General features: G+C 42.9%; 13 protein-coding genes and 1 long non-coding RNA gene across 25 annotated transcripts; 9 read left to right on the top strand and 5 right to left on the bottom strand.

Annotated features, from left to right (window-relative positions):
• Nucleotides 1-8,473: 8,473 nt before the first annotated feature.
• On the bottom strand, nucleotides 8,474-35,781 carry tbkbp1 (TBK1 binding protein 1). The gene is made up of 9 exons (XM_040135651.1): nucleotides 35,539-35,781; nucleotides 31,078-31,203; nucleotides 28,061-28,165; nucleotides 25,601-25,748; nucleotides 23,269-23,471; nucleotides 21,130-21,191; nucleotides 15,983-16,098; nucleotides 12,740-13,527; nucleotides 8,474-10,013 (listed from the first exon to the last, which is right to left on the bottom strand). Exons 1-9 carry the CDS (start codon nucleotides 35,779-35,781, stop codon nucleotides 9,885-9,887), a joined length of 1,920 nt encoding a protein of 639 aa, XP_039991585.1. The 3' UTR covers nucleotides 8,474-9,884.
• Nucleotides 35,782-70,029: 34,248 nt separating this feature from the next.
• On the top strand, nucleotides 70,030-77,723 carry pdk2a (pyruvate dehydrogenase kinase 2a). The gene is made up of 11 exons (XM_040135306.1): nucleotides 70,030-70,232; nucleotides 71,198-71,339; nucleotides 71,763-71,834; nucleotides 72,115-72,299; nucleotides 73,145-73,234; nucleotides 73,501-73,578; nucleotides 73,959-74,035; nucleotides 74,128-74,226; nucleotides 75,559-75,669; nucleotides 76,011-76,124; nucleotides 76,321-77,723. The coding sequence occupies exons 1-11, from the start codon at nucleotides 70,115-70,117 to the stop codon at nucleotides 76,462-76,464; spliced, it is 1,230 nt and encodes a 409-aa protein (XP_039991240.1). The 5' UTR covers nucleotides 70,030-70,114; the 3' UTR covers nucleotides 76,465-77,723.
• A 6,329-nt stretch (nucleotides 77,724-84,052) lies between these two features.
• Nucleotides 84,053-188,959, top strand: myo1d (myosin 1D). The gene is made up of 22 exons (XM_040134850.1): nucleotides 84,053-84,613; nucleotides 106,453-106,661; nucleotides 107,470-107,563; nucleotides 109,353-109,518; nucleotides 110,162-110,215; nucleotides 110,688-110,783; nucleotides 111,467-111,583; nucleotides 113,290-113,493; nucleotides 113,909-114,054; nucleotides 114,274-114,388; nucleotides 114,655-114,825; nucleotides 127,323-127,393; nucleotides 129,741-129,815; nucleotides 130,591-130,723; nucleotides 131,862-132,028; nucleotides 135,848-136,055; nucleotides 146,902-147,125; nucleotides 147,866-148,004; nucleotides 149,252-149,356; nucleotides 149,550-149,663; nucleotides 159,516-159,670; nucleotides 184,028-188,959. Exons 1-22 carry the CDS (start codon nucleotides 84,519-84,521, stop codon nucleotides 184,182-184,184), a joined length of 3,015 nt encoding a protein of 1,004 aa, XP_039990784.1. The 5' UTR covers nucleotides 84,053-84,518; the 3' UTR covers nucleotides 184,185-188,959.
• A 5,083-nt stretch (nucleotides 188,960-194,042) lies between these two features.
• cdk5r1b (cyclin-dependent kinase 5, regulatory subunit 1b (p35)) lies at nucleotides 194,043-194,951 on the bottom strand. The gene has a single exon (XM_040134852.1). It carries the CDS (start codon nucleotides 194,949-194,951, stop codon nucleotides 194,043-194,045), a length of 909 nt encoding a protein of 302 aa, XP_039990786.1.
• Nucleotides 194,952-198,161: 3,210 nt separating this feature from the next.
• psmd11b (proteasome 26S subunit, non-ATPase 11b) lies at nucleotides 198,162-208,624 on the top strand. 2 transcript variants are annotated; one of them, XM_040135802.1, is made up of 13 exons: nucleotides 198,162-198,295; nucleotides 199,511-199,612; nucleotides 199,832-200,028; nucleotides 203,122-203,179; nucleotides 203,675-203,869; nucleotides 205,231-205,375; nucleotides 205,513-205,573; nucleotides 206,072-206,134; nucleotides 206,434-206,559; nucleotides 207,022-207,057; nucleotides 207,173-207,224; nucleotides 207,327-207,469; nucleotides 207,566-208,624. In XM_040135802.1, the coding sequence occupies exons 1-12, from the start codon at nucleotides 198,205-198,207 to the stop codon at nucleotides 207,467-207,469; spliced, it is 1,269 nt and encodes a 422-aa protein (XP_039991736.1). In that variant the 5' UTR covers nucleotides 198,162-198,204; the 3' UTR covers nucleotides 207,566-208,624. The 2 variants fall into 2 exon arrangements, with proteins under 2 accessions (XP_039991736.1, XP_039991735.1); XM_040135801.1 differs by having other exon boundaries at nucleotides 198,163-198,295; nucleotides 207,561-208,624.
• Nucleotides 208,625-210,473: 1,849 nt separating this feature from the next.
• On the top strand, nucleotides 210,474-238,479 carry LOC120794586 (vesicle-fusing ATPase-like). The gene is made up of 22 exons (XM_040135779.1): nucleotides 210,474-210,523; nucleotides 214,018-214,103; nucleotides 215,541-215,637; nucleotides 217,114-217,153; nucleotides 219,192-219,358; nucleotides 219,659-219,766; nucleotides 220,034-220,109; nucleotides 220,924-221,079; nucleotides 223,761-223,960; nucleotides 225,726-225,891; nucleotides 226,074-226,148; nucleotides 226,789-226,976; nucleotides 228,067-228,162; nucleotides 228,620-228,776; nucleotides 228,985-229,118; nucleotides 229,585-229,651; nucleotides 229,828-229,907; nucleotides 231,649-231,783; nucleotides 232,228-232,341; nucleotides 236,404-236,459; nucleotides 236,696-236,766; nucleotides 237,962-238,479. Exons 1-21 carry the CDS (start codon nucleotides 210,512-210,514, stop codon nucleotides 236,724-236,726), a joined length of 2,241 nt encoding a protein of 746 aa, XP_039991713.1. The 5' UTR covers nucleotides 210,474-210,511; the 3' UTR covers nucleotides 236,727-236,766; nucleotides 237,962-238,479.
• Nucleotides 238,480-242,425: 3,946 nt separating this feature from the next.
• Nucleotides 242,426-261,544, bottom strand: wnt3 (wingless-type MMTV integration site family, member 3). 2 transcript variants are annotated; one of them, XM_040135227.1, is made up of 4 exons: nucleotides 261,465-261,544; nucleotides 248,641-248,882; nucleotides 245,454-245,719; nucleotides 242,426-242,950 (listed from the first exon to the last, which is right to left on the bottom strand). In XM_040135227.1, the coding sequence occupies exons 1-4, from the start codon at nucleotides 261,542-261,544 to the stop codon at nucleotides 242,471-242,473; spliced, it is 1,068 nt and encodes a 355-aa protein (XP_039991161.1). In that variant the 3' UTR covers nucleotides 242,426-242,470. The 2 variants fall into 2 exon arrangements, with proteins under 2 accessions (XP_039991161.1, XP_039991163.1); XM_040135229.1 differs by lacking the exon at nucleotides 261,465-261,544 and adding an exon at nucleotides 247,661-247,699 and having other exon boundaries at nucleotides 248,641-248,782.
• ormdl3 (ORMDL sphingolipid biosynthesis regulator 3) lies at nucleotides 261,462-275,356 on the top strand. Of its 4 annotated transcripts, none has more exons than XM_040135233.1 (4): nucleotides 261,462-261,547; nucleotides 272,327-272,592; nucleotides 273,206-273,357; nucleotides 274,769-275,356. In XM_040135233.1, exons 2-4 carry the CDS (start codon nucleotides 272,419-272,421, stop codon nucleotides 274,902-274,904), a joined length of 462 nt encoding a protein of 153 aa, XP_039991167.1. In that variant the 5' UTR covers nucleotides 261,462-261,547; nucleotides 272,327-272,418; the 3' UTR covers nucleotides 274,905-275,356. The 4 variants fall into 4 exon arrangements, with proteins under 4 accessions (XP_039991167.1, XP_039991164.1, XP_039991166.1 ...); XM_040135230.1 differs by lacking the exon at nucleotides 261,462-261,547 and adding an exon at nucleotides 270,735-271,083; XM_040135232.1 differs by lacking the exon at nucleotides 261,462-261,547 and adding an exon at nucleotides 270,735-270,948.
• A 12,534-nt stretch (nucleotides 275,357-287,890) lies between these two features.
• On the top strand, nucleotides 287,891-452,295 carry LOC120794580. Of its 2 annotated transcripts, XR_005708137.1 has the most exons (5): nucleotides 287,891-288,088; nucleotides 290,213-290,285; nucleotides 370,971-371,055; nucleotides 406,866-406,944; nucleotides 452,245-452,295. It is a non-coding gene; the product is annotated as an uncharacterized LOC120794580 (long non-coding RNA). The 2 variants fall into 2 exon arrangements; XR_005708138.1 differs by lacking the exons at nucleotides 287,891-288,088; nucleotides 290,213-290,285 and adding an exon at nucleotides 349,190-349,320.
• A 63-nt stretch (nucleotides 452,296-452,358) lies between these two features.
• On the top strand, nucleotides 452,359-486,151 carry thrab (thyroid hormone receptor alpha b). 3 transcript variants are annotated; one of them, XM_040135849.1, is made up of 8 exons: nucleotides 452,359-452,637; nucleotides 463,439-463,500; nucleotides 468,348-468,448; nucleotides 469,505-469,652; nucleotides 470,114-470,319; nucleotides 478,684-478,830; nucleotides 480,894-481,152; nucleotides 481,860-486,151. In XM_040135849.1, exons 1-8 carry the CDS (start codon nucleotides 452,582-452,584, stop codon nucleotides 482,108-482,110), a joined length of 1,230 nt encoding a protein of 409 aa, XP_039991783.1. In that variant the 5' UTR covers nucleotides 452,359-452,581; the 3' UTR covers nucleotides 482,111-486,151. The 3 variants fall into 3 exon arrangements, with proteins under 3 accessions (XP_039991783.1, XP_039991785.1, XP_039991784.1); XM_040135851.1 differs by lacking the exon at nucleotides 452,359-452,637 and adding an exon at nucleotides 459,547-459,731; XM_040135850.1 differs by lacking the exon at nucleotides 452,359-452,637 and adding an exon at nucleotides 460,006-460,077.
• Nucleotides 486,152-502,878: 16,727 nt separating this feature from the next.
• On the top strand, nucleotides 502,879-514,705 carry LOC120794622 (ATP-dependent RNA helicase DHX8). The gene is made up of 23 exons (XM_040135843.1): nucleotides 502,879-503,212; nucleotides 503,530-503,615; nucleotides 503,738-503,810; nucleotides 504,233-504,324; nucleotides 505,267-505,373; nucleotides 505,592-505,978; nucleotides 506,258-506,402; nucleotides 506,519-506,725; nucleotides 506,860-506,947; nucleotides 507,186-507,283; nucleotides 507,562-507,709; nucleotides 508,283-508,464; nucleotides 508,926-509,120; nucleotides 509,303-509,488; nucleotides 509,591-509,801; nucleotides 509,901-510,082; nucleotides 510,609-510,749; nucleotides 510,873-511,028; nucleotides 511,407-511,544; nucleotides 511,771-511,899; nucleotides 512,754-512,950; nucleotides 513,044-513,223; nucleotides 513,349-514,705. The coding sequence occupies exons 1-23, from the start codon at nucleotides 503,104-503,106 to the stop codon at nucleotides 513,566-513,568; spliced, it is 3,657 nt and encodes a 1,218-aa protein (XP_039991777.1). The 5' UTR covers nucleotides 502,879-503,103; the 3' UTR covers nucleotides 513,569-514,705.
• Nucleotides 514,706-515,180: 475 nt separating this feature from the next.
• On the top strand, nucleotides 515,181-526,252 carry LOC120794623 (ATP-dependent RNA helicase DHX8-like). Of its 4 annotated transcripts, none has more exons than XM_040135845.1 (23): nucleotides 515,181-515,294; nucleotides 515,444-515,529; nucleotides 515,634-515,700; nucleotides 515,797-515,888; nucleotides 516,046-516,152; nucleotides 517,467-517,778; nucleotides 518,142-518,286; nucleotides 518,795-518,986; nucleotides 519,087-519,174; nucleotides 519,265-519,362; nucleotides 520,339-520,486; nucleotides 521,030-521,211; nucleotides 521,464-521,658; nucleotides 521,758-521,943; nucleotides 522,052-522,262; nucleotides 522,479-522,660; nucleotides 522,945-523,085; nucleotides 523,241-523,396; nucleotides 523,563-523,700; nucleotides 523,979-524,107; nucleotides 524,348-524,544; nucleotides 524,908-525,087; nucleotides 525,522-526,252. In XM_040135845.1, exons 1-23 carry the CDS (start codon nucleotides 515,192-515,194, stop codon nucleotides 525,739-525,741), a joined length of 3,555 nt encoding a protein of 1,184 aa, XP_039991779.1. In that variant the 5' UTR covers nucleotides 515,181-515,191; the 3' UTR covers nucleotides 525,742-526,252. The 4 variants fall into 4 exon arrangements, with proteins under 4 accessions (XP_039991779.1, XP_039991781.1, XP_039991780.1 ...); XM_040135847.1 differs by lacking the exons at nucleotides 515,181-515,294; nucleotides 515,444-515,529; nucleotides 515,634-515,700; nucleotides 515,797-515,888; nucleotides 516,046-516,152 and adding exons at nucleotides 516,255-516,361; nucleotides 516,511-516,596; nucleotides 516,699-516,711; nucleotides 516,816-516,953; nucleotides 517,111-517,217; XM_040135846.1 differs by lacking the exons at nucleotides 515,181-515,294; nucleotides 515,444-515,529; nucleotides 515,634-515,700; nucleotides 515,797-515,888; nucleotides 516,046-516,152 and adding exons at nucleotides 516,261-516,361; nucleotides 516,511-516,596; nucleotides 516,699-516,765; nucleotides 516,862-516,953; nucleotides 517,111-517,217.
• Nucleotides 526,253-526,671: 419 nt separating this feature from the next.
• On the bottom strand, nucleotides 526,672-536,533 carry etv4 (ETS variant transcription factor 4). Its single transcript, XM_040135855.1, has 6 exons — nucleotides 536,309-536,533; nucleotides 532,791-532,859; nucleotides 531,994-532,041; nucleotides 530,626-530,798; nucleotides 528,496-528,597; nucleotides 526,672-527,174 (listed from the first exon to the last, which is right to left on the bottom strand). The coding sequence occupies exons 1-6, from the start codon at nucleotides 536,514-536,516 to the stop codon at nucleotides 526,947-526,949; spliced, it is 828 nt and encodes a 275-aa protein (XP_039991789.1). The 5' UTR covers nucleotides 536,517-536,533; the 3' UTR covers nucleotides 526,672-526,946.
• A 19-nt stretch (nucleotides 536,534-536,552) lies between these two features.
• On the bottom strand, nucleotides 536,553-541,387 carry LOC120794659 (ETS translocation variant 4-like; the record flags this gene model as incomplete). Its single annotated transcript, XM_040135902.1, has 4 exons — nucleotides 536,553-536,715; nucleotides 538,363-538,545; nucleotides 539,393-539,522; nucleotides 541,342-541,387. Coding segments are annotated over 4 exons (522 nt in total), but the record flags the coding sequence as incomplete, so codon positions are not given.
• Between the last annotated feature and the right edge of the window lie 13,206 nt (nucleotides 541,388-554,593).

A 554,593-nucleotide genomic window follows, 5' to 3' on the forward strand; every position in this document is an offset into this window, starting at 1 on the left:
TCATGTTTAAAAACCTGTGTCCACTCTGGAAGTTTTAGTACATTTTCATGAAGATCTCCAGAAACACAGGAACACCCAATCAGTAGGAAAATAAATGAAGCTCCTCTTCCTCATTCTATATCAGCCAACACACAACAACAAAACCGTGCATCACAGTCAACATCTGTTCAGCAGTAGGACTGACAGGCCGGTTACTCTGCTGGGTCTCAGCTGGCTAAACCTTTGTTCCGTTCCCTACTGGTCACTGTTGTCATCTAAACGAATTGATTAGTAAAAACAGCCGGACTCGCAGTTTAGTTGTTCTTATTCCCATATTTTCTCGTTTCTGTTTTCACACAAGTGAACGGCTATAAAGTGATTTTTGACTGTTCACCGGGCAGGCAGTAACTGCTGCGCTGCCGCACTGAGACACCAGTCAAATCACTGTGTTATGATCACAATAGCAAAATAAAGGGTTAATGACAGGAACTGTGGTTGGGATAAGTGAGACCAGCATTTTCAGGTTTATCTGCTCTGGAGACTGTTGTTCAAAAAAAGCCGGCTTCATGTGAACAGAGAGACCAAAAAAAGATTTTTAGGACAGTGAGAGCTTTATTTCTTTTCACGGTTATTTTTGGAAAGTGATGACATCTTTTTGGACCGTGAGGACATTATTGCTTATTCAGGTCATGTGTGGACAGTGAGGACATTTTTGGGAGTGTGGGCACTTTTGGACACAGGTTATTTTTGAATAGTGAGAACATTGTTGGAATTTAAGTACATTAATTTTAAGTAAGGTCAGTTTTGTTTTTGGCACATGTTCATAACATTATGAAATTATCACTGATTAAGGGCGTTCTTGTAAGTCAGTACAATTTGGAAAGTGAGTATATCTTTTCCATGGTAAGGACAGTTTTTCAAAATGAGAACATCTTGTGGAAAGTGAGGACTTTTTTTTTTTTTGATGAATAACAAATATATCAAACTGACTTCACAATTAAAATACCTAAAATTCAAGGATAGGATGAATATCAAATGAACTATAAATAAGTAGGGCCACAACTCACACATTCTCTTCTTGCATTTTTCTTTTTATTAAATCTTTAGCAACAGCCTGCTTCCACTTTGCCTCTCCCGTCTTTCACTTACGTGTGAATTCAGTGCACCTCTGCTGCTCTCATCGAGTTCCCTAAAGGACTTCAAGAGATTCAAACCAGAGGTAATGAGTAGAGCTTGTTCCTTCTTTTGTTATACAATCAATGTCAAGACAAGCAACATGTAAATATGACTTGACCAGAGTCTGGTCTGATGTGAAGTAGGGCAAAGTTCTGTGGTTTATGTGGTTTATGTGGCCATCTAGTGGGCTGGTGAAACACTTCTCAGATGGAAACTGAAAAAGGGATGGGAATTGTTTTTTTTTAATATCCTGCAAATGGGGAAGTGATTTATTTATTTATTTACACCAGGTTGCTGTGCTAATGATGCACTGTTGCTTCGTGTCCAAGAGGGAAAAAAAAAAATTCTGCAGAGCCCAAAGAAGACCAGTATGTATACCCTATATACAGTAATTTACCATACGTCAAAAAAATAAATGTAGACACTTATAGTTAGACTCACTGTGTACATACTTAAGACTATAGTGTTATGAAGAAACTTTATCAGTCAACGTAATACTCTGACTTCTTCAATGGCTGTGAGCGTATTAACTTCTACGTGACTCAAGTTTTGGTCCACCCCCCTAAATTAATACGGTTACAGGTACTTCAAGTATTTAAATTATTTTTGATCTCGGCCCCCTTTTGTGACGAAGTGAAACTTTCTACTTTCTGTTAGATTTACGTAAGTGAGAAATTTGTAGTGTTGCACAGGTTTTTCTCAGTGTTCTACCATAAGTGTGTGTGCTAGTGTCGAAATATGTAAGAGCCTTCTCTGAAACCACAATGTTTCATTCCTCAATGCTGAACAGGTCCCCTCTGTTCAGAGTATTCAAAGAAACTTAATTGTCACCATCACTTGTTGAGGGGAGAACAAACCCCTCATATCCACTTTGGTTCAAAATCCAACTCAATCCCATCATAACCACTTTTATCCCGCAATCTTTGTGTTCCAATCAGGAAAAGAGTCGCCACTTTGAGACCAAAAATAGTTGACGAAGCAGCTGTATTCAAGTTTATACATCAGTTTGAAAAGGGAATTAACGAAGTAAAACAAAATGTGCCAAAGGTCCTGTAGTGGCTTATTTACGAGTGACGAGTGTCAAAATTGTGTAAATGTTGATGGACCACAACAAAGAAAGAAAATTAACCAATGTTTACGTTATGTACTGTGTGTTTTTGTACCGCATGCTAAAAAGAGAAAGGGAAGGGGGACCACAGCGGTACATTTTTGTCTCAGTATGAGCCTCATCTGCTGAGTTCTTACTGTAAATGAAAGAAAAAAACAAATTTAAGTATTTTTGAGAAGTGTGATGTCAACAACCCATAAAATGAAAATAAATCAGACATTGCATGTGATGTGAAAAACGTTTAACATTTATCATTCTTCCATATGTGCGGAAATTACATTGATAGCATACAGTAATCTACGCTGAATCTTTAATATGTACATTTTCTAAAACTTTAAAACCAAAAAGATCTTTGAGGTGAATCAAAGTTTATCAAATGGTAACTCTTTTGCCAAAACAACAGGCAAGAAATTCAGTGGTGAGGATTAGTGGAAATAAAGAAACGACAAAAAAACCCATTGTTTTCTAAGAAATGTTTGTGTATTTGTGTGTTTGCATTTAAGCTAGAGTGTTGCATGCATGCTGGTGTGTTTTACAGTACCTGAGCTCTGTGTGTGTGTGTGTGTGTGTGTGTGTGTGTGTGTGTGTGTGTGTGTGTGTGTGTGTGTGTGTGTGCTTGAGAGTTTGCGTACATACAGAGGAGTTGTTGTTTTTGATCAGGAAGCAGAAAGTGCTGCTTTTCATCACTGACTGAGTTCGTGTGGTTTTTCTGTTAGTTCTCCCTGCAGGCTTCATGCTGCCTGTAGCTTCTTCTATAAGTCTACCAGGGTTTGTGGCTTTGTGGCCCGGATGGGTGGGTGCATTTTTCTTTTTCCTGAGGTAGGCTACATATTGAGGTTAGCTGCACAAAGCTAAAGATGTAGGAAACAAACTTGTAAGAAGCTTGGCGGCTGAAGAAGGGAGGCCATGCTTTGAGGTAAACAAAATGGCCTTCACTTCATAGAAAATGGGTTAGGGGATTTTTTTTTCCTTTTTTTTTTTTTCAGTCTGCTCTTTGATAACTTTGTATGTGCACCAAAGCTTAATATCTTTTAAAAATACAGAAATTTTCAGTAATTGATTTTCATTTTGAAATAATGACCTATATACAATAATCTTTTATATGGGAATGCACACCACCACTGACAGCAACATGAAACAACTAAATGAAGGAGACGCTATATAATCGTCATCTTAGCTGTATTTTGAACATCTGGGAAGGTCCCGATTTGAATTAATGAATTGTCTTAAGTTGACAAACCGAATTTTATACATCAACCACCTCAATTAACTTTAATATGAACTCACAATCTAAAACAACACAACAAGCACAAACTAAAAACTGTTTTGTTGATGCAATAACTCATTTTTGATCTATGAAACATTAATCTTAGCTGGTAAATGTATTAGTCCAGATGCTGAGGTCTCTTCAAGCCATTTTTTTTGCAGTGGACCATTGACTGGATAATTCTTATATTTAGTCTGATTATTATTATTAGTAGTAGTAGTATTATTATTAGTAGTAGTATTATTATTAGTAGTAGTATTATTATTAGTAGTAGTATTATTATTTTGGTGTTTATTATATTTTTATTTGTTTATTTTTATTATTAGTCTTATGATTATTACGCATCTTTATGTGGAACCTGCATTGCGCTATGCTATCTCTCTCTCCCTCTCTCTCTCCCTCTCCCTCACTCACTCACCATTGATTAATTGCAGTGTCTCGCAATGACAAAAGGTTACGAGCATGTTTTCACAGCCAGCTCGTCTCTATCAGTTGCTGCCGCCTCTGGCCTGACTGACACAAACAACATGATTACGGCTCCCCAGGACTCTGCTTGTTCTTGCAGCCGCAACAAACAAACACACAGACACATCCATCACAGCCTCTGTGTGTGTGTGTGTGTGTGTGTGTGTGTGTGTGTGTGTGTGTGTGTGTGTGTGTGTGTGAGGGGGTATGTCCGCATCTTTACTGTGTGAGAAGAGCATTGTGCACGTTGAATCTTGTTGTCAAACCCAATTAAATGTCCACAAAAATGGTGTTATTGCTGTAACACCTGTTAAGTAATGAATGATGTTTGTGAAAAACATGGTATCTACATATCATTCTAAACCTGAAATGTATAAATAAAAGGCTTGAATTGTACTGCAGGTGGTTACACTTGGAAAGTAAAAGCTATAATTTCTGGTAGTTTATTGCAAGAATTTACAGCTCTTAATACGAATTTAAAAATAGCTGTCTATTGCGACACAAGTCTTAAAACCGTGTAAATTTGCAATATGTAAGTGAAATTTTTAGGATGCAGCATATAAACTGAACGTGTTGCCTTTTTTTTAAAATCACAACAACACAAAAAGCAATTACTCGTTGTAGTTGTATTTAAGCTCACTTAAAACGACAGACAACAATTTTCAAGTATCATGTGCGTCACAAGCTCTAAAATTGATATCAGCAAAGAGTGTGTGCAAATTCAGCCGAGAGCAAATGACATCATTTGTGCATGAAGAAGCCAGTTCAAGACGTATTTCAGTGCAAGTTCCGGTTTATTTTTTAGAATATTTACAGACAGAGAAAGAGAGAAAGTAAAAGCGACTCTTTATATATCTCTGTTCTTCTTTTTTTTTTTTTTTTTTTTTTTTAATCACACATATAAAGTAGTTGAATGCCAGCAGTGTTGTTCCACCACACACATGCTGTAGAGTAGACATTACTTTTCATTAGTGTTGTGGAGATTTCATTAATGCCGACGTCTCCGTGTACACGTAATGTTACCCAGGAGAAAAACCTCACGCACGTTACTTATAGGGGAGAGTGGCGCTATACAAGAATGAGAGAGAATGAGTTGTGTTTAGCTGTAACTCTTTGTTGGACCTAGCTGTTTGTCTCCTGAGTAAATCTGAGGGACATTTTTGAGTGAAATCTCATGATAGAGAAATACATCATTTCAATCTAATGCTGAGAGAGCTGATCTTGTCACTGCTGGGTTTGTCTGTGTGTTAATCTCCTGAGTAAACCGAGGACTCAGTTTGCTGTCATAGGACAAAAAAAGAAGAGAAACAGACGAGATGATTTCAGATTTTGACTTTCCATATCTTGACAGCAGGTGGACGAAAACATTTTAAAAAAAAAAAGAAAATCCTGAACCTGAAAGAGCGATTTTTACAAACTTCATGCGATGGACCTCAGCAAAGTCTGTGAATGCGCAGGTATGTTGCAGTGTAAACATCTGTGTGTGTCACATTGTGAGCTCAAAGGGGTCGTGATCGCGCTGTGTTGCTGCTGCTGCTGCTGCTGCTGCTGGCCAACAGCTGTGGTTGTAAACATCCCAGCACCTTTTAACCACAATGCATTTTTCCACACAAACTGTCATGAACAAGAAACCCACTAACCACGTCTTCTGTTTTCAAAATACAGGAAATAATTTGTTGTCTATGGCTGTGAGAAAATATAGGTCTTCTGATTTTGGGGGGGGGGGGTAGATGGTTTGTGAAATCTTCAACCGCTGCTCATTTCCTCCTATGAAAAAGAAAAGTAACTCAGTTGCTGCTGGACTCCAAGTTCAAATAAATGACCTAGCTCCAACTTAAAGCCTCCAAATGCAGTTTAACTTAAACTTTCTGATGCTGACCGATTATTGTTCCTCTGTAGTGACTGAAACCTGCAAACATTCATTTGCCTTTTTTCTTTTTAAACCCGGTCTACTTGCGGTCGTATCGTCAGTCCTGATGTTGACAAAGCCTAGAGAGTGCCCACTGTCACACATCCCACGGCTTAAAACTGACTGCAGTCGGAAATTAGCTGACTGAAGGATGTAGCACTACATAGTGAGTCAGAGAGGAAAGGCGGAAGGTAGTACTTGTATATGACTTGTGTATAGTTCATATTTAGTGTGGTGATGGCTAGGATTATATATATATATACTGATTTACAGACACTCCAATTTGAAGTTGATGAATAAAAGAGGAAATGTTGCATTAGTCTCACACACTTGCAAAATATCTGTCTGTACACAGCTTTTAAATATTTTTACACAGCGTGATATAGGAACATACATACAGAATAGAATAATTGGGAGTCATCAAGCCCTCTTCAATTTAATGGTCAAGTATCCCTGTACTGCCTTGAGGTTTTTATCGTACACCTCAGTATGTAGTTCTTTAAAGGATAATTCCGGTTTATTTCAATTTGGTTTTATCAGTTACGATAACATTTATAATCACCGAGTTAAGCACTTAAATATCTGATCGTTGGGACATCTCTAAAAGCAAGTCTGATGGGGAAAGAGAGCCAACCAGTCAGACGATCGGACAGATTTAAAACGAGCCGATAGCTCAAATCAAAAACCCCAATAGGAAGTCATGGAGATGATTAATGGGGTTGGAAATTAAAAAAAAATCTACTACATATAGTTGGTTCTTTTTGAGACTTCCTTGAACCTCACCACCTTTCTTGTGAAATTCTGTGTAGGTTTTAGGGTTTCCCCCAGGAAACTGGTTAGCGGAGGTGGTAAGCGCTGCCTGAATTCGTCCTACTCGGTCATTGATGCAAACAACAAAACAACATGGAGGTAGTGGTAATGGTCCGGCGCTACAGCATCTAACCTTGACTGAACTTGATGTGGAGCCTGTTGGGTAAAATGTGTGTTCAGCTGGTGACTAATAAACTAACTTCAGCCTGGTGCCTGGCCGCCAGTGCAGGTCAGGTTTTGATCTCAAATCCCCACCTGGCTTTGACTGATGGAGCCTTTTGCTTTAACTTTTTTTTTTTTTTTTTTTTACATTGTACTTTTACATTGCAGAATGCAAAAACAGCTTAATATATTTTATAATAGTGCAGTAATTTCACTGATGTTGTTCAAAGTGCTTTTTATTTCAGGCCTGGTAGGGCCCCTCTACTGTAATACACTGCGGGAAACCCAGGTTTCACTTTTTATTTATTTTTTAATAGGCCTCTAAAATGACTGAAAAGAAATTTTTCAATTCATTCCAATGGAACTGTGATTGGCAGATTCCCTCACAGGGTCAAGGTAAATCCACGCTAATTTAACCCACAGAGTTGGAGAGCAAAAGAAATCAAAATGGAGGAAGATGAGTTGTTAGTTGTGTTGCGCCTCTCACGTTTATTTAACCTCCTCTGTAAAAACTGCTCCACAAAAGAGCAATGGTTTGCAGAGAGTTAAGATACAGGAGTCGACGGTACAAATACATCTTTTAAATGAACTGTGTGAACTTATTGTCCCATATATTGTCTCTAGGCTAATGAGCGAAGGAGCTTGATAACGGATTAGAGGGATGTATTTTTTTCCTCTTTGATAAACAAATTTTTTTTTTTAAAGTTATCTTTTTTTATTGAACGAACGAAATGCTGGGAACGACTAAATAGAACAGCATTGAGAAAACGGAGAGAAGCTGTTGCGACTGACTAGCACTAGCCCAGCTAACTAGACAAGCGCAATGTTATCATGACTGAACCACTGTCCAAGTGGTAATAAACCAGAATCATCTTTTGATCTGAGATTCACTTTTTCTTTTTTTTAAACGTTCATCGGAAAGTTTATAGCCTGAAGCAAAGCCTCCAGAGCTTGTAGGAATTCAGTTTTTTTTTTTTTTTTTAAGAGTACTTCAGCGGTCACAAAGTTAAGTTTTAAGTCTTTGCGTAAGCTACGTCCTGCATCGTCCTGCTGCCACAGTCACTTGACCACGTGCACTAATCTACTGCATTTCATCTCTTCAGTATCAAACCAGTTTAAATGCATGGGTAGGTGTTCAGGGACATCCCCTACATTAGAAACTGTAGAAACTACACGAATTGAAAGCCTCAGATTAGCTGACATCAGTGTAACTTTGTTTTTTTTGTTTTTTTTTTTGTGTTTTTTTTGTGTTTTTTTTGTTTTGTTTGTTTTTTGTTTTTTTTCTCCTTTTTTCCTTTTTTCAAAAAAGAATTTCAAGTTCCACAATCTCTCGAGACAAGATTCCACTTTTGACTAAAAATAAACCCAGGTATCAAAAGAAGAGTATCGTTTTTGCTTAAACCCTGCAGAGATAACGTTGCTGATTTGGAGAAGATGTTTTCTGGTATCAGATCTCCGGGACAGAAATACAGTGCACTAAAAAGCCTGTCCCTTTTCCCCTCGCCGCAGGTCAGACATCTCGATCTCATGCAGCCAGCTGTGTTTGTTCTTTTAAAGTTGTTGTTTTTTGTTTTTTTTGTTGGGTGGTCTGGGCGGTCGTGACATCAGAACTGTTTACGAAAGGTCAGATCTTTAGTAAGACCGAGGAGAAACCCCAGTTGATAATTTAAAGTCTCTATGGAGAAAAATACCCAATGCGGTGGGATTTCGACCTTCGAATCCTCTGTATGCAGTAGTGTGCAAGCACATGGGAGAAACATGTCACCAACACGAGACGTGTGGTGCATCAACATTTGCAAAAATATATCTTCATATCTTTTTTTGCGTTTGCAGACGGACAGTATAAATAGTAAATTATACATGGAAAATATATATGGGGACTGAACTAGGTACATTGTACACTGGCTATGCTAACTTAAAGTGCTAAGATACTTAGATTTTTGAACAGGCTGCAAGCATAAAGTTATATTCTGACTAAAATTTCCCTCCACTCACTCCACTAGAGAGGACGCATCAAGATCAGGGCCCCGCCCTGCAGGGCACCATCAAGACTCAGTTAGGGTAAAACCGCCTTCGGGCTGATCGAAGCGTACTTTCACATTTGTATTCTCTAGCTTCTCAGTTGATTTGTCAGCTGATGACGCGTGAGACTGGAATGTTTTATGCTTTAACTGCCATGGAAATCATACATCTTTGTTTTTAGAAAAGTGAAAGTGAACTGGCGTCAAACCCCGGTCGACAGTCAGTCATAATACCTTCACAGTGTCATTCCCTCACCACTTCAAAACTTAAAATCTTCACTCACGTGACGTGTCACCGTCCAATATGTATGTCTGTCAGATCATTTCAATACGCCGGCTTCTACCAGATCACTCTCCTTGGCACTTACTGCACAGAATCCTCTGCAACATGTACTGCAGTTGTGTTTGAGATAGAAAAATTTCCAAGCAGGTGTACGGGATTTAAAGCTAAGTGGTAAGAATAGTCTCTCGCGAACGACGCCTCAGATCTCCCTGATCATTTACTCTTGAAACACTGAAACTAATGTTTTGACGTGCGGAGCTCCTGAATTGGCCAGCCCTCCTCTCATACCTCATCGGTTTGCTTTTCTAAAGTGTACTAAGTCTGTTCAAAGTGTACTACACCGTGAAACTAAAAACAACACGATACCTGAAACTGTCTGAAACCACACAACAAGACTCATAACAAAACAGCAGCAACCAGAGCCAGTGATTATACAGGCAGAGCTGTCCTAAGGGCAATTGGTAAAGGACTCTGCATGTAGATTCACAAATCCAAGACGGACCCGTGTTTAAGTACTTCCCAAACAAAACAGGCCCCTGTGCCATTTTGCATCCCTGCCTATAGCTTTACGACGTAGCTAACTGGTTCTAAATCGATCGCCTGTTGATTCTGCGTTGACTTTCCATTTGTCCAGGTCTGCCAATCTCTTACATAATCTATAAGAGGAGAGAGCAGATGTGTGCGCGGGCTGGTTGCCATGGCAATCAGATCTTGCTGTTCTCCAGGTGGGAGTCGATGTGCTTGATGAGGGCGTCGTCGGGGTAACCGACGGGGAATATCAGCTGGCAGAGAGGGCAGCTCCTCATGTCGCTCTCCTCGGTCTCCATCCAGAGCTGCAGAGCGACACATGCACACACACACACACACACACACACACACACACACACACACACACACACACACACACACACACGTAATTAGACTCAATTTACTCACTTCACTGGATTGTAATAGTCACTCTTGGAGGCAACAAAATTACATCACTACTTCTTGAGTTGTCACTTCAGACTTAAAAAACAGGGACCACTTGGTCTTAACATGAAATAGACCGACTAGTAGTAAATCCAGGTGGAACCTCTCGTCCAAGTCCCGATTCAATGCTTAGTCCAGTTCCGTTTTAGAGACAAGAAGACTAATTGGAGAAATGGTTCAAACAGAAATTATTTTGGGCATTGTGCCCACTTTCTTTGTGGGTGAGATGAGAGGACTGATATCAGTTTCATGTTTGTGCACTGAGCACAGAGCCAGTGGCAGGCCTGCTTGGCCTAGCTTGGCTCAACACCAGCAAAGTGTGTCATTGGCAGTTGGTCTCCAGAATGACACGTAAAGGTGTTTTCGTTTCGTTTTGGTTTTTTTTTGTTTTTTTTGCTGACTATTTTCTTCCCCACTTTTCCTTTCATTTCTAATTTTTGTAAGAAAATGAACTCAACACTGCTACTTATAACACTCATATCTTAATCCTAGTGGTGTAGGAAATACAAAAAACATCAAAACCAAAAAAATTGACTAAATAAAATAAAAGGAACAAATAATAGTAGTATCACAATGAAACAGAGATGTCCTGGTAACAAAGAGGCAGGCAGTTTCTTAATGAATGAAAAACTTATAAAACAAAAATTAAATTAGTAATCACAAAAGTACTATTAATAGCAAGGGAGGTACTGTAGTCTTGGCCTTGTTTCAAGCCCAACACCAACATAACTATTTTCCACCCAATATCCATCACCCTTTAGTGGCATAGTCTAAGGATACATCTATATTGACATATTATTTTTGTAATAGTGGCTGCAACAACTTTGATGATGATGATAATGATGATGATGATAATAATAATTATTGTTGTTGTTATTGTTATTATGATAAGATAAGATATACTCTTCTATTGCACCCGTTTCATTCTTGTAATCTATCTTTTCGCGGTAAAATGCATGATTTCCAAATGACTGTAATGATGCCTTCATTGATCCGGTCTTTGCAGGGTTTGTATAACCGAGCCAGCCCAAGTTGTTCAAGATAATCTTTTCTGTTACCGTGCAAATTGACAGAAAAATGTTTTTCATTTAGTTGGTACAAGAGGACAGCTGTGCCAGTCTCCCAGGCGGGTTCGGTATATGTCTACACTCCAAGCCACAGATATATTGGTGTTTTGAAAACTGCGACAAATCATTGTTACAAAATTAAAGGCGTTTATTTATCTGACAGAGCTTGAAGTTTGTCTGAAATTAATCTGCTGTGTATTTGGCTTATACAACTTTTTTCACATACACAGTAAACACCACCACCTGTACACAGGCTTTGACGTGTAAGATTGGTGGAGTTCCCCTTAAAGGCTAGGGGACCTCAATCATGATGATGAAAATAAACCAGCGTAGTCAATTTCATACCTGAAGGGAACAGTGGTCTCTCGTGTCAAAACCATGACATTGCGTTGACCCATCCCACCTCCGCGACCACCTACGTCGGTGGACTTGGCGCGTCTATAATGGCTTCACACTACTTTTTCCTTTGCTAGCAATGGACAACAGCGATTATTACTACGGCTGCTAGGGGCCTTTGTCAAATGAACCTAAACATATGCTATTATGCATTTGCTGAAACAATTCATGCAGTCATTTTTCTAGTGAGGATAGTTTTGCTTAGCTTTTGAGACTGGAAGCAGGGGGAAACCGCTAGCCTGGCTCTGTCAAAAGTCCGAAATTACACCTACCAAATCCTCGAAAGCTATTTTTTTTTATTGGACACGAAGTATCTGGCTTGTTTCATCAGTAGATGAACAGAAATTAAAAAAATCTAAATTTGTGGTTTGAGGAGGAGTTACACGTTGGAGTAATTTTTTGGACAAACAACATTTTATCCAAACACCCTGTACTTCTGTGCCGTGTCTCCGGCTGTGGCACAGGTTGCCGGACGCAGGTTGTGAGCACAGGTTTTGTTTTGGAGTCTCTACAGACACAGTAGTACCAAACTGGGCAACCTCGGTGCGAGACGTTGTCGTGAAATAGTTCCACAAGATGAACAAAGATGATGAACAATGAACATTTTTATATTTCTGCTCATGCACAGATAAAACAAATGAGATACAGAATGTTATTTAGCTTTAGAGTTGTTGTAAAGAATATGTTTAAAGCTCGGAACGGAGCCAGAATAGCCGTTTCCCTTTAATGCTAAGCTAGTCTAAACACATCTTGACTTCAGCCCTGGAATTAATGCACAGTCATAAGACTGATATCACACTTCTCATCTCACTCTCATAAAGTGAGCGAATAAGTGTATTTCTCAAAAGGTTGAACTATTCTTTTGACAGAACATGGAACGAGGAAGAGATGCGGTGAAGACAGATGTCTTGAGATGATTGTGATTTGCAGTCTGAAAAATCTACACTGAGTGGAAAGTCTTGGGGTTAAACAAGTTCTTTTCTGTGAACCAGCTCAGCATTGCTGCATTAGCTGCAGTGTGTAAAATGTTTCACTCTTACAACTTCATGGTATCAAATTCGCTAAATTTGTAGCTGCACTAACTCTTTAACAATGTTTTGATTAACCTTTATACTTTTACTCACATTGATTGAAGGCCAGGACTGAGCATGCTCTGCTGACATGTACCCGGGCTGTGGGTGGCAGCTGAGGGTGTTAGGCCTTTGAGGGATGGGGAAGGCTGAGCAGGACGCTGGGCCTCTCATGACACCGCTGGGCACTGCAGCAGAAAGCACTCCCAGCGTCCGCGGTGGGCTGATGGGATGTGGGCAGGTCCACTCCTCCTCATCTTCAGAGGACTGTGGGGGCTGGGGGGCCGGTGTGGAAGGAGGAGGGGGCTCAAAATGAAGGTGGGCAACCTCAGATAGTGGGAATGGCATCTCCCTGGAGTGGCGCATGGAGCCCTCCCCGAGGCCTCCATCTCCTCCTGCACCACCTTGATGGGGAGATGGGGAACCCCTGTGCTGCAGTCCACCGTGAGGAGAGCCCACATGTTGGGGCTGTTGTTTTGGGTAGCCCTCAACGTACGGCCGTGGCTTAGGCAGGGTGGAGACAGGGTCCAGAGAGAAGCGGGGTGGGCACTGGTAAGCCGAGGGGTCGGCAACCTCGGAGTAACTTCGACGGCCCTGGAAGCTGGCCCTCAGGTGCTGGCTGGGCGGCCGGCAGGAGTAAGAGGCCGGCCCATTGTTGACGTCCAGCAGGGGCGAGCGGCGGTGCATGTCTGGTGAGAGGCGCTGCAGTACTGGGGAACGTCTCTGTTGGATTGGGGAGTGGTGTGGAGGAGGCGGGACCGGAGAATGGCGCTGTGAGATGGGCGAGTGACGCTGAGATACTGGAGAGTGGAGCTGGTGGTGGATGGGAGAGTGGCGCTGAACTGAGAGGACACACAAAGACACGAAAAATTGTTTGACAACCTGTTACAACACTATATGGTCTTCTGTGTACTTTTGGTCTGGGGCTGCTCTCCATGGTTCAGGCTAGTCCCTTTGGTTCCGGTTAAGAGAATTCTTAATGCCACATACATCGATTATTTTAGACAATAGTGCGCGTCAAACTTTGTGGCAGCAGTTCGGGGAAAGCCCTGTCCTGTTTCACCATCGCCCCCATGCACAAATTCAGGTTAGTGAAGAAATAATTTGCACATGTAGTACAACAGAAGGGGGAGACACCAGTCAGTTAGTTACAGTGGGGGAAATAAGTATTCAACATTCTTACCACATTCAACACTGACAATGCAGCAATTCACAGGAAATTTAGTGAAAATAAAGTTCTGTGTGAATTTCTGGATTTAATACCAATGTCTGGTCAAAATTTCATGTAAATTGCTGCATTGGAACTGTTTTTAATAAATAAAAATAAAAAAATAAAAAAAATTGTTGACATGTTGAACACTTGCAGTATTTCACGCATTGAAAATCTGGCTCTCGACATTTCCAGTACAAGCAGAAGAAAATGTCACCGGTTCACCACATTTATCGTGCTCAGCTCAAATATCAGATTCTCATAACCCGTCACTGCTGCTCCCTCTGGTATACAAATTGTTCTCTTGTTGTTCGGCACCGAAAACGCTCATCAGAGGACATCTGCGGCAGTGTTTTACAGATATACCTCTCTACAGATATTCAGCGAATAGAAATGCACATTTTGTTCCTCTTTGTATTCATAAAAAGGTTTAGATCTGCACAAGAACAAATGTAGTGTTTCCTGTAATTACAAGATATGGTGATGAGTCAGTCACCCCTGTAGTCACCACTTCGGCTCCACTTCCCATATCAAAGAGGAAACATCATTTATGGCCGGTTTGTTGAGGTGTTAAAAAGGAGGGGGTGTTTGTGCTCTACGGTGCTCTCTGAGCCTCCAAATGAGGCGGGAAAAACTCAAATGGGAAGATTCAGTTCACACGTAGTCTTACAGCACAATACCCCGGAGAACTGTTACGGCACAAGGCAAATCCCCACTTCCCTGGTTATTTCAGCCATTCACGAAAAGTATTTGTTTTGTTGTTAAAGATAGCCAAGAGGCAATCATATCACTTTTACGATCCTGTAACTAATTAAGCAGAAGTGCCGTTCAAGTCACATTTTCCAGATTAATGCACGACCTTCAGGGAAAAGTCGAGCAGAGGTTGGGGTTTTCTGTGTTTTTCCCACTGTTAGCTCCGTAGAAATACGCAGTTATTCACTGATTCACTGAAAACAGTTTTCCAGTTTGTAAAGGTCCTGCCAGTGGTTCCTTTTTGGTTGGTGGTAACTAATAGATGCACAGTTGTGAGACATTAGGTGTGTGTGTGTGTGTGTGTGTGTGTGTGTGTGTGTGTGTGTGTGTGTGTGTGTGTGTGTGTGTGTGTGTGTGTGTGTGTGTGTGTGTGTGTGTGTGTGTGTGTGTGTGTGTGTGTGTGAGACTACGTGTGCAGGAAGAGAAAGGTGTTGCTGCTGTTTAGCACTTCTAAGTTGTCCTCTGCAACATGTCTCAGCCTTTAGTGAGAAAACTGTAGCAACAAATCATCATCAATCAGTCATTAGAATTGCAGAGGCAAACATGTAGGGACCTTCAGTGGTGTATTAATAGTGTCTGATTTTAAATGGCGTTTCATTTTACAAAGTATCAGCATCTTAAATTTAAAAAAAGAAAAAAAAAAATCAGATTCTTTTTGTTAAATTTACAAAGTGTTAAACATTTGGTTGCAAACTGAAGTTATACCAACAAGAATTTCAGTGGTAGAATGTAACTGAGGGCAGTTACTCAAATACAGTATGTAAGTTCAAATTTGAGGTACTTTTACTTTACTTGCGTATTTCAGTTTCATGCTACATTTATAGTACTTTAACTCCAATACATTTCACTGGCAAGAATTGTACTTTGTCTCCAGTCTTTTTATTCGACAGCTTTAGTTACTTTACACGTTAACGAATCTTGATTTGAAAAGTTACTATAACTACTTAATTAGTAAAGTAAGCGTATATGTTGTCAGTGACTGTATATAAGTAATATCTTGCAATGATGACAGTATACAAAGTGGATAAAATTTGCTCTCCACCAACAGTGAAACTGTACTTCGACATTGTCGGTAATAATATTTCAAGGAGCCTTTTTTTCCTGCATTTTTTTTTTTTTTTTACATGTGATACTATAAGCACATTTGACTACTTTAATATTACTTGCACACTTTAATGTAAGTAGCATTAGGAATGCGGCATGCTCTGCTACTTTTACTCAATACTAACTAACGTAAACACTTCCTCCACCACTGAGGGACCGAGAGGATACTGAGCCAGTTTTTCCACATTAGTGCCACACAGTATTTTTACATGGGTACTGTCGATGCTAACCTGGACTAGCCTGCTCCTGTGAGGCTTTCCTCAGGATCTCCGTCTGCTTGGAGCTCAGTGCTTGGAGGCGCCCCAGCTCCTCTGTTAACTCTGTGTAGGCCAGAGCCAAATTCACCCTGTGGGAGGAGGGAGGGAGGAAGGGAGGCAATTATGTAATTATCATAATCATTGCTGTTACAGAATATTACAGTGTTTTTCGAGTGTTAATGTATTACAACTGATTATACAAACCCCTAATCTCTGTCATTACAGTGTATGCCACTGTTTAAAGTTAATAAATGGCTTTTTAATAGTGTAATATGTGAAACCACAGTCAACTGCATCACAAATCCACACTGATCTTCATCTCCTCTTTGAAGAGAGCGAGCTCTGCAGCACAGCCTCACAAACCGGGCTGGCTAACCGAGGGGCTCGTAGGCTTATGTTAGTAGAGTCACAAGTCACGGCACATAACCGAAGTGCATAAAATCTCACCATTTCATGGAAGATGTATCGTGAAACTCTCAGGGGCCGTGACAGAGTTACTCTGTTTCAAGAACCATAAACAAGGACGGTTCCGCTTACAGGCTTCTGTGTCTTTTAACCATGGCAACGCCTACTTTAGTCTCGACTCTTCAGCTTGAAACTGATCCGAATCCCACAGTATAAATGAATGTGAGCCAAGCACTATGGAAGAAGATGCGAGGAATAATCTCTCAGCAGACTGTGCATCTCTAAGCATCTATTTGACATCTGAGATGGGATAAAGAGAATTGTTCAGTGTGTGGGGGTAAACGCAGAGACGTGTAGATGGCGTAGGCTGCTACTAATTAGTCACTGCTTTTGCTCGCTGCCCTCAAATCTGATAATGGACAGTTTATTGCAAATCTCTAACCAATTTTTCTAAACTCGGAAATTGATTCATACCAGCACTGACAGTGGTAGTATAGAATGTAACTTACAAGATGAGAGATGTGAAACCATGAAATCTAACTTGAAATCTGTTAAGATAATCAGCTTATGCTGCCAGTTTGAGTAATTTCTTGTATCAAGGCCAGCGTTTCAAAAAACCGAAAGTTTTGATAAATTTCGTAAATGCAATAACAAATGTGCAACTTAAAAAACAAACAAACAAAACCAGAAGTCCACGATCGCACATCTACCCCACAGACGAAAAGGTGACGGTGTTGTACACAGTGTGTACCAGAAATTTTTGCCAGACTGATCTGATACAGCACCTCCCGATAACCAATTTAGCCTCTGCTGACTAGAATTTCACTTGGTTCATTCCTCCGTAGAGATGGTGGCGGATAAAAAAATAACAAGCGACACTCATGCATATTCTGGGGTTTTCTACTTTTATAAGGAGGAATAGATATGAACCTTGACTGCAACGCTGACACCCAAAAAAAAAAAAAAAAAATCAAAAACAGAAATACTTCTGTATCCTGCCTACACAGCAAATAAAATGGTGTCAAATTAAAAATATGTTGCTCGGCACGCCCGCGCACTAAGTTAATTGAGTCTTCCCACACGTGTGTGTGTGTGTGTGTGTGTGTGTGTGTGTGTGTGTGAGTGACAGAGAGAGAGAGAGAGAGAGAGAGAGCGAGAGAGAGAGCGAGAGAGAGAGCGAGAGAGAGAGCGAGAGCGAGAGAGCCTGCTGCTTGGGTACATATCATAGGAACACTGCACATTTTTTGTACTAATAACAGCAGATTTTTTTTTCCACTTCTCAACATACAATCTCATTCTATCCTTTGCTACATTTTACAGATATCTGCAAAGATGTGCACTGGAAAAACAAGCTCGGCATTTTTGCATTACATTTTTAAAACCAGCATACACTGCTACAAGTTTGACACCCCCCCCAAAATATTTTTCAAATAATGTCAGGGACCCCATTTCAAGGAAGCTCCCAATTTCATGAAAAACAAGTCATAACTTCCACTGGTTAGTTGTCTTTTGTCACTGGCCCACCTGGCTTTCCACCATCCTGTTATGACTCAGATAGAGTGGGGTATCAAACTCCCTTCATCCCCCCACCTCAGAACATGCAACATCCTTCTTTGTGGTGCGAGTCGGTGGAACCTGGTGCGAAAACACTGAAACGATTCTGTTCCAAAAAATGCACACACTCCTGCCATGTGGCTTTGGATAACTGGCCTCTCGAAAGCATCCAGAAATATTTTGTGCATCAGTAGGAAAATAATAATCATTGAACGTACTTACTGGCATGGTGGGTGGAACGCTGAGTATTAGAATTTTTAATGCAAAAGCACCCATAAGTTAGAAGTAATTTCTTCCTTCCCTGACTGCTTTCAGACGACTCGCAGCTATGGCTCTACACTGTCCCCTCTCTTTTTTTTATATGCAGGTAGATACTGAATTCCTTCACAGTTACGATTCACGCAGCTCTTCCTTTTCACACTTTTACTGTCTCGCTTTTCAATTTTGCTAATGTGTTTTGACAGTCCTGTGTCAGGGAGATGGGTTTGACTGCAACACCCCTCAATGCATGGTCTTGTAGTAAGACTGATTTGTGAACACCTGCACGGGTTGGGGCAAACCCAAAGAGGGTGTCTCCGCCATTGGCTGTTTCAGAAAATCTACGAAATCGGGTCCCTCGTTTGCTTTTGTCTCTGCATGTCTAAAAATACTTTGCACATTTGCAAGCATGGGTTTGTTCTTTTGCATTTTTTTTTTTTTCATTTGTTTCATTTTTCATCGTGCTTATGTTTAACTGCACAACGTACGTACTGTACAGTGTACATTAGTGTGTAGGAGGGGTGTGATAATGTCAATGCAGCAATGATGAAAGGCGTGTGAACTGTTTGGGTACAAGAAAATATGTGTGTGTGTGTGTGTGTGTGTGTGTGTGTGTGTGTGTGTGAGGGTGTGGGAGATGAAGTGTAACCTGAAATCTGACCTCTGATCTGATCAGATGTTTCCAATAAAGAGCTGTCACTGCAGCTGCCTGTGAGACCTGAGCTCCTCTCTATTGGAAAGCAACACTCACGGGCACGTGAAGGGCAGGGCCTCCAGGGAACACCACCACTTAAAAACACGGTGGTGAGCAAGATGTGGCGTTGGTGAATATTCTTCTAAACACGTCTCTGCGTGGTTGTGTTTTCTGGAAAAAGGAAGATATTCATGGTACCGACAAGAAGAAAGTGAATGTGGGTCTTCACTGCTTGCCTTTGGGCTCGTGGAGGACATGTGTTAAACGTCCATCGGACCGCTGTGGGGGCTTTTCACACCCTGCAGTACACACTCTGTCATACCTCACTTCTGCTATGCGCATGAAGCCCTTTCAGCTGAACACAGTGGTGTCAAACAGTCCACACACCAAGCCAACAGTAAAAGTGCAATAAAGATTCAGTGATGCGTTTTTTGCTACCCGGTAACGTCTTGTAATGTTTTTAGAGCTAATTATCAATTCAAAAGGAAAAATGGATTTTCTAAAAGCTGCGCTCCGCCGTTCAGAAGTCAGGGTTGATTCTAGGTAGAATTTTAATTTTCAAAACAAGGTTATTTAAAAAAAAAAAAAAAAAAAATTTCCAACAAGAAATGGGAATTCCACTTGAACTTAAAATCATCATGTTGTGATTTATTGGAAACAGCTCTCACTTTCTGAAAGGTGAAGAGGAATTAGTCAGTTGCTCTCAACGCTGAAGTTAATGTGGGTGGGTGGGTGGGTGGGTGGGTATGGGTAGTGCCTGGTGGCTGCCATTGTCTACAAAAGTGTGGCTTGTGGTTGGTAAGAAGAGCTTGTTTAGGGTAGTACTAGTGCTGAGGGAGGCAGATGAAAATCCACGAATGAAGTCATGAAAGGTGTGACTGGTAGCAGAATTTATAGTAAAAATAAGTTTCCCTAACACAACCTATGGAAAGAGCAGAGAGGAGAGAGAGGGGGTAAAGAAGCAAGCATGTTTCATTGATTAAATTTGTTATGCTGTTAGATGAAAATGTGAAACATCCGCTTTTTTTGGATTTACAGGTGCTCGTTACAAAAATTTCAACACAACAGAGAAGTTGTGAAATCATCAAAGACAAAACTGAGGCTTAAATTGAAAAAAAACCCTCAATTTTAAATAACACCAATTTCCCCCAGCAGGCTCCCCTCCCGATTAAAAGGTGCTGGTGGATAATTAGGGCACAGTCGGTGTGTTAATATGCTCTAAAACACACACAAACACACACACACACACACAATCTTCCATATCAATCTGTGCAGTTTACACTAAATGAACCCAATTACAAGAATAAGTATAGGCATTGTCGGTTTTCAGTGGGAGTAAGTGATATAGTTGAGTAAACCCAAAAGGTGACCAAGGTCTGGAAAAAGCAGTAGGTTTCCACCACACACTCACTGAAAAACTTGCTGTGGTTTTTACTTTCTTTTTTTTCTTTTTTTTTTTTTTCTTAGCCTGTGACATCTTGAAAGCAAACAGCCATGCATGGCCTGGGGCAAATAAGCGACTTTCTTTCCTCTCAGAGTAAGTCAAACACCGTTCCCTCGTCGGCTGAAAGTGACAGAGAAACGGGTGGAAGCGCGGCAGCTTGAATACCCACTGCCGCCCTCGTTTTGCCGGTTTCTGGATGAAAAGAGAGGATGCTTAGATAGATGAGCTGGGACTTCATGCCTCATAGAGGTGTCCAACAAACACACGCAACATGAGGAAATGGACAGGAAGGCATCCTACTCTGTGCTTACACTGCCCCCTGCTGCGCAGACTAATCTCTTGCCAAACCACCTCGAGCAAATGTTTAGTGCAGAAACACCGGTGTTAAAGTTGAATGCACATAAATTGTAGAAGAATGTACAGTAAATGCAGCATTTGTGCACAAACAATAATACTCCCTGTATTAAGGCTGTGAGAGCTTGACTGCTTTCTAGTGAGGCACCCGGAGGTCAGCCTCAGCACATCACAGCAGGAGAGTAAATATACAGATGAGCAGCGGCTTCTGGTGAAACTTTTCCCCCTTTGCCCTCATCCTCTTGTTCTTTCTTTTCTCCGTCGTTGCCGTAGATGATGCTCCCTAACCAGCATCTCTCCTTCCTTTACTCCTGACCCCCCCACACAAACACACACACACATACACACACACACACACACACACACACACACTTTTCTCCCACCGCCCAGAGATCGGCTGCGGTCACTTACTGCTCATCTCCCACCTTCTTTATCCACTCCACATCACACTGCTTGCACGGGGAAGTCATTTCCTGCCGAGGTAGAGCGTGAAATTAGATCAGCATGCAGGTGATGGCAGAATATTGGACAAAATCCGACAGCAAGAGCCTGTCGGAACAACATTTTAAAGGTATCACTGTCAGAAAACCGAGTGTGAGATGGTGCGTCTTTGGAATGATAATTATCATTTGAGCACTGTATGTGTGTGTTTTTATTTGTGTATACCCGTGGCAATATGTATTATTATTTTTTTTGTTTGTTTTTGTTTTGTTTTTTGGCTTTATGTATGTAAAGTAATGCCATTAAAGAAGCCACTGTTTTTTGCAGTAACGCTCCAACAAACGGAGTTTGAATTTGGAAAGTTGAGATTTCGTTCTCTCGTCAGCTGAAGAATAATATCAGGGTCTTTTCCCGACCGGTGTTTTATTTGCCTATTGCCACATTCATATCCTACTGGAATTATCCTATTTTAATTACCAGTTTCTGGATTTGTTCATGGTGGTGACTTGGAAACTTGGATTTTCCCGAAAGCTCAGATACATTGAACGTGGCCTCATGTGGCAGGGTTGATGCTGTTTAATGTTAAAGTTAGGGGGGGCTTCCAGTTACCTCAGCAAATTGTTCTGTGACTATGCTGCGAGTTATTCGTTGTAGAGTAACTTATCGAGCACACCACAATGTCAGTGATATGGCGCGCCTGATTGTAGCCTCATATCTAAATCCCAGCGGTGTAAGTCGCTAAACAGCAGCTTCTTTTCTTTGTTTTAGTATTCTCTGGAGCTTATTAACACAAGGTTGGCTGTGGGAGAGATAAAATCATTCTGTTGTTACCAGAATAAACAGTTGGTCGGAGCCAAAATGTGCCCGTTCCGGCCAAATTCATTTAAGGTAATTCAACCCAAATTTAATGTATATAGCTATATATTGTCAATGCACGGTAACCACCTGAATGATGTGGAAGCTCGAAAAATAGACGTAGATTTGGGGAATCTTCTCTAGCTCTAACATTCATCCCATTGGAGACTTATTAACTTATTAATCACTGTCTAAAGTATTACACCATCATATTTAGTTTTCTATATGTTTGGAGGTATTACCAAATTCTGAGTGTCTAGCCATAGATATAGATAGATAGATATATATAAAAAAATAAGGACACACACTCTGTACAGCTTCTCTAATGTTATACTATATGATGGTACATGTGTATGTTCACCTCTCGGGCAATGCTTTGGCTGCCTAGCAAATAGAATAAGCTGAAATCAGAAAGGAGGCCTCTTGTGTCCTGGACAGAGGTGGTCACCCACACGCGTGGCATCACCATAAACCTACGAGAACTTTTTGGCCAAATAATTTGGGCCACTTAGGTGCAGCAGAGACACGTTGTGGACACAACGTTGAAATATCATCACCTTTTAAGTTGCCACAGTGAACTTATTGTCAACCTGGCAAATTTAAGTCCAATACTATCTCTCTTTTTTAGCTCATTTTTTGGTCTCTACCAACTACTGAGGGGAAATATCTGGCTCTTTCGCTGCTAAATGCTCTACGTTCACCAACTAGTCTCTGACTGTGTCAGTCTGTTCTTTGGTGACGAGCAGGTAGATCACAGTGGGTTTTTAAAGCTTTTTCTCTGAAAACGACGCTATGAGAGCAGTGAAAATGAACCAAAACGGTAAAGTCATGGTCCAGACTGCTAAACAATGAGTCGAAGCTCCGTAAACCCAAGAAGCGCTGCAGATTCATATGATAACCCCCCCCCCGTAACCTAATCGATGTTCAGTTGTCAAATGAGGATATTGTAGAGATAAATGATTCAGTAAACATTGGCACTGAAAGTCCAAAAACATTGGCTTTGAATGTAATGTGGCGTTTTGCAAAATCATCCACTGTCAATTCTGTCTGGAGATAAATTTGACATTTAAATTTCTCTTAATGCTTCTCACAAATCAAATTTAGGATAATTCAGGGAATGCGTCACAAGAAAGCATTAGGGTTGGTTGCTCTTAGTTGCTCTTGCTTAGTCCTTTTACATCACCGAAATTGTCCTGACGCCGTAAACTCCACCCATGTGGCACCCCAAGCAGACAAAAACAAACCAAGACTGACCCTCTCCCTCTGGCTGTTCTGCAGCTGTCTCATCTCCTCCTTCAGTCTCTCACACTCCGCCTTCAGCTCCTCTTCCCGCTGACACGCCCCCTGGGCCTCGTGCCGTGCCCCCTCTAGCTCGGCCTCCAGCCGCTGCAGCTTCAGGTCGGACAGGGCGTCCAGGCTGCGGGAGCTCTGAAGGGTCAGGGCCGGACAGTCCAGCACTGGGCGGGGGAGAGAGAGAAGGGTCAGGGGATGGAGAGAGGGGGAAAAAAAATGTAGACATGAAATACAAAAGACGCCGCCACATTTTCATCGCTTTTCCCCTGACTAATGCAGCGTTCTACCATCCACAGTTGTTGTACAGTAGATGAGTGCGAAAGAGGAGGAAAGAGCTGACGTCTTCCAAGGGCAGCATCTTTCAGTTTGTACCTGGGTGATGTGATCTGCGTGGGCATGTTAGTGATTCAGCTCCGCTCACACAGAGTCAGTCCTTGAGCCAGAAGACAATGTAACAGCGCAGCAGTATCCTCTTTTATATCCCGGCTCCTCCTGCCTCCTCACCACCGCAGTCATGCGTGCAGTCACAGGTACACACATTCTGTACGCAGTCTGCACTACAAGATATACTCTCACATCCACCCTCTTTCATCCACACCCACGGTCATTAATTATTACTGTGCATTACTACCTCGCGGACTGCGACAGCACACACATTTACAAACAAAAAAGCTTATACGCTCCTTTTTTTTTTCGAGTAAATGCAAGAGTTGAAGCCTATGCAAAATGTTCCCTTCTCTTCATCAAGGGTATACCGTCAGTTCAGGCGTCTGCCGAGGTGGCCGCCACACATTTCTTCAACGTTTCCATCGGCCACCCACATCGTCGCAGGCAGCAAAGTTTAGCCTCTACTGACTCTGGAACAGCTAGAGTCTAACAGAGTCCCCTCTACATCAGTAGTAGACTGCGTCTTTTATCTTGAATTCAGTGCTTCGGCCTGAAAATGATGGAATCTGCTGAGTTGGTGGGACTGTTTGGCTTCGTGATCCAAACTCCTCAGTGACTTACAGTGAATCCAGCGGAGCGACCTGCTTTGTTCAAAGCAACTTTGAAGCTCCATACATTTCTGATGCAGGAGATGATTCGCATTGTAATAAGTCAAGGTTTTTCTGGCAGGCGGTAATACAAACTAGTCACAGCAGAGGTAACTCGGCAGTCCAGATGGAAGCAACAGGCTGAATAATGCAGAGAAATCCTCAAATTTACACTGACAGTCACTCCACTCAAAATGTTTTTGAAGCCCGAATGATTGAATTTCAATCACTTGCACTCGTATAGTCAAAGGTCTCTTTTGCCGCGGCTGCAATTCGGGGAGGGGTCGGAACAAAATGTCCAAGCTGGTTTTCTCCGCGCATTCCGGCCAGATCGTTGGATTTGATTAAAGATTTGAGTGATAGACAAGATATGAACAGTGATAAACAGTGATAACTGGTGTCTGGCCTTTTTCTCTTTTTTTAAACAAGCTTGTAGTTGATATATAAATGTCTTATCTTGCTCTACTTATCTTACTTTGTAGGAGTTATCAACATGAAACAACTGACGTACTGCATTATGGATGAGTATCATAGTGAAGTATTACATAAACCAAAATACTGACCCAAACAACTCTCTGAAAAGCTGTGTGTTACATTTGCATTATATATGTATAAAAATACAGGCAAGGCTATGTTTTGTAAAGCACCTCTCAACAACGAGGCAATTCAAAGTGCTTTACACGAGGCATGAAAAGGTATAAGACAAAATATAAAAGTAGCAGACAGAGGCAGGATTTAAAAGAGTGAAATGAAATAGAAGATCAAAACTGCTAAAATAGAATAAGACAGATTAAAGATTAAACAGTGCCTTTATTGAGCAGTGCAAGATATGAATAAATAGTCTGAAATTTAATTTAATAATTGATTTAAATATTGACTTAAAAGAACTTACAGCTGGAGCAGACCTCTAGTTTTCTAGGAGTTTGTCCAGACATGTGGTGCAAACTGCTCATAATGTAGCAGCAGATGCGTAATGTATTTTTGGCCCCAAACCACTTAGTGCTTTATAAACCAACAGTAAAATTCTGAAAAAAATTCTTCGACACACAGAATCCTTCCTTGGCTGGAAAAACGGTTATTTCAGTTTCACCGTTGCTTAACTGGAGACATGTCTGTACCTCCAGTCATTGATTTATCCGAAGCACCAGTGCTCGTATGGGACCATAGGCACTCGGTGACACTGTAATATAAATCTGTGTGTCGTCTCCGTGATTAGATAAACAGAAATACATCCTGAGAGAGAGGTGACAGTCACTCACTGTGTGTGTCTGGGCCGGCGTGCAGCTGGAGGTACTGCATGTCTTTGCTGTGCAGCTGCATGTTGAGTTTCTGCAGGGAGTTGTCTCTCTGCCTCAGAGCTGACTCCAGGTTCAGGATACGCTCGACATGCTTCTCCACCAGGCTGGTCTGTAATCACACACATCCTTTTCAGTACCTAATTTGAAACAGCCAGTTACACTTCAAGTACACAGCATTCAATTATTGACAGAGGTTGTGTCTATTCTTTGGCATTTATGGCCTGCACCAAACAGCCGAGATGGAACGAAAGTTTCCCTCTTCGTAACCTGCTAAAATCCAGTTTGGGAACATGTCCAAGGCTGCTAAATACCAGTGTCACTAATCTACATTCATGTCCTAGCACTGATATTTTAGTTCTGATATTTGCAAGCAGGGGACTGGTGTTTTATTTCATTTGTTTATGAAAAAACCTTTTGATTTAATCATTTAAGTAAAAAAACGGCGAAAAAATGTGGCCCATCTTGGTCTCGATCTACAATAAAAAAAAAAAACAGGAGGAGTGTTAGAGATTTTACGGAACACATTAGGAGTTTAAACCATCCGGGCATCACATGGGAACATTTGCATAAATACATCTCTCGGTAACACAAGAGAACGCAGGGTTGACCTACAGTATGTCAGTGTTCATGTATGTTTCTGTGTTACCCAGCAGGTTGACAGGAAGTGCAGTGGGGTAGGGTGGAGAAAAATTTTCTTTGTTTTATATTTATTTACTTATTTTAGTCTTTCCTTTTTAAGAATACAAAAATGCATGGGGGGGGAAATCAGTGAGGCCCAGTAGGTAGACGGAGCCGTATTAACGATCGCAGCCACAGCTTTCGGTGACACTGACACTGAGGTGACACACACAGTCCTTGGCAGGCGGCAGTTCCAACTTCGTTGGCGCACCTCATCCCTTAATCGCTCTGACCACGCAAAACTGCTGAGGCCGCTCGGCGCGAGCTGCTCAGCGGACTTCACTCTCATGTGAGATGGTTTATTATCACAGAGGGGATCTGGGGAGGCCCAGCCAGCCAATCTGTTCAGTTGGAAGCCTCTACCTGGTCCGGATCGACTTTGATTTGTGACCAGTTACAGTGATGCGTTCGAAAAATAAGATTCTCACAGTTCTGAAATCTACCGACGAAAGTTACATACAAAATAAAGCTAAAGGCTTTGTTGGCAAGATTTAGAGTGTCTACCGTCACAGGTTTAAAAAAACAAAAACAAAAAACTCAATCAACTGTGTTGTCTAAGACACGAAATTTCACTGAATGACTCTAAAACGACTCTTCTCTCTGGGGGACTGTTCACTCAGAGTAAGACGAGAAGGAAGTTACTTTGATTGTGCACCTTTTTTAGACTACACTGCTCATTTCAAAGTGAAAAACTTGAAAAGTCAGTTTTCCTTGCCTGTTCTGTCAGGTTGGAAAAAATCTGAAAAATGTGAGGAGAGACAAAGAAATGCAAATATAGTTTAAAAACCCATTAGCCTTCATGCAGCTGGCTATTCCTCTTATTTACCATTTATAGTACGTAGTGTAGTTATAATTCTAACCAGCGAGAGTGTGAGTCATTGTACAGTATTGCACGGACTGAATATATACAGTAAACTGTCCTGAGAAGTTGTGGTTAGGAAGAGCGTCCTTTCATGTTGTACCGAATGGCCGAGATATCCTGACTTCTAGTAAACAGTATGGGTGAAGCCCTCAAAAACACCGAACCCTACAGTTTCTGCAGTGCAACTTGGATGCATCTTTCCTTAGACAATCCTTGCCGAGTAATCACCCCACATTTTACAAACCCCAGGTCTCCAGCTTGTAACGCAGGTGTCTGTTATACATTCGCAATTTCAGGGTTATTTTCTCTGACTCGACTAAGCTCCCTGCAGAAGCCACAGAGGAACGTTATACAACTGTTTTCATAGGCGGAGTAGTAATCCTCACAACGAGTAAACTGAGCTTTTTGTGTGAAATTTGTGCACTGCCCCTTTTTTAAAGGGTAAGCATGTGCTCAAGTCCTCTTTATTTTTGTCCCGAATCCCCACCAGCTTCAGGACCTTTGACCAACCTGTGAAGGGGAGGCTCACAAGTAGAGTTATTCCTTCAGAGGCCAAATACAATGTCAGAAAAACAGGCAGAGATGCAATTAGCATTCTTTGCCGCGTCGCCATAGCAAGGGCATAAGACCGAGCCGCAAAAACACCTCCAGACCAAACGTTCATAAACATATAGTTTTTGCCATATAGTGTATTTGGTGAGTTAACTATAAACATCTAATATGTTTATTTTCTATTCATGATTTTAAGCCACGCTGAGTTTTACATTTTATATTCGTCCCCCGTCATCAGAGTGTGAAATGAATTAATGAGCCATATGGCTCCTGCGTAAAGTGGCTGTAAAACAACGAATGCATGGCGCAACGGACTGAATGTCTCTGACCATCTTGTCCAGGTCCCTCTGGAGGTTGCTCTTCTCCATGTGAATCTTCTCATAGGCCTGGATCACGTCTTCCAGCTGCTCCTCTCTCTCCTTTCTCTTCTGGAGCTGAAGCCGAGGCAGAGAGAAAGAGACGCTGAGACTGAATAAAAAGCTTGACATATATTCCCCCCACCACCACCACCACCACCGTCTTTGTCAGTTTTCTAACTTCCTCACAAAGATGAAGAGAGGAGGAAAAAAAAAACAACCCAAACTTCCATTGTGAGAGTCATCAAATGTGTCTCTTAAGAAAACTGTTGTGTAACCAAGCAAATTTAGGACACTGAAATCCTGACACCTCGGCATGTACAGCAACGCCTCCCCCATCTCAACAAATAGATAAATCATGATTTTAACCAAAAACAAGGGGGGTAAAAAAAACAACAAAACAAAACACTTTCTTGATGTCCTGCTGATCTGTTCTCCTCACGCTGTTGCATAATAAGAGGGTGAATTTCACTGGATGCCATCATCACATGCCGTTTGACGCATCTGAGGGCAGATTGAGTGAAATGAGGAGATTTTCCAAGCAGATGGGGATACAGGGGTGAGGGCGTCGCCCCCGAGGAGAGCAGGATTACTCCGGACACGCGCACAGAGGCAAGACTTCAAAAAGAAATCCCTAAGTTCTACAGATGTTCTTAAATTTTTCTCTTTAGTCTGGATGCTGTATGTGTCATTGGTTTGTTGGGTGAAATGGCTCTCAGGTTCAGAGCTGTCTCTTTTTTGTTCCAGGTTTTAGAGAGTCTTTTTAGTTTTAAATGGTCTTTTACAAACAGCGGCATGAAACACTAGATGTCATTGCAGTGTGGCACACGGCTTTTCCCAAATTTTAGCCACATTTTCCAGAAACTCTGCAGAAGAAAATGCGAATGGATGCATGATTCCATCCATGAACTTCTATATGAATATTAGGAGTCGGCCCGTCGAGATAAACCAGATAAACCCATCGAGATAAAGAGAAGAAGAGGGTGAAACGAGACTACGTTATTAAAAGAGCGCCAGTCAAACCTCCAGTGATGGAAAACATGATGGAAATAAGATATAATCCCTTTATTTAGAAATAAAACTGAAGTTTAACAAAGATTTTAGATACTTACAAAAGTTTAAATCATTCAAATTAAATAATTTACTTTTCACTTATGTTGTCTCTTCCAAATAAGTCTAACCATGGGGTTTGTTTAAAAGAGAAATTATTTTGAGAGGAAATAACTTTTCCAAGAAATGACCCGTCTAAGGAAAAGTTGAATTCCCATGGATCAGTTTTGGATCAAAACACCTCGAGTTCACGTGGCCTCAAGATCAAGTAGTAAAGCAGGACCTATTTTAAGGCCCTTCTGTGCAGGGGCCCCTTATTAACCCTGCATTTCTTGTTCTTTCTGCACGATTACTGCTGTTTTGCCACTGGCATCATACTTGGTTTACTGCCAGATTTGCGTTTTTGTACTTTTGTATTTGATTAAACACATGAATTTAGGACTGTGCAAAATATAAGCACAAAGGTCTTAAAGCAAGATTTGACTCGGCGACACTCCTCGAGACGTGGCCTCAAGATCAAGCAGTAAAGCAGGACCTATTTTAAGGCCTCTCTGTCAGTTGATATTGTGCGTCAGTGGTGTAAACTTTATGTCCAAGCGTTGCACAAAGGGCGGCTGCTGAAACATCCATGTAATGCACGAATAAATAATTTAAGTGAAGTGCTTTCCCCCTCCTGATTGTTGCTCTTGAGGATTCAGCACTCTATTGAATCACTATCTAATACATATTACCGAGCTAAATTTACACACAGCATGCTGGGTTGGTCGCTTTTGGTGGTTGCATGAGTCAGACAGGATGTGAGGAGCAGCTGCACATGTGCAGTTTTATCTGCATTTTACACGAAAAACATTGACAGGATTTTTTTTTTTTTTTTTCACCTTCACCTACTGCTTCCTAATAACTGCGAGTCACCACTTCACCGATAGGAAGAGGGTGCGTGCGTGCGTGGGATGGGGGCGTGGGGGGGGGTGGGTGTCCTGTCCCAGTAGTGCATGCTCAGTGAGCCGTGGCCATTTCATCTCTCTGGGTGCCCGGTGTCAGAGCCGTGCGACCTTGTGAGTCCCACGCTAATTGTTTCTGCTGCTCCCGTAGACCATTTCCTTCCTCTTTCTCGCTCTCGAGATCTCTTCACCTACCTCACTACCAGTTTTACCGCTGCCTTCCTGAGTCAGTTGTTTCTCATTTCTATTTCCCCGCACTCTTGTTCACACGGTCACGAAAATAGTGGCGTTAGTAGTGAAGGAAATGAGTGGTCCAAACACATTATGGGTGCTGCCATTCTCCTCGCTCACTCTTTTTTCACTCTCATTTTTGGATGGGAGTAACGCTCAAGCATAGAGTAGAAAAGTAGTACTACTTTTTTTTTTTTTTTTTTAGTCCTTCCTCTGAAATACTGCCTGTATGTTACATTCACACATGTTCTTTTTAGATTTTAAATCTCGCTGTATGTGAGTTTAAATAATACCAATTAATTTCAAAACGTGTGATCTCAACATACACAGCAAAATCTTGGCCAGGTTTAGTCCGAATTATACCGCGCCTCAAAAACACAACACCAGCGTGAAAAGCCCGCGTCACAGCGCTCCTTGGACGGTTTCTTAAAAACACCAAATCTCAGTAATTTCGCTTGGACAGCAGCTTCTATTGCTTAATTAGTTCTAGACGTCTTTCAGCATATGTCCACCCAGGGTCGGCCTCAATTCAGTTTTAATTCAATTAATTCGCATGCAGGCAGGGAGAATTCCGCAGAATTCGAGCCCTGAGAAAAACCACTTGGTGTGGTAAGGTTTTCTTTTCTCCAGTACAAAAAAATGAAAACAAATGTATAATAAAGAGGCTTTTTCTCCTGTTTCTTACATCTGCCATTGTGCCTCATATATCTCCTTTCTCCCTCTCTCCTCTCTTCTGCCTCTGCCTGTTGTCCTCATCTCTCCTCTTACCTCGTGGGTCAGGACGTTGACTCTCTGCTGCAGGTTGCCATTTTCGGAGTGCAGCAGCGCCGTCTCCTTGCTCTCAAAAGAGCAGTAGGAGTTGGCGTCCTCCCCGAACTCGCTGATCATAGGGAACTGCGAAAACAACAAGAGATAGACATTAAACAAACATGAAATTGGAGTCTTAATAATGAGGACGTGGTTAAGACTGAGTGTAGAGTACATAATCTAGTAAAATGATAGTGAGTGAGTGAACGCTGTTGCTTATTTATATTTTTTGTTTTGCTTATACTCCTTTTTTTTTTTTTTTTTGCCCGCTGCATTCCTCATTTTCCGATGATTTCACGCTGGGATCATTAAAGATTCATTGTGCATCAACTGCAACTTCTCTTTGGCCCAGATATCACTCAGAGAATCGGGGTGTTTTTTACTAATGTCATGTTTTTCTCTTGAACTAGACCCGATTTTTTTTTTTTCAGTTCTCCTAAACGAATCACAGAATTAACATAGCAAGTTCTTGCAATCATACGCTTTAATTTCATCCCACACAATGAAATCTGGAGAGGGACTGTGACTCAGCTGTTCGTCAATCTGTCCATGGTTATTGATGAAACTCGACGAATGACTAAACGAATGAGGAATACTTTTTTCAAAGTTACACTGTCTGGCCCCTGGGTGGGTGCTAAGATATTCATTTGAATGTTTTTATGCCAATCACTTTATCTCAGACACTGCTCATCAGATTTGAACAGTCTTTGTTCAAGTGATGCCATTCAATCTGTAAATCTGTCTCGTAATGTTTTCTTACGTCTCTGTGGCTCTCAGCTCCAAGCCCACCAGTTTTTTATACTGAAGATGTAAATCTTCAGAAACATCTCTCATATCTAGTTTCATGTCTATAACAGGTTCAGTAATTTTGTCAAGCAGCTGGGCTCTGCTGTTTTTTAGCAAATGTTATTCAAACGGGAGTAAACAGTATATTTATTGGGACTATTTTGAGCTGTGGATGAATACACGTTTGGTGCTCTAGTGAGTGCTGTATATCCAGCAGCAGATCAGTGTGTGTGAGACTGAGTCAAAAATAAACTACTCTGTGTGTGTGTCTGTCTGTGTCTCTGTGTGTGTGTCTGTGTGTCTGTCTTCATGGTAAGGAAGGAACCTGTCACCCACAGTGTGGCTCACTGATGTGTTTTTAATAGTTGTTGGACAAGGATGGAGCTCTGTGGCACGGAGGGAAAGAGATAAGTCAGGTTACTTGTGCTTGTTGAATTCATGGCTGGTTTTTGTCTCTTAATGGGATGCGTTGACAGGAATATAAAAATCTAGAATATCCCCACCCTTATTCTTTTAAGATCACAGAGGGAACATATTTCCGTCCTACTGCATCACCACAAGTCGTCATTCATTGGGGAGAACATATTTACTGTTGCATAATACAGAGAAACAGAGGTGATACCGGGATGTAGCAGCATTGCATGAAAACCTTTTAAGATATGATGAAATAATTGCATCATGTGCAGCTGCGATTATGCCGATTACGATTATGTAATCCTAATTTTGTAGAATGTGCTTTGATGGGTTGTACCACATTCACTGGTGTTTACTTATGAGGTAAGCAATTTGTCTAGTTACAGCGCTAAACTGTTGTTTGTTAGCATAAGCCTGTGTTAGAAACACACACAACCAGTTATATAACTGCATGCAGCTCAACCTAAATTAACACGTTTGCATCGAGACTACCTACCATAAGCACGGAAAGCTTTTCTGTGTGAAGTCATTGCTGCCGATGCAGTGTCTATTTGAGGAGCAAACAGCCCTTTTCCATTTAGCAGAACACCTCTCTGCGCTCAGTTTAACAGTAAATGTTTGCAACATGGGCAAAAAAAAAACAAACCCCAGGGGGCCCAAGGATTCTCACGCTGCTGAGCATCGGGAACTCTAGACCGGAGAACAACCTCACTTCAACCCATGTTCGAAGCAGCAGGAAGCGCGCCATCTGCATCATTACAGCAGCGGTACTCAGGCCTCTTGTACTTAGAGAGAACGCCTGCAGAAACACCTACCACTCCGCAAAAAAGGGCTTGAAAGCAGTTGAATATTGCCGATGCACACATGGCGATTTGGACATTTCAGGTCTGTCTCGATGGATTTATCCCAATCTAAAAACGGCCACATTCTGTGTATTTACAAAAGCACACGTGTGACAACTCCTACTCCAAACAGCTAACATCTGCACCTGATCTCCCAAGATCAAAACACCTGACTCTCTGGGAATGGGGCCCTGAACAAAACTACCACTTTGCGAGTCAGTCAACAGCGCCGCGCCGGCCCGCAGCATTCAGTAACAGCTGCTCACCAAGGGGATGCAGGGTTTCTGCGCCGGCACATACGTACGACAGGAGAGGAGAGACCAGAGTCGAACTGTTGAAGCTTTCATCTCGTTCGTTCTTTACTGGAAAAATCGATCCGACAAAATCTCTAAATCCAAAAAATGTATATCAGAAACATCCGCACGTGTCGTCCGATTTTTTTTTTTTTTCTTTGTCAAAGCTCTCTGGAGCTATAGTTGCACAGGCATTCGACACGAACATCGCAGAAGATTCAGAGTTTCCCTACCAACATCGTCCCTTTCAGACCATAATGCGGCAACAGCTTGCCTCTTACAGCGGCCTCTTTAATAACATTTTTTTTTTTTCGTCTTTTGAAGCATTTGGTTTCTTCTACTCTCAAAAAGACAAGTCCTAAGCTATGGATACTGCTCTGTCCAGCAGAGTAAACACTACGGCTTGTTCGGTGTCCTCGTGTATCTCCAGTAAAAGTGGGCGACACATGCCGAGGGGAAAGTGGGTACATTGCAGCCGCATCGCCATATAATTCCTAGAATAAGTAGAGCACCGCAGAGTAATGATAATAAGAAGAATATCCAGTGGATTTTTTTTCTTTAATCCTACTTTGTTCTTAATTTCAGCAATTTCTCTTCCTTGCTCTTTACATCATTATCTGCTTTTACTCCCTCATTTCTCTTCCTTTTTCTGTGTCTTACTCTGCACCCTTCCGCCCATTTAAATCCCTCTTTGCACTTATTTTCCCACTTTTCCTCACTTTCTGTCCTCCCACGCTGTTCCATTACGCTCCTCCGCTCTTCCTCCCTCCCTGTACATCTGTCTGCCGGTCCAGCTACTGGTAGGAGGTGGATTTCTGCTTCACCTGCTCCCTCAACCAAGTGGAAACTAATCCGATGTCTCCGACAAGTCCTCCAACCAGCATAACTCAAGACGTGCAGTAAAAATGAACTAAATAAGCAATGCTGTCTGCCCTTTCCCAATACCTGAACACTCATGACCCTCATTTGTCTGCGGGCCTTCGACATGAACCTTCTTTGTATACAATAGCAATTTTCGTGCTGACTCGTCAATTTCACCATTAATCTTAATCAAGATTAGTAGGTTTAAACCCAGGAGTAAATCCATGATGATGTAACAAATCTGTATTTTGAAGTATATTTACAAAATGTGCCATCCATAGCCCATGATCAGCCATACATTGGTTGGGACTTTTTATTTTGATAACAGACGATGATCATTTTAATCATCTTTCTAGCAAAAATGCCAGAAATCGCCAGGTTCCAACTTTATCACATGTAAGGATTTACTGAATTAGTAGTTGGTCAAATAATAACAAGCTGTTTAAATAAATCACCTCGGGCTGTGGGAAGACGTATCGGGCATTTTTCACTATTTTCCGACATTTTATAGATAAAATAATCTGTAGATTAATCAATTAATTCTTTTATTGGTTAATCGGTAATGAAAATGATACTGACCCCTTACTTAATGCTGTCTCAGACAAGCCAAAAAAAAGAAAAAAAAAGAATCAAGATAACGGGAACTCTTACAGATACCAACGTAAAAGCCTGTGACCTCTCCTCATTGTTCAGACACGGCATCCATATACAGATCACATGTTAATACCAGGTGCCAAAAGGCTCCATTGTTATTTGTTAGAGGACTTTCTCTACTCAACTACATAAGCTCCTCTGAGCCGTTAATTCACTTTAAACAGTTCCCAGGCCTCCTTTCGCTTATTACAAATGGGAGTCAGTGTTTTATTTATTTATTTAAGCATGAATTAAAACTTCAGTAGGCGTCTGCCCTCTATATATAGAAAAATGATTCCTTCCTTTTGGAGTCAAGTTTATTCCCCCGCTGCTCCGGGATCAAAGCCCACCAAAGCTTTTTCCTCTTTTTATCTTTGTGTACAATTGCTCTGCCTCAATAAAAATGGAAAATACTTAAGGGTGAGCGGACGGCTCCCTCCCCCCTTTTTGAAAGACTTCCAATAAATTCTGGCCTTATCGTTGCCAGTACCGGAGACCCGTCTGATACCAACAAGGACAACTGTGATGATTAGGTTTCCAAAATGCTGTAATACTTGACTTTGTGATGCGGCTTTGAGGCGAAAACCCTTCACCTTGATCTCGTAGATCTTGAGCTTCCTCTTGATACTGGTGTTCTCTCTCTCCAGGCAGGCCAGCCTCGTCTTGATGTCCTGATAGGCTGTGATAAGGGCAAAGTGTGAGGCTGAGTAGACATCGTCGGAGGGCAGGGGCGAGGAGTGCCACGCCACGCTGCCGCAGCCATCCTCCTTCAGGCCCCCTGCGTCGCCGCCTCCTCCCAGCAGCCCCAGCTCCCCTCCGCCAAACAGAGACTGCATCACTCAGAGCCTCAACCTGAGGACAAACGCAGACAGAAATTTGCTTATTTATTATTAAATCCACCAGATTCTTTCCATTCAATTAAATGTACCTATCAAAAATAACACCATTTCGTACCGTTTCTCACTGCAGTAATCCTAAAAACATCAAGCAGGCAGCTACTCACGACAAACAAAAAAGAACAAAGCAGTTTTGAAGTGAAAGCAGTCGGATTGCTGGCGCACACAATGTAAAATATTCAAAAGCAAAGTGGAAGCAGTGAGACAGAGGAGGACCACTGAGGGACACTGTTATTCTATGTGAAATTTCACGATGACCCAGCACCTTGCTCTGTCTTATCACTTCAGATTTCAGATACAATTACCCAGTTACTCACACTGTCACAGAGAGCATGTTTATGTACACACTAGCATCCTGGATTTGATCATGTTTGTTGATTTGAAAATGTCGTATCTCAATGAGAATTTTTTTGTTTTTTTTTTCTTCATCATCATCAAGTCGGTGCAAAGGTTCCAATGCCGTGGACGAACAGAGTAGATGCAAAATTCAGCCTGGCTGGCACAAAGTGAGGTGAAGACACGATGCGGAAAATGCGTGTCCGCTCGAGCAAAGGGTTCACCCTTAACCTGAGTCTTTGCACGTGCACGTCGTCGTGTTCTTTGTTTTACCGACTTCGTAACTCCAGCTGAAGAGGCGTCTCGCACACAAGGCAGTTGGTGACCGGAAATCTGGATAGGATTTCTACACGCCTCTCCTCAAAACTGGGACAAGGACCAGGATAAAAGATAACCAGGGTAGTCCCAAACCCTGAACATAACCAGGGGTACTGGTAGGCGTGTAGACATGAATTTTCTCTAGCAGATACAAACCTTAGCCGAGGTTCAAAGCCATTATACTCCTTTTGCGTCTGTCTTTTGCATTGACTCGGGGGGATTTGTTGATAGTTCCCCTTCGGTTGCATGAGTAACCAGTGCATGCACTGTAGCTGACATGTTAATCAGACCCTGATTTACATACGAGCCTGCTCTTGTTCCATTTCACAGTATTTAAAACGAACAAAAAAAAAAAAACATGCGCTTTGACAGCCCGCACTCCTTGAGTGGCATGATGAATGAGCTCGGGTGGTTGGCTGACCATGCTGCATAACAGCGGCCACCGGCCATGGCCTCCCTCCCCCTGCCCCGAGGACTCTAGGCAGTGCTGTCAAAAGTGATAAATGGCTCCTGTGATGTCACCGCCCTCTTTCTGTGCAGCCACCGAGAGGACACGTGCACAGAAGTCACACTGGACGCAGCTAGGTACGCCAAGAACGCTCTGATTTACGGGCACTGAGAGAGTGTTACACAACAGCTAGTGGATTTGATGCACACAGGAATGGATGCCTCCCTGACTCCCAGCATCGCCTTGTGAGTCAGCGATTGCCTACTGAGCTATTTTCATCTGCTCCCTTCCTCCACGGTGCTATTTTCCTTGTGTTTCAAGGGAGAGGGGGAATGGAGCCTCAGCCAATCTACGGCCCTTTTCCTCGCTGGTCTAACGGGACCATCCAAAAGCACTCCCACGTGCACAGGCGCGCACACGAACGCGCGTCTGCGCGCGTGCAGCCGAAAACACCACAGAGGGAACGTTCGCGCAAGAGAGAGGGAAAAATACACGTGTTGGTTTGATCTGTTTGATCAAGCAGAGGATACGTAATCAGACAGACTGTGCCAGTCACCTGCCAGGTGCCTGAAGACGGGCGTCTACACTGGGAAGATATCAAGGTCCTGTCATGTGTACTGTACTGACCTCACGCTGTCACTCTAATATCATGTCTGTACTAACAGTGTGTCATACACTGTATGAGCAAAAAAGATTTAAAACTAAAATTTAAGAAGAGTAGAAAGAGATGCCATTTATGGATTTTAAATACCTCCCGTTGGTGTTTATATAGGGAGAGATCAAAGTGTGGGAAGTAATGAAAAAGTGAATCTGACGGAATCTGTCTCTCCTTCCTAAGCATGTGACTTTGGCCGCGTTGTTTCCCTTACCTTGTCAAATGATTACCAGCAATGTAACGGGATTCGCCCGGAGAATTAACTCCCCAACTCCCCGCACCGCAGCGGGCAGGCCATTTTCAACCGAAAAAGCTCCGTCCAAACCAACTGCACACTACCTCGCCCGGCGCCACACAGCGGGCGGATAGACGAGCTAGCGACTAGCTCGTGACGTGTTCAGCAACCGGAGGGCCAGGTGTTGTTCGCAGGAGCTGATGGTCTCACGTTCATCGGATGGACACACATACGACTGACGGTGAATGCTAACGTTGCTCCTTAACTGCTGAGTGTTTGAGTAGGAAACGCGTTCATAATGTGTCATCGCTGTTGTGTGTTTACAGCTTGTGCCACTGCCCCAAGACGCCAAACAGACAGAAGAACAGAAAATCTGTTGATGCCGCTCTAACGATGGCCGCGATGTTCCGGTTATATGGGTCGCTGACGAACGACCGTTTTTCTTATTTGTGTAGTAGGCCTTGTGAGATCAGGTAAAAAGCGCCCAGGTGGGATGTTGGCTTAAAAAGCCAACACCGAGTTAAAGCTTGCGTGCGTGCGTTGTGGCAACTGAAGGCTTCAGCAAAGCGTTTCGGTTACTTATGCTTCCTTTTCGCATTTGGTCCTTCAAGTGACCTCCATACATGGAGTATGTACTGACCTCATTTACATAAAAGTCCCATGGAAACAGCATACACCGTCCGCCCACATTCAGCCTTGAGGACATAATTATCCATAGACTAAAAAACTGCTAAAAGCACGGGGAGAGAAAATACCTACATCTCTACTATCGACAAGCTCACATGCTCCAGTAAAGACGGTTCAGTGGTTCACGGTTAGATGTGGCTCAGACGGGATAAAATTAAAGATAGGGACACAAGAACATCCATTTTGTCTGTGCTCCTCTCATTGGCAGCACAGGAATGAGGCATTTATCACACACGCTCTCAAGCAGCTCCTGCTAAGCTTTCCCTCTCCTATCCCTTCCTCTTTGCTCTCTGATCCTCTACCGAAAATATCCCTCACCCAGCCTCATCGCCGCCCCCCACCCCCACCACCACCACCACCACCTCTTCCCAGTCACACACGATCCACTCTATCTCCTGGACCTCAGGGCTCATTTGCTGCGGCTCTCTGGGCCCTGCTGGAACCAGCTCCCCGCTTCATTATACTGATTACCACAAGAAGTCATACATTACCTGGGCCCGCATGGCAAACGCTGTTCCACTGAGACTACCTCCCCCATTCTCCTCCTCTGTCTCTTCTCCCTTGTTCCCCTTTTCTCCTTCTTTCTCTCCAGAGATCAAAGCACCACTCCCCTCCCTCCGTGTCCCCGTATACCGCACCGAAAGGGCCGAGCACTGCCGCCGTCACCAGCAGACCTGGAAAATCTGGAGCCATGAACTCAGCGGGTGACTTCGAAAAAAAGCGACTGCGTTCATTACCTGTACGTGCGGTGGCAGCTTTTACATGTAGGTCCCACGTTTGAATAAGCTCCCCGAGTCTTTTTTTGTAAAGGTCACAGCCACAATCTGACAAGGTCGGACCTGCTGACATTTTCTCACAGATAGTCTGAATCAAATGCTGTCACATTAACATACAGTCTACGGCGGCATAATGTTGAATGAAGCCAGAAAGATATTACCGTGCCTCCTCTCTGCCTTCTTAAGAGCATTTGATTGTGATTTCGTATACAAAGAAAAATAAATTCAGTTTAACAAAACCACAAAATTGTGCGACTGTGGCAACTTCACGTTGTTAAGGAGCTTCTTCTCGTGTCAGATCGGTCCACAGGTTTTCCACTGAGAAACTTATCAGCAGAGAACTAAGCCTCCCAAGCTCTGCCGTATCTCGTCTCGTGATCAGTTTAGCAGACGGCAGCCTTAACAGTAATCCTACTAATGATATATGTGGCACTTGATACGAGAAATAGCACCTCTGCTCTTTTCCCCTGAAGTTTAATTTCGTATTTAAGACAGTGTAGGGGGAGGACCCTGGTCTATTTAAAAATGTGTTTTCATTTATTTTTCCCCAAAATGGGGAAAATCTATCAGAAAATTCCAGTAATTCTGGGGCCATCAGCCGCTGAATGTATACAGGGTATAATGTAGTATATATAAATGGTTTAGATTCAGCATGTGAGGAAACGGGAATTAGATCTGAGCCGCACCGCAACGTCGGGCCTTTATTTATTTAATTTTTTTGTTTTTTTAAAGCCATGTTTGCGGCAAAGCACCATGGATAGCAAAGTCAGTCCGTTGGTCGGCCGGTGGATTGGTCCACCACTTTGGTCCAGACTGACATACCTCAGCAACTATTATATGGATCGACGTGAAATGTATACGTTCATCGTGCCCACGGGGTGAATCCCAATGACTCTGGTGATTTTTACGCACTCGTGTCCCTCTCAGTACGAATCGCAGTCGCTCATGATCCCTTAACTTCACGTATGGTGACATCATCCGGTCAGCATTTCAATTGGTCCAGTGCTCTGGTTTGTGGCCAAATATCGGTCTATATATCGTGCAGGCATTGGCGTTTAGCTCGAGTGCAGCCTCACGGAGCTCGAGCACTGTTGGCAATAGGCAGCAGATTTCCGTATTCTATCTGAAAGCTGATGACATTAATGAGAGAATTTATGGGGAGATTTGTTAGACTGGTAGGAAGCAGGGACGATTGTCCCTCATGCTGACCGTGGTCATAAATTAAGCCATGTAGCTAACCATTCAACTGCAAAACAAGTTTCTAAAATCCATCACTGATGCAGCTTATGAGAGGACTTCTTTTCGTTCATATCGTTATTTTCCGACCGTGCCAGGGCGCCCACCGTGCGAGCTCTGCGGCTCCATCTGTAACGGTTCTGCCATGTTTAGATGGAGCCATTATAAAACATTTTAAGAAAAGCAGGCCTGTGTTGGGATGCCAAAAAGCCATTACTGTGAAAGACAGGTGAAGCCAGCAACGTCACAAATGTCCCAAATGAAAAGGGCTGCAATAGTTGAGTACGCCAGGATTTGAGTCATTGCTGTGGTTCCTTGAATTTTATCTATTCATCTGCATCTCTTGTGTTTTCTTTTGTCTCCCTTTTATAATAGAAAATAAAGTTATTGTCAGACAAAGGCACAGTGTCGGTGTCCCCTATTTCCTGAAAATACCCACTCAAGCATTAGAGACCAAGCAAACAGTTTACGTGTGGTTCGGTAAAACCCAGAGTCCATGTCCTTCGTTTCAACTGTCCAAAAATTCTAAATGAACAAACCTTCTTAGCATTATGGTAGAACTGTGAGGTTGTACAATATTATTGTATATAGTGACTCCAAAAGGGAAATTGTAACATTGCAAACACTTGCTGTATCCTTGATTTAACATGACTTACAACAGCTGGAGTGTTCCCAAGGCTCAGCTGGGTATCCCACGATGTGTTAAAAAAGAACAAGCCTCATCCATTTACAAGCATTCATAGCCCAATCAAATCCCAGAGCTGCGGCTTTCTGTAAATACTGCTAATCATATTCTTGGGATCCTTGGAGGACTGAGACAACAGAGGATTGTTCCCTCAACCGGAGATCTGTGTGCGTCTGCCAGTTAGCTAATTGTGGATTCCGGTCGACTATAATGGGGCAAATGTCTTGTTACAAATGTCAACTCTGATAAATGCCGTTCTGGTTGTTGTTTTGTGGCTTGACTAACAAGAAAATGAACCTCCAGTATTCAAACATAAGCTATTATTTTCCTTTCCGTAAAGCTTGTGCGTGCATTTCCGTGCTTCTGTTGTATCTCAGGGCATAAACACGTGGGAGCAGTCGAAATCATGCCGGCTGGGTCAAGGCTTGGTTTTCCGGTGATGAAAGGACCAGGATCAAAGGGGAAATGGGGGGGATTGAATCCCCGCAGAGTGGGATTTTAATGTTGGATCTTGTAGGGGGATGCAACCACTCTCCTCTCTATCCCCTCCTCTTCCTTGCCCACGGCCGGATATATGTTTCACTGTTTATTTCTCGGCTTCACCCACCCTCTCTGTACCTCAGTCATACCTTCCTACTCCTCACAGCCCATTCTTTCTCTTTCCCCTCGCGCCTCTTTATTTCCTCCCCTCCTGTCTGTCTGTCTGGCATTTAACAGTCCAGCTCTACTCGGTGCCGCCCCGTGATCACCACAGGCTGGACGTTTGGCACCTCTGACTCAGACAGTATGCCTATGAATGAGGGGGCCACGGCAGAGAGGTGGAGTGCCTTCTCTGTCCCGCGCTTCCCTGCCAAATGCTCCCATAATGCACCTGTTTCCCCTGCTAAAGTCTCCTTTCACAGCGAACAAGGACGGTAAAACACACACTGAGAACCTATTAACATGCCGGCAGGTAGGGTTCGATTGTGCGTCTTTTGTACGTGAGTGTGTGTGCTTGCGTGTGTGCGCATCCATGCGGACAAGTGAACACATGCGCATCCATGTGGCTGAGTGTGGAAATGAGTCAGGGAAAAGATAGTGTGCGTTTTTATTTGTGTATGTGTGTCAGTACCAGGACAGAGCAGCAGCCACACGAGCAGGAAAACGTGTGTGTGTGTGTGTGTGTGTGTGTGAGAGAGACAGGTAGTAGGTATTTATGCACTAATCCAGTGTATTAGATCCATGTTAATGCTGTGCTCCGACATCACTGAATAGATCAACCAGACGTGTTTGATCCATATCAAATATTGTTTCTTTGTCACAGAGGTTATGAAACAAACAGCTAATGACAAAGTGTTATAAACCTCTGGACGAGCATAATTAAAATTTGCACAAGCCCAAAGAGAACATTTGTGCATGAACGTCTCCACTTATATAATTAAGAAGTGAGGTCTGGTACCAGCCTCGTATTCCCTTACAGGAGAATCATCCACAGCAGTTCTACGCAGCGAGGAAGAGTATAAAGATTTTGAACTGACGGAGGGAACGGAGCACTGCTATCTGACTGGTACAAAAAGGTGTGTGTGGTCATAGCGTAAGTAAAAGTAGGTTAGTGGCGCCGTGCAAATTGAGAAACACATTCACTAAATTGACCCACGACATAACAAAATGTGCTGCTAATACAAAGAAATGCAAATAGAGAAGCACAAAAAAAAAACCACAGCTGGGCTGCATTTTCATGTATCTCGTACGTTGTGTTAACTCACACTCTGTGTTTTCATCGGTCTTTCTGTGCGGCCAGAAAAGGCTCGTAAGGCTTTTGCTAGCGCGGTGAAGATCATTTGATCGGCCAAAACACAGAGCTCGTTTAGCTGGCGCTAAATGTAAACACGGAACCCCCACCCCTAAATTGCGTCTGGGCAAAGCGTCTTCATTTAACACCGATGCCTGGAGCAGTTTGATGCATCGGGTCAGGTAGGTGAGGTATTGTACTGGCTCTGATATCGATACCCATCCTTCGTGTTTTGGCGGCCTAAAAGCGGCCCAATCTAAGTGTGGTAAAGTAACAACATACTGGAATCAGCCCGTGAACGTCCCACCAGGTTTTTAATTGAGGACTGTAAACTCCCCGTTCTTTGCTGTAACCAACAGACTCCCAGCTAAAAACACGGAGGACATGAGGACACGTGTGTCTTCGGTGGTAGCTACGAGCCTGGTTTGTACCCTCAGATTAATCTTTCTTGCACATGATTTGTGCTGGTTTAAAGTACTGGAACCTTTTTTTTTTGTTTTTTTTTTCATGGCACCAGTAGCAGCCGAAATGTAAATTGGGGCCCAAGTATAATAAACGAAACTAAATTAAAATAAATTGAATCACGATCATATTCAGATCACACGAAATTACACCTTAATTTTTAATTGCGGAATAATGTAACAAGCTAATAAAAGACCTCTCATAAATAGACCACGGTGCTCATTTGTTTTTCAAATCTGTAACCCAAAGCACGTGACGGCTTTATTACCAACATGCTGACTAGCAGCTGTGTGTGTGTGTGTGTGTGTGTGTGTGTGCGTGTGCGTGTTCTGCTCTGTGTTAATAAAGATCGTGTTGCTGTGTGGCGTTCAGACTCGGTTAGCTCAAAGACACACGGCTTCAGAGCTCTATGTACTTTTAAAACACATGCATACTGTACACACACACACACACACACACACAGAGACACACACACACACACAGCGGCACCGGGCCCACACCACCTGCCACTACTGTCCATGTCAACAATAAACACACCCACGCAGGCACGCACGCGGTCATACATACACACACGCGCGCTCGCACGCTCACACAATACGAAGCCCTTACACAGCCTGTCAGCACAGGAGAAAAACACCACCTCTAACAAATGCCGTGCTGTGCCGCGCCATACCGCGCCGTGATTCATCACCCGGGGAATCGGCCGTGTAGGAAGGCGTGTGTGTGTGTGTGTGTGTGTGTGCACGTGTGTGTGAGTGAGTGAGTGAGTAAGGCAGCTGCCATTCGGGAGATTGATGGCAGGGGCAGGATGGAGACAATGAGCTGTGTTGCTGTATTTTTTTTTTCCCCCTCAGTTTTCTGTTTTCCATCTACTCCATTTCTCTTCTCATCTCCACAGCGCCCCTCATCTTTCTTTCCACCGCAGCTGAAGCCAACCACTGATTCCCCCCCTCCTCCTTTTTTTTTTTTTCCCAACCGCCCCCTCTCCCCTTCCCCTCTTGCTCTTTCTCTCACTCTATCATTCATCCATCTCTGTATTCAGCAGCAAAATTGATCACAGCCCCCCTGAGTGCAGGGGGGGGGGGTCTGTTTTGACTTTGAATGAGAACTTTCCCCACAAAAGACATTAATCTCCTCATTATTACTAGAAACCAATCCAATACTCGGATTCCCTCGCTCTGAGTCAAAGTCAGGCTAAGCTGCAGCCCAAAAGCAAAGAACATAGAGAAAAAGATGGAGAGGGTGAGATAAGAATGACGACTTCTTTTTTTCTTTAGTCCTCTGGTTGCTATTAAAGCCCACCCTCCCTTTACCAATTATCCACGGCCACACACAGTCGCTAACAGGCAATACACACGCACACGCACACGCACAATGCTGACACGGTGAGTGAGTTGGGTGACTCATGAGCACTAGTGTTTTTCCCAGTGAAATAAAGCTTTTAATTTGGTCTCAGCTGTTACAAAACGCATTAAGAAAGAGAGAGTGATGCCTCCTCTCGATGCACAATTGGCACGCCAGCGAAACATGGCTGCTCAGGAAAGATGAGAGTCACACACACACACACACACACACACACACACACACACAATGTGGTGAAACGAGAGTGCGAGTGGGGCAGCGATTGCAGTTAGCCTCACAGCTGATATTAAAAACTGCACTAATCAATATTTTTGTAATAAGCGTGCGTGAAATGGGAAAGGTGTCGCTCATGATGACAAACCCGCAGGGAATGACCACCCAACTCTGCCAGCAGTTACTCTGCTGACCCCAAACCCGCAGAAACCAATTCACGCAACGTTAAATTTTCAACACAGAATAGAAATAGTTATCATTTCACCCCGCAAAAAGATTTTTATGTATTTATTTCCTCAAACCTAAACCATTATTAATTGATTGTGCAATGCAGGAGTTTTGGGTAACCATTGCTGAGCATCAGCCACTGTGGCCACAATTAGCAGAAATGAACACATTACAGGATAATGATAAATAGTAAGACAAGCTTGTAAAACTGTCTATAGTGGAGATGAGTCGTTAAGTTAGTGATAAGACTGTGTGCGTGTGTGCGTGTGTGTGTGTGTGTGTGTGTGTGTGTGTGTGTGTGTGTCAGGAATATTAGACAAAATTATAGTAGCTTATGGTGGCTAATGTTAGCCACCATAAGCTACTGGTCACGCTGACGCTGCAGCAGCACAGCTCTTAGTGAACTGAACAGAGCAATGGTGGATTTTTTTTTTTTTTTTTGCTTATGAATTTAGTTTTTTATTTGTAAGAGAGAGAGAATGTGCCTAAAGTGTCATCTTTAAAAAGTTACATAATCTCATTTGAAATCATTTCAACAAGGAAATATACCAAACACTCAGCTTCTCAAGTAAGAGTTGGCTTCCTTCGCTTTTACGTTCTATGTCATGGTAAAGTGAACAACTTTTGGTTTTGCATTGCCCCAATAAAAACAAGCCTCTGACAATGTCTCCTTGGGCTCTGAGAGCTTGAGATAATCATTTATTTATTTTTATTTTTATTTTTTTACAGTTCATTGATTACATAATTACTTGACTAGTCTGAAACATAATCAATATGTCTCTAATGAAAATATCTCAGCCCTAATTTCGTGCTGAAGCGCTCTGATATCATATGAAGCCTTCAAGTGCAGTGGGCTTCACCGGAGTGAACAAAGCGATGGTCCCGTCCTCTGAGGTGATTATGGTTCATTTATTGATGGTTTGGGATTATTACACACAGCACGGTGGGGTTCTAGTTTTGTGGTTTTCGTTCACGCTGCAGTCGACAACTGTGTTTTCACGGCCTGCTGCAAGGGAGGATCAGGTGGCGAGGAAGACGTTGTAGCGCTGAACGGTACAGCAAGCTACGACTTCACAGCTTTGAAGTGGAAAGCATTATCAGTCAGATCCCATGACACACACACACACACACACACACCTCTGTGAGCTTCCGCCTCACGGTAAATTCATACATTTATGTCAGCCAGAGACCTTGACAGCTGGAACAGCTCAAATCATTCCAGTGCCAGTGGCCCTGACTCGTACTTGGCTCTCACTTTTGTCTTGTTCCCCTGGCATCTAAAGGCTTGTGTGCTTCACAGAACATCACATCCTCCTACAATGTGTCTGTTCTGCTGTCATGCACTGACTAAAAGACAGACTGATAGTCAGACACACGGGGTTTGACACACACACACACACACAAATAATCTAAAAATGACTAAAATGAAAAATTATGTTGTACCAAAGATGCATGCAATTAAAAATTTTTTCAAACAGAGCATCTAGAAACAACTTGTGTAGTTATTTATTTTTAGATTTCCATTACAGCCCCATTCAAGTCAAATTAACTGCTCTTGCACGGATCGACTGAGCTGCGTCAGATGCAGAGACAGCAAATGCGTGGAAAACGCACAAAACAAAAGCTCACGTAACAGACATACCCAGATGGATGCATCATGAAATGCAGGGTTTGACGCAGAAAGAGGCTTATTCGAGGAGACCTGGGCTCAATCGTTATATTAAAGAAAAAATCTTTACTCCAAATGTAAATGATATAACTAATTCAAATCCGATCCTGTCTGATAGAAACTACCCAAGCGATTGCAAACTGTGGACGGGTCTGCAAAAAAAAAAAAAGAGCTTGATTCCAACTGGCCTCCATTATTTCAACAAACGAAGATCAATGACAACCTGCTGAAGACGGAAAATATAACCAAGTGTTTAATTGGCTCCCAGTTCTGATACGACAATCTGTGGCTGCTGATTAATTAATGCTGCGTCCTGCTGCTGCCGCTTGTCGGATCAGTCCGGAGACAAGATGATGTGTGAGGGGAGAGGGGATCACTGGCTTGGTTCTGACAGAATATACGATAAAAACGGGAGCAGTGCATTGTGGGAGCAGAGCACCCGCGATGCGTGTGCTTGTGCGACATCGTCTGCACACAACGGACACACCTCTGCTCATCCAGGTGTCATATAAAAAAAAAAAACAATACAGGGCACAGGTGCACGTGTGTGTGTGTGTGTGTGTGTGTGTGTGCGTGCGTGCGTGCGTGCGTGCCTGCTCCAGTTCCATGTGTGCCTCTTTGTCAAGGCGTTTCTTTAATGAAAGTCACTGTCACACACACACACACACACAAACACACTAAACCGTCTAGCCCTCCGCCCTCTGCTGCCCTTAGATGCTCAACTTCTCACAGAGACGGCATTGTTAAGGGATGAAGGGAAGAGCACTGGTGTGTGTGTGTGTGAGTGCGCGTGCGCGTGCTGGGGCAATCAAGACGGTGAGGGGTGGGGTGGGTGGAGGAAGGAGCAAGGGGCATAGGAAATGTGCTCGAGCGACACTACTGAAGTGTGAGGGGAGGAGGGGAGGCGTCCGATCCAGGGAGGGACGCTGGATTAAATCTGAATGTCACATTGGCACAGTGGTGAGTCTGAGGGCTGGTTAGACACACACAGAATAGCTGAGCGATCAGTGTGCCAGAAAAACTGCCTCAGCACAGACACATTAGGACACATGTAGACACATTCACATGCACACACACACACGCTGATGATGGCCTAGTGCTGGGAACTGCTTACAGTTTTTCAGAACTAGTGTCGATATGATACATGAGTTTCAGTATCAGTGCCAACATTTTAACACCAATAACTCATTGATTCACTTGGACCTAAGCCTCGAAATGACTTGGTATCCTTCCCAGGCTCAAGGATTAAAAATAATCTTATAAAAGACAGTGTGCAAGAAGTCCTAATTTCCCTGGCAACTGCAGCAGCCGTTTTACAAACTGTATGAGCCTGAGTTAAACTTAAGCTGTGGCCCGGCAGACTGGTAGCAGGTGACTACAGGGAAAACCATTAAAATTCATACTATAAACGTAATAAAAAAAAAATCCCCACAGGAGATAACACCCAAAACATTCGGCTCCACAACTACAGTTGATTGTAATTGTGTCACAGGAATAACGTGCCTGTGGGCACAACCGATCATATTGGCTTTTAAATGGAATGAGGCTTGTTTGAAAGTAATGAGCGCAAACGCAGGCGAGGGTCCCGCGCTGCTTGTTGGTTTGCACAGTATTATCTGGTGGCACTGTGCTAAAAGAGGCCGACTTAGCTACAATGCTTCACTGCTTAAATTCATATTATTTTTTTCGTCCATCTTTCAGCTCTAGCGGTGGTCAACAGCGAGTGGCTGTACCCACAAAGGTCAGCGCAGTTTGGCACAAACTTCAACAAACTTTTTCCACTCAGTGCACAGCAACGTCGGCACAGAGCTCGTTTTTCCGTGATAAAGTAGTTATGCCTCCCACTTTTGCATTTTACTGTTGCGCTGTTTGAAAATGTCCCTAAATTTGTTTTGAGGAGCAAATATTGACTTGAACTTGAAAACAAAAAGTCTGGGACCTGTTCTTGACTTGGGATGTTATAGGTAAGACTTGTGACTTAGTTGAGAACAAAGACAAACCCCCCCGTGAGCAAAACATCTCAAAATATTTTTAGAGTATTATAAAGGCAGGTTCGTAGGCATGTGTCTATATCATCACTATGTACATGCCTGATGGATTAAATGCTCTAAAATCGTAAATGGAGCATCTCTTTCTCTGTCACTCTCTCACTCTCTCACTCACTTACACACACACACACACACACACACACACACACACACACACACACACACACACACACACACACACACACACACACACACACACACACACACACACACATTCACACAGTGGTTAATGAGCAGGGTACGTGTGCACCGGCAGTCAGCACACACCGTCTGTTTGCTAAGAACGGGCATATGTAGCCAGCGGACTGACAGAAAGGCAGAGGATTGGAGCAATTTAAAAAAAAAAAAACTGGCAGGAGAATGACAGAAGAGAGAAAATGTACTGTAACCATGTGACCTGGGGGAGTTGGGGACATGCAACACTTGTGGAGGATAAAGCAAACAACTAGAGTAGATTACAGCACAGCTGACAGGAGCAACAGAGAGAGAAGAGGGAGAGAAGGGAAGAGCGGGGGAATGAAAGGGAAAGAGAGGTGAATGGAGGCAGGCGGGCCGGAGAGCTGCGCTTTGCGTTTGGAGGAACAGGTGCAACGGCCGCGTTCGACCGCCAATTATTACACGCAGACACGGGCTCAACAGCACGCTCGTTAGGGCACCGAGCCCCTGTGTTCCGGTTCACGTGTGTCTGTACACGTCACACACACAGCACAGATCATTAGGTGAAGAGACCCGGTTCAACTGCACACTCCTGCCCATTTCCAGCTTCCTCTCTGTCAGTATAAAGTAAGCTTCTGCACACATGTAACACCTCTCGATCTCTTTAACGTCTGGCTCGAAATAAAAGACGAGGTGTTGAGAAAAGGCCTGTGACTGCAACATCAACCTCACAGTAAAAGACTGAGAGCAGGAAGATTGTTGGTAACATGAATTATGGCGTGTGTGTGTGTGTGTGTGTGTGTGTTTGCAGTCCTCTGTGTTCAGCTCTCCGGATGTGGGATCCGGGAAAAACATGGTGAGAAAACATTGTTTTATTGGGGAGTGTTACGTAAGACATCTTGTCCCAGCGTGGGAAAATAATGAGGAGAGTATGAAGATAGATGGACCCTGAACTATCGATATGATCCCATTGATTTGCGCTGGGAACCGTGAGTTAATTGTCTCTGTCCTTTTTGTGTACAGCTCCTCCGGATGTTGGCTCTCCGCACCATGGACAGCAGCCCACACGAGCAACAACGCTAGCGAGGCTTTCCGCAGGAAACGCAGTGTGCCTGTACACGCGCTCGTGCCCTGAATAGATGCGATACTGTTTTCAGTGAGACGGAAACGTCTGTTAGTCTGGACTCGACGACTGAACTGTTCTGAGTTTTTCACACCTAATTTTCCTTCACTATTTGGATGATTTAAAGGACATTTTCATGACATTGTCGCGGATTCCGTTCGGTCAGCCTTTAATGTGTCTACCTGGCCCGGTCTGCCGGTGTTTTAAGAAGCATCGGTTTTTCGAATGCACCCAGTTACAGCTGAGGAATTGCAATTGATTCCTTATTTATTTATTTATTTTAAAGGGCCAATGGAAATTGATAACCATCGCTGTAAACGCGCCAGGGTTAGCTAACAATTTTCCCAGATTTTAAATTAACGTAACGATAAAGAGGACAACACGTAAAAATTGCCAGCTGCAATTCCCACAATACCCAGCATTTATTTCCAGTGCTGTTATTACCCCAAAGCCGGGACAACACCAGCCTCATCCATTAATATGTTAGCATCTCTAGGTTTGTGAGGGAGCACTTAGCTTGAAAAATAAACACCCTTTTAGTGTAATACGACTGCCTATTTAGAAATTTAGAAAGCAGACTGGCTGCCAGTGTCTCACCATTTAATTTGTATTTGCTGATTTTGTTCCGTTATTCTCAACTGTTAGTACTGAAATATATATTTTTTTCTCCAGTATTTCCAATCGAACGAGCGGTGTTCTGACCTGGGGCACAGGAAAAGCTAAAATGATGGGGACAATGACATGAAAAGCCATTTCCACACTGTAAACAACTTTCTGCACATTTCATGTACATTAAATTATGTTATACAGGGACGTCTCCTCGAGTGTTATTAACCAAGGAAAATAAGCCAAATCCATGCTTGACAAACGTGAGTCCCTATAGTTCCTTAAGACTATGAATCATTTTCCACCACGGAAGTAATTCGATTCATTTAAGCCTAACGTTGACACACACTCCTCTCTTGAGCATCCAGCAGCGATTGTAGCCCGAATAGCGATATTCTATGTAACTGGAGACAAAAAAAAAAATTTTGCACTCCTCCTGGGTCATAAATCCTTGAGTAATAAAAAGGGCTAATTGAAATCGGTTATAGGGCTTTTATTTTTTTTTTTTCCCAGAAAAACCGCAGCTCCCACTTGTACTTGTTTACAGGCCGGTCTGGGCTGGTCAAATACGGCGGCGACGTCGGCCCTATCTCCTTTGCAGCTGGTCTGTTTCTTTTTTCCACTTTTACTGGGCAGTAAACCTGTCAAAGGTCCATGTGCGCGCGCACACGCACGTGAGTATTTCTGCCGCGCAGCTTGCCAAGTCGAGCTTGCAGGCCTGTGTCTACGTGCAGACTCGTAAAACTCCGTTTTACAGATGCACCAGTGCTGCAATGCACAAGTTTACAAAACTCCAGTTACAGATACGAAACCCTGTTTTCAAGGACACCTTTCTGAATGAGATATTAATCCATAGATAACGAGATACAAGCTTAACATGGGGCCCGCTCCTCAGTGCCTTGCTCCATAGCACCACCGGTGGTCAAACATTCCGCAGGGCGGCTTTAAACAGCGCTGTGATTAAAAGATAAACGTGACGTTCAAACCCTCCTGACCCGTGACCCGTTTCCGAGCCGCATGTCTGCTAGCGACAAGCAACTTTTTGCATGTCCTTCGTGGTTGTGCCACAAAAACAGACCAATCAAAGACTAAGAGGTTTTAAATACAAAGCAGCTGGGTCCCGCTCTTACAAAGTCTCCGAAGCGTAGACCCAAATAAAATCCAACTCCAATCTTCTCTGCAAAAGAAAACGAAGCAGCAGATGGAACACAAACATAGCCGAGTGCCGCCTCTCAGTCTCGCTCAGAAGCCTGCTCAGCAGCCTCTCTAATGCTCACTGTGCTCTGTGCGCTGCGCCTGGGCCCCGCCGCAAACACAAAGGTGATCTCACAGATGAAATTATTCTCTGTATGCCTGGAGTCAATCCGACGGCAGTTAGCTAGTTACGTCGGACTCCAGACAGAAGCAGCCTTATTTGTTCTGAGAGATGTGATAGTGTCAATACGCCTGACTCCCCTCCCCTTGTTATGAGCACGTACGTGGTGTAATGCAAGCAGAGGGATAGTGTCGCCGCAGCAGCAGAGTTAAAGTGGCAAACATCCCCCGAGGTGTCAACAACAAGACATTTTCTTACAAAACACTGGTGGGGCATTCTCAGAGAGTGTTTATTTTTAGGTGCACCAGAGGGAGTTCAGGTAGTCCAGCGATGAGTGGCAAGCAAGTGGGTAACCTGGTTTCTCTGAGACACAAAAAGAATCGTACAAATCCCCCGTGAGCACGAAGACTCCAGGCCCAAAGCAGACGTTCTACCTCTTTCTTGAACCACAAGAATCCTTTCTAGTGTTTTTACTATAACTCCCTGTTGTTACTTTAGAGCCCCTCTGTCACACAGATGCTTTTAGCTGCTCTGGTCTCACACACACACACAGACGCACTGTGCGTATTACGCTACGTTGTGCCCCGACGCTCGGCACGGTGCCTTGACTGGGCAGAGAGAGTGCGTGCTCACATTACACCACAGTTGCATCACATTCCTTCAGTCTCCTAAGCGACCAGGTGTCCTCTGACAACAAAAGCAACGCAGCTGCAATCCGGCTATTCCACCCTCCAGTTGTCGCTCCGCGTTCAAGGTTCCGTATCAAACGGAAACCACATTTCCACGTCGTACTGCTGCGCAAAGACACAGTGGCGTTTGGTGCAGTCGGTGGGGTTGCTCTTGAACAATGAAAACAGGGTGGTGGGAGGTGGGAACTTTTTGAGAGCAGGAAAGCAGAGTTCGGAGAGAGGTGAGGCTTTCTTCCCTGAAAGAATATGGTGAAGTGACTCATCCGAAGCCAAAACTCTGATAGAGAGGAGAGCATCGGTGCAGGTGGGCCGCCCGTGGCTTTTTCAGAAGCAGCAGAAAAGAGAGAATCGGCGGTCACTGCCTTGGCCCACAGATATTACACCATGGTTATATAAAAAATAAAAATAAAAAAAAGAGAGAAAAAGGTTGAAAAACTGCCCAAAGGTTTTTAAAAAACAAACAAAAATAATCTGCCTCCCAGCAGCTCTAAAGCTCACTAATTGACTCATTATATCTGGTTTGTTTAATCCATACACTTCGCTAAGAAAGCAAATAAGCATGTTTCCCAACACGTCGAACTATTCCAGGTCTTCAAAGCTTTGGTTGTGGATTCATCGTTCATCATTTCTGTCTGTTACGTTAGCACTGTATGCACTGACGACAGTTTAGCCAGATAATCGAAACCCTCTTTTCACAGGCTTTTGTTTTCTCTTCCCAATAAGTTAACATGGCTAACGTGGAGCTTTGTTTAAGACCTGTTTGATCATCACACTGCACGTGTTTCTTGTCTCATTGACCTCCCTTTGACTTTTGCCTTTTTCACAAAAAGAAAATAACAACAGAGTAGAAGACGTAGTGAAAGCAAAAAATCGAGGGAAAGCAAGAAGAGGATGTGGCATATGAGGAGTGTGTTTGTGTACGTGTGCGGGCTCCTGCCTCCAGGGTTTTCAACCTCGTTACCTCCTGAAGGTAATGGAGGAAGCTCCCTCAGAGGCTTTGTCTCCTGAACTTATCAAAGCTTTGATTTGGCACAGAGTCGTCCTCCAGGTGTAACCGACCGCGCAGCATGTTGCAACTGTGCCATGAGCCTGATTGGTGAAATCTGGCTCTTGCTGGCTGGACGTCACCTCCAGGCTCAGGGGAGCTGCCCGTCTGTCACAGGTTGGACGTTGGCTGTGATTTGCTCTTTTTTGGATTAAAAAAACAAACAAAAAGAGGAGATTGACACTCTGGGTTCTCTGACGAGCCTCTCATCTCTGTTTTTATGATGGCGAGCCTGAGGGCATATCATGGTTAATTGGATTTCGGTACTTGCTGTAGTGAAAATGATTAACACCAGCCACCAGTCTTAGTCATCAGTAGCAACTGCTTAGCATCTTTTGGAAATGTCCACTATCTCCTGTTTTCACCCAGAATGACGATTTGCTGCAAAAATACTGATTTCGCAAATCTGCCACACAGAGACCTACTGCGTGGACTTATGAAACAAACCACCTGACGCAGTCTAACGCTGCAATCGTTTGACTCGTTTCAGAGCCAGGCCTAAGTGGAAAAATCTGCCTTACAGTACATTTGAAGGAGGGGAGCATAGCAGTTCATCATTCCCTCTTTTTTTTTTTCTCTCTCTGCCCCCCCCCCTTCCTTCACCCCTCGTGACCCTTAAAAGCTGTCTATGAATATTCCATCAGCCGGCAGGGCTTCAGCTCTCCCTCTTCATTTAGTGATTCAGTCTGTAAGTAGCTTACGTAAACGACCGTATTCATGTATGTGAACATAATCACAGCATAAGTGTGTGGATTCGGGGGGAGAGAGAGAGAGAGGGAGAGAGAGAGAGAGAGAGAGCGAGAGGGAGAGAGAGTATGAAAAAGACATCGGATGAAAGTGGAATAAGTTTTGCATAAATTAGCTATATGTGAATGATGTCAGTGCTGGTTCTAGGCAGGACACTTCCTCTGTGTGTGTGTGTGTGTGTGTGTGTGTGTGTGTGTGTGTGTGCGTGTTAGTCATATGTGCTGCCCGCCGGTGATGATACTGCAGAGTGAGATAAATGACCTCATATTCTCATGTCTGAGCCAGGCACTCAGGTGCTCAGTGGAAACTACAGCATCATCAGGCTGCAGAGCGAACGGGGCAGGTTATTAACGCAACTTCGGGTTGCACCCTTCACTGTGAAATTGACTGTAAATGGCATTACCCCTGCGATGCTACAGCGGGAGTGAATTTATATTCCCGTGTAAATAAAAAGACTTTAACCACAGAACCAGCGTAACAGCGGCCTGCCGTTGGGTCCGCGAGTACAAACTCGTGACACTGTTCAAACACGCGCGGCTTTGTTTGAAAGTCTAGTGGAGATAGCGGATGCTAATTGGGCCAGGCTAAACCTTGGGGCCATGTGGAGACAAGACTAAGAGGCGACGACGTAATGACAATGCTAACATGCTAATGTTCCATAGATGTAATTTACCGTGTTCACCGTCTTGTTTTAGCATCTTAGCCTGCATTAGCAAACGGCACTACACACAAAGTACAGTTGAGGTGAATGTTATTATTATTAAGATTCATAATAATCATATTAATTAATTAATAAATACATGCGCATCTGGACAAAATAAAAATTGTGACTTGATGATGGAGTTAGTAGATCACCAAAGTTAGTACAATCTATCCTGATGAGGAACATGAATGTCTGAACCAGATTTCACGGCAACTCAACCCATAGTTGTTCGCTCCAAAACCACCAGCGTCGACCTCACGGTGGCACTACAGAGCGGGTCAGGTGATCGCCAAGGTCGCTAGACTTCGCTGAGGCGTCTAAGCCCGTCTCCTTGTGACACAGGTGAGAAAAATCACGAACGCCATCAGTGCCAGTGCATCCGATCCAGACTGCGTCGAGGAAACATTCGAGCTCTGACCGCTTGTGCCGTCCTGATGCAGCCGACGTACAGTAAACTCTCGGCTGAGAGAGGCAGTAAAGCACACGGTGCCGTATCTGCAGTGTTTCAAATCCACTCCAGCCAGTCTGGAAAAACACAACCCTTAAACAGGAGCAGCTCCTCACTCCTAGAGCTGAAAAGCCAACGCCATGGTTTCAAAGCAACACTCCTGCATGTTTGCCTTGGCAGCATCCTTCTCACCTCAGACGGGTATTATGTTCTATCTTTTTTTTTTGTCGTTGTTGTTGACTGACCCTCTTTTTGCCAAAGAAGTTGAAGACAATTATATTTTGTATGAGGAGAACAGTCTGTTCTGTTCAGTGCCGATACATGTCGTCACTCTTGGCATCGTGCCTCCGGAGATTTAGCTGGGAATGTGTTTTGACAGATGAAAAAAAAACATCTATAATCATAACGAAGCGTCAAATGATTTAATGCCCCACCACCAAACGTGTTTTGGGAACAGCTATTAACGTCAGACGTGATTTTTGTCATGTAGGCCTAGATGACATGAGTTAAAGGATATAGGATACTTGGGGAGTTGGTAAAACAATTTGGAGAAAAGCGAGATGGTCAAAACAGATGATATGTTCCCCTAAACGAACTGAAGCCCTTGTTTATTTGTACAACCCATCCACCGTCATCAGGCTGCTGGTTTACTCTCTTTGTACAACACAAAATGCCAAACATTACAGCAGGCTAATAAAAAATGTAACAACGGAATAAATAAGGTGAAGTAGCTGTTAAACACTGGTGCCTCAGGTTTGAGAATCCGCAGCCTCCCTGCAGATGTCCATTTCGTCATAACGTTACTATTAAAAAATAAAGTTTCAAATGAAATGCAATGTTTGCAGTAGTGATACAACAGCAGAACAGCAGGCACCACCCACAGAAAAACAATGGCTGACCTCGGCCCCGGATGGTCTGGACTTAGCCCCGGACCTCGTCAACTGCTGGAACACGGCTCTGATTCTCAGATTTTCAGTCTATGGCGACAGTCGGGTTCAGGGAAGGAAACAACGTGGAGTGCACGTCCAGGCCATAGAGAACGTTCAATTTGTCTCACCCAATTGTCCTCACGACAGAAATGACGGCATTAGTTGTTCGTCAAAATGCCCAGAACAACATATAACTGCATTTAATGACAAGGCCCGTCTTGCGTGAAGTGCTACTCTTGTCTGTCAGGTGCGAAGGCCCAGCGACAAGCAACGCTGGTTTATTTTAACCACTTCTACGGTATTTCCACAACTTTAAAGGGACACTCCGCCAATTCGGGTCTTGGGGAATCCTGCAGTACTCTTTTTTTTTTTTTTTTAAACCATGTAAAAAAAAAAAGGGCTATATGAATAATCTCTAATGGTTTTGGAAGGCAGTGACCCACAGCGTATAATTTTTTTTCCCTTAGTGTGGAGGACATCTTGGAGTCTCACAGGCTGTCGTCTGCCCGGAGAGGTGACAGGTTGGACCTGTGACGCGTGGCCTTGAAGGCTGCCCCCCCTGCAGGTACATTTACATAATGTAGAACTTATAGAAAAAAGCTAGTGTCTGAAAAGTCCAATGAATATCTGTCTTCATTCATTCTATGTATTCATGAGAGGGCGATAAGGAAAATAACAAAAAACTGATCTCTGCGTCGTATGTGAACTTAATTCATGTCATCATCAACATGTTTGAGAGAAGATTACTGATGATGATTAACTGAAAGACTGATTAAACTAACATGCTTGTCGGAATATAACGTGTAATTTGCAGAGACTATTTCAGGGGTCGACGGAAAACGTAGGAATTTGCTGCTTTCCTTGACTCTGCATTACTGACGTAGCAATCTGCAAATTCTATGAGAGCTCTAAAGTTCTTCTTAGACTTTTTTGAGTTGGATGATAGGATAATATAATGTAACGTATGACTTTGAGCGTCTACGGTGCAGTTTTGTTCTTTAAAAGGGACGTGGTGTGTTTGTGGTTTCCCAGGTTGATCAGCGTTGTCCAGAGCATTGAGAAGGTCACGCTAACAGCAGCTGCTTCGGCTGTAATTCCCGCCAGATCCATTCCATTCGTTCAGTCAAAAGGGCCAATGTTTTGAGCCTGATTGCATCAGCCCCCCCCCCCCTCACCAACCACCTCCCTAACAAACACACCCTCTTCCAACACATTGCAGGAGTCACTCAGGAGCAACCCTCCTCAAGGTCAGCTGGCAAAATGCAGCCTGGAAAAAAACACTCCAGTTATCTACAAAAATGAAACAAACACTTGTCGGAGAGGGCGTGTCTCCGATTGTGAGTCATTCGCGATGACGGAGCTAAACCCAGCCCGCCCGGAGCGGCGATACATCCTCCTGTAAAGTGTTTCCATGTCATCCAACGAAATAAACAAAATGAATAATGTCGTGTTTTGGATTTGGACGGTGTCCTTGGTGGAAATTTCATCATTTTGAAAAACAAAATCAGACCATGAGGCCGTTTCCTGGCATACGCCAACCTCACTTCACAGCGCATCATGTTTCAGAAACACAGCATCAACAGCACTCATCGGCGCATAAAGTACATTATACAACAGCTTCAGGCATGGAGGAGTTAGCTGTAATCCTATTTATAAGTGTTGGTGGCAAAAACAAAACAAAAAAAAACATTATTAACGAGGTCAGACGAACGGCCCATGAGAGACCGTGCAGCAGCACAGTGGCTGTGCGGACGGTGATTAGCAGGTAGGCTAAAGGCATGATTCACTTCCTTAAATTAGCTCCGTGAGAGAGGACCTACTGGGAGCAGACAAGAAGGGTGGGCTGAAGACTTTACACAGAGTGCTGGTGATCAGCTGAAGTCTGCAGACCAGTAAGATCAGCCTCTGCCAATGGACGGGGAAGCGAAAAATAAGGAGTTCTTAATGTTAACCTACTGACCCCTCGTAGAGGCCGCTGCAGAGACACTGACAGTGACTGACAGACTTTGGCACGGAGCTAATAATCAGGCCAGGGTGAATGTGTGAAATGACGACTCGGATCAGAGCGCTGAATACCAACAGCATGAGTAAGTAATCAGTTTTTTTTTTTTTTTTTCTGCAATTGCGTAGGCACTCCCCTTTCGTGGTTACAAGTTATCATTCCTCCACATTTGCCTCTGTCCCTGTGGGACCGGTGAGGATAAACCCGGCTGCGTTTCAGCACGGCGCCGCCGTCCACTCCTAATCCGGTCCAGGCTTCCTTCGAGGACAACAACAGGCCCCCCCCCGGCGATGTGTGTTCATCATCAAGGTTAGGACTAGAGACTCGCCACCGCAGTGTAACCTGAAACACGTGGCGCTGCATCCACATGCGAGTTTTTTTCAAAGGCGAGCAGCGCGTTCCATGCCCCGCGCTTGGATTTCTCTCTATGTACAGTGTTTGTATTTACGGGCCAGATCGCGTTTTTGGCCGAGCTAGCGCGGCGCGGTTCCAAGAGGAGGCAATTGCCCACGCTGAAATGACCTGACAGATATGGGGTGGATGGCCATGAAATGGTCCACATATTCACAGTCCCCAGAGGATGAATCCTGATGACTTTACGGTCCCCTGACCTGCTCTGGCGCCACCGGCAGGTCAAAGTTTTCAAGCTAACACGTAAAGCATCTCCACAGCCATGGATGACGGATGGGCGGAAACATTCGTCCGGGTGTTCATGGTTCCCAGGCGATGCATCCTAAAGATTCTGGTGATTCCCTGACTTTTCTTCGAGCGCTACCAGCAGGTTGACATGTTTTTTTTTGTTGCTTCGGAGATTCAACAACTACTGCATGGGTTGCCGTTAATTCTGTTACAGACTAACGAGGTGGACGTGCTGAACATTATCCCGGGTTAACATCACCATCTTTATACCATGCTGACATGACCTCAGAGCGATGTACAGACTCTCAAAATGACTTTTTTTTTTTTTTTTCGGATCAGACACTATTTTTTCGCATTACTGTCACAGTCAAATTATTTTCAGGGGGGAGCTCAGCTGTGAGTCTGACTGTTCCTCTGTGACTTCTACCATTTTAGTCTGAAACATCGAACCAGCTGTGCATGTTTTTCTAATACAAAAGAAAAGGGAAAGCAGTGTCTTCCATTTTTTTTTTTTTTTTTACTCCGCTTGTATTTATCCACACTGAGCCTGATGCACACTGTTGGTATTTCCAAGCCAGAAATACTCCTCAGAATTGTCCAAGAGCCCATGAGCCTACGTTTCCCTCAACTTAGTGTTATTTTTACACAGAAACCCAGCTTTAGTTTTTTTTTTTTTTTTTATGTTTTGCATGAAAAAATGACTCATTTTCAAATTTAAAAAAAACAAAAATTCATAAATGTTCTTACAGGATGTTAAGTTTTTGCTGTACAGAAAAGAGTGCGGTTTTTTGTTGTTGTTTTATTTATATTTACCACTACAGTGTTGGTATCATTCTAACCTGACATTCGGCTGCTAGTCCGAGGAAAGAACATACAGTGCAAGTTCAGCTGTGGTGCTGAGATTTTTCCCTATTATTATGATTATTGTCTTATTGTGACTAAACATGCAGCGGTAACAGCAGGGCCGTGGAGCAACTACCCGACAGAGGTAGGCTACTCCCGCTGCCCGCCTTCCGTCCGCGCAGAGCCCAAGTTGGGGGCTGCCTGCGGCCAGGGCTTCGCTCCGCGCGGTGCTGATGTTGCCAGAGCGCCGAGCACACGCGTCTCCTTTAAGGAGATGTACGCATCCGCTTCGGTCGCTGCAAACAAATTGCGCGTACAATAAATGAGCACAACAGATGACGATTTTCGTGTCTTTCTCTTTTTCTTTTTCTTTCTTTCTTTCTTTAAAGAAAAAAAAATCTTACATCCCCGTGTTTGGCCCATTTCAAAACGAGGTTGTGCTCCGCCGGTGCGATGATTAAAAACATGGCTGTGATGCGCTACGCTGTCAGACATCCAGTTTGCCCCTGCGTCTTCAGCACACACTGCATCCGTCACATGAAAGACACACGGCACGGATCGGTTAAGGAAAGATAACTCACGCGCTCCCGCTGATCGATCCACAGATGCCATCGCACGGGAGGAGGTCGGGAGGCGGGGGCAGGGCACCCCCAGAAAGGCGCTCTCTCTCACGGCGTGTCCGCTGCTCCGGCCCCGTCTCCCCGTGCTCCTGTGCCAGGGACGAGCGCGCCTCCCGTAGCTGCTACTGTGCAGGACTGAGCATCACATCGCACGCCGTGGAGCTCCGCTCCTAGTGTGGGATGATGATGTCGCGGGAATAGGAGCGTCAGTCTCTCCTTTTGACGAGAACATCTATGTCTCCTGCCTGAGTCACCCTGCGTTTCAGAGGGAGAGCCGAGGCAACAGACCCCCTCGGCAGCTTCAGGGAAAGATTCGCGTATCTGAGGTTCTTATTGAGATACTTGGCCCTGAGGACTTCAAATTAAAGCCCACCCCAGACACGGTGTGTCTTTTACAGTTTTTAAAGAGGGGTGGGAATAAGATGAAAGCAGAAGTAACCACACTGAGGTGTATTTATAGCTCAAGCATGCAGACACTACAACAGCTTACATACCGGTGGCTATAGACGTGAAAGCTCTTCACATGTTGTTGTTTTTGTTGTTGTTGTTGTTGTTGTTTGTTTTTCGGGTCGTGAGGACAGATTTCCGTGTGTGGCCGGAACAGGCGAAGGTCTCCAAAGTCCATAAAGGAGAGAGCGTCGGGGCCTGGACGCGCAAGGTTAAATCCGGGTCAGTATCTGACTCCTCGGCGCCCCACTCGTGTCGTGCACAGGTCCAAGAGTGAGAAGTTCTTGTTTCATCGACAGAACCTCGTAGTGACTGTCATTATTAAATATTCCATAAGTAGATTCTGCTTTGGCACAGTTGTCCTTGATGTGCACAAATTATAGTTTTGTTTTTTCTTCACTTTCACATCGATGCTGTTGGAATAACAAAATGTGTAAACTGCATTGCTGCCTTAAGTTTCTATACTTTGACGTTGTGCGACCAAGGCCTGCAGATGCTCCCCTATCTTTTAAATCAGTGCATTGCATCAGACTTAAATTAGACTTCAATATTTTGTATTACTCTTCCAGATAACCTGAACATTCAGCAGAGAATCTGTTACCGTTCTGGCTTCATCGCTTCATTCTTTACATACAACCTTTTAATGTTTGAATGAATCATTCCTCAGCAAATTCCAGTGGAACCTATATTTTGCTTTTTCGCAGAGAGGTTTAGAAATATCTTTGAAACTGAGAGGTCCTGTTGCGCATTGCACATTCCTTATGTCTATGACTTTAACACACGGAAGCACCTTTTCCTACGAGACAAAATTACATGTGGGCACACAGGGTTTTTGCACATTTCACGTGTGATAAGTATATACAATGTCAGCACATGTGAATGTCAGATACTTCACGTGTAAAGTGTAAGACGTCACATGGGAAAATGACATTTTCACATCTAGTGTCACATGCGATGAATTCACAGGTAGGTACTTCGTAACGGGTTTGGGACATTTGACGAACAAAACGTACGTCACAAATATTCCGCACGTGCCGTTTTGAGATAGGATCCCAGCTTCATCCCACTAAAGTCATGAAAGTCAATAAATACATACAGAAAACAAGCACACGTAAACATTACATTAGGTCCAGTGCAGCTGGGACACATATGTACAGTGTGGACGACGCCTTCTGTTTCACATACTGCGACATCCTGTAGGACATTTCCCTGCTTACAAAGCTGGATTGATGGAGAATTACCATCTTGACCAACATAGACTATATTGGAGCCTGATGGACGGAGGTGATATTCTAAGTGCAGACTATGAGCTCGGGCATAGACAAGCTTGGGCTCTATCCGCATGTCATAAAGCAGCCTACTCTTGCAAGATGTCACCAAACTCCTATAATCTTCCAGACTGTCTGCGTGAAGGCATTAAGCTGCGCGGGAGAGCCACCGACCCCGTCTGAACCACGGGATCTATACGATACACCTCGGGTCCGTGCTGCTCCATTAACCCCGCCTGTGTTAGAAATGCAGTCTTTACTGAAATCGGGAGCAAAATCTCCAGTCAATGTTAAGTTTCCTGTGGGAAAAGACGTGAGCGATGGATCCCTGATGGATAAACACAGGCTTGTGCCTCTGGGATCCAAACCTGTCTCCTGCTTCTTTTTTTTTTTTCTTTTTCTTTTACGTTCGGTGTGAGATGGTTCTTGTCACACCGTTTCGCAACTCTCCCCATATACTAATGGGGTGCTATTCTTGTGCAGTAAGCCCAAGACAGCTGCGTCATCTGAGGATTTGATGACACAGTTAACGGGGATCATGCTTCTGCAGTCGTGTGCGTAGCTCGAGCCTGACAGGAGAGCAAACAATGACAACAGGCTGTGGGATGGGAGGAGGGGGGAGGAGAGTTGTGGCGGAGGGGGAGGACAGGGGAGGAGGAGGAGGAGGAGGAGGAGGAGGAGGAGGAGGGAGGAGAAGGGAGGAGAGGAGGGGAGAGGAGGGGAGGAGAGGAGGAGGAGGGAGAGGAGGAGGTAGAAGAGGAGGAGGAGGAGGAGGAGGTAGGAGAAGGGAGGAGAGGAGGGGAGAGGGGAGAGGAGGGGAGAGGAGGGGAGAGGAGGGGAGGGGAGGAGAGGAGGAGGAGGAGGAGGTGGAGGAGGAGGTAGAAGAGGAGGGGAGGGGAGGGAGAGGAGGGGGAGGAGGAGAGGAGGGGAGGGGGAGGGGAGAGGAGGGGAGAGGAGGGGAGGAGGAGAGGGGGGGGTTGGAGGAGGGGTGGAGAGGCGGAGAGGAGATGGGATGAGGGGACGGGGGAGGAGGAGGAGGAGGAGGAGGAGGAGGAGGAGGGGAGAGGAGGGGAGGAGAGAGGAGGAGGAGGAGGCGGAGAGGAGGAGGGAGGAGGGGAGGAGAGGAGGGGAGGAGAGGGGGAGGAGGGGGGGTGGGAGGAGAAGGGAGGAGGTAGCTGTTTACATGCCCAACCATGAAGCTCAGTTATAAATATATCCATTAGTAGTATAAGAAGTAGTAACATATCTGTAACACAGTTTTTATTTTTACATTGCATTATATGACTATACTACTGTTTTGTTCAGTATATATTGTCTGTAGCTTTTTAATGACATCTGTCTAATTTCTTTAGTCTCTGATTTTATCCTTTTACTTATTTCATTCAAAGAGTGATTTATCTGTTTTCTTACATCTCAGCCTTTCTCTGTGCTGCTGTAACATGTCGACTTCCCCTCGGGGATCAATAAAGTCTTACATTATAAAGGATACTGACAAATACAACCGACTGATGTGGATGAAAATCACCCGGGCACGATGCATTTTCATAGGTTTTATGTATGTATGCTTCACGTTCGCTGTGGCATAGGTTATGTATGGGTGCACACACCATGTCTAATAATCAGTATGATGAATGTTTAAAATGTCTCTTTATTTTCAGCCGCCTCGTGCCGTTCTACGGGGACAAGCAGTTGTCCCAAAAGCAGTTGTGGACTCCATCTTGCGTCTGTAATGCTTTCAAATTTACTGAAATGGTATCAAAAGTATATAAAGCCAGTTATCATGTACTCTCAGTTCAAAGAGTGAGCTCTATGCTGCTGTTCAAAACTCCAAAAACCAAATTTTAAACATAGACTTTCAGGAAATACATCCTGGCGGAGCATCAAGCCCTGGCTATGCAAGTGGCCTTTTGAAAATACGTTTGTGTGGCTTTTGTTTCTTCTTAGACATCGGACAGTCTGAGACGGGTAAGACGAAACTCAAGAAACGCATTTTTACAGGGTGATTTTGAATCAAAGACGCTGCCGCTACCTGGTCGAATCCGAACAGTCCAGCGATCACTGGTATGCTGCTGATTACGGGGGTATTATAGTGATTTTTCCTTCAGGGGCAGAGCATATAACCATCATCTTCTCCCTTGGTGCACACTTCATCAAATACATAACATACTTGTGGGAGTTTTTTTTACATAACATACCCTACATATAAACATTTTTTAATTTATTTTCTCTTGAATTGAATTCACTGATTCGTTCATTTTTCTTCTTCTCACAGGGGACTGACACCTATCCAACAAGCAGTGGGCAGAGGAAAAAGGAAACGGCTTTTTTTGAAACGCTGTCATTGAGCCTTTAGGCAGCAAATGATGTGTACTGTAAAAGAAATGCCGCGAAGACCCGGTCGATCGGTAAAGGATGAATGAATATTCAACAAGTGAAAGTAACCGGCATAGCTTCAAGTCAATGAAAAGTGACTTTGAAAATGAAGAAAATCGCATACAGTTTGACAGTTTACCGCTGCAGCTTTCTGAAACCTGAAAGATAATTGTGTGGTCAGAGTTGATACAAAACTGCACTGCACACGCCATGAACGCACACCCTCTCTAAAGTGTCCTGTAGCTTAAAGGCCGACTACAACACCTCTGGCAATCGCTGAAGAAACGTATTTGCTCCTCAGGGGTCAGGAACAGAGAGGCAGTCTGAAACATCGCCACCCTCGGGTTACAAGCACTTGCAGTTCATCAAGAAATACTCCAAAAAAAAGCCTGCAACTGACACGAGTACAACTGTGCACGGCTTTGCATAGTTTTGTCTCCTAATAGTTGACATATTCTTTCCAACTATTCTTCACGTTTGGTTAATTATTTACCCTGATGTCAGATACCCGAAATCACCTCGATGATCTCCAGTGTATATTCATGGTGTGAACGGCGACAGACTAAGAGTACATTCCAGTGAGTCAGCATTTTCTCACTAAAAAACATTTTTCCAAAATGTTCTTCACAGTGGATAAAGCTGAGAACACCAGCTTTGTGTTTTAGCGCGGACGTGGAAACAGCTTTTGGAAATCAATGACGTAAGCCAGCTAAGTCCCCGGCGCGCGTTAGGAAGACAACCTTCCTTGTTGCCTCGGACCCTCTCCGTGCATCCGTGTCCCCTGAGAATCATACCTGCGGAGACCTGGATTACAGCGGTGATTTCAAAGTAAAGCTAACTTCACGAACGAGTTTACAAAAGTACCCGTGAACACCGCAGCTTTCGTGCGTTTTGGCCCGGGTTGTGTCCAATGCAACGTGGCAACAAGTAAGAGAGGAGATGGTGAGACTTCATAAAGACGGGAGGAAGGGTACAAGGGCATCAGGAGGCTACTGAACATTAGGCCTGACACAGCTGCAGCAGTGGTTGGGGGGTGTAGGAAGAGCCACGCTCCCAATAATAGAAGGCGCAGTGGACATAACGGCAGACATGCAAAATATTCGAAAGTAAAAGAATTGAATCTCACTAATGAAGGGTGAACTGTGTGGGGTGAGAATGTCACAAACTCTAATGTGGACGGACGACTTTATGGCTTACAGAAAGCTCCTGAGGCTCTGCCATCTGACTCGAAGAGTTGGCCTGTGGATTCAGTTGAACCATAGTTTTTGCCAACATAACCTTTGCAAGGTTGTCCGCTCCAGGCCTATGCTTAAGTTTCCTCTCTTTAATTATTCTTCCTCTTGTACTTTTTTTCATTGTTCGCTGTCAGCAGTTCCTTCCAAAATGATTATAATGACCGTGCAGAAGCTCTATTCATATGCTTGATTGGTGGAACATCTCCTCTAATCTGTATTCACGTTGCACTGTCATCATCCGCCGTTTCATGAATAGGACCTTCAGACGCTGCGAACGACGTCGTGATTACATTGGTCAAATTCTTTAAAAAGCCATGGTCATGGTTAATTATTAAATGTTTTTGGTCTTTTGAAAACAGACGGAGAGCAGGCATATGAAATAAGGAATGGAGTTCAGTAAGAAGTGGATTTGATTTGGACATTAATCAGGGGTAAGCTTTTGTTATATTGCACCCTGTGAAGTGACTCACTGGCATTTAAATGCAGTTTCTAACTGAGCTGACCCCGGCCCTGCGTAACGGCCCATCGACAGCTCCCCCCCGGCCTGGAGCGAGAGGAAATTTCCACTGCCGCTTGTTGTTCTCCATCGGCTCCACTCTTGAACCGATATGGCCCTGAACGAGCGCCCAAACATTTATGCCTGTTATGCCCTGCTGTTGACAGTGGGGAACAGGAGCTGACCACTGGCAGGAATGTAGGTCGACGGGGAGCGGAAATGTACTGGGGGTAGCCAACAACCCACCCCCACCCCAGCCCTGACCAGTCAAGCTCTCCCCCCCTAAATGTTGTCTCCTGGGCCAGTTTATACTAAACGACAGCCTGAAGTTGTAATCTGTCATGGCCTCATAAATAATGTAGCCTCTGTGTGGCCACTCTTCACTGGCAACTGATAAACCACCATTAAATCCACAATTACAAGGAAAAATCCATCCTGGGTTTTTCAATAAAATGTACTGTATCAAAAGTAAAAGTACTGATCCTGGGTATTGATCAGATTCCAGTGCCCCCCCCCAAAAAAAACAACACACACACACACACACACACATTTAAACTCACTGGGATCATCTTTCTGTGAAGTAAAATGAGGCCAGGGGTCGCTGTGGTGCAGAAAACTAAGAAAATAAAGCCATGAAAGTGTATTTCAAAACTGTATTTAGTGTGGATCCGTTACCTCCGGTTGCTTAATAAAACTAGTAACCACAGCCGCCAAATATTTTCCTCTGAATCGTAGCGGAGTGGCAGTGCCAAGTAGAATATAATGGACGTGTTAGCCTCTCAAGTGCCTCAAAAATTGTACTTTGGTACAATTTGAGTAACACTTGGAACGACTGGCTTCGAAATGACGGTCTGAACAGACGAGAAAAAAAAAACTGCATCACAGTTTCTGCCCAGACTGTGTGTGATTCCCACAAGACCTGTCGGAGTTGCAGTGCACGCAAAACGCCAGCGCACGCACCCAAGGAATTTCACAGGTTACTGCTTTAAAGCCTATACGTGTCCTTTCAAATAAAATAAAATGGAGCGTGACAAGATGCAGGCACAGGAATCAAATCAAGCCTCCATCTGGTTTTACAAGGGTACCTTGGAGAAATAGCAGCCCTCGTGCTGGAGGTCGCGACGCTTTCGGATAAGGGTGTTTGACATCACCGGTGGACATGTAGCCATTATAAAATCCTACTTTTCATACTAGTGTTGAGTAAACTGCAGAGAGAAAGAGGGTCCTCTGGCATCTGTACGTTTAAAAAATGCAGAAGAGCCATGTTTTGTTTTGTTTTGGTTTTTTTTCTTTACTGCCCTCAGTTTCCTGTGGTCAAACGCCAATAAATCTCCACGGGTAATAAATCTAGTGCTGACCAAAGCCTTTTGTTTCCTTCTTTCCTAGCAGGAGATCCTTCAGTTGACTTATACATTTTATTTTTTTTTTGGCATCCACTACTCTCTTCCAAAGGACACGTCTGCCTTGAAGGACAGCGTATTTCGCCGTGACTGGCAGATTTGAACGAGTCGCATGACGAGTGACGAGTTCTCTTGTGGACTTTAGACCCGGACCACACTGCAGGCAAAACTCGGAAAGAAAACCTGGTTTGCGTATAAGAGGCGCTGGCGTTTTTGGGTGTGTCAAGTGGACGGCTCATCGGAAAAACGATCTGTTAAATTAAGCTTCAAGTACCTTTCTAGATGAGACGAGATCAAATCCTGTTAAAGCATGGACGTAGCTGATGTAGTAAAACAAACACCAAACAACCGAGCAACTGTCATTTTGAAAACAATATGACTTTTACTTGTTTCGATATTGCCCAGCAGGGATCGGATAACTATCTGCTGTGAGCTGGCGGAGCTGAAATGAGCCCTGACATTTTCAGGAGCAGATTTCTGTCCTTACTCTCAGGTTTCTTCCTTCTTCCCACGTGCAACGACAAAAAAAAAATGCGTAAACTAATGTTTCGAAGGGTGAGGCAGGGCAGGCCGGCTCGATAACGACTATCCCAACTGTACTGACACGGCCGCCGCTTATGTAATGGGAGATTTTGACCAGGACACTGTGTTCCCTGACAAAGGGATTTCTATTCAAAACCGTCGGTGGCAAGCTTCCGCAGAATCATTCACAGAGGGTGAACCTCTGTCCATCGGGAGGGGGGGAAATAAACAAGGAGCAGACGGTGTCCGGCTGCGTTATCATCCAGATGAGGATGGAGGTGGATGGAAAATCCCCCCGAGTTTACGAGCGGCTCCGCGCGCTTTCAGAAGTTAATGATCTAATAATCGAGCTGACTGCGAGGAGACGCTCGTGCTCACCGTAACCTCCAAATCAAACAGCGTCAGGCTATTCTCACACTAAGTTTGGAAATGGCTATATACTATGCCATATCAAAATGCCTAGAAGCTGAATTTCTTCCTCAAAGGCGAAACTTGCGCATCGCAGCCAGCGCGGGGCTACGTCCGGTGACAATGCAGAGTCCCCGCGGGTTAAACCCTCGGTTTCGGTCCCCCCTTGTGCTCGCCGTGATCAGCTCAGCGCATGATCTAGAAGGAAACAGATGACGCTCGCTGACCCATCCGCACCTGCATGTGCAAACACCAGCTTCCCCCAGGCCGGTGCCTCGGGACGACCCGGTTCAGACGCAGGTTTGAGCTCAAAACTGCGCGTGACAAAGGGGGCGCCGTCAGACGCTGCCGGTGGGAACGTCGCCGATCGGCCAATGGGTGAAACATTTGTGGGGAAAGTGAATCACTGTTGTGCCCCCCCCCCCAAAAAAAGGCATGAACTCACATTTTTCTGTTCTATATTTCAAATTGCTAACCTTTCTCCCAAAGCCGTCATAAATAATATCCATCTAATTTTTTTTTTTTTTTTTTTTTACTCTGCCACAATTTATTTACGTGTATTTGGTTTTCCCCTCACAAAATCACGATATTTTTCTGAATACGTCTTCACCCCAAAAAATGCGTCGTCAGTGAGAGGTGTCCGGTGCACACGTGGCCGCGGACATCGGTAATCTGCACGGGGTCATTCGGGGTTGGGGGGGCTCTAATGATCACGTCCGGTCACTTACACGGTTCTTCGCTCGTCAAGCGATCACTGAATCGCTTTTTACACAACCGGAGACAACCGCGTCCCGAGGGGAGATTCCGGGGCCGCGAGCACCCAAACCAAAATAAACCCGCCCCCCCCCCCGGCGATTTCTATTGGCCCGCCGCGAACGCGAGTGGAAGAGAATCCCCCGCTCTCTATTGGCTGGAGCTCGCTGTCTTTCAGCGGTCGCCTGCCCTGTTTTCGTCCGACGGCGTGACAAACAGGTCCGGTAGAGTCGACCGCAGGCTAGCGTCGGACGCCGTGGACCCGGAGAAGGAGCCGGAGCAGCAGCCGGAGCAGCAGTCGGAGCGCGCCCCCCCCACCCACCCACCCGACACAGACACAGACACACACACACACACACACACACCTCACTGCAACGATGAAGTTCGTTCGGTTCATAATGAAAAACGCCGCCTTGGCCAGTGTGCCCAAGCATATCGAGCATTTCTCGAAATTCTCTCCCTCGCCGCTCTCCATGAAGCAGTTTCTCGATTTCGGTGAGTATCGATCCTCGCCCAGGTGGGTGGTTCTTGATGTAACGGGGGAGCCGCGTTGACCCGGGGCCGATTAGCTTGAGCCGAAATGCGACTCGTTTTCGTAAAATTGTTTTTTTTTAAAAATAAATAAATAACCGAATGAAAACAAAACCCAAACAGCCGGACCAGGCAGGTCTGAGCGTCGGCCCCGTGGAGGCTGCGCCGGAGCGTTCGTCTGAAGTAGCGTAGTGATTACACGGCAGAGAGTTGCGTCAGACCGGGCTCGGGCTCGGGCCTGGACCCGGGCCTGGACCCGACGAGCCACACGCTGAAATGCGTCGGTCTCTAACCACAGTCTTCCTGCGGCCCGTAAATCAGCTGCCGTACACCTTGTGCGGAGGAATCCGTTGTAGGTAAACGTTCACTAACACAAATTCTTGCTTGCAATAAAATAGTAATACTATTTCCTAAGAATAATATCGTACATATCCATTTTAAAACTGTTATTATTACTACTGGGGCTGGAGCCAGTAGTTATTATCTGTTGATCTGGTTTTGTTGTTGTTGTTGTGGTAATTCGATTACAGTGTTTGGTCAGTGTCCCAGAGCCCCAGCTGCCATCTTTTCGCTTGTTTTGTTCAGCCACCAGTAGGAGAACTCAAGAATCCAGTTACAGTGGAATCTGTATTATGGTGCTGCAGCTGATGATCAATGCCATGATTGATTAGATTGTGAAAAATGCCCTGCATAGTTTCAAAGAACTCCGCAAGTGCTGGTTTTTGTTCAGCCAGAGCCCAAAATGCATCCGGTTTACTGCCGTATAAGACACAGAAAACCTGCACATTCGAGAAGCAGCGAGTAGCGATTCTCCGGCTCTCTTTCTCCAAAAATGACTCGTTACGATTAATCGGTTCATTTTCTGCCTGTGGCCTTATCAATAAATGTCTTCAGCTCTAATCAGTATTTCCCCCCCCGTGCTGATTCAGGGTCCATCAACGCCTGTGAGAAGACGTCCTTTGTCTTTCTGAGACAGGAGCTCCCCGTGAGGCTTTCAAACATCATGAAGGAAATCAACCTCTTGCCTGACAAACTGCTCACAACCCCGTCTGTGCAAACGGTGCAGAGCTGGTAAGTCGGACCAGGCAGCTGGATTTGAGCATTGTTATGATCCACGTTATCCAGCGCCTCTGGTGTTGGTGCTCAAAACAGAAAAGGGCCACAGCTGCTGACTTGTTTACGGCGCGCTCGGGGTGACGGGAGCAGCCTTTGACCAAGTTGCACTCCTTCCAACCAACTCTGGGTGGCTGGGCGCTCTCGGCTGTGAACTTTACCCTAGTTCCTCGTCACGTGTCACGTGAGCTTGTTTTCAGCGTGGGCTGCTTTTCCTTTCCTTCTGTGAGGAATGCCTCCCGACAAAAATACCCTCGCGAGGTCCAAAAGGCAGCCGTTTTGAAACCTAATCAAATTCCCGCGGGTTGTGTTTTGCCTGGCGTTTTGCAGAATATGCTTGTGTGTGTGTGTGATCATGTGTTTGTTTGTGATTTTTGTCAGGTACATACAGAGTTTAATGGAGATCCTTGAATTCCTGGACAAGAATCCGGATGACTACAAAGTGCTGGGAGAGTAAGTTTCTGACATTTGTCATCCGAAACCCATGTTTTAAACTCACCGGCCCCCACTTTTGCATTTAAATGAAGGCTCAGTTGTTTTAGGCTGTGAGCTCATATCGGATCTTTTGAAAGGGAAGGTTTAACTGAGGATGTTTCAGCTTTGACAGGGGGCCTAGACATGGAATTATCTCGGTCCTCTGGATCCTGGAGCCTTTCCCAGCCACCCTATCCCTTTGACTGTGAGATAACAGAACTCCTGACAGCTTGGATGCCTCTGTGTCCGTCCTCCCCAGGTTTGTTGACGCCCTAGTCACCATCAGAAACAGGCACAACGATGTAGTGCCGACCATGGCCCAGGGCATCTTAGAATACAAAGAGGCCTTCCCCTGGGACCCGGTGACCAACCAGAACATCCAGTACTTCCTGGACCGCTTCTACATGAGCCGCATTTCTATCCGCATGCTCATCAACCAGCACAGTGAGTGTTTCGATTTCAAGTAGAACTTTATCATTTATTGCGTCTGTCTCTACCTGGTGTTTTATCACTGGCCGTGTAGATAATCTAGTCCGTTAAAATTAGAATTCGTGATTTGCTGCAGTTTATGTTGCAGGGCCTGAAAAACAGATGTTTTTTGCCAAAGCTAAAGTAAACATTATTTGAGTTTTGTAGTTGTACTTGCATTGTTTCTGAAGTGAACATTGTCGTACCAGGCCACGTCCCGTCATCGTACTCGTTCTGCTCCCCGTCCGGTGCTTGACACCCACGGGGGGAACGTAAATCTGTACCCAGAAGTAGTCCTTAAAAACACGGCGCCTCGCAAACCTTATCATCACGTCCAATCACGTGGGGTTGATCTCTGCTGGCCCCGGGAGCAGTCGGCGTCAGGCTGGGCTTCGTATTATAGAATTTATATTTCGAAATAAAGTCAGCGAGGAAATGGCAGCAAATGACTTATATCTGTAGAAGTTTCACTACAAAACAATTAGTTGGTGTAAACAGATGTAGACAGAAGCAAATGGGATATAAACTACTGGATTCTTGTCTTTCGCCTCCTCGCTTTTGTCAGCACTACTTCACGTCAAGATGTCACATTTGGTCGTAGTTTATCTGGTGGGAATAGTTTAGATGGGAGAGCGGATTGACTCAGCTGTCGTAGGGTCGGCGGTCCAGTCCTCCTGTCCCTGAGCAAGACACTAAAATCAATACTGATTCTATTGGATGTGTATCGGAAAATGTGCGTGGCTTTGGATAAAGCATCTGGCAAATATACACAATGTAAAGTTTTTAAGATGGCATGTTTTTTTTGTTTTTTTTCTCTGCAGCTCTTATTTTTGATGGCACTACCAACCCTGTCCACCCCAACACCATCGGCAGCATTGACCCTCACTGTCAAGTTGGAGATGTAGTCCAGGGTAAATACGGATTATGTTTGGAGTTGAAATTTTTACTCCTAATGGGTCAAAGAACCCAAGTTTTGATGCGTTAAAATGATTCGTCTTTTCCCATCTTTTAGGTTCTGGAGCAATTTTCCTGCCCCCTTTTGTATTGTAACGATTGCTACTTTGATACTAACATTAGACAGGTTTCGGCCCACTCATGGTAACCATCAATACTTCTGCTCTTTTTGTATTGTAATCGTAATTTCTGACTTTATTATCCCACCCTGCTTTTTCGTCAGATGCCTTCCACAGTGCCAAGATGCTGTGCGACCAGTACTATCTCCGCTCCCCTGACCTGATACTACAGGAGATGAACAGTAAGCTTCCGTCCATCTCACCTGGCAGGTTGCACGCAAACCCGGTTTTCACTCTTAATGCCAACGTCCCGACGGGGGACAGCGGTCCTCGTAGTCTTGTCGAAGAGATTTAAGTAATGAACAGATCTAGCCAGGCCCTGTGTGTACACATACAGTGCGAGTGATCGAAGTAATGGCTTAGCGGGCCCGGCTGACTGCATCGGACAATATTGACACACAGGTCCCCTCCTCCCCGTCCTCACACATCCGTAAAGCCTGAGCAGAGCAGAGCGGAATAATTGCCGCTGATGGGAAAACGTCCACGAGTGGTGAGGGCTAATGAATTTTAAATGAAGTGGATGAAATGAAGAAACGCTATTTGTTTTTTTCCCCCTGTGCAGACAAGAAGAAGAAGCATTCAATAAGCATCGTATACGTGCCCTCTCACCTTTATCACATGCTGTTTGAGCTCTTTAAGGTACAATCTTTACTCAAATGCATTAGAAATAATATTAAAACCAACTTTAACTTGAGTTTTATGACATTATATTTCCCTTTTTTTTTTTGTAGAATGCTATGAGGGCGACCATTGAGACCCATGAGAGCAGCAACAACCTCCCACCCATTCAAGTCATGGTGTCTCTGGGAGGTGAGGATATGTCAATCAAGGTGGGTTCCAAAATACAGCTCAGCTGCTTAAGATTGTTGAACAATGTTGTGGTTATTTTGGTACATAAGGATATCGCAGCCCAAAATCACAAATATGCCTCAAAGGACTTAACAGATCTGTACAGCGTTCGACATCTTCTGTCCTCAGACCCGCGGTTTAACGGGGGAAAACAACGGAGCATCAAATTGCGGGTTCCTTGTTTGGCACCTTCCTTCGGCTCTCGTGCCACGGACTCTGTCTTTGCATGTTCCGTCTTTGTCCTGCGCAGGTTGCCTCCAGGAGTTTCCTCACATAATGTTTACATACTGAACCGCAGGTGGATTAAAGCTTTAAAACTGACAGTAGGAGTTAGCGGGAATATGGGTGTGTCTCCTTGTAATTCTAAGCTCTGTGTGAACCAACGAGTTTAACGAAGCCTGCGAAGACAAAACGCTTTCACAACGAGTTCATCTTTTACAATGATGGTATTGCACAAGTTCAGATCGGTTTAGTATTAAGTAAACTGTGTGGTATGACTTGGCCTTTAAAGCTAAACGTACCGGCCGTTTTTTTCGTCATCGCCACCCAAATCTTTCTCTAAACCTGTTAGGTAGCGGCTTCACACTCCATTAAGCATGTTGGCTACCGGCAAGCAAAGCTACTAAGCTCTCATAAGAAGAGCTACATGGGCCGTGTGCCTTCATATTCATAGAGCCTTTCAACCTTGTCTTGTTGCCCATGTGTTACCAGGACGTCTTGTTGTCACTCGTAGATCTGGCAACAAGTGACGTAACAGACAATAAACAAAAAAATGTGTCGCTTGCTGTGAGGAATCCAGAGATAAATATTACCAGGCTCTGCGGTTCCCTTTTAGTTAAGCCCGTTTTAATGTCTTTCAGCTCATTGTTTTGGTTTTACTGCCCTCAAAATGTCTTGGCTCAGTCTCAACCTCATTCCAGCAGCAGCAGGGAGCTGTTTTTAGTTTTTCTAAAAAAAAAGTGGTCTTTTCTTTTTTTTACATATCTGTGGTCTTTCTTTTAAGATCTTTTATAATTGCACTTGTTAATCTGGTACTATATCTATCTGTTTTCTCTGACGTACCTGCTCTACCAGCAGCAGCATTTGACAAACGCAGCTTCCCGTCATCCTGCACTTTCGCCGTGACAATATGAGGCGTAAACAAAGAGGAAGCCACTTAGCTTCCACCCTTTAAGTTTGAGGCCAAGTGTTCACGACAGGCTGGGAGCTTGTCCGCGCGCGTCACCTCCACCTCTTCGTGCTCGGCTCTGCTCGGGGTCCTCACATCATTCTCTGTCTCCGCCCTACCCCTCCCCCTCTGTCCCTGCCTGTAGGTGAGTGACAAGGGCGGCGGCGTCCCGTTTCGGAGGATCGAGAACCTTTTCAGCTACATGTACTCCACTGCTCCTGCTCCACAGATAGGAGAGCACACGCGGCCACCGCTGGTAAGTAGAGATGCAAGCGGTGGGGTGCCGGGATGTCATTCAAAACAAATATAGGTCGTCTTAGCAGGTGTAGATAGACTGTTATGTGCACTATTTGCCATTTGGTTAAACTTCTTTACAGCCTGCGAAAAAGGCTCATTCAGCCCTTTATTTAGACTCTTTGCTATTTAAAGATTAAAATCCTGGCATCAGTTTTTTGGGGTTTTTTTTCAAAAAATTATTGATCCACGATGCACAAAACAAACTTGACCAAAGGCCTGTTCCATGGAGCAGCGCTGCGGCTTGCAGTGTGACAGAGAACAAAGCCGTCTTAAACCCTTGATCTTCTCCTCGTTGTGCAGGCTGGCTTCGGCTACGGTCTGCCCATCTCTCGTCTCTACGCCAAGTACTTCCAGGGGGACCTGCAGCTCTACTCCATGGAGGGCCACGGCACAGACGCTGTCATCTACTTGAAGGTGAGCCAGACATGCTGATCATGCGTGGAACGGTGACAAGATGCCCAGAGTTTGAACGTCTGCGGCACATAGCAGAGAGAGAAAATTGGCTTGTGACATGGCTTTGTCAAACGCAGTCCAAACTCTGCGGACCTGTGGAGGCAGATCAGGTAAGACAGGCCATTTCTAATTACGTCTTGTCGTCTTGTCCCTCCAGGCGCTGTCCACGGACTCCATCGAGAGGCTGCCGGTGTACAACAAAACTGCTCTGAAGAACTACAAAGTGAGCCAAGAGGCCGACGACTGGTGCATACCCAGTAAGGAGCCCCTAGATCTGAGCAACTATAAGGTGGCCAAGTGAAAATGTCCTCCGGGTCTGGTGCTTCACTACATACCATGAAGCCTCCAGAACACCTGCGTTCATATTCCCATGTCATCATCTGCCACGGCAGATGGGTACAGTCTGGTTTTAGCAGTAGCATGTTCATCTTGTTTTCAGTCCCCGTTGTCCTTCTGGGTTTTTTCATGAGAAAATAGACCATTAGAAAACAGCTACTAACAGAGAATACTTTTCACCATCACCTCTGAGACTTTGGAGAGGGAGCTCCAATGCTGCTAAAATACACTTAGCATCGGCAGGGGGTGTGTGTGGACACGGAGCCGAGAGTCACGTGCAGGTAGCGGGGAGGGAGAGATTCGGCAATGAGTGGGCCGATGAAGACCTACAGAGGAGGGTTTTCCAGCTTAAGGCGTTAACGCATGTCATAAATTTTTGCAGCCGTTGTTTATATAGGGGACAAATAGAGGAATTCACCTAAACAGGGGGAACCTGTTGTTGAACAGTTGGAAGAGAAAACAGATTCCTGTCTTCTGTAGAAAAATTTCACCCAAGCCTTACAGTAGCAACTTCACCCACATGCTCATTTCATTGAAATTACTTGAACTATTTAAACTAATACGCTTGTTGCACGTCGTTGAATTTTAAGTACTGTAACGCTGTCGAGTCTGTCGATTTGAACAAATGTATGACTTTGAAGTTAAGTGCTTTTGTGCTTTCTGCATGGATATTTGTTTGGGCTTTTGATATTTCAATCTTTAAAAATTTAATCAGAGTATTCACACTGACTGATAAGATACTGTGTTATCTTAGCATCCTTTTTTTTTTTTTTGATCCGGTTGAATGTAATCCACTCTACCGTGCATTAGTTCGCATTAATTACGGAGATAAAGAGTATTATATGATCGAAACTACAGCACCATAGGGCCCAATTTCTGTCTAATGTAAAGCGTTTTACAGCCGGTGGGTCTGGAGTTTCAAGGCTTTTAGCAGATTTCAATGGAGGCAAGTGTTATTAAACCCCAGAGGGCGATTCAAGTCAGGTTTGAGTTCTGTACCAGTCTGTGATCCAATAAGGCAAGGCCAGTCCTGGATCGTTTATTACACAGTGCCATATGAGGACAAAAGGCTTTGGGTCCATATGTTCCGAAGATGAAAAGTTTTCTTTTGTATTATATTTATCTTAATCATACAGCATGTGAAAGGTTATTTTTATAGCTACACTTTTTGTGACCGATGATTGTAAATACTGTAAATACAATCCAAATAATTAAAAAGAACAACTTCAGTACAAAATGTTGCTCTCGTGTCGTTTGATTTTGTCTTTGTGGGACTAGACTAAAGTTGATACGGGGATACGGAGAGTTTTTTTATCTCAGTGTTATATCTCAGTGTCAAGGTGGGGACGAGATCAAGCTCAGCAAGTCTGCCCTGCAGCCGTTCCAGCACCAGACCCTCAGGCACAAAAAAAATCATGGACACACACAGATTTATGTCCGCAGTGGTTTCCCGTCCGCTGGTCTTCCTCTGCCTGTGGGCACGAGGAGCTACGCCACTATTTTTTTTCACCAGATGACAAGGTGGATCACACTGTCGTCCAAAACCTGCCTTTCTTGGCCCCGAGCCCAATGAGACAGAGGTCATCACGGGGAAACATGTGAGTCAGGGTCTTGTGGTTGTTTGGGACCAGGGGCATGTGAGATTCACGCTGCTAGAGGCTAAGAAATTACAGGGAGCTCTAATAATAGGTGGCTTCTTTTAGCTTGTGTGTCATCTATGAAAAGAGAGAGGCAGCATACATTTTACATCATAGGAATGGCAGTGGTGAAAAGTATCTCAGCACATTTACTTGTGCTTTGCTTAATTTTCAGCTTTTGGTGCTAAACTTCCTACAATACATATATTTGACAGCTATAGTTACGTCTAGTCTAAAGTTTTACACATAGGATCCATGTGATGAGCTTATAGAAGAAGATTGTTCTACACTAAACTAACGATAACCAGCTGATTCAGGGGAGCTGTCGAAGGCACTCCTGTCACACTGGGTCTGTCCCACATTGGCCAGGTTCTGCTGAGAAAACTGAGGTGTTGCCAGAAAAAAAAAATAAGGGCACGTTTCTGCTACAAAAATCTGACCGTACTCGAACAAAGCAGCGACACCTTAACTGGAATTTTTCATTACGGTTTTGCTTTTTTTTTTTCTTTCTAACTTTCACTTAAGTAAAGTTTCTGAGTACTTCTTCCACCACATCATGTGCACTGTGAGCTTATATGCTTAAAGTGAATAATATCAAAGATATCAAAAAGATCAACACAACACTGTAATTGGCTTGAACTTAACTAATGTGTGAAGACCCTTTTATCTCTTAAGCCCCTTCCCCCTTCTTTTAATGTGAAACTTGTATCATTTATATATTATTTGCCGTATTGCCTGAGCGTGCAGGTACATACATGCTGTGTTTTCCTGTTTGACCCTCTGTTTTTTGTTGATGAATGAAATATCCCGCAGGGTGGCAGATGTCAAGTGACATCACGTCAGTCCCGTGTTTATGCGGGCCAACCCCCGCCGGCAGCAGCCAGTCCAAATACGGCCGTTGAGCTGGAGCATTTACCCCCCGCCGCAGCTACATCGGGGAGTGGAAAGAATCCGGCAGTGCCCTTCTCCTTATCTCACACAAACAAAAGGCTGATAAACTTTCCACTGCGACAGGAAAGGCTACAGCGCTGTGACACAAACACCAAGTCCAACCTGTGCATAGCGTGTACCGTAAACTCGCACAAACATCCCACCTTATGCACAATCTCTTTTTGCTCATAAGGTGTGCAATGTCGATAAATAAAAATGGAACACATGCAGGAAAGGTTGAGTCAAATCATTCAAATATATGTAACGTGAAACACTGATTCCCAACCTTGGGTACCTGTACCCCCCCCCCCAAGGACACTTACATCCATTATGTAAATGTCCACATACATTTGGCAGGGGGTAGGCCTGCATGGAAAGATTATGAGCAGCTCAACTGAGGGGAAAACAGATATTGTTTGAATAAGGATTAGGTGCATTAAAACTACTCAGCAAGTTAGTATAGAAGAAAAAGAAAAAACAGCAAGCTAAAACCAAGAGACAAATGGTTGGAATAGTGAAATGGTTAAAAGACATGGCTGAAGGAGCTGTAATGGATAAAAAACGTAGCTCAAAGAAGGATAACATGGTCCAAAAGCCGAAGACAACACAGAAAACATGTAGGCTGCTGTATGAGGACAAATAACCTGGCACAGCTCAGTCAATCCCCTCAGTGACCTATGGCCTGATGCCCTTGCTACAGATTCCGAACTCCACAACATCTCAACTGCCAACATGTCAGCCTGCGTGTGTGTGTTTGTGTGTGTGTGTGTGTGTGCGTGTGAAAGTGGCCTGTCAACACAGTAGCTGCCAACAGCGGCCGCGTTGACAGGCCAAGTATTTTCATGAAGAGCTGGTTCTTTGATTTGAGCCAAATTACGGAGTGCTCCGGTTGCTCTGTCGTGTGAATATATTTCAAGGATGTCTTCATGTGCTGCAAGAGACTGAATTCAAGTGTGTGTTGCGCTGTTGCAGTTTTCCTCTGCTCCAGTCTGGGTCAGTATTCCTGTCATTAAGACGACACTGAAGCACTTGAGAGGTTATCCTGTTTTTCCTCTTCAAATAAAGATACCTACTGGACCACCGCCGTGCCGGGGGAATACTGCTTCGGTTGGATGCCGTCGTTACCCTCTAGTGGTCTGTCTGATTCAAACATCCACTGCACATATCCACGTCGGACGTGTACGCGGTTATCATTTAAACCGCCAATCACGTGTGCGGAGAAAAATAGCAGTTTCAATTCGAGACAGACTCCTCGCTCGCGTCCCTGCCGTCCACTCTGATCCCAGAGCCCGCAGAGAAACTCACTACAGGAAAATAGAGTCTAGTCTCTTCTGTAAAATCACATTTTTGCAGTCATGGAAAAGTCTTATCTGAATGAGAATGAAATCTCAGTGATGGCTTCACTGCTTCCCTCCTGGGGAATTTACAGTAACCACTCCACCTTTCATCCGTCTTTAAGGTCAATGCTGTCAGCAGGTTTGCGGTATGCACCACATGGCCAAAGCAGAGTCTACTTTCACGTAAATGGATCTGATTTACTCTGCACTTCTTCACTGACTATATGAGTGTAATTTTGAAAGTAATGATTAATAATAAATTCTGTTTTTCCGGAGCTGCACACCTCGAACGAATGCTGGTTTTTCACACTTCATCCATCTGTGGACAGCGTGGAGTAAAGCTGCACTTTTGCAGCTTTACCGCTCTCTGCTGACCATCCAGACCCAAAAACTGCCAACGGCTCAATTATTTCGTGTCTACGTTTGCCAGTAGTCTGTGAAAAGTGACACTTTGACTTTGTCCCCGCATTACTGTGTCACCTGCTGATGAGTATATGAGGTCAAGTGCGGACAATGGTTGAGTTTCTTATCATGCTGGCACGAGGCGGTGAGAGTGACTCTGAGATTGTTAGTTAGATATTTTTACATTGACAGCTCATTTGAAGAACGTAGGTGCCTTTTAATGGTTTGTTCAGTTCTTTCGGTGCAGTCATGGCCTTCCTCTGAAGAACTTCTTGGCACTCACCCCGGTCAAACCGACAAGCTGCTGATTGCATAGATATCAAGGTCTTACTAATATGATACTGTCTTAATATCCCAGCTATTACCATTATTGTCTAATTCCAATAATGGAAAACTTATCTTAAAATTTAGCTTGTTTTTCCAATATAAAACTCATCTAGTGTTGTTGTGCGTAAACTGATTCAAGGGCCTGGGACTGAATCAAACCATTGAAAATGCATCTTACCTTCCAAAAAAATGTGCACATTATCCAATATATTTTTAAAAAATAATGTTATTTAAATACAAAACCAAGCTCTCAAATCACAGCAACATAAAACTGCACCTACATAAAGTTAGATCAATAAAACCAGTGATACAAACGCACACACCCTATTGTTGAGAATTAAGCAATAATATTTCTTTTTGTTGTTCCCTGGAAATAAAATTCTACCTTATTTTTACACATGGATATGTTTTTGTACTCAATTCATTAACCCTCACTAGAATTCATTCGTCCACAGCTGCTATGTTATACATTCACTCCGAAGACCAAACATAACTGCGTTGACTGCACAGATGAGTTAAAACAAATTGGTTCCCTTCATATGAGACATAAACGTGTTCCATATTCCTTCGTAGTCTCATTTTCCTTGCTCCTTTTTAGTAACGTAATCTCATAAGATGTTATTCTAATGAATAAATATAACCAGTATTTAAATATTTGCTTTGTCATACCAGTAAAAAACTAATTGTATTTGATAAAACAATGAAAACATCTTAAGGTATCTGTACGCAAATTCTTGTGTTTCTCAAAAGATTTACCAGCCAGAAGATTTACATAAACATATTGGAGATGCAGATGGAACACTCATTTACATTCTAATGCTGATCTAATCTTAAAGGAAAGGGTTGAACATTTTAAGAAATGCATGATTTTTTCGAGTTAGATGAGAGGACTGATATCATTTTCCTTTTCTACAGCCAGGAAACAGAAGCCATCGTTTCTGCAGGCTGGCTACGTCTTCCTCCAGTCTTTATGCTAAGCTAAGCTACCCATGTCCTGTGTGTAGCTTCCTGACTGATCTGCTCTCAGCATGAAAGCGAAAAAGCCTATTTCCCAAAAATTTCAAACTAATCCTTTTAGTTTGTTTTGGTTCAATCTGACTCTGTTTGCTTTTCAGTAAATGTTTGCGGTGGGCGTCTCAAACAAGTGCAAACGCGAGGCGAAATGACTGCCGCAACCCTCTCCTTCCTTCAGTGTCTTCCAGGAACATCCCCTTCTTCGCCTCTCACCCTGGCCAACTCACGGGCAAAGTGAACAGAACCAAGTACGGCAAGGTGCTGGCGAACATGGGCCGGGCCTTCGACAGGAGAACCGGGCTGTTCGGGGTCCACCAGTTCTTCCTCTCCACTCAAACAGCCGGTGCCGGCCTTAAGGCTGATCTGTGGCTGGCGGTCAACGGCTACTGGGTCGCTGCCTTCTCCCACACACATCCCCCGTCCCTCCACTGTTGGCAGCTTGTCTCCATACATGACCTTCCTCCGCAGACGGGCTGTAGCGTGTGTCACCCACAACTGCGGTAGGTCCTGGGCCAACGCCGCCTCCGTGACCGTTACATTCGGGGGCTCACTGCTTGTGCAGACGAAACAATGTATGTATAAATATTTTGACAGTGTTTTAAATTGTGTGGATTTCTAATGCATCCTTGAGTATGAATATAAATCGGATTTGCTTTTCAATAAACACGTGGAGAGTGTATCATGACCAAGTTTACACGCTCTCTTTGCCATCAATTCAAGTTGTTTGACATAGTTTTTTTTTTTTTAAATATATAATTTTAGTGCTATCTGAGCCTAAATGCTAACTTAGCCATTGTCACTGCAGGAATCTCTGGATGAGTGTCAGCTTAATGCCTGAAGTCGTACCTAAATGTCTAATGCTTAACTGTGAAAATTAAAATAAAAAATAAAAAGGTGTCGTTGGTTTCTAGTTTCATTATGACTGCAATAATATTAGGACATGTGCATTAGCAAAATAGAATAGAATATTGGACGTCTGGATCTGGACATAAACTGCATGTTCCTCCAGAAAATACAGATCTATCTGTCTGTCTATCTATTATCTATCTGTCTATCATCTATCTGTCTATCTGTCTATCATCTATCTATCATCTGTCTATCATCTATTTGTCTGTCTGTCTATCATCTATCTGTCTATCTGTCCATCTATTATCTATCTGTCTGTCTATCTATCATCTGTCTGTCTATCTGTCTATCTGTCTGTCTGTCTATCATCTATCTGTCTGTCTGTCTATCTATCATCTATCTGTCTGTCTATCATCTATCTGTCTATCATCTATCTATCATCTATCTGTCTGTCTGTCTATCATCTATCTGTCTGTCTGTCTATCATCTATCTATCATCTGTCTACCATCTATCTGTCTGTCTATCATCTGTCTGTCTGTCTATCTATCATCTATCTGTCTGTCTATCATCTATCTGTCTATCATCTATCTATCATCTATCTGTCTACCATCTATCTGTCTGTCTGTCTGTCTATCATCTGTCTTTCTGTCTACCATCTATCTGTCTGTCTATCATCTATCTGTCTATCATCTATATGTCTATCATCTATTCATCTATCTATCATCTGTCTGTCTGTCTATCATCTATTCATCTGTCTGTCTGTCTATCATCTTTCTGTCTATCTGTCTACCATCTATCTGTCTGTCTGTCTATCATCTGTCCGTCTGTGTGTGGAGGTGGACGAGGCATTGGCCTCTGTTTTACAGTAGGTGGCACACTAACATCAACTGTTCTTGGCCGAGCGCCTCGGGCGGGAGCCTTCGAGACAGGAGGCCCCGCGGAGACAGGTGGGGTTGGAGGAGGAGGAGGAGGAGGAGGAGGAGGATGATGATGAGGAGGATGAGGGGGCGGGGATTGGAGGAGGGGGGGGGGTTCTCATTGGCCGACGGACGGGCTGGGAGCACGGGAGAGAAACTCCAGGAAAACGGACGGAGCTGGCGCACGATGCAACAGGACGACGTTACGTTCTGGCTTGAAGGGGAAACTTTGTATGGACATGAGGATATTTTGGGTTAATTAGCTTTTCCTGACAGAAAAGCCGGACTCCTAAGAGACCAAGAGGCGTTTGCGGTCAATTGCTTCCCCGTTTATAGCCACGGGGCTTTATTTTCGTTTGTTTTTGCTTTTCATAACCGTTTTCCACCTTAATTAAACATGACTGAACTTCCAATTTGACTCTTGCCGCACCTTTTGAAAAATGCGCATCGACCACTGAGGAGAGGAGGGGCTCGGCGAAGCCCGCCAATGTTCACCTTTTGTCGGCACCTCAGAGCGAGCTGTTAAAAGTATTTTCTTTTTTCCTTTTCTTGTCATTTTTCATTTTTTTCTGAACCACGAGCTCCGGTGGGAAAATAAAGCAAGAAACATGGCAGAGCACGAGAGCCTGGAGTTTGGAAAAGCGGATTTCGTGCTGCTGGACAACGTGTCCATGGAGGAGTTCATGGCTAACCTGAAACTCAGGTAAGCCAGCCCCCCGCCGCGGTCATTCACCTCGGTGAAGTCCCGCCGGCGCACGGGACGAGCACCCGTGCTCAGGGGAATGGATGTTGGGGAGAGAGGGTGTGTGTGTGTGTGTGTGTGTGTCTCGTCAGGTCCGAGGACACATTTAGCGTCTTTTGTAGCTTCATTTTAGCCGGAAAAGGCGGCGTGGTTGTCATTCAACAGGTGCTACGAGCTCGTTCAGAGTGCACCTCCCTCTTCCGACCCGCCGGCACCGGCTCCCACTTAAAACGCACCACGGTGATCGGAGCTTGTCAAGCCGCCCGGCATGGCGTGGATGCAGACGTTGTCACTCCACCTGTGTTTGTGAATTTTTAACCCCCCCCAAGTGTGAAACTTCTAGTGTTTGGAGCGGCTCTGGGACGCACCGGAAGCAACAGCGGGGACAATAACGAGCCACTCGTCGGTAGTGAGCCGCGCTGCGCCTGGTTGCGCGCGCTCCTCCCGGTGCCTTCCCTTCGACCGAACCGGTTGTGAGACAGACCCCACCCGAGCTGCGCGCCACGGACAGACCGGTTTCTGTCAGCTGTGTTGTCGGTGGCTCGCTGTCAAGCATGATGTCAAGCGTGCTTCGTGAATGAAGAGAGGAGCGTGGGGGTGGCGTTACGTTCTCGGATGGGGCTGGGGCTTGGAATCGGTTTCCCCCGTCTCCTGCCCTGGCCTCTGCCACCTGCGATGAAAGTGCAAACCGATCCCCGGTGGCGGTTTTAGAGAGCTTTTACTCAGCGGGACCTGTCGGCCATGAGTCCAAAGGAGCTTTCCGGCAGCAGAAAACGCCAAATAACTGACCTGTATTTCTTTCTTTCTCTCCTTTTTCTCCTCAGTGGTATGTGTTGACTTAATGAAGAAAGATCTTGACAAAACCCTGAAATATTCTGGTCTTTAGAGGATCACAAATTGGAAAAGTTTTTTTTATTTTGATACATTTAGGTTAAAGAGCTTTGTCTTAAAAAGCTTGGAAAAGAAGGGTTAGGGTTAGTTTGACTTTTTTTTTTTTCCTAGGTTGCAATTATCAGTAATTGTTAAGACTTTATTGATCTCCAGAGAGATGTCACAGCAGTAAAAGAAACAGTCTGAAGAGGTAGGAAACCCATAAAGAGCTATTTAAAATAACAACAAAGTGAGAGAAGTAAGTCATTCACACTTACTGTGATTATTCAAGTGACGTGAGTTGGTGTTTTTTTTATTTTGGAATTCTTTTTATTGTTTTGAACTGGATCTGGTTTACACGAATTCGTGGGCATACCCGTTGTTGTATGCATGACTCGATTTCAATAAAAAAAACTTCATCATCATCAGCATCATCATCATCCTCATCATCTCGCTTTGCTGTAACTTCTCTGTCCCGCCTGCGGTAGTGGCCGACGCATTGTCGAGCCAGCCCCGGCACAGCATTCCCCGCACGCCGCCGGTAATGAGCTGCAGAATGAATATTGCGGGGGCTTTTCAGGGACGCAGGTCGGGAGGTTTTTCCTCCTGCCGGCGAGCAGGCTGCACGGTTTTGCCTTCTATGGCCAAGCGGAGCGAGCCACGGAGCTTGCTGAGAGTTCTTACAAGGAGTGCCCTCAACACCGAAATGTTTGCGATGCTTTTTTTTGTTTGTTTCTGTTCTCAGGGTGATAAATGAAGCCGATGTGTATTTATGCCCCCCTGCTATAAGCAAGTGTAATGGCGAATTCAAGAGCACACTTTGTTTTGAAGCAGATGCCTTCAAGTCTGATTATATGTTTTTCCGTCTGCGTCTTGATAGCCTCAGCGGTGCCTCATGCATAAACTTCTAATACTTTACTCAGCCTTCTGAACAGTTTCTCGTATCCATGTGGATATGACCTGATCGGGAAGGTAGATCGGGATCGAGGGTCGTCGACCGGAGGCTCCAGAGCAGCCAGTAAATGGAGCTCACGGTGACGCCGTTTCGTCAGCTACTGTTTCCAAAGTCAAGAAAGAGCAGTCTCAATGTATCTTAACTGTTCTTTGCTCAGCTGAAAGCTGAGTGAGTTTACATTTTTCCTCTTTCTTACGGATGAGTTGCACTTCAGCAAAGCGATGAGCAGTGGATAAATCCACAGTTGAGAATTTTTTCTGAGCCCTTTTCTGTTTTGTTTAGTGAAACAAGCCAAACCTCTCTAACACATCATTGCTTGATGTTGTTCTGGCAAAAGTAGCCATACGAGAACTTTGCCAAAATCGGGAAATATCAGATCGAAGAACATGTAAACACGACCTGATAGAGATTACTTGACAGTTTTTGATACTTGATGCCATGGAGACATTTCGGTAGGTGGGTTCTGCCCGGGTTCTGCACTGCACTGGGCAAAACAAGACATTTGAATGTATCTCACCCGGTGCGCTAGGAAATGGCGATGGCCTTTTTTTCCACTGCTTTCTGATGTTTCATGGACCAAACAATTCAACGATTTTATTGAGAAAATAATCGGCGGATAAATTGATACTAAAAAATAATCACTTGCAGCCCTGAACTTGGATCTGGTCATCCGTGGAACTGTATAAATGTGAAGCTGAAATGTCTAATAGGACAGTGTGCCAGGTGTACAAGTATACAGGTTTCATAGGGAACGAGGCAGGTCTGGTTAACAGTGCTTTTATAGCCATGCCTTTTCAATTAGATAAGCTATGGTGTGAACAGTAGCTTTGGCAAGTGAGGCAAGAGGTTCTGAGAGCAACCAGACAGCACCAGGCCTCGTTTTCCCAACTCTTCCCCCATTTTCTGTCTGTTTGTTTTCCCTCCAGCCAGACATCTCAGTCTGGAGATGGCGTGTGCAGATTGTTATTTGTAAAGGGTGTGACCGGCTAGCAGTGCTTCCTCTTTGCTCCCTTTCCCGTGGTCTGAGGGTGCATGCATGCATGCATGTGTGAGTCTGTTTGCCTGAGTAGGAGCGAACCACTTGACAAAGGGATGCGGAGGGTACGAGGCATCCGTCTGTCCCGGCGCAGTTATCCAAAAAACGAGCGGCGCTGGAGCACATCTGCACATCTGTCCTGGGTGTATTTTCACGCTACCTGCGGGACCTGAGCCTCACAGTTAAATGTCTGGCATAATGGAAAAAGGCCTGCTGCACACCGAGGCTCGGCTCTAGACCCGCTGAACAAAATCAATTTATTTGAAACTTTACAATCGCAGAAGAGCAAACGGGGCATTTTGCGTGCTTTTCATCAGGCTCGCTCTCCGAGAAGCAGACATTGTTCGCTCTTCTAGAACATGTGAAAACCCCCGAAATATTTTCATTTGTAGTGGGTCAAAAGCCGAGCTTTGATGTGGGGCAAACCTTCATTTAGTGACTCCCCCAATGCCTGAGTTTGGCTAGCAAACGACTGAATTACGCTGCTGCGCCGGGGATTTCTACTTGTGTCATTAAATGCCTGCTATGTTAAGTAGGTAATCGAGTCACCCAGTGGCTGCATGTGAGGCGTGATTTGGAAAAGATTGCTCGTTTTCCCTCAGTGTGGTTAGACATGGTTGTTCGAGTTGACATTTACTTTGTTTGACTTGAGGTTGAACTGTGGGTCCTGTTCCAGAGAGCCTCCCAGTCTCTAAATAGAGCCCAGCAGATGCCCAGTCTTTCTGCAGAGAGATGTCTGGCTGGATAAAAGCTCAAGCCAAATTCCTGTATGGTCTTGGGAATTTTGCCCGAATTGACCAATCGGCAGATAAGACTTCATGGACCAAAACTGTGCGGCACAGCCCGCTGGACCAACGTGTGTTTATGTAGGAGAATCATCTGACATGTGACTAAAAATGACTGAAGACAGGAATATACAGTGGATTACAGATGGGAAGGGAATTATAGTATCAAAATACACTTTTTTTTTTCTTTTTTCTTGTTTTTAAAACTGTGATCGCGCTCCCTTTCTGTAAATTGATATTTAAACGATGCCCACAGCGAAGCCACGAGTCACACATACTGTACAGAGGAGTTCCCCTACTAAATAACAGGAGTTCAGTGTCTTCAGAAGGATGGGAGCCATAACGGCCACACCGTAGATTCGCTGCTACTGTCTAAATAAAGACAAAGCGTTGATCACGGGAAGCTATTGAAAACTAGCAGCACCGAGTAAAGGTTCTCTGCACACTGTGGGTTTAAGTGTCCTGTAAGCTTAAGGCCACAGTTTTACCGCTGCTAAATGTCTTTATAAGGCAGCATTGTTTTGTCTGTCCCCTACTAATCCAGGAAATAAAAAACATTCCTGCAAAAGTGCTGTGTTACTCAAATAATTGTGGAAGGACTTTTAAGATTCTTCTTCCAAACGGGTCTCTGATATTCCAGATCACAGAACTGAGAAGCACTACACCGTGGAAACCGACTTTTTGTCATCAATCTTTGTGCAGATGAATGAAAAATAGGTCAAGAGCAACACGACAGGGTAAGAGCTTCACAGGATTTGTTGTTTTAATCTCACTGGTGTACATAACGGGCAGGGGTCATGTCCCATGGCAAAACACGATCAGTTCCCAAATATGCGCACTATTTCAAAGCCAGCTTAGTACATAACAACAGTCTGAAATGCCCAGATGTGGCACACAACACTATTTGGTACAAATATGTTGGAGAGGGTAAAAATTCTTAGCTCAGGACTCTACCTTCCCTGTGTTTTTCCATTTGGCTAGAGGTAATAATTTTCAGGATTTATGTCTATAGACTGTCATGTCTACGTAAGTGAAAATATTGTGCTGACGTTCTGAAAGCTCCTGTTTGTTTGTTTGACTGTATGGCCTGCTCCAAGTGATTTGACCCTTGAACCCACCAGTGGGGAGTTAAAAAGGACTTTGAGCAGGAAGTCTCCAATAATACGAGGCTAGGCCAACGAGCAGGAAAGCTGGCATTTCCCCTGCCTTTGCTGCTCACATTTCATTGTTTCCTGGAGCTCCTCTCCCCAACCTAGCTTGGGAATCTTATGTGCAGACGGGACATACGTCTGTATGTCATGCCAGATTCAAAACTGTGGGGGATTTATCCTTAGGTAGCATGGACACATGCTCTTACTCACAGTTATAGCCCGCAGAGTTACCTTTGTCACTCTATCTCTGGTGTATCCTGACATTACTTGGCAAATTATTCGCATGTGCTAAGGAAGGAACAAAGGCTCCCCTGTTGCAAGTGCTCCAACTGCAGGTTGACGAGAAGAGGTGTGTTGCTTTTTCTGTTTCTCCTGCAGAACAAACACGGGGATCAGAGCACCCATGGGGCTCGGGTAGAGTAGAGTCTGCCAGGGACAGACACCCAAGGTCAAGGTTCACATTTTGGTCTTTCTTTTCGGTGAAAGCCCAGGTGATACTGAAAGCATTTTTATGCCTCAACGTGCGTCTTTATGTCAATGACTCCTTTTAAAGTAAAAGGTACTGGCGTCAGACATGGAAAGGTTTTTAGACCCAGGGTCATTTCCTTAGCCAGATCCGTCTTATTTGCTTTTTTCATGCCTTTTGTTCATTCCTCAGCAATAAAAACCAAAGTCCATGTGCAGAACACACAGTCCTAGCCGACATGTCCGTACCTTGCAGCGAAGATAGAAACGGGTGATAATGTGCAGCAGATGCCTCTAAGAATATTTAATCCCAACCTGCTTATTAAAGTTTTTTTCCCCTTAGCGGTGGTCAGTGACTGGAGGAGAAATATTTATAGATGAATGCTAAGATAGACAGTGTCCTCCTGTTAGCTTCCTGCTCATTTGTCCAGTGGCTCTTGCCCTTGCCAAGACCGGCAGCGACGGAGAGCGATGCCACTTACGATCATAGGCTTAAAGGTGCAGGAGCTGAGGCAGCGGATAGGCCGGTTGTGCCAGGACAATATGCTTCTTTTATTAGTCAAAACATCATGAAAACTCATTACACAAGTGCTGCTTCGGTGTCTCAGACTGACATTCTCCGGAGATTTCTGGCTGAATCTCCCATGAAGTGCCAGATTCATGGAAGGCTCTCAGAGAAATGCCTCGTAGGCCCGCTCCCCTGCAATCCAACAGCTAAAAGTCCAGTCTCGCCACAAGAATTTCCATACAACCGTCTGTAATCTGAAACACATTACCATCCTTACATAAACAGGGGCTGTGCTTGTGTAGCCTTATTCCCCTCTAAAATAAGTTCACCAGCTCTCGGAGACGTCTCATTTGTGGACTGCCTGAGTTGGCAGGCGGGGTCGGGAGCAGGCCGTTTAAGCACAAGCTTTCCTGTTTTTTGTTTGTTTTTGTTTTTCTCTGTGCCTTTTTGTCATAGTTTCTTGCCATTTCAAGGGCTGAGCATCAAACCTAAATAGTTCGTGAGAACCAGCCATACACTGTATATATGGTACCAACCCAATGGTGTCTGTGGTATACAATGGAATATCCTGGATCCTTCTCGTCCACCAGGGCGGAGGTGTCGTCGTCTCACCAAAACAAAACATGGAGATTTATCAAACAAAATTCTTGCAGAGCAAAGGATAGCAACGCGGTCAGCACTAACAAACACAGAGACAAAGTAATGTTACACATGATAAACACTCAATGTGTGTGGCATCTCTGCAGAGTGTACCGGTAGCTGGTATTAAGTATTGAAAACAGTCGAGTGCCTTAAATTGGCAATGAATGCCAGGTCAGATTGTTGTTTACTTATTCTTTGACAACATACTTGCAGATCTAAAATGTAACTTTCAAGGTCCATTTAGTGGCTGCTGTGGGGCTTTTGACCATATCACATGATCTTAGTCACTAAGTAGAGTTGTCATTGATTTTGTAAATGTCCCTTTTTTTTTCTTCTTTTTTTTCGGACCACCTTACAGACCCGCCCTAGGGTTTACCAGTGTGGAGGACCGAGGCCGGATCCGGTCTCGATGGCCCTGTTCATCAGTGAGGAAATTTAGAGTTTCACACTCAAGTCCTGGTTGTCTTGTAAAATTTTTTAATATCCAGGGATTTAAAATCATCAGCTTGAAAGAAGAACTTTCGCTCCTGTCAATGGTACAGTCTCACTGGAGGATTCGACGTCGGTAGGCGTCACATTAAACCTGTCTGGCTCGTGATTTAAAAAGCTACCGCTTCCTTTTGTCTGCAACATTAGCCCCAGACACAACTTCCCAGAAGCCTTGTCCTCCGACACGCACACACACACACACGGGACATGAAGCATTCATGTGGCACTCATATCTCCCATGTGAACCTGAGGTAAAGAGTGTTAAGTTTGTCAGGAATCAGCTTGCATGGCATTGTGTTTGGGAATCCCTAATGATGCATGTGACTCAGATGGCTGGAGTTGCATGTGTGTGTGTGTGTGTGTGTGTGTGTGTGTGTGGGTGGTTGTGACCATGCAGGTGTGTTTTTTTTTTTTTTTCTCTTTCTTCTTTGTGCTTTGTGCTTCCTAGGAAGCTGTGATCTCATCCTCTGCTTCCCCCAGTGCTGTATTGCTCTCTTGTCCACCTGTTGGAGCTGTGCCCTGGGCCACAATAGGGGTGGAACAGCTGACTCACTTTCACAGCCAGCGCCACAGAGTCACACAGTGACACACACACACACGGGGCTGGATTATTTACTGCCACTAGGCAGTGCACAGTTTTTCTCTCAACGGTCTTTAAACTGGTGGAAAGTCGCTAAGTACATTTACTTATTTTCTGTACCTAGGTACAGTTTTGAGGTACTTGTACTTGAGTATTTCCATTTAATGCTGCTTTATACTTCTGCCCTACTACATGTCAGAGGAAACATTGTACTTTTCACTGGTCTGTATTTATCTGACGGATGCAGTCACTTGTTACTTTTCAAATCAAGATTCGACATTAAAACATATGATAAACTCATGAAATACAATACAAAAAAAGAAGTGTCCAGTTGGGGCCCATTAGCAAATCTTTCGTCTGTGAGTTGTTACCAGTTTCCCCAAATGTCATTCCAACCATATCCATTTAAAAATAGACAAATGGCAGAATGAGATGTGGTTCCTCACAGAACCAAAACATAAAACATTCAACCTATGTAACGTTTCCATTAATCTTCTCACAATGCTCCTCATTTATCTTGTGGCCCATTTATGGCAGGCTCGACGCCCAACTTGAGAATCGCCAGACCAACTCGAGCAGCTACGATTCAGTAATGAAATATGCGATCATTTCACATATGACATCTTTTACTTGTAACTGAGTATTGTTATATCATCGTAGTGGTGCTTAAGTAAAGGTTTTGAGTACTTCTTCTACCAGTGTCTAGAGAGGAACAAGTTTCTGATTCCCATTTTTTTTATATCATTTTTTTCCTCCTCATGTCTGCTCATGCTGGAGTTCTTTGTCCATCCGTCTGTTTATGTGCTCTTCCCTGCCCTCCTTTTAGCTCCAATAGAAATCATAGTGCTTTCCTGAAATAGCGTGTTGAGTAATGTCTGGTCCTTTTTAGATTGGTTCCTTTCTCTTTTTCTCATTCTCTTTTTCTCCAGTCATCCCTTTTCGTTGCTGAGTTCACTGCAATTTTTATATCAGCCGCTGCTGGCCAGCGTGTGAAAGCGTAAACAGGTTCTGCATCAGGCTCGCAGCCAGCTCCAAAAAAAACCCCACCATCACCCCTCCCTTCATTTTTCCTGCTTTCACCAGATGGAGCTTTTTATTGAATTTTGGAAATTTAATCAGAGCGAAATCCTCCTCTTCTTACTCTGGAAATACATTTTATAGTAACGGCTCAGTGGCGGTATATAAGTGTGTGTGTGTGTGTGTGTGTGTGTGTGTGTGTGTGTGTGTGTGGTGGATGGCTGCAGTCCGAGTCAGCAAAACAAGGAGGGCCAGCCACCTGATCTGCAGCCTGGCTGTTTACACATGGCTCCCATTTCCCCTAAGTATCCAGACCTGCAGGCCTCATGCGAACATCCTGTAGTGTGAATGGGAGGAACACATGCTAACGCCGAGCACTGTTTGAGCGTGGCCTTATGGCTTTGTCTGCGAGTGTGCTTGTTGAACTCTTGGTACCACTTGAAGAGGATTGTTTTTTAAGTCCTCCAGAGTACATGCAGGACAGATGTAACTTCAGTTAAATAATTTCCTGTGGCTGTGAAAAGTCTAAATCCACTTAAACCAAACTTGGCTGAACGCACGAAGGTCTATCTGTTAGTGGGTCCAGAGATGAAAATTTATTCAACTATCTCCACATCACAGAGCGTTCAGATGCTTTTATTGTGGAATCTGAACTGGGACTGACTCCTGTGTAAAGATGCCAGGCAGTTAAAGAAGGTGGGGGGGGCTTTTTTTATAAAGTAAGGCTGGTGAAATAGATGTGGCAATGCTGCGAAACCACGGTAACCATCTTGTCACCCTGATCATCTCGTCACCCGTCTGTAAGGTGCACTTATATACTTGGATTACCAGCATCAAAGTGTCTGTCTCGAAAGATGTTTGGCAAAGTGGATTACCCAGAAGCCTCTTGAATCCAGGGCTGGGTGATGTGGTTGAGATGAATATCACAATATAATTATCAGTTATATGGCTCTGGGAAATTGTGATGGGCATTTTGCAATATTTCCTGATGATTTTTTTATACACCAAACAAGCATCACTTAATCGAGAAAATAATGAGCAGATTAACCGATTGCTTAAGAAAAACAACAGCAACTTTAGTTTCAGGCCTAATCACAGTATATCTCATGAAAAAAAAACGCATATAAAATCTTCATATTTATACAATGAAGTGTGTTGTTGCATGTATTACATCTGACAAAAGTCTTCATCTGTGTAAAACAAAAACTGATTTTATTAGTTTTCAATCATAGTTTGAAATCTTTCATTTGGACATAAGGCATTTGCTTTGAGAATTTTAACATCACCGTATGATCCCACTAGAAGTGGATGAATGATGATATTTAATTATCGTGCAACCCTGCTTTTATCTACTTTGGTGCTGTTTTAACATAATTTTACAGTATCTTCCACAAGGTAAAGAGAGTCTGTTTTTGCATGAAATACAGTCGTATCAGTATCACAATATTATTATCAGTTTTAGGGCTCTCGGAAATTGATGTTTTGTTTGTTGCCACCTCACAGCGGAAAAGACGGTATATTTATTCCTATTCGGTAAGTCAAGAATGCAAATGTGTGTGGAAGTTGATCATGATCGGGTCCTTTGTTGCTCTCTTGTAACTTATGTAAGTCAGTCTGCTTCAGGAGAAAGATGGCTAAAGAGTGCAGCAAAATATTTGCAGCGTCGTCCATGTCTGAGCGTGTTTGCCTCATCCTGCACATCGTCATGCTTTGCCTGGTTTGTTGTGCTGACAGATAGGAGCCCCCCCCCACCCCTCGTGTCTTTCTAATTTGATAACACATCATTCACTTTCAGACAGACATTGCGTCATTAGAGGGCAAAAGGTGGGACACAGTTTTCTCCATGTGTTCAGAACAGAGCCATTATGTATGAGATAATAGAAGATTTAGTCAAGCCTGTGTCATCGGGACTCCCAAAGATGATGTAACCGTCATATCAACCAGTTTTATCTTTGTCATGTCATTATTATTATTATTTTAGAATGGGTAAAATCTTTGTGCTGAAACTCTTGAAACGCACAATTGAGGAATTTTTTTTTTTTGATCTTGAGTGTGAAGATGCATGTATGAAGACTGTATGAAAGCCTTACGTAATAAGTCTCCCTGCTCCGGCCCTGTTGCACGCAAGCTGTGCTGAAATCGGGGAAACTACCTCTCCTGATTTTGGGAGAAGATTAATGTGGGCCTGAGGGAGGGTGGATATGTTGTGATGAGCTGCGTCTCCCACAGACAGTCTGGTAGCTGCTGTTTAGCACTAAGCAGGCTTTACAAAACAGCGGAAAATCCCTTGATGCAGAGCCCAGATGTCTGAAGGCTGTGGACTGTGAAGGAGGGCCTCTGTCACACTGTACATAAACCAGTGTAGTGGAGGAGTGAAAGGTGGAAGACTTTTCCAACTCATTTCTGGTGGGTCCCCAAAAATCAAAACTTATGGTGATATGTTTGAGGAGAAAAGAAGAGCATTGTCACCTCAATCAGGTCCTGTTTGACAAGAACAGCCAACCTTGTCCTACAGTGGAGTAGATCTTTATTAGCCACTGGGTAGCACTAGTTCTCATAGAGTTGATAAATGGACAGCTTCACATTAATCACAATGACATGCCTAGTTTACCCATTCACCAACAGGACCAACATTTCATCTACCCCTTTTAACCCAGCCCCTCCAAATTTATTTCTCTTCCAATATACTGTATGCCCCCTCGAATGCCTGGGTTGACGCAAACAGGAAGTTTAATGTTGCCATGGATTTGGTGAGTCTTTTTGTCGGCTAAAGCTTGAGCCCAGTGGACCCATGGATGTACAGAAACCTAAAAAAAGAAAAAACCCTAAAAACAGGATGATTCTCGGGCAACTTCTGGGGCTATAAGAAGTGCCTTTTTTGTTGTTGTTGTTTATGAACTCCAAGTGGATTTATGGACATTTATTCATGATGGACATCGGAGATAATGATATCGTTGGAAAGTGTAGGTTACGCTTGTCTAAAAATAGGTGGATTATGTCTTTGTGTTCAGATTCGACTGAGTTATGACTCAGAGACGAAGAGGCTTAACATAACAGCTGAGGCAGCTGTTATGTGTCACAGCTGCTATTGTCGGCCATCTTGGTAAACAGGACAAATCAGTGGGCCAAACCACAATATCTAGCTTCCTGTTTTTGGAACCCTGGCATTTACCTGTCCCTTTCAACTCGTATAGTACGTGTGCTTCACGTCTCCCCCTCTGCGCGGCATCATAGTTTTAGATGTTGTCATTAACTGTTCACACGTCATGTAAAAATGCAGTGCGTAGTGATGGGCGGCAGCTAGAAGGCATTGCTTCGTCTTCAGGGGTCTTAAAGCAAAAAGGTGGGGAACCTCTGTTTTCAGCGATGGTGTGCTTCCAACTTTGTAACACCAGTTTGTGTTTGGCCCTTTTCCTGTTTCGACATGACTAAGCCGGCTCCAAAAGGAAATGGTTTTCCCATCCAGCACCTTTGGGATGATCTAGAACGCCGACGGAGAGCCAAACCTTATCGCGCAACATCAGTGTTGGACCTGACTAATGCTCTTTGTTGAGAAAATCCCTGCAGCCAGGTTCCAAAATCCGGCGGCTAGTTTTCTCGGAAAACTGCAGGCTGTTTAAAGCAGAACATTAATGCTCATGGTTTTATGAGGAGATGTTCAACAATCTCAAATGGGTGGAATATTCAGGTGTCCGCATACTTTTGACCACTTTGTTTGCATACAAGGGAAAACTTCGCTGCAAAGATCAGTAGTGATTAGTAATCAGTATGTGATATTAATCGTAGCAGTCTCAGTACCGAATCAGATCACGATTGTTAACCTGTAGACAGGTGGTTGGCAGTTACGTTCTGTTGGGTTCGGCACTGTTTTATGCAATCCTCTGACTTTGGTCTGACGTATTTAATAAGCCCCACGGAGAGAGAGCATTGGATCAGTTTTGCCTTTCAGGCCTCAGTCAATGACATGATTGTTGAGAACCCATGTTAGATTTCTGTTGTTGTTTTCCTCTCATCCATTTGGAGCTATCATCACTTGTAATTGCATCCATCTGCCAAACTGCCTAATCCAGTAGCTTCAGGACACTACTTTGCTCTCTTATCCTCAGTTTTTTTTTTTTTCTTTCCCTGGCTATGACGATTAACTCCTGACCCCTTTTTAAAGCAGAGGGCGGAGAATAACTCACTTACACCAAAAAGAATAGCCAAACAAAGACATTACCGGGAAATAATTTTGGCGGAAGCCGTGTTTGAATCAAGTCTTTATTTGTATTTGCAAGGACGATTTTTCACTAAACGTATCTGCTGAATGTGTCATCAGCTTTATATTACAACATTACAGAAATAAAAGAATGGACTCCAACCATACAATAGCACCAAGTCCCTGCTGTTCTATAGGAATTAGAGCTGCAAGCAATGATTATTTCCATTATCCTGCTGGTTATTTTCTGCAAATTTATTTAAAAAAAAAAAAAAAAAAGTCAAAAAATAGAGAACAAATTCACATTGACTTCCCAAAGTTACTTCTTCATATGACTTATTTTTGGACCAACAGTCCAAAACCAAAATATATTCAGTTTACTGTCATTTATGACAAAGAAAAGCATCAAATCCTCAATTTGATTGAGAAGCTGGAACCAGTAAAAGTTTGGAACTTTGCTTGAAAATGGACTTAAAATCAGTGATTCAATAATCAAATTGGTGCCAGATTACTTTTTTTTGTCAATCACTTAATCAGTTCACCTCTAACATTTATGTGCTAAATCTGTCATCAGCTTTGCGTTGCAACATTTAAAAAAAAAAAAAAGTCGTGCAGATGAGATGAACAAAAGCACAAGTGCCTGCTGCCCTATTAAAAAAAAACAAAAAAAAACAGTTTTTGAAAGACAAGATGTCCCTTACCCAGCAGCCCTAAAGAGTACTGCTATTACTCTAAACAAGAGCAGTGATGGTAATGAACTCAGAGATTTAAAGTGGAACAGCCACGGATTATCTCCCTACCCTTCATAATTCCTTTGAATGACCCTGAAGTTCAAACACATAATGATGTGACAACACGTGCTGGCACAGCTCATCTCAATATGGGCCACAGATTGCACCGTACACTACTTATATAGGACACCGTGCACACACACACACACACACACACTTCTTATTATTGACATAAAACACACAAAAATGGCATTTAATCCCAAATAAACTTAAAACGTTTTAGGATAAAACTGCACCTGCTTGAACTGAACTGAACTTGCGGCAGGTAACAGGCTGATAAACTTTTTATGATACATCACAACATGCAGTACGTTTCATTTTGGAATTGCATCAGCAATGTGCGTGTCTTTTATAACTCATACTGGATCTTCCTGTCTTGCTGTTTGCTACAGAGACAGACATGTAAAATGTCATAATTACACCAGTGTGTCCAGCCCCCGGGGTAGAGATGTTGAGTGTAGCATTGTTTGAGTAATGGTTACCTCTTAATTCTTTTTTTTTTTTTTGTTTTTTTTTCCGGGCGCTGAGAGGGGAGGGATTGTTGGTGAGAGAATGTCATAAATCGCTCACACTCCTCCCTAAGTTAACCATAAAAAGGTCCCACCCAAACAAAGATTGGAGACAGTGGTTGTGCTTGGCTTGGCTCTGTAATTCACATCTAAAGGGAGTGTGTCATGGGTGTGAGTATGCGTGTATAAATGCAGTAGGTTTGTGCATCTGTGTGTGTGTGTGTGTTTGAGTGGCATTAGGGTTCCTGTTGTATTTTTAGGTAATTGTCCCTCTTTAAAGTCACTTTTTAACATCAGGGAACAGCTGCCGTTGGGTGTGAATGAGATGAGGTGGAAGGTGGAGGGAGCAGAGACGTGCCTGCACCAATTTTACTAAAAATGCCGCAGCGAAACATTGCGCTGGTAACAATGCTGCCAAATCTTTCTATTACCGCCATCACCGTGATTATCGTTTTCAGAGGGCGCCGTGAGCACAGCGCAGCCCCAGTTTTTATTAGCAGTTTTGTTTCGATTTAGCTGCGAAAGGAGCGACTTTTTTTTTTTTTTTTAACCATGAAACAGAGAGACAGCAGGACCAGAGAACCAGGCGCCCGTGACGTGCTATGCTAACAGCAGCTTCCGGAGCTGCGGGGGTAGTTTATGCGGAGGTGTAACGTTTCGTGAGAGAGAGCGTGCGTGCGTGCGTGCCACGCGACTGACGAGGAAGAAACTCCTTGCGTCAAGATCGCACACGTTACATTCTTCCACACCCGTCGGCTCCGGCCATGGCGCTTGTTAGCCGTGGCGCGGAGATGGTGTGCGCACGGGCTTGTGAGAGCGCCATGCAATCGTGTCGGCCCCACGTGTTCGCTACTCTGTTCTCACGTTCTGCTTTTTGACTATGAACACCAAGCGGGTGACATTTAGTACCAGGTTCTTCCACTTCAGGATGTCTTATTGATTGGTGGGTCGGGTCGTTAACTTTGTGTCTGTGAAAGGACCAAAAAAAAAAAAAAGGTGTGAGGACTGAAGAAAGTGAGTCGTAAATGAAACGAGTGCAGGTGATCGACATTGTGCGGGATTTTTTGTTCTTCCACAACTATTAACAGCCCGAAGAAATCAAAAACCAGTGAACGGGGGCATAGAAGAGACAAAGACGATGCTTTGAACGTAGTTTCCAGTCAGCGGTTTTAAACTTTGAACAACCAACCCGCTTTTGTTTACGGTGTATTTCCAGATTCCACCAAAGCTTCAGTACACAGTTCACTGTTCAGTTTGTTAGGGTTGTTTTAAATTGCAGACACTAATCGTGTGACGTAATTTTACTATATTTTAACAGTAATAGGTGCATTTGGGGAAAGTTTGATGATTAAGACGATAAAAACTTTTACTGTGATGTTTTTGGCGACAACAATCATAGCCTGAAAATGTGATACCGACCCATCCCTAGATGGGAGTCGGACTGTGTGTCTGATCGTTCTTCCTCCCTCTGTTGCTTCATCCCAGCTCCACCTCCTCTTTCTGTCTCTGTCTCTATCTGTCTGTCTCTCCGTCGTTTCCTGGCAGCTCTTGGGAGTGGTCCTTTTGGGAAGAGATCACAAGGCTGTAGGTCAGACCAGTTTAGACACACTTCCCTTCACAGCTGGACAGACAGAGAGATGAGAAGGGGTGGAATAGACGATGTTGTAGAGGGAGTTGCAGTTACACCTGTGGATTTATCTGCTATTGCTCCAGCATTCCAGTTTTACGTACTGTCAAACTATAACTCGCTTTAAACTCAACTTCATCCAGTCTGTGGTCTCACGTGGTTCACTGCCCAATTCAGTCTGAAAATTAAAAAAGCAAACAGACAGATGACCACGTTACCAAATTTAAATCTGATTCAGTTTCCATGCTCCTATAAATAGCACTTCTGTGAGACTATTATGACCCATAGGGTTCTTTAATCTCTGTCCCGTGTGTCATTTAAATCCCCCTAAATGAGAGTGGAACAGATGGATCAGCCAACGCTGTATCTCAGTTGAACCGCTCCAACCGATCTCTTCTCTTCTCTTCTCTTCTCTTCTCTTCTCTCTCCCAGTTCCCTGTGGATGGATGATAGCATCTATGAATCATGTTTGTGACTATTTGTTAACTTACAGGTTGGAAAACAGCACCAGGCCCAAACTGATCTCAACTCTGCCTCTTATCAGTCTTAACTGTGCAGCTTCACAAAGAATTGTGGTGATACTGGGTGGTTTGATTGCAGTTTGCTTGTAATGTTTTGCTATTGGGTGTCTTGCAGGTGGGTGGGTCAGTTTTGGATTAGCTTGAGAGAACCAGATGGACACGCCCAGCCTGGGGTTGTTCTCCAACCTAATAATACTCAGACATCCCCTTGATGTACGATACAATAAGTGATTGTAAGCGATTGAAAGTGTTGATTTTTTCCTAAACCCCCACGTCAGTTTTTGAAACAATCTTACACTAAGTGATGGCCGTGTAACGGTTATTGGGGAAACCTCAAACTCATCCCTACGGTAGAAAGAAGTCTCCACCTGTCACTTTGTTGAAGAGTGTGTTTCGAATTAGCCGGAGTGTTAGACAGCGCGGGGCAGGTGGGCTCGACTCGGCTGTGTTTATTGCTCCCGTGTGACTCCACAATTGGTAACACGTGTGTCAAGTATAGATAGAGGTGGAAACAAAAAGACGATTCAGTCTAAATTACTAGGCTGGTATGTTTTATCATATTGGTGGCAAAGTATTGTCTCACATCACCATAAATCACTGTGGCTCAGCGAGTTACAGCCCTGCCCACAGCGGTGAGATACATGCAGAAAGTCCAAAGTGATAGCTGCCTCGGCATTAAGGGCATAGCAACGTTTTATGTCTCCTCATATCACTCAGCGTGAGTGGAATATTGTAATATATTAGATTTGAACAGTATTACCAAGCAAGTTTTGTTCTAGTTGGTGCACATGTTAGTTCCCTATAACGTTCTCCTGGGAACCAGCTCAGTGTCCAATATGTAAAGTACCTGTAGATCAGGTCATTGTGGGTAGCAGACAGCGTCACCTTCCTTGTGTGCGTACCCACTTGGGATCTCAGATGCCACCCCTCCCACCACGTGAACCATTGTTGACGATTCCCCCAGAAGCCATCGGTCATGTGGGTGCAGTGGGCAGCTCGCTGTGTCGGCCCACGCGGTGGGGGGTGGGGGGGGCGGAGAGCCTGTCTCCGACAAAGACCTCCGATTGACGTCTGAACAATGGAGCGGGCACGCAGCAGCCTCCTTCTTGAGGGGACGGAGGGGGCACAATGAGTCTTATTCTGCAGCACCAAGGGAGGAACGGCCAACGTGTTAGTGTAGCTGCCTGCGCTGTACAAATCCCAGTGAACCTGCTCAGTGTTTGCAGCTCGCGTTAGCATGTCGAGCATGTACAGTGTGACTCTGACAGATGGTCGTTTTTAAGTTTCTTGCTGGATCACTTTATCTTAGAGTTGCTTTTATACATGTAACCTAATTTAAAATGTAATTGATTAACTTCAGGGGCCATGCCGGTGTGTTTGCAAGTTTTAGCGTTAATTATATGAAATGTATCCTATATTTTTGCTTTGACCATTTTTGAATACATTCTACAGTGGTTGAATCTTTGAATATATTTTTCTTACGTTATGTGCAGCAGTTGGTTTCCATCCGGGCTGCAACTAACAAAATTTTTTATTATTGATTAATCTGCAGATTGTTTCCTTAATTAATGGATCAATTGTTTGGTCTATAAATGTAAAAAAAAAAAAAAAAAGGCCAATTGCTACACTATGGTCCGGAACCCAAATTCAGATTACTATCACATAACACAAACAAAAAAGGCAAATCCGCGCCATTAGGAAGCCTGAACGAGGGAATGTTTGGCATTTTTGCCTGAAAACGTACTTTAATTATTAATCAGTTATCAAAATAGTCAATAGTTAGTAATCAATCAACTAATTGAGTCAGCTGTAGTTTCCATGCATTTCTGCAACTTGCAGAAATGATCAAAAATCACGTGCCATCCTTTTTTTTTTTTTTTGTCTGCTTTACATTATCATTGCGTGGTGATGCAGTCAAAGTGGAGACTGGTTTGAAAAGTCTTCACTTGAGTCTTTTTTTTTTTTTTGGTCCCAGGAGTACTGCTACTTGATTTTCATACTATACAGAGGTAAATTTCTCAGCTGCGTTGTAAAGTTTACACAATTTATGGTAAACGAGACGTATTCTGCAAAATCCTCCATCATCTCGATCCTTGGGTGGAGATGAGCGTCACTTAAAAAAAAACGAAACTTGCTAAGCCTCGGCCCTGTTCCACCACGCTCCGGTCGTCCCACCCTGTCCGGGACACACGAGCGCGCTGCGTCGCTGTGTCACCATGTTGTGCCTGTTTGTGAATGGCCTGGCGTGTGGTGTGAATACTCGCATGCAAATCTGAACACACAAGGGTGAGCTGGTCTTAGTACGCGCTGTTACAGTCTCACAATCTGTCCTTGTGTGTTGTTCTGTTTTTTAGCTCTTTTTTTGTTTTTTTTCATGTTGGTGTGTTGAGAAATGACCATATATCAGTGTCCATGGAACTTTGCAAGTGACCTTTTGTTCCTGGAAGACAGATCTAATCTAATGGAAACTTTTTTTTTTTCTTTTTTTTCTTTTTTAATAGTGCCTTCTATTCAGCTTTTTGTATATTTTACAGTTTCAAGTATATTTCTGTCTGTACTGGAAAAATTTTATTCTTATCAGCAATATGTACACAAACGCATTACTAAGACCTTTTCAAAGTTTAGAGAAGATAATTCGGATTAAAAGGAAAAAAAAAAGTCTTTTAAAAAGTCAAGGTTTAGAATACACTGATAAATGAGAATTGTGTCATGGGCACCTGTCAGCAGCTTCACCATTAATGGGTTGGTTGATGCTCAAGGCTCTTTATGCTAAAAAAAACAAACTGTGCTCGTTACAACAACGAAGCTTCGAGGATTAGCAGCTTTCTTTAGTCCTCGGTTTGAACTTTAATGAAAGTATTTTACTCTCAAAAATGATATCTCCAGATCTGGCAAGTCTTCAAAGAAAGATTGGTGCTTAATTGTGATTGTGGGTTTGAAGCAATTGCCAGAAAAACTCAAATACTTTTTCATAGACCCATTAGAAACGTTTTGGGATAATATGCTTTCGGTCTCGTTTGCAAGGCAGCGGCGGAGGCTTGGCAGCTGCGAAGAAAGAGATCATTCTTCTGCGGAGAGAAACTGGGATCCTAGTCGTCTTTTGGAGAGGAAGGAAGTCAGGCAGGCGGCCTCAGGCAGAGAGACGGAGAGAGACAGAAAAGTTGTGTGAGTGAGAGAGAGTGAAAGGGAGAGTTAGACAAAGTTTGAGGGGGGGGAAGTCTCCAAAAGTATGTGGCCACCTGAACATTACACCCATATGTGATAGTTGAACATCTTGGGCAAACTATGGGCGTTAATCTCCTGCTATAACAGCCTCCACTCTTCTGGGTTCAGGCTTTCCAACAGATCTTGGAACCTGGCCGCAGGGATTTGTTCCCATTCAGCCACAAGAGCTTTAGTCATGTCCAACACTGGAGTTGGGTGATACAGGTCTGGTTCAGTCCGCGTTCCAGTTCATCCCAAAGTCACCAGTCAAGGTATTTTTATTCTATTTTACGTTCTTGACTCAGGACCCGTGGGTACATGGTATGGTGTACAAACAAAACCTACAGCACAATCATAACAGAGCAATGGCACCCAGCAGGGGTAAAATACAATAAAGAGTGAATTACTTAGAGGTGGAGCATTCTTCAGAAAGCCACCTGACCTACCTAACTTTTGACCCCTCCGACTGAAATGGCAAAATGAATATAAACAGAGAAGGGTGATTGTAAAGCTTCAATATAGAGGTTCTGGAAATCAAGCAAACCGCTCCGCTGCTCCCACCCGTCCCTCTCCCTGCTCTGCTATTCTCCGGCCAGCCCCTCACCTAACCCCTCGTCCCGTTCGCCGTCTCAGCTAATGCAGGGACCCGGGAGCTCACCGGCCTGCGAGTCGGCCGCGGCGACGTCTTCCGGCAGCTAATTCTGGCCCGAAGCCTCGGTGCGAGGGGAGCAGTAGACCAGAAGTGCGTTCGCGTACCCGATTTTGACCCCTGACCTCGGCATTCTGTGATTTTTAAAAACGGGGCGAGGCTCACTCAGAAACTTGAGGAGGGAATATCCCTGCACTGCTCCTAGGCCGCTCAGTCAATCTGGGCCACAGAAGCCCTTGACAGCACCTCTCCAAATTGGGATATGTTTTGGAGCAATTTTCAATTAAAAAATATTAGAAAAAACTTTAAACAGGACTTTGCCAAGTACTTTTCTCTGTAATTCATTGTGCTTACATTCTTGCATTCAAACAAAATATGATACTCATCTCCGAGGAGTCTGTCATCACAGAGGTTGCAGACCCTCTGCTTTCTATCCAGCCCTTTATATCTTCCAATAACCTTTTGGACTCTGGTGTCATTCGGCCTGAAGTTACAAATAGACTGCATGTACCTTTTGGCTTTCATACAGTAGGCACTTTCCAGCTTAAGTTTAATATCTCGATATTGATATCCACGGTGACACACATACACCAGAGCTGTACAAATTAAGCAAGCAGTTGTGCATTACCCTGCTGGGTTTAGTTGCTTAACCTCCTGGGAGCCTCCCCCAGAAGCCCATAATTCTCTCTTCTAGCCGCAACACCACGTGGGCGTCCTCCCGCCTTCACGCGGACCATACAAAGCCAGACACAGGGTGTCATTTCGTGTAGCCGTGTCTTCCACACCGGACTGTGAAAACCATTTTTCCATGGAACTGACGTTGTGCCCCGGAGACATTGTTATGTTTAAACAGGAAAGGGCTTTCCCCAAACTTGTAAGCACACTATTGTCCAAAATATCTTTTTTTTTTTATGGTGCAGCATAAGCAGAAAAACATGTCGACAGAGGGGTCCGCAAGCTTAGAGCGTAGATGCGCACAGCGCGTCTGACCGATGCCGGGGGAAGCAGAGAAGCGAAGCGGGATTTAACCCTGGGCACATGACTGGTTTTTAGCGGCAACCTGCTCCTTTTTCCACACAAGAAGTGTGGAAAAAGCTCGCCCACCTTCGGTGAGATTGTAACCTGCGAAACTGTGAAAATTTGGACGGATGGGGAAACACGGAGTCAGTATCATAAACATTATAGCCTGTTTACATTTCAGCATTGTCAGTATCATATTCATTTCTTCATACTGGGCAATGTTTAGCTTCTTGTAAAGTACAGTCAGGTGTTGTAATCAAAACTGTGAAATCCCTTTGTTATTGAAACACATTTTGAGAGTACACACTGAAATGGTCTCCTTCTTGAATATCCTCCACGATGTCCCCGAATGACCCCGAGAGTAGGCCTGCACTCGACTACACTCGCATCCAATTTCATTTTAATTTACAGGTTTCATTACCATTTTTTAGTGATTGATGAAAAATGACTGAATGATGATTTGAAGGCAATGTTGATTGCTTTTGTAGTTTGTTCGGAATTGAATCGTCACGGGCTTCCCAGTACGATGTGATATATATTTTTTTTTTTGTAAGGGGCTTTTTGGTGATTCTGTGACGTCCTGTTTTTCAGTTATTTCTGGTTACATGTTTAAAACTAAACTGCACAGAACTCTAGACTGATACCTAAGATGCTGAAAGGAATGGATCGGCATTTTGGAGTCATAACGGCGATTGTAGAAATCGTAGAGAGGCCCGGTGCCGCTTTCCTTCCATATTTAATATCAGATCATCTTCCCGAATGCCCATTTCTTTGCCTCCTCAGGTTTGAGAAGGGCAGGATCTACACCTACATCGGAGAGGTGGTCGTGTCTGTCAATCCTTACCGCGCAATGAACATCTACGGCCGCGACGTCATAGAGCAGTACAAGGGCCGTGAGCTGTACGAGAGGCCGCCCCACCTCTTTGCCATCGCCGACGCCGCCTACAAAGCCATGAAGAGGAGGAACAAAGACACTTGTATTGTCATCTCAGGTAACATGGGAAGCCCCCCCCGTGTGAGCCAGACAAAAAGCACAGAGATGTTTAACTTTGTTGAGCTTTGTCGACAGAAAGACCGAGAGTGTTTTACTTTGTTGTACCATTTCCATGTTTGGGATCCTAGTGTATTTTGGAGCATTTTTTGTACTGTTTATCTTTATGAAAAGACCTTCTGTAATATTCAATTGTCCTCTTATACGCAGATGTTTTTTGTTTTGTTTGTTTTCTCTCCTGAGGGAAGTTCTGAAAGAGAACAATATTGGTTAAACCTCTGTTCACTTGGAAATAATAAAAACAATACATCTTCCCTTTTTCTAAAGGGAATAGTTCATGTGGTCAAAAGCTGTGTGGCAGCATGGAGAAACCTCGCAGAGGATGAAGCACCACTCAGTGGTCAGAGGGGGAACTGAGCCCCTCTAAACCCCGATGCCACGGCTTGAGTCCACACCAAGGCAGAAACACAGTTTGGTCTAACAGTGTCACTAAAAGTCAGAAAATGTGACGTTAAACTGAAGTATTTTGTTCTGTACACTATAGATTTCAAAATAAAAATGAACATGACACAGAGAAAAAAGCTAATCGGGCTTTGGTTATGGGTCTCAGCCAACAACATCCCATCTTTTAAATGAATAATGAAAGAATAAAAAAATTTATTTTTAAAAAGTTCTGTTAGTTAAACCACTTGAGGTCGGTCGGTTTAATTTGCAAGGCAAGTTATAGACACCAGGAATATACCTTGTTATTTTTAATGTCTCTGTGCACTCTGTTTTTTTTTTTTTTTGTTTGTTTTTTTTTCTTGCAGGGGAAAGTGGAGCAGGAAAGACAGAGGCCAGCAAGTATATAATGCAATACATTGCTGCTATCACCAATCCCAATCAGAGGGCTGAAGTTGAAAGGTGAGCTGCTCCTGCTGACACCGTTAACACACCTAAACACACCCTAGAATCTGTGCACAGGTTTGGTGATTAAAACAGCAAATATTTCCAGGTATGGATATATCATTTATACCTTTTTGTCTAGAGATGGGTTTTGCAAATCCAAGGGAGATACCAGGTATGCGGAGCAGCGTGTCTACCCACAAGAAAAATGTCCTGAATGCATTTAAGTGACTTACACACCTTCAGTGTCAATAGCGCACTCTTGGGTGTTAGATTTTCTATCAGACAGCGCAGCGACTTGTATCACAGTCACTTTTGTCGTCTTATCACAGCTATTGTAGTTAAAAGTGGCTCACCGTCACATTCCAAGAATGAACACTGCCAGTGTTCAAAGGCTCTTAGATCATACTGAGATAGGAGCTAGACTTTAGTCAGTGTCGCTGAAAGCAGAGGTGGTGTGAGCTGTTCCTGTTTATAGAGGAGAAAATTGCACCATATTACTGAATGGAAGATATTTACATCCGAATACTTCACATTTCACTGGGTGCAGGCGCCGATGGCAGCCCAACGCTACTTTACAATGCACTGCCCCTTATCTGGAAATATACTAAAACCTAAACAAACATAAAACCACAGCAGAGGACGTGACTCTATGTGATGCGATGGGTAATTGCTAACACATAGGTCACCGTGAACCTATTTGAGTCACAGGCCAATTTTTAATTCAGTGTCTGTGTGACAGGAACAAGTGTGGCCTTTGTTTTAACTCTTGTATATTAAAACATTTTATATTTTCACATGCCTGCCACTGCATGGTCAGATTTCACTATCTTTCACTATTCTCTTTGGGAATGATTGAAATTCACATCTCTGTCTCCTGCTCGCTGACTTTTAGCTCCATAATTTATAACTTGACACTTGGCTTTGTTGCTTTAGTCCGAAATGCTGTAAATCTAGAGATTTTTTTTCAAATTAGATAACATTTTATGGAAGGTATCATTAGCCTTCATTGTCATAAAAGGTATTCTATAAAGGGCCTTGCCAGTTTCAAATATAACTGTGTGTCAGTTATGTTTTTTCTGATGGTGTTCTAGGAAGAGGATTAAAAAAATAAGACAGAAAAGGAGACAGTGTCTTTTAATAAAATACATATTGTGCAAAAAAAAAAGTGTTAACTGATGAACTACCACTGCAGAGAGCAGTCACTGGGCGAGAACTTTGCGTACAGTGAGACGGACCAGAGTCGGTCTTTTCAACTCCCAGCATATTATTGTCTGTTATCTGTGTAGGTCAGGTATCTGCTATCATTTGCCCTCTTCCTGTCCTTTTATTGTTGGGTGACAGGGGAAACCATTTTACCTCTTGTTGATGGAACCATTTTGCAAAAAACGCCAGCCGTGCCTGGTCAAACCCTGAACACACAGGCCAGTCTGGGCAAAAATCACTGACAAGACAAGCCTCTTTTTTGGTCAGGATTTGTATATGTGACTCTTATTTCTTTCTTTCTTTCTTTCTTTCTTTCACATTTTGTACACCGTACTGATGACTGCCACGGGAAAGTAATATCTCAAGAGTAGAGCTCAAAATCAAGCAGGTTATTGCTTTCTTGTCATTTTCTTTTCCAATTTGGAGACTGAGACGCAAAGAAATGCTGAAAGAAAAAAAATACCAAACCCAGGAGATGGACAGTTTTATCCTGCGATTGTGGCACATCCGAGTCAGTAGATGGGGTCCGCACTTCTCGGTGCGTGTCAGTCTTTTCTGGTGGACCAGTTTACCTTTTTAATATCGTCCCGCCTTCCCACAGGGTGAAAAACATGCTGCTTAAATCCAACTGCGTCCTGGAGGCCTTCGGGAACGCCAAGACCAACCGCAACGACAACTCCAGCCGCTTTGGCAAGTACATGGACATCAACTTTGACTTCAAGGGAGATCCCATCGGAGGCCACATCAACAACTACCTGCTGGAAAAGGTAAAAGCCGCACCAACTGGCCTCAGAGATGAAATCAGGGACAGTCATACCTATGACCTGCTGATAGTGCAGGCAGTGCATTTGATCTTTCCTTTTTTTTATGTTAATGGAGGAAGAAGGTTTAACATGTTGTGTTTTACAGCATGTGTGCTCAGCCAAGCATCTGCTCAAAATGTGTTCCGACTGTGCTAATAATTCCCGTACAGTACTGTTAGCAGTATGGCACCTATCTTCCTCTTTGTCCCTGCACTGCATGCTGGTGCGGGATGATAAGCAGCTGGGGAAATAGGAAAAACATTTCCTGGTAGACAGATTAAGTTTAATAGTTTATTTTTTCTGACTTTTCCGTGAACATTTCATTTTTTTCTTGTAAAAAAATATTCAAATGGAAGAAAAACTGAGAATGACTCATCACCCCCTGGTTGAATTGCTCATATAGACATATGCAATCTGTGACAATCTGTGGGGCGTGGACATAGTTTTGCTAAAGGGTCACATGCAAAAAAAGCTTGGGAACTGCTGGCCTTGGATTGTAATACAACTTTTGCTGCACTGACAAACTTCTCTTTTGTTGCTCAGAGGCTTGAAGACAGCTCTTATATGACTCTATCTTGTTTACTGTGTTGCCCCCCCCCCCCAATAGTCCAGGGTGATTTTCCAACAAGGAGGAGAGAGAAGCTTCCATTCATTCTACCAGGTAAGTGTGTTTTTGTGTGTGTGTACCTGTGTGTTTGCTTGTGAGGAGGGCATGTATACGTTATATGTGTGCGTGCTTTGTTTGCTTAAGCATATGAAAGACCGAGCTTCCCAGCAGGGATAGGAATCAGTGAATGCAGCATTTGAACGAGTCTTCAACAGACCTTTTGTTCCAGCATGTAGGAGCATAGCGAGTTGAAAATGAGGCCGCAGTTGCATCGGATGTTTCGCTGCGGAGAGACCTGACTCAGGCTGCATTATTCACGCTATATATGAGTAAATGTGCCAGGAATTACACCCGGCGCCATGTTAAGTACCCTGTGCTGCGCGATAGCCTGTCCGATGAGGCTAAAGGACAACAGAAGTACTGCATGAAGTGCTGTAGGTAAAGTGTGTGTGTGTGTGTGTGTGTGTGTGTGTGTGTGTGTGTGTGTGTGTGTGTGTGTGTGTGTGTGTTTTTGGTCCTCCACCAGCTGCTGAGAGGAGCTCCCGATTCCTTGTTACGCTCTATTCACATCCAGAAGGACCCGACGGCCTACAACTACATCAAAGTTGGAGGCCAGATTAAGGTACCGTTCACAGTTCAGCGCACACATGCAAGCGTTCGCGAGTATGTTTGTGTGAAAACTCCAAAAAACAAAGTTTGAAAGAGAGTCAGTGTGACATTGGGTTTGTTTGCACAGGGATAAATACAACCAAGAAGACGACCACAGTTTGCAAGTTGTTGAAAAAAAAAAAAACCACACATATATTTGTCTAAATCTACATATGCACTGTACTGTACACAAAGGTGCCTTAACTTAGAGCCCCGCTGTGCACCGCCATCTTTGCGTGAGCTTAATGAGTAGGAACAAAACCACTCGACAGCAACAAACAACAGCCTGACGTCATGGAACACGATACGTCCAAACAGCTGAGGTGGCGGTTTTGTACAAGCCGTGCCCCAGCGGGCCCAATTTTTTTTTTATAGATAGATGTCAGGGATCCGCACTAGTTTGTAATTTAATTAACTGTCAGAATTTGATATCCTTTCGAGATCATTTGGAAGAGAGAGGAAAGGGCTGTGACTCTGAGTCACAACACACAAAAAAGGTAGTAGGAGGACATTGAATCTTGCCTTGAAAGCTGGCTAAACATTCCAGTGATTGATCCTGTGACCTTAACCAATGTTTCCTTTCAGTAATTTGTTGTTGCCATCCTCCTCCAACATTTCTCCCTCTCTGTCTCTCTGTCTCTGTCTGTCTCTATCCAGTCTTGCATCAACGATGGGGCTGATTTCAAAGCTGTAAGCGATGCTATGAAGGTGATCGGTTTCACAGGGGACGAGGTTCAGACTGTTTACAAGATCCTGGCCACCATCCTACATCTGGTAATAACCGATAACACCGAAGCCCTGCTCCCTTTCTTACGCCGGCTGTAAATGGACTGCACCTCTTTCTAGTCTTATCAACCACTCAGACAGCTTTACACCACTGCCTCAAACACACAGTCATACAGCGCTCTTTCCTATATATACCTTTCTATACAAACACGCACGCGCGCACCTCAGGGGCAATCTGGGGTTCAGTATCTTGCCCAGAGACACTACGACCGGAGGCGCCGAGGGTTCGAACCACGGACCTTCGGGGTAGTGGACGGACCCGCTCTACCTCCTGAGCCACAGACGCCAGACTTTAGACAAGTGTGTGAGACAGTGGCAGAGTGAACCAACATCCTTGGCAAGGATTTCAAAACGTATCTGTATGTTTGTTAATTGATTTATTTTGTTTGTCTCATCACTGTATAGTGTCTACAATGCAAAAGCAGCTCACAATTAATCTTATTTTACGGGTCCCTAGTGTCCTAATAACTTCCTGGGAAGTTTCCTGTAAAGAATTATGGAATCTGGTACTAATTATAGGGGGAAATGGAGACTGTTGTAACACGCTTACTTGAGTTTAGTTAGTACTGTCAAGTTTATAAGTAGGTGTTTATTTCCAGAGGAATTTCCTTGAAAGAAACTCCTCCATTTAAACCCAAGTAAACATTAATTCATTATTCATTTGCTATTGTAGACTTTATTTTTCATTAATGTCGAATATTATATTTGCCTGCAGACAAATTTCACATTTTTACAGCTGAACTGCTGTGCACTGGATCAAATACTCCCCACGTTATGTCAGCAATAATTAGTCTGTCCCTGGCAACATTTTCAAATTTTACTAATTAACATCTTATATCTTGTTTCTTTAATCGCTGCACAAACAGAAAAGTAAAAATGTACAAGTTGTGGTTTTATAGGGAGATATGTGCTGGAACTAGCCAGAGCCAGGTGTTTTCCCCCGCATCCAGTCTCTATGCTAAGCTAAGCTAATTGCCAGCTGGCTCTAGCCTCATATGTAATGCACAGTCTTCTCCTCTAAGTCTATTCAAACTGGTCTAGTCAAACTATTCCTAACCAAACCATTAACCAAACTGGGCCAAAACCAAATGCGCTAAGGAAGCCTCTCTCTCTGTCTCTCTCTCTGTGGTCTCTCTCTCTCTCTCTCTCTGTGGTCTCTCTCTCTCTCTGTGGTCTCTCTCTCTCTCTCTCTCTGTGGTCTCTCTCTCTCTCTCTCTCTGTGTTCTCTCTCTCTCTCTCTCTCTGTGGTCTCTCTCTCTCTCTGTGGTCTCTCTCTCTCTCTCTGTGGTCTCTCTCTCTCTGGTCTGTCTCTCTGTGGTCTCTCTGGTCTGTCTCTCTCTCTCTCTGTCTCTCTCTCTCTCTGTGGTCTCTCTCTCTGTGGTCTCTCTGTGGTCTCTCTCTCTGTGGTCTCTCTGTGGTCTCTCTCTCTGTGGTCTCTCTCTCTCTCGTCTCTCTCTCGTCTCTCTCTCTCTCTGTGGTCTCTCTCTCTCTGTGGTCTTTCTCTCTCTGTGGTATGTCTCTCTCTGTGGTCTTTCTCTCTCTCTGGTCTCTCTCTCTCTCTCTCTCTCTCTCTGTGGTCTCTCTCACTGTGGTCTCTCTCTCTCTCTCTCTCTCTCTCTCTCTGTGGTCTCTCTCTCTCTCTCTCTGTGGTCTCTCTCTCTCTCTCTCTCTCTGTGGTCTCTCTCTCTCTCTAGGGGAACCTGACGTTCGGGGTGGACGGTGACGTGACCTTGATAGAGAACACCAAGCTGGTGTCGGTGATCAGGGAGCTGCTGTCCACCAAGGAGGAGAATGTGGAGAAGGCCCTGCTCTACCGCACTGTGGCCACGGGTCGCGATGTCATCGAGAAGCAGCACACGGCGCAAGAAGCCAGCTACGGACGAGACGCCCTGGCCAAGGTTATTGCTGTAATGACAGAAAAATTACATGTTGTTTGTCGTCTGTGGGCTGCGCACAAAAAAAAAAGAATAAACAACACTGGCCCGCTGACGCCAGGAGGGTTGTGACATTTCGCTTAGCGCTTGGCGATGTTTTTACAGCGATTCACACTGATTCACACAAAGCGTGATTCACAAAGCTATGACTCCAGACAGAGGCCGGAGACTGTGGAGGAAGCGGCCTAAAGACCGGCACTGTGGGCTGTGGACCAAAGTCTGACTCACTGATATTTTCGACATTTAACTCCCAGCTATTCACCTGTTGCTGTGTGGTAGGCCACTCTGTGCCCTTGAGCCAAGGCTCTTGCTCACCAGCTAGCAGCCCGTTGTCGGTCCACCACACACGCCTTACATGAATTGTTTTTGTCATCCTCAGGCCATGTATGAGCGTCTGTTCTGCTGGATTGTGGGACGAATCAACGGCATAATCGAGGTGAAAAACTACGATGCCAGAGTCCACGGGAAGAACACGGTCATCGGGGTGCTGGACATCTACGGCTTCGAGATTTTCCAGAACAACAGGTTTGGATGAGACAGGATATTCCACCAATATAACAAAAGCATCCACAAATCTGTATCTGCATAGAAAAACATTTCACTTCAGTGGACATATTTTCCATTTTAACATTTGATTTTGTTGGATGACGCGAGGACTACAGCCGCCATTGGTCAGTGTAGTTAGTGCGTGTGTATGTAATGCATTAACATTACATTCAGTCTCCTCTGTTTCTTGTGCCGTAGCTTTGAACAGTTCTGCATCAACTACTGTAACGAAAAGCTGCAGCAGCTGTTCATCCAGCTTGTGCTAAAGCAGGAACAGGAGGAGTATCAGAGGGAAGGAATCCCGTGGAAGCATGTATGGAGGCATTTTTTTGGTCTTAATGTATTTGTTTTATGAGTGGGCATATCGGTTTTCATTTTGATTTCTATTGCTATCCTTGGGGCTTATTATTTTATTTTTCACATGTGACGTAGCAGGACTTTTTAAAGTTTTATCAGGTAGTAAAACTCAAAATATCTTCATTTGCTTTGCCCTTTTATTTTCTGTATAACTGTTTTGTGTAACTGTTGTATATTTTTGTCATCCTGACCTGGCTTCCTCTGCGCTGTGTCCTTCATCAGATTGATTACTTCAATAACCAGATCATCGTGGACTTGGTGGAGCAGCAGCACAAGGGCATCTTCTCGGTTCTGGATGAGGCCTGCATGAACGTGGGCAAAGTCACAGATGAGGTTTTCCTCCAAGGACTCAACGGCAAGCTGGCCAAACACGCCCACTACACCAGCCGCAAGGTAGACGCCAACGAATATACATCTGACTTAGAGCTGCAAGAACTGGTCGCATTACCAGGTGGTCGATCAGCAGAAAATGAATCGACTATTTGGATGATTGAATGATCACTTAAGTCGTCTTTTTAGGCAAAAACTCTGAACCCTCTGTGGTTGCAGCCTCTTCAATGGCAGAGCTTTTCTCTGTTTAATTAAACGATAATGTCAGTAGTCATTAGTTGCCGCTCTGATCTGACTTTGAATCATTGTTTTGACATGAACTAATTTAGAGCACATGACTTTAGCTGAGTCAAAAATCAGAATGCTGCCTTGCCGCCTTGCCATGTTTAATGGGTTTGAGTCTGCCATCTGTACCACACATCGTACCCGTCATCGTGTGTCCTTTCACTTTTACTGAGTACCACTAGTTTTAGCTATTTAAAATTTACAATAATAATTGTTAAGATACTAAAAATAGACAAATTTATACCGTCAGTGCCTCGATGTAAAACAAGGTATTGTCTGTTTTCAAGTGCGTGAACGTGGACTTTCATCATAGATCCCTGCCATGATTTGAAAATGAAATTAAACAAGCTAGAAGAATAAACTAATCAACAAACCTCAGGGTAAAAGTCAAGCAATATATGAGATTGTGATGATTCGGAATGTGACTGGTGGAAACTGGAGAGAACCAGAGGGCAGATTACACCGTGCATTAGGTAGCCATTAGTGCCAGAGGAAGAGACTGAACATGATCCTGTTTAATAATCAGGAAGGTTTACAGTCTAATTCACTCTAATGGTCTGCGAGGCCAGACAAAACATAATCCAATTTAATTTAACATCCACCTTTTGTGTTTTGGATCACGTGGCCTTGGACGGGGATGGAAGTCTGTCACGGTCGCTGATCTGGGGTCGGCGTGTTTCAGCTCCTCTGCCGATGTTTAACATGTAGACGGGTGTCCAGGGCGGCTGGCGAGCGGACCTCAACCCCGCAGCAGTGTTAGTTCTTATTTAGATCGCTGCAGTTTTCCCTGGGAACACAAGGGGGCATCAGCTGTCAGAGAAAGAGCCAGTGGGAGGCTTTGCACAGGTGATGTCACTGCCAGCCAATGGGAGTGTACGGAGCTGGTGCTTTGCTTTGCTGTGCTGTGCTGTTAGGATGGCTGGTGGAGGAAGGTGGAAGGGGGTGTAATAAGAAATTTATGAGGAGAACCAAGCAGAGAAACAGACGGGGGGGACAGGGAGCGAGATGGTGATGCAGTGAAAATGAATAATGACAAGTGGCACGTAAACACCTGTATACGTTTCTGGCCAGCGTAGATAATAAAAAAAAAAAAAAAAACACAGGCTGGAAAGTAAGGCACTGTGTCAGAAAGCCTATTCAAAGGCTCCCTGGCAAACACACGATCCCATGCGATGCAAAGAGAGAATTCTGAGCCAACCCAAAGGGCGCTGAACCCTCCAGACGCTGCTTCGCCGTGAATAAAGTGCACAGTGACAAGGAAACCGAATAAAACGAGGTTGAATCGAGATGAGATACAGATTGCACTGCGCTGCGGGGCGTATCGATCGGCGAAGCTTCCCTTCCTCCTGTCATCTTGGAGTCGATATGCCCCCTGCTGTCGCCCTTGTGCCGCTCTCTGACCTGCTCCCGTGGCAGCAGACTTTAAAAGACGTGAAATGAAGGGTTCCAGTGTACAGTGATCCAGCTGTTACTTCTTGGAACCTGTATTGGCATGAATCAATATTAGCCAGAGATTTTTTTTTTTTCCCCCCCTGTATTCTCTGGACTGCTGTTGCCAGGCAACATTAGCATACTGGGCTTTTTGTCAGGAAGTACTGTGAATTGTTTGGGGCCTTAGTAGATTTCCAGGGCATTTTTCTGGGAGGGGTAGAAAGTGTGTATTACCATTTATATTAACATTCTTGAAAACTAATTTGGCAGGAGTGTATTAGAGATGAGCCTTGCACTATAATGTGGCCGTGAGGGGCTGAATGAAAACCCTGGACATGAGGCCCCTCTTGGCAGCGTATTTCATTTTGTTCCCCATAGACTGCACGTCGGAATTACGTTTCTGTACACTGACTGATATTGAGGTTGATCAATTGTCTTATTACGTCCCGCGTGCACATCGGTAGAGATGCAGGACTGTGGTTTCTAATGAGACATTTTGTTCTCAGCACCACTAACTGGTCCGAGTGACAGTTACGGCCTTTTTCACCCATTAACCCGGGACATTCTTACAGCGGAGATCGCCTGTACCTGTCATTGACGGAGGTGGGTTGGATGTTCAGTCAGAACTATTTATCGTGAAGCAAACCTGATGAAGCTTGAGCCAAAATGTGTTGCTTTGCACTCGCACGACATGAACACGAGTAGTATTAATGCGAGTCTCGGCGTGCCGTCATTTAATTCTTAGTTGTATTAATATACCATTTAGTTCCATCTTGCTCTTGTCAGGTGTCGACTTTGTATTTCAGATATAACGGCCTTAATCTGTAATCTTTATTCCTATTACTTTCCAATGGATTTTGATTTGAGTTACTTTCAGCCAAAGAAAAAAGAGGAAGAAATACTCTCCCTGTATATTAGTGAGACCAAAAATAGACATCCTAACCCACACTCGTGATGCAAATGAGTCCTTAGGAAAGTTCTGAACATTTCAAGTCTTTAAAGGGTACGAAGTGCACACGAGCTCTGCAGACTTTAAAAAGACCCACCGTGGGTCTCTAGCATCGTAGCTCACATCTCCTCAAGTCTGTCTGCCAGCACAAAAGTGCGAAGCGTGAAAAAAGACGAAGTGCTGGAGCGAGAGAGCAGAGGAAGAGAAGTGTGCAGCGAGAGACTGGGAATTAAATGTGAGAGGAAGGGAGATATGCACATCAAGGAGAGAAATGGTTGAGCCCAGTAGAAAGAGGGTGTGAAAACAGGGACTAGAAATACAGCACATAATGTCGGCTTATTTTTCAGATTAACAGTGGATTAATTGGCTACGTGCAATGTGAAGGGGACTGCTTGTGGTGACGAACCTGCAGACAATTATTACCTGACTCTGCAGCTCCCCTAGTTCCCTTGTTTAACCTAACTAGTAGCCTGATTTTTGGCGGCAGCGGGCGGCTGTTTTCGCGAATAAAGCTCCGCTTTTTAAAAACCCATCGTTCCCAGCACCGAACGGCAGACAGACAAAGTCAGCGACTGGCCGGTGAACATAGCTGAGAGCAACCTAAGGGCTACAAAGCAAGATGCTTTTCTCAGGAGTTGGTGGAGACCAGAACAGTTGGCTCACATTCACCAGGTAGCCAGAAACACGCCTCCACATAAAGCCCGATCTTTCTCTATGTCTGCTGTGTGTGTGTGTGTGTGTGTGTGTGTGTAAGATGGCAACTGTTTTGGCATATCAAGTTTCCATGGTAATAATTTGTCAGATTCTGTGTTCACAGCTTGTTCCATGGCCCCCGAGTGGCCTGAAAAGTCAAATAAAGCGCGATTTGATAAACAGCCTCTCTTCTTAACACTGCATTTTTACGCTTTTTAAAATTTCCTTAGCTCCAAAGCCACGAGGACCGACTTGATACGATATGTGACGGAAGATGGGAAAGAAAGCTTTTAGCACAAGCTTTAATGCAACTGGTGTTACTTTGTAAAGCACAATACTGTTGCTTCAAACAAAAAGTGTCAACACAGGGTCCAACTCAGTTGTCAGACAACTGGCAAGCTGCTGTTTACCGAGGTAAAGAACGAGTTCTGAGTCCTGCCAACACGTGTCTCTCACTGCCACACAAAACACACGGCATGTGTATAGATTGAATGTCATGAGTTTCTGCTTCAGTGTTCAGCCCTTTAATGAGAGCTTACTGCCGAGAAGTGAGGAGACAGAGGAGAAAGATGCAGAGGAAGAGACTGAGTCAGAGATCTATTCTCGGAGATGTTCTGTAACACGATCTGGGCTGTGTGTCTGCAGTTGCGTTCTCACCCTCCTTCCAGTGCTGAACGATGCTAGACTCCATCCTCCCGCTGTTGCCTACCTGTCTACGGCACGCGCATAGATCCGACCCACAGATGAGCACGCCCTGTCCACGCTGTGCACCCAGTTCACTCGTTCAGCGGGTACCGCGTGTGCACGGTAAATTTACGTTACACGCCCGCATGCACTGACGCCCGGCTGTCACGGTGTGCAGAGCCCCCCCCCCCAAACGTGTACGCGCATGGAGGCACGTGTGGCCAGTCCTGAAAAGACCTGATGCCAGATCAAAAGAGCAGGAGAGGAACGGAAGTGAAGGGGGACGGAGTTTATGAGTAACAGATGCAGTGTGTTGTGGCCTCTAAACTTCGCTTTCACATCTCAGTATGTCGTGTCGCATTTGCAGTCTGCTGATGAGAAGCCTTGTTATGAATTAATCAGGGGCTTTTGATGCACGGGAGCCACAGGCTTGTTTAGAGATGTCTCACCTACAGGGAAACGCTTGAATGTTATGCGCTGAGAACGGTGCTTCAGCCTGCTTGTGCCTGGATGCGGTAAAATCCCACTGTCTGTGATTGTTTTCCATCAGGTTGTGTTTGCCAAACTCTGCATCACCCTTTCATCACCCTGATTTTAAACTAGTTTCATAAGTGTTTCACTCTTGTTGACCTACTACCAGGGAAAACTGCGTGCTTGTTCACTTGAGTCATTCGGCTTTTTAATCTATTTTTAGGTCACTGCACCACAACCAACCAAAAACTGGCTGGCAGATTCCTACGTGCCATGGAGCTCCGTCGCTTGCGCAGCAGACCAAACACACAAAGCTGAAGACCGCAGATGGCCTTTGACTTTTTACTGGAAGTTGTTACGAAACTCTGAAAACAGTGGGGGATAAAACACACAGTGAATTCAATGATGTTGATAACAAATCAGACAAAGACGAGATACCAAACAGTCGTAGAACAGTAACGGGGGAACTGGATTCGCGAAAGCGCGCTCACAGAGCACTTTACTAGGAACACCACGCTAATACTGGGTAGTTCCTCCCTTTTGCTCTCCAAACAGCCTCAGTTCTTCGTGGCCTGGATTCCTCTAGAATCTGGTCCATGTTGACGCGACCGCATCGCATCATTTCCGCAGAACTGTCAGCAGCACGTCTGTGCTGCCAGTCTCCTGTTCTACAGAATCCCAGTGGAAGTAACCATTACAAGATGGTGAATTGGGGCCATAAAGGGAGGCACATGGTCGGCAACAATGCTCAGACAGGCTGTAGCATTCAAACCATTATTGATTGGTATTAAGGGGCCCAAAGTGTGCCAAAAAAACAGTCCCCACACCACCACACCCCCGCCACCACCAGCCTGGACTGTTGACACAAGGCAGGTTGGGTCCGTGGATTCATGCTGTTGGTGCCAAATTCAGCCCCTACCATCTGCTGCCTCAGTAGAAATCCAGATTCATCAGACCGGGCTCAGTTTTTCCTCAGTCTTCATCTGTCCAGTTTTGATGAGCCTGTGCCCGCTGTCGTCCATCCACCTCAAGGTTGGACGTGTTGTGCATCCTGAGCTTGATTCTCTGCTCTCCACAGTGGTAAAGAGTGGTTATCCGAGTTACCGTAGCCTCTCTGTCAGCTCCAACCCGTCTGACCATTCCCCTCTGACCTCACATTTTTATTATATATAGATTAGTGTCAACCTTTATCAATGAATCAAAACTTAGCTGACGCACCAAAAGATTTCATTTCTGTTCCAAGCTACTGGTGGATGGTTACACTCCTCCGTTTGGTCGCGTTTTTTAGTCTCTGCTTTCGTTAGAGGGTACTTGCCTCCTTCCCTCTGTCTTCCTCCTCGTTCTCTGCTATTTCTCCTCTCACTGTGTCACTTTGATCTCGCCAGATGTGTTTAATCAATTGCCGACACTTTTTTTTTTTTTTTTTTTTTTCACAATCCCTCCCTCAGTACCTCTTTTGTCTTCATTTCCTCTGTCACTTTTATTTTTCATCTTCCTCCACTCTTTTTTTTTTTTTAAGATTTCTTTTCACAAGCGCCTCAGCACATGGCATGTACAGGTGCAGCATTACAAATAGGATGTGATGTATGTGGGTGCATGTGTGTCCTCCACCTACTGTGGACATAAACGGTATGAATGCATGTTGGGGTGGGGCTATGCTAGGTGGTAAGGCTTTCATGGGCCATGTGCTGGTGATGCTAATCACTGAGACACTCTGGTCATTAGCTCCAGGGAGGCACATGGTCAGCAGCAGCAAAAACACATCCAGGAGTCCAATTGAGGTTTTTTTTGAGAGCATTAAGCAGTGGATATAGTAGCCAGCAGTTCAGTATCAGGACAGTTTGATGGGTTTTACGGGAGATGTACTCATATATTTGTCTGTCTAGAGTGAGGATGTAGCTCGATTCTCAATGTGTTAATACCCCGACAGCTGCCACTCAGTGCATTGGGCGTGAAACGCGAAATCCATCTCCTCATCTGCCGCCGGGATCCGCTCCCGTGGTACCCACTGTGAGCTGTTGACAGGTTCGGAGACAGTCGGGACGCTGCTCGTCGGGAGGTCTGGCTCGTGCCCCTGTGGGATGGCTGTTTAGTCCAGATTATGGAGAGCAGGAAAGGCACAGGTGGCAAACAGGACTGCTGGAAGAGTGATTGCAGAAGGTGCCGGAGGGAGAGAAGTGGGGGCGGGGGGTCAGATGGATGCGGGAGCTCTCTTTAACCGCGACTGTCAAATTAATATATGTCTGCGGAAGACCAAAAAAAAAAAAGTTGAGACCAATTTGGTCTACCTGACAAAAGTCCAAATAAAATCACCTCCTTTTGCTTCGTCTGTACAGAAAGATGGCTGAAGTGTCAGAAAATGTTCAGGGTGTGTTGTAAGGCAATCAACACATTTGTGAGATTACAAATGAACAGTTCGGCATTACAGGTCTGCCAAGCCCAGATCAGGGACTAATGGTAGAAACTTGTGCTGGTAGTTAAGGGGCTGGTTTACCGCCATTACAAAAGTCTGATTTTCTCACTGGTACCTGGTAGTAAGTATTCTTGCCGTAAGGAACAGGCAACGGCGAGAGAACTCTAGTGCGCTGGTCTTGTCTGCTAGACTGCCAAATGACGTGTGTGTGACTCTGAGGCCTGACATACAGTACGGCTTTCACGTGGTGTCTCTGCCCCTGCCCCAGTGCCGCTGTAAAACGTCAGGGGCCACATAAGGGCCTGAATACGCTGCAAAAGACCAAATACGAGGCATGGGGAAAAAAGGAGTCTAACCCGTGCCTCAGTTTCCGTGGTTCAAGTGTGCAGCGGTGGCTGTACCCTGTGTCCTGTCTCGGCAAACGAAATCCTGAGTCCCGCGACACTCATCACAGTAGTAAGAGCTACAGGTGAAAAATGTCGCGTGGAAGCATCTCATCACCGCCTCCTGCCACGTCAACACCGGGTGCTGCTTAATCCTGTCAGGACTTTGTGCTTTCCCCTTTTCGTAAGTGGAATGTCTTTGGGTTTCGGACTGTTGGGTCGGACCAAACAGGCATCTTGATGACCACGATCACCTTGGGCTTTAGGAGATGGTGAACTACGTCACCACGTCATTTTTCACTCTGGCCTGACATTTTATAGACCAAGCGACTGATTGAAAAGATAATGGCCAGATTAGTTTCAACCCTAGTGCTTTAAGTAACACGTGCTACTGGTATTTTATTCAGCAGCCTTTGTTGTTCCTGGGAAAGCTTGCTGACTTCACTCTTTTTCAACACTATTCCTGCTTTACATTCATGGGGGGATGCGCCCGAAGCTGCTCAGCATAATCATTCTGTTTTATTGCTCTACACTCAGTTGTAAAGGGAAAGCAATTGGCATTTTTGTCTCCGTGCACTGATTTTAGTTGCTGGTTCTGGGCCCGTTTTGACTGGCCACCGTTAAGTTATTTTCTGTAAATTATGAAATTTGCCTATTTTTACCTTTTTATGTGTTGTTCTTTTTATAATTTCTTTTCCTCAGAAACCTTTTGCTTGAGTAAAAGTTACTTAAACACTAACATTTATAATTATCACTTGTACAAATAAGTGTGTTGGCAAAGTTAATGGCACAGGCATTTTTCGGATCAGTCTGTTCTTTGTACAATCTGTCTGTAAAATGCCCAGTGAAAAGTGAAGAATGCCCCTCACGGTTTGGTGGAGACTAAAATAATGAATTTACAATGATCAAAAACAGAGAAAAGCCAAAAAAAAAACAAAAACCCTCAAATCTGAGAAGCTGTAACCACTGAAGTTTTGTCATTTTTTTTACTGATAAATGACTTTGACATTTTTGTCACTTAAATTTCTGAGATTAGTAGAGTATTTGTTTTAGCACCAAAACGGCATCTGCCAGTGTGTCCTGGTACAACTGTGTCCGTGCTGTAGGTTATAATATTTCTAAGGAATTAATGCCAAATAGGTCTGAGAAATATTCATACACAATCTTTTCCTGTAGTAGATTATCTCCCCTGAATTGAAGCCTTAATGTCAGCGTCTCGCTCGTCTGTGGGTTCACGCTCAACTCCTCTCTGCACTTCCTCTTCTCGTTATTCTGACCTTGTTTGTTTTCTATTAGTTTGCCCTCCCTGTCCCCACACACAACACAGACACACACACACACACACCCCGCCACCACCCCCGTCACGTCACACCCTTGGTCTTAACATTAGGCTGAATCCCAAACACAGAGGAGGTGCTAATAATAAAGCTGCCAAGATGTGTGTGTGTGTGTGTGTGTGTGTGTGTGTGTGTGTGTGTGTGTGTGTGTGTGTGTGTGTGTGTGTGTGAGAGATATAGTGTGACTGATTGTGATGGATGAGAGGCAGCGTGGCTTCCAGCAGATGCAGGCTGTCTGTCTGATAGTGCATCTGTTTGTCTGTCTGTCTCCTGTGTGTGTGTGTGTGTGTGTGTGTGTTAGTGTGTGTGTGTTAGTGTGTGTGCATGCGTGTATGTGCGACCTGCAAGCGTTAGTAGCATTTACCCCCCTGAGAAGAGTGTGTGTTTTTGAACTTCCAAATGCACGACGTGCTAGACTTTAGGCAGCAGGAAGAAATTTGGCTTTGTCCAGACAGGCTTAAATTAAACATCTTCAGCATTAAGAGCTTATTGAAATGGCATTGGAGCCACTAATTATGCAGTGTGGTATTTTCAGAAAGTGTTGCTAACTTTATGCATTAAATAATCTTTCTTAATAACATTTTCTCCCCTTTGTTTGCCGAGCGCTTTTCTGTTGGCAAAGAGAACTTCAGAGAATATTATGTGAGTCATTTCAGTGCTTCAGTAAATTTTCTGAAGTGCCAGGGAGGTAAATAGTTTTATGGTTTCACTGAGGAATTTCACTTGGATCCGTCAGAGATTTACTGTGGGGCCCTTTGTTGGACCTGAATCAAGGTGGACTGATTCATTCGGCTCCCTGACGGAAATCTCTTTGGATCTGAGGGAGGACTCTTCCTTCTTGCGTTGTCTTTTTGATTGCCTGAGAGTTTGTGTGTGTGTGTGTGTGTGTGTGTGTGTGTGTGTGTGTGTGTGTGTGTGTGTGTGTGTGTGTGTGTGTGTGTGTGTGTGTGTGTGTGTGTGTGTGTGTGTGTGTGTGTGTGTGTGTGTGTGTGTGTGTGTGTGTGTGTGTGTGTCTGAACACCTCCGTGAGTCATTCAACATTTTCACAAACAGCCAAAGTAATAGAGCATGCAGGTTCGGCTTGGCTGACAGAAATAGCATCTGGGTAGAATGTGGCCGTGCGGCTATAAAAGTTTAATTTGTTAGCTTTGTCTTTCCTTCTTGCTTTCTGTCCTTCTGTTACTCCACACAACTGCCCGTTTTTTTCTTTTTTTCTTTTTTTTTCTTTCTTTTTTTGTCAACACAACAAAATGCACAGATATCAGGACAAAGCAGACACAGTGATGCAAAACAAAGTTACTAAATTAGTGCAGATGTGGAGTTACGTGGGAGAAAATACTTGTCATTGGAATGGGAATGCGCGCATGCACTAAGGAGAAACTCGGTGACTTGGGAAATATGTTTCACTTCGTTTCTGTGAGTGAAATCTGAAGATCGATACAGTTTACGGTCTCGTGTAGGGCTGCAGATATGAACACAGGAACCAAAACCTGCGCTCCTCTCTGCTCAGAAGAACTGGATAAACTGCCGTTCCTCAGAAATAGTTCCGGCATGTAACCCCCCCCGAAAAAAAATCAGAAGTTGATGGAGCTTGGAACTAAGTTAATATACCGTACATAAAATGTAGATTTAAATATGTGGTCAGGGGTGTCTACACCTTTTCTGTCTATACTTGTCTCCTGTATCTGTGTTACTTCCTGGACATCTGTCCCATGGGGCTTACGGAGTTTTTTTTTTTTCCCTTCCTCTCCTCCTCGTTACCCGTAGCTTTAACCTCTCTGCTTCCTGTGCCCTCGGCCTTCTCTTCTTCTGTTCCTCTTGGGATTGTGATGAGAGCGCAGGATGCCTCTCTTCACTTCTGTCTCCCTCCATTCTCTGACGTCGTTGTAATTTAAAAAAAAAAAAATTCACACACTCACACAACTGTACTCTACCCTACATCACAAACAACTGCTTTGCAGTTGTGTTTCAAGCGGGAAGCCTGAATACCGTCGTCAGAAGCTTAAGCAAGGCTGCGTCAGACCTCTCTGCTCTCCTGCTACTGGCCTACACGCAGGCCCCAGAATCGCACGTGCACTTTTTTCGCATTCTTTTTCCGCTTTGCGCTGTCTCTTCCCATCGCATCGTCTTCATTTCTCTTCCTCTTCTTCCTCAGTCCTTCTCTGTGTTTCTCTTGCCCCCATTCTTGGATTTTATTCCTCGCAGATGAAGCTTTTTTTTTTTCCGTCTCACTCTCTCTTGCTCTTCTTCCGCCCCTCCCTCTTTCTCTGTGAGACTATATCCACCCTGACAGTGTTAATGTTTTCCGCACCACTGCATCTGCTGTTGCAGTAGTTTTAACAATTCTGCAAATCATCCTCAGCATTTGGTTTAACCTGCATGGTTTGATACGTTTACAGTTATAACAAAGGGCTACTTAAGAGTCTGGACAATTTGAAGTTCAATATAGCAAACATTTCCAAAGGAAAGACAATTTACCTAAGATTTCTGGGTATGGAAAAGCCACACATCTGGAATTTCAGGGAAGTTAAAACTGCCAGATGTGGAGAGGCAAAAGCGGGATAAGTAACAATACAGTCCTCCTCCTCTGCTCCCAAGTACCTGTCTTATTTGTCACATTAGATCAGAACCTGCCACCTACTGTTTATTTGACCATGTCCTCTAAAAAAATTTTTTTTGAGACAGACTTAAGTCCCAAAAATTAGAACTTGTTAAATCCATCCTACGAACCTCCGCGAGCTTAAGAGGTGTTTCCCAGAAGCATCGCAGCACTTTCGGAAATGACTGTAGATTGAGCGCCTGCAGCCCAGAAGCTGTGGAACCTGCAGGAGGAACCAAAACGTAGATGTTTCATTTAAGTTTATTATTATTTATCATTAATACTGATGCTCCCTGCAAGTGATGGACGATGCAGTGTGTTTGATGATGTTTAAATCAGAAAAAAGAAAAAGCAAACGAAGAAAACAAAAAACACACACACTTTCCTGATGTCATGTTTTCAGCTTCTCATCCTCACTTTTCTTTCTCTTCATGGTGTGTTGTTGTTGTTTGCCGCACACTTCTATACGCCCGGTCCGATACAAACAAATGATGACAGAATAACGTTTGATGATGTGCATATTGGTGAAACTCACGGGAACCTCTAGACAGCGTGCCCGCGCAGTCACATTTAGGTGCCGCCTGGGGAAGCTGTTGTAAATAGTTAAGAGCAATTTCATTTCTGAGGTCGCTCGTTAATTAGACACAAGGACCCGGTCGACTATGTAAACGACACCATCAACACTACTTTGAAAGAAAAATGTTCATATGCAGCGTGGTTTTAATGGTCAACGTTCAGAGAGCGGTCGGTGATTATTCGCACAGTTTATCACACAATGAAGAGTGTATATCACAGGTCTAACAACAACAACAAGACTGTTTTCTCTTCGCTGGAAGAGCACTCGTGTGGTTTCTCGAAAAAAATTTGTGGTTGGCTGTTATTTATTCAGAACAAAGGGCAGCCAGAAATCATGAGGGAGAAGTTGTTGAAATTTGGTCTGACGTGGCAGAAAAAGTGAAGAAGGGAAAAAAAAAAAAAAGTTCTGTTTTGTTTGTTGAGTTAGTTTGTTACATAATGAATTAAACACAGAGAGAGAGCGAGAGAGACCGGAGGAGTTTGGAGTTGACTTTCAATTTGCTCATTAGGACTTGAGGCTTGAGGACTTACATAAAGAAACTCTGATAATAGGTTTTTGAATTTGAATAATATTTACTGTATTAGCAAAGTAAACATCGAGGTAATACTAACGCTGTCAATCCTTTTTCCAGGTAACCGGTGAAAGTCTTTTCCTTTGACGAAAGGCTTTGCTCTTCAAATACAGTGTTCTGAGATAACCTGCCCCATTGCTCACTCACTGCTCTCTGTCTCTCTGCAGCTCTGTCCAACCGATAAGAGTTTGGAGTTTGACAGAGACTTTCGCATCAGGCACTATGCTGGAGATGTGGTGTAAGTATCTTAAAGTTTTATTTATTCAGGAAAGGCTTTTACTGGTGATTCATCCTCTTTTCCGCATTTGCACATTTTTTTTTTTTTTTAATTCACCCTACTGAAACCACAGCCATGTACTTTTGACTGCACTTCAGGGGCAAATGGAGGTTTCGGGTGCATCAAATGAAACTTGATGCTTGCCTGGGGGACACGGGAGCACCACTCATTCACGCTTTCTGACCAGATTTTAAGATTTCAAATACTCTTTTCATGACCCAGGTTTTCTTTGTCTTTTCAGTCCTCTGTATTTGAACCTTTGCCACCACCCTGTTACTTTCTGAGTAGGAATGAATAATTTGCCCTGATCCCTTATTTTATGTATTGCCTTTGACCAATTAATGTAAAATATTGTTATGAAGAAATAACAATAATTATAATTTATAAATAAATTATAATGATCAATTTATTGGTAAATATTTGAGGAATTTCCATTTTAGTGCACAAGTAAGACTATATTTTTGCAGACTCACCTGGAATACTGTTTGTTTAGCGTATATCGGTGTGAAATGTCGACAAAAAGGCAGGATGATCAACTTCGAGAATTTAATGTCTCTTCTTTTTGACTTTTTGAAAACACATTTGCTTGAGGGTTTGACTCAAAATGTGTTTTATAATTGCCTGTGTGTAGTAAAAAGTATATATATCTGTGTGAACGTAATGATACATGGACGACAATTTATCAGAGAAACAAAACTTCACTGTAACTTGTGACATGCAACGTGCATAAAATACCGATTTTTGAGGTCACATTCTGAACTTAATGACATTTTAACATCATTCTTCAGTCAGACAGTCAGTTAGAAAGTGTGCTGCCTTCACACTGTGTCCGCTTTTTAAAATTTCGCCAACCGAGGGGAAAATGACATGGCCCACAGCAACTGAATAGAAGTAGTCTCCTGGCCCTAAATGGCTCCATCTGGTAATTTCAGCTGGAATTAAATTCATTCCGTTTTCTGCAAAATGGTGGCAAAACGTCACATTACCCAAAACGACAAATGCGGGTTAATCGCGATCAGTGTGAATAAGGAATAATTTGTCAAAGATTATTTCATGTCTTTCTGACCAGTTCATGACAAAAGGACATTACGAACGTCCACATCGAAGTCTGCAATAACATAAAATTTAATGACATCAAAAGTCACCCTCTTTGTGGTGTATAATGTAGAACAGTGAACAGTTTTCCCATACTTTGCATTCGAAGCTTAAACACACACACACGCTTAAAGCGGCTATCAATGGCCATAATCATTTTTTTGACAAAATTCACAGCGTGAAAGGGCTCGCCGGTGGTGATGGACCCGTAGAGAATTATCACCAGAAACCGCCGCTCCCCTCGGCTTTACAGAGCTTTGTAGTGAGTTCTGGCTCATTGTTTGTCTGTCCAGCCCGCAACTTTTACTGTTTTTTGGTTCACCCTCAGTAATCTTAAGGAGGCGATCCGCACAGCAGCAGGCGGCTTTTTTTCAAAGATAAAGCTCTAAAACACACTGTCCACTACCTGCTCGGCACCCAACGGCAGACGGACACAGCCAGAGACCAGCTGGTGAACACGGTGGAGCATTTGGCAGCTAAAGAGTCAGATATTTCCCTCAGGAGTTGGTGGAGACCAAAAACAGAGCTAATGATGTGTCAGTGTTTTGTTCACAACATGCTTCCGCCGCCTTCAAGTGGCCAGAAGAATCAGTTATTGTAGGTTTAAGGACTCAAACCAATATAACAAACCTAGTCTAGTATAATATATACATCCACAACCACCTTGAACATTAATTGACATCTTCATCGCATGATGTCCCCCTAAAAAATTACAGCGCCGCACCCCAGTCCCTAAAGTACTTGGACACCGTTCAAATGAATAAATCACACAATGCTAAGCCCCCGAAAAAGTGCTCTCAGGGAAACGCGTTGAGCCCACTTGTGGGGGGCTAAGTGTCTGCCACCCAGGGGACGACTCGGGCAGAGGAGCGAGGCCCCGACAGCCAGGCTTGATTGATCCCTGAGCCACTTAGACGAGGCGGGAGGCAGAGTGCACCTCGCATCTCCCGGCGTGGAGTATAACACCTCCGTTATTTATAGCACGTTCATCACTAACGGCACACGATAACTCAGTGTAGAGTTTATTGACTGGGGGCTGCAAGAGTACCGGCGCAATGCGGCTCTGCGGCTAGTAAAGGGAATCATATGTAATCATCTAGTTCTACATTTATACTGGTTAAGGGCGCTAAGAAGGACAATATGTACAAACATAACAAAAGTGTGTGTAGGTGTGTGTATGCAGATGCATTTACTTGCCTCCCTCTTTTCACAGGTACTCAGTGACGGGTTTTATTGATAAGAACAAAGACACTCTATTCCAGGATTTCAAGAGACTGCTCTACAACAGGTGACACACACACACACACACACACACGCACACACACTCAGAGTACTACACACCGCTTCAATAACCTCCACACACACTTCACTGTATTCTTTACAGCCCTTTTGCATGACATCCCTCTAGATAGAACAGCACAGGACTAGTACAACGAATCTCCTCTCAGTTTGCTCTTATCCTCCTCCTCCTGCAATCGAACGCTCCGGTGTTTTTCCCTCTGCTCAAAATAAATGTGAGGTTTAGTAATTCCTGACCCGTCTAATGTCCATTTTATGACACTTTTTACAAATTTTGGGATAGCAGCCAAAAACGTTTTAACGATAGGCGGCAATAATCTAATAGAAACCCCTTTTCTTTGTGTTGGTGTTTTGGCTGGAGTCTACTGCAAGGCAGGAGTCATTCAGATATAAATAACAAAACTGACTGACTGAGCTTATGCAGGTTGAAATGTTTGGACTGGAAATTTTTTTTTTTATAGTTTTTAAAAAAAAAAAAAAGAAAAAAGTTGTCTCAACCTGAAGATGCAATATATTTCTGCTTCATTTGATCAAAGTTTAGTTTCTATCCTGGATTTAAAGGTAGTCATGAATGGTGCAAGTCTTTTATCATCTGGGGGACAGTCAGATTTATTTTGACCCTAAACCTCTACAAACGGTTGTTACAACCACTACATTGAACTGTGATTTAGTTATTCAGTTATTTAATTTCTCAGTAGTCATGTGAGTATTTGAACCTCCACTAATACAGATCCACTTTTCATGTCTTCGTGGTGTCTGTCCAGTTCTAACCCGGTTCTGAAGGGGATGTGGCCCGAGGGCAAACTGAGCATCACGGAGGTCACCAAACGGCCGCTGACGGCTGCGACTCTCTTCAAAAACTCCATGATCTCGCTGGTGGAGAACCTGGCCTGCAAGGTGAGGAGCCGGGGGGGCTGGTAAACTGTTTGACGAGCATCGCATCCGTTATCCCTACTGAGCCTGAGGATTTAAACCCCGCAGCGATTAAATTCAGTCACTACACGCGTTCCGGGAAAGGAATTGTGAAACCGAAAATTTGTCCAAAAATGTTGTTGAATGACATGAAATCCAAGGTTGCACAGGTAGTGTGCATTTTAATAATACAAAGCCTTTATTAGAGAACTCTGATGAAGGCAGATTGCTGATATACTGTATGTGTGTAGGTGCCATTTTTACAGCCTAAGCCTTTGTAGACTTGATACTCGAAACCACATAATGGACATGGTTATACTTAAAACCACTATGAAAGGAAGATAAAACGTTCCTTGGGCACGCTTGGGCAGAGCAAGGAGAGAAGTTACACGAAAAGCCTGAATTTAGTCTGGCATATTGGTTAAAATGCCAACCAGCTTCGCCCTCGAAGGCTCTTTATCAGCGTCGAAATAGTAAAAAACAGGTTGTTCACGTCTGGTACGTTAAATAGACCATACACCGGAAATAAAGAATGAAGCATCACATCATAAACCCTCACAGTTTTCAAGCTGGAACCGGCACGTTTTGCAGTGGCTAAAGAATAAGCACAAGGGTTAATTGGTTATCAAAACAGTTGCTGGTAATCTTTCTGACGTTTGACTAAACAGTCAATTGCCTGATCGTTTCAGCTGTCGTATATTCAACAGTTTAAGCAAGTTTGCTTCACTTTTCAGTGACACAAACGTACTCTTGGTTTGACCTCCGTACAATGAGAGGCTGAAGGTTAGCGGCGTTGTTTGCGCTCTCTCGTAGGTTGCACGCTGGATTATCCGGTGAAAAGGCAGAAAAAATGTTTTGGAGTTAAATAAATAACTTTTCTCCCACGTGAAGTAAACCATCATGGAAGTGTCCTGATCAGCAGAGTTTGCGTTTGACAGTATATGATTGTGTCCAGAGCAGCTCCAGGTTGCGAATGCAATGCTTTTCCTACCCATGCATGTCTCCCCCCAGGTGTTGCTGTGAATGAGAACATATTATTGGTCAGTCTCACTGGTTGAATGTAGATTGACTGCATGTTCGGTAGTAGTTAACTCCCTCAACCCCCCAATGTTGCCCTCTTTAGGAGCCCTACTATGTCCGCTGCATCAAGCCCAATGACGTCAAGTCCCCTCTGCTGTTCGAGCAGGAGCGCTGCCGCCATCAGGTGGAGTACCTCGGCCTGCTGGAGAACGTCAGGGTGCGGCGTGCCGGCTTCGCCTACAGACAGACATATCCTCGCTTCCTACAGAGGTACCCCACGAAAATGCCTGTTATAAATCACCCGAGCCCGTAGTGGCATCCTCAGAGTCACTGTTGTGTCTGATGCAGTCCAAATCCCAAAGATGTTGAAGTTAATGTGACGCGTGACGGAGAAAAGCAGCAAATCCTCACATTAGAGAAGCTTAAAACGGATCTGAAGTGATCCATCGATTAACAAAATAGTCGCAGAGTAGGTAAATCATTTCAGCTCTAATTACGTCCAAAGAATTACATCATTTCGAGGCCAAAGGTTGAGGTACAGAGGATTCATACAGATCCAGGTCTTTATTATGAATTGCTTCAGTGCCACCCATATTTATGGTGACAGCCGACAAGCTCACACATCCGAGCCTAGGTTAAGATAATAATTACTACCAACAGCGCATCCCAGGCTAGTTCAATCTTGTGTACGTGCGAGGTCATCAGATCAGAGTCCCAGAGGAGCCCCTAGTTTGAAAGTAATAAACCTCGTTTTTGTAAATTCCTTCGAAAAACGTCGCTTTGGGACTTGGTTATTAGAACAATGAAAGATCAAGTCATTAAATTAAAGGTTCAGTCCTCCTCCATTACGAGCCTTTTCTCAGGAAGCAGTAAATTAATTTGGTTCGGGAGATCAGGTCGAGCCGTTGAGACAAATCACCACAATTGCAATTCATAATTTGAGGTTGTGCCAGATCATGTTCCGCGTGTGAAGGCTGAACGTTGGTGAAGCAGGGTGGTGATTGAACACCACCTAGAACCCCCGAAGCTGTGCTTTGGCCAGCCATCAAGGATGCTACGTGACAAGCCCGAACCGCGGGGTGTAGATATGTGCTGCGTAGCCCTAATCAGCTTGCATCTAATCTAATCTCGCAGCTAATCGGTTGCGTGTCCGGCAGCCATCTTATCATCAGCTTTTTTCCCACAGTATTTTCGTTAACTTCCTACAAGCGTAATATTTTTGTCCTCTGACCTCGTTTTAAAAGCAGCCTTTAAAAAACTCAGATTGGATTGTAACCACCAGAGAGAGAGAGAGCGTATTAACATGTCAAACATTTTAATATGCTGAAAAATTCCCCAGTTTTAATGTGGTAATGTAACAAACAACAACTAGTCAAGGTACTCTGTTAATAACTCGTGTTTTATTCATACAGATGCTCAAACACCTGAAATTCCAAGCCTGTTTACATGCCCGTTGCAAGCAGAGTACTGATGCTCAATTTTTGAAACAAATACCAATGTCAATGTTTGTATATTTGAGTTAAAAACGCTCTAATAGTAATAAATAAACCAATGTTATTTTTAACAAGAAAACATAACATTATGAACACATTTTTGATAAGGTCCCTTAAATTTGGTTATTAAAGAGTTGTAATGGTGTCAGTAACAACTGTAAACAACAAAAAACAAAAATCATTAAATTGGGATTTAAAAAAATTATGTAAATGTACAAAAATTTAATATAAACCACTTTTCATAGACTGGCGATTCGTCACATGCTAAACAAACAATGGATACAACATGTACTACTTAGAGAGCAGAAATCATTTTAAAAAAATCATTCTTTTTTTTTAACTGATTAGTTGATCAGATAATTGCAAATATTCTCTGGCGTCAGCTTCTCATGTGTGACAGTTTTTCTGCTTCTTGTGTGTTTATATTATCTTTAATTTAATATCTTTGGCTTGTGGACTGTCAGTTGGTCATAAGACACCTGAAGACATCACCTGGGGCTCTCAGAACCTGTAATGGGCATTTTTCATCATTTGTGACATTTCATTGACTAAAACGATTGATCAATGAAAATTAATGGTTGTCGGAGCCCTAAATATCTCTTGACCCTATAAAACAACACAAAAACCCAGTATCTTAAAGTTGAAGTAAAATAATAAGATTAAAAAATGTACAGTAAAAGGCAAAGCAAGTTTATTCATACAGTACGGCACATTTCATCCCATGAGGCATTTCAAAGTATGAAGCATTTAATACACACAGAAAATACAGCTATATAACGTCTCACACACACCAAACCTGTTATAAGGATGCTCTGTCTTGCCCCAAGATCATAACAAAAAGAGACAGAAGAGAGAGAGTCGGGGCTGATGTCAGACTAGCAGTGGACAGACGTGCATCCTCAAACGTCACCTCATGTTTCCCTGGGGGCGGGGGGGACGAGCGCTTGCACACACGCTGGGCTCATTGTGCGATAGATGAGATCTTAAGCCTGACGGGCTGGTTTCGATTAGTTTCTCTGTTTTTTCTTAATAAGACTTTTGTTTACAAGCCCCTAAGTCACCAAATGTCTCCTCAGAATTTTGACCCGAAGAGCATAATAATATTGACACGCACACACACACACACACACACACACACTTGCATAGCACTAACCAACACTTGTTGTAGCCTTGCCCCTACTCCCCATCTGTCACGTTCGCCCACTTTCCTCGTAGAAACCACGGTGGTGGAAGGAGGATTAGGCAACGGGTCTCTTGCATAACATGCTAACGAGTCACCCAGCTCTGTCGCTCCAATCCCCCTCGCTGATGTATTTGGACTTGGTATTACATCAAAGCGCTGCCAGTCGGTCGGCTGTGAAGTGATGCGGGATGCGGTCTGTTCACAGGCGCTAGGATCTTTTGGAATAGCCATATCTTAATCTCCATTATTCCAAGTTTTAAACAAAATAGATGTTTTTATGTGGTCAAGTTGATAAGTGAAAGTAGTTTCTCAACATAGTTAAAAGCTCTTAAAAGTAGAGCTGCAGTTATTTTAATTTAAGACATTTTTCAAGCAAAAATTCAAAAAGATTTGATAGTTTGAGGTTCTAAAATGTGAGAGCACTGTTTAATGGACATTTAATGATGTCACCTTACGCTCAGGGGTATTGTGTTGAGCATTTTTCACCGTTTTCTCGCGTTTTATAGAACAAATGATTGGGAAAATAATCGTCAAGATTAATCAGTGATGAAAAGAAAGAGTCTGGATTTTTTTAGTTGCACGATTTCTTCCTCACTGACTGTCTGTGGTGTTCGTTTCGTATTAACCCAATAGAAAGCAATAAAACTTAAGTAACAACAGGACAAAGAGGCTACAGCCATGCTAGCAGCTCTGTGAGGCTGTACTTGGCCGAACTCGATGTCAGCATGCTAAAAGGCTAACATTTACAATGCTAACATGCTGACGTTTACGAGGGTATCATTTTTTTTTCTATGTTCACCGTCTCAGTTTAGCGTGTTAGATTGACATGCAAATATATGCTGATCAGCAATAAACACAAAGTTTAACTGGGGCCGATGAGAGTGTCATTACTTTTGCAGGTATTTGGTCATAAACCAAAGTATTGGACAAATAGAAGGTTTGATCCGTCGATTGGTGGGAGAAAATTTAAAGATCACCAAAGTTCATCCTGACAGGAACATGAATGTCCGTATCGATTTTCATGCCAATCCATCTAACAGCCACACTGCTAGCATGGTTTTAAAAAAAAAATTAAATTAAAAAAACACCCAACTTATTTATTTGACCTTTAAGAAGCTACAAGTTTGTATTTTGGTCAGTCAGTCGTTATAACAGCAAAGTCCGTTGTCAGATGTTTCCACATGTAACAAACTGTAAAGTACCATGAACTAACAACAGAGGTAATTCACAGTATACTGAGCAGCTGTTGAACAAGTTCGTTGTGTGCAGGGAACTGCTGTAACTGTATAAACTGTAATCCTGATCCTACCTAGCGCTGCTTCCCGCAGTGATCTAGACGGTAAGTGACCATTTATTTTGTTTAGCTATACACTTGCTGCACTTTCTCACGCAACCGCTCGGTCCCTCCTCCAGATACAAGATGATCTCAGAGTTTACGTGGCCCAACCATGACCTGCCATCAGACAGAGATGCCGTGAAGAGGCTCATGCAGGGTTGTGGATTTGACCACGACGTGGCCTACGGCAAAACCAAGGTCTTCATCCGCACGCCACGTACCCTCTTCAGCCTGGAGGAGCAGAGAGCCGAGATGGTCCAAAGAATCGTCCTCTTCCTCCAGAAGGTGAGGTTCTGTGTACCTCAGGGTACCTTAAGGACCCACATACTGACGTGACGGCTTGAAACCGTAAATTACTGATGCATTTTTGCTCGGATCCCAATGAGAAACTCATAATTTTTGAAACTCATAAATGTAACTGGCACATCTATTGAGAAAGTCCCCTGTTGTAAAGTGATTCATTACATGTCTTCCTTTCTTCTAAAAATTCTCTTTCCCCTGAATTTTTGCCTTGAATTTAAAACAATGAACTGAATTAGCAAATAACCTTTTTTCTTTTTATTATTTGGTGATAATGAAACAGTTCCCCATTCACAAACATCTATCACTGTGAATACCGCTGATTGCGAGTCACCGACAACAATCATCTGATTAGGGCCTAGGAACAAGATCGTGAGGGTGCTGTGGTTTGGAGGCCTGGGTCGTATTCTCATTGCGAAAAACACCAGCCCTCGTTCTTTTTTTCTGTCTGAGTTTTCACCCACACAGCTCTTATAAAGTTATGAGATGAGATGAGTGGTTCTCAGATTTACAATTTGAGATGTTTCAGAGTTTTGGTCCAGTGACACTGGTGCTTGTATCTGATGAATATACACCAGTAGAACGCGGAGTTGTCCTTTAAATTATCATTAGGTCAAATTAGTCAAATTGTATACTTGGTTATTGTTTTCATACATCAGAGTACCTGGTAATGTGACCAGTGAGTTCGCTGTACCTAGTCAGCCCATGTGGATGTACTGCCAGGCGTAGAGTTTGGCTTACATTTTTTTCCCCCCCTACATATACACATTGGGACCAATTTTGCGTTCGGTGTCTTGCTCAAGGACACATGCCAGAGGGAGCGAACCCTATGGTCAACTCGCTCTACCACTTACTGTACATCCAGCGGACTTATTTATTTCTCGTTCCCGTGATTCAGATCCGGTCGTGCTGGTCAGCAGTTTCTGCTCGCGTGAGGCCGGAAGTGGTTCTACGCGGCCATTCTATCGCTTTGCTGTATCTGGCAGCCTATTGCATCGACGCATTACACCGTCTGAAGTTTGATTTAATTGATTGGAATACTGGAATGAAACCGGGGAAGTTGTTGGGAGTAATTGGATGTGGCCAGCAAACAAGCTTTGTCATTTTCTATCAATTAGTGCTGATTAACAGGTCATTGTTAATCTAGAACAATTGCAATAATTGTCATTCATCAACCAAAGAAGCCAAACAATTAACTTATCCCAGTGTCTCAATTGTGGGTATTTTCTGTCGGTCTGTTCTGTTTAATATCATTGTAAATAGAGTAAGTTTGGGTTTTAAACCAACTAAAAACATCGTGAACTCTGGAAAGTGATGATGGACATTTTCTATTATTTTCTGATCATTTACAGACTGAAAATTTAACAAAAAAGGAATCATTGGGATAATTGAAAATAACAACAATTAATAGTTTCGACTCTAATATGAGGTATTTTATCATACTGGAAGTTGTTCTACTAAGGATAAAACCCAATGTTTTCTTATTTTCTTGCTCTGTGACCAGTATATCGTTTTTTATCGTTTTCAATGACCCGCTATGAATATTGATCACTGCGTGTCCGTCTCTGCATTCAGTAGTTGGTAAGCCCGTCACGCGTCAGTGGCTGGGTGACACCTTCGGGCGGGAGCACCAGGATCTCGGTGTGATTATGTTGCATGCACTGACATGTGTCGAATCAGCCTGCGGAGCGAAATTTGGTTCCTTTTGATAGATGGAGTACTGGTCTAGCTGGCTGTCAGACTAAGGACACACTATGCAAATTGCCTGGATACTTCAAAGCCCCCCTCTCTGACTGACAGGCCGGCAGCGTCAGCGTCAGTCTGTCAACTCTGCGTTGGCGTATGTGTTTTTTTTTGAAAGGGTGTGCGCACTCTGCATACATCATCAGGACGCTTGAAGCACTACCTCCAGCCCCTGGGAGCCATGTGATCAACCACTATACATTTTCCCCAAGCTATTATTACATTACAGTCAAGTGGGCAGATTCCTCCGCACCATGTTGCTTTCATGTCCTTCCCAAGGAGTATCTCCAAGCTCTCAGACATTAAAGGGTTTTCCAGCGAAATTTACTTCTGCGGCTGATGGATTGGTTGACCTTTGCATTGATCTGTGTGACCCTTTGCTGGCTCTTCCCACAGACATACCAGACGGCCGTTCCCTCCACCTTTCCCTCAGGAGAATCCTATCTTGTATCACCCAGGATAAGCAGGCTTTGAAAATGAAGGGGAAAGCCCACAGGAATAGCAGCTTTTCCACCAAAACAAACATTACAGCCTGGCGGAGGTGTCGGAGAAGGCATTTTTAATCTTGCCCCTCTGTCAATGTTAAGGCCCGGCATGCAGTGTGTGCGCTTCTGTGCGCGCCCGCTCATGGTACGCGCGCTCGCTGACGCACAAAATCAAACAGTGGTGTGACGGCGGAATTGACTCCTGTATCTATCATGCTGTTACTCAAACAAACATCCCAGCCCGAGTCTGATCTGCTGTGCCAAGCAATCCCCTTATCAGCACCTGGCACACCAGACTGCCTTATGCCAGTCAGGACCGCAGTGCCAGGACTGTCAGTGTATGACTGAGGCTCAGACGCTTCTTGTCCCTCTGTTTGCCTCGTGGATTTATGATAGTACCACTTGGTTTTCCCCATCAAACAACTAAAAAAAAAAAACACACAGGCTGTAAATATGCACACTTCCTAAAGCGAGGTTGAGTGGCGCCTCACAATTCCGCTGCGTGTCCAAACTGGGAGAACATTGTGTTTTTCTGTAGCTGTTCTCTTATTTTACCCCTTTAAATTACCATAACCTCTCCTCCTTTGAGGGAGGGGGGAATAGCTAGTGAAAAATGGACGGGAGCCGGAGGGGAGGGGGGGGTTCCTTCACAGCTCCATTTAATCCTGCCGCTCTCTCCCTCCTTCAATCATGTCTTCATGAGCTCGCGCACACCTTATCTTTCCGGTCTTGTTCCGCTACATCCACTCAATCCACCCGGCCTCAAGTTTATTACAATCAGGCCTGGGTGCATTACAAGTCATTGCTCTGCCTCTTCCTGCGTGCAACCAGGCTTCAACGACGCTGAAAATTCCGACCTAGGACGGAGCAATGCAATCATTACCACTTTAAGAAATGGCGACTGGAAGAATACCCCCAAAAAAAAGCACACAGTCCCAACGTAAATACAAATCTTATAAATTATACATGGGCCCACCCCACCTTCCCTCTGTGTTAAAATGAATATTTCATAAATTCAAGCTCAGCCATCAACATCACAGCAAATGTCGCCGCTTGTCAGAATAGCAACAATGATGAGAGGAGAAACACCAGCCCACCCCTCCACCCACTTGTATCCTGAGCCGCAGCCTTAATTGCTTTCCAAAGCTGTACATAGTCTCTGTGCAGCTGTAGGTTTATCAGACGTGGCGAGTGTCATGTTTTGGGTAGTAAGCTTTCACAGTGTGGCCACGGGGGGGGAGGGATTGTCTGGGCAGGAGCTAAATGAACATGCCTATTAAGGATAAAGAGCCGCATTTTTATTATTTTGTATTGTTTCCCGGTGGGAAACACATGTCTTGAGGCAATAAATTGTTCAGTAATAACTAAAACTAAAAAAAAAGGGAGTAATCTGTGAATAGCTCCGCAGAGCCCTCCTGTGAAGAGCAGGCTACCTCAGTGCAAAGTTAGTACTGCTCCTCATCTCTGCCTGACTGTCCGGGGCTGCGGTCGAAGAAGTCTTTTTTTTTTTTTTGCTTGGGGGAAGGTTCCTGACAGGGAGAAATGACCCGGAAGTATCTAAGCGGCAGCCATGGTGAGAGCTGGTCGAATTCTCTCGATGCTAAGGAGAGTTGCTTCAGCGCGTCCTCTCTCATCTCCTTAGGGTACACTGGGCCATCCTTTATGAAAGGAAAGGAGATAATGCCGTCCCACAGTTCCTTGCGGCGGCAGCCTTTAAAGCGACCCACGTCAATAACATCCGCCACCGCATAATTATGTAGCCAAGTGTAAGTGCAGTCGGATTCCACCAGCGCCGCTGTTGTCTTTTCCTAAGTCCTCACGAATTCTCCTTCACATCTTTACTTGCCCTCATGACGTTTTCCATCGAGGTCAAGGGAAATTGGTTAGGAAAGGACATAGGACGTGATTTATTTATTCATCTATCTATTTTATTTATTTATTTATTTTTTGGGACTATTCCATTGCAGCCCAGAACTCATCTGTCTCCTGCTGGACCTCAGCAGAAACATGATCTCTGATCTCCCGATCCCCTCTGAACCTGCAAAGTGTTTCAGTAATCGTCCAAAGCTATTACCTCCACAACAACATCAGTGGGTGAGAAAATGCTGCGGCAGATCAAAGGAAGGGCGATTTAACTGTATAATGTAGTACGACAGTCGTACTGCTGGATTTTGAAGAAACGAAATGCGTTTCCTCTGTTGGGATGAGGAAACTGGCATTTCTTTCTAACTTCCTCTGTGATTTGTCTTTGTCATTGATTTTTATGACAAGCTTAATTAAAAAACAAGCTTAATTTCCAAACTCCTTTCTTTCAATGCTAAAAATTACCTACAGCAACACACTGCCTTTGTCAGATTTTTTCTTCTGCTTGTCAGTCTCCAAATCCTCAACAACATTTTCATTTTCTAAAATAACAGCTGCAATAATAATAATAATAATAAAAAAAAAGCGGCATCCTGGTGGCCTATGTGCTTAGGATGCTGACAATGTTATTGAAACATCCTTGGTTCGAGTCCCTCCCTTCCCCCCCATCTCTCTTTTCCCAAAATTACTGTCACACTCAACTGTCTCTTGTCTAATAAAGGTGGGAAAAAGGCCCAAAAACATACCGTTCCAACCGAAAATAAATTGATTCTGAAAGAATAAGAGAAACCACGGGACATCAAACCTCACAGAAATGGGTAAACGTGTACTGCAAGTGACAGGGTGTTGATAGAAAGCCAAACAAAATAATGGAAAATAATGTTTTAAAGAATTAAAATTAAATATTCAGAAATAGTTCAAAGGCTGCAACTAACGATTACTGTCATGATCAGTTAACAATGACCAACAATCCAAAACCCAAATATTCAGATATTTTGGCCTTTTTTTGGATGCATGTGTTGGAATTTGGCACCGTTACTTTTTCCGTCAACTGTTTCAGCTCTTGTCAGTTCTTACTGTGGATGTTTAGGATTCTTAGTAATTATAAGTAAAAGGGGACACAAATACTGAAGTACAAAACCACATCGTCGTACCTGTATCGCGCTAAAGATAATCTACAGACCAGCTGTACAGATATTTAGAAAACATACATACAGTTGTACTGTGTACAAGACCCGTACTGATGCTGTAATGAACAGTCTTCTTCCTTTTCTTTTTGTTTTGTTTTACATTAGGGTTTTAGTGGATGGACAGTACACTGTATTCGTGGCTCAGTTCTTCAATATGTTGATTTTACTGTGTCCCCTTCAAACGTGTTTGACTAATGTGTGTTATTTTAAGCCTAAACTGCTGACCATTGACAATGGTCTTCCAATCTATTTTGTCCAGTCCCATCTAATTGATGGATTGGCCATCCAGAGCCGTTCAATTTAATCTTCAATACTGTGCCTTTCAGGGAGACTGCGTCGTTCGAGATCAGTCTGAACACATTTGTTTCACGTCATTAGCGTACATTGGCCCAGAGCTGAGAATTTAAAATGACATAACACTGGGAGTCACGATTGAAGGTATGAGGAATCCGCATCGGTGCGGTGACGCCGACGTTACTGGTGGGGGTGCGCTGCTCACCCGAGCACTTGATTGATTTATGATAATGACTGCCGGGCCCAGTGTCTCCCTCTGACGGCCCTTGGTCAGGGCACGTTGCAGCCTCACTAAAATGTGCAACACGCCCTTGGTTCCACCTCCCTCCGCCCGCCGCGTATATCGAGCATGCCACTGGAAAACCAAGTCAATATCCCCGGAGGACGTGGAAACTCGGGCGTTCAGAAGTGGATTGCAGTCAAGTGTGTCAATGGTGCAGACCGGCCTATCTGTCTTTCCATGTCAGAATTTGATCGTGCCCACCACCCCCCAGGTGACAGAAAGGTGAAGGGTTGTTTGTGTTTTGGATTGGAATTCATGAATTGCCAACACTGCAGTTCATTTATTGGCTTTTTTATTTGAGCTACACTCCCACTTCTTTTTAGATTAAAGACACGCGGTAGCAAGTAATGGGTCCTGTCTGTGTTCTGCTCTGATCAGTATCTCAACTGAAACCTTCCAGCCCTCACCAGTTGCCCCGGCACGTGTGATTTGTGGACGCTTTTACCCAGTATGCATTTCAAACCAGCCAACCCCAGCAATCTGTCCCGCATTGTTGCAACGAAAGATCCCCGATCTGGCTTTGATGAGCTCGTAAATCCAGGGCCCCGGAGCTTGGTGAGGGCAGGCTCCATGATGGCAGAGTCTCTGAAAGGATGATCAGATGGCTTTATTGGCCAGGAAAGTAAGGGGGCAGACCGTCAGGGGCCTTGTTATTGGCCTGATTTATCCGCAATCCCCCGAGTGTCATCTTCATCAGCTCGCCGCCGTCATCGCAGCCGGTCCGCTCTGCTGTTTGAGAGGCAGAAAACGTGTTTATGGTGTGTGTGTTTTTGCGCCTGTCAAGGTGGCTGGATTGCCTCATAATAATTCTAACCTCTCCCCGCTTTCCACCTGTCACACACCTTAACAAGGCTCCAAAGACAGTTGAGACAGTTCATGTCTGCTGTTATCTGATTCATTGCTGCTTCCTGATTTATTTTTCCTCCCGCTGTGCTTCTCACCTCCAACCCCAGACGTTTGCAATGTAATTCGTGATTGTTGTTGATTTGGCATAGGTCCGTGCACCATGTGGACACGGGGCAGGCAACATCTTAACTGAGCTCCCACTGAACGTCAGATTTTGCCACTTTTTGCTTTGTTGCCTGGGATTATTTTATGAGCAAAAAATGGGGCGACACCGTGCATCCGTGTCTGTGACTGCGTGTGTGACATGCGATGAGAATTTCACAGATAAGATCTCTGTGAATGAAAAGATTTAATTCCTGAACACTGTCAGCACTGAGTTTATTATATTTACAACAGCCAAATTTCTAACACCCGGTACAATTACCATGTCCATAATTGAGAAAAACAGCCGTTGAGAGAGAAACAATAATATGAAAATCTGTAGAATACAAATGACTGGGAGATTTAGAGGGGGGGAAAAAAGAAGAAAGAAATGGAAATAGAGGCAGGGCAGATAACTGGTCCAGTTCCCACATCCAAAAAGGAAATTATCTTCAGGACCTTAAAGAAAAACAAGTAGAAATGGTTTTAACAGAGATAAGAAGTAAAAGATTTAATTAAGAAATATTTGAGGCCAAGAAATTATCAAAATACCAAACAAGCAGAAAACTTCACAAGTAAGCTGCGTTAAAAAAATTGCATTTGTGAGCACGAGGGATTTCCTGGGTTAACTTCTCCCAATCCAAGTCAGATCCAGTAAACGCGTATTATTTTGACTATATGTCAGGTGAAGCTGGATTTATCATTGAGTGCTAACGGGTTACGGCATAGAAATGGAACCTCTGCACGCGGCTGCTGAAATGCGCCCTTTCGAACTTGTAACTACGTGTTTGGTAGGGGTGGGTACTGATACCACCGATACTAAATTTTGTTTTGAGTAGCAGCACAAACACCAATAGGCCGGACACCAAAGATTGGATCCATCTTATGTTAGCTGGCGTTGTGGGCACACGAAAAACCCTCTCAGGGCACGAACGCTTGGCTTTTCTGCTGCTGCGGCGCTCTCGTGTGCAGAGTTCACGCAATAAACATTTTCATCACGTACAGTTCATGACTGTTTTTGTCTTTGAAACACGCGAGAATGAGAATCGTAAAAAGAAACGCTTAATGTCAAGAGCGAATAATTTGATGGTAATGAAAATCTATTCAGGAGCAGCACATTACTGCGGCGCTCGTTTCACGACCGCTAGTTATTCGAGGTCTTCACGGGCCAAGAACGTTGAACCCGATCCACAATGGACCCATTGAAAAGCCACCCGTACCTGATGTGCTTGATTTAATTTTCGAAAAAGAGAGAAAAAGAGACATCTGCTCTGACGGGGACCCGAGCACAGTGAGACCGTAATATAAACAATATGTCCACTCAATTATGTTAGTTTATACCTGTAAATGAAAATTAACAGGACATTCCCATGTAATTTTACATCATTTAGTTGCTTTAGCAGGTTTAAATTAAATGCACTCATCAATTCAAGCATTTACACTTGAGCCACTTTGACAGTCATGTTTGATCCAACTCCTGCTCTCAAAACTCTGCAGAATTTACCGTAACACCCTGAATTAAGTCCCAGTTTAAATAAAAGTAACTTAACCTTGTTCACAGAAGGTAGTTAAATGACCCGCAGTCGTCGGGCCAGCGGGTGAAACCCGTTCATTCCTCCCACCGCCGTCACCCTGAGCATGTGGAGGAGTCATCTCAGGGGTCGGTTGGTGATGAATATGTAGCTGCTCTTCTGTTATCTCACTCATCCGTTATGTATTGGAGACAGCGCAGCACGGCGGAAACAGAGGACAAGGTGATCAACTGCCATTTTGCCAGAGAAGCAACATTTGGGACAGTCACACAGGATTAGAGGAGCTATTTTTGTCCCTGAATGGATGTTGGTTGCTTTTCTTTCCTCCTCTTTTTTCTTATAGATTACGCTAGATCAAAACATAGCAGGTGATTTAACATGACATGTCGACCTTCCCTGATCTTTCAAATTTACCATATTTGGAGGGTCTTGACTGGACAGCAACCAACAGATAAGTCGTGGCAGAACACACATGCAGTGAGACAAGCTTTGCATCACAAAGACTTGGACAAAGGATCCAGCAAAAGTGCGTTTGACATGGAGGATTCTGTGCTTTCTGATCCGCCCTGCCACATCTGTTTTTTTGGATTTTTGAACTTGTAGTAATTATGCACAGAAACCAGGCCAGTAGGTTTTAGGTCTATATCAGCTGATATCCTGGGGACAGATTTCTCTACTTTTTTAAAATTATTATTATTTTTTTTAGCCTGATAGGGCTGATCTCATCTTACTGGACGTATCGAAATGAAACCTCCCTCTTCTGAGAAAGATTGTATGACCAGGCCGGCCTGGTGATTAAACGACTGACTGGCAGTCTTTCATTGATTTCAGTGTGATTCAGCTCCTTCAGAAGGCCGCCCCCCTTTCCCTGGTCATCAGCAATGCTACGGATAAGTCTGTGCTTCGAACTAGATCAGTTGTGGCTCCACGGCAGAAGTAGCCCTCCCCTCCCGCCACATTCCTTTAGGTCAAAAGTGACATTTCACGTTAGAAAACAATGCCAGAGTACAATTTAAACACGTATATTTGAAGCTGATAAGGTTCAGAGGTTATCATTTTTGGACTGACGCGACTTAACCTTGTGCTTCCATGTTCCGGCGGAGCATGACTTATCCTCTTTTCTGCCAATTATTACACCGCCAGTCTCGTCAGGTGAAAAACCACCTCCTCCACGGTTTTAATATGCAAATGTGAGAAATCCCTTTCTTTGCCGCCGGTCTCCCCCACACTCCAAAAGATTAAATATTCATGATCCCCGTGATTACTGTGCATTACAGTGAGATGATATCCAGGAGTAAGCCTCCAGAGCAGTGTGCAGTGCCGCCTTTAATTTGTGACCGTTAGGTTTGTGGCGCTACGTGCACCCTATTACTGATTATTTAGCATCACTTAGGTACAGTGCAGTCAAATAAATGAGTAAATAATTGAGTGTGTGTGTGTGAGAGAGAGAGAGAGGGGAGCATATGGTGGTGATTTTAGTGAGAGTGGATCAAGAGTTATGGGTCCCTGGGGGTCCCACTTACATCTATTATTCACGTTTTAGAGGGTCTGATAGCCCTTCAACCTATGTTTGGTTACAGGCTTGGGGGACCTTATCTTAGTTCCTATTTTGTCTGAATCAGTGCCGTTCAAACATTACGAGCGCCGATGTATAACAAATACGTAACAACGGATAATGAATTCTGACGAAGAGTAATGAAAAAAATACTTCTTTTTATAATTGTGAATTGGGAAAAAAAAATGGCCGCGTGACACACCCTGATATACACATTTATACTTTAGCTACTGCAGCGATATTCTGCTGTATTTACAGCCATAGTCGTCCTCGTGATTTAGATTGTAATAAAGGCGTTGTATCTCTTTACAGTCAGCTTTTTTACCACCAGTGCATGAAACCTAAAAATGGCCTCGGGGGAGTGGTGCATATTCTACTAAATAAATCGACTGTAGGTGCAGCAGTTCTAAATGTCCTCTAATCCCTCCTGCATTAGTCAAGTTCCTCGTGTGCTTTAAAGGGGCGCTCCACTGATTTTCACACAGAAACGTCGGTTTATAAGTAGAGGTCCTCATGAGTCCTCTCATGGGCGAAAAGTGAGAACTATGAGCTTTCAGGAAAAATTAGATTCATCGCTGCTGCTCTCAACTGCAGCTGCTCATTCACTGGTGGGTCCGTCACGCTGTAGCTGGCGTTGGTTCTGTCTCTCTGTTTGGCTTTGTTTTGGATCAGATCTAATTATCCTCCGCTCTAGAGTACCCCTTTAGAGTCACAATGAAAGTTAGACAGACGTAAATTAAATTCTTCCAATCTGTTTGGCTCACAAGAATGTAAGCGTGAGCTCATGAATACAGAGCGATGTGTGTGTGTGTGTGTGTGTAAGCGTGTAAAAGTGTAATCTACAGAGGCGTCTTAAATTGCATTTAAATGAACTTCATTATGTTGTCTTGTGTCTCCAGGTGTGGAGGGGCACCATAGCCAGAATGCGTTACCGGCGGATGCGAGCGGCCCTCGTCATCCTCCAGGCTTACCGCCGCTACAAGGTCAAGTCCTACATCCGCGAGGTCAACCGTCGCTTCAAAAACGTGAGGTCCATGAAGGACTACGGCAGACACGTGAAGTGGCCGACGCCCCCCAAAGTCCTGCGCAAGTTTGAAGAGGCACTCAGGAGCATCTACAACAGGTACTCAGACGTGATGGCGTTTTCTAGATGACGGCATTGTGCACATTTACTTCTGTATCTCTGCGGGAATTTCAAGATACGAGCTGCTGACTTGGTCCCCTTGCAGAGTCGGCTGTGGGCCATTTCACGCCTGATTCAGATGGTTCAAATCTCACGTGAAACTACATTTACATGTTTAACAGTGTTCTCGATCATGTCGAATTGGAGTAGACGCAGAGAATGAATCTTTATAAACTAAAATGTTTTTTAAATTGCGGTGTTTTTTTTGTTGTTGAGAAAATCGCTTTCAAAAATTCTCTGTACTAAAAATGGATCTGACCCAACCACAGGAGAAAGCACATGGCCTCAAGTGTTATTTTGCAACCAGATGAGTCCATTTGAAGCAACTTACACACGTTTCCTTCTGCCCTGGGCTCCCACTGGGCATTGATTTTTCTTCCTCCATCAAAGACTCAACTCTGCCTTTCATCCCAACGTCTTTGTTTGTTTTTTTTTTTTTTTTTTTTTTCCTATTTGATGCTGGGTGCAGTTAGAAAATCTTCCTAGCGAATGATGTTGGCTGTCAGGACCTGTGAATCAAAGGCCAGTAGGTACAGTACAGCCGGGGTCTACTGTGATCCTGCTGTACCACCCCGCTGGCGCGACTAACAAGGCCTTGCGCGGCCTCCTCGACGGAGAAAGTTGTTTTTCCCCCGCTCTTAGTTTTCTCTTTGTGTGTGTTTGGATGTGTTTACCTCCAGGTGGTGGGCATGGACACTGATCAAAGGCCTTTCTCCAGAGGAGGCCCTGCAGGTGAGGGCCAAGGTAGCCTGCCTGGAGGCCCTGAAGGGCCAGAGGGCTGACTTGGGCCTGCAAAGGGCCTGGGAAGGAAACTATCTGGTGAGTAGGAGGGATGGTGGTGTGGGTGGAGTGCGGTAATATGCGTGGCTTTATAGACTTACCATAGCAACAGAAAATTAAAAAACAGTGTGAGATTTATTTATTCATGTGTGCCTGCGTGTCCTGCAAATGTGTCAGTGTCACTGCATGTACCAGCTGGTCTTACTTTGTGTGTCTCTCAAATCCCTATTAGGGGATTACATTTTTATTTATCTATTTATTTATCTTAAATGTAACTTCTTGTATGACTGCTTGCGCTAAGATACAACATTTAACATCGGAGAACTTCGGCTTCTTTTGTTAAATGAAAAAGAGGATTATGTGGGAAAACGTGTTCGTATTTTTTCTAATGAATGTGTTGAAGAGTTTCTCTTTGGTATCAGTACGGAAACTCGGGTATTGTATCAGAATAGGTATCCAAAAATTTCAAACCGATGCCCAGCCCTAGCCTGTCATAATACGTTGTCATATTTACTTCAGTAATTATAAATAAGAATAACTTTAACTACTTTGTAGACATTTTTGAATATTGTTTCTCTCCTCTTGTGAGCTCACTTGTTATGTGTTCATGTGGATTAACTTCACTTCATATATTCATTCATCGCAAACATCAAACATGACTTAACTTATCAGTGTGAAATCATTTTCGGCTGCAATTATTCGGGCACGTTGATGTTAAGAATCGAAAGACACAAAGTAAGACAAAAAAACAGACAAACAATGCAGCATGAATGTATAAGAAGCCTAATCAAAGCGGTTCTAAAAAAGACAACAAGTGCTTTCGGAAATTATTCTTTCTAACAAAACACAACGAAAATGCAGCAGGTAGACATTGGTGGACGAAGCATGATGAAAATGTCATCAGATATCATGTGGGCACATTTGTTTCTCCGTCAGTTACTATTAATTACTGTGCCGTGTGACTCCTCATATTCTGGACTGACTTTTTGGTTAAACCAGAGTAAGATGTCAGTGGATGCTGTGACTATTCTCAGTTTAATTACATGGGATTCAGGCAATTTATTGATTTGAAAACTGTGTCGACAGTAAACTTAGTTCGTCATGCGATTCGTAATTTCAGTAATTTTATTAAATTACGTTTATTGCCTTGATGCATGGGAGTGGTTACAAGACGGGAGCTCTTCTTCGCCAACCTGATCTGACCTTGATCGGTGCCACTGCCAAACTGCTTGAACTGCGCCAGAGTGTTTTAACGGGTTCTCTGTGGTTTTCTTTGCGGCCCACAGAAGCGAGACAGCCCCGACACGGCAGCATCGTTCACACTCGTCTCCAGCGAGCTGCAGCGGAAGGACAAATTCATGAGGGTTCTGTTCTCCTGCAACGTGCGCAAGGTAGGAGGCTTCTGGTGCATTTATCCACTACAGACCACATGCACACAAAGTCACAACAAAAAAAAAACCAAACAAATAAACCCAACTGCTCCCGGTTCGCGCCACCTCCCCGCAGGGTGGGAACGTGTAAGTGTGTCTGCGAGCACTTGCTGTGTCCCGTGGGGTGACTAACGAGGAGCTTTGTGTTTCCCAGATCAACCGTTTCCACAAGGCGGAGAACAGGACTGTGCTCATCACTGACCGCCACCTGTACAAGATGGACCCCCTGAAGCAGTACAAGCCCATGAAGAGCATCCCCCTCTACAACGTAGGACACTTCCTGTCAAAACACCGTTCTTTTTTTCACAGCCTTCTCCATTGCAAACACCGGGGGGACACTTAGTGCAGACTTCCAAAGAGGTTACATATATTGGCTTAATAGAAGCAGAGATCTCCTGGATGCAGGTCCATAAAACGCTGTCTCGTGTGTCCTCAACCAGTGCGGGTCACAATGAAAATGAAAAGCCATAGATCCAATTACTGCACAGTAATACACTGCCGGGAGCGCAAGGGTCTTTTGTTTTTTGCTGTTGATTGATCCAAAGTGCAGCCTGCCGTGAGTTCCGTCTTTGCCTCCATGGAGCTTTTGTAAACAATGATTAGAATTTGGTCAAGTCATAGACAAAGGTAATTCAAGGTGTCACCCCCCCCAAAATTCGTTGCAAGATGAATCAGGTCAATAAATGTTTTTTACGGTGGGAATAAATAATTTAGGTACACAAAAACCATGTTTATTTTTATGACTTTGATCTAATCGTTGAATTCTTTTTCCCTTGTCACATGCCTCTGAAAGTGACTCGTTTGTAACCACCATTTCGGGGGAATCACTCTGTGGCCGCAACTCATAGATGTGCACCGTGTGAAGAGGGCCAGGTAGAAATTTTCTTTGTAGCCAAAGGAGGTGGGGAACCACCGCTTTACAGAATGCGATAAACACACGAAAAGGATATAGAGAATAAAACATCAAGCCGCCAAATAGAGATTGAAACCACCATGTTTTTTTTATTTCTGAGGCGAAAAACCGAGGAACAACCACATAAGTCAAGACGTAAGTGCGAGATGGAAAATGAAGGTGCAGCGGCGTAGAACATAAAGATTTTAAACCTGTCAGAGTCCGGGTGACTCGTACAACCCTCTGGAAGTTTGTTCCGGCTCCGTCGAGCGCGGTGACTTAAATGCTGCTTCTCCGTGTTCGGTCTAAAAACGGACAGCAGACTGCTGCCGGATGAGCTGGGAGGCGGCGAGCGCTCACATGGTAAAAGGCAGTCGGAGATGTTCTTTAGCCCCGCACCCCTGAGAGCTGTGCAGATGAGCGGCGGTCATTTAAGCTTTGCCCCGGTTCCCTGTTTGATATGGACGACACTACTTCTGGCCAGGTTTAATTACAGCGGCTACCTTATTATACTGAGACCATATGGCAGAAAATGAGAGCCATCCCCACTGGACTGAAATGTACGAATTGCCCCATTTAAATTACTGGAGACCGAGTGCAGTAATAGGATTGTAGTGCTAGACAGTAGTTTAAATGTCTATAAGCTTTAATTCAAGGGGGTTAACAAAAGTTAACAAAAGTTATTGCACTAACTGTTTAGGAATTACAGCCATGTTTATACAGTCCCTCATTTTCCAGAGGCTCAACTGTGTCACTGTCTAAATACTTACGTACCTAACTGTATGTGTGTGTGTGTGTGTGTGTGTGTGTATATATAGAAGAGCATATGTAGTAAATTAGTTTCACAGCCATCTTGTTTACAAAGATTTTAATTATATTTTTACCCTGAAAGAAATGATTAATAGTTAGAAAGAATCCCAGATACGAGCTTTCATCAGACCGGTGCGGAAGCAATTAGTTGATTTATTGATCCTTTCGATCGACAGGAAATTTACTGTCAACTATTCAGGTCATCGGTTGACCCTTAAGGTCGTGCAGCAAGTCAAATTAGAGAATTTTTGCTGGTTCCAGCTTCTCCAATGTTTGGATTTCGCCTCAATATCTTTTGGATTTCGGACTGTTGGTTGAACAAAACCAACACGGTTTTATCGCTGTTTGATGACTGGACAGATTAATTGGAAAAACCATCAACACATTCACCATTAGTGACTGTGATTGAAGGATTATTTGAATCCTTACTTGAGACTTTTTATTGGAAATATTCATTTTATACAGCAGTAAGACATTAGTTATATGATACTGTTGCACTCCTGGTTGAGTTTTACAAGTCCCTCTGTATGCCCTGCTATGTTTGATGGCCAACAAATAAACAAAAGGGGGGATAAATCAGAGTGACGTCCTGAGGCTGTAGCAGAGGTGACAGCATTATCTCTGTTTTCCCAGCGGCCTGTTACCCTGTGGCAGCATGTCGGCACGCAAAAACAAAAATCTCTCTCTCTCAGCTCTATGATTGGCTGGTTGTCATTCACAGTCACGCTGTGATAGGTCCACTCGTGTGCTGCTACACGCACACAAGGCTTTTTTTTCTTTTTTTTCCCCCATCTTTTCTTGGATCTCCTCGCGCCAGTGCAACCCATTTTCCCAGAGGCGGCTGTTTTTGCTTTTAGCCGTTACTGCGATCTGGTCAGAAAACAAGAAATTCTGCCCCAGTTTTGTCCTCCTGCTCTTGTGAGGACCCCCAGTCACGTAAGGCCATTCGCCAGCATCTAACAATAACCCTAAAAAGGCACAGTCTGACGTTTTGGAAAATTAGTTTAATTGCTGTCTTTCTGAGAGTTAGACGACGAAATCAATATCGCCCTCATCAGACTTAATGGTGTCTTGTTGTCGCTGTGAGGTTGACTCCAGGAAGGTGCAGCCGGCCAAGTAATAAGCCGCCGCATAACCACAACTTGCCGTCTTTACGCGTCAGTTTCCGTGCAGATTAAAGGAACTGATACACGTGTTAATTAGTTGAGCTGTAGAAGTGCTGGTAGGCAGATTTTGCTGCCTGCAGACAGAGCCGGGCCAGCCGTTTTCAGTCTTTACGCTAAGATGAGCTAACTGTCGACCGCGCCTGGTCACTGATAAAGGCCGGGTGGAAACATTCTGCGGGTGGTCTCGTTTGTTGTAACCTTAGTACAGCAGCTCACAGGGTTAATTCAGCACATTGCACATCTCCACCGCTCTAAATCCCAAGGAATGAACGCCCGTCACATACATAAAAACCTGATCCAAGTGAAGGTTTGTTGGTTTGTTCTCTCTGTTTTTTAGGCAAAATTCGAATCTTCCCTAAAACCGAGTCCTGACACTCAAACGGCTCTTTGAAGAGGCGGTAACCAGCCAATACACTATCTCCTCACTCTTAAGGTGTGAAAATCAAATCACAAGCTAATTTATGCAGCGACGAGGGGGAAATGAGACAGGAAGTGAAGGTGTACTACGTTGATCTCTCAGGCGGATACGCCCCCATCGTCTGGCGAAATGAGTGAGATATGAATCCGGCGTGCGGGGACAACTGTGACAAGACGCGCCAGAGTTCAGTCTGACGAAGCGACAGGAGGGAATTAGAGACCGGAGATGGACACCCAGAGCTCTTATCGCTGCATCTGGGAGTGAAATGGGGAGACGGAGTTCAGACGGGTGGCTGCAGGGAAAGAGATCAGCGGAATTTTTAAGGAGATTTTTTTTTTTTTAGTTATTATTCATTCAGAGACAACGTGTCTCCCACGCACACGAGTTGATAGATGAGGCTCAGTCCCATACACGTGGCGTATGAGTGTTGTAGGACAAGGGGGGGCGCGCAGTATGGTTTGCAGCTTGACAGTGACACAACAGGAGCAGTGCGGTACAAACACAGCTCCACAAGCACAGCGAAACCAGAGATGTACTCAAGAGTAGAAACATTTAGGGTTACTTTTAATCCCCTTTTTAACCATGAAACAAACTTTGTTTGTGTCCTTTATCTAAACAATTAAGAATTGGTTGCATTCTTAAAGAATGAGTCCGGCAATATTCATTGTTTTTGTTACTGACAGCAAATCCCACGAAAAGATCAAAAACCAACAACGAATTGATCTACTAACAAGCACTGTCCGCGTTTCGAAAGCCCTAGAGAATCTTATTCCTCTGGGCCGCAGAGCTCCATCCAAAGACGACTGAAAACACATCAGCGTGTCACACTGCTGCGCCGGGCGACACGTTCCTTCATCACCACGAACACACACACACACACACTGCAGTTTAGTGTGACTCAGTCCCGCACATACTGTCCTGCTGCTGTAAATACCCACAAGTTCACCAGATGTGCATTAATCATCGATGAAAATGGTCGCCAGCAAAAGTGCTGTTTAGCTCTGTTTGAGCAGCGTCCGCTAAAAACTTCAGCGCCCAGCCGCTGTCGGAAATTACTGAGCCTAGAAATTCAACTATGTTCTTTAATTACAGTAGACTTGGGGGTGGCTGAGTGTCACAGACAGGGTAGAGAAGTCAGCAGGTATCAAAGGATGGGTTCGCATTAATTCAAGTTTGGTTTAAGACAGTACTCTTCCCATTTACATTCTACACATTCTACATTCCCATTTGTAAGTAAAGAGCATTTGGTCTCTGTAATCGCGCCTCCTTTCCATACTGGCTGCGAAGAAATTACTCAATTTCAGTTAAACGGATGGGTGACAAAATCCATAGCGCTTGTTCTGTTTAAAAATGCATTCTGAAGTTCAGCGGAGGCAAAACCTGGTCATTTAGCAAAACCTCAGTTAGACAGACCACGTGGGCATCTTCCAACGTTTAAGTCTTTGTAGAAGCATATTCTCGCCTGAAGCTGCTCAGCAAGGAAGACCTGTCTTGGGAAACGGACAGATGGAATTTTATACTAAAAACGGTCTAACGTTGAAAGATTACGAAGTCGTCAATCGCAGGAGAAACGCCAGCACGTTGTTGGTTTTGGTCTCTCTGTAGAAAAATAAAGGAAAAATACCAACCAATTCCTTATCCTTTCAACTTTAGAGTTTACTTCTGTAGAAGCTTAAAAAAGCGACAGTGTCTATAAAAATACCATATCATAAAATACATCAAAACGTGTGAGTAGTCACACGAGGACAATGAAAACAAAATACAATAGAAACAACATAAAACCATCGGAGTAATCACTTGTAAAAATGCGAGTGGCTGAGGAGGTTACGATTGACGCTAAAACGGTAAAATTAGATCCCCACTGACCTGAGCCTGGAACAGGATAAGACTGGCCTTATCTTTTATATTTCTTAATGTTGACAAATCCCGGGGGAGGACCAGAACCAACAAGGAATTTCCGATTTCCCTACCCTGTCTGTAGCACTCATGCCCGCTGGTTCATATTGAAGATTATAATCTTTGGGGGGGGGAAAAAAACGTCTCACGAATATATTGTTTCATTTTCTAAAAAAAACCAACACCCATATACTTAACATATTGTTCAGAGTATGACCGGGCTTCTCATTTAACAGCATATTTGCTTAAAAGATCAAAAATAATGAACGGCTCAATATGTTTAAGCTGATAATTGTGGTTGTGTAGAGAAGTTCATTCATCTTTTTAGCCACCATTGTATCACCGATCGTAATACCGGGCCCCTCTGTGCAGCACACGTCGAGCCGCAAGGGGGAGGGTGAATTGGTCAAGGTGAAAAAAGTTCAAAGGCGGGCGGGGAGGATGAGCTGAGGCGGGAGATGCAGGCCGAGAGCCACGGCAGCGTGACGCGGAGCGATTGACTGGAGAAGGTCAAACAGAGGGGAAGGCAGTTAGCTCGTTGCGGATTAGCACTGATAGGCTAACACCAGAGCGCGCCGGCGGCTGCGCTGTGCTGTGCATTTATCGCTGCTCCTGCAGGGCAGCTAAAGGGAATGGCCTGCTGCTGCTGATGGATGGCTAGTGCCTGAGTGAGGAGCCAGAGGATTTATACGCCGATTAATGCCTGTGCTGCAAAAGTGAGATCGTTACTCTTTATTTCTCACTGAATAAAACAAATACTAAGAAAAGAAACAGTGAAATATGTCGTCTCACTGCTTTTCACCACCTCTTCTCTCCTTTTCACCTTCCATTTCCCTGCTATTTCTGTTTCTGCTCCACCCATCCCCACCTCACCCCTCTCCCTGTCTTAGTGCTGGCTCTTCCCCTCTCCTCTCTCTCCGCTGCCGCTTCTCTCTCTTCCCGTTGTTGTCATGCCAACTTCCCGGGAGACAGTGTTGTCATGGATACCGAGCAGCAGGGCAGATCAGCTGATGTCTGGTGTCGTTCAGACATGTGCACAAATCGGGCTCCTGTATGTGCACTCTTTTCCTCAGTTTTTCCAGCGAAGCTTATTTGTGATCCCTCCGGCTCTCGTTCCCCTTGTGTTTTTTTTCCTTTTTTCTTCATTCACCCGTTGATCCCTTCTTTTCTGCCCCCCCCACAGCTGCAGTGTGGCCATATAGACCTTCTTTATACTGTACGCTCAAATGAATGGCTTAAATGTGCAGCTGTGTTGCTCCTAACCAAGTGGCTCAGAGAATACAAAGCGCCGAACAGAACACAAGGTGGTGGCTTTTTGAAAGTAGCTCTCAAATTATGCAGCTCCATTAATACATAAGATCAGGGCGAGAAGGTGACGAAGCATGAACTGTAATTCTGTTCAGAAATTCATACATCTCGTAGACAACTTGCAGAGGGGATGACTATTTTTTGCCCCGTAAACTGTCTTACTGTCTGTGGCACCGGTGCCTTCACAGCCTCGCAACATGAATGGCTGCGCAGCTAAGCTGATTATATTATATTCATTTAATCACAGAGCCTCCAGACTTTGCTCTCGCTGACTCGTCCCCCTTCTATCTTTACGGGGCTTTTGGGATGTGTTATATAACCAGGACTTTGCTCCCAGAAGAATAAACTTGGACAACCTGCTGTTCAAATGATGTCCTCCTGACGGCCACACAGCAGAGTGAATCAGACCAGAGAGCACCTGACAATAACCATTGTGGTTCCGACCGCACGCTCACAACTTGTACACGTTACGCAGGAGTTTCAGTCGCGCCTTCACCGAAACACGCCCGCTGGTGTTCCCGTTTGGGAACACGGCGTTCATAAATGCGACCAAGACATCAGCAACAAGTTGTCCCTCACAAATGGTGCGATCCTCCTGGCTTAAACAAGTGACGAATACGACAGCTCGTTTGGTCTTGGAAAAAGCCAAAAGATCACCTTTGAGCCGAGCGGTGTGATTTTTAAAGAGAACAAAAAAAAACAACACATTTAGTAATGTGAAAAAGAAAGCATGTACACCCGTGCTGGAAAACACACTGTTACAAACAACAACAACAAAAAAAGTTTGTGGTAGGCACCGCACACTCCAAGGTGACACTCATCCCCAAAAAAAATATTAGCGCGGATGTTTTATTAACCGACAAGAGCAATTTGTTTCGCTCCTCACTTCATCAGGCTTTTTCCTGACATTTACAAGTGTCTAAAGGCCCTTATACTGTCCCAGATGAAAGCTGACAAGTGTGAAAATTCTGGCACTCTCGTAGATTTAGGACCAAATTCTTACAATGTGACTGCTGCTAGGAACCGAAAACACACTAACTGGAACATGTCATAAAATTATCTACAGCACACTGGCTAAGCACAATTTTTTCCTTTTTTTTTTTAACTAAATTAGCATTTTCAAAACATGAGAATAGTACAGATGAAGGGCACAAGTTGATGGCTTGTCCCTGTTTGCATTTTTTTTCCATTTACGTCATATTTAGGGCCGCATTATTTTCATTTTAGTTTAATCTGCTCACTATTTTCTTGTTTTTTTTTAATATATATATAAAATGTAAGCAAACAGTGAAAAATGCCAGTAACAATTTCCTCATCTCCGAGCCGGCATCTTCAAATTGCTTGTTTTGTCTGACCAACAGTCAAAAGCCCCAGTCCACATTCAGTTTACTGTCACGTAAGAAAAATAAAAGTCGAAAATCTTGAAAATTGAGAAGCTGGAACCAGGGAACTTTTGGCATTTTTGCTTGAAAAATGACCAGTGGCTATCAAAATAGTTGCAATGCGTCAAGAATATATTGCACAGTACAACATGCATCAGAATTGATGTTGAAAAGATTGCTGTATCGCACAGTGCGTAGAGGGCCTTTAGTTAACACAAATGAACAATCAAACCCAGTCTAAGCCACTCTTTGCCAGGTTGGACTGAAGAAATGTATCATCAGATATTTTTTTATTTTTTTTTTTCTGATTTGTGTGGGTCGGAGAGACGAGCGACCGAACAGATGGCTGGGCTGATAAATGCCTCTAATGGATTTCATACTTTGGGTAAAACTGATTGGGTGGCTCGAGACAACAAAAAAAAATGAGACAAGGAAACAAATCAGAATGTATCATTAACCGACTCATTAGAACACCGACTGTCGTTCCAATCAATTAAGCCTTTAATATAAATGTAAATGTAATCGGCTCCATGCAATTAACTGCGGGTGGATTGCTAGACAGAGAGTTTTTGCTCAAGGCTTTAATTCATGGTGAATACGTGAACTGTGTGTTTCTGAAGTCACAGGCGTCGCGTTGGGGCTAAATAAGCTAGCTGCTGGTTTAGCCGCAGGTAGCGACCTGTCTCCGCCCGTCCTCCCCCCGGATGGAGAATTTGCCTCGGCATTGCTCTCTGCTGAGTGGATATTAATGTACCTGACTGGCTGCCCTGTGGCTGTTTCCTCAACATGCACCGCCTGAGTTCAGCTTATGAAGACAAATTAAAAGAGCAATAAATGGAGACAGAGGAGAGCTGGGCTGAAAGGAAGAGAGATAAGAGAGTATGACGGAGAAAACGGGGATTAAGGAGAAAGGAATAGGGAGTTTGAGACATGAGGCTGGGCTCTTTTTCCTCCTGAGATGTGTTTACCTGTGAGGTTATTTGTTTCTGTGTTGTGTGTGAAGACTTGAGAAGCTGGACACAATCCAAAAAAAACTAAAACCCCCCCTTTTAGCCCTGCTCTGCAACTGGTTGGTGGTTTTTTGGGGGGCTCTGGTTGGAAAAAACGGGATTGGTCCTTTGGGGATGCTGATCAATGAATCTTACTCCAAGCTCCAAGCGCTGACTTAAGTCCTGAGTGGGAGAAATCCCATGCACCAATAGACACAAGATACTGGCTTTTATTTAGTTGTTTGACTGTCTGTTTTGGCCGAGCTCATATGAACAGCCCTCAAGACAAAGTGCTGTATCCCCAATTTCAGGTTCAAACCCGCGAAAGCATCTAAAATATAATCGACTCTATCGATGTAGGTCATCAATAAAGGATCGAGTTCATCAGAGCATCACAGCATGATACACGTTGAGTTTCTTAACCGCTGTTACGTCATTTTTAATAAGGTCATTATAAGGTCTATGTTTTTTGTTAAGAGTAAGTCCTAGTCCTCAGATGCTGTCGGTCAAAAACTAATTCCCCTCCAAACAGAGGGGAATCAGTAATGTAACATAACAACTTAAAAAAAAATAAATGCAACTTTCACACAAGAAAGTGAAATGACTTGTACTTTTTACTGTAACTATAGATGCTATAGATGTAGTCTAGAATCTGACACTACAATCAATCCTTCATTCATACCAGTCAAAATGATGACTGTGACTCAGTGTTCTTTATCTACCACACATTTGGGTGTTTAGTCAAGACAGAATTAGATATTTTACTCGGTTGTGGGTTTGATCATCCAAGATGCACCATCAAAGATAAACCACGACAGTCTGCATCGTTTTTACAGTGAGCAAAGGGAAAGCAATGGATTGTTACTGATGGTGAAGTGATTTGCATGTATGTGTGCAGAAACGTGTTGAGTTGATTCAGTGCCCTGTGTGCGCGACAGATCTGCTGAATACGCCGTATTCCTCAGGTCTCTTCCCTTTACTTCCTTTGGATGTGAGAGGCGATGAATTGTAGCCGGGTGCAGAAGCCCCAGTATGTTCCTGTCCTTCGGGCTGCGCCAACTCAAATCCCCTGACATGCAATGTGCATCTGTGCCTGTGTAAACGCTGAGTTAGTGTTTATCTACAATACAGATGGTTATGTGATGTGTTCCTCAGTACACTTCCCTGCCTTTGCACATGTTTGTGTTTCTCTGTTGGCTCTGTGCACATGTTTATCTGTGTTAAATTGCATGTGCCCTCCCTCTCTTGGTCTGTCCCAGGTGACGGGACTGAGCGTGTCCCCTGGGAAGGACCAGCTGGTCGTGTTCCACACCAAGGACAGCAGGGATCTGGTGGTGTGCCTGCAGGGCATGGTCCCGGCCAGTGAGAGCCGCATCGGGGAGCTGGTTGGCACCCTGCTTAGCCACTTCAAGAGGTAAGCGGTGGGTGGGTGGGTGGGGTGCAGTGGTCCACACCCATACAGAACCAGATGCAGTCTAAAATGACAACTGATTGAAAAGGACATTCTGTGGTATTGTCCCAGATGTGTGGTATCGACCGACGGGACCGGTGGCCGGGGGCTTGTGGGGCAGATAGAGAGCACAGTCCCAGCCGTCCTCACTTGAACCCCAACGTTCACTTAATCTGAGCTCAGAGCTCTCTTCGGGGCGGGATGCTGCGAAGGGGAGCATTAATTTTGTTTCCAACCTCCAAAGCGGTAGAAAAACACAGATACAGATTACACGCTTAAATGTAATCCCTGTATCCTGCCGTCGCTCTCTCTCTTTCTTACCTTGCAATTCACCGAGGTTCACCTCAGGACGGTCCCTTTTTCGTATTCCTCTCCGAAACTACAGTTCACTTCAGTTCGCCTGAGGTTCGTCTCACTGCGGGTGGTCTGCTTGTTTTTTCCCGCTTAACATCAGGAAAGTGAGGCACCCACTCACTTCCTGTAAGATCAGGCTGAACTCAAGTCGTCCTCAGTTCCCTTTTCTTTTTGTAATTTAGTTAAAATTGACCCTCCGGTTCATGCGAGAGGTTAATGTAAAAGCATTTTTGCTTTATTATATAACTGAATACTGTTGTATAACAGCATACTGTTATATAATAAATCAAAGTGCTGTCACATGCTATTAATTGTGTTTTATCTCAATATTAAGCCCAGTGTTAATGGTTATTCTTTCCTTGTCATTACAAGCAGCTTAAACATGGTTTAGCTACACATCAATAGGAACCTCTTGTCTCCTTGAATTGTTTTTTTTTTTCTCCTTCTTCTTCTTCTTCCAAAAACTTTCAAAGAAATGATTTACACGGTGTGTGTGAATTCAGTGGTTTTCGTTCATCCACTCTCGTTCCACTTCCGTCCTGCGTTTTAATCCCAGGAGGGGATGACTGTCACCGTGGCTAACAGTATCTTACACTTGAACACATACAGACACACGAAAAGAAGCTTACGGCCGTGTAGAGACAAAAAGAAAACAAAATGCTATTGAAATATCAGAAAATCCCCACAATGTTAAACATCGGGAGGCACATAAAGGCATTGTAAGTAACGCCCCAGTCCTTCGGGGTCATGTTTGTTGACTGAAAAGGCCTGTGGATGTCAGAAAGATTCACATGGAGGCCACCTATCTTTCTACTATTTACTGCGCAGGGAAAAAAGTTCCTGTACTAATTAGGCCTTTTGTGCCCGTTTTAGCCTAGTGCCCCTTGTTTGACTCATTGGATTGGATTTGTCATTAATTCCAGGAAGACTACTCAAAATAATTAGATGTAGCCGTTGTTGGCATTTCCCCTCATTCCCGCTTCATTCAGGGACTTGTCCTGTGGGCCGTGCATGATTTTATTTAGACCTAATGACTGGGTGATTATGTCCAGTCCAAAATACGCAAGCAGCGTCAGCACTGCCCGTCTTTGCCAAAATTTTGATTTTCTGGCTCCAGGGACAGCGAAACATAGAACCCAGATCCGAGCTTCAAAAACATCCCTTCAAAGATTTCCCGGTGGCATCACAGCTGCTCCGTCCCGGTTGTCTGCGATGCAGCTGTGGAAGAAAATGTCGACTCCCAAACTCTCTGTGAATCCAAAAGCAAACAATCGTTCTTTTATTGTCAAAGACTTCCACAAAAACAATGGTTGCAGTAACTTGGGTCGGTGGTTGACCCTTTCGGTTCATCTGATCGCTCTGGTCTTCTGCTGCTGCGATCACTGTTTTGATAAAGCACGTTTTTAGATTTCTGGCATCGCTGATTTCACTGATAATTGAAGTGACGTGTGCACAATAGTCTGGCACACGTATTGATTTGTGCGTGTTTGTCTCCTTTTGTGTGTCTGACTGGGTGTGTGGGTGAGAGAGAGAGAGCGAGTATTTGTGCATTCAGACAGATGTGCCTGCACCTGCTTATCTCGGTGTGTGTGTGTGTGTGTGTGTGTAGATTTGCCGCTGAGTAAGGGGGGTGTGCAAGTGCTCCAACGTTGCCATTCTGTGATGGGGTCTTGTTGCATTCTGGAGCCCATTCCTCTGCATGTGTCGGGCTGAGATTGGCCTCCTCCGGGCCTCACGTAATGACCCTCCGCGTGCCGACACATCCATCACTGTGAAACGCCGACAGAACAAAGGGGCGCGCCGGCATGCGCGAACAGGCTTGTGCCTTTGACTGCATTCGCGTGTGTCTGCATGGGGGGGGATTCCTGAGAGGCAGCCTGCGTGCGACCGTGCTGGTGCTCGTGCGTCCGCACTGTATGATCTCTTGCATGCAGTGTCCCACTGCTGCAGCTCCCTGTGGATGTGGCTTTAACCTTTATCTCTCCTTCAACATGCTGCACACTGCACAATCTGCACAATAGCGAGCAGGGAGAGGGGCAGCTTACAGCAGCGACAAAGCAACACTTTATCCTCCTCCAAGTGACAGCCAGGCCAAAGCAGAATGACGCTGCCTCTGGGAATAAACCCTCCTCTTGTCATGGCTGCGTCTGGATACTTGAATTTCCACGAGGCGCGATTTGTTTTTGACAGTTTCCAAATCTGCTTGGCATTAATCTGTTTTGGGTTTTTTTTTTTTTTTTGGTTTTTCTTTGCTGAGGACGGAAAAGGTTTAAATTGTGAAATAGCAGAAACTTATCAATACCACACCAAGTTGCCTCAAAATGAAGTGATTCCGAGATTTCGGCAACGCGTACATAAGAAGATAACCCTCTTATCAGCCATGACGCACCAGTTGTCTGGAGACATTCAGAAATACTTCATTCTTATTTTGCATAAAAAGGAGGGGGGATTAGATTCCCATGCCTTCAGCCTCCCTCCTCCCTTTCTTCCTCCATCCTTCCTTTTCCCCTCTCCCTCTTTCATGCCTTTTTTCCGCATCCTATTTTTGACTATATCCCTTTTGTACCAATTCCAGCCCCCTCCCCCCACCTTCTTCATCTCGCTGTCTCTCCATTTTCCTCCCCTGGCTCCCCCACTCTTCATTTCTGGAGAGGAGGCAATGAAATATTTAAGACTGCGCTGCTGTTGAGGCCTATATTTAGATGAGACAGAGCCACCGCCTTTCGTCTCTTGTGTGCGCATGTGTGTGTGTGTGTGTCTCTGCTGACATGCAGCCGACTGCAGCACGCTGTCCGCTGCCAGGATAGCAGAGCAGACACCTTGCATCTGTCAGGCATAAAATCTCTGCGCACTCGGTCAGAGATTGAGGCGATCCACGAGATCCTGTGCTGTATAGTCCACCCTCTCCTATTGTTTACCGTAACTTCTCCACTGGTGAGATGGGAGAACCTGGCCTTTATTTAAATGGGCTTACCTTCGAAGCAGACCCCTTATTCCTAACGGACCCCGGTTTTCTGAGTATGTTTTATCAGATTTTAACGTCTCCCTGTTTTCTGATGAGTTTCTGTTTATTTGCTGTTGATGCTTTTTTTTCTTTTTTCTTTTTTCTGTTAATACTAACTCAACACTTCCTCCATGTTTACTTATTGACTTTATACATGAAGGATAATCTTCATTTCCACAGCATCAATTCTGTCAGTACAACAACAGAGTCATGCCTCACTGTTGCACTGACTTTGTTTCTGTTTTCATTCACGAATTATTGATAATTATGCTTCCACTTTGCCATTTTACAACTGCTGTTAAACCACTGGCAGCGAAACTCAACACTTCCCGCATAGATGTTTCACATTAAGAGCCTTCCAACAGGCCAAGTGGCATAATCCCCGTCTTTCCTGGCAGGCTTTTAATGTGAAATGTGCACAGGAACCGTTGTCATTGACAGTTAACAGCTTAACACCGATCAAAAAATGGTAAAGTAGTGAATGAAAACAGCATTTTCTGTTTAAAAAGAGACAGAGAGTGGTGAGTATGACATGAATTAGTTATTGCACAATGTTTTTTGGGATCGGAAGGAACAAATAAAGGTCACCTGACCTTCATTTGTTTCTTCCAACGCTCTTATTTCAATTCTGTGGTTTGGATAGAAGGTATTTACCACTCAAAACATACTAATTTTCACATACCATAAATGTACGTTTTTATTATTTTAAAATGTAATTTTTATTTAACCAGGAAAGTCCCACTGAAGTCTGAGACGTTCTTCGCAAGGTAGATTTGGCCAAGACAGAGGCATTAATGTTACCCCAAAAAAAAAAAAAAACCCCATTAAAAAATCAGTCAAACTTTACAAAAGAAAAGATACAAAGCCCTTCACGATTAAATTAGATGGAGAAAGAATGCTACCTTCCACTGGCTTCACACAGTCTCTTCTTTTCTTCTATAAGAAGAAGAGATAATTTAATAGTGTGATTAAAAAAGGACTAGCTGTTGTTTCAGGTTTCAGGCCAAGTTAAGGAGCAACATTTACCATAACGGTAACGAGTAAGACTGTGACGGCAGAAACAGTTGCCAGTTGCACTCTGAGGACAAAGAGGAGAAATTAATATCTCTACGACAACTGCCGTGCCCTTTAGCAAGAAGTTTAACCCCTAACTGGCTTAACGATCCTCAGAAGACAAAGTTTAAAAGTGATATACTGAGGTTGAATATACAATGTTTGAGTTGTCTTGTGATTTTTTTTTTTGTTTTTTTTTACTTCATCATTAATCATTTTTATTTATTCTCATTCAGTTTTCCAGCATGTCTGCTGGTTTATTTCTTAGTCAGTGCTGCATCACACACACATCGCAGCTCCGCCTCACACTTCCCCCGCTGAGATCTGCGCGCAAAAATAGCTTAGTGTTGAATTATTCATCCACATCCTCAGTTGTCGGAGGTGGCAAACTTCGGTTTTAAAGCTTTCGCTCCGTCAAATGTAACATAACATCACACCTATGCCGATTCTTCTTACTTATAGGCAAGAAACGTGGAATTTCTTTTGACAGGTCAAAGTAACCTTAGATACGTTTAGATCATGTAATCGTTGTGCAAAATGTGTGGTTTACAGCCAAAGGGCTCATTTTCTCTCCCTTACTCCCTCCCCTGCGTGTCTGTCAGTCATAACCGACCGTTGTGACTCCCCCAGTCACATAATCTCCTCTGTCTTCTTGTCATTGTATTTCCCGTGTAGTGAAAGCAGGCGGAATTGGTTTCCTGGGAAAGCACTGTGGGTTGTTTCTGTAGCAACAGCTTGGTTTTGGCTCCACCAACGGCTACCACTGCTGACAGTGTCCACAGTGACTAATGAAAAACCCTGTGCACTAGATTGATTGTTTCGTTAGTGCGTGCGTGCGTGTGTGTGTGTGTGTGTGTGTGTGTGTGTGTGTGTGTGTGTGTGTGTGTGTGTGTGGGGGAGAGACTGGAGTCATTGACAGGACTTAGTTAACCCTTGGCTGCTGTCCTGTGTGCGTGTTTGTGCATCGAGTCGATTGATGGTTTTGAAACGATCAGTTGATGGACCGAAAATTTATTGACAACAATTTTGATAAGGGCTGGGCATCATTTTAAATTTTTCGCTGTGCCAGTATAATACAGTGCCTGACTTTCGGTACAGATACTGAAACTATACTTTTTCCAAAACCCTACTTTGAGAAATATATGCGTGATTTTTCTATTGAACCAGAAAAACAAACCTTCAGTGTTAAATGTTGTCCAATCAGAAAATGCTGTACGAAAACTTAGCTCAAGTAAAATGGTCTAACACTTTCACGGTTTTGATTGAAATCAGGAAATCTCAAACATGATGAATCTGAGCGGACACTCGATGCCAGCTTTTAGTGCTTGACAGATACTCACTGTCTACCACACTTCAAACACATTTTGTGGTTCAATACCCAGCCAAAATTTTGATAAATAAATAGCGATGTAAGTAATTTACTGAGCAAAAATGCCAAACATTTGCTGATCCCAGTTTTTCAAATGAGTGGACTTACTGATTTTCTGTTTTTTATACAACTTCACATTACATATCTTTGGATTTTGGACTGATGGCTGAACATACAATCAATCTGCAGATCGATCCAGTAGTTGTTGAGACATTTCACTAAAAACCAGAAATGTCAGCCCCATGGTGGCGCTAGAGGGAAAAGTCGGGGGGGGATCACCAAAGTGATTAGGCTTCGTCCTCTGCTGAGTATAAATGTCTGTGCGAAATGTCGTGGATATCCATCAAATAGTTGTTTGGATAATTCAGTCTGAACCAAAGTAGTGACCTGACCGACAGACTGACAAACCAACGCTGCACGTGGCAGAATTTTGCTTTTTTTCGTTGAATTATTGCGACAAATTACATTCATCTCGTGACCTGTTGAGGGTCCCAACGCCCTCAGTCAATTGTAACAGCCATTGAGGGTTCATTCTGGGGCTTGAGGCCCATGATGCGCATGAGGTCATCTTTCCCTACCCCTCCCTCCCTCCTTCCTCTACTGTAAATTGTCCGGATCCATGTCAGTGACAGATGTTTGTAGATTTAACCACCCTCATATCTGTCTTCAAGCATGGCTGCATCCATCCATTCATACTTCCTCTGTCTTAATCTCCTCTAACCTCCACCACCACACTTTGTCCTCTTCTGTCTTACCTCCCACTCGCCCTCATTCTTCCTCTCCTTCCCCCCTTCGCCCCGTCCTTCCCCTCCTACAGTGTGAGTCAGCAGTAGTGTGCAGCGCACAGCACTCCCATTGATCTGTCAGAGTGATGTGGTCATATTCCGTTTACGCCCTGCTCCTGCCCCCCTCCCCCTCCTCTGAGGACTTGAACATTTAGCCTCCCCGCTGTCTGCCCCTGACACTGCAGAAGGGAACTTGTGAGGGGGGGGTTGCTAAAGCCAAGGAGGAAGAGGGGAAACTAAAGTGTCAGTGAGAGTGTGTCAGGAATAGTGAGCAAAGAGGGAGGGGAGGAGTGAGATCGAGGTGGGAGGAAGGGACCACACACAATGCAAAATGGATCAAGTGTTAAAAAAAAAGAGGCAGAAGACAATGGGAGACATTTAAGGAGAAAAAGATTTAGAAGACATTGGGTATGAAGAAGAAGTCGTATTGATCTGCTTAAGTTGGATCTGATTTACTTTTGTATCTCGTGGTTCAATTAACCCTATCACGAATCACATTAGTCTGCAATAGTGAGCTGTGGTCATCAGACTCACTGCAGACACGGTGGCGTCAGTGTGCTTTGCGTTCTTTTATTTCACTTCCAGTTTGTTGTGTTCGCCTGAGATGTACATTGTCGTCATAATATCTGCGTTAGAGCTTTATCGTCTGTCTTACTTCAGACGTTGAATTTACTCTGTAACCTTACAAGTGTTTTTTTCATGTTTTGGCTCCTTAGCTGCAAATCATGTTACATGTCCGTTGACCATTTAGCATTTTGAAATGTGGTACAGTTTTTTGAAGATTTTATGGTGTGGGGTTTGTTTTTTTTTTCCTCTACCGTTTTTAGGTTGGTTTCCAGTCCTTCTGTCAGTGTTACATCATTCCAGTGAGGTCTTTTTAGACTTTCCTCCACAATGACACCTCAAGGTGTATGAGCTCAGTCATTACACATCTAACGAAACACAGAAGCAAAATTAAAGTAAGCACACAGAAACACTTGTCTTGTCCAGTAACTGATATCAAACTCTATACAATGAAGAAGTAAGTAAAAGTCAATAAACGATGGATCATTTTCAGTATGTAGCACTGTTTAAATTTGATGTTTTGTCTCACCAAAACTAGGAAAAACTAGTCTATAATGAAATTTGTCACCTTGATCTTCTGGAGTACACACATAGTCTTGGAACAGTCACGTAAAAAATCCCTTCTTCAAGATTGATGGGGAAAAAAAGGCTACTGATTTGTTCAGTGCACAAAAACCGAAAGAGTTATTTGTTGTTGTTTTTTTGATCTAATGAATTATCGCTTTATTATTTAACCACTGGCTCTGGTCCCAGTCTGGTTTATGTGTAGTATTCATCGCAAAGGTATTTCTTTGACTTTTTCCGGACAAAAATTGGGTAATTGAGTCCTGTAGACCAAAAACAAATCCTTGATGTTTCTCATGCGCCACATCCTTCTCTCCAATCAAGGCAGCGCCTCGCTGTTAAAACAGAAATCAACTCCTGACTACCCGAGGCGGTGGAAATCGAGGTACCCCCGCATCTAGAATTCACAAAACTGTAGTTACGTGTTTAACTTTCTCTTGGGATTTTTAGTTTGAAGAGAGACTGTGAGGTTGGGAACACGCAACTGACAGCAGTGGAGGTACATTACTATATTAGTAGTAGCTTACAGTGTGGAAGTGAAGTGTCTAAGGTTGGGTTTCAAAGTTTTTTTGTTTTTGTTTGAGCAGGCTCAAACCAAAATAGGGTATTCAGTTGCATTGCCACACCATGATAATGTAACATGTAAAATGTGACACTACAAAGAATGCATATGCAACCCGTTGTCACTGCATGATTGTAACCGAGAGAGGGAAAACAATGTTTTTGGCTGGACCGCAACAGCGGCGACCGACTGACTGACCAACTGACTTAGTGTGTGATAAAGCCACACTATTGGTCAGCCGAATGCCGCGTGAGTGCTGATGTTATACCACTGGTCCGCCAGCCGAGTGTTGCAGTTTCCCCATCGGCCGTTGTTCTTTCAAAATGGATTGGCGCCAACTGTTTCTGAAATCCCGGCACAGCCGTCGTCTTTAGCTCACGTGTGTTGTGGTTTTTGCCAAACAGCATCGCGGGTATAGAGCCAGGATTTTAGCGGTTTCAGAGCGGCAGCTCGGAATTGGCTCGGAAGCGGCTGCTGGTTAACGGGTCGTCCTGTCGAGCCGCGTTTCAGTCACTGTTTCATACTCGTTCCGTTGTCTGACGACAGAAACAGAAAAACGTGTAAATGAGAACAGCTTCATTGGGAATTCGGCTCCATTATATTACTGTATATGTGAGCACAGACAGTAGGAGACAAGCAAACAGATGAAGGGGGGGGTCCAGCCACATGCTAGGTTTTGACCTAGTCTTTTCCAATAAAACTGACAGAGATGAGCATATAATGTGCCTCTTTCATGTCATGGCCGATACCGGGACCAGTTAGAAAGGGGAGCACATGAGCACATAACATAAAAAAAATGCAATTTTTGAAAATACGGTGGTGGAGTTTGCAGAATGATTAGCTGCAATGTGAAGGACATGGGATTAGAAGTAAATGTGCTAAAACACTGGTATGGTGCTTTAATTAAAAACAAGGTCATCCATTCATGCAGTTGTTTTTTTTTTTTTTTTTTTTTTTGGAAGGATTACATCTGATGCCGAGTATTTTAGCTGCAAGAGAATGCTGCAAGCGGAGACCAATGAATATTTAATACCGCAAACTGTTGTTCAAATTCATGTGTCGAAGTGCATTTTCTGTTATATCCGGCGATGGCATTAACATCATTTATAACGGTAAGATCAAAAGAGGGTGAGAGGGGGACGGTGGCAGAGAGAAGTGATAGGAGGGAGAGAGGGAGAGAGGGGGAGAAAGCCAAGCTGCCTTTGTCTCCCTCACCAAGGTCAACCTTTCTGCTGAATCAAATATTTCAGACTGATAGAAGTGGTCCTCTTTCTTCTCCTCTCTCTCCATCCCTCCCTCTCTATTTCCTCTTTCTCCATCCGTCTCCCCCCGCTACTCCTCCCCCTCCCCCTCTTGTTTTTCACTTCACATTCCAATTCTCCTCCTCCTCCTCGTCATCATCCTCCTCTCTCTCTCTCTCTCTCTCTCTGTATCTCTCTCTCCCTCCTTTCTGGGGCGCTGCGGATGCAGTTCCCATGGCAACCATTGGATCCATGTTTGTCTGATACGTATGCCATCCATTAATAACCCTGCTGGCTGAAGATAATAACAGCACATCTCGTCCCAAGACCACACACAGAGAGAAGGGATAGAGACAGAGCCGCATACTAACACAACCAAATAGTATAGAACAGGAAAAATATGAGAGGAATGTAAAGATATGAAAGAAAGAAAGAGATAAATAAAAAGGATGGAGAGATAGATTAAACATGTATCAGAGGAAAACAGCACAAGCTTTTATTTCAGCTTTACTCCACAGAGCTGCAGGTCAATCCACTGTACATTATTGTTACCATGCTGCGTCCTTAGCATCGACTATGGGACAATTTCAGGAACCGCAATGTCGGTAATTTTCTTTAATTGTTCTTTGCGTCACGGTTTCTACACGCACATCCCAACATGTTTACAGATGTGTCGGCGAGAAGAAAAATCAGGCTCAAGGTCAAAGAATGCCCACACACACGTTAATTGTTCTGTGATCAGCTCCTCTTTTCAATTAAAAATTTTGCCAATTTGAGACTCTTTAACTTAGGTCAATATCTTGTACAGTTGCTTGTGTTTAGACAGTATTTCACACATAAGAACTGTGGCTTCTTTTGTTAAATGTAAAAAAAATAATAATAATAAATGGTATCAAAAACCAGGCATCGTATTTACACTAGTATAGGCCGCAGTCATTTTTTCTTCTGCCGCCTTCTGTGTAGTCACCAAAAGGGTCTTCAAGGATAATCTATCTGCATATTCATTATATAACTTCCAATTTGCAAAGCCAAATTGAATGCGAGTTCAAAAATTCTCCTACACACATAAAAGAGAGTCACACACACACACTCGGAGTCATTGTTACGTCGGCCAGCGGGGAGTCCTGCCCGTCTCATTGGCACCGTGCTGCAGCCCGGGGGAGGAGGCTGGCTGGGTGGAGGGATGGATGGCGATTGGCCAGGCCAGAGTGTGTGTGTTTGTGTGTTTTTGTGACTGTGAGGGTGTGTTTTTATGTCCGCTGACTGCTTAAGTACACATTAGAGACGAGACTTAGGCGTGTGTCAGAGGTTGTGTGAATGAAGGGAAAGCGTGTGATAATGCGAGTTGGTCTGACCTACTTTTCCGCCGCAGCCCCCGAATTATTGCCAAACAACCTTTTCTCTCTCCGTTTCTCTCTCTCTCTCTCACACACACAAGGTCAGACACGCTCAGCAAAGACACCGGCACAGGGCACAAGTAACAGACAACTGGGTCAGGTGTAAGGAAGGCTGAATAGTGAACTGGCGCTGAAACGATAACCTGATCAGTAGATTGACACGGAATTACTCGTCTATTTTGATGATCAATTCATTGTTTCGATGAATTGATTTGATAGTTAATTACTTTGTTTTTAATACCCTTCATGATACAAACCAAGCAATTCGAAGATGTCACCTCGGGCACCTTGAAGAACAATTTTCTCTATTTTCTGACATTTAAAGACTAAGCAATTAATTGATCACTTGAAAAAAAAATTGAATAATTCAAAAAACCAAACTGAATAATAACAATAATTACTTTCAGCCCTAGTGTGTTACCAGAAAAGTTCCGATAGTTCTGTTGGATCAGCTTTCACAGCAGTCGTCCGTGCAGCCGGCTGCTCTGAAGGTCATTACATCCTCCTACATCGCAGTAATGCATGAAATCTCATGATACATGTGAACAAGATTGAACATATGTAATTAGCTGGGAACCTTTGACAGATTCAGCACTCGGGGACAGATTTCTTAAGCCTCCTCTCGAAATGCATTCTAATGGGCAGAGATAAAAGTCTGGCTTTCATCTGAAGTCCACACCATTCGCAAGGATCAGTTTTGCATGGAAAATTCTCTGCCTCTGAAGTTTAATTGCAGCCTTAGTAAATTATTTGGACTGTCGTTACTTCATTAATGAGGTTTGTATTTAAGGAAGTTTTTTTTTTTTTCTTCTTCTTCTCTGAGCTTCCTGATCTCAGACAAAATCCCACCCCTGAACTTTGTCTGTTAGGCTCCCCCTTAAATAAAAACTACATTTAAACGCAGTCCCTGTCATTGATTACATAATTAGTTTCTGTCTCAGTAAATCAGACACTAATTACAAACAGATTGCGAGTGCTAATTGAATTGAAAGGCTCGGTGCAAATTTGCCTCGTGGTTTCATGTCATAAATTAGACCCTCATCTTTTATGTAACAGTTACTTTTAATGTTTTATTTTTAGGTTTTCATTGAATTTTAACTTTATTTTGCATATATATAGTTAAACATGGCATGTAAATGATTGGGTGTTTGTATACAAATACATATATATGCAGAGTATAGATTTGTAGCAGCAGTAGTTGAGGTTGTTATTTGGTCTCAGGCAAAGCATTTGGGAAAATGTATTTACAGACAAAGACCCTATTTTGATAAGTGATTCGGCAAAAATATCAACCATTTTGTGGTTTCAGTTTCTCAGGTGTGACGATCTGCTGTTTTTCTTCGTCTTACGTCCCACTAAAATGGATATCTTTGGATTTTGGGCTGGGAAGGACATATCCCACCGTTTCCTGACATTTTATAGACTAAGGGATGAATCGATTTGTGGAGGAAAGCTTTGGCAGATTATCAGCAATGAAAATTATTGTTAGTCGTCGCCCAAACTGGAATGTTAGATGTCATTCCAACCGAGTACTGTTATTTACAGTACAAATAGACTCTCTGAATGAATGCAGGTGCTAATGATGTAATTATGGTAAATGTCACACAAAAGAGACCTGCTTTGCAACTCAAACGGCCTGGAAGAGGAGGTGAAGCTGCGCAGCTGCCGAGTGAGGTACAACATGTGGTCTACTTCAGTCTGCATGCTGCATTAATACTCCACAGCCCTCCGTCCATAAATGATCTGCACCGCTCCCTGCAGGGTTGCTCTTTGATCATTTGTGCAGCGCTGCATGTTCATGCCATGGACGCTGCTGGTTTAGGCTACGGTCACCTTTTTTATCAACCAAATCAACTTCTGTATAGTGTTTGGTGTGTGTGGGTGTGTCTGTGTGTGTGGGTGTGTGTGTGTGTGTGTATAAAATATTCAAAATGGGAGGGGACATATGGGAAGGGGCATACACACACACGCCTATATACAGGCATATCTATATTTATCTATATACATGTGGATCTTTTGGTGTGAGCTATATTTGATCTGCTACTTGGCGGCACGCTAGCAGAGTAGCTGCCTCTGCGTTCCCATAGGGGCTTCGCTCTCACACTGTACGTAATGTATGCACTTACTGTAGTCTCGCATCGTACTGTCACTGTGGATGAAAGCATTAGTTAAGTGCCATGCAGTTGAGATGATACAGTAGGAGCCTGTATATTTTATAGTTTCCATCTCATCGGTGACCTCCACATTTACCCCGTAACCCCCACCCACCCACCCACTCGCCACCACCACCACCCCACCCAAACACACATGTTCCACCCAGCAACAGCGCCATACCATCTCCCGCTGTCAGGCCAATCATGACTGGCCTCACAACACATCTCTCCTCCCTCCTCAGCCCCCTCTCACCTCCTCTTTTTTTTTTCCCTCTCTCCCTCCCTTGATCCCTTCTCATATCCCTCCTTCCACCTCCGTTCCTTTCCCTCATTCAGCTTCTGTTCCTACCTCCTCTCGTACTCTCCCACCTGCCATTAATCTCCCCCTCCTGACCCTCTCCATCTCCGCCTCCCCATCCCTTCACCTCCCTTTACTCCTATACTTTAATCTCCTTCACATCACTCATTTGTTACACGTCCGTCTCTTTGTTGTTCCGCCTCGTGCTGCCTTCTCCCTACATCCTTCCACCTCATCCATTAATTTCTCCTTTTTATCCCACCTTGTGTAACATCCAGCCCCCGAGCAAATCAACTCTGCTGACCTGGGGCTGCTTTCCACAAAGAGATCCTTTGACTGTGAGACTCAGATAAAGCACAAAGGAGTTCAGAAACCATTACAGTGTGACTTTAAAGCGACGGTCGTTATGTGTTCAGAAGCCTAAAGAACTTCAGGTTCATTCAGTCGTATCAAGTCTCTAAAAGCTATATTTTCATGACATGCATATCTTTTTTTGGTTACTTTATATATACGTAACCAAATAAAAGGATAAATGTCTAAATTCATTAGTGGCACAAATCCTGACTAAAGTAGAATTAGTTCAGTGTGTTCGGGGTGAACTAAGTGTGACTGGTTCATGGGACAAAACACTCTTTACTCCAGTTGATCACCAGTTGAAATAATAAAAATTTACAAGGGCGTTTTTACGAGGCCATTTCAGTCATGGGTTTATGAAAAATAGAAACTTTGGGGGGGGTTTACAAGAGGTTACATTGGGACTTTAAAAAACTCTTTTCCTAGCCTCCACGGCAACAGCGTGAGGCAATATTAGATTTTTCTCACATTCTTAGGTAGTTATGGCGACTACCTTTTCAGGCCTCAAATGACTCTTTTAACACCCACCCGCCCGGAGGAAGCGCATTTTTAAGGTCATAGTTCTAAACCACTGTCGTGGATTGTATCTGGATTGTTTTTAAGACGGAGCGTTCTTTTTTTTTTTTTTTTTTTTTAAACCGACCACAGTGACTGAAAGGGTGAGAGTCACTTGTGTCGTCACATGCGCCACATGTTCATGTAACTGTTCCCAGCTCCGGCGCTCTGAAAGTTCTGCGCAGTGGATGGATAAGTGGATGGCTCATTATTCTTTATATTCTTTTATGAAGCCGTTTCGCTCAAGTAAAACTTAACACGCCCCCGATGGTGAATCACTCTTCGCATTCGAACCTTCCTGCCACTGAACAGAAATCAGTGAGGTGTCAGTGGATGAGAATAGATGAACCTTTGATTGATGCATTGATCGGCTTTAATGAACAGAACTGGAGGCGGAGCCACTTGAGAAGTGAGCGGCCATTCCTTCAGTAATGAGCCACTAATTGAGGCCGCCTGCCTTTCTTTTTCTGTTTTCACTCACTCTGTGCCAGCTTATTGATTTACATAACGTGTTTTTTAGCCAACTCCATTCAGCCTTGAGATGGCGGAGAGTCCCTCTGAAAGGCCAAAGACGTAGCTGATCGGTAAGGTTTAGCTCAGTATAGAGGGAAGAACAATGAGACTGACCTCCTACACACAGACACACACACTTGTTTAACCTTCCTGCTGTGTGGCTATTATGGCTCTGCAGTGTGTGTTAGCCTCCACCATCTGTGGAGCAGCTACAACCCCCCCCCCAAGAGACAGAGGCCTTTGCTTTGTACATTTCCGGTTCTGTTTTACGTCCCACTGATCTCTCAAACGCAGAGATGTAAACGAGAGAAGTGTGTCCCTTTTGTTTAACCGAGGCATCTGTGAACGCCGGACCCCTGAGAGAACAGCTGGCACGGTATTGATAACTACCATTCACCCGCCGTCCTAAGGAAACGGGGAGAGTGTATCTCCAGGCGCCATGTGGACAAACCGACCAGTGATCCGCTCGCATGTTGTCCTCTACTCCATCTTCTGCTCTCCTGAGGGGTGGTGCATGGAATTACGGGCTCTCAGTGCAGGATGTTAGTCTTGGCCAAGCCTCCGGGGGAAACGGTGGGCTATGAAGCGATTTTAGGATCACGTGACGTGTACGGACGCGGAAAGAGACGGTTATTACAAAAGGGACAGCTGTAAAACGATCTGTTCATTTTTCACGGAATTGCAAACACCCCGAAACGACTCTTTGAGTGATCAGAACGGGATCCATCAGGTCCAATAAAAGCAGCAAATGATGTAATTTTATCATGTCAGGGCTGAGCTAGGGTCTCTAACGTGCATGCCCTCAGCAGGCTCAGCTGGAAGACCTTTAACCTTTCGTTATGTATGTCGTGTGAGCATCTTTACGTATTAATTTAATGCACACTAAATTCACTCATTTCAGAAGAAGCTTTTTATTTTTGTCTTCCGTTCAGCAGTTGGTCGAAGCATCTTAATTCCTGAAAATGCTAAGTGGGTCTGATTCAGTGTGGAATTCTTAGTGAATTAGACGCTTTACACGGCAGAATATGGCCCGAAGAGCTACCAGGTCAAGAAACAGTTTACTCCAGTTGAACACACATAAAATAACATTTACAGGGACATTTTCACCAGACAAATTCAGTCATGAGTGTAGCAGTAACGACAGCAGCCTGCTCCCGTTAGGGGTCGCCACAGCGGAGCATCACCATCTGCATGTTTGATTTGGCATAGGATTTTTTTATTTTTAACGCCGGATGCCCTTCCTGACACAACCTGGGTTCGGGGGGAGCCGGGGATCGAACTGCCGACCCGGGGATCGGCGGCCAACCTGAGTGGGTTTAGTTAAGAGATAACTCGAGGGCAGGGAAGCTAACTTTTCAGGCCTAACATTAATCTTTTCATTCATACACAGAGAGATAGTAATATACAGAGAGAGAACCAATAGATATGATAGATAAAAAATAATAATGTCTCAATTTTTATATTTCTTATGTTATTGCTTATTTGGTTCAATTCCTGGGTCGTTTTCTTATTTATTATTACATGCCTATTTTATATTGTACCTTTTGTCTCCTGCTTTGTGTTGTAGACAGTATTTTAAAGTATACTGTTTAACCACTGTTTGGGAGCAGGTGTCGCTTTTTTTGTTCGTCTCTGATTCAGTCAGTCAGTTTACTAGTCAGAGGAACCAGACAGCCCATGAAAAAAACCACTTGTACGTCTTCTGTGGCTTTGAAGGGGCGTAGTCGAGTCTCAGAAAAATGACGCTACTTGTCTCGGTTTTTAACAGAAAACCGGAGTTACAAGATAAGTTTAAAAGGCACCGGCACTTACGAAGGCAGGGAGGGACAACGGAAAGATGCCGTATCTGGATTATTATGGGGAGTGCTTTACCCATACCAGAGATTTCAAGTCAGGCTATTTCATGCTTTTGCAGCGCCAATTTTGACGTATTATTTTTATTTTTAAATTTTTATCTGTCTCTTGCAAGTCCCTCATCTTTATGGAAGTGGAATAAAAAACAGTGGAATGCCCCTTTTAAATACAGCCAAAAATATATATAATTGTCTCGACGTACAGTGCACAACTCAGACCCACTGCAACCGTTTCATTTACAGGATAATATCCACTGATTGAAATTGTATGTTTGAGGCATTTGCCTGATTTAACCATTTAGCTGCCATGGGCAGTTTTTCCCATCAGTCTGTTGAGAATCGATGTTACGTCTTTGTGTGTAGGGAGGAGAGCAGACTCAAATAAAAAAAAACCGAGACAGCTTGTTCCTCGTGTTCATCAGATAACAAAGCAGCTGCTGAATCACGTATTTGTTTTCAATTTGAGAGATTTCAACCAAAACCAGAGGACTGGGAAATTCAATGTATAAAGTATTTATAAATTCACACTTGAGGATCACAATAATCATTTTATTCCAGACACTTCAGGGGCCCTCGGGGGGGGGGCTTTATAGTCAGCGCCTCTATTCCCCCACTGCAGCATCCCAGATCTCGCTTACTTTGCATAAAGAAACAAAAATACTAGCCTAGCATATTAACAGCGAGATGTGCTCCTAGCTCGTGTTTACTCTTCGTGTATGATCAGACTTCAAACGCGGCCTCGTGGGAGTTCTGCCCACCAGTGAAATCGCAGTACCGTAAAGGCTGATGCGTGCGGCGCTACTACAACGCATCGGTACAAGAGGAGGATGGCAGCTCGCGTGTCCGAGAGTGTGATGGACAAGCAGGTTTACGGTGTCATCCAGTGCCCGCTTTGTCCACAGCTAATGAGCTCTCACTTCTTTGTTTGCACCGATGCTCAGCCACTGTATAGACCCCTCTGACGTACGCCTCACTTTGGCAGCTTCACCGCTGACCTCCACTTCTTCAGCGTATACTAAAGATCGGCCTCTCTCTTCCTCGCTCCTTTCGTCGTCTCCATCTCTTCCACTCCATACACATTTTAATCAATACCTTTTTTTTTTTTTCTTTTCTGCCGGTGCATTTTCACCCCATTTTTTTAAATGACCTACTTAGTAATCTCTCACGTTGTGAGTGCAGCTCTTTTGTCTGTAGCAAGAAGAAAAAGAACAACCGAGAAAGGGAAAGAGCGATGAAAGGGAGACCAAAAGATGCCTTCCACACCCGGACTTGCTGCACTTTAAAAGCTTAGACTTTACTGCAAGCAAAAGGCTGCCTTGTGGTATAATATGATGCCATAAACCTGCTGAAATACCCCAAGATGGTTGTAACAGGAGGTTTTCAGTGCTGCATCTGATCTGGTCTTCGGGGTTCTTCCCTTCCCTCTAAACATTTTATTCTCTGTATTATTCTCTCTTCCCAGTTTGGAGTTGTGCTGTCAAGCACTACAACACCGAATGAGATGCCTTTTGTCAACCCAGCAAACCGCAATTGGAAATATGAAGATGTGAAGCAAATTATTTAGAAGACAGTGAAAAGCTTGAAAAATAAGTTTTAACCGTCGGAGGACAAGGAGGCAACGCTGCCTAATGCAGAATTTATCCACAGACTCACACTGATTATAATGTCTGCCCTCTTTAGATACTAAGCGGTCTTTTAAAACGGAGCCAAAGCATCTGTGTCAACCCCCAGCTACAGTATCTCAGGCCCATCCACACACCAACCTCGCTGTCAGATCTACCTGTTCTGCCCGTGTGGCTCTAAGTCCCTCTGCATTGTCTCTGTTGCTCAGACGCCACATCTGAAAACGTTACAGCTCGGGCGCAGTGATGCTGCTTAAAGAACTGCACTCAGACAGCCTCTTAGGCGGTTTTCACACTCCGGACCAGTCCAAACCCCGGCCCCTTTAAACTGGGGCAGATGAGGCCATCACAGTTTTCACCCTTCCAGTCTGGTGGAGATGCCTCATATCACATTCTCTGTTTGTGACCATCTTCCAGGAGGAGAACTATTCCACCTTTCAGGATTATTTTCAGTCTGATGCAGGTGTGTGTGTGTGTGTGTGTGTGTGTGTCGTGTGTTTGTGCGCCTCCGTGCTCTGTGTGCATCTTTCGATTCAGTCTCCAGTGTGAATGCAGCACAGAGGAGCACGTGAGATGTGCGCTGCAGCCATGTGAGCCGGAGAGAGAGTGTGACAGTGAGAGGAGGAGACGCTGTGTCAGGTCTGGTGTTAAATGCAGATCCATGTAGTTGAGTGGTTGGCTACGTGGAAGGAGGGAAATTTAAGAAAAAAAGAGAGATGGGACACAGGAATGTGGACTTAGAACAATGACGTTCTTCATCCTCCCTCTACTTTTAATGTCTCTTTGTGTAAAACATGTAGATATTGTCTTTGAGTAGAAATAGGAAATCAAAACGAAGTTTAATCTAGGGAGAAGTTGTTTGGACAACGATGACAGTCGCGCGATTAACACCCGGGAAACTGAGCCTTTCAAAACCCAGACCTGAACTTGACCATCTCTAGCCTAATACCTAAACATACCGCAGCCATTTGTAACACCACATTCATGTCACGTGGGAGCTGACGCATCGACAGACAGACTGTCCTGAAGGTTCTGACATACCCGGGTTAATTAAAGCCGGAAGTGTCTGAGAAAAGCAAACCGAAATGGATGCCTCACATCAGCCAAAGTCCATTGTGTCAGACATGAATTCAAGGGACAGCGCTATTTTGACCCTCGTGCACGAGGGTTAAAAAGTGCACGGTCAAAAAAGTCGGCAGTCAAACAGTTGTCGGGCGCTGTCGGAGTCAACCCTCACAAGGCGTTAACACGTTTCTCAACACTTCATCACACGACATGTGAAGGTGACATGAGGATGTAAATGTAAATATAAGCTGTATATAACACAATACATTTATCTGATCGTGTTTAAAATTGATTGATGATCAGGAGGAAAAGGGGCTGATCCCTGTTGTCTTAATCACACTTCAGGAACTGGGGAAAAAAAGCAGAAAACATCCTCATACTTGTCCCCGTAGCGTCTTCAATTCGGTATAATCTAACTCAGGGTAGATGCTTCAAAAACTGAAGGCTAGTCAAACATTTACCGGGCTGTGAGGGTTTCCTGAAAAGCACTGACGCTCTATTCAGTGGTTTGACGAACGCTGACATTTTAAAACAGTTGTACCGTAAATAAAATCAAGAATGTGTTGTTTAGAAAAGACTGAGTCTGAGAAAACACAGAGACGTTGCCGTAACGTGCACAAGGAGTCTGGAGAGAAGCGGGGTTCTGTCTGCAGTGTCCGCTGCCGCCCCCGCCCCCCCGGTCCTGCCCCATGGTGCCTGACCTTCACATTCTCTCACACACACACACACACACACACACCCTGTCAGGAGCACACATATAATTCACGCGCACGTGCTCTCTGCTCACTCCCCTCATTTTCTCTATTGATCTCAGTTTGGTCTCACAAACTGAAATATTGATGTGGGAGACTGTGTTTTTTTTTGTTGTGTTTTGTTTTTTATTAAAAAAAAAAAAAACACTAACGTGGCACCACTTGGTCAGAGCTGTGTGTGAGGAGGAGATCAGTAATGAGCCCCTCGCAGATCGACCGTATGGGTTCATCTCCTGCTTCCATCTGCAACCAGCCTGCCGGAACAGAGCAGAGCTGTCTGTGCGTGTCGGCGTACATACGTTTTTCTGTGCAGGCGCGTTGAAGTGTTTTGTCTTCTATCCACGTCCCTTCCTTCAGATTGGTATCTATGTTTGTGTTCCTGCGTACATGGTCTCACAGTCCGGTTCCGTCTCTTAACTCTCGTTTCCTCAACTGTCATTTTCCTTGCTCAGTAACTAAGTATCTTCACGTCCCACTGATGCAAATATTTGCCTCCCACATCCGTCTCCTTGATAACCGGTTTAAATAGGCATTATGCTAACGATAGAAATTACATTTCAAATTCTAACAGAGGAAGACAGTGAAGTCCTGTTTATGCTTGTTTAAAGAGCAAAACGGATTACATTCATGACGATGTTACATGTTGCTCTCTCTCTCTCTCTTTAGTAACAGCTCAGTGACTTACTGTAAAAGCAAGAATGAGATCGTTGGAAATGCATCACTGTCAGTGTTTAAGCTCCTTCGGTAGCTGGTGTAATGTACCGTGATTTTTTTTTTTTTTTTTTTTTTTCCCCTCCTCTCCACTGTCATCATTAGAAGTGAGGAAAGATCCAACTTTGATCACCTCCTCAAAACCCCGAGTCCTTTGTAGCAAGTCAGCTTGGCAGAGTCCCCCCCCCCTCCTCTCTCCCCCACCTGCAGCGCTCATATATTTTTCAGCAGTGGAGAGCATGGGGGAGAGCCAGGTACACTATTAGAGGGATGACTCAGAACTGGGACTGGATGGCTTCACAGACTGAAGGTAAATCCAGGCTCCTCGACCCAAAAATAGCCTGGCTCGTCCTCTCCCAATCCTCTTCCTCCGTTTCTTCGCTCTGATTCATTTCAGCACCCCTACTTCTGTGCATTGTACTTTCTTCTCTATTTAGATGTCTTTTCTGCAGACCCTCTTCTTTCACCTCACCACTCTCAAACTCTTCCTCAAGCCTCCCAGAGTTTGTCCTCAACTTTCATTTCCACTCCTATTTCCCTTGAACTCCCATTTTGCTTCACCCTCCTCCTCCTCTTTCACTTCTCCCTCTATCCTCCATCCTTCCAAATAAAGAGGAGGCACTTTTGGGAGAAAGTGAGCTTGGATTCACATGGCATGAAGGGCAAAGACACACAAAGGGAACGGGGGGGTAGGGAAAAGGAAAGAATTGATTTTCCAGTCGGAGAGGGCCATCCAACGAAGGACTAAGTCTGCCCTCGGGGCTCTGACTGGCGCAGGCCACTTCCCGATGGGAAAGGCCAGCCAGTGACCTTAAGACTCAACTGATCATGTTTTCCTGCTCGGAGATGAGGTGTTGTATTGGATTTTATTGGAATGCCAGGGTGTTTATTCAGAGCTTTGGCGCAGATGGATCAGAGAGGTGTCAAAGACCTGTTTGCTTTGTTAGGCTGTGTTGTGTTTCTGCGTGTGTGCATGTGTGAGTATATTTCTGTGTAAGCGAGGCTGACCGTGTTTGCCCTTCACGAGGAGCACAGCGCAGCATCATCCCCTCTGGCATTTTCATTGAGATGGAGAAGTAATGGGATGAGAGACAGGCAGAGAAAGAGACATATCACAATACACACACACACACAGTACCATTGGCTGGCTGGCAGCCATGACAGATGGGGTAGTTCAGTTCACGGGGGTTGCCATGGAAACCAGCATCAGCGCTACCCAGAGCTTCTGCGCTCTGCATAAGCCGAGATGCGGAGCTGCACACACTCTGCAGAGGAGTGCAGCGTGGGCAGCAGGAGCCTTTTGCTTGTTGTTTGTGACTTATTGTTGTCGCTCAACAAGTCATTAGTGTTATCAGGCTCACGTCGCATTTCCCAAGCTGAGACTTGACGGACGCAGATTGGCGGCTTTGTGTGAAACCGATATAATTGCAGATAATGGATTTGTTTCCAAATGACACAGGCAGCCGTGATCGGTAACTGTGCCAGTGAGAAAGTGTGTCAGAACAAGCGGTCGACTGAACAGGAAGAGATGCATGTGCATGTATCGCGCTTTCAGCTTTCTGCCTCCACTCCTCCTCTCTGAGCCCTTTTACCTTTACATTACCCCCCCCCCACACACACACAGCCTGACAACGATTATCACGCAGTCATCTTCTCGTTTCCCCTCCCATTTAGATTATGCTAAATCTCCCTCCCTCCCTCTGAAAAGCAGCCTCAGAGTTTATGCCTTTCTCTTCGCACTGTGTGATTCCCGTCATCGATCCTGTTTAAGAGCAAATGAAGCAAAGCACCCGTTCACCCAGAAAGGGTCTAACTAGATGTGACAGGCACTAAAAGCCAATCCGCTGCTGCGCTCCAGCCCAGCAACGCCATATGGATCATTCCCTCGACAGCACTCCTGCCAGATTTCTCCTCCTTTATTCATCTTAATTTTTCCTCGGTCTCCGCTCTTAAACATGCGCACACGTACAGTCTCTCCTGTGTGGGAGAATTTTTAGGGCATACAGCACCGTAATCCTGCACACACTCCCTCACGCACTCTGACATGCACAGTCATGCTCTGAATCATACTCGTGCAGCATCATACTCTTCTGCATACATTCTCCTAAAACACACATGCTCACATTCTACTCTCATGAGAGTATATGTAAGAGAAGACGTGTCCCTAAACCCATCATGGCTTTCTTTAAATGTTTCTAAGTGTGCCACTGAGCAGATCCATACATTTGTTTACAGTAAGTCTTTAAATCAGACACTGAACGTTTAAACTACAGCATCCTCCTGCTCGATTAAACTGCCGTCCTTTTTTGAAAGGAGCAGTTCCACATCTTGGGCAATGCGCTCACCGGTATGCGCTCTCTTTGTCGAGAGCAGGACGGGAGGGGGTCGATGCTCGATCTCATGTCCGAAAGGTAAATATGAAGCTACAGCCAGCAGCCGGTTAGCTTAGCTTAGCTGAGAACAAACACTGGAGGAAGCAGCTAGCCCCCGGGGATAATGAGTGGACTGTGGTTTTTTTGTTTTTGTTTTTTTCACTCCAGCGACGGCAACAATTTATCGAGTCCTCTCTGTTGACACGAGCAGCTGTGATCAGGGTTAAATCGTTCAATAATACAGGCTTATCAGTGTAATCGTTTTAGAGCAAAATCTCCAGTATTTGATATCAGTGTGTGTCAGATGTATATTCAATCAAATTCTAAAGACCTACACAACAATCCTCCTATCTTGCCTGATTAGACCTCTTCTCAAGACTGTGTGGGTGTAGTGCTTGACTGACACCTCCCTCGCTCGCCTGTTAATGGTGTAAACTGCAGCCACATTATCAGTGGATAAGCTCCAACCCCCCCCCCCATTGAATTATTGATAATTCTCCTTCAAATAACACACATTACTATTTTTCTATTATACACAGTATAATTTCTCTCTCACATCTTTTTATTGTCATTCAGGAAAACAAAATTATTCTCCCTTACAGAATATCGTGCTCATGCACAATAGATTTCATTCTCACAATACTCCTGCAAAGGGTATAACGGTGTGTGTGTGTTTGTGTGTGTGTGTGTGTGTGTGTGTGTGTGTGTGTGTGTGTGTGAGTGTGATGAGCGCGTATGATTTATGGCCCCGAGCAGTATTGTGAGTCTGTGTGTACGACTGTGCGTGTAAGAGTGTTTACAGTCCAGTGGTCGTGTGGAAGATAAGGAATAGTGGGGATTTTTGTGAGGGTATTATACTATGTATGAGAGAAGGTATGATTTATGGCCTTAACAGCCTCTCATTCTCTCTCTCTCGCTCTCTCACACACTCACACACACACAGGTCACTAATGGATCTGCATATATTATTCCTGTGAATTAAGCTGTGACTGAATGTGAAATATGAATCCACTGAGGTGATCTGCCTCTACGTTAAGAACGTAGCAAGAGTAAGAGTGGGCTAAATTTATGAATAAACCTAGATTATACCATAAATGTTCACAAAAGGGATACAGGCTTACACCCGCTAGTATTCAGTAACCGATCTCTCTCGTGCTTTCTTCCTTGTGTCTCTCTGCAGTGAGAAGAGGAAGCTGCAGGTGAACATCGCGAGCCCCATCCAGTGCAGCATGAACGGGAGGAAGTGCACGGTCATTGTCGAGCCCAAGATCAACCAGTCGCAGCCAGACTTCACCAAGAGCCGGTCTGGTTACATCCTGGCGGTTCCTGGCAACTAAAATGGGCCGGGGGGGCGGCAGTTAGCTGATTTCAAACCAGGCCGGGATGATGATGATGACGAGGATGATGACGACTCACTTCTCATGTTTTTTCTTTATTTACAGAACTGCTGATAGTTGGGTTGGGGTGATTGAACCCTCAAATTGCAAAACCATGCCAAATTTGACTTGTTTTGTAGATTTCTAAGTGTACAATACCCCTATATGCAAAACGTTAGCGAAACAGGTTTAAAAAAAAAAAACATGCACTACAAGATAATCCACCGAAGTGGTGGTCTTTCTTTTAAAATCTCCAAATCTCACTCTTCAAAAGATTTGCTTTGTGCAATATTTAGTTTATTGTGGATTTATTATTTTAAGTCAAGGTGAGAGGACATTGTGTGGCAACCCAGAACCACTGATGTTGCATAATAGGTGGGGGGGGGATCTAAAGCCTTTGCAGGAATTCATAATCCCTGCGGCTCCGTGTGTAGGAGCCAGATCAAAGTGAAACCCTAAAAAAAATGAAGTACAATGATATTTGTGTGTGACTGATTTTTCAGATACTTAGACAGCTTTGATTATCTGCTTTAAAAATAGAAGAGGAGGCTAGACGTGGATATATTCTGAGGAATAGTGATGAACTTAACTGAAGACTTACCTACCGAGGTGGTAAATGAAAGGAAACCGTAGCGTCCACTTTTACTTCATTAAATGTTTACAATCACGTACGGGAACAGCGAGTGAGAAAATGTGATTCAGTAGTTCAGCCAGTGTCTGATGCACAAATTCCAAATCTAATTCACTGTTAGTTTTGTTAGTCACAGGATGTTAAGTAGGATGTGTTGAGCATATCCAGAACATCGCAACCCGCCTCACGCAAAGCGCTAAAATCTATTAATTTAAATCCTGCGTCTTATACTCTCTACTGCCATGTCTGTACTTTTATAATACACTCATACTGCTTATATATTAAAAGTTAGAACATGCTCTATTTGAGCAGCATAAGATCACAAACATGTGTATGCACAGCACCTATACTACATTTTTAGTGTACATAGGGTGGCTATAACTAATACTGAATAATACTGTAGAGGGCAAATATGGAGATGATAACTAAAGCATTACCTTTTTCCAAGATGTATTTTTAGTTCGTATTCTCTTAAAATGTAAGACTTAATGCTTTAGCTTAGCGAGAGAGTGATGCTGGCCCGGACTGTGTGATCACACGTGAACTGCAGCCCCCGAGCGTCGTCTCATTTGCCGTCTTTGTGTTAAGTGAATAGCCTAATGACTTCTAGTGGTCCTTAGTCCTTTTGGAATAGTCGTCCACTTGACAAATTTCCCCTCCATCGGAGAGAGAGAGAGTGTGTGTGTGTGTGTGTGAGTGCAACAGTGGGAGTGTGTGTACTGCACGTGCGTTGATAAGCTCTTTTAGCTCTCCTCTTCTTGGCTCGGAGCCTGGCTAGTGGCCACAGTGAGGGAGTGGAGACCGAGGGGTGGGAAGTCGGTAATCAGACTGCTGTCCTACTTCAGCTCCCTGTCTAATGATGGGAATGACTTTTTGTGTGAACGCTGGGCCGTTGGGAGACTCCGTTCCCATCTGAGCTTGCTAAATTCCCTTCGCTCTTCTCGAGCCAAATCAAACTAAGCACATCATCAGCACTTGAACACTCAGAGATTGGTTCGCACTGTTCTCACAAGCTGTCGGCTGTGTTTTTGTCCTTTGCTTAGTCTTAGTACATTACAGTAGGTTCTTCCAACCATTGCAAATATTTGTGGCAACACAAAAGCTCACAAGTTAAAGATATCTGGCTTTATACTATGTCTTTAATATGAATATCCATCCTCTGATTGAGTGCATAAGGCATAAATATCTGTTGTTTTTTAAATATATATATATATAATTTTTTTTTTGCTGCTCTATTATCAACCAAATCATTGTGAGGTTAAAAATCAATTCATGACCTTGGAAACAGCGGTTGACCAAACAATCTCACTGCAAAGGGCCATTTACTAGCTGTTCTGGAGCTGTCGGTCATATGACTTGAGATTCATCAGCAAACGGAGTTCACCCAGTTGTCAAGGAAATGCAGATGTTCCATTTTTTTCAAACATTTAAAAGACGCGGTCCCACCAGAGAGTGGCAGAGCGAAACTCATCCACGTGTCTCGGGGAAATATGTGTTTCTAGAAGCTGGGTGACTAGAAGCTGGCTATTTGTAGGACTCAGGGAATCACTGGGGGCGTTGAGCTAACTGCTAATATGCTAGCCCGCAGGGATAATGAGACTGAAAAATGTAAGAGGTAGCACGAATAAGTTACAACGGCTGTCCGAGGCACTTTGCTCTCAGTATTGTACACCATTTCATTCAATAAATGAAGGGGGGAAAGCTCTCCGAGCTAGCAAGCTTGCTAAATGCAAGTTAGAAAACAAGCTAACTGTCAGTTAGTGAGCTCATTAGCTCAGCCACTGACGGGATAGTATGTTCACCAAGTTTAGTCAGAGGACCTTCTTATACCATAGACGTCTGTCTAAAAACTACTAGCAAACCAAAAAAAAAAAACGACCATAGTTTCCTCCTTTTTGGTCTCTCTGGCTCTCCATTCCCTCAAAGGTCAGCGCTATCAAGACGGATTGCCGCTGAAAAACTGTCATAATTCACCAAAGTCTAACACAACTTTAAAAAAAGCTACATAGTTAATAGTTATATAGTTAGAAAGTTATACTTTGCCAACTGAAATGAACTGATTTTCGATTTTCCCTAAACTTAGACGTTGATTGATTCTTAACATGCTCATAAAATGTACTAAAAATGATACACATCCATGACAATTAAGAAAACTCCATCTGCTGATTTTAAGATCGTGTGACGTGATCGAAAGCTCCAGAACAGCTGCTAAATGGACCTGGTGGTGAGACGGTCTTCTCAACATCTGATCCCAGGTCAAGAATTAACTTTGAACCCGCAGCTTTAAAGCCAACATGGAAAAAAAAAAGCACTAAGTGGTCAGAATAAAGAAAATAATTTCCCCACCTACAGTTTCGTGACAACTGGGCAAACGCCATCTACTAATGAGGATCATGTGATTATGGTTGAAGGCTCCAGAACGGCAGATTGATTATTGCATCTATATAGAACATCCTCGTTGCTGAACATGGGAGGAATTGACACGTGGACGGATGATTTCGTTTGCTTGATGTCGAGGTCACGATGAGGTGACAGTAAATGGCACTAATTGTTAGGACGAGCGAACCAACATTGTATCACCTCTGGTACCCTTGTCTGCACTGCCTCTGTGTAAAGAACATTCGCTGTGGGCTGAGGAACGACAGCCAAAGGTTACGAACCGGCGCTCCCTCGGTGTCTGGCCTGGCTGAAGAGGCAGGGTCACTCTCGTCAACCTCACTGCAACAGGAAGGAAGACGTGTTAGCGGCCATTTTCGCCGCGGTAGCACGAACCCTCTAATTGCGCCCGAGCGCTGTCTGAACAGGTCGCTTATCTTAATTAGTCTTTTGAAGAAGCAAATCTCCACTCTACCTCGCAGCTTTGTGGTGGATGACCTTGTCCTGTTGTTGGATTGAGGCGCTTTGACGCAGAAAAGAGCTGTTTGGGGAAAATGGTGCATTCGTAGTGCGGATTAAGGAAGTGACATTGGCAGCGTTAATAGACGGTTTTCAGTGGTGCAGTGGCCGCCTGTGATGAGTGTGTGTGTGTGTGTGTGTGTGTGGACTGTAACGCTGCAGCTCTCCATATCCCTCAGCATAGTAATCTCTCACTGGGCTTCTCCTATCCTCCTTTCTGCTCGGCTATTCACCGCTTATCATTAGGATGGACTCCGTGTCACTTCTCACTTCAGCGCTTCTCTCTTTGCTTTCTTAAGGCAAAAGGGGGGTTGGTGAACAAAGCCTCGCTTGGCCTCCTCTCCTCCTTCTGCCTTCTTTTTTCCTCCCCCCCTCCTTTTCCCACCTCCCTTCCCCTGTCAATTCGCTTGGCTCCTCGCCCAGCTGGACTGACTGTACCACCCTGCAGGGCAGTGAAGCCTCTCCTGTTTTTGTGATGGTTTTGTTTTGTTTTTTTTTTTTTTCCTTCAGCCGTCCTGTGCCCAGGAGGCATAGAAATGGAAGGGGAAACGTACACCAGCAACAGCACATGTCTAACAATAGGAATATCATACAGCAACAAAAATGTGATAGAAAAATGAGACAAATCTGAGAATATTAACCAGAAATGTAAATAACGTGGAACTAAAGCCTATCAGAGGAGAAGGATGGTGTTATGTTGTGGTGTAAAAATCCCAGGCTTGACCTAATTGCCCCTTTATAAGGGGGCATGAGGGAATTTCGGATACCAAGCTGAACACTTCGTGACTTGTGCCATTGTGTTCCTACCTTCGCCCTCCTCTATAGTGAGAGTTTATGAAGTACATTCCTCCAGTTTTCAGTGCTTTTGTTCCAGATGTATTTGATTCTCTCATCAAGACCGTCCATGTTAGCCAAAGGGTAAAAAATTCCATTTTCTTTTCTATAATTTATTCTGCGGCTTTAAGCAAAATCTGTATGTATGCACCATTCATTCATTATGTGCCTAATTTTATATTAAGGATCTATTTTGCATATTTGTGTAATATTTCACTATTGCATACCATAAATATACTGTAATATCCAGACCAAGTCTAAAGGGAACTGTTGTAATACTGTTTTGTGCAAATGTATTCTGTATAAATGCAGATTATGCATTCCATGATGATCCATAATGAAAAATATTTCATTAATCATTTTATTAATAAATTTATTCGCTTCGATGTCTGCTTCCCATTTCGTAAGCTTGTCAGCAGGTGTTGATATTGTGTCTGTGTGGGTGTGTGTGGGTGGGTGGGGGGTTGTAATCCACAAAAATTGGCTGGAAGTTGTTAGTCTGGATACCGTGCAGAGACTGATGCTATGTTGACTCGAATGTTTCCCGAGGTGATGGCTGGGTAGAGCTCCGCATTAATCCAACCACCAACAGCTGTTTCACCGGCCTGACGTCGAGACGGCCAGAACCCCTGCATTCGCCATGACAACGCCGCTTCCCACCGCCACTGTGGCAGCCAGAGCCCGCTACGTCAGCACGGGTTTATAATCCACTGGCTGACGGATGACTGACTGCTGCAGAGAGTGGGAGGAGTCCCTTGGCCAGTGAACTGACCCAAACTACTCCATGTGGGGGGCTTTTATTATATTTGGAGTTCCGGTACTGATTCCCAACCAGGGTACACGTACCCCCAGTCGCCAGATGGTAAATGGGAAGATCGTGTACCTTTGGACAGATCAACATTATGATTTGATTTTTAAATAATGATCCACATCTGCTGTACCGGCTGATCTTAAGTATACGTATTATCACAGTGACCAGTAGACTTCCAGGTACGAGGCCAACTGCACAGGACAAGCATGTAAGATATGAACACCATGTGCTGTGACTGAGAATCCAAGAGGACTACTTGGCAAGTGAGCGGAAAAGTCGAACTAGAACAGAAATACAGATCCGTCGTAGATGGTTAGCAATGGTTGACCCCCTCAGTTTCTGCCAATGTAAGAGTTGGTCGCACAAATGAGAACCAAATCTACTGAAAAAACCATTAAAAACGAAACCGGGCCTGATCAGTGACGGACTCTAGGATCATCGAGTCTGGATTGAAAACACTGCCGCAAACAATATCCACATCAAATCAACACATTTGGAACATGACACTGGGGTTGATGAAGGTGCTTGAGGAACTTCCTCTGGCAGGGCTGTGTGGGTACTTGAGACAAAAAGGCTGGGACCCACTGAGATACAGTACAAAGAGTTACTGATCCGCATGGTGGCCCTACTGTCTACAGTCTAACGTAGTACATCCACTGCTATCTATATACTGTTTGTCTCCCTTTTTATTATCCCCCATTATTGGTTTTTCTGGGGAGTTACGGAGTTTTGAGCATCTATGAATAGAGGGTGTCGTATTCTGTGCACTGATCTGCGGTCTTGGCCTCTATAAATAAAATCGACCTGACCTAATTATTCTGGATTTCCGCCCTGCAATGAATAATGATGATTAACCCTGGCCGCACATACCTGTGCACCTTCAATCGGAGAGGAAACGCTAATCAGTCAAATTAAATTCTGCCCTGTTCAGTGACAGCTGAGAGAGAGGAAATGCAGGGGGGGGGTCCATATAGAGACTCATGCTATGAGGCGGGGATCAAACGACCAACCCTTACAGTAAAATTCATCGTTTTTGATCCGAGGCAGTGGAAACCAGGCAACCGCAGAGTTGATTTGCAAAGCAGGCTCGCGACCGGTGGGTTGCAAGTTTGATTCCCCAGACCGGGGCTGAATCTGGTCGGGGAAAGTCCCAGCTCTTCGGTAACGGCCCCCCGAGGCGCCTTCGAGTAACTGTCGACCTCCAGTGACTGTCAGTGGCCAACAGGTCAGCGTGTGGTCGCACTGGGCAGCTTCCAGGTGGGAATGTGTGTAACTACGGATGTTCCTCAGTGAAACTTCCCTCTGTAATTATTGGGGGTTTTTTTTCCCCAAAGAAAAAACATGCTACATGTGTCTCGTGTTCGCAGAAGACAAGAGGCGTAAAAAGACAAGTGACGACCTTGAACGATCGGTGCATTTTATTTTTCCATCACAGTACAAAAATAAATTAAAATAAGCAGAAACTAACTGAAAAAAGTTTCAATTACAGCAACAGCTTTTTTGTCTTTTTCAAAAAAAAGAAGTTTTGTATTGAACAGCTTCAACGCCCCTCCCTCACCCCACCAACGGAAAAACCAAGTCCTAGTACCAGTGTTGTTGGTGAATGCTCCTTGTCCATAAGAAAACAACATTGCACACATTCTTCTGTACAAATAAAACGCCTCCTTTCTCTCTCACTCACACACACACACACACACACACACACATGCAACCATTGAATGCCTCTCTTTTTGAATTTTTTGACCATTGTTTCTTTTTTTCTTATCTACAAAGTACGCAACAAGATACAGAAAAGAATTTTGACAGAAATCTTTAACTATCACTTGTCTTTTTTTTCATATTTTATCAGCTTTTGAAACTATTTTCTCAAACAACTACTCAATGATGCAAAGTAGGGCGAAAAATGGCACATTTCAAGTGAGTCGGGGCCAGTGGACAGAGAGAACAAGATTCGGGGGTCTCTGTTTGAGGCCCGTTAACCCAATGCCCAAAGCGGAAACCCGTCGCAAGCGCGCGTCCCTCGATCGCGCCGGCACAAACGCTCTACACGAACTGTCTCGCAGCGGTCTAACTCTGTGTGGCAGCCACCGTTCCACAGCAGAGGAGGCCACGGGCTGTGACCGTCAGAGCCGTTCGTTTCTCTGAGCCGCACAACACGGCGGCAGCAGAGAGACCTTTCCCTTCTCTGGGAACAAGTTGAAAAGCACGACAGAAGCCCTCTGTGGGCGCCACCGCTCCGTTGCGCTTCTTTAGACGGGCTTTCAGAACACTGCAAAGGAAAGACGAGTACACATTTTTTTTTTTTATATTAAGATGAGATGTGAAAACCAGAACATACACTGCTCTCACATTTCTGGGTGGAAATACTGTAAGTGCTCCAGTGATTGCAGTCATTACGGAAACGGCGAGGCGCTGCAGCGGAGCAGCTTCTCTCCCAGGAAAATAAAAAGCTACATATCTCAGTTGTTCTGCGTGCTTTCTGCTGTGGTTGCCATGGCGCTTCCCATCGCACACTGCAGCATGTCATTTTACTCTGGCGGATTCTCTGACTGAAAATGCGACTCTCCCCGTGGGGGTCGAAGGTTTGTGACGTCGCCGTATTTGATTTAAACGGAGGCGATGCTAGTGGATTACCCTCGAGGTACGCTGTGCTTTTTCTGCAGTGATGATGACCAGGTGCCATTGAAATAATTTACTCCCCTGGGAAAATGTGTGTGCTTTCTCTTTCTGATATGTGTTGGCTCCTCGTGCAGGCCAGCGTTGCTGGACTAAAATGATGTTCTCAGGGGCATTTTCTTAAGTAAAAGGTCAGTGATGTGTTGTTCTGTCAAGGTGTCCTTGATGTTGTCACTTTGGTGATGGTCAGATTTAACATTGGTTTTTGATCTAAGAGCTTTTTAATTCGATATTCACTGATAAATCCCTGGGACATTCGTCTACATAAACCAGATCAATCTTCATTCCCACCAAAGATAAGCACACCTGCTATACCAGCAAGTCCCCCGTCCTTCCCTTTTCGAAGTCTGTCGACGTGATCTTTCGTTTAGGTTAAGCGTGCCTAAATAAGAAATACATCAATGGCGATAAATTAGGTGTCAGTAAGTAGTTATTAGCAGATGAAAATCCACCCCATCATTCAACAGCTTGACAAACAATACAGTATCTCAGAATGTGGGATTTTCATCGAAGATATGGCACTGTTTTAACATCTTCTAAGCTGACTCATAAGCACAAAATCAAACATCATTCCAAAGTGGTTGCGACACAACCTATCCACAAAAGTACAAAAAGAATTTTCCCTGGTAAACAAATAGCCTATTTTAGCAAGCATAGCTAAATAAACTAGTGTCACTTTGTTCACATCATTCTCTAATGCAGATGCAGTTGGTTTACAAATCAAGTAAAAAGAAGAAAAGTAGTAGTTGATTCTGCTCCTTCAGAAACTCTGTAAAATCGCATGGCACACGTGCAAAACATTACATTTCTAAGTAAAAAAGAAAAAAAATCAAAGAAAACTTGTTCCAGAAAAGCAATAAATAAGCCTCCATAGGTGTAAGCCTCTGGGGAGTGAAACATCCATTAACTTGTTTTAATTTTTTTTCTAGATGAAAATAAAGGAGGTCTTTCTGAACACACACAGTACGACCACTCAACACAGGCCACGCGTCCTCCGGTTGTTGCCTGTTCACCAAAAGTCCCACAAAGCAGTGTTTGCTTATCGTCCATCCGGGCCCTTGTACTGTAAACGTCCTGCTGCAGAGTGGCACAGAAGAAACCCACAAAAAATACGGATCCAGCATTGATTGGCCCCTGCTGTTTTCCTTCCCTTAGATGGCCAGATATGCATCGCAGCAAAAGCGCAAAAAAAAAGCGTCCACCGTATCCATACGAATGTTGGGGACGTGGGTGATGGCATTCCAAAAGTGCCAGGGTTTGCAGCCGGGGACGCCTGTTCGCCCGCGATGCACGGAGGAAGCCAGTCAGGCGATGGCCCTCACCCTCCTGCAGTAGGCAGTGCACATCACAACAGTCAGAAGGTCACTGGTAGGCTGCCGAAGCCTCAGTCCTGTCCACATTCAATGCTGTAGATGTATGCTTCCTTTTCTCATGGTTTTTTTTTGTTTTTGTTTTTTTGTTTTGTTTGTTTTTGTCTTTTTGTCTGAATTGTTTTTAAGATTTTCAGTATTTCATATAGATATATATCTGTACGTTAGCAAAGGATTTACTCAAGTCTGGCATTTTTGTTTATACGTCGTTGCCCAAAAAGCTTTCATTCTCAGGTTTGCAGAGCATCCATCCTTTTGCTCGTCTGAAGATAGAACTTGGCCTCCACAACTGCAGGCGAAAAAGAGCGCTCTTGTATTTTTAAACCCTCAAACACAATGCAAACATTTGAAATAAACATCGGTCAAAAATAACCTCCCTCCCTCCAGAGCTGAAGATTCTTTTATCAGTCCTATTAGATACAAAGCTGTTATAAATGTCAAATACCTTTTTTCAGATTGGCCCTAATCCCACTGCAGTTTGGACGACAATAGATAAATTGCATCACTAAAAATCTTTCAAACTTGTCAAAAATGCCAGACTGGAGTATGCCCCAGGTCCCCTGACCCCTCTGCCAACACCCCCCCCCCCCAAAAGCATCCCCTCACCGGTCCAGGCCGATGAGCAGGCGGCTCCTCTCCTCCTCCTTTTGGCTCTCGTTCTTCAGGTCTGCGAACACCTGAGTGAAGTAGTGCGGGTCGGAGTTGATCTGGAGCATCTTTGCACTCATCAGGTTGATGATGGAGAGGCAGCGGTCCCAGAAGGTCTCCTTGGAGCTCTCCACCAAGAAGGGCTTGAGGGGGTAGGAGATCTCGTTGCCCATGTAGGAGTAAGACAGGTAGAGGCAGGTGAGCAGCACGGCCTGCAGCTCATGCTCCGTGGCCACCTCGGAGGAGACCACGTCACGGCACAGCATATAGACGAAGACCACATTGGCAGGGGTGATGAATCCCTGGTCCTGCCAGCCTTGGAGCAACAGGGAGCGGTCCACGCTGCGCAGCCACAGCACTGGGTCAGTGGGTGACAGGTGTTTCAGCCGGTAACAGCGCCGGCACAGAAACTCCCCGAGGCAGCGCAGCAGCTCACTGGTGGAGGCCTGGACAATCACTCTCTTAGGGGTCCCCGGGGCCACATTGGAGTTGGTCAGGGGGGCCTTCTTGACCGACGATGCTGTATTGTTGGAGCTCTTGGTGAGAGCTGGAGTGCTCTGATCCTGGGTGAAGGTGGACAGGTTAGCACAGGACTGCGACTTCTTCAGGTTTTCGTTGTTCAGGTGGGTGACATTGTTCTGGTAGGTGCCGTTGGGCTGCACCTTCTTGGAGCCCTTCTTCTTGGCTGACACCGCTACAATCCGCTTCCAGGGGAGCACGTTGATGAGCGAGTGGCGCTTCAGGTTCTTGTCTTTGGCGTTCTTGCTGTTCTGCACAGCCGTGTAGTGGCCCACGGTGGCCGGTCCATCCTCGAAGAGAGCCGCCTTTCGGTAGCTGGGTGACAAAGACAGCACGGTTCCCATGGTGACTGCGGGGGGGCGTCCGGGAGCTTCGGCCGCACTGGGTCAGAAGAGCGTGTGCCAGGGGGAGGGGGGTCCTGAGGGTCTCGAAGCTTCAGCGCTTCTGGGAGCTACAGGCCGCCGCTGGGCATCCAAAGCCTTGGAGGAGAGTGTCCTGTAAGCAGCTCTCTGAGGGGATAACGATCACCTCGACTGAAACGAGTCTCCGTTGTGTTTCGTCCCTTTGTCTGCGTCTCCAGATGGCCGCCGCTGGAAGCAGAGAAGATCAATAGTCAGAAGGAAAATTAAAAAAAAAAACCGGTGAAGGATCAGTTCGCTTTAAATCAGCCACGTTTACGAATAGCAAAGAAAAAAAAAAAAAAACGTGTCGCTCAGTTATTAGATCTATAATTATTCCTCTGACATCAGATGAAATCACAGATCCCGGGTCTGCAACGTTCTCACGCCGGTGTGCCTGAGCGGTTCATCCGACAGTACCTCAGGCCTATTAGCGGTATCGACTTGACTCAGTAAGTGGTGGAGCGGGTCGGCCCACAGCCCAGCTTCTACTGGTTCACTCGCGCTGTCCGATCACCCTGCCACGGGAAACCCGTCGGCGTGAAACCGTGCCCCGGCTCAGCCTGCGTTCACCCGCGGGACGTCGCAGGGCACGCGGACAGGTGTAACGACAGAGGTGATCGCGCGTCGGCCACTCGGGGGGAATTCCGCTCGGTATCGGGGTGGAAGCGGATCCCAGGTGGCAAACAGACAGATCCCACATTCGATGGGCAATGGCCGACCGTCCACACTGAGCCATGCGCCACCCTCGCACCAAAATGGAAGACCGAAAGGTAAACACCGTAATAACAGGTGAAGGTCGCGTGTGGGGGGGGGGGTGTTTAGAAATCAGCACGTTGAGGCACAACGCCAAGGTCACGGAATTAGCGCCCGTTACAAACGAGATGAACGTTGAGATGCAGTATTTTTTGTTATTTTTTTCCTTCCTCGCCGCAGCCCATGCACGCGAGGGGCGCTCGGCGGGTCGACTCGGCTTCGCTCGCGCCGGGGTCCGGGCTGCTCGACCCGTCATTCCATCACTCCGCTATCAGTCCGGCGACCAACCGCTCGACAAGTGGGAGAAATTCCCGGAACGCGGCGGCCTCCGATGTGGCTCCGCTGGGGTGAGAACCGGAGTGGCTTGACGCGGGGCTCCGGGGTGGTGCACGCCGGGTGCTCTCCGTGGTGCTGAAACCGAGCGTCTGCGTCGAAGTGGCGGCGGTGGCCGCAATAGGCGGCGGACCGACAACGACGAAAATCCCCAATCTCTTTTACCCCCCCCCCTCCCCGGTGTCCGTTACAATTTCGCAATTTTTGTCGGCAAATTTTCCAGGTTTTATGGCCACATTTTCCCAAAACTGGCCATTATCTGCGCATCGCCTGTTTTCGAACGGGCTCCGGTGCATCCAGCGACCTGCCCAACCGTGAGCGCTGCACCTTCAGCACCATTATGTTCCGAAATGAAAACACACTTACCGGAATCTCCAGTTGAATGAGAAATCAATTGCGCCGTAGAGATGATGAGGATGCTCTGCGTCTCCAGCCTGTTGTTGTTGTTGTTGTTGTTGTTGTTGTTGGGGTTTTTTTTTCCCCTCCTTTATAAAACGAGATTAAAAGATAAAACCATCCCGGAGAATGCAAATGCAACAGAGAAAATAATCCGAGCCGAGGCGCAAAAAAAAAAAAAAAACAAGAGTGAGTGCGTGAACACGCCTGGTGTCGGCGGTGCGCAGGCGATGGCTGGCAGTTGCGGAATGGATGCTTGGATGAGGATGTGCTCCTGGTCCTCCCGGCCGTGAGACGCGGATGCTGCGAGGGGCTGGCGCTGCGTGGTGTGTGTTGCGTCGTGTCACTGGCTGCGCGAGGACGGCTGACGCAAAGGCGGTGGCGGGGCGCCGCTCTGCGCTCCGTGCGCGGCGCCGTCTCTGCTGGGAAACAACCCCGCCTATGGCCACGCACATGGGCAGGCGGACATGCAAACTGAACCCAGTGAACCGCCAGCGTGTTTTTTGTTTTGTTTTTTTTTCTTCGTTAAACCCGTTAGCAGCGACCAGAGCTCATCAGCCGCGTTCCGCTCCCAGCGCACCTGCAGTGGGTTTCCGTAGGCAACCCAATATTGCGCACAGGACCTCTGGATGACAAGATCGGCCCGTTTTACAGTAACAGACCCACTCGGTCTACAACATCCCCAGTCCTCCAGCGGAGGTTTTACCTATGGTGCTCCAGTATGGGTTATGAGTTAAACCGTTATTTTGCCATTTGGGCAAGTACCCTGGTGTTATTGTATCCAGTGTTGGACATCAGCCAGTCATCCATTAAAAAAATGTGATGGAGATTCCCCTTGGACCAGAGACGCAAAAGCTATAAACACTCATTTTAGAGAAGAACTGTATTTTTTTGCATTTTCTTGTTCATGTTACTGGGTTTTTCTCCTGTAAGCCAGGTACTACAGTTCAATAATATTGGCCTCCGTGGATTCACAGGAAGTAGCTGCTGTTTCAGATGCTCTCAGGCCTAGAATGCAGTTCTCCACAAAACATAGCACAAAGAAAAATTTCCTCTCATTCTCATGAAAACTACTGAATATCAACAAGCAAAAAAAAAAACAAGCCAAACTTTGGCTTTGGCACAGCATGACTGGCCTGAGCTGCCTATGTTACTCTGCGAGAACATTTGCATCATCTAAACAAACGAAATGCTTGATTTTTTTTAATGTCGCAGACCAACTAAACGGTACGGTCACATCCTTTTGGGCCACATCGATTTGTTATTGATTTTATGTGCCGCTGTGCCATTAAGTGGAGTCATTGGACGCCGGTTACCGATTTGTTCTTGAAATGAACATCGGAAACAAACGTCTCGACGTGGCCATTCCGGGTGCAGGCTGCTGCCTAGACTCGGTGGATGTGAAGTAAAGTTTTAATTCTCTGAAAACTGCATTGATTATTTCAAGCCGAGATGAGCCTACACTGCCCTGCTACTCGTAATCACATGAGCCTGATTAACGGCAGAGTAACATAAACTACATGTTACGAATACAATAGCTCCTATAAATTAAATCCACGGGGAAAGGAGCTTCCGTCAAACGTTTACGACCCCTTTAAAAAACTACCTACATTTCCCACAAGACTTTAAGTCCCGCCGTACGCTGACGTCACATACGCTAAGTAACGTAGTCGCCGCACGTAATTTTCATTCAAGCAGCATTTGAATAAGGAAGATGGCGGCCGCAGCAGTGGTTGAGTTTCAGAGAGCCCAGTCTCTCATCAGCACGGACCGCAACGCTTCTATCGACATTCTCCATTCAATAGGTGGGTGTTCAGCTGGCGTTTTTTAGACGGACGCCTTTCCCCCGACCACCGCGACCTGTAATTTCTCAGGCGGCGTCAAGGCAGCGGCGTTAGCGGGCTAGCTAGCGGCGTTGAGTAGCAGGAGCCGGCGGTGTGCCGTGCTGACTCACTGCTGAACGGTGGGCAACGGTAACTGCTAGTGGATGTTAGCCAGTTAGCTCGTTAGCAACTTTGCTAACTGTAGGCCTCGGCGTGAAATATGTGGTAGTTATCAGTAATGTTGTGTTTTTGACTGTGTAGTTGGGTCTTGTGATGTTGTGTCAATGACCGTAATTCTCAAGCTAACTCCCATTAGCTCTACTTAACACTGTCACTTTAGCATAATTACTGTTGCGGCTAACGTTATTAGCTTGTTTTCAAAAGCCCCTAACCTGTGTTATCAACACAGTAAGTGTAAAAATTATGAGTAGTTGGCCCCCAAGGTTTTCTTGTATGTTCGTGTTTGCGTGCAATTACGATCAAATGGAAATTGTATTACTGTCGAATGTAAACAGTACTAATATATCCCATAGGCACCACTGTCCTCAAATTGCCTTGTCACACCAGCCCGTTAGCTGTCAACTGTCCTGACGTTTTGACAAAACATGTATACGTTTCTCGGTAGCGCCGAAGTGATTGATTGATTGATCGATTGATTGATTACGCTATTAGTCGTTCGTTAGAAGATTATTCCACCAACATTTTGACAACGAGATAAGTCATTTAGCAAACACAAAGCCAAACATTCACCGGTTCTGGCCTCACAAATGTTAGGATAAGCTGCTTTTCTCTTGTTTAACATCCTTGTAAATATAACACGTTTGCGTTTTGGACTGTTAATAGGACAAAAATAGCGATAACGTTGGGCTTTGGGAAAGTTTGAAGGACATTTTTCAATATTTTTCTGCCATGAACTAAACTGTATGATTAATAGATGATAAAAATATTTCTTAGTTGCAGCCCTAGTTGTCAGACTGGTGTGTGAGTTTTAATATTGAGTAATACTGAGATAATGCACATAAAACAGATATTGTGACATCAAAAACAACAGGACTAAGTAAAATCATCAGTCCAGAACTGACTCTTACAACAACACATGATGGCTCACTATGGTTCTTGAAAATTCACAAATTGCATTATGTTGGGATTTGAAAGAATAAATTGTTTCTAATAATAACTTGTTGCCTCTCTTGGTAGTGAGGAGAGATGTTCAAGAGAACGATGAGGAAGCTGTCAGAGTTAAAGAACAGAGCATCCTGGAGCTGGGGACACTCCTGGCCAAGACAGGACAGGCTGCAGGTAATGTTTAAGCTCTGAAAGGTTTTGATGAAGTTGTTGTCAGTCATCAGCTCACTCGCACATGTATGTATTCTATGCCTGTTTTTGTTTTGCAGCTAAGACTAAAGATAATCTAATGGCAACTATTCTTACTGGGTGATGTTGTTTGATATGTGTTTTCACGTTTTCACTCTTTTGAGATATCCATGATATTTTGTTTTCTTTTGTGGCTGTGTCCAGAATTAGGGGGTCTGCTGAAATTTGTGAGGCCTTTCCTGATTTCCATCAGCAAGGCCAAAGCGGCCCGGCTGGTCCGCTCCTTGCTGGACCTCTTTCTTGACATGGAGGCAGCAACGGGGCAAGAGGTAGAGCTGTGCCTTGAATGCATTGAGTGGGCCAAGGGCGAGAAGAGGACCTTCCTACGACAGGCTCTGGAGGTAAGGAGGTTTAGTATAGTCCTGTGGGTGCTATCACAATGGTGTAAAGTGCACAAGCCCACAAAATGTAACTTTAGCCACACCATATGTACTATATCAAGTATTATCTGTAAAATGCTGCAATATCAGCATACCTCACTGCCAGAACTGGTCAACAGAGCTAAATTTTCCCATTGGCTGCCATCACCCTTCAACCAGCAATAGCCCATGTACTGCATGAGAGTAGGAGACAACTGGATGACACTGGAATATAAACCCTTCAAATGGAACATAAGCCCCTGTGAGATCTCATGAAGAGGTGCTATTGAGGAGTTTGATGCTGAGTTTGATGACTTCGTATTAGCAAAGGCTATTGCAAAAACTTATAGAGCACCAATTGTGCCATCAGAGTCCAGTTATTTGCAGTACTTTTGACACATGGATTGCTGGTTAGGCAGAAATATAGAGGATAGATACAAACTACCACCAACAGCTGAGTTATTCCTCCTCTCACCTAATCCTGGTTAGCACTGACATACAACACCATTTATGATTAATGATAGTGAAAACAAAAGCGATATTCCCAAACATAAATAGCTGCTGTGGGAAGGATCAAATTTTACATGTTCTGACTCATTGAGTGGGAGGTGCTGTGAGTTGTGGTTGGCAGTAGATATGCAACACTGCCACTGTGGCATTACTTTGCATGAAAACCAAATGAAAACAATAAACTCGATAAATGTGATGCAGCTAACTTGTAAACTTTGCCTGAAGAAAAGTCGAAACAAGAGTTTCTAATACATCTACTACACACTGCAATCTATGCTGACATCACCCTGCTAAGCAGCCAAAATGGGATTTTGGGCCAAATGACTGCCAGCAGGTTTCGCACTCGGAGCCAGAAATATCTTGAGCTTTTGGCTGAATTACAGGATCAACAAGATGTCGTATTAGTAATCTGTAATAATGTAAGAGAAAACTGTGTAATGAAACTGTGGCATGTATGAATGAGTGGAAGCTGAGAAGAGTGATGCTCTTACGACAGGCAGCAGTTTGACTTGGGTCCCACAATAATGTAATAGGAGTAAAAAAAAAAAAAAAAAAAAAAAATGAAAAGGACAGGAAACTTTGTTAATGGCGCTATGTGTGCACTGTGAGTTCAAGTCCACCCTAAAACACTGACTGTTTTGAAGAACAAGAATGCATTGAATTTCTGCGCCCATCTGTTGATATGCATCACCGGTCAGATTTTTACAACACTTCAGTTTTTCCAGCTGTTGTTAAACCTTACATGATTCAATTTCTCAGTGTTTGTGAAATTGAAGAATAGAAAAAATAAACAATGAGAGATTTTAAAAACAAAGAATCATGGAATGTTTTTGTTGAGCTAAATTTAATCTAAATTTTTGACTCATCCAGTACACGAAAACACTCATGCTGTTCTTTCTACAATGGAAATGACACATGGTTTGGAAACATGGTTTGTCCTAACACTGTTGCAGAAATTCCAGTGGATGTGTTGCACTTGGAGGTTGCTTTGCTTTCACCCTCTGTCCTGTTCATCCCGAACCAGCTCCGTGGGGTTTAAGTCTGGAGACTTTGCCCGTCTTCCATCATTTGAAGCCACCGTCCAGTTCTTTTCTTCTAATGTTTTGGGTCACTGTCTTGCTGTGGGAGGAACCCCCGACCAACCAGTCTGTCTTCCTTTGATACTGGCCTTTTTTCTCACTGTTCTGATAGAAATCTACAGTTCTACTTCCTGCAGCACAGTGTTGTCCTAACGATGCATCAGAGGGTGTAGTGACACAGTTTGTTCCAACACAACCTTTATACAGACAGAGGGTTTGTAAGTTATCAACAGAAGTTGGGGCCCCTGTAGGGATTGTTTGCATTAACTTTCAAGACCTAATTTACTTCCATTGCTGCAGGAAAGCTGTAAATTAATCAATTTCTTATTCCCTGAAAAAAAGGCCTGTTTTCTATGAATTTTGCATGATTTTTAGTTTGTAGTGACCTTTGTACCATTTAAGGTTATTTACTGGACTTGAACAGCTTAAATTTCACTAACAACTGGAAGAATTGGGGTGTTGTAAAAGTTTTGACTGGTAGTGCAATCTGACACAATGTCAATTTTGAATTTTTTTTTTTTTTTTTTTTTTTTTTAAATCTATCCAAAGCATTGGTTGTAAACGTCAGGTCTGACCCCTATAAAAGGTTTCTTTTCAGAATGTACTATTTTGCACCATCATTTAACATGTTTGTCCACCAAGAGCAGCCTGAACACAAGAATGTAATGTATTTTCAGGATGCTACATTTTAAGTAAAATGATTATCGCTTGTACGCGTTAGTGGCAAGTTCCACCTTGGAGAACAGTTGGTCCACCTCCTCTTTCTGGAGCACTTTCCTTAAGAACTAATTCAAGAAAATGAACTTTGTAATTTAGTACGTTCTTCCAAGAAGTGTGTGGGTGGCATTTCAACATCTTGCTATGTCCCATAAATTTCTTCATAATGATTGACAATTTGGAGGCCCATGCGCACTTTGTCCCATTCATCATATTTCCATGATATTTATTTTTTTGCTCTTTTCTGTTTGTGTCACCTGCAGGTGGAAATTAGCTAGTAGCTAAAGCTGGTACAATAAATCTTTTTGTCAATTAATCTTTTTTGTACATGGCAAATAAGTTCCTGACAAACAAATATAATAAACTAAACTTTTAATTTGAACTTTACGATCAGTTTTTTTTTTTTTTCTGTTTTTAGAAGTAGAATGTGGATGTGTGGTTAAAAACAGCAAAGGATAAAGATAAATAGGAAAGCAAGCAAAATGCATGGCATTCGTGGCACATAAGGCTGTATTTTATAGGCCTGGAAAATATTCTGCAAGGATCAATAAAGGAATTTATTAGTTTAACCTGTGTAAGAATCATGACACAGAGAGCCTTGCTGTGGCTTCCTAATGCTACGAGGTCAAAGCGAAGGTTTCTGTCTTTTGATTTTTGTTATAACTGATATCCTGGTAGTGTGTTGTCTTATATGCTACAGCTTTTCTATAAGGCAATAGATTGACACAGCTGCTCTAGGCTTGTCTAACAGCACTCTCTCTTCTTTCAGACACGGCTGATCTCACTCTATTTTGACACCAAAAGATACCAGGAGGCCTTGGCGCTTGGTGAGTGCTTAGAGACAGGACTTTCTTTTAGTAAATGTATTTAGTAAACATCTGTCTTCATGCATCAGAGACTTGAAAAATAGGCAAGCATTGCTATTGGCCCTGACATATTTATCAAAAATGAAGGCCACAGATGTTTTGTTGTCCAGCGAGAAACGCATATACTTTCAAAAGATATCTTTTATTTTTGCAATCGTATTTCACCAAAGTAAATAACTTGTTACACTGTAACGAGTTAAGAAGTTGCTTTTTTTTTTTTTTTTTAATTGAAATTTGAGCTGAACATAGTATGTGCCAAATTGACCAGGTTAGCTTATAAACAATGATTTTGAAAAGCAATTGGACATGTTTTTACTTAGAAAGCGAGGAGAAAGAACAGCAAATACCAGCGCTATAAACTACATTTCCCTCCTAGCTGTTTACAAAGTATTGTACAGAGCTATCGCAGCAGTTAACGTGCATGACATTAACTCTCGTTCTTTCTATTTCCTTCAGGCTCCCAGTTGCTCCAGGAGCTGAAAAAGATGGATGACAAAGCTCTTCTGGTAGAGGTTCAGCTGCTTGAAAGTAAGACGTACCACGCTCTCAGTAACCTGCCCAAGGCCCGCGCAGCCCTCACCTCAGCCAGGACCACCGCCAACGCCATCTACTGTCCTCCAAAGCTCCAGGCAGCACTGGACATGCAGTCAGGTCAGATGTGTTGGCTATTCTCACTTCCAAAGCTTTCTAGGGCAGTATCGCAGAAAATATTAAAACTATGAAAAAATAACCTTCAGATACAAAACAGTGATAATCATTTTTTGCACTGATTTTATTTCTTTTGACAGCTTTACCCTCAGGTACCTCGGTAGGCAAAACAAATTACAACATGGATTTGCTGATTCAAATTTTAATAGACAGGTGTAACTTACAACATTAACAACAGCCCAGTTCTCTTAAGTGTCCCAGTTTATTGTACAGTTAGGCAAAGTGGGACTTGCATAGTTTATGGGTCAAGAAGTACCCTTGTATAGCCAGACTAAATTTCACGAGCTCAGTTTCCGTTGGGAGAGTCTTTCAAACACTGATTCAGGCATGGATTCAGCTGGCCAGATGGATGCTTGAGCATTTGGTAACTATTCAGAGAATATGTGACTTGCCTCTGGTCCAGACAATTATTAGAACAAAGACAAATAACCATCAAGCGAGTGGTGTGCTCCTCCTCTCAGCTGTAGGGAGGATTTATTTTGTTGGTTAAGTTGAGGAGGTAGATGTCAGTAATTTACATTTTTGTTTGCAGAAAAATGAGACCGTCTCTGTTGTCTACTACATTTTCTCTTTTTGATACCACTGGGGGGTGTCAGACAAGCCTGAACTTTGTGTGCAGAATTCAAATTCCACACACTGTCTTATTATTTGATGGTATCAAACACTAGATAATGATTTTCAACTGACCCTTTCATCGTTAAATCTCAAAAAGCGTGACAGTGATGCATTATAAATTGATTAGTTTTTGATTGTGATTCAACTGTTGAACAGTTTAATGGTGATTTAGATTAATAAAAGTTTTGTGATCATCATGTGATTCGTTGGCACCCTAAAGAATGAAAAATACACGTCATAACATTATAATCAATATGACTCGAAATGATCAACTAAGCGACTCTTTTTCTCAACAGTGGCTTGAAAAAGGAGTATTTGGCGTGTTCCTCCGTGACTCTGAGCTGATAACACTCATATGTGATTACTAATGTGAAGGCAGAAGGGCTGCAAGGTGTAATAGTATCATGCTTAACTATGTGAACTGGAAAAAAAGAAACAGTATATGGCTCACACCTCTGTAGTGTCCAACTTTATGACTAAGTGTGCTGTGTCAGACAACAGCCAGTGAATGTCAACACGTGGTGGTTTTAATTTTTCTTTGAATCGCGGACACGCATCGCAGCTACAATGTTTATCTTCAGCTCAGCAAGTTTCTCCAGTCTCTGTTGACATTTCACATTTCAAGGTGACTGGCGCGGCTTGTTTTGGCTGCAGCTTGTAACTATCACGCCGTGTCATCTCTGTTACAGGGATCATCCATGCAGCAGAGGAGAAGGACTGGAAGACGGCCTACTCCTACTTCTTTGAGGCCTTCGAGGGCTACGACTCCATCGACAGCCCCAGAGCCATCACAGCACTCAAATACATGCTTCTGTGCAAAATTGTACTCAACTCGTGAGTAGTGCTTAAAACTCAACGGACAGTATTTTGCTGTTTAAGCTTCCATTACCTTCATACGATACCTCTGATTCATGACCATTAACCAGATTTATATATTTGATTGTTCATTTCTGTGTTACCTATTCTTTCAGACCAGAGGAGGTACAAGCCCTGATCAGCGGTAAACTGGCCCTACGATACGCCGGCCGACAGGCAAGTACCAGTCCTTCTCTACTCATAGCAAAATTGGGCAAAGCAATGATATGATTTGTTTCAGCTCTTTGCAGACATCAGATGTTTTTGTTTTTTCCTGAGTTTTGCTCCTGTTAAACAATAAGTATGAATAAAGGAGGAAACATTAATGGTGCTTAACATTTGAACTAAATGAAATACAAGCTGCTTTTGGAGGGCAGGGCTGCTCACAGAAGCCTTGGCTTTGTTTAGAAGACTGCATGAAACACCTTGTGATTTAAAACCAAAAACAAAAAAAACTTGTCCACTTTGAAATTGTTCTGGTTTTTTTGTTGTTGTTGAATTTTGCAACGTAGCTCGGTGATTCAGTTTTTTATGGTTAACTCTGTTTCTGTCTTGATCATTCTAAAAGAAAATGACCTTCACTGTACTTGTGCAGGTAAACCGTTTCATTAAGCTTTTTTTTTTTTTTTCTGTAGAATGACACTTAGATTTTCTTTTTCGTCTTCATCTGTTTAGACAGATGCACTGAAATGTGTTGCCCAGGCCAGCAAGAACAGATCATTAGCAGACTTTGAAAAGGTAAGAATCCTTTTAATCTTGTCAAACCTGTATTGACGGCTGTACATACAGATGGGGCATGGGCACATGCAGTGATTGCAGAAATGAGCTTTTGCTTCTTGGTTTTTAGTTTGGATGATTGTACCAGATGAAATAATACCCAAAACCAGGCTCCAAATATAAGTAATTTAATAAATAATTAAGTAAGTAATATTAAAATATTGATTATAGGCGAAGATCAATATGTAATGAATTATAATGGAGGTTTTGTAGTATTCTGCCTCACTGTCAGAGCATTTCAAGGTCTTTGTATCTCCCAGGCCCTAACAGAGTACAAAGCAGAACTGCGGGACGACCCAATCATCAACACTCACCTGGCCAAGCTGTATGACAACCTGCTGGAACAAAACCTCATCCGAGTCATTGAACCATTTTCCAGAGTACAGGTAAGGAACTGTTAGGCCTGTCCTTACAAAGGAAACTTGCCACTACAGTAGTATACGATGAAGCCTCGCTGCACTGATTACCAGGTCCTAAATCTTCACATTTCCTTTACCTCAGCATTGTTTTTCTTTTCTCATAACTTTGTATTCAGACAGGATAGTTTTTTATCTAACTATTACCAGAGTAGGTGTAAGATTTTGCTGCAGTAGTAGCCATGTCCTTCCCAAGATTCCTAAGATTCGTCTCATACCTGCCCTTTTAATAATCTCACTGTAACAATGTAGTCTGCCCCACAATCTATTTTTGCATAGACGGTTTCTTTCTCAATAGCTCATACTGGGACATTCTTGACATATTGTAGGGTGACATGAGTATCTACTACTGTACTGTTGTTCTTCATCATTTCAAGAAAAAAAATAATAATTAAGACCTTTTATTTGGTTTACCTCCCCCTCTGTTTTCAGATAGAACACATATCGGCTCTAATCAAACTGTCAAAGGTAAGTATCTTTGCAGTTATCCTTTTTTTTTAAGCATTTAAAGCATCATCTGTATCTCTTAAATATTGGTTTGATTTTTGATTTATTTTTTTATTTTTTTTAATTTTCTTTACAGGGGGATGTTGAGAGGAAATTATCACAAATGATTCTGGACAAAAAGTTTCACGGTAATTGGAATTGTCTTTGCCCACACAAACAAATATCAGACACATGCACTTCACAGGCAGCACGAGAGTCTTCAGTGTGTGTGTTTTGTGACACTGCTGCAGGAATCCTTGACCAAGGTGAAGGCGTGTTGATCATATTTGAAGAGCCCCCAGTGGACAAAACATACGAAGCAGCCTTGGAAACAATTCAGAACATGAGCAAAGTTGTGGATTCACTTTACAACAAAGCCAAGAAGCTGACATAGGTAAGGACAAGACATTCTGTAGGATAGGAAGCATGGCTGTCATGCTCTTTCTTTCTTCTCTGCTAAATGTCATTTTCTCTTTCATCCTCAGAGTAGATTGCCACTGCAGTGCGATGGAGGAACTGTGTGTGTTTGACCAGCGTGTGTAACGTTTTAAGAAGGGGACAAGGGAGAGCAACAAAAAGTTCCACAAACTGCAACAAACAGGACTCCCCCATCAAACTCCCCCCTCCTTTCCCTCAACGGACAATTTCATCACTTCTCTTGTTTGTTTGTTTCTTTGGTTTTTTTGGGTTTTTTTTGTTTTTTTTCTCCTCTTTAATTTTGATATCTCTTCAGGATTCTGTATAACACTCAGCGGCCAAATCAGGCCATCAGGGAATATTGTACAACCACAATAAAAAGATTAAAAGGTTTAAGAATACATATATGTTTATATCTGCTATAAGGTTGGGCTTACCGAGCCTTAAGCTGACTCCACTGCAACCTCAAAGGTGCAACATTGACCTCTGTGGCCTCAGACTCTGCTACCAACTGTGTATGCAGAGATAAGGCTTTCTCCTTCTTGTCCATATCTTTCAGAAGCACATTGTTCAGTTTTTGGAAGGTTGGGATTCTCCTTGGGATACTGAATTTTGGTCAAAGAGCTCCCTCTAGCTCTTTTTTTTCTTCTTTTCTTTTCTTTTTTCCCTCCTTTCCTTGTCATATCAATGCCAACAGTTATGTCCCCACTGTATTTCAGATGTGTATTAAACTCACTTTATTTGTTTTTTTTTGGTTTTGTGGTTTTTTTTTTTTTGGTTTTTTTTTTTTAATGTTTAAAAAAAGAAAATCGGATGGTTGCCACATGTCTGCCCCTCCTGCTCATGTAAGTTTATAGAACAGACAGGATGCCATTTCACCACTAGTGCCGCTTTTTTGGCGCTTCTGTTTGCCTCAGTGTTTGGGTGCAATATGAGATCGGAGGGCAGAGGTGGAGAATGCCTCTGAGCATCTGTGCGTTATCCCTGAGTGAGTAATTCTCCATTGTTAGTTCCTAGCACTAGTGTGGTATGCTAGTAACCAAACAATTTGTATGGTTTTGATTTGGTTTTGATTTTTGTTTTTGTTTTTCTCTTATAAAGACATTTTCAAAATAAATATTTTGTATTTTAAGGATTTTGTCTTGTCTCTTGCAAAAAAAAAAAAAAAAAAATGCTGACGGTAATTTGATGTGATACCTGTTTCGTTGTCCACTAAACTATGGCATTTGTCTCAACAGTATAAGGGTGAGAAAACGGGATTTTCAGGATGCAGCGTGTATTTGAAATGCACTTCGAGATGGTAGTGTGACCCAGAAAATTGTATACAATGGTGAGGTGGAGGTATGTCTGTTTTCCTAAGGAAAAAGGCAAAGGGAAGGTATCTAGGCAGTCAGACATAATATTTAAAAAGTCCACAAGAATACAGATGTTAACACTAAGATAAAGAATTCACCCAAGAGTCTCTTCTTCCTGCTGCTATATTTGTCACTAATTTGAAAGAGCAACCTCACATCAAAGGGCATTAAATCAGTTTAACTGACAGATTTGGATTGTCTTTTATTTTAATTTCTAATACAACAGTGTGATGTTTACCCAGTAATGTTGTCAAACGTGGCTACGTGTTTCTGTTTTGTTTTTCTGTTTTAAACTGACACTTTTTCTGGTTTAGTTGGGTTTCACCACAAGAGATACAAGATCATCTGTGGACCGTTGCATTGACAGTTGCTGTCCTACAACACTTTTAGAGAACTAGGCCTCGTTTCCCAATTTTCAGGACAGATATAAGTTTTCTTTAAGCGTTCAGAAGGATTTCCTCTCCTCCTCTCGCGGTTTCTGATGAGCAGCACAGTCGTGGGATTGTAACTGTAGCTGTCACGACCCTGCAGAAGGAGTTCCAAGCCTCAAATGTTCAGTCGAAAAGAGAAACCGTTTAGATTTGATGTCCTTCAGTATTTGTTTCCAAATGTACAGCTTTTCACTGCGACACTTTTAGCATCTAAAATGAAGAGATTACTTTGCCTCTCTAATTCACATTTAATGTTTTTTAGTTATAACAATATATAATAATGTAGATCTCAGCCGTCCGCATGCTTCATTTTTTTTTACAAACGTCTTTTTTCTGCAGATTAATGTTAAATCTACAGGTGTTACTTAATTTCAAAAACTTTTAAACAACTCTTTCTATTTGATTTTCAGAGGAGCTACATAATTTGTTTGAAAACAGTTGCCTATATGTTCTTGTTAGGTCTCAGTGTCACAGATAATCTAATACAAATATAAAAAGACAGACATCTTCCATTACTGAGCTCCTACCACCTACATATTCCACTGCATGTTTCCAGGAAGGTCGAGGAAGGCGCACTTAATTTATTTTTTTGCTTTATTGAAACATGTATAACATATGAAACATGGATTACAGAACCAAGACATCTTTTGCACCATTCTTGTATTTTATTAAATAAAGCACTTACATATTAAATTAACCAAGATATAATATACCAATAAATTTGACAAAAAACCAATTGGAAAAAGTATACAGAATATATACATTTCCTATTATTGATAAGACTATCAACTATTGTCAATTATAATTGGTGATTTAAAATAATTAATATACACAGGGACTCAATGTAATTTTCCATTGATGGGGGAGATTTAGAAAACCTATTCAATCAAACCAAATCTTTCACATCCTTTTTGTGCACAACTCATCTTCGGAAACTTTTGGATCTTCATCAGAAATAAAAATTAAAAATAAAACAAGTGGGGGATTTAAAAAAAAAAAAAAAAACTTCTCTCAGTCCCGCTTACGCGTCGAGTGCGTGATGACGTCCCGCCGCGTCAGGAGATCCCGCCTCTCGCGCGTCACTTTCTCTTCCCTGCAGTATTTTCTGGCAGCGAAGCGTTAATGCTGAGTTACACTTAAACAGGAGGCTTTTAAAAAAAAAAAACCAAAAAAAAAACCAAAAAAAACCAAAACAAACAAAAACCAAACAAACAAAAAAACAGAAACATAAAGATGACCGCTCGGGTGAGTTTTTACGAAGCGAATATTAGAACTTATGACCCACACACTACTTCCAGAAACTACTGAATGCTAAACCTAACGTGTACTTAACCGACAGCAGGGTTTTTTGTTTTCTTTTTTCTGTTTTTCTTTTTCCACATACATGTAAAGCGAGCCAGCACAGCAACCAGCCCCTGCGGCAGAATTGCTTGTCATTCAAAACTTCGCAGGCAGCCCGGAAGACGAGTGGAATATCTTATGCCCACTCCGACGCTTTGCTAACATGTACTTCGTGTTGTTCTGGCTGTAAAATTTAATACGTGCGACGGCCGGGGTGCTTTCGGCCGCCGAGCAGCCGGAGTCGCTCCGTCGTATCGCCGGTGGCCTCGTCGACCTCGACACGAAAGCAGTGCCAAGGGGGGCTGCGAATATCGCCCCGGCTTCTGCGTTGCTAAATCAATGGTGGCTCTCAAGTGGAATGACGGAAGTGTAACTTAACAGCATTAAAAGAGCGAAAAGAAACGAGAGGGGCAGCCGGATGAGCCGGACCGTCTTCGTGTCGATGTAGTGCAAACGAAGCGTCTCTGTGTTTTTCTGCGTTTTTCGTGAATGCACTCCGCGTCTGTTTGCAAATACCAATGTTGCCAGTTTATAGATGCAGCTGGTTAAAAGTAAAAGTTATGGAGCCTGATGCAACAGCCCTGCAACGAAGCCAGTCTTTATGAAGGTTATAAGGGCTGCAACTAAAAGATTATTCTCATTATCGATTAATCAACTGGTCATTTTCTCAATGAAAGTTAAAAAAACAAAAAAAAAAAAAAACAAAAACTGTCCATCACGGTTTCCCATAGCCCGAGGTGATGTCCACAAATTGACTCTTTTTTTAAACCTGCAACTAATGATTCCTTCCATTATCAAATAATCTGACGATTAATCTCACGACTTCAGTTTACAGTGATACAAGACAGAGAAAGGCAGCACATCTCCACTTCTGGGAAGCATGAAGCTGCAGATGAATTATTTTAAAATGATAAAAACAGTCGCTGATTAATTTTCTGTCGGCGAACAAATCGATTAATCAGCTAATCGCTGCAGGTCTACTTGTCTTATGTGACTAACCAATCAAAATCCAAAAATATTCAGTTTGATATTGCAGAAGGTTAAGAAAACGAGAAAACTAACACATTTGGGAGGTTGGTACAAGTGAGTTTTTAAATTACACGATACAGCGATTGTCAAAATGATTGCAGATGTTCTGTTAATCGACCAATCAATTCATCAACTAACTGTTTCAGCTCTAGGTTATAGGTTATTATGTTCAGTTTTTGTTAAAATTACTCTACAGAGTTTGACAAAATAGTCTTAAGTCGAGGTCCACTTACTAACTCCTGGGGCTTTCAACAGCATCTCAAGGTCCTGCATTTGGGTGTATTAGTTTTAGCTACAGTAGTTGTACCTCAGAAACTGTTAACTGAGTTCAGAATTAAAGCCAAAAAAAATTTCTTTGCAGATCACTATATCAAGAGAGTGGCCCGGATTATATGGTCTTATAAATACTGGGATCTTTCAGTGCCTCGTTTACACTTTACATTTGAGGTGATTACATGGGAACAATGCAAGGAATGCCCTTTACACAATCTCTGGCGCATAGGAAAGTCTTTGGATTTTCTATGCCATTAGATTTTGGCTCAAGGGCACAATTCATGGGTCACATTTTCAAATTTCAAGCTACCGTTTATTTTACTTTCATTCAAATCGTTAAGAAAACACAGCTGAAATTGAACATCATTTCTCTTAGGAAAAACATAAAAAGACGGACATACATAATGCAATAAAAGATTCTGAGGTCAGATTCAAATAAATAATACATTTTTATGCTTTTTTGGTGCAAGAACCACGGTCAGCAATTTGAATGCTGTTTGATTTTCATTTGGTGCCTTGCAGATTTCTGTATTTTGCTGTCAGGTTGTGTGTTTCCCCCAGCAGGTTATATTATCTGTATCAATATTAATTGATCCCCTCAGGGACGTGACCTGGGCAGGCCAGCAATCTGTTTACCTTGAAAAGCAACAAATTGAAATGATCGGGACATCCGGGTGCCCCCCTGTTAGCCTAGATACTGAAATGCTTGAAATAGACCAAGTTTGATGTTTTTGATATGTAGGTCAACGAGTGTTTCTCTGTTGGTTTGCCCTCGTTAGATCTTTGAAATGGGAGCAGGTTGTTTGTGTTTCTTTTTCTTAGAAAGGTTTGATTAGACTAGGTTGACACCATCCTAGCCATTGAATTTCTGTCTTCTTGTTAAACTTAATCCTCAGAGTATGAGGGGTTATGTGACATATTTACCCTGATAGGGGCATCCGCTGAAATACATTTAAAATGTACAGTACACTGGATTTCTACCTCTGTTAACTACGTAGCCCATCGTGCATGACAGCCAAACTACATGACAACTGCCCTCCATCATGGATAGCTTCCACCAGTAAGTGTGTTGGAGTTCTAGTTTTTAGAGGCTTGGCACAACTGTTCATGTCACCACTTAATTCCAGATTTATTTGGTAAGCATACTCGATGCCCTTCAGCTCTGCAATGTTACGTTTACCCCTGGACTTGCATCTACTGCTAATTTATATTATTTTTAATTAGAGACCAGGTCTACACTGAACACCTTTGGGTATCTGGGTAATTTTCCTTATTAATCCAAACTGGTTTAATCCACACGTTCATACTATGAAGTTTTCTATCCCACAGACATTTTCTAGTGGTTTTACAGTCACTAAAACTGAGTTGGTCCTGTCTGAACAGTAGATGCATATGTAATGGACCACAGAATACTGTATCTGCATACAGTAGAGTTGGCGCTTTCATTTGTTGAGGCCAAATAAACACTATGCGTAATGGAACCTTTAGTTGACATTTCATCACAGCGGATCACCAAGTGGCTTGCTTCACCAAAGCTATGGGGATGCTGATTCACCCAGTCAGTAGCTAATAGCATAGGTCTGACTGTCGTACGAACCATATTGCAACAGTCCCATGATGATTTGCTGCTGTCTGTTGAGTGGCTGCGTGTGAAGCAGTGTATTTCACTTACGGAGTTTCTGGGAAGGTACATTTCAGTCCAGAGCAGAGGTAGAAGAGCTGCAGCTTTCGTCTGAATATTAATGATTTTTAACCTCTTAAGGTAGTTTCCCCTTTTACTTCCCCTCACGTGGCTTTGCGGTAGTTAAAACCCACTGTCTGATTTTTTTTTTTTTTTTTATGTATAAGCTTGGTTGGTAGTTTACTAGGTCCACCTAGCTGAAACTACTGCTGTCTAATACAACAGTCCTGCAATAAATCCTCCCTTCATGAGGGTTATCACAAATCACAAATTTGCCTCAAGGGTAACAACAATCTGTACAGCACGACGACCCATTAGTTCACCATTAGTTGCAGATCTAATTGATACACCGTCTGTAGATTTTACTTCCTCAGTGGAGTCACTGTTTGTGCTTCTCTCTCTGGCCTCTTTACAGATTATGCAAGCGGCGCGATGCCCAACAGACGAACTGTCGTTGACCAACTGTGCCGTCATCAATGAGAAGGAGCCGCAGTTTGAACAGTGAGCGGAATTTCCTCCGATGCATGTTAACTGTGTTTCACACACGTGTTTTCAGACCAAATGCCTCGGTAGCTTTGTTACTGCTGAGGTCTGCGTCGGCATCAGCTTACTGCCGATGATTGGGATTCACTTCTACCAACAGACCCCTTTTGTTGTCTCAGTCTCTGTTACTCCTACATCAAACATAGATTTGTTAAATGCTTTTAGCACACTAAACCTGTTCTGGTGTTCAAACAATGAAAATTATATATATTATATATATATTATATATAAAATGCATCTCACAGAAGAGATGTGGTTGAAGTCTCAGGAAAAAGCAGGGAAATAGATCTTGCAATAAGAAAAAATTAACAAATGACTGTTTGCAAGGTCAACAGTGAACTTTTCACGCTCCACGATATTGATGTAATTTTGGTTTTCAGTATTTTATCGTTGAATTTTGTGTTCTCATATTACATCTTGCCACGATGTTGTCAAATAAATTTTATTATTTTACCATGTTATTCCTAACATTTGTATATTTTGTAGACTGTTTATATCAAATTTTTAAAAAGTACATAGCACACACACAAGCCTTTTGGACCACTTAGTCTAAAGAACAGGCTTGATGGTGCCAGTAAACAATGTTTTTGTCACTTTGTCTGAGAAATTCTTTAAAATTACTTCATTAGGCAGTTATGCCAACAAATGCCATAAAAAATTTCTAACTTTGAGAATGCACATACAGCGAGGTGCAGAGGAACATGAGCTTCAATGCCATGTCCATCAAAATTAAAACACATCGCACATTACATTGCCCTTGTAAATTCCCGTGTCCATTAACTGTTAATATTTTTTTTGTAAAATCTACTCTTAAAAGATTATAGTAATGCCATTCTGTATGCTTAGTATCTGCCTTCATGTATAACTCACATGAAGGCAAGATGGCTGATAAACTTTCGATGACTAAAGCATTGTGTACTGGAAAAGAGTTTAAAAACAAATGCTTTAAAAACAGACAGATGTTAATGTCTCCGTTCTTTTAACATATTCCTATTAGCTTTATTGCTTGGAAAAAGGTGTACTTTGAGCGGTTGCTTCGTGGCATTCACTGAAATGACCACAATACTGACCTATTACTGTCAAATAGGTAGTGTAATTTCTAGCTTATCGTTTTCAAAATAATGTTGTACCACAGCTGTGCAAAACTTTTGTCAAAACGGTTGACAGTAGCATTACATGATGTGTGGGGGTCATTTCGAGGGATTTTTAGAGGCAATGGTAACAAACAAGACAAAGCTCTCAGAGGAGGGAAGTGATGAAGAAATATACGCCCTTGCGTTTTTAAGGTTTAGCTGATCCAGTAAAACGAGACGAAACAATAACAACTGGGTTGACACTTGCTCTGTACCTCATTTAACCCTTTCCTCTGTCTCCCACTTATTTATCTCAATGCAGACACGTGACTGTGCGCAATTTAACCCACAAGTATGTGTTCACCTTGAAGACGCATCCGAGCGTCAACTGCGGGACCATCGCCTTCAGTTTGCCACAGGTAGGGTTCAGCGTTTGAGAGAAAAATGTGCCCCGTCAGTCAGAGCTGTGTCAGCTGAGGGTAGCTGTGCGTTGCTCTTAAGCCTCATTTTCTGCAGAGGTCATCGAGAATATTTTGTGAGACAGACTGAATGAAAATATTTAGATTTTTGGGCACATATATTGAAGATCAACGGATGTTCAAAGCACTCTGAAAGAGGTCTCAGAATTCTCTCAGCAAGGAGATACAGATTTCAGAGCAAACGCCTTCTTCAGTGTGTGGGCAATAATGCACCTCAGGTACGCACCCAGTGTTGCTACTGCAGGTGGAACTGATGATAGTAATCAGTACTGACTTGTGAATTTAAGAACACGCGAAGACCAAATCAAACCAGTGAAAAACCAAAGAATTAAACACTAAAATAAAACAACCAGACCGCGGAACAGCAAACATAAATAAAATTGTACATAATTTACAAATATATATGATCCAATGCACCTTAGATCTTTTTCTGAGAATTCTCATGCATCTTTCAGAGTGCGAAACTCTGCTTTTTTGAGTTTTGATTTCTTTTTTTTTTGTAATTTTTTTTTTTTTTTTTAGGCAGTTACCAGTTATTCTTCGATTCTCGCTGTTCCCTATAAAATTAAATTCGACTGTTGTATGTGTCAGTTTTCTTTTTTGGTAATACATTGATGTAAAAGGTGATATCCCCAGTTTTTCTTTACAAAGCACCTGTGGATACTTGCATGGGGCTGAAGGCAGCAAACTGTTGTATATAAAACCCTCAGTTTTTTTTTTTTTTTTTTCCTGCAAACATTATATTGTTGTTTTTAACATTGGTCGCAGAATGTGACCCGATATTCTGCCAAGTAAACTCATGTGTTGTCTTGGGCGGTTGTCTGTGGGTTCTTTGCATGGACGCCTTTACTTGTCTCAATCTGTCTGTTACTGCTTTTTCCCTCTCTCACCTTGCCTGTCTCTACCTGCTCTCCCTCCATCTATAAACGTCGCAGCCACAACAGCACACAGGTACTACTGTAACCTCCTCAAGACGCTCTTATTTTACCTCAGCAACTCATGAAGCAACTCATGATTGACTGATCAACTCACATTTGAGACGGCAGCCGTCACTGGCCGCCATCTCAGAAAACACGGCTTGTGTATAAAAATAGTCAATTGATCATCAAATCTATGTAAAATATGGGTCTGAGTTATGTTTTTCAGTCTGAAGAAGGGCTGTGAAATAAGACCAAGTTGCAGAGGAATGTTACACCGATGTCTGATGTCTCTGTGAAACACGTAGTGATGTTTATTTGAAGTGTACTTATCCTTTGTCTGATAGCTTTGTTCTTCTGGAAAATGTCATTGCCTTATTGATGGCTAAATGGTAACCCGTTTCCTTTTTTTTTTTTTCCTACTGCCATAATGTGTCCTAATACAAAGGAAATGATGTGACGTGCAACTGAATAAATCACTTTCTATATTTCTCTACAGAGGAAATGGGCAGGCCTATCGATTGGACAGGAGGTTGAGGGTAAGCATCACTTTATAGCATAAGACTGGCAATCTTGTAGATTTTTTCATACTGTCAACAAATCCCATGAAAGGACCAAAAAAAACAATGAATTGATCCTGCTAACAAGTATTATTTGTGTATCCAAAGCTCCATTGTTGATCAAAACTGTTAAAAACACGAAGGAGCCACACCGTTGCACTAAGCGACAAGTAAAGTAAAACGTAGAGTTAAGTAAGTAAAGAGACAGTAACATGCCAGACTGGGTGGTAATATTTTGAGGACACAGTGCTTTGACATGCAGCTGTAGATAAAATGAATTTCGATTCATTAATTTTTCCATTTAAGTGTTTTAAAAGCAAGCACCACACAGTGTCTGATTTTTCAGGGGGAAAGTGTAAAACAATCATTTCAGCTGACAAAATAATTTTGCCTTCAAATGAAAAGTTAATTTATGCCACTGGTTGCTATCAGGTTAGCAGTGCGTCACAGGCATCTACAGGCTGCACAGACGTCTGATTGTTCAAGGATGTCCTTTCCGCCTTTTGCGATGACTGCCGTTAATTTGTCATATGTTGATTATCAGTGTTTGACAGTCTGTCTCTTATCACTGAATGCATTTTGAGTCACAGACACTTCACTACGTTAGAAACATAAGAGCCTCTGACATCAAACTCAACCTTCAGACTTTGGGGGAGTCATGCAACTTAAATCTAAAAGACTTTAAAGGCTGCAGTCTTCGTCTCTGGCAAAAAAAAAAAAAAAAAACCCATCAGAAAGTGCAGACTTCTGATGGTCACATCCTGCAGATTACTAATTATATGTGGGGCTAGAGGCTATAACTATTGTTGAGATGTCATGAGAGGTGGAGGGAACATGATTTACCCAGCAGAGATAGAGAGACAGAGGCCTGTTCTTTTGATTTAAAAAAAAATATTTAGGCCAAAGTGATGCCCGCAGTGATGGGCTCCATTATGATACTGTCTGCATATCAGGAGTAAAAAGGAGGAATGAAAATAAAAATCCAACCAATGTAAAAAAAAAAAAAAAAAAATGAACGAGCCTCATGATCCCCTAATCATTCTCGACATTGTCTAGAAAAAAGAAACAGCAAAGCCATGTTTCTTTTTATAATTTGATCAAATGTGTGATCTCACTGTCCTGTCGGTCTGTCTGTTCCATTGAAAATAAATTAATAAAAAATAAATAAATTCATGACCGTAATGGATAATGGGAGCTTTGGCAGTGTGTCTCGGTAGTTGTGTAGCGGTGTCGTGGGTCTAATTTTCTTAATTGCCTGTCAGCAGTGGAAATATCAACACAATCTGAAAGTAAGCCACTCACGGTGTATCTCATTTCCATAATGGGGTTTTCGCAGCAGTTTGAAGACATACAGACTATTTGAGTGGTAAAGGGGTACCAAGGATCGTATCCAACTCAGGAGCTGCTTGCAGTGTTGCAGATTTTATTTCTTACAACAGAGGAAAAAGGAGTCCCTGTTCGATTATAACAGCTTGCTAACAAGGCATTAATTGTTTTTGGCAACTAGTCCAAATGTACAAATGAGCTCAAGCCCTGCTGTTTTGTCAGGGCCTAGCTAAAAACAATCAAGGTCCCGCTAATTCCACACACTACTGCAACCCATATTCACATTTAAGACTGCACCAGTCAGTATTTTTAAATTGACAATAGGTCAGATGACTAAGTGAATTGGAGAGGTGTTGCTCGTAGAGACGAAGCCACATGAAAATAATCACCCAACTTTGCAGGTCCCTCCAGTGCTATGAACCAATTATACTGTAGCCTCTTCTTCTCGGTGTTTTGGTTTTCCGCCCCACAAACACAGCTGTTTTGTTTTTGTTTTTTTTGATAAACCATCTGTACAGTATGTTTTAATTTCTATTAGACACCAGTACAAAGGGAAAGGCAAACACAGGGTGATATGGTGAATTTATGGGGAGCCTAACTACCCTATCAGAAATAGGCCAAGTCAGTGAGAGATGCTGTTGTCTAAACTATAAACCTCACACTCTGTCATTTCTCCCCCCCCAAACTATAGTAACGAACTACAAGTTTGACAAGTCCAAACAGTGTATAAGCACCGTGACAGTGGAGATAGACTTCCTGCAGAAGAAGAATGTGGACAGCAACCCCTACGACTCCGACAAGATGGCTTGCGAATTCATCCAGCACTTCAACAACCAGGCCTTCAGTGTTGGCCAACAGGTGCTTAGGACTTTAAGGGGTTAATGTAGTGCCAGTCTCACCATTCCCTAGAACTGGACAAGTTTATTGTAGAATTTAGTAGAATTAAAGACTTCGGGTTACCTGTGGATCCGTCTATTAAGATTTGAACTGTAGGAGAAAATATATGGTCACGTTTAAGCTTAGTAAAAAATTTGTTGCATTCATTTTGAGTTTATTTATTTGATGTAATGTGTCCATATGGTTGTTAATCTATGGTCATTTTTTATGGAGAAATTAAAATGTTTCCTGTCATTATCTCCTTTTTTTTTTTCTTCCTAGCTGGTGTTTAGTTTCTGTGATAAGCTCTTCGGCTTGCTGATTAAAGATATCGATGCCATGGACCCCAGCATCCTAAAGGGAGAACATGCTGCTGGCAAGAAACAGAAGGTATCTGGTGAATAATCCGTCAGTGTACCATGATGTTTACACACCTCCCTTCTGTACCATTACAGGCTTTTATATACAGCGTGGAAGTCATTAATTTTAAAGAACACAGTTTATTTAAACTCTGTGGTAAGTGATGCGGTTGGATGTTACTGTGATTTCCACCTTTCTTACATATATATACAATTACACTCTTAGCAGAGTAAACATAACTGTTGGTTGTCCCGTGACCCAAACCAATTAACACCCTTTTTGTCCGTCCTTCCTCAGGTTGAGATTGGTTTGTTGCTGGGAAACAGTCAGGTGATATTTGAAAAGTCGGAGAGCTCATCCATGACCCTGGTTGGTGAGTTTCAGCAACACACACGGTTCTCAGAGCGGTTGGCCACTTTTCACGTTTTGAAAAACAAGAACACTTCATCTCGAGTAACTATGGACGGTTGATTACTTTAACGATTTTAGTTTCATCTCTTTTTTTGGTCTCATCTCCTCGGCCAGTGCAAATGTTAAATACGGCCACTAAAGCTGAAATGATGTTGACAGATCGGGAGCTGCTAAAACCACTGCATACCTGACAGAAAAGTGTTTTTTATGTTACATACTGTCCGAAGGACAATTCTCTATAAATCCACAAGGGGGCACACTTAACACGTTTCACTTGGCTTGCTTTCCCTTTCAATTTTTTTGGCAGTGGCACAATATTAAAGTCCAACTGAGCCAGTGGCCCCCTGGTTTGCAGTTTGTCTTTATATCAAGCGTTAAATATAATATGTTCTGTTTTAGTGAACTTTTTTAATATAGATATTAATAAGAATATCTTAAAATGTTGAACCCACTTCATGTAATAGGGCAGTTTAAAACTACTTTTTTCTGTCTGTTCAATGTGTCGTGTTAACCTACGACAACTTATTGTCGTAGCAGTGTCTCCCGAGAACTGTGACGACTCACAGCTTATGACTTCACTTATCAGCTTTACAAACATTTGCTTGAATTTATTCGGTAATTTGCAGAGTCCTCACATAATAATTAGAAGTAAAGGAAGCAGAACACTGTTGTACACATACCGGAAGTCAGGAAGTGATCTTTTAGGTGGATATGTTTAGGTGGATATGTTTAAGGTGGATATGTTTAATTTGTGTTTTTTGTGTCACGGCCCTCAGGGAAAGCCAAGACCCGAGAGTCTCGCCAGTCCATCATCAGCCCGGATTGGAATTTTGAGAGGATGGGTATCGGCGGCCTTGACAAGGAGTTTTCTGACATCTTCCGTAGAGCCTTCGCCTCCCGAGTCTTCCCTCCAGACATAGTCGAACAGATGGGTGAGTTCCCCCTTTTCTTTCTGTCTACCTCGCCATCACTTATTCAATGGTGTGTGCCCGTTCTTCCACTTTATGTAAAGTTTCGCTGCAAGCCAGATGATGATTTCACGAGGTTGTCTGTACGGTGAGGACATTGTCATTTTCACGTTTTCATCCATGACTTTACTGAAAGTCCCGCTCAATAAAATTTGATAAAAATCTTTACTTCAAGCACATAAAAGGAATAAGCACACCCAAATCCAACTCCCTCCCTAAGTTCAGCACAGGGAAGTGAAATGCACAAACGTTTCCGCCGTGCCCTCTTCAGTGTGCAGTGTGTTCATTCGGTGCCAGGGTTGGGGCATTTTAACCTTTCACCAGCAACGAGTGTCAGTCAACTTTACAGGTTCGCTTCAGAAAAAATTTCATAGGTCCAAATCCCGACATAAGTGGAATTTAAATGAGTGATATGAGGACATATGCATAGAGTCCTGCGTCAACATGCTAAATGTTATCAGCTGAGATCAGCAGGAAAAAAAATCCAATTTTTCTCAAGAATCACTGTTGTCTCTCTCAGAACTGGCACCACACAGTTTCCATCAGGTTGAACAGATAAGTAATTCCTGCCAAAGATAATCACTGTTTTTTAGTTTTTGTTGATCTTGTGTTTCATCCTTGAATCAACATCATGGCAAACAAAACTTTAATATTTCCTTTAAGAAACCTATCAGCGCATGAATCAACAAAACTCACTGTCAACAATCAACAGGCAAGGCAACGTTCTTCTGTGGTGACACGACCATGACTGAAACCTCTGGCACCACCTGATGGAGATCCCTGCACACACTCATTAATAGAACTTTGACAGCTGTCAGATTACGACGATGATTCACTTTTCAAAGAATAACAGTTAATTCTAATGAAAGCCGTCAGGTAGTCTTCTTTGTGACTCATACACGAAAAGCCTCCCTTCCCAAACACACGTGCACGCAATCACATTGGCCGTAATCCTTGCTCTTAGATCTACAAGTCATGTGAAAACCTGTTTTAACGACATCTGAGCTTGGCAAATACACACAATACTTTAATTTGGCACGCATAGACACTCCATAGCCAGAGTGCTCAGGGCCTGTGGCGGTGTCCAGCAATGTTTGAGCTGACCTTTAGCCGGGTGTTTGTGTGCAGGAGCTGGCCTTTGGCTGTGGCCAGCTGGCGGCTGTAATGAGATGGCATGCCCTGATAGAGCATCCAGCTAAAGGTAAAGCTATAATTGGCAGGCGTGGGGGAGCGGGGAGCGCAGGTGCTGACAGGGAGGCGGTGTGCGTGTGCACGTCACGCATTCTGTGTGTGCGTTTCACCAAAGGTTTGATAGTTTCACCTTCTCTCCCCTTTGCCCCTAGAGATGTGAAGCAGACAGACAGAAGCTTCAGCGCTTTCCCTCCCAAACCCCAACACAAACACATCACTTTTCCCTGCCTTGCTAGAGAAGCCGTCCCTTCTTCCCTCCACCCCCACCTGTCATCCTGGCGGCTTTTCCTTCAGCAGGCCCAAATGGCAGCTCAGATGGTTATCTGGGGCCTCTCAATTATCCTGGGCTAAATGTCATTAAGCAGGTGCAAAAGGCCATTAAAAGACCCGCACTGTAAACTTGGGTGAGTGGAGAGCTCACGGTCTCCAATACGTGATCATTATGGAGAAGGAGTAAAATAAAGAAAATCGGAAGTTCTGTGATGGGAACTGTCATAAGCCTGCCATTGTCCATTGTCCTGAATTGTCTCTGCATGTGGACAGCTGGACTAACTGTCTAGATTGTGATGCTTTGATTTTCTGTTGCAACGTTTTGTTTCTTTTTGTTTGTTTGTTTTTCCAACTGCATTAAATTAATGGTCAGAAATTAAATGTTGGTTACTGTGGCATCCGGGTGGCCTAGGGTTTAAGCTGGCAACCATGAACCGCAACGTCCCCAGGTTCGCATGTGGACCTTTCGCGGCATGTGATTGTCTCCTGTCATCTGACATTTCCTGCCATCTCTCTGCTCTCAGCTGTTGAGTAAGGATATAACGTGCCGCAAATAATAATAAATTTAAGATAACTATTTTGTGACGTTTTTAGGACACTGCTCTTCATCAGACGGGTTAACATCACACACAGACACATGTTTCGACACAATAAATCCACAATTACATTTTTATTATGAAGGCATACTTTATTAAAGCAACAGAATCATGAATCAACGCCAGTTATTGATTGCACACAGCAAATCCTTGAAGAATTGCGAGGCAAATAATGATCCAAAAAATAATTGAAATCACTTTCAATAGGGATTTCTTTTCGATATCACGTAAATAGCCTTGTGCAATGTTGATTTTTCTTTTCATTTCGGAAATGGAGTATCTTAATGCTCAGCTGACTTTGCTTCACGGGTCATACCTGTTATTACATAACTAATGCCAATAGTAAACCAATGGAAAAGGGGGAAAAAAGCCAAATCATGCCCTCAATGTTAGCTGGGGACAAGACTTAAGTTAATGTTTTTGAAACATTGGATTAAAAGTCCTCTGTTTGGGCTCTAGCTGAGAAAGATTTGGGCTTTGCAACTAGTAGAAACATTTGCTGTCCATAAGTTTCTTTCTGTGAAAGTGAACAGCCTGTGCTCAGTTTAGCATCAATTCCTCTCTCCCTGCTTGCGTGTCTGTCTCCAGGCTGTAAGCATGTGAAGGGAATCCTGCTCTACGGACCCCCGGGCTGCGGTAAAACCCTGATGGCACGACAGATTGGCAAGATGCTCAAGGCCCGGGAGCCAAAGATCGTCAACGGCCCCGAGATTCTCAACAAGTACGTCGGGGAGTCTGAAGCCAACATCAGGAAGCTGTTTGCAGACGCAGAGGACGAACAGAAGAGGGTGAGGGCAGGAAACAGTACAGTATATATACTTACATGAGTGTTTATCCTGTTTTATAAGACAGAAAATCCCTCTTTTATTATAATAAATTAAAAACTGCATTATTGGTGCAAGAACCTGTAACAACTGTAGAGTTTAAAGCACAGTCAAAATACAAAAAAAAAAAAATGAAAATCCCACACACAACACTGGTGTTGACAAATGAACCTGTTTTATCACAACTTCCAGGTACAATAGCTGTAGTGCTACAACTTGGCTGAAGTTATTATTTACACATGAGAATCATACTAAGTCTGCTCTTGGGGATTAGTGTTCTCCAATTATCCCCATGATATACAGATAAGCCTTTCATCAATCAAAACAAAAACAAAAAAGACTAACTCATTTTCCCAGGAGTGGAGAGATCTGCCCTTTAGCCAGACATATCAGTAATAGCTTTGGTAAAGTTTGTGTGTGTGTGTGTGTGTGTGTGTGTGTGTGTGTGTGTGTGTGTGTGTGTGTGTGTGTGTGTGTGTGTGTGTGTGTGTGTGTATAGTGTGTGTGTGTGTGTGTGTGGGGTGGGGTGGAGGAAAAGATATGCACTGAAACCCGGCAGTGATGGCTGGTTTGGATGTAGAGACACTAGCTCCGAGCCTCACTCTTCACCACCTAATGAGGGGCTGGGTTGTCTTTGACCTCCTATTAGACCTCCCTACACACACAAACACACACACACGCACTCCGTCCAGTGTGTAATAAGGACGGCTCCACACCTGCTTTAAATGCTACGTCTGAGACTGACAGGTCTGTAGATGGAGGGATAACCCCCCACCCTGCTGTTCTCTCGTTTTTTTTCCATCTGTCTCCCTTTGGTGAGGGTCAAAACTGATTTTCAAGTAAGTGTGAAAGAAAAACGTTGGCAGCGTCTTTTCAATTTTCAGACAGAATACAAATGGTGAGAACGATAATTTGATTTCATGTGTCAAATGGAATTACTTGAATCTTTAGAAAGTGTTGCACAATCCAGTGCTATTGCTTTTAATGCTCACGTTAACAGCGGTGGTGGTATCCTTTATCCCCTTGCCTGACAAATGCATTGAAGGTCAATATGTTGCATCAATAAAATACGTATTTTGTAAAGAAAACAATTCTGAAAGTTTATGGCATCGACAAAAATGTTGTGTTCACGTGGTTTTTGATTCAGTCATGCTTTGATAACCTCACAAGGGCATGAGTAATGTCTGAGGCCCTAAATGTTTGTTATCTAATGTCACTTCAAACCAAATCAAACAACGCACAACATGTCAGGACACCGCAGCTAGTACATTCTCAGATCTTCTAAAAAAAAAAAAAAAAAATGGCATGTTTGGGTGCAGATGTAAAATAAAAGTGCTTCTTTCAAAGAATAATTTATTCATAGAAAATAGCACAACAGTGCTTCAGTCTTATGACCTTCCTAACCCCATAGCAGGCCAATTGTGACACATAGAGCGTTATCCAGCAAGGTTAAAAGGGACAGTTGAAGTCCTTTAATTCATCCTCCAGTGAGTTTGCGAAACACTGGAAGATTCTGGATGTGAAAGCAAATGTATAAAAATGCATGTTAAAGTGAAGTAAATAACCTGTACACCTGCAGTCACAAGTCAAGAAACTGGTTTTACTCAACATTGGCATCATGTAAGACAAGAGGACCTCAATGCTAGCGTAAGCTGGTGGCATAAGACACACAGTACGTATTACATGTATACAGTATCATTTTAATCCTCCTCCTCCCTCTGCCGAACAGCTCGGTGCCAACAGCGGCCTTCACATCATCATCTTTGATGAGATTGATGCAATCTGTAAGCAGCGTGGCAGCATGGCCGGCAGCACAGGAGTCCATGACACCGTGGTCAACCAGCTTCTGTCTAAGATAGATGGAGTGGAGCAGCTCAACAACATCCTGGTCATAGGTGCTCAGACCGCGCGCGCACACACACACAAATACACAAATTCTTCCCTGTTTACACTTAAAAAACTCACGGTCTCTCTTGTGTTATCCCCGAACATCTGCGCTCTATCTCATCTCTCCCATTCATACTTTTCCACTGCTTCCCCTCCTCTCCGCTATCTGTCCAATCTGTCCCTCCCTCAGGTATGACCAACAGGCCAGACCTGATAGACGAGGCCTTGTTGAGGCCGGGAAGACTGGAGGTGAAGATGGAGATAGGTAAGAAGTGGAGAATGTGCAGAAAAAAAATCTCACACTAGCGTTAACTCCACAGCGTTCATCTCAGTGGACTGGAAATGGAATTAAAACTGTAGTAATGACATTCAACACTGAACCTTTTCTTCAAAAAGCGGATATTAATTCAAATTTTTAAAAAAGTGGAGCCAGTTGCTCTCAGTGGACTGGAATAGAGTGACTGATACATTCCTACCAGTGTAAACCCTGGGCCAGATTGAAAGTACCACACTTTGCTAGATTTACTTACTGAGTTACTGCAAATGCATTATCGTAAAAAATCAACTTCTTTAATTTTGTTTTTTGTAAAGGTTTAACAATAGATATTTTCACAAAATCTGAATCTAGACAGGCAAAGTAAATGAATTATATTCTGTTATCTCTATCGTATTAATTGAGGTATAAGTAGGCAAAGCAGCCGCTTAAGACCAGTTGCTTAGTAGTGTAGGCCAGTGGCCACTTGGCTGCTGCACGCTGTTAATGTGTGACTTGCTTTGTTTGAAGTAGAGCAGTACAGAAGACGGATACCTTACATGGTCAACAAAACTTTCCTGGATGACAAGGAATTTGAGTTGGAAACACAAAAGTAAGAGTCTTTAAATCCTTTTTTTCTTTTTCCCGTCAGGGCTACCGGATGAAAAGGGCCGCATTCAGATCCTCCACATCCACACAGCGAAGATGCGTCAGTACGACCTGCTGGCCACTGACGTAGACATCAAGGAGCTGGCCGTGGAGACCAAGAACTACAGTGGTGCCGAACTGGAGGGTCTAGTCAGGGCTGCACAGTCCACTGCTATGAATAGGCATATTAAGGTCAGAATCCTCGAGTGACATTTGTATATTATGACTCACATTTATACTTTGTATTTTTTTATGTGTCCATGTCCATTTGCTTTTTGTGACTGGAGAAGAGGAATTCTAAGAGTTAGGGTATTTATTATTGATTACTCTCTCTGTCTGCTCTTTCCGATGAGTCATTTGCCCTTCACAGCCTGTTAGAGCCCAAAGTCTTCGTCTTCAGATGGCTTGTTTTGTCCGACCAACAGTCCAAAACCCAGAGATGTTTCCTTTACAATGGTATAAAACAGAGAAAAGCAGCAGCAAATCCTCGCATTTCACAGGTTGACAACAGTGAATGTGCTGCAATTCAGCTCGATAAATGACAAACACACTTTGATTAGTTCTTCTAATCTTACAATCAAATAGGATCCAAAATAAAATTAGTTAATGACAACTCCAGTCTTTCATCTTGTATTAATCTTTGACACTATTATAAAAACTATGACTATTGTTTTTTAAAAGGACTGACAGGAATGGTGTCTTGTGTTGCTGGGATTAAGGTGTAGGCCACACACCTGTTGGGCATGGTTTATTACTGTGTATAGTGCCAGTTTAACTAGCCACCCAGGTGAGGAGGGATTGGGTGGAGAACCCAGTGTGTGTATGTGTATCTGTGCACCCTCACTTAAGTGTTTTATCAGCTGCATAGGCTGAGATCTACACAACTCAGCAGGACACGCAGATAAGGTGAAGTACTCATCTGTTAAGTGCTCTGCCCCCGCGGACGGATGGATGGACGGACGGACAGACACACACACACACACACACACACAGAGCAGCGAATATTGTAGGGTGATGATAAACAACGGACAAGGGCCTTACACATGTCTGATGGCTGTGACGTTTTTCTACACTCCTCTAAGCACTTGTTCTTCCCTCCCTCCTCCTCTCTGTATGACCTTTCTGCTCTGAGGGAGCACATTGTCTCCTGGCACATTGTGCAGTCTAAATGTGCAGTACTTCACGTAGTGGATTTCACCAGTGGGGGCATGGAGTTCCTCCAGCAATGAAAGTAACTAATTATTTGCTGTCTTTATATAATAAATATGTTCATTTGTCGTAGGCCAGCAACACAGTGGAGGTAAACATTGAGACGGCGGAGCATCTGCGGGTCACCAGACTGGACTTCATGGCCTCGCTGAATAACGACATCAAACCTGTAAGTTGCTCTACATCTCTCTCTCCTTCTCGTCTTCCACTTCTGTGTCAAATAGGTTTTGTTGAAAGAAAATAACGCTTAATACAAAATACATCGTAATAACGGGACATTTGCGTCCCTTTGTTATAAAGAGTATCTGAAGTTCAAAGTTAACAATTCACTATCCACACCTTCCTCCCGCTCCAACTGTCCTAAAACAATTTTTAAAATATCAACGTACATATTTAAAAAAAAAAAAAAAAAAAAAAAATGAAAAAGACTATATAAAGACTATATAATTTACACAGGACTGCAAGATCTTATCGAAGTGGACAAGTCTATCCTTTACCAAAACTAATACACAATATTTTATAATTCATTTATATTTTGAATTCACCACATGCTGATTAACAGAAAAAGCTCCTGCAAGTGATGCAAGAATACAGCAGACAAGGAAACATATCTTCCTCTCCTCCAGGCGTTCGGTACCAACCAGGAGGACTACGCCAGCTACATCATGAATGGTATCATCCGGTGGGGCGACCCGGTGTCGGCGGCGCTAGAGGACGGGGAGCTGCTGGTACAGCAGACGAAGAATAGTGACCGCACACCGCTTGTCTCTGTGCTCCTGGAAGGTAGAGCACAACCATCCGCTGACAACACACTTAGTTCATTCGACACAAGGCCAAAAATCCTCAGTCAATATACAATAATTGAACACAAAATAAGGCCCTGAAATTAAAAACTGCAGTATGTCTGAATGCCATCGGTTGTGATCAGCAGTTTGGCCAAACGATTTTCAGTATTGCAAACAACTGATTTGTGATTGCTCATCTCCCTCAGGGCCGCCTAACAGTGGTAAAACAGCGCTGGCAGCTAAGATTTCCGAGGACTCCCAGTTCCCCTTTATCAAGATCTGCTCCCCCGACAAGATGATTGGACACTCCGAGATCGCCAAATGCCAAGCCATCAAAAAGGTGAAACTCACCACTGGACAGTTAAAAAAAAAAAAAAAAAAAAAAAACATTTAATATGTTCTCCAGAAAGTCTAAAAACATAGAAAAAAAGATTCATTTTCAAGAGCAGAAAAAGATCAGGGGTTGTTGAAGGATGAGCAAAATTTATCTCCTGTACAGATTCAAGTAAGATGGCAGATTTTACGCAGTTCAAGCCAAGCTGTTGTTTCTCATCTTGTGGATGTTGTTCAGAGTAATCACCACTCAATAGCTTCATTACCTGACTGCGCTAATATGGCACATGTGGAAATGACCTAAGTACTCAGAGTGACTCAAGAAATACGGAAGAAATTTTTAAATTGAAAACAGACACCATTTTGAAATCCAAACTTAACAGGCGTTTAGTAATACAATAACAAGAAGATTACCATATTTAGTACTCTGTGACCTGACTGTTCCTTTTTTTTTTTTTTTTTTCCTGTGATAGATATTTGAAGATGCCTACAAATCCCAGCTGAGCTGTGTGGTTGTTGATGACATTGAACGCTTGTTGGGTAAGGCCCCAGTTTTCACTCAGAGAGCCGTAGCCCTACAAGGCAGCTAAAAAAAACCCAAACATTTTCTGTTCTTGTGCAAATGACTTGATTTAATTATATACCTGAAGTTATTCTTTTATCCGGGTGGAAATTAATGCAAAATGGGAAATGAGTAAAATTATGTGTGTCATCAGACTATGTCCCAATTGGCCCTCGTTTCTCCAACCTGGTGTTACAAGCTTTGCTGGTGCTGCTGAAGAAACCTCCTCCAAAGGTAATGAACACTTTGTTGTGGTATTTATTTGTAGCATGCGCACTGCGATGTTGCTAGTCCTTAGGTGGCAGAAAGAGGGCAGCAGATCTTATGGATGCCAGCGCAAAGTCTTGTGAGGAATTGTTGGAGGTCTTTGGCTGCAACTGGCATGTGTGAGCGACTGTGTGTGTGTGTATGGTTATTAGCCAGTGTTTTGGTCCAGGCCCGTTGTGCTCAGAGTGAATGGTGGTGGTAGAGACCCATTTCTCATAGTTTCTTTGGTTGTAGTTTGTGTGTCTGTTGTTGATGGGTTTTTTGAATGAGTGTATAGCCCACTATATGGCTGCATGTGCATGAGAAGTGGCGCGGGGCCTGGTGTTGAATGCCTGGCTGCAGTGCTCCTCTGGGGTTGTAAAGCGCTGGGCCCAGCGGGGTGCCTGGGGCCAGGGGAGGCCAGGGGGACACGGAGGAGAATGGGCTCTGTGAGAGAGCCAGGACCTGGCAGCACCACCGCCTGTGTGGCACCTCATCTGCATGCAGCATCACAACCCCCCACGCCATGGGGGGGCAGCCAGCAGCCATAATCCCCCAGTCTACTCGCCACTCCTGTGCCTCTCCTCCTTCGTCTTCTCCTCCTGGTCCAGCTCATCGGCTTAGTGGAGCTCCAATTCTTTTGCTTCTCTTCCTTCTTCTCTGCTCATATTTGTCTTCTCTCCTGTTGTCTTCTGTTGTTTTCCTCTGTGTTGTTCTCTCCTCGTTCCTTTTTCTTTCCCCTCTCGTCTTCCCTCCTTTTCTCTGTGAATCTTTTCTCTGAGAATCCACAAACATTATGCCCAAAGCTCACATTTAACATCCACATACCATTACATAGACAGCAACCTCACCTTTGCTATAACTGTATAATGGTGGTAACACTTAAGCTCAGGACAGGAAACATTTAGACAAAGTGTTACGGACTTCTAGAAAAACAGGCTGTGAGCTGCACTACCTGATGCATTTTACACCACCGGACTATGGAAAAGGTAAAATGTAACTTTACAGGACTGTTTTCACCTGGTAAACCATCTTTTTAAATTCCTCCCATGTTTTTAAGGTTGAAACATATTAAAACTAAAAAGGCAGGGATCCGTTCTGTTCGTCTCCTCAATTCAGAAGGGCTCTTATTGTTGCCACTGGGTGTTCTAAGTGGCAACAGCTCTATGTTGTTGTTGTTGTTGTTGTTGTTGTTGTTGTTTTTTTTAACACAGCGAGGTTTGACCGTGGCCGCTTTGCTACGTCATTGCCCAGCTTGTTGTCGGTCTTCGGTGTAGTTCCGGGGCTTTCCCATGGTCTTGTTCTGTTTAATGTGAGCTCCACAAAGCAAATTCATATTAGCCACGTTGAAATGGCAATGTGGAACTGAATGTTATATTTTGAATTTGAAACAGGTTTTTTTCATTTATAATTTGGAGTCATGATTGGAGTCATTTTGTCTACCCCTCTATGGCTTCTGTTCTTTCATGTCTGTCTTCCCTAATCAGATGGACAGCTGAGTAAAACAGTTAAATCACACAATTAACTGTCTAGCGTTATGATTGGGAGACAACATTCTTTGTTTGCATCGTAAATTTATATGTAAGAGGTTGTGTTTTTGTTTGAGTCATGTGCTTCAACACTGCAAGCTTACATTGACCCTTGAGGAAAACCCCTGAAGAATGTGAATGTATGAATGAATGGCTGAATTAACAAATTAATCCTCTGCACATGTCCGCTTCTCTTTCAGGGCCGTAAGCTGCTGATCATTGGCACCACAAGTCGTAAAGACGTCCTCCAGGAAATGGAGATGTTAGACGCTTTCAGCACCACCATCCACATTCCCAACATCTCAAGGGGAGAGCAGCTGGTCGAGGCGTTGGAGGTAACAGGCAAACGCGCGCACCGAAGGAGAGGCAGTCACAGACACACACCTACACATGCGTACGCTGAATGCATGTGGCAGCAATTATAAACCCCAAATTATTTAATATATATCTTTCTCACAAGTGCACACACACATAACGGTACCTTTGGGCAAAGACTGTTCCAAAATGGTCTGTATCCATCTTAGGAAGAAATTTATCAGTACTTCAATGCGGTGCAACTCTAAAACTCCGATTTTCAATCACTGTTTTCAAGAATGACATTTACTTTGTCAGCAAAGGTGTTAAAGGCAACGTCTTTTGCTGATATTTTACGTACTATAGTGTGAAAATTTTATTTACAATTTCTGAATGCATTTCCCAATTTCAATAACGAATTGACTGATTTAAATCCCACACTGAGTGCGCCCCCCCCCCCCTCCCTTTCTTTGCTCTCCCCACAGCTGCTGGGCAGTTTCCAGGAGAAAGAGCGGGCCAGCATAGCGAAAGCTGTGAAGGACCGCAGCCTGTGGATTGGCATAAAAAAGTTGCTCATGCTGATTGAAATGGCTGTGCAGGTGAGGAAGAGACACTTTCTTCGCATTTGCATTATTTGGCCAAGGGGTCGAGCCTGCTGATTTTGGTGATCCCCTGACTTTTCCTGTAGCAACACCATGAGGTTGACATTTGTGGCTTTGAGTAAACTGCTGTGACAGCTATTGGATGGATTGCTATTAAATTTGGTACAGACATTCATGTCCCCCTCAGGGTGAATTACAGTACTCATGGTTATGACCAAAAACCAGCAAAACTGACGATGTCCCCATCACCCTCTGCTGTACTCTGTGTTTTGTGCTGCATAAGCACATCTTACTATGCTTATAAACTAAATTAAGGTGGTGAACATGGCAAACTTTATACTTGCTAAACATCAGCACGGTAACAATATCCTTGTGCGCGTGTTAGCATGCTGACATTAGCATTTGGCTCGAAGGAGGTGGTTTTAGATGATAGAAAGTTCAAGTAGACTTGAGTGTAGGAAAGTTGTGAAGAGCAATGCAGTCTTGTCACTTCAATAACTCACTCATCACTCAGCGTTTTTTATTTGAAACACATTTCAAATTGGCTCAGTCTCTGTATTATTGTTTTTCTAATAGTGTGGTCTGAGCTCGAGCAGCCTGTCCCTCCTCTTCCTCGACATCTGGCCAGCATTCTCAACAGTCAACAGAAACTGTCTGTCAGGCACAAAAAACTGTCATCTATTAGCTGGAATGAAAAACTGTGTGGCTTTGCTGATGATTTGTTGAGCAGAAGGATCCAGTGCATTTCTAGTTCACAGTCCCATTCTCCAAAACAGTTGCGATCCAATACATTAATAGTTATGAAACCATGTTCTGCGTAGCTTTCCAAGTTACATTCAAGTGTTCTGAATCACAGGGAAGCTACTCATAAGAACAGTCGTAAACACTTCACGGTTTTGGTTTACCTGCAGTTTAGATCGGTCATCCTGTGGGCCCACGGATCAGGCGGGTTAAAAAAAGACATACATTAAACCCATCTAACTATAGAAGCAAAAACGAAAACACAGACCACCAACTCATAGCAGATTCTTGGCTTCCTGTCAACACGCCATTTGTATTTATAAAGATAAGTGCAGTGGTTATAAAGTCTACCCACCTTTTCAAAGTTTTCTTAAGGGGTTTTGTGGCTTGGCCTAGGAGATATTATTTTGTGCATTTTTGTAAGAGACACTGTTGAAATTGGTTTAGTTACTTCGATTTTTCGCTGTACCAAAATTAAATTAAACCCTTGTGGGGGGCATGACCCTGTCATAACACTGGGATAATCCGTTTGATTGTTTCTGAAAAAAGTGGAGATGGTCACACAACCCCTTCTGAGATTCAGTATTCATGGGAATCTTTGTGATTTGAACGGGGGTCATGAGGACCGATGGTGTAATTTCATTCCTTTTTCACACCCTTTCCACCATGAGATGATTCCCCTGTACTTGAAAGCTGTCCTGTTGTACATTTGTTGAGCTTTACCAACACATTGAGTGCAGCTCGTTGAAAACATTGCTCTACATTACCCGCCTTATAAGCACCCACTCAGCGAGCCTGTGGCTAGCATCCTGCTAGTTCTCTTCCATAACAAGATGGTACAGTGCAGGAGGAAAGAAAACCCTGATGGAATTCAGTGTTTGCGCCAGCGTAGGAACACATGGCTCAAGAGTTGGCAACTTAACCGCAACACTATCTCTCAAGAACTTAACCTTTATACTCATCAAGGACAAAATTTCCTGTCTTTTTTTTTTTTTTTTCTTCTTCTTTTTCTTTTTTTTTTTCCAGATTGGGTTGGATTGCTTGGGCCTGCTTTGGCTCAGATAAAAAAAGATACCGTTTGTATTTGTTTGCTATAGCTATAGCATATTATAATCACATTTTTTTTGCCCTAAGCTGTGGACATATCAGAATTCGCCTGGCGAAATTTACTGGCTTTGTGGCCCAAAACCGTGGAGGACGGGAATTAGCGTGGGTAGAGTTGTAAACATAAACTGTAGGAGCCAACATTGCTAGGGGGGTTACAGCAACAGTCCACAAGGTTGTAAATTACACAGTTTTTATTATCAAATATTTCGCCGTCACTAACATCTGTCGCTGTACTTGCGCTCACGGCGGCCAAGCGGCGTCCTTGCTTCTCTGCTGCTTGTATTATATCACCATGCGATTACATAATAAGAATATTAACAAACCATATCACCTGAATGAGAGGTCCGTCCCAGCCCGTCTCACAAACTGGCTGGACATCGAGGAGCCCTACAATTTCACTGTATCAGAGTTCAAGCAGATCGGCCTGAGTCAATTCGTGAACAAAAGCGAATGTGTCTTGCCCTGTTCCACAGAGACACGAATGGGAAGCGAAATCCCTTCTAACCGTGCCATCAGTCAGGTTTGGGCCTAAAGGGGCGGTACTCCTGCTTAACATGTCCAAGTAGTTTAATAACCCGGGGATTCCCTCTCAGTCTTTAAATAAATTTAAGGTTCCGGTCTCACCTTGGTCACGTAGGTGTTACTCGCAGGGTGAACCAATGTAGCGGGCGAGTTAACGGCTAACACGCTAGTAAGCCTGGAGCAGTGCTTCCGTGTTAGCTAGTTAAGTTAACTCAGTTTATTCAACTGGAGGCCATGGTATTTGTTTGACGGCATCCAACTCTCCATTCGCCTGTACTGTCCAGACAGTTTGCTATTGTTCACCAGCGCAAATTTGTGTCAGAGTTCACCAAAGCTGAACTTGAACTCGTGCCATAAGCTGGATCCGCTAAGGGCTCGTGAGGGAATCCACTGATTGCGGTGATTCCACTGAAATGAACTGAGCTGGTTGCAAAATTTTATGGTTTTAAATGTGACCAGGCCTTTAGTTGTAGAATTTCCTCAGTGACTCCGGAGGGAAAGGAGAAGGGAGGGTGTTACAGAAAGATGCTATCAAGTTGCATAGTGGAAAGTAGGAAGCTAGGCTGCGTTCATACCGACATTCACCATTTGAAGAAAAAAAAAAAAAACACAGCGCTTCTCATTCATTCGAATGGGGAAAGTGCACTGACGCAGCAGGGGGGGCCATCGAGAAGGGGGGCGTCTAAAACAAAGCCGCATCGTGCCGCAAAAAAAGTTGAATCTGGTTCAACTTTTGCTGCAATGTGAAGTCATGAAATCCTGTCTGTGAGTATTCCAAACCACTCGACTGTGTTTTGGTTTAATAAGCTTTTAAACCTATAAATTAGTTCTTCCAACTGGACTGGAATTGTAGTTGAAATTGCTGGATTTCTCGTTTTAAAGCTCAACTTGTCAGATTTGAATTGAGATACAAAAGACTTTTTTTTTTTTCTTTTTTTTTTTTTTTTTTAAGGTAGTTCTTACCTCAGGTCTGAGCCCAACCAAGTTCCAACTGTACTGATGTACTGATGGAGCCTGCTTGATCCAAAGATCCTTTGATTCACAGCAGCGTCCACAGTCCATCTCAAAAGTCAGTTCCCCTGGTTTCCAAGTAATGTTTTGTTCCCAGCAGTAGAGATTGACCTAAATCTCACTGCAGGCTGGTGTCAATTTCTCCTCCTGCGTGTGTGTCTGTGGTGTGTTCGTGATGTATACGGCCTGTTTGTTGAGGCTGGATGCTGTGTAATGCTGTGTTATGCACAAATTCAACCCACCCCACCCCCCCCTACCCCCCAACCACATCCCTGTGGTATGAACCTGTGTTTGCTGAGACATGCTGCAAACAGCCGCGCAGCTACACACATGCGTTCGCGTCAGTCTTCAGTTTTCCCTTTATCGTTTTTCCTCTCATTCCAGTGTTTCTGACTGCTGTCATGTCTTAATTCTAGTAGCTACAGGCAATTCCTGACATACTGTAAGTTATTGCATAGGGTGCCATTAATTTTACTTCCTCTTCCCTCCTCCTGTTTGTTCAAACTGAAGCATGAACTTCAGGCCCTGCCGCTTGTGCTCTGGTGTTTCAGCACCTCGCTTCTGAATTTTAAATGAAACCGATGCTTGTCCCAAAAGGAAATAAGACCCGTTAGTAAATGCAAGGTTATTTTACTGTATGCATGTTAGCACTAACAAGGGATGTGTCTTGTCTTTTAGATGGATCCCGACTACAGAGTTAGCAAGTTCCTGAGTCTATTGAAGGATGAAGGAGCGTAAGTATTTTTTTTTTTTTTCCTGTCTCCAACCTTCCTTTTCCTTCGGAGCAAAACGGGATCATCTGTGACGCTGAACACTCACAGCATGCACACATCTGTCACTTGTGTAGCAAAGAAAGGAAAAACCTAGTCAGAATCACTAAATGTTTACATTTTGATCAGTGTATCAAGTGTGATTAATAATAGACATTTTGTCTTTTTTTTTTTTTTTTTTTCTCTTCTCTTTTCTGCAGACTTGGTTCTGATAAATTTGTGGCGATCTAGACTCAGCGGCGCCACAGTGAAAAAGAGGCATCCTTCAGTGGTAAGGCCGGCATCAGGCTGCACGGTGACACTTTCTACTCACTATTTTCTGGCGGGGTTCAGGGGACTGGATGTAGAGCCGCAGAATAAAAAAGGCTAACAGAATGGGTGTTAGCCTCATTAAAACGTGTTTAGTCAGTAAGAATGGAAGTCACCACTGAAATGACCCAAGCCTTTGAATTGCACTGGACATTTTCATCACAATTAATTTTTCTTTTCTGTTCGTCATTTTTTTTTTACATCATATAGTTGAATTTTTGTCCTCAAAGTCACAAACTTGACACTTTAAATTTAGAATGACCAAATTCCTTTAAAGGAATAATTCGACACTTTGAGAAACACACTTATTTGCTTTCTTGCCAATCGTTAGACGAAAAGATCGATATCGCTCTCGTGTCTGTGCGGCGAGTACGGGCTCCTGGCAGGTTAGCTTAGCTTAGCATAAAAACAGCCCAGAGTATAAATTACAAGCGGGACTTCACTGCTCCTGGCCAGGAAATAGTCTGACACATAACCCCCTGCAAAAGAGAGAATTGGCCTTATTATACTTCGGTTTTTGTACAGATTAAATAACCAGAGATATATCAATTGGTGCTGTTGAACTATTCCTGTCTATCTTGTTGTTATTCTGGATTTCTCTGGCTATCCATCGTCTGCAGTAAAAGTATTTTAGGGGTATACGTGCAACATATACAGGCTATAACTACAAGCACACTCAGTGTCGGTGTCAGGGAGGAATTTGACAAAACAGGATCAGAAAGTTTGTCTATGAACTGTGTGCAGTTATTTTCCTGTATCTCAGTGGTTCCATTCTAAACCGTAAAACAGTTCATTATCGTTGACGCGGTCAATTTTTTTAATGTTGATCATGGCCAATAAAAGTTCAAAGTCGTAAAGTTATCCGGCTAACTTGCTGATCCTGCTCTGTGAAATACACCTGAGGAGGAGACGCTGCTCAGGGTGATGAACAACAAAAACTTGGAACAACTTTTCAACTTGCAGTGAGAGTGTTTTCGGGTTTTCTTTTCTTTTGTTTTGTTTTTTTTTTTTTGCTCATCACAGCCTCAGAGACTTATGGTATGGTTAGCACACAGCGTGCCTATAAATAGGTCGACCAGACAGGTGCTCTCTTGTGGCGGCATGTCTCCTTATGCCTGCCTGTCTCTTCTCACTTTTATTTGTCTCTCTTCACTCAGTTGCTGAGGAACGGAAGCCTGAAAGAGGCTGGCAGGAGGAAGCGAGCGAGGGATGATTTCCATCTCTCTCTCTGCATCCTTCCTTCCTTCCCATCCCTGAAGCTCTGTGGGCTTCTCTCTGCACTGCAGCTTTCTGCAGAGGCAACCAACCAGGCAACCGCCTCCTCTTCAGCACTACGCGAACATGTGAAAAAAGAGAAAATAAGCGGTGTGTGTGCTAATCTGTGTATACTGCATTTCCCGAAGACCAGTGCTGTAATCTCCGTGCGATGCCCCCAGCACTCCATTGTGATTTTACGTATGAAACAGTCAAGCAAAAGATAAATTTCCATGGCAAGTAGTTGTGCATGCACCAACACTAATTATAATACTGTTTGTTTATAAAGGCTTCATTTGTGTGCAGGGGTTTGTAACCTTATCATTCCAGGACATGGTGGCTCCGCGATTTAAAGATCTCACTTGTACTCGCTTCTGTCTGAACTTTTTATTTTATGAATAAATTAATTCATCAGTACTAACAAGAGACTCTGTACTTTCTGGAATTAATTGTAGAAACCAATGACCACCGAGCGTTTTAAAGGGAAGTCTCCTCGGAGCAGGGGCTCTCGCCGCTTGAAAGATGCGTAGGTCACTTTCCACACAGAAGTTGGGATGTGCAGTGTAAGAAGCACGGAGGAATATGTGGGACTTCAGTTGTGGATTTAGTCGAGACGCTGTCCAGTTTCCCCACAAAAACAAAATCTGCAGTCTCTGTGAAAACCCTTGTGCTACTTCCAAGAAAAAAATCTACCAGTTGTTGTCATTATCAAGTGTTCTTCTTATAATTGTGACATGTTGTAATCATAAAAGTAAAATTATGACCTATCATAATCTCATAATTCTGCAGAAATTTGGCATAATGAAATGAACCTACTAAGACATTTGCGGTTAACCTCCACGGCATCTATGTTGAGCAATGATTGCACAGCTCAGCAAGAAAACCCTGTCAGCCATTTCCCAAGTAGCTACTGCAGCACGTCTGTAGGCTGCCGAGGAAGTCATCCGTTGGATGCAGATTTCTTCATCCAGTCCTCCGTGAACGTAACCCAAAGAGGCGAAAATGTTGTGTCAGTATCAGTTACTCCCCCCCTCACCGCTGTGCTCCAGCTGGAAACTGTGTTGCTACAGCATGTGGTCTTTTTTTTTTTTTTCTTTTCTTCTTCTTCTTCTTCTTCTTTTATATATTCATAAGTGAAATTAAATAAAAATGAAATAAAAATGGTGGATTAATAGCTGCGACCATGGCCTTTGTGTACTTGTGTGCCTTTGATTATTATTCTGATGTAGTTGTGTCACCTCACCTGGATCATCTCATTATAATGTTAATAACTACATCCGCTAAATAATGTATATTGCAAGTTAAAAGCCAAGACTTCAATAATGTTCCATTTTATGCTTAATTTTAAACCAGCCATTTTATAGAGTGAATGCTTTTATTCTACATTTTTCTTATCGCCTCAAATCCCATGAATGGACCAAAACTAATGAGTAATTAGTATGAGTAATTAGTGCATTATTTTGGGGCTATTTTCAGCTGCGGATGAATACACATTTGTTGCTCGAGTGAGTATTTCTGGTCTTTCTCGTCTAAACTACACTACAGTGTGTGTGTGTTCGTGGAAACGAAGGAACACGTCAACCCCGGTGCACTGATGTGTTTTTGGACAACAATGAAGCTCTGCGGCTCAGAGGAATAAGATATATCGTTCTGATCTTTTAACGGGATTTCTTGACAGTAGGAAAAATGTAAAATAATACCAAATTCGTTCTTTTAAATTCCAAATATTTCAATGAAACTTATGAATCGATGGCCCACGTACAGTATATGTTACACAACTATGGGAGTGACCGATGTGTCTAGGGATGATACATGTAATACTACCTTTAAATGCGTGTGAGCACTTTATAGTTTAGTTTGGAAGTGAGGTTGTCATCGTGTGTGTGTGTGTGTGTGTGTGTGTGTGTGTGTGTGTAACTCTGGCTAAGAATCAAAAAGCACGAGACACTTTTGTTCTTCAAATATATAATCTTAGCTCAGTCATACAGATATATACATTGTATAATAAATAATATTTATAAAAACATAACATTTACGATTATAAAATAAAAAGGGAATTATTCACTTTAAAACATTTGTACAAAACTTTGGATATAGCGGGAGAAGCGGGGGGTTGGGGGTCGGAGGGAACTGAACACAGAAAGGTAGGCCCGGGTAGGGAGGGCCGTGTAGAAGATGACGTAAATGCTAAGCTATGTCACAAAGAGAGGACCGCCTATACACTACTGGGTAACTTGTATTTTTGTTGTTGAATATAATTAATAGGAAGCAGGTGGGACTGTCAGAACATGTTGTGTGGAAACCTCTCACATTTTGTTCCACCACTGTGAAGAGCCAGCCTGCCATCCATCCATCCATCCATCCATCCATCCATCCATTTATTTTTCCATCCACTTCTGTTTGTCACTGGCAGCCATCATGCACGCGCACGCACGCACGCACACCCACACACACACACACACACACACACACACACACACACATCTTGCACAATTGACTTCGGCTTAATGTTTACAGAATCAGTAATTGAGAGTCTACATGATCTGGAAGTTTTTTTCTGCCCGCTCAAAAATCGCAACTATTTTCCTCAATGGTTTTAAAACCATTTCCTCTAGTTTAAAAAAAAAAAAAAAAATTACCAGGCAGACTCGACTGGGCTGACATCCATGCCTCTGGAGAAAATAGTTTGGAGTAAATTACACTATATTGTTGTTCCAGTATCTCCAAAACCAAAACAGCGGGGCAGGAGTGTCTTGGGGTCGCACTGACAGGAATACAAGTTCATAGGGCAGGCGTCTTGAAAACTCAAGCTGTCTAACGGAGGGAAAATACGGAGAGAGGGAAGGAAGGAAGGAAGGAAGGAAGGAAGGAAGGACGTGAAAGCGAATCAGAATCTACTCTGCACTCCGGTCTCCACATGTCGTCACATGTCCCCCTTTTTTCTTTTTTATTACAGCGATAAAATAAGTATTTGCTTAAAGTCTCTAAGATGGGCCCGATGAATGCATGAAGTGTTAGATAAGAAGATCTCCCCATAATCGCTTTGCTCATAGGACCGGAATTAATATTAAGCATGCTAACGCTCGACTCAGGTTCGATGCAAAAAAACAAAAAAGAATCCGTAAATGAAAGGGCCATAGATGACCTTCGACGCACTCGCGTAATGGTGTTTTTTCGGGCCTTTTTCACCGCGACGCTCCTTTGACTGAACAACCTGTAACTTGTCTGTTGCATCACACTTGGATGAAAAATCGGGGGCGGTTTACAGGTCGATCATGCCCCCGTTCATGACAACCGCCGGCTCGCAGTGAAGAAGAATTTGCTCACACTTTTGCCACCTGGAGTACTTGTAACTGAATAGTGCATACACATACATGTGTAGGGTTTTTAGTTGGTGGAATGAGCATGCTTGTTCACACACATGCCCCCTCCTGCATACCTCCACTCCCAGCCCATCGGTAATATTTCAGAAATGCAGGGCTATAAAAATCAGGCTGTAGCATATATCTTCCAGGCTCCCCGGTTGACTGGTGCAGTAGAGTCAGTCAGCAGGGAGTAGCAACACTGAGGATTTCATCAGCTCAGTAGTTTTACGAAAGGGCAGGACAGTGGCACCTCCGACGCCTGCCTGCTGTTTTGAGTTCGGTTTCAGTAGTTACAAGGTGACGGTTTCCTGGGGCTGCCGACGTGTTCAGGGTCACTTATGAGCAAGTGACGGTGTAGAGGTTGGTTTAGTTTAAAAAAAAAAAAAAAAAGGTAAACCGGCCAGACTGGCCGGAGAAGTGAGGTGTTAGTTAGAAAATGCTTTTTATTCAAAAGCAAAGAGAGTCTGAAAGTTTTGTTTTTCTTTTTTTTTTTTTTTTTTTTTTTTTTTTTTTTTCCTTTTTTTTTTTTTACTGCATTAATCTCACAGGTAAAAAGTGTTACTGTACATGCCACAAGCATCGTGTCGGCATGGAGGGGGGAAATAAATAAAGACAAGGGGGGAAGGGAGGGGGCTGGGGGGTCGCGGCCCCATCCTGCAGGGAGGGGAATCAGGGGGAAAGTGGCACGACTCTAACTTCTCCCGACGAGAGCGGTCAGGTCAGCACAGGACACTTTTTGATCGGATATCATGGAGATGGGTGTAGGGGTTTCAGAAGACGGATTCTAGCTCAGGGTTTGTGTGGTTTTTTTGTTTTTGTTTTTGTTTCGCACACGAAAGGGATAGAAGTAACCGTTACTGATGTGCCATTAACCTTAAGGGGCTGAGAGTGTGTGCTGATGAAGGTGTTCTTGTGTGGGATACAGGGTGTGTGCAGGTCTGTGTCTGGAGAAGCAGGGAAGTCGTGCAGGACGTGGGGGGGTTGAAGGGTGGGTGAGGGCAGCACTTGTAGTCCAAAAGTCAGTTTGCCTGAGAGCGCAGGCCCCTCTCACTTGCACGTGTGCACGTCGTAGACGCGCACACACTCCTGGCAGCTGACGTAGCAGCACCAGTGGAAGATGCAGTGACACTTCTCCTTGCGTTTCTCAGTCCGGGTGTTGTGGCCGCGGCCGCAGCACAGCAGGTCGCAGCCCTCGATGCCGTGCGACGACACGTTGCAGACTCGGTCGCGTGTCCCAAAGGAGCCTGTCTCTGGGTTGGGCTCGCAGAAATTGGGCGAGCCCTCGTAGTAGACCAGGTCCCGCTCGGTGGGGTGCTTGAAGAAGGCGTACTTGACTCGCAGCGTCTCCACCCAGCCTCGCGACTCACGGTGCTTCTCCACCACCATCTCCGAGGCGCTGTCGTACTTGTCCTTCAGGTAGTCGCCCAGCATGCGGAAGTCCGGTTGCGCCCACCAACACGTCTTCACCTCGCAGCTTCCTGACAGGCCGTGACATTTACAGCGCAGGTGCATGTGGTCGAGGATGGTCTGAGAAACACAGAAGACACATGTTGACCTCGTAGGAGTATCTAAACCAACACCGGTTCTAACTTTACCCGCTTCAACGCCTCCCCGTGTTGAATACAAGCATATGCAACATGGTAAAATACCTTCTGGCCCTTGGCCCAACGTCTCTATCCCAAAGAGAATCGGCCTCCGTGCTGATTGGTACGACTCCTACACTAAAACACAGCTATTTACCAATCCGGCAGGCATCCGATTTGATCGCCTTCTTTCCAGATGCCTTTAAGCAGTACTTCGTTAAAAATCTCCCCAGCTTGTGGGGCTTTGGGAGGCGGCCCTGAAACCTGCTCCATCACTTTGGATTGACAGCAGTTACAACGGATTTTTATTAGTGATCCAGAGTCACAGCAGAAAAACATCAAAATGTCCATAGAGACGTCTCAAACTTCTCAAACGGATCCATATGTTCATTATGCTCCAAACACTTTCTAGTGGCGGAGCCTCGGAGCTGTGAGTTGGCAAGTTTTTTTTTGTGTTTTTTTTTGTTATGTCTTTCAGTCACCACTACAATCCACTTTTAGCTGCTGTGAATCTGAGCCGAGTCCAGCCGCCATCCCCTGGGAACAAACAAGCTGCCGCATTTCCAGCGCGACAGACAAAGAGGTACCCTCAGAGCATTTGATGCGCGAAAGGTGCATTTTGGGTGGAGTATTCCTCTAAAGTGTAATCAACTAAAATGTGCTGGTATTAATTTGATGACTGACTCAGCGCTTAGTCAAGTCAGTCACCACCAAAACATGATCCGATGGAATTTTTATGGTTAGAAATTTACAGGAAATTCAGTAATGCAGACTAACAAAACCACTGAAGACTCACAGAGCCGGCCAAGAAAAACAATGTGCCACTGGCTGCAATTTATTTAAGTGTCACGCAGCTGCGAAGTACAGAGGGTCTGAGCTGCTGCTAATTCCCTCTGAAGTCCCTGGCTCACATCGTGAGTGTGTCGCCGCGGGGCATATTTTACCTTTGTGTTTTGATTTTTGTTGTGCTTTAATTCAACGGCTATATTTAGCTGCAGAATTCCCCCAGCTGGGGCGGAAGGCAGGTGGCTGTGGCACCTCTGGGTGAGGAGGGGGAGAGCGTGCACGTGTGTGTGTGTGTGTGTGTGTGTGTGGGGGTTGGCTGATGGACTAGTGACATCACACTGTGAGCCTGTCATGCCAACATCAAGTCCCGGGGGGCCCTCGGGGCTAAATAATGGAGCGTGAGAGGGCCAGGTGGAGAGGAGAGGAGCCTCCTGACAGTGCTGCCGTTCAGTTAGCTCCTGTGGTCTCTCTGACTGCTCCTGTGTGCTCAGATCAAAGAGCCGTCTTGTTGCCGTGTGGTCCCCCCATTTGCCCCTCAGCGAGCAGCCGGGGAGTTTTCTCCCAGCGGTGACAGCAGCCAGTGATGTTTTAAGTCAGGGCTGATTTCCCTCTTTTTCCCCCCGCTGCTCACTCGGCTTATCGGACTGTCAGGGAATTTTGTCATTGGGATGCAGGGTGTGGGGGCAAGGCAGGCGGGAGGGTGTTCCCGAGATCGGGTGCTCGTTTTCGGGTGGAAGCCCAGAAATGTGCGGACACGTACAAACACCAAATCCCTACCCGTCGCATGAACAATAATGCCCCCTGGATAAATCCGTTCTCCCTGCGAAACACTCATTGTCATTCACCGTTGTTTACGGCATCCTGCTTTTACGCTTTCACCTTCTGCTATCATGTATAGCAGAAGGCGTGCTGAGGCGGTCTAACTAATGTGGTTTACAGTAGCACAGCGCCGTGGAGCACTACCACCTGACTGTACAAAATGTACTCCACAATGCAGCCGCCGTTTATCAGCCCGTTAAAGATACATCTTGTAACCATTAAACAGCCGCTGTCACATCGGTTTAGTCTGGTGGTATTCAATATGTACACTGTCTGGCCAAAAGTACGTGGACTCCCCTGTCCGCCTCTGTGTCAAGGCTTGTGCTGGCCCACTCGGTTCCAGTGAAGTGAAATCTTAATGCTGCAGCTTACAACGATACTTAGGACAATAGTGTGCTTCCAACTTTGTGGCAACAGTTTTAATGGGCAGCCTTTCCTGTCTCACCATGACAGTGCTCCTCTGCACAGAGCCAGGGCCTTAAAGAACTGGTTTTCCCCTGTTTGGTGTGGACGAAGTTCACAGACCTGCGCAGGGCCCTGACCTCATCCTACACCTCGGGGATGAACTGGAACAGCGACGGAAAGCCAGACCGTATCGACTACATCAGTGGCCGACCTCAGTAATCATCTTGTGGCTTTCCTCGAGACTTTGGAAGGTCTTCCCAGAAGAGTTGAGGCTGTTATAGCGGCAGATTACTACCCACGGTTTTGGAATGAGATGTTCGACAGTCACATATGAGTTTAACGTTCAGATGTCTACATAGTTTTGGCCATGTACTGTATATTAATATGGAACACAGAACCCTAGCGGCATGTCCTCAAATGTGTCTAAATCTGTTTACCGTGCGTCCTGCCTCGTTGTTGTGCCGGTTCATTGCCGAGCGAGCGTCTGGACGGTTCTCTCTGGCGTCGGCGAACTCTCTGGACACCAGCACCCCGAACTCTGCATCCTCGCTGCAGCCGCCCCACTTCCAGCCCTCCCCCGGAGGCCCCTTGTGGTGGGAGTCGCAGCCGCACATGGTGGACGTGCCCTCGGCGCAGGAGCGCGTCACTGCGAACGCGACGCCTGCCGAGGCTATAGCGTGGACGAACGCTGACTCTCTGGTTGCTGAGAGAGACGGGTGGAGACGGAGAGAAGGAGAGAGAGATAGGGAGCGTGTCAGTCTTGTGTTCAACATGGACAGGGCAATCTGCACTGCTGCCAACACCCAGACGGAGGCTTTGAAAGGGACACGTCTAGGCGGTAACCTTTTAACTCAACATCTGATCTTTGAGAGGGCACATTTATGTAAAAACCAAGAAGCCTGTAGGAAAACTCTCTCTATTTATTTTACAGTGTGGAAAAATGGTTCACAGTAAGATATGACCGCAACATGTGATCATCATCAGCGATGAGGAAGCACATACGACATGAAGGAGCCTAAAAGCAGAGTCCCTGCAGTGACATCAGCCCATTGTAGTTGTGTCAGGAGGCCCTAACGCTCAGTGGGATCTCAGTGACCTCCTGTCATCCCTGAGGTGTGCTGCTTTGCATCTGGATAGTGTTTCAGGAATGTTGTCGCCCCCCCACCCCACCTCATACCCGTCCCCGTTCAGAGCCCAAGGCCTTCTGGTGAAACCTAGCAGTGTGTCGGCCTGTTCCTTTTTCCACACAAAGGGGATGAAGTTACACATCCTTTGAAGGCAGCAGCTTATTATGTAACCAGACACCATTGTTTCACAATCACAGCACACTTACCGTGGCTCACCCATTACACTCTATTAGCCCACTAGCTCTGTTACAGACATACAAAAGACACACACACACACACACACACACACACACACACACACACACACACAGGTACGGGGAGGTGTCCTTAAGCAGTGGCCCGACTTCTCAAGAGCATCAAGTGGCCTCAGCTTCTGATGTGCACAACTGCGTGATCTGAGTTTTGAAATTTGCATGAACACAACCAGAGAATTAAAGTAGTATTTTGCAGACCACAGTGGCCGCTAAAGCCAGAAATTCCTCAGCAATCCCCCTGCCAAAGAGGCTTTCAAGACCCAATCAGACCACTTTACAAACCACAGACAAAATTTACTAATGTTTGGCTGGAGGCTAGTCATATTTTCCCACCCTCGATGTGATTGCCAGTAAAGTTACAAAAACAAAAGTACCTTTTCATGTTAGGTTTTTGCCTATAGGGCCACACAAGTCAATATTTGTGCTGCTTTATTAACAACACTAAAGCTTAATTTTTTATCTTTTTTTTAATCTATATTTCCTACGTTTCTGAGTGTACGCGCACTAATAATTGTACAGGGTGAAAGCTCAGACGGATCGTCTGATGTGGTCTTTGTTGTGAAAATGTAATGCAGATACTGAAACGCTGTAAATCATAACTATGTTCTGTGATACTTTAAATATCATGATACGACCTGAAGACGCCCATATGTTGACCGATCTGTTATTTGTAGATATATGTTATTAAATAGTGTGTGTGGCTATAAATTTATTTTCGCCGTTCATTCCTCGTAAAGTGACACCGTTTTCGTCTGAGTCCCCAGCGAACCTTTCGCACGATTGCATGACACACAGTCCTCAGGTTGGGCATCCCTGCTCGCCCTGGCAAGCCAAGCTGGGCCCTCCACAACATGGGCCTGTGAGCCCTGGGCCCCTGGAGCTCTGGCTGTTAGCCAAGGCTAGCGCTGCTCCTGCTACCTGCTGGGCCCATCAATCCGCCTTTGTTTCCCTTGTGTCACACTGTATTATCCACACAAAGGGCCCAGCGACTCGCGCCCCCACAGCCCCGCTCTGCCCGGAGCTGGCATTCCCCAAACTCCCTAACTCCCTCCCCTCTCCCTCCAGCCACCCCTCCGCCAACACCCTGAGCTGAAATCCCATACACCACCACCCACCACAGGACCCCCCGCCCCCCCCACTTCCTCCAGGCATCCACCAACAGCACCACCATGGCCAACGCAGAGCTTACAGTGGCTGGGGCTGGTGGTTGGTGGCTCTCCCGTCTCTAACTCGAGCACTTCCATTCATCATTCCCAAAGTGACACGCTCTCCTCTTCCTTCCCTCCTTCCTTTCTTCCTTTACTTCCCTATCCCAAAGTGCACACCCGGCCTAGGTTGGGAGAGATCCCCTTTCAGCCTTTTTTCATGACAGAGTCAAAAGGGCGTGTGAATGGGGTGTCCGTGGGAGCTGGACTGTGTGAGGCGCGCACTGGTCTTCATGCACAGTAGGGGTTGAGCGGAGCCCCCCGGCCCTTTTCTATTGCCTGTAATCTCATTTGGCCTCCCCTCTCCCTTTTATTTGACTGAGGAGCTTGGACTGCTCACACTGCCCATTTCTGCCCAGATTCCTTCCCCTCTGACACACAGGGTAATTCATTTCCAATCAGCAGCCGCACTCACAACTTCTACCTTTATAATTAGGGAGAGCGAGGCCTAAAGTAGGACACCTGCGCCTATTGTTTCCCACTGTCAGGTTTAGTGGGATAGTTAAAGGACAATTAGTATTCTGCGTGTGAAGCACCTGATGGATGTCTCCAGTATATCAGCCGTGCTTGTCAGGTTTTGTTGATAGATTTACCACGCTGACCCTCTTTCATGTATGAGAGTGTAAACACGGCTGGGAAAACCGAAAAGAAGCCTCTGACTCCGAAGACAAATGTGATATTGAAGGTAAAGATGGATGGACGCTGAATAATGTGTCGGTGCTTGTACCTGCACTCATTTCTCACTGCAGCCAGGAAAGGTGTATATTATTGTAATTGCCCTAGTTAGTCAGCAAAAGCCCAGGGTACAGGCAGTGCTAAAGCCTTAGGGTGGAGAACTGGTAAACACTACGTTTTGTAACAGCTTGCAATAGCCTCAGCTATAAGACCTACTTTTTACAGTTGGGTGTCGTTTGCCACGGACCATTTGGATCATAATTTATTCTACGCATTAAGCCCTAGATATAGATGTACATCGTTACAAAATACAGCAATAAACTTTCTTATTCTTGTACTTTTACACGTAAAAAAAAAATCTACCTTTATCTAACACAGGGCCAAAGATGGCGAGGTTGTCCTTGATGGTGGTACAGTTCCATCGGCGACCCCTAAACTGGTGCTGGCATTCCTGGATCCCCAGCTTGACACCTTCGGCAACGCTGGGCATGATCTCTATGTAGTTGCGACAGAAGCGCAGCTGCTTGGGCACCAGGCCGGGGATGGAGCCGCAGAGGATGGGTTGGGAGCCCAGGGACGAGTACTGCTGCCCAAGCGCCAGGGACCTGTGACACACAGAGAGGGAAAGCACCATTGAGTGAGGCCTGCCGGGCACAAACGACATCTGCGGTAAGCACGCTAGGGGACTGGGAGTAAAAAGAATTGCAAGGTGATCAAAGGTACCAGAACATTTCTCCCATGTTCTCATTCCCTGCCCGCAATATGTTTTGTTTTTTCTTTTTCTTTGTACCGATCAAAATCAAATTCAAAACTCGATCAATCGAGAACCATCAAACACTGAAAGTTGGCATTGAAAGTCTGGTCAGATTTATTCGCTATTTTGCATATTCTTTAATCAGATGTTAATTTTAGGATGTTTTATGTAAACAAAGTTCTTGGAAGGATTATTGTATTTAGACAACACGTAACATTGTGGCCTATTTTGTTAAATGTAGAGAAACTTATAAATTCCTTAAAGTAAGGTATCAAAAAGGTATCACATACAAGCTCGGTTTTGTATCTCTTCATTTCGTGTCGGCCCTAGTGCTTTTACAAGTTTAAAGAATGTGGGAATTGAAACTGCTTGCCTCACAGTACAAGTCTGTGCCCTCCCTGAACTCAACCCCACAATAGCAATGATGGTGACCTGCCAGGGAGGCCTCCGTGAAAGGCAACCTGCTCTACAAGAGGGGCCGCTTCTGTATTCATTAATCTCGGGTTTTACTGTAAGCGTAGCTCTGTGACAATACAGTGATTCATACTCGAGTGTTTTATTGACTTATCTGCTCAGTGTAGTTTATACTAAGAGCTCCTGTTTATTTTGTCTCCTTTTTTTTTTTCCACCGGGAGACGGAGGCTAATATGCCCACTTCAGGGCAGGGATACAAGCTATTAGTACTGACTTTTCAAAGTCTTCCCGCTTGTTAGCATACACAGATCTACTGATCGAACAGATAACACACAAGAACCTGTCTGCTTTGTTTGGAAAAAGCCCCTCCATCCAATTTCAAATATATGAGAGCACCTGCCTTTGCAGTTCCATCATTAATTTGTGGTTTTCCTCGGGAGTTGATGTTTCAAGAACGACAAGCAAATTCAGCTGAGCTTGCTGGTGATGGACAAAAATGGCACATCTAAAGCTACGTGCCTCACCAGAAGGCTCGTGCAGATGTGCCTAAACAGCGATTAATCACCACAACGAGACAGCCAAGATCAGCCTGTGATGCCAGAACCCATTATAGTTTCATTCAAGTAATTAATTTTAATTGCCTTCAATTACTCTGGAAATAAAAGAGAGAAACATGTTTTCCATGCCCAAGTTTTAACATGCTTTTCGTGATGACAAGCTTAAACAAAACAGTACGGTTTCTTCCAGAAGCTCAAGCATTACTGTAGGATAACGGACTCAAGTTTCTTGTTAATTATTTCTGAGCCTGCAGTGTATCAGCTGAAGAAGCCTACATGTTTCAGTACAGGTCTGGAGAATGCTCTACAGTAGACGTGGGTGATTCAAGTGTTTCACCGGGGTTAGGGATGTGAAGATGTGCCGCCGATTCACAGCTCCAAGGGAGGCGCTTCACCAGTGTCGAGCAGATTCCAGCACTTGGCTGAGTCTGGGTGGACAACGTGGCGCTGGAGGCCATGAGAGGATCACGGAGGAACAATTGACGCTGATCAGATCAGAGCACCACTCAGGATGACCTCAGGACTCCCGCAGGGCGCAACCCAATCATAGCAGCCACTGACTCTGACAGATGAGTGCAGTGCAGTGCCCCACCCCGACACAAAAGTCAAGCCATTGAAGTCAAAAAAATCCCCCCTTGGACAGGTTCACAGCTCTTGTGCGCTTTTGCTTTCTACTTACGGCTGCCACCAAAACCCTGCCCCCACATCCCAACACCCCTCTCCCCTTCCATACACCGCTTTTTGATCCCAGGTGAGCATTGTTACAGCAGGCTCCCAGGTATCAAGGTTTGCCAGTGGGGCTTACGCACTGAGACGTGAGGCTGAGCTGTTTTGCTTTTGCAGCTGGTCATATACAGGAATACAGGATGATCATATAATCGGCTGTGAGCCGCCTGTGTTTGAATAAGAAGCCGATCAAAGATGGCACAGTTACACTACTATGCACAAGGGATATAAGTATCTTCTCTATCATATACAACGTAATAATTCAAACATAAAATGCTGTTTTTCCCAATTCGAGGTTCCCATGCAGAGTTAGTAATTTGATAGAGCTCATCTGTCTCATTCATGTTCTTGAGTTTACCCAAGCAAAGACAGCCACATTAGCTCATCTGCCAGTCCCAACCCCACCAAAATCATTGAGTTCAAGTGTTGCTGACTTCACTCTGTCTGGTGACTGAGTGACTAAGGACCTTAATTACACTGTCTGCTAGTTTTGGTTACTGCCCATTCATCTCTCAGTCATGGGATGGACCGGAGCGAATGACGCCGTGCACAGAGCTTGGATTTGCACTCCGGTGTGACATGTTCCCCGATAACGTCAGTCAAATAAGTCCAAAGAAAATCCCTCCTGCTCGAATGAGACATATCTGCATTTAGACTGCTCTGCCAACCTTTGCCACATTTCAGGTTCCATTCAGGACAGCTAAACCGCTTGCCCACAACTCCGAGATACTGGTTTAGCAGTATTTCTAATGGAATCAATTTGCTAACCGCATAGCACTATGTGGTAGCCATAGCATGTTTAGACTACAGGCTGTGGATCTGCCAGCCTATTTATCTTTGTTTGCAAAGGATGTGCATCATTTGATCCATGTGGACAGATGAGATGAAAGGGATGTTTTTTTGGCTAGGTGCTAATGAAAGTCTTAACCCTCAGGGGTTATGAGGCGTATCGTGCAAACAGACACACACGCAGACGCACGCATGTAGACCACATGTGTGCCACGCTGATCCTGGCTGCTTTGCCTCACTTCTTGGAAGCCACAAGCAACGTGTCTCAACCGAGTGAGGGAGCAGCAGCCGACGCAGAAACCTCCACAGAGGCAGAATGCCGGGGGAATCTGCTGCAGGGGACGAGACAAGCAGCAGAGCAGCAGCGAACTGCAGGGCTTGGCAGGTGCATGCCCAGGCAGGTCTGTACGGGGCCTCTACTGGCCTGGGGGGGGGGGTTATGGCTTGGTTGGGGGTTTTCTCAGTATCTAAACTGGGCTGATGGGCTACTAGAAACCACAGAAATGAAGCAGAGGAAACAAAGGGATTCCACCACACACCTTGCTAAAGAGTGGATATCCACACAATCAAGACTATAACACTGTCAACCTCTGGGTTCACTCTATTGCATCTTGGTATTATTTTGTCTCTGAGCAAGCTCAGCTGGAGTCAAGGGGGGGAGTCAAGGAATCTTGTACTGTCAGAAATATGTTGCAGCTGCTATTGTGGGAGGTCCGCACTACAGGGGTCAGTGTGTAGCACATGTCTGGGCACGGATGAGCTTTCTTTGTGTGACAGCCTCCTATGTCCAGAGGCACAAAAAAGTACCAGGTGACCCTCTGAACCTGTTGAGCAGAACATGACATCTGACCCCGCCGCCTTTAGCCTGATGGCCTACAGTTTGAAGTTCACGACCAGGGTCTACATGCAAGTATCAAAGAACAGGAGTGCCGATCTCCAGTCTGTTTGCACTAATTAATCAAATAGGAGGTCATTATGATCTGGTGCCTGCTCATACTCGATCAAACATGACTTTGATATAGCTCATCAGGGTTGCTGCTTATCCTCAAGAGAGGAGAGCAGAATAAATCCATTTGACGACTGCTATTCGCGGCAGGCTCCGGGCATTGTTTTGGGTCCTCGCCCTGACCTTCGCGTAATACATTTTGGATACTGAAAAACTAGCTTAAATTGCGTAAGCATAATGTGGCTTGAGACCTCCAGATGAGCATGCGCAATACAGATGGTCCGGCAGCAAAAACGACTCGAAGTTACATTGTACCTGTGATGGTCAAAGGAAGTTTTTATATTAGTTTAAGGAATAACTTCATGCATTTTAATTTTCATAACCATAAAAAGTTTATTTGTAGCTTAGCCTCACTGTGTGTTGAGAGTTAGGTAAGGCTTAGCTCGCTGCTTCCGATGTTTAATGTTAGCTAAGTGACGTATTAAATGTAAAAACGATGATGAATGCTACATGTCAGCTGGGGTAAAGAATGTCATTAATCATTCCACCTTTTTCATGTAGTCAGAGAATAGTCGCATTAGTTTAACAAGGGTTATTTTTCCAGTTGCTTTACAACCTAATAAGGGTGTTTTGTGTTGTCGTATTCCACCAAGCAGGTCATTAACTAAGTAGCTAGGCTTTGCAGTGACGTCAACCGCTCTTTGCGCCCATCACTGCTGGCAAACAAAGACTCAATTTTCTCAAGAAATGGCTTCTTAATGTGAGTAATGATAAATAATAAATAACATTTTGTTTTTCAGTTCAGGTTAGCCAGCGCGAGAAGCGGTATCGGTCCGTATTACCTTTGTTCCACCAGTGAAAGTTCTGCATTTAAAAATCAAAAGCACATATCAGCACCATTGTAGCTAAGGCTATCGAAAGCTAAAGGAGTCATTATGCAGGTAAAGTGGTCCCTGTTATTGTTATATTAAAGTCACAGCCTATTACTACAACTGGATTGTTATTATTGATGTAGTATTAACATGAGGCATTTTAATTTTGAAGCTGATAGAAGCGGAGCTAATTTTAACGTCTTCAAATTGGCTACCAAGGTACACACACGGGCTACATAGGTAGTTAAATCGGAAAAAAAAATTCATACTTTACAAGCTCACCATATATTCTGTGGGCAAAATTGTAACCTGCAAAGTAGGGTTAAGGCTAATATACCGGCAACTACATTCTGTTGTTAGTATATTAGCTAGCTTGCTAAAACGTATGCAGTCAAATACAACAGTGCTGCAATAAATCCTTTAACCTTCATGAAGGTTGTAATCATTTTCTGTTGAAACTGTTCTGGAGAGGTATTGATTGTGCTGAATTTTACAGTGCTGTTAGTGTATACTGTATTATATCGTTAACTGAGATGTGTTTCCGATACTGTCCGCTCAATTAGCATCGGTGAGGAGAGACTAAATATTAGAAACACATTGTTCGTATAATGCAATACCAGTACCCTAAAATGTAAGCTACTGAGGTTAGGTGTTTACTTTAGAGCACTGGTTTTCTGCTGAAATCATCCTCCTTGAGCACTGGTCAGAAAAGACACGCATTGCAATATGTTTTGTGTTCGTCATGTCTGGATTGACTGAGTTAAGTTTTTAGCAGTTTGTAGTTCAGTACAAACTGGAATGTTGAAGCGGCGAACAAAGTACGAGAGTGAAGCAGAAAGGAAAAGAGGGATAATAAGGCCTGTCACAATCCATCCCTCTACACATTATTCCTTAGGCACTGTTCGCAGACTCATGGAAACCTGCGTACATGTGGGGAGGCAGAGTCAACCACATGGTTGTGTTGCTACTTGTAAGTTCCTACTTCCAACGAGGTTATCACTTGTGATAGCAAGAGGTGGACGACTTGTCCGTGATGCCCATGCTGTGCAGACATTTTAACAGCCTTTGTTCTGTGCCGCGCTCGCACCCCTTTTGCAGAACATGCTGAAAACTGCTACACATTTAGTGATGTATGCAATTTTCCATTTCGTTTAATCACAAGCTGCGGCATTCTCCAGGCTATTGCTGTCAGGTCAAGTGGAGAGGTAGGGCTGATGATGTATTAAACTACACCTCATATGTGGAAGGCCACAATTAGGGTTGGATTTTGATGGTGTCACTTTGGATCAGTTTCCAAGTTAGTAAAATTCCTGGATTTTTCCAGCTCTGATTCTAATGAATCGCTTATCAATTATTTTATCTCCTCTCTTTCAATTCTATTAGCAAAAAGCAATATACAAAACATTTAGGTTAACTCTTAAATATGAACTTAATCACCATTTTTTTTTTTACTTGTAATGGTTTAAAGCTACAGATAGATACAGTCAACAGGGAGTTTGAAAGGATTTGACCTTCACAAACAAATCTGATAAAATGCTACCGCGTTCCCAATGCATTTGCCCATTGTGATTATTGACGGTGGATGCCAGTTGTTCTAACCCATGTCTGAACAAGTTAACTTATTTCATTAAATAGAAATTAATAATCTTACGTTATGCTGAGTTTGTGCCTGAAGCGCTATGTACCAAGTGTGTTCTGTCACTTCTTCTGTGAGAGCCAGGCTCCTGGAAAGGCATCTGCAGTAAGACACTGAGAATAGTGTTTGCGTTAAACTCTAATCTACCTCTAATTCACCTCTATATGTTGACGCCGCAGCTCAACTTGTCAGAATTGCCTGGAGGACATCATGTTGCTAAATGAGGCCCTAGCAGAGAAGTCAGAGACGTGCACGGAAAACATTGCCATCAGAATCTCATTTGTAAATCCCACAACAGAGTCTGCAGAGAGATAAAGACGCTTGAAAGAGAGTAAGTGGGCCAAGGAAAGTTGCCGGCTTTGCCCGAGGATGGGACTTTTCCTGGTGGAGGCTGGAATGCAAAGCTCCTGTCTGTGTTTTGTTGTCTTCTCCTTTTCTTTGGCACACTTTTGATTTGTAGTCCAACAGCTCCTGGCTGATCAGATAAAAAATGACAGGACCCCTGAAAAATGTTCCAACCTGTTCTTTCTTTCTACCTCCTTTGCCTCCCCTCCTCTCCCCTCTCTCTGCAGACTGTTGCAGGGAGTGTGGAGTTGGGACAAGGAGCCCCTGCAGTCACAAATATGGAGACGTGATGAGGGAAACTGAACAGGGTATAAACTTGTAAACCTGCCTGTCAGGGAGTGAACGAGAGCTGCAGAAGCTCTGCACAGAAGTGCACCGGAGAATACGAGGCACTGACAAATGCATGTCAGACTGGAAGCTTGGTGTCTTGGTCTGCCCGTAGGTGGACACAACAGAGTCTGAGCTGTTGTCTTGAAAGGACAGAGCTTGTTTGAATGGGAGTCTTGAGGGACTGTGAATGAACCACAAACTCAAACACTGCATTGTTCCCTGACACTGCTCATTAGTGGCTGCTTGTTGGCACTGCTGCTTGAATTCTCAGCAGTAATGCATCCTATGCAAATCATAACTCGTAATGGATTGTCTGGAATCTTCCATTGTATGTCTGGAATTTCTTTGAGGAAATTTCAAACACCACGTAGTGTTTTCAGAAGTAATTAAAAACCTAACTGCTGTTGACTTTCTCATGCTTGGTTGATTTGAAAAAACATCTGAAAAAACTGGGATGTGAAACTACATGGTTGGGCATAAACCTGTTCAGAAAATCTTGCCAGTCTGTGGATATTGCACTCAGAGGCAGTACCGCTGGTAGCCCGAACTGGTTGACAACCCTAATCCCCCGTTCCACCGATCTGCTGTTGCAGGTTCCCAACTGTCATGCATATTTTCATTTTTTCATTTTACCTTTACACCCAATGACTACAGTGTGGTGTTGCATATCAATACATTTTCTGGCGCAGGCTGAATTGAACTGATCCAAAAGCTGGCATCAAACGTCAGATTCGCAATCTTGTTTATGTCTTCTTTGATCTGACAATGCCTGATTTAGATTTTTTTTTTTTTTTAAATAGCCAATTTTTGTGTCTTTATTTAGAAAAAGTTTTTGTTCAGCTGCTTGTGTTTAGAGAATACTTAACCTTTTAAGATGTTCGGCTTCTTTCATTAAATGAAAAACAGTTATTTGTAGAAAAACATGGTAATATTTCTCAATTTAAATATTGGAAATTGTATTATTTTTCTATAAGTATTGAAACTCAAATATCATATCATTACTATTATTGAAAAACGTAAAAGACACCGAACCCCATGAGGGTAAATTTGTGCAAATTATTTCACCATGTCATTGTTAATCGTGTTTGGATGAAGCTGTGTGATTCCAAAGACGCCTTCTATTCAAAATTATTTATGGCATCTTTTCTGACAATATGTAAACTGGATCCCTTGTGATTTAGAGATCCTGAGTGATCTCTTCCTTTCCACACTGCATATTTTAGTCTCTTGGTTGACCTGGTCGGTGACCTGAGGGCGTAGACTGAATACAGGCTGCACAGGTGTGATCAGCACTTCTTTGTCACTGACCCCGTTGTGTCAGAGAAATTGATTTCCGCCAATAATTAACCTCTGTAACAAGCCACACAGGTGAGATCAGCCAGGTAATGAAGACTTTAAATGTTGTGTGTGTGTACCTCCACACGTGTCCCCCAATGATCACTTTGCCCCTGGCCATTGCCGTTTTCCCTTTGAGGAACTGTCCTGGCCTGTGTTTTAGTGCACCTAATAGCCGTGCACGGGGGGACTTTGTCATTTCCTACAAGAGCACTTTGCATGTCCTTTGATGGTGGGTGAAGATTAGGACTCGCCCTCACTGCTTTGAAATACCACTCTCCTTTGAACCTCTCACCAAGCTTGGGTTTGACTGGATAATGTCATCCCACGCGCCTGATCAGTGAAGACGGTCTTGCAAAGATTTTCGAGGTAACGTGTTGGACCCACCACACGACTGGCATATTTTCGGTTGTTGTGTTAGGCAACATCGCTTGAAATTAGCACATGAAAATACATTAAAATGCATTTGAGACACAAGACAATCAGTAAAAACAAAGTGGTTTGATCAAACTCCTTGAGCAACATTGCCTCAGTATTTCCTTGATACCTTAGCAGTGGCAATGCACCTGCTTTAAGGGCTAAGGTCTTTGTAATTTTAGAACATACCTCACATAGACATACATATTTTTGAGAGACACACTCCTGTCATATTCCCAGTATCCCTGTGGATATCACTCACTCTATGCGGAGACATTTCTGTTGGGCTTTAGCCCAAAATTGCCTTTGACCCTGGCTCTATGGCAGCCCTCAGCCATTCATAATGGGATCCTAAAGGTTCTTATGAATGACATTCTTCTGGACTTTCCTGCTCTTTTCTCTACCTTCCACTGCACTGTTGAGAATAATACCCGAACATCCTTGATCTTTTCACACAAGACGACAGACGGAGGATTTTCTCGCAGTAAGAATCATTTAAGTGATCCCCTCTCCAATGGTATGGGTTTTGCGGTTGAAGATTGGATTGAGGATTGGAGGTGGGGGGTGTCACAGTCAAATAATGACATTCCTGAGACCCAGAGATGGACTCTAGAGCCCCCTTTAAGCTGCTCAGGTTGAACTGGAAAGGTCTGTGTGTAGACCGGGCAGTTTGGTAAACCTAGATAGCTTTGCTTGAGATCTTTGGAGAGGTACAGCACTGATATCATCGAGCCCCAAACGGTTCCCGAAACTTTCACAAGTACTGCTTCCAACAGAAAACACACTTTTAGTCAGGAAGCTGCATTCAGGCTCATACATGCTCCAAAATTTAATTAAAGGAAGTTGAAATTGAATCACTGGAAGCTTTAAAAGTGTCCAGGGTTCTTAAAGTGTTGCAATTTCATGTAGAAGGCTTAATCAGTAGGAAAAGTAAATTATAAAGCAGTACATTTGTAATACTTTAACTGTATTATTCCGGACAGCTAATAAATTTTGCTTGTTGTTTTTTGTTCTGATGATACAGATTTAATCCTAATGATTGAATATTAGTCCTTTATGACTGCTTTATATTCCTCGTGGTCGATACTGCCAGACTGCCATTGAGGTTTCACCTGAGTGGAAGTTAAGCAAAGCCCTGTCTAGGTGCACTAATTCAAAGAAGCACTGGTTGATCAGGACTGAATTGGTTGCTCAATGAAGCTGGTGATGATTGCAGCACAAGTAATCTGTGCGCTGAACCATTATCATAAAACTATTTAAAACATTTTCCAAACAAATTGTCCATGCAGCAGTTAACCACTCGAGTCATTTCTTCATCCATCTTTCTGTCAGTTTTCTCTCACCCTACCCTTTTTTCTGTGTTTGATTTTATAACCACAACAATGTAAATCTTAAGTAACTGAAAAATTTTAGGGTAAAAGCTGAATCCGTATGAGATGGCCCCACTTGAAATTACGATGAGTACCAACAAAACTAACATTGAGTGTAAATACGTCTCTGCTTTCTCATGCGCATTTAACAGCAGTGATGATAACAGAGGATTAAGAGAAGAACAGTTACTGGATTTAAACATCCAGTGTGATATGACAGAGATAAACCGATAACCACTGCTGATACTCGATGACTGGTATTGGACTCAATTCAGCTGAAGTAATTCCTTGCTGAAAGTGACTGTCATCATTCACTTACAACCACTGCTGTTTATGCAAGAACACAAACACACTGCTGGCTGACAGAGTGGTGTAAGTGGTTCTGAAAATAGTTGATGAGTTAAGCCAATAGCAAAACAATAGCAGGAGTACAATAGTACAATAGTGACTCTTACTAACCACTTTGGCTTTAATAAGTACGGCATATTATTTCATAGTTCTCAGCCTCAAGTACTTATATTTTGATATTCCCCGAAGATATTAAACATTGGTTAAAAGGTGAAAACAAAACACAGAGGTGATCCAAGAACACATATCTTTCTATTTTCAAACCAAACAGAAGGTTGGTGTCGTCAGTTAATTGGACAGAGACACGGTGAGACCTGGGGATTTTGTGGGGAAATACCATAGCTTTACGCTGTCATGAGTTCTCAAACCTTGATTTTGCCCGTTTTGTACAAAACGACTCTTTTCCCAACATTCTTGCATTTCAAGAAGGCAATTTACTGCTCCGTGTCAGCTCTCCAAACCCACCTCATTAGTTTGCTATGCCTTTTCTTTCTACTACACCTCTTCTTCATCCATGCATATGTGCATATCACTGGAGTTATTTATGCTCTGTTTTGTTTTCAACACCCAATCTGTAAAAGCAAGGCTGCCAGGCATAAAGCAGTCAAAACTCCTCTTCACTCCAGCCCAACTCACCGTGGCTTGAGAATTTATGGCCAAGTCATCGCACAAGCTGAGAGGAGTCTGCCTGGGCCCTTGCTGAAACTCAGCACCCTCTTGTTTGACGCACCAACTCATTTTGTCTCCTTTTGGACATGTTCAACACCGCGGGGTGATGCCACTGACAGCGCTCTTTGACAGCCATTCCTCAGCACCTGCCCAGTCACCTGGAGCTACGGCTCGGCTTTTCATCTTTCTCCCCTCCCAGTAACCCCTGCACCCGGCCTACACTTCAAAATTTGTTACCCAAATCAAAGGTGGTGGGCACTGTTGAGGTTCGAACATTATACCAGTGTCATTTAAGCTCCTTAAACAAAACAGCCGCAGGTAATTCACAGAGAGAGAATCCAGGCTCTTTGTCACTGGTGTCTGACGGTTCTTGCTGGAGCCAGGAGTGGGTGTAAAGTCCTCTTTGCCATTAACACTTCAGCCCTGTGGCCTCTGTGCTTGGCAGCTGCCTGATCTGTAAATGAAACCAGAAGATGCTCGCGGTTTGGACAGCAGTGTGGTGGGACCATATGCTAGTTGGGCTACTAAAAGTGCAGTAACTCTGACAAGTATTGTGTCGTGAGCCAAAGAGCTTTGTCATACGCCTACGCAAATATCACCAAAATAGAAGCTTTATGTTACAAAAGAAGACCAGGAGCGATGAGGTCAGCTGCATGTAGCTGAATTTGTAATGAGATAAACCTCTAAATTTCAGTTGTTGGTGCCAAAAGCGATCTGGGATAATTTAACAAAGAATAAAACCCTGCGGCACCTAAACATATTGTCTCCTGACAAATCCGTAGTGGAGGGGGTGAATTGTGGTACAATTGAAAAGCAAAATGATATGCTTAACTAAGAAAAGAAAAAATGGATTGATTTAATTACAACTGATACCCCATGGCAGACTGCAAAATTGGTAACATTTTTAAAATTGTGCACAACTTTGTCAGTGACAAAAATTTTGTGTTCAATGCATGTCACACATCTACCAAAAAAAAAAAAAAAACCATTTCGGATTCAATTCACGGCATGTTTGGGGGCCGGCGGCCTGAATGTAGGACAGTGACGCACAATAGCAAACAAAACAAAATGACGCTGATCTTGTAAGTCATGATTGTTGTACTTCCTAAGGCTCTCCCAAAATTCTATGGTTGTATTTCAAGAAAAAAATTGATTATGGTTTAGAAAAAGGGAGCCTTTTTTGAGGCTTTCTTGGGTTTTCATGAGCAACATCAGTGCTGTCATTGTGCTTGAGCGGTAGCCACAATTTATGTAATAATGAATAATCATACTGACTTACACTGTAGTGTGGAAATGCCTCGCAAGTCCTTACAGTGCCGTTGACAATTCATATCAACACGGCAATCACTCGCTAATGTATTTTTTTCTCAAATTCAAAAAAGATGAGTACATATTTAATGATATAATGGTTCCCAAACTAAAAATTCACCCTCTTTGCATCACAACATACTCCAATATGATAAATGGACATGAGTGTAGAAAGGAAAAGAACGGCGAGCCTTTTCCGTTACACTAGTATTTGAGGTTAAGATTTTTTGGACTGGGCCAGAGAACATTTTTCCACGCAGTCAACTGAAAGTGCACATTCTGCCCTCTCAGAAATGATCATTTGACCAAAAAGACTCTCTCTCTCTATGCGGCTATAGGGTCTGATGCTGAAACTGTGGATTTGTACTCACCACCAGATGGGATAGCCTCCAAGCACCCGTGAGCTGGACAACCACACACACATCAAATATCCAATCAGATACAAATCCATGAGGTAAGTCTTGTAGTGTGTGAGAGGGTAAATGGATCAATACATAGAACCTCCAGTAGGCAATGAAGAAGAGTTTCCAGGAAGAGGAGCTTTAGGGCAGCTTGATTGTTGAATGAGGGGAAAATTAAAATGATATTGAAAAAAAAAAAAATCTTCCTCCTGTTTTCCCCCCTTCTTTGAGTCGGGCCAGGAAAGTGTGTCTGTCTCCTAGTAGTTAAGAGAATAAGTGTCTCTTACACACATGCACACACGCTCCTACCCGTCCTCTCCTTCCCTCCCTCTCTCTGAGGTTCTTCCCTAAGGTAGATATCTTTTTCTCTCTCTCTCTCTACTTTTTTCTCCCTCAGGATGCCTCATCCACAGGCCCAATATTAAAGGGGGGTGGGGGGTGGGGGGGGTGGAGGGTGGAGGGTGGGGGTGTGGGGGGGGGGGGAATGAGGTTTGGAGATGTCAGCTGGCAAGCCAATCACAGAAGATGGCCTTAGGTTACGAAAAAAAAATTATTATTCGTTCCCATCTGTCAATCACACGCCACCCCCTGGTAATGTGGAAAAGAAAGGAAAGAGTGAAAAGAGGGAGGGAGGGAAACGGGAGAGGGAGGTATAGGGAGGGACACATGAAAAAGGTAGAGTAGACTTGTTACTCAACTTGTTTCATACGTGATGACTCAAAAAAAAAAAAATTGGCAGGTGAAGGGATGTAGGCCAGCTTCTCCTCAGGAGGCTCTGCGACACACGCACACCCACACACACACACACACACACACACACACACACCGACGTACATGCTGACATATTGATTTTCAGGGACTGTGCCCTAACCAACTTGATCCGGGTTTACGCAGTGCACACACACACACACACACACCCGTGCACGGACACACACGTCAGCACACACATAATCTCTGTCCCGCTCACTGGGACATATACAGTGAATTTTCTAAATTGTTGTCCGCCCACCCCAACAGGGGAGGACATAAAAGGGGACACAATAAAGCCATAAACTGTGGTGGTGGTTGGGCCAGGCATGCAGGGGTTATATGCTTCAGCGGCCCAAAGGCAACACATTTTACATCAATACTATTGTCATTCTGATGGGCTGTGGGGCGAGCTGTCGTGGGACAGGGGGGAGGAGGGAGAGGGGAGAGAGACAGAGAGAGATAGAGAGTGAGGGAGGAGGGTGGGACACTTGCGATGGACTTAGCCTGAAGTAACCACGCATTTGATTCACACACAAGGAAACCGATCAGGACGAATACAAACAAGATGCCCGGCAGAGATCAAACAAAGTCGGCTGTAGTGATAACGATCTAGTTAAGAGTTTTGTCTCAAAGGATTATCAGTCGCTCGTCATGGAAAGAATGACCACCAAAGACGTGACCACTGTAAAAGACATTTTTAAAACCAGTAATGAAGGGGTTCATCTGTACAAATTTCATACTTGACTTCTTAGCACATAACTTTTTATGAAAAGTGAGGCTCTGAAGTTTCTTCAACATCGGGATCGTCTTAATCTACCGAATGGTTTTTTTATTCAAGGTTTTTGCTCCGTGCCCTTTAGAGACCAGTGCTGTTGGTTATTAGGCAAGCCTGTGTCCAGATTGTAGTTTCTTTGTTGTCAAATGTCAGTACATGGTTCATAGTCCTCAAAATTCAGTGTAAATAAGAAGAAACAGGACAACTTGTTTGAAGTTTTTCCTAGGCGAGCAGTGTACTTGGTTTTAGAGGCCTTCTTGGAGATATACAGCGGTTTTAAAATGGGAAGATTCCACACTTAAAAATACATCTCACAGCTTCCTTAAATCAGATGGATTACCTGATAGATCTCACAACAGATTGAGTGTGTGTAGCCATATGGAAACCAGCCTTCGGGAGATCTGTTTCCAAGTAAGAAAGGTCATAATACGTTCGGTGATAAATGTTTTATCGATTTTTTTCCTGATTTTATAATGCAGCGAATAAAAAAAGAAAGAAAGAAAGAAAGAAAATGATTTCAGTGGCATGTGGCCCATAAATAATTACAGAAATGTACATCTGGTACCTGTGCCAAAATGTGTTTTAAGTGTGTTTTAGAGATCATGATGCTAGTAAAAATGACAGGTGATTCAAATATCACACTTTCGCTGTTTTTAAATGCAAAGTTTGTGATGGGCATGTGACTCTAACGCACATACTGTCGCTGTTAAGTGATTTTAAATGCACTAGCGGTACTTATATTCGAGCAACACATCTCACTTCTCTTTCCCTCTGATGTCTGCTGCCTGGGGGCCGTGGTCTCTCTGCCGAGGGACCTCCGGGGCATGATTGAGCTCGGCGGACTGAGGGGGCTGGAAGGTCGCTCAGCAGGGGCTGGGAGCGTGCACTCTGCAGAGAGGAGGCTGAGCGCCCACCGCGGGGAGAGAGCCCAGTGACCACAGTCTGGAGGTCACCAGTGGAGTGCCCCCCTTCACCCACTCCTTCTGTGTTTTATTCCTCCATAACAAAGAGGATAGGGAAACAGGCAGTGACTGAGCAGCACTCGACCTACCGCCCTGTTTAAGGGCTGGGGGGGGGGGTTCCTCTAAGTCTCTAAATGTGACAATAAATGATAGATAGCTTTTTCTGAAACTTGTATGAAGCCAGTATCCAGCACAGTCGTGGTGGGGAGTCTTCTGCGTTATACCAATAAAGATGTCGTTTCAATTCCTCAAGTCAAGACGCGATATGTCATGGCGGTGCTGACAATGAGGCAGGTCTGTTTTCAATCACGAACATTGTTGTGTGTTACGGCATCGTCAGAATTGTGCCTAGCTCAGCTCTGGGATTTGGATGACAGTTGGAGCGATAGACGGCGTGCAGGGCCAGGGATGGATGGAAGGGAATGTGACAGAGGTCTAATTTACGAGTGCGGGCAAAGGAATCAGTCTGCGGTCTGCGTCTGAGCAACATTGAAACCACGTTTCCCAGGTTGAGGCCACAAGTGCAAAGCGAACTGTCTGGAAAGGCAACAGCAATTAAGGTCAAGAACATCGGAGCCTGATCTTGAAATGAACTGTGACTCAACAACACTCGTGGCGGTGTTTTGAGTGGTGGTGTTTTGTACGAGTCTCTGCAAAGGAAGGCCTCAGTCTGTGTGTCTGCATCAGTAGGTGCACAAGAGGGGGAGGCACACACAGAGGTCCCCTACCGGGCCGGTTTCTACGGTGACCTGAGAAAGGCCGTAACCAGGTCCGGCTCTTTCTCAGGCCTAATCAGCGTATTACCACAAAGAAGGACATGTGTTCGGCCCCCCCACCTCTCTACCCTCCCCACTCAATCCGACCAGCATGGCTGGACACAGGCAGCCAATAAAACCAGGATTAGGAGGGTATCTACACACATTGGGCTGAAGCGAAAAAGTTTCTGAACACGCCCAATCCCGCCCTGCTCCGTTCACAAACTTCTTTTCATCGTTCCTCTCTGTCTCTCATTCCTACCATCTTTCACTTTGTTTCACTTGCTCCCATGTTTATATCCGTCCTTTGCCTCTTCCTTTCAGAGCCCTCGCCCTGTAAGCTCTTACACAATAGAGCATCCAGAAATTACTCATTTTGCCGGAGCAGTTCAGCAAATTCCCAATGCCTCTTGCCCAGCTCCCCCTTTATACTCTGGATCCTGTGCTTCTTGCTGTTATGATAATGAAATGTGCTCCATCACAATGACAAAGCTGTGCATGTGTTTGGCTGTGTATGTCGAAGGGAGAATTTATGTGAATTCACGCTCCTTTACATATTTTTGCATGAATTCATGCTCTTCTACATAATGTGCAAGATGGAAACCTTCAACTTGAATTTCATGACCGTGAAACAGATTTTCTTTCGCCTCCATCCGTGAAGTAATTGCCTGATTATTTAATACCAGCAAATAACAATAGCAAAAAAAAGTCCCGGTTTGCAGTGTTTTCTGTCGTATAGGAAGTACATCGTGTTTACTGTCATGATTTGCCCGGAGACTTTTGTAAGTCGCATGCCGCTTGGTGGCCGAGAGACCGTGTGCTGGAAATGGGAGAGTGTTAAAGATGATATCAGTGCCTTTGTCAGGACTTTTTAAGACAGGGGACAAAGACGACAAGAACTCTTCCCCCAAATAAACCTTTTTCATTAGAGCAGCAAACACTTCATCCCTCTGCTGTGCGAGCGAAGCTCTATTAGTGTGTGTGGGTAACTCAGCACGGTCCCACATGGAAGAGCCTGAACCCTCAGCGGTCTTCAGCCGGACACCGAGGCGGCCTAATTAAAGGGCACTTAAGCCCCACAATGTGCGGCGGTGCAGGTTGGAGTTGGTGGGGGTCCCCGCCGAGAGGGACAGAATTCATGGCACTCGTAAACAAGGGAGTCCAGGACAGAGGGACAGAAGAGGGCTATGTGCCAGAGACTTTGTTCACACAAGATGAAGAGTCAACAGCCTCCCTATCCCTCACCCCTCCTTGGCCATCCCCCCTAATAACCACCTTCTTCAGAGGAGCTGCAAACACAATGCTGTCCCACTCCCCTCCTCTTGCTCTCAATCACTGTTGGGACAATGAGGGGACCCCCCCCACCACCTCCACCATCCTTCTGCCCCTCCCCGACCCCCAAACAGACACTTCTTTTATTGAAATTCTTTGGTGTTCTAATCCTCAGCTTCCTCCAGGGGCAATAATGGACTCCCTGCGTCAGCCTTTTCCAGGGAGGCTATCATCCAAGCCTGCCTGGGTCACAAGTCCACCTCTCCCATTGGAGAAAACTGCCCCAGCAGTGTCATTCCTGTCAAAACCGGCTCATCCACAGGCCATACAAGCCCCATTGCCATTGACCTTAAGAACACATTCGTATTACCAGCAATGCATATTTCTATATTTTCAAGTTACATTTTCTACGGCACTGCTCAATTACAACTGGTAATTGTAACCATAACACTCTTTTGCAAAAATAATCAGATGCCTCAGCCTCGAGATTTACAGAACAATTTGGAAATATTTGTCATTTTTCTTTTTTTAAAATTATATTTATCAGCTTTGTTCAATTTTGAACAAATCCCCCGTCTGGCTCCACTGCATCTCAGTTCATCTGTGCACCATTCAAATGCAGAACTCAAGGAATTCACCAGGCATTTCCATGTTGCCTAACAGTTGGCAGGAAGTGTGGAAAACGCTGGAAATATGAAATACTGGTTAAAATAAAATTTTCAGCAAATTGCATAAGGAAAATGACAAGAAACACAATGAACGCTGAACACAGATCGTTCTTTATATTTTGAGTGACAAGCAGACTGTGGTGAAATGTTACCGTGGCTAACCCATTTTAATGCAGGAGGACAAAAAATTTAAAATACCCCTTAGTATAAAGCACCACCAACCCAGCACCCTGCACTTTCCAAAAATGACTATCAAGTTGAATCAACACCTCTCTGAAGCATTTTCAATAAAAACTGCACATCATAACCTTCACGGAAGTCAGAGCAATCGCATGGCTGTTGGATTGGATGACGCTGACTTTAGCTATGTGTACCTAATAAATCGGCAAAGGAGCACGCTTACAATGGCGCAGGCATTAAGAGTTATTTGGGCTAAAACCACGCCGTTTCGCTTTGGAAAGGAAATCCTGCAGAATTAACATTATTCTCGATGGGGGCGAGTTGTCAGAGGCACTGTACAGTATATGACGTCGCTCTGTCACGCTGAAAACACTGACCTTACAGCGTGCAGTTGTGTAAAAACACGCGCTTGCGCAGAAGGGCTGTGAGACTGCCCGTCCTCTCTGTGTGTCTTTACCGGTGAAAAGGTTGATTAGTGGCGACAGGTAGAAACACACAAAGAACAAGCTGTGCTTAATTATTAAATCTGTCATCTTGACTGCACCACCGTGCCTCTGTTGAAGTTACATCACTGGAGGTGCATCACAGTGCCACTGCAGGATGGCGCCAACCACTTCAAAGTGTGTCGATGGTGACATCTGCTGGTCGGACACAATCTGAAGCTCTTGATTGTCGAGTGCATACATGAAATACTGTAATGTGATCACTACAGCTGCGTCTAACAGTTATTTTCGATTTTTTTTTTTTTTTGGCTCATCGGTAAATACAATTTCAGTGATTGTGGCGAATTCCCATCATAAGTTACCAGAATCCAAAGTCACGTCTTAAGAATTTGCTTCTTTTTTTTTTTTGTGACCAGTGGTCAAGAAAGCAAAAGATGCTCATTTAAAAAACCCAATAAAAACAGGATATAGCAAGAAAATCACTGTATTTCAAGCCTTGTATTGCTCCACCAACAGGGGCACAATGTGCAACTTCTACTCTTATACAAACAGTGAATGTTGCGCATTCCACATTGCAACTGTGATTTAATTTAATTTAGAATAAGCTGAACGAGCAGACAGCTTTTTTCATTGATGGGTTTTGCTAGGGGTCAGGATTAAAATACTGTAATGACATAATTGCAACCACCAGTCACCAGTCCTTGGCCAAGAACATTGCATTATTCCGTATCTGCTACAACAGATAATAAACAGCTTTGAATTTGAATTTCTTCCAAATTTTGTTTTAAAGTTGGCTGTTATGGCTTTATGACTTATGCAAGCTGCATTAGCCCAAAAGTAAAGTGTATGATTTCCCTCCAACGATCCTCGAATGCCAAATGGATATGTGAGAGATTCCATCACTGCGAAACCATTAGCTACAACCAAGGGAGGGACCAAGGAGAATTCAGCAGTGGAATTTGACAGTAATGTAACAAGAAGAAAAATTTACATTATAATAATCCTTGAGTATGAAATGTTTTTTTTGGAACAGTTCACTGACAGTTCATCAAATTGAAACGAAAATGCAGACGAAGCTCAAAGGTCCTGGGCTCAAATTTCAGACCCGGTCCCTTTCTGTATCGAATTTTACTGTTCTCCCCCAAAATAGATTCATGTCAGGTTCAGCATTGTGGCTCTAAAACTGCAGCTCCCGATTAAATACCAGTTTATGAACTGTCAGGTGTACCGTGGGAAAAAAAAAAGAACCCTTCCGTGCTAATGACCTGTACAGAATTGACACCGAACTCGCGGCTGCAGAGAGCCGGTGACGCCGGAACAGAACACAACACGAAAATGCGTCTCGTCATTAGAAGCGTTTCATTACTGGCATGAGTCCTATGAATGGAATCACAATACGTCCGAAAGCCTTGGCCAGGCGACCTGCGGGCATTAGCCAAGGTGTAGAGAAATGTAGTCTGCAGAGGAACATGCCTAAACATCGGTCACATAGGTGGCCGTGAAGAAATGGATACCAACCGCGGGACTTTGAAGCTTCGATTTTAACCTCCAGAGTTGTCTTACGGCAAAGATCAGATATCCACTCTTTCTTGGCTGAGCGTAAATTTTTCGTCTGACGGGCACAACAAGACATGAACTAAGGAACTGATCATTTACGAGCAGCTTATTGATCGTACTTGAAATATTCACAGTTTGAGACAATCTCAACTTAAATAATGGCTTTTGTTTTCAGGGTTGATGAAAGTGAAAGTGTATTGATTTTTGCCGAAATGACCAGAAAAAAAAGTTTAGTTTGTCAAATATATCTGATCTGATCTGATACTGCATGTAGGCGTCATCAGTTGCCTCTCGTCTTGGGGTGTATTTTATCGGTCTCATGTATTTGGCCATTGTTCCAGCGCCAGCACTGACCTCACAGCACTGTCATCCACCCTTCGCAGTTGAGCAGAGCTCTAGGTTTACGCGGCTAAGACAGCCACAGCACCCGGGGCCATGAGCGTACGGGAGGGTCGACTGTCAGCCGGCCAAACCTGTCTGATGCCACTCATCTCAGGGGGGCTCCCCTTAGAAACAGCGGGTGTCGTGTAACATCGCATGCAAGTAGAACACAGGTGACCCCTTGAGCCTCGGGCTACTGTGGGCCTAAATTAGTATGAGCGCTTATCTCGGGATCTAGAACATGACACTTTTGATCTTCGATTCTGGGACCAGAGTGTCAGTCCCGTCAGTCAGTTTTCCTCGCCTCTGGCGAGATCTCCTCTCACCTTGGCCACGTAAGGAGTCGAGGGCCTCCTTTTGTACAGAGGTATCAAGTGCTACCCAGAGAGGCGTCACGGCCGGTCTCTGTGTTAATAAAAACACACATGGCTAACTCTCAATAAAGTGAACATAAGTTATTTCATAAGAGCCATGGTACATACACACGGCCTTATCTCAAGTGTCTTTCTCCCACGTTATGTACACACGTGTAAGAGCTCCTTTATTTTTAGCCTCGTGCTAACATGGCTGGGGTCTTAAATACAAGCCTCTTTACTGCAAGAATGTACAAGGAGAATTGCCTTCACTGCCTGATTTCCAGCATTTTTACATTATTACATTACATTTGAAAAAGAAATCAAAAAGAAGAAATGTTTTGAAAGTTAAAAACAACAAATATAGTAGATATGTTATAACCAGAAGGAAATGAATCAACTGTTTTTATTATTATTATTAAAATCTATTACATCGATACATAGATAGATAGATAGATAGATAGATAGACAGACAGATAGATAGATGACAGACAGACAGATAGATAGATAGACAGACAGATATAGATGATAGACAGACAGATAGATAGATGACAGACAGACAGATAGATAGATAGACAGACAGATATAGATGATAGACAGATAGACAGATGGATAGATGATAGACAGATGATAGATAGATAGATAGATAGGCTATAAAGGCTAAATTATATACAACAACTAGAATAAATAAAGTATTAAAACCAAAGACAGACGTATAGCTTTACTATGTCCTGAATATACACTGTACAATGGAAGTATCATGAGACACTATAATACACTGTAGAGCTGCACAAACCTTGAAAGACCAGATTCATCTGATATATCAGATCTGATACATGACCTATAATCATTACTTTTTAATGTCATTAATCATATTCCCTGGTTTGAAAACATTTTTATTTTTCCGTTATCAACTGTGTCCTGAGTGTCAATCACGCCCGTCTCCTCGGACCCCTCCTCCGCCGTGACGTCGAAAAGGGGGTGCGTCGTCCACGTTACTTTCAACGCACTGAGCGGTGATAGGCCAGCTTTGGCCACGTGACGCACAGCAACCAATCACGGCGGAACGCGATGAGCTAAAAAAACACACACAAAAAAAACAAAAAATACCCCCCCCCCCAAAAAAAAAACCCCGACTCGAAATGCGGGGCCGTGAAAACGGACATCGGTGACGTTACGCGATGAGCTGTGCCGTGCTGTCACCGGCTGTTGGCTCGAAGACGAAGGCGAAGTGGATGAGTCTCAGCGGGCTGCGTGTCCACGAGCGGACCGTAGCGCTCGGCGGCACGTCTGGGGCTGAAAGGCGGTTACCGGATGACCGATCGGGACCCCGGCGCCTCGCCAGTCTCCCGGCGACGGTATCACTTATATAACCGAAGGGATTGTTGAGACAAAAAAAAAAAAAAAAAAACCGAGAAAAAAAAAGACAAACTGTGATAACGGACTAGTGCCAACACAGGTCGGAGTTGAAGCCATTTTTTTTTTCCTCAGCAGTGAGTGCAATGATTTATTTACTAAAATATCTGTGTACTTTAAACTCCAGCAGTGCCAGGTAGTCCACGTGTGTGTGTGTGTGTGTGTGTGTGTGTGTGTGTGTGTGTGGGGCGCCACGTTACGGACTGTTTGGTAGCCCGTTACATTTTAGGCGACTCTAGAGAGCGTCAGGCCGGAGCGACCGCTCCGCCGTCGGCCGGGCAGACACTGACCTGCCCGCCGTCTTCCTTCGCCTTGAAAGTCGCTCTTTAGGGAAAACGATGTGTCTCGGTTTCAGCCTCACGTCACACGTTAGTTCCTCATATACCGTCGCCACGGAAAATACCGGTTTCTGATTGGCTGGCAAGCGGTCCCTTGTTAAAATCGTCACCGATGGTGTTTTACTGTACGATGTGTCAAGATGAGTAAATGGCAGCTAATTGTATTGGGATTGTATTAGAAGTACGTGGGACAAGTGGGACTGGGCTATATCACTATAGTAATGATAATGAGCATTATTTGTTTGATTTTATTTTTTAAATTTATCTAGAAATTGGAATTATGTAAACTAAGTAAATAAATAGAACTGAAACAATTGGTCAATCAATCGGTCGGCCGATCCACCGGAAAACAATCTATCTATCTAAAATCATCAACTACGTTGGCGATCGATTAATCGCTCCGTCGTCGTTACATCATTCTCGTGAAGCAGACATTGCGGAACGGTGCCAAATGTTCGCAACCTTTACCCTCTCAAGGGAGCCGGGAAGTTGCGACCGACATTTTTTTGAGAATTTTTTTACCCTTTTGCAGACTTTCCGACAAATAGGGAAAATAATCGTCAGATCAATCGACGCTTACATGAATCTTTAGTCGCAGCCCTATAGATTAATAACACGAGAAGAGCTATTACATCAATGTTTGTGCCTTCAGTTCCACTGTAAATACGTTCATGTGGACCCTAGGAAGAGCAGCTATTGCTACACTATAGGCAGTAATAATATGATGCCACTAAAAGTTGGTAAGTGATAATATCGAATTATCACCCAGCCGTACATGGAAGGGCTTATTACAATTGTAGGGCTTGAGATATGAGTGAGGAAGTCAGATTATTAAAGTTTTACGCTATACACTGCGCGGGCACAGTTCAGGTCATTGACATAAGTTTTAATAACCTCAGAGATTATGATTTTGCCGGATAACCCTTTTGTAGGTGCAGTCTTTGAATAATCAGGCTTAAATTTCTCTCTGTTTATCTTACAGCAGCGGACGGATTCTCACAGCGGCCGGGTTCAAACTGAGATCATTTAGCGTCCGCGCATTGCACGGTAGGTAGAGCCGCCGCCGCCGCCGCCATGAATGTGGGCACGGCGCACAGCGAGGTGAACCCCAACACCCGAGTGATGAACAGCAGGGGCATGTGGCTGTCTTACATCCTGGGCATCGGCCTCCTGCACGTCATCCTGCTCAGCATTCCCTTCGTCAGCGTACCCGTGGTCTGGACCCTCACCAATCTCATCCACAATCTGGTCAGTGGAGCAGAATGCCCGTGGGCACCCGGCACGAGCGCTGTCAGCCTTAACATTTACTGAACAAGGCGGGTCAGCGAAGGGCACGTACGGTGCAGCGCTGGCCTAGTGAAAAGGGTTTGGGATTTGGTGAATGAGAGTAGGAGTGAACGTAACTTTACAGGGTAAATAAGTAAGAAAATGTCCTGCTATCTGCGTCACTGCTCTCAGTAATGTCCTTTGGTAAAATCGGTGCCAGTGAAGTTTCGGCCAGTTTTTAATATTCAGAGTCGGAGGTATTGCTCCTCATGAATCATAAACTTTGATTTCCTAAAACCGTCTCTCTGGCCCTTTAGTTTCCGAGAAGAGTCAAGTATTAACTACCGTTTAATCTCCTACGGAGGAGTATTTGAAAATACTGGTTTTGGCTGTACACCAAGCTTAATCATACAGTTTATGAAAGCCTGTAACCATTTTTCAACCGCTGGGGATGTGGGCATGGCTAACTTCCTGGGTAGTTTTGTTCCAGGCACCAGATGTGGTATTAGTCATTCACCAGAATGTCATCTACTCTATGTACCATTTATTTGTGTCTCTCTCTGTCTTGACTATTTGTGTCTCCTGCCTGTTGCAGTGCATGTACCTCCTACTGCACACGGTCAAAGGGACCCCCTTTGAGACCCCGGATCAGGGCAAGGCTCGCCTCCTGACCCACTGGGAGCAGATGGACTATGGTGTGCAGTTTACTGCTTCGCGCAAGTTCCTCACCATCACGCCTATCGTCCTGTAAGTGCCCCCCCCCCCCGAACCATAACGCTTTGCCTCAGACTTCGGCTGTGTGACGGGCGCGGGGAACGGCTGACTATTGGGCGTGGACCTAATTAGAGCAGGATTGTACCTTAATCGAGTGCCAAAGCTGAAGACAAACCAGAACCAACTCCCCGGCTTCTCAGCCGCCGGCACCGCCACCTGTGTTTTACAGGCATACGCCATAAACGCAGCTGCTAGGGATCGAACCTGTGGTGCCTCGGTGGTGCTGCGAGAGGGCCTCTTGCCCCGTGCCTGCCGAGCCCCGCAGTCAATGAGCTGCCTAAAGTGAATTTAGTAGGTGTACCTTTTTAGTTCAGCCTGAGCTGGCACAAAGTTGTCCCTCGGCTGAAATTACTGTACCCTTTTGTGTTACATCAGCGATAAAGGTACGTTTAATCACGGAACGCACTCCTCTTGTACCTCTATTAGTGTGTTTGAGTGTTTATTGATCAGCGTGCCTGCTGCCCCCTTTGTTAGCCAACCTCACCAAATCGTTACGGGGCTTATTATCTGCCGCAGTGGCCCCCTCGCTGCTTTCGCGCCCGTTGCTGTCCTTATTAAACGGCAGAGTTCAGTTCACAGCGAGCGCTCTGGTTCCCTGGGGTTCATTTTCCAGCTCGGCCGGAACATTGTGTTTTGCAGGTGAACACTTTTTTGTTTCTTTTTTTTTCTGCACCAGTTATAAAGGACTCTTCGACATTTTGTTTCACGACACATTGCCGGCAAGAAGAGACAAGTGGTCAGTCTTCGGGCCCCAGATGGAGTAGCCGCACTTCTGTCAAAGACTTTTGGGAGCCTTTGTTTTAATTTTTTTTTTTTTTTTTAAACATGTCCTCACTTGTTCAGCAGAGAGCAGGATGTGCAATTCCTCATTCTGAGCTCAGAATGTGTGCAGTTATATTTAAAAAGGAGCTGAATAGTTTCTCCTCCCACACTGACTCTGGTGTTTCCCCAGAAGTTTAGAGGCATTTCTGATTGCTTGCCCCAGTCAAGATGACCTTTTATAGATATGCGGGGCAGTATTGCAGAATTCTTTGTTCAAACTTTAGTTCAATTAATAATCACCGATGTTGCAAGGCGGTTGCATGTCATGTCGAAAGACTCACAGATTCTATCGCTGGCACTGCGTAAGTTCGGTTAGGAAACATCTTGCTTTGACATTCGGAGGAAAGATAAGGGAAAGGTTATTTGTGTACTTAAAGGGATGTTTTGAAAGTTTTTCTTCACTAAAGGCTCTGTTGTTTCACTCAGGCTTGTTGACAGAATTGCTTGTCAGTGGCACCTCAGGGAAATGCAGACATGAATAAAGTTTATCTAGAACTGACCTGCTGCTCATCTCTGCCCCTGTAATCGTTACTTCTTCTTCTTTTACCTGTCCCCGACTCAGCTACATCCTGACCAGCTTCTACACCAAATACGATCGAGTCCATTTCGTGGTCAACACTGTGTCCCTGCTCACTGTGCTCATCCCCAAGCTGCCCCAGCTCCACGGCGTGAGGATCTTTGGGATTAATAAGTACTGACAAGGCGGAAGAGGACACCTCCTTCCCCGAAGTCCCCAGGGACTGCGGAGAGCACGCAGAGTACCGGGCCTCTGATTTGGCCGCAGATCCGGGAGGATCCGTAGCTCCGCGGCTCCCGACCCTGCTGAGCAGCTCTCTAAATGAAGCCTACCGGGGACGCTGCCATGGTACCAAACCCCAGGGAGGAGACACGGTATTCTACAGAGAGAGCACAAAGGAAAAGTGTCCTGTTGTGGTTGCTCGAGGCCTATCTCCCTTGAGTTACAAGTTTTCCAGAGACATTTAAAAAGCATTTGTATAGGGGGAGTATTCTGTCCATTTCTGTAGAAATGACAATGTCTGATGTGACAGGTGTCGGGGTAGAGGACAATGTAGTTGCACAAATATCATGTGCCATTCTGCACCCACTGGCACACAGAGGCAGTTGTTTGTTTTTCTTTCTTTTTTTTTTTTTTAAACATGTCCTCACTTGTTCAGCAGAGAGCAGGATGTGCAATTCCTCATTCTGAGCTCAGAATGTGTGCAGTTATATTTAAAAAGGAGCTGAATAGTTTCTCCTCCCACACTGACTCTGGTGTTTCCCCAGAAGTTTAGAGGCATTTCTGATTGCTTGCCCCAGTAAAGATGACCTTTTATAGATATGCGGGGCAGTATTGCAGAATTCTTTGTTCAAACTTTAGTTCAATTAATAATCACCGATGTTGCAAGGCGGTTGCATGTCATGTCGAAAGACTCACAGATTCTATCGCTGGCACTGCGTAAGTTCGGTTAGGAAACATCTTGCTTTGACATTCGGAGGAAAGATAAGGGAAAGGTTATTTGTCTACTTAAAGGGATGTTTTGAAAGTTTTTCTTCACTAAAGGCTCTGTTGTTTCACTCAGGCTTGTTGACAGAATTGCTTGTCAGTGGCACCTCAGGGAAATGCAGACATGAATAAAGTTTATCTAGAACTGACCTGCTGCTCATCTCTGCCCCTGTAATCGTTACTTCTTCTTCTTTTACCTGTCCCCGACTCAGCTACATCCTGACCAGCTTCTACACCAAATACGATCGAGTCCATTTCGTGGTCAACACTGTGTCCCTGCTCACTGTGCTCATCCCCAAGCTGCCCCAGCTCCACGGCGTGAGGATCTTTGGGATTAATAAGTACTGACAAGGCGGAAGAGGACACCTCCTTCCCCGAAGTCCCCAGGGACTGCGGAGAGCACGCAGAGTACCGGGCCTCTGATTTGGCCGCAGATCCGGGAGGATCCGTAGCTCCGCGGCTCCCGACCCTGCTGAGCAGCTCTCTAAATGAAGCCTACCGGGGACGCTGCCATGGTACCAAACCCCAGGGAGGAGACACGGTATTCTACAGAGAGAGCACAAAGGAAAAGTGTCCTGTTGTGGTTGCTCGAGGCCTATCTCCCTTGAGTTACAAGTTTTCCAGAGACATTTAAAAAGCATTTGTATAGGGGGAGTATTCTGTCCATTTCTGTAGAAATGACAATGTCTGATGTGACAGGTGTCGGGGTAGAGGACAATGTAGTTGCACAAATATCATGTGCCATTCTGCACCCACTGGCACACAGAGGCAGTTGTTTGTTTTTCTTTCTTTTTTTTTTTTTTTTTTAAAGATACACTGCTGTATTTATTCAGCTTCCACATTGAGCTTCCTCTTTCTTGAGGTTTCTGGGCTTAGAGGAGGGTAAAAAAAACCTCAATGAAACGGTGAGGGACCTGAGAGCTGCTGCAGAGGCGAGACACGAGAAACCACGAGGTTTTATATTTAGCCCATCGCCGCTCGGCTCGGGGCCAAGACCGGGAAGTTGAGCAACTCTTATTTTATCTGACCATTTTCCATATTTGGACTCCTCTTGCCCTGGTTTGTGTCACGGCGAGCCTTTTGTTTGCAGAATCGTCTGGTCTGCGAGCAGAGAGTGTGCACAAGAGAACTCTACTCATCCAAAAAAATCCCAAAGTTCTGCAATCAGAGTTAAGAGACAAGTCTTTCTGTCCTCACTTTACTCATAGTTACACTACCTTATGGGGACAGATGCTTGCAGCTACTCTGTAACAGTACTCAGGGCCCATTACATTTGCACGAGCCTGTGGTGTCTGCATCTCATTTTGGAACCTGCAGGCAAATTCCACACTGAGCTGCCAGTTTATTAGGTACACCTGTGCAGTCTAATGCAATCCAGTACAGTAGCCCTGCAGTAAATCGTGCAATTGTCGGGTGTTTCCCCTGTTTTTTTTTTTTTTTTCCACCCCTATTTTTACATGTATGAAGGGGTCGAAATATCTGACACATCTCTCAACAGCGAAATACTGACGAAAACATTCATCCACTTGTGAAATATTAAGAAATAAAAAACATCAAAAATAAATAATGGACAAACATTGGAGAGCTGCATTAGTTTACAATCTAATAACACAACACGGACATCACCTTATAAAGTTTTTATGGCTCTTTGGAGTCATGTTTCTGGCCACCCGATGAAGACAAATATTCATTCCTCGTTTAACTCTGGTTTGGCCTCCACCGGCTCCAGTGAAAACTAACTGGCCCTGCAGCTGCCACACGTTTGACCTCCTTCACCAGCCAGTCGCTAACTCTCTCTGTCCGCTGCTGGCTGCCGTGCTGGCAGCCTACAGCGGCTCGAACTCAGCTTTTTTTTTTTTTCTGATTGGGCCAAACTCCTTTCATTTGATCCACAGTTAATATAAAAAATATTTATTAGTGCAGCCTTAAGATTCATTCCTTTACCCAAGGAAAAATCATTGGAAAGAGATGTTGATTTACTAAAATTTTAGCCACAGGTGATTTTTCTTTTTGTTTTTTTGGAGTAGCTGGGTCCACAAAGTCTGGTCCAAATCCACATCTTTCGAGAACATCAGGTACACCCTCTTCATCCTGTCAGTCTCTTTGGGGATCCAAGGAAATGACAGTTATACTGCCCTGCTGTGCTAAACGGTTTCTGAATTATGTTGCAAAGCTGCTTCGCTAGCGCAGCCTAAAAGCCAGTATGTCACCGTTCACTGAAAAGGTTTCGTGGACATGTATGTTTTAAAGTTTGACATATTGCTACTCTAATGCATGGGTATGATCCTTTTTTTTTCTTTTTTTTCCTATCGTCCTTGATGGTGGAAGGAGGTGTCCATGAACCATTTCACCATGGCATGTCTCATCCTGAATTAGTTGGTAAAGTGAAGTAATGAGTAATAATATTAACATGTAGTGTGTGAATCCTTGGCTTAACAGGGATTTGATTTCTAAACGTTTGTTTGTTTGTTTGTTTAGTTTTTTTTCCTTGATTTGATTCGATTTAAGAATCCACAGTGTAATTTAGTAATGATCGGCCGAAACTGTCACAGGTGAGTATTTACCCACCTACAAGGTGAAAAATAGATCATGGCAGGACACAGCATAGTTGCAGAATTGCAGTGTGTTTTAAACGTGTTAAATTAAGAGGCAAAAGTAATGTTTCCTCTCTTTCACTAAATTTGATGTTTCTGTTAAACAGTGTTGTCAAACTGGAAGACTGGTTTCAGACTGAGATCTAGACTGACAGGTTGAATTTCTTCCGTGCTGAAACCGCATTTTTTATTTCTGTTTTTTCAAATATTTTTAGTGATGTTAGCCTGAACAGTGTTGACCACGCATTTCACTCTCAGCAGTAGTAATAGCAGTAGCTATATTAACATTAATATTCAAAGTAGCAGCAGCAGCAGCAGCAGTAGTGACAAAGCCAGTTCCAGCTTTTCAATCCTGCTTCACAAAGGGGACTCGTTTTAATTCATTTAAATGATTGTAATTCACGCTGTTTCACATGAATTATTGCTGAAACCAAAATCATTCCATTCAATTGTTTCTTTGAGCAGATTGATGTTTTTGAATTGGCCTCATTTATAATTGAGGCACTGATGCAGCCAATGACAAGCATGAGTTGTAAAAACTGGCCGCTCTGCTCATGATGTTTTCAGTTATTGTCCTCGTTATCACCGTAAAGGGCTTTATTCAAGGACATGCTATAAGATCGTGTAGCACAAAGAGACCATGCATTTTACATGTGGTTTTTTTTGTTTGTTTGTTTTTGTTTTTTTTACTGGACTGTTTTACACAACAGCTGTTGAAAGGTGGATGAACTGCATGTGGATAAAATGTGAAACGGTGTGCTCATGGCTCCTGTTTGGTGGTAACCGGTAACTCTCCTGTGAGAGCGCTCGGCCCGAAATACAGTATTTTTCAAGTATCATCTCGAAATTCTTGGTTGTTACACGTGCCCTGGTAATGTTGCGTCTGAGTCTGTCAGTGTTTCACTGACATGGACAACATGTGTTGGTGGCAAAGCGAGGAGGTGTGTGCGCGTCAGCTCCACCACGGACACAAACCGGCACTTCAAATCAAACATTTAATCCTTGGTCTTTATTTCAACACTGCAAGCTGATACAGCTACTGCACCGCGCTCGCTCTGTCACCCAACACCAGAAGCTCTTTAAACATTGATTACGTGACACTGACGAAGAGGTTTTAGAGGGAATGAAAAGTCTGAAATTCACTGAGTGGGATTCAAACATTTGCTCTTATCGTAAGCTTGAACATGTCTCAGTCCACTCATCTATATAATGACCATTCAAAGAAGAGCGGAGAGGCAGCCAGACGTGCTCCTGTAATTATCCAGCAGATGAAAATCTGCCTCCTTTTCTAACACGAAATCTTACTGTTGCTAAGGCGACAAGGATAACTAGTAACGTTAATTGAATAGATTTTAAGCCGGATCGCCCTTTTCCTCCAAGATGCTTGTGTACTACCTTGTATTTTCATATTCTTTCCATGTCATATGAGCTTTAAGAGACCAGTGCCCCGGGCGAATGTAAATGGAGATTCGTGAATGTGCATTCATGGGCCAATTAATTGAATTCCGTCCTGTGCCACGGTGGTTAAAGTTTGCACAATAATGACAGTAATTGCACCGTGACAGCAGTTGAATTCTCAGGATGAGCTGTTCACATTCTTTTTCTTAAAAGTTAAGAGATGAAGGATTTTGAGGAGAAACACTGAACACTGTAGTTTTTAAAAATAATACTAACCACAGCCTCAACTAAAAAAAAACAAAAACCAAACTATTTTTGTCCAGCAGAGGGCAGCAAATGGTTGTTTCTGACCTTAATCTGAAGAGACATTCAGCCCTTATAAATAGGAAAGTGGCGAGGTCTTTGTTGTCTTGTTTGTCCCGAGGTCTTTCTCCTCTCAGCTCTTTCAGTCATTTATGCGCATACAGATTTACAATCTCATGGAGATATGATGATCTCTTTTCCATCACTTCTTCTTTTTTTTTAACCTTGCTTTCTATGAGATAGTCATAAATTTGCCTGATAGTGAACACATGAAAAATGAAAAAGACCATTTGGGGAGATTTGAAAGTACGAGTTTGTGTAGAAATATGTGTGAGCACGGGGAGCGAAGGGTTCTGTTCACTCATAAAATAAAACTCGGGCTGCCAAGTAAAAGAAGGAGACCTGTTGGTGCTACAGTATTTGTCCAGACATATCCACAGGATGTTTTATTGCGGGAAAATATGAAATATGCAGGATAAGTGTTGCAGCTAACCGTATGTGTGCAGAGGAATGATTGCAAATATATTTATATCTGCAACTGGTGCAACGGCGTAATGAGTAGCAAAAAAAAACGAGATTTTTTTGTTACTCATTACGCCGTTTCTCTCTCCCACATGATTTCTATTTCCAGCCTGTTTACTGCACAGTCTGACGTGCACACTGCGTCCTGCACAGCCTCACCACTCACACTAATTTGGGCCCTCTCCCCGATGTTGGGGATGCAGGACCAGGCGGATTGAGTCCATACATCAGATAGGGATTAAAACATTTTACGCGGAGAATCTCGGACGTTAATAGATCTGATAATAATCCAATAATAACCTGCGCTTTCACGAGTGCAGCGAGCAAACCGCCCATGTGTACCCCCAACGGGTTTACTTTGTACAATGTGTGTATTAGCCTCATTATTCACGGTTTGCATTCTCTTGCTGATGCAGTTTCCTTGGTGAGTCAGTGTTAATGTGTCGTTCGTACCTCAGTACGTTGCTGAAAGAACACAAAATCGGATTTTTTATTTATTTATTTTTTTTAATTTTCGAGCCACTGGGTAACTAGGCTATAGTCAGTTAAGATGTAGTTAGCTGTAATTAAGTTCTATTTTGAGATACTTTGCCTGTGTGTTTCCATTTTATGCTACTTTTGCTTCTCTTTGTTTATTTAACAGCTTTATTAGTTAGTTTTCAGGTGAGGATTTTACATAAAAATGGATAAGCTGCTGAACTAGTGGCAACCTTTGTGATTTGTGACCCCCCTACATAAAAGTCCACTTGCGGCCCATTGTCATGCGATCCGTAAGCCTGGGAGTTGTTAGTAGTTCCACGTAAGAGTGATTTTCCCTCTAAACGTCTCAGATAGTTGCATTTTGACAACTGTCAGAGGCCCAGATCAGTAAAACTCCAATATTTCACAAAAAAAAGCAAAGATTTGAGAAGAGTCAAAACATGAATACAGATTGGGGAAGCAGAACTTTGTTTTTTCTTCTTCCTTTTCCCATTAATTAGCTAAAGACCACCCATATTTATCTTGTGACCCTTTGGAGGGATTTTGACAATAATATTTAAATGAAGGAACTTTACTTTCAATTACTTTTACTTTTAATTACTTTTATTTGTAACATTATTGTAGTGGTACTTCTACTAAGTAAATGATTTTAATACTTGTCCCCGTTGTCCGTTTTCTCCCACGGATTTGGAAACTTTAGCAGATTATGAGAGAAATTGTGAGAAAAATCATTAATCCTAACTTTTATTTAATTTGATTATTTCATCTTCTTTCGTCTTGACTCATGACTTTGTGAAAAGATTGTGCTGACACCGGGCGGGCAGCACGTCTGCTTTCTTCTCAGAGGAAAACAAAATCACATGGCTGCCAACGCAGCCAGCAGCATCGTGCGATACCGAAGTCAACCCTGCCAGAAAGGCGGCGCCCCAGACAAGCCCTCGGCAACTGGGAGAACACGAGGCGATGCCATCTTCTCAGATTGAGCATTTGAAATATGCATGCCCCACAAGGCCCCCACTGCGTGTGCTCTGTTTTTTCTGTGGACGTGGCAGCATCAGGGATGAGATAAAACATGACAAACCGTAGATTAATTTTTTCACTTACCCTGCTGTGACACCGGCGCAGTGCAACCTCATAATAATGCGCCTGAGGATGAGTGTTGTGCGTTTCGTGTACGAGGGAAGAGGAGAAGGAGATGTTACTGTACGGAAGCGGCCGGCTATAAATAGAACCAAACCAGAATTGGATCAATTAATTATGAGCTCTGGATACCTCACGGGGTCTTTTAACTAACTGAAAAAGCCAAGGGCAGGACTGACGACAGATGACAGTGCCACCTTGAAGCTGCTGCGCTGTCACTGAAATGCACTGGGGGGCTTCGTCAGAGTGCCTGCAGACTTCCTTAAGGTCAGTCTACTTTTTAATGGCTGTTCTGGCAAACACAGTAAAATAAATTTGTGCTATATAAAGTCCATAAGTCAGGAGATGGTGAAAAGTAGAAATAGATGTGGAATGATGCAGAACAGCATGCAGAATGTTGATTATATGTTTGTCCATGGCAGCATGGTGTGCTATTTATATTTATATGGTATGGAAATCAAAGGAAAAGAAACCAAAGTATGTTAGTAATGTGATGTTCCACCAGGAGCCTCCAGAACATCTTCAGTGCCCCTTGTCAAACATTCTTCAAGTGTATGGATTTCTGCTGGAGGGATGAACAGCGTTCTTCCAGAGGACATTCCCTCATTTGGTTTTTTTGCTGATGGTGGTGGCGAACACTGCCTAACACATCACTGCAAAATCACCCGTAGGTCTTTAAGCACCTAGAGGACTCCTAAAATCCCCTAAAGACCCACTATAAAACCTCCTGAAGGACTACTAGGAGCTCGGGAAAACCCACTACATCCCCCAAAAGACACCTACAAACTCCATAATGATCATCAGATCTTCCTACAGGCCCACTAGAAACCCTCCGAAGGACTTATGGGACCTCTTAAAGGACCACTGAAACCTCCAAGGCTCCTTGAACCTTTTAAAGGTCCTCTACAACCTTCTCACTGACCGCTAAAACTTCCAAAACTACATGGAGAACCTTCACAGTGACCATTAGAACCTCAGAATGGGCCAGTAGAACCTTCTTAACGACTACTAAAACCTCCTAAAATCATCCGCAGAACCTTTAGAAGGACCACTTCAACCTTCTAAACAACCCTTGGATCAACCTAAAGGACCCCTAGAACCTTACCATTGACCACTAAAACACCCTAAACGATCCTGAGAACCTCCTCAATAACCACTAGAACCTCGTAAAGGACCTCTAGAACCTTCTTTAGATTTTGTAAATAATGTACTGACGTGGTGAATGAAATAAATGTAAAACCCAACATGAAGTGGGTTAGTAAGCCTCGAGCCATGTTTTTCCTTCAACTCGTCACCTGTCTGTATGTACATTTAAATCTTTTCTCTGGTGTGCTCCAAAACCTAAACTGTTATACTAGGATTAGCATTTTTTTTTCTTTTCTTCTGTGGCTTAAGTTATCTCTGTGTGGAACATTCACTACTACATACACTAGATACATATGATGTTTCGATTTCCTAAGTCTGATAAAATAATTAGAAATGAAATTCTATGTAAATTGCTCTGTAAAATCACACACAGTTTCAATGAGAGAGGCCAGATTCTTAATGATAGCTAGTGTTGCATTTTTATTTCGAATAAAACAAACACTTCCTCTTTTACTTCGTTATCTTTCTCGCATCTTTTTTAGTTTTTTCTGTGTCAGCAGCGCTTCTTCTTAGGCTGTTTGTGGCCCCAAAAACCTCCACCTGCAAGGAAGCCTGTAGATGGCCTGAGAGCTGAAACCCAGGGTAGGAAAACTCCAGCGACCCCCTCGCTGCTGCTGGTGAGGTCCCAACGCTCGTCGGAAGCTGTTGACTGAGAGAATAGGTTTTCAGAAACAGCTTTTAATGCTTCCAAGGCAGTCTGCAGGACACAGGGGCAATTCTATCTCAAAGGTCAGCTCCAGTGACCTCCAAGTAATAACAATGATAACATCAATAACATGTTACATGACAGCGAGCAGCAAGAGCAGAAATGGACCTATATCTGATGGCCGGTGTTAATTTCTCCCTGTCAGGGTATGGTGATGCCTGTTTGTCGAGGCAAAAGGAAATTACTGGAAAACCCTTTTAATGAAGTAGAAGAAACCACTGAAAATGTATGAAACTGTGATAATAGTGTCAGATTCAGAACTTTGGAAGAGTTTCATAGAGCCCACACTGTTTGACTTGAGACTGAAACCACTTTAGTGCTTTGAGACAGTCCACAGTGACATCTTCAAATGATGAATAGCGTTTGAGAATGAGCTGTCTGCCCAGGGCGGAGACATAAGCCAACTCATAAAGCCTTACCCAGATCTATCATAGGACCTATGAATATTCATAAACCGTTCTTGTTTTACATTATTAACATACTCATTCCACCCAATAATAAATTTATGATTGCTCTGTGACATCCAGAGTTTAAAACCAGCGGAATAAAATTATCCGGTAACCACGGTAGTGCCGCACGTTGAGAAAACGCTCCAGAAATGCAGTCATAAATAAAACACATCACGGCATAAGAGACAGGCCTAATTAGCTTTCACTTCGCTGCAATTTAGCACTGCACTGCTGGGTATTAAGCCATGACTGAATCTGAACATTGTTAATTAATTACCTAGGGCTTACTGAGCATTTTGTGCTGGCTTTGTGTTACTTCTTTTTTTGTCTTATTTTCCCTCTTCAAGGACAGTCGGGTCTATTGTTTTCCAACGGTGTTTGTCTGTGGATATGTGGGTGGTGTTAGCAGGGGCCTCTGCGCTGTTTTATTATCTCACTGTGTCTGAGTTCAGAGGGTAAAGAGGAAGGGAGGAAGAAGAAGCAAATGGAGGAAGAAGATGCTGAGAAGAAGTGAGGGGAACGGCGTGCGTGAATCGGGACTGCAGTTAAAACCACTTGACTTGAGTCTGAGACTCTGAGACCTTTGAGATCGAGTCAAGACAGAGGAAAAACAAAGAAATAAGGTTTTCTTCCACACTTCTGAATGAACAGGGCATGTGACATTGAATATTATGCAAAAGGCAAGAAAAAGAAAAAGCCAACTGGACTCGATCGAGTAAAGACTAATCGACCAGACCCGTGGCCGAGACAGGTCCAAGACTGGGATGTATTTACCATTTCCTCACTACTGTGCCTGGTCATTTGGGGGTTTTGTGAAGCCGAAAAGGAGTTTACATTCAACAGTTAACAGTTAGCTAAACCCCTCCTCCGACCTGTGATAGCCCTGTCAAGCTCGGAATTTCTCCTGATGAAGCGTTTGGATGCCGGTGTTCTTTTGTTTGCCTTTAGAAAAAACAAAGGCACAACCGCAAAACCTGCAAGGAACGGATTAGACAGTGTGTCTCCTCTAATGTAAGCCACAATCATTAGCATGTGTGCCGAAATAGCTTCCCACCCACCAGGCCAAGGAGTACCTTCTGTGTGTACTGTATGGCTCATCAGTTGATCCTAAACCTTTTCTCTTGTGATGTTAAAAAGTGAAATATACAAACAAGTATGCAACAGTCTGATCTGCATTTTTCCTTATAATAATTACACAATACTACCAGGACCAGCTACAGTAAGGCAAGAAAAAGAGCAATGCTGTGTTTTCATGTCGCCTACATATATCCTCCGCTACGCTGACGGTTTGCCTGGAGCTTTACCCTCAGTCTTTTACCCTGAAATCTGTATGTCGCCCTCAAGTGCATACTAAAGACGCTTTTTTTTTTTTTACAGGGTTAGCTGTTTTAAAACGAGTCCGCTGGAAGCATGGAACGGTCTGCCGTGGACAGCATGAGCTAACGTTAGCTTAATCTGATTGATATTGTTTTGTTTTCGGAAAAACAAGGGAATTAGCATTTCTCCCTAAAAAAATTGTGTTTTTTTTTTTTTGGTGTCTAGTCAAAAATTTGATCCACGGTTGTTGGCACCAGGGGATTTGCATTCATGGTATCACTATTTCTTGAGTGAAGCAACGCTGGAGCGTCGACTCTTAAGCGTTCTTCTTGCCATCCGCCCTAGACCCTTATCACGAGTACACTCCGAAGGATGTGGTAATTCATCGACTGCACCACAATTACGTTACTCTCCCACTGCTTTGAGGCTGCTCAAGGATGAAAGCCTCCTTTCAGGCAAGGAGCCATGTTTGATGTGCCAGTAAGACATACAGTAGGACACATGAGTTTTACATATGTCTCTCTGACTGATGTGCTTGTATCTTGCCTGAACTCGGGGTCTTTTTAATCCGCCTTAAGGGGCCCAGGTCCAACTCCCGCAGGATCAAAACAACCAAGACAACAACATTGTCCTCGTTTGTTTTCACACTGCTGCCTACACAATTCTTAGTACTGAACTAAAGTCTTATTGAGTATATTGAGTCCATATTTCTTATCAGTTTGGATCACAGCGCTTTTTTTATTTTTTATTTGTGGCGATTGGTATTCAGCCATGTCAACATGCGTTTGCACTCGCATGGATATGGATATCTGTGTAGTTCAAAGGGAAGTGCCGAGATAAAAAAAAAAAAAGAGACATTTTAAACTCAGTTACTGACTCAGTCCACTATGATGATTAACAATGATAAGCAATTTTGTCTGATACAGGAAGTGTGTGTGTGTGTGTGTGTGTGTGTGTGTGTGTCTGCTTTTGATCACCATCCCGCGCTGGATCTTTTTCTGCTTGAAAGGCTTTACTGCAGCTATGCCCACGGAGTTTCGCCATATCTCATCATTGCACTGATTTCCAGGGTGTAATCTGACAGGCGGGATATATTCTCAGAAGATTAAACAAGAATGTTGTCTTGAATGTAAATCGCTTTACTTAAATTAGTCTTAATAATGTGCTATAAACAGGACCAGTCACGATTGCTGTGCAAAGTTAATCTCGCCCTCTTGCATTCAGCGACAGAAATTTAAAGCTTCACCGGTAAAGGAAGCCTCACCGATGGGCAGTTATGTGGAACATTAATCATTTCATCTATAGTGTGCTTAAAAAAAAAAAAAAAATAGAGTCACTGAAGCTTTCTATCCATTTATCATTAAATTTAGACCTTCTTTCCTGTGTGTTATTACCAAGCCTCATTGACAGCTGCTGCTAGAGGGAAAGTCAATTCCAAAAAAATAATTGGAATATCCCATCTAATTATTTTGAAGTTCTATTTTCAATAGAAGTTCCCGAAGGGTTGCTGGGCTTTCAAAAAAGGTACAATTTTGAGGTACTTTTGCGTGAGTATTTTTTTTTTTTTTACCTCTTTATTCATTTCAGTACTCCACTACATTTATTTGATAACTTTATTTACTTTGTGGATTCAGACTGATAATAATAAAATGTATTTGACAAATAAAGAAGATGTATTATTATAGGTTAAGATAAGACATTATTGATTCCCAAGGAGAAATTTTACAAGTAGGCTTGTAGAAATCAACCCAACCTTTAATAACGAATACTCTGACTTTTGGCACTTCACATTTTGATGCTCTTGAGCTTTTACTCGTGTAAAATCTTTTCATTGCGGTACTTCTACTTTTACTGAAGTAAAACGACGAGTTTCCTTTGTGCTGCCACTAAATCAAGCAGCTCCGTGGGTTGCACCTGTTCAAAGTCCAATAAAAAAAAAAAAAAAAACCTCCACACTGAACTGGCTGGACGGTAAATCAAACGCACCCAGTTAGAAAAGGCGGCCTACATAAGCTGCCTCATGCCCCGCCCGCTCGTTTGCTGTAGGTTCAGGTGCGTCCGCATCCTCTACCGCAGCGACCGCAACCGCAACCGCGGGTTTTTTTTTTTTGTAGGACGTCAAGGTCAAGGACAAGGTCCGTCCGCGTTGCTTAAGGACATATTTTTGGGGTAAATAATCGTGTTTTGGCGGTCTCGCCGGTGACAGGCAGGATGGAGGATACTCATCAACTGCCTCCTCAAATGCGCGGGCTTTTTTTTTTTCTTTTTCTTTTTTAATTCCCCCAAAAATGGTAGAGGAGGAGAAAACATGGCGGCCGTTGAGGTAACGAACTAAATAAGCTAGCTTAGACCGCGCTAGAGTGAAAGTGTTTAACTTTTTTTTTTTGCCCTAAGGTGCCTGTTATATTTAAATGTTGCCGACTTTGAAATTTAAACAAAGCTTTGGTAATATTAAACCAGAGCTTTTCATTTATCACGATGTTATTCTTTACAGGCCTTTTGAATTGATACGCAGCAAAGTTTCCCCAACATGTAAACAATGTCAGAGAAAATGTTTATTTTCATTAAAAATTTAATTAAATGTAATTTAATTACTTTAGAATTAAATGACTAAATACCTCTGTTTACTACTGTATTGAATCCTTATCTAAGAGGTTGCCTGCTATTGAATTTTGATATTTAAACAAAGTTGTTATTATAATAATAATAATAAAACCAGACTTTTCATTTAATTATCATGATATATTCGTTATTTATCCACCCCTGTGCCCTGATACTGTAGTTTTCTAAACATGCAAATAAGTCCAAAAAAACTAATGAAACGAATTCAAAATAGTAAAATTAGCTGATACATACATTTACAAAAGGTATTTGAAGGTGTGACAGCATCTTATTATTTACCGTTTCCTTTTGTATGATCAGTTTTACCTTCCTACAATGTCTAACAGCAATATTACATGTGCCTTGCAGGTTTTAGGAAACTATAAGGATAAACAGTAACAGTATGAAATGTTGTCCGAAAATTAGCAAAGGGTACACAGTTGTATGCAAACGCGGGTTTAGTTGGCTACGAAAAATGTTTGCAAGCTGTGATACCTGCCGGGGGGTTGACTAAAAGTACTGACTTAGCAGGGGGCCCGGACTTTTGCATCCGCCACAGTTACTGTTTAACCCCCCCCCCAATTTTTAAAGTTCATTAAATAAAACACAACAGTGCACTCACATTTGAAGACAGGTTCATTTTTAGTGTCTGTTTGCTGCAGGAGTTGTATTTACTTCTTTTCACCTCAAAAATCGACAGAATATGTAATTTTCCCTACGAACTTTTGCATACAACTGCATCACATACCAATATTTTTTTTTGGCAAATTGGCAGCGATCCTGTATGCTCATCAAGAAACCCCATGAGAAGTACAGACCTCAGTGCTGAAAAACTGTGAAACAAGTTCATGTGTGTCACTATTGCCATCTACAGTAGTAATCACTAAAAAATTCCTATTAACTGCACCAGGCATCTTCTGCGCGGTTACTGGAAGGCAGCCAGTTGTTTGGGGGTTTTGCATTTATTTAAACGACAGTTTATATCAAACACTAATTCCCATTGTAGAATGTTTCACACAACAGACAGCAAACTCAAACACGACATATTTTTCAAAATAGCCACGGTTGGTATGCACGGCAATAGGGCTGTACTCGCACACAGAGACACAGAGACACAGAGACGGAGCCTGTGACCAGAATATTGTAGCTCATACAATGAGATTACAATATAAACCTACTCTGCCAAACCTCCAGGCTTTAGAGCAGCCTTTAATGTTTCACACCTGGATCTAGTTTATAATAATGAGCTACTGTATAAGCATATCTTAATGAAATGTACTATATACAGCCTATACGTGGTCACTTAAAGGGCAGTAGTAAATATAGAGCAATGCTAACATTACCTTATGTGGATTGTACCTCGAAGCTAGATTTCAGGCTGGATTGAGGTCTCTCTGGGTGATGGGGTGATCCCAGTGGAAACTGACTTGGTGCTAGGACTCTTTTTTTTTTTGTTATTTTGATTCAGTGGGACACTTGGAAAACTCTAAGACGCCCATAATACCATAAGCCTGTGCAGTTGGAAAAGTCCCGTGTAAAGGAAGACAATAAATAAGTTCAAACTTTTTTTACAAACTGTTTTTAATGCTCGATGGTAAGGAGAGCTGCAACAGTATCTCCTTGTTCATGTCGGATATGACTTTGTTAAGGTTGCTCCTGCTTAATGTCAGTAGCCCTACTGGAGCACACCGCACACCAAGGCTGGGTGGATATAATGATTATAGTGACTGTTTACAAGACATTTTTGATAATATTGTTAGATACCATATTTAGGCTACTAGATAATGTTGCTAACATGGCAGGGATTTCAATGCTTACTTAATCATTTCTTTACTGTTACCCACAGATGAGCGGAAGCTGCTACGGGCCAGCAATGTGGATCACGAACTCATTCGCGTCGATGTGACACAAATATTTTGGTAAGAGCTTTACTGTTACATCAGAGTTTTCGTATCTTCGGGTTCAGTTTATCAGAAATACATAAATGGTAAATTATAAAAAAAAACAAAAAACAATGTGAGTTTAGTTTCATGTGTTACTGTGACATTTCGATTGCTTTTATTTTATTTTATGGCTTTATTATTACTTTATATATCCTCAGAAAGTGTGAGAGAGATGCAGTAAATGTCTGCAGTTTGACATGAACCAGGGACATTATGGTTTGTGGTCACTTAGGCCCTAAGCCACAGGGTCAGCCCCGTTGCTGCTGCATTTTCTTTTTTACTTTTTTTCTTCTTCTTCTTTTTAAAAAACTGTTTACATTTGTGCGTATCTCTGTCAGTAAGAAAATGTAAGGATGGGTTAGTTAAACTTTGGTTCTGACTTGAGATCAAAGATGAAGGAATCTCTGCATCAGCCAACTTGGAGCTCAGACTGCCACCTCAACAGACAGGTCAACTGAGGCAGGATCTGGAAAGGTCTGGAGCACATGATAATAGTCGGAGCTTAATTGCTGCACTTTTTATTAAAAAGCTCTGTCCGTAACCAGATCCTAGAAATATCAAGGCTTAAAATGTCAAGATATTTTTACCCATATTGTTCGGCTCTACAATATTGGTGCAATGAGACATGGAGTTGGGGGAGGTCTTAGCACAAAATTTTGGTTGATTCTAATCCAATATCAAATAAGACCAGGGCCGGAATCAGAAATACAGATATTATCAAATAATGCACCTTGTGCGGTCAGTCGTCTGTGGCATGTTTTTGTTCCCTCTAAAATAACAAGCAGCAGCAGAGAAGCTAGAACGCGATCTGACACTCGTCAGAAGATGACGACATCAGTTTATTGGCAGGATGTTTTTCCACTCTTTGTTGAAATAGACATTGAAGATTGAGACGGCTCTATTTATTTTGTATCTGTCCTATTGGTGATAGTATCAATACTCAAAACGAGAATTGGTTGTGTTGATACTTTAGGTATTGATTTGGCCACCCTTGCGTCGGACTTGATATGTACACAAGCGCTGTGGGCTTTGGTGTTTTCCTGGAAGTAGTGGCACACGCTGGGCTTCTTTTCCAGTAACTGAACCTTATTGGATTTAATGACACATTTGACTGAATGAATAAATGACATGAGAAACATTTCACCTCTGGTTTTTAAATCTTACAGCCATGAATCATTGCATTATGTTTAGCCATAGCTTCTTGAGACTGACCTCCAAGTCAAAGTTTCCCTGCAGGGAGCTCACCCCCATCCTTTATGGATCATCAGACCCACACTCATTATTTTAATAATTCATGGGGATAGCATGTAAATGATGAGCGAGGTAAGTCATCCTGGATGAATCTGGTGCTGCAATGAATAATGTAGACTGCAGCAGGATCCCAGGGCACCGGACACAGCACTCCATCCCCCACCAACCCCCCCTTTCATGTTCAGTACTTCTTTCATCCATTCTTCCTTTTTATTCTGACTTTATGTATCATCACGCTCCTCTTTTTCTTGGTCTGCAGTGCTTATTTGTTCTGTCTCGCTATTATCCATTTCAACTTTTTACTGCGCTTCTGTTCATCCTCGTCTAGCTTTTTCTTTCCACTTCTCTCCCACTGACCCCCTTCTTTCACCCTCCCTCTTTGTTCCTCTGTGAAAGCATTACAAAATTATTTGTAGTGATTTTCTTTCCTCTTCTCCCCAGCCTGGACTTTAGCTGAGTGCTCGGCTGATTTGTGAGAAGTACCGAGGGCAGCCTCAGTGGCTGCTGCTGTGAGTACATCTCCCCCATTACCTCTTTCATACATCCATGGAGGAAAATAGCCTGCTTCCATTGCCTGGAGAAAGCACACAGCAACACAGGCCTCAAACTTTAAAACATGTGTGGCTGTTAAACCAATTTCAGTTGTATGCCTGTCATTGTAACTTGTATTCTGTCACATTGGCCAGAGCGGCACTTTAGTCAGTCCCACTCCCCTTTGAAGACATGAAGGGGTTAGTCAGACAAGTCCACAGTCACAGGCACTGTCACACATCCTGACCTTAGTCAGAGATTCCCACCCAGATCATGTTGTTTTGTTTTTTTTGTTTTTTTTACAAGAATTTAATGGAGGAAAAAAAAAGAATTATATTTTACTTAACCGGTCAGGATGTGGTCAATGGAGAAATTTGCCTGATTTTCCCCACAGTATAAAAATCCGAAAGCAAGCATCCAAACTTTGTTCAAACCCACAGAACCTTATTTGTAGTAGAGATCCCAAAGTTTCCAAAGATACCAAACATGTCTCTGAATGTCAGGGAAATGTGTATAAAATGATTTGCAAGGCATCCAAAATATTTCAATTTGTTGTTTCTATAAAAAAAAAAAAAGTTTTGGGTTTGAATATTTCACTCCGTGAAAATGTTATAGCTCTAATGAAGAGCTGAAACAGACTAATACAGAGAATATACTGCATACTACATGTTACACCATGGACTGAGGTGATGTTATTAACCTCAAAGCTACTTCTGGGGGAAACAGAAGGGGAAGAGTGTACGTTAAGGGTTAAAAAAGATATTGATGACTAATTTCAAACTACTTCTGTTGTTTAAGATGACAAGTTGGTGACTTTTACGTTTATATATAGAAGTATACATTTAGTTGAGTGTTGAGTTGGGTTACCTTTTATTGCCATTACAACAAAAGTTGTTAGGAACTTGCCTTGGTGAGCTCATAGTGCAACAGGACAGGATAAAAATAAAACCATCTGAAACATGGATTATACAGAGTGTGGATAACTCATTCTCGCTTCTGTAGGACACGGTGTAGTGTCTCAAGTTAGTTAAAGATTGCTTCTGCTTGTGTTTGTAGGTGACAACTTCATAGGCAGTGAAGATAAATTCTGACCAGCCAATTCCAAGATCAATAGCTCCCAGAGTCATGGTAAGGCTCATTTAATCATTGCAACTGGTTCGATGCTAATGTTCTAGGTGTCGGTTCAGCAAATGTCCATTGTTTTCCCATTAAGTCCAGATTCAAAGTTCAGGAGGGAGGTGGGTGATGTGAAGATTTCTTGCTTCGTAAAACTTACTTGAAACGTGGAAAAATATGTTTTATTGACAACAAGTGACAATGCAGATGCTATGAAAAGAGAGGGGAGATCATAAAGGTCACTCTGTCACCATGTTTAATTAAGACGAGTGCTGAGGATGCAGAGGGCATGACCATGGATTTTCAGTTGCGTCACGTAATTCTAGTTGCACTTTCTCATAAAGTCTGAGATTATATTTCATTTACAGTTGCATTAGAAGCATTTCCTCACAGTGAGTGCAGCAGTGGACTATGCTCAATTCCCTTGATCCCAAACATTACAAGCAACCAGTTCCTCTTGTAGGACTTGCATGGGTCAGTGGTTCCCAATCTGGGGGTCGGGACACCCTAAGAGGCATCACAAGATGGTTAACCGGATAGGAAGCATTTTGGCTACACAAAATAATAGACTGTTTTTTTTTTTGTTTATTTTAATGTGAATTACTGGATAATTTTATTTCTTGAGGCCTTTAAAAAATATTCCGATAAATCTGGGACAAAATCACTCTTTGGTTGACCTGGTCATAGTTTTAAGGGATCAGAAGCTAGTTAGGCTGGGACCTACTTGTCTAAACCAGTGTGCAGGGAAACAAAAAATCCTGTGTACAATGATTAAGGTTGGGTATCATTTAAAATGTTAATGTTGGTGCTGTGACAATACCAAAATGCTTCTTTTGTGATACCTTAGAGAGAGTAGTGTAAACTTGTATAACTTCGCCCTGAATCTGACATTTTTTTTAAATCAAAGAATAAGTAAAGAAGATTACAGATCTGACTGGACATTCACCTACCACCTTTGGGTACTTGAAAGTTTTCAATACTGCTATGCTACAGATTCATTTCAGTTGGTAGCAACAGTATTGAGGATCGATACCCAGGCATAATGATGATTATAAATGATAGTGAAGAACAAGGAAAAGAAATTGGGGCCGGCTCATAGTTTTCCAATTAGTTAAGTACATTTTATTATGTAGGTTTACTTTAATAACTCGACTTTAATAAATTTTCTGTGATTTGATCCCAAGATTAAGTGATGTTGCATTTGTGTACCCGGGAAAAAAAATATTACCCTTCTAAATGATTGATTTGACTGATCTTATCAGCTACTGTTTCAATATTGTGTAAAGATATTATCAGTAGACCAACTGAGCAGGGTTTTTCTCTCTGATTGCTTTTATATATCACTGCAACTAAGTCAGATATTGCCTTGACTATTAAAGACAATAAATTCTAAAAGCCTGTCCAAATGCAGATAATCTATAGTAGTGGGCAGTGTGTGCCTGAATATAAATTAGGGCTCTGTAGACTGAAGTCATGATGCCTTGGGGGGGGTGCGTTCACTTATAAATGTATGTGCATCACCATAACTGAGACACTTAGCCAAAGCCGCAGAACTCGCTGTGTCCCCCTATGGGAAGATGGATGGAGCGGGACACAGTAGAGAGGGGTGAGGGGTTGATGTACAGTATGTATGCATGACATTGAGCTGAAGCAGGATGGGGGTTGGGTGTGAGAGTGGAAGACATGGCCTGCCGGCTATTATCCATGGCCTGACTGGGACATGAAGCATGGCGTAGAGGCGATTAGCTGACAATGACAAGACGAGTGGCCTGTCGATCTGCCTGGCTTCGATCAAGCAGACAGGCCATGGCCCTACCGCTTGCATTTGCGGTCCCATTAGGGAATCGGCCCTCGGTCATATTTCTTAGATCTGGCCTGAGCAGATCAATGAAACGAGATGGACTTGCTGCCAGCAGGCCACTTGTGTCTGAGTGGGGCCATCACATCTCTCCTTCTCCGTTCTGAAGCGGTTGTGGGGAGGGCTTTGCCTCAGCACTTTGCCTGGGAGGTGAGGAGGGTGAGCTCAATGGTGATGAGTCACTTCCACAAGTTGTTTATTGATTGGCTATGGGGCATTATATCTCAGTGCTCGTTAAGTATGCTGTCTACCCGTCTGCTCTGCCTATTTGCAAATGGAAATGATGATCTCTGAGACTGACAGAGTGTTCCTGCTGTTGAATCGGTTATCATAGTGTCAAAAGAAAAAAATGAAGCGCATAACATGGGATCAGAGGTTTTAGTGTCTGTCAATTGGGCAGGTACATCTTTTATTCTATTCCAAATTGGTTTTGGTTCGTTGGCGATAACATTTTCCTCTGGTTGACGTGGGAAAATGAATTAATTTCAGACAGAGCACAGAGAGATTTTGTTCCACGAAGTGTGTGTGCGTCTGTCTGTCTGCATGCAGAATTGTGTGGTGCCTATTAAAATTCCACATGAACAGCCACACACTGCCACCACTATCACAATCTGCTCAGTCTTTTTTTGTGCCATTTGCACATTTCCTCAGAGATCAGCCATTTGTTTAAAGAAGAAAAATCTCTAGAGGAGACTGAGAAGAGACAGGTGCAAAATTGAAAAGCTGTATTTAGAAATCAAACACCACCAACAGAAAAATGAAGAAAAAATAACTTGAGTAGGGCGCGGTATCACTTCAAATTCTTCAAAACTGGTGCTGATACAAAATCTGAGTTTTGGTTCTGATTTTTCAATACTTTACTTTGAGAGATACAAGAATGTTTTCTATTTATTTATTTATTTTTTACAAACTTTATTTTACTTTTAACAAAACAACCCAAAGTTCTCCAGTGTTAAATGTTGTCTAAACACAAGCAGCTGTACAATATCTCTGCCTGAATAAAATTGTAATGTTTAATCAGGAAAACGGTGATACAGACACATTACGGTCGATTTCAAAAAAGTATTTAGGTCCCTTAACCAGACCTAAACGTGAGTCAGGTAACACTTGTCAAGCCTAAATGTTATTTCACATTATCTCTCATCCGAAAAGACCATTTTTAAATTATTTCTGTGACGGCGCTGCAAAGCCAACATACATACTGTAGTTTGTCATAGTAGGTTTGGCAGGAAGGGGGTAATGTTCACTCATCTGTACCAGGGTAGAATGTCTCAACACGTGCCCTCTTTTTAACGCTTCGTGTCCCTCTGATATTTCTGTAGACTTGGCTTAATTTGTGGTTTCCCTGAGGAACAGACACAACAGCTACAGCTACATAATGTGAGTGAGCGTGACTGGTTTGAAAATGCCTGTGGCCTGCGGCTTAATGACAGCGGGATCCCTGTTGTCAGAATGCAGGCACCACTAGCAATGCATGTTAGTTATGTGTTATTTCTACACATTAATACAGCAAAAATGGTATATTGTTGGAGATATGTACCAGAGCTGACAGCGTTATAGATGGTGAACTGAAAAATACAAAAATGGCTGCTTACAATACTTTGTAGAAAGTCAGTGCTTCAAGCTTAAACACTCCTATGTTTGATTCAGAGCCAGTTGCACTGCAATTTATGGGCGTCTCAGGAAAAACGGAGTGATAAGAACTGAAAGGACTGATGTATTGCAGTATAGGCTGGCCAGAAGTTACTGCTTTGCCAAGTACCATCTTTACAACAGTATTAAATGCTTTACTGGCTGCGGTCTGAAATCATGCATCCTCCTCCGCTGTCTCCATTTTTGGAGAAGATTTTGAAATGCATTGTTATGTCCTATTTCCTGGTGAGGCTGATACCTAAGCACAACATACTGATGCCGTTAGTAAAGTGATTCCCAGGACTGCTGTTTGTTTTTTTTGTGTTAAATTCAGCATTGACAGAAGTTAATGAATAGAAGTTATGTTTAATAAAATATCAGTTTCAACACCAAGAAGCAGAGGGGAAGAAATAAAGGCAAGTCTGGAGGTAAAGAGGGAGAAAAAGTGTCTATATCTCTGTATGGACGTGTGAGAAAGAGGAAAGGCAAGTAGGAAGTATCCGGCAGGCAGTGTCCGCAGTGATTTGTGATGTGACTGTCAGCAACAGCCAGTGACACCACTGTCAGGTTTACAGACGGACGGATGGACGGACAATTTTATGAATCCCATGGGGAAATTGCAGTGTTGCATTAACCACTTCACATTAATCACAAAAACAATGAGGTACAACAAAGGTGGTAACGTAATGTACTATAATACACTGTACATTAGTGCAAGCTAGTGGGTGTGTGTCATGAGCCGCACAATGTAAGATCAGAATAATCTGATATGTGATTATATAATATCAAATGGAAGGACAAGGAAAAACCTGAAAAACATCTGTCAGGAGTCCACTCCCCCAACACAGAGGAGAATCACTGTACAGAGTGATGGCAGCTGGCAGAAACTACTTCCTGTAGCAGAGCTTAAGAAGTATCCTGCTGAAAGTGCTTAGCAGGTCGTCGAGGGGATGTGAGATGTTCTCCATGATGTTCATTAGTTTCTTGCAGCATCCTCCTTTCCAGAAACCAGCTCCAGAGGGGTCCCCGGCACAGAGCCAGCCCTCCTGATCAGTTTGTTGTCCACACTACGAAATGGTCTACCAGGTCTCCCTTCTCTGCCTTCTGGCCACCGCTGGCACAACCCACAGCGGCATAGTCACCTGAAAACTAATGCAGATGACAGGACTCAGAGTTGACTGAAAGTCAGAGGTGTACCAGGGTTAAGAGGAAAGCTGAGAGGACACCTCCCTGCATTGCTCCTGTGCTGCTCACCACCCGCTCAGACACACATCCCCGCAGCCGCACAAACTGTGGTCTATCTGTCAGGTAGTCAGTAATACAGGAGGTTGTGGAGGCGTCTACCTGAATATCCTGGAGCTTCTCTCTCAGCAAGACGGGCTGGATTTTGTTAAAGGCACTAGAGAGGTCAAAGAACACGATTCTCACAGTGCTACCTGCTGTGTCCAGGTGAAAAACGGCTTGTCTAAGCAGGTAGATGATGCCGCTGTCGACTCCAGCCCGAGGGCGATATTATTTTGTCCACCCAATTTATATCAACGACAGTAGACTAAAAATCACCTGTCAATATAACACAGTATAATTGAACACTACCACACACATTGCAATTCTGTTTTATTAGGCTGCATTAAGTTCAGCTGGGTCTACCCACACACCTATCTAATCAACAACCATTGTGATAATTCATCAAACAAAAATCCAACCATTCGCTCATTTCAGCTTCTCCATTCTGATGATTTTTTTTTTTTTTCACTGACCATCAGTCCAAACCCAAAGATACTGTCCTACAGTCAAGCAAAATTCAAAGAGAACAAGTAGTAACCTTTGGCTCTGTGAAACTATGATGGGATTTATTTATTTATTCACTTTATTTTTTACAGTAGTATTTTCTGAAATTTTATTAAAGAGTAACTCATTGTACATGTTTACTTGTCATGGGCAGAGCCTACGAAAACAGTTTTGTAATGTCCTCTGTGGCTCTGGAAGAGCCAGTCTGAGAAAATTGGTAGTTTGTGTTATGGGAAACGTAGGCTCCAGTGTTTTTGGAGCTTGACCCACACTAGATTCTACAGGTCAGGATAATTTGGCCTCTGTGGCTTTACTTTTGACCATTCTTTTTTTTTTTTTAAATTTGTCTCTGGTGAGTTCTCCAACTTAATGAAGGGCAGTAGTGAATTGCTAGAGTACTCCTTTAATCAAAAGATTAAGTTAAGATTAGTTGCAGCCCTAGAAAGTAGATAGATTAGTTATTATTAGTATTTTGCCCCGTCCCCTTACTCTCCCTAAGCACTTTTCCCTTCCTCTCTTCCAGTCTTTCTCCACATCTTTTTCTCTCCTCCCTCTGACATCTCCTCTGTCATCTTGTCTTCTCAGACCTATTATGTTACTTTTTTTCATGTGCCGATGCGGTTGCCATCTTTCATACTGAAGGCTTTTAACCCAGAGAGCTGACACTAACATAAAGAGAGCCTGGCAGCTTGGAGGAACCTAAGCGTACTCCAGGCAGTGTGTATGTGTGCGCCTGCAAGTGTGGGCTTTTTATGTAGGTCCATGTCAGGCAGGCAGTCTGTGCGGATGAGGAAAATGCGTGGTCGGATGTACAGTGTAGTATTTTATACATGCGTATGCTTGAGTTGCTCTGTCAGAGTGTCAGAATGTCAGAGTCTGAGGCATTGAAAGGAAAACATACAGCATGATACAGACTATTCCATTCACATCAGGCAACATAAATATATAAATCATGTTTGTCCTGTACAGCATAAAAAACCTCCTCATAAAAAACCCATGAGCGAGACCTGGACTGTGTCTATTCCCTGAGCAGAACTACTCACCTCTGAAGTTTATATAGCTAAACAGTTGCTGACAGAAGCCACAAAAAAAAACAAGTCATCCATTGGGCTGCAGCTGACAAGTATTTTCATTGATTAATCTGCCCATTATTTTCTCAATTAATCTATATTTTGTTCTGTAAAATGTCCGACAATAGTGGAAAATGCCTATGACATGTTCCCAACATATACAAGGTGAAGTCTTAAAATCCAAAACCCAAAGATAATAAGATAATAATTTTACATCAATATAAAACAGGGAAAAGCAGCAAATCCTCAAATTGGAAAAGGTTTAACCAGAAAATGGTCAAAGTCTGTGCTTAAAATATTACTTCAGTGATTACCAAAATAGTTGCCAATGAATTTTCTTTCAATCAGTTCATCTGAAATTGCTTATGTATGATGATTACAGAAAACTGAAGGGTTCTCAAGTATGGTATCAAAAACGCAGTAACACAAAATTCTGCTCACAGCTCATGACATTAGCTGCCACTGCATTAGCACCTCAAAAACGCAGAATATGGCATTAAGTTGCATCAGTTCATGGGATTCTGGCGGTGGCATAGCTGATAAAGCATCATGCTAGTACAGGTAGGTTACATCAGTCATTCACCAACATCATATAATAATAATAATTATTATTATTGATAAATAATAATAATAATAATGATAATAATAATAATAATAATAAACACTTATTACTGCTCCATCATTAATACTCCAATTGAGGTGTCAGCAACATGTGCCTGTCACACTTTGTATGATATGAGCCGTTTGCTTCCCTCGCTGCTAACTCTCCCCTATCCCCATTTATTCTCCTTTCCCTGATAATTAATATACAGGACCTGTGATGATTTCCGCTTGCTCCTTCCTTAAAATTCTGTATATTTGATGTGACTTTTGTCTTACTTTTGTCTGTTCCCAGCTGAATTTGACCAAAGCAGCACCTGTGCCACCGAATCCAACGTTAACTGTTCAGATAATAGTGGCCTTAATAATGGCCTTGACTTCACAGCGAGTGTTTGTGACTGAAGTAGGGCCACCAACAAGGCAGCCAATTAGCCCAGTTTCATCACATAACTCATGGCTGTTTTTCTTTACACAATAAATTGATGTTTTTAGATTTGAATCTTGAAACAAGTAAAAATAGTAGTGGAGTTTTTCAGGAGTGAAAATTTGAATGCAGCCAGTTTGCTTTGATTTAATCTCTCTGACCATTATACTTGTGCTGCAGCATTTCTAGAGCTCCATATTGTATAATCTGAATGTTAAATACACGTAAATACAATATCTGCTTTGTGAATCACATGTCCTGTGCTCTCCTTGGAGGGAAAAAGACACATGAAAGTAGTTCTCAAAATGGTTTCTCTTCAAACTGTATTTGTATAAAATAATATCACCGTACTGTCATAGGCAGACATTCACACTAACAGCCAGACAGCAGCCTGTTGCACAACACACTCGCCACACACTTTGTACAACATCCCACATAGCTTTTCTACTAATGTCTCATTGTCATCTAACTTAAACACAAAGACACAGGTCTTGTCCTAGACCTTATGTTGAAAGAGTGACATAATAAACATCCACTGGAAAAGGTGCATTGCTGCTCAGCTTGAAGGCTCGATAGTTGGCCAGCTGCAGCACATTAAAAAGCTTAAAAATGTGTGTGCTAATGTCATGTCAGTTAGTTTAGACGTGTGGTCTTCATTCTTCAAAACCACTGTTAACAAAACACGCTTTACCCATGCAGAGAATTTGCTTACCTTGGCTGTGCGTTCATCTGGTCTGGCCACCGTCAATCAAACACAGACACTGACCGCCCCCGCCCCCCCATAGGCTGAGAGAAAAAGGAGCATTGCTAATATTTCCGCCAACACCCCCCCCCCTTCCTTCTACTGTAAATCTGTGTATTACAGTGGTAGATTCAGTCTGCTGTTTTACATGAATGGACTAATGGATAACTAGCTGATACGTGTATTCCAAATACTAATCATTATAGCCATTATGAGGATTTATGAAGCTCAAATTTCAACTCAAACACTCAAAGTTAGTGCTCCAATTTATTGTCATTGAAGCAGCTCCAGAGTATACACTGCTCCGACATTAAACACTGTATTTTTTCTTTTCCTCTTGTTTCAGACCTTTGGAACTGAGTTGTGTTTAACCCAAGTTTAAGATTGTGTTAAACAATCAAGATCTCCCCTCAGGCATGATAACACAATGTGAATTTCTCTGCTGACTTGTATTATTGAAGCCCCATCTCTCTGACATATAATATCACTGATGTATTAGGAACAAATAACTTTCTTTATAATAGAGCACCTTCTAATATGATAAAAATAGAAAAAGTGAACCCGAATGTAAACTGTCTTCTCTTGCATTTTTTGTTTGATCTCTGTATGAGTTTAGGGCAGATTATCTTCCACAGGAAATTAGTTCTGCTACAGAATTAAACTGTCTTAAGATCCACTGCTGAGATACAGTGCACAATGACCAAATAATTTACTCCATAGATAACACATTGCATAATGTTTGGCACTGTAATGAAAACAATGAACAGATGAGAACATAAAGTTAAACAAAAACATACATCCCTCGCCAGAGAAAAATGTTTGGTTAAAACGAGGCAATGGTTAAAGCAAAGGAATTATTTATTTATTTTATATAAGAGTGGGAGGAGCTTTTGGTAATCAAAACCCAGAGGGTTTACATCAAGGCCCGAGAAGAAAGTGACTGTTCAGAGAGAGAGGAAAAAAGTTTCAGTGAGAGCCAGCTGCATCTTCATATGGAATCAGAGTGGAGCTCTTTGATGGGGTTTGCATTTTTTAAGATGTTCTCAATCAGAGGGTTTCTGAATTTATCCCAAGGTTTTATTTTGGTGCTGTATAAAATATTAGCCCACAAGAGCTAGCCAACTGAGTTTCACAAGAAAATTCCCTTTAAAGTTAAGGAGGCAGAGGGCAGGTGGGTGCTGAGCTGTGTATGAATACATACATGGAAACACAGACACGTGCACGCACACTCATTGGCATGCTCCTCCTCTATTACGGAGATTGCATTTCTCATTCTCTTTCTGCAGCTGTCCTCGTGTCTCTGCCTGGCCTTTTCCTCCAGCTGTTGCTTTGATATTGGCTTCATGAAATCTGTGTGAACCCCATAGACGCAAGTAATCTGCCCCACTGCATGGGCTCATTCAGATAGTCTCTCTCATTCTCGTCTCATCTTCTTGTGTCTTCTCGCAGTCTTTAATCCTCCCACCCTCAACAGAATACAAGAACTCTGTCATTACTCATTTTTTCCTTTCTTTTCATAACTTAGAGCAAGTTGGGTGAAAGCATATAATGTTTTTCAACATTTTCTGTGGACCGTGTAGCTTTGATAAGGTCTCCTCCATGTGTCCTGATATAATCGGGTTCAGTGTTTTGTCCTCTGCTCACACATTTTTTACCTGAAGCAAGCTGTTCTTAAAAAAAAATAAAAAATAAAATATTTCTTCAAAAACTAGAAAGTCAAGCACAACGTTGTCATCCAGCAGCATGGAGAATGAATCCTAAACTGACCTTGAGCAAATCAGCATTACATTAAAAAAAAAAAAAAAAAAAAAGTCTAAACTTAAATAAATTTAAAGGAAGTCAGCCAGAGGACATCTGCTCCCTCACTCAAATTTAATGTAGTTTATTTTTTCAGCCTCCCCTTGTATGGATTACATTTTGTAACAGTTAGGGTTGGGCACCAAACTTTTACTTTTTCGGTCAGTACTATGTTCATATCAGTATTGAAAAACTGTCAGATACTGAATGCTGACACTAAGTGCCTGAACAGACTTGTAATGCTGTTTTTATTTACGCAGAAAAAGGTGTTTTTAGAAATTTGTTTATATTTCTCAAAGAAAGGTATTGAAGACAGTATCATTGTGGGATTGGTACTGAAACTCAGGTATCGCATTGGTGCTTGTTAAGGAATATTTCAAACAACAACATGCCCTAAACCTAGTGGAGCTGTGACATGTAAGCTGCTTTACATCAGGATTTGTCCCGGTATGCCTGATGGCCAGTCTGGCTATGAGGAAAAGTCTGGGCATCACTAAAGTCAGCAAGCTTCATCCACAGGGGAACAAATGTCTGTCTGTCTGAATGAATGTCTGCGCAAAATGTCATGGCAGGAGTTGTAGAGAGATTTCAGTCTGGATCAAAGTAATGGACCAACGGACTGACAGACATTGCCATCCCTATAGCCACACCGCTAACGTGGCAAAAAAAAAACCCCACCACCGGCTGCTTTTGGAACCATTGAAATTGTAGCGATGTAATCGATGATTTTAATTTATTTATTTATATCCTCTGACATTCGGTCAAGCAACTCCTGTTAGACCAAGTGGTATTGATTTAATGGTAAACACAATAAGCCAGCCCCTGAGCACCTCCTAGTTGATGACCCATTAAAAGCTCTGACAAGGTTGTTTACAAATAAGAGACCGCTCGCTGCTCAGAAGAGTTTTCTTAGATGTGCCAGAATCAAAGTATTGATGTTTTCTATTGATGGGTGGGTACAGCTGCTTTCAGTTTTGATCGTTTAAAGTGATAATGAATGGGATGCTTCAGACCTTATTATGGTTATCAAACATGAGCTGGGAGTCTGTTCTGTCCTGAATAAAGGAGCGAAGATGAAGCTAAGCCCATGCAGCCTTCACTCAAGAAGCTGGAGTAGAATGGAGCATGTTAACTGAGTCTTTAGGGACTATGGATCGTGGTCATTGATTTGGTCTTCGTCTACTTATGCTGTCCTATTAAGTTCAATTCGTCTCTGTAAAATATCTCCAGGTTTTACATTAAGAATTTCAAACTGCTGACGTGACAGAGATGAAAGTGAACTAATTTAAAACCAGGACACAGAAACTGTGACCACACACACTTTTCATTTAAGGTGAGGCTCTGCAGAAATCCTAAAAGACACACTCACAGTTCACATCTACTTAATTCTCCACACATGGCAAATCAGATTAAAGTGGGGGAGGATGTGCTGCAGTGACATCCACCTTTGAAATAATAGTAGGTGCTCAAGAGGGAAACATTTATTTTCACATTAAAAACAAAGTATTGTATGATCAGCATTAAAAGGCAAAAGTCTTTAATCCTAAGGGATGAGTCACTTTGTTCCTGAGTCTATGTGGTGCAGCAAAAATGATAATCTAGTTGTCAAGGATGATTACTGGCTATCATCAATATTATTAAACCAGTCATTAAAATAAAATCCAGATTTTCTTTGTTGTCCTGCAAAAACTACTGAAAGTATGTATTTCTCTAGCCAAAAAACTGTCAAGAAGACATATGAGAGCTTGGGTTCAGACTAATGGAGTCATTAGTCTGAACATCATTTATCTGTTTGAGGAAGGATTTTTATGACAAGTCCTTTGCTAAATAAGGCCCCCAGCAAATCCTGGAGACCAAACAATTAGTTCCAGCAGTGTGTGTGTGTGCATTTAATTCTTTTGATATCTGAGAATTTGTTTTTAAAAAAAATGGCAAAGGTTAATTTTATTAACCGTGATTTTTAGGCCAAACCCTTTATGACGCAGTTATGTAATCTTATAGTGTACATTGAAAGTAGTGTTAAGCTTATTTTAGTCAGCCGACTCGTAGAATGGGCTATTATGTGAATGTTAAAATACGTTTGTAATAACTTCTTATGGGAAGAACAAAGACTCAGACCCTGCAGATGGATACTAACCTGGAGGTGGGGCTTATGAAGTACTGGACAGCAGCAGTAACAGCAAGTGATAACACATGTAGCTTTCTGATGAACAGTGTGGCAGCGGACATGTTAGCAAAGAAGCGAGTAGATCACTGACTGCTTGAGTACACTGCTGTGACCAAAGGGATGTGCAAGATATACTGTATGTTGTACTGAGAGGAGAATGTATGTTAGTGTAGCAGTAACAAGAGCATGCCTGGTGCTGCAGTGGCCTCGCGTTGATATCCTAAACAAGCTCGCAGACTTAGCTTCATTTAGTAAACGTTTAAAGGAGGCACAACAAGATACTAGTATTGTTGAACTTGTGAGACTCGCTATTTACCTCTGTTTCCTTCATAGATGAGTCTGGTAGAGATGACTTGAACTAGACACATTTACACTGAGAATGGAAGCAGACATGTTTAGATTCAATTACAGTGAGCAGTTGCCCCATCAGATGATGGTGGTTGGTGTGAAGCCTGAGACTGGATATGACACTCTTCGGGGGGAAAAATAAACCATGACCACTTCTGTCCGACCTCCACAGTGTCGGTGTGAAAGCTCTGCGTGGAATTGATGAAACCCAGCAGGAAGCAGAAATTACTTGCTAGCTTGTGATTCAAATAATCAAACTTCTTTATTTTTTGCTTTGTAATCCAAAAATGCATCACTAAATAAAAATCAGAAACACATTATACCGTGAAAGTGGAATTTCGGCCAGGAAATGTAAGAGAATACCAAGCTAGAAAGACATCTGCGGAGTAGCGAATCACCATTAGCCCCGTTAAGGCAGAGCCTCATTTTGTTCTTGGAGCAGTTGATAACAGCACAGAGCAGAAAAGGTGTCTTGCCTTCTGTTAAACTATAAACTATAATAATACCACCATACAAACATTATTTTGTCATATGCTAGTTTACAAACCAAGCCTTCGTGGTGATGGCGGCCTGTACTACGCCCACAACAGTCACAGTGTGATAAAGAGTTGTTATTCATTATACAGCATCTTTTTAATGAACACTTTAAAAGAAATAACTCATGCTGCTTAGCCTCAGAACACTTGGAATGTGTATTTGACAAAACAGCCTGTTTCTCACAGCATGTTGCAGGGTGACTTTTTTTTGAGAAACAATAAAAAGTTATCCAAGCAGATTTTTTAAATATTGTGCTCAGCATCTCCTTTTCAAATTAGATAATTTGCATAATTAGTTATTCTGATAAAGTAATCCTCGAAGGAAAGTTTAAAAAAAAAAAAAAAAATGCAGTTTACCTATGATGAACACCAAAATGAACCACAAGCTAGCAAGTAATTTCTGCTTCCTGCTGGGTTTTATCAATTCCACGCAGTTATGTAAACACATTTAAGATTAATCAGCTCTTACATACTGGGATATACTGGGCCTCAGCTCCGAGGCCCAGTATATCTGTCTTTCTTGACATGCTTGTAATGACAAGAATGGCATAAGGCCATGTGTCCAAATCACTGGTATTTCTCTTGCTGTTTTTATCTCTTTGCACTGACATGCTTTTGGTTCTCCTCTTCTCTGTGCTTCTCCACTCTTTATGTTCTCCCATGTACCAACAGACAGCATTTGATGTAAGAATTTCCTGTGTTATTTGAAGACATTTGTAGAAGTGAGGCTCAGATTACAAGAGTCTGTTGTTTGTAGGGAGAGGGCATGCCAGCCCCGAAGACCACAGTGCTCTGTTGGAGGTAGGTCTGAGTCAGACAGGCAATTTTTAACACTGCATGTAAACGCAATCTGGCCGGAAATGTCTACCTGGAATTTGCAGCTCAAACGGAAGACCAAGCAGTAAATACCACAGCCAAACACAGGCAGGTTCCATGACATTCAGGTTTATGATGTGTGATGTTTCATTTCAACACATCATCCACGGCTGACAAATACTTCACCAGACACACACAGGATAACCAGGTAAACAATACACCAAGTAAACAAATTCATATATAACTTTTCAATTATAATGTGTGCAAATGCAGAGATCAGCATAATGCATGCAGTTCAACATCACCACAAAGTACAGTGTCTGAAATTTCACCTTAATGAAGGTATGGTTTATTGCAGGACTGTTGTATTAGACTGCATTAGTTTTAGCTAGGTTTACCTAATAAACTGACATCTGAGTGTGTATGTATCTGCGTATATGTTGGCTGACAAGTAGAGAAAAGCTAAATATGTGCTGGGGTGTAGATCATAAACAGTGACGCAATTTTTCAACTGTCAAATGTCATGTATCTTTTGCCTCAGTGCTTCAGTGCTCTATTAAAAAAAAAAAAATTGAGATAATGACCTTAGATTTCTGCCTGAACTTAGGAAATAGCCCCTATAAAAACTGATCACAGCAAGGCCTGTGAATTATCCATTCTGAGTGTTTTTTTTTTTGTTTGTTTTTTTGTTTGTTTTTTTAAGTGCTGAGTACAATAAAAGACATTCCTTTCACCTCGTTTGTATTGGGGTGGCAGCAGAAATCTTAAACGGGTATCTTAAAATCTAGATGAATAAAACCAAAACATCAGTGGGGAGATACCACTAGAGGTAAGTAGGGAACGATTGTATGTAATGTGGGTGAACCGACCCTTCAATGTGTACATGTTGTAGTGTGTGTTTTTCCAGATCCTGGTATACTGTGAAATGACACTTGCAACATACAGTAGATGTTCCCATATGACAGCATGCACTGGTAGTAGCTTTTTTTTTTTTTTCTGGTGGCCTTGCACCATCTGTGGTACCACTTCAGCCATTGTCATTGGGGGCCAGGCCTCGGCTGATTTTCATGCTTGCCATCTAATCAGATGTATTCACATTGTATCACTGGTGTAAATCAGCTTCTAATTAGGTAGCAGAATAGAAACACCAGCTGCACCCTGGCTCAATTACCCAACACTTAACCCTCTATAACAGCTCATCACTCTGCAACATGAAGAACGGAGTCAGTGATTCAAAGGTTAATTGGGTGCAGGTAAACCTTGTTGTCCTGATGAACCTCTGCTGATGATTTTCTATGTCTTGACTGACACCTGATCTTGCTCCCACCTGCCACACCTGCAGCGAAATACATATTGCTGCATGTCAAAGAGTGCATATCCTCATGTGTACTGTATTGGCACCTTAAGAGTTCAGTATTTAAAGAGAGTTGACGCTTGCTGTCATGTGCTGTGACGTGATGCCAAGTTCTCATACATGCACAAGAATCCTCGTGCCCTGTAAAGGACACAGATTGTAGATGTAAGCCTTGCCAAAGTCAATATCCCCATCTCATATACCACATATACACTATATTGGGATATATCTTCTTCGTTTTAATCTGTTTCTGCTTCTTATATTTACCCATTTACATTCTGTTGTTGTCCTACTGTCTTCAGCTCACCAGTTCTAGACATTGGAAATTGATCTGAGACAAACTGGTTCAACAAAGCCAACCAGCCCATTGTAATTAGCTTGCTAACCAGCTAACGTAATCAAGCCATTTCAAGACTTGTTTCGGTATTTCTCCTCTTCTAGCCCAAAGCCAAAAAAAGAGATCCACTGACCAAGGACAGAAAAGTAACTCACAAGCTTTATGGAGATATGAAACTCATAAACCATGGCTTGATTTAAAAAAAAAAAAAAAACAAAACAAAAAAGTTTTTCTGATGAATTGCTTTTTTTTTAAAATTATCCAATATCGATTCTTAATATCCCAAAATTGCACCTTTCCCAGAAAACATGTATCTCTGTGCAAAACATTATGTGCAGGCAGTGGTTACGTGTTAGTGCTTCAGTTAGGGCTGCATGATGTGTAGAATGTCTTGGCTCTGAGTCGAGCCATTACAACATGTTCAGTGTTGTCTCAGGCTACGAGATGTGAGGTCGGTGGAAGCCAAGTGAAAAGTGTGTGTATTCCACTTTATTCAGTCTTTTCCTGCTGTGGAGCTAACGCTAGCTAACAGCTGTCTGCCGATATCAGGCTGACTTCTTGTCAGCACCAACGGTGCAGATGAATTAGTGAGTAGACTAAGTTTCTCAAAGGGATCATTAAAGTGGATGAAAGTCCATGTGTAGCTGTATGGGATAGCATTTATTTTTTTATAAAATACATAATGACACTTAAGTGGTGCAGGGTTTTTTTTTTTTGTTAAAAACAGTTCTTGCTTAACTGTTTTGCACATGTAGGCAAAATATAGATGTCATGTTTTAGTCATTTTGCATTTGCCAAGGAAAGTAAATCTTTGTTCCATAGTTTTATAACTTGGAAATTTAGCCTATAATTTGTACTTTACACAACTTTATGTTCAAGCAAACAACACAAATACAATGCGAAAACAAGTGGCTGATACCAGCTTCCTTCATAAGGTGGCTGGGCTCTCACTTAAATATCGGGTAAGGAGCTTAGACATCCGGAGGGAGTTCGGAGTAGAGCCGCTGCTGCTTCACTTTGAAAGGAGCCAAGTGAGGCAGTTCGGGCATCTGATCAGGATGCAACCTGGGCGCCTTCCACCTGGGGTTTTCTGGGCACGTCTAACTAGTAGGAGACCCTGGGGTAGACCCATAATACGCTGGAGAGAACATATATCTCATCTGGCCTGAGAATGCCTCGGGATCCCCTAGGTGGAGCTGGAAGACGTTGCTGGTGAGAGGGATGTCTGGGCTGCCTTGCTGAACCATCTGCCGTTACGACCCGACTCCGGATAAGCGGCAGAAAGTGGATGGATGGATGGAAATAAGTGTTGCTCAGTTGTTGAATGTAGAAGAAATGTCTGGTCCCTGACAGGCACTTTATGCAACATTGGTATTTATCTGATGTAACTGAATTGTCAAGAACTGATTGATACTGGACTTTGTGAATCAAAGTCGAGCCGGGAGATCAGCCCTGATATACAGCCCTATCATTGACATATGGAGGCTGAATAATGCCCGTGAGAGGGAATATACAGTAATATATGCTCTTCTCTCGCTGCCACAAATATTCTAGAAGCAGTTTCTTTTTAATAGAAATTTCCTTAATGAACAGTGTAACAAACAGTAGAGTAAAGGTTGTCATTATGGATAGTACAGAAGCAGATGTGTGTATGAATGTACATTTAGATGTTGAGAGGAGAGGCAAATGGAAAATGAGCACTGCACCTACCATTTAGAAAGTTATCAGGATATGATTTTTTTTTTTAAACTTTTTTTTTTTTCAAGTGATTAGCAGTATCATACAGATGAAAATACAGCCGCCTGGGAATGTTTCCAGTCTTTGTGCTCAGCCTAAGTGAACCGGATGCTGGCTGTGGCTTCATATTTACCACACAAACATATGAGTGGTATCAATCTTCTCATCTAACTCTCAACAAGAAAGATAATATCATTTGAACTATTCCTTTAATAAAACCAGGTAATGTGGATAATTTAAAAACTGATTCGATTCCATGTAAAAAAAACAAAACCATTTTGATTATGAAGATGAATAGATTGCTATACATATTTCCCATTGCTTCACAATGTAAAAAGACATAATACAGTATGTGAGGGTGTCAGGCTATTCATAAAACTTCAATTTTTTTGTCATTAGCTCTGTCAGCAGCTTGAAAACATCTTATTGGGATTCGTAGTTAAAGTGGTTTGTATATTAGGTTTCTGCTTTACATTTTTCCATCTATCCATTGGTCCATCTCTGATTAAGCAGTTCATATAGTGGGGTTTGATGTGGTCCCTGGGACCGATGATGGAGATGAAGGGAGGAAAATGCGATGGAGTGTGCAAAACCAGCGACATGTGTGATCAGAAAGGATTGCTCAGCATCACACAACATAGAAATACAGAAAAAGGAGTATGTGGTTGTTTTTTTTTTTTTTTAAATTAAATTCCTATTAATTCACGGAGAGTCAACTGAGCCGCTTCTGCAAAACACCATTATCAAATAAGACATTAAATACCACCACCTACAGGTGGCAGCTTTAAGTGGCAACAGCGGAAATCATGTATTCATCTACATGGTAATCATTTCGAATGCTCTCCAGCTCTTGCATTTCAACCTTCCCTTCCTGTTTGGATGTCTCGAGACAGCGATGGGTGAAAAATACAGTAGATGGAGAGGAAGCGATTGGGAGAGGTCAATGAGAGGCAGTACTGTATCTAAATATGGCCAATGTGCCAATAAAGCTGTTTGAATTTGACAAATGTGCAGTTGAAACTGAACCACAGGAAGCCAGTAGCTCGTAAAGCTTAATAGCCCAGTCAGTTTTAACATTTTTATGTGGGATTTATGTAATCATCAAATTTTTTACTCATGTAAGCTTTAAGTCATTTAATGCCTTGAAGGAAGCATTTTTTTTTCATCCTTCGTGTCTTGCAAGCATCCTTGTCTGTGCTTTCTGTTTCTTAATAGAAAGCTCTGTACAGCAGAGACATATGGTGCTCATTAGTCTGTGAATACTAATCAATTGATAAACTCCAGCCCTGTTTACACCTTTCATTAACAAGCACGCTGTGTTATCAGATTTTAATTAGTGCAAAACCACAACAAATCTCAATAACAATATCAGATCCTCCACACCACCTCCACAGGTGGTCAGGGATACATTAGAGTCTGCTTATTAATATCAAAGTTATATTGCAATCTTAGAGCCTAGTCATGAATATAAAATTCAGTTGTTATTAAAAAGGGAAAAATACACCAGTCTTAGTCATATGTGGGAAACCAGCCTTTTTAAATACACTTCCACTTTATTACAACTTGGGTCTTATGTTTGTGTAACTGGTGATAACAGCTGAGATATGGGAACATGGTGATTTTGCTGGAAAGAAGTGAGACAAGGCAAGAAGCATTCAGATGACAAGTCTTAAACAAACCCTCCCAGGTTAGTTAAAAGTATTTGGAAGAGAAAAATGACCGAGAATGGAAAAATAATTAACTGAACTGTTTGTTTTAAACGTCGATCACAATTTACAGTCTGCCTTCCTGGTTCAGCTTTGACGCACCATACTCGCCTGCCCACACAGTTCAGTGTTGGTGCTGCATTCCCGGATCTCATTATTATTGTTGTTATCTGTGTGAGAAATACATTATAACGGATAAGAATGATGGCCACGGCTATGAAAACAACACCTAGAGTACCTAATACTAATAAGACCTAAAGTTGGAATAAATGATCCTTTAAATTTAAGCCTAACCTTGTATCTCTTGCATATCACACACACACAAAACATTTTGTATACGTAACACTTACAGCAGTTACTCAGAGCCATTTATTGTATTACAAGTCGTAAATGTTCGATCATACCAGCATTTAAAATGGCGAAAAAATATCGCCGCAAAATTTTGGATTTGCTTGTTGGTGTGAACAAATTTGCACCATCCACATTTATTTGACTGTTTCCTGTATAAACCAGTATGAACTGATCCACAAAAGAGCAATGGTTTGTGGACAGTCATGAGGTAGGAGTCGTTCAAGTTTTAAATAAACTGTGATCTTATAGATCTCTTAGCGATCAAGCTAAGCTAACAAGCTAATAGGTAAACTTGCTGACTTACCAATGGTTTTTCTAGAAAATAGAGAGAAGCTCAGAAACCTATTGTGACTGTCAAGTGCTAGCCCAGCAGGCTAGCGTGTTAGTGGTTAGCTCATTAGGTGGTTGCAGTAGTTAACCAACTAGCCTTGTGAGTAGTCGCTACGTCACCAAGCTTCGAGATTTTGCTAAATATGGCTGGATTGATTTCCCAGTGCCACTTTCTGCTGAGGCCTTAAAACCTATTCATTGATCCCTTAGGAGGCAGTATGTCATATTTCTGCTCTTTCGGATCTCCCACATGTTCGATTTGTGTGACTATATAGAAACCCATTTCAGTGACTCAAGCTTCAGTACAATCATGCTCACAAAAAGGAAGTTCATGTGCACATCGGCGTGTGAACTTATTGATACATGATGAGCTAAAATTATTACAGATCGGAATAAAATGTCACACATATCCACTGTTTGATTTTGAATATTTTCCATTCTCTTTCATATGTAGAAATTCACATATTGTCCATCTGTGCATCTCTTTTTAACACCAGTTTGTGTGTACAGTGTAGCACATGCATCCTGTTTTTTTGCATGTGTCTTATTTAAACATCTGGCTCCAGGGCATTGTGAGAAGTTATCCCATGGCCCAAACATTGCATGTTGGATAATGATAGCATGACCAAAAATAAATGAGGCTTTGTAATGAATCCCAAGACACTCCCAGCACACACACACACACGCACAAACACACACCTGCACCTTGCCTTGGAAATCCGCCTCCATCTTCCTCCATCACAAACTCTGACCTCGGGGAGCGTGCCTCACACATCTCAGCCAAACCATGACTTAAAGCTGTGAGTCATTGCAATCAGAGCATTGTAGCTTTGTCTATGAATACTCTAAACTGCCTCAATTTTATGATGTTAAAGTAATTTACATAGCCTTATTTGTTCATCAGCATTGGCTGACCCTGTTGCCCGTGGTAACGTAACTCTCAATATAGAAGTCATTATTTCAGTAGCATTTAGGGATGATGTTTTGTCTGTTTGCAAATCTGGAGAATGAGGAGAAGATTTCAGTGTATGTGTGTATGTCTTTGCGTCACTGCTGAACATACCGTGCGATATATTCTTGGTGCTGCTTATGCTGGAGAATTACATGCTGAATGGTGAAACGTCTACCAAAATAAAAATGTGGCTTGAAACTAGCCTTGTATATTATCATGACAATCTTCGAGGGTGCTGTAGGATTCAGCTCAAGGAAAATGAGCAATTGTTCCTTACAAATAACAATTTTCATGAGCATATACATTTTGTTGGAAATGTAATCCCATCTGTACACATTACAAAACATTTTGATTTCTTTATAATATTCACTACTGGTTAAAGCGCAATTGAAGTTTGTATGGTCATGTTTAGGCCACTTAAAGATTGATTTATGAAATGTTGAAAAAAAAAAAAAAAAAGCTGATTTAAAGCCTGAGACAGAACATGTTTCATTTTTAAATACCTTTTAAAAAAAACCACAATCTTTTCTCAACTTTAACCAAGGACTTTAAGTCTAAATCTAACAACACACGGAGCACAGGAAGCAAACCTCAATGTGGTCACACTTGCTCTTGCTTAATGTAATTTCATACCTTAACCTTGGTTTTATTATTAAGAGATTATTTAGGGAAAATTTAAGGGAACTCAAAGTAATTTTCGTATTGTCTGTCCCTGTCTGATGGTACTTATTTTTACCTTTTGTCTCTTTCTAAAGTTTTGACAGTTGGACGTTTTATAGACTTGAATAAGATAAGATGGCTTCTTTACCTAATTAACACCAAGTCATTAGCTGACTTCACTAAATGTCTGTGGCAAAGCACATTATAAGATACAGATGGCGTGTTTTAGTGCTATGAAATATTTAAGATCTCTATATCCTCAGAAATTGCAAGCATTGAACCTGTTGAGCCGTATAATTAATCTTTCAAATTCAAACGTGCCTGTTTATATGATTTTACTTTTTTTAAGTTACATGGGCTAAGTGGGTCTTTAGTCTCCTTTTTAATGAGTACGTAAAAATTCACCGCCCACGATCTGACAACCTACTGTATTTCATAGAGCTACGACTGAATCAGAACTTCATACACCTGTGTAAACGGACGCTGTGCAAGGCAAACTAAAAATATGCCCGCCTTTAATCTTAGATCTCCAAATATATATTATTAATAGTGAGCAGACCAGCAGCAAAGACACGACCCTTTATTCCTCCCACTCCCTCTCCTCATTACTGCCTGATGGGAGCTGGAACATCCCTTCAGGGCTTAGGCTGTGCACTAATAGCTGCTGTCTGGTGACTGAGAGGTCTGGTGGAGAGCGCAGTCACCCATGGCATACCAAGCTCTAACCACTCATTCATTCAGCCGGAACAAATTGACCCCACTAGCAGCAGCACCTCCTGTCATCACAAGTGGTTGTAAAGCAGGAAATAGAAATATGTATAATTAGATATACTAAAGCATAAACGGTGTGGCATGGCTAGGATTAGCTTTCTTGTTTGCAGACTCTTCCTCCCCGAGGGAGTGAAAGGCATGTGCTGAAGTTTAGTGTGTGTTGGGATACGAGGTAGGCTCGTCAGTGAGAGCAAGAGCATTGGGCGTCATTCATGATTTTTTTTTTTTTTTTTTTTTAAACAGTTTTACAGTCTGTTAATGAAAACTTAATTACAGAAGAATTACGACCACTATGTTAAGACTCTGCAGATCCACACAGGTGTTTTCGGTTATACTGGCTGAATAGACCCCTCCTCCTGTGGAAGTAAGGAGGAGCTGCAGTACGCTGAGAATTGGGTGACTTCATCAAACCGTATGGAAGCTATAGATAGATTCAAACTGACGGGGAGTTGTCAATCAAGCATGGTCTGTACATGCCGCTGGTGAAAGAGCGCAGATCTCCTGCTTTCAAAGTTTCACATGCAAAAGAAAAAGTTTTACTTGACAATAGTTTTAAATTTCAAAAGTCAAAGTACTCATTGTGCACAATTCCCCAATTTTTGAAATGTTAGATCATTATTGTTACTCGTGCATTAACGTGTAAGGCTGTGGTTCCCAACCTGTGGTCCGGGGGCCCCCAAGTGTTCTTAAAATAAGTCTGAGGGGTCGCAATATGATTAGCAAGTCAGAAAAATAAGGATGGAAAAAAGGCCACACATTTCTCTTGAACAAATATCTCTTTGAGTTTTACAGTTTTTTCTAATCTTCTTTTAATTCATTTCTTATATGGACAACTCACATTAATCAGCTAATACTAGCTAACACTCAGCTGCAGTCCCGTGGCAAGATGTTCTAAAACCGTTGAAGGTTTTCCTTTTCTGTTGTGTAATACTGAATAGTGTCATCTCTTAAAACTGCTGAGAAAGATTCAAATTAAATCTCATCACTCAATGGTTGAGCAGCCTGTACCTCCTGTGACAATGGGTCGGGAGCATTGTCACTAGTCACCGATTCACCTTAAAGGGTTACAGTCCAAAATTATTGGGAACCGCCGAATATCTTAATGTAATAGCTGGTCGATGTGGACCTATTTTTTAGACCAGTACTGACATTTTTTTGGCCACTTAGTTATGATACAGCACTGGTGCACTGACCGCAGCCCTGACAAGAGGTCTAAATCTGTGCTTTATCAAGCTATGATTAATTGCAGGAATTGTATTGGACTATCTTTAGATTAATACGACAGTCTCGTATAAACCTGTATCTCAGTGTATAATTATCTTCCTGTCGGCTGTGTTGACAGCAGGGACACTATATTATGATTCAGCAGGTACTGTGTGTAGAGGCAGGATGATACTGGTTGTTGTACAACAGAGTCTGGGTGAGAATACAGATCATATTAATGAATACAGATCATATTAATGTGCCGTTCAGACATTATTTGGATTACTTGTTAAGGCACGATGAGAGATTATTCAGTGAGAGACACTAATTTTGTTGTTAATTTTCATCAGTTTTTAAATATTGCCAAAGTTTAAAAAGCAGGGTTATAAAATAAGTCTATTTCTTTTAGTTTTCTCAATCCTACCATTTGTTATCACGTTTATTCAGCCATACAATAAGCTGATAGCAAAGAGACCAGCTGCCAAGTTCCCACAATGCGATGTGCTGTCTGAGCTATATGTTTTCCTGCGTTTGTTGACCTGGCAAATAAATGGCGGATATTTCCAAGTAATCATTTCCTGATATTTACTTTGCCCCCGTACGAGAGAAGACAGCAACAGATTTGCCGTTGTTCTCTATTGCACAATGTAATAATAGTGACATTGAGGCAAGTAGTTACACAATGTTAGTCTTGGACATAAACAGAAGCCTGTGTCTCCAGTTTTGTCTTTACAGCTTTCAAGGAGGTGCAGCTCATTTTTCTTGTCTCCTTGTTTCCCTCCCTTAGATTTATATCTTTCACCTTGCTCCTCTGGAGAACATGATGAATTGTAAAGTCCTTAATGGTATTAAATGTTTGATTTCCCAGTTGCGTAAGGATAGATGCTATATGTTGGAGATATTAAATAAGAAGAAATAAGATACATCAATTAGGTGTGCCGCTTATTTGTGTCTGGCAGCAGAGAGAACTGGCCTCCTTTGGCTTCAGTGAAAAAACATCTCGACACAACTGAATATCTACAATCATCTCAAAATCCATACCTCATTGAAGAGGTGTGTCGGGCTGTATGAACATGTCAATGTTACACATTATCACAGCTATTAAAAATCCACTAATCTTCCCTACCTTCCCTTCATGTGCCTGCAAAATATACTTTTAGTGAGTACATCTCTGAACATTTCAAAACTAGACTTTGACATTTTAATAATTATTTGAAGGCCCCGCTGACATTTCTTCCAGGCATCTCTGTCTTCTGAGTGGGCCTTGGATTATTCAGCACAGATTTAATTGAAAATTTTAAATAGTGGCTGCCTAGTTACAATCAATACACCTTGGCCAGACAATTATTTGAATTAGTGTAATCATACATGACACTAATTACCTAAGTTCTGCAGTCGATTTAATAAAGCTTAAGCTGTTCATTTTAACACCCTACTGTAGAAACTAGAATGCCATCGAGTAGAACGCATACCTCAGCCAGGGCAAAAGAAAAAAAACAAGTAAAGGAACGTAATTAAAAATTCCTGGATCCGCTTTAGTTCGGTGCTGCACCAAAATTGAATGGGTCCCTCCCTGGTCTGTGCCCCATCCCTCCACCAAGTTTGGTGCTAATCAGTTCAGTACTTTTTGAGGAATCCTGCTGACAAATAAACCGACAAACAAACAAACAGACACAGGTGAAAACATAACCTCCTTGGTGGAGGTGATAAATAGGCTTAAATAAAACCATGACAGTCTTTATAGTCTTATTTTATAGTTAATTATAGTATCATTGGTTGTGTGAAAGAAAAAAGCAGGGGGAGTAAATCTCTGACAGTAGACGCCGTGGGTAAATGCAGTGGTGCAATGAGATGAGAGATCATATTTTTCATTATCAGTGGCAAATTTCAAAACAAAAAGCAGTTAAAGATAAGGTGTAAATTGGTTCTCGGGAAGAATTACATTTACATTACAATGTAAATTAGCTGACAGATAATAGGATCAGTCTTCCACACCATTGGCCCCTCAGGTTGTCAGTTTGGGTTTATTCTGCATAAACATACCTCGTTTTGGCATTTTTGTATGTATTACTGCTGCAGTGATTCACAAATTATTGATGTGAACAATGCATGCTCTGAATCTTAACCAGCCATTACGCGGAGAGAAGTCTGACCAAATTTCTTTCAAGAAGTTTACCTACCTTTACTTCTTTCTTTTGTTTGTTTTTTTTGTGCTGTTTGGTATTAAATCCATGTTTGCTCTATCTTAGCCATTATCTCTGTGACCTTTTTAGATGCCGAGTTTCAGCCTGAGTAGGAGGACATAAATGATGCTCTACCTAAGTATACATCAGCCGTCTAATCGATGCTCTCTCAGAAAGCCGCACAGTGTTTGGTCAGAGGCTCTGGTAAAACTGTTGAGGGATATCCTTCATTTTAATGTGATATTAGATATTCATGAGAAACAGATGCAGCACATTTTGCCACATTTAAATGGGGGTCTAAAAAGCAGAAACTATTGGGAACAGAAATGATAGCTATTCCTCGCGACTCCCAAATGGATACGATTACTGCCTGACAGGTAATTCATCCGTAGTGTTACTTGTGCAATAATTCTTTTAGCTAAAAAGTGGTCATGAATTCTGTTTTATCTGCTTCACTGAGTTGATCAAATGGTCATTTTTTAAGGGGGCATGACACTTTTCACAATCCACTACCTCTGCTACCTAACACGGGAATGACGGATTATATTGATCTGACATTGGCTGCCTGATTTATCGTCCGTTCCTGTAGTGTATTCACACTTTTGTACACAGTTGACAATAATGTGGATGGATGATTAATATTTAATATGCAGGAGAGTGCTAATGTAGCCGCTGGCCCCCGGAGCTGGACCTCTTTCCTCTTCCTGTGCGGATGCTGAGTTGGCAGGATGTCCTCAGCCACTTAGCCACTCAGTTACCGCTAAACAGCTATTGAGGCTCATTTATTTCAAATGAAACACACAAACACGTTGGTCAAGTTCACATACAGAACATACATAGTACACAAATGAAATGGACAGATGGGAAACGCACTTGTACTCAAGTGCCTGCTCAAGTGAACACCAAAATACTCAAGCAGGTGTTACCTTTAAAACAGCAAATTTAAAGATTTGTCTTTTATTTATTTTTCTTCACGCAGAAGCTTCTGGTGATAGTTATTATTTTGATGTTTTGACCTGCATTATTGGCCCCATGGCAATAGAATTACGAAGTGAGAAGAACAACTTCAAGGATCCAGGTTTCCTTAAGTTAAAGTCCTGTTTCATTTTCGTTATAGACTGTGTTAGGTAACTGGCAATTGGAGCTCTTCCAAAGCTTGGATGTGCACGAAGCTCTCTTCACTGAATCAGCAGTACAAAAGATGAGTAACCGTTAAGTGCAACACACACACATTTGACGCCCATGGCACATACTGGACGTGTCATACAGCAGGAATCGCTGCCTTTCTGAGGCGTTGATGCGCATTGATGATGGGAAACACGACAGCGGTGTATCCCGACGAATTGTCAACCTATGATGAGATACCTCTCACTGGTGAGGGGGTCACATAGAAAACAATGGGTGTGGGTTTTTTAATGCACGCACACGCACACACACACACACACACACGCTATTGGTGTGCATTGCTGTTTAGGAAATATCAAGTTCTTTGATAAGGGGTCAAAGGTACAAGTCTGTGTGCTTAAACCCGTCAGGAGAGAGAGAGACTGCCAATGTGCATTTTGGTAGAAACAACCAATCGCTATCGTGTGTGTTGCGCACGGGGAGCGAGAGCCGATACTACATTCAGTAGTTTAAATCAATTTACCGGCTGATTCTGGGTCAGTTTTGGATGATTTGAACACTACGGTGAAGTGGTTTGTTCCCAATTGTAAATGATGTGGGTCTTTTAATGTTTTCTTCACCATAGTAACAGTGGCTAAGGGGAGGTATGGGTGGGTATTATGTAGAGCCATCTGTCTTAACAGACTGATTGGAAAAAAAAAACAAAAAAAACATGATTTCTCAAAAATGAAGTTGATTATAATAAAAACTGGCAACCATGACACACACCTATGGTTAATTTAGCCATATTTTTAGTTTTTTAAATACCCTCCCAGTCTTTCTGTTACTCTGCTTGTTCCTCCTGAGATCTTTCTTCTCAGCCTGTAAAAACGCACAGACACACCCACACACACACACACACACACGCTATTGGTGTGCATTGCTGTTTAGGAAATATCAAGTTCTTTGATAAGGGGTCAAAGGTACAAGTCTGTGTGCTTAAACCCGTCAGAAGAGAGAGAGAGAGACTGCCAATGTGCATTTTGGTAGAAACAACCAATCGCTATCGTGTGTGTTGCGCACGGGGAGCGAGAGCCGATACTACATTCAGTAGTTTAAATCAATTTACCGGCTGATTCTGGGTCAGTTTTGGATGATTTGAACACTACGGTGAAGTGGTTTGTTCCCAATTGTAAATGATGTGGGTCTTTTAATGTTTTCTTCACCATAGTAACAGTGGCTAAGGGGAGGTATGGGTGGGTATTATGTAGAGCCATCTGTCTTAACAGACTGATTGGAAAAAAAAAACAAAAAAAACATGATTTCTCAAAAATGAAGTTGATTATAATAAAAACTGGCAACCATGACACACACCTATGGTTAATTTAGCCATATTTTTAGTTTTTTAAATACCCTCCCAGTCTTTCTGTTACTCTGCTTGTTCCTCCTGAGATCCTTCTTCTCAGCCTGTAAAAACGCACAGACACACCCACACAGACACACACACACACGCACACACCCCGAATACCTGCGGACATAAGCTGACCTCGATATCTGACATGGGTCACTTTGGGATATTAGGCAATAAAAAACCAAGGGCTCTGTGTGGAGCTGCAGATCAGTGAAGCTTTGATTTTCTCACGTTGCCTTCTTTGGAATCATCTGTAGAGCCTGTAGTGCCAACAAAACCAATAAAGGCCCACTGGAAATATCAGAGTGGGCTTTGCTCAGGAAAGAGGAGATATTGAAGACAGAGGATGAAGAGAATAACACTGGTTTTAATGAATTGTCGAAATCTTTCTTTTGGAGAGGTAGCACTGAAGCTTAGGAGTAAAATGTCTTTGATTTCGGACCAGCTGGCATTATCTATCCAGTAGCTATGTGTCTGTTTTGGAGTGTTGTTGGTATCTGGGGGCACTAACAATGAACGTGTACAAATGTTTGTTTTTTTTTCTTTTTGTTTGTTTTTTCTTCTTCTTCTCGACAACACACGCACAGTCATTTGTTCTTCACATGCACCATAAACTCTCTGCCAGGAGGGCAAAATTAGGGAGAGATTTACTGAGGATTTGTGGCTTTTCTAAAGGCACTAAACATTTAGTAAAGGGGTGTGCAGAGGTTTTAAAAAAAAAAAGTGTGTTTTGGTTCATAATATGTATTTTAAAATTAGTGATTCAGGTTGCTGCTTGAAACACAGAAGACAGTGAAGCACTGTTTTCCAGCCTGGCATTTATTTACTCTTCAACCCCCGGGGAAAGCAGGTGTAACATCTGTGACAACGTTTTGTGCAGCCTATAGCTGGGGCTAACAGTTCAGACTATTAAACACCTTAGTGATAACTACAAAGAATATGGCAGCAGTGCATATAAGACCAGTTTATACGAGCTCTTGGTTCAGAACCGCAATGACGCATGACAAACAACGCAGCTGCCTGTTTTTTTTTCGTACTATTTTCCTTTCTGTTTCCTTCCTCCTGTTTGAGAATGTATTTTTTTTTTTCCCCCTCTGGCTTGCTTTTTTAATCCTGTCACTGATATTTTTATTGGTGAAAACATTAGGCTACTTGACTAATATTTTCTCACACATAGCCTTTCCTCTTGCAGGAATAATGCAAAATATGGTCCCAAAAATGTCTTCTCTTTTAACAGTATTCCAAAATTTTACATTCAGCAGCAGAGAACACTTTCTTTAGAGCTCCATTGCTTTTCAAAAAAGCACAATACAAGTCTCAAACATCCCACCATATGGTCTTATTTCACTGCTTTTCATGCAAATCAAATCAACTGCTCTAGGGCTCATTTATGTGCTCAGTCTTAGTAAACACCGTGCTAAATTGAAAAAATTGCTGATGCAAAATGTTGCTCCACTGATGGTAATATAAATTAAATATCTCTTTTAAAAAGAGTGTCCATGAACTCTCATTTGCTCCTTTTTGTTTGACCTTCTCTCTTCCTCTGCTTATATTTCTCTCTTGCTCTCATTCCCGTTTAGGATGATTTACACATGGGCATTAGGTAGCTCCAGGGATGCTTTCAGTCCCTCCTTTTATCACTTACTGGACCTGCTCCAGAACAATGGGCTTGCATGCTACCAACCTCTGAAAATGTCTGCATTGCAGAAGAGTCAGCGAGATAGTGAGGGATAGAAATGGGGGGATGTGAGGAAGGTGCATTCACCGTATGTGTGAGGAGAAAAAAGCTTTTTTTTCCCCCCTTTGGCAGAATGACATTTCATTGGTGTGATTGGAGAGAGGTGCAGCAGCAAAGGTTAGGGGTACATGCCAAGAATGGAAGCTTTAGACAATGTATGATGGAGGCTCAAGCTGTGCCAAGAGTCTGAACTTGTGCTGGTAAAAAGACACGTATGCAACGTATGCAGCTTACACTATATACATATTCCTTCGTAATGGAAACGGAGTGTAAAAAATCTTACGCGAGGTTTAGGGTTGAGCCATACAATATGATACATAAAAAAGAAATGAGTAATACGTCAGATTTTCATACCGTTTGCGCAATGTTATCAATCCCTTTAATATCTCTGGTTCAATTACAATAATGCGGTCAATGTCAAAAATTAATGAGCTGGACTGCCTAATTGGATTTAAATGATCTTTTTGCATTAATGTGATGCAGCGGCAAGAAAATTTACAAATATATTTATGATAGAATTACCCACACCATGACTGAGATTGTACCCATTTGGCCGCCCCTACTGAAGATTATCGTCAAACAACAATGTGATTATTTCTCTTCCTAGAACTTTAGCCACCCAGTTTTTAAAAGTACAATTCCTATGTCATTAACGCATGATTTAGTCTAAAGTGCTACCAGTCATACCAAAGATTTACAGTGGGACATTTTATTTTGGCGATTTAAAAAAAGTTTTCAGATTAAGGAAACATGAGAAGGAGCAGTGCATGTGGAAGGGGAAGTTAGTGAGCTGTTGGTTTTGGATCTGTGGGTAAAAATAAGAAAGATAAATGCTTGACTGAGCAAAAGGGGGTTAGATGTGCACAACAGGGCCCGACTATGTCACACTGTGCACAGGCATGACCTGTTAACACACTGGGCTCTCAATCTGCTCTGAATCGTTGATCTTTCATTTCTTGGGGTTGCGCAGACTAAAGGCAGTCCTCAGTGGACAATGCGATGTCACCATATCTGAAGATGCCAGTGAAGACTATATAATCTGTACTGTCTGAATTTTCCTCAGTGTCTAAGCAGGTATAACTCACCAAACAAACTGATTTAATCAGTGCAGCAACAATTTCATGTCTAGTTTGCTCCTGTGGTTTCTTTAATAACCTAAGCTTAATGTGCCAAGTAAGAATCCTGTGCAGCTATAGATACAGTCAGATTAGCGCCATATTAAAAGCTGTCACCTTGTCACTGTACTTTGAATGCATCATCCCAGTGAGTATTGCATGCCTGGTTGGTGTAGAGTTCTATGGTTTTCCATTTACCCTTCTGTATGTTTATTTTTGCCCAAAGTGTTCATTACATGGTATATTTGATGATAATAAATGAAATCTAAGTTGGAATTACTGAGAGCTAAACAGGGGAACACTTCTCAACAACAAAGACATTTGGTTTGGCAGCAGCACACATGAGAAATTAAAGCTCACATTCTTCAAGCTCGCAAACCTCTAGAGCTTTTCCTCCTCTGCTTTCAGAGTCTTGTTTTCTCAGGCTCATGTGGAATCAGAGACATCTGGGGAGAAATGGGTGAACAGCAAACCTAGCGATGGAGAGTGGCAGAGGCCGTGTTTGTTTTGGCTTCAGGTTGTAGATGAGGTTTATGACAGCTGTGCTTCCAGGCATGCGACATCGTAAGGCATCTTATGAGTTCTAGGCTACATCAGTGGCAGACGAATTCGTGAAGGTGAGGAGGAGATGAGTTGGCAAGGTTTGCTTGCATGGTCTTAGATGTCCTGTGAGTTTGAAGTGAGATCATAGCCACTGTTGCATCACATCTGCCCACTTTCCCTTTCCCACTTTTTCCCCATGATTATCTTTTAATGCATTTTACCTTTATTTGACACAGACAGGAAACATGGAGGTAGAAAAGGAAACGACGCGATAAAGGTTCGCTGCTTGACTCCAATGGGGGACACCAACACATGGAAACAGTAAAAGTCTTAGAGCACCTGGCCAGCTTCTTTGTCAATCTACATTGTGTGCTCTACAACAGCATAAAAGACAAACAAATATCCACACATTGCAGTCTTGTTCCTAATTCTTCTTTTATTTTAGGTGGATATGACCACAGAGGATCCTCTTTAGATAAAGTAGATTTTTGATAAAACCTTTAAATGTTTGATTCTGATATTTTGCAGATAAATAGGGGAAGAACAAATACATATGGCGCAGAAAAATATACAGTTGTGTATTGCTCGCATTGAGTGATGTACTTTAATATAAATATGTGTAATAAAATATCGCTCCTAAGTGCCCCTTGCACAGTGAAATGCATCCGCAAGTTCATCTGGTGTTAAAAGCTTGCTGGCACGGTGGCTACTTGTGGGGCGAGTTGGAGAGCATCCCAGGAACAATTATAGCAGTAGCCAGCCAGTATAGCGAGCTAGATGGCTTATTAAATGCCAGTTAGGATGCTAGCGCTTGGTTGCCAGCGGGACAAAAACCATCCACTTGTGTCTCACGACTGATTGTAAACCATGCCCTTTGAGTAATGCAGTTTATACTACAGCTGAAGACAGTTATGCAAATGTGGATGGATTTACATAGATGATATCATAGCTTCCTCTATTTGCCAAACAATGCCAGTCCAGTTGTTGGTAGTGTACCTAACAGGCTGGTTGTTAGGACTGATAATAACAAGCAGACACAAAGATGTTGAAGTTTATGACCTATGTTGGATTCAATGTGAATATTATTATTCAAGCCCAAATACCACCCAGCTATGGCAGAACCTCAACAGATGGTTATCGCGTCACAGTATATTAACAGTATCTTCTTCTTGGTGGTACTGATGACAATATTATTGCATATCTGATGCTGTAAAGATAAATATATCTTTTATCAAAGATTTTGAGAAATATGATCCATCCTTAAAAATCCTATCAGACAAAAAAAAACCCACTGAAATAATATCATGTTATGTCTTTGTTTATATACAGTACCTACATGCTTCTAGGTAACTTCATTTAATGTCTTTATCATATTCCTCCTCTCAGCTCCTGAATGTGTATGCCAGTCCACATAGAATAAAGAGAAAATTGGGAGTGGGAGAGGTATTTTTTTTTGTCTTTGCTTTTGGATGAGGGTCTCACTTAGCCTTGTGCAGATGGTGGAAACATGGCCTGACTGCCTTGGCCACTGTCAACATGGATAGATGCATTACACTTTGAACCGAAATACCGAATATTGCTTTCAGCTCCAGAAAACACTTTTCAATCAAGGAAACTCCAGGATAAACTAACCCGTCTCTCCCAGGGCTCTCACCAAGCCAGTGGATCTTCCATTATCTTCAACACAAAGGCTCATTGAGGACTTGGTGAGTAAGTGACAGTCATTGTGCAAGACAACCGCTTCATCAATTTATTGAGGGCATCAGACCTTTTCCTCTGAAAAAAGGTGATTACGTTTTAGCATTCTTGTTACGGTGTTTACTTTTGTCACAGTAGATGTTTCTTCAAGATTTCTGCTCTTCCCTCTGGGGAGATCATTTAGGATGGCACTTGGAAGGAAAAGAGTACTAGAGGTTGGTAGAGGAGGTTGGCCATTAATCACAAGATTGGTTGAAGTGTCCTTGAGAAAAACACCGAACCCCCAAATAGCTCCCAGTGCATGTTTATGTGAAAATTGTCAGTGGTTTGGATAAAACTGTCTGCCAAATAAATGGAATGTAATGTACCAGGGCAAGCTTTGTTCCTTGGCCAAGCTCCAGCACTCCGGCTATGATGGGACTCCATTACAAGACAGAAACACAATGACCCTTGTTTTCATCCGACACACTCCTACAAAGGATGGAAAATCTGTTTGTAGTCTCCAGTGCTGCATTTGTACCTGTGGCTCAGTATGGCGTTGGAAGCTGTATAGCACCTGCTCATCCAGGAGGATTTTTTTTCAGACATGCGCAATAAAAACAAACATATCAAAGTCCACACCTGTACGCTGTATATTACCATATTATATTTTTCTGGAGCTTTTGAGCATTTTTGGTCAAGTTTATGTTCATTCCCGTTAGATTGTATGAGGGGAACTGGATTAATGACCATTTCTGTTCACTGTGAAGTGGTTGCAGTTAACACAAAACCGAAAGTGAGGCCCAGAGAGAGACTGGAATCTTCTTAAGTCAACACAAGGACATGGTTTATTATGGTACTGTAATTCTCAAACACTGTAATTTCTGTGCGTTTCTTCTTGTGAACTGCATTAGTTGCAGAACATTGCAAATTTTAATAATGTGAAAGCAGAACGTTATGCAAGAATCTGAATATTTCTTTCACTGCAATGGCCTTGTACATAAGCTGCTCCCCTGCTAACCTCATGAAAACCAGGGAGACAAAGGCGTGCTTCGCTTTTTAAAAGAAGGAAGTCTCTGACAGAATGTAAAAACTGTGCCATCGAGTTTTTTCTTTAAGGAAAAAAGAACTGTTGAACATAAAATGAGGAAAAAAGTGATGTGACAGTAAAGCCAGAACTTTTCAAGGGAAAAGTCAGAGAATTAGTCTTGAAATATTGTTATATAAAACATGTTTTTACTACAATGCCATTTTCCTATAGAATGAATTACACATAATTTTTCTCAATGTCTTAATTCTCATAATACATGCTATGCTTTATAGTTGTAATATTATGAATTCTTTCTTCAAAATATAGCTTTGTTTTCATGACATTGACTTTTTGACTCAAAATATTTCTCCTTTTAATTTTTTTTTTCTCCTCGCCTAATCCTAGTACTCCTTTGTACCACTGGGTTCGACTAGCATATTAACAAGCGCTAGCTGAGCCATCACTATTACCAGAAGTTGAGACTTGACATCCTTAAAAAGCTTCACCAACTTTGCATAATGAGATTTTTAAGACAAACATTGTAAGGATTTAAACAGATTCCCCACTGGAGTGAGCCCACTGGCCTTTGGTGCATGAACATGAGCGTCAGGGCGGCTTAGGACGGAAATGGGAGGATTTTTCTGATTCATTTCTCAGCTGCTGTGTACATGGAGGCAGGAAGTCTTTTTTGGAGGACATGTACTCATTTTCTTCTCCTTTGCCATGAATATCGAGCAGGACTTACCGGCCTGCTTGCTGCGGTAAATCCTCTGCACCTGCAGGGCTTTGATCCTCTGTGCCGTCAAATCACCGCAAACAGCGACCTTGTTTTTTGAAGTGTTGGTGTGAATAAAATGAGTGATTTACATTTGCCACAATATTGATGTGTGTTTGTGAGGGGCATTTTTTGTCTCTGTTTACCGTTTGTGTCATGAATATGTTAACAGTAAACACTCACCGCAGAGAGCCGTAGACTGAAACAAGTGTTGCAGAGTGCTGGCTGTTCATGCAAAGTTTATGCATTATGGTTTTTGGTTGTATTTGTGGTTATGGTTCGTCTGACCTATACAGTCCAAAACCCCAAAATAATCCAATTTACAACGTTGTACAACAGAAAAAAAGTGCACACATATGAGGATCATTTATGCTTGATAAATGACTTCAGTGATTATTCCAGCCCACAGTTGCAGCCCACAAAATAATCTGACTCAAGTGGGAACCACAAACAGATGAGCGCTTAAACACAAGTTTTAGTCTATCTATTTATTCAGAGGATTTGTATAAAATGAACAGATTTTGAAAAAAAGATGTTCTTTGGACAAATAAATCAAAGTTGAAGTGAAGAAGATATGACAGAACCGATCATGCTCGAGGGTTTACTCTCGCAGCTTGGGTGGCATGTCGGTCGGTCGGTCGGTCGGTACACCACTCTTGTCCACACCTCAGACTGAAGACTGAGACTGAAATATCTCAACAACTCTCAGATGGACTGCTGTGAGATTTTGACAAACATTCATGGTCCCCGGAGGATGAATCCTTACAACTTTGGTGATCCCCTGACTTTTCCGCTGGTGTCACCAGCAGGTTGACGTTTTAATTTTTCCAATATTTTGGTTCATGACCAAAATACCTGCAAAACTAATGACATTCTCACCAGTCTCGGCTGTTTTTTGTGTTTAGCGCTAATTAGCAAATGTTAGCATGCCGATCTTTAATGGAGAACATCGTAAATGTCATACCTGATGAACATCAACATGCTAGCACTGTCACTGTGAGCATGTTGGCTTGCTCAAATGCTTAGCTTTGGACGAAGACTCTTGCCTGCTTTCAAAGGGGGGCATGACGGGAAAAAAACCCACTAGATCAAATATCAAAATTGTAAATTCTAAGCAACTAATGGAGAACAATGCTGTGTGTGGGTTCCAGGGTGTAAATCTGTATATGAATATGGTTTGTCCTCTGGGCTCATGACGGCTACAGACAGAAGCGATATCCCTATAAGCCTCTCTGGCTCTCTCATACTCATACACACAATCACTCGTATGGCCCAAAAAAATACAGAATTTGCTCCAGATCCATGCCTGTGCCCAGTCAGAAAGGCTGGCATGTGTGAGAGGCACATTTTTGCAGAACATACAGGCCTTATAAGTGCTGCCAGGAGCCGGGTTTGCATGTGGGATCCTGACGCATTGCAGAGGGAAACCAGTCTTGGACATGCCTCTGTGCTCACACACATGCACATAGCGTAGATGCACACAAATTATACAGACACGCATACTCATCATCGTCTGTTACCATGCGCTCTCCTCATGTGACACTCGCAGACTCATGCGCTCAGCCCATGTATAGATGGTGCCCTGCTTGGCAGAGGAAGAAGGGCAAAAGCAGTGGGAATCTGGAGGCTGTACATTCTATCAAGCGGCAACATTAGCATGCAGAGGACCCCAGGAGCCAAAACACAGGCGATCAAGACGCTTCCATAACTGCTTGAAAAGAGATGAGGGCCACTTAAAGGGATGATGGGATATGACCCCAAGTGTCTTTTGGGCTTCAGAGGCAATTTAGCACATTTAAATGTAATATTTTAACCATCTGAGGCATTTAAGTTTCACCCACAGGCACAGTAACAAACTTAAAACTGTTCTTAGCCCTAGTGGTATCTAGCCATGTAGATAGTTTTGGTTTTTCTGCGGTAGTGATCTGACACATCACTCTCTGAAATTTCTGCAGCCATCTTGAAATACTTGAGGTGAAATAAATTTAATTTATGGCGTTCAAAGCGCTGAAAATGACAAAAACTCTACAGCAATGTGTCTTTCCAGAGAGATCAGTTTATTGTCATAGACTATATCAGTGATGATTTCCTGATCCTGCATGTTTAAAATTGCTGAAATTTTTTTTTTAGGGGATATATCATACATTAAAAGTATTGTGATACTGATTCTAAACATTTTGCGCAATGTGCATTAATTTTTGTGATGGAAAGGGTGATGCATTTTTTAACTGTTCAGGAATTAGAAACGTGTTATGAAGCATAGAGTTTGATTTCAAAAAAGTGTGCCGCATCCGTGGGTTCACTGCAGCTACTTTGTGTCAGAGGAACAGTCCCAGTGGAAACAGTTGACAGCGTGTGCTGTGGACTGTCCAGAGACGCTATTAATGGAAAGACACATTGCTGTTGAGTTGTTAAAGTGTTGTTTTTCATTATTTTGAGCATCACAAGTCAAATTCCATTCTCTTACCACTGGATTTTGGTTGTAGCACAGGTTTCAGAAGCAGATAAAACCAAAACTATGTGTATGGTCAGACACTACTATTAGTAATTTTCCTTTTTTTATGTGTAATTTTGGTTGAACTGATCCTTGAAATTGCAGCAATATTTGCTCGGTAAGATGGGGTGGAGGGTTTTTTTTTTTTTTCTTTTTTCTTTTTGTCATTTTGAATGAACCGACTTTGTAAATCAGATGGCTAACAATACCAACATTTGTTGCACACAGCCTGTGTGTCTGTGTGTCAGTGTGTCAGTACTAACATAGCAGCACAGTAGTAAATAAATAAAATATTCACAGTTGTGTAATGAATAGCAGTGAGGAGGCAAACTCTGATGCACATTGACTCAATTTTAATTCAGTGCCGTTTTCGCTGTTATTTTGACTTTATTTACCTATATATTTTATTTGTAAGGGGCCGTGTACAATATTAAACATAAAAGTTACCATTTAATGCATTGTACCAGAGTTAGCCTAAGGCTAATTTTTTATCTGCAGTCCCCTGGCAGGTCAGAATTAAAACTTTCACACAGTGACAGGAGAGCACTAAGCAAACTAGACGAACAAGACAAAACACTGAATACAAAGTACGCACAGTAATACATCACACAAAGGCACTACAGGTACGTGTCAGCACAATAAGTACGTTAGACAAAAGCAAGGATATTTGAACACCAAGCAAAACGAATATAATACAGAGTCGAGCAAAAGGGAGTCAGTGGTTACAGAGCTTTTTCGATTTGACTTTAAAGCTACTGATAGAACTACAACTCTTTATGTAGTCTGGTTTCTGCTGGTGTTATGCCGTCTTCTGACCCTCAGCAAATAAAAACAGTCTGTAATGTTTGTGACTCCTCCTCGCTCTGTTTGCCATGATCTGTGTGACCAGAAACGTGTTATGAAGCATAGAATTTGATTTCAAAAAAGTGTGCCGCATCCGTGGGTTCACTGCAGCTACTTTGTGTCAGAGGAACAGTCCCAGTGGAAACAGTTGACAGCGTGGGCTGTGGACTGTCCAGAGACGCTATTAATGGAAAGACGTATTGCCTTTGAGTTGTTCAAGTGTCGTTTTTCAATTTTCAAATTCAAGTCAAATTCAGTCAAATTCTGATTTTTTTTTCAATGTGACTTTAATACTACTGATAGAACTACAACTCTCTATGTTGTCTGGTTTCTGCTGGTGTTATGTCGTCTTCTGACCCTCAGCAAATAAAAAACACGGCCTGTAGTGTTTGTGATCCGTCGCGCTCTGTTTGCCATGATCTGTGTCACCATGGACGCATAAGCATATTGTACACAGACACTGCCAAGCACTATGGATGCCCCCTCACAGTACAGAGCTCTTGGTTGGCTAAAAAGCGTGTGATTACAGCGGGCTGAAATGTGCAGCACAGGGCATCACACAACAACACATGCAGTGTTGGATCACTTGATCTTATGATTAAAGGCTCTTCTTCAAAGAGGCTTTCAAATGGAAGTGTTGAAGGACCACAAGAATTTAAAAGACTCGCTGGAAACTATTTCCACATCTGAAATATTAGAACATTTATTTTTGGACTCTTGTTTTGAGATTGCGACCTTAAACGTTCTTCTTATGTGTAGAAAACAAGGTGATTCAACAGTCTCAAAGGGGCTGGAGAATTGTCTGGCTGCACCCATTACCATTGTATAGGGGAAATAAATGCTCGTTCTGGGTAGCGCTTGGTTTAAAGAAATACAATAATTTTAAGTGCTAAGACCGCGATGCACCGATGGTGCCCCTGCAAAATAGCGTCGGGGTGAACTTGTTTTGGTGGAACATTTTCACATGGGGAGGCAAGCGCTGTCATCAAAATGGCCAATTGCCTGCACGACATTAACTGCAGCTACCTGCACTTGACTGCAGGCGACGAAGGGGGACACCACCAAAACCATGGCACTTTTACGCCATCTCTCTGTGTTAACCCTCGCTAGCTCACTGTGGACAATAGGCCATGCTTGGAAAATGAACCTTTTTCCAAAAAGCGGTGGGCAAAGATGCAAGACTGTCCCTGCTAGACAGAAAATGGTGTAAACATATTCTTAGAAACATTCACTGGAAGAACCAAGAAGGCCAACCTTATTGTACGATCCAGTACATTGTGTAGGTTGCTAGCTCAGAGGTTTGTGTTGTGTTTTCCCCCAGCAAAGAGGATTTTGAAAATGCTAACATGCAGATACCAGAAGGGGAAGTGAATGCCGCGTGAAATACATGGCCGGTGGCAGGCTTATACCCACAGTCTAGATCCGGTGAGTCAGACGAACTCTTTGTAGGAAGATAAATCTCAAAGCATGAGCTGTCGTGCTCCACAGAGGAAAAATGATGCAGATTTCAACAGAGTTACAATACAAAATAAAATAATACAAAATAAGTCAGCTGACCCTGTTGATGCCAACTCATTCATCATCTTTCAAAAATAGATTTTTACCCAACTGCTCCCTCTGTTCTACAAATCTTTAAGTGTAACTTCTCACTTGTGGTGCAATTAACTCCACATTGTTATTTTATCCACTGCTTTGGGGAGGGACTCGTGCCTCCTCAGTTTCTGTGCTGTCATGTCTCTGAAACTTTCTCGCTATTGCTGAAGAAATGCCGTGCTCTTATTCTGAAGGCCTACCGTAACTCCAGTGCCCAGCAGCGGCTAAAGACCTTCTCCCTGATGATTGGCAACATGTTTACATCTTGCCGAGGGTGCGAAGGTATTATCAAGTGACTGAAAGAATTATGCACGCCGACGTGGTGTCTGTGTGTCTGTGTATTCCGACTTGTTCCTCAGTGGGGCGAGGATAAACGATGGAGTGGCTGTTAGTTGTTATTTGTATGCAGAGCTTCACATGACTGCATCACTAAACGATGGGAGCAAACTATGCAGCATAAAGTATAGAAGTCTTGCTGGGTTCTCCATGAGTCTTTGAAATCTTTGTGCCTGCTGTTCAATCAAGTTGTCAGTTTTTCTCTCAGACAGGGATGTTGATTATAGACATGTAGACTGAAATATTATTTCCAGAGCTGCAATTCTCCTCTACTTTTCAATTATGGTTCCATTACCGGCTCTGTGTCAGCGCATGGATTACTGCAATTGCACTCTAAGAAGTTACAGAACCATGTTCAAAGAAACCTGAACAGACTTTCCTTTTTGTTCTGTCAGTTCTAATATGGGATAACTAGTGTGCACTATCTGGCAGCCTTGCAGTAGAGGTGTTGTACAGTTCAGGTTGTAAGTCTGTGAGCAGAGTTATCACACCTCTATTCAAAAAGACTGTAGCTACACTGACAGTTTTCTGGTGAAACATTTTCCAACGCGTGAGAGCTGCAAACGGAAATATGCACGAATGGGTAATGTAAACTTTTTCAAGCAGGTGAGAGACGATACGTCATCCCATTTTATTACAGTCACCTCAGTGTACACGCGAACACACAATATCAAACAGAAAATATACACCGTAAATTAATAGAATTATACGAAGAGAAAAAGAAAAGGGGAAAAAAAAATCATCATACCTGCCACCATCTCAAAATTATGCAAATGTAGATGGTCTGGCAATTTTTTTCAACAACTTTTGGCTGAAAAACAAGTCTAAGGCTCTACAGCCATGCTATCAGCTCTGTATGGGCTAACATAGGCACGCTAACATGCTCACCATGGCAATGCTAACATGCTGATGCAATGCTAACATCTTAGTATAGCATGTTAGCATGCTAACTAGCATTGCTAATTGGTACTAAACATAGAGTAAAGCTGAGCCTAATGAGTATGTCATGCAAGTTAAGGAATCGCTACATCACATGACTCCCATTAATACCTGGAATTATCGTTTTCAAATTTTTGTTTGTATACGGCTAAAGCAAATGAGACACGGTGTGTTAATTGGCAAGCTTTAAAAATGTTTTGATAGGTGTTCTTTTAAACACCAAGAGCCAGGGTAGCTGTTTCTTCCTGCTTCCACTCGTTATGCTAAGCAGCAAGGCTAACTGCCTCCTGGCCCCAGTCCCATATCTTACACACAAGTGCGAGAGCGGTATTGATCTTCTCATCTCACCCTCAGCAAGAGGGTTTAGGAGCATGTTTTCCAAATGTCGAACTTTACCTTAAATATCATTTATTAAGTTCATATAACCCAATTTTTTGATGCATAGGCATTTTCTTATATTGAAAGTTGACTATATGTTTACCCACATTTATGATAAGAGCTTCATGTTTGTGACCAATTTTCAAATTATTGTAAACAAATTATAGCTAATCTGTTCTCTATGAAGCCCCAGCATCTCCTTCTCTTCTTTCTCTTGCTCGTCTTTACTGCCGGGCACAGTGAAAATAATTGAAAACCTATTCCACGGGTATTATTCTCAGGATGTAGTCAATGTATATATTCAACACCCCACAAAATGTTCAGATAGCAGGTTCCCTTAAGGCTTCCACTTACCATTTCCCCGCAGAGATGTAAAAGACTGTAGAAAGTATTATAGTAATCACTGTTCATAGAAACTATTTGTGGAGACTTTGGAAAACACTCGCACGACAGGAGGATGCTGTCGATACTGCCTATACAGAAACGCTGCGTGCTCATGCATTATTGGATTGCTTATTTCCGGAGGGAAAGCTGAAGAACAGGGTCGAAACCCACTCTCCTCACTGACACATCAGATCAGGAACAATTTCTCACATTGCCTTGAAACAACTGCACACCCATCTTTTATTTTCGTTGTGTGTTAACAATGGCGAGTCAGTCAGTAACACAAATTTCCTCCTCTTTTCCTGCGTGCTAACGGTAAAGGAATTGAAAATGCACAAATGAAAACCAAAATTACTTAATAATTGAGTAACTCCTCAAAAGCTTCCAGATATTTTGCTCTTCTAATTGGTTCTATAAAGTAGGAGCCTACGCTGAAAGAAAAAAATGCCTTAACGTTTTTGTCCTCCACCCAGAGCTTCTCTCTTTATTGTACAACAGAAGCAAAACTCATTTCAGTGGTCGATGAGACTAGAGAAGGGCTATATAAGTGCAGTCCATTTACCATTTAGCATTTGCTGTTTAGGTATATCGACCAAGTGCGCAGACACCAACACAGACTGGTGTTCAGTGTCAATGCCAACAGCACTTTGAAATAAACACTGAAACTTTACATAGTGGAAAACCTTTTCGTCGTGCTTTTAGTTGATCCCCATCCATGAGTCTTGTCATTCCTTGGTCCACGATTATTTCCCCATAAGCCTCCTCCCCTTTTAGCCTTTCCCGGTCATCTTTCTTTCCCTTTGTTTCATTTTGTCCTCCACTCTGTATTCCCTGAGTTGCTCTAATATGTGTGTGTTTTCTCAATGTCAGTGCGTGGCCATGTGACCCGGGTGCACGCGTTGACGTTGGTTACTGAACAACTTCACAGAGCCCCCATGCAAATCATCCTGTCGGTCAGAACCAACACACGCACACACGCACACACACACACACACACACACACACACACACTTAGTCTGAGTGTTTGTGTGAAAGAAAGAAAGAGAGCACACATAAGTGGATATTCTGGCTGGGAGAGAATTCAGAGAGGAGTGGGCAAAAGTGTTAAAGGAGCCCATTATGTTGCAGCCATTACCACTTAGCTACACACTTTTCAGACATGATGATGACCAGGTCTCTCCCATCAACACTGACTTGTATTGTAGCCCTCACCATTAAAATGCCAGTGCAGAGTAAATGTTTGTTCTCCCTACTGCAAGTCTATGGGCCAGCCCGGCCCAAAGATGCAGCTTGACCGAATCTCCAAATCTTGTGGTACAACCGCACTCAATCTCTTCATGTATCCGTATGTTTCCTGTGTAAAAGCGCTGATGTGGCACACTTGGTGGATGTTGCTGACATGTGGAAAGCTAAACTTTGCGGTCGACCAGTGTGCTTGGCAGCTGGGTGGGACATAAACACACTGTACAATTGCAAACATTCAAACACAAAGTTGGGTACACATTTAGAGGAGAGTGGATCTTTATAATAATTGCTCCATTTGACATACGCTGTGTGATTACTGCTGCTGTCAGATGCAAGTGGATTTTTGTGATTCATGGGCTGATGAATGAAAACTTAATGTAATGATACTTGATGTATATTTAGGTTTTGACTTTAGGTTTTGCCATCTAGTTTCATTATGAGTGGATTTACGTGGAGGAAGTGTGCGGGTTAATTATTCATGGGCCCTATCTACATTCCTTCATTGATGTTCCAGCTGGTGTAGACCTCCTACAGGGCTCCGCTACAGTAATGATTTTTTTTTTTTTTTTTTTTTTTTTAATGGATCGCACCTCAGGACTCAAAATCTGGGGCTGTAATCATAAAAGTAAATTATTTTACCACTGGGAGTCCTCCTAAATACCACTTAAAATAGCTAAGAGTTTCCTCTTAAAACCCACAAAGATACTAAGAGCAACTTTTACTAATGAGTAGAGAGGTATGCAAAGTTGACCCTGTTGCTATGGATGGCATCAGGTTTCACGAAAGAGTGTACTATCTCCACAATGATCACTTAATGTCAAATTAAATAATTATAAATACATAGAAGCATGAATGACAAATTACGTTAGATTAATAGAAATAGTAACTCATTTTTATTTCACACATGAAAAACGGAATATTGGGTTTCAGTTGGCGCAGCAGTCTCACCTCAGGGTCCATTTAGTAGCAATTCTTCAGTAGCTGTTGGTTAAAACTCAACTTTTAATCCGACATGATTGTGTAATGTGATCGAAAGGCTCCGGCACAGCCACTAAATGGCCCATGAGGTGAGACTGTTTTGTCAGCTACTGTTTCCAAGGTCAAGGACAAGCTTTCATACTCAAATTTAAAGCCAACGTGGACACAGTAAGTGCTCAGAAAAAATGGAAATTTGAACATTAACATTTCTATGGCTAAACTTCATCTGCTGATGAAGATCCTGTGATATGATCGAAAGCTCCGGAACAGCCACTAAATTGGATATTGAGGTGAGATTTTGTCAGTAAAATATTGACCTGTCAAGTATATTGAATCTGTAATCAAACTCGATCTGCATGTTGACACTTATATTTTTTTCCAAACAAACGGGTGATTCTACTTTTCGCATCAATTTTAACGGGTAGTCCGGCCAAGGCCATGAAAGCATTATTCCTTTATTTTCTTGTAGTTGGGGATTAGGCTCTTTAAACTGTTGAATGGGTCTGAAGAGGGCATTCATAGCCTGATGAATAATTCATAAAGACGGCTGAGTATTTGAAGGTGGCTTTGTAAATCTGTAAATGCTGCATAATTGCATGTTTTTTCGGTGGCCCCAGTGGCAGAGAGTTGTACAAACCATCGTCTCTGCTGTTAATGTATGGTTTTGATTTGTTGATGTGTTGAGCAGATTCGATCTTCATTAACTCCCCTTTCGTGAAGATACCCTCTAAAATGACAAAATACCTTTCTTTAAAAAAAAAAAAAAAAAGTTCATTATTGTTTTATTTTTCCAAGACCCAAAACATGCATTAACTGAGTAATTTCTGAGGCAGCAGAAACAAGCCGTAAACACAAGACGGACTTTCTCTCACCTTTTAAGTTGATAGGGTGAAATTGTTTGCAAACAGTTGCCTATTTAGACTTGAGCAGATACAGAGCAGCATTCGGATTCATTCGGACTTGTGTGTCAGTCAACCTGACACATTCAAGTCCAGTATTCGTTCCCTTTTCAGCTCAGTTTTGGTCCCCATCACCTCCCTGAGAAAAATGTCTTTTCAGCTGCTTAATGCCTCTGTCTTCACCAGCTAGTCACTATTTGCGTCTGTCAGCTGTTCGGTGCTGTGCATATATTCTTAATATAAAAGTATTTATTAGAGCTGCTTTAAAGTTTGAGTTCGGTATGGAAAACTCCAGAGATTGGGTACTGCCCTCTTTTAGTAAACAGGTTCTCTGTGTGGAGATTGTGCTTCTCAGTGTGTCTGAGCTTGCACGTGTCATGTGACTGATTTTAGGTAACTTCTACATCTCCAGGTCACACAGGGTGTTGCTAATCACCTCTAAATAAGGCATTCGTCCATGATGGAATGAGACACTCGGCGCTGTGCGTTTCAAAGGGTTCCCCTCATGAGGGTCCATATCCATTTGGATTTTGCTCCACAGGGATTTTGCCTTCCTCATTTCCTCCCTGCCACTGCAAAACCAGAGGAAACCAGTATTTGCCGGTGCTGAGCCCCAGCCGTAATGAGATCTGAAGGACATCAAAGTGCCTCTCCTTTGAGGAGGATAAATAGACGTGATGAAAAATAGGCCTGAAATGCAAATGTGCCACTGTGATGATGAACATGAGTCAGCTTCCACAGGAGCGTGGCACAAAGGGATGATACAAGTTTGGACAGCTGAGAAGTTTGGAAAATTAGCGTTTCAAAGATAAGCTGTTAGTGTCTAAATCTAGATATGAATCATGTTGTGATGAAAGGCTGCAGGGGTCTCCAGCAGAAAGGGTGACGCTCACAGGTATGACTATGAAGTACAAGACACAGAGGCAAACACGCATAAAATAAATACATTAAACGAGTAAGTCAACAAGGCATTGGAACCACAAGCAGTGTCATTCGTTCTTTCAAAGGCTTGAATGGAGGTGGCTTCTGCTTTGATTACTGATCACAGACCTCACTGTCTCGTCAAGCAGGATTAGAGGGTTCGTTAGCAAACTTTAAAGTTAATTCTGGCTTTTCAGTCTCACAGCGACGACACGAGTTCAACCCAAGCTCTGTTGCCATGGTAACTAGGACGAATATCATTGGAACACACTGTTGAATTACTGGATAATAAGAGGGGCTGTAGTTTAGTGAGTACTTTGCTTTTCAAGATAATCAGCTATCACCTTTATTATATCAGAGACGTAAAAGATGTCTACTCCAATAAGGCAGCCTCTTTTAAATACTGTAGCTAGTTTTTTTATTTACAAATGACTGAAATTTAATGCTGTAGCATCATAGATTTATCTTTCATTTCACAAAGAGAGTCTGACTTTGAGCCAATCAATAAACCTGTGAACTCTGCCCTTTATATAAATCGTAAATAATCACATAAACATTTTCTCTATCTGTGAGTTTCCCGCTGCAGACTTTGCAAAGTGCTTCACAATAAAGGATAAAATGAAAAGACAATTTACAAATGGATTTTACATTTTAAATATGGCTTTGTAGGCTGCTAAATAATCACACAATCGGTGTAACTGGCTAACAACATACACCAAAAAAGTTTAGTTGTTTGGATTCTGTCTCTCATCCTGTTTTTCATCTCCATCTTTTATCACCCTCAGATTGCCATCGGAAAAATGTTTACGTCTTACAGTTCAATAGCATGATAAACGATTGCCCCTCTTTGTGAGAGTAATGGGTCATTTCCTCATAGCAGTTTGAATGAAGATTGACTGCTCTCACTGTTATTCCAAACAGAGCTTTTGTAGGAACATTGGAGAGCATTTGAACTGTAAAGGTTTCTGGAAAACGGACAGAGTAGATGCAGAGAATAATAAATTGTGTTTTAGCCTCTTATCCAGAAGTTAGTTTTCTCGGCCAAGCTGCTTAGCTAAAGGGCTTGTTCCCATTATAGTAGTTATAGCGTACTGTAGGCTGCCTGATCAGGAACAGGTTTTTATTTGATGTACATTTTTGTAGAGGCTGAATATTGTCATTTTGGCAATTACTGTAGAATTTGATAGACGGCACTAATGATAAAAAGCAATGGCCTGGAACAACATTGTAGAGAAAAGCGAAAAAGGAATGAATGAACTCAATTTAGAGCATGAGTATCAGGCAGTATGTGGAAATACATGAAGCCTCCCGCCGGGTGAGAGTTGGCTGGGGTTAAATCATTTGGCCTCCTTTACACCACGGGTCTCGGCAAACTCTACCCTGGAAACTCTCAGTCTGTTGTTTAGAGCAGAAAAGTGAAAAGAAATAATGTTCAGATTTTTTTTTTTTTTCGACCTCAAACCATCAAATACAAAATTGATAAAGGAAGAGCGAAGAAATAACTGATTTTATCAGTGAGATTAAAGTCTAAAGGGGCTGGTTAAAAACAAACATTTCTCCGGAAAACAATGGAGACAACAGACAGGGATATGGTAAAACTGAACGATGCTGTAGAAATATTAATTTCATAGCTACATGGTACGTGTGAAACACTGATAACAGGATAACAGATAAGACGTAAAAGATGATAAATGAAAACTAGCCGTTGAAAATATGAAATTTATAATGGGTCATGATTTCAAATTACCTCCCTTTCAGTGCATTTTAGCACCTTGTTGTGAAAACAAACAAACAAAAAAATTTCCTCCTGTGTTATTACTTTTTGTTTATTAAGTAAAAAAAACCCCAAAAGCCTCTACTCTGCAATATGTGTGTCTAATCATGTGAAATCACTGCTGTGAAAATGCTGAAACCGTTGTCTTGTTTTGTAGACAGACATTTGGTGAATGGTCGTCGTTCACCAACCTCTAACCAAAGACATCGTGTGCCCCTTAACGGCTTCACAATAACAGCCACCCTCTGTTTCTGCAGTTGTATGCTTTTAATGTGCAGCAGTTGGAAATTTTTGCATTACCTTTAGTAGTAACCTAATGCAGCTCTGATACGGCTGCAGGAGAGTGAACAGCGAACCGGTGAGGCCGGACTACATGCTGAAATCATTTCCTGCGAATCCCTCGTGTGTTTTGAATCCAGTGCGGTAATGGCAGACTTTGCCACTAGCTATGTAGTATAAGACTACTGTAGAGAGGGGTAATTGCAGAGGGCAACAACACTTAATGATTACTTCTGGAAAGAATTGTATCAAAAAGGTGGTTTGATTTCACGAAAATCTCAACTTTAAAGGTGTTATGTGTCAGTCTTTTAGTTAAAACATTCTTAAATTAACTAAAATTATCAACTGCATGTGAAGAAATAACAGTTTTGACGTTATGTCAAAGACAGCTATGTATTGTGCTACAGAGATATCCACTGAAGCCAACATGCTAACTAGCAAGCCCTGGCCTGTCCCGTCTCGTAATACCACTTTGTACCTCAAGGGGGCGCATCTGGTCACTGTAGCGTCCAGGCTGCCCTCAGTCCAACACGAGAGGATGAAGAAGTAGCGCTGTGCAGAAGGCATATTCTAACCTCTTGTCAATCGTGTTAGTCAACGGAATGGGACAGTAAACACAATCATGGCTGAAGCTCTTGGCAAGCAACCGTTATCACCCCCACCACCAACCGCTCCCAGCAAGAAACCACGTTCGGCGGCAAAGAAAAGAAGTAATAGAAGTAGAAGCAAAACGAGAGTTAACACAGCTCCTGGCAAGTAAAGGAATGAAGTCTGATGCTGAACTTGACATTGCAACGTTTCTTCCAGACTGGTAAGTAAACAACTGTTAATGCTAATGTTGGCTATGTAGCGGTAGAGAAAACTTACATATGGAGACCTTTATTGTACTCTACAAAAAACACCCAGCTTAACAAGTTTTTGAGTCTCAGTCAGCCTAATTTTAAGATAAAATAATGTAAGATTTTATGGATTCCCAGAGGGGAAATTGACACATGACAGCAGTACAAGAAACAGTCTGAAGTGGTAGGAAAAAAATAAAGAGCTATACAAAATTAAAATAAAAAAAAACAACAAAGTAAAATAAAAACAATTTTGCAGCTGAAATAAAATACTTTGACTGCAGTGCAGTTTCCCTTTTAAGAAGAATTTTCTGAAATTTCATCATCTATAATCTATATTGCCTGTATCCTAATTAGAATTAATGGAATCTAAGTTTATAATGCTTTATTAAAAGAAGAGATAACTAAAAATATATCTTCTCTAATTCACAGTTAATTTTGCAGTCAATTAATAATGTATTGCCACATAACCTTTACCGTCTGTATAAGCCAGAGAACAACATGTTAACTTCAGTCAACAGAGAACGTTATCATGGGCTAGGTTAGATACTGGTGCCATCAAGGCAGAGCACAAGCTGCAGATGGAGTGATCCATTATTCAGAGCAGAGCCTCTCCAGTATCGGGCTCTGACAGCCATTTGTTAGATTAACTCTCACTTGTTTGCATTTGGACAAAGGATGATTCATGCTGAAAAACATATGGGCTAATTGGAAAGTGTTACATTTCAACCTATGCACATAAAACTCTCTAGAGATTTAGTTAAAATGGCGGATGCTGCTAGGATTCTACATTTATATTCAGAAAGGTTTAGACTACTCATTTGTTGTCGTAGCATTTGGATGGGAGGATCTGCTGGCAAATGTCAGAGGTGCAGCCGGCCGTTAAAGTCTGATTTTGTTTGTTACATCGACAAAATAGCAAACAGTCACTGAAAGGGTCAAGAATGCAAGTGCAAAGGAGCTGGAACTGAAGGTACATTGAGGGCAGAAGCACGAGCAGTGTCACTAATGACCAGCCTAAACAACCTGTTTCAGCCTTTTGTCCTCTCAAGTGTGACAATTTCTGGCCTGAAAAGGGATTTGAGATTCAAGTACCCTTTACTTTTCAGAGGTCTATCTGTTGTGCATTTATGTTAATGGTAATTAATCAACACACTCAGCTGCACACTCAGCTCCAGTAGCTGAGTCCTCAGCAACGAAAATCATCAAAAGGACAGCACTCCAATTAGATGATTTATTATTGCGCATTCAATTTGGAAACATGCCGGTCCCGGGCATGCCAACTAGCAAATACTAACCATACTTTGAAATCAAGGATATTTAAGTATCTGTTAAGTAAGGAAATAAATGACATCTACACAACGGCTTATGTCATTGCTATTTAACTTTTCCCCCCATTTTAAGAACAGAGCCATTAGCAGATGGGCTCCAAAAACCCTATTTATTTTTTGCTAAACAAATAAGTGGCCCCATTCAATTACATCTACTCTAGTGGACTCGCATAATAAGTATAGTAAATTGAGTTCAACTCATTTAACTTTAGATAGTGACAAAGTAAATTACACTTAAGCAAGATGTTTTGTATTGCCACAACTTTCACGCGCACATTGAAGAACATGTGATGACACATCAGTGAACCTTACCTTTACATTTACTCATAAGACTAATTAGTGCTTTAATGACAAGTCCTTAAATAATGGATAACAGTCTTGCATGTCGGTCCATTACCTGCTCACCCCTGTGCATGACGGGGTTCACGTGAACCTGTACAAACTCAGTATAATATCAGCTAATGACTTATATACTATGGCAAATCATCCTTATATACAATACTATGGATAGATGCGATACAATAAATAAAAAACCTGCTTAAGCAAATGCAAATGCTGTTTTGAGGGCATTTTGGAAACTAAAAGTGGACTTTGGATTTGAATAGAAATAATATTAAAGCTTTAAAGCATCGCATGTTTGTATCTGTATGTGTGAGTCTGCTCATGAATGCTTTCTCTTGAGTGTTCGAGAATGTTTTTTACAGCCAGACACAATGATTTACATCCCTTGCAATGAGTAAAATATAATGATGTAAAACAGTTCATCACGGATGTGATACTTCATTAAAAATATCTACACATGCATACATGGTGCACTAAAAAACAGTTAAAACAATCCAATGCAATTAAATCCACAATCACAATGACACAATGCTAATTAAAAACACATTTCAAGATACTAATTTATTTAATCATCATAGCCTTTTTAGCACTTGTCCAACAAGTACATTGTGTCAGTCTAGGATCGCAAGCAGTTAAGAGAAAATAACAACCGATACCACATCAAGACGCCACAGAACTACGGCCCTTTGCAGAAAACACTACAAACAGATTAGACTGTAGAAACATTCCCCTTTGACCAAATTTGGATTTTGTGGCTTCAGTAATGGCTGTGAATGGTCCCAAATCAAAACTTTAAAGGTCCCAGATCATACATCCACATTTTTCTAAAGTCTGTGGTGGGAATAGATTCATATAGAGGAGCTGTTATCCATCTGTCCATCCTTGCACTCATTCAAGTAATCATCATTCCATTCTCCAGGCCAGACGTCCTCTTCCATGGCAACTCCTCCAGCTCCTTTACAGCCCTTGTCTCGCTATAGGATTAATGTTCACTTGGACGATTCTTCAGTTTAAGACTTGCGTCCAGTGCCAACACTCAGTGCCAGTGCAGGAAGTAGAGTGACATTTAAAAATATGCAGCCAAAAGTAAGGTTGGGGTGGTCGATGGGTGTATAATTAATATGCCTGATTGGATACCGGAGGTTGGAGTTGGAAGGGTCTGTGTTTTATTTTATTTTTTTTAATATGCAACCTTGTCCTAACCATGTTGTAGTTGCCTAACCATAGAAGATAGGTTTGGATGTTTAGCCATGCAGCGGGGCACTAGGGATAGCAATGTCAGTGGGTCGGTTCACCACTTTGGTCTGGACTGAAATATTGCAACAGATATTGGTTGGATTGGCACAAAGTTTTGTAAAAGGAATTCATTGTTTCCAGATTATGTATTCCTGTGACTTTGGTGGTTCAGAAATGTGAAATATCTCAACACCCATTGGATGGATTGCCATGAAATTTGGCACAAACATTCATGCTATCCAAACTTAAGAGATCCCCCGGCATTTCTTCTGGCACAGTCCGCAGGTCAAACTTTCTTTGGTTTATAACCCAATACTTTTGACCCTAATGACTTTCCCATCAGCCTCAGCTGTAATTCGTGTTTAGTGCTGATTATCAAATGCTAGCATGATAACGTGTTAAACTAAGATGGTGACCGTGATAAACGTTATGCCTGTCAACATTGTAACTGTGAGCATTTAGCTCAAAGCAGCGCTGTGCCTTTAGTACAGCCTCACACAGGTGTTAGCATGGTTGTAGTCTCTAGTCTTCTGTCCATACGAGCTGTGAAGTGACCCTTGCCTAGCGGGACTGTACTTTAAAAGATAAGTTAGCCAAATCAAGAGGGGGTTTTTGTCCAGGCAATCATGAATTTTTTTTAATAGGAGGTGATGATCCCTTCATGTGACTACAGGACTCATCCCCCTGCCGTGGCTCGGCAAGAAAACACTGGAAACACAAAGAGGGAATGTTGTACTGGACAGACTCACTCTTTGTAAGTTACCCACTCGATTTGGCTGACTCGGTCTGCCGAAGCGTCATATTGGCATGACTGCTATGGACTTTGTAGTTGCACCGGGAAGGGATCGGCAAGCAGTTACTCTTTCATATGTATACTGTACATGGCATGTAAGTACTGTATTGAGTTGGAACTATTCCTTAAACATTGTGTGATGATACTCTATTTGCCATGACCATGATCGTTACTAACCCTATAGTTTTAGTTGCCTCAATTTAACGTTAATGATACTGTAGATTTTGTGCGGATATTGTAAGAATAATTATTAGACACGCTTTTTGCCGTATCACTGTACTGTCAGCTGAATCCCTCCTGCCTGTGCCCCGATTCTGTCCTGAAATCTCCTCTGAAGATCTGCAATGAATTTTTGCAATCTGAAAAGCTGTAGGGAAGCTGGTAATTGGTCTCCATCAGTAACTGATATCCTTCAGAGTTGTCAAAAGCAACTGGAACAGATGACATTTGTACTCTAAACCAGACGCAACCCTGTACATCATGCACGCATGCAGTGGCCACTTTAAAGGGGGGCAGAAACCAACACGATCAAGTGCAGAGTTACCCATTAGCACACAAAGGTTCTCAGTCACTTCTTCTGATCATGCCGTCAGTGAACGGAGCTTAATTTGGATGCTCTGCTTTGCTCTTTAGAAAAGACCTCCTGGAAATTTAAGTGGAAATAAAACGGTGCAACAAATGGCACCAGCATGTAATCAAAAGGCAACCTCTTGCGAAAAGATATTTTATACACTGCACATACTGAAATGTTCAAGCCTTGTGCAGGCATGTAGACACATGCACTCACACATGGACATTGATAATGGTTTCAGAAAAAATAAAACAGGAATCCTTTGTGTGTGCGCCGCAGTTTCATTTGCAATTAAAATAAACCTTTATTCTCTACCACAAGCTCTTCCACTTCTGCTTTTGAAACCCAGAAAGTGTAAAAGTCTCACATGGGGATTCAGCACTAGGAGAACGTGTCACACTCGTAGCTTGTGATTTCCTGTATATTTATCTTCTACATTAGTCAGATAGAAGAATCTGTGTGATTGTTTGGAGTCTACTTCCAACATACACTAGCTCAACACACAGTTTCTAGGCAATCATAGCTAAAGCTGTCCCATTGATTATTATTTCATAAACCCCTCAGTTACGTATTTTAAGTTGGACTTCCCTCTAAAAAGGATGTGATGGTATGAATTCATAAAAATGGCGTATTGAGTTTGCCATAGGTTGACAGATCCCTCGGCTACGTGGACGCCGGGATTCCTTCATGGCGATGTCGGCGTGCAACCTACTCGAAGCAATTATGATCATTTTGTAGAGGGAGAAGAGATTCTTTGTATCCAGCTCTTATTTTGATCAAAGTAAGCGGAGTGAATTGTCTCAACTTAAAGTGGAATGAAGATATGGTGATGAGGGAGAACGTTATCCACCTCTATCTGGGTATCCGTCTGTCCACCCATAGATTTTTTTTTTTTTTTTGGGGGGGGGCCATGAAATAAGTGAAATTATGTAAAACAAACCAGGGATTATTGTGTCAAAAATTTAGTTTGGTTAATAAAATATAAAGAGAAATGTACTGCTTTCATCGTGTAATTGCCTTTGAAATAATAGCTAAGAAGTCAAAGGTCAAATTTCCCACAGAATGCTATGTCCAGGTTGTGGTTCTGATTGTGGGGGAAAAGATCAATATTAGGACTGCAGCTAATAATTATTCTCATTATTGCTCACTCAGTCTTTTTTTTTCTTTTTTCATTGATTTATTCAGTCTCCAAAGTGTCAGTGAAAAACAGTGAAAAATGCCAAGCCCAAGTTTCCAGACCTCGAGCTCACGTCCTCGAAGCTGCTGTAACAGCTGATGGATTGACACAGAATTGATCGTCAACAATTTAAGGCATTTACCAAGCAAAAAAGTAAAATGTCAAACATTCTCTGGCTGCAGCGTCACACGTGAGGGTTTGTTGCTTTTCTCTGTTTTATATCATTGTAAACTGAATATCTTTGGGGTTCTGTACTGTTGGTTGGACACACTAAGCAATATGACCAAATTCACCCGGGGGCATTTTTCAGCGTTTTTCAGAGATTTTATTGACTAAATGATGAACCGATTTTTAAAAAGCAATTGACAGATTAACTGATAACGAGAATGACTGACCGTTAGTTGCAGCCATACTTGGTTCGGTTTTTGTCTGACCCCCGGCAGTCCACGACCCAAAGATTTTCAATGGACAATGATGGAAAACAGAGATAAGTGGCAAATCCTCACATTTGAGGAGCTGGTCCCAGAGGATATTGTGCGTTTTTTGCTGGATAAATGATTAACTGACTATCAGAATGATTTATTATAATATCATTATTAGAATCATTATAATTTCCTATCATCAACTAATTGATTAATTGACTAATTAAAACGAATTAATATTAATATATTAATACAGCTCAAAGTCATTAAATCAATTAGTCAGTCGACGCAAATTTGATGGTCAACTGTATGTGAGGATTTTCTGGTTTTGTCTGTTTTTATATCATTGCAAATTGAATATCTGGGTGGTGGTGGTGGTGGTGGGGGGGTATTTTTGGGACTACTCGTCAGACAAAGCAAGCAATTAAAAGAGGTTCTGAGATTTCTGGTATTTTTCTCTATTTTCTTACACGTTGGAGTGTAAACAATTAATGGATGAAATAATTAAATGAGCTTTAGCTGCAGCCCTGCTTCAAGTTGCTTGTTGGGTTCCAGAAAGATGCTTCAGTCAACAACGATACAGAACAGATAGAAGCACTAAATCCTCACATTTGAGAAGCTTGAAGCGGGAAATGATTGCTTGATAAATGATTCAGTGGATAAGAAGTGTTAATTTCCTGCCAACCGAATAATCGAATAATTGGTTAATTATTTCAGCTCTAATCATTCTAATTACTATTCGATATATATATATATTTTAATTAGCTGCCGTCTTGGCAGTGTTATTTGGATATTCCCGACAAACGCCCCGTTCCAGCGGTGCGAGCTGACAACTGACAGCTGCAGCGATGCCCGCGGCCTGCGGAGGACTGTTTCTGACGACAGCAGTTTAACAGTCCCAGGCGTCTCCCTTCGCCAAAAATCGGGGGGGGGGGCGACAAAAAAAACCCCAACAACTTCTTATCTCCCCAATAACAAGGTGGACTCGTCTCGTCTCCCCCAGAGGGAGGAGGGGGGAGGCTTCGGCGCGCTGACGACGAAGTCGATAAATAAGGACAGCGGCGGAGCGCCGAGTCACACCACAGCGTCCCCGGCCGGTGCCTTACAGCGCTGGTCCTGTAGAGAGCGGTAGATAGTCTTCATGAGCGGTTGCACAGCCGAGCGCTCCCCCTTCACCGTACTGTACATAAGCGAAGGGAGGAGCGAGCGTGTAGTATTTCTTTTTTGGTTTCTTTCCCCCCGTCGTTGCGACCCATCCAAGCGCTTCTGGAAGGCAGCGAGAGGGGAAACGAACCGAGCGTTTGTTCACGCAAGAAAAAGCTTTTTTCGGTAGGAAGGTGGACGGGGGAGCCGCGTGAGGAGGGAGGTCATTTTTGACGGTACGAGGCGCAGCAGCTTGCCGGAGGACCGGGCTCGGAGTGAGGGGAGGGGGGGGGGGGAAGAGACGCGTAGCCATCCAGCGCTGCCGCTACACTTGTGCAGAAACCGGAGGAGCCCCGCTGACTTTCCCCCCGCTTCATTTCCGCCCCATGCCCGAACATCCGAGCCGAACTGGTGTCCGGACCGCGTGGGGTTAAGCCGACGGTGAGTGTCCGCGTCGGGCTCCAACCTGCCCGACGTCCGCGGCGTGGTGTGCATGCAGTTGTTTGGCGGCGCTAGCTTCAGCCGCCGGGGCTGGTTTTGACAGATCGGATCAGCGGCCAAGGTACACACGGTGCACTGTGCGGGAGGCGAGGGTCTTATCTTGTTGGTCTGGAGCCACGCCGCCACTACTGCGACGCTCTGGTTAGTGATTGTTGTCATTTCTGCGCCAGCGCTGCCGGATGTAAGTGCACGGCGGCAACGGTTCCTTTTCGGCGTGTTGTGCTTGTACTATGTGCTGCACGCAGGCCCCAAACTTGGATTTTACTGTATGCCCGCTGCACTGGCGCGCGCATGGTCCAGTCGTGCCTGCACACGTGCGCACGCACGCACGCACACACACACTGAGGCACATGGGTAATCGATAAGGATCATTAGACATATGAAGCCCATAATACTCCTACGGGGAGCCTTTAGTGTTTTTGATACTCGCTGTCTATCCAGGTGTTTGACATGAAGCGGCTCTTTCTCCCCTTTCGCCCACAAATGTTGCAGAAGGGACTTTTACAATACCTGGGCTGCTGACACTATTTCGGTAATACTGGCTTTACTGTAATGTTACTAACGGAACCATATACACACTGTGTCTGAACGAAGCGCTGCCACTAAGGTGAGGCTGTACCGAAAGCCAAACTCCCCTGGGGACAACTTTTACTCACCTGATAAATCTTTAACAAAACTCAGTGAGGGCACTGGCTCATTAACATCCGTATAGTTCACGCGCCTCTGGAAATATCGAGGAGTTTTAGTGTACAGTGGCCCCCTGACATGCACGCAGACCGGTATTTAGAGTTCATTAGTTCATCTCTTGCGTCACGGTTGTGTTATTGACCGTAGAGTAATAAGAAAAAAAAGCCCGGTGCGGCCCAGACGGTCACCCTCTAATCTATCAGTGGATGTGTGTCGGAAACTGCCGGTATCAGAAGAGAGTGTTTCACCGGGGCACAATTTGCGTTGCATTAAAACTGACGGGCGTTGGGTGTTAAACAGATGCTGTGACTCAGTAGTAGTAAAGACAAGAACCTGTGTGTTTTAGATAAACATGCCCATTAGAGACAGTAGAACTCAATACTGTAGGGTGTTGTTTTCTTTTTGCTCAAAGACAACATTGCCCAGTCAGTTTCCTTGAATGCACCGACTAAAAAGGAACTGAAATGTTAAACATTGTCAAGGAGCGGTTTGGCAACACGGCCCGATTGTCCCAGAGCGCTGACTGACTGCTGACACGCAGCACCGACGCTTTTATCATTCAATCGGACCATGTGAAAATCCCCAGGGTAAATAATCTCAGTGCATGATTGAGCAGAGCAGATCATGAGTATAATAGTGACAGTGTGCGCGGTGCATTTGCAGCTGTTTGTGTGTAAAAAGCCCTCATCGCCACATTACGGTGCTGTAATAATTAAATGAGTCAGTGTAACCGCTCTGCTCAAAGCCTTTTCAGGATCTCGATTCTTGGTCTTTTTTTTTTTAATTTTTTCATTTTCACAGCGGTATCTTGCACAGTGCTCGTAGAGAGGCGAGTGTCTAAAAGCCGTATGCTCTCGCAGCTGAAGCCATCAAGCAGGCAACAGAAGCATGTCCTCCGGCACACTGAAGCCTTTTTTTTTTTTTTTTTTTTTTTTTAAAAGGCAGCGTGTATAGATTTACCCATCAACATGGTAATCAGTGAAAGTTTTAAATAATGTAGACCCTTGGATGTCTCAAACGTCTCTGCAAACTTTGAAAAGCCTGTAGTCTCAACATAGTATTTACGGCTGATGAATACAGTAAATCAGGGACAAAACATCTTTCCTAAATCCTTTCTCAATGTGCCGTTTTATGGAAATCAATGTGGAAAATGCGGAATGCGTTATGTTAATTTTAACTGTGGGTTAATGTGGAGGGTTTTATGTTTTAGAAGCAATGTTACATAAAGATGTAGGCCAATTTACACCTCAAAAAAGTACTTAAGTGCAAGTGTGTCCGGAAGTTTGCGTACACCAGTATCAATAAATGTTTCTGTCGTTGTCATGCAAATGTACGTGGTGCTAAATCACGGCAGAGTCTTAGGATTTCATACAGAAACGGGCTAAAATAAAGCAAATTTACAGTATGTCAGATCCGCGGGTATGGCCCCAGATGCCCACTGTTCATTAATCATTATCCATCAGTTTAAATCGCGGTGTTCTCTCACTGGGTTGATTATTAGCCCTGGACAAATCCGCCACTCAAGTATGAACATTTTCTCTAAGGATACGGTTTTGAATACACCAAGTATGAGCTATGAAGAGGGGAAAACCCCACATAATCACAGGCCCTCGGATGAGTGTTCCATCAGAAGCAAACTCATTTGAACATTTCCATAATGCTTTCTCATACACCCGCGCTTTATTTTCTGCCTTTTTCCTTTTATTGTAAATATTTTTCCCATGCATTGAAGGAAAGCGAGTAGAAAATATTGGCCTTGCTCCTGACTGAGTGATGTAACAGCGTTGTACATGAGAACACAGAGAAGTTGGATGGGTGTAGCCCCATATGACCTGGTTCTTCTCTTCTCCTCTCCTCTCCTCTCTTCTCGGTTGGGGCTCCTTTAGGGGGCCAGAGGTGACCTTGTTCAGTCTTTCCCTGCAGCGAGCACCCCAGCGGGCCTCTCTTTTTGTGACCCTGTTTCTGTCTGTCTTTCTTCCTGGCCTCATGGCTCCTTTTCCTTCTCCTTAGCCACCACCCCCCTACCCCCGTCTGCTCCCATTCCCTCCTGCTCCCAATGGTGGGGCAGCAGCGCAGAATGCTTAGAAACATAGTGTTCACTTATATAACCTCGGCTGTGCAGCTGATGTCCTGGTCTGTATCTGCTGCATAATGATGTCAGAGCTGTCTAGAGAGGCAGAGGGTATGCTGGGTAGGCCAATATGTCAAGAGCTATTCCTGAACTGAGTGTGGTGAGTAGGGTGTGCCCCAGGTTTGCCTCCCATTTCCTCTTTTTTGTTCCTCAGTGTGATTTTGGAAGAAGTCTATGGAAATGAAGTGCCTCAGATGTATTATTTGTCAGTTTTAGTGAAACGTGCCAAAGACGCATCGCACTATAAGGAAGGTCTTTTGACATCGCACCAATTGCACTCTCTCCCGGGAAATTTACTTGTACGTCAGGTATAACTTAAGCTACCATCGAAATGCATTGGTCATATTTCAAGCAACACTAAATGCAGCATGGATAAATATGCGTAAACCTATGAGTTCGGAAATCTGCCCGCTTTAGTGTATTATTTGTTGGTATTAATAATTATTATGGCAAAAGAATGCCATTTATGTTAGTAGAAATTAATTACAAACAGCATATATGGCTGCAAGGAGGAATATGAAATGCCGAGTTCATTGCCTATGATATTTCTGCTGAGAACAGCCTCATGGAAGTGATATTTGACATTTTTCATAAAAAAAAAAAAACAACGAAAAAACAACATTCGTTAAAGCAAGTAATTTGGCGTTTTTTTTTTTTTTAATCTATTAAGCTAATACTTCACCAAGTCAGCCATCTTATCTGTTTCTCCGTTAGCGAAGGCTCTCACTTGTCGTGAGATTTCAGATAGATTCTTCGGGAGATTATGTTGCTCTGAGATAGGCGCATTTCGCCATACTGTGGAATGCAGATCCGTCACATGCCGCCATCTCTGCCAGTGTTTCGCGTGGGGAAGCGCTTTGGTGAAGGTATGAGTCCAGTGGGCGTTTTCTCTTTCCATTTAGTCATGCTGAGATGCCATATGAAACCGCCAACCGCCTGTTGAACCCACATTTTACCACTCGTTCGCAGAGCAAACACTTTGCGTAGTCATTGTTGACTCTTTTAAAGTTTTTGCACGCAAGGTTGTTGGCAGACGCCGTGTTGTAGGCTAACTAAGTTGGCTTTATGGATCAGTGCCCACTGCCGACTCCGGCAATTGCATCTACTTGGGAGGACACAAAGGACTTGCGTAAAGGAATTATGTATTTCAGTAGGGAATAGGGATACGTATGTTTTGTACGTATCAGCCTTTTTAGTTATGCTTAAAACGTAACTATTTTTACCCCCGTTTCCCGTTACCGGGGAATGGGAAATAGGTTGGAATTGGATCCCTGGGAATCCTGTTTCTCTAGATTGAACACCAGTCCTGAAAGAACAGCTTCACAGTTTGCCCATATGTTCGTCTGAATATCTCGAGACACCGCTGCCGTAACTTATTTATGGGACTTTGGAGGACGTTGGAACTGCGGATCAGCAAGGGTGACATATTTGTTGCAGATTAGCATAGGTTAGCATCTCACGTGACTTTGCTTAATGTTGCCTTGTCCTCGCGTAAATGCACATCTTAGACTACAATAGGAGGACATGCCTGTTATGCCCTCGCCTTTACTTTCTGTTTGACCTCAGTTGACTATTGCTCATCCTATAGAAGCTGGGCCCCAAGGCACTTTACCATGTTGTCTGTGTTTTCGCCTATGACTAATTAGATTATAACGCCCAAATGCTACAGACTTGTAGGTTGGTTCATAGGATCTATTGAGCCAGGGCGAATGCAGCCAGCCGTAAAATGTCATCTGATCATCACAGGTTTATGCACTAGAACTGGGCTAATAAATTTTGTGGCGGTGTACAGTAAAGCTTGTTTTAACCAGCGCATTGTATTTACATGACTCGTTTGAACAAAGCCAGCTTATTCAAACAGCACTCGCGTAGAAATGTCTGAGATTTGAGTAAGCAGTCGACCCCTTTATGCATAAAGAGATGCTCAAATGACTAAACTAACATCAGGCATCTTTGTCTTTAAATGCTTATACATCATTGTCATTATGTATATTGATTAATATTGTCCACGTATGATTGAAATGATGACCTGGTGATTTGGGTGAGTAGTTATGTACACGAGGGTCCTGCTGTGTGTGTATATATATATATATTTACACGTTTGTGTGTGTGTGTGTGTGTGTGAGAAAAGTGATATATATGTATATATCATATCATACATATATGTGTGTGTGTGTGTGTGTATACATATATACACACACACACATATATGTACACGTGTGCATGTATTTATGTATGTATGTACATATATGTATTCAAGGGGATCTCTTCCTGTAGCTTATTTTGTCAGGCCAACATAAAAAAAAAAACCCCCAGATACTCGGACTGCAGTGATATGAAACAAAGAAAAGTCGCAAATATGTGCATTTGAAATGGTAGAACCACCGAATATTTGGCATTTTTGTGATTAATCTGCCAAAAATGTTTTTGAATAATTTGTCAATTAATGGACTCATTGTTTCAGCTCTAATTCAACGTGTGGCCTGACCACATGTGAAATCACATGAAATCTATTGAGCTAAAGTTATTAGTCTTCAAAAAGTAGGCCAAGTCAGCTGATATATGTATATATATATCAGTAACAATAAAAAGTAATGTACATCAGCTGTCCCTTCTGCCATAAAGGAAATTCCATGCTGTTTCCTGCTTTAATATCTGTGAGAGTAATGAGTGTGTCCTCACTGGCAATTCAAACCTCATTAGCTGAGAAGAATGAGGCTAGGTTTTTCAGCGTGATGTTGTAGCTGGTTTGTGTGGCATTCAGAGGCTCGTGCAGCTCCACTGCTGATAAGCATGCTGTCATGTTGAACACGACAAGAGATTATCAGTGCGCTCTGCACCGGTCCTCACACAGACCACTGGGGGTCCTGCTGTCTTCAAGATACTCTAACAACCCACCCCCCTAACACACAAACACACTTGCAGACACATGATGTCAGATGTCAGGCAGCCGCTCCAAGTTTGTGGTTTTTTTTTTTTTTTTTCCAGTGTTGTGTTTTTTCTGCCCCTCCCTCTTGCCTACTCGTACTGTGTTTGATTTTGTTATATTCAGTTCTTGTCGTTTATTTTCAGTTGTGTCTGTTAGGCAGTGGTTTCCATGCAGATGGTTACCAGAGGCTCCCCTTTGTCTTTTTTGTGTCTTTGTGCCATTGAACCGCTGTTACTCGCTTAGCCAGCTTGTGCTTCATCACCCTCCAAATCACCAAAGAAAATAATAACTTGTAAAATGGCCTTTGTTGGCCACAGAGAGCAGCAGAGCTGTTTTACACAGCTGCACTTCTCTCTTATTAACACCAGTCAGCTTGGCTGTGCCTGGGTACAACCGGGGCCACTCACAACTGGCTTTTCATCAACGGGAATACTTGGCACTGAGGACCGCAAGGTTTATTTTTGCCAGGGTGAAGCGGTGCACTTGACGAAGAGGACTCCATCCGACATGTGCTGGCACTGAACCGCTCTCACTCCCTCTCTGCGAGAGCCGCCTCAATTTACGCAGTATTATCAAAATGTAGTCACGACACATTTGCAGGCGTGTTAAACGGGCAGCTCCCAAGACAATAAAGCGACTACGTCTTTTCTATCCTGTCGTGAACACAGGCATTGTGGCGTACAGAGGGATTTCCTTCATGTAGATTGTTTAGTAAACTGGCAATGACAATTTCAGTTTCTGTGGCCCTGGGGCGGAGGATAATCAGTTTACAATCGGTTCCCGCGAGGAATTAATGCGTGTGATTATGAGCTGGTTTGTATGTGGGCGTTAGAGACAAGGGAATTGAAAATACAAGTGATAAAAAAACAATAGGAAATTTACTCTAAATTGATAACTGTTGTTGTTGTAGCAGATGCAGTGTTAGAATATTAATCGTTGCTGGATATACTTGCACATCAATCAGATGTAACACCTGCACGTTTATGGATATATGTACTAGGGCTGTAAACAATGAATGTTTTCACTATCGATTAAACTGCTGACTGATTTCCAAATTCACCAAATAATCGTTTGATCCATAAAATGTGTGGAAGTAAGGAAAAAGTGCCTGTCACGAGTTCCAAGAGCCTTAGCCTACATCTGCGAATTGCTTGATTTGTCCAAAAAATGAGTCAAAAACCAAGAAATACTCACTTTACAATGGTAAAGAAAGATGGTAAAAAAATCTCAAAATTCAGAAGAAAAACGAACCTCAATAAGAAACTATTTTGCTAATCACTTCAGCTCTATTACAGTGTACAGTATTGTATATTTGCTGTACTGTGTGTGTATATAGTACACAAATTATTTTATCACAGTCAGCCACCTTCCAGTGGTAGAGGAAGGCACGGGCGATGGCTCTAATGATTAAGTCAGGTGTGTTGAAATGCATGTGATAAGAGGCAAAAGAGCTAATCTAAATAAATGTAACTGCTTCCACTTGGAAATTTTCCATGCTTCAATATATTATCTCCTGAGGTAATGAGTAACTCTGAGCAAAGAGATGCTTATAAAACCCCACAATTAGAATTTTGGCCGATACCCAAGTCTTGCTATGGCTGCTCTGGTCTTCCAACATGTACTGTATACAGGTCAGCATTTCATTACCGCAGGAAGGAAAAGAGCCATGAGAATAGTCTGACGTTTTTTTAATATCCCATCAGCGTGACTTTAATGCTCTTTCCCTGCTGTTGTTGTAAATATACAACCGGGATTTCGTTTTTTGGGAAACCGGTGTTTGAGGTGTTTTGTCTTGTAAAGCTTCCACTGCTTGAATTCCTGTCAAATAACCCTGAATTAAGAGGTGGATAAATGGCTGGCTGTGCAGAAGAAAGGCTGGAGTTTTATTGCTCCCTGTTTTGTAATCTATCATCCTAGAGGAAATTTGGATAGACCTGTTCCAACGCCTGATGGTTTGGCAAGCATCTACTCGGCTCCATCTCTTCATCATTGTTTTTTTTTGTTTGAGGCCGCTGCTTATGCCAGACACCTACAGTGCTTTTGCTATAAAATTGTAGCTGGATAATTACAAGACCAAAATAAAGACACAGCCATACAATTGGCCTACAGAATAAAAACATATAGCTTTTCCACAGTGTAGAATTACAAGTGTCAGGAGTGAATGAGGCTTGAGTATGCTTGTCCTACAGCGCTGACTTTTTTTTTTTTGTCAGATGTACCGCCACAGATGAACTCCAGTATCCCTTCATCAACACCACTTGTCATGCTCCAAATGTGTTAGTTTGAATAGATTTCAATCCGGACATTATTTAACTACTATTCATTTAAAAGCGGATACAACGGTGCAATAATTTTTTCATACAGTTGAATTGGCAGTCAGTTGGTCAGTTTGGTTAAGTTGTTATTCGTACTTCTTAGAGTGACAGAAGCTGGAAGTCACACACTGTCATCTGTTTCTTTAAGCTAGCTATTAACTCTTTATCTTTTGCCTCTTGCTAACTGTTTCAACTGTTTATCCATTACTTTTGGCTATCGACAATTTAGCTACAGACAGGTACGTCTTTGTAAGATATATCTGTACTGGTAATGTTTATTTGTAGTTAGGCATTGAAAAAAAGGACATTAAAGCTTAGGAATTGCGCTCTCAAGCCTCATTGTTGTTTTGAAATGTTCAGTTATGGAGGGTTACCTCTTTCTAGCTGTTCTAACTGCACAGCTCTCCTATTAGTTTACCGCAAGGTGCTTCCTCAGTTGAAGAACCCCCTGTTTTTTCACTCACATCTGGTTGTCACAGCGGTCACGTCACAACCTCGTCTAACCAGGGCAACGAGTGTGTGGATGTGGTGGTGATAATCCCCCGGCTGAAGAATTAAGACTTTGGTTTATGTTATGACTGTCTGTGATTGTAAAGATCACTTCAGAATTTAGTTGGGCTTCTTTCGAAGTGTGACTGATGGTGACCCACTCTCCGCTGGGCCCCTAAGTCACTGCCCATCGAGCACTTTTCTGTTTGGGGGAAACTGCTCTTTTTCTGACATCACATCTAAACCTTTCTGAAACTGGAGTCATTGTCAGGCCAGCGGCAACTCTCCTTCCTCTGTTTGTTTTGAGCGCATTGCGTCTGAGAGAAAATGAAGTCAGGCACTTGTTGAGTTGGATCAGTGCATTTGCTGACGGAATCACCAACAGCTAGGCCCCTCTCTGTGTGTATGTGCGAACCTCAGGGTGAAGAGTTGTTCGGCAGTCGCCGTGCGATCGAGTAATGGTGGTGGCAAAAATTGTCTGCCATTGTATTAAAGCTGCAGGTGGGTAGGCTGCGGTTTGGTAACAGGAAACCCAAGTGAGTCACCTTTTTCGACGGTTTGTTGATGTTGCGATGCCAAAGCTGCTTGTGATGACTCTCCCTTTATTTGTCATCTTTTCGTCCCCTCTTCATTATTATCTCAAGTTCCTGTACACTGACACACTGGCAAACTTGTCAGTTGAGACCGTTTCAGTTTTTCTGTATTTTTTTTTACTTTTTATGACGGTGATTTAAGGGATGATCTCAAAGAAAGAGATGATTAATGAGCGATGAATATTGTCATTAACGTACATAATTGAATATATTAACATAAATTTATATAAAGATAATACTATGATTAAATAAGGCAGTATTAATTTTGTCCATCTCGTTCTGTGGACCATTCTACTTATGGACAGGAAGCAGCACCACATAAGTAGAATGGTTCAGCTGTAAAAATGATACTAAAAGATGACAAAGTGACCAATCACTTAAATCTAAAGCAACTCTGAAGGCATTGCTTTTTTTTTTTTTTTTGTGAGGCTTGATGTCCTTATGGATCTAACCTTTTAAACCTTGAATTACAATCTGTTGCTGTGTAGCAAAGCTCAGCTGGCCTAACTCAAACCTGCACGGCCAACATTTGTTTCTCAAGTGAGAGACTTTAACGCTCTTGTGAAGCGATCAAACATAATTAAATCCTCATTTTCAAGAATGCTATTTCAAAAGGGCATTATGTTTCTCATGAACAGTATGTTATTGAACCTTTAAAAACTTGAATTACTTGTTGGAGAGCAATGTGGGACATGCTAAAAAAAACATTGACGTTACTCTACAAGATTCCCCTATCCTGCGCACAAGCTAGGTATTGTTGTCCAATTTGAATGCATCGTTGATCCAGGGATTTGCTCGGCATTATACCTGAGTCTGTTTTTCACTCTGTTTGGAATATCTCCAAGGACATTTTTAGGACTGTAAAGTATGGATGACAGCAGATGCCACAGAGCCAGCAAGAGTATTTCATCTCTGTTAGTGTTGCTAGCCAAGTAGAGGGATGGAGAGCAACACATTGGGAGGTCCAGAATGCCAACTTAATGCCAAGTGCCCTGAGGCTTTGTGTGTGCGTGTGTGTGTGTGTGTGTGTGTGTGTGTGTTTGTGTACGTGTGGGTGTGTATACGTGTGCACATGCGTGTATCTCAAGGGTTGAGAGACTTGCTGATCTAGCAGCCATACACATTCCTCGTCTGAGTTGTCTCAACCGCATCAATCAGCAGTAGTTAGTGTTGTCCAAGTTGATTCAGCTTCTTGCAGATGTTGAAAGAAACGCCTCCCCCTTACGATCCTGCGCGTGTCGCCAAGTGACGAGAGCTGTGTTGCACGTCGATGCTTATAGGTGCATGTATGTTGGCATGTGCGAGGCTGTGTTTTCTGTGAGCACTGAATTTCCTGCAGCGCCACCATGTGTCTGGTGCAGAGGACAGGCTCATGTTCCTCTCGACATACCTGGTCCGGATAGCAGGAAACTCAATAGGCAAAGTGTTAGGCAATCACTCTGTGGTTGGTGCACACTACTGCCCCACAGTAGCTTTGGCCTGACAACATTGGACACAGAAATTCAGGGAAGTTGCATCCAAGCACTGCCCACTTGCAAAGCCACTTATCCAACTGATGTGCATGCTGTGACGTCTTGGCTCTGTATATTTTACCTTTGTTTATTTGGGGTTCCAGCCTGTCTCTCTCCTGGCATTTAAGATTTTGTCTGTATTCAGTTTGTCTGGGTGTTTTTCTCTGTCAAACATTTTAGTCCAACTCAAAAGTCCATTACAGGATTTCCTTTTCAATACAGAGGTTGTTTCGATACAATTAAATTCTGTCTTTTTCAACAACAACAAAAAATATTACTTGATAAATGCTTCACTGGGCAAAGTGTCAACTTAATTCAGTTTGTTTTCTTATTAAAAAAAACAAAACAACATATATATCACTTTTCTCACACACACACACACACACACACACACACACACGCACACACATACACAGTCCTGTCAGTCAAATGACCCAGTGTGGAATTTCCTGGAATTTTGCTGCTGGTAGCGGCAGAGGGCTGCTGGCTTCCGTAAACAAGCGGTGAGAAGCGTAGCAGTGATCCAGAGAGAGAGATACCTGTAGTGATGGTCGTCAGAAGTGGTTGAACGGATGATCTTCTTCTGAATTACTGTTGCGCTAGTGAACGTGTGCGTTCCGTCCGCCGTCCGCCCGCTGCACCCTCCCTCTGCCACTGACTCGCTGAAGCTAAACTAGAAGTGTATTGAGTGGAGGCGCGAACCGGGGCAACAAATCAGTAAGTACGGCGTGCGGGTGGATGTCTCTGGGGGTGTTTACAAGCAGCGCCAGGCAGGTAAATCCTGCTTGTCACAATGCGTGCACGAACAGGCATTCACACCGGCAGAGACGCATCTAGAAAAACCACACACGTTCACAAACACATGCAGAAGGCTGTTATCACTCAAACTTTATGCAAATCACTAACCTGTGCAGAACACGTGTTGCATTACGTACTTCGTGTTTGCACTTTACTGCACATGGGGATATACACGAAGGCACTTACAGTTCATTTTTCACCCAGCGGGCTCCCTGTTTGTGCGGCTCTTGTCTGAACTGTCTCCAGTGAGTGTTCGGGGCTGTGCCCGACAACAACTGTTTGACTTGTTTAGTGCAAGATGACACTGAGTGGAGTAAGAAGCTGACAACATCATGACTGGGGCAACTGTCTGTATCAAAGCAACTGTTTGTCAAGTTTGTCATTAATGACAGCAGAATGTTTTTCATTTATTTTCAATGAATTGAATTGAATTGAATTATTAGCAGACTGTTGTACTGTTTGTACATATTCCCAGTATTTCAAAAAAACAAACAACCATCTTAACAAGACAAAAAAATTGAAAATGTCTCAATTTTGCAAGTTTCGAGCGAATGCTATTTGTAATTTAATGAAATTAATAGGACTATAAATTTAAAGATAACCTTTATCAGAAGACCAAGAATATGACTCAATTTTACAAAGGTGTGAAAATGAACAGCCAAAATAATCAAATTGGCCTATGGAGCAATCTGGATGGAGGCCAAGGGTGACTGACAAGGGTGACAAGCTGGCCGGGCCCTGAGAAGAGGCTCCAAATGCTGCTTGTGTTCTCAGTCGTGCCCCTGACCCTTGTCCAGGTTGGACGGGCTCCAGCTGGTCCCCAGAGCGAGCTCCCCCTCCTTTCACATCTGTAGTCCTCGTCTGTGCCAAGGCAGGCAACGCTGACCCTGCTGACCTTGTATTCATGTTTGTGTGTGTGTGTGTGTGTGTGTGTGTGTGTGTGTGTGTGTGTGTGTGTGTGTGTGTGTGTGTGTGTGCGCGTGAGGGATGGAAGAGAGCTATAAACAGATAACATTAGAGCAAGGAATTAGCATAAAGGGAGAGATGGTACACAGATCATGGGTTGGACTGCGAGTTAATGTAATCTCTGTGTGCGCCTGTTTGTGTGGGTGTCAGTGCTTATAGTCCATCGCTCCCCCTTGTTACATGTGTGTATGTGTGTGTTTTAATGTGCTGCACACGAGTGTGTCGGCAGACCCTTATCTGACACAGAGGGATTAGTTGACCGAAGGGGACCTCGGGTCTCCTCTACCCTCTGCCTGCTGGAGTCCTTCCCCTTGTTTTTCCACAGATTGTCACTTAAGTATGTCTGCTCTGCTACTGTGAAAGCCAGACTCTGCAGCAGCTAATTACATTGATTTAATGGACCACACCGGCTGTTTTGCATGGTTTAGAGGAAAATTATGTATTCTCGACATTCCTGTTAGTACCGTATGTTTCAGATTGATTTCCCCCACCTTTCAGGTTTCCTTGGTTTCCTTTAATTTTCCTTTCAGTATGCTATTAAAGGGTCAGTTCATCCAAATTACCAATTTTCTAATTTACCTATAGTACTGTATAGCCATGCAGTTTTGGTTTATTTGCCTGTGTTTGTCATTAAAGTCATAATCCTTAAGATTTTCCTGAAATCAAACCTGAAACTATTTATGGTCTGCATTCATTTGTTCAGCAATAGTCATTCAATGTATTTACATTCTCTTACGCCTCCCAAATAGTAGTTTTCATCATTAGTGGCGGAGTCTGCCATTCCCATGCAGGACTCAGACTGCCTACCTACGTAAAGGGGATTTACGATACAGCATAGTACTATATTGCTGTTAAATTAAATTGATATATTCTGAGATATCCATCTCAAAATCCTCAAACAATTGGTGGGGATTTGAATGAAGTTTGTGTTCTTCAAAGTGTTGAAAAAAGATATTAAAAGATTCCAAAACAGCGTCTCTTCCCAGGAAGAAAGTGTCCATGGTGACCTGGACCCACTTTCGTAATTCGGGTTAACCGCCCCTTCAACGATAAACTTGCAATGACCTAAAAGGTAATTTATGATAGGGAAAGATGTAGTTAAAACACAGTCATACTAGGAGGACACTGTAAACCACATAGGCTCAAATTTAGAAAGCAGTAGAATACTATAGGATGTGAAAATGCTAACGTGACCCGGTGCTATCAGGGGAAACGTCGCCAGATTATTGTATATAATTACACATTGGCGTATCCATCATCCTACCCTAATGCGACTCGATTCGATTCTTCAGAGAAGCAATAAGTAAATATTTTTGTCTTTGTGTCTTAACAGTTGGGCCAACTGATTTCATTATTAGAGATGAGCACCAGTGTATTTCCAGCAAGCGAATAATTGATTATTGAATTGTCTCTGTTGGAACACAGGCTTCTCATTATATATACTGATGGACACATACACAGTACATGTGCCTGCCTCGCATAGGGTACACACACACACACACACACACACACACACAAGAGCATATACACACACTCCCATAAAAGCCTACACAGAGAATACAAAACTGTTGCCAGTTCAAGCCTGGCCTTCACTGAAGATCAGGTTGTCATATGTGGATGTGGGTTTCAGTGTGTAGGTTTGGGTCCTCTGGCGCTGCTTTTCATAGAAATGCACCACTATCTGCAGCGCAGCGGAATCTGAGTCATAGAGCTTCTTTACCATAGATTAGAGGAAGGAAGGAAATTAGAAAGGAGGACATGGAGAGAGCAAGAGCAGAAAATGGGTCAGACATCTGAGAGCCAGGCAGTGCTTTTTCTACAATGGATGTCAAGACATTATCCAACTGCACCTCTTTTTCTACTTCTCTTTCTTGCTTTCTCCTCCTCCCGTGCTTGTTTTTTTACTCCCCACCTTCCCTGGCCAAGGAAAAGTGCAAACAGAGGAGAAAGTTATTATGCTTGGCATGTCTGCAGAGGTTGGGCTTTAATTTGGACACGGCCCAGCTGATCAATCTGCACATTGGCTGGGTTACAGAACCGAGCAAGTTTGTGTGCGTCTGTGTGTGTGTTTGTGTGTGTGTGTGCGTGAGTGAGCGAGTTATTGAGTGAATCTGTTTAAGTCCATGTAACAGCTAAGCTTTTAAACTATGCAAACCAGCAGATTGCAATAAAAGTAAAGCACGCTGGATTAATCCTGTGTGGAAATGATTTATTCTATACACAGAGCCGTGGAGAAACAATGAATTGGATTAGAGCCTGAATGAGCATTAATGGAATAGATGCTGCAATCATCTGCAACAAAGTCAAAATAAAGGAAATTAAGTTTATTCTCTGACAGGACCATCAGCTGAACGCCTGAAATGGGAATGTGTATTACAGTGTGTGTACAGTTGGCACACATCTGACAAGAGTTATGTTAACGTGTCATGGTAAATTGTAAGCTGATTTAGAAAGGAGCCCTCTCTCTAACACACACACACACACACGGATGAACACACACAGATGAACACACATGTTCTCTGATTTATACTTAAGTAACTCTGGGTGATTTGCATAATATGCAAACAGATGGACGTGATTGAGTGAGCGGTTTGGCAAAGTGTAAGCGCGCCTGCAACACTTCCTGTTTGAGGTGTTTCTCTGGCATCGCGGGCACTTAGCTCTCCTCTGTTTGAAAATCCTAACTGTAGGCATGACAGCAGCTCTCAGAAACCGACTGCAGCAAGGGCCCCACCACAATTCATTCAGCATCAAACGCCCCACAGAAACACCGTTATTTAATGAGGGGACAGAACAGGGAAACAGTCCAGTTTATTCACACTTTTTCTGTAAAGAGACCAGGGCTGATTATTCTCTCAATCGATCAAACATTTTGTCCATAAAATCTCAAATAGTGAAAAATGCCTGTTATAGCTTCCCACATCCAAAGCCGATGTCCTCAGATGTCTTGTTTTGTCTGCCCAACGGTCCAAAATCCAAAGGTATTCAGTTTACAATGATACAGAGCAGAGAGAAGCAGAAAATCCCCACATTTGAGAAGCTGGAAGCAACACATTTTTGGCATTATTGCTCCAAAAAATCATCAAAACAGTTGCACAATTGATGTTCTGTCCATTGATGGATCAAATAATTATAGCAGTTCTAAAAGAGACATGTCTGATCCCGGGGTTTATAACTCGAAACACAGGAAAACATTTTAAAAGTGTAATTAGACTTAAGTCATAACAGAAACAATGAAAGCAATGTTTTCTCCTCCGTATGCTCCTCTATATATCCTGTTTTACGTTAAAATGGAAAAGCTTGATGATGTTTACAACATACACCTTTGACAAACAGCTCTGTCCCCGTCCGACAGATTTGTCTAAAAAGATTAACAATGGCAGCAGTCTAGCTTTGGGACATGCTGTCATTTCACAAGAGAGATGTCTTTATTGTGAAGATTAAGCAACATTGTCTGCCTACAAAATGTTGGTATGTGGGACTGGCAGACCAATTTGTCAGACTTATTGTCAAACTGACAGGGAAAGAATGGGACAATAATGCATCAAGTATGATACAGCTTTGGCATGAAAACATAGAAGGTGAAGTTTCTTTTCCCTGGTTTGACGAAATGAGCAGGCAGCATTAAAACGCTGCTTTTAACTCACAGTCGTACAGAAAATCTGCTGTCCCTCACTATTAAGTGGATGATTGCAGAGCAGAGAGGCTGGCTTTCGTAAGTCCAGTATCGGTCTGAATACGAGGCAACCTTCCTTTTTTTTTTTTTTTCAGATTGACAATAAGGGAGGCAGTGGTAGAACACAGAGAACAATGCATCCTCAACTTCGGTGCAGAGAAATAGCCTTGACTGTGGATTCAGCTGTTAGTCTTCAACCTTGAAGTATTTTCTCTTGTAAAAATGAAAAACATGTGGTTAGGAAATTCTTTAAAATCTCACCTTTTGTGTAGCACGTTCAAGAATGTTTCCAGTGCAGTTAGTCATAGGCATTCCTTCACTCTGTTTTTCAGTCACACACTCTCACACTTTTTCTCAGAGGCAGCCAGACAGATTTGCTGGACTATTTTAGACTGTCCTGTAGGACTTGCCATCCTGTAACATGACATTCTGTGTCACTGTTAATAGATTACTCTTTCCCATCAGTTCCCACAATAACGGTCGGTGGGTGCTTTCCACTCATTTACATTCATTTTGAGGTTTCCTCGTGACAGAAAAACACCTTGTCAGCAACGTGTATGCTGACAGATGGTAGAAACTCGCTAGCATAGCTACAGTAAGGCTACAAACATCCCATGATACAACATTTTTTTTAAAAGCACATGGTAATTTGCTTTCCTTCTGATAAGATCCATAATAACATCTTTTCTGTGTGTTTTATACAGGGCTGGAGTGAGGGTATGGTTAGCCTAGCTTAGCATAAAGAGTCTGCCCAGGGACTGCAGACGGGAAGAGCTAGTAGCTACATCTGGTACAAAGGATCTCTTCCAGTGACATTGTTTTTTCTACATGACAAATAGGTTTAATAAATCTAAAAAATGTGTGCAGATTAATCAACTGAGATACTATGCATTTATTTATTTATTTATTTATTCCCGCGGATGTTTCCGCCTGCTTCCAGTCTTTATGCTAACTTCCTAGCTCCAGCTCTGTACTTGACACACAGACATCAGATTGATTTCGATGTTATCATCCTGCTCTTGAAAAAAAGGTAAATTAGTCTTTTTTGAATGACATTGAGCTTTTAATTTAAAAAAAAAAAAAAAAAAAAAGTGTTGTATTATGGGCTGTTTTCAGCCTTAGAGTAACTACGCTAGCGAGTTCCTACCATCTATCAACAGACGCATTGGTAGCAACATGTTTTTCTGCCATGAAGGAAATTCCAGTTGAGTGGGCACACATTAGATTGCTATCTCACTGAAAGTAAAGCAAATTAATAAGTGCCTTTCCCAAAATTAAGTAATTGCCTCGGCATGTAACACAGGGGCTCCGTTCAAAGAGAACATCTGCTGTTGTGAGGATGTAAATGTCCAGTCCTCAAACACAACATAACCACCACCTTTTCACACTTAATTTGCAGAAGGAATCACTGTATGTATAATCGGGCTAATGCAATAATCCATTACAAGCCTGGCATTTCCCTTTTTCTTACCTCTGCCAAGGAGGTTATGTTTTCACCTGTGTCTGTTTGTTGGCTTGTTTGTTGGTTTATTTGTCAGCAGGATTACGCAAAAATTACTGAGCCTATTTACGCCGAACTTGGTGGAGGGGATGGGCCATTGGCCAGGGAGGGGACCCCTTAAACTTTGGGGCAGATCCGGATCATTTATTATGAATTCCCTTTTTTTTTTCTCTGAAGTCTGGTGTTCGTTGTTTGACATTGCCCTTGGCGGAGTGCCATTCTAGTATTCAAGGAGTAATCATGTGGAGAAGGAACAGCTTACATTCTTTAATGTTTTTGAAACCTAGCCGTAAGGCCCATACTCTAATCTGTTGTGGCCATATGCTTGAACCTTGACATCATTTTTTGACCTTTTTCGGTTTTCCCCTGTGCCACAAGACTAGAATTCATGTGTAAGCATGATATATTGTAGACAAAATAATCCAGACCCACTCTTCCTGGTTATCAGAGTTGAGGAAGTGCAATAATTTTTAGATTTTCTGCTCCTCCTCCTATGAATTCTGTCCATTAAAGGTATGGTACAGAATAGGGCTGGGTATATCTAAAAATTGTGTGATACTATTGCCTCTACAATACCTGAGGTATGCTATTTGTATCTAAATGACACCTTTACCTTTTGATACCTTCCCTTGGGTAATTTTGTTAAATGAAAAAAGGGTTTTTGTCAGAGCGATCTAATCTTAAATGTTGCCTAAATGCAAACAGCATAACAACAACTTTGCTTTAATAAAATAGTCTTGAGGTTCTGTCTGATCCAAGAATATGTAAAGATGACGAATCTGAACAGACATATGATGGCAGCTTTCGGTACTCAACAGGTTTTGATACTAGTGCCATGGACACATTTCGGTCTCATTACTGTACGTTTCCTATTTGCAAATACTAACCCGTGACTCTTTCATTCTGGTTAAAAATAAAACGGAGCACATACTGTAAATGGGTTTGAATGCCGTCAGGTTGCCCTCTCCGGCCCTCTTATCTGACCCACCTGTACGTACGCATATTTATCCCTCCCTTTAGTGGCCAGGAGCTGGCGCAGCCTATGGATTAGCCAGGGAATCAGATGCATGGTTTTAGCGGTTACTGTAGCTGAAATGAGATCTGCATTATTTGCAGTAAGTCAATATTTACCTACATTATTTGCCCTAAAGAAGGCAACGTCTGAGAAAATAGAAAAGGATTTGAGATGGCAACATCTGCCTCTTATGTCAGTATGAGTTTTTCCCCGTCAGCTAAAAAGCAGTTCCTTGCAGCTATTTAAAGGCTCAAAAAGCCATCAAAAGTGTGCTTCTCTAAAACAAGTGGAAATTTGTTTGGACTTAAGAGAAGCATACCGTAAGCTCATCCACTGTACCCTAAAAAATCTGATAGATTTCTGCTGACGTGGAACTGCATGTAGCAGTCAAAGCTTTCTTTGTGTTCTCTTATGAGGAACTTTAAAACATTTAGTGGTAGCTAAGACTTTTGCAGAGAGAAAATTGTCAAATGCCAAATACAGACGTTGACTCTCAAATACTGAAAAGGCCTGGCGGGCACAGCTTCAATCCACTGACTTTGATTTGTGAGACGGCAGCAGTTGTGAGACAAAATCTGATAGCAAAAGGCCACCAGCTCTGTTCCTTTCTTTTTCTTTTCTTTTTTTTTCGATAAGGCCGCCATCAAGCCTTCACATTTGTGTGCATCCAAGACATTACTTCATTATCTTCTTAGAGTAAGATAGGATTGGCCTTAAGTTCGCCGCCTGCCAAGTCGGGTGGAAAGGTGAGAATGTCGTGGTGCATCTTGGATGAATGCCATCAGATAATAGATACAACCTGGAAGAAAGCATGTAGCGCGGAAGAGGCAGAGACGATTGTTACATAATGATAATGTGGTGTGTGTGTGTGTGTGTGTGTGTGTGTGTGTTTGTCAATGGATGTGTTGTTTTTCTTTTTGTTTGTTTGTTTTTTTTGGTCTCAATTAGTGATGAAACTAAGTCGATAAATGACAGGAAATTAATCACAAACATTTTGAAAAATACTTCAGGTTTGCCTTCACTTGTCCTAAGTATTTGTCATTTGTGTTGACATTTTCTTGACAACAGGTAGCGGTGTATATCTATCACTCCGACATGATACAATACATATCTAGATAGACATTCTCAGATAAGATACAATACACTATAAGTACTACCACTACTACTGTTACCACTACTATTACGCTGTATTTCAAAGTCAGTGTGGTATTACTCATTTTTACTTTTATAATCATAAAATTGACTAGGACTATAAATAATTCCGATTTCAAATAATGAATTAAAAATGCCACTGAGAAGTTTGACTTCTGCCACAGAAAGCAATGGCTTTTAACAATAGTTAGCGCTAGCTTTTTAGCCCGTCCCTAATGAAGATGAATTTTTCACAGAGATGCTGCTGACTGGGTATTGATTACCCCTGTTCCCGCGTCAGTGTCATATTTCTTCATTTGGCTTTTTCAGTAGCGCCGTATCGACGCATGGCTTCATTAACTAGGAGGAGTTGGGGGCCGGTGGGGAGTAGCCGCTAACGATAGCGTCACTCGCCTTCCGTAGCCTGCGCTCACACGTCACCTCCTTATGTATGTGCGCTGAGGTTTGAGTCGCCACCAGCAGTGTTTTTATTGTACAAATACCAGACATTCATTTTATTATCACATAAGATAAAGAGAAGCAGCATTTGAGAAGCTGGAACTGTAGAATGTTTGTTTACTCCCAAATGTCATCCAGATATCTGGGTCAGATCTGTAGTTGTGCATCAGTGTAGTTGGATCTCTGACTCTGTATCAGTTAAATCTCTGCAGTAAATACATGATTGATGAGCTAATCCAAAAATGAAAGGGATGACATAGTTGCAGCCCTAATTTACATGTTTTTGTGTTTTACCAATATTTTTTTTTTTTCTGGCAGGGAAATTTTGTGTTTTGATACTCTGTATTGGTGTGTTTATCTGGCTGTGTGCATGTGTTTTCGTGTTGTCGGGAACAGCCGCAGATGTGAAGCATTACTCAATTTGCCTTGGCTAGATCACTTTATTTGATCAAATGCAAAGAGGCAGATTTGGTCCTGTTCAGTGCGAAATGACTGAATGTGATGTACAGTGGAATATAATTTACTTTAATAGTCATACATCTGGGCCAGGGCTATTATGTTCCTAAAATGGGAAAACCTTTACTGTTTGTTTTTTTTTTTAGTGAAGTTTCTCAGCAGGTATGCTAAGCATGCATGCTCGTTCTCAGCAAGTTGACATTCACAGCAGTTATGCAGATTCACACACCCACTCAAGTGCATTTCTCATCTTCACCTTGATGATATTTGAGGCGCGACTGCCAATTATTCACTTTTGCTGCCAGGATTGTGACATCTGGTGTTTAAGTATGAGTGATCATAATAATCATCTTGGCCAAGCCATCTGGTTAATATTGCCTGAAGCCTTTGTTTTATGATAGTAGTGCCGCAGGTGTAAATAATAGGCTTTGTTTCATGGAGAGTAATGTAGCCAAAGAGATAAGGGGAGTACCTGCATTCCTGAACAGATACTGTGCACTCCTGCCCTTTTGAAAGTCTGGCAAGGTTCAAACTATATTCTCCCTCCGATTCCCTCTGGCCAACCTAAGCCTTAAGTTAGACACTTCATTTAGCTAAAGGATTAGACTACTAAGCCTTTTAGTGGTGAGCTGGTCACATGAAAATCTAACATCGGTTTGCACAGACAAGAAAGGTTTGCACCTACTTCAGGGATTTTCCTCGCATGAACTATGAGACTCCTCCCATGCCATCCCTGACTTGGCAGAACTTGGCATGCATCAGTGGCCATGTGGGGATATCCTAGTGCTAGAGCTGCGGCTATCTGCAGGACTTGGCTAACTTCTGCCCGGCAGCATCAGTCTGTGAGCCCTTTCACTCCCTCGTAGAGTTTTTCCTGGTGGACGTTTTTCTTTTGCTGGCGAAGGACTCACAGATTGTCTGTTCTGGTTACAGAGTTCCCTGAGGCCCATTGTACGTTGGGATGAAAGCTGGGATCAAAAGTAAAGGAACAGTGAAGTGAAGACCACCGACCATCAAGGTAAGAAATGTTTTCGTAGCTTCATATAAACCCGCGGAGGTCGATGTATTTGCTGTGACAGCGATACCTTGACAGTATCACAAAGTGGCGGGGAGGTGGGGTTGGTTTTATTTGTCCATGCTGGAACACAATGTCTCATTTCCACAGGTGCAGATATCAGATTTGGGTTTTTTTGGGTTTTTTGTGGGGGGGGACTTTATGTACAGCACATATGTGCAGTTCACTGATGTGCGTATCAGCTTCCCACGCTCTTTGCCGTTCAAGACTGTCCAGAAAATTGGAAAATGATCAAAACTGGATTAGTGCAGCATCGAAATACCAAGATTTCTAGACAAAGTATGAGAGCACAGCTTTCCCCTTCTGCCTCCTGAGCATCGTGACGATGGCATTTATTCTATAGACGACAGGCTCATGTTTTGTATCGGCTTTCATTTCCAAATCAAGTTGCACGTCAGCAAACTGCATTTTGCGCATATGGATTTCTAGGTGTAATCACATAAGCTCCCTACACATTTTTGAATGTGGGTGATCAAACAAACCACACTTTGAATATTGTGTAAAATAACAAAATCATGTTTTAGCTCTGTGTTGTGTGTACTGTCTGAACCTTCTCCCACCTTTGTGCAGCAGGGAGAAGCATGTCCACATCGCTGCACTTTATTTGGCTGACTGAGAAATCGCTTTATGCTGACAAACAGTTCACGGACACACTGGAGTTTGGTTTGGTTTTGCAACAGGTTTTCTGGACCAGTTTTTCTTGATATCTGCTGGCCGGTGTAGCGTCGCACAGTTCTCAGACCCCAAGTTGCAACAGTCAGCGCTCCCCCCGAAGAGTGATATCTTGCCCTGTGTTGAACTGGCACTTTTCCCTTTCATCATCACTGCCGTCTGCAGTCGAACATGCTGTGCCCCGCTGACAGGTCACACATTTAGCTTCAAAGAGGTTTTTGATGTACACTGATGATCCTGTTCATGTTGCATTTTCATTGTTTATGTGTGCACTGAGCAGTTATTGTTAGGGTTGGGGCTCAGTAGCATTTTACTGGATCTAAATCCTCTCGCGTATCAGTTTTCAACATTTGCTAGAAGTGTTAAATTTAGCTGTGCAATCACATTTTTGTTGGCTGAGAAGAAGCTACGGTTTTGAGTAGCAGCCAAATTAATGTTCACAACTTGTACCAACAAACTGAAAGTGAGCTGAACAGCATATGAAATACAAACACCGGCTTTTATTTTGGCCTTTTTGACAAGTTTCTTAAGGCTGGAATATGCTGCTCCGCACTGTGTGCAAGCAGATGTGCACGGGGGTTGTTCAGTCGTATTCGTGTAGCTTTTTTTTAAAAATAAAAAATATATTTTATATGTAACCTGAAGACAAGTTTTCTTTGCCGTTTCATACCTGCCTCCCTGCAATAAGTTTGATCAACAATAACTTGCTCGATGGTCAGGTCAATGGGAAATGTTAGTGAGATTTGTGAGGTGTGTGTATTGGCCGCTCTGCGAGCAACGATTACTCATAACGTCTTTCTCTGCGCAGACGTGAATCTTTGCAGATGAAACACCGCCTGGAATAGGATCCAAAATAGAACCTTCTCCAGTAATAGTTGACTCACTTTTCCGTTGTGGTGTGCAGAACAACTTAACATTAGCAGTTAGCCTATTTCTTGTAAGAAGCAAGTAGTTGAATCAAAACTGGGGTTGACTCCTGTCAGAGGGATGAGAGGGGGGAGCGTGGGCGCGGCGCTGACACACACATCCCGCCCTCTTGTTTCTTAGGTGGCAGAGACAACGAGCTGAGCCACTCCCTGCCCATCTGTCATGCCCATCAGGGGAATCACTTTCCCGTTCTGGCGCACACGCTCACAAACACAGACGAGTACACGAACCCCCCTGCTGGGCATGCACTCACAGGCCCAAATACGAACACGCGCGCACGTAATCAAACGGACAAATATGTACAAACATCCACGTGGACACGGCCACAGACAGATACAGACACACTCTCTCTCACACGTTCAAATTCATACACAGACAGTCTCGGAGCTGTGCTGCCGTTTCTCATCCACCATGGAGAACTGGGGACCTGCAGAGTGGGATAGGCAAGCTGTGATTGGGCTCACAGCCAGCAGCTGAATTACTTTTATTCTCCGACAGTTTGACTCACCACCTGGCCGGGTAATCCCAGCGCACGCTTTGGACAGCTCCAGTACTAAATCTCAATTTCAATTTGAGCGAGCTGAATTCCTCATATGGCCATTCAACCACTGGCTGGCTCTAACTGGAAGAAGTCAGCTTTATGACCGTTAATGCCGTGCACAGGAGAGGCACGGTGACAATTTAACTGAAATCATTACAGTCAGATGGATGTGCGTGCAAGCTGCCGCTATATTACTGCTGTCTCCTTCTCTGTTTGTGACATTTGAATAAGCATTTTTTCCTTTCTAATCAATAAACTAACTTAATAACCTGCATTGAGGCTCTTGGATGTCTAGACAGAATTGAGATGTGGCAATTTGGTTTTACTCTGCAAAGAAGCCAGGGATTCATTTAGAAAGACAATTACCAAGCATGCTGCTAAATGACATTTCCAGGAACTGAGGAAACAATAACGGAATAATGACGCTGGCTGATTCCAGGTTGAATTACTTTGTGCAGCATAATTTGTGGTTGTGTTAATACTACGATAGGTGGCTGTACCTGTGTTGTAGCCAGGAGGCTTGGCTGGGTCTCAGTGCAGTGGTGGAGGCGTGACGATCCAACATATTGGGGTTTTTGTTGTGGAGGGATGTGCCATCTTCTTTCTGCTATGGGTTTTATTGTAGTGCAGGATAAATACCGTGCGGCTGTAAGGTTTGCAGCATCATGCTGATAGATAGAGTGGGTGGTATTTCGTGAAATTGTGCGGTTTCTTGGACAGCTCTGTCATTCACTGAAAGGAAGTGGTTTTTAACTCCTCTCTGCAAAGCACAGAATGTTCCTCTTTTGCTTCTCTCTGTTGGTTCTCTGTTATTTCATTCATTCTTGTGTGATCATATCAACATCTGTATTAAGACAGGGTCTGTTTGGGGTCAGGGAGAAGGCTCAAGCGGAAAAGTGAAAACCACATTTGGCAGAGAGCAGAAAGTGTTTGTGGTGTAATGTTAGGTAATATTATTCCTAGTTAAGATTGCTTAAATCTCAAAGCTGTGTTTTTAACTGGGGTTTATTGGTCCTGCGGAGTGCAAAGGTAAAGCTTCTTCATGGTCTCTCTGAGGGCGAGGTGTGTTGTTTTTTTTTTTTTTTTTTCCCTCCCTCCGAACCTGTGTGGGTTGTCTTTTAATTGTCTCATTTTAAATCACATATTTATGCCTCGACGTGTAGCCTGAACTGTGAGTAACCCACACCGTCAGTCCACAAGCGATGTCAGGCGACTGCAGCAGCAGGAGGAGGACTCGCGGCAGTTAATGCCAAGGATGACATGGGCTCTGCGATACTGGAGACATGGCACAGAATTCATTGGCGTTATGCGCTGGCGATGTAGGACAGCCCTTCGCAACACCAGTTAATTATGCTGAGCTTCCTCCTCCTTTTTTCTTTTTCATTACTGTTGGGTTTGTTGGTCTAAATTTATTGCAGATTGGGTTCATCAGCAACCCTGTTTCCAGAGCCAGTTTCTCAACCTTCCTACATAAATATACCCTTTGGAGTTTCTCGTAAACAAACAGTTGTGTTTACATTCAGTGTTTCTCATCAAAACACATTTTGTGTATCCTTGAGGCGTCAGAAAAGTACTGCGTGTATTTTTCCCACATGACACATTAGCGAAGCTGATAATTGGATATATTGAAAGCAGCCTCCTTCTTCCCTGCCTTTAGCTTGTGAATTGATGCGTTTCTTGGTGCTTGATCAGTCGGTCAGCGGAATAGCGAGAACCGGGAAAGTGTTGTGGTTCTAGGGCTGGAGTCACTGATCATATTCATTAGACATTAATCCGTCTGTATTTTCTTGATTGATCATTTTGTCTGTAAAATGTCAGAAAATAGTGAAAAATGCCTGTTTCCATTTGCCGCAGCCCAAGGTGATGTTTGTTTGAAGATCAGAAAGTTCATTCTACTGTCGCGTACGACGAAGAAAAGCATCACATCCTCCCATGTGAGAAGCGGGAACCAGCAAATCTTTGACCTTTTTTGTTGAGAAATGACTGCAACAATTCGTCGATTATCAAAATTGCTCCAGATTACCTTTTGTGTCGACCGACTTATTGATTAATCGACTACTCGTTGCAGCTCTGCTTGCATCGCCCGCATGCTTTTTCAGATACACGTGTCCCATAGCGTTTGAGAACAAGACCAAAAAAAACATCACAAACCCAGTCATCTCTGCATTGCTCCATACTGCCACCTGTAGTCAAAAATGGCGCCTGTTCAATACTGGATTTTCGAGGCTGATACAGTGTCACTATTTTTGAAAAAGTTTGTTTTTCTTAACATAAACACATAACATAAACATTTTGAAACAGGATCCTTTGGTTATTTTTGATATATTTTATTATAATGGCCAAGATATGTACCGGTCTGGGATATTTTTTATAGTAGATAGGTCTTGTCAGTGTTTAAACTATGTAATGGCAACCATGTGTCTAAATTACTTCAAAACATTAGACACATTTTGCATGGCAATTAGCTCCACACTGTAACATTTAGGTCAGTCTAAAAGACTGCCATATTGAACACTCCAGCAAACCACGAGAAATACACAGCAAAAATAGGACGTGGTGTTCCCTTTTAAGACTGATATTCATTTTAAATGCACATGCAGCTCAAAGGACAGGCTGTACAGCTTTATTGCTGGACTACAGAGCTGACATTCTTCTTTTAAAATACATTCCTCATGCTGTGAGAGCACTTTGTTTGGGATCTCAGATTCAACCGGATCTCAGGCCACGACAGAAGGGAAAGCATCAGATTTGACAAATTAATCGCTGTGCGCATCACGGTGACAGCCCAAATGTTCGCCTTTACTCTGCCTTGTCTGAGTGGCAGGACCCTTCTGGCCCCTGCTCGGTAACCTGTGATCACAGCTTAGACTCTTAGACCAGTCACGTTCGCGACGCACATCACTGCGGTTCCCCACCGGGCTCTGTGAATCGCTGGCCACTTGCAGCAGCTGCTGTCAAGACAGCTAACGGGATATCATGGTGTGAAACAGATATGATTGTATCAAGCGCTGTCCAGTTTCAGAATAACAATGAACGACTTCTTTGAGCGAACCAGACTGGACCCATTGTTCTAAGTTCGCAAGTCTCACTGGGAGCCCACGTTTCCTGACACTGCAACGACAGCTAGTCCGACAGGAATACAAATATGTAAAGCTTCGACTTTTTAATACATTTACATACTTGAAACAGGTGTGAACATTTTCTACAGCCCTTTAGCTTTGTAGGGCTGTATAAGGACAAAATCCTCGGTATACTCCATTTTCCTAGCGTCCGTCCTGATCCAAGATAGCAGGGTGTTTACATTTAGTCAGTCATTTTTGTAAATTAAAGCCCCAGACATGTTAAACCCGCTGCCTCCTCCTGGAGCTGGCAGTTACCTATCTGTCGCGGCGCTTTGAGCCTTCGGTGTTAGTTACACATTCGTGAGGTCTAAGGGGGACTGTGTAAGGTACCAGTTCCTAATTAGAGGGCAGGATAAGACATCTGATATAGATGGTGAGGAGACATGGTCAAGGATGTATTAATTAAACCACCGTGTGAAGGGCCTCTGTAGTAATCACATCGGGCAGGCCCTGCAGTGAATGCTTCAGCTGTGTCTGACGAGGTTGTCCTTTCAGCTTTTCCCCGCGTAATACTCATTCACATATATATTAATGCGAATGATAATACATCTAATATTGAGTAATGGCATCATATTCCATATAAACATCTATAATTATTGCCACTGTCGTCTCATGTCCGTTGTTACATTCGCAATAAAAGCGTCCGCCCGTATGATTTGTAAGTGCAGCAACTAGTGCTGATATGATGAGGCGGGAAATGCATCATTTGATCATTAAGAAAACAAAAATTTTGATATTTGATGAACCATTGATATAAAGCTGCAATTATTAACCAAGGAGTTAATCCACAAAAATTTAACCTGCAACTATTTTTCATGCAAAAATACCAATCCTGCGATGGCTTCTCAAATTTGGGGAATTTGTCATTTTTCCTACTTTAATTACAGTGAATTGAATATTTTGGGTTTTGGACTCTTGGTTGGTAAAAGCGACAAAATAATCAACAGATACACAAGTAATAAAAATAATTGTTGCAGGTTGCAGCCTTTCATTAATGCATCATTTATCTAACAGTTGCTGATTCCAGCTTCTTAAATGGATTTTTCTTCTGTTTTTACATCAGTGTGAATTAAATACCGTTGGGTTTTGGAGTATTTGGAGATGCGTGCCAATTATGATTTTTTTTTTTTTTTGATGACGCAATTTAGCAACTAATGGAAAAAGTAGTCAACAGATTATTCGGTAATTAAAATAATAATTTGTTGCAATTTCGACAACAATCCAATCACAGATTGATTTATTATATACAGTACAAATACTGCACTGTCCATCTATTTAATTTGTAAGAGGAACCGGATAATCCCTCAATGTACATCCTTGTACATTCATCAAGTTCTTCAGCCTAAACAACAATATGGGTCCTTTGTCATTGCACTCCAAAATTACCCATATGAGCATTTCATGATCACCCACATCAACAAGACACCATTGTTTGTCAGTGTTTTCCAAAACAGTTACAAATGACCGTAACAAAAAAGAGTCATATGAGCATTTTATGATCTGCCGTTAAAGTTTTCTGGGAAGATTAAAATCATGGTCATGATTTGTTTTTGTTTTTTTCCACCAACAAATGTTCTTTTCACTATTTTAATAAAAAACACAGACAAAGAAATCTTTAGGTGCCAAACAAGAACAAGGCACAGTTTGATAACAGTCGGTTTTTGAAAATGCCAAATACATCCAAGTACAACATGAGATAATGAAAATAAGATAAGGATAAGCGAACTGATTTTAAAAAAAACAAAAAAACGACATACATTTTTATGTCAGCAAATAAAATTAACATCAAAATGTCTGCTCCTTTAGGTTTGTTGGAAGTATGTGGAAAACATTTTTTTTTCTGCTGAGGACAGCCTCCCTCTGTTTGTGATTTAAACGTTCATGGCCTTAGTGCTTTCACTGAACAGTCACCAAGATTTTTTGACACATTATTTCTGACACATCCTCATGCGCTGCATTATTTAACATTGCAGCAGAAAGCATCAGTACATAGTACATATGCAAATAAATGCAAAACAAACAGGGCATTAAATTCCGTCAACCATAGTTAATGGAAAACCTAAAGTGTTGACAGTCCTAGATACAGTATGTGCTATCGTGAGCTATTTTATGGGTTGCTCACGTGAACACGCATGATATTCTCTCTGCAAGATTTAATGCTAAATGGCTAGAAGTGTTCACACTCCGGCAAGTCATGCTGATGCCACAGATCTGCTGTTAATACCAACAAAGGATCTGAAGCAGTCTGGGCATGTTCATCGCAGCGGTGTTCAGTGGCCTCATTCTTACATTACGTTTTGTCCCTTCTTCTCTCCCTGCGTGCCCTCCCCCCCTCCTGCGCGCTTAATCTTCCCCAAGGGCGATATCAGTTGAGGTGCAGAACAGGTGCAGCAGGAAGTGATAAGAACACAAAGTTCCTGCTCAAACAGTTGGCCCCCCCCCCGCCACATTACATATGTAATATACAGACCGGTCTGCCACCCGCCATTTACATGAGAAGGGAAAACAGGTTCAAAGTTCTTGACTATGCCAGACGCCCTTTTTTTTTTTTTTTTTTTTTTTTGTTTAATACTGCCCTGGCTGTGTTTACTCTCACTCTCCCCCCTGTCAATGTTCAGCTGTATAGGATTATAGATTAAGACCAGAATTACCACTTTGCAGTCGGTTGCGCCTCCGCCAAACCAGTCACGCGGCAGTGTACATCCGTGTCTGTCCAGGCTCATATAATGGATGTGGTGATGACTTTGAAGGAATTTGATAAAAGGTATTAAGTGTATCTGCAGAACATTATGATGTCACAGTGAAGTTGACCTTTGACCCTTTTGGATGTAAAATGCCATCGCTTCATCATTTGATCCTATTAAGACACTCGCTTGAAATTGTGTTACAATTAGCGCATGAATTCTTGAGTTATGGCCAAAAACCTCTTTTGTGTTACTATGCCTCCGGCCACGGCTGGTATAATAACATGGCGTAGACCAGGACCTCACACTGTCTTTCACCTCCAGCTGAGGACAAAAGTGCCGAGTGTCTGCAGGTTTACAAGTTTAATCAGTAATGCATTGGTGTGGATAAGTAACACTGTACGGTGTATCTTTAGGGAAAGAAAGTGTGTAAATTTGTTGCACATGCTCTGAGGCAGCACATGTCAGAACACGTTGGCTCTTATGATTCTATACCTGGTGTTTATGAGTGTGTATAGAAGCGTGTACGTATCTATGGTGAGGAGCATCTGACAGCGTGCACTCTGGTCAGCAGTAATTTCAGCTGAGAGGTGCGGGTGTAAAGAGGTGGTGTTAATTTCAAAGCTCCCTTCTGCCCATGAAAGACTCTTGTTTTGTGGTCATGGGCACCTCACCGGGACTCAAAACACAAGCCAGTATATCTGTAGCCAGCATGTTTATTATGTTCAGGCCGCCGTAAAGCCAGGTACAAAGCTCTGGATACAGCCAGCATTTCCATAATCAGGACCAGACCACCTTTCCTAGAGGGGCAAAGACACAGGGAGAAACAGCAGGGAAAAAAAGAAAAAGAAAAAAAAAGAAACACAAAGAACAGAAAATATTTGAGAAAGACAAGAGGGAAAAGAGGGCAGAAATGGCCCGTGTGTGGTGGGCAGCATTAACCAGTTTAGAGAAGGGCATACCAGCTCCTTTTGTTGCTGGGCCACAAGTATTCCAGTCTTCCCTGCTCACTCCTACTCCATTGCCACACAACTGAAGTGAACTTTGGAGGACTCCAATAAAGGCGGAGAAGAGGGAAGAGTCTTAAATGCCTGGGGTTAGGAACGCTAGCTCACTACATACAGTACAATGGACACTCTTTTAGCTCTCCACGTGGTCTGGACTGTTAGCTCCGCTATGACACTTAGAACAGTCTGGTTTCAGTTTTACGCAGGCCTGTGGAGGAGATTCGGGGAGTTTCTGTCCCTTTACATGCACACTATTAAAGACAGACAAGAAAAAGCAGAAAGAAGTCATTTAACATAGTGGGTCTATTAAAGCTTGCTGCAGATATACATGTGCACACAAAGACCACCTCCCCCATGCAGTTAAGTGTTTGCAGAAACGTGTGCCGTATATGTGCATTTTTCCTCGTGCTCATTCCAGAAGGTACAGAGGGGATGGGCACAGGAATGCCTCTGCCTACCTTTTTGTGCCGCGCTACTCTTTGGACGAGTTCCAGATCAGTGACCGCTGTTCTGCGCCTCCTCATTAGAGAGCTGGCGGGCTGGTTTCAGCATGCCAGGACTACTTAAAGCCATATTGGGACATTTTCCCTCCGCAACTGTGGCCACAGGGGCTTGGGTTGGACCTCTATAGATCGCGAATTCAAAAATTCACGCCCTGGTTTTATATTAACCGCTGAGGCTTTAGTCTTTGCCGGCATGAATGATATCATTAACAGCACAAGAGTGATAGAGAAGCGCTACTGATGCCAGGCGAACAGTGCCACTCGTATTATCTCATAGATTAGTCCCAATTGACTGGAGAGCTCTCATTCTCTTTCTAGTGTTATTTATCTCTATTACATAAATTGCCCACGTGCCTTTTGGCAAAGCACCGTGTGTGTGAAGCGTCAGCCAAGTCTGTCAAGGTTAGTCTAGCTGAAATCGTGCCAGTGTGGTTTGACACACCTCCCGCGTGTGTGTTTATGTATGTTCAGGTGCTGTTAGGAGCTCGGCTCGGTATTTGGCTGTTTGTCAGACAGGCCTGCAAGACGCACTTTTTTCCCCTAAATTTGAAAACTTCTGAGCTGTTTTGCAGTGTTGAACCTTTTGCGTTCCAATTATACTATTGGATTTAGATAAACTAAAATTACATGTGTGGGTTTTTGTTTGACAAAGTGCTTCAGAACGGCATGTAATGTTTTACGCTGTTATTTTTATTTTTTTTATTTTTGCCGGAACCTAAGAGTGTACTGTGTTCTCTGTGTTCTCAGAAAACATGCGGCCTCAGACTCGACCTTTTGACCTCTCCGTACGGTGCCTCAGCTGCTGAGGTCATATCAATCAAGTGCCATGTTCGTAACGTTCCTGGGGCCTCACCCTCTCCAGGGCTGACATTTGGCGATGCCTATAACACTGTAGGGCTTAGCCTCAATCTGTGAATTTGAACGCGTTTGTATTCAAGTTGAACAGCAGAGAGAAATGTCAGAAGTAAAATCCGGCAGCTGCTTCATTAGCAGTGAATAACTGAAACGCCTCCTCGCTTTTGACACCACCCGTGGTGATTATACTGAGCTGTGGAGCGTGGGTCGGCCAGTGATGGTAAGGTTGGCGGTTTGAGCCCTGGCTCCTTCTGCGTGACACATGCCGGCGTGTGCTTGAGCAAGACGCTCAACCCTCACAAACTACTCCTGCTGCGCGCGCGTGTGTGTGGGGAAACAAAAGGTAAGCTCTTTTGGAAAAAAAAATAGTGTGTGAGATGTATAGGCTGCAGTTAATGACCCACTATGATAGAATAATCTGCTGATTAGCATTTTGATTCATCGATTTATCTTTTGGTGTGTAAAATGTCCATCACAGGTCCCTAGAGTCCAAGATGAGTGCTTGTTTTGTCCAACTAACAGTCTAATAACCGTGGACCTTCAGTTTACATTCATAGAGGGCCAAGGAAAGCAGCAAAATATTCAACCTTTAAGACATGGAACCAGTGAATTTTTTGTCAACCTTGCTTTAAAAAAATGTATCAACTAATCATTTCAGCTTTAATAATGTAGTTTGGTGTCAATAAACCCCCCAAAAAACAAAAAAAAGACACCTAATGCCATAAGTGTTGATGGATTGCCATCATATGAACAGCTGCTTGTGTTTAGATACTGGCTTAACTGTCCACAAACCACTGGAATACTGCTCTTTTTCCTTTAATGCAGTATATGCAGTGATATATTAGTGTAAATCCTTTTGTTTGCATGTCTGTTTTTATCCCCGACTGTGTGTACGTGTTTCAGTCTGTGTCACCGGGTGCATCAGTCTTTATTTGACTGTATGAATGTGTCCTTAAGTGTGTTTGTGTGTCCTTGCGTGGTGTCTCTGAGTGTGTCCCGGCGTGTTTATCGCTGTCTGTTTTTTCCCTGTATCTTTGTCCCTGCTCGCTCGCCCAAGGCTCTTGCGAGTCCCTTTATTCATATGTCTGTATATGTGTTATTGTGTGTGTGTGTGTGTGTTTGTCTCCTCCTGTCTAGATAATTCCAGCGTTCTCGATCCGCGCATGCATACAGCAGTGAGAGGCGAATGCGGAGGCATGCCTTGGGATGTGGTCAGGAGAGGCCTGTTTGATGGAACATACTGTACTAAGCTGTGCTGCTGCAGTAAAGTTGCTATAAATAGAAGATGCTGATAAAGAGGAAGAAAAAAGGGGGGCACAGTGTGAAACAGACTCACCAAGTCGGTTCCTGTTAGAACACTTAGCCGGGGGCTAAAGAATCACTGCAAGTCCAGGCCGAGCTAAAACCAACAGTAAGCTACATGAGAGCTCAAGAACAGAATTAAAAGCACCAGTATTCTCTGACTTACTTTTTAATTTCTGTGTTTATGTTGAGGGTTAGGGCTCCCAGACTTAAAATATTTACGAATTTCATTAGGGAGGTAACATGCAGTCGTATACAGTATGTTAAGTGTGCTAGACTGTTGACCAGTGTGTCTAGAAAAACAGAGATGCAGTACATTTTAAAGAATGTAGGTGTAAAATTCATTAGTGTTAAAACATGTAAAAGATGGTTTGGTTTGATAAGGTTGGGTTCTTTCCAAAATTCATCTGACTGCAGCACCCGTGCAATACCCGAGCCTCGACCGTTCGGGGATGGAGCTTGGACCGGATCCAAAACCGACTGTGGAAAACCTACCCAAACCCAACATGCATAAATTCATTTTTAAAAAAGAGGGCTGTCAGATCTGGTTTTCGAAATAGCCCCCAGGATAATTAGACGCGGTCCGGAAGGTGGCAGACTGTAAACAGACTCAGAGAGAGAAAAAAAGAACACCAACACTCCCATCAATTAACAAGCAGCAGTGGCTGAAAAGAGCAGACATCTTTTCTGCACTTCACGGTTCACACGCTGCCTCTCACTTCTAAAAATCGCATTTTTCTCCCTGTGGTAATTACGCCACACGCGCCGTTCAGGGCCGGTAGCAAGTTTACCGCCCAGGCATTGAACATATTGACGCGCAGATCTGACACCCGTGGCTTGACTCTGATCCTGGTTCCTAGTAAAAACGACTCATCGGGGTTGCCGGGACCCGAGTGGACTCGTGAGGACCTCTAATCCAGAACTCTGTAAACTGTAGCCCAGTTTGCAAAGGGGCCTACAAGCAATTAATTGGTCGTTAAAAGCCGTGCACTCCTCCAAGGTGCTAATACATACGGAACAGATTTAGCCCAAGGTTGAAAGACATGAATGAAAAGCCGGGGCAACTGAGAGTTTTTCTCCAAAAGCCTTTGCCAAGAAACCTGATTCAGAAAATTTGTGCGAAACGACAAGATAGGTGCTCAGTGATTTTGTTCAATTTCGTATTGAGCATCTTTTTTACGGTGCTTCAATCCCAGTACTGGTCCGTCAGACTGTGTAAGGCACCATACATGTCCGCTTTGCCAGTGGCGTGCAACTCTTTCTTTTGCCTGAAGGGGCTAAATCCTCAGCTGACATCTAGCCCTAACCCATTTTACGACCTTGTTTTTCTTCTGTTTTTTTGTCTCCCCTGTCTCGCCTTTGCGTGCCTTGCTTTCACACTCTCCTTGGCCCTGATTTGCCCGCTTCCCCTTTATTTTACCTTTTGACGTACCTCCGTAACACTCCTTAAGATATACTTTATCCCTCCGTGCCAGCACACCGTGATATACGCGCTCACATATGCACATGTGAGCCGTCGGATATCTGGCACCCTGCACACACTGCACCCCCAATGTTCCCAGTTGGAATTCTCCCATTCCCCCATTCCCAGAATCCTGTTTCACCATAGCAACACCAGCATGTCTGCTCTCTCTTTCCCCCTCTCTGTCTCTCTCACTTCCTCTCTCTCACTGACTCACTCACTCATTCACTCACTCACTCACTCACTCACTCTCACACACACAAACACATACAGAGCTATTTCATATTCACCACATTCCCTTTTTTGTCCTCTCTCTGCCCCCCCCCCCTTTTTTTTTCTTTATATGCCAGTTCTGAGCTGGTTTTTATGCCCCCCCCCCCCGTTTACTGTGTTCCTTCAGGAATTTTGGCTGGCGTTCAGAAATCCTAAATCAACTACAGACTGCTACAGCACCCTGGGCCCCTTCGCTCCGCGTCTGTCACCCCACATGTTGACCCCAGGGAGTGTTTGTGTGTGTGGAGAGACAATCTGTCCCAAGAAGGTTTTGCAGACTGTCAGATAGCTTTTGCCCCTGTCTCTTTCCTCCTCCCTCTCCGTTATTTTCTCACTCTTTTACTTCCAGTTTGCTTCTTTTCTTCACTAACTGATCATTTGTCCACAACGTTTAACTAACCTCTGTGACCCACATCGCTCTCGCCCTCCTTCAGGGATGGTTGATTTTGTTTACCCCGGTTAAAATCTCATTATCTAAGTTCAATGCTTTACATTCATCTGTGTATCAGTGACATATTCTTGCACAAGTTACGTCTTTATTGTCATTTTCAAAAAAGCCGACGCAATAATAGAAATATGACATTACGGTTTTAAATGAATTAAATTATTTAAATTTAAAGAAGTCCTTGGCCCTGTGGATAAATTAGGGAAAGAAAATTAACATAAAATGCAACAAAAGGAGGAAAAAAAAGGCAGCCCAGCATAAATTTGAGTCATCCTATTCCCTATTAAAGTATAAACAAAGCATATTCCAGTTCCCTCTGCATTCTCAGAAACCCCAGATAATCTAAGTTGTGTGTTTCACCGGTATTGTAGAAGAGGTAGACAGTGTGCCAAATTTTCCAAAATGTGTCACCTATCAAGCTACTTTTTGTGTAAAGTAGTTTCAGCCTTGATCCAATTTGGGGCTACACGTCATTTTGCTTTTACCGGGCAAAAATTAAGTAGAGGTATTAAATATTTAGAGGTCCCGCACAAGTTTTGTTTTGTGTTCGTGTGTGCATGTGCATCCCTTTGTGTTTGGTAGCCTCATTCTAGCTTTGTCTCTTTACTAGCTCGGTGTCTTTTTCTTCCAGAGCTTACCCTGCTCTGCCTTTCCCTTTTGTGAGTGGAAAGAAGTTTGTTCTACAGATGTTGTCTATCCTGGAGCCAAAAGCTCAGCCGAATAGAGGATTGCTTTCTCTTCCTACCCTTCCTGTCTTCATCTGAGTCCCCCCGTGATTCGTCTGCCTTCCCGCTACCTCTGCATGACCTCAAATGAGACCTCCGTCTCATTTTCTCATCTTCTCTGTCTCTCTTTTCTTTCCAATACATCATGTTTGTCCGGTCTGTACATGCTGATTGACAGCCTGCCTTGACTTGTGTTACTGTACTAGTGTAGTGCAATGCTAAGATCTGCTAAGCCCTGTCAACACAGGGTTACTCCTGCTGTGCTTCTATGTGGGCTCGGTGATGTAAGACTGAGTGTGTATAGAGCTGCTCAAGACAGTATTAAAGTGTTTTTGGTGCATGTGTGAGATGCTCAGATGACAAGCCTGCTCCACATTAGTCCAGTGATTTAGTGAGTTTGGCTGCGGCGCCATCCTTATCCCCTCCTGCCTCAACTGCCTCGCTTGTTCATCCCTCATAGGCATCTTTGCTTGTCCATTGTATTGGGTCTGGTTCAGATTTCCAGTTTGGTTGCTCCTCTGAGGGCGGAGAACACATGTGCAGAACGGATGTGTTATTTTGCATGTTTGCAGCCAAGCCAGCTCCCGCACATCTTGCCAGTTCTCTCTGCTGTGTTCAAAACTGGAACCTGATATTATTCAGGGCCTTTTGTGTGTTATGTCACTGCAGAATGGCACTGTGCTGGTACATGTAAACACTTACAGTGCAGTCTAGTGAGTTCTGTTTCCAAATTTCAAAATAACACTATCAGAAATTATCCTCATGTGCCAAAATGAAGTAAAAAAAAAAAAAAAAAAAAAAAAAGACAGAAACAAGGAGTTTACGATTTTTAATGGAGGCTCAGTCCTTGAAGCACACATGGAATTTTATGGCTGTGCTTTAATTCAAAGTTATATGAAGGTATCAAACAGATTTGGGATTGAAAAGGCTTTTGTAAGTGTGTGTGTGTGTGTGTGTGTGTGTGTGCCTTGAAGGGCTTTGGACATCACAAGTTCTCTGTCAAGGCACATCCTTTGTTACAGTGAAGTGTTGCTGGTTTCTGTTCTCAACTGGTAAACCTGTCCTAATCCATCCGTCAATCATCTCCCTCCGTCCCCAGCCCGTTTACAGCGAATGTAAATTCAAGTGTGTTTATCAAGTCTAAGCCGATTGTGATCTATGTTGAAAGCCAAAAATGGTTAACAGACCTTTCCTAACTTGTTTAGGAATCACATTTTTCCAGCATTATTATTACATTAGAAGCTGTCCTCTTTGCTCTGAGGAGTCTACAGTTCAGTTGGCCTAAAGAGCTGGTTATAGCAGTGTTTTATTTCTGGGCATTACACACAGAGCTAGTCTGTTTCACATCTCAAATTTATTCAGCTATTCAAATAGTTTTGGTGTTGGGCTCATTGATGACTGTTTCCTCAGTTAGAGAAACAATTGACAAATCAGAGCCTTGTAGGTGGGATTAAGAATGGGGACATCATCTTCCTACATATTTAGGTGGCTACGTATCTACATTCATGGAAAACAGTGACCACAAAAGGGCAACAAGTGTGAACTGTTTGCATTTTTCCTCGGTCATTTTGAAAAATGTTTGCCACTTCTGACGACTGCGACTTCAGCTTCCATATTTACTTAAAACAGTGTCACCCTGTAGCTGACTATTTGGGGCAAAAGAAAACAAAAATAAGCCCTTCTCCCAAACATGGAAAATGGCCCGATTATAACACACTGCCTGATCATACCAAAAAAACGGCTCGGTGTGCCAAAAGCTTGGGCACATAACGACCATTTGAAGGATTGGCTGGCAAACTACTGTAGTTGGCAATCAGCTAACTATAGCTAGCTACCTATCTATATCTATGAAAAACAGTGACAGGCATGGAGGAGGTTGACACAGCTGTGCCGGCTGTTCTAAGTTGAGTTACAAATCCTACAAATAACACTGGTTATTTTTTTGATTGTCATAAAAATCGTAGAGTTATCTGTTTCTAGTAACCGCTACCGCAGCTGAACTTTTTGTTGGATGGATACATCACTTGCTACTGACCCCCCCCCCCGCCTTTCAACCAGAAATTGACTAACATGAACAAAGACTGAATGAATAAAAATGAAAGGCTACACGGAGATCTCTTACACTGCAGTGAAAGCTGTTGCATCAGGCAGTTGGAAGTCTTTTAGTTGTTCTCCAACCTCACAGTTTAGCAGTAATATATTCACGCCAACTACCACAGAATGTCCTCCAGGCCTGTTGTGGTTGTTGACATATGTCCTTGAGTAACAGGCTGTATTTTAACATCTCAAGTTCTCTGGAAGATACAACAGGCCTGACTCTCTTTAACATTCTTCAGCTGGCAACTACTGCACATTATATAATTATTTGATATCTTAAAATGAGTAGATCTGCTCTTTGTTCTACCAGTAGACAACTTTTAAGGAACCGTTATCAGATGTCAGAGACACAGTCAAGGTCACAAGCCAGGCAGAGCAAAAGCAGCAGGTTTCCTGATCCAAGGTCCACAGAAACTGTTTCCACTTTACCATAGATTTGATCACAGATCATATAACATCTCCAATTCTCTGAGCACAAAAGGCAAGCATACAGTTACTCCACAAGGAGTGTCTCTCTGGAGCCACCTGATCCAGCCAAAACATAGTAGATCATATGTTGAGCCATCAATTATGTACTATGTTAATGGCGTTGTGTTTTCTGTAAAGGGGAAGATCTACGGTGGTTGTACAGCTCCCCTGATTCGAGTTTGGCTCCGATGGTGTTGCGTGTAGTTATTTTGTAGTTGATATTCACATAGGGATGGTGAGATTTGCATAGGCCAGCAGCAAACGTTATATACAGTATCATCTGTTCCACTGGCTTCACGGAGATCAACTGTGAAATACCGTGAGTCATTTAGCTCTTGTTACTAAGAGAACCAAATCAAGAGGGACCCTTCATGGTAGATTTGTCACGACTACAACTGTATAATAATTAAAAACAACCTTCCCCCAAGTTGACTGAACGACAGCACTAATCTACAGGCTCATGGGAAAACGAGTTTTCTCTGCTACGACTGCTGCGGGTAATACATAAAGACTTAAATAATGCGGATTTGCAGTACTCAGTGTTGCATCTCTACAGGATGTCGCTGGTTAGCTGCTGCTGTACCTGTACTACGCATGAGACCGTACAATATCTGTGCTGCAGCTGGCGGCGCTGTTGTTGCTCCGGTTTTAAAAAAGCAATACGACACATGTACACAATCGGAGAATTTGGCACAGCGATCGCTCACAGTGCGAGGCTGCCAGTACTGACACTTTTTTTCTACTGCCTGTCAGACACCCGCCTGTTCCCCCGCCAGGCCTCTACTCCAATGTTGTTGTGCTTATCTGGCGGCGAGAGGAGGGAGGTGGGAATTGGCTTGAACCTATGACAAAGTCAAAGTTAGTCCAGATCAGCTGGGGAAACCTTGGCTGCTGTGCATTCATCAAGCTGCAGCTTGATAGTCACTGGGAAACTGGAGACTAATACTGCAGTGTATTTTACTACAGAGTTAATTTACTGTACTTGTTTTTCTTTTGAGTATTTCCAGCATTGATTTTGCAGCGTACTCAATACAAATTCAAATACTGCTGTTGCGAATGTGACAGGAAATGCTTAAGAAATGATCTCAGTGACTGTATTTGCCATCGTGAACAACTCGTGAGTCACATGCTTCTAAAGTCGACCTAATTTAACTTAATTTTTGCACATTCCGGTAATTTATTACCCGAGCATATAGCATGCATAATGAATTACTCTGGCACTGTATCACATAGGGTAGAGATATGGCTACAGATGCGAAAGTGATTGAATTTTTGTCATTTAATAAAAGAAGCTTGACTTCTCAATCGTTAAATGTCGTCTAATCACTGGCAGCCAAACAAGACTTTTGCCTTAACAAAAAGGTTTTAAAAATGGGCAGAATTATGATATAATTCAGCAATTATCTAATGAAACAATAAATAAACAAGATAATGAATCTGACCAGACATTCAGTCCCACAATGTGGTACTGGAATGTTTTTGATACTTGATGCAAAAGACACAATTTGTTACCAAGAGGGTCTTGGATCAACACCCAGCTCTATTCGTGCAAAGTACGCCTTTTTTCTTCCTGTTTGTAAGACCATGTTCTGCTGGCTGGCTGAGTTTGTGTGGCATGACTTGTGTAGCATGTTGTTAGTCCCAAGGGGAGCGCCGCCCCGACCGTACCTACACTCGAGGAGGTGCCGAAGACTCGGGTAGAGGTCAGTGACTGCAGGGTTTACAGGAATAACGTCACCTGGAAAACTATCGATGAGATCTGCGTCCGGCCTTCCGCCTCCTTTCATAACCAGACTCGTTAGTTGAAAATTTGACCGATGTCAGGTCAGCCTACACTGAGCGCCTTGTCCGTCCCCCAGAGTGATTTATGGCTGGAGAGGATGTAGAATAGGAGGCCGTGTGGCTTCAGGCTTCAGACCTCCCTTCCAAACACCTAGCTCTGCGGTGGTGCAGTGGTAGGCGCTGTTGCCTCGCAGCGAGAACGTTCTGGGTTTGAACCCCGGTTCGGCCGGGGCCTTTCTGTGTGGAGTTGCATGTTCTCCCCGTTCCTGCGTGGGTTTCCTCCGGGTTCTCCGGCTGCCTCCCACAGTCCAAACTAAATTGCGCGTAGATGTGAATGTGAGCCCTGCGATAGACTGACCCTCGAAGGAAAAGCGGTATAGCTAATGGATGGATGGATGCCTTGACATGGCCTCTACAGAGGCAGAGCAAAGCTGGTGCTCTCACTACTGGAAAAGTAGTGAGAGCAAAGACAGCTTTCTCTTCTTTGAAATATCCACGGGGTTGTCAAAGAGGGCCTGTCACTGGTTCCGTGTTAGGGGAAGGGATTCTGTCACTTTCATCATTCTTCAAGATATCTCCTGCCACCACCTTTTTAATATTGTTAGACATACTAAAAGGCCACAGCGGGCTGTAACACCATTTGATATGCTGTCAGCTCTAACATAGACCGGCATCTGTGGCTTAACTTGAGGAAGATAGCCCTGTGTTCATGGTATAGATCCACTGGTGTCGCCTGTCCAGCAGGGACAAAGCGCTCTCACATCAGAGTTCACAGAGAGAGATGAGAGAGGATTACTCAGCCCGGGACTGTAGCACAGTGCAATGTCATGGTTAAGCACATAATGTACCACACATTACACATGCTGTACGGTGCACTGCAGGCTAACATTAAAAGCTGGAGCCAGGCTAAGACAAATACGGGTGTGTCTGCACTAAGTCCAGCTACAGAATTCAGCTTTTATAACATGACTTTGAAATGAAAGAGTTTATCATAAGGCAAACCAGTGTGTTATTCTAACAGACAGGACGGGTGTACTGCAAGAGATGTTATCTATGGACTGGGACAGGGTTTCAACACGTATGCAGAGCATTAGGTAAGCTTCCTAAGGTGGAACGGCAAACAGTAGTGCTGCTGACTTATTTCAGTCAGTCTTTCGTTCTCTTGGCCAATTCACACTTTAGTTTTTATCTGCAGGGTGATAGAGCACAAGGGCTGCAACTTATCTTTATTTCAATTATTGATACTCTTTCTTTCAGTTCATTGATTTATTGTTTGGCCTGTAAAACGTCCAAAGCTCAGGGCATTGTCTTTAAATTGCTTGTTTTGTCTAAGATGTTTAACTGAAAATGTATAAAACAAAGAAAAGCAGCAAATTTTCTGGTTCCAGAATCTGCAACCAGTAAAAACATTAGTAATCTTCTAATAACCAGATGATTGGATGACTAATTTTCTGACAATCAATTTATCATTTCAGCACAACAGTAGACTACAATGCAAAAAAAAATCTAATTTTCAACGAACCATAAAGACGTTATTTATCTTAAATCACTGAAAAAGAAAGGCTTCACTAGAGTTACCTCACTTCATTGGCAGTTGTTCTAGTTGAGGCGGACTGCAGCAAACTTCGAAAGCAAAATTTCTTTGCATTGGCAGCAGGTTAAAATAATTTCACCACATTGGCAGAATTTCTTTACTAAAAGCTACGCACAAGGGCCAATCCGGCTGTGCGGACACCTTCATGACTGCAGTTGGTTTACTTAGGTAGATTTGTATTTCCTGGCACACAGTTTCCAGTGCAGACCTTCTCTGTGCCACTGCTGTTGCTGCTCTGTATCTGTTTGACAGTGACTGTGAGAGTAGCTGTAGTTGCCTATGGCGTAGCAGTGGCGAAATACATTACAATACCGCTTCTCTTCTTTCACACTTATAATTACTAAAAAAAACAGCCTCGTAGCAGGAAAAGGGGGCTCGGACATTAGAGCTGAAAAGACTTTAGAAGAGAGAGTGAGCAGATGTCATGGGTGAAGAATAAGCCTTAAAAGTTACATTTAATATGCAATACTTCTTCATGAAAGCTTCAGCATTTTTTAATGCACACAAGTGAATCTTGGTTTAATTTAGTTACAACCACAAGGGGTTTAACTGCAATTGCTGCAGTTTATTGTAAACCTTTCTATTTCACTCTCTTATGTCTTTAATGATCTGTTGCAGTTTCCCACTTTTACTTTCTCTCCCCCTTTTTCCCTCCCCTTCTCCCTTTCTTACTGCAAAATTCATTCACTCACTCTGTCATGCTGTTGCTCTTTGACACCCTTGGAATATCTTTTTTTTTTTTTTTTTTTGCTCGTTGAGGCTCTAAATTCAGTCTCCTTCTTTCCCTTTCTCTGCCTCCGTGTAGTGGTATCTACAAAGACCAGCACATGCAAAACCTGAAAGAGACTGAAACCTCATAGGACTTCCATTATATGCCATTACATGCTTGCAATTTCATGCAGAGAAAATGGAAAATCAATAGAGGAAACCAGTGAGTAATAAGAGCCCAGAAAAACAAAGATAAAGATACACAGACATACAAGTAGTTCAAGACTTGAAAGGGCTTTGCAAAGACCGTACGTGTGTAGTTCCTGTGACAGTGTGATATTTATATCAACCTACTGCCAATGTACAAATTGAATGGCTTTCGTGCAATAAGTCTTACATTACGCACGTTGGTTTGCCTTCCTCTGAGAAAATGCGTAGGGATGGGTATCATTTGACAGTTTTCGACACAAATACTGACATGATACGGGAGGTGTGGTCCTGATGCCTAAACGATTCTTTGCCTCCGTAAAACACTGATTTATATCAGGGTTTGTCTCTTCAAAGAATAAGTGAACTAGACTACAAATCGGACCAGACAATCAATCACAGCTTTTGATACTTGATACATTTTTATTATTCCTCTTTCCGATACACATTTTGGGCAAAAAATAATCTGTGTGGTGTCCATACCCAGCCCTGTCCATATATGAAAGGCAACATGAAGTTAAATTGAAAAAGAATTATGTTTGAATGGGCTTTATATATGTGATCATGTTTTGGTGACATTGGTAAATGGACTCTTAATATAGTGCTTTTTCAGTCTTATCAACCAGGCAAGGCGCTTTACACTACATGCCAAATTCACCCGTTCACACACACACATTCATACATCGCATTCACACACACACATTCACTCACTCACTCACATACACTGATGATACTGATTGGGGGGGAATATGGGGTTCAGTATCTTGCCCAAGGACACTTTTGACAATCGGACTGGAGGAGCCGGGGATCGAACCACCGACCTTCCCCTGAGCCACAGCTGCCCCAATTTAGTTTGCTGACACTGAACTTCCTGTCAGGTGACTATATATATTCTGTGTCTCTATAAATGCAATCTCAGGGTTAGGCAGACATTAGAAGTACAGTGAGGTTCGGTTAAGGTGAGGATTAACGTTGTACAGTCCGTGGAGATGAACCAAACAGGCAAGTGTGACACTTTGTTGTCAGGAAGCGGCATTGGGCTTATGAAATTAACTGTTACCAAAATTTCCAACAACTTGTGGCCATAGTGCCAATGTGTCCGCACTGTGGCCTAACTGGACCTGCAAGTGGAAATAAAATGTGAATCTGTGGAAGTTCCTCGTCTTGATTTAGCTGACTTTCTCTTCTCCCAAGGGTGTTGGGTCTGTTTCTGTGCAGGGGACACAGGCAAATACAGAACCCAACAATGGACTGTCTCTCAAAATATCCAACTGCCTAACTGAAATTTAAAAATTGATTTGTTGCAACTCTTAGTGTGTTTGTCTTTGTTTATGAGTGTGCGCTAGGGTTGTGACAAATAAGCAATATGGCTATATACAGTGATGTTCTTTTGCAGTATTGAAGTGGAGGTGTTTTCTTCCTTTGTTGCAGACAATTTAACTCTTAACAAATCTTTTTCTGGCAGGTAAACATTTAGCTATGTAAGGGCTGCTTGACATTTAAATAATGACGAAGATGTGCTCTTATTGCTCTGTTTGCTTTAAAGCTTAGTCTGTGCGTGTACTATTGATTATAGTTTCATCTCAGCTGCTTCACCTTAGATGTCTATGAACGAATATTGTTGATTATCTCGTAAGAACGGCGCATGACAAAGTCTGGACTCGTTAGTGTTATTGGTTCCTACTTTTACAATTATTTTGCCGTTTTAAAGGTATGTTCATCTTTTCAGCTGCACACGTATAATGATGTATTACAGTCTCGTAGTTTATCTGTAGCTGTGGTGTAATACCATCTTGAACAAAATATCATGGTAGTAATATATCATGAGGTATCTGTTTGATTCCTCGCCCTAGCATTTGTATGCATGCCTATTCTTTGTGGAGACACACTAGGATGACTTCTGCTCGGATGAGTTATGTTACAGCCCTCACTGTCAATTCCCTAGTCATTGCACAGCAAGCCAGTATGTGAACTTGTAGACTTGTCTGTATCTTTGTTATTTATTTGTGCAGTGTAGAAGAAGAAAATTTCAATTTAAAACAAAAGAAGCTCGTATGCAAATGGGGCAGAAACAGACTTAGAGTCATAGATAACAGACCCATAGCCACATGTGGCATCATGTGGTGAGTCACGTGGTTTGTTGGTTTGACGTTCTCAACCACTAACTCCTAAATGTCTCTCATTGTCCAATAAAACACCATAGTTCTTATGGGGAGCTGATAAATAGACTGAACAGTGGCACTGTGTGTCTATATGCAGATATGGGTGATAGATTAAAAGCAAGTGTCTTACTAAGGTGTTGGGCCACCACGTGCCGCCAGAACAGCTTCAATGCTCATTGGCATTGATTCCACAAGTCTCTGGAATCTACTGGAGGGATGAAACACCGTTCCGACAAAAGATATTCCCTCATTTGGTGTTTTGATGATGGTGGTGGAGAGCGCTGTCTGAAACGTCAGTCCAAAATCTGCCACAGGTGTTCAACTGGGTGGAGATCTGGTTACTGCGAAGGTCCTAGCATATGATTCACATCATTTTTTACACCGATCAAACCATTCAGTGACCCCTCGTGCCCTGTGGATGGGGGCACTGTCATCCTGGAAGAGACCTCTCCCATCAGGACAGAAACGTTTCATCACAGGATAAAGGTGATCACCCAGAAAAGCTTTCTATTGATTGGAAGTGGTCCCTCCCCCTAAGGGGACAAGCGGTACCAAAACCATGCCAGCAAAATGCCCCCCACAGCATAACAGAGCCCCTGAAACCCCCCACACATGCACTCGCCCACTGACCATATCACTTTTTTCCACATCTCTGAAGACCTATGTTTACCTACGGTTTTTGCACCACTGATCTCTCAAATGAGCATCCATCTTTAAAAGGAGGGGGTTTATGCCCCGCAACCCTACTATAATATCCCTCTCTAAGTAATTGTTGACGGACTGTTCTTGCTGACACAGTCTGATCACCTCCTGCATTGACGTTCAGTCACCTGAGGGAAGAGTCGGTCTTCTGTATTTCCCCACATATCGCACTAATGAACAAGCATCGCGGTCGTCCAATGTGCACTGTCGTCCACAGCTTCTGACCCTATTTACTGACGTCTTTCCCATAGTTGTAGATGCAGATGTCACTTCAGTCGATGCTCCTGTTGAAAAAGGAGCCAGCTGAGCAGCCTTTGTGACTGAAGCTCCTGCCATCTGTGCCCCAACAATGAATCCTCTTTCAAAGTCAGTTAGATCTTTTCCTCTTGACATCTTGATACAAAATCAGAATCAACTGGAGATCAACAGTGCACCTGTGCGGAAGCATCTGCATTTCCTTTGTTTCTCCACTCATTGATTCAGGTTTTTCCTTTAGTTTGTCACCCGTCTGTATATAGACATGCAAGATTGCAAACTAAATTCCACTGGCTTTTTTATGATCACGCATGTGATGCTTCGATGAGTTTTGCTTGGGATAGTGCATCTATTTTAATCTCTGTGTGCTGTGGGCAAAGTGATATTTCAAAGTTTAATTTGACTCAAAATTACACTACGTAAAGTTTTGAAACTAATCATGTGGTGGAATCTGCTGCATCAGACGGCTTCTTGGGTCTCATGGCCTCTCATCACGTATGTTCTGAAGGCACTGACTAAATAACTCAGTGCAGCCATGGCCCCTGCAGTGTGCTAGGTTATGTTAATGACATGGTTGCACAAAGGAGCTGTCTGCTTTAATTATGAAGGAGTGTTGGGCTCATGGCTCCTGCTCCCCTTTCTGTTTCTTTGATATTCCTTCCTCTTCTTCTATGCAGTTCCTTCCTTTTTTCGCCGCTCCCCTAATGTTGGCCCTTTGATTTCCCCTCCCCTGCACTGTGAGGAGAGGTGGACTAATCCTCTGAATCAAATGTGTCACCCCCTCTAAGCATGAATGAATAGGCCCTAGATTACCACTGGACACTAATCGCATTTAGCTTCCTCGATGATAGCTTCTGTTCTGGGCTGGGCTCTGCGGCCAGGGTGATTTAATGCATGTCTTGAGCTTTGGTGGGGCCCAGCTGTTGTCATGCACCTGTTGAGCCTCTTTCTTCCTTTTCCTTCCTCAGTTCAGTGGAGGGAAGTTCATTGTGGGATCGTGAACACATTTATGATTTGCACAGATGAGGAGGAGTCAAGTTTGTATTAAATGACATACATTGTAATCAGCTAGGTTTATTTTCTGAACTTACTCAAGATTAACAACAAAACCACAACTGTAGACCAAGAATAACCTATAGGCCAGAAATACCAATGTCACCTGTAAACATACAAACATAAGCGATTGTATGTGTAACAGAGGGAAACAGCGAGCCTGGCTCTACATTTTTATTTATTTCTGCACCTTAACCTTACCAATATCAGTGTTGTGGAGCTAGGACGAGTATTTCCTCTCTTCCAGCCAAGATTGGTCAAAGCCTGTCCTCCTCTGCTTTTCGGGGGCTGCAGCTGATCAGCGGGAGAGCTGCTCGTGCTCTGGCCAGGACTAGCTTCCCTGCCATCAGCGGAAGAGCTGCCAGCATCCTCGCGCGCCGTCGCCAGATTTCGTTCATTTGAAAAAATGCTGATCGCTTGGCCTGACTTTCAGACGTTTGGGGTCGACGTCTGTCCAGCTTTGGTTTTAGAGGGATCTATAACACTTTGAAAGCTTTTATTGCACTTAATGTAACGAGTTGTCAACCTGTGTCTCCAGTGCTCCGCTCCGCTCCGTGTGTGTGGGGAGGGGCTAAGACAAACACACACAGCGTGAAACAGAAAGCAGAGGAGTGGACATAAATGACAGCAAAACGCGGTAGAGACTCTAACACTGAGCTGAAATGAAACGAGTGCACATAAATTAGGTAAATAACATAAATTTTATACACACACACACACACACACACATCCCTACGGAAATAAAATCCAAGTTGTAATAAACAGGCAATTTCCTTTAAGCTTTAACGTAGAACATAGAACGTCCAGAGTCCTACACGGGAAAAAAGAAGTCAGACATTTAAATGAGTGGCAATATTTGTAGATCCTTGTAGTCAAATGACAGAATATTAAAATTCACTTATCATCACGCTGGGTTTACGAGTCCTCTTCCTCAAGTCAGTTAATGTCTAGCAGCAGTTGGCTGGTGATCTTAGAAAAAGGCTAATACTAAACATGCAAGTAGTCACAGTTCCAGCGTTGGTTTTGAAGACAGCGCTAATCTGAAACACTATATGTATATAGCCACTGACGTCTTCATCAAAAAACATGGCTGAGAACATTCTGTTCATTGCTGGAACAAACCAGTGCAGTACTTCCCGTATTATAGCATGTCTGAAATGGCCAGTTAAAATGGCTTGAGCCAGAATGTGATGAGTATAAACAGTGTCTAGAAACCATAGGTGCGGGAAGATCATTTGTATGGCAGGTTTCATATACAAAGGCAATTTAAAGTGCTTTACATGTACACTGAGGAACAGGTCCCTTGTGGTTTCTGCACTGTTGATTGTGCTCAAACATGAACAAAACATTTCAAATGGGATAATTATGTGGATCAACAACACATTTGGGACATACATGGTAATGTCCTAATTATCTGTGGGACCCAGTAGTATTGCCTCTTAGTCATAAGACCATCTTTTATGCCTGCCAAGTCTTGTTTATGTTTGAGACCTGAATGAGAATGTTGGGGATATCATTTACATCTGCATTTATAATTTACGTTTTTTTATATTTCTGTGAACAGCACATTATACACTTATTACATAGATTTTATCTGCTCCATTGGACCCAGAAAGTTGAAGGAAAGTTATCTGCAGCTTAACCAACAGTAAATTTTTCTTTCTGACAAGCCCCCCCCCCCCTCGTGTCCTTGAACCATCCAGCTGTGTAGCCTCTCGTCAACGAGGCCTTGTGTTCCTCAGTCTTTGAGTCTCTGTGTCTGCCTATCTTCGTCATCTCTCTCTGTATTGCTATCCTCCCGCTCATCTTTTTCCTGAGTGCTGTGCATTTTATGACTACCTATACAGTATAGTGAATCCAGTCTTTCGCCGGAACGAACAACTCCACCCCCTTTACCCCTCCCCAACCTGAACAGATTGACACAGATGGCCTGAAGGACATCTACTGTTGTTAATGAGTGAGGGTTTGGGCATGCAGGTCATCCATATATGTGTGACTAACTGGCTTTATCCACAGTTGCACTCCTTCACATGGCTCCAAAATCGATTCTTGATGTTTTAGGCTACATCTCAAGCTTTATAGGTTGATTGAAGAATGCATTCAAGCCCAGAACATGTTTTGTTGTGAACTACATGAAACAGTTAAAACACTGTGAAGGGACAATTTTTTTTTGTCCCTAATTTACAGCGGTTCAAGATGGGCAATACAGATTTCCCAAAAGAGGTGTTTAGATGTATGTGTACTGCTGTCATGCAAACCTTGCACAGGTATCCCTCCAGTGAGATGACACCATGGCACAGAAATTTTAAATTCTGCAAAAAAAAAAAAAAGCCAGTTTGGTAATAACTACCTCCTAGAGGGCATTTTTAGAAATGAGATCACAATCTTCTTTTCCATCATAGAGAAATAATCTACAGTTGCAAATACTGTATATTCCTCCTGTTAGTGGTTCAGTCATCCATTATCTGTAATTATTTTCTAGATTCTCAGTTCAATTCTCATTCTTCATAAAAACGATGTGGATTGTTTATGTACATTCAATTAATTAATATTTCTGACTGTATGGTCATAAGCAACAGACATAATTTGCCCTTTTAAGTAACAATAAAGCTCAGTCTAATCTGTAATTCACTCAGTGATCATGATTAGCCGCAATAGCTGGTAGCAGTAGCTGCCTTGGTCCTCTGCCATTATAAAATAAATTTAATTTTGTGCTTAAGATGGTAGAAAATAGACTTGATGCTGAAATCAACCCTGTCTTGGTCGGATTGCAAATTAAGTGTGAGTGAAATGTGAGCTGTTGTTGATTGACAACTGAAAAGCACAGCTGAAATTCATGTTGTGTAGATCGTCCGTTTGTGATAGAAACCACAGCTTTTGGATGCATGGGAACAAATATTGTGGTTATTTAAACTAATGTGCATCTTTCAAAAAAAAAAAAAATCTGACATTTTTTAAGTGCAAATTGTTAAAAACTCAATACAACAAGCCTGGATTTTACTGGAACCTCACTAAATGTGGCGGTACCCTCTCAGTGTTTTGGATGTTCTGCTTGGGAGGTTCCAGTTGCAAGACTGAATTGGCACTTTGATGAACAAAGGATGCCCCATTTCTGCCTTGACATGGCACCAATTCGACTTATGCCTCTATTAAGAACATATTTTGTTCTATTTTCTGAACTCAGTCATCCTGCATGTGATGAACAATTGGTTGATCATGGAAAGCTTATAAATTACAAAATGCACTCATAAACATGCACATGATACAGATTGCACACCAATCTCTTCAAGCCAACAGAGATCCATAAGTCATGCAATTCACTCTTATTACAGTGACTAATTTTCTCTCTTGCTCTCTTGCATTCAGTCTCTTGCCCAGACAATTGCTGGCACTGATGCTCATAAATTAGTGCAGTTGTTTGATCGTATTTTTCCTTTATGCCACTGGTTTATGCGGGTCGGGTTGTTCTCGCTCTGTTTTCCTCCAAAAAAGAAAAAAGAAAGGGGCTTTGGATGTGAGATCTAACACACTACTTATTGTGACTAAGTGAAATGGGTTAGTGTTAAGTGCCATGAGAGGAGGAGATAGTGTAAAGGTTGTGCTGAGTGGGATTAGGGATATAAGTGCTACTGAGGAGCCCTGGTTTCATGTGAACTTGGCAAAGCCATTGACAGGCGTCTGCTTTATAGCAAGCCACCGCAGATAGGTTCGGAGCCCTTTCCCACAGACAAGCCATAAGAATATCCATGATGCAATGTGATGATGCAAAGTAGAGGACTGGTATCTTGGCTGGCGGAAATTACATGCGTTCCCTCCCCCACCCAACCTAGATAACTAGTTGATCAAAACCATTGCAGTGTAGACTTCACTTGTAACCTCTCCAGCTTTGACTTCACAACTTCCTTTAAACTATTGTATTTTTAAGAGAGCACCTCAAAGTATATCTGGAGGCATCTAATGTTTCTAAAATTGCCTGTAAATCTTATCGACAATTATGATGTCTTCTGCTATAATAACCGGTGTAATTTGGGCCTTTTTATGATAAAATGACTTTTTGCACCCCCAGAGCTAGAGCTATTTAAAACTTGCCATGTTTAGCCCTGAATGGCACAGTCTGTGTCATCAGAAGATCGTCGCCCTGAAGGCAGAGAAGCAAGGCAGGATCTGAACTTCTTGATCCCCCATCATTCATACTCCTGACAGGCCAGTGAATTCCCCACACCCCTCCCAGCCAGCAGTTCAAAGCCTTACATTTGCCACCAGAGAGGGGGTGTATTGGTGAGCAGGGGCCCCACTGACAGAATTTACCCTCAAGATGTTTTCAGTTGGATGTCCTCGGAAGTGGGAAGACTTTTTCTGCCTCTGTTTTAGACTTCCTAAAGTCCACTGTGGGTATTTCTCCTGGTGAGATCTTATTGGTGGTACTTTCACTTTGGCATTTTTAAGACACTTGGAGGGAGCAGTGTAAGCACATATGGTACAAAACAACCCTCTCTTGTAGCATGCATCAAAGACACCTCAAATGTAGAACTTTTAAGTTGCCACAAGGCTTGTAATTGTGATCCCTCTGCTGTTGCTGCAGTGTGAAACAGCACTGCCTCAACCAATGATTGGTTTCAGAGTTGGATTAATAAAAATAATGGGGAAAATACTCAATTCCCCAACAGTCTCTGAAATACTTAAATGACATCCCATAACTTGCTTCAAAGAGAGCTTGTGGTCGTTTTGTTAAAACATCATAAAATGTATTCGCAAGGCAGGTTTTACAGTCCCCCTTTGAAAATGTATAGATGTGGTGGTGATGTTGGAACTTGGACGGCAGGCATGGTCAGATAGTCATCATGGTGAGCATGAGACTCAGCCTTTCGTGGATCTTATCAAAGCTTCCCCATTTGGTTTTTTTGGAACACTACCATACTGGTGTGGTTAATTTTGCAACTATCAGATAATTAAGCCTTCCTGTTAAGAGACGTCTTTATGACATTGGGCCTTTAGGTCAAATTAAATGCATCTCGACAGCACCAGACCCCTCAACACCTCCTCTGTACCTTTTTCTGAGCAGAACAGGATCTGAGTGGAACTGGATCTCCGTGTGATGTAGTCTGGTATGGTATCTCTGCCATACTACTTTTTTTCGGTTTGGCATATTAAGGTCAAGAAGTGTGTCGTCATGTGTTTAAGTGCCGCGAAAATAACATTACTAAAGGCATAAAGTATACTGCATATTTTATTAGATAAATAATTGATCAGCCTTTCCTTGTCTAATTACATAGTTACTGTCTGTTCACTTTTTTTATTCCTTCACAGAGATGTCATCTGTAAGTACCTTGGAGTCAACCTTGCCCTTTGCTATGCAATATTGATAATGGCCCCTTTTCTTAGTGCATTAGCCTGTGTAACCTCACAACCTCATGTGGTTTACCGTGTTTGCTTTGTTGACAGGAAATAGGAAGTTGCCTGTTTACATCTTGGTCTGCCATTGCTTTACTGTTGATGCATCTGCACCTCCTAAACTTAACTTCAAATAATGATGTGTGTGATGCACAGATATTTTTTTGAGTTCAAGTCATCTGTTAAAAGTCAAAATTCTGGTCTTACCAAAGGCAAAGAAGCACATGTTTCGACGCAACCCAACATGAAAGCCGTCGATTACGTGTACTTTATCAACCTTGCTATGGTTTGGGATGGGTTATGCCATTGGTTTAGACCTGGCTCATATACAGTACAATATAATCTGACATTGCAGCAAGATCGACTTAAATACACAAGATAGATGTAGATGAGATCGCTCTCCAGTCAGTACAAATATAGCACAAGCATGTGATCACATGCCACACTACAACTAGTGGAATCCAACTTGACACAGGACACCCATCAGCATGTACATAGGGCCAGCAAAGTTTCACACATACTGTACACAACACACACGAGAAACTGTATATTCACTTAATACCTTTATTCAAAGCTAATGCATCATAGATGTAGGGTATACCTCGAGGTGTTTCAAATAAAATTAATGTTAAAGTTGCATTATTGATATAAACTGTACCATTTAAAGGGGTACTCCAGAGCACGACTGTAAAATAGGAAAGAATGGTCAAAATTGAAGCAGCAGAGGCAGGGACATCTTCAAAAACACTCCTACATTTCTGATAATGCATCTCTTTAGAATCATTGATTAGAACTTCATGCCACTGGTTTATAAGACAAGTTTTGTGTCAAACATTTGAAGCCTCTTGCTAAATCCGGATGATATCATCAGGGTTTTGTTCACCCTCCAGACCCACAAAGGACAACTTATTTTACAGACTGAATAACACTCTCAATCATGAGTAAATTGACCTTTATGTGTAAAATTGGTGGAGTACCCCTTAAAAGTCACATTACTAATGAACATTAATTAAACATTTAGCCAATCCTCAGCTGTAGATAGGCAGAATAGTTGTTACATTCTTGTAGGTCAGCCACTCCCCAACGATTCAATGTGAACACCAACTGGAGGATTCATATTGGGTTTTGACAACCCAGTGCTGGTCAACCACCTGTCAGATTTTTGCCTTGAAAACCAACACAGCATTGGGGCTGAGAAATTCTCTCTCAGTCACACACCTTTTCTCTCCCCTCAGTTCAGAACACTCAAATTATAGTATTAGTTAGTTTTAGCCCCAGCAGGTGGGCATCATATGACTGCTTCTCCATTGAGTTTCTTCATTGTTCGCCTAGTTCCCCTCGCAGTAAGCTACATCTCTCCTTGTGCGCTGTCTTTTTTCGCCCACCCAGGCCTGCAGAGGAAGAGCCCTCCAGCTAATTCGAGACTTGCCAGTGGAATTTCACTGTGACAAAGGGAGCTATTCATGGCGGCAGGATGGCGAAAAGGCCGTGCTGGCAGCAGCGATAACATTGCTCGGAGGAGTTAGCAAAATGAAGAGACTTCACTTTGAAGCTCGTCTTCGTCAAACGACACTGAAGCCGTAGACCCAATGCAATGCTGCTCTGCCGTCAATGCCACCTCCCTCTTCTTCTGTTTTGCCCTCTGTTTCTAATGTAGGAGGATAGATCTGAGTTGGTACTTGGTAAAGACTGTTAGCACAGGGGCAAAATAGATGACTTCACATCTTACCAGGTTGTCTTCAGTGAGTTGACCTGTTGTCTGTGTGGCATATCTGACCCATATCCCTTTAATGGACTTTTCATTTCAAGCAGTCATAAACTACACAAGCACGATCCATTTCACTGCCTCACTATAAATCCACTGTTAGCAGCCTAGAGATCCCTTGTGTAAACTCTGTGTATGACCTTCGGCCTCATCTATTAGCAAAATTAGTCATGTTTAGAGCCTTCTTTGCACATCCATCCATCAGACCATCCATCCACCTACCCACCCATTCTACATCCTCTCCTCTCCGCAGCATTTCTACAGGAAAATTGATCCTTTATGTTCAGGCAGAGGGGAGTTCCCCCTCATGCAGCATGTTAAATGCAACGAGCCCCTGTCTTTTCCTTTACATATACACATATGTCATGAAGGATACAGTAGGAGTAGGCGATATGGATAAAATCGTTCATCACAGTATTGTGAAAGTTCAATCTTGACTTTTGAAACAGCGGTTGACCCCCCCCAAAAAAAAGAAAATTGAAAATTCAAGCTCCAACTACTGCCTTTTTTTGGCGCTTTCAACTGCAACCTGTCGTAGTCTTTAGCGGACGGAGTTTGCTCAGTAGAAAGATCAAGAACAAGCTAGTAAGTTTTACTAAAGTTGAATTTTTTTTTGTCAAATTGAGGAAATGTTCATGGGAAAAAACAACCAGGTGAGCAAATCAAATATCTGAAAAATCGACATCCACGCACTAGCTTTGCCCAAAGCTTTCAACTGCATTGTGTGGTCTTACTTAGCAGATAGGATTTGCACAGTCGAAAGCTTTGGAAAAAGCAAAAAGTTGACCTTAAGTTAGGAAATTGTTTTTCAAATTGAGACGGAGAAATTTTCACGCATAAAAAAAATGTACAGGAAGGTATGCTTATGGACAAGTGAGCAAATTAGATAAATGAAGTACCTGAAAATTAATTTAATCACAGTGATGCAAAGTCCTACGAAAATCCAGGGTTTCAATAAATCAGTCTTTGCCTTTTGACCTAGCCGTGCCTGGTATGGCTTAATACAGTCAGAGATGTTAAAGGGATACCTACCCTGGTATAAACGATTTACCAAAATGTTTGACAGCTGATCAATTTATATCATCTCACAGTAAAAATCATCTTATTGCCCAACCCTAGAGTTGGCCGTAGATGAAAACATTATATGTACAAATATCAGCCCGTACTAGGTCACACATATTGTTGCAACACGAAACACAGACACTCCCTAATTTCACATCATACATACACATATAGAAAAACTGACAAGCACACGGTCTGGTGGGACCGTGAAGACATTAACAGGTTCCTCTTTCCTCTCCCGTGTCAGAACACTTTATATTTTAGGTAGCTTTATTTCCTTCCTCGTTCTCACTTTAAGATTTTCTGACAGTTTCCGGATTCTCTCACGAGTCTCTCTTTTCCTCCCATCATCTTTTTCTTCTGTCTTTCTCTCTCCCCTCTTTGTTGTAGCTATGTGTCAAGCAGCTGTCTGCTGTGGCCATCGTGCCTACTGATGCTTGTGATGCTTGCATTACCGTCCATGTGGGAGTTTTTTTTTTTTTATGGAGACACAAACCATAATGAATTGCAACAGGGATAAATTACCCATAAAAGCTTCGATACATTTTGTCAGCACAGTGTCGTTTGCTAATACATTCATTATGAAGTGTAATTTTCGTAATAAACCTCATCGGCGAATAGAAATGTTGTGAGGTGCAGCAAGTATAGCCACGATCAGCTTTTCATTTTGCGTTTAATAGAAACTAGGAACTTAAGGTAAAAGTTGTATTGAAGCAGAACAACAAGGTTACATATCTGCCCTTCAGTTGACTGTCATTATACTGAATCACTGCTTTTTTTCCATAAAGCTAAATTCACTGAGGTCTACTGAAACTATTTTCAGTTTAATTGCTCTAATAAAAAAAAAAGAAAAAAGAAAAATTCAGCTGCCTTGCTATGAATAATGTGGGAACATAGATAGCACTGATGTTTAAAGGAATCATTTGACATTTCAGGAAAAAATATTTATAAGTTTCTTGTTCAGATTAAGATGATAATAACTATACCACTCTCATATCCGTCAGTTAAATATGAAGCTACAGCCAACAGCCACTGGAAATAGATTTTTTCTTTTTTTTTTTTCTTTTTTTTTTTGTCAGAGCTGGGCAAGCTGTTTCCTTAATTTCCAGCTTTTTTATGCTAAGCTTGACTAAATACATCCAACTCTGTATTGAATGCATAGACACAAGATTGACATCGATCTTTTCATCTCACTCTTAGAAAAGAAAGCAGAATGTTGAGCTGTTTCTTCAATAATACTGAAATTTGGCATTTTAGCGCAGCTAGCTTAGCACGAGAGTGCTGCACTAGCTTCTTATCTTAGATGGCGGGTTAGTAGACATCAAAGTCAAACCCTAGTGATAGCAGAAGTCTGTAGCATGCATGCTAATGTCCGTCTCATGCCAGTCTGCTGAAGTCTCTAGGTCCAATGCTAACATTAGAGCCAGTAAGGCCTAGCTGTAGGAGGGTGTTTCTGCACCTATTATAGCATGACTGTGACGCAGTGCCATAGATAAATGTTTGGCTTTCATGTCTGTCTGTGAGGTAAACAAACCAAAGCTCCTGAGGCAAGAGTGAAATTTTCGAACGAGGAGGGGTTGGAGAGAGATGTGAGGGAAGAAAAAGATGGAGAGCATGAGGAGTGAGGAATAGAACAAGAGAAGCAAAATGAAAAACAGATCGAAAGAAGACAAACGTCAACAGTCGAGGAAGGAGCGAACGAGAACAAGGTCTTCAGAGTAGGAAGAGAGCAAGGGAAGGAAAGAAAGGAAGGATGAAAGTAAAGAAGTCAACAGATTAGAGACAGACAGAAGCAGAAGAGTAAGCACAAGGAATGAGGGCAGAGGGGATTTCAAGGGGAGGACGGGTGGGTGTCCTTACCGGCCTTTGTGCTGTATGGCCCTGTTTGTTTTCTATATACTATTTCCCTCCCTTTGCTCCTCCCTCTGCCCTCCACCCTCTGTCTCAGCTGCGCACCCACCCTAACAATCCTCTTTTTATTTCTTCCAGGGCGGAGGCAAGGCAGACCACACAACGCAGGAGGCCTGGGGAAATCATTAACTACACACAAACTCAAACAGTATGACTGGTAGGTTATGTTCTGTACCGTCTGCCCATGCATTTAGTACATGTATGTTTATTAAGTGTGTACATAACGCAGACTCATCGAGCGGCTGGTTTGGAGTCGCTGCTTTTTGTATGATGATTCATCATCTATATCTCTTCTGCTATCTTCATTCCCTAATTCCCTAACATGTGCAGCATGCTTATGTGCTCACTCTTGCTGCAGCCCCGCCTCTTATAATTACAGTTCTGTAGTTTATAACCTGGAAGCTTAAGTGACTCCCACTGATGAGTTGTGAAAGGTATTACAAGGGTTTAATTTCCACTGGGGACGGGGGCAACGCGTTCCCATTACTTTCCAAAATCCCGTTTTTTCACCTCGAGTTATTACCTTGTGCTCACAGTAAATTTAAGCTTTGTGAGTCGTGCAAGCGCCTTTTCGACTGCATTTTGCCCTCTCTTTTTCCTGTCAGGCTCAATACAGTTCTTTTGTTTGTTTTGTAATATTTCGTTGAGCATTTTATGCTTTTTTTTTTTTTTTTTTTTTGAGAGATGACAGTAAAGAGATGACAGGAAATGAGAGGGAGTGTCCTGCAACAAAGGCCCCTTGACAGACTGTTGCAAGTCATGGTCAACGCCTTAAAGCAGCTATGAGTAATGTTTTTTTTATAATAATATAATATCTAATGTCAGTTTGAAAACAATGTGACACTGTGAAAGGGGTCGCTCGTAGTGATGAAAAAAATAGAGAATTACCACTTGAATGTGCAGCTCACCTCTACTTTATGGAGATGCATAGCGAGTTTTGGTTGACTCTCACCATTCTCATTTTGTCGTTTTTGGCTGCAGCAGGCAGCTGTTCTCAGTGAAAAAGCTCTAAAACCCACTGTTCACTACCTGCTCAGCACCAAACAGCAGACAGACACAGTTAGAGACAAGCTGGTGAACATAGTGAAGCACTTAGCAGCTTAAGATCCAGATATTTTCCTCATGAGTTGGTAGAGAACAAAAACGGAGCTAAAAAAGAGGGAATACTGTCCTTACCCAAATAAAAGCTAATGTTGCTCCGAATGTGTAAATAAACCACCGTTCGCTGGCGGGTTGCCATATCAACTTAAAAGGAATGTCAGTGTTTTATTCGTGACATGTTTCCGGTTAGTAAACATGAGTCAACACAGCATCATGTCAGTTTCAGTTCTCTATTTATAAAACTTAATGTAATTAGTGTGTCACTAATGCAGATATTTAGGCTACCTTTTTAACTCACACACACACACATATATATATTATATTATATGTTATATTATATTATATATATTTGTATATGTATGTGTATACACACACACACACACAGACACACACACACATCTGTGTTGTTTGCAATAATGTATGTGAATGATGCTATTCGCATTTTTTTCTGGTTAATCCCCTCAGACTTCACTATGTCCCCCCTACATATAAAAACAAACTTTTATCCTTCTGCTAGTTATGTACATTTCTTTCTTATGGCCAAAAGACGCCAGTGGCTTAGTGCAGCAGCATATAAACACGACCACACAGCATACGAATCATAATATAAAGCATATGAGGTGTATGTGGAGATTAGAGCTCTGTCTGTTGTGTGTTATTTCATGCGATTCCCCACTTGAAGAGGAATCACATGAAGTCTCTCCAGCTGTAACTCACCATGAAATGTGTTTTTTTTTTTCCTAACATTGTCTCAATTGAGATGGGGCCGCGGCTGGTAGAAATCTAGACATTTTTGTACAGCAGCAATAAATCCTCTGTAATAAGTACAATACCATAGAGGAAGTCGTTCTGTCCTCTGCTACAAAAGTCAAAGAACAGTAGCCAGGAAGTGCCGATTAGAGGACAGAGTCTACTTAAGAGTGTAGAAATATGCTGGTTTTCTGGAGCATTGATGCTGAAAAATGATACAGTGACTCTCTCTGACATATCTCTGGTGTGTGGGTTTACAACAACAATAACACGAGCGCAACTATTTTGACATGTTTTGCACACTGCTGGTATATTTTGGACTCTTTCTACTATTAATTCTCTCTCTCTCTCTCTCTCTTTTTTTTTTTTTTTTTTTACTATAGCGGAGTGTGTGTCTATATTAGTGCTGGACCAGAGCCTTTGTGTAAATGGCAGCTGCTTCAGCTAAGCCAAAAAGGAAATAAGAAATCTTTCATTACCACTCTTTGACACTGCATCACAGTGACAACTCGCGTAGCGGTACCAGCCAATGTTACATAATGAAACACCGCAGGAATATTAAGAAGAGTGGACAGAGTGATTGATTACTGTAGATTTTTGACTTTGATCATCTTCATTCGTCAGAGGGATGAGAAGTTGGAGCTAATTTTTTAAAGGAGAACTTGTGATTTATTTGACGGTTGTTTTAACCATCACCTCTGTATTATTTTACCTCTAAAAATGAGCATGTTCCTTATTTATCTCGGTCAACTCAGTGGCTCAGCGCATCGGAACCGAATGAGAAAGCGCATATGGTGCCTTCAAGTTTTCATCATTTAGACACTGTACTTGACGTTGTTGGAATTCCTGAGGGAATGTACAGTATACAAATTTCCAGTATATTTTACGCTTTTTAAATCTAATGAAGGTAAGAAACAGAAGTCAAAGCTTGGAGAGAGAAGACTCTGATTGATCTCAAAAATTTTGTTTGATCTTGTACTAGCTGCTTACTCATTTAGTGCAGATGCAGAGTCACACCTGCTTCATGTAGTGAACATGATGGCTTTGAGGGCCCCTCTATTTTCATAGTGTATTCTGAGGTGTTAGCGGTTATTAAACCGGTTAAGTAAGGTTTTTTTCTCAGCAGAACTCTGCAAGACAGAAAAAATGCAATAACCATGTGATGGTTGGAATGATGGGGCCATATGCCAATCTGGAATTCAAAGATTTAGACTTTCATTTAACTTCTGTTTCGAAGACTCTGCACAAAACGTCTTAAACAATCAACTTTTTAATTTGCTATAGGTCTCCTCTCCTCCCCTCACCTCCCCTCTCCTCTCTACGCACAGCTGGAGAGAATGGGGAAGCGCATAATTGTGGTTTAATCCTGCTCTAAGTCCCTGCAGCATTAGGGAAGCAGCAGGGGCAGATAATGCATAGCAGCTTGGGCAGAGTGAGACGAAATAACCCCCCGAGTTGTTTCGACAGATGTTTGGTGCGAAAGGCTTTAATGGTAGAGAGCTCATAGCAGACCAAAGGGGGACTGGTGTCAGTCACAGGCTGAAGTGCTACATGTGGGAGCGGGACACAGGTGATGTTAAACTGAGCCCGTGTAAATGCCGCTGTGACCACAAGGAGGAAAGATCCAGTATAACGGCGCGTCGATGGGTGGAGTGAGTTTAACAGTGGAGCTGATCGGTTTGTCTCGCTATCAATCTACGGTACATCTCAATATCTCTATTCCTTACGCGCAAAATGAAATGTCATTTTCAGTTGCAGCTCCTCCCTGTGTGTTGCCATGGCGATCAATGCGATGCGGTCACATCGGGTCTGGTTGTGTCCCACTTACGTGCAGTGGCGGGAAACTCTGTAAACAGGTTACTATGACTATTGTAAATATTTGCCCATATTGCTGATGGTCATGATGCTAGTGACCTGGTTTGACTGGAGTAAAAGTTGCTGTGAGTAAAGGTTCGTATAATCAGTTTTCGCCTGTGGTCTATATCTTAAGCCCATGGTTGCTGTCAGATACACACACACACACAAAAACAACTCATAAATTTCACTTATTAGCTGGATAATTGATTTGTAATGAGGTATAATATTTCACAGCTTCAGATAAAGGTATTATGCACCTGGGTTTTTTTTGTTTTTGAGACAAACCCAAGTTGTACATGTATATAATGCAGTAAATATCTTCGATAAAACCGGTCATGTCAAATATTTTGTCATTATCAATAAGATGCAGACATCCTAAAAAAAAGAGAGGTACAATCCATCTACTGTATATTTGAAGCTAAGAAGAGGCTTTTTCAGAGGCAGATGACTGGAAGAAGTACAAAAATATAATTTTGGTAAGAGACAAAAATATGTACACGACCATTTGGTTCTCAAGTAGCGGATTAATCAGTACTAATTTATTGTGCTATAGTCAATATGATAAAAATACTGTGTCCAAAATATACTTGTTTATTTGTTCACTTAGGCTGTAGTGTATAGAGTAGAAAACAACTGCAAGAGAAAATGCAACTCAACACTTTCTGTCAGGAATGAGAGCATCTTCGGTGTCCTCTAGTAAAGTGAGACGCCTCTGTGATTCATGATGCTGCTAAAAGCTGTGATATGTGCTCCCTTGTCACTGGCTCCAGCAGTGACCTTTGGAGCCACTCGCAAGCTGAGCTTTTCAATCACAGTGGACCCCGCCGGACATTATCTCAGTGCTCTTAGGTCGGACGAAGGCCAGAACATGTGTGATTTCTCAATAGAAGGAGGAGAGCTTTCGTCAATGGGCAAAGAAAACTGTTGGAGGTAGTTGAACTGGGTATTGGGGATATTATAGAAGGCGTGTTTATGCTCTCAGCGCGAGGATGGGGGTGTTGCAGACGTTAGACTCTCACTCTAAGGTTCAGGGGTTGATCTGCACGTGTGCGTGTGCGGGGGGTTGCTGTGTGTGTATGTGTGACCGTGTGTCTGTTAGTGCCTATGTGTGTCTTTAAGTAGGAGCCGGGCGGGGTGTCAGGCAGGGGCACGGGCAGGCGGGGGGCTGGGATCGGTCTTCCATCGCTGGGCTACAGGCAAGCGTTCTTAACACATCGTAAATCTCACCTGGTGCTACGGGACCGCGGCTGACATAGCCGCTACGGTGCACGCTCGCACGCACGCACGCGCGCGCACGTGTGCAAAAAGCGCAGCTTGCACATTTTTCTGTGGTCGCACGTTATATCGCCGACACGTGTGTTTACATGTAGAATGTTTAATTGCACGCACGCGGTGAAGTACGAGCCCGAGAGTCGGTCAAGTCAACAGCAGCAGTGAAATTGGAAAAATAAAGATAATGTATAATCTGTCTGTCTGTGTTGGAACGGATAACGTCTTGTTGCAAATTATTTCTGTTTGAACAAAGAGAAGAAATAACTGTACTTAAAAAAAAAAAAAAAGAAAAAAAAAAAGGAAAATCTGGCTTTGTTGTGTCTGAGTTATACTAACTAAAGTCTCCTGTGTCAGATTTTCTCATTGCTGTGATTTGATGTTCTCCTCCCTCTACAGGTGCTGTAGAGACAGAACATCTGGTGTACTCAGTCATACATTTTTTGGCCATTCTTTTCTGTCTGGGGTAGAGAGCAATAACATGCAAAGCTGTTGTTAATCATAACAGAAAATTCCAGTTTATTACAACCTGGATTTTACTGTTGTTTTTTATTGCTCATAAGGACAGTGTAAGAAGTTACACGATCAGAGAGGTTGTAAACAAGCCAATGGTTTAGCCAAATTATCCCAACTGCTTTATTTGCCTGTTATATTGCCTTAGTTTTGTATTTCAGATAAATGTGGCTGATGTTATCTATGACTATGTTATCACAGCCGATGGAATTGCTGGCCGAACCTACAACACTGGGACCTAAGTGGAAATGCTGACACTGACAATGGTAATGAGTTTTAAGCCTGATACCATACAATAGTTGGCCAACGCTAATAACTGAGTGAGACAGAATTAACCCCCCGTGTTACATGGATAGCATAGTTTTGATAGCGGCTAAAATAACTAACCACTCTGAATCAGTAATGTCCGGAAATCAATCCCCCGAGACACGTTTTCCAAAACATTACATTTCACCCGTCCGCTCTTTTGACATACATAAGAACAATGTAAAGTTAATCCTGGCAGCATAGTAGATACATGAGTCCAGCTCATCGAATTAATCTGCCACACAGTAGCCCAAGTCACACTAATCCCTCTTTGGATTTTTTTCCCCACGTCTCGGCACAATCCGGTGACTTTTACGTTAGTGCTAATTGATTCAGTTTTTCTTTGGTAGCATTAGGTGTCAGTAACTGTCCAAACCGAGTCGAAAGTCTTAACATAATGCTCTACACGAAATAGCCCCCCCCTTTTTTTTTAGACTGTATGTTATTCGGTGGATTTGAATGTCATGCCTGCCGAGACAGCCTGTCAACTCAGATTCTTTTGACACTGAGCCAGTTGACTTATCCAAGAACAGGGGGAAGAGTCTTTAACTTACTTGTGACATAGTGTTTTAGTGGTTTAAGTTGATGGACCACAATTGAAATGCATCTTCTTTAGTTTCATTGTGTGTGTGTTTTTTTTTTTTCCTCTCAGTGATTTTACAGTGATGTTTATCATGACTGTGATTTGATATTTGCTGGCTTTTAACATTTAAACTAAATAGTTCTCTAATTCACAAATTAATATTTGGGTTTTGTTTTTTTTTCTGTTTTCCTGTTTTGGTTGTGTAGTTCTGTAAATACAGCCCAGGGACTAGAAAAACCTATTTTCCACTTGAGTGCAAAAAAAAAAAATTTAAAAAAAAATCTGCCTCTTTGCTAGTGGGGAATGAAACTTAATCTCTTTGTGCTTTCTTATTTTCTTATCAGCTAAAAAGCTGGGTGTATTGTCACTGACAGTAAAGCAAATTACCCAAATAACCCCTACAAATGTACAGGGAATCACTGGTATAACCGCACTTGGAAGACAGCAATTAGTTGCGTGGGGCATTAGGGCACTCGGTTGGTTATCTCTTCCGTTGTTGAGGATGTGTGCACGCAGTGAACTGCTGTGTAGGAAGGAATGTAACGTAGACCATTTTGTATTCCCTCAACGTGGGTTATGTTCTGTCAACCGTCGGCGAGCTCCCCGGGTGGTTTAAAAACACCTGGACATACAGCGTACACCCTACGGATGCCCCTGCCCCTCGGCGTGTTTGTGACGATTACGGTAGTTCTAGCAGACGTTTCCTTAAAGGACAGGGGAGGATGTTACTTTGACTTCAGAGGCAGTAAACATTTCTTCAGGTGTAATGTAAACACTTGTCAACGGAGTTCAGTGATGCCTGGATAGGAGTTCTGGGAGAGGAAAAGGCTTTCTTTTTCTCGGAAACTGGTCACACGGTGCACCTGCTCTGTCTTTCTGATACAAGAAAACAAGTGATCAGCGATGTGCCAGCTCAGCACGCTTGTCACGCAGACACACACGGACTTGACTTCAATGACGGCGAGGCCAGGTTTAGCGGAATTTTGTTTTTTTGGAAAAGTATGACAGTTTAAGCTCCGCTCAAGGTAAAATCCGTCTGCCCGAGGCATCGTGGGAACAGTCGAGCCTTCTTCCAATTTAGTTCAGCCAGCTCGCCTCTGACAGAGAAGCTGTTTATTCACTAAAAGAGACTTGACTTTCCTCACTATGTGTTGCCAGTGTTTCTGCAGGTAACTATAGATGTTTCCTATATTTTTAAGAGGTGAGCGGTGATTTGCCTCGGAGCCAAGTACAGTCGTTGGAGTGTCGGGGCATTAGCGCTCACTTTCTTTCCTTGTCACGCTCACTCAGCGCCGAAGTGTTGAGAGGACAGCACATGGTGTTACTGCCACTCGCTTCTCTGTCCTCTTTTTCACACAACTGTGCAGAACACACACATGCCTGCGAAGGTTTGCACAGTAATGGCAAGCAAAGGCCACCAAATGACTTGCTATCACACGCACTCCCTCAGATATAGATAAGAATAAACATCCACATAAATCAATAATAATTTGAAATAGCCTTTGTCCTTGGTATTAAGTTTCTACTCTCGTGTTTTTGTGACTAGGGTAATGTCACTATAATATGAACTATAAGCTTGTTAAATCAATGAAATAGATCTCTTCTCACTAAGGAAGTAATAAAATATCAGTGAAAAACCTCCAACTAATGGTTGCTATTTTATCCTTATTATTATTGTTGTGGTTGTTTTATAATCTCTTGATAAATGGTTTATAAAATATCCGTTTGAGCCCAAGGTGACATCTTCTTCTTGCCTGTTTTGTTCGATCAACAGTCCAAAACCCAAAGATATTCAATTGATAGTGATTTAGAACGAAGGAAAAAAGCAGCACATTCTCAACTTTAAGGAGCTCAAACCTGTAGTTGCTTGTGATTTATACTCGATAAATGACTTAAACCGTTTCAGTGACTGATTGATTCCCAACCTGTGAGAGGTCACAGCAGGATTAACGGGATGAATAAGAAGAGCATATATTTCTGTCTCCAAAAAGATGTTTACTTTTTGTGACTTCTCGCAGTTTTTTCTCGTGAAATACTGGATACTTTTACCTGTTTATAGCCTCTAAAAGTTCTTCAAATGAAACAATCTGAGAAAGAAAAATCATGCTTGCCTTGACCTGTATAATTGAACATAAAGGCCATTACCTATGATGAGGGGTCAAAAGTAGAACAAGCTTCATTTTAAGGGAATTACAAGCCATTAAGTTTGGCAACTGCTACTCTGATTGTTTTATAAAACTGATATTAAACCAAAATTAAGGTCACGCATCTTTGACTAAAACTAGTGCCTTATATAACTAAAGTGTATCTTAAAAAAACACACACACAGCTAAATGGCTAAAAATACAACGTAAAGCCCTGCCAAAATTAACAATAACACAAAGGCTCAAACTCATACTCAGATGGGTTGGCGAGCACGTACCGGTGAGAAACCCACGTAAAAAGGCCACCGTCGCTCCGTCAGCCTGTAACAGCCACAGAGAGAGAGATTCAGACGCACACAGAGGATCTAGGTTTCGTCAGCCTGAATGCGTCTTTGCTGGTCTCTGTCAGAGCATTATCAGCTGAGCTAACTAGCTGTCTGATGCCGTCCTGTCCGCAGCTCATTGATCACGGGCAATGAGCCCCCCCCACACACACACACACACACACACACACACACACTGCTCTGGGGCTATTTGCTAGCGGCTCAGAGGGAATGGTTTCCTGGCAAACAAGAGTGAGTCTGGTTAGGGATAGAGTGTGTTCTGTGTGGCCGGCGTGCGTGCTCACAGCGACTGAAGTGAGCAATGTCTGAGCTTAACGAGAGATCGAATACATTAGCAGAGAAAATATACAGCGCTGACCCCGCGGCCGACCGCCGAACTCCATTGCTGTTGCTGATGTTTTTGAGTGAGTGTGGTTATTTGCAGCTGTCATACACAAGTGAGGCCCTATTTTGTGGTGGTTGATGGCCAGACTCATTCATTTTACTTGTGGCATTTTGATTTGTATTTGAGGATGTCAGCTCCCTGAGCCCCACCCCTACTTTCAGATGTTGTTGTTTTTTTTGTTTTTTCTTCCTGGTCTTTTTGCCTTCTATTCCCAGACCTGTTTGGCATTAATGAGCAGCTATGTTAGCCACTAGCAGTGGTGCCTTAGCCACATCTGTCCTCTCTCTGGTACCATGTCAGTATGTATATACACTAAATGTAGCGAGGCTGAAGGTCCCACAGTTTATGTGCTCACTGGATGCTTCCTGAAATCTGGGCAGAAGCAGCACTGCCAGGACTTATGCACTGTTTCATCCAGCATTAAAGGATAAGGCTGGCGTTATTCTATATCTTCCCTGTCTTCTCTGTGGCACTTACCCCAAACCCATTGGCTGCTATCGAAGACATAAATAAAACGGTGAAATAAATGTATCATTTCATTCTTAAAAAAAGGTAAGTTATGTTTCTTAAACTGCTGGGGACTGTAGTTTTAGCAAACATACTCAAACAGGAGTGGACAGTGCATTTGTTGGGGACTATTTTTAGCTCTGAATTAATAAACATTAGCTGCTCTAGTGAGTATTTCCAGCAACAGGATGGTGTTTGTTTACATAGTAATGAAGACGCGTCCCCCAGTGCAACAGTGTGGCACACTGATGTGATTCTAGGAGTTTTTTCGGCAACAATGGAGCTCTGTGGCTCGGAGGAATAAAGTATATCAGGTTTGGGATACACAGATGGTTTGTTTGATGGTTGGTTTTGGTCTTTTCATGGGATTGGTTGAAAATCAGCACTTACTGCAAACAGGTCACAGTGTCAAATCCATGCTGCAGTTTCAGTGTGTCAGTAAAAAACAAGGAGGCTTTGTGTTGTTGTGCATCAGAATTTGTTGCTGCGCCATGTGAGGATTTACGGCCTGTCAGAATCCTCGCCGCTAATTTATTGTCCAGTAATTATTGTTTGTTTTGATTTGCTTTTCCATGCAAAATACCTCAGAGGTTACAGGCTCAGGCTTTCGTCAGAAATTTCACTCTGTGCGCATTCACGTTAGATAATGAACTAGAACAAATAAGCCCCCCCCCACCACACACATCTCTGTCAAGTGTAATGACGCGTCCACATCCTCTCTTATCTTTTGGCTTGTCTCGCTCCTTCTCACATGCCCGCCATCATCTAACAGACTTCACAAACAGAAACACAGCGATGCTGTTCAGCAAGAGCGCCTGCTTATTAGGAGCACCAGACTTGGAGAGGACCCAAAGAAGTGCCTGTTTGCATTGTATGCGTGTATTTTTGCAGCCCCCTAAACGTGCTTTTTTGCAACTGTTTTTAGCATGTGCTTGCGCTGGTGTTCGTGTGCTCGTATGTGTGTATGTTTCTTCTACAATTTACAGTCCCCCGGACCTAAAGTATGACCGAATGTAAATATTCACACGCTATATTTTATCCCAAAATGGCATCTGCATGTTCGGAAACAAACGCTATGTGTTTAAAAGTTCTCCGTCCTTCTATTAGACCGTGGAGCAAAGATTTTTTTCAGACTTGTCGACATGTACGTCTCCAACGCGTATCCAGGATTTCACCTGGTCTTGGCCACCACTGATGACATCAGAGCATGCACATGGTGGGTCTCTGCTGATCAAACGACCGCATACGAACACAAATGGCGGCCTGGCCATTGTCCAATCAGTCAGCTCGTAAACGTCATTAGAAGGATGTGGGACGTGGCAGCTTTGGGACAGAAACATGTTGAGAGGACTTTTATTCCGCACAGTGGGATACAGTGGGAGGTAGAACTTCACTCCTGGTCTGGGCCAGTTATATAAGTTAGAGCCTGGGTTTCTTTAACTAGCAGTTGGGGCCGGCTTTGGTCGACAGGCCTGCGTCCGGTCAATCCCCACATGACCAGTGAATTCAATGGTTGTAACACTGCAACAGTTTGGGACTCATGGTATAATTTACAGAAACTAAGCAGAGCTTTCTAAATCCAAGTCTAAAAACTGTAGTTAGTGAGCAAATTTCTGAAATTTTCTGGAAGAAAAGTCGAATTCAAGGGAATATGGACAAGAAACCATAATTAATCGAGCAGCAATAGCTTTGATATGTCGTGGCATTTCCTTGTTGTTTCCCTCCGTGAGATTGCCTTTGTGTTGTGTTGCATTTGGGTCAGGCATCACAGCAGAACGGCTTCTGGTTGAGTGGAGGTATGTAACAGTAAGAGGCAGCATGACATAAATACTTTGTTTATTTGAAAAGTCTGTTTCCATCTACGTTTATCACAGCATAAAAGTCCCTTGCAACCCCCCCCCCCCAAAGATTTGAGTTCTAACAGAAGATTTCACAGACTAACTCTGCACATGCACAGACACATTCATACAAGCCACATATAAACCAAATACCTAATGATGTGGATTATTAGAGACCACCCCCAGCATGAGCCTGGACCACTGTCTTTTCGTTTGATCAGATAATTAACTCCATTATGTACACACACACACACTCTCTTTCCCAGCCGCTGGGTTTTGCCCCCCCCCCCGTTTCTCCTCACCATCCCTGTTCTTCTATTTGTCCTCTTTCCTTTATTCCTGGCCTCAGAGCAGCCTTGGCAGCTTGTGAGTTATAGAAATAAAACAAGGTTTGGATAAGTGGCTTTGAGACTTGTTAAATTTACATCAGTCCACGACATGGCACTCCAAAAGATTGTTGGGTAGCGGCACTAAGCTGCAGTGTAAAATGAATGATGAGGGTGAAATACGGTATCTAAGGTTTTTGATGTGTGGAAATTGTGCATTTACAGGAGCATAATTTAAATGCTGTTACATAAACAAGCTTTATCTAGCTAAGTCCTACAGAATTCGGGCTTGGACCTTGATCCCGTTGCACCGCAACTGCCTTCTGAATGTTAACAACTGAGATCTGACTCAGCGATTAACAGCTATTTGATATAATTTGTTAGCAGGCTCGAAACGTGGCTCTAGGGATGGCAATTTCTGTCTGACGGCTGGTCCACCGCTCTGGTCCAGACCGAAATATTTCAACGACTGTTGGATGGACTGCCATAAAAATAAAAGGGTTCAATACATGTAGAAGTAGAACACCAGGTTTTGCACTGCTCCCGTTCGAGTAAGTCGATCAAATTTTCCTCGGAGCGCAGCGAAATGGCTAGCGGCCCGAAGCCGACAGCAAACAGTAAGGTGGGACAACGGCCACCCCTGCCCTGTGCCACAGTGAAGCTGAAAGGGGCATGAGTTGATATAGTTTGTTTGCATTGACGCCACTTGGAATGAGTATAACGACTTAACCTATGAGATGGAATCAGGACCTAGGCCAAATCTTTCCATTACTTCGAAAAGAAATTTCCACTCCGCCCCGCTGAAGGCTTTTTCAGCATCTGACAACACCACCGCTTCCAGAGTGCTAAGGCTGGGCATGTCAAGTATACATAAAAGTCCTCTGCTGTTGGAACCTGTAAACTTTTCATTACTGCCATCATCATGCTAATTTAACATGTTAATTTGTGCAACGCTTGGTTGTATACGCAGATACCTGCAAAGCTGTACTTTGTTTTTTTTGTTTGGTGCTAATTTGCTAATGTCCGCGTGCTAACACGCCAAACTAAGATGCTATTCTTTATTGCTAAACATCAGCATGTTAGCGTTGTCATTATTAGCGTGCTAGCATATTGATGTTAGTTTTTAGCTGGAAAAAAACAATGAAAAACACAAGTGGCTTCACAGAGATGATATTGTGGCAGTAGACTCTTAGTCTTGTTATTCACTTTCTTCACCCTCTGGCTCTTTGTAGTTTTCTCAACTCGCCTGTCCTGCCCACCAATCTTCTTCCAACTACCACCTCTTCCTCACCTTCTCCTATCCCCTTTTTTCATTTACCTTTTTATAATTTCCCGTCACATCTGCCCTCTCTTTTTTTCCTGCCCTCCTCTCTCCCTGATTCCCACTCTGCAGCGCTGCAGAAAGAATTAGACACGTTTCCTCTCCGCTAATCACCATAATCGACGATGGCCCTGCCAGCGTGTAACCCATAGCGCTGCTTTCTGCTCTACTACCACCTAAATGCTCTCCCTCTGCTCTCCCTCTTACCACCTCTGGAGCAGTTCCTGCTCGGAAAGATTAGGGTCATTACCTGGCAGCGAGGCCTGGAGTTCTGCTCAGTGCATTATAGCCTTAAACTTTAACCTATATCAAGTAACTCTAAAGCACAAAGACAACAATCAACCCGAGCCATTAGAACCTCCCCTTGCTTTTGAATTCCTTACCACAGGGAGCCAGAATATAATAACAAAGGTTCTCAGTGCCAAGAAATATAGTTAATACTTTTGTATAATATTTTATGATTTTCTTCAGGCAGGAATCATTTATTTTATATACAGGTCATTCACTTTTCTTGGATTTAATTCCAAGTTTTATGTTTTTTTTTTTGTTGGTGCTGTAGGGTTGACAGTCAGAAGGGCAGAGCTGGAATTCCCCCTTTGCGAAACATGTGCTGTTACAGCCTTGTGTTTACTCATCATGAAAAACTGCAGTTTTACATTTCCTTAATTTAATTTCAGCCCTTTATAAAAGAGAGCAAAGCAGAACGAGCTGGATTACGCCGCCAAACCACACTGTTAGGTTTCTAATTTTAGCAGATCATTAGAAAATATTTCTTTTACTATCTCACCCTCTTTTTCTGTCCACAGGCATTTGACTGCCATTCAATCTTACGTCCACAGTCATACATCAGTGGCTAAGCGGTGTGTAAATGGAAAGCTCTTATAGGTGGTCTGAGATGAAGTTCCCACTATGGGCTAAGTGTGTGGTTTGAAGGGCGGGCTCTAGGAAAAGCCACAGAACGAATGAAAAAACTGCAAGTTCAGGACTAGAAGAACTTCTTTGACCCATAGGAATGAACTCAGAATTTTAATTTCCTGCTCCTTATTTCTAGAAGAACTGTGCATCATTGGTCCCTTATTTTTGAACCAGGGTGGCTGTCACCTCACCTCACCTCATGAAGTACTTTACTGAGAGCCTATCAATGAAATAGCAGTGGAATAAAAACACACTGTGTGTAGGTGTGAGCAGTGTGTTTTGACACAGCCAGTCACTCTTGGCAGCTGTCCCCCGCAGCACAGTCCAGGTCTGATTTTTTTGCTAACGCGCTGACTCTAGCACCAGTGCCGTCCCTATGTGTGTGTGTTTTTCTTAACGTCTGCGGGAGGATGTTTGTATGTGTGCGTGCGTCTGTCTGTGTGTGTGTGTGTGAGTGGGTGAGCAGTCACATAACAGAGATGCAAACCTCTAATTGCCTAGTCAGAAAGGCCAGGAACTAGTGCCAGGAGCCTTGGTAAGCATTTCAGAGTGGGCGTGTCGGGGGTATGTACTGCTTTTAGCCAATCGGCTCGCGACTCTTTCAGGAAGTTGTGATTTGAACACGTGTTATTGTGGCAACAAGGGAAATGAAAGGATAACGAACAGGGAAGAGAAGGAGCTGTTTAGTGCTGCAGTGCAGCCTCTGCAGTCCATTTATTACTATTCTTTTATTTACGAGGCAGTGACATAATATGAAGCAGATCGTTTTTGACAAGCTTGTAATAATTAAAAGGGTGTGAGACGATGTTAGAGAGCTTTGTCTGTAGAAATGCAAGCACACAAAAGTGAACATAGATGCACACACAGATAGATGAAAAGAAAACGAAAAGAAAGACTTAACTGCGTGGGATGGCTGTGAGAAACTTAGTCCCACCTGTCAAAGCAGAGCATGTCACGCACTACATATGTTACAGACATGTTGCCTGGGTAATGTTCTCCACACACTCTTCCATTGTCAGCTAATGGACCGGCGCGGTGCAGAGGCGTTTTCGCGACACATGCAAACACACAAAAGGCTTCACAAGCTGCCCGGTCCCCTCAGTTATCCTGAGAGAAGATTGAATGACATAAGCCATTATCTTCCTGCCCAAATAGCGTCACACTATTGCTGCAGGTGCTGCACGGTGACGCATTTGCATGGTGAGGTAACGGAACAGCAAAAGAATGACAAAAACACACATCATTAGCGAGGAAGCTCAGACTTTGTCGGGGGGTCATGGGATTGAGTTTCGGAGAAATTTTAGCATAAACGAGTGAAACATGTCTTCCTCCCTCAGGGGGAAACGGATACCACTGTGCACCACCTCTGAAATTTAACACCAGCTTTTGGAGAAACTTGTCTCTGCAGACACCGCCACATTGTGACAAAAACATTGTAACGGCTTAATTGTATATTATCTTTTTCCTCTGTGTCTTACCACCATATGCTGCCTCAGCCACTCCGATCGGATCAAAACAATGGCTCGGTATCTAACAGGCTCCAGATTTGCCGCCAGTTTCCTTGACTCCAAAGAAAAGGGGTAACGTCTAAACTAGCGTCAGACTCTCCCTGTTGTTTCTCTTCTCCCTGACGTCTTACACTGGTGTTTCATCGAACATGACATTACTCCCATGAACAAATGAAAATGTTTTAAATTGAAGCTCCACATCGGCTCTTCCCGTCTTTGTTAAATGTTTCAACAGTGTAGCATTTCTGTAAGAGCTTGTGCGTTATGTATATTTGAACATAATGCACATTGTACGTTTGAAAACCTGCTCATGAGTTTCTTTTATAGGACAGGAGCTGAATAGTGTCGCCAGGTTGATATCTCTTACTGTTCAGTGCACATCAACTTCTTGTTCACATTAAAAAAATAACACTACATACATTAGCATAATGTAAGTAGCAAAAGTCATGTTGCCAACTCCCCTACCTGTCAGGCTTGTCAGTATTGTATTAATTTGGTTACTGTATTCATTGGGCACAGCTTATCCTTGTAATGAGGTGTGGCATTTTTTATTTTTATTTTTTTTTTAGAGTCGTGTACTGAGAAGTGTGTGTAAAGAAAAAGAGACATAGAAAGAAGAAAAACAATGAAAGGGGAGAGCAGGCACTTTCCCAGCAGAGAAAAGAGGCCTTTTATTAAATCAGATCTTCAGTTTATACTAGTGTGCAGGCACAAAGGTTCATTTTCCCTCGAGGAGCCGACTGCCTGGCATTTCCTGCTCTGGGATGGCCCTGTCCAGATTAGAGGAAATTGATTTAATGGCTTTAGTTTAATGGCTCAAAAGGCTACAGCCACTGAGGATGCTTTCTTGTTCCCTCGTTCTTTGGCTTTTCTGTTTTGTTTTGTTGTTTTGTTTTTCTGTTTTTTTGTTTTGCCTGCTCCCACTCTCTTCTTTCTCATCCTGTTCGTGTTTGCACCTAATTTCCTTTGTTTTCTTTGCAGCAGGTGTTGTATAGGACTTGGTGTCTGCGTATGTGTGGGTTCATCAGCATGATGCTGTTTTAGGAGAGAGCGCTACCGACAGGTCTTGGGTTTAATAAAGAGGACAGACCTGGGATCGATAGCGGTGGTAAACCAACACCTACAGCCTCAGGCCCAGAAGCATGTCCAATTAACGGGAGCTGGTACACACAAACACAACTGGGGTGTTTCTGCTCACCGTCGATACTGCTTAACTGCCTTAATACAGATGTCCAAACTTTGGGGTATTTGAGTGTGACACCACGTGGCGGGGCGTAGCGGAGAAACCCGTGACGACTGACCAGTTTTGGACGTGAACTCGAGCTCATGCGCCCCGGTTTCCAGTATCGGTGGTGCTCCAAAGAGAATGTTACTCGCACCAGTTGATACGCAGTGACTGTTGCGTTATAGGGCCGGAAGGGTCAGCCAGAACGCACATCCTTACCTTTTACTTGTGAAAAGCTCAACACACCGCTGATCCTGAGTCACCCAGCTGCCTCCGGAGAAAGTTCTTAGAATGAAATTGCGAGTAGAAGAAAAAATTAAAAAAAAAAAAGAAAACGCTACAGAAGAAAAAAGGGTGGAATTCTTCAAGTGTGCGCAAAAAGCAAACATCCAGCACTCACGCACGTAGGTGCAGGAGCATTGTCAAAGTTATAAAAACAAGACTTATAAAGATACATGGTTTGTTTATGAGACAAATAAAAACTAACTACTTGTGATGTTACTTAGGCCTTCGTCAGGGTTTAAAGGCCCTGAAACTTCCTCAGTTGGCTTCTTGCTATGAGCAATGAGATCCTTTATAGAAACAACATTTTCTCCCAACAGTTTGAACAGTTTTGGTAATTTCATGAGGAATTTTTACTTATTTATTTATTTCAGTGCTTGTCTCACTGGTTTGAAGTGTGTGTTGGGAAAAAAAAAAGGTGATGTCACATAGTTAAATCGGGATTTAGCCATATTTGAAATACTTGATAGATTTGATCATTAAACAAAAAAGTAACTGGAGTTCATCGCCTTGAATGTCATGCATACTGTATGCGTAATGCAAATAGCATTGTATTGTTGCGATGCCCAGATATAAACCTCCTGGTATTTGACATTTTACCAGCAGAACTATTGATATTTCATTTCAAAAGAAGGGAATACATGAATGCAGCCTCCTTTTTATGTAAATAAAATCATTACGGTTTGGAGAAAGTGGTTCATACAGTATATATACCATGGTGTTATTGCTTTCAAAACCCTGTTTGCCAAGGTCCAAGAACAAAGGTCGTATTGTAGAGCCTGTAAGTCCTTCACTTCTGAATGTATAAAATTTACAAGTTCGTGATAAGTAAGATAAACAGTGATATGGCGGAGAGAAAACTCTTCCAACTTTTGATCTGAACACACCCACGTGTACTGCCTACGTGGGACGATAGAGAGGGTGCATACCTACAGCATGTGAGGAATGCGTAGGCGAGCATTCGGGTTTATGGGAATCCTCTTTCGCCGCTGTTAAAGCTCCACAAACAGATACATGACAGGTGGAACTCGAACTGTCAACCCTGAGGTCGGGGGCCTTTCAAGGACAAAACACACAGAAAAATACCCGCATGGCCAGAAAAATAAAAAACCTCTGTGCGTTGTTTGCATCAACTGAAATTTATGGGCTACACCTTATCATATGTTGTTATTAACCATATATTTTCATGATCATACTCTTGTTTAATCAGTTGTTTGGTCTATAACGTGCGAAAATAGTGAAAAATGGCCATCACAATTTCCCAAAGCCCAAGGTGACACATTCAGGTTGCTTTTTTTCTTCAACCAACAGTCCAAAGTTATTCTTTTTAGTGTCACAGATGACTAAGTTAACCATGAGATTTGCATTTAGGAAAGTGGAAGCAGTTACTTTTTAGCATATTGGCTTGAAAAATGAATCAGAATTGACTAATCATTATCACTGTAGACGTGTAGATTTACAGACATGGCATTTCTTACATAACAGTGTACAGGGGCTTCTGCTTTGTCTGGTCTGTTCATTTACATTTTGCACATGTTCATAGTGAATCACCACGTGACCTTCCAAGTTCAGTTCCAGTGTGCGTACAAACAAATTAGTGTGTACATAGAAACGTGCAAGTCAACCACCCGCAGGCTGAACATGTAATCCAATGTTCCATGTTTGGTTTTTTCCTACTTAATTCTTGAACGTCCTGCTGGATGTCGCACAAGCATGGGAACAGAGAGCACGAGGAGCCGAGCTAACCCACCACCTCACTGTCAATAATAGTGGATTTTGTTGTGACTTTTAGAATGTTTATAAAAATAAAAAAATAAAATAAAATAAAAACAACTACAACACTGGATACCACAAGTGACCTCATATAAGTTTTCCCATGTGGCTATTAGGCGACAGATGTTCACAGTGCAATTAATTGAACATAGACACAACAACAACATGTGTCCAGTCTCCAAAACGGCCTGTGTGACAGTTAATAAAGATAACCCTGGGGGTTTTGACTAATGAGCAAAGTAATTATATAGCTACATACAATGTGATTAGCTGCAGCGCGCAGAGGTCAGTGAGGGGACGCGCACACGTGTTCCTTTCACCAGTGCTAGGGGACCGTTAGCGAAGGGAAGCAGGATGGCTCCAATCCTCTTTCCCGGTCCCGGAAGGTCCCATGTTATTTTAATGTTTCCCATCTGACTTCGGCCATGCATGTCTAGCTCTGTTAGTTAACGGCGCAGAGAAGCCAGCGAAGCAAGTCTGTCTGCCGTGTTACCTCGCTTGATCGTGTATGGTGTGTGTTGGAGTGTGACAGATGAGGGGATGCAGTATGCAATCTAGGTTATCTATTTAGACTGCTTGTTTAGTCTCAGAGAGGCCTTGAAGGCCATGATTATGAGTCACCACGGTCTGAATCCTTCCTTTGTTTTCTGGGCTTTATGGTGCTAAAATAAATAATTATAATTGTTGTTTTATAATTCATAGCAAAAGTGGTGCACTCTATTGATATACAGGATTACACACAACCTGGCAACTTGTAGATTTTGTACTTTATATATTTTTCTACAGTAATATTAATATTTTTAAGTTGGTCGGCTCTTGTTGCCAGAGGGTTTTTGTGCATCCACATCATAACAACTGTGGAGAATGCGCCTAATGTGGAATCTTAGTATATCCTCTCGTGTCCTAAATATTCTTTGTTGAGGGGATTAGAGTGTATACAGGATTTTGGCAAAGCTAGTCTTCATAAATGTACTGCAGTTGAACAGTTTCTGCTCTGCGCAGTTTGTCAGTTGTATGAAGTCACAATCTACTGATTTTTTTCTTTAAATCCCGGTATTAATACTGGTAACGGGCGCTGGTTCTTTGTTTATCCAACAGAGGCAGCAAGAGGGTACTGGCATCATTATATCAGCTTCACAAATAATGCATAGATGTTCAAACGCTCATTAAATAATGTCCCCATAGGGTCGCTGCATTCAAAGCACCGGCTGAAACCTCAGCGAGATCAAAGATTACATGTTTGTTTTATCGTTCAATTACACAGCAAAATGAAAAAAACTCTCCAGTAAAAACTTTCCAGATGTCCTAAAAACTTGTATGTGGTTAGCAACAAAACTACTGCTAATTGTGTTGATTTATAATTGGAGTGGTTTTCATGACATCCACTCAAAGGATTCTGTGCTGGCTGCGAATTCAGGGACTGAATGTTAATCTGAAAGTGAAATAAGCTAAATATGTCATGTTGCTCCTGGCAAGTCAGTAATAATTATGTTTCGACACCATCTTTCCCCATCATACATTCACTCTAGCGCTGCATATCCATGCAGACTTTAATATTTTACTCCTTCTCGACACGTCTTGAAATGCAAAATAGAAGTTGTGCAAACATGGAGGAGAATGTTTTTTAAAAAAAAGTTCAGTTAGACAAAGGGCTTCCTCATTTACTTGCTCAAACAATCCTCAGTTATACATATTTGCTGTAGGCAATGTGAAAGCTAACTCCACATAAAACCTTTTCTTTACTTTCTCCCTAATCCGTAGCTCCCTACTTTCCGATGTTCTTATAAGTCTCTGTCCCCCCCTTTTATAATGACTTTCTTGGTTTTTGCACACAATCCACGTAGTTTGAGATATCAGGACTGGTTGTCTGACCTTCACATGCGGCTGTTTGATGCCGTTCATTTCTGTACAGTACAAAAAACAACGTCCACAGCCGTGGTAAATTTCCCATGCTTGATAAATCATCGCATTGGATATGAAGGTCTGATTCGGTCTTGTTACAGTTTCCGATTCATACTCATTTCTTTGTGCTCAATCTTGGATATATTCATATTTTGCAAAACCCGCAGGAATGAATGTCTCCGCTAATAGAAAAAAAATGTTGCCGTAGAAACTTTATTGCCACGTCAAAGTCGATTGTAGGGCATCGTTTGTGAGCCAGAGCAGCAGAACGTTTCAGGCTAGAAGTGAAATTAAAGCTACTGTTTCAAAAATTACAAATTACTGTTAATAAAACACCTAGTAACGTGAATAAAAGTGACAGGTGAACAGCTGATGTAGACAGAAGTGTAACTGTAAATATCAACAGTCTTCTAAAAATTAGAGGTCAAGGTGTGGAAAATCACAACGGCTGTGTTTGGGTTTAGGTCTCTCTTGGATTGAGCGGATTATTGGCCCTGTTGTCCTGAATAAACCAGGGAGTAATTTGTTTCTAATGGGAAGGAAATGACAGTGATGTTAAACGCTCCTTGCTGCCATGTTTTTATGACATTGAAATATACCCATGCAGTCTGTGCGAGTTGGCGCGCACAGCGCAACCCAAATTTAAAAATACTAAACGCGCTTGACCTGGCGCTGCTTTAAAATAACTTAAGTATCGCTACTGTTTTAACACACTCTTCCAGGAGAATGTATTTGGTGCTCTGCGCGCACTTCACTGAAAGTCAGACATACGTCAGCGTGAGCGAATAGGTGTCGCACTTCAGACTGGCTATCCGAAGTATGACAGCATCAGCCACAATCACACGTCAAGCTTTCTCCAAACATCCCCAGGTTGCCAAAAGATAAAAAGCGTCCCGTGTGGCTTTTCACCCTGCTGTGGTTGACTAGATATTGTCTGAGGTGTTGCTGTTGTGGCTCTTGTCGAGGATGAAATCTCAATGCTGGAGCTCAGCCCCTGTGAAGAAACATACCTGTTGTTGTTGCTGTTGTTGTTGTTGTTGTTCATCCTGCAGCTCCTACTGTCACAGTTTCACCAAACACCTTTGCTCACTTACATCAAACGGTGAGTGTAATGCCTCTTAGCTGTGTCTCACACACAGGCTCCCGCCATCGCCTCCACCGAGCCTCTGTGCGGAGCTAAGCATTCGAGCAGCATAGGACCCCTCTAGCTGTGATATTTTATTCAGCAGAAACTGCCTGGTTTGAATCCCAATCCTTTTAAGCGGGGATATTGCCACAGCGGGTAGCTCCTGCCTCTCAGCATCCCTGCAAAAGTGTCTCTGCAACATGTAGCTGGAGCAGCATGTCCAATGTTTACAGCCGGCACCCAAACAGAGGTTTGGGAAGCCTCTAACATGACATCTATGATAGCAGTCAACTCTGGCTGCTCGCTAGACGTTACTGGCACTTTGCTCAGCCAGTTACTACAGTTGATATTAATCTAGAGCTTTGAAACCTGTGTTGTTTAGAGATTGTGCCCAACCACTGTGTAAGTGTGCAAGATAAAACTTTGAAGGTTCGTTGTGATTTACATTAGAGGATAATGATAAGTGCTGGGAGTTCAAGTATGCCTGGGTCTTCGGGAGTTCACAAGGTGGGGTAAAATGGAGCGTGAGATTGTCAGGGGCCTTAGTGCGGCACTGGCGTGATGCAGGACTGTCACGGTGAGGAGGGAGCTGAGCATGAAAGCAAAGCTCTCAACTTACTGCTCAGTCTACGTTCCAGCACTCACCTGTCATCTTGAGGTTTGGGTGGCGATGAAAAGAAAAAGATCGTGGATACAAGCGGCCAAAATGAGTGTCCTCCACAGTGTGGCATGGCTCATACCTTTGAGATCAGGTGAGGAGTTGAGGGATACAGAGTAGATCGACTGCTCCTTGTTGCTGAGAGGAGCCAGTTGGCCAGTGGCTCGGGCATCTAATAAGAATACCTTCTGGACGCCTCCCAATGGAAGTTATCCAGGCACACCCGGCTGGGAAAGTCCCAGAGGGCAGTGGAGCGTTGATATTTCCCATCTGGCCAGGGAATACCTCAGGATCCTCCTGGAAGAGCCGGAGGAAGTAGCCGTGGATAAGCAGGTCTGGGCTACTTTGCATAGCGCGCTGCCACCGGGACCTGGATCTGGACAGGTGGCAGGAAATGGATAGATAGATCAATGGATGGATGAATAATATCAGTGAAATAATAAAACCAATAAAACAGGTAAAAGACAATGACAAATGGAATAGAATTAATAAGCCTTCTTTTCCCATAAGATCTCATTGTCTTTGATGAACTTGTGCTTTGATTTCAGTGGCTGTTATATATAATGTTGTGATTGATGCATATATGACTTGAGCTGGATGAGCTTTAATTGTTGCCCAGCTGTGATTTCAAGTCGGTTATCCCTTATTTTGTGCATTTTTCAGATAACATAATGTTACCACAAAACAAATTACCATGCTCTGACTCGTCAGCAAAAACATGCACTTTCCTCGGTAGAGCAAATTAATTACACATTACGTGTAACTGACCGAATAATTTCTCATGGTACCGGTTATCTGTACACGCAGGGGAACAGGAACATCTCTGAGGCTTATTTGTTCTGCATGATTCCATTTTGTCACCTGATGAAATCTGATAGGCATCAAAATAGAGGGTGTGTTATAGGTTATGTTATACCAGGTGATTTGTCCTCAAGAAACGCTTTTGTGTGTATCTTCTTTGCATTTCTCACCATCAGGGAGGACAAACAGTAACATGAAACAAAACAGAAATTTAAGATGCTAAAAGAAAAGTACAAAACAAAACCTTGTATGCACCCTGTATTATCTCAGTTTATCTATGAAGTGTAGTCATGGCAGACTCATAACAAAGGAAAAGGAAGACGGATCCGTCCGTAATCAAGAAAAGATCACAACCTAAAGGTAGAAGGCCAGCGGCAGAAAAAGCCTGCTAGTCAATTATATTATTAATTGCTCTGCACCGACCTGTAGATCTCACCGATATGAGCTCTGCTGGCATGTTAACATTAATCGACCACCCATTAGTCTAATGATAGGTCGCATTAGCTCCAGGCAGCTGGCATGGGCCTGCTGGTTGTGATAAGGCTGCCGAAACGGCCTGTTTGTCTTTGAGCGCAGCTGTTGAGGAGGGCTGTGGTCGCAGCATAGTGGGCTCTTTCAGCGTCTTCATCTGAACAGATGCAGGGGCGGCATGGTCCCGAACAACAGGCATCAGAGCACTTGTAGTGTTTTCAATGGTTATTGTGTTCTCTCAAAGATTTTTATTTTTGATATGATTCAGATTGCTTTACTTAAGGCATATACATGTGTTACAATGACAATAAATCTTATAATAAATTAAAATGAATTAAAATTGAATAAAAAATAAAATAAGATATTAAGGGACAAGAAATATAGCTGTAGTACAGTAAAAAGTTGCTGTAAAAGGAAAGTGCATTAGAGAAAACTGATTGAAGGTAGAGGAAAACCAGATCGTTTTTCATTTAGATTTTAAAGGGGCTAAATGTCTAGAAGTAGTTAGTCAATCAAAGTTATCTGATTTCAGTTTTTATCATGAATTTAGCTGAGTTTTCCTTAATATTTTTGAAATATCCTACTATCTGGATGGCTGAAAATCTCAATTGTTCAGATTTAATGAAAGGTGAAAAAAACGGGGTGGACTAGGGGTCAGGGCAAAGACTGTGAGCCACAAAAGCCCTGGTTCAGGTCCAGTCGTATACTCTTGTTGCAAGTCATTCCCCGTCAACCACTTATAACACATAACACATAATGCCCAAGAAGACAACTTATAAAATTGTCTGCGTATATGGTATGCGCCTTAGACCACGAGGGGACCGGGGCCTCCTGAAAAACCTTTTCTCGGGTACCGTAGTCCATTAGGCTCCGACGTCCATGTGCGTTGTGAGAGCAATTTAGTAGATGACGCATACTGTGCATACTCGCAGCGCTCGTCATCAGTGTGTGACACAGACTGGATGACCTAGAATGTCTTGCTGTTCCTGGTCTGTCGAACAATACTTCATGCGCAATAAATGCAATGTGAACGTAAAGGCACGTATAGACATCTACTGCTGTGCGCGTGGCAGCGAAAGAACTGATATAGATTTCTCATGAAGTCTTGAGACGGCAGTGAATGTAAGTAGACGTCCCCTTTTACCGTGTGCCCTCCTCCTCTCAAAATCTCTCCGCTCATCTCCAGCTCCTTCCCCCTGCCACCCGCCCTCTCTTATCCCTGTCCCCTGATTGGATGCTGAGCCAGCTGTTTGGTCTGCAGTAACAGGAGTAGGGCTCAGAAATATATTCCTAGAGCGTTACTGCCTTTCAAATTGGTATTTCGTGAAAACATTTTTTAGCCTGTACGATTTATCATTTAGGAGAAGTTAAGGTTTTCAAGGGTATTACAGTAATATTTCCTGGAGAATCAGTACTTGCCTTGGAATATAGTATTGTCTTGTATTGTCAGAGTCAAGCATCCGAGTTCACTTGGGTAAATGCTGAATTTGGACTTGGGCACGCTGTACACTGTTAGATACCATAATCCTGTCTAAACATCACATTTCCCGGATCCTTTCTATCTTGACATATTGAGAGTTGTTCGGGCGTGTGCGTCAATAAAAGCTGAAAAATGCCAGAAGCATTCAGACATGCAGAAATAGAAAATGCATGCCTTTTTGGGGCTGGCATGTGCATAAGCATGGTGTGTGTACATGCCTCTCAGGAAGTAAAGCAGAAACATACAGTATGTATACAGTGGCTCCACATCACCCTGCTACAGTAAGAGCCTTATCTGCTCTCTGTGTTACTCCCGCTGCTGCCCCTCCTTCAGCAGCAATAAGCTTGATTTCAGATATCGTTGCAGGAAAATCTCGTATCTGACACAGCTCTTTGCTCAGCTTAAGTAGAGCAAATCCTACACACACCACTGTAGCTTAGTTTCCCATGGCAGCACATCATCCCCCATCGTATCTCCGTCCATGAAGCTAACGCCACAGTCAAATCTTGACTGTAGATCCCAGTAGCCCTGTGTTTCACCGCTGGGCTTAATGGGGCTAGGAAGAGATTATTCACTATTTATGTCACTCGGCTTCTCCTTTAGGACAGTGAAGAATAACAGCCATCTTTTGAACTTTATTCCCAGAGATATGAGTCAACAGTTTCAGTGAAACAAAGGGCCACTTTTTGATCTCAGGTTTTTAAGTCTTTGTGTCGGCCCTGGCGTTGGCTGAGTCCCACTTGACTAATGATAGCTGAGGGAGTGGCTGCTGGCTGTGCACTAGATACTGGATCTGCCATGACACACTGTGGCCCTAGAATAGCCAGTTTCAGGGGTTAATTGATTGTCTTTGAGTTACAGAAGATTGTTTGTCTTTGATGTCTTGGTTTGGGACAAATTGACAAATGAAGGACTGAATTCAAACAATAGCAGTGTGTATATGATGGCAGAACTCATCTCACCCCTATGCTCTACATTCTACATTGCTATCTTTGGGTAAAGCGCACTTGGGAATCTGCTTTTGGTATGTTTGTAATGCATGAAATGTTTTTCATCCTTTGGCTTACGTCAGCGAATGTTGATTCTTTGACGGTTTGTATAACACTGTGATGCTGGCAATTTGTCCGGGAACCAGGAAATTTGGATTTCCAAAGACCATCCTGGTTAAATATTGGTCAAATATAGAGAAATAAAGGAGGATTGGTTTAGAATTTTTCAAGTCTGTCTCAAAACAACACCCACATGCCCATGTATACAGTTAAAACGTTTTTGCTTGGTGTTATCATTCCTCCCATTGACACTGGCCATTAAGAAACCCCTTCCTAATGCACTTGCATTGCGACGGGGGACAAAATCCACAGTCCTCATTCTCAGCAAAAGTACTTTACAAAGCAAGTTAATACGAGGCTTCAGCAGTCTTGAGTCAGAAGAATGGACCAACTATCATCCAAAGTCACAGTCTTTTTAGTGTGAAATTCCCTCTCTGCATGACTGTCCCTTCAGCAGCTCAGCCAGGGAAAACAGTTTGAGGAAACACAGAGGGAATTCTGTACCAAAATTTTTGTGAACGATTTGAAAGATATACCCACTTGATTTGATTCACTCAAAACTTCTGAAGCCTCATATAAACTTAATAAAAACTTGTGGATTTTGTGACAAATGGACTTGTGATGTTGATGTGTTTTCCTCCTCCCAATCAGTTTTTCTTAACTTCAAACTGTCCCCTTTTAAAAGAAGCCCTAGAACCCACAGTCATAACCTTTGATAACTGCGCAGCGAAAGCAGTCATCAAAGCTTGTCCATGTAACAAGTGCTGTTGGGAAAACAAATTTATAAGAAAAACGTTTCAAAGAGGAAAAAAAAGCCGCCAAAAGATAAAGATAGAATGAACGTGTAGGGATGAACGGTTATTTGCACCTGGGTTTCTGGGATGTCGTGACCGACAGCTTCCCCTATTGCGCCTATATGCGTGTACGCTTGCATGCACCCACATATACTGTAAATCAAACATATACAGATCATGGGGTGAAGTCAACCATGCAGGCATTCTAAGCTCTGTCTTCTTTGTTTAGCTCCACCAGCAACCCTCCCTTCTGTCTTTCTTACTTAGCTCTCCTCTTTTGTCTCTACCTTCTCTTTGATTCAGAGGAGCCTGTGGGTAAGGGCATGCAGGGGTCAGCGGGCCAAGTTGACGGAGTACTGAATAGTTATAGTAAGACTGTGTGTGTGTGTGTGTGTGTGTGTGTGTGTGTGTCGAGAACACTTCTTGGACAGCCTTACACAGCCTGCAGCGGAGCGGTGAAGTTAAGCGTACTGAACTACTCTGACCTTTTTCGTGTGCATGTGTCTATACAGTATGCGTGGGCGTGTTTCTCTCTCTCTCTCTGTGTGTGTGTGTGTGTGTGTGTGTGTGTGTGTGTGTGTGTGTGTGTGTGTGTGTGTGTGTGTGTGTGTGTGTGTGTGTGTGTGTGTGTGTGTGTGTGTGTGTGTGTGTGTGTGTGTGTGTGTGTGTGTGTGTGTGTGTGTGTGTGTGTGTGTTGGTGTTACGGCTCCTGCACAATTTTATGTACATGTGATAGGAACGTTTGAAGGTATATGTTTGTGTATGTTGAGCTATTTTGAACACAGACTTTGTGAAGTGTGAAGCAGCCTCCCTGCCATCTGTGTTCCATGATGGCTGCTACGTATCTGGTCAGACAGGACAGTCCCGCTATAGTTCATTCTCATTCTTGTCGGAGAGCACATACGAAGCGCTGACATCGCCTTGAGGGGAATAAATGTTCAGACAAGAAATAACTAATTGCACGTCATTTTCCATTTGTCCGAGAAGCTTTTCATCCACTGTACAGGTTGATTGACTTGTAAATCTGAGATCTGCTTTTCTGCAGTTTAATCATTCCACATGTTTCTTTTATCTCCAGACAGTGTTAGTATCTTACATTTCTGTCCATTCCCTTTTATGTTTTCCACTTTTACTTACTTTTCCAGCCTTTTGTTTACACATTTCAGTTTTTACTTTCAGCTGAAATAGTGTCATGTTCATATGATCCTTTCATGTTATTGCTCTGCAAATTCACGTTTGCCCGAATTGAAGAGCACCCGTGTCATTATGCTGACCAACTTGACAACTGACAGTGACAGGATGACGGTAAATGCTCAAACATAATGCAACAGTAGCGCAAGTCCACAAAGTCTCTTATCCGACAACAACTACCTATGGTTTGCTAACATTAGCCTCCATAACCTACTGGTCATACCAGGCCGAGAACGGCTGTAACAGTAAAACCCCTGGGCAGTGCTGTGTTTCATTGCTTATGAAATCAACTGTTAATCTATAGGAGAAACAAGCAGAGAGGAGAAAGAGACTGCACAGACATATTGTAATTGTAAATGGAAAATGTGGGCTGCTGGTTTCTAACTATAATATAGACTGTAATCATAAACAGTCACAACTTTGGCTTTTTTTTTTTTCCCTTATTTGTGGTTCAACTGCACATGGTTTCCACATTCTGGCTAGCATGTAGCCTTGCATTCTTATCGTACAAATAATTTACCTAACTGTAGGTAAAGCTGTTTGGTGAGATGTGAAAAGCTGGTTCGGCACCTGCACGGTCAAGTGTTTGTCTGCCACCACCTCAGGGACCGTTGGGAGACAAGCACACACGTGAGAACTGGAAAGGCCCATGACCACACATTGGCTTCTTTGTTTAAGTCCTCCTCCCGCTCAAAAAATGTGTTTCGCTCATTGTTACCTCTCTTGGATGTTTGACCTTCGCCGCTGCGATTGATGTACAGTATGAGCAGAGTTTGACACCAGAAGGCTATTTTCACATTCATCTGCTGAAGGATTTAGTGGCTCTCCTCCCTTTTAAAACCTCAGTTTAACAAGGGCACAAGCAAGCAGGATTTTGTGACATCACGACCAGCGTGTTAGCCAGTTGTGGTGCAATATGCAACTTACATGAGTGTGATGTGGAAACCTTGAAGCCTCCGGTAGTAGTAGTTAAACTTTTGAGACTGAAAAACATTTGCATATTCACAGATTTAGCATTTTTCAGTGAGGGAGAAAGAGTAGAGTTCACTTTAAGACTCTTTAACAAGGTAATTGTCTTTGTGGAAAAACCACAGCAGACACAAATTATTATTCCAAGCAAAGTATTTTTATATCGTAGAACATGCCTGGGAGGGGTTTTTAAGAAGAGCAGTATAATTTACTTTGTATCCTACAAATCCAGCACTACATAATTTAAAACCGCATTCCGTATAGTATAATATACAATATGCACATTCACATGAATTCTGCATATTGTATTGTGAATATAGTGTGATCACACGAACACACACCCTGTACCAACCGCAGATACCCCGCCATATAGCTCCAACACATATATTATGGAGCCTACCCGATCATTACGCAGATTCCAACCCACCAAGGCAGAAACACAAAGCGGAGGTGGCGGTGATGAGCTGCTGACAGCTTGACCTGCCCTTTGCCCCTCCTCCTTCCATCTGACGATGGAGTGCGGCTTGGTTTTCTTCAACCTTTGCCACATGCAGTTTATTTCATTTCATCGCTCGAGGCACATGGCTGCACGCTTAATTGGAAAAATAATTGGTAAAAGAATTAATTTTGGTAAAGTGCTGTTGTAGCAGTGAGTCGAACAAGCGAAAGTGAGTCCTGGATTCTCTATGACTCGATTTTCAAATTGTGTACGACAGGGTAAAAACTTTGCATGTGTATAATCAGTACATGAACCTCAAGTTTTGCATGTAGAAAAAGATGGAATAATGTATTAGGGCATCATGTAGTCACTTCAAGGGAAATAACCGCTGTGATGAAATACAGTACGTCCTGCTCCCTCCACTCTTCTGCTGTTCCACTATTACTCTAAACCGCAATACTGACAGAGACTCGCAAAGCTTAAAAGACGTGTTTAGGTAGCATAAAATTCCTCCTGACTTCCAGCCTCAAAGGCATTTCAATCTTCTATCTGCTTCTTTTTTTAATCTCTGACACGCATTCACATCCACAACGTGGACATGTCATGTATAAACGGCCAAATGTACGCAGTTCTCCTCAAGTTCTTTAGGCAAATACACACTGGCAGCAAACTGCGAATAAACTCGTACACACTACAGAAAAGCATCTCTCACATGCACATACAGTACTGTGTCTGTTGGCTTAGGACTGGATCTATATGTACTCTATCTTTATATCTGTGTGTGTGTGTGTGTGTGTGTGTGTGTGTGTCTATAAGGTCCATGAAAAGAAAACAAGGAGAACGCATGGAAAAGATGATACGATTGAGTAACTGTCATTTTATTCCTCAGGGTTGTATGCAGCGAAAACGCCAAACTTTGCGCTCTGACAGCCTTGGCTCTCTCCGAATTCTTCCACTTCTCTCCCCTCGCTACCATTTTGCTCTGTTTCTTATCACCATCTTGCGTTTATGAGTTGAAAAAACGGTTAACTACCCGTCTCCTGGATGTGTTCTGACAATGTTAAGAGAGCAAGGGAGACTAAACACTGAGGTGTGTTTGCACTTTTGGAAATGCTGCATATGCACAGCATGTGTATATAGCCTGATTGGCTGTGTGTTCCGTGTGTGTGTGTGTTTAAAATGTAAGTATGTGTAAATGTTAGCCTGTGTTGCCATGCACATGTGGGCATCTGTACCTCGTGTGTTTCTCTGCTGTGTATGACGAGGGCTTGGTGCTAATCAAATCGTGGACCACACAGGCACTGGGGTGGGAGTCAATGGGTCTCTGGGCCCCTGGCCCTCAGTACCCCAATCCGACTCTCTGCCAAGAAAATCACCTTCCAGGCTGTTGGCTCCACCTTTTGGCCTCCGCCAAGTTCTCCTCCTCCTTTACCACCTTCTCCTCTTTCATAGATTCGGCTGTATCCAGTCCAAAGATGGAGATTATAGTGTGAGGGGGAGTACTTATGGTTCTGGGGCCAGGGGGCCTCACCAGACCTCGTAGGCTTCATTACACCCCTGGGTAGGAGGGATCGGTAAGGGGGACACGTAAGAAACGTGTCGGTGCTTTGTGAGTGTGTGTGTATCTGTGGTGTCTTTACAGTATGTGTTTTATTGCTCATTACAGAGGTGTCTGAGAGGTGGAGATGAATGGAAAAGCTTGAGGGGGTGGAGAAAGGTGATAGGGGTATGGAGTGTGTGTTTGTGTGGGCAGGTTTGTGCACATCTGTGTCTTAAAAACATCTATCTACATTCAAGTATTTATGTGGTACAATGGATGGAATGGGGGCTGTGGAGGGTTTTTTTTTTTGAGTTAGAATAATAAAGGGAGGTTTTGCTCATGTTTTTAGTGCAGTATGAAAATATGACTCATAAGTGAGAGCTAAGTTAAATATTGACAGAAAAAGCAGAGAAACCTGTATTAGAAGATACTGGATTTTAATTTTAAAAAGGTAACGTAACTGCAGTCATAATACTGACAGTTTAATGCAGTGATATGAACTTAGAGACGGGCACGATGTCTCTACTGTGTCCAGCCAGACACTGTATTGGATCTTAGTAAGTAATAGCGCCGTCAAAATGTGCCAAAAATGATGACCGATTATTCCTTCCCAAAAAGACACATCGGTTCAAAGCTTTTGAATATCTGTTTTTGCATGTTAGGAGGGAAAACCAATACAGCGAGTGCCATAACGACCCTGACCCTAATGACTCGCCCGATGGCCGGATGGGTCAACGACTCACATAAAACGTCAAGGTTAAATGCCTGGGACTCCCCCACCAGGCAGCTCGAACTGAAGAAGCCTCTTGGATGACAGGTGAAGCGCCTTCAAGAACCTCAAGCAGCTCCAGTTGCCTTCGTAGAGCACTTAGAAATACCATGACCTGGATTGCTGAGAGTCTTCAAAGGCATGTTGCCTCATACCGAGCACAAACTTGAGAGCATGAAATGGAAAAAGGTTGACGTGAAGTTCAAAGAATAAGTTGCTGGTTTTCCTCTTGCCAGTGGTTATATTTGAGCCTGTACCAGGAATCAGGACATGATTGCTGGCTCATAATCAGGCTACTAAACCTCACAGGACTTACCTGTGTGCCAGGAGCCACCCTGGACCTCCACCTACAGCCAGAGCTAAAGCAACAGGTCTTCGCCGCGCCCACAGTTTATCCTGGCTGAAGTGTGTAGTCCATGGCTGAGACAGACATGGAGACAGAAGCAGACATACCTGTTACAGCAAAGAAACCGGACGAGCTGTGGGCTGCATCTTAATGTTTCTCTCCCCGTGGAGCTCAGACCGTCTCCCCTTCAAACACAAACCTTTCCCAATTTGTTGAGGCTTTGCTGTTTTGCCTGATAAATTTGCACATATTTATTTATATCATTTTATTTGGGCCCTTGTTTATACGCCTAACGCGAGTCTGGTTTGTTTTATTTGAGCTGCGGCTGGTGCCTGGATCCCAGCCCTGTTTGTAAACGCCAAGAAACTGCGCGCACAATACACGCACCGAAACACACACAATACTCACTGCCGGGCTTGCGTAGTGCAACACCGCATGCACACACACATGCACACACACATGCACACAATTGCTGTTGTTTCACAGCCACTTTGGGAGACAGGCATCTGTGAATCCATGTGTTTCTGAAATTGCTTTTATATTAAAGAAACAACCCTATAAAATTAATGCTCCTGTATATTGATACACCATGATAGCGTGTAAGTTGATGTATTTATTCAGTTTTTGTATGTGAAGAGTAAGATAAATGGAACCCGTTGTAGAAAAAAGTAAATATATGAGACATAAAAGATTCAGATGAAAACAAAAACAAAGTAAAACAAGCCAAAAGTACTAAGCTATACTTTCTATTTTAAAACAGATTCACTTCTTGTGTCGGGGAATGACTTAATGAATCCTACATCTTTCAAAGTCCGTAGGTTTTCCCTTTATCGCAAATATTATTTTTAAATTGAGACGCATCTTCAGAGCTGTTTGAACAAGTAGCTCGGGGCTGGTGTTTTTTTCTGGGTTTTCCCAGGACACAGCAAGCGTAAGTTCGGAGGAAAACAAACACGTACAACCTTTTTTTTCTCGCTCGTTCAGTGGAAAACATATGTTGATCATTTCTGATATTTCTTGATAAACATGTCCTCGCTGTTGGGCCTTTTCGGGGATTTCCCTGTTGCTTCCTCCCCCTAGTCGGGGAGAAGGAGAGCTCTCCCTGGACTGTTGGCATGGCAACAGCACCTGTGTGGGTGCAGCAGGGGGATGAAGCAAGGGAAATTGGAGGGAAGGCAGGGAAGAGTGATTGCCCAGATTGCTGGCTCAGTTGGACAAACTTACCCAAGCTGTCACAGCCCGTGTGTGTGTGTGTGTGTGTGTGTGTGTGTGTTAGTGTGTTAGTGAGTGTATGTGTGTGTTTGAGTGACTATGCACGCACACACAACAGTGGTGCTACAGGTTCGGCTCTGCGCCTGGATATGCCACGCACACACACACACACACACAACCTCTCCTCTTGCCTGCTATATTAGCACTGCCAGATCAGTCTGCCGAATGTTGGATACACGCTCATGCATACTCCAACACACACATGAATTAAGTAATACACACTCACGCACACACACTGGGAATGGAATTCCCTACACTGCTACCCCATCTAATTATACCACCAAAACATGCTGACACACACGTACACCACACGCTCACCACCACCTCTCCCTCCTTCTGAGAATGAAATTTGGCATGACTGCTGCCTCCAAACATTTGTAAACACATAGGGATTCAATCACCAAAGCAATATGCCTGTATGTGTGTGTGTGTGTGTGTGTGTGTGTGTGTGTGTGTGTGTGTGTGTGTGTGTGTGTGTGAATGCAAACTGCAGATTAAGAATCTCATCTGCGGCATTCAAATCAGTAAAAACTTTTGCAGCTTTCGAATGAATGGTTTTTCACTTGCTTCTTGTATGTGTAGCCATTAGGGATCATTTCCTTTTCATTTTTGGAATAGCAAGTGTTTTTAAAGAGACTAATGTCCCCAAATGAACAGTGTGTGCAAACAGAGAGACTGTAACTGTCTCTAAACACCTCCTTAAGTAAGACCTTTAAACGACCCGTAGGTCTTTAACGTCCAAAGCAGCCAGCAACTATCTTAAATTTTCACTTCCTCACTGTCCTCTCTTGTTACAATTAGACGTTTCCATCAGCTGTGAGGAAAGGAACAAGTGTAGGGAAGCCGACATCTCCGGGAAAATAATTGTGAAAAGCACACAGTACATACAGCCTGCAGTTTCTCAGAGAGTGCACTTTTTCTTAAGGTGGTCTGATGGGGAAACGCAAGGCAGGAGAAACAGCTGAATGTCTGTTGTGGAGAGAGGACAGGATTAGCTGAGTCTGAAAGTCACACGTTGAGCTGAACAAAAGGCGGTGATCTGCAGGTGGCTTTTATCCCTCTAAAAATGCCAGCCGCAGCCTTTGGAAGTTTCAGGGGGCTCTGCGGCACGAATGGGCCCACCTTAAGAAAAAAAAAAAAAAAAAAAAAAAAACTGCAAGTGGAGGAAAAGAGAAGAAGTGAAAAAAAAAAAAAATAGAAGTGAGCTGGATTTGTTTTCCAAATGCAGTCACATTCTTGGCAGCACCTTAGCTTGTCCTGGCCAAAGGAGGGTGGGAAGAGGAGGGATGAGCGAGGTAGAGAGAGAAGAGAAAGTGGACGTGGGAGAGAGAAAGAGCAGATTGTTTTTCTTTTTTTTAAAATTTTTTTCCTTTTTGCTCACTACCTGGTACATTAAAAGTGAATACAGTTTGTTATCATTATCTATATGTATCGATGTACTTTAATCTTTGGCCTTGGCTCACATCACCCATAAGCAAACAAATGTTTTTTTTTTATCTTTTTCCATGTACATAAGTCTTGTAAAAGTATACACTGCCTCATTTAGCCCCTGCTGACAAAATGCACCATTTTAAGTTTACTCTTAACAGTTGGATGATCCCGCTGCACTTAGCCTACTTTGACTGTCTTTATATAAGCCTTTAAAAATAAATCGAGCATACTTTTATATTTCTCTATCACTGCTAATGCCGTGCGGAAATTGCTGCTACTGTCTGCGTTAAGTAATCTTCTTTAAATAGTTTTAAAAACCCAAAATAACAGATGTAAAATGTATATGTACATACTGTGGATCAAAGCCATGTGATAAATCTGCCTAATACTGTACTGACCTCAGATGTGTTTTTCTCAGCATTTTAACACAAAAAATATTCCTTTTAAACATTTTTGTGATGACTACATTGCCGTAGCGTTAACTGTGTTACTCTCTGGAATGACGAACGGTAAAGTATTGATTGGGATTTATCATCATTTTCAGACACTTTGAAGGCTAAATGATGAATCTATCGATTAAAAAAACAAAATAAAAAAAACAAACCCTCCAAAGATACACAAAGGAGGATGGAAGCTTAAAAAGAAAAGAAAACAAACAAAATAAAAAACAAGCCACAAATGGGGTTCACAAAATGCACAAAACATCTTTGGTATTTACATCACTCTGTCATGATGCTGCTTGTTAAGATTTACATGTCTGCCGTAATGGGACAATAAAATGCTAAGACTTTGAAATGCTCAGGGGAAGAAAGGGGAGGCTGGCGGCATCGTTAGGGAGTAAGTCGTGCCCTGCAAGTATGCAGAAGTCTAGTGTAAATTTATGTCTTCGACTGCTCATCAGTCCCAGTGCCAGGCGCCAGCTAGCTCTTCCTAGCTGTGCCGTCCTTTTACACTTCCCCTAACAACTGCTGGTGATGACTGCCGAGGTGCCACATAAACCCGTGGCGCTCCCAGTGGTTCCTGCTCAGTGGCCGGTGTCGGAAAACTGTTGTTGCACGGGGCAGCTATTTGGTAGGAATGTGTGCTCAGACAGCCTCTTCTGGGTAAACAAAGGTTCAAAAAGAGCTCCCGTCTGCCTGTTTGAGTGTGAGCTAGCGCTACTTGTCTCTGCATATCCAACTGGCTGTCTTCGGACTCCTCTCCTCACTTGCTTTGCTGTCTCAGCGTCTTTGTCTCTGTCCACCTCTAGGGGCTTTGTTGCAATCGTGTACGGTTTATGAGACAATGGGCCCCTGGACACAGACATGTAAAAGGCCCCTATCCCTCTTACAGACAAGCAAGACACCCAGACTGAAAGAGACACAAAATGACTACGGCCGTGTCATCTGTACTTGTGTGTGTCTGCAGTTTTTTTGTGTTTTTTGTGGTCATTTTGCATCTTACCTGTGTCTTTGTGTTCATTTTGCTTCCCATTGGGTTCATTTGCGTCTCCTTAGTCATCTTGCATCTCTTTGTTGTTGTGTTGTGTCGCTTTCTGGTTGTTTTCCGTCTCTTTGTGGTAATTTTGTTTCTCCTTGTGGTTGTTTTACTTGTATTTGTAATTTTTTTGCATCTTTTTGTAGATGTTTTATTGATTTTTTTTTTTTTTTTTTTTTTTTTTTTTTTAAACAAGAAATATTAAGTCACTTCAGAGACTCAGTGACCGGTCGGCCAGTTCAGTAATCCATCCATAGTTGCAATGTTGATGTAGCACGAGAAATTTTGGCACGATGTTAATAGGGGATCAAAAGTAAGTGAGTTGTTACAGAGGTTCAGCTTTCCCAGGGGTTTTGTTTTTGAAGCCTTATCATAGTCGTTTTGAAAGTGACATGCAGACAACCACAGAGTTTATCAAAGTGAGGTGAAGACATTTGGAGAAATGGTGACGTGTAGAAATAAAAAAAAATCTGTAGAGAAACAGCAAGAAACCGGGCTGAAAGAAAGATAAAGGAGATGCAGAAAGAAATTTGTTGAAAGGGGATAAGGCAGATAAGGCAGAACGATTGAAAAAGAGAGTAAGAGAAACAGCAATGGCAACAAAAACAGACATAAATTGCAGCATGTTGCCATGGCGCCCTGCGCCCGGTGTCTCCTATGTGTCCTTGGCTAGTGCAGACATATCTACAGTTGGGTCCAAAAGTCTGAGACCGACTTTTGCACACTCAGGCAGACATACTGTACATGCAAACAGAATAAGAGACATACTGTTACCAGCAGAGTCAGGGTAGGACACTGTTCCCATTTTCAGCACGTCAACACAGAGGGATTTAGTGTGTGTCTACTATATAAAGGCTAGTTGATATACACACCAAGGGGGGTTGCTCTTTTAAAAAAGATGTCTTGTAGGAACAAACACCTTGCTCCTAACATCCCAATCAAGAGGACATGTCAAAATTTAAAGAAACTATTATTTGCTTGTCAGAAATCTGAATTTAGGACACATGAGGCGAAGGGAGTGCCACTGATCATAGCTTGAAAGCTCAGTGTGAAATCAGGTCAGAGTTCAAACAGTTTGAAACCGGAGATTCACGTCTTGCCATCTTTCTAAAATAGCTTCCTGCGTCAAGCGTGACGAGCTGCTGAGTCAGGTGTCATCGCTCCCACCATAATAAATGAATGGACGTATGCTGTTTCTGAGCAGTTTGGGTTTTTGTCCTTTACCTGACAAGCATGAAACCCCGAGTAACCACTCGTGTATACACATGTAAGTTGAACGTTAACATTTTTCATGAACGTGGAGATCTGTGTTTGCGCATACTCGAGCCCTCAAGGTCACATTTGCAGAGATGGCTGTACAGGTAGCATTTAGACACTTTGCTGTGATCTATTAGCACCTATTAATAATCCCCTGACAGTAATTAGCCCGGCCAGAGAGCGAGCAGAGACGTAGCATGAAACATATCTTTTTGCCTTTGACAGCTTGTGACCCTGGGGTACTAACAGCCCCCCCCCCCTCCCTTTCCACCTCCATTTCCTCCATGATCAGACTGCATACACCACATCAACAACTTGGCCCTGCCCTGCTCCATTACTTAACCACTAATTGCACAGGCCACCCTTGGGAGTCGGGAGCACTGACCCCCACGTTTGCTGTCATGGTGTGAAGTTTAACAAGGCTTCTCCTCGGGAGCTTAAAGGCTGAAATTTGCTCACTTCACTCGAGCATGTACGCACCATCTTCTACTGCAGAAACGCCGAGGGTTTACATTCTACCTGCCGCACGCTAATCCCTCTGCATTTCATGGGGAAAGAGAACTTCACAATTGTTATGTTGTTATTTAAGGGTCATTCAATTAATTTGACATGAAAAGAGGTGAACATTTTGAGTGAAAACACAAAAGTCTGTTTCAGCGTATTAAGAAAGTAACACGTCTGAGCTGACGTGATCTGCTGCACATCAGAACACGCCGGCAGCTGCAAGAGGCATGTAGTAGCATCAGCGGGTATCTAGTGGACTGGGCTGTCCCCCTTACAGTCGATGATTCAAATAATCGGTCAAACAGCCCTAAATCAGGTCGTAAAGTGTAATGCTTCTTTTTTTTCCCCCCAAACTGGTGCAACGACTGTGACATTTAAATTTGAAGGGAGACAAGCAGAGTGGGAAAAGGAGACAATGCCAAAAAGCCAGATGCCTGTCTCCAAAGTGGTGAGAATCTAGTGTGAGAGTTTTTCCCGGTGCTTTCACTGAAGTTGTAAGTTTCACTTGAGTCTATCTTGCTTTTTAGATTTGTTGGTAAATCAACTACATAATCGTTGTCAAGTTCGGTGAATATGTCACACTTTGTCTCACAGACGGCATCATTTTTATCTGCCTTAATAAACTGATCCGATAAGCTGAGGAAGTGCAGATAGGAATATCATGAATCAAAAACCAAACAGGGTTATTGTAGTTTCAGACATCTAGACAAACATTTACAGATGGGAATCCCGTGTTGGCGAGAGCATTCACATCTCATCAACTTAAGATGGTTGTATGCCTAAATGTTGGTCATGCGAGGGTTACACATACCGCGCGCACTGTCAATATAACATTCTTCATCTAAATTACCTTGAGCAGCGTACTTTGAATGACATGGGGCATCCATGTTTGTTTGGTTTTCAGGCACGTCTTCATTCATTAGTGCTAAGTCGAATGTTTCGGAAAAATCCAAATTTTCCGCTCGTAATTCAAATTCAGATAGGACATGAAAGCAAGTAACATTCACATGTTTAAGCCGCTGATAGCAGCTCCACTGGAGCAGTTGGGGAAAGGGGCTGTTCTCTAGGGCACCTCATTGGTGGTGGGGAGGGCAAGCACTGCTCACTTGGTCCTTATACAAAACATTAAGCAATGAAAATCTGCTTCTCATCGATGTTCTTTATCCCCCATACACTTTCTGCTAACGGTATCAGTACTATTGCTCACAAACTGCTAGTGTGTCTTGGCTCACTTTCTTTTTTTTCCTCTGAGAATAAACAAGGTTCCGAAATACTTTTTTCAGCGCCGTTTCTTCAATTCCAGTTGATTTTCAGTCGATTTTTTTTCTCTATCAAAACACAACCTAAACATCCTTGAACTTAATGATTTCTTCCCAGTATAGAACTACATTTCACACTGCCCTGTTTAGTGCTGAATTCATCCACCTCTTTTTTTTTTTTATCTACTCTTTCTGTTGAACAAAAGGACATCAATCTCTTTGGCCTGGAACAGAGGAAAAGAGAGTATGTCATGTTTAATTAATTGTGAGCTTCTCCAGGCATCAACATGCATTCACTAGTTATTCTTTTGATGCATTTTAAAGTCTGAATTTCAGAGCGTGCAATTAAAGGTGAACCCTGCTCGAGGGGAAATGCCAGTTTTTCGCGGGGCCAATTAAAATTTGGAGGCTGTACTCGAAAGGAAGTAAATCAAGGTGCAGGCGGCTGAGCTGCGTGAGCTGCTTTACAAAAGAGGTGTTATTGGAAAACATCTGAGACCTTGGATGTTTGAATTTATTTTCACAGGAAATGTCACACTTCAATTGCAAACCACTAATTTGATTCATGCTCAGTGATTACAACTTCTTGAATCAGGAGTCGCATCAGAAATCCTGGATCTGTGCACTAGTGCTCCAACCGGTCTATCAATATTGCAGCAAAATATGGCTAAAAAAAAAAAAACTGCATGGTGCCTGGTGTGGTTACCCTCCTCGAAGCTCCGAAGCTCTGCCGGACATTAAAGATTTATTAGTAAAACAGCAATCATTAAGAACGTACTGAGGATACAGATGGACAGCGGAGATGTTGTTGATGTTGCAGGAGTGGTTGGAAAAGACTTAATGGACATTTAAATACTTTTGACGACCACAGCTGCTGTTCTCTGCCAGTGAGGAAACTGAAAACTTTTTAGAACCACCCATCGAGCGTAAATCGGACTGGTGATACTCAGTAGATTTTAGGGGCAAGTGGTGTAAGCCTGCGTAACTGCATAACGGGATGTCCTGGGATTGAGTCTAGGCGGGGACCTTTGTTGTCTTGTCATCCCTCTCTATCCTGTATTTCCTCCCTACTGGTTCTGTATCAAATAAAGACAAAAACGCCCAAAGACAGATCTTCAAAACAATCAATTTTTGGGCGGAGTATTGCTTTAACTTGGCTGCCATTCGAGGGTTACCCAACAACACGTTCAACTAAAGCCATTCATGACCTATTTAAAATTAAGGAATCACTTGCACACCAATTCCTCATTGATGTGCTCACACCAAAAATGGTTGTATAATAAATCTTTAATTGATACTGTACGTGTACGATCGCAGACGTGTGTGTGTGTATATATATATATATATATATATATATATATATATATATATATATATATATATATATATTTGTGCTTATATAGACCAGTGTGAAGGATTTAGTGTCATCTAGCGGTGAAGTTGCAGATTGCAACCAACTGATTACCCCTCCCCTGAGCCCTCCCTTTCCAAGCGTTCAGGGAACACACAAACGCGAAAGACCCCCTCTCTAGAGCCAGTGTTTGGTTTGTCCGTTCTGTACTACTGTAGCAACATGGCGGTGCAACATGGCGGGCTCGTTGGAAGAGACTCCGCTCCCTATGTAGATATGAAGGGCTCACTCTAAGCTAATACAAACACAATTCTTAGTTTCAGGTGATTATACACTAATGAAAACATAATTATGAATATTATATTCCATTTCTGCCAATAGATCCCCCTAAATCCAGCTGAACCAAATTTAGGGTGTTTAGCTGAAACAGCTGAACACCCTAAATTTGCCTTTTGATACGCCATGTTCTCTTCCTGTTATTTTGTCTTCTAGCGCCAAAAAGTGGGTTTATTTTGTCTTCATTCCAACAGTGGCCTAAATCGAGTCTTTTTTTCCCCCCCTTTCATCAACTTTATCTCCATGCCCCTCTCCGGAACATACTATGTTATCCCACGTTATCTCACCCTCTTTCTTTTCTTCTGTCTTTCACACTTTATCCTTATCAGTTATTTCTTATTTGCTTTCCTCAAGAATGCTGTGTACACTTTTCTGGCCCCAGATCACTTGACAAACTGACCCAGAATATAGGGGACATTAATATAAACATTACTTTCCCGGTAGGTTCGAGGGTGAAGGAGTACATGCAAGGACACAGCGGTGCTAACGATGGCAAGCTAGACTACCTAGCTTCCACTTTCCGTGTAGAAGTTAGTTAGCGTAGCTTGTTTCCTCCGCTGTACAGCACGTCTGGTCCTACCAGATGTTGAGTGTTGTAAAGAGACGTCTTAAATTGCTAATGGTACATAACCGATGCTGTGTGTTACGCCACGCTTGTTGAAATTCCACGTGTCTCCAAATGCGGTGGGAAAGTTGTTCATATATTTGCTGGTACTTAGAATAAAATTTCAGTTGCTAATCAAACAATGGGCCCCTTTTCTTATCTGGCCTCTCTGTCCGAGTGTGATAAACAACTAATTGTTTGTGCTAAAAAAACAGCAACAGCAGTAGGGGCTAGTGCCACTTCAACATTCAGCGCACTCCATTAGTGTTACAGGCCTACGGGGCTTATGTCATTACTGTCCTGTTAACCATCACATCACAGTCGGCCCTGCGAGGGTCGGCGTGGCAGTCAATGAATTTAGTGTCCCTGTGGTTCACTGGCAGCAGTTTGTTCGTGTGTGCATTGTATGTGTGATTGTGATTAAATGCATACTTGAGGAACAGTGTTTATTGTGTTGTGAATGAGGGTCTTAATTAAGATTCTTTTGATTAGAAAGAAAATAAATGGGAATGTGATTGAAGTTGCAGAGCAGGCTCTTTATGGTTTAGATGGTAATTAGCTGATTTAAATGTTACAACATGCAGTAAAACAAATCACACTGCATTTTTCTAATGTGATGCAGCTATTTATCTCATGAATGAAAAGTTTGTTAGCGATGATTTTGAAAATGATCAGCGTCCACAGCATCCCCTCGCATCACATCACAAAACCTTAGCCGTGACCTCTGGCAGAGGTGGCTACGCTTCTTATCTCAACGTCCCGATGAGTTGCAGATAGATATTGTACGCTCTGCCATTTATAAGTCTATTAAAAGCTTTTTAACACTGCGAAGGTTACAACACTTTGTTAACTTTACACCTGAGTGTACTTTAAGTCAGTGTATTTTTCACTTGTGAATTCAGTAATTATTCAATGACACAGAATGTGACCCCATTTAAATACAAGTTAAACAAATGAAAGACTCTAAAAGAAAAAAATAAGGTGTTTCGCCGGTGCATTAAAGACTAATGCATAACTAATGAATTTTGCTTTTCAATTAAGTATCAATTTCTCAGATATGTATGCAGTTTCTTTCGTAAGTCAAGGGGAAGATTGTGCAAAAGACAGTGCCACAGTATTTTAATAATCATTTTCTGTTTTTTTTTTGGTTTGTTTTTTAAACAAAGTTTAAAATTGTCAGAAATATCAACAGATAAATACATTTACTTAAATAATTCTCATTACACCTTCCCAGATCTTCAATTTTGCTTGATTTGTCCAACTGACAATTCAGGACCCAAAGATATTCAATTAATAAAGACATAAAACTGAAACAAACAGCAAATCCTCACATTTAACCAGCTAATGTTTGACATATTTGCTTGATAAATTACTTAAACGATAAATCAATGTTAAATTATTGTCATACCAATAATTAACTGATTCATCATTTACCTGGTACCTGACAGTCTTGTATAATTTGTATTTTTGAGACACAGAGTGAAGTGAAGTGAGAATTCTTTTTTTTAATAATCATTATTTTCTGAGATGCCATCATTGCACACAGAAGGTTTTGGGATGTGGATCAGCTGCCTTCTACTGTACAATAAGTGCAAAAAAAAAAAAAGGAGGTGGTGAAATGCTCCCTTACCTGAAAAAGGCTGTTTTTAATATTTCTTATAATCCCTCTATCAGGAGTAAAAGCAACAATAATATCAGTCATGTCTAAGGCCATTCTCCTGCGCTCCATCCCACTGTTTCGGATTAGAAAGGCATTGAACCAGGGATTAGCCGAGGAGAGAATAAAGCCTTCCTTGGGCAACAAAGGTCGGAGGCAGGGGCTAATGGAACAAGACCCTCTGAGTACTAACACGCGCACACACACAGACACACGTACTCTTTCACGTAGCTACAGCTGCTCATCTTAAAGCTACTTGACCCTGTGTAATAGGTGACATTCCGTAGCAGCAGTTTTCCAGGAACTATTCAGTTGTAGACGGCAAAAGTTGAATGGGACAGACTTTCCCCTCTGACCTCCAGGCCACCGTATCCAGCCTTAACTTGGTGAGTGACTCGGAGGAATCCCTCTGCTGCCGGCAGCATGAGGAAAAGCCTCCGTTTCATGTGAATACGGGTCATGTAATGTAAGATGGAATTCGAGACACACTCACATGGGACACTCAGTGGAGTTGACAGCATAACACAACATGTGGTGGAGCATTTAAGCAAGCTCTTATGTAGTCACTTGCATGCAAGGATATCTTTGGTGGAACAACTAGAGCAACGTATTTAAGACAAACTCAGTGATCTCTGTAGAGGTCTGGCACAAAAACCCAATACTTTGTCACGACTCATCGGGTTTGGGGCGTTTGTTGCCTAAAATGTTGGGCTTGGGTTGGATTCGGGTTTGGTTATTTTTCATTGGAATTTGTTTGGAAATTTTCCTCTTCCCTCTCTCTTTTACTGTGCCAGTCATCTGCATCTATGTATGTCATCTGTTGTAATGTCCACTGGGGAGAATGAACGAAACAAGGTATACCTTATGCTTAGCATCAACTTTGTGAGATAATAGTTGGCAAAGGCTGAATATAAAGCAATAATTTGGGTCTTGCATTGGGTTTGGGTCTCAAATTCGGAGCTACCAGTCGGATTCTTTGGGGCAGGTAATAAAGATGGGGTTCTGGCAAAGGATTTAGTCTTGGTATCAAGCCTTTGCAGAGCTTTAGATCTCAGTGATTCATCGCTTGGCAGCTTCCTATCCAAGACCCTTTGAAAGAATCCATCAGTCCTGGCACCAAAAAGCCAAAACTGTTAAAAGTTGAACATATTACAGTGCTAAAGGAGGAATATCTCTCTGTAACTGAACACTCGATTCCTCAAGAAAGAGTCGGATATTTGTTTGATGCACCTTGCAAACGCTTGGATGAAAGAGTTGCATGTTGAGACACACAAATAAGCTGCAATTTAGTACCACTTGCAGAGGGTTTTTATAGTTCTTGACATTTCGAAGACCCTCTTTAGACTAAGTTTTGCTTTCCTATTTAATCATAGTAGACATTTTACTGACAAAACCTTGGTAAATCCATAACAAAAAAGATGTTTTAAGTGAAGCTTTGGTTTTTCATCATAGAGACAGTTAGGTCTGCAAGTAGCGATTATTTCCATTATTGATCAATTTGGTTTATAAAATGTCAGAATATAGTGGAAAAGGCTCATAACAATTTCCCATTTACTAAGTTGCCATCCTCAGGTGTTTTGTTTTTTCTGACCAACAGTCCAAGACCCAAAGATATTGGATTTACCATCATAGAGGACTAAGAAAACCAGCAAATATTCACATTTGAGAAGTCGGAACCAGCAAATGTTTTTGGCACCGTTACTTTAAAAAAAAAAAAAAAAACATAATTAATCATCAAGACAGTTCCCCATTAATTTTCTGCTCAACTGATTAATTATTTCAGCTCCACAGACGATGTAATCTGATTGTGTTCTCTGTTCTCTTCCAGACTGGATCCTACTCCACCCTCCGTATCCCTGAGACCGACACCCCCCCGTCGACCCCCACCCCCCTCCCTCCCCCCGGCCCCAGGGCCTGCCGATTTACACCAGCAGAACCTCCAACATCTTCCATATCTTGCAGCTTCACACCAAGCCACAAAACACCGACTTCAAAGGGGGGTCAGCTCCTTTTGGAGACCCCCTCCTTCCTCCCAAGCCCCCAGGGACGGGACCCTGTCATGTTTCACTGACTGACCCCTCCCAACCGGCGAATGACAAGTGTGCATCCGAGGGCGGGGCTTGCCTCAGTCTCTCATAATTGGCTGCTGGATGGAATTAAGGTGAATGGAACACATGCCCAAGGAGCAGGACCCTAACCCATCAGAGGGAGAAGAGAAACGGTGAGTTGGACATTGAAGCTTTTTGAACATTGTTGTCTTTATGTTTTTATAAACTAACTTTCTAATGCTCCAAGAGCAAATCCTCTACTGCTTCTCATGCAAAAGCATCTTTTTCAGCTTGGCTGTCATTGTTTCATGTTGGTTAGGGTATTGTTAAAAGTTGTACCATGAAAGACACACCAAACCGTTGCTTAAACTGTTACCTTGTCTTTCCTGATGTAAACTTCTCTGTGAAATGAAGCAGCAATGGCTTTCTGTCAGTGTGTCATGGTGTTATGCATGGAGGAGGTTTTCTGAGGACACCTAGAGGAGAATCTTCATTTTTGAGTCTCCCTTTTACAATCTAAATCTTTCTCATGGTGCTCTCTGTTTTTACATCTCTGGTCCACTCTTTTTCCAGACAAGTTACATAACGTAGCAGCCTTGTCTTCCTCCCAGCCAATCTCTTCCTTTCGTCTGAATTGTTTTCAGAGAACTAAGGCCTATAGCTACATCTGACCCCGACAACGCTCCTCCCCTTACTCTTTCATTTCTTGAAAAGCAGGGCCCAAACGCAAACAAACACGGCAACGTTTAAGCCCCTTCTCATTAATGAAAACATAATATTAGTGGAATGGAGCCTCTCTCAAAAGTGCCACTGCTGGAGGAAGGGGCCATCTGTGTGGAAGAGGCTTCTGGGTAAAAGGAAAATGTTGTCAGTCAATGTAAAAAATCTGCTTTGGCTTTAAAGGGAGGAGTTCAGTTAATTTACAAAATAATAATAATAGAATAATAATAATGATTATTATAAGTCTATTTATATAACACTTTATCAAAACCAGAGAATACAGAGTGCTTCACAAGAGATGGAGAGATTATTCAAAAGCCTTTTGAAAGAAATATTTAAAAGAAGATGCTTATTTTGCAAGTCTTATTCATTGGGCGGGTTGTTCCAAAGTTGTGGTGCCCTAAAAGCAAAAGCTCTGTCCCCTGTATTCTTATATCTTGACATGGGAGCTACTAACAAATTCCTGTCTGAGGACCCCAGGTTTATATGGGGCAAGTAAGTCAGAAATACAGTCTGGGGCTAGGCCATGAAACGCTTTCAAATTCATAAGTGGAATCTTAAAATCCATTCTGTAATAAACCGGTAACCAATGTAGAGACATTAAGAGGGGATTAACATGGTCTGCTTTCTTGGTTTTTGTTAGTAGTCTGGCTGCTGCATTCTGCTCTATTTGAAACCTACGAATTGTTTTCTGATTTATGCCATATTGGAGACCATAACAGTAATCTAAATGTGAGGAAATGGAAGCATGTATGACGGTTTCTGTTTCTCTGAAGCTCAGACATGAACGGATTTTAGCGATGTTTCTTAAATGATAGAAGCTTTTCAGGGTTTTCAGGCTTTACCGGGACATATACTTGAGCATCATCATAAAAATGGTAGTCTCTGCCATGCTTATGAATAATCTCACCTAGTAGGAGCAAAATTAAGAGCAACATTAAGAAAAAAAGGATTGGTCCCAAAATGGAGCCCAGGGGCACCCCAAAATATACTAAGGAGGCGGGTGAAATTTTAGGGGACATTATTTCATTTAAATGAAGAAGTTGAATTATCAAGGTCATCTCTGTTGGGGAATAATTAAATTTATTAAAGTAGTCCAGATGACTTGTTTTTCACAAGTGCGGTTGGAAATATAAATATGGGGCTGGTGTGTGTAGGAAGAACAAGGAAGCTTCTGTTTAATCAGATCATGTTTTCATCATGCTAATAAGTTGGCAAGGAAGTAAACACTGTGAGCATCTTATGCAGGTAAAATCATTTAAACATTATTAGTATGTATTATGCCCATTCATGCACTCAAAAAAAAAACTTTTTGCAAGTTTATTGCCCTATTTATTTTGTTTAAAAAAGAGAGAGAGAGAGAGAGAAAACAGCACTTGTTTTTTCAGTATTTTGTATCTACCAGTTTCAGACCAAGAAGTAAGTGGATAAGAGGGAGCACGTGAAGGCAACAGTAGACACAGGCAATTACCCTTCTCACTCTTGAGTCTTTTCTGTCTCCACAATTAAACTTAAATTGATGTAATACTAACAATAATTGATGAAATGAGTTTGTGTTTTTATCACCATGTGGAGGGACTGGCTGGCTGCCTGGAATGCAGCAACAGATTCCCCTCCACTGTGTCTCCATGTGCTGTATTAAAAGCTTGTGTTAAGAAAGTCAATCCGGAGCCTTGATAGATTCCTCAGCTAACATGGACACCTGTCAGGAGATTAACAGCTCTGCCGCTGGGGTACAGGCACAGTTGGTGCGGTCATGAATGTGGGAGCGAATGCACCGGCCTTTCTGTTTCGTTTGACGTGTTCGGGTGTAGGTATTCAGTGTATCTCCGCTGGTGTTCCAACACCTGCACCAAGCGCTGGCTGCAGCGTTTTGCACCTCAGGGATAATTAAAAGCAAAAGGAATTGTGCTCTCTAGAGTGGATATGAGTGGTGCGTTTGGCATGACAGTGGATTTTTATTAAATCTCTGCCGCTCCCCTCTGCATGTGGTCAGCCTGTTGTTTTGAACTGGTCCGGCTCTTTGAAGCTATGGTTACCAGTATGCAGATAGAGAAAATAACAGCCTGTACGTGTGGATTGGCGAGTGTTTGATATGTGCTCAACCATTTTCCGCTTTTACATGTGAAAGACTCTCTTTCCAATAATCAAACATTACAATAATGAAATATTTTACGCACTGGATTTCTCCTATTCTGGCTTGATGGCTCATTAAGATGCATAAATTGCTGTACGGTTTATGTCCTGCTGGATTTAGTTAAAATGTGGATATGTAGGTGGAGCGCTTCTGCTTGCATCACCTCTTCTAACATGTCACCACAGCTGATGCAAGGCTGCTTGCACTGGGTTGCAATAACAGTGACAAATGATTGCGCAACAGTGTTGTGTGTGTGTGTGGTTTGTTATATGGAGGAATCAAGAGGGCTGTTTTTATCCTCTGCAGTCATCTGAGAGCCTCCAGTCAAGCCTGTATCAGAGGAGATCACAGTGCTCAGTTAATTGTTTAAGTTTTTTCCCAGGCAACAGTCCTCTTGTTGCTATAAAGGTAAACTCAGTTATATTAAATGGTCCTAATGACTTTATTACTTAACAAATCAAATCGCTAAGGTGGATCGGATGCAGTATTTGCATATGTTATGTCTTCTTTAATCCCCCTCCAGTGCTCATCTGAATTTCATGTTCACCACAGGTATGACCTGTTTTGCCGTAAATAGCATGAGATGGGTGATAATAACTCTGCAGTATTCATGTTAGGGAACACACTAACATCCAGAGGGAGAAGGGTCAGCCTGCCGGACATTCAAACATGTAGAGAGAAAAATAGCGACCTATCTACTATTAACAGAAAACATTTGCATCTTGACATCAGTGCCATATACTGTGTCTAAAATGTGACATAAAAGTCAGGTCTCTCCGTATGTTTTCTCATTCACTGCCCTTAATTTCTGCCACAGCCCCCGTCTCTCTGCGTCGATCAGATTCTTGCCATGCTACAGTGCAGCAAGTCTGTGGTGCAACTGTAAACCCTATTCAGCTTTTCCTTCCCCTGGACGAGGATGTCCTGTCATGCCCGGGTTCAAGGCATTGTTATTTTCACTCTTGCCGCGGATTTTATGGCTTGTTATGTCACTGTTACATTGTCTGCTCTGATTTGAATATTAAGTTAGGCTGTAAAACTCAACGAATGCCGTCAGGTCGAATAGAATGGGAGTTACTGTACGTACCCGTATATCGGTCATGTGTGCTTTACGCAGGATATAGGTGTGTCTGTGAAGAATGCATAAGGTGTGTACATAAATCTACTAGGGGTGTGCACAGCATACGAAACAAATAGCTCTCTTAGCAATAGATTATGTCAGAGCTGTGTTGATTGAGCTCTATAGTAATTTCTGTGTTTGCGGTGTAGTAGATTCCGTCCTATAGCTTGTAAGGTGTTTCTGGTATTTAAAAAAAAAAAAAAGAAAGATTTTTAGACTTTTTGATCCCTTACCTTCACCTGCCTCAGATCACTGCAACCCCCAGTTACCATGGCGATCTACCCTAATTTTAAGTAGCCACAGCCATGCGTGTGTGCGCATGTGTGTGTGTGTGTGTGTGTGTGTGTGTGTGTGTGTGTGTGTGTGTGTGTGTGTCAGTCAGAACGCACTTCTGCTAATCAGAGTAATTGACCGAAACGCTGTCAATTTCCTCAGTTAATTATTGTTCCTGGGTTTGTGCAAGAGAAGTTCCCCTGCAGTAATCTCAGTGGCACTCTTAACAGCTGTGACATTTTCAAGCCAGTATTTACAGAAAAGTGTTGGTTTTCAAGGTTTAACAAAAAAAAAAAAAAAAACAGAAAAAAGAAAACTGATTTCTGCCCAGGGAAAAAACAGAAGGTGGCCATACTTGCATTTGAGCCATTATAAAACTACAGGGAGTCTAGTTCAAGATCATGAATTGCATTAATGCAGACTACAGGATGGAAAATATTCAGTTCGTCATTGCAGGGGGATATTTTTTTGGTTGTGATTTGACTTGCGGTGTTTACTCATCAACAAATGCAAATACAATGCCTAGAAATCACATTATACAAATATGCTCTTATAGATTCAGACACGCCTGCTGCTTAATTTACATAGTTAATCTACCTGCATTGTTTTGCCATGAATCTCAATCTGGATTTTGTCGATTTAAACACAGGGTATCTCAGCTACATTTTTTGTTTTTTTTGTTTTAGAGGTAAAGTACACACCAGATGCAGACTTCAGATGTGAACTAAATCCAGCTAAACACAGACTAAATGTAGCCCCTTAGCCTATAATGTAGGATATATGTATATATTTGAGGATTCAGTGCCACGTCTACTATCGCCTGTATGCGAGTTACAGTACACTTGTGTATTTGGACAGAGGGAGATGTCTCGCTATCACATGGAGGCATGCTGTATCCCTCTCTGGCGCAGTCTGTAATTTAGATGGTGGCGGGACAGATGAGGGAACAAAGTGTCCATTACCGCTGGATGTATGGGACAGGAGAGACCTGTAGGCCTGTAGCATGCACGCTGAACAATAGGCCACTCTAAACATAAGAAAGGGGGGCCTCATTCCGACACTGTTGCGGATATAATTCTCTGGACTATTCTGAGTGTCTTTGTATTGTTCTGTCTGTTTAAAGAGCATGAGCTTCGGAGCAGGTGCTTCGCAGTCTTCTTCTTTTGTCATAAACAGTCAGTTCACCTAAATAATAACAAAAAAAACTGTCCCTGTTACACTGAGTAAACCATAGAACCTTCTGTTAACGGGTTGTTTAAGGACTATTTCTTCAGTAGAAAGTAGTGCCCGACATATATTATTCCTCTGTGCAACAGAGCTCCGTTGTTTTCCAAAAACTATAGAACACACATCAGTGAACCACACTGTCACACTGGGTAATATGTTCCTTCATTACCATGAACACGCACACTGTAGTTTCTGCCCGCCATAAGTACTCACTAGAGCACCAAACGTGTATTAATCCGCAGCTGAAAATGGTCCCTGGCAAACGCACTATTTGCCCCTGTTTGCGCAGCGTCTACTAAAAGCTACAGTGGTCAGCTGTTTGAGGAAATTACTGAGCCTCTTTTTAAAAAATGAAACTAGTCAACACATTTTTCATCTTTTTATTGGATTTGTTTACCACAAGAAAGATTCAGAGTAACACCAACTTTATGCTTTAAATGTGCTCACTTGTGGGGAATTACGTTAGGGACATGTAGTTCTCTACCAGTATTGATCGTCTAGCTACGCTCCTTGATATCTTATGCAGGCTGCTTTAGCCTTAATGAAGCCTGCACTTTCTTAAAATAATCAGATCTCATGAGAGGGATCCATTAACCGGACAGCCCAGCAATCACCTGTGAGATGCACTTTACAGTCTCTGCCAAGGTCACAGGCGGACAACCTGTCTGTGCTCAAATTAGGATAAACTGGGTGGTACTAGCAGCAGAGCGAGGAAGTCCCACAGATTAAAGGAAGAGAGAAGGGTGGGAGAGGCAGAGCGTTTTTGAGTGGGTCAGCAGGCTAAACATACACTGCGTTCAGAAAGTATTCAGACCCCTTCACTTTTATACACATTTTAAGATGCAGCCCTGTGCTAAAATCGTTTAAAAGCATTTTTTTTCCCCTCATCAGTCTACACACAATACCCCACAATGACAAAGTCAAAGCAGGATTGTAGAAATATTTGCAAATTATTCAAAAGGAAAAACGGAAATAGCACATTGACATAAGTACTCAGGCCTTTGCTATGACACATGATATTTAGCTCAGGTGCCTCCCATTTCTCTTGATCACCTTTAAGATGATTGGATTGGATTGATTGGAGTCCACCTGTGGTAAATTCAATTGGTTGGACATGATTTGGAAAGGAACACACCTGTCTATATAAGGTCTCACAATTGACTAGGCACATCAGAGCATAAAACCAAGCCATGAAGTCGAAGGAACTGCCCGCAGAGCTCAGAGACAGGATTGTGTCGAGGCATAGATCTGGGGAAGGCTACAGAGAAATGTTTGCTGCATTGAAGGTTCCCGAGAGCACAGTGGCCTCTATAATTCTTAGATGGAAGAGGTTTGAAACAACCAGGACTCTGCCTGGAGCTGGCTGCCCGACCAAACAGAGCAATTAGGGGAGAAGGGCCTTGGTAAAAGAAGTGACCAAGGTGAACCCAATGTCACTCTGGCTGAGCTCCAGAGCTCCGGTGTGGAGATGGGAGACACTTCCAGGAGGACAACCGTCACTGCAGCAATCCACTGATCTGGGCTTTATGGCAGAGCGTCCAGACAGAAGCCTCTCCTCAGTGAAATACACATGAAAGCGGCTTGCAGTTTTAAAAAAAAAAAAGCACTTAAAAGACTCTCAGACTGTGAGAAATAAGATTCCTCTGGTCTGATGAAACCAAAATTGAACTGTTTGGCCTCTAAGCGTCCACAGAGAGACCTGAAAATGCCTGTCTACCAACAGACCCGAGGCTGTAATTGCTTCCAAAGGTGCTTCATCGAAGTACCGAGTAAAGGATCTGAATGCTTATGTAAATATATTATTTCAATATTTCCTTTTTAATAAATTTGCAAAAATTATTATTTCGCTTTGTCATCGGTGGGTATTGAATGTGGATTGATTAAAGGGGGGGGTGAATTTAAACGATTTAAGCATAAGGCTGCAACAGAACAAATTGTGAAAAAAGGTGAACTGGTCTCAATGCTTTCTTAATGCACTGTAGCACAACTGGTAGAGACATCAGAGCGAGAAAACGGAGACTTGAGTCCATGCGCGAGGGCTGTGTAGCAGCTAGGCAGCTCCATCTGCAACTTCAACTAGAATCGCTTCGCAGTCATGCGTACTTTACAGTCCCGCTGTGTCATCAGATCATCATTGTAAGTCTTTTTTGTGTCATCTTTTTGGCTCACGTTGTCGATTCTTATGTTCCGCTGTGCAACATGTGCTTAGCTGTGCAACGTGTGTACGTATTCTGCACAGCGGTTGGGCCAATCAAATAGTCGCTCTTACACATCAACCTAAGTTTGAAATCGTGTGTTTGCTGGACAGGCTGGAGAGAGGGCAGAGTATATGCATGTTTGCGTGGGGGTGGATCAGGTTGCTCAGAGGCACATTGTGCGGAACCATTCAGATTCAGAGTTGTGCTGCAATCTGTATCCCATCAGAGTTAAAGAGCTGGAAATTGAAAAGCGCCCTGTGGAATGCCTGCGCAGCGCGCGGCGTCGTGCCCCGGCCTGCAAAAACTCACATTCCATCAAAAAAACATTCAATTATGCATGATGTTTTTCATCGACAGGGAACAGGGGTACTTGTATTTGCGCTAAATGGCCACATGTATACGGGCTTTGTGATACAGTCCGAAATCCTGTCAGGTGGCCTGCGTTGTGCCTAAGCAAAGTTTGCTTGTTTAGATGGTTTTTTTGTTTTTAATAGCAGTGCTTCGAACCACCATGTTAGACAAGAAGATAATTATTGTTTTAGGTGCAGCCTCCTACAGAAAATCTAACCGGACATCGAAACTCTCACACTGAACCGTATTCGTGTATATTTTGCTTTACTGTGGTTACGTTTACACGCTACACTGGTTGTCTCTAACTCTTTCCACTGAGAGCTCTTAGAGTGGTGAAAAGCACTTTCGAGGCCCCGTCAAGAGGGCTAAGCTCTTATTTTAGCTGCAAGGGTGCTGATATTTTCATTAGTGCTATTTTGGGATGATCAGATCTTAATAGAGGGTTAGAGCCGGAGCTTATCAAGACAGCCGGTGATTTTTACGATCATTACATTATCGTATCCCTGCCGTGCCAGTTCTCTGGCTGTTGTTCCGTCACATCTCAAACGTGTGCTCGAAAATAGATCACCGCGCAGCTCAGATGAGGGAAAACGAAGCTTTCTAACATGTGGCAGGTTCTGGCACCTTAAATCATGAAGGACCCGTTGTTGGGATGCATGATCTCAGCACAGAGATGCAGAGAAGGCGTAGTTGTCGCAGGAGTGACGGAGACCTGAATAACTAGAATATGCTTTTACCCTGTTTGCCCGTGGTTCCGTCCATAACAACATGAGCTATCACATAGCTGACACTTTGATGGTCGTCGCATCCAGCAGCTGAATGGAGAAATGGGGAAGCCAGCTGGCAGAGGGAAAGACATTTACCACTGAGTGGCAGTCAAAACCCCACCTCATCTCTCTGCTGCTTTGGCAGCTGTAATTCCTTTTTGCCCGCAAAGTGAATGAAAAGCATTGTCCGTGCTCAAAGACCTCGCAGATATTCTGTGCTTGTTACCTCGTGAAACATGCATCCGCAGGCTTTGCTCTTATTACATGCCAACAAGTGTTGCCTCACAGGTGAGCACCCTGACTCCTGCACCTTTTGCAGACAGCTGTCATGTCAGATGTTCTCCATTCTCCTCCCACGTCCCAGCTTGACAGGAACACTATATCCATGGGGTGGGCCACAGATCAGTCAAAGATACTACAGACACAACAATCATGATAAATCAAGCTTTAACTCAGTAGGCTAATTAAGAGCTTAATTGAATGCCCCGTTAAGCCATGTGATGTATTCTGTAAAGGGCAAAGGGAACTGTAACTGAGAACCAGACTGTGCTCTAATTAAAGCCAAAATAAAATGTGAAGGGCAGTTTGAGTTGGCATTTAGGCCCAATTACAGCAACTCCTGAACTTATCAGGCAGTTATATTTTTATCTTTCCCAGGGGCAAACAATGTTTCCTGCTATGAAAAATAGAAACATGTTGATTTATAAAAGAAGTAAGAAACTTTTGGGTCATTTTGAGGCAGTGAGGGAACATGTGCAATGTTCTCTATTAGACCTTTTGATTCTTAATGAGGAACAAGAGTCACTTTGCTTAAAATCTCCTCATAAAACATAGAAATTTGAGAAGAAACGTGTTTTTATGCACTGAGTAACTTGACTAGGGCTCATGTTTTGGTAAAGGTCTTTGTCAGGTGTAAAAACTACAGGGCCTGTGTATTGCATCTTGACGGAGTGGGACTTCGTTTTATTGATGATGCTAATGGCGTGCTGCTCCCTCTCCTGGAGCTGGTATTAAAGAGAGAGAACCAGAGGCCGGACCCTTGGGATTCTGGACACATCCAACACTGACATGGGGCACTCACTGACTCTCTCTCATACTCTCTTTTTCAGAAACGCTTTTCCCCCCACCCTCAATTTAACCCTCTCCCTCCTCCATCTCTGCGCTTTCATAATTTGCTTCAGAGCAGCCAGTTCCCATCTGTGCTTTACATGCCTTTCACATGTGTCAGCGTGGTTGCAGGTGTGTGTGTTTGTGTGTGTGTGTGTGTGTGTGTTTTGTCCGCTGCTGAGTGCGCATGCTTCATTGAGAAACGTGTTGCTTTGCGTACGTCTCGTATTCGTATTGGCGGTCTTTGTGTTTCCTCTGTGACTGTGGGGTTTTCCAATGTGTACCTTAATGATTAGAGCTGTTTTGGCGGTTTTAATTGCATTCCCCACAAAGTCTTTTTTTCTGCTTCTTGGATTCAGTTTACGAGCACCGTCAAGAACAAAGCTTTTTCTGCCAAAACGCAACCATTTGTTGTAAGAAAAGCTCCTCTCTCCATTCACTAGTATGACGAAAAAAACCTTTGTTCTAGAGAGCTCCATTGCTCCTTTGTTAAAAATGAAAGTGGCAGTAAATGATGCCCGTTTTTTGACGCTAAATTCAGTACCAGGTTAGCTGGTAAAAGGATACAGAATGATAAAGGGAGAATGTATACACTCATACAGAAAAGTTCCTAAAAGCCAGTTATATGCCACTGCCTGAACTGGACTGGTGGTACACATTTAATTGTCACTATTTGGTTTATTGTTGTAGGTTATAACTGTGTTGTAGGCCCCATTTAAACCTGGTATTTACACGTGGTCTTTACCTGGATACAGTACCTGCAGCCTTTTGTCGGGCCCAGTCAGATACTGTAGCAGAGAGGCAGACTTTTTTTGTTTCTGATGCTCATTAAAATGTGGTCAAACTGTACAAACTGCTTTTACGCCAGGCTGAGATTATGCCATCGCCTCGGACTAGATGCGATTTGGCTAATCCATTTCGAAATGCAGTGCGTCTTGCATACCCTAACACGCGTTTTTCTTCACCCAGGTAACGCATCCAGTAACACTAACGTGTAGCACATTTACAAGTACTTTCACTGATTTCTCTTTCTTTTTCCCCTCTTCTCTCTTGTTCCCTTTCGTTCTCTCTCAGGTGGCTCAATGGCCCAAAAAGGAAGAGGAAGAACAGCCAATGTTCAGTGAAGAGTATGACTGGTGAGTAGCTGATGGATGGTGTTTTAATGGAGAGAGACTCTCAAAAGCAGCTGTGAACTGGCAGCTAGGAAACACACTTCCACTGTCTTAGGTAAAGTGCGGATGAATTCTGAAGTCTCTCAGGGCTCTTTTTTTAAAGACGTCCTTTCCAAATGCGGGGAAATATTCATCTTGAAAATCACTTTCCCTGTATTTTGTTTATGGATGCTTTGATATTTTTTCGGATTCTTACAGAATCTTTTTAGAAATGGAAGGTTGTAGCTGTCAGTCCCACAAGCAGTTGATGGACTGCGAAGAAGCCGGTGGCACTTGATTCATTGCTGCACCGTGTACATTATGCTTTTGATTTGTCACCGCCAAAGAGAAAAAGGTAAAACGTCTTGGCATCCGTCATCAATAAACGAAAGCCTTCCGCTCTGTCTGCCTTTTTTTTCGTCGGACGCAGCAGATTGTTAGAGTGACGGCTCCAAGTCCCACAAGCTGAAAGAAGCGAGTAAAGAAGGAAAAGGAGAACTATTGCCGGAGATAGGGTGGGAGGAACACCAGCATAAAAAAATCAGAGTCTACAGGATGGTTGATTTGGCATTTATAAAATATATCTCCCAAGCCCGGTCCTTTTCCACATGTTTTCCCTACCAGCAGGCTTCTTGCCTGCCTCTCTGCATCACTGCTGGAATCTTGTACCATATTCTACCTGCCACGGTCCATTTGAACTGGGAAAGTATGACAGTATGTCTGCCTGAGGGGTACGGTTGTCTGAGATTGAGTTGCATACACCGTAGTGATGTCAGCATTTTCCTGTGGAAGAGCGGACCCTCGACCAGACTCTGTGTGCTTCGAGACCCATTCGGTGCACTAGAGAGCGCCGGTCTAATGTGTGCATTGATATTTGTCAGTGTTTCAACCTGGTCTGTAGAACGACCGCAGCCGGATGTGTTACAGAGTAAAGGCAGCACATTCACTGCTCATAATCCTCATTTGGCGAAGAAGCGTACTTGGGAGCAATCTCTCTCATTTCTGTTATGATTTGAAAGCAGGTTTTAACAAAGCAAAATAAGGCTACGCAGACTATTTGGAGTCACAGATATACAGTAAGTTAAATGTGTATTGAAAATGCAGTTTACTCAGTGATGAATTTATTAATTCTAGTGTTAAAATGACTAGTGAGTTGATTGGTGGAGCGACGGAACCATATTTGACATTTTTAAAGCGGCAGCAATCAACATTTTTTTTTATTAGCAATGCATTAAATGATTAAAGTGTGTGGAACGTGAGAGGGGTTAGTGGCAAAGATGGAGACCAGAACAAAGCGAAAAAGAAAATGAATATTGCACTCACATTCGTCAGGTGGACACGAAAATCAACTCCAAATGGATGCTAATGTTGCTCCATGACTGCCGGATGTGTTAATGGACAGCTCTTCGCTAACATGTTTAGCCGAAAGGAGTTTATAAGGTGATATTATGTCCATGTTGCGTATTCAGCTGGTTCTGAAGCCCCCAAGTGGTCAAAAATGATTGCAGCTCTAACAGTCCACTTAATGAACTTGTAAAATAATCATGCAAAATATTGTTATTTTTTTTTTATTTTTTACAATGTGAGGGTTTTCAGCTTTTCTCTGTCTCACATCATAGTAATCAATTTGGGTTTTTAACTGTTCTTACGTAATAATGAATTGCAGGATGACGATGGGCATTTTACAGACTCAACAATTAATCACAACAAAACCGGCAGATTAAATGATAACACAAACAATCATCAGTTGCAGCTTTAGTTCATACTCATCTGTTCGTTGTTTAGATTGAACCCTTTTTCTATTGCAATTGTGAACTATTTTTGAATTTTAAATAAAACTTGATGGACCTACAGTGTTTCTGTGCCAGACGGAGAAGGGGAAATAAACAAAGCAGCAGTGGGCACACAAGATTTTGTATATCAGCTGTTGTTTCAGCTCCAGCCTCTGTGTATAGTTTTAGTCTCGTCCCCTGATGTCTTCAGTGTTTATAGTCTCAAATGTCACCTCAGCGGTGCTGTTGTCATGTAAGGACCATGGACAAACAATCCAGAGACTCTCTCAGGGGCCACATTCATACCACCCTGATCCACACTTCAATAAAATAATACGGCAAATATTATGTTGGGAAAGTTTCGAAGACAAAATATTTATCTTGACTCTGCCACACTAGAGAAATCTCCTTCCCCTTCCCGGGTTTTGTTTGTGGAGGTATTGCAGGACCCGTCATGGGAGGGGCGGGAAGCCAGAGCCAGAGAGCTGCAGCAGTATTGATTTTGGGCTTGGCTTCCAAACACAGCCACAGTAGGCTGGCTCGGGGATCCGGCTGCTGCTACCGCTTTCCCTGCCAACACACTGGAGCTGACATTTTTCCTATATGATCGTTCTCTGATGTCCTTGTTATCTTTCATTGGGCCTGTTTCTCTTTTCCTTCCCTCTTCTCCTCCTGTGCCCTCCCCCATTTAGTTTTTTATTTTTATTTTGTTGTCGTCTTCGGTCACAGTGCTCTCTTTTTTTCCTCTTTTAAGGATTGAGGGTAATTTTCTTTCACTATTTTTTTATCAGCAGATGCACTTTTGTGCTTTTCTCTCCATATTTTACTGAAGTTTTCACTTGAGTCTTTTATTTTATTTTCTCTCTAAATCTAAATTCCTACTTTATTCTTATTTAGACTTTACTTATCAACAGAAAGAATTCAAGAGCTTTTCAACAATATAGAAAAATCCGTTTGGCTAAAATGTCACTTGTGCCACTTTAGCTAGCACTCGCTCTCATCTTTCCCTCTCCTCTTCTTTTTTCTCCTCTTTCCCACCATCCTCTTCTTGCCCTTCCCCTCCTCCTCTCAAAGCTGTAACAAAGCCAAAAGGCAGAGCCCAACTGACACTGCCAGTCACAGCTCTCACCACGCCTTGGTACACACACACACACACACTCCCTCACACACCCACTCACACACTCACACAGTAAGTATGTGCGTCATGAGAACATCACACACATGTATTATATGTCCATGGTGCAAAGATCTGCCTGTGTATTTGTGTGTGTGTGTGTGTGTGTGTGTGTGTGTGTGTGTGTGTGTGTGTGTGTGTGTGTGTGTGTGTTTGTGTGTGTGTGTCTGTTGAGATTTTTTTTTTTTTTTTTGACATGCAGTGTACCATCTCCTCCCCCTCCCACTTTCTTAGCTATATATCATTTGAAATGTCTGGAAATCTGCTATTTCCTGTGTCTCTGCGCTCCCTCCCTCAGTCTCACTGGTCTTGCAAGCAATATGGAAAAAGAACACACTGTTCTATTCCTAAGTTAAAACAGAGAAAAGTACTCAGACTGCGAGTTTATGTAACCTATACACACTACCGTATAATAAGTGCATAAGTTAGTCCAATTATAATCACACCAAAGATCCAGTCTGTATTGTTGTGACCACTCTGATTTGAGGTATGTGTAACTAAAGAGGATGACAAACACACAAAATTAGCATTTTGTGTGTTTGTCATCGAGTCATAATTCAGAATAGAAAAGGCCCGACATGAGCCAAAGTTTACAAACATTGCTCATGCAATAACACTTTCACAGCATAGAGAACGGTAAAGGCTGAAATGTAGTTATCCAGGTTTGGTCGGTCTATTAAAGACCATGTCAGCAGATCAGAGAGTGATTAGAAAGGGGGAATTCCCCAACATGCGGTTTTTGTCGCTTATTAGCCACGTCAAAGACAAATTTCCATTACCCTGTGGCACTCCTTTTGATTACAATTTTAGATTACACTTTCAGCTTTTCAAAGACGGTATGGAGAGTAAGACAATTGCAGTGGCTGACAATGGTCCTGTTCTGGCACCAGAGCCTTTGTGTGGGTGTGGTAAAATTTACGAGAAGAGTCTGGTAAGTTAGAGCAAGCCTTGGGCCTTTAAAATTGCCCTATAGAACTTTATTGTAAACAAACTAAATTTACTTTTACATTTAGTGTTTCTCACCAGAAACAAATTGTTTGTGTCCTTGAAGCCTGACAGATGTGTTGAAAGCATTTACCTCCTCGTAAAACATTTTCAAAACTGCGCCTGTAAGACACAAACCAAACCGGGACCCACTTGTAAAACCACGGCTCCGTAGCGCTTCTACAGGACAAAAGCTCCACTAGAAAAGCGCTGATTGTGTGGCCCTGCAGGTCAGATGTCGCCACGTAACCGCAACCAAAACATGCCGTGTTCCTTTCTAGCTTATATACAGTACAAGAGCTACGTAAGAAGTCTCACATATTGTATGTTATGTGGAAGCTTCTGCTTGGCCAAGAAAATAAGTACAATCATATACGACATCTTAGGCTTTCCAGAGAGTGTTTTATTCATCAGTTTGAAGGGGGTCATGGCTGAATCCTTACCACGGGGGCCCATGTTCAAATCCAGCCCTGGCCCTTTGCTGCATGTCGTCCCCTCTCTCTCTCTCTCTCTGTCTCCCTGCCTTTCCTTTCCATCTACACTATCACTGTCAAAAAATAAAGGCAGTAGACACATTAAAAAAGAAAAAAAAATCTAGCTCAGGACTCCAGTTTTTAATGTGTTTGTCATAAAACAGAGGTGGGAGGCTACTGGGAAGTTTTATCGTAGTTTGGGATGAATCAGCAGATATGGTTCTGTCTCCAAGCTTGGTGCCGTGGTTGGAGTAGAAATCATGTGTAAGGGTGTATTGTTGGAGTACATCGGCTAGGCCCAGTGTAATAGTGTGATGGGCACAGGAGGCTTGCTACAAGATCTTCAGCGATTTAAAAAAACAAAAAAAAAACCATATAATGTAACTGTGTCTAACTTTATTTTTGCCCCGGCTTCTCTCTCTATTTTAGGGTACATCCCCAGCTACCTCGAGAAGGATGAGCCATGCGTGGTGTGTGGCGACAAGGCCACGGGTTACCACTACCGCTGCATTACATGCGAGGGCTGCAAGGTACGCCCACACACACAGCCAATGGTTTGACACGCCGGGTTCATAACACGCATAATATCTGCCAGAAAAGCTGATATGAGGGAGTCCGCTGAGGTCAACTGCTTCCACGCACACAGTCCCATATCTGGCACTCACCCGTGCACAGACACACACTCTGAAGCAGCCACTTACTTTCACAGTGAGCACATTGAAACCCACGCAGGCACATACCAAGGTCGTAGGCACACAGTTTACAGCCCTGAGAAAGATAACGAATCAACATATTTGCATGAAAACTGTCTGTCTCGTCAGCTCTCAGCCTTGTATCGTTTGTCAGTTTAGTGTGTGATGTGTCCGGCTTTGTTCCTCCTTTTCTTCTGTTTGCTCATCAGTGACAGATATGAGACATGTAAGGCACCACTGAAGGGATTGTGATTCAGCTTAGTGGGCAATGGTGTGTTTGACGTATGATTAATTGGGCAGCCCCTAAAAAAAATTAGCATATTTATTTCGGTCTGTGTACAGCCGGACACACAGGTATCTCCTCTCAGCAAAATAACACCTTTAATTCCAATAATACAGTTGCAGTATTGAGGCTTCTTCTATGTATTAAAATTCCTTTCCAGCTACGATTTGTTGGCCTCACTCCCGCACTGTTGCCTCCCAGAAACGATCAAACTGTTGTTACATGTATATCTATTGACGCAGAGTTGGAAGCAAGTCGGGCACAAAACAACTCATATTAAATTCTAGATTAAAGATCTCTTTTTCTAAATTACTTTTATCACATAGAGAATACGAAATAATGGAAGTTAAAATGTCTCCTGGCCCGTCTGCCATTCAAACTGTAATAAGCTGCAGTATGATGTGTTAGCTCAACATTCTTATTCCTCCTTTTCTCTTTGTCTCCCTCCCTGATACATTTTTTTCTGCCTCCCCTCATCATGCTAATCTCTTCGCCCGATAATCACCCTCACGCTTGCTCATCTTGCCCTTCTACCTGCTATACACCCTCCATATTCCCCTCTCCGCCCGTAACACCCACTCATCCATCTCTCCCTTACTGCCCGCCCGCAGGGTTTCTTCCGTAGGACCATTCAAAAGAACCTCCACCCGACTTACTCCTGTAAGTACGATTGCTGCTGCATCATCGACAAGATCACCCGCAACCAGTGTCAGCTCTGCCGCTTCAAGAAGTGCATTGCAGTGGGCATGGCCATGGACTGTGAGTGTTGCACTTCCACACTTATATACTCAGGGCAAATGAGCTCGCACACAGAAGAGAGATGACGAAACATGTCGCACACAAGAGAATGTACATTAACGCGCCTTCAGGCATAGCTGCGATTCGAGGTCTCGTTTATTGCTGCTCTTTATGTTTGAGGAGAAGTTAGTGACGTGTGTAAAATTACAAATTTCATATTGCAACCAGCTGTGGGACAAGTTGTCAAGAAGAAGTAGTGATGCAATAGTAACGCAGGGGAGTGAAAAGATGCTTTATGTGGGGGCTTTATGTAGAGGGTTTGTAACGAAACTTTTATATAGAAGCTGCAACTTAAGATGATATGCAAACTTTAGGCAACATGCAAACTAATTACATACCTCCTTTTTGCTTTCTTTTCCTTGGCACGCTCTCTTTCTGTGGCTCTTTCTCCTCCTCCTCTGCCTTCCTCCATCTCCTACCAGTGGTGCTGGATGACTCAAAGCGGGTGGCTAAACGGCGCCTGATTGAGGAGAACAGGGAGCGACGCAAGAAGGAGGAAATGGTGAAGTCCCTCCAGAACCGTCCAGAGCCCACCAGTGCCGAGTGGGAGCTGATCCGCCTGGTGACGGAGGCCCACCGACACACCAATGCTCAGGGCGCACAGTGGAAACAGAAGCGCAAATTCCTGGTAAGAAGACATGACGGATATCAGTCAAAGAGTTGGCAGTTGGCAAATACGGGAAACGTTTTGGAGCATGTCCACAATAAAATTGTATTAATTTTATTTTTTACTATCAACATTATCCAAGGCAAAAATGACAATGATGGTCCTATATTACTATTTCAGCCAGAGATATGCAAAGCACATCTATATGAAAAAGCTATTTTTGATTAGATTCACTTGTTGCTGTTTCACGTTGTTTTTGACTCTTTCTCAGAGTTGCCTAGTTTGCAGATTCATTCAGCTGTGGGAAAAGACCAAATGCAGCATGTCTACAGAAAGATAAAGAGAACAGTCTGTAGAGTTTTGGAAAAGTGTTGCCACACTGTTCAAGCAAATATATGTATGATTTTAAGGGATGTTTCAAATTTATTACAACTTAGGTCCTACTTTTGTAGCTTTGGCTATCATCTCTATCGTTTATGCGAACACCAAAGTAATTGACATGATCTGGAAACAGGGCAACATCACTACAACTCAAGTCTGGCAGCACAAGAAGCGAGCAGTCAGACGATGAGACAGGTTGTAAGCAAGACAGAAGTTTAGCCAGATTACTGAATCTAAAACCACTTTATCTGCGCATCTGAGGCGTCACTTATAATCTCTCATTGTACAAGAAAACTGTGTGCGCACAACTATGGTGCGGACGACTACCATGGAAAGCAGTAGCAATAGGACAGCAGGACGGATGATAATTTTACAGTTCGGCTTTGTTTCTCTCTTCCAGATAACTTTGGTTAACCCATGGGTTTGTTTAAAACCTGTCTGTGATGAAGTGTCTTGTGAGATCAGCGGTTAAAAAAATGTATTACTGAACAGTCAAGGAAAGATTGACTTTTCAGTAATATTAACCCTTTTTAAAGAAGGCAAGTTGAGTGAGAAAACACTACCACAGGGAAAATTTCACGATGTAAACCGCTGCCTTAGTGTCTATGCTTCAGTTCTTCTGCTTTTAACCAAATCGGAACCGTCCAACGGGACAATATGGATTATTTTCTCACACTAACGTGCACGCGCAAGGTCAGAAATGATAGGTTTTTGTTTTATCTGGGTGAGCTGAGTCTCTTTCCCCACATGACTGACTGTCACAGTAGCTCTTCATAGCTTTATCACTCCGTATTCCCTGCTGTCTGTTTCTCTCTCTCTCTCTGCTTCTGTCTTTATTCCTCAGTTCTCTTTAGCATTTGGGGGGTTTATTCATGCTAATCCTTCTGGGCTCTTAACCAGACCTAATTCCCTTCATAGTTTTCATTCACACCTCGAGTCTCTCCTTTGCTTTAATCTCTCTCCTCTCTCACTGTCCCTCAGTGTCTACCGTTACATTCCCCTCTCTTATGCCCGTCTGTTTTTCTGTGAGCTCCCTGCTTATCTCAGCCAAGGCAAATCCCCAGTTATGAGAGCTCATCTGCAAGTTGGCAGGGATGTTGGCAAGCAGAGTTTCTCTCTCTATCTCAAACTGTCCTCCTGCAGCTCTAGTGCTCCGGTTTATCCTGGACAGCCCTGTCGGAGCGTCCCTGCCCAGTATCGGTCTTCCGCTGTCACACAGACGGACACTGACCTCATGTCTGGGTCAAGGATTATCTGAGGTGCTTACAGAGTTTTAAGGGATAATTAACAATTTCACAGCAGCTCTGGACCAGAGCCGACAACCAAATCAAGGGGCTTTACTTTAAAAAATTCTACACCAAGCACCTGTGAGGTGAAGATGGGAGTTAGATGAGAGAAATGAGGGGTGTTCATCTGGAGAGGGGTTGAAAGCTGTTGCGGTGCGGTGGCAAGTATTGTGGAGGGAGTTGCTAGGCAACAAGAAGGACGTGGCCGGGTGTGATGGGAAGCGGGCCATATGGGGATTACATAGGTGAGGAGGTGTAAAGCTTCAAGCAGAGATGACGTGTGAGAATTTCTTTAAAGAGAAAAGAAGCATTAGAAACCAGAGTTTCTATTTTGTGTTTTTTTTTTGTTTGTTTGTTTTTGGGGGGTTTTTTTGCTAATTGAAGTGAGTTCTTTTTTGTGGGGTCCCCATGTCTACATGATTCGGGACCTGTGTTTAGGATAAAGCCTAAAGTGAGTAGGTAAAGGTTAGTATCAGAATTTGGGGGTTAAAAAACATATCTTTACAAACCCTGCAAAGTTGTAGAAAGCCTGTCTGTAGAGCAGGGCTTGCAAAATAAGCCGTGCTGCTGCGAAACGCTGTATATTTTAGCCTTGAGCTTGGTTCATCTAAAGGGATAACCAGTTCTATTTCACACAGGCTTCACCCACTAATGGGGCTCTAGAGGCTGTAGCCACTGAACCCTGAATATCTAAATTTACATGCCAAGCCAACCAGGATGAGTCAATTCAGCCCTATGGGGATCGCTGCAATAAAAACGGCCGCAGTGACACCGCTCCTCAAACACTGTACTTTAGCTCACAAATGATGCTCAAGGGTGACTTTGATGAATCTCTGCGTCGGGTCAGGCCGAGGAATGCGGCCTTTCACATAAATAAAACCGAAGATCTTCACCCGCACCTTCGATCCAAATACGTCCATAAAATCATCTGTTGAACTCATGACAGGCCCCAAACCGTAACTTGGTAGGAACCCATTTTGCCTCCAGCACGGAGTGAAGTTACTGTCACACGGATTCTGTTTGCGTATATATTTTCGTACCATGACATGATGCATATTCTGGAAGTATCCAGTTTAAAGTTTTTAGGGGTCATGTTGACTCTGAAATGATGATCTGTCGGTACTAAACAGCCCAAGGTGTCATGTTTCTCGCACCAAATGCTGAAACCTGCTTCACCCGGGTAAGCTGCCCGTTGTAAATTTTAACTGAACGCAACTAAGCCTTAGATGTGCGAGCGCACACACACACACACACACACACACACACACTGGTCTGAGTTAGCGGGTTGTCCCTCTCACATTTTGTGGTCTGGCATCTTGAAACAACTTTTAGAAGAGCAGCTTCAGTTGATAGAGATTTGTGTATATGTGTTGTGTATATGCCAGTCTAGAAATAGTCCTAATTATTTGATAGTTTATTGTATTAAAAAATACATTGAAATTTCTTAGTTAATTCTTTGACACAGCAACCCACTAGACTAAACAATAGATAGCACACTGTATGTGATTAATACAGAAGTATTCAACAAGATTCCCAACACAAGAAGTTGTACATAAAATGCATAAAATTATTGTTTGTGTGTGTGTGGAGGCATATATGGGTACTTGTGTTTGTAGGAAAATTTGAAACATAGAAACAATTCTGTAAGGGCTTCTGTTCTTGATCCCGAGAAAGTTGAGGTGTCGGGTGCGTGTAGCCAAGATCAACAATCACGGGAAAAAAATGGCCGCACACTGACGAAAAAAAAAATGTAAAAGAGGCTCTTCAGACGCAATAAGTGTTGATTTATTCCATGTGCATATGGAATGAATGTGCTTTTTGTTCTCCCCTATGAGATATAACTATAATGCACTTGATCATACAAATTATCAAGTATGACTTCAAAATTAATTTGCTTATTTTTACTAACATGCGGGATGCCCTTTAACTAGTCCTTTAGTCCCTACTATCTTGCTATTAAAGGTCAATCCACACTTTACGCTCCAAATGTTTTATTTAGTTTTTCAGGCCAAGTGAAGCACAAACCCGACTGGCAACCTTTCAAATCACACAAATCTCCTATTTTTGATAGGTCGTGAACTTGTGAACTTTATCCACAGTCATTTGCTGTTGGCCTCAGCAAAACTAACGAGAGAGGACAGCTGAACCGGCTGGCTTAAGCTGTTGTGCTCAGCTATTATGGAGCTGAATCTGAATTATACTAAAACTTTACAATCAGAAACAGAAACATCTGTGATTCAGTGCATGGACAACATAACGCAGACATTCAGAGTTAAACTTATATATATATATAAACACAGAGACACACACACACATACTGTAGTTCAAAAATGATACATATACAGCATTCAGTGTTGCAGCTTATCAGTGTACATGGACCTCATTTCTCTTCTCCAGCTCTACTGTAAAAAAGTTTCCAGAACTAAACCATCTGATAAAAGGTCAACGGATGAAGCTCCCCACATGACTGATGAGGGCGCAGCAAAACGTTTTCTCCCTTTTCTGCTCCCAGTCTAGAGATTGCTATTTACCCAAGTGTACTATGGCTCAGGTCAAAGTCCAAATATTTTGTGCAACCTTTCCGACAATTCGCAAGCTGTTTCTTTTCGTCTCTACGTGCCAGCCCGTACAGCAGCAAAGACATAATCCCTCGCCAGCTCTGCGGGTATAGCCGAGCGTTTCCCTCCTTGCCGCCCAGATGGTCATGGAGTTAATAAACAAACATTAACAATTGCAGGAAAATCATTTTAGTCCATAAGGAAGTGCATATGAAGCCCCACATGCCTAGGACAAACACAAATAAATACCCATGTATGGCATAATCACACGCATTTTTGTAATTGCCTGTGTATTAACTGGTCTGTGAAAGTGTCGACGCTCCAGCAACACTTATTTAAGTTATTAAGATTAACTTTATAATGAAATCACTTGCATAGTTGAAGGATTGTTAAACACTAAATTCAAGTTGGCAAAACATTCAAGGGTCGTTTGTGATCTTGCAGTTAAGGGGTTGGTTCACGAAAAAAGATTTTCTCACATAACTTTCATTGTCGCAGATAGTTTGTTTCGGTTGCCCAGGTTTTTTCGATATCTGTCTCTTAGATTCCTGCCGCCACCCCAGTACAATGGAGTTACACAGTTTAAACATTTTAAACAGCAACATCTGTTTCCAGAATCAGCGTCCCCATTAATCCGGATACCTCACTATGAACATTTTTCATTCTACTGAAGAAACAGTCCCTGTAAAAAAAAAAAAAAAAAGAAAGCAAAAAAAAAAAGAGTGCTGACAATGAGATCTATGGATTATTCAGAAAAAAAGGAGGTTGCTGTTGAATTTTTTTTAAATGCCATTTTTCAATTCTGTTAGCACCTCCATTGCTTTGGGGTTGAGGTGGAAATCACGGACATCTCACAACCTGGACAAAATAAAAGCAAAACTATCATCATGGCGGAATGCCACTAGTCAGAAAATAAGGTAAAGGCTCCATATTTATTTCTACCATCTGTGTCAGTCGTCCATGACACGCAGCTGAACCTGCACTGTCTTTGTCTTGTGGTTTGTTTCCAAGCTTCTCCACTTGAGAGCATGGCATGCGTTCAGCAGCTCCGAACCTCAGCTGCTCTCTCTCTCTCTCTCTCTCTCTCTCTCTCTCTGTCTCTCTCCGGAGAGCTATTTTCTCAACACTGAAATGAAAAATGCCACTGACCTCTACGAGTGAAACCAATGCTTTGTTTTGGCTCTCGCGTGACAAGAGTTGCAGTCCATCAGAGTTATTATTAGGGTTCAAGCCCCAAAGGGGCAGAACCCTATTGTTTTTGTGTGGGTTTCTTATTATCATTTTTATTTTTCTGCTGAATCGGCTCGAATTGCAGTGAGCTGGAACGAGCTAGAAACATGAAACTCGGCCCAATAACTGGAAATGATGTGCCAGTGCTACCCAAGAAACATGAGCCCAATGGGCCAGACGGCCACAGCCCCTCACACCCTAAGTCCGATAAACTTGAAATCTGACACACAAGTCCAGCTCAATGTGCTCATTAAAAAAAACCTCTTGGACCATAAAAGTCCTTCATGATGGATTTTCTGCCATTTTGAATTTAAAAAAAAAACACTTTTTTAACATCACCTCCTAAACTGTGGGTTCAGTTGTTTCCCAAAATTTCTGTATATTTATGCTGAAGCAAGTTTCTTTATGGGGCTTTTATTTTGAAACTGGCCTTGCTTACTTAAACATAGAGTTAAGTGTGTATGTCTTTGGAATTTTTCTTCTTCTGTCCCTCTGCATGAAGTTTGCAGTAAAATAAATCACTAATTAGTCAGTGTTGTGTCAGCATAGGCCTAACGTTGGTAGAATAATGAATGGTTGCACAGTGAGTCATAATGGAAAACAGTGTAATTGGATGGATGTTGTGGCGGCGTAAAATTTGCTGTTAGTGTCACGATCTGATCTTTGCTATATTGACATACGTGTCATTGCTGATGAATTTCACACAAAATCGAAAGAATAATTCCGTCACGACGAACAATATGGAGACCAGTGTTGACTAGTAAGGCGAGACAGTAATCATTTTACTTTTTCCAGCAGCAAATAGTACGTCCAATTACTATCACAATTCCAGAAATAAGCGCAGAAAAGGCTTCAACCTGCTAAATTGCCACTTGCAGCTATAATTTCAATTACTCAGATTTTACATGTAGCTCAGCTCTCAGGCAACGCAGCAGAGAACTGGTTGCGCTGATTTACGCAATCCTTTTCCTTCTGGATTGCGATTGATGGTTCCTTGTGCGATTGTTCCTATACTTTTATCTCGTTTCATTTATTGTTGAAGCCCAGTCTGAATAAATGACTATGGCTTTGACACACACTTAATTCAGCGGAGCGTTCAACAGTATTTTTCCTAGTCTCGATTCACTTAACTCTGTAAACGTATGTATTACTTGTTTGTAGTTCCCCACTGCGGGCCTCCACTATGTAAGCGCAATCTGTCTGGTGACATGTCCCATTCCTTTCACACAGCACATTCTGCTGTCTTTATCTGATAAATTGGTTTTAATTTGTCTCCCGAGGCAAGCGATCGCTCTGTAAAAGGGAGCAGAAAGAGTATAAACTCTTTTAAAACTGTGTTTTTCCCCCACTATATTTTACTCTAAGCCCCACACTACTCTTAACGATTCTTCTATAATCCTATTTTATTCTTTTGTGTGCTTCAATTCTAAGGAAACACCCCTACTGCCAACTATTGCTTGTGCTAATGTACTCTATTGTCATATCATACCGCGCTCTACCTCTTGCCCTGTGCACCTCTGTTCCTTTCTTTATTTTTACCCAGTTCAAATACTCTACTGGTCAAAAGTTTTAGAACGCCACCATCTTTCCAGTTGTATTGAAATGTAAGCAGTTCAAGTCCAGCAAATAAATAAATGAAACTGTATAAGCAGAAAACTTCCCAATGTATAAAAAAACAAAAGTTTACGCCACCAAAACTGAGGGATTATGATATTGATTAATTTACAGCTTTCCTGCAGCAAGGAAAGTAAATTAGGTCTTGAAAGTTAATGCAAACAATCCCTACAGGGGCCCCAACTTCTGTTGATAACTTACAAACCCTCTGTCTGTATAAAGGCTGTGTTGGAACAAACTGTGTCACTACACCCTCTGATGCATCGTTAGGACAACACTGTGCTGCAGGAAGTAGAACTGTAGATTTCTATCAGAACAGTGAGAAAAAAGGCCAGTATCAAAGGAAGACAGACTGGTTGGTCAGGGGTTCCTCCCACAGCAAGACAGTGACCCAAAACATTAGAAGAAAAGAACTAGACGGTGGCTTCAAATGATGGAAGACGGGCAAAGTCTCCAGACTTTGGAGCTGGTTCGGGATGAAAGGGACAGAAGGTGAAAGCAAAGCAACCTCCAAGTGCAACACGTTCATGGGAATTTCTGCAACAGTGTTGGGATGAACTTTCCAAACCATGTGTCATTTCCATTGTAGAAAGAACAGCATGAGTGTGTTTGGGTACTGGATGAGTCAAAAATTTGGAGTCAATTTAGGATCTAAGATTTCATGTTTTTTTGGGGTTTTTAAAAAAAAAAAAAATCTTCATTATTTATTTATTCTTTGCTTTAATTACAGAGTACACTCAGACATTACACAACGTAACAGTAAAAACTGGAAAAAAGGAGCTGTTCTGAAACTTTTGACGAGGGAATGTATGCTCTCCTCTCCTCCTCTATCATGGCTTATGCACTTTCATGTTGCATTTAACAAGGCTGGTAATATTTTGTATATTCTTTATAGTCAATAAATCCCATGAGAGGTGAATCCGTCTGATTACTTCCCACCTTCCATACCCTGTCCTTCTTTAAAAAAAAGGGCACTTTTTAAGGCTCGATAATTTCCCAAAACAGCTGGGCACTGGAGTTTTTAGCAAATGTTACTCAAACAGGAGAAAATACTGCATTTGTTTGGGACTATTTTCAGTCGTGGAATGATACATATTTGGTGCTCTATTCAGTATTTCTGGCAGCAGGATGCTGTGCTAATGTTTATGGTAATGAAAGAGCATGTCACCCAGTGTAACAGTGTGGCTCACTGGTGTGTTTTTTATTAGTTTTTGGACAACAATGGATCTCTGTGGCACAGAGATATGACACGTCAGGCTTTGACTACGTAGACAACACTGCTATAATCAGCCACCCACGTTTATTTTCCCATGCAGCCAGACAAAATTGGCCAGTCCCCGGTTGCCCCCACATCAGACGGAGACAAGGTGGACCTGGAGGCCTTCAGCGAGTTCACCAAGATCATCACTCCTGCCATCACCCGTGTCGTCGACTTTGCCAAAAAACTGCCCATGTTCTCTGAGGTGAGTGGTGGTTAATGGTCTTAAGGAGCAGATGGCGACTGGGGGGAGTCCGACAGAGTGAAAGAACTCTTAAAACACAGCAGACACAGCCAGGCTTTATTGAGGAAATGTGTGATTTAGGAGGTCAATTTGTCTAATAGAATTAGTGCTTCCTCTGCTGAGAAAGACCACAACAACTTGTGGTACGCGAGTTGTGACCAGGAAGTACAGCATACTGTGGAAAACACACAAATGTACTGTGTCATAAGTGTCAGAAAGATTTCAAGGATGTAGGATTCTCTGAATCATTCTGTTCTACCAGATAAAATCCAACGCACTAGCTTAGATTCTGATCGTTTACACATGGCTGTTGCAGTCACAATGTACAGTATGTATAACTTGGAAATTAAACCCAGAGGCAGCCTTTGTTGGTGGTGACAACCAGAGAAGGACTTCTGCCCCTGTTTGTCTTTCCTTAATTAGCAACATGTAATCGTGTTTCTTGTGTCTACTGCCCGTAATGAGACCTTGTGCAATTGGACAATTATGAGGGTAGCCGAGTTATTGTCTGGTGAAACAGCTGCGGTGTGTGTGTGTGAGTGTCTGTGAGTGTGAGTGTCCCTGTGCCTGTGTGTGTGTGTTAGAAAGAGCTGTGTGAGTGGGAGTCCGCTGTGTAATGAATCACAGGAAAGGAAAAGCGCTGTTTATTTCATTAATCACAGATACTTATTAAAGTAGAGGACGTCACTTTCTCAATCAGTATATATTAAAGTAAAATTCACATTTTTCTATTTTTTACAAATCTTACTAATATGATGGACACTACTATTCAAATCAGCGTGTAAACTAGAATAAATTCCTCATACTGCTGCTGAATCTTCTATTAATTTTAGAGACAAAAAATTCAACAGTAGCAGATAAGGATGGAGAGTTTTAGTATTCTAGACACTGCAACAGATAATCAGACGTGTAATATGTTGTCTTTTACTCACAACCTAATAGATTACATTATGAACGAAGCCTTTTTAATCTGATGAAAGAGCCGGAGGGAGAAAAACCTCCTTTAGCCTACAAGAGATCTGTTCATGTCACTGCAGTAAATTACTGATAAGAATGAACAGAAAGAAAGACAGCACTGGCCAAGCCACTAAAAATGAATCCGTTGCTCTCCCACAAATTGATGCAGCCGTAATTGCATTGTAAGCATTTACTTTAAGCAAGCCCCCCAGGTACAAATTTACAAGACAAATCGAGCTACTGAATGCCAATTAATCTACTCGGCGGCTAAGAGCAGTGAAATAAGAAACAAGCTCACATTAAGGTGAGATTTAATTCAGCACAGCGGAGTCTGTAGATTTAATCAAATGGGTTTTAACCCAGAGATTCTAATATCCATTTAAATCAGTGTGTATTAGTCATAATCTGTGTTCATCAGTGGGGGGAAAAAAAATGTCTTCCCCTTTTCAACCCATCTTCATCAGTGTTTTTTTTTTGCTCTCATCATATTTTGGTATTTATTTATCCCCAAATATGCCATTATAAATGTTGTTGTTGCAAAAAAAAAAAAAAAAAATTTTGCTTAGAATTTTGGCATTGATTTTACGTAAAAGCGTTAATACTGATTTTTGAAAATTACTGTACAAATAAAGTTATCACTAAAGTTACTGCTAGAAATACGAGAAGAATTAGAAGCAAGCTGCAATAACAAACAGATTCACTAAGCAGAATTGGAATTAAAATTGATCAGACCTAAATTAGCCAGTCCCTCTTCCATTACTCTCTCTTCTTGCCTCATTTTCTATGCTTGTTTTCCTGTTCTGTCTCTTTTTTATCCTGATATTCCAGGAACTATAGCTCTAAAATGAAAGAGAAAGTGGCAATTGCTTTATTTGTTGTTGTGGGGGAAGAAAATTCATTTTAGTGTAATTACCTGCCATAATTTCCTACTTGTAAAGATTGTTCAGTTTTTTTCTCAACCTCAATATGTTGAATTATGGTCAATATGCTAATTGTTTGGAGATATGCCATGTGTTTATGTAGTCGAATAACTTTCCATTAAACATTTAAAAAAACTTTGTCACCAGCTGCCTTGTGAAGACCAGATCATCCTGTTGAAGGGCTGCTGCATGGAGATCATGTCGCTGCGAGCTGCCATGCGCTACGACCCAGAAAGCGAGACGCTGACGCTGAGCGGGGAGATGGCTGTGAAGCGTGAGCAGCTGAAGAACGGCGGGTTGGGTGTGGTGTCGGACGCCATCTTCGATCTGGGCAAGAGCCTGGCACAGTTCAACCTGGACGACACGGAGGTGGCTCTGTTGCAGGCCGTGCTGCTCATGAGCTCAGGTTGTTATTGATTTAAGAACTCATGGCTTCAGCTTCTTTTCTAAGACTTAAATCTCCAGGATGACAGTGCCTTTAATCTGCGTTGGCGGCTTATAACACTGCTAGTCTAGGAGTATGAGCTTAATGTAATGTAAATGTAAATTTCAGCCTTCTGCACCCTTGGAAACACAATTCCACCACAGTCCATATTCCTAGTCATCAGCCGCCGCTGAGCCTGAGCCTTTTTTTTTTTTTTTGGATTGAGGGCATATGTCACATAATGTGCTCTGGGTTTTGAAATAGTAGGATGCAAACAAAGAGAGGACGTGTATAAACCTAGCCTCTTGAGAGAGAAGCAATGTAATAATTGTCAGGGTGTCCACACATTATTAAAACATAAGAAAATATATAGTCAAATTTGTGAAAATAAATCAAACGATATTTATTTATATTTAGTAACTAATAAAATAATAAATATAACAACAATATTTGATCCGTAGTAATTTGAGTTAGTGAACACATACTTTTATAATTTCAATAATTTAATATAATTTGAGTTGAGGAAAAAAATGTTTTTTGCTTTTTGGGTTTTTTTTTTTCCCCGTCGTGAGGTTTTTTTTTTCTTTTTCCTAATCTTTCTTTCTCTTTCTTTCCTCTCTGCCTCCCTCTTTCCCTTTGCAATTACTCCTCCTGTCTCCTTCACTCACCCAAACCTCTGCTTCCCGCAGACCGCTCTGGCCTGACCTGCGTGGACAAAATCGAGAAGTGCCAGGAGACCTACCTGCTGGCATTTGAGCACTACATCAACTACCGCAAGCACAACATTCCCCACTTCTGGCCGAAGCTCCTGATGAAGGTGACAGACCTGCGGATGATCGGGGCATGCCACGCCAGCCGCTTCCTTCACATGAAGGTGGAGTGTCCCAACGAACTCTTCCCTCCGCTCTTCCTGGAGGTCTTCGAGGACCAGGAGGTGTGAAACAGAATTGCCACCAGGCGAAGGGGCAGAGGAAGTTGGGGCAAACTGGGAGATGGGAAGGGCCATCATTTTTATAGGGGAAGGATGGAGGGAGAGGCCTCTTGGCAGAAATCCGCATTTCTGCGACATCGCATTTACAGTACGTGGTTTAAAAACTGGAAACAACAATAACAGAAACAACACACCAGCAACAGGAGAGTCAAGCAAACAGAGGATTTTGTTTTCTGAACACCCTCTCCTCCACCTCTTTCTCCTCCTTTTACTTACCCCTGTTTTAAAATCCGTGTGGGGGCCCTTCTGTCTAAGCATGATGTCTTATCTAGTAAGAGTTGTAGCCATTTGCCAAGACACGCACACAGATATACACAACACATGCGCGCACACACAAACACACACACGCACACACACACACACACAGCCACAGCCTGTTCCACCTCAGTTCTTCAGAGCAGCACTCTTTGCAGGGGTCCGTTCCCCCCTCTCTAGTTCTTTGTAGCGGTCACAGATTTACACGTTTTATAGCCCAGGTCTCCAGCTTCAAAGCTGGCCAACACCTCTCAGTATTATTTCTGAATAAGTGTTAAGGCATTCGTTCAGAGAAAATGGTCAACAGTGACACATTATCACTCACACTCGTACAGGCACACGCGATCAGAATAACACTGCACACTGAAAATTCAGTGGACGCTTTATTACTCTGGTGTATAATGGCTGTAGTAAAGCTACCAGACCTAGTTATTATCAATTTCTCAACTCAATCTGAGCCGTTACAGCTGTTTTTGGAGCTTCTTCTTCTTCTTCTTCTTCTTCTAAGAGCCCATTGAAACCGGTGCTATATTTATATAAGGCTACTCCAGTTTTATGACATTGTATTGTCTACCTTTGAAAAACATGCAGACCATGGCTCCATATCTACCTTCATTTTTGTCATTGGACCGGCTCCTGTGACATACAGTACACGCACACACGCAGACACACATATGAGCAGACTTGCCTAGTCATTGCCCGTTCTGCTTGTGCCAGCAGCCTAGCATCTTATGAATGACAATTAAGTCCTTCTCTCTCCGAGGAGTTACTGCATTGAGGGAAAGAAAGAAAGAAGGGAGGAGAAAGAGAGACACTTGGAAGCTGAGGGGAGGGAGGAGCGGAGATAGAGGGAGGAAACAAGATTTAATAGCTGGACTGTAAATTCAGAGCCAGGGGTCAGAAGTAAATCTCCTGAACCCATCCTCCAAAGAGGTTTTGAATAGCAGCAACCACCAGCAGGACAGCAAAGCTCATTTTACACATACTCTCTCTCTCTCTGACACCCCCCCCCACAAACACACACACACACACACACACATACACACACACACACACATAAAAAACACAGAACATCACCTCAGAGTAACGTGAATGCCTCATTTTACTGTATGCACTGTGCAGCAGTGTTGATATACAGCCCTAACCTGCAGGGTTTGTACAGAGTCCTCTCCTCACGGACTCAGCTCAGTGTGGCCCCTCCAGGCTTCCATACACATTTGCCTTTTTTTACCATGGGCGTCACTGAGAGCAGGCAAATGCCAAGAAGGCTACCATTTACCTCAATGTGGACACACCCCCAGGCTGGGGCAGCAATACTGCCCCTGTGGTGTCAGGCACTACCTCACCTCTGTGGACACAGGGCAGCTGCCCACAGCCTACACACAGACATACACCATTCAAGTTGGCGCATGAGTAGGTTAACACACAAATTGTGCATAATTTTTGCGTAGGTGCACACTTGTAGTCATGGAAAGACAAAACACTCACAGCATATACACACACCCTCAGTGCTATCACTTGGTTGAAATGAAATACCACTGAAGACAGGAGGGCCAGCCATGCCCCTGGAAGGTTTTACCGACTCCGGGGAATGGTACCCATTACATTCGGGTTATCTCTTTTTGTTATATGGGACCAAGTGTCATCTTTTGAAATTAGGATTTACTTGTTTCTGTCAAAACAGAAGCCGACTCACAAAAGCGACGAAGGACAGCCCAGCTGACACCCATCTAAGAAAAGTAGCAAGAGGATAAATAACGTAGAGTAACTAAAAACCCGTGGTGGCCACGTCCATTGAATTAGCATGCGCAGAAAGGGCGGTTTCTGTCTGCATCATGGGAATCTTCCATAGTACACCTATGATGGATGCCATTGGATCTTGATAAATATGCTCATGGAAATAAGCTTTGTATCATGCATGGACAGTGCATTAGACGCAAAAAGATGGGATGTTCTCAACTGAAATGAAGCCTCTTCAGAGGCAACACAAAAGCTCCTTTAGTCTCATGCACTTTACCAATGCTCACCACTATAACAGTAATATCACATGGCAAACATCCATGGCAGATATCATAATGTATTAGCCAAATGCCCATTGAAGAATTTTAATTTGACTATAAAAGCCCACTCTGTCCATTCCAATTCTGGGGCCAAGCCAAATCTGACTGGGTTTACCACTCTTACAAGAAGAGATGAAACAAAAGAGAGACTTGGAAAATCTATTTTATATTCAATGCCAAGCAGTAGTTCATACTGGGCATTTGTACAGGATGGGTAATGTGCACGCCGCAGATACACCTAAGCAGAGGAACGATTAGCAGGGATCATGGGTAATCATCACAGATGGCCAAGCCTAACTGCTTCAAATGTCTGGAGCAATGCTGGTAGGAGAGAGGAACTGGAGCACCACCTTGGGGCACAATGGCAGTGTCTGCTCTGACTCTCAGAACAATCCCTTCCTCAAGCACATCACCACTTCCAGAGATCCATCGCCTGCCCTGTCCTACCCTACCTTACTCTTGCCCACGACGGTGCCCTTTCTGGAGCCTAGCTCAGATCGAATTGCACCCCACCACCATTATAACAGCCCCCACCCAGCTAGGCTGGTGGGAGTTTTTGCACTACTGCAGCAGTCCTCCCTTTTATGCCCTTACTCATCAAAGTTTAACCAATGTCCCTTGTTGGATTACACATTGGTGTGTCCCTCAACCATCCTGACTTGCTCTGTGTAACAGAGGCTGGCAGTTGCAGTGGGCTCAGCCCCAAACTTGTCTTGTTGTCAGTATTAGACCAACAGCACATAACCCTCACCCCTTACCCGACCCAACCAGGGGTGGAGAGAGATCCCTGCGTAGAGGGGTAGGGAGGGCTGTGTAGTACTTACTCATTCTCCCTGTAGTACTCATTTTCCTGTCATCCTGCCTACAGCAGAATCAACCCAGTGACATTTCAACTTCAGAACCCTCCTTGTCATCGTCATTCTTCCTCCCCCTCTCCTCTTCCCTAAGCACCCTAGCTATCTTACCCACTCACCGCTGGGTGGGTGGCCCCCAGTTCGGCCCAGAATCATTGACACCAAATGGGATCCAGGCCTTTCCCTTGTGAGACAAGGCTGGCCATAACTGCCCTCTAGAGTGGCACCACCGAATGAATGTGAACAGCAAAGCAGCAGCGAAGGGAATGAGAGACTTGAGCGCGAGAACGTGAGGATGCGAGAGAAGGAGCAAACGTGGGACAGGAAACAAGAAGCTGAGGGCCTCGACCCTCACTGCCATCATTGACATGGGCGACAGAGGGCGATGTGGCTGGTTGTAGAGACAATGTTAACAAACACTCGGAGGAAGGGGAGATGGTGATGTAGGAATATGTACAGTCTCCCCTTCAGTTCCCACAACAGCCCCACATGAGCCCCCGCTCCCATGCCAGCTGACCACCCCAAATGCCCCCCCCCCCAGCTCCCTCAAAAAGGATAAACTCCAACTTTCATACGGTGAGGATCAGGACGAGATCCATTCCAGAGATGCAGGTTTGGAATTCCAACACATCTTTGTAAAAGAACTGAAAAAGAGAAAAAAAAACCAACAAAAAACAAACATTGACATCCTTTGTTCTCATGAGCTGACTGGGTATGTGTGTGTGACAGTGGGGGTTATAATGCTGCTTTACCTTCTGAGTCTGATTTAGCTTAAGAAAAAAAGATATATGAAATGATTATAAATCCATAAAACAAAATGAAAAGAGATGACTAAAAAAAAAAAAAAAGACTCCTGAATAAAATTATTGGAGGTTTTTCATTTTTTCATTTTCTTATTTTTCTGTTTGTTTTTGATGCTTAAACTGCTCTGTGTAAAAGAGGAAAAAAAAAACAGCTGTAGTCACTTTTTGACCATGCGTGCAGTGTAACATAGAAAATATTTCACTTCTTTTTCACATCTATAGTTTGTGTTGATAAGCCAACTGATCTGTTTGTCTGTGTGTCTGTCCAGTTGTCCGTCCCTTCTTATCAGGAGGAATTTACAACCAACAAAACAGGAATTTCTTTTTTATATTTTGTTTCTTTTTTTATGAAATACAACTTTGGAGAAAAAAAAAAACACAAACAGGAAAAATAATGCAACAGAAACTGAAAAAAAAAAAAAAAAAACAAAAAACAAAAACTGAAACACAATCTTGTCATACCTCACACAACCCAAAACTCAAAGGAACTTGGGAGGAGTCATATTTTGCAGGCACATGTGAAAGTTCAGAGATGCATATATAGATTTTAAAAAAATGTATATGTTAAGATAATATGTGCTTGTGTGTACGCATCAGTAGAAATTACAAAAGGACTCTTCCCTCAGGCTCTGGTGCTCTCTATCTTATTGATTTGGTTCTCGGATGACGGGAGATGCAACACGAACATGAGAAAATGTTGTGAGCCCTTAGAGATCATCTGCTAATGTGAGCACTTCTCCAACTAAGAGGCACAGTCTATAGACAGTAAACCTAAAATGTGAATGGCCCAGAGACTGAGGGACTATGACTTTTGTAATGGCTGAGTGTTTTATGGTATTGAATGTAGCTGACAGGAGGGGGCTGGACCTGAGCCCGGCACCCACAACCTAACTTCCACACACCAGCAGAAAGGATAGTGGTGTCACATAGAGGTTACAAACAACAAACAAAAACTGAGAATATATATATTGCCCATCTGCAAGGTGCAATACTATGTTATGTATTTTTGTATGTTTTCTGTTTTGATTTTATTTTCATTTCATTTACATTTTATTTTGGCCATAACCAAGGATGTAAATATAAAAAAAAAAAACATACAACACTCAAGATTTATTGCAACAAAGTAAATTTAACCGCTCCATCCCGCCGTCACGTTGGAGGGAAAAAAAGCAAAGTGATGTGTAACGCTTCTTACATTTGTATGTGTGCACTCTCTCACGTGCATGCAGATCCATATTCAGAAGTGCCCCGTGACATTAATCATTAACCCTGTGCCTCTTGTTTGCAAAGAGATAGATTCGTATCCCTCATGTTCCCACAACAACGTGACACGCTAGACATGAATGCCTATAGTTGTGTGTGTGTGTGTTCACCTGTGGAATCAGATTGATTTCTTCCAAACTATTGATGTGAGTGTTGCTAGCAGCCACACTGGCTAAAGGTCAACAGGGCAGTGGGATTTTTTTTTTTTGTTTGAAAAGTGGGAGGTGGGAGAGGGGGATATGAATAAAAGATAAGCAAGTTATTAATTGGCGTGAATGTCAGCTAACCTGGCTGCTACACACCCACATTATAGTTGGAAAAGTCCAAATTGTATTCCCCCATTTGCCCACCACCCCGTAGCCTCCCAGATGCCAGCCATAAAACCTTGCAAGCTCTGTTTTCCACATGAGGTAGTAAGAGCCTGGACCAGTTTACGACTGGGACTTGTAGAGGCCCCATTTACACTTGTCATTTCACGTGTCTTTTCATTCACCCCTAGCCGCTTATATGCATCTCTGTTGGCCAGATCAATACAGTCTGATTGCCTCCGTCCGGGTTTTCCCGGGCTACGGGCAAATCAGGATCACGCCAGTCCAGCCCAGAGAGTGGTAATAATGCACCTGAAGCTGGTTAGAAACTGGCAAAATGCCAAAAGAAGAAGAACCTATGGAGTTTAGCAGTTTGATTAAAACAGTAAGAGTTCGCATTAACACAAGCACACGGACAAATTTCAGTCATGTATTACGAGCCAGAGAAAAGTTTAACCGTCTTCGCGGGCTCTCATTTACACCATTCCCTCACCCAAAGATCAATGCTCTCTCGCCCATGCAGATCACTCGGTGGTCAATCTGATCCGGGATCAGATTAACACTACATTAGCTAGGTGTGACTTTTGTATGACCGGGTAGAGTGGAATTTCAGTGTAACTTTAGCATCTGTTGTCTCGAGGGACACACTCTGTAATTTGCCAATATTTACTTAGGAGGAGTAAACATTACATACAGTTTTTATCTCGGAGAGATGGATGCATTTGCACCTTTTTAAAATCTGGCTAGTATGTGTCTTTGCGTCATCTTCTCGGTTGCGTTCGTAGCTCTTTTGATACCCATAAGTGTGAATGGGGTCTTTTGGTTACTTGGTTTACAACTCTCACTAGGCAAAAGTAAAAAGTAATTTTGGCTATGCCCAGTAATGACACCAATAACTCAAGCAAACCAGGTTTTGCAAGACCAAAACAAGCAAAGTGCGGGTTTTGAAAGGCTGGCTATGCGGGGCCTTTAAGCCCGTCCCTCCATAAATATCACGGTCTTGGTTTATTCTCACATGTTGACACTTTGGACGAAGGGTGGAGATTGTCTGTGATGTTTTTTTGGTGTTATGATTGTGTTTGGTTCCCTACATGCCAAATGTAGAGTTTTTTGAAAACATGCAAGTAGCAAGATGTCTATGCAATTTCCCTCCAATTCCCTCCAAAATACAAGCTCAGTGTAACAACAATGAGCCAGTTTTGCCTATGAAATCAATTTCGGCCCGGCTTGAATTCCAGATGTTTTTTGCTTGACCTAAAGACCCTTGCTACTTACTGTTGGCGAGGGTCCGGACTGCCCGGGTGAGCTGACCTTTAGCCCAGCTGACTTAGTTGGTCCTCGGGGTCGGTAACTCTTTGCTGTAGTCTCGGTCCCAGAGAACAAGCAGGAGGGGCACTGGGGATGTTGTAGAGAATAAGGATTCTATGAGATGTGCTGTTTTTTTGTAAACTGCTCAGAAAGTGGTGTGTGTGTGTGTATGTATGTGTGTGTTGTTGACAAGTTTGGGTACTACTTAACGTCTGCTTGATGCAGTGCTCTCATTGTTTGGTGGGTTGAAGGCCACAAAGCCTCAAATTCCAAGATTTAGACAAGACCCTAAATTCGATCCTTCTGCAATATGTGTGTGAAGCTTTAATTTTTTTCTATCCTGCGACCAAGTTAATGTAATGTTAAAGAGTGGTCTGGGTGGTTGATGTCCGCCAGTGGGATGTGCGTGGCATAAGCGAGTTTACTTAACCCGCCGCCTCTGCTTTTGTGGAAAGGATTTGACCGGATTTGCACGCACAGATCTTTCAAAAAATTTCTACATCACCCCACTGGAGATGAACATCTCCAACCTGCTGACCATCACTTGAGCACTTAAATGAAAAGCACTTTGAATGGCCCCAAACCAACCCATGATAAGTGGAAGAATCTTTGGTGCTAATGATTTTGACAAGATAAAAAAAAAAAATATAGAAGTGAATTGCACCCAAGCCAAATGCCTTTTGCACCATTTAATGTTTTTTAAATTAGTGTGACCCGAGAATAAACAGAGCCGCAGCCTTAAGGCAGAGACAGTCAGTGACTAATTATAAAGTTTACAAATATTTTTTAATGAAGTGCAATAAGTGAGTGAGTGAACCTTTTGGCGTATTTCTCGTCTTATCTGATCTTTTTTATGTATTTGTGGGGAAACCGTAATCTCCCGATTGCTTTTTAAATGCACCCACCCGTGAGAGCATCAGCTAGTCCCGCTCCAGACACACACACACGCATGCGCACACGCAAACACAGACCACCTTTTGTGACTGGGTAAAGGAAGCTATTGAAGGATTCTCTCAGGTAAAAGAACATTTTCTAATAAATGATGATGAACCTTAGATGGAAAACCATTGTTAGCTCATCTTTTTTTTTTGTCTTCTCTATTTACAATCAGTAATGTACCTTTTTTTTTTTTTTTCTGTTCTGTGTTCGGTCCTGGAACAAGTGTCAGGATAAAAACGTGTAGACATCCAGGTTCCAAAAAAATTGGACCCTCATCCATAAAGAATGATGCCCTCATTGCTTTCTTGGCCCTGAATGAAAACATATTTCTTCATGTGTGGAGGTGGGAAAGTCATGTGTCTGTCTGTCGGTTCTGTTCAGTGGGGAGCGTTTGTGAGTTGTGTTTGTTTGGGTTTAGTGCTGCACTGTGTGGACGCCCATTCACTCCAGGAAAAGAAAAAAAATAAATGTTAGGAATGACCAGAATAAAGAGTAATCATGGTAAATCAAAATGATGAGATACTGTCAAAATTTTGACGTTGTATTTCAAAATGATGAAAAACGAAGTTGAAATTTTACATCTTACCTTGTAATTTTAATTTACTATGACATAATTTGGATTTAAAGTGACATTTTTGACTTGCAGTCTCATGATTTTGAGTTACTATCTAAAAATTACTACTTTCTCATTTTTGACTTAAAAAGTCAAATTTCATTATACAAAAGCTTTGTCATATTGTCTCAAAAGAATGACTTAGTGTAACATAATTTTTTGATCTACAGTCTCATTAATTAAATTTTTTATCATCCCTAACTTTTTATCTTTTATTCCTGTTGGAAAATGGCTGCCATACCACAGTGAAAACACACACAAGTTTCTTTTTAAATTATTTTTTTTAATTTTTTTTTTTTACTCGGGCCAGCTTCTTTTTTATTTCAAAAGTCCAGTTTGAGCATGTGATGCTAAATAAATCACATTTTGACTTTTCTCACAAACACGTGCCAGAGTATACAAAACCAAATTCAGCCCTTACTGTCAGTAATAGCCGAGTCGTCGCACTTTCGCCCTTTACGGTCAAAGTGCCAGCAGCGATACCCAGCTCTCCCTCACCCAGTTGGCTAATGGTGTACATACAGCAGTACTTGGCTCCCATCCACGCCGGGCATTATCACCCCCGGGGGGGGGGCAGAGGAACTGGCTTTGTTCTTCCATCCACAGGCCTGTTCTATTTCAGTGTGCTTACTCGTTAAACTTTGTGATGTACTGAAAGGTTGGCATGGCTAGAACTAAGGCTGTGCATATACAGTATATGGCTGTGCGCATGTGAATGTCCGCCTCGATGTTCATGTGAGAGAACTGTGTTTGGTGTGTGTAAGTGTGTGTGAACGCTTTGCTACGAACGTCTGTGGTGCTGATTTCTGATCGACCTGCCTCGCTTTCCCCTGCCGAACCCTCAAAAGCACCTTTTTAGGCCGCAGTACGTGACACAAGTCTGTAAAACAGAGTCCTGTCATAGACTTGTATTATTTCCTTCGAAGAATGTAACTAATATTGTGTTCAGCAGGCTAACAGAGAGTAAAGTTTGGGGGGGGGCGCTTGGAAACCATTTATATGCGAGGGTGGTGGGGTTGGAAGAGATGAAACCTGAATTGCAAGAGTGGGTAATGTTTCAAAAGAAAAGCTGCAACGAATCCCACAAACAAAGGCCAGACTGCTGCTCACAGAATAGAGCAGATCACTGCTACAGCTACAGTTCAAAGCTTTGCAGTGTTGTTTCTCTCCTAACGATGGCCTCATTGATTACTTTTGTTGTGGCTACAGCGTGTTGCACAGGGCGCTCGAGGATTTATTGTGAACGCTTGCACTTACAATATGCGTGCTGTGGCGTTAGATCTCTGGTAAAGAGTGAGTTAGTGGGGGGGGGTGGCAGTCACTCCCAAGAGTAGGTTTTGTGTTATCGCTACACACAACATTAAATGACTGAATCGAAGCCAAGAGCCCCCTTTGTGGGCACACTAGCACACCAGCAAAAATCAGCAGAGACTATTTAAACCCATGAGCCGAACAATGTAAACAAAGTGCCAGATCTGCTGTTAAAAATTTTTGAAACATCAAGATGCATGACTGATTGCGGACTGATTTTTAAATTGTGACCGTTAAAATACTGCCACCACTTATTATTCGCTAACGGCTGAGCATGAGGCGTTGTGTAAATAGAGAGTTGTATCGATCGTGAGGTAACACCTCAGTCCATCCATCACGGAGCTTTACTCACTGCTCTCCACTGCGATCTGACCACTAGACATTATGAATAGCTTTGCGTGGACACTGTCGCTGTCCCGTTTCTGAGACCGCTGCCTAGTACACCAAATCCCAAGACGGAACTAAGAGCACTTATAGGTGGTACCGTGGCCTCAACTTGCAAGTTGTTTTGTGCCGCTCAGACTATCTACAAGGAGATTTATAGTCATGGGGATATTTTTGTAAACGGGTGGGAAATCACATGCCTAGACAGCTAAGAATGTACACAGATGAGCTCATTTATTCATAGTCTATCAATCAGAAATACAGATCAGAGATCAGATAAGTTACTTGAATTGTGTTGTAGTTTGGAGAGATCCGGGCTTATGAGAAAAATATGCAATGTTTGTCAGGTAGAAAATAAGGTTTTGAATTGGTTCAGAACTGCTCAGGTTTGATAAACCGGCCTCAAAGGGTGCTTTCCGTCCTCTCTCCTCCCCGCGCTCTCGGTCCAACGTGTCTCCTTTGTCCTCTGTTCTGTCAAACACCTCCGAACACTTGCACCGTTACCTCTCTTGGCACATGCAGTTCATAAGCCCACTGTTGCATGCAAAACCAGAGGAAATGCTCTCTGCTCAGCTGACTTTGAAACCTCAGTATAGGGATCAAATTGTGAACCATTTACCACTGTCCAGCACGTCCAAGCCAGGAAATCCCAACCCCTCGTGTCCACTTCTGTACCACCTTTTTGCTGACATTGTTGACAACAGAAAGGACTAAGTGCTGCATGTACAGAAAGCTTGGCATGCTTATTGTATGTTTTTAAAAACATTAAGCAAAAACAAACTATGCTTCAAAGATTTTTTTTTTTTCCAGTGGTCTCCTCATCAGCAGGACCAGTGTTTCACTAAAAAGCAGATACACCTGGTGGACACAACAAGTTCTACGTTTTGTACGGAGCAGATGGTGCTGGTAGATGTTTCCATGTGCAACTCTATTTCTAGATGGGGTTATGCTGTACAAATGTCTATGAAATACTTGTGTCTGTATTCACTATTTTACTATCCACTTTCCTGTTAGAAAAAAAAAAAAAAAGATAGGATAGAAAAGCCACGTGCATCGGAGAACATATGATAAATCAAGAAACAGTGATGGAGGTCAAGAAACCTTTCTGTAGATCTGAATGAACGGGCCGTCAGCATTGACAGAGTGGGGGAGTCGACTTTATCTTGATTTAACAGATGCCAGGTTTAAGGTCTGGACAATACATTCAACCACAGCACCTTTTGCAAACCAAGTGTGTTTAGACATTTCTGCAAGTTCCACTAGTAGTAGAAGCGTGCTGAAGTAAACCTCAGAATCTGCTGAGGTGGAGTTATCTCGGGGTTCAGTTTTGATTTGTTGTTTCTTTTGGAATTTGTTGTCTTTTTTCTTGGATTTTCTCAAGCACCCTGTTCGGCCTGCTTAGTATATTTATGACTATGGAAACACATTCTATAACTTCATGACTTTAAACCAGCAGTAGATATTTTACAAAAGATACAAAAAAAAAAAAATAAACATGCAAATGAAATATAAAAAACCTTCACTGCAAAAGCTAATACAAATACTTTTCTTACTTTTGTATCACTCCTTCAAGAGTTCCTTGCTTCACTGTGACTGCAGAGGCTGCTGGGAAAACTATGATGTGTTCTGCAGACACTCAGGGGTCATGACCTGTCTGGTCAGGGTCAGGGATACTTGGAAGGTGCCAAAGACAGCATATGAGGTGTTTTTGTCAGTTATGTTGAAACGTGTTCTCATAGCTCTCCATGCAAACTATAAACCAGGCAAGTCCCATTATCTCTGGAGACAACTGAGAATAACAAAGCACTAGAGGACGAAGCGAGGATTTCGCTCGTCCTGATCCAGGACTTTCACTGTGTGAATCACGGTCCTGGATGGGCATCTTTTGAAACCAGACATTTCGGCCACTCGGTGGTGCCTGAACTGCATTAGGGGAAGAATGTTGAAGGCGATCTTCCTAGCGACTTGTAAGGTGGACAAAAAGAGGAATTACTCTGGGCCGAGAAAGGTCTTCTCCTTTGAAGCCGATACATATCACGTCAAATCGATGTCAAGCGAATGCAAAGTAACGACAAAACAACCAAGAAAGGTCTGTTAAGTCAATACATGGCATGTAAAATCGAGGATATCACAGGATTTCTTCCTCGCTCTCGCATCGTATTGATTAGACCATTAATCAATCAAAATTTATTTGTATGGCACCTTTGACGTCAAATACAATTCAAAGTTTAAAAATGGACCGAGGGAATAATGCATACCAAGATTTAAAAAAAAAAAAAAAAAAAAAGAGAAAGAGCTGGATACAGCATCACCACTAAGCCTTGGTTCCAGTTTGTCCCAGTGGACACTTGTGGTACTGCAAAGAAAAGCATTTTCCCCCTAGACCCCCATTATACAAGAAACATCTCTAAAACAGGACTCCTCGAACTGAAAAGAGTGTCAGTTATTTCGCTCTTTGTTTTACGGATTTCTAATCCATGAGGGTTTAACATTTGTAAAACGTTGCCAGAGTCTAGAAAAGCCATTTCTATGTCTGTGAGATCATCCCGATGGGAGGTCCCCAGGCCGAGCGGTAATGTGCAGGCAGGGCCAGCAGTAGAATCGCTAATGTGCATGTGCAGTGGGCCACGCAGCGCAGAAGCGAACCCTGAAGGCAGAAAGCCTGGCGAGCAATTTTCATTCAAGTGAATGGGCGCCATCTTGGAGGCCGGTACCCAGTTCTTATAATACATCTATGGTATCGAGTCTAGAGGCCTTTCTTGGTCAGAATTTTGAAAATGTGTTTTGTTACCCCCCCCCCCCCAGCTTGCAAGTCGCTAACAAGATTGCCTACCATCCAGAGAGTTTGTATTTGGGGGACCGACACATCCCGGCTTGCACGGCTTATCGCGGTCCTGGATCAGAGCTAGGTTGTTGCATGCTAAAGGAAGATTTCTAGAGAGAATAAGAAGCCAAAGGGTGGGGTGGGGTGGGGGGGTCCAGATGGCAATCTGATGTAAACTAAAACATTGCGCTTGCAGCGTAAAACAGAGTTCGCAGGTACATCCCAAGCTAGAGTCTGCTGCAAAACAGTAGAAATCGTACAGAGTATGCAGGGAAACACATGGCCATTCACTGTACAAAGAGTAGAGATCTTCTTCAGTCTCTATCCAGAGGTGCCAGATAGTCATATATTTTCAGGGTAATACAAAGAGTAGCAGAAACTATTTAAAACTTTGTCCAGTTTACTTTTCTGTGACTATGATACTATGTAAATTGCCCTAATGATACCAACCCCAGCCTCCTAGTATCTATACCAGGAGACTCGACAATAAGAAGTGTCTGAAATCTGAAAATGTTATTTTATTACCAAGGTTTTGTTCGTTACTTCTCTATTTCTCTCTTTCTTTAATTCTCAGACGACATCACTGTCACAGGCATGAAAAGCAAAGGAACAATATTCAGGATTCATTCCCATGAAGCACAGGGGGCAAACAAACATGCAAGGACGTACAGTCAAGCTTTAGGCAACGCGCTCTGGGTTAAGTAAATACACGCCGTCTCGTCTTTCAAATAAACACACACACACACACACACACACACACAGGCGCAGGAAACCTCCGAATATCTACTGTGATCTCCCTTCCACACCACCCACACCTTCATCACACCGAACCCCTCCTCACCTGGACCTGTCCTCCCCGCGATTACCCAGTTCACCGCTGTTCCCTGAGCACGCGCCACGCCCTTTTTAACCCCCCCCTCCCAAAACATGAGTCCAGTGGGTGGTGTGATGTCAGGTTTTTGTGGTGGGCTGCTTACGACAGGTCCAGACAATCAGCGTGTTTGTAAATGTCAATGTGTGATTTTCAAATCTTTGTTTATGGTCAGGGTTCTAAAGGAAGATATTTTTATGGTAATTGTCGCTGGTCTATTTTACTATATATTTATGTAATAAATATGTGACTAAATTTACATCTCTCTGGCTCTTTGGTCTGTTATTGGCTCTCTGCTCTCCAGCCAGCTACGTCATGTGCTGGAAGGTTTTTCCATTAATGGACTAATAAATGAAACCAACAAAACCCTTTTCTTGTTATCACCTCATTGTCTCTTTGTTATATGCAGTTGTGCATGATTGTGTGGAGGTTTTGTTGACTGATCTTGTCACTTCTGTTAGGAAATCAAATAAAAATGTAATTTCTCTATCGTGAGATGGAAGGTTATAGATGGATACATTCACAAAAATACAATCCTGATGCCTGACAAATGCATCATAGCGATGTTCACTGTCCTTACACGTGACTCTGAATTGATCGTTTGACCAAAATGAAAGAGGAAAAGTACATTAGCACTGCATCCACACTATAAAACATCACCCAACCATTTTTCTGTGGTCCTGACTCAGGTTTCAGTCATAATAGATGAAAATGTAAATGTCCCCCTGTACCATAATCCAAGATGAGCACTTAATCCTACTTAGATTGAGGACGGCTATGTTTCCCAGCGGTATGCGAGCACCTCCCCTTGGTGAAAAAATATTTGCATAATTGAAAAGCAGTGTTCTTTTACACTTACATGCAGCGAAATGATGTCGAGTCAGTGGGCCGAAATAATGGCCGAACGAGGAGTAAACAAGGTTTGTCTGGTCAAATCAGTGCCCGGGTGGAAGGACGGGCGCTGACAGCACTGCTCAGTTCATCAGCACATGTCACAGCACATCCTGTCTGACTTATTGGCGGATCGGATCAGATGGCTCTCGGAGCGCTGTGAGGTTTCCCAGTGAGAGACAGCTGGTCACCATGCCACGATTGCTCATTCTCCACCCCAGAATCACAGATGGGAAGGCTGTTGGCCTGCACGCTTAGTCGGGGGAAAAAAAGTTGTTTAATTCGCTGGATCTCTGCTGATAATGTGTTATTGCCCCTCAGTGAGCTCCAGTCTGGTCTGGTTTTTACTGAAATGCTTGAGAAAAAAAAAAAAACCCAAAACAAATCAACATTATTACACCTATCTTGTAAATCCTCACGTCGTGGGCTTATGATCCCTTTGCTGAAAGTTGTGGCAATTTGGATTAGGGCAAGCAGTCTGGCGGCTCAGCAAATTTGTAGAAAGCCTGGCATCAGCTCCCTTGTGAAACCTTAAACTCTGACAGTACAAATATGGAGTAATGTGTCTTTCCAAAAGCCTTGTGAGGCAAAAAAACAAAAAAAACAAAAAACTAGACCACGTACGATGGGATTTTTGAGGTTGAAGAGTTTTCGCTTGTCGGTTCCTTGTACAAACAAGGACCTAGGCTGGAGTCTGACCTGTGAGAAAGGAAAACGTAAATGAGGATGTGGAGTGAAGGTCCACAGCGAGGGGTCGGGTCCTGAGTGGTCCCTGGAGGGTGACATGTCCAGTCTGACAGTGTGTCACCATCTGGTGGTCAAGCGATAGAGAGAGTTTCGTCGCCGCCCCCCATAAAAAACATTCGTTTTTTATGTTTGTTTTTAATTTTAAAGATGTCAGCTGTTAATTGCTTTTGAGAAAACGGAAGCACGGGCGGGAGGCCTGCATGTAAAATAGCATAACATGACGTGCCTTCGTGCAAACTGCGCGCGGAAGGAATACCGATAGGTGAAGAATACAAGAGGAGAATTCTGTTATGCGCCCGAGAGGGCAAATTTGAATGATGACAGACGCCCAAATAGAAACCTCGCGTTGACCCCGTCCCAAACCTACGGTATTAGGGAGGTTAGGTCACCGGTGTGACCGTCTTCACTAGGAGACCTAAAGCAAGTTTGATAGTGACTCCATTTTATTTTAAGCCACAGAACAATTAAATAATTGACCGGACAACTACTTTTCTTACTTGTGGGAGTGACTTGAAGGGCGGCACTTCTTTCACATCACGCAATTTTTTATTTTATTTTTTTTTTAAATGAATTTGGTGTAGGCAGGGTGGATCTTTTCACATGAAGTCTGCCGTGTGGGTGGAAGCTGTTGTGGGGGCTGTGATCTCACAAAGGCAGCTTTTCCGCCAACCAATCCCTCACCGGCTATTTGGACGGTGGCCCAGCCCCCTCAGATCACCCTCCTCCTTTCTTCTCTCTCCCTCTCTCGGTGTGTGTCATGCACACACACACGCCCTCTTTCTCCCTCTCTCTCTCCCTCTCACACACACACACACACACACTTCATGCTCCATGCTCCGTCATAGCAGGAATTTTCCACTCAGCAGCAGGAGAACATTGCAGCCAGCTGTGCTGTCAGTTGCGGTGTAGGCTTGAATCTCAAAGACTGCTTGCAGACACCCCTTTTTCTTTCCAAACCCGCTTTCACCGTGCACACGGCTACACGCATGCACAGGGCCACAGCTACACAAAGTGCTGTACTGTACGTGGTCCCAGCGTGCTCGACCCCGTACCTCACACATGTCGATTTCGCCTGTTTGTCCTTTTTTTTCATAAAAGAACTCCATGCAGAAATGAACATGTGTGTTCTGTACGCTCTGTACCAGGACAGTGGAGCAGAAGAATGCAAATCTATTGCGACCCAGGGGAGACAGGACGGCCCACTAATACCTCTCCCTCCGTCTCTCCCACTCTTTTGTACACACACACATTCTCCCTCTAAAGAATCCTACATGGATCAGCTCCAACGGTAGCTCTTTTTTTTTTTCCTCTTCTCATCTCTATTTCTCAGTCTGTCTAATCCTCCTCAGTCTCTCGCTCTTGCAGGGACATCAAGGACCGTGTGTATGTACATGTGGCCTAGCATGTATTCTGTTTACATTAGAGGCCTCTTATGTAAGCGTGAGCGCACACGTACCCACCCCCCCCCCCTGCCCTGTTGCCTATACGTTTCCCTGCTTCCTCTAAAATCAGGTCAGGTGAGGACGGCAGAGCGAGTCAACACAGCCTGGTCATAGAAAGCATATACATAAGCCTGGAAGCCGACACCACGCAGAGGGAGGCAACAGGACGACGGGGGGGGGGGGGCGTTGGCCAGATCCGTGGCAATGTGTGTGAATTCACATGGAGAGGAAATAAATAAATTTGTATGAATCTAAAACCTCCAATCCAAAGGAGCAGCATGGTGCCACAGGTTTCGACATCCTGTTTCTGTGGATGCTGATTATTTTAAATTGACATCTCGTCTAATTATATAAAAACTATTTGGTCAACGGTTTTTTGGAGCCTACTTTTTTGATCTAGGGCTGTTTTGAATGGTTTGGGTTAGGCCCCTTAGTTCCAGTTGAGGGGCATTTTTAAAGAAATAGCTTGACATTGTAGGATACTTGTTATCTTTCTGAAACTTAGATGGGAGGATCGATACCACCCCCATATCTGTGCACTACATATTGAGCCGGGGCCTGGAGGCTATTATCTTAGCATAAAGACAGCGAAAGCAGGAGGGCGTGGCTAGCCCGGCTCTCCGTAACATTCAAATCCGCACCTTCGTGCACCTCTAAAGCTCAGCGCTTGGTCACCTCGTTAGATGCGTGGTGGAACCACTTCTTGGCGAGCGACCTCTTTCTCCCACTCTGACGACAAGACCCCGGGAGGTCACCGCAACGTAACTTCCCATAAAACCACGAGTTGCTGTCTCTACGCGTCACTTTGAGTATGGACTAAACAAAGAAGCTAGAGTTTGTGTAATTTGTGAGCTTTTGGCAGCCAGGCTTGCTGTTTCCACCCGCTTCCAGTCTTTATGCCAAGCTGAGGTAATTCATGAGACATGAGAGTAGAATCGATCTTCTCAACTAACTTCAGGAAAGGAACTAAGTAAGCGTACTTCCCATGATCTTTAATTTTTTATTATTTTTTTTTTGCATACAATGATATTTAGCCAATATTGTGCTTCCGGTTTTTATGGGAACTATTTGAAGGGGAGGCCTTTTCCTGTTTCGACGTGAGAAAAGCCAGCGCCATAAAGAAATGGTTTTCCCAGTTTGGTGTGGAAGAATTTGACTGGCCAGCACAGCGCCCCGACCTCAACCTCATCCAACGCCTTTGGAATGAACTGGACCACCGACTGAGAGCCAGACCGGATCACCCAACGTCAGGGCTGGACCTGACTAATGCTCTCATGGCTGAATGGGAGCAAATCCCTGGAGCCAGGTTCCAGGAAAGTCCTTGCAGAAGCGAAGAGGCTGTTATAACAGCACATTAATACCCATGGTTTTGGAATAAAAGGTTTAACAATCACATGTGGGTGCAATCTTCACGTGTCTAAATACTTTTGGCCATGTATATGTTCTGAATTTTTGGCAGTACTTTTATCTTTGCTGTGAATGGATTGCATAAATTCGAGGTTGTTATTAACACTCGAGTTACCTCATGAATTATATTCTAAACATATTTTCCATTACTAAGACAATACCCAAAAGTCAAACAGCCACATAAATTCCAGATTGTATTTTTATTAGTACAAGGGGGAGAAATACTTGGGGATAAAAAAAAAAAAAAAAAAAAATACATTGACTTCGAAAGGATCATGTGGTACTTCTGAGGAAAGCGAACTCCTGGGATGGAAGCTCCTCTGAGAGAATCCATCACTGCCTAAATCAACATACTGACATAAAAATGAAAAATATATGCTTTTACAGAAACACGAGTGTTTGAATGTGATAAATGTAAAGTGAAGCAAAAACCCATTGATCAGGAACCCAGAAGTAGTCTGTTAAATAAGAAGTATGTTTATAGATGGGTAATGAGGATTCAATTTACTAAGAAGATTAGAGGTAGGAGGTCTGAGAGGCCGGAGCCAACTAAAGACCGAGACAGGGGGAAAATGTAGAAAGGACAGTGTCCTTATTAATGTGTGGGAGGGTCCATAGGACTATCCAGAGAGTTGAGGATGTGCTGGGAGGTTTATGGAGGGTTATCCCGGGACGAGCGGAGGAAGGATGTCTCCCACTTCCTGCACACCAGCATATACTCCCAACATAAATGCCATACAACTTATACAATACATTACCATGGCCCCCACGGCCCATACAAGGGGATACAACGTGCAGTCTTGATTTACCTTCTCCCTCAGCGAGACACTTCCAAGACCTCGATGAGTCAAAGCCCTCTCAGTGAGTACAACACCGTGAATCGTGGCTGAATGTGGTGACGCTTTATGCACAAGATGAAAAATGTGGATGAAGTTGTCATGGAAGCCTGAGCTAAGTGCTCAAGGGCAATGGGGTCATTTACTGCTAAAAACGGGCCACAGGAGAAGCCAAAGTCCATATGTCTTTAAGTAATTCTTGTTTTTGCCCAACACTTCGTTTCTTGCTTCTCCTACTAAGAATTTTTTTATACGCTACATGACCAAAAGTCTGTGGTTTTTCTGAACATTTTACCCATATGTGATTGTTTATTACCTCACTCTGAAAAACCATGGTCATTAATATGCTTCACTAACCGCCTCCAGCCTCGTGGGAACACATTCCACCAGATCTTGGAAGCTGGCTGCGCGGATTTGCTCCCACTTGAGCCAAAGGAGCGTCAGCGATGTAGCCCGCTGATGGTGGGCGTCAAGGCCTGGCCCGCAGTCCCCTACTCCCGTTCATCCCAAAGGTGCCGGACGGGGTTGAGGTCGGGGCTCTGTGCAGGTGAGTCGAGTACTTCCACACCAGACTGGGAAAAGCATTTCTTTAAGGAGCTGGCTCCTGTGCACAGGGGCATTGTCGTGTCGACACAGGAAAAGGCCTTCGCCAGAATGTCTCATGTCTAAAATATCACCGTGTGCTGTAGCATTAAGATTTAACCGGCCCAAACCACCAACAATAACAAATTATTTAGGCAACAAGGCTGGTGTGGACATAACGTAGCTCTTGCTACGGGTCCCAAGGGCCATGGCTAGGTGTGTACCGGGGGCCTGCAGAACATAAAAGATAAACCGCCCAGTCAGTTCTTTCGGCGAGCTCTTCGACACAGGCCATATGCAGTTCATAAAGCAGGGATCAGGAGCCTGACAACAAGAAAAATATGAGGGCTGAACAATGATTTCCCTGTGTTTAACTGCCACAGGGTGGTCTCGGGCCAATCGGGACCATTTTTGGCAAATCTCTCCCTAGACTGTAACAGTTTGTCCACTCCGGCTAAAGCCAACGGCGTCCTTTCTGCTTTAGCATTTTAATTCACCGACTTGTTGCTATGAGCAGGTTTTTATGCCTGAAAGTCCCCCTCAACCCGAAATCCCGTGTCCCACTTTGTCTAACAGTCCGGGTGCATGAGACGGTGCTTTAAATCTGATTTTTCTTAAAATCTGTTTGGACCGTTTGCAGTGTTTTGGTATATTTTAAGACATTAACAGTAAGAGGATTGTCTAAAAGTAGGATTTAGATTATCCTTTAGTAATTGTTTTAATGCCGGCTTTGTCAGTCCAAACGACCGGTTGGTTTTTTTTTTTCGGCGCGCTGCTCGGCGTGAGGTTCGCTGGGGGAGGCCGTGTTAAAAGTGAACCCCACGACCAAAACTGTGGCAGTTCACCCACCGAGACCTCCGTTTATTCATCCGGCGAGTCCTCGGCGGTAAGACGGCGGCGGTCGCCGGGACTGGCCGCCGGCACCCACGCGGCGAAACTGTCCTCGACCGTCCCCGCTGAGTCTGATCCCTCGCTCCCTCCCCTCGGAGATGCTTTTAGCACACAGATTTTCACGGTCCGCCGCCGCGGCAAAACACCCCGCATGGGGAAAAGCCACCGGGCGTGATATTGACAAAAATGCATTATGAGGAACCGGAGCGCCGCCGCGCGGCGAGTATGTATGAAACGAGCGCCCCTCACGTGTTTCCGCGAAGGGAGGAAGTGGAAGTTGCCCGCATCCAGTTAATGTCTGCCGTCGTCTGCCCCGCTTTGGACGAAGAAAAAAAAAACAAGAGTCGTGGAGAATGGCAGACGGTGGAGTCGACGAGCTGTCGCAGCTCGAATATTTGTCTTTGGTGTCCAAGGTCTGCACGGAGCTCGACAACCATCTGGGAATAAGTGACAAAGATTTAGGTGTGTATTCTGCGGCCGAGAACGGCTGCCCTGAACGAGAAATCTCGGCTAACTGGCTAGCTTGTGCTAACTAGCTGTTGTTAGCCAGCTAGCTACAGCTTTGTTTTGTTTTTTATATCCGTTATCGCTGTAAAGTGGCGTGTTTTCCCACCAGATCAAGTTCTCTCTGGACTGTTTCCTGTAACGTTAACTGGATTTGCAGGCTTGTGGCAACACCTCACCACTGCCTCGGTCGTTGTTTCGTGTCATGTTCTAACGCTGGAGTCTTAGCGTCTAAGTCCTGCCCAGTGTTGATTTCCTTCTTCATTATTTCGCAGCCGAATTTGTCATCAGCCTCGCCGAAAAACAACCGACCTTCGATGGATTCAAGGCTCTTTTGCTCCAAAATGGGGCCGAATTCACCGTAAGTTCAACGCTGAAAGCTGCACCAGCAGTCACGAAGTGATGTAAGCTAACAGCTAGCTACTTGGTCAACTTGGTAACTAACCCGTTCTGTTTTCTTCTCATTTGTTGTATTTATTATAGGATTCTCTCATCAGCAATTTGCTCAGGCTCATTCAGACCATGCGACCACCATCCCAGGCCACTACAAGTAAAGGTAAGTTCATGTTTCTGTTGAGTAAGGGCGTTTATGTACTTGACCAATCAACTTCAACTTTCCTGAAATGCCAGATGGTGCTCCAAATAATAGTCTTTACCTGACAAAAGTAGCCGTACTGTCAGTGTGCTTGCTGCTAAGGGAAAGATAACCAAACGCCTCTCTGTTAATTAGAGGCACATTTTATTTTATTTCAACACCGAGGAAAATGGGGATTGCTTGGGTTGAACGCTAATCAGAGTCAAAAGGCATCTTGTAAATTGAGAGCCATTTCCACTCTACATACTTTGTAAAAACTGCTTGTATGTTGTCTCTATTTTTACCATATAATTGCTACATACCTGTCATTCCTTTTGTATATTGTTATGTGGTGTTGTGTCCTCATGAAAACTCCAGATAATGAATATTTGTCCAAATTTCAGCCTCTGAGACTTTGGTCATGCCGAAGACAGAAAAGGAGAAGTTGAAGGAGATGTTTCCTGCCCTATGTAGACCAAATGATCCAGCACCAAAGGTATGTGGCTTAAACACGTTATTATTATTAGGTGGTATCTGTTTAATTTATAATTCCACCATTCCTAATAATGCAAATTAAGATCTTTAAACGTTTTAAATGTACTGATTGTTATTGTTTGTTATTAACACCTAAAAAGAGACATTGTGTTCCCTTTGTGGCATACCTATGGTGAAGTACATTCGTATGTGAGCTGCTGTGAATTAGCAAACTGTATCTCTGCACCTCCTGTACAAGTATGGTTTTCTCACGGGAGAAGCTGGTCTAGACTCTCCACTTTGTTACCCATCTGTCAGTATGTCACACACCCTCTGAAAATTGTTTTGGTGGGTGATTCCTTACAAGCCGGAAGGAGGCCAGGCGCCTGCTTTTGAACACAAATAGTTTGCTGATATCTGACCGCTTCCCTCTTGACTGCGCTTTATGTTGTGTGCCTTTTCAATTCAATGAAGAATAATGTTGCTTTGTGTATTAGTATCTAAAGTTATCTATAGGTCAAACTAGTGATGTGTGGACTGTATACAAGGTAACTGGAAACAACCTTAGGCAAGACTCCGATGAAGCCACGATAACTGAAAATGTTTGAATAAAGCACGGTGTACTGTAGAAGAGTTTTGCGACATGTTTTTAATTTGGATGGACTTGAATTGAAGCTCACACTTGTCTGCACTTTGTTGTGTGCGTTTTCAAAGTCAGAAATAGGAGTCGTGTACCCGTCAAACAACTATTCTACCATAATGCAGCGTTTGCCTCCAAGTTGCCAGTATTTACAAAACATGTGATCTCCTAACATTGTTGCTGCTTGTAATCAAACTTACTAATGAAATTAGCCGTTGTGAATATCAAAAAATTAATATGATGGTAAAACTAAACAAAGATGGCAACCAGTGAAAGATTAAAGATATTGTGTTGCTAATGTTTCTGTTTGGCTGACTCCCTCAGAAACTACTAGATGAAGATGATGTGAAAGTAGCAGCTGATGCCATGAAGGAGCTGGAGATGTTTATGCCCAGTGTCAGTGGGACAGACTCTAAAAGCAGCAAGAGCAGGTAAGACAGCTGTGGACACATACCACATTTTTATTTTCCTTCTTGAAAGAGAAGTTTAGGTGCAAGTTATGAATGCTTTGTTAAATATAGGTAATACCACAACCCAACACATACGCACTTTGCTATGAAGTTTATTGTGTGAATTTGACTGTTTTGCTACATGTCAGCAGTGGCTTTAGATGTTTACTGTTATGTACTTTTCCCACTTATTTGTGCAGGCTAGAAAAGAGCAGACGCCACAGCCGAAGTCGCAGCAGAAGCAAAGAAAGAGACCGACACAGAGACCGAGACAGGGATCGGGAGAGGGACAGGGACAGGAAGAGAAGACATCGTTCTCGATCCCGTTCCAGATCCAGGTCTCGCTCCAGAGACCGTGATCGACACAGAGATAAAGACCGAGATCGTGGCAAAAGAAGAGACAAATCTTCCCGCTGGAGTGATCGTTCACCTAGCCCCAGAAAAGACCAAGACAGAGACTCTGACCGCTGGAAGGACAAACATGTGGACCGCCCTCCCCCAGAGGAGCCTTCTGTTGGAGACATCTACAATGGCAAAGTCACAAGCATCATGCAGTTTGGATGCTTTGTTCAACTGGAGGGTTTAAGGTCAGTATGAAGTGACCAAAAGGCAATTAATACAACTTTAACCTAACTTCAGGGTGGCGGCATAGACCACTGGTTATTCAGGACTCATTCTTGTTTCTTTTGACACAATCAAAAACATCTGGTTCTGCAAACTGGATGCAGCCGTTAGTTCTGCGCTCTGGTCACGTATGCATTACTGCGCATATATGGGGCTCAGGTTACCAGGAAAGAACTGTATTTTCAGTCTGTTAATCTGGCAGTTAAGTCAACTGTGTTGTTGTTGTTGTTCTCCTCGTGTAGGAAACGATGGGAGGGTTTGGTCCACATCTCAGAGCTGCGTAGAGAGGGCCGTGTGGCCAATGTGGCTGATGTTGTCAGCAAAGGCCAAAGAGTCAAAGTCAAGGTGCTCTCATTCACTGGCTCTAAGACCAGCCTCAGTATGAAGGTAAGACAACATTCAGGTGTGTGTGTGTGTGTGTGTGTGTGTCTGTATATATGACTGTTATTCCTTCTATTGTGAGCATGTAACTTTTTCTAATTTCTTTCTCCTTTCTTTGCCAGGATGTGGACCAGGAGACAGGAGAAGACCTGAACCCCAACAGGAGGAGGAACGTAGGCCCAGACGGAGGGGAGGAGATCTCCCTGAGGAATCCTGACCAGCCGAGCAACGTGAACCTGGGCCACGCCCCTGAGCTGGAGCAGGACGACACCCTGGAACGCAAGAGGCTCACTAAAATCTCGGACCCAGAGAAGTGGGAGATCAAACAGGTGGGCCTATACAGCATGGAATTCAGCACACAATTCAAAGTGGCAGAAGCTGTTTCATTCTTTGAGGACAACACTGAATCCTTTTGAAGGCTTATTTGATCATATGCCAATACTCCCTGGTTGGCTGCTGACAGATGATAGCCGCCAATGTGCTGTCCAAGGAAGAGTTCCCTGATTTTGACGACGAGACTGGGATTCTTCCTAAAGTTGATGATGAAGAGGGTAAGAGAGTTTTGTATACTCCCATTACACAACCGTTTGATAACAGAATACTTGTGTGTCTTTAGTAGAACACACTGAACAGATTTGCATATCTCCATACATAATACTGATGTTGGGGGGGGGGTTGTAACTCGATTTTCAGTTTGTTTTTGGTGTTTTTTTTTTGTTTCTTTTTTTCCTGTAAACTTTCATGTGAAATATGACTGCTTACTGATTGGTTGTATTTATTCTCATTCAGATGAAGACTTGGAAATTGAGCTCGTTGAAGAGGAACCACCATTCCTACGAGGACACACCAAACAAAGCATGGACATGAGCCCTGTCAAGATTGTCAAGGTACATTATCCCTATATATCATATGCTTTTTCTTGCTAAATAAATGAAAGATTTATTGAGCAATTCAGTGTGTCCAATTTTGTCAGATTATTTAGTGTCTGCTTTATAATTTTGGGGAGATGGGATTTAGCTAGCAGAATGAATATTAGAAAAGAACAGATATTCTTTGTCCAGCTGAATTTGATGCAGCACCAACACACAATGATATAAAAAGCATTTATAGCCCATTAAAATACACACGTAAAGTGACCCCTATGCCTTTCCTCTACTGTCCGTAGAATCCAGATGGCTCTCTGTCCCAGGCGGCCATGATGCAGAGTGCTCTGGCCAAGGAGAGACGAGAGCTGAAGCAGGCTGCACGCGAGGCAGAGATGGACTCCATCCCCATGGGGCTGAATAAACACTGGGTTGACCCGCTGCCAGATGGTTAGAAATCCGCTGGATGTTCATATTAAGTCATTTCTAAGTCACAGATGTTGATGCTGAAGTATAATTCATCAAATCATTGTTTAGCCATAAAAACATCTGCTAGCTTGAAATGAGGATATTGATTATCTTAGCCGCTGTCCCAGATTTTATTTAAATAGTTTTTCCTTAGATTTTGGCATGCAAGCTTTAAATATCAGAATTAATTTTGTAATGCAGTCTGTCCATGAGGTCTCCTTTTTATTTTTAAAAAATAAATAAATAAATAGACACAACCCAATCTGAGTCAGGAATGAGACTTCCTCCATGATAGGAGACTGTACACATGGCTTGCCAGTACTGGAGATGGTTATCTGGCTTCCTGCAGCCCTCTATCTGGCCGGATGGAGAAGTTTTGCCATGGTTCAGTGTGCCTGTATGCCCTTCATGGCCCCAGCTGGTCTCCACCCTTTCCAAGGGCGGTCACTATCCTGCCATAACCATGCAGATATGGCAGGGAGATTTCAGCAGAAGTATTAAAAATTGACACAGCCCTCTCTTCGTTATCAAGCACTCTTCTACTCCTCTTTACAGCTGATGGCAGGCAGATCGCAGCCAACATGAGAGGCATTGGTATGATGCCCAATGACATCCCAGAGTGGAAGAAACATGCCTTTGGGGGCAACAAGGCCTCCTATGGAAAGAAGACCCAGCTGTCAATCCTGGAGCAGAGGGAGAGCCTGCCCATCTACAAACTGAAGGAGCAGCTCATTCAGGTTCGTCACAGTTTGGGGGAAAAAAAAAAATCCAAAGGGAAACATTTCCAGAGATTTATTTTGATTCTTCACATGGGAGTTTATAAGTGATTCTGATTAGATTCTACTGAAAATTTGATTATCCTTTAACAAGCAGATGTTGATGCTTAAATAGATTTACGCTTTGAGATGCATCGAATGAAAACATCTGCCAAATGTAAATTGAGAGATTTTAGCTTCTGCTCTCGTTTTTATTGAATTTGCTTTCTCTGGTGCCTAATGCAATGTGGCTAAAGAAAAAAAATGTCGATGCTGTGTTGCAGATGGTGGTATTGTCTGTAGTATCATTGTTCTGTTGGTGTTTTTTGTTACCCATCTTAGTTTTATTTCTGTCCAAACAAAGATAAAAGACAAAATGCGGAAAGGCTGTCATTTAAGTGCCAGTGTGTAAGTTTTGCTGTCGTCTTGTTAATCTTTCACAGGCTGTTCATGACAACCAGATCCTGATTGTGATTGGAGAGACCGGGTCTGGTAAGACAACACAGATCACTCAGTATCTGGCAGAGGCAGGTTACACCACCCGGGGGAAGATTGGCTGTACGCAGCCTCGTCGTGTAGCCGCCATGTCAGTGGCCAAGAGAGTGTCCGAGGAGTATGGTTGTTGTCTAGGACAAGAGGTGAGTGACCTACCCCCCGATATCTTGTCATCTACCAATACTGGTACTTTTAAAATCACAACTTGTCTTTGTTTTTTCTTTTTCTGTATGTGTTGTTAAATCAAAACAACACGGTGTTTTAAACATCTCCAGACACCTCAGGTCTATTCCCAAATGCAGATGTTTTTAATCTTTTGTTGCAGGTGGGTTACACCATCCGTTTTGAGGACTGCACTAGCCCTGAGACGGTAATCAAGTACATGACGGACGGTATGCTGCTGAGAGAGTGTTTGATTGACTCCGAATTAGGCCAGTACGCCATTATCATGTTGGATGAAGCTCACGAGAGGACAATCCATACTGATGTTCTCTTTGGCCTGCTCAAGAAGGTGAGCAAGAAGAGCACAGGCTCGTTTATTCATTATTTGTCACAGTGGAGAGGGAGAGGAAAAAATTCAAAGAGATGCTGAGTATTCTTGTTGTACCTCCAGACTGTACAGAAACGCACCGACATGAAGCTGATTGTAACATCAGCTACACTGGACGCTGTGAAGTTCTCTCAGTATTTCTATGAAGCGCCCATCTTCACCATCCCAGGCAGAACATATCCAGTGGAGGTTCTTTACACCAAAGAGCCTGAGACAGACTACCTGGATGCCAGTCTCATCACTGTCATGCAGATCCACCTGACTGAACCTCCAGGTATTATTTTTTTAAATCTTCAAAACACAGGTGTTCTTTTTACTGCTAGACTCTTACGTCAGTCCATGTCAACATTCTCTGTCTCGCTCGTCTGTCCAGGTGACATCCTGGTGTTTCTGACTGGACAGGAAGAGATCGACACGGCCTGTGAGATCCTGTATGAGCGAATGAAGTCACTGGGACCTGATGTTCCTGAACTGATTATTCTGCCAGTGTATTCAGCCCTGCCCAGTGAGATGCAGACCAGGATCTTTGATCCCGCACCCCCAGGCAGCAGAAAGGTGCCTACATTTGATAAGTCTTTAAAACATATGGGAAATATATCCATTATACGCCTGTTAGAAAATTGCATTGGCACAATACAGGCTCTCTATCCATGTATTGTCTGTGTTTGAAGAATGCTAGTCCAAAAACATGCTAGTTATGCCATTGTCCTCTTGGATGTATTTCTGCATTACTTACATAAATGGTTATTTTTTGTATGAAATGTTCTGCTAAATACTCAGTCCATAGTCTTTATTTATGGCTTATAATTTTCGTCCCAGTGGATCTTCAGCTGACCTTTTTATATATTAGATTTTATTTTTTGGGGTCATTAAGTTTGCGACTTCTCATGGTCCTACAAAAGCCGATTTGCTGGCCTATCTCTCCAATTGTAAAACTATGTGGTAAAATGTAATGAGCGTAGACCCAAGTTGAGTTTAATGGGCAATGATGTCAGCACAAAAAAATCTTAACTTTATGTGTACTTGTTTGACTGTGGAGCAATTGTGGAATAACCTGTATTCCCTCCTCTGTTTTCCGCAGGTGGTCATTGCGACAAACATTGCAGAGACGTCTCTGACGATCGATGGGATTTACTATGTAGTAGACCCTGGCTTTGTCAAGCAAAAAGTCTACAACTCTAAGACTGGCATTGACCAACTTGTGGTGACTCCCATTTCACAGGTACAATCTCTTACAGATGCACAGTACGTGATATTGCAAACATTTGTTTTATTCGGACATAGTAATACTAAAATCTCTCCTATTTAATTGCTTTGATTGTTGGCTTTCTCTTCCCACTATTAGGCCCAGGCCAAGCAGAGGGCAGGTCGAGCCGGCAGAACGGGCCCAGGGAAGTGTTACAGGCTCTACACTGAGAGAGCCTACAGAGATGAGATGCTGACCACCAACGTGCCTGAGATCCAGAGAACCAACTTGGCCAGCACTGTGCTGTCTCTGAAGGTCAGGTGTCACTCTGCAGACGACATGCTGGGCTTATGTCTTGCTCGTGTGCTATAAATTTTTTGCTTGGATATTAAAGGAAAGGAGCATTTATGTATTTGGAGATAACAGAGGAGCTTTCATGACCACTCAGGGAGTTCATCTGCCTTCTTCTGATGTAATTAGTTCGTCAAAGAGAATTCATGTATATAGTTTGTATATAGTTTTCCAATGCAGCAACATGTGTATGGTACAGTATAGTAAAAACAAAACTAAACGTTTATGCAATGGAAATATGCAGCTAAACTTTCCAAGCTCTCAAGCTTAGGTTTTAATTCAAACCATTAACATAATACATTGGTATCTCCTTTCTTACTGTATTTGTATTTCCTCCACCAGGCAATGGGCATCAATGACCTCCTGTCCTTTGACTTCATGGATGCTCCTCCCATGGAGACTCTGATCACAGCCATGGAGCAGCTCTACACTCTGGGAGCTCTAGACGATGAAGGATTACTCACACGGCTGGGTAGACGGGTAAGGAGCGCTTTTACTGGGTGGTTTCCCTCAGGAGCAAATATGGAGTGGATAAATGACATTCGATCAAATTTGTGCAATTTATAGTTTGAATAAACTAATAATGTGTCAGTGTAGGGCAGCATGTGGTTGCTTTGTCTCTTCTCCTTTGGCCCTCACTTCCCTCTTGTCCTCTTGTATTTTGAAATTGCATTTATCTTTCATTTTCTGTGAATCTGTCTTCTAGATGGCTGAGTTCCCTCTGGAGCCCATGCTGTGTAAGATGTTGATCATGTCCGTCCATCTGGGCTGCAGTGAAGAGATGCTCACCATCGTGTCAATGCTGTCTGTGCAGAATGTCTTCTACAGGCCTAAGGTATGCTCAACACAGACCTTCCTATTTGTAATTACTGGATAATAAGGTTTTCTTCGGATTGGGCAGCTTTCTAAACTTATTTAAGACCAAGTAAAAAATAATTCATTGTTTTTGTTGAAATTTTGTTGAAAAGCTAGACATCTTTTGTACCTCAAGTTCGCTTCTCCTCGCTGGTGGGCTATCCATCAAAAAAAAAAAAAAAAAAACTTCATCTCGTTAAGAAATAATGGTGTCATACTTCCCATATTTGGTCACATTCTCCATAACTACCTGGAAATAATGGTGTCAGTCTCTGTGGAAAATCCCCAACTCTCCTGTCCTGCCTGGGTAAGTCTGGGCAACTCCTGACACCATTATTTCCAAGGTGTCCTAAGCAATATTTTTACAAAACTTTAATATTTCCGAACTGTCTAATAATAGCAATCATTTTCTTAACCCAGATTCATCACAATGCTTCTATTACTCATTGCAAGCCCAACGATTGAGTCTGATTATCACTAAAATCAATGTCCAATACATTCTGGTCTATACTGTTACACACGGAGTATATTTTCAGTATACCTTGGCACACAGAGTATATTTCCTGGGATTTTACTACAACTGGTGTCTTAACAAATCATCCCTAGGTTGGAAATTTTGTCTCTACCCTGGCCGGCACAGAGCACCATTAAAAGATGTTTTCAGAAGTGTTGTTTTTTTAATTGCTGTTTTAGTTCAACTTCACAGGTCATTGGTCCTTTGGAGACAATTTGTCCAACCATCATTTCATTTTAGTTATTTCCAGTGGAAACTTGAAAAAAATTTTTACTTTTTTTTTTTTTTTTTTTTAAACTTTTTTTTTTTTTTTCTTAAAGGACAAGCAGGCCTTGGCTGACCAGAAGAAGGCAAAGTTTCACCAACCTGAAGGTGATCACCTCACCTTGCTGGCTGTCTACAACTCCTGGAAGAACAACAAGTTCTCCAACCCCTGGTGTTATGAGAACTTCATCCAGGCTCGCTCCCTGCGCAGAGCCCAGGATATCCGCAAACAGATGCTGGGCATCATGGACAGGTATGATGGAGTCATGATAGCGAGAGGGCGTGAAATTTTCATTAAAATGTTTTTGATTTCTCATGCAAATCCAACATGCTCTCTTCTCTGCAGACATAAACTAGATGTGGTATCTTGTGGAAAAGCCACAGTGCGAGTCCAGAAAGCCATCTGCAGTGGTTTCTTCAGGAATGCGGCCAAAAAGGACCCTCAAGAGGGCTACAGAACCCTCATAGACCAGCAAGTTGTATACATTCACCCCTCCAGTGCTCTGTTCAACCGCCAGCCTGAGTGGTACGACAGCACCTCAGTTCAAACTTTTATCAGTCCGACAAGAAATGAATTGTCCTTTTTATAAAATAATAAGGAATTTCGACATTAAAAATAGTCCCCTAACTCTCTGCCATTCTTCTCCACAGGGTTGTGTACCATGAGTTGGTGCTAACTACCAAGGAATATATGCGAGAGGTGACCACCATCGACCCTCGCTGGCTGGTGGAGTTTTCTCCAGCCTTCTTCAAAGTGTCTGACCCCACACGCCTCAGCAAGCAGAAGAAACAGCAACGCCTCGAACCTCTGTACAACCGTTACGAGGAGCCCAACGCTTGGAGGATCTCCCGTGCCTTCAGACGGCGCTGATGGGGGTTGAGGTTACAAATACCGAAGACCGGTGGATTGTCCTGTTCCAGCACCGGGCGTGTGATCAGACCCTGCTGATTGAAGTTTGTACCATCACAACTCGACTTAAAGCAGTGTATTCACTCCTTTTAAAATTTGTACACATTGCACATTTTCCCCCAGCAGTTACTACATTAACCTACTACATTAATCTTCTGTGAGGAGATTCTGCAAAACAATGGACTGTCTATTTTGACACTGTACATTTTAACAGCACGTTATGCAGAAATCAGAACCTGATTGAGTCGTAACGGGGCCTTTATATTTCACTAGTCAGTACTTTCTGGTCAGACCGTAAGGATGGAATGTATATGTTTGTTAGATTTTGTACTATAACTGGGACAACTTTCACTCACTCGTCTATCTGAGACTGTTTTTTGCTACACTTACCACTGAAACTATGAAAACGTGTCCTCATTAAATACATTTTTTTGAAAGTCGGTCTGATTTTGTTGTGAACTTTAAATGGATGGAAAGGTATACACGGTGATATTTTACTGAGGGGAGGGAGATTTTGGTTTTGTGGCTTCTTTTTTTTTTTTACCCAAGCCACACAAAAGTTTAACCAAAACCAAAATGTTTGAATGGGATTATTTCAAATGTGACACACAAAAAAACCCCAACAACTGATCAGAATACTCTTTAATCTGGAAATAATAGGTTTTAATGTTATATCTAAGAATGTAGTGGAATAACAAAGGTCAATTACTGGCTATATCAGTCAAAAAGAGCAACATGTTGTATTTGTCCTTGAATGCTTCCCTTAAAAGCAATACCCGTTTAACACGCTTGTCTTGTCTAATCAAATACCCACTCAGGACATAGCAGAGGAAAAAAAGGGCCTTTGATTACCAGGGAAGTGCCCCATTCGGTGAATTCAAATCGAAAACTGCAACATTATGCCGCGTATTTCCACTTGAACTTTTAACTCCATTCAAATCTAGCTATACTATTTTGTCATTCATTAGAAAATCCTTCTTTTATGTCAAAATAGCTGTACAACAGTGAAAAAGTACTATGATACTTGCATTTGAAATTTTATTCTATTAATGTGTTATCAGTACAATGCACCTGAAGTATCAAAAATAAAGGAAAATTGTGATCCCTCTGAGTGTTGTATTAATACTGATGCATTCATGTGCAAGCAGAATTTTAATGTCATAGCTTGGTGACGTGTAGCTACTTTAAACTATTGAATATACTGTTGGGTAGTTTACTCCATAACAATGCACTGTATTTAATAAGGTTATATGTTTTCTATGTAACACTTAATATGCAAAGCGACTAGTAACTATAGCCGTAAAACAAATGTAGTGGAGCAGTAAAAAAATGTAGATACATGTACATTTCTACCTGAAATGTGGTGGAGTGGAAGTAGAAAGGGGCTTAAAAATGGAAAAGCTCCAGTCAAGTACAGTGCTTGACTGCTACTTACACGGTTTTTAATATGTAAACCGTATGTACCGTTATCTGCCTGTTGGCCGGTAGGGGGCAGCAGCAGCCGCACATGTCGCTGCAGGACAAGAGAAGAAGAGGCGCTTCTTGGTCAAGTCAAAACAAACTATAAAAAAAAAAAAAAAAAAAATGGCTGCTGTAGACGAAATAAAACGTCTTGAATATTTATCTTTGGTGTCAAAGGTGTGCACGGAGTTGGAGAATCATCTGGGAATAAGCGAAAAAGACTTGGGTAACGTTGCGCTGCATGACAGCATTGTTTTCTCACCTGCTGAACTAGCTAACTCGCCGTCGCTTGAGTACACAACAGGAGTGATAATGTCAACTAATCGGTGTGTGAAAATTAGCGTGTGTCGCTGAGCATCACTTGCTGTTTTGCAGCTGAATTTATCATCAGCCTCGCCGAAAAGCACCCCACGTTTGAGGAATTTAAAGCTGTTCTATCAGAAAATGGAGCAGATTTCACAGTAAGGTTTTTAGCAGAACAGAGCTTAATTTTTCATTTGCCAACATGGACGTATTGTGTATCACTAAAACCCATATTTCTTTTTTTTTTTTTTTTTTCCCCCAGGATACCCTCAGTGGTAATTTACTTACACTTATTCATACTATGCGCCCCTCACCATCCACAAGTAAAGGTACAAACGCTTTCCATATGTTTTATGTATTCATAGTTTATGTTCTGCAGCTATTGGCCTACAGTTAAACAATTTGTCCTCGGTGGTTTATGTCAGCACTTCAACCAGTGGTCAGGCCAAAGAGTGAGAAGGACAAGCTGAAAGAGAAATACCCTGCTTTATGTAAACCTGATGATCCTGTGTGGATGGTAAGGCTCTCTTAACGACACTTTCTTTTGACAGGCGACTGAGCTTTTCTTCTCTCATTTTCATGTAAACCTTTGTTTGCAGTGCCATAGTCATACATGTAAGCGACATATGCAGTTTGGACTATTTATGGAGCAGCTGTTATCACTTTTCCATTAGATTCCCCCTCCTCACAAAGATAAAGGTGATGAGCAGGTTGCCGCAGCAGCCATGAAGGAGCTGGAGATGCTTATGGCTAAGGATTGTGGGAAAAGCTTTGACAACAGGTAATTAAAAAAAAAAAAAAAAAAAAAAAAAAAAAAAAAAAAAAAAAAAAAAAAAAAAAAAAAAAAAAAAAAAAAAAAAAAAAAAACTATAAAAAAAAAAACAAAAATGGCTGCTGTAGACGAAATAAAACGTCTTGAATATTTATCTTTGGTGTCAAAGGTGTGCACGGAGTTGGAGAATCATCTGGGAATAAGCGAAAAAGACTTGGGTAACGTTGCGCTGCATGACAGCATTGTTTTCTCACCTGCTGAACTAGCTAACTCGCCGTCGCTTGAGTACACAACAGGAGTGATAATGTCAACTAATCGGTGTGTGAAAATTAGCGTGTGTCGCTGAGCATCACTTGCTGTTTTGCAGCTGAATTTATCATCAGCCTCGCCGAAAAGCACCCCACGTTTGAGGAATTTAAAGCTGTTCTATCAGAAAATGGAGCAGATTTCACAGTAAGGTTTTTAGCAGAACAGAGCTTAATTTTTCATTTGCCAACATGGACGTATTGTGTATCACTAAACCCATATTTCTTTTTTTTTTTTTTTTTTCCCCAGGATACCCTCAGTGGTAATTTACTTACACTTATTCATACTATGCGCCCCTCACCATCCACAAGTAAAGGTACAAACGCTTTCCATATGTTTTATGTATTCATAGTTTATATTCTGCAGCTATTGGCCTACTGTTAAACAATTTGTCCTCGGTGGTTTATGTCAGCACTTCAACCAGTGGTCAGGCCAAAGAGTGAGAAGGACAAGCTGAAAGAGAAATACCCTGCTTTATGTAAACCTGATGATCCTGTGTGGATGGTAAGGCTCTTTTAACGACACTTTCTTCTGACAGGCGATTGAGCTTTTCTTCTCTCATTTTCATGTAAACCTTTGTTTGCAGTGCCATAGTCATAAATGTAAGCGGCAACTGCAGTTTGGACTATTTATGGAGCAGCTGTTGTCACTTTTCCATTAGATTCCCCCTCCTCACAAAGATAAAGGTGATGAGCAGGTTGCCGCAGCAGCCATGAAGGAGCTGGAGATGCTTATGGCTAAGGATTGTGGGACAAGCTTTGGCAACAGGTAATTAAAAAAAAAAAAAAAATGTCTCTCACTGACAATACAAGAGCCCAATGTACAATTTATTTCTTGCTAAATGTGAATTCCTGCCATTTGGGGAAAAAATGTCTCTCACTGACAATACAAGAGACCAATGTACAATTTAGGATATATTTTAAAAATTAAATTACATCTTAATAACCGCAACACGACGGCAACATTTGGAGTATAAATTGGACTTCTCTTTTCTCATTTGCTCCTCGGGTCCGACAGGAATTTGCACAGTGACAGAGGTCGAGATGCAGACGGAGAAAGTGGACGTAAGCGAAGCCGGTCTCGCTCCAGATCACGAGATCGTGATGAAGAAACAAACCACAAGCGGAGAAGGAAACGGGCGTCTCGCTGGAGTGACCGTCCACCGAGCCCGGGCAGGGAGAACGACGACAGCAGCAACCAGGAGGACCGCTGGCGTGATAGACCTTTGCATCAGCCTCAGCAAGACGAGCCTGTTGTGGGTGACATCTACAACGGCAAAATCAGCAGCATTATGCAGTTTGGTTGTTTTGTGCAGCTAGAGGGCCTCAGGTTAGTAAACTAGGTGATCTTTGCAGCGATGCACACAATTTTTCGTTTTTGATTTGGTTTTCAGGGTTTTTACTTTTCTGTTTCTTGTACGTTATTAATTCCACCACCTCCCTTTTTACACTATATAGGTTTTTTTTATGTATATCTGTGTAAAATGTTTAAGATTTATATTTTCTTTATTGCTGTTGGGCCACTCATGCTGAAGACGTGTCCTCATGGTACAGTGAGACACTTTGGTAACATAACGAAAACATTCACTGTTTGTTGCAGTGTGATTAGTTTTTTCCAGTGCCTGGCTATAATGTTGTTTTCGTGTTTACATCCCGATCCTAACCTGTAGTGTGCAACTGTGATTGCCTGCAGAAAACGCTGGGAGGGTCTGGTGCACATCTCAGAGTTGCGCAAAGAAGGACGTATAGCAGATGTGGCTGATGTGGTCGCCAAAGGCCAAAAGGTGAAGGTCAAAATGCTGTTGCTCACCGGAACCAAGGCCAGCCTTAGCATGAAGGTGAGCCAGCTTCATCATTTATGGTTTGATATTGAAGAAAGAGAGCTGGTGTTCAAACTTTGAGGAATACAGAATAATCCATGTGCCGTGATGGAGAATATGCTGAGATCCAGTTCTTTCACACTGCTCTTTTTTTCTATCTTTTATTCTCCAACTGCCTACAAATTAACCTGTTGCTTTAAAGTTAAGAAGCTAATACATATTGACCTGATATTACTCTAATGTACTGGAATATGAAAAACATTTTTAGTGCTAAGACTCCACTTGGAGTTTTTTTTTAGTGGTTGTTTTTAGTCAGTGTAATTCATGCATTATTCTTAACTTTTTAGACAATGCCAGGAAGTCAAATGTTAAGTAAGTACACTGTTCCATAGACAAGTTGGCTTGCATTATGTATATTTATTCCGATACAGTAACACCCAACCATCTCTTAACAAAGATCACGTTCGACAAATGCAAACATTTATTTGTAAAAACAACTCAGATGCATTGTGGTTATTGTGGCTAGGACGTTGACCAGGAGACAGGGGAGGACCTGAACCCCAACCGAAGAAGAAACCTGAACACTGGAGTTGGAGACGAAATCACGAGGAACCCTGACCCCCCCACTGAAGCCAGCATGCTGGAGATAGGTGAAAATCCAACAGAGCACAAACGGCTCACCAAGATAACAGACCTTGAAAAATGGGAAATTAAACAGGTACACACTTGCTTAATGCTATCTTCATTGTTTTTTGGTTTTTTTGTGTTTTTTTTTTTTTACTGTTAAGTATATGTTTAAAAAATGTTCTTCTGTTCAGATGATTGCAGCCAATGTACTTCCCAAAGAAGAGTTCCCAGAATTTGACGAGGAGACGGGAATCCTTCCCAAAATGGATGATGATGAAGGTAAAATTCCACATTCTTTTTTTTTCTGAAGTTTTTGCAAAATGAAGGTTATACTGCGTAATAGCTACAACTACAGTTTTCCCCTCACAGACGAAGAAATAGAGATTGATCTGGTTGAAGAGGCACCACCATTCCTGAGGGGACAGACTAAATGGAGCATGAACATGAGCCCAGTCAAAATAGTGAAGGTATATATCCAGACACCAGAAAGACATTTGGGGCTGTTCGGATATTATCAGACCACTTCTGCTGTACTAACCTGCCTTATCAACTGTACATGGGGGGGGGGGGGGGGGGAAATGGCCACAGCAGTTTAGACCTGCAGATGTAATTATGTTAATGTCACCTTCTGTATGCGAAGAAAATAAAAGCTGCTACACTGCTAAGCTTAACACTCGTGCCACCGGGAGGCGCAACTGGAACAACCAGGCCAGCCAGAATGTTGGGGTTTTTTTTCTTTGCGTGTGTGTTTTGAGATTTTGCATTAAACACTACGTAATATCACGTGTCAGCTAAAATAAAATAATTAACCTCCAGTGGATATTAATACTCATGCAAGTAAAATTCAGAAGTGAAACCACTGGAGGTCAGCAAAAACATGATTTATGAGGGGATTTTAAGTTACTGCTCCCTGTCCAGGGCTAACTATTCAACCAGTTAACAAGTCAGATTTCTCCCCTCTCAGAAGTAACCAGGAGGAAATTCTGGAGGGGAGAGAGCACACAGGGACACTCAGGGCAGTGTGACCTCTTTATTCTTCGCATTATCCGTATCTCATTCATGCAGGTTTAAAAATGTGTTATATTAAAATCTAAAACACACACATACATCACCAACAGCAGCTATGAAAAAGAAAAAGCTGTAACAGCTGTAACACTCTGTCGTTGCCTGCAGATCTATTAGTAAAAGCACCTATTACTTTTGTCGCCTGTAGATGGCGCACATCTATAGGCGATGGCTGTAGCTGTTACTCTAGGTTTGATGCTGTGCATCAGTGACACTGCGTATTTGTTCATCTTATTTTATTTTAGATCAAGTAGATTGGACACCTGGAAGTACATTGGGATCTCCACGCTTGCGCTGTAAACCATGCTGCAGTTTGACAGCTGTTTCTAGTAGTTTCTCTACATTCGTACCAACAGCTGTTCTCATTTCGTCCGTTAGAACCCAGACGGCTCCCTCTCCCAGGCCGCCATGATGCAGAGCGCTCTCGCTAAGGAGAGGCGAGAGCTGAAGCAGGCGGCTCGGGCAGCAGAGATGGACTCCATCCCCACTGGCCTCAACAAGCACTGGATAGACCCAATGCCTGACTGTAAGGGCATAGACTACACATTTTTAATGATCCAAATACTTTGTATATGAGGCTGTAGATTTAAATGTGATTTCTTGCAGTAATTTTCAAGGATCAGTAGAACGAAACTTAAATCTTTTTGCCAAAAATGTTACATTCAATCGGAAACCGATCACGGGACAAAAACAATCTATGATGTGTCAGCGGTTTAAAATTTGAAAAATAAAATTCATTTTTCCTGTGCCAGGCCTATTACACTGTTACACTGTTACTATGGAATTGCTGGAGATGATTATCTAGCTTCCCTATGAGTTTATTCTGGCAAACATAGACATAATGCACTGTGACTCTCTCTTCCATAGCCTGAAGGGATATCAGAGGCTTTACAAGTTCCTACCAGCTGGTCACTACCTCTGACTCATAGTTTAATACAAAAAGATCCAGTTGAGAGGTTCATTATCATTGCGGTCCATCTTAATTAAAGAAAATGGTAGATTACAGGAGGTTGGGACGGATCTTGCCGGAACTGTTACATCTCTCGAATCACTGTCTCTCTCCTGTAAGATGAAGGAAGGCAGATCGCTGCCAACATGAGAGGCATCGGTGCTATGCCTATTGATCTTCCAGAGTGGAAAAGGTATGCCTTAGGAGGGAACCAGGTATCTTATGGCAAGAAGACAGAGCTTTCCATCCTGCAGCAGAGAGAGAGTTTGCCCATTTTCAAGCTCAAGGAACAGCTCACTCAGGTATGAGCAGTGGTGAGATTACATTCAGTGCATCACTTTATTTGGCACAAAGGGGGAAATGATTGGGAAACTGTATGAGACAGAGGAATGGACTTTTGAAAGATGTCTAAAGGGTGCTGACCTAGACCCGAATCCACGTGACAACCCGTAACATGTACATCCACCCACGGAGCCATCGATGCACCCGTGTTTTTCTTACTGAGGTTACAATGTCTCTTTGGCACCTTACCGATTTATTCTTTCCGTTGGCAGGCTGTCCATGATAATCAGATCCTGATTGTAGTCGGAGAAACTGGGTCTGGTAAGACCACACAGATCACTCAGTACCTGGCAGAGGCAGGCTACACCTCTCGAGGGAAGATCGGCTGTACGCAGCCTCGTCGCGTAGCCGCCATGTCAGTGGCCAAGAGGGTCTCTGAGGAGTATGGTTGCCGTCTAGGCCAAGAGGTGAGTGATCTCAGCGAGAAGCTTTCCTCTCCCCTGTAACATTTATCCATTTCAGATGAGTTGCAGTTTTTGTAAGATGTCCTCCAACCTTAATGTTAGGTGGGGTACACCATTCGTTTTGAGGACTGCACCAGTACGGAGACAGTAATCAAGTACATGACCCACGGTATGCTGCAGAGGGAGTGTCTGGTGGACCCGGACATGAGCCAGTATTCCCTCGTTATGCTAGATGAGGCCCATGAGAGAACAATCCACACCGACGTGCTATTTGGCCTGCTCAAGAAGGTATTTTACATTCTACCAACCATAGAAAAATATTAAGGACCAGTAAATGAGCTAATTCGGCACCAGCGATGCTTTTTCATGTGCAAAAACTTCCTCTCTCTCCTCTAGACAATACAGAAACGCAAAGACATGAAGCTGATAGTGTCCTCTGCTACACTGGACGCTGTCAAATTCTCCCAGTATTTCTTCGAAGCTCCCATCTTCACCATTCCAGGAAGAACCTTCCCGGTGGAGATTCTCTACACCAAAGAGCCTGAGACGGACTACCTGGATGCCAGTCTCATCACTGTCATGCAGATGCATTTAACTGAGCCCCCAGGTATTGTTGCTGAAATAGGATTCTCTAAACCACCTTGAATTTAAGGTTACCGTGTCCCCGGGGTCCCCCGAAGTGATTATTTGAAGGTATTTTATGCTCGTGCTGTTATGAATATACGAAACTTAGTCATGTCTCTATAGGGAAAAAAAGGAATTTGAATCAGCTTTTGTGTTTAAAAAAACCAAAACATTCCTTTTCTCCCTGTCTTTTGCCCAGGAGACATCCTGGTGTTTCTGACTGGACAGGAAGAGATCGACACCGCCTGTGAGATCCTGTATGAGCGAATGAAGACACTGGGGCCTGGTGTTCCTGAACTGATTATTCTGCCAGTGTATTCAGCCCTGCCCAGTGAGATGCAGACCAGGATCTTTGATCCTGCACCCCCAGGCAGCAGAAAGGTAATGTGCTGGATCAAATTAGGACACTTTTACTTTTTAAAACCAGTTTATTTACTTCCAGTTTTTTTCTCAAGCTCTAAAATTACACTTCTCTGCTGAATTTTGTAAACTTATACAACTTTCTTTCTTTAATAGAATTAAAACATAGTTACCTTAAGATGACTTAAAATTGATATTAACGTAAACTAAGTTCAGAACAGAGAAAAAAAGGTACCACATGCATAAACCTCTGAATGTGTGTCTAGATTCTTTGACTTTTGTTTCTTTGGCTGACAACTAACTAGGTCATCATTGCCACAAATATCGCTGAGACGTCCCTGACTATCGACGGAGTCTACTATGTGGTGGATCCTGGTTTTGTCAAGCAGATCGTGTATAATTCCAAGACCGGCATTGACCAGCTTGTGGTGACTCCCATATCCCAGGTCATTCATTTTAACACAATTCTTATCATTAGGAAATCACCCATTTTATATTTGTCCGTCTTTGTAACCTCAGTGGTTTTTATTCTATTCTGAAAAACTGAAAAAGCATCATTGGTGGTGATTTGACAGACAGACATAAAAACTCTGCTTTCTAGGCCCAGGCCAAGCAGAGGGCAGGTCGAGCCGGCAGAACGGGCCCAGGGAAGTGTTACAGGCTCTACACTGAGAGAGCCTACAGAGATGAGATGCTGACCACCAACGTGCCTGAGATCCAGAGAACCAACTTGGCCAGCACTGTGCTGTCTCTGAAGGTGATGTAGGTTTTGACAACACCTCCACAAATCAGCCTCCATCTTTTTAGCTGTTTTTGGGGCTTTTGTGAAGTGAGCTGTTCAGGCCCTCTCCTGGAAATCTGTCATGAGAACTTAAAATGTAATTTCTCTCTTCCTCCTGTGCTCTAATTGCCCCCCCCCCCAGGCCATGGGTATTAATGACCTTCTGGCATTTGACTTCATGGATGCTCCTCCCATGGAAACTCTGATCACAGCCATGGAGCAGCTCTACACTCTGGGAGCTCTAGATGATGAAGGATTACTCACGCGGCTGGGAAGAAGGGTGAGAAGAACGGGAAAAATGGGGTTTGTTATATTGGTGACAGCTGTATTTACTGCAGTCTTAAAGTAGAGATTGAATGGTCCAGAGAACAACACCTAGAATAGGTTTGTCCATTTAGTGCTTTGCTCCCCGTCTATGAAGTGAACTTACTCTGCTAAGCACTCGTTACTATAGATGTCTTGAAGGCTTACCAGTTTGGACATGGGCTCCCCACACGTAACATACTGGTTGTGCCGTACCTTCAGAAATGCGTGTTCACAACTGTCTCTGTGGTTCAGATGGCGGAGTTCCCTCTGGAGCCCATGCTGTGTAAGATGTTGATCATGTCCGTCCATCTGGGCTGCAGTGAAGAGATGCTCACCGTCGTCTCCATGCTGTCTGTACAGAACATCTTTTACAGACCGAAGGTATGCGGCTCGCACACCCGCTTTGACTGCAGTCTCGTTCAAATAAGAAATTACTTCTCTAACATACACATACGAATGATTGATTAATGACGCTCAACACTGTTTTCTCCCCAACATCTTTGGTGGGAAAACATAATTCAGAGTGTTTTTCCAACGCAACCGCACCTCTAAAATACCAGATATCGGACTCAGTGTTTCCTCAAAAGACACAAAAACAAAATTCAATCCTTGCATTTGCAGGACAAACAGGCCCAGGCTGACCAGAAAAAGACCAAGTTCTTCCAGCCGGAGGGAGACCACCTTACACTTCTGGCTGTCTACAACTCCTGGAAGAACAACAAGTTCTCCAACCCCTGGTGTTTTGAGAACTTCATTCAGGCTCGCTCCTTAAAGAGAGCTCAGGACATCCGCAAGCAGATGTTGAGCATCATGGACAGGTATTCTGCAAATGAAACTCAGCTGTGCTTTAACCATTAGTTTGATTTCCCCTGTGTATTTTAGTGTTTGTTGTACTTCTGAAAATGGAAAATTGTACTACATCCCCCTGAGTAACACTGATAGAATTTAAAACAGAGACCACATTCTACCTTATAAACTGTGGAAACGGTTATTAATATTTTATTTATTTATTAATTAAATATAAACGTTATGCAGTACTGTGAGGGAAACAGGTACTCAGTGGTTAACCTCAGTCAAACATAAACTGTACACGATGTCCTATGAAAAACTACACTGTTGGTACAGATAACCTATTTCTGAGTGCAGCATACCAGTATTGAATTAGACGAAATTTTTCTCAGACACAAGTTGGACGTGGTGTCTTGTGGAAAGGGCACCATGCGGGTCCAGAAAGCTATTTGCAGCGGCTTCTTCAGGAACGCAGCCAGGAAGGACCCTAAGGATGGCTACCGTACCCTGATTGACCAGCAGGTGGTGTACCTTCACCCCTCCAGCACTCTGTTCAACCGCCAACCAGACTGGTGAGTCCTCATTGTGCTCTGCACGGTGGATTTGGAGGACCAGGCTTATCCGACGTCGTCGACAAGATTTTAATCCATATTCCAAAGACATTACCGGGGGCCTTACTTGTAGCTTGAGTGATTAATTTGTATGAATTTCTTGTATAATTGTTGTTATTGCGGAAATGATTAACAGACAGAGAATAACAAAGAAAAAGACAAAGAAGAGCCTCAGATTCTCACATTTGAGAAGCTGTAACCATTGAATGTTTATCATTTTTGCATGAAAAATGACAGAAATTATTGGTTTATTAAAATATTTAGTTGCGGATTAATTTTCTGTTTATTGAATAACTAATTAATTGACCAATTATTTCAGTTCTATTAGTAATTTATCGTGAATTAAAATAATCATTATGAACTGTATTTTTGTCCTCATCATTCTTTTTCTACAGGCTTGTGTACCATGAGCTGGTATTGACCACCAAGGAGTACATGCGGGAGGTGACCACCATCGACCCCCGCTGGCTGGTGGAGTTCGCCCCGGCCTTCTTCAGAGTCGCCGACCCCAGGCGCCTCAGTAGGCAGAAGAGGCAGCAGAAACTGGAACCTCTCTACGATCGTTACAAAGAGCCCGACGCCTGGAGGATCTCCCGCGCCTTCCGGCGGCGCTGAAGATGCGTCGGGATTATACCAGGTGGACAAACCATGCAGTGCATACTGAGCCAGCTAATGGCTGAAAAAGACACTTTGGTTTCATTTTTTTAATTTAGCTATGCCTAAGCTAAGCCTTCTACCAGACAAATGGTAATTAAACCTTATTTAATCGTCTTTTAGGAATGTTTTTCACAATATTTAAGATTGCTTATCTCAATTAAGTAATCCTTAATTTAGCCATGTTAGCTATGTCGTTACCACTTCAGCAACATTTCCTTTGGTCAAAGTTTCCTATATTGAATTTTCTTTATGAAATATTTAATATATAGCTGATTTTTTTTTTTTTTAATTTGTTCATTATTGTTAACATTTGCAATCATCGATGGTGGTTATGCGTGATTGCAGATAAACACTGGATGCACTTCTGTCTGCTGCTGTGCCATATTTATCCAATGTCTTGTTTGCTTGGATACTGCGAAATATTTGGCCAAAGCGTGCGCAAGATGTTAAGGCCAAATACTGTTTCGATTAAAGGAATAGTTCGAAATCGAGTGAAATGGGCTTATCTGCTTTATTCTAGAGAGTAAGATGAGAAAATTGGTACCACTGTCATGTCTGCCCAGTAAATATGAAGACCCTGCTAGTGGCTGGTTAGCTTAACACAGAGACTGGAAACGGGAGAAACGGCTGGCTTGACTCTGTCCAAATCTGCCCACCACAACCTCTAAAGCTCACTAAATAACATGTTATAGCTTGGTTTTACATTCCGCACGAAAACCAGAGTGTAAAAAATGAGCCAGGCTAGCTGACCCCCCCCCCCCATTTCCAGTCTTTATATTAAAATAAGATTAGCTAAACTGCTGCTGACGGTAGGAACACGTTGAGAATACCCACATGTGACTCATGACAAAAACGCAGAAAAGAATAGTCAGGACTTAAGTTTGGGTATTATTATGGGTATTTATTAAGCAATCTCTTCAACCACAGTCATGTTTATGGATTGAATAGGCCTCAGATGTGAGAGGAATGCAGCTCTTAAAAACAAAACAAAAAAATCCCTAATGAGATTAATTTAAAACAAAAACACCATAGCCTTATATACAAGTGGATGGGGTGGGCATGTGCAAGAGGTGCATGGGATTTCAGGGTGTGTATGATGATGGGTTGGTACAACAGGAAGTTTTCTGAAGGTGGGGAGAAAGGAGAGAGGGTGGGGGCTGGCTTTAGTACATGTAGCCTTTGGAGTAGGGCTGGGGGCCCATGTTTTGGGGGGCTTGTTCCGTGGTGTAGGGCACTCCCTCGTCCAGGTGGGACAGGGGCACCGTGTCCTCCTCGTTGACGTAGCGCTCAAACTCGGCCTTCAGGCTGGGCCGCTGATTGTCGGGGAAGGCCAGGGAGATGAGGGCCTCGGGCTCACACACAAACTTGTAAACATAGCGCTCCCCTGCCACCTGGAGAGAGAGGGGGGATGGCTTGAGGCATATAGGAAAGCACACGAAGAACTCTCAACTCCTTTTTTTTTTTTTTTTTTTCAGGTCTTACTGTCTATGTCTATATTTAGATTTCCAGTAGAGGATCAGATCTGCGTCACAAAAGTGCAGTGACCCGGTTATCAACTGACTGAAGCGACTCAGCTATGACCGATGGCGATTTTTAGTGAGACTAATCAGCATTTCATTTGACTCACGTACTGCACGCCATTGGACAGACTTGTGAAAATATGGCCCCTGCAACTCTTTAAACTTACCTCATTCTACAAAGATACATTTTTATGCGTATCTGGATGGTGAAGACAGCAGTTAGTGTAACCTTAGCTTATGATATGATACATTGATGAGACGGCGGTTGATGCGTGATGCCCAAGAGATGGAATAGAGAGAAAGAGTACCTTTTTCTAATATGTAACCCTAAACTCAGGACGTGTCATTTGAAATTTTTCCATTTTTCTAGACATTACATTATTTTAAACTTCACAGCTGCCGTCGCTAAAACCTTCCTTTTGTCAAGTTTCCTTCCATATTGTGGCCTTCCATTTGTATTCATAGTAGGATGGTAGAACGGGCCCACTTATATCATTTTATGGTAAGCTTTCTAAAGTATGAAGAGATTATAGGATGTAACTATTGGCTTTATACTGGTTAATAGACCATTTGAGATGCCTTAGTGATCAGATATAAGTCATTAATAAGGATAACGTTTGGCTTGCCAGGTTGTGGAAAATCTCTCTGGCTGGTGTTTATCCTCTAACTATTAAAATAACGTGCATTTGTCTTTTTAGCTTGCACTTAAAGTCAAGCCCCTTCCAACAATCCATTCAACCACTTACTTTCTGGAAGAGTCGCACCAAGCATCTGGATCACAGTCCATTTATTCGCAGCTTGTTTACAGCTGCAGACCTGACTTTATTTGTAACTTGCTCACATTTATAATTGCAGACTTGATGGTCTAGTGAAAGGTAAGAAACCAAGAAAGTATTGAGGATGAACGTCAGCCAAGGGGATTTTCACAACCTGCCAACCTGGTAGTTGTCCTTATTGTTGGTTTATAACTGATTTATAAAGTATTTGTAACTGATTAACATTAATAAAGCCATTAGTTACAACTTGTAAACCTTTTTAAAAGGCCGTACCTTAAAAGTGGCACAATTGCTATACATGTGAAAGGCCCTGATATGAAAAGGAAGTTTAGAAGTATATAATATCTGAAAAATAAGGACAATTTCAAAGTGACAAATTCTCTGAGCTTACAGAATAAAAAGGGTGTGTTTTGTACCTTCTGCATGATTCCCTTCTCGTAGTAATAGCGCAGAGAGCGACTGAGCTTGTCGTAGTTCATGGCTGGACGGTTCTTCTGCATGCCCCACAGCCTGGCAACCTGAGGAGAGGGAGAGGGGCAGAGGGGGCAGAGGGGGCAGAGGAGGCGAGAAGACAGCAGAGAAGGAAATGGCTTTGGTTACGCTTTTGGCACAGTTCAGCCTCGGTGAGGTTCATTTAAAGGTGGGTGGTTGTTCGCGTGCTTTTGAAGGGCTTAAGAGTATTGCCTTACACAAATGACACGTCCACAGATGACAATTTTTTGTGTCAGCGTTTTCTTCCTGAAGTTCATGTTCCCAAAATCAATATCAGACACAGTTGTCTGTAATTCCAAGGTGTTGCCGCTAGGGGTCCTCGGTGACAAGTCAAAGTCCTCGCTGCTCTTTAGCTCAGCAGCGTCAACATGCCAAGACCAGGGCGAGTCCCCACATGTGGATTCACTTCCTTTTTATGTAACCCATTACCACTTGAATGGAACCAGAGTCCCACAGTGTTCGCAGTGAAACAAGAGTCATGGCTGGTTGTCAGAGGCAGGCCATGAAATAAAGCTCCCCAACCCAAAACTGAACTCTCACCCGACAAAAGGGACCAACCGACTCTGATAGAAAACCAGGGTCTCACAACAACCCCGCACGGGCATGGGGGGAAGTGAATCAAATCATTTCACCTAAGGGAAGGACCTTCACGTTGACAAACATCTCAGACATTGGAGGAAAGTGTAAAGCTGGGGGCAGGGAGACACTGAGATTCATGACTCAGGAAGAGACAGGTTGTATCCCACAGTGGCCATCCAGCCAGCAGCCCTGTTTGATCTCTGAGTGTGCTCTCAGCCCTAATTGCTCTTGTAAAACTCTTACCCCCATTCATTTTTAATGTACAGTAAAAAGATAATGGAAAACACAGTACAGTCCTCTCCGTATTAGGACCCACCTAAATGGACGCTGTCTGATACGTCCAGTCAAATTGCAGACTTAAACATTGCAAAAATGTCTCGTCTAAAGAAACAGGAGGAGGTGATAGCGAATCGGGGTGTTGGATGATTCTGTGGTAGCGCTTGTCCTTCATTTATCAAGCCAGCGTTTCACGTGTTGAATAATGAATGGGGAACTAATGGATCAGGCAACAGACCTATGAGGAATGTGGCCAAATTTCACTTCTCCTCTCCCTAATCTCGGTAGCGCTTTAAAGCCCTGCTCACATAAATTCATTCCCAAACTCCTCTGCTGCCCTTATAAGATTTACATTAGCGTCACGACCTCTATCAACACATCTCCGCTATCCGTCGATAAGCCCACACAGTAATATGAACTAAAAAATAATGTTGATGCATTTTAGATTGGTCTGTCTTCACTCCGGACCTTCAAGAGGACAACATTGCCACAGTTTGCCACAGAGCGAGGCTATGGCCTAGAGAGGCCCTCATACTAATCAACAATAAACAATACATGACAAATCCCGACTCAAATGCATAAGGGCTGAAAGATGCAACCATTACACCGTTAGTGGCCGCTAGATGTTTGCACCAAAAAATCCCTGTACTGAATTCAATTCAAAAAGTCCCAGCTTCCCTCTCAAAATCTAAATTCATTACATTTTTTTTTTTTACCTCACAAAATGTTCTGACCTCAGTATCTGACCACAGCCATAGTGGTAATTCAAAAAAGTTTCAGTAAAAGATCTTAAAAAAGAGATGGTGACCATATTTGCTTGATTAACAGGAGTCTCAGCCTATCACGCTGGATTTGCTGGCTTCAGTAAACACCGAGACGTGTGAGTAGTAAACCCAAATTCAAGCCTCAAAAGACATTTACAAGCGTCACGGCCTCTACATTCATCTATGGTCATTACTCATTACTCATGATACCGTGAATGATCTGCTTTAAACAGACAGAAGACTTTACCTGTTCACCTCGATCACTGTGTTTAAACTACTCTAATTAATCGGTGAATTTCTGTATGAGACCACCTCTACTCCTGCTCTTTGGACACAAAATTTCCCCGTCAACGTTGTCTCAAAAGAATTTTAAAAAAAAGCACAAAAAAAACCAAAAACACTCTTTGATCAAATGAAAGATGGATTCAGACGTACCTCTTCGGGTTCAATGAGTTTGAACTCCATGCCACGGCCGGTCCAGGCGATGAAGTGGGCATTGCCAGGGTCGTCCAGCAGGGCCACCAAGAACTGCCAGAGCTGCAAAGAGCCACGGCGCTGGTAAGGTGTGCCCTCACGAAAAACGCCACCCCCCTCCTGCTTCACCTCACCTGGAACGAGGAGAAAATGGACTGGAGGTCAGCACGTTTTATAAGGGGTTTGACCATATACTTCAAAATGCTTTCTTTCTATTACAAAGGGAACCGCGAGTTACTGGACTCTAATACTCAGCTTATGGTGCAATTCCAACATCTCGTTGGCCTCAGTTGCGCTGTGGTTTAGCCAAGTTAATTTGATACGTTTTCGGCACATTAATCTACATCAGACCATCAAGATTCAATCATTAAATTAAGGTCTAAAATGGTTCTTATATTACATGTGAAAACAAGAAAAGTTTGACTTATAACAGCTGCAGAGTATCTGAATTCTAGTGGGCCCGGGGCATCTGCAGGTCATCTAAATCTGGATGTTTCATGTTTGCATACTGATGTAAACCAAATGAAACTGCTTACTAACAACGGCTTATCACTAAAAAAGCAAGAGTGTGTTGAGTTGAGACAGTTGAGGGGACATTTTAGAGCGCTGAAGAGATGCGAGACAAGAGCTAGCAAGAACGGGATGCATACTGTTTGGGATAGAAGTAAAAAAAGTGCACTGGTTGAAGCGAAACACGCAGAGAGACACTGATTCGTGTTCGGTTCTCGCTTGTTTACCGGTTACTGGATATGTTGTAAACAAGTGTGGGAACATGAGAGGCTCAGCTGAGTTACTGCTGTTGTCTCTCAGAGCTTGCACGCTTCACTGGTTCAACCAGTGCTGACACCCTTGGGCTCTCCACTCAATCTCCCTTAGTGTCAATCACCAACACCGCTACGGGAGACTGCCCGTCTCAGTTCTCACCGTGAGAGGGGAGCCCTGCATCGTGTGTGTGTGTGTGTGTGTGCGTGGGGAGAAACAAAATCCACTAACTAAGTTTCTGAGCACCCCGAGACCCATGCGCCTCTTCCACAAGCAGCTCTGGCGTCTACAGAAGATGATCGTCAGACATAGAAATGGGAGGGGGTGACTGTGCGGCTAGTGTGTCTTTCGCTACACCGCTGTCATCCGACTAACACCTCACCAGGTGGACTGTGGTGTGCAAATGAAATTGTCTGTGTGTGTGTGTGTGTGTGTGTGTGTGTGTGTGTGTGTGTGTGTGTGTGTGTGTGTGTGTGTGTGTGTGTGTGTGTGTGTGTGTGTGTGTGTGTGTGTGTGTGTGTGTGTGAATGTGAATGCAGGGCGGATTGTGGGGACAGCAGGCCTTACCTTCAAACTTCTCCGGAACCACACGAGAGTCATTCTCAAACAGATAGCCTGGAAGACAAGGGAAGAACTGTTTAACTGTGTTAAAGTTTCAAGGGGCCTTGATCCCAGCGCAACTGGGTTGTTCACTTTGGATCCGTGCCAAGCTTTGAATACCATCCCAACAAAATAAAAGGACCTTTTCACGCATGAATAACTTTAAGCCATTAAGTGCGTACTCTTCTTTTACAAAAGAAGACCAGACCACTTCAGCAACAAGGAAAGGATTTCATAGTGGAAACATGTAAAGGGTCTTGGATCTTTGCTCTCAATTTCAAGGCCAATTAACTTATTTGTGACCTCTTTGAGGCCTTTAAGAGTCATTCTAAAGCTCCTATGTTCTGGACATAATTGGTGAATAAGAATTAGAATTGCCCAAAATGGTGTGACAAACAATGGGAGTATGAGGAAGGATTGTTTTTTCCCTTTTTGCAGGGGAAACAGTACGCTTTTTTCCAGGAGTTATGTTTATTCAGGGATTCTTGAGGCAGGGGTGAGCCAGAGCCTCTGCCAATGGAAACACAGACACGCCGCTGGTTAGCCAATGGAAACACGGGCACTCTACGCCGGTTAGCCAATGACCGCAGCGCTCTAACCAATGAGGGCTCAGTGTAGATAAAGAAATGGGGAGGAGGAGATTGGACGCATGCAGCTGTAATATACTGACATAACTGTGGTTCCTCCTACTGAATAACAATTAGAATTTGGCAGAGGCAACATATCTAAAAGTGTAAGAGACGAAATTCACAAATGCAGATTACCTTCATTGCTGTGCTGGGGGTTCGGGTAGCCCTCACTGTGGTGGTACATAGAGGGGCATCCAGGCACATCTGTGACAGAAACACAAACAGCTATAGGTCAAAGTTCAGTTTATCTCAACAGTTAAACAGTGTTTCCTAACTCGCCCGGCAACAGAAAAATTGGATTCTTGTCTCTTTTTGACCAAAACTGTGTGTTTTTTAACAACCGTCAGTTAAAAGTGGCAGGATGGAAAATGCTCACAAGGGGTTAATTGTTAAAGAATAATCACTGTGAGCAAATCTGATTTAAAAATTGTGAGTGAAAAGCCCAAAACAAACTTATTGCTTACTAAGCCAACATCTGCACGAGAAAGAGGGTGAATTGTATAGATATTTTTGTGTGATCACCCTGAGCATTGCAAGGACAAATGCCGCATTTCTCATATCGCTTCTCTTGTCTCGGGTGGTATTTTTAGGCCATGAGCAAGCACCTTCACCAGACCAGAAAAGTGGTACAGTATACAGTGTCTGCACTTTGTCTGGGCACATCACTGACTGACTCAAATAGCCGCATTCACCGAAATAGATTTTACATTCCACCTCATAAACATTCAGGCAAAAGTCAATGCAAGTTGGAACGCATGTAAAGCAGGTTTATCGCGTTAGGAGTTCTGCAAGAGTTTTGTGCTCGTTTTCCTGTGATTGCTCACCTTTGTGTGTGTGCGTGGGTGTGTTTGTTTTTCACTCTGTTATGCTGTCTGTGCGCAAAAAAAAAAAAAAAAAAGGTGCGTCACTGACTACTCTACAAGTGTTTGTCCAGTTTGTCCGTCGACTGTATGAACGGGACCAGTGAGAGACTGAGACTGAAAGGTGCAGCTCTTTGCCTCTGGCTCTGGCTGTGACTCACTCCTGGGGAATGCAGCTGCAGCGCGGCGACTGCGATAAGATGCCACTGGGGAAAATCAAACCCTCCATTCTGGGGCAGCAGCCCTTGATCATACTGTAAATAATATGTCTGCCAGAAATGGCAGGCTCCCGCTGGGGAGTCGTGGGTAGATCGGGTGGCTAATTGTGTGCCGAGTGGCATGACCATTTTGTGTTTTTCATGCGGCACAATAGTGGTGATTATACGATGGGATGCCAATTTGTATGTGAAACTAGGAGCCTCTTTCTCTAGTCTGCTTTTAAAATGGGACGGTAGATCGTGGCATTTGGCTGCCATTGTTCAAAATGTGCACATTAAAAGAAAACACTGCTGCTGTTGTCTTTACATGCCGTTTACTTCAGTACACCTCTTTTCCATGCTCCATTACCATTTTCCCATTACGTGCGTGTGACCTTCCATTTTGGGACGGGATTTTCTCTCAATGAAATGACCATAAATGAATCCCATTATAAATCACCAACAAACATACGCTCACTGGAGCCACCGTGGCATTGTTGCTTTTATAAACTGTATTAATGCCTATGTTTTGATTGCAGGGATGCATTCCTTGAAATAGCTCTTAAACACAAATTACCCAATTAACTGCCTGAAAGAAACAATATTTTTACTGTGTCTGCAGATTAAGTTTGCATTATTCCATTTATATGGTGGTAGATTAAGGTTTCTCATTTATGCTGATGTTTTTTCAATTGATTTTTAAGACTACCTGGCGTCCCGTGACTAGTCTTTCTTCTGCAAATGAATGCTTTTTTATTTTTGCCTTATACTGCCATTGTCCTTTACAACAATTCTGTACACTGGGGACTGAGACCATCTAGTGGTAATCATAAAGGGAGGATGGAGTGAAATTGATACATATTCTCCAGACATTAATTTGACAAGAGCCTCTCCACATTTTCAGCGCCCGTAACCTCGGCACTGGCTCTCCCATGAAAAGCGTGGTGCCTTGTAGAACTGTCCCGCTCTGTAACAAAAAGAACGATAAACTCTGATCTCTTGTGTCCGATCGGCTTCTGCAGTTGGTCAAACCTCATATCAGAGACGCAGGAAACCCCACCAAATTCAACTTTCTCCTCCTCCCAGCAGATATCCACAGTAAAAACATCCTTTTGTACTTTTACCCCTCTGTCTTTTTCAAGGTTGTGGGATTGCTATCCGCCCTCCTATCAAAGGTGTGAGTAGAAAAACATAGTGAGTGAAAAGAATTAGGTCACTTTTCCTGGGGTTTTTGTTATGCATAAAGTTTGCTGGTTTCAGTGCTGGAAGACATGCTTTGTAGCCATCCACCAGTGTGCACGAAGGACCTGTGGGATTCTCAGCAAAAGCACTGTACACTGTCAGTCCCATAGCAGCTTTAATGCAGGTGGGTGAGGGCAGAACGTATGTGGAGTGTTCTATTTCTCACTCCTTGTCGTTTTAAATTCAGAGAGCACAGCAGAGGAGCTGGTTTCCGTGCTCTCCAGCGGTAGAGCTTGTTGTCAAATCCCCCGAGCTGGCTACCCCGCCCCGTGCCCCCCATCACCCACCACTCCTACCACTCCCTCCCTTCACCCTCTCTCCCGAAGCCCAGCCAGTGAGAGGTTTGGGTTACTGCGGCCACGCTCATTTTTCCATTATGAGTTCATCTGCCTGCAGAAAAAGGAAGCCGCTGGTGCAACCTGAAACCCTGGAGCACTCCACCAGGGACTCTAGTCTTTCCAGTGCCCTCCATTTTCTCAATGAAATTCCTCCGCCTCTCTCTCTCTCTCTCTCTCTCTCTCTCTCTCCCAGAGAGCAGTGCAGGAAAGGAGGGAGGGAGGAGTGTAGCTGCAGCAGAAAAAAAAAAAAAAACACTTTTTTTTTTTTCTCCTTTTCTTTGCAAAGTGTCACAGAGTTGAAAGGAGGAGTTTTGGAGGCAGGGAGGGAGTCGGGTAGGAGTCTACATACAGTGAAGAAGTTTGTTTGCCATTTGGACATTTTGTTCTTGGGTTAGCTGTGCACACAACAGGGAGGGTTTGTCTTCAAAGGGACTTTTTTGAGTCAGAGTGCAATTCAGACATCCCCCTCAGAAATATATTGTAAAGAAGAAATAAATTGTCAAGATTCTGGTTTCTTTTCACAGGTACACACTGTATTTTTTCACCCTCTTGAGTGCTACAATTAGATTTTATGCATGCGAATGAGTTTCAACTGATCAAAACTGTTGAAATCCTTGATATTTCTCTCTGGCTCTCAATAGGGAACCAAAACACCTGCCATGAATTTTACTTTGTGGTGCTAGATCTCCAGGCTGAGAGTTAATTGAATGTTCCCCAATAGGACTGAAATGATCGGTCGATTAAATCGTTTTGTTTTTTTGTTTTTTGACTGACAAAAAATGACTCGATAATAATCTTGTTAATTGATTAATCATTTAGATAATTTAACAAACTAATAAGAGAAGCATTGGCTGGTTGTAGCCCCTCAAATGTGCTTTTCTGTGTTTCTGATATTTATTATTTATTACTTTCAATGATTAATCGATTAATCAGAGAAATAATCACCCTAGTCCCCTGGTGACATATTTCACCCACTGAATGTGAAGCCAAAGTGATTTTGGCTCTTTATCACTCACCAGGTTCGTAGGTGTAGTCTGTGGGCTCCTGCTTGACCATCATGTGGGCAGGTGGGAATCTGTGTGGGTGCGGGTGTGGGTGGGGGTGAGATCCATGACCGTGGCCGTGTCCCGGTCCGCTCCCGTGCCCAGGCCCCGCCATGTGAGCCGCCCGCTCATACAACGGGTCCAGGTATTCTTGCTTAAAGCTCTGCTGCAGGTAGGGCATGCAGGGGTCAGAGTGCTGCCGATGATAACCCCCGCCGCCGCCTCCGCCGCCTCCGCCGCCACCGCCTCCGCCCCCCGGCCCTCCACCGGCTCCGCTCCCGCCGTGTCCTGCTGGTGCAGATGGCATACGCTGAAAAGCCTGCCCTGGTGGGGGGAACTGGGGGCACATGGGGTCTCCTGAAGGTCCCTGATACCTGGAACTGAGAAATATGATACAGCAGCTCAGTTTACCATCTCATACAGTTTATACTGTATAAGTCAATGCAACTCTAAAATATTATCCTTGTGTCTAAACTGAGCTTTTGTGACTCATGTTGCTCGATCCTTTGTCGAATTGTAGATTTTTCTGTACCTCGACAGAATTCCACAAATTTTTAATTTTACATGTTTTAATTAGATAAAAAGACTTTTCCTTGGCTGTAAAATCCATGACACAGGGTGACGTTAATGGGAAGTCCACCACAACATTGCTTTTGTGGTAAAGTGTTGTAGTACGCTTGTCTTGTTTGTATAGCAGTTAACTGACTGAGCTGATCATAGTCATGCGACAGAATTATACAGTTATGGCAGCATTTTCATCACTGAACTTTTATTATTTAATTCTAGTTCGTAGTTCAAGAATGCAATGAAATAATTTAACGTGTAATATAACGTGGCGGGCGGCTGTGGCTCAGGTGGTTGAGCGGGACGTCCACTAACCGGAAGGTCAGTGGTTCGATCCCCGGCTCCTCCGGTCTGCATGTCAAAGTGTCCTTGGGCAAGACACTGAGCCGCAAATTGCCCCCGATGTATCGTCGGTGTGTGAGTGTGTGGAAAGCACAGTATGTCTAGCAAAAAAAAAAAAGTGGACGCATGTGAATTCACGCATGTGTGTGTGAATGGGTGAATGTGGCAGTAGTGTGAAGAGCTTTCAGTGGTCGATTTAAAACTAGAAAAGTGCTATATAAGTGCAGTCCATTTACCATTTAACCCTGTTCGCTGTCGTACAAACCATTTGCCGCTCTGGATAATAATACGGTTTCTTTAAAAGGAATCGTGAACTTTCAGTCACGGCTGCTGCCTAGACTTTGGTGGTGCGTCACCTGGTGTTGATGGGGTAGCTGTTGCTGGGCAGCGGCTGGGAGGTGGCAGCAGGGTTCATGTAGGCAGCGTCGGGCCGTCCGGCTGTGGCAGGTTTCGGGGAGTAATGCTGCTGCATGGGAGACATGGGGGTCCCTGGGCAGGAGCTCTTGGCTCCTCCTGCAGCCCTTTTCTGCTCATAGGCACTGTAAAAAACATACATGCATGCACTCGTGAGGACACGCGTCCGCTTATGCACGCACATGTCCCAACAGGGTCGGCTGGGGAAGGGGTTTGCTGGTTTTACAAGATTTTCCCAGTCAGTACAAGGAACAGAGCTAATGGGAGCTCTGTGGTTTGGGTTCGATGGTCAATGGCATGTGATCAGTGTTTTAGCTCTGCTGACTTTTGCATGACAGCTGACCAGCGCTGGCTCATTGTACAAGGATAGTTGTTGTTGAGAAGGGTAAATAAAGAAATTATTGTTTCATTTCATTTATAATTAAATTTGAACAAATATCCAAATAAGAGCTAAAAAAAAACTAAAAAAGTGGGCGCATGTGAATTCACGCATGTGTGTGTGAATGGGTGAATGTGGCAGTAGTGTGAAGAGCTTTCAGTGGTCGATTTAAAACTAGAAAAGTGCTATATAAGTGCAGTCCATTTACCATTTAACCCTGTTCGCTGTCGTACAAACCATTTGCCGCTCTGGATAATAATACGGTTTCTTTAAAAGGAATCGTGAACTTTCAGTCACGGCTGCTGCCTAGACTTTGGTGGTGCGTCACCTGGTGTTGATGGGGTAGCTGTTGCTGGGCAGCGGCTGGGAGGTGGCAGCAGGGTTCATGTAGGCAGCGTCGGGCCGTCCGGCTGTGGCAGGTTTCGGGGAGTAATGCTGCTGCATGGGAGACATGGGGGTCCCTGGGCAGGAGCTCTTGGCTCCTCCTGCAGCCCTTTTCTGCTCATAGGCACTGTAAAAAACATACATGCATGCACTCGTGAGGACACGCGTCCGCTTATGCACGCACATGTCCCAACAGGGTCGCGCTGGGGAAGGGGTTTGCTGGTTTTACAAGATTTTCCCAGTCAGTACAAGGAACAGAGCTAATGGGAGCTCTGTGGTTTGGGTTCGGTGGTCAATGGCATGTGATCAGTGTTTTAGCTCTGCTGACTTTTGCATGACAGCTGACCAGCGCTGGCTCATTGTACAAGGATAGTTGTTGTTGAGAAGGGTAAATAAAGAAATTATTGTTTCATTTCATTTATAATTAAATTTGAACAAATATCCAAATAAGAGCTAAAAAAAAAAAAAAGGCTTAAAAAACGCCTAGTAGATGCAAGACTTAGAAGGAGGAAATGACAAACCTCTTCATTGCTTTTATTTAGAAACTAAAACTGAGATGAATGATGACAAACCACTGACTATATGTGAACTGAAAGAAAAATAGTAAGAACACAGTAATTTCTCGTGAAGAAAGGGTTCCTCTGGAAACTTTAGACCACGTGTTCTGTGGATTATCCAGAGTAACCAGGAAACTGTTTCTAGAAGAAAAAAGAGAGAAACTGCAGAGGAACATTTTTACATGGTAAAATTCACCCACGTTGGATATTGAGTAACAAATCTGAGACAAATTTCTCAAAACCCGGCCGACAAAAAACAAAACGATCTGCACGGCTATTTACCACTATAGGTGAGTGAAAAGATAGGGTTTTGTTTTTTTTGTTTTTTTTTTGAGCCGTGAACTGACCCTTTGTTCCACTACCTCTGTTCTGTTTAGCGACTCTGAGATGCATCAAATGAGGAGAACCTGGAGGTACCTGGCATAAAGGCACTGCTCTCCATTGGGGTAGCTGAAGCTCTGCTTGTGGCTACAGGACTGGCTGGGGTCAGAGCCCGGGCTCTGCGGTTCCTTCTTGATAGTGACTGGAGGGCTGTGAAATGCCACCGCTGTTGGACACAGTAAACAGAAAACAGAGATCAGGGTTGGCACATGCACACACACACACACACTCACACACACACACACCGCTGTGTTTGTATATTATTTTCTCATTCAGCCCTGCCCCAATACTACTGTCATTAGGCTCAAAGGCAAAGGAAAATGCCTCTGTCTGCACAGGAATCTCTTTTACGTGCCAGCCAAAATGCTTAAGTGACTGTCAGCTGCAAAACACAGGGCAGCGGACAGACACGTATAAACACACACTTACAGACGCACTGAGAGGAACAGGCACACAAAAAACACACACGCTCACACACGACTGCATTCCAGCAGTCATTTGGAAGGGTCCTCGCCCACTTTTCCTCACTCCTCCAGACACAACAGCAGCCAGAGCTTCCTCTGTCAAAGTCAGCCTTAAAGCTAAACAACTCTATGGGCCGCAGAGATGTCTGTGGGCTGATGAAAGCAAATGTCACACCTCTGTTAGAACAGCATATACACTGATTGTGTCTCTCGGCATTCTTTCATATTGGTATCCAGATGTTAGCCGTCGCTTGTACGCTTTGTGTTCTGCCTTTGTGTAAAGAGGGTGACATAAAAAAAGTGGGGCCAGAGTGTATGATGATCTGACAATGCCACACATTCCCTCAAAGTCAAAAATATTTTTGCGGCATCTTCACCATTCGATGTTTCCACTCAATGTCCAGCAGATCAAACTGTCTATCAAGCTGGACTGCTGGAGGGGACCTTTGCCTTGATGGCCACAGAAACCACCCAAAGTGGAGCTTCAAACTGCGCCAAGGGCTTGTGTTTATTATGTGAGGGGAGGTTTTCACCCGGAGAACTGTACAGGATGTTTTTCTGGTCCCGACAGGGTAAACAGCAGCAGCTGTGCACTTCCAGCTGGGGAGGCCTGTATTTATGTGTGCGCATGTGTGCATGAGTGTGTATTAGTAATGTCGGCCAGTCTGTATCTGTTTGCGCGCTTGTGAAAGTGTGTGCGACTGCTTAAAAGTGTGTGTCTACGTGTGTGTCTGCAGTGGGTGTGGAGCTGACGGAGCAGGCCACACTGGAAGCTCAACCCAGGTAATTACATACTGTCGTCCATTCACAAAAAAGGAGAAAAAAGGTCTGGCTCACTGAGCAAGGCCCAAGACGAAGGTTCCACCAATGCGAGTGATGGAAAGTGAAAAAATGAAGCAGGAAAAACGGAGTGAACAATAGGATTATAGTGACATAACCACGACAGCCTTGGAGATCTGCTGGCACTCAGGAGCTCCCTTAAACACTCAACGTTGTCTGAAAGTTGTTAAAACTGTCCCTGGAGTAGAAAGCAAATATTTAAAAGGGGTTCATGTAGTGCTGAAGCTCTTAGTCAATCGACAAAAACTTAATCAACAAAGTTACGCCAATTATTGATTGTGTTAATTATAGGGTAGAAATGCCAAACATTCACCTGGTTCCTGCTTAATTTTTAATCTGTTTACATGTATTAAGAGTACAGTTATTTAAACTGGTATTCAGAAAGAGAGCGAGTAAGTAGTGATGACTGTGGGATCCCTGATCAAACAGCTTTGCCGGGTTGTCATTCACGAACACCTACGTGATCTTGTGCGCTTCGAAAAGCTTTAATTTTTCAGGATCCTCGTGGTAATTCTGCTTTGAAAAGTCGAAATTCTTTCCCGATGCCGATCAGATGTTTATTTCGCTGGAGCTAGTTTGCTGTCACTGAGAATTGGAACGTGCATAAATTGATAAACTGAGTCTAAGAATCGAACGGCGCTGCTCATTATCACAACCTTCCTATTTTTGGTTTGTACTCACTCTCCCATGGCAGGCAGGCAGGTGAGGAAGTGTTGGCTTTAGCAGAGGATCAACAGGATTAGAGAGCATTTACCCAGATTTCCCAGACAGACGCGATGGGATTCCAGCCTCCTCTAAGTCTCCGACAGCTCGTCTGCCAGTGCACACAGGGTGGCACATGACTGCCGCTCTAATAATACTCGTGTGTTTGTCTATTGACATTGCCCCCCTTCTCTGCCATGGTCATGAACTGCAAACAATTCCTCAGAGAGTGTACACAAGACCAGTCACAATGTAGCCAAGTAGAGCCACTAATGCAATTGGCAGGAATATTGCCCTTGATGTGGGTCTTGCTTTATGAGGATGTTACATTTCAAACAGTCTGGCCTAGGAATGATGTGAGCCGTATGCGGAAGGGTTTGCCTGTGTGTGTGTGTGTGTGTGTGTGTGTGTGTGTGTGTGTGTGTGTGTGTGTGTGTTTTGCGCTATGTCTGCGACCTTTCCGGAATATTAATTAATCTGGTAAATGAGCATCAGAGCGCTTTTTGTGTTTGTGTTTTTGCCTGTGGTTGTGATTGCTATTGCGTGCGTTTCCAATTAGAAAGAGTCGGTTGATGTCATGGAACAATGAATACACCAATTTTCGGCGCTAAACACAAAGTACAGGTCAGGCCGATGGGAATGTCATTACTTTGGCAGGTATTTGGTCATAAACCGAATTATGAGACGAATTTAAAAGTTGACATTGGGACATGAGTGGCTGTACCGAATCTCATGGCAATCCATCTAACAATTGTGAAGAAATTTCACTCAAAACTAGAAATGTCAACTTCATGGTGCTGCTAAAGGTGAGATCAACAAAATCATTAAAAGAATACCTTTCTGCCTTGGATGAGTAAAAAAAAAATCAGTGATAACATTTTAGGCTGTAGGTGGCAGTAAACGAAAAGCCAGGGGATGGCCGAAGTCATTAGGATCCATCCTCTGGCGACCATAGACATCTGTACCAAATTTCATGACATTCCTGCCGATTGTTGTTGAGATACTTCAGTCTGGACCAAAGCGATGGATCAGCATTCCCACTTCTAGGGCCACACTGCTAATGTAGCTAAAAACATGATTTTGGAAACAATCTAACATCCAGTTCCAAGAATAGTCCTTAAATTAAAACAAACTCTGGTCTCCACCAACTATAACAAACTCTCTGGCATATTAGAGTAAATCTCCCTGTCCAAATTATGTCAAATTTTCTGCTGAAGTTTATAAGGTTGTGGCAGTCTTGTAAACGGATCCAGGGAGAGTTATGTTCTTCATGTTTCCTTCTCTTCCTGCTTTTATTTGGGGCAATATGATGACCTCCCCTAACTGCTTTGTGAAATGTTACATCACCCTTTCACAGAGATCCTCATATTTCATGGCTTCTTTTCTACGCCGAGGGGGAGGGTCGGTCCATGAACTTAAGCACAGAGCGTGAAGAACCTGAAAGGTGTTTGGAAGTGAGACGGATACGGTAAAAGTAGCTGCTGCCTCCTAAGGCAGACGATTTTGACATAACGCAGAACCGTCTACAAGTAAAGTATATTTGAGAATGTATGCGTATGCCTCGGCATGGCAGGTCCTGTGGATGAATGTGTGCACTTTCTCCTTCAGCACTGGGCGGGCCGTGGCAGATTCCCAGCACCTCCTAAACTGATAAGGTCAAAGGGTTCCTCCTCACTCCAAACTTGTCTTATCTCCTCCTTCCTTATTTTCGGGCTATTCTTTGCCGTCTCCCATTCACACCCTGCTCTGAGTGCTACGTATGGAGATGACCCCCCTGCCAAAGGCAGAGTGGAGACGGACTTTTACATATGTAAATGTTGGCTCTTAGAAGGGGAGGATGCGGGGTGAAAGGTGATGGTCATGGTTGAGTGCTTTAGGAAGTAGAGGGATCATTACGTGGGGGGTGGAGGGGTATCCCATTCAGCAGACACCCACCACAAACAAATCACAGGAGCAGGGATGGCACCCCCCCACACACACACTCACACACACTGTCCTCTACACAGTGGGCCCCTCAGTTTAGCCATACGGAGTTGGTGCGAACATTGTCGGGAAACACCCGTGGATTCCCTAAAAACACAAATAGCGCTGGCAGAGAGATATACTAAAACAGCTTGTGAAAAAGATTGGGTTTGCACATAAATAAGGATGGTGGGGATACAGTGAGAATAAAGAATTACAAATTTGATTGATGTACTTTGAAAATTCAAAGTTTTTAGATGCCGTAGATTGGCACCGATCAGCGATTAAACTCTCTCATGTACAGGAATCAAAACTTTTGATATCACTGGTGAATGAGCATATTTGAGCAGTTGACAAGACCTTGCTATGAACTCCCGCGTCCTATTTTAGACGGAGTATTTCCTACCATTAAAGGCCCTGGTGTAGGGAAATCCAATCTGAAGACAGGAGTGGATCTGGAGAGTCTTACCTCGGATGTTTATGTGCGACTTGGCCAAGTCTTAAGCCTCTGGAAGTCTGCAGCACACGACAGCCTCGCTCACAATAACTCATTGGACATCAGCCCCAGTGTCAAACAGGGTGACTGGATCTTGCTAAACCGAAGAACACGTGAGCATAATGTAAATACGCACTTAATGGGTCCAATCATACAAATAAGATTCAAGTCGTACTCCTAGAGGGACCATCTCAGGGCTAGCTGGAGATCTGGTTCTTATCTCGTACGACACGTATTGTACATGTGCAGTGGAGCCGGCACGTGGCCCCGGTGTGCCGTACAGACACATTCAAAGCATACTGGAAACGTGTGATAGGCTACACCTGGTTCTCCCACCCTCGCCAATTGATCTCCTATGTGGTGATGGATCAATAAAAACAAGGATGCCAATTATGCCACAATGGTTTTAAAGGTTAAAAAGGAAGCTATTGATTCCCAGGAGTTGCAAATGACATTAGTTGCTTAGCTGAATACATGGCTCCATTGTGGTGAGAGGAAGGCGCAACAGGGTAAAGCAGCTGTATAATTTAAAAGTATTCGACTGTCAACACACACATTATAAGTTAGACGTAACCTATACTTTAATGGTAATTTTGAAGTTCTGCACGCAGTGGTATGTTTTCCTTTCTCAGACCAAGTATGACTGCTATGTCTTAAGTTTCTAGCTTTGTTTTCTTTATGGGCATTAAAACATTTGGATGAAAATAAAAAGCTGACAGCACGGTATCAGTTCAGATTTTCTGAGGTTCATGCTGAGAGCATGTTACTAACTACACACTGAAGTTGAGAAAACATGTAAAAAGGTCTAATGGTTTTGAGAAACAGATTATTGTTTCACTCCAAAAATATTGGTGTCATATGTTGTAATGAAATCAGTATAGAAAAATTAATCTACAAAGTAGTACATTTAGCTTTAATTAAGACCAAATTATGTCAATTCTGCTGGTCAGAAGCTGAAATGGCAGTTAACAGTTAAGTTACTGCTGCTCTAATGACCTTTTAGCAGCTAGTTGGGGTTACTTTAGTTCTCCTTGATGATGCCGCCTTATTTATGTTGAACAAAAACTGAATTATCAAGATGTTGGTTCATCAAAATTGATCTTTTTCGATAAACAGGACACAACTATTAAAAAAGATGTAGTATAAGTAGTTTAAGCTAAGGCTAGCCATGGCTATCTCACACGCGAGCTTTAACTTGATATGACTCTCTTGCTTAGCTTTTCTAGTTGATCCTGGTATGACAGGGAGTGCAGTAAGTGTGATGGTGTTTTTCTGATGACCAGAGATCCCCAAACCAGAGTTCGGCTTTGTTTTTAGCCCAGTTTTGTAAACAGCTTACAGCATATTTTTCACACATTCAAAGAAACTTACGGCGGCGGTAGGTTTCAAAGGTTTTCCAGCTAATTTTCTGGAGACTTTCCTAATGATTTTTTGCAAATAAACTAGCTGACATTTAAATTAAAAGGGAAATGGAGAGAAAATATAGAGAATATAATAAGCTGGTACTAAATAACTGTAGCAACAGTTTCTCCATTTCCCTTATAATTTGTACCAAATTGTGTAGGACTTTCTTGGAAATGTCCCGGTAATTAACAGCCAAAAACCAGCTTTTTTTTTCTTTTCTGGGAAATTAAGAAAAAAAGGAAATTACCTGGAAAATATGGGACCTCTTACCAAAATATTTAACGCCCACAATTCAACAATTTAGAAATCTTAAATTAATTTATGTCCATAATTTGCCTAACTCTAAGCCTACCCCTAACAGAACATAACATTAAACCATATTGTGCATTTTATTATATGTTTAAGGGATTGCAGGGCTAACAAAAGCGTTGTTTACTGGGAAACATCCAAAGTTTATGCTTGTTTGTCCATCCAAAAATCACACCTACTACATTCACAACTCAGGCAGATCATTTAAAATCGATTATCCACGGCCTGAAATCTTTCACTGTTTAATCTGCACTGCATTAGGCTGCACAGTCAAATATGTGCACCTGACTACTGATGTAGCATCACAACTGTATAAATGAAGAGTGTCAAGTGGATAAGGACAAATATAACGAGTGTGATAACCTAATGATATATATATATGATGGAATTAAATCATTATTTGTAGGACTCTCAACACTAACGCATTGCTGTGTGTTAATTTACCAGAGTAACTACAATAACCCAACTTCAGTTCCAAGGGTTTAAGGTTACTTTTACAGTAATTTGAGACCATTAATGATTAATTCTTGTACACAAATTAAGGATATCGAAAGCAAAAATTACACATTCGTGTGCACAATTTCACTCCGTCTTGAAAAATATGTATTTACTGCTATTTAGCTTTGTAGGTTTTAGTGCTGTGGAAAAATTAAGCGCAAGAGTTGAGAGGGGGAGAGAGGGAAGGGAAGCGTGGCGGTACAATATGATCCAGACCGTTTCGACTGCAGGGTCTATCCAGTCATTCCACTGGTGCATGGAAACATGTGCTGTACATGTGTGTCCGCTTCTCAGGTCACTGCACAATCAGGAAGAGAGAGAGGGAGATAGAAAGAGAGAAAATGCAGCTCGGCCAGCACTGACAAACTCAGCCTCATCTCTGAGAACCAACAAGCCCAAGAGTGGCTTCAGTATCTGTCTGCTCAGGGAGCCCAGGAGTGTTGGATCCATTAGCGTCTGCTCTATCTGATTTACAGGTCATCCTCTCTCATCTGATAATGGTTCAGGCCCCTTGAATATTTAAAGAATGGTTGTCAGATACCTGCCAAACAAGCCTAACGAGATTGATGGAAAGTACAATGGTATCAGCGAGACACATGATTGGCCAGCACAGCGGTGTGGCCCTTCTCATAAATGGAAATTTTATTTGTTGGCCGTTAAAGCATTTCTTGTGCATCATATTGTGTTGGCCAACAGGATGTAGATCTGAATAACACCCATCTTGGGAAAGGCATTAGAACAGTAAATTTTGCAAACACCAAAGTTTCACTTCCCTTTTGTCAACTGAAAATAGATCACAGTATTCGTCTAAAGTGGTGGGAAGGTCCTCGTCTTAGGAAATGCAAGTACTCAGCCTTTTTTTTTAGAACGATCCTTACCCTTTTGGGCTTGAATCTTCTCAGTGGACCCACTATCAATCAGCATTAGTATTCTGGGAAATCTCTCAGTGATTCAATCTAGTATCCTTGCTTACTCTTGCTAAGAGAGCTGTAAATAATTGCTTTATGCCATTCAGCATATTGAGAAGAACGTGTAGTCCAGACTGTAATTGTTTGGATAGTGCCAAGTCTCGGCTTTAACTTGGGTAGGTTTACGTTAGTATAGAAACAACGGGTGCGGACGATTTTAACACATAGTGCCCAGGGGTCGAAGATTACTGGACAGATACACATGAAGTCAAACTAATCATCATATTTAATACTTTGAGATAAATCCTTTGCAGACATCATCAGACTCCTTGTATCTTCCCAGGTGACGCTCTCCCAGGCCTTCGCTGCAGCCTCCTTCAGCTCTTGCTTGGTGTGGGGGGTCTCTCTGCCTTTAGTCTGGTCTTCACCGAGTGGAACCCAGCTAAGTCGAACTGAGATGAGGTTATTGACTCGGCCAGTCGAGGATATTCCCACGTCTTCGCCCCGAGAAGCTCTTTAGCCCCGCTGAATGATGAAATGTCATCCGATGAGTTTTGATGCATTGGGCTGAATGTGACTACACAGAATGCTCCCGTATGCCTCTGCATTCATCTCGTTGCCTCCGTCAGCAGTGAAATCATCAATAAATGCCAGTGTGCCAGTTCCAGCGGCAGCCCTGCATGCCCAGGCCATAACTGAACCACCGCCATGTTCGACAGAGGAGGCGGTGGCTCTGGGTCATGAGCTGTCCCTTTTTTTCTCCACAGTTTTTCTCTTCCCATCATTTTGACAGAGGCTGATATCTGTTGCATCAGTCCATGGAGCTTTGTTCCAGACCTCTACCGGTTTTCTTCATCTGTTTTTGTGAACTGCAGCCTGGCCTTTATGTTTCTGAGGTTTACCATGGGTTTGCATCTTGTGGCGAATCCTCTGAGATTCTGGTCATGAAGTCTTCTCTTTATCGTTGATAAGGAAACCTGTCTGCCTACACCCTGGAGAGCGCTCTTGACTTGCTGTGCAGTCGTAAAAAGGTTTTTCTTCACGCAAATGATTTTCCGCTCATCCTCGAGACTCAGTCTACCAAGACATTTGCCATTTTCTATTTCTTCTGTGTGCACCGGTTTTTGCAGACTTAGCCAAAGTCAAATGTTGACTTTGGCGAACCAACTACCTTTGATACCTCCCCAATAGATTTTTCTAAATGGCAACTCTCAATCAACTCTGAGCCTGAACTTGGCACTTTAATATAGGATCCATTATTTTATTTCAAATTGAATGTGCTGAAGCACAGAGCCTGAGGATTAAAAAAAAATGTGTAACTGTCCAAATATCTGTGGTGCGGACTGTAGAAAATCTGGCCAGGAGGTAAAGAAAACAGAAATTTCCAAGTACAAAGTTCACAGTATAAAGGTACAACCTAGACACCGTAAAAGAAACAAAACAAAAAACGCCCAAATATAATAATAAACTTGATATTTCCATGGTCTTGGTAGCATGAAGGAATCACAGTTTTAATTGGTAAACGTTCTGACATCTCACGTTTTCCCCATTGTCCACTTCAGTTTCAATTGTGCCGCGTTGGCTTTTTATAAACGGCCATTGACCAGTCATAAATCTTACTGCCCCATTGCTGTTTAGTGGACCTGACACAATACATCCCTGTCCCAGGACATGTGCAGCGAGAGGGACATCCCGTCACAGGCGAGGCATTGATGTAATTAATCTGGCACAATATTGACTCCTCACTCTCAATCCCTCAGCCCCCAATATAGCTGTCCCCTCTTAATGTTTAATGTAGCTATCGATCCACCCCCACACGGTTACTGAAATGATATAATGAGCTCCCACTGCCCACCAGGGTATCCTGGATGCGAGGGAGGGGTGTGCATGTGCGGTCTTTCTTTTTTTGTTCGCCTGGGTGGGGATGCATGCCTGTACGCGGGTTTTGGACGGGCGAAATCCGCATTATCAGAAGGAGACAAAACACAGAAAGGCTGGGGCACCTTGCTTTCTACTATCAGCGCACATGCCACGTCCACAGGTCTTCCTGCTCCTCTTGCACGCCCCCCCCACCTTCACCCTCTCTCTTTTTCTCAATCGGGATCTCGACCGTAATGCTTCATGGCACGTTTGACCCGCTCTTACCCCTCTCCTTCCCCTATCTGCCTTCATGTTGATTTATCTGTGCTTTATCTTTATCAAGTCATCTATCAACCCTCTCCATCTCCTCCTTCACCTCTCCTGGATCAGCGAGGATCGATACGGCCACATGCCGGATCTCAGCTCGCTCCGCACACCTACTGGTCTTTGTCAGCGGGTTATTATAGTATTGCAAAAACAGCTTGTAAAAAGATCATTCTGTTTAGTTGCAACTTGGGTTGAATTGAATAGCTTTTGCCATCATTTTTAACAGTTATAACAACACCGCACTCACCAAAGTAATTTCTGAGACCTGGGAACGTCGTGACATAGCTGCAACAAAGTCAGATCAGTCGAGAAAACACAAGCAATTGGACAGGCAGGTTTAAGGCCAGGGAATGTTTGGAAAGAACTAGTTCATGTAGTGTCTCCTCCAACTATGTCCGCGGGCAGGTTGAAAAGGGCTGGGGAGGAGCAACATGCGATGGATCGTACAAATGTACGACGTAAAGCAAAGCCTTTCAGACAGTCTTTGCCCAAAGGCATTCATTATATTGCACTCGGCTGTACATATGAAAATTGGCAGAGGTGGTTGTGGAAAGAGTAAAAGAGAGAGCTTTAGAGAGAGTTTGAAATCCTGCCTACCTGGCCAGGAGCTACCTGAAGCCCCCCCCCCACTTTTTACAGCTCCAAAGTCAGAAAGGTTTGGGGGTTTCAGAAGCTGTTTGATAATCCAAAAAGCACTGCGTTTGAAGCGTAGTGAGGCCTTTAGGTATAGTTTGGCCAGATTATCTAGAACACTTCATTTGGAGGCAGAGCCAAAAGTGGGTGAACCTGAAATGTTGAATAATCTTTCATTGCACAAGAAAAACTGTCTGCACAAGTACGGTGAGTCAAAATTGAACAGGAAAATCTGCCTGTAACCTGTGATCGATGCTTACAGCGGGCTAACCTGGGGACTTGTTTAAAACCAGTCTAATAGTCTAATCGCTCGTGTTTCTCGTCCTGTCTCGCTTCTTTTTCAGCAGCGACCGCGTTTCCAGGTCTCACCAAATAACTTGGTGACTACAATATTCATATTACCAATAGGAATGATGGCCAAAACTGGACTAGGACCCGAGCTGCAATAAACTGGAATTACCCTTCAACAGGCAAAATGTCCAAAATGGGCTTCTTTACTGCCATGTGTACACACTTGACACTCTCCAAGTATCTTCTTATTAGTAATTTCTTCAAGTTTAACTACTGTTATTTTTACGGCCTCGCCCCTTCTTTTTCACAGCATCTGTTCCCCTCTCTGGTCTCCGCTCACTTTCGAACGAGAAAACATTCCAGCTGCAGAAAGCACAGCCGTCCTCCTGGAGTAAACACACCACTACGGACACAGAAATGCACAGACACGCATATGGGCATCGCAGGGATGCTCTAGCACACACAAATTCTCTTTTCCCCGCGCGCACACACACACACACACACCTCCCCTCACTCTCCTGTAATAAAACACACACTGCCGTCCATTCACAAAGCTATGCTGCTGCTGACACTCGGGGCTGCGCTGCCTGGCTCAAATCCCCGCGGCCCCCTGGCTTTGACAGGGCTGTTCTGAATCAACACGGAGGAGTTCAGCTTTTACTTCTCGACTGGAAGCTGTTAAACGCCTATTACGCTACATGCTTGGCCTTTACAAACCCCTTTTCTCAAAAATTGGATCGTATTTACTAAAGATGACTAAACAATGCCGTAAACTAACAATAACTTGCGGATGAGTGCATTTTCTTTTCTAGAATCCTACATGAAAACAAATTCAATTGAAACTTTCTAAAATTTGAGGTAACCAAAGATGTGGTTGGACTACACCAAAGAAAGGAAATGCAAATAGAAAGCATGGATCTTCACCAGATAAAACAGGAGCTGCATGGCACTAAAACAGGCCTGCACCTCTCATAGGTGTTGTTAGTGGTGGAATAATGGCCCCCAATGTCATGAATGAATGTTCACTCCCCTTAACTCAATGTGCTGCCTCAGCCAGTCTTTCACAACCAACCCATTCATAAAACTTCAGGGCTGAAGTTTTGCATGTGTGTGTGCAGATCAGGCCAAGTGTGTTTATGTGTGCGCACGAATAAGTGGGCGAGAGGCTGTCAAAAGAAATCATATGTCCAAGTAAGAGAAATCAACCATTTTACTCATAAGCAAAACAAAACACTGCAACAAACACACAACTCATTGAAGAAGCCTCGCCTCCCCAGAGCGAGTAAGCGAGCTGTATCCGTGCATATCTGGCAGGCACCTGGCTGTTTTTGCACACTTTGTTGCATAGCAGCTGTATTTTGGAAAGTGGAGAACACAGAGTTGCATGTTTCTCTTTTGGGGAGAGAGGGAGTTGGGGAGGGAGGGGCTCAATTCGCCCATCGCCCCATGCTCCAAATAGGGCCTGATTGGGCCAGTTCTGATCCTGAAAAACAACCCAAACAAGAGGAAGGCTGTGAATTCATGACAAAGCAGAACACACAGAGCCAGAGAGACACACTGCTGGGAGGGTTTGGTTCGAGCTGGGTTTATAGAACCTTTCCTTTCTGATGTTCCTTTCCCTTTCTCGTTGTTTTTCTTTCCCCCTATCTTTCTTTCTAGTCAATCGACAGAAAAATGAATTGGCAATTTTTTTTGATAATCGAAGTAGCTGTTTAAGTCATTGTTCAAGCAGATGTAGCCAAAATGTGTCTCAAACTGTCTGGGGATTTGCTTTGTTTCCTCTGTCATATGTGATAGTAAATTAGATATCTTTTGGTTTTGGACTGTTGTTCGGACAAAAAAAAAAAAGAAAGAAAAGAAGCAATCTGGCGTAATCTGTCACGTTGAACTCCAGGAGACTTTTTTTCACAATTTTATGACAACACAACTGATCCAACCAAAAAAAAATTAAATGATTAAAAAACTTTATTTGTATTAAAAATCAGTAATTGTATTTAAAAAATAATATATATATATATATATATATATATATATATATATATATATATATTCCATATTAAATATACTATGAGTTTAATGGCGATGGTGGGAACCATAGAAGTAAAAAAGATCTAATAAAGATCAAATAAAAAAGATAAATAAAGATCAATAATAAATGAATAACAAATAAAGAGGAGGCCGATTTTGAATGAGTTAGCACAGTTGCATGTGTTCATTCTTTTCTTTCTTTTTCTTCTCTACTTCACCTCCTCTCTTCCTAAACGTGCTCTGTGAAAAGCACTGTAACAGCATTCTATAGCCGCAACTTCCTATATAATTAGTGCAAGGCACAGAACTAAACAATCGTCCCACACAGCCCCGAATTCGCTGGATTAGTTCACATCTTGGAACACTCAATGTGTGTGTGTGTGGGGAGAGACAGAGAGAGAGAGAGAGAGAGAGAAAAGGGAAAGGGGGGAGGGGGTGTCCAGATTTTTAAATTTGACTTAGTTTGTATAGACACAGGAAGGGAGGGAGGGGTTTGGAGTATCCACTTGGACAGGAGGGGGGCATCAGAGAGGGGGGGGGGATCTGTAGTACTGTAGGGCTTTTTTATGAATGAAGACCGAACGAGAGAGCAGCCGAGGACTGGGGGGGGGGGGGGGCACACACTTCCTCTTACGCACGCAGGGAAGAAAATTTATGAATGGGTCACATCTCTTGAGCTGCTCCAAGTGTAAACAACATACTTGGACAAAGGGGAACGAGCTCTTAGCGCAGGCACTGCCTCGCTAAACGTTCCGACTGCGGCCTTTTAGTGTTTCTGACACAAAAAAGTAAAGCAGTGACATGTTCAAACTGCTTTAATTACGTATGTGCATAATAAATTTGACTGACACCCCCATGTGTTTCCTCCCCCGCAGGCAGTAAACAGACAAAGGAATCCGTCCGACCGCCCAGCGTCAGGCCAGGATAACCCCTGAAGGTGCTGTCACCAAAAACCAAACATTAATCCTCCTCTCCTCCTGATGAGCATGAGATAAAAAAAAAAAAAAAATCCCATCATTGTTTTAAGACTTCCGTGAACGGCCAGTCACATTAGTTCAATGAAAAAAATACGGTGCGCTGTTATCACCAACGGCTCAATTACCTTTAAAACACACACGCACACACAGGCAGGTCAGCAAGTACATAAAAGTTGCATGTTTGCATAACCTTCCCTCAATGGCAGCCTGCAGACAGAGCACGCTTGTTAGCTGTGAACTAAGGGGAGAATGGACCAGATGAGATAGATTTACCAGATGTGCAGGTATTGCACAATCCCTCCTTTGCCCCCTCCTCTCCCCTAATCTAGCATTCCAACATGTCCCACTGTTTTCGCGTCTCTTCTTTCGCTGTTTCGCTGGCTCCCTCTTTCTGTCCTTCCCCTCTCTGTCAACACCCCACCCATGCAGGTAAAAACCCGACTCAGTAAACAACAATGTTTAATTTTACCAGGGCGCCGTTTTCAACGCAAGCCTCAATTATATTACGGTCACCTGGGATTAGGGCTTTGCTTTATGTTTTTTTTTTTTTTTTATGTGCTAGAGTTTCCAAAACAGGTGAGTCACCTGTTTTTAAAAGCACACCAGACATCGTGAATGCCTTTCAGTTCAGTATGAGAAAAGATAAGTGTTTTTATGCTTTTAACAGACCACATACGATGAATATATTTATAGTCGCTTGTCAGCTTCAATTTTCCATCAATCAAAGCTGAAAAGAGTTGCTCTAACGAGACTCTGCAGCCATTGACTATGACCAGCAGGGACACTGTCTGTCAACGCGGGAGTGTCTCTGCCACGTATAAGTGAGCTGCCCGTCAAACTGAAGCCCCTGTGACCCTGCAAATCTTACCCGGGTCAACCGTTAGCAGAGCACTGACAACTGACTGGCTGACAGGCCAGGGGGTTAAGTAGACACGACCTCTGCGTGCCCCGGGGTTCATCTGCACTTCCTCCTCCACGCTGTCGGCCAACAGTGACAATGTTGCACAGGGAATGTGTCACACAGGGGGATGACCTGTCGTGACTCGGGGGTGGTTATATCATACGATGTTTACACACAAAAGACGCATGGGTTTCAATGAGAGGAAGTGCCTTTGACTGGGACTGAAAGCTGTCAGTTTTCCGTTCGGGGTGAAATTATTCCGAAGGTTCTCTTGAAGTTCTCTTTCAGTTGCTAACCCCGTCAGTGTCATGGCTAAAGATAGACATGCCTGCAGTGAGTTGAATGGGACAGAAAAAAAACAAAAAACTGTTTGTAGAGCGACACACGCTCCCACCCAGATCCTGAGTTGCCATTGTTAAGGCCCACAACAAAAAAGGGAAGCTCATTCAAAAAGCTGCTCAGTTGTGCGGCCCTGGAATTTGGTTTCCCATTTTACACCTTCCGATGAGCTCAAGGGAGCAACTGTGTACCTGGGCCCTGAATCATTTTTTTTTTTTTTGCCGGTTTCCTGGGATGTACCCATTCAGCTTTTCAAAGGCATGCAAAGGGATGACAGCAGCACATAAAGCCAGCATCC

This window comes from Xiphias gladius, chromosome 9 (assembly GCF_016859285.1).
Source record: "Xiphias gladius isolate SHS-SW01 ecotype Sanya breed wild chromosome 9, ASM1685928v1, whole genome shotgun sequence".
Classification (NCBI taxonomy): Eukaryota; Metazoa; Chordata; class Actinopteri; order Istiophoriformes; family Xiphiidae; genus Xiphias; species Xiphias gladius.

Bases quoted from the DNA above. Each gene is read 5' to 3' on its own strand.
- tbkbp1 (XM_040135651.1), bottom strand. From the start codon at position 35,781: ATGCAGTCTCTGTTTGGCGGAGGGGAGCTGGGGCTGCTGGGAGGAGGC. The intron at 28,166-31,077 runs GTAAGAGGAGAG...CCTCGGCTTCAG, and splicing joins TCAACGTCCTGACCCACGAG to CTCCAGAAGAGAAAGGAGAG. The intron at 10,014-12,739 runs GTGAGTAAAAGT...GTCGCTCTGCAG, and splicing joins AGTCCTGGCCTTCAATCAAT to CTCTGGATGGAGACCGAGGA.
- pdk2a (XM_040135306.1), top strand. From the start codon at position 70,115: ATGAAGTTCGTTCGGTTCATAATGAAAAACGCCGCCTTGGCCAGTGTG. The intron at 71,340-71,762 runs GTAAGTCGGACC...GATTTTTGTCAG, and splicing joins GTGCAAACGGTGCAGAGCTG to GTACATACAGAGTTTAATGG. The intron at 74,036-74,127 runs GTACAATCTTTA...TTTTTTTTGTAG, and splicing joins TGCTGTTTGAGCTCTTTAAG to AATGCTATGAGGGCGACCAT.
- myo1d (XM_040134850.1), top strand. From the start codon at position 84,519: ATGGCAGAGCACGAGAGCCTGGAGTTTGGAAAAGCGGATTTCGTGCTG. The intron at 110,784-111,466 runs GTACCGTTCACA...GTCTCTATCCAG, and splicing joins AAGTTGGAGGCCAGATTAAG to TCTTGCATCAACGATGGGGC. The intron at 129,816-130,590 runs GTGACACACACA...GTGTCTGTCCAG, and splicing joins AAGAGACTGCTCTACAACAG to TTCTAACCCGGTTCTGAAGG.
- cdk5r1b (XM_040134852.1), bottom strand. From the start codon at position 194,951: ATGGGAACCGTGCTGTCTTTGTCACCCAGCTACCGAAAGGCGGCTCTC.
- psmd11b (XM_040135802.1), top strand. From the start codon at position 198,205: ATGGCGGCCGCAGCAGTGGTTGAGTTTCAGAGAGCCCAGTCTCTCATC. The intron at 199,613-199,831 runs GTAATGTTTAAG...GGCTGTGTCCAG, and splicing joins CAAGACAGGACAGGCTGCAG to AATTAGGGGGTCTGCTGAAA. The intron at 205,574-206,071 runs GCAAGTACCAGT...TCATCTGTTTAG, and splicing joins TACGATACGCCGGCCGACAG to ACAGATGCACTGAAATGTGT.
- LOC120794586 (XM_040135779.1), top strand. The intron at 228,163-228,619 runs GTAAGTTGCTCT...CCTCTCCTCCAG, and splicing joins TGAATAACGACATCAAACCT to GCGTTCGGTACCAACCAGGA. The intron at 228,777-228,984 runs GTAGAGCACAAC...CATCTCCCTCAG, and splicing joins TGTCTCTGTGCTCCTGGAAG to GGCCGCCTAACAGTGGTAAA.
- wnt3 (XM_040135227.1), bottom strand. From the start codon at position 261,544: ATGGATTTGTATCTGATTGGATATTTGATGTGTGTGTGGTTGTCCAGC. The intron at 245,720-248,640 runs GTAGATTTTTTT...CGTCTCTCTCAG, and splicing joins TGGCCCTGTGTTAGATAAAG to CAACCAGAGAGTCAGCGTTC. The intron at 242,951-245,453 runs GTAAACAGATTT...TGTGTTTCTCAG, and splicing joins ACAACGAGGCAGGACGCACG to ACCATCCTCGACCACATGCA.
- ormdl3 (XM_040135233.1), top strand. From the start codon at position 272,419: ATGAATGTGGGCACGGCGCACAGCGAGGTGAACCCCAACACCCGAGTG. The intron at 272,593-273,205 runs GTCAGTGGAGCA...TGCCTGTTGCAG, and splicing joins CCAATCTCATCCACAATCTG to TGCATGTACCTCCTACTGCA. The intron at 273,358-274,768 runs GTAAGTGCCCCC...TCCCCGACTCAG, and splicing joins ACCATCACGCCTATCGTCCT to CTACATCCTGACCAGCTTCT.
- thrab (XM_040135849.1), top strand. From the start codon at position 452,582: ATGGAACACATGCCCAAGGAGCAGGACCCTAACCCATCAGAGGGAGAA. The intron at 463,501-468,347 runs GTGAGTAGCTGA...TCTCTATTTTAG, and splicing joins TTCAGTGAAGAGTATGACTG to GGTACATCCCCAGCTACCTC. The intron at 470,320-478,683 runs GTAAGAAGACAT...TTTCCCATGCAG, and splicing joins AACAGAAGCGCAAATTCCTG to CCAGACAAAATTGGCCAGTC.
- LOC120794622 (XM_040135843.1), top strand. From the start codon at position 503,104: ATGGCAGACGGTGGAGTCGACGAGCTGTCGCAGCTCGAATATTTGTCT. The intron at 505,979-506,257 runs GTCAGTATGAAG...CTCCTCGTGTAG, and splicing joins GTTCAACTGGAGGGTTTAAG to GAAACGATGGGAGGGTTTGG. The intron at 509,489-509,590 runs GTGAGCAAGAAG...TTGTACCTCCAG, and splicing joins TCTTTGGCCTGCTCAAGAAG to ACTGTACAGAAACGCACCGA.
- LOC120794623 (XM_040135845.1), top strand. From the start codon at position 515,192: ATGGCTGCTGTAGACGAAATAAAACGTCTTGAATATTTATCTTTGGTG. The intron at 515,295-515,443 runs GTAACGTTGCGC...GCTGTTTTGCAG, and splicing joins AATAAGCGAAAAAGACTTGG to CTGAATTTATCATCAGCCTC. The intron at 523,086-523,240 runs GTCATTCATTTT...TCTGCTTTCTAG, and splicing joins TGGTGACTCCCATATCCCAG to GCCCAGGCCAAGCAGAGGGC.
- etv4 (XM_040135855.1), bottom strand. From the start codon at position 536,516: ATGCCCTACCTGCAGCAGAGCTTTAAGCAAGAATACCTGGACCCGTTG. The intron at 532,860-536,308 runs GTGAGTGATAAA...TTTCTGTCACAG, and splicing joins AGACTACACCTACGAACCTG to ATGTGCCTGGATGCCCCTCT. The intron at 532,042-532,790 runs GTAATCTGCATT...CTTGTCTTCCAG, and splicing joins CCCCCAGCACAGCAATGAAG to GCTATCTGTTTGAGAATGAC.